The sequence below is a fragment of the Hyperoodon ampullatus genome (assembly GCF_949752795.1).
Source record: "Hyperoodon ampullatus genome assembly, chromosome: 19".
Lineage (NCBI taxonomy): Eukaryota > Metazoa > Chordata > Mammalia > Artiodactyla > Ziphiidae > Hyperoodon > Hyperoodon ampullatus.
This window is the reverse complement of record NC_136932.1, coordinates 44,017,889-44,546,254: the sequence shown is the minus strand read 5'-3', so window position 1 is coordinate 44,546,254 and position 528,366 is coordinate 44,017,889. Positions and strand designations below refer to the sequence as shown.

Genomic DNA, 528,366 nt, shown 5'->3' with positions numbered 1-528,366 from the left:
TGGAAGCGTGGAAGAGACCTATTTGCACATTCTTAACCTACATTTGAACGCAGAATATCTACACTCCTTGTTAACCCAAGCCAGCACCCTATCATAGCATCCTGTTATTGAAATAGCTTGGCCAACCTTATTCGTAAAGGCCTCTGCGTGTGATTGGGTTCTTTGTCCTAATGTTTCATTTGACAGTCTCTTCTTGATCAACCAATTTTTTAAAAGTTCACTTGAAAGCACTTAAATATGGCTCCCTCCATTTAAAAAAAAAAAAAGTAACACTATAGTGAGAAAGTGTTATCTTCAGTGCCAGTGGGGTTACTGCAAAGGCCTAAAAGATTTGCGTTTTATTGTGTCTGTCATATCATGCTATTCAATGGAAATGATGCTTTTTGTAAGTATGAGTCTTACCAATGATCTAATGGTTTAATACCTTTGAATGTTTTAATGGCCAAGTTGCTGCTGAACTTGTACTAAATCAGGGGATCAAAAAACTTGCTCTCATCTTTTCAAGTCGTATTCTATATCCATTAATGTATCTATCATCCCAAAGCCTTCATGTGGAGTGGTTTACCACCCATCTAGGTCATTCAACCAAGTATTGTGAGAAATGTACCCAAAGTGGCTTCATAAACAGAGATTTGGTTTAGCAGGAATAATGAAGTCATGACATTTATTAATGAGTATCTGATCTAATTTGGGTGGTTCCGGGTTAAGCCATTCTGGTATTAATCCTGTTATTAACAACTCGAAATTTTGAGCCCTTGCCACCCCACTCTTAGCCCACCACGTACACAGAACAGAGTTTGTGGGGTGCTAATACTTAATGAAATATACATTATTTAATTTCTTCTAATAATGCTCTACACTTTCCTTAAGGGGATGATGTGGTGGTATTGCTCTTTGCAGCTTTATTTTTGAGTGCAAAGTCAGAAAACCAACGAAGGGCCTAGGAGTGGCTGGCTCTGCTTGGGACATTGCAGGTAGAAATGAAACAAAGCTGACATGACAACCTTTACTTTATTAGCATTGGTCTTCACTAGAGGATGCCTTTTAAATTCATCTCTGTCTTAAACATGTCTTTCACTGTACATCACAGTGGCTGGAGTCCATGCCTTTTAAGCATGTGTAAACTGTTTTTAGAGATTAATGGGCAAATAGTTCTTCTAATAATTTTTCCTGAAAGGAAAACCAAATTCTATGAATCTTGAATCTCTAATGAATTTCTAAATAATGCATTGCTCTGGAAAACAAGGCCTTCTCAGCCTATGTTACCTGTTAACATGAATGTACAGGATAATGACTACTAAGGCTGTGTTCTCTGCCCTGCTTTGTCTTTTATTTGTGGATCTAATCTAATCTGAGACCACATCAACTGCTTAAGGCGTTGAAGCCATATGGCATGGGGAATGCATTTCTTCAGTATTTCTCCTAGAGACTTCCCATTTCCTTGGAGTCATGGAGGCAAGTAAGTATCACAGTATTAAGAAATTTGCCCAAGTCTGAGTTGTGCCTTTCTTTACTCACAAGGCTTTTTTTTTTTTTTTCCCTGGTGATCAGTTTGTAAGCCTTCTTCCCTCCCAGCTCCTTCATAAAAGCAAAGTGATTGAGTAGGTAATGTTCACAGTGTCTGCCTATGTAAATGCACTTGTACTGATTATGCAGTTCAATAAGATGAACTCAAGTTAATTTCAGAAGGAAAGACCCTTTAGTTTTGATGTTTGTTGCTGAACATTTGAGTAGTAGTTGGGATCCCATCCAGTTGAGGAATGCTTGCAATTCTCTTTGGAGGGAATGTGCTTTGGGACTTTGTCATCCTCCAGAAAGGAAACGTAATGTATATCTGGCCCAGCGTGATTGATTGGTTAATCTTTGGTAACTTTCACCTGAATGGGATTTGCTGAATTAATGAATATTGAACTTAAAACTAATTATGAGTTGACAAATAAATAAAAGGTAGTGCTTATGCTTGAGCTTATTGTGTTTCTGAGCTAACACCAGGTTACTCAGTAACCAGGACCTGTTCTTCTATTTCCACTTTATTCTCAGCAGTAAATCATTTTATTTTCTTGTGGCCTGAAGTGCACTTGTGCCAGGTTTTGTCCTTGCTGTATTAAAAGCTTCTTGGCTATGAATGCTGTAATAGTGCCGTACGTTATGGTTCTCTGGTGGAATTGTTTTTAACAGTAGCAGCTTTTTTTTTTTTTTTTTTTCTGTACGCAGGCCTCTCACTGTTGTGGCCTCTCCTGTTGTGGAGCACAGGCTCCGGACGCGCAGGCTCAGCGGCCATGGCTCACGGGCCTAGCCGCTCCGCGGCATGTGGGATCTTCCCAGACCAGGGCACGAACCCATGTCCCCTGCATCGGCAGGCGGACTCTCAACCACTGCGCCACCAGGGAAGCCCTAACAGTAGCAACTTTAATGTTACTACAAAAAAGTCCACTATGGACGATGTTCAGTGACCTTCTATATAGCAAATTTTTGATAAGTATTTGGTTTCTGATTTGCTTTAATTAAAGTAGATTTGGGGGGGTGATGAGAGCCCTTGATTAATGTCAGCTGAACTTGGATTTCCAGTTCATGAAGAAATGTTTCCCAACATCCAATCCTCCTATTTTTAGCAATAATTCATTAATATTCCACTTGACTTTCAGAATATTATCCTAGTTGATTTCCATTTGGCAGAATCTATTGTGAAATTTGAAAATAGGCTACCATTTTGAGGCATTTGGATATAAATTATATAAATATGTATGATTATGGCTTTTACAAATGGCATAACATGAGTATACTAGCTACCTTCTATGCTGGCCATGCTGCAGACTTTCTGGAGGTATGCCATAATGGTATTTTTTTACACACAGATTAAAAATCAACTTTTCACCTCCCCATTTTTTCAGAGTGACATTCCCCAGCTCCAGAACAATCTATAGCTATTTATATGAGGTGCCCAAAACTCATTCATCTCAAGTGCTTCAGTCTTTGGTTCATTTTCATGCACTGTGCCTTCAAAATGAAATTTTTAAAAGGGACTTTAAACAAAGTTGAATAGTAGTTTTAAAAAGTCAATCTGTGTAATTTATGTGAAATCTAACTGTAATGAGGGCCTTTCTGTTTTTTGTATGTAAACAGATCTACTAATCCTGTATAAAAGTTATTTTATGATGTTTGTCTTTCTTTGTGTTTTGTCTCATAATCTTTTTTCAAAAGCAATAGACCAGAAAAAGTTACTGTTCCAATTCGAAAGTTATGGATTTAGTTTTTCTACCTATATGAGGGGAAAGATAGTCCCAGGCAAGGAATACAGGTTGTTAGCTGCAGAGTGTTTCTGTCTTCATGAATTGACTAAAAATAAAACTATGTTTCTGGAATAATTACATAGTAGCCACAGCTCAGCTAGATTGATATGTGTCCAGTCATTCCACAATGAACATAATAAAAGTGGCCATTGAAAGGTTTATGTACCCATTTCAAGGTTGTTTGTTTAAAATTTGGTTCTTTTTACAGATGAGCCGAGTTAGAGTAATGTGTCCTGGCACTTTTAGGCACAGTGGCAATGAATTTAATATCCCCTTTTCATTTAGCAATAACTTGTTGATACTGCTGCTCTAATAGGAATTGGGAAAACAAAGTTAATAAAAAACATGGGCTCTGCTGACAAGGAATTCATACTCCAGACCAGAAAGATAGAAATGGAAATAAGCTGTACTTCTATAGTGACTGGTTCCTCTGAAAAGAAAGTCTGCTATAGAGGAAGTACAGCATAGAGATCTGAGCTTGGACTTTGGAGTTGAACCAACCTCAGACTGACTCTTGGCTCTGCTCTTGCTTCCTGTGTGACTTAGTTTTGTATAAGCTTCTTAACATTCTCTGAGTCTTAGTTTCTCTACAGGTTAAGGAATAATACCTGAAAGGATTGTAGCGGGAATTAAGCGAAATAATGTTAGCAAAGGGCCCAACATAATATTTGACTCAGAACTGAATTACCATGGTAACCAGCATCATTTGCTGTTTTCTGATCCCTGTGAAAGAAAGTTATTTTATCAAATATATGAACAAAGATCTGTTTACAGGTGGCCTTTTAAATGTAGAAGAAATCCCTAGACATGAATACTAAAAATACTAAAAATGAAATAAAAGTTTCCATTATGTGGTTCCATAAATTGTCTATAGCATGGCAGTAAAGTTTTAAATTGTGCCAAATGCTTCATATTTGTTTTTAAATAAAATTAGATTATGCTTATTCAGTGAAAACAGCCTTACTTAACTGCTGCGAGAAATATGAACCATAAAGATGGCTTTTTTTCCCCCAACGTTTGAAATATTTTCCTGAATTTTTGTCTGGGGTTTTCCCATAACTCAATCAAGAAACTTTTGGTTTGTGTTATAAATAGTAACCTACCAATTATGTTCAGTTTTTCAGATCTCTAGAAGCTGATTGTTCTCAGCAAAGTAAACATGAATGCTCGATTGCTAATGCACTACTCAGTTATGAATAAATGCTATCATGTAGGTCTTCCCCTCTTACTCTCACTTGCAGTTAGAATGCCAACTGATGCTATGCTGTTTACAAGCCTCAGATAAATACACCATTAACTCCCAATTCAAAAGCAATGAAATCAGCCTATAAAGCCAAATTTTAACTTTAGTATCACAATTCTCACCTACATTAATCAGTAGAGTGTTAAAAGCAAGCATATTATTTGGCATTGTGCCTGGAATCCTATTCCCTATTACTGTGTAAACAAATGTCAACGAGGCAAGCAAGAATTAGAGTAGAAAGTCGTTCAAGTTTAGAGGCCAGCCTGGAAAAAGCTTGAAAGCAGAAGGGTGAGAAGCTTGATTAGATTGAAAAATGTGATCATTGGAAATGGGAGTATATAGAGATGGATGCCTCAAATTCAGCTAAGACAGTTTGTTGATTCAATTAGAAGCCGTATGAAGAGATTTTGATATAGTCAGAGCTGTAGGTGGAAAATAAAATTAGTAGGAGGAGAAATTTAAGATAGAACATGTAGAACATGTAGAAAGAGATTATGGATTAAATAGAAATTGTTTTAACATGGATTATATTCTGTGATTGTCATTGAGGTTGAGCCAAAGTGAAAGAATCACAGGGAAGGTCTAGATTGCTAGATGTGAACGACTAGTAATTTCGAGTATTTGCAGTTATTGCAATATTTATAAGTATTATCATCACTTATTTTTGTATGATTTCTATTAGATTTTCTCAAGATCAACTGACTTCTGATTTGGTGTTTGAAAGATGGCAGGTGCCCAGAAAAATTGATCCTAAAGATAGTTAGGGAATGGGGTAGATGGTAATAGCTGAATTGGATGACTGCTAGATTTTAGAAATAATTTAGAAGATTTAGATTTCCCGAAAAGTTGCGAAGATAATATAGAATTGGCTGCTGGACTTTTATTTGGAGGGTGTGGGTGTTGGGAGGGCAGAAGAGAAAGGATTGTACAGTTTGCTATTCAGCGGGACTTGAATGGAACACATTAGAAAAGGAGTGGGCATAGGAGGGAACACAATGTCTAGAACCTAGTCAGGTATGTAGAGCCTGGGTAGTCCAGGTGTCAAGCCACGTGGGACTACTTCTAGTTCAACCCAGATCTTCTCTAGCGGAAGGTATCTCCGTCCTAGATTTGGAGATCTCACTATTTTTCAAGAGCGATGACCAAACATGGATGAAGATAACTAAGCATGTAGAGAAATAAGACACCACCAGTAAAAAAAAGCAGAAAAAGTTCACCAGTAAAAAAAGCAGAAAAAGTTCACCAGCTTCAGATGATGACATTATCAAACACTGTAAAGCAAATAAACTTACTGTTTTCAAAGAAATAAAAGATAAACCTGAGACTATCACAGGTAAAATAATAGAACTTCTAGAAATGAAAGTACAGAAACTAAAATTAAATGGATAGTTGCAATGGCAGTTTGGACACAGAGAAGCAGAAACTAGAAGGCAGATCTATAGACTCTCTCCTCTGCAGCCGAGACAAAATGGTAGAAAATAGGAAGGAGAGGGTAAAAATATGACTAATGCATGTTTGATCGTTTGTTCTAGAGAGAAAGAGGAGAAAGAATGAAGCATAGGAAACTAAAAGACAACGACGGAGAATTTTCCAAAATTGATAAAAGATAAATGGTATCTGTAGATGAAACTCCATCCAAGACAGACAAAGTAAACGTCCACACTTAGACACATTGGTGAGACTGCTGAGCATCAAAGACAAAGAGAAAAAAATGTAAAGCAGTCAGAAAGAAAAGAAATTAACTTCAAAGGATTAGCAATTAGACTGAGATTAGAATCACTCCCCACAAAGGAAACCAGTACAGTGAAATTAAACTTTGGAAGTGCCAGGGAAGACATTAGCTTCCAACATAGAATTCTCTATTGAACACATCTTTCAAGAATGAAGGTGAGGGCCTTCCCTAGCAGTCCAGTGGTTAGGGCTCCAGGCTTCCACTGCCGGGGGCACAGGTTCGATCCCTGGTCGGGGAACTAAGATCCCACGTGCCGCATGGTGCAGCCAAAAAATCAAAAAAAAAAAAAAAAATGAAAGTAAACGTCCAGGTAGCTGAAAACATTGGTGGCAACCTAACCTCCCAATATTTCATTGTAAAATAAGGCAAAAAACAAGAAGGAAAAAGTAAATCTATACAAAAACCTCAGTGTAACTTGAAGCCAGACAATTTTGAAACCAAACTAACAATAAAATGAGAAAAATCACCAAATCTCTGCATATACTTTCACATGCCTGCCCCAATCCCACCTCAGAGCAAGGCTTTGTGGAGAGAAGGCAGAGGGAGATGAACTTCAAGAAAGAGAGAAGAAGGATGCCAGCAAATGGGCCTAAAGTTAGTGTAAAACTACTGCCAAAAAGACTAAGTGCACCATAAGTCTGAATGCTCTAAAAAATATGTGCAAGCAGATCAGAGCACAAACCATAGAGAAGGGGCTTCAAAGTGAGCACAATTTAAAGGGGCTCGTGTAATCTAAGCGTTAAAGGGGCTCGTGTAATCTAAGCGGGCAATCTCTGAAATACAGAAAAAAAGTGAAAAGGGAGATGTACCTTTTGACAATTAGGTGATGAGAGAGATAAGAAAAAGGAAAATTTATAGTCCTGCAAGATAAATGAAAACTGCAAAATTAGAACACTAATGACCCCTCCCTATCACCAAACAAACCAACAAAAACCCTACTAAACCATGTGAACTTGACCGTATGGACAGAAGAGATCTCAGCCATGAGGCGTGGAAATATCAGTAACAGATATGAATATTGATAAGGCAGAAACAAATTTGTCATTATTTGTAGATATGATTGTGCATGTGAAAAATACAAAATAATCTACAGATAAGTTAGAAATAATAACATAACTTAGCTTTACTTCCAGTTATGGGTGGATTAAAACAGAAAGACCTTCCCATCAAGAATAATTAGAAAAGCTTGGATTTTAAAACAACAACCAAAAAACCTGTTGAAGGATTGGAGAGCTACTAAAGTAACAAGGACTTAGGGGTCAAGATCCTAGCGAAGGGAATTCAGGGATGAAAATAATGACATTTTCACCTTAAGTTATTGGTTGATTCATAAGTGGTGACGAAGAGTTTAGAGATGCCTAATAGCAGAGAGGCCAGGCAAGAGGCAGAGAACCATGCAGAAGCTTTAGGCAGTACCACTGTGTGGCAGGAAATATGAATTCAGCACCTATCAAGGCAGTGGGCACCGGTCAACTTTAAGTTAGGACACTTGAATGGCTACACATTAGAAGTAAGGGCTAGTCAGAAACAGACCAATTTTACATAGAATCCCACTTGGTATTAGTCCCATTCCATACTGGAGTAAGCTGATCTGCCCCTACTTGAACTGCCTGCAAGAAGCAGCAAACTGTGTCTGGAGCAAGATACCATCTAGAGCCTCAAATGATTACTACAAATTTTAATCTATAACATATAGCATCCAGTTAAAAGTTACTTTTATTGTCACATCTCAAATGACGAAAGATCAAGGAAAAAATAGAAACAGTCCCACGGGAGTTACAGATTTTTCAGTTATCAATCAGAAACTTTAAAACAATGGCAAGGAATAAATTCAAGAAAGTATAAGACAAGATGAAGAATTTTAGCAGATAATTAAAATCTATTAAAAATTAAACCGAGGCTTTCACTTCTCGACAAAATGGACTAGACGTATTTCTCTTCTATTCCTCCCACTAAGCACAGCAAAAAACCCCATGCATTATATATAAAACAAAGAAGACTCAGAAAGGTGGAGAGAAGAAGGCAGACCAGCTAGGAACCTCCAAGGAACCTCCAAGGGACCTCCAGCATCCAAGGAACGACACTGTGGTGAGTTCCATGGTTTTCTTTTTGCCTCATATATCCCATAAGAGATGTTGCCTCATATATCCCATATTGGATTCTGGAGAAGCTGGCAACCCAGAAATGCCAAAGGGTGCAGACAAAAAAGCCCAAAGAAAAGACTTCTCTAGCCAAAGGACCAGGAAAGGGGCAACCTACCAGGACAAAATAGTTTTACATAACAATTGTACTACTACAGCCAATTGCTACAGAAGAAAACCAAGGCCCATCTCTACCCTCTGCCAGCAAGGGCTGAATGGGGAGCCTAGACTCCACTTTCACCTGGCTGTAATGAAGCACTCTTCCCCGTTGCCTGGGTGGTATCAAAAAGGGCCACATGGGGAACCAGGACTTTCACTATCACTCAGTGGTAATGAGGACCCCTTTCGTGGTGTCAGTGGGGGACACATGAGAAGCAGTAACAAGTCGCCATCCTCACCTGGGGTCAAGGAAGAGCCTGAATTTTCACTCCTACCTGGTAGTAACAAGGCAGTTCCCCACCTTTCCCACCAGCACAGTGTCAGAAGAGTTCTGCTTAAACAGGTTTTAAATAAGATCCAGAGTCTTACAATACCTAAAATATCCAGGATACAATTTTTAAAATCACTCAGTATACCAAGACCCCAGAAATTTTCAACTTGAATGAAAAAGGACAAAAGATGCCAACATCAAAATGACACAGACATTGAAATTATCTGACAAGGATATAATAAAAATATTTCAATGAGCAATTACAAATAATCTTAGAACAAATGATAAAAAGTCTCAGCAAAGAAATACAAAGTCTCAGCAAATAAATTTAAGATATAATGAGGAACCAAATGAAAATTTTAAATCTGAAAGATACAATAATTTAAAAAAAAACAGGGCTTCCCTGGTGGCGCAGTGGTTGAGAGTCCGCCTGCCGATGCAGGGGACGCAGGTTCGTGTCCCGGTTCGGGAAGATCCCACATGCCGCGGAGCAGCTGGGCCCGTGAGCCATGGCCGCTGAACCTGCGCGTCCGGAGCCTGTGCTCCGCAGCGGGAGAGGCCACAACAGTGAGAGGCCCGCGTACCGCAAAAAAAAAAAAAAAAAAAAACTCAGTGTATGGGCTCAACAGCAGAATGGAGGGGACAGAGGAAAGACTTGCCTGTCAGTGGACTTGAAGAGAGAATAATAGAAATTATCCAATCTGAAAAACAGAAAATAGACTGAAAAAAATGAATAGTGCCTCAGGGATATGCAGGACTATAATAAAATATTTAGCATTCACATCATCGGAGTCCCAGAAGAAGAAGAGGATGGGGCAGAAAAAGTATTAGAAGAACTTACGGCTGAAAAATTCCCAAATGTGTCAAAAGACATAAACCTAAGGTTCAAAAAGTTGAACACATCTTAAACAGGATAAAACCAAAGAAATCTACACTAAGACACAGCATAATCAATCTTCTGAAAATTAAAGAAAATGAAAAACTCTTTAAAGCAGAGAGAAATACCTTAGCTATAGTGGAAAAACAATTCAAATAACAGCCAATTTCTCATCAGAAATTGTGGAAGCAGGAAGGAATTGGCACATTTTTCAAGTGCTGAAAAAAAGAAATTGTTAACCCCAGATTCCTAATATGGCAACAATATTTTTCAGGAACGAAGGGGAAATTCAAGATATTTCAGATGAAGAAATACAAATAGAATTTGTCTCCAGCTGCCCTCCTCTTTTAACAAATGGCTAAAGGAAGTTCTTGAAACAGAAAGAAAATGATAAACAAAGGAATCTTGGAACATCAGGAAGGAAGAAAAGTGGGAAGAGTTAAAAATGGGTAAACACAGTAGGTTTTCCTTCTTTTAAACTCTAAGTTATGTTTGACAGTTGAAGCAAAGATTATAACATTATCTGATGTGGCTCTTAATGAATGTAGAGGAAATATTAAAGGCAATTATATATGGTAGTGAGTAAAGGGACAGGTGTGATTTTTTTTTTTTTTTTTTTTTTTGGCTGCGTTGGGTCTTCGTTGCTGTGCGCGGGCTTTCTCTAGCTGCGGTGAGCGGAGGCTACTCTTCGTTGCGGTGCACAGGCTTCTCACTGCGGTGGCTTCTCTTGTTGTGGAGCATGGGCCCTAGGTGCGCGGGCTCTAGAGAGCAGGCTCAGTAGCTGTGGCTCATGGGCACACGGGCTTAGTTGCTCCGCGGCACGTGGGATCTTCCCAGGCCAGGGCTCGAACACGTTTCCCCTGCATTGGCAGGCAGATTCTTAACCACTGCGCCACCAGGGAAGCCCCAGGTGTGATTTTAAAACCTTTACAAGAGGTAAGATTTCTGCATTTCACAAGAATTGGTAAAATGTGGACACAAGCAAACTGTGATAATTTATGTATCTATAAAGAGTGAGTTTGGACAGCTGATTTTAACAGGTTGAGGGGTCAGGATGAGGCACATGGAAGCAGTACACACTTTTTAGATTTGGCGGCTGGGAAGGAAAGAGGGCTGGGATTCTACCGTAGACAGAGGAAAAGGCGGCCAGTGGAGAAGAGCACATATATCAGAGATGTGGGATAATGGAACACAGGTGGAGGTAGCATGAAGAGGTTGGTCTTGGGAAGAAAAGAGCCTCTGGCTTGGAGAAGAGAAAGAGGCTAGCTGAAGATGCACATTTGAGAGAAGGTGAAGGAAACAGGTAGTTGCGTCTAAGGATAACTTTCTTCTCAGCCTGGGAGGTCCCTGTTGGAGAGGGGATAAGCCCAGCTGAGGGCAATGATGTAGGTTTAGGACGCGGAGAGCGGATACCAACACCAGAAAGGCAGATGTTCAAGGAGTGTCAGGTGCTGAACCTGAAGTTGTCAGTCTCGCTGCTCAAAAGGTGTAAAATGATGAATTGACCGCCAGGTGGCAGTGTCTGTGGAAGCTCACGTATCCCATCGGCCCTGGCGCCAAGCGGAAGAAGGCGGAAATGGCTCTCTGGCTCGCATCGCCTCTACTCTCCTATCCCGACTGACGTTGGACAACAAAGATGGCGGCAGGGACCAGCAATTACTGGGAAGGTGAGGGGAAACTTCCGTGTGCGTCTCGCCGAGGGGCAGGAGGGCTGAGCGAGGACGGGTCTAGGCGGAGGCAGCAGGGGGAAGAGCCTGGCTTCCGGAGCGGCCGAGTTGACGGGCAGGGCTGGTCTAGTGCGAGCCGCCGGGCCTGGGGGCTGTAGAGACCTTGCGGTCTGAGGAGGGGAATGTCCTGAGGCGGCAGCGGGACCTGGGGCAGGGCTTGGGCAGAGAGGACTGAGCCGGGACCGAGAGGAAGAGGGTTTGAGTCGCCGGAGGAGAGCTGGGTTGAAGGGGGAGCGGAACTCGGACGAAGGGGGTTGGGTGTGAACTCCGGGAGGAAACGAGTGTTGAGCGAGAATATGCCGAGTCCAGGAGACTGGAGGTGTCAGCGCCTTAGAGTTGAGGTCACTGTTGGGCAACTGAGTAGGAAAAGAGGAAGGAAAAACTTGTCAGTCCGGCCCATCGAGGAAAGTTGTGTGAGCGGAATGTCTCCCTCCTGTTGGGTCCCCTTGGCACCTTCAGGCTGGGACTTCGAGGATTGGGTGTGGAGTCGCGTTTGAAGGCAGAGGAAATAACTTTACCCTCTGCTCTGGAAATTGGTTTTGTTAAGAGAAAGTTGAGAGAACCAGTGTGAATTGTAATTATTGCATTTGCTTTACCTCTTCTACCAAAAAAAATCTTGTGACTTGACAAGTAAGTTTATTTAATTCCTGAAAATATGGTTTGATAAAATGGGCTCATGTAAAACTCATTCCTGGACCATGATGATAAGCATAGATCAGAGAAGCCTGACCTTTTTCCTTCAGTTGTCTCTTTGCTTTACTGCAAAATAGAAACTACTCTCCGAATCCCTTTTCCCTTTTAACCTATTTCCTCTTGCTACCCACCGAAGCCTCTGGAACCCACCACAAATAGCAGTATTGTCACTATCAGCCACTTGGTCTAAAATACTTAATCCTAAGGTCATCCATACTTGCTTGTCATACTTTCAGAATGCTTTTACTTGATGTTTTCTACTATAGAAGACAGTTACTAATTACAGAGAAGCATGCTTATAGTTTAAAACATGTATTAAAATGGTTACTTGAAATGTGTGTGCTAGCTAGAAAATATTTTAAAATTATGTAGACGTGGCTATTGGTATCTTGAACATTAGTCATTAGGCTATACTTTCTTGAAGCGTCATGCTATAATAATTATAGCAGCTTATTATTGACAGCCTACTCTGTGCCAGGCCTTAAACACATGATTAGTAATGCATAGGAAAACCCTGAAGGTAGGGGTTTAAAAAACAAAAAGCAGAGATTCATAGGTTAAGTAGATTGTGAATAAATCAGAGCCAGTTTTCAGAACTTCAGAACTTTAGGCTGAGCTGAGATGCTAACTGAGATTTGGTCTCTGGGAAAATGTGCTCCCCTGTATTACTTGCATGCTGCTTCCTACTTCTGGTTGCTGATAAGTAAATTGAAATAATGTTTCATATTCTTATTCCTGAAAGATGAAATCTTTATACTATGCCTTCTGTATTTCAGCCCTTTTATTTTGACCTCTACTTCACCACGAATGAGCGTATTCACATCTAGATATGGGCTTCCTCTCACTCAACCACCTTCGATGCCAAACCATTATACCAATTTCTCTGCATGCTTGCTTCTGTTCTTTAAAAACTTACTCTTATTTCTGTTTTACTTATATTTGACCTTGTCAGTAGCACATTGTTTACTGTCAAACTCATCCTCTCCAAATATCTTTCAGTAAGCTTATTGAAAGACAGTTTTTAAAATCTTTGTCAGTGATTTTTTTCTTTACACTCAAGCACTCACTGTACTGTTAAGAATTTCATAAGCTTAATAAAGCTTTGGAACATAAAGAGATAGGAAAATCCTTGTCAAAAACAGTGATGGTTTCTTTCTTATAAAGTTAGCTGGTAAATTGATATAATGCTTGTCATAAACCATACTCAGTTCCTTTGTGATTTGTATTCTCTTCTGTTTTCCCCTGAATTAAAATTAAAAATTTTAACTATTGCTATATAAATAATTTCAGGGATGTTAGAACAGCATTTGTTGCTTAGCTATCTTTGGGATAAAGCTGAAAATTTGCATTTCCCACTGTTTCTCCCCTTTTTGCCTCATCTGAAGTTTAAATAAGTGACAGTTTGCTTTCCTGGGTAAGTGTTTGGTTTGCTTCTTTTAATATTTTTTTTAAGGGAGACTCTAGATATATGATCATTTTCATAGTTTGTTTTCTTCAGAAAAGTTTTGTGATTTTTATATCTACTGATGGATTTTTTGTGTCTAATTATTTGCTTTTGTAATTTTGTTAAAGATCTCAGGAAACAGGCTCGACAGCTGGAAAATGAGCTTGACCTGAAACTAGTTTCCTTCAGTAAACTATGTACAAGTTACAGTCACAGCAGTGCCCGAGATGGAAGACGCGACAGGTATAGGTACTACCAGATTCTCTCTATTATGTCTTAAACTATATAATGTTTTTAAAGCATTAAAAAAATAAAGTAAAATATGTAACACTGTAACTTGGTCTATTGGTAAATTTTGGGTATTTTTTTATTTTTTGTTTTTGCCTTTTTTTTAAGTGATTTATAAAAATTCTTCTTAATTCTTGAGACGAACATTTATTTGGGATCCTTAGGCAAAGACTGTGTTGTTGTCAGGAGGAAAATGCTAAGGCTTAAGAGTGAGTTTGCATCAGAAATAAGCCTGTATAAGGAAATGTTGCTTTGCCCACATTGTATTTCTTATATTTTCTGATTGCTAAATGCATCTGAGAGACTACTCAAATGCACAGTATACCTACTGCTATTCTGGTGTTTTAGAGTTAATCTAATGCAGTGTGTATCCTCACTGTTAATGATCGAAGCTCTTTTAAATTTTGGTTCTTTTTTGAGAAACTGGTATACTACTCTTTTGAACATATTTAAATGTATTCTTATCTTTGAAACTCACTTAAGTCCATCCACTTTGTTTTGAAAAATATTAGGAAATATTTAAGACACTTAGGAAGATATAAAGAATAATATAATGGATCCCCATGTGCCTATCTCCCACTTTAAGAAATAATCATTACCAATTCAGTTGAAGCCCCTGATGGCATCCCATTTTCTCCCTCTGGGTAATCTCCATATATTTTTACTACATATATATTTGTGTTCCTGAACAATTCATAATAGCTACTTTGCAACTTGCTTTTTTGTGTAACATTATTTTTGAGATTAAGCTATGGATACATTTAACTCTAGTATGTTCATTTGCTGCATATAGTATTACATTGTATGCTTGTATCAGTTTATTCTGTAGATGAATGTTGTTTCTAATTTTTGCTTATTTTAATAATTTTAAACACAAGAGTATTCATCATGCCTCAGGTACTGTTTTTAAGAGCTTTATATAAAGGCTGCTGGGAACATTTTTACTTATTTTACATACCTTCTTGAGGATTGGTGGTGGGTGGGATATTTTTTCAGGTAGTAATAATAAAAACAATAAAAACTGAGCTTGGATTTGAAACCACATCTTTCTATATCCTGAGCCCATGCTCCAAACCTTTCTATGTACATTCCAACAAAAGTCTTACTTCAGTGCTATAGCCAGTGTTGCTTCTTTTTACAAGGTCACATGATTAAAGAATTAAAGATAGCAGGGCCAACATATTGACTTTAAGAGCTAAAAGTAAGCTATTGGCATGTCACATAGCTTTGATTGCAATGCATTGCTTTCGGCTTGCCTTTATTTAGCAGGTAAAGAGAATGAGGAATGTTCTTTTCTATGAGTAAACTTATTTTATCACTAGAAAGCATTTTTCCTGAATTTATGTCTCCCATTTGACTATGCCAGTGAGTATACAATTTTAAAACTCCAAACTGTTAAGAGACATGATTACATGATGCTTTTCCTGTGTTCTCTGTGTATCATGATCTTAATTCAGACACACCTTGTTTTATTGCGCTTTGCTCTATGTGCTTCACAGATATTGCATTTTTTTACAAATTGAAGGTTTCAGCCCTGTGTTTAGAAGTCTGTTGGTGCCATTTTTCCAACAGCATTTGCTCACTTTGTGTATCTGTGTCACATGTGGTAATTCTCGCAACATTTCAAACTTTTTCATTATTAGGATATATTTCTTATGGTGATCTGTGATCAGTGACCTTTGATGTTACTTTGTAATTGTTTTGGGGCACCACAAACTGCACCCGTATAAGATGACAAAGTTAATTGATAAATGTTGTGTGTGTTCTGATTCCTCCGTGGACAGGTCCTTCCCCCATCTCTTTCCCTCTCCTCAGGCCTCCCTATTCCCTGAGACACAACAATATTGATATTAGACCAATTAATAACTACAATGACCTCTGAGTGTTCAAGTGAAAGGAAGAGTTGCATGTCTCTCACTTTAAATTAAAAGCTGGAAATGATTAAGCTTGGTAAGAAAGGTATATTGCAAGTCGAGATAAGTTGAAAGCTAGGCCTGTTGCGCTAAACAACCGAGTTCTGAATGCAAAGGAAAAGTTCTTGAAAGAAATTAAAAAGTGCTACTCCAGTGAACATATGAATGATAAGAGAGTGAAAAGCCTTATTGCTGATGTGGAGAAAGTTTGAGTCTGAATAAAAGGTCAAACCAGCCACAACATTCCCTTAAGCCAGGGCCTAATCCTGAGCAAGGCCCTAACTCTTCAATTCTGTGAAGGCTGAGAGAGGTGAGGAAGCTACAGAAGAAGAGTGTGAAGCTAGTTGAGGTTGATCCAAGAGATTTACGGAAAGAAGCCGTCTCCATAACATAAAAGAGCAAGGTGAAGCAGCAAGTGCTGATGCAGAAGCTGCAGCAAGTAATCCAGGAGATCCAGCTAAGGTGATTAATGAAGGTGGCTACACCAAATAGCACATTTTCAGTGTAGACAGAACAGCCTTCTATTGGAAGAAGATGCCACGTAGGACTTTCATAGTTAGAAGTTGATGCCTCAGAGCTTCAAAGGACAGGCTGACTCTCTTATTAGGGGCTAATGCAGCTGGTGACTTTAAGTTGAAGCCAGTGCTCATTTACCATTCCAAAAATCCTAGGGGCCTTAAGAATTATGCTAAATCTACTCTGCCTGTGTTCTATAAATGGAACAACAAAGCCTGGATGTCAGCACATCTGTTTACAACATGGTTTACTAAATATCTTCAGCCCATTGATGAGACCTACTCTCAGGAAAAAAGATTCCTTTCAAAGTATGACTGCACATTGACAATGCACCCAAGAGCCCTGATGGAGATGTACAATGAGATTAATGTTATTTTCATGACTGCTAACACAATGTCTATTCTGTAGCCCTTGGATCAAGGAGTAATTTCAACTTTCAAGTCTTATTATTTAAGAAATACATTTCTTTGGCTTCCGTAGATAGTGATTCTTCTGATGGATCTGGGCAAAGTCAGTTGAAAACCTTCTAGAAAGGATTCACCATTCTAGATGCCATTAAGAACATTCATGATTCATGGGACAAGGTCAAAATAACTACATTAACAGGAATTTGGAAAAAGTTGATTCCAAACCTCATGGGTGACTTTGAGGGGTTCAAGACTTAAGTGGAGGAAATAACTACAAATGTGGTGGAAATAGCAAGAGAACTAGAATTAGAAGTGAAACCTGAAGACGTGACTGAATTGCTGCAGTCTCATGATAAAACTTGCACAGATGAGGAGTTGTTTCCTGTAGATATATAAATTTCTTAAAGGTGAATGGTTTCTTGAGATGGAATCTACTTCTGGGGAAGATGCTATGAAGATCGTTGAAATGACAACAAAGGATTTAGAATATTACATTAACTTAGTTGATAAAGCAGCAGCAGGGTTTGAGAGGATTGACTCCAATTTTGAAAGAAGTTCTACTGTGGGTAAAATGCTATCAAACAGCATTGCCTGCCGCAGAGAAATCGTTCACGAAAGGAAGAGTCCATCGATTCAGCAACTTCAGTGTTGTCTTGTTTTTTAAAAATTGTCCCAGCCTTTAAGACTCTGATTAGTCAGCAGCCATCAACATCAGGGCAGGACCCTCCACCAGCAAAAAGATTACTCACTGAAGGCTCAGATGATGGTTAGCATTTTTTAGCTATAAAGTATTTTTAAGTTAAGATATGTACATTGGTTTTTTAGAATAATACTATTGCAGACTTAATAGATTACAGTAAATTGTAAACATAACTTTTATATGCACTGGGAAACCAGAAAATTAGTGTGACTCACTTTATCGAGATACTTGCTTTATTGTGGTGGTCTGGAAATAAACTCACAATATCTCTAAGGTGTGCCTGTACTTTTATGACTCCTTTAAAGGGGAAGCTATTCAAAAACATTCCCTCAGAAATTCTACAACAAATTGGAAATGAGTTTGTGGAATTACTTCAGCCTCACTGTCCCTTTTAATGAGAAACCTAGAGCCATGAGGACCAAGATCCAATGTGCATTCTAAAGTGTTTTGTTTGTTGCCCAGGTTGAAAGCACATCATAATGAATAAACTCAGTGATGACCAGAAGTTTCTTTTAGGAGTAATTTTTTTACTTTTTGTATTTTGAGAACTTTATGGTCTATGAATCACCATGTACTTATAAAATGAATTAAATTTAACTGAATCTTAGTATTGTAGAGAGTATGTTTTTGACCTTTTCCCTGGACTCATACCTCCCTGAGAATGGTGAGTGTAGAGATTGTCTCCTCATTCATTCAACAAGTATCTAAAGAGCATTTACTGTGTGCCAAGCACTATTCTCAGTGATAGGCATATATCTGTGAGCAAGACATAGGCAGGTTTCCTCCTGACGGAGCTTATGTCATTGGCCCATTGTTCTTTTTCTTATTTCTGGTAGGGGAGGATCTGTATTAGTAGTATATAGAGCATTTCACATGGGCATGTTCTAAGAGATAAGCACAGGACCTTGGGTTGGCTCTGACACATGATCAAGAATGAGATATTTTAAGGCAAATAAATTAAAATTTTTAAAGAAATAAAAATTTGGACCTAGTTAAACATCCTAAAATAAAAATCCTCCTTGTTGGCTGTTTCACTGCTTGTTACTATTGCTGTAGATGTGTATGTGGAAAAGGGAAAGAGCCAAGGTAAATTTACCATTAAACTGGTTATTTAATCTTTTCATTTACTGCACCCAAGCAACTGTCACAGGGCAAGAAAAAGTCTTCAGTAAGGTTGGAGAGCATAGTCATTTCCTGGTATTTATCTGTGTTCAGTATAACTAAGATCAGTATTGAGCTGCAGCTGCTCATATGATAGTATATACCATTTGGGACCTAATGAAGGTTAATGGTTTTTCAGAAGAGACAAATGAAACTTTCAAGACATGTGGTTTTAGAATTTGAATTTGTCAAACACAGTTTCACTTGTAAAAAGTTAGGATTGCCTATTGAGATTTCAGAAGACAATTAAATACATTTTTGCAAAGCAAAACAGAAACAATTATGTAATATGAGTGGAAATGAAAAGGATTGGTATTAAAACTTCCCTGCTGGATGTGGCTATCTGTATTAGACTTAAAGCCAGTTCCTGATTACTTAATAACTATTTATCCAATCTGTGGATTGTTTAAATCTCAATTTTATTTCTTCTTGGAAAGAGTCATAGAAGGAAGAGAGAACTTAAATTAAGGTCTCAGGAACCATAATTGAGGTAAAAATTTTAAAGGTTATTCCTCACAGAGCTAACATAATTTGTAATACATTTTATGGCTCTTCTTAGATGCTGTACTACATAGGTCTGCAGTTTTATTTCACATAATTTGTTCCTTTAGATACAGCATTTAATTGGGCACTGCCATAGCTTAAGTTACTTTTATTTGGGAAACAGTAAACAAGCATTTAGAATTTCTTTGCATTATTAAGACTGGATGTATTAAAGCTTGGGACAGTCTTACATTCAATTATATTTTATACTGAATTTAATATTTAGGATGTGTGATCTTTATAGAAAAACTTCTATAAAAATTATAACTTCTTATGAAACAAAAAGAATGACTCCGGGGTTCCACTTGACCTCTTTAAGAATAATTACCTTATTATTTTAAGTATATTTTAAAGGATTAGGTATAAGTAATGGATACTCTTTATTTGAACTTCTCTTCAGCTCTGACACAACACCCCTTTTAAATGGATCAAGCCAAGACAGAATGTTTGAAACTATGGCGATTGAGATTGAACAGCTTTTGGCAAGGGTAAGTACCTTCTGTTAAATGGCTGTTTTGCTAATAACTGTGTACCTGTTAGATATGGTACTAGATTATATTAATGCAGACATATTTATTGAAATCACCCTTTCATTCAAGATGTGTGCCTCCCCAGGCCACGTGAATTTTGATGACAACCATTCCCAGGTCCTATGGATGTTATTTTAGCCTTTATGGATTATTTTGGGGAAATACTGAATCCTTGCCTGCTGTCTTCTTGGTTTTGTTTTTGTTTTTTTGCTGTTAGCCAGAAAGGCATATAGGCATATAATTTACTTTTATCTCTTTACAGTGCTTTCTAAAATATTTTTATTGGTTTTCTTTTTCTTTCTTTCTTTCTTTTTTCTGTTTTAGCTTACAGGAGTAAATGATAAAATGGCAGAATATACCAACAGTGCCGGTGTCCCCTCCTTGAATGCGGCATTGATGCATACATTACAGCGACATAGAGACATATTGCAGGTAGTACATTGGGCTTGAGATTTTTATGTTATTATAGGAAGTTTTAGGGGTTTTTTTACTCTATGAATAGAATGTGTTCACGTGTATGTAGGGGAACAAAGGGAAAAATCTTGTAAGAGGATAAATGCCATGCTATAGAAGTTTGTCTGGTTTTACTTTTTTTCTCCTTGATATTATAAAATTCTGAAAATGGTTAGTAGCTCTTGCTTTTGCCTGGTAAAATTGAATAATATTCATCAGTAGGTAAGTATACTTCTACTGTGGAAGATCTTGCTAGCTAGCTGAAACAGTGAACTAGCCAGAGGTCATGCATAAGCAGTCATATGGTGGTTTAGAGTATACTTTCATCAGGCTTTGAAGATAACACGGAAGAGAAGTAATTTGCTATATTTAGTGTATTGTTTGAGAAAAATATTAAAAGTGTACCAATAAAATGAAAAAACTTAAAGATTTACATGGGAGGTGTTAAAAATATAGTGGTACAAATAGGAAGGCAAATTTTTTTTTTTTTTTTTTGGCTGTGTTGGGTCTTTCTCGCTGCGCGCGGGCTTTCTCTAGTTGTGGCAAGCAGGGGCTACTCTTTGTTGCAGTGCGCGGGCTTCTCATTGCAGTGGCTGCTCTTGTTGCGGAACACGGGCACTAGGCACACGGGCTTCAGTAGTTGTGGCACGTAGGCTCAGTAGTTGTGGCTTGCGGGCTCTACAGTGCAGCCTCAGTAGCTGTGGCGCACGGGCTTAGTTGCTCCGCGGCATGTGGGATTTTCCTGGACCAGGGCTCGAACCTGTGTCCCCTGCATTGGCAGGGGGATTCTTAACCACTGCGCCAACAGGGAAGTCCCCAAATTTTTTAATATTGAAAAAATTCAACCATTTCTAATTTTTAAAAGTTGTTAAAAATAGGACTAGAAGGATACTTTATTTACCTAATGCAAAGATGTGTACATCAGATTAAAATCTGTCATAATGCTTAATAATAAAGCACTAAAAGCTTTCCCACTGAAAAAAAAAACAAGACAAGGAGGGACTTCCCTGGTGGCTCAGTGGTTAAGGATCCGTGTGCCAATGCAGGGGACATGGGTTCAATCCCTGGTCCAGGAAGATCCCGCATGCTGTGGAGCAACTAAGCCCACGTGCCACAACTACTGAGCCTGCGCTCTAGAGCCCGCGAGCCACAACTGCTGAGCCTGCATGCCACAACTACTGAAGCCCGTGCACCTAGAGCCTGTGCTCTGCAACAAGAGAAGCCACCGCAATGAGAAGCCTGCACACTGCAACGAAGAGTAGCCCCTGCTCGCGGCAACTGGAGAAAGCCCATGCCCAGCGACGAAGACCTAACGCAGCCAAAAGTAAATAAATAAATTTATTTGAAAAAAAAAAAGCAAGACAGGAATACCCACAATACCCATAGATGTTTAACATTGTTTAGAAGTTCTTGGTTATTCAGTTACACAATAAAAAGAATAAGATATAAATACTGAAAAGGGAGACAAAATCTGTATTCTGTGGTAATGATAAGATTATATAGCTAATACAAACCAAGAAAACTAACTAAAAAAAAAATTGGAAACATTCAGTAAGTTGATAACTTATAAAATTAATATATAAAAGCAAGTAGTTTTCCTACAGACAAACAATAATCTGTTAGAAAGTACAGTGGAAGAAACTATAAAAATTTTATGTATAATTTAATAAGAATGTATAGAACTCTACTGAGGAACATAAAAGAAGGTTTACTCTGCTTTTGGATGGGAAGATTTCTCTCTAAATCAGCCTATATATTGAATGTTATCCCAGTGGAAATAACAGGGGTTTTTGTTTGTTTCATTTTTTTTAAAAACAGCAAAATGACGCCAAAGTTTATTTGGAATTATAGTCATATAAGAATAACCAAGAAAAAAACCCATGTGAAAATGAAGATAAGTAGTAAAGGATGCCTAATTCTGCCACCTGTTAAAACCTGTTAAGAAGCTAGAATAATTAAAACAGTTTGATTCTGGAGAAAAAGTAGACCAATAGAGTAGAGTTCATATATAGACTCAAACATGCATGAAAATTTACTTTCTGATAAAGGTGCTATTTTGAATCAATGGAGAAAAGAGGGATTATAAAATAAATAAAGCTGTAACAATTCGCTAATTATTTCAGGGGAAAAAACCCTCAATTTCTATCTCATTCCTCCTATCCAGAGTAAATTCCAACTGGATCAAAGATTTATATGTAGAAAAAGAAACAATAAAATTTCAGAATAAAGCATGGGTGAAATTGTACATTTTGGGGTAGTAAAGGACTTTCCTAAGCGAGACCTGATACCAGAAACTATAATAGATGACTCGTTTGCTTAATATACAGAGATAATAGAAATAAGAAAAAAGCAACCCAGTAGAAAAATGGGCAAAGGATATGAACTTGTTTACAGAAAATGAGTGGCCAAAATCATAAAAATATGGTCAGCCACATTCCCAAATGAAAATATACAAATCGAGATATGGAAAAAAATGAGATATGATTTTTCACCTGTCATGTTAGCAAATATTGAAGCATTTTTAACCCATTGTTGGCAAGAGTGTAGAAAAATGGGCACTCATCCATTTGCTGGTCATGTAAGTTGGTGTAGTCTTTCTAGAAGGCATTTTAACACTATGAAATTCATGTAAGATTCTCTGACCCAGTTATTCTGCTAGGCATTTACCCTTTAAATACATTTAGTTCAATAAAATATATACACAAGAATGTTTATTAAAGCATTTTTAACAGCAAAAAAAGGCAACTAAAATGTTTATCAGTAGAGAATTTATTAAATTACTATAGTTATAATTTAAATATTAAAAAGAATGTAGATTTCAATTTGCTGATATGGAAGGATTACTTGATACTTTATGAACTACAAAAAACAAGGTTGCTGCAGAATATAGTATGATTTCTTTATCATAAATGAAAGAAATAATAAACTCATATATGCAAAAACATATTTCCTGAAAGAAACTGAAAGAAAGTGATCATAATATTAAGAACTGTGGAACAAGATGGTTTTTACTTCTGTTCTTTTTTGTGCTCTTTTAGTAGATCTTTAGCAGATCTTTTTTAGTTCATGGTACCCCATGTTCATGTATTACTTTTGTTTTTAAAGGGCTCTCTGGGAGGTGGCATTATGTTTTTTATCTTTTTTATATACTGATATGAATTTTTAAAAGTAATGAATACTCCTTAACAACTTAAAAATATGGTAGAAAAAGAAAGGAAAATATTTAAAAATTATTTTATTCTTTACAACTCTCTTCTGTTCTTCCTTTGATTAGTTTAGGAATTAAATTTATGCAGGAGTTCCAAAAAGGTGAAATTTGAAAATAAGCCCCATTGGGTGCACTGATGAGTAAGTTTTATCCTAGGCTATTTGAAGTCTTGTTATCTGAGAATTATTTTTTCTTTACAATTCTGCCCCATAAGACAAGGTACTAGGGGATACAAAGGATAGTGATTTAGTGGCACTGTTACCCTAGCTCCAAATTGTTTTCATTTGAAAGAAGTTGGTCACTCTTCAGGAAAGTGATTATAATGTTATTTTTACCTCTTGGCAATTTGATTTCTTAAATAGCAGTTTTCTGGGCAGAAATTTGTAATATAACAATACATAACTGGCTCAATAAGATGAAAGTTTTTAGTTAGCTGGTGTTGATTCTAGATGTTGATTGATTGCAGGATTATACACATGAATTCCATAAAACCAAAGCAAACTTTGTGGCAATACGGGAAAGGGAGAATCTCATGGGATCAGTACGAAAGGATATTGAGTAAGTTACCTTTTATATTTTTTTGTAGGATGTTTATTCAGAATCAGATTTAGAGTATATCCGTGATTAACAGCAAATTGAGTAGCAGAACTATGGTTTAGATTTCAAGGTTTCTAATTCCCATTTCACTGTTCTTTAAACATTGCTGCTCCAATATAGTCCTAGTCTACTTTGCTGGTCTTATCTCCAGTTTCCCCTAGTTTTATCATTGGCTTCTGCCAACCTTGACTTTCCTGTCTTAATTCAAAGTCCAGTTTAGGTGATGTCTTCGTGAGTTTTTCTCTGACCTCCTACCACCCACCTTAAGCATTATAACGTTACCAATAAATGAAGCTGTCCGTGTTTCCCTTCCTGATTACCGTCTATCCCCCTACCCTCTCCCTTGCCCCAACAATTACATATCAATACTTAGGTAGCTGTCAAAGTAGCCTTTACTTCCCTGGAATCTGAAATCTTTTTTTTTCCAGATTTTATGCAGACTCATAACTTTAGTCAAATTATTTAAAGACTCCCAACATTTTTATGCTGCTCTTAACTCATAATTTTAAAAATGTATTCTTTTCTTCCATTCCTTTACCTCACCTTTAGTAATATATTCTAGCATTTTATACACATTTTCAAAATGTTTTTCGCAGCTGTACATGACTGACAGGGTTAAATCCATTGGGCATCTAATTAAAGCTGCAGACTTTCCACTTTTGGACCATCTGTTGATGCCTATCATTGTCTCACTTGTGATAAGCTTATGGTACTTAAGTTTCATAAGTATGATACTTACATTTCATGAACTATGATGTGTACTACCATATCATGAACTGATATATATCATGTGTACTCTGATAAACATTTTCTTAGAGTTCCTTTATTTTGTTGTAACAGTAAGACAGTTTTGCAGGAGAGATCATTTAATATTCATCCCATGCAAAATTTTTGTCCAAAACTCTAAACCAGGATTATCCAGTCACCAGTTGTATTTCTACCTCCAGAAATTATCTTGGAAAATTAATTTTTATTGTTTGTCTCTGTTTTATCTATGTTTCTTATATTTAGTTATATGTACTTTGTATAACATATAGGAGTGAAAAAAATGAAACATTTTTGCCATATTAGGAATTTTGGAATATTTTTAGTTCTTTGGCACATATAAGTCTTGTGTCTAATTTCTGTATAGTCTGTTTACATAGGTATTTTAAAGAATGCGTTGAGAATCAGTGTAGCGGACAGCCTTTGATGTGTAGGCTTTTAACTACCATGCAATTTGTGGGAATTGCTAGACTGCATTCCAATGTAATAACTTGTTTTCTAAAAGATGATCGTAAAAGAAACATGTTCATCCATTTACTAAACTATTTCCTGATTACCAACCGTGAGTAAGATAATATGTCAGTCACAGTAGAAGGTAGAAATGAAAAGATCAACATGGCCCTCTAGATGCTAGAGGGGAGTAAGGCACATACTCAAATTAATATAATACATGGCAGAATATGATTAGTGAAATGAGATATAGTAGTAATAACTGACATTTAAGAATTTTTTCTACAGTTACACACTGCTTTTTCATATATTCTCTCTTTTTTGGCTTCATGTAATCTTTTGGTATAGATATAAATTATTAGTCCCATTTTATAAAACTAGGTATTAAGAGTTATCTAAGGTTAACTGGCTAGTCATCAGTCTTCCAAGTCCAGTGTGTTCTTGGTTATATCATGCTGCTTTTCCTGGTGTTTTCTTTCCCACTGCACTTTGCACATCAGCCCTGCTCTCAGCCAGTAGTTCAGTTTTAGCAGCATGACCCTCTTTTGTCTTACTGCAGTGTATGTGCGGTTACTTAAATTTTTTATTTTGTTCTTGATACTTTGTAAGTAAGGAACTGAAATGTGTAAGTGTTGATAGTAATGATACAAAACGTTTTCTAGTAAATTGTGATGAACTTAAGACCAGGATAGAAATCCTTAAGTATGCCACAACTGGCAGATCTTTAGCTTCCTTTTTGTGTTCCTTAGGCTTCAGTTGATGGACTGCATGTATCGTTGTGAAGGGAAACATTCCATTTCAATAGCTTCCCCACCCCATGTGCTGTGTAGTAGTCAATCCAAAGTAGTATTCCCGGACTTCCCTGGTGGCGCAGTGGTTAAGAATCTGCCTGCCGATGCAGGGGACACGGGTTCGAGCCCTGGTCCGGGAAGATCCCACATGCAGCGGAGCAGCCAAGCCCAAGAGCCACAACTACTGAGCCTGCGTGCCACAACTACTGAAGCCCGTGCATCCAGAGCCCGAGCACCGTAACAAAGAGTAACCCCTGCTCACTGCAGCTAGAGAAAGCCCGTGCACAGCAACGAAGACCCAATGTGGCCAAAAATAAAAAAAAAACAAAAAACAAAAAAACTCCCAACAAAGTATTATTCCCACTTGGGGAAAATAAAGATATAGGAGATAATAGACAAAGAAAGGAAAAGTAATGGCTTTAAAGGCCTCTGCTTTCCTCATCTTTTACAGTATCCTCCCAAACCTTACTCTTCAAAATGGACAATGCAAAGTTTTCTGAAGACCCTCTGTTCTTCCACACCTCATGATGCTGCACACGCTCTCCTTCCTTCCTGGAATAATCTTCCACTTTTTATAACTAAATTATCACTCGTTCTATAGGGTACCCTTTAAGGATTTTCTCTCTTTAAGAATGTTTCTGTATTTCTCACAATCTCTCTAGTCTACCTCCTGCCCTATAGAAATGACTACTCTCTTCTTTTGTATGTAACTATTATCATAATAGTTCCTATTACACTGAATTACAATTATATAATTTATGTACCTCTCTAAACTGTCTATGACCAACTTGTGGCTAGGTAGCATGTTTTACTATTATAATGTCTGGTACCTCACAAATGTTGAATAAATATTTGCTGAGTTAATGAATAAACGAATGAATGTATATTCTCTTTTCATGTACTTTTAGTGAGTTGGAATTTTTGGCAACTGATACAAAAACACTTTTAGAAGAGTTAATAAATGTATATAAAATCAAAAAAAGGAAAAAGTAAGATTTTTCTTTAAGAATGTTGGATTATTTTGGTGAAAAATAATAAATTTTTAGGCCCAAGTTAGAGAGCCATTCATATTTATCTATTTATGATAGATGCTATTTTTAGAAGGAAATGAAAAGGATTATACATTTTAATTGTTTATTCAAAACTATGGAGAGGCTCAGTTTGTCCACTTTGGATATTACTTGAGTCAATCATTTAATCCTTTTTTATAACATGTACCAAAAATGTTCTTAACTTTTCTTTATTTTTGTTCTAGGTCATATAAAAGTGGGTCTGGAGTAAACAACAGAAGAACTGAACTATTTTTGAAAGAACATGACCACCTTCGAAAGTAAGTATTATTGAAAAAATGCATACTATATAGTACCTACTTATTTATTTACATATATAGCAAACATTTTATGGTGTTTATTATAGTAAGTGCTTTATCAATGCTAATTCATTTAATTTTTCTAATGATCCTATTGGGTAGAAATAGAATTGCAACTGTTCTGACCATAATTAGGAACGATATGATGCTATCAGATATACAAAATATGCATTCATTACTTATTTGTTACCTGTAATGTGTCTTTTATTGCCTCAATATTTGTTTTCTTTAGCAAGTCTATTGCTCTAATACTTTGTCCACTACTATAGATTACTGATAATAATAATAGTAATAATATTGATATTGACTTAGTTTGAATGGCCTGATACCACTTATATATGTCAGGAAGCTTTACAAAGGGTAATTGGCCATACATCAAATTCAAAGAAAATATCTTATCTTCCAAGAACTCAGAAGAAAATCCCTAAAAACTTGGATGAATGAGACACACACACACACACACGCACACACACATACACACACAAAAACAAGCCACCATACTCTATCCCTGCTTTATCTATTTTTCTTTTGAAATACACTGGTTTCTTTAATTATTTTCTTTGTATTTTGTTATAGAACTTAAGGATCAGAAAATTACTTCTCTCTCTGAGCTCAGCCTGTAAGCACTTGAGCAGCTAATATCCATGATAGTTAAATGATATGAATTATGTTGATATTTGCTGCTGAATGTCATAAATTAGTCATGTCCACATGAGCTTAATGTACTGTTCAATTTGTTTTTCTTTAAAGATTACCACTTTAAATATGAGCTGTTGAAATCAGAACATGGAAAGATCAAGACCTTTTTAGTAGAAGTCTGAGTGCTTCTAGTGTCAGAAAGTTGTTATTTCTTAATATGTTAAATATTATTAATTGGCACAAGGGGGCAGCCTTTCCTAGAGTATGTTTAGTTTATAGTTATTTACAGCTTTGGTAGTTCTTTTTGTATTTGATAGAGACCACCATAAAAAGAATTTTGCGTTATATCCAAAACTACATTAATATACTCTTGGGGTACAGAGTAATTTAAGGAATAAGATACTCAAGTAGCATAAAAATAAACATTAGCTTGCATTAACGTTTTTATATTTATCAACCCCAAAAGAAGTTAAACAGAAATGCAATAGTTTAATTACTTTAAGGATGTTTAGATGCTGAAAAGAATATACCAGAGTTATTATATAAATTGATATTCTTTATTTCATTATTTCAGAACACATTGTTTATTAAAAATTTTATATGAAAAATTTTAGTTTTGCATTAATTTTAGAAATTCAAAGAAAACCCTTCAGGAGTTTAATATTGTCCATTTTACAGGAAAATAAATATAATAGTTCAGGGGCACACAGCTTAAATAATTTGTTTAAGGTTATAAAAGTGATAAGAAGATTGGCAATCAAAAGGTATTTACCATTTTGTTTCTCAGGTGATTTTATGTATGATATACTTTACATATATTCCTTTCAGCATTCTTGTAAGAAGTTAGTATGTGCTCACTCCATACAGAGAGAAACTGAGGCAGGATGAAGTTGAGTGGAACATGAGCTGATAAATGAGGGGAATTGTTAACACTAAGGCTTAATCTTAATAACAAGAGTTTAGTCATTGCTTTCAGTATTAAAACACAGAGCTTCCAAATATGTTTTAGAAAAATCAATATTTTGTGTAAATTACAAATACTTGATAAGTAATAAAATAATATAAAATTACGGACTAACATATATACAAAGTAATAATGATATGAAAAAGTTTCTCTTTTTCAATGTTGTCTCTCTTTCATTTGCTAAGTGCTTTGAGGAAGAATTTTTTTAGAATAACTTTTTAATATAAAAGCTATACGTACTTTTTATAGTACTCATTTTAGAAAGTATGAATAATAATTCAGCAACACAGAAAAGACAGTTTGAAACACTTATCAGTACAGATGCTATACCATTTTTTACTCATCAGTAGGTTGTGAGCCTTTTCCCATGTTATTTGATAATTTTTTGTTTGTTTTTGAATAGTTCTTTTAACTTTTAATAGTGTACATATCCTATAATACAGATAAACCATAATTCATGTAACCTAATGAGTGTTGGCCTTTTGGATTATTTCTAGTTTTTATTATTGTACATACTGAAGTCTTTGCATGTATCCGTAATTATTTCCTTATGATAAATTCCTAGAATTGGCATTGCAGGATTAAAAAATATATTCATTTTTAAAGCTTTTGATATAGTATTGTCAAAATTCCCTCTAAAGTTTTGTTACTTTAGAGTCCCATTAGTAGCATATTCTACCGGTGCTCTCAGGAACAGTTACTTGATTTTTTTCTAACTCATGCCATGAAGATAGGCGAAAACTCTCAGGCAATAGATTTTTTTTTAAAATAAGAAATATATTTTCATTAGGGGAAACATAGGTTAAACAGCCAAGCAGAAGAAGCATAGGTGGTCCAGTGGTTAAGACGTGAGCTTTCACTGCCGCGGGCCCAGGTTTGATCCCTGGTCCAGGAACTAAGATCCCACAAGCCACGTGGAGTGGCCAAAAAAATTTTTTTAAAAAAGAAGTAATAGTTAAATTAACCTAAAAGTGAAATGGACAGCAAGAGATTATGTATTGCAGCAAGACCATTTGTAATGAAGAGGCCAGATTTGCTGTTAGGGTACTTTTTAGTTTGATCTTTCATGAATAAAGGTGTTTTTTTTAAAACTACTCAGTAACTCAAGTAACTCATTTGATTTTGTGCAGTAGGGTCATACTTTTTATGGCAAAAAGCATATTTACATTTTTATTTGATTCTTCATAAAATATTTTTTCATGTTAATGTAAATTTCTACAACTTACTTCAAAAGTCCATGTTTTTGGGCTTCTCTGGTGGCGCAGTGGTTAAGAGTCTGCCTGCCAATGCAGGGGACACGGGTTCGTGCCCTGGTCTGGGAAAATCCCACATGCCGCGGAGCGGCTGGGCCCGTGAGCCATGGCCGCTGAGCCTGCGCGTCCGGAGCCTGTGCTCTGCAACGGGAGAGGCCACAACAGTGAGAGGCCCGCGTAATGCAAAAAAAAAAAGTCCATATTTTTGCCTTGAAAAAGAGTAAAGCAATTTTTATAAATGAATGGTAAACTTTATTAAAAAAAACTGACTTTGTAATGAATTGCTTTTAAATCTCTTCTTAATGTTCTTTTTGTCTAAAAGTAAATGTTGTTAGCTTGTAGCAGTTTATCTCACAGAAGATAGTAATTTCTCTTCCTATTTAGTGGATAAGCTAGCTTTCATTGTTTTTTTTTTTTAAGATTTAATTTAATTTATTTTTGGCTGCGTTGGGTCTTCGTTGCTGTGCGTGGGCTTTCTCTAGTTGGCAGCGAGTGAGGGCTACTTTTCATTGCAGTGCGCCGGCTTCTTATTGCAGTGGCTTCTTTTGTTGGAGGGCACGGGCTCTACATGCTCAGGCTTCAGTAGTTGTGGCATGCGGGCTCAGTAGTTGTGGCTCACAGGCTCAGTAGTTCTGGCTCGTGGGCTTTAGAGCGCAGGCTCAGTAGTTGTGGCACACGGGTTTAGTTGCTCCGCGGCATGTGGGATCTTCCCTGACCAGGGATCGAACCCGTGTCCCCTGCACTGGCAGGCGGATTCTTATCCACTGTGCCACCAGGGAAGTCCCTAGCTTTTTTTTCTAACTTATCTTTCCCTGAGTCTCAGTATGTCAGAAGAAAATGCTGGCTTTGAATGAGTGTCAAGCTTGTAGCTGTTTGTTTTTTGCTGTACTGTGGATGCATTCCTGTGAGCTCTTTGGTTGCTGTTTAGATTAATTTCCTTTATATGTTTGTTCTCTTTCATTGCTTCCTTATATTTTCCTTTTTTTTAAAAAAAAAAAAATTTTATTTATTTATTTATTTATTTTTCCTGTGTTGGGTCTTTGTTTCTGTGCGAGGGCTTTCTCTAGTTGTGGCAAGTGGTGGCCACTCTTCATCGCGATGCGCGGGCCTCTCACTATCGCGGCCTCTCTTGTTGCGGAGCACGGGCTCCAGACGCGCAGGCTCAGTAGTTGTGGCTCACGGGCCCAGTTGCTCCGCAGCATGTGGGATCTTCCCAGACCAGGGCTCGAACCCGTGTCCCCTGCATTGGCAGGCAGATTCTCAACCACTGCGCCACCAGGGAAGCCCATATTTTCCTTTTTGAGAGGAGTATTTGAGTTAGTTTTGTATTTCAAAGTTCTTTTTTTTCCCCTCTAAAGAACTTTTGCCTGTATGATCTTATCTCTCTTCGTATTTATTTTTAAAGGGTGTGGGGCTGATTGTATTATTGCGGTTTTTACAGCTTTTTCTTTAGAAGAATTTTGTCATTTGAATAAAACATGTCTTCCACATTTACCTTAATGAAGTTGACAAATTTCAGAGTACTGGTGAGAAACTTGGATTAGGAGATAAGTATACACAAATAGAATGAGCCTGGCCTCTTGCTGGACTTCTTTACTGCCAGTGATCATCACCTCCACGTGAAAATTAGCCACCTTTTACCAAGGCTGCTGCCTCCATTTTCTCATCTGTGTTTGTACCACTTCAAAAATCTTCAACTCTAACATTTCACTCTGACCCACACTATTTATTCTTCCAAGCCTATCTGCAGCGTCACTAGCTTCTCTTATATTTTTCTTCTCACCTTTAACCTCTCCTACCCTCACTAGCTTGGATCTCATAGTTGATCAACTGAAATATTCCCAACATTTGGCCTTTTCTGTGCTCCTGTCTTTTTCTGTACCCTAGTAAAATGCCAACCCAATCCACAGTCTACTGTTCTACTCCTCTATTTAAGGGTTAAAGAGAAAGCACCCAATATACAGATTAACTTTGTTTTAGATTCATTATTTCCAACCTCGTCTGAGTATTCAGCATTGCCCAGTACCTTTTGCTTGCTTGACCCAGTTTAGTTGTCTCTCTCATTCTTTTCAAGAAATTTACCAGGACTTCCCTGGTGGTCCAGTGGTTAGGACTCTGCACTTCCAATACAGGGGGCACGGGTTCGATCCCTGGTTGGAGAACTAAGATCCCACATGCCACAGAGCGGCCAAAAAAAAAAAAAAAAAAAAAAGAACTTTACCAAAACGTCTCATTCCCCTTCTTGACTTTATGGTCCCTCCACCTAAAAGAGAGGTCCTTAACTCCTACTTCATTGAATTTTTAAGGTTCTTTCTCCTTAGTACAAATTCACATACAGGAATACCCTTCTTTACCCCTTTCCTGTAGTTTTTAGAGGACTAGTTTTTTTCCTGGGAAGGCTAATACATCCATCTGGCTCTGTCTCTGTCCTTACCTGATACCTCAGCTATTTTACTCTTCCGTCATCTACTATACTGGCTCTGTCTCTCTAGTTTATGAATACACTTGCTGTCTCTGTGTCAGTACTCATTTCCTCCTTAGCCTATTGACTTCTTCCCTCACAGTCTACTGAGCATGTTGTCACTGGGGACGTCAATGAGCTCCTGAAGGCCAAACCTAATATTGTTTGACTGCTCTGCCTCACTTGATACTCTTAATCTCTTCCCTCCTTGAAAACCTAGGCCACTGTAACACTGAAATTTACTGGTTCTCCACTAGCCTTTCTTACTACTCTTTGTTTCCTTCCTGGCTGCCTTCTGATGTAGCCTCAGAATCCTTTACATAGTGTTCTCCAGGCAGAAATTAATTAGAGCTAATTCACCAGATAAAACTTATTTGTCATCTACCCTCTCACATTAGCCCAGTTATTTGTCCTTGACACACATCATAACAACAATTCCTCCTCCCCAGAGATGGCAGCTATAAAGAAGACCTAGCAAAGAGAAATTGAAAGAAATTGAAATTTTCATTCAAAAATTTATAGGAAAAGCAACTGGTGAGATTTTTTTTTTTTTTTTTTTTTTTTTGCGGTACACGGGCCTCTCACTGTAGTGGCCTCTTCTGCTGCGGAGCACAGGCTCCGGACGTGCAGGCCCAGCGGCCACGGCTCACGGGCCCAGCCACTCCGCAGCATGTGGGATCCTCCCGGACCGGGGTACGAATCCGTGTCCCCTGCATCAGCAGGCGGACTCTCAACCACTGCGCCACCAGGGAAGCCCAACTGGTGAGATTTTTATACTGCCAAGAATAATAAAATTAATGAGAGAGTTGAAGAAAGAGGAACAAATTCTGAAATTATATAGACCCAGCTAAGAAGGTAAGCTGAGGAGTTTTATCCATACTTAGAGGCTCTGTTTGTTTTCATGGAAGTACTCTGATTTGTGGGAATGGCATGATTACAACTGGAATTGCAAATTATATTAAGCACATCACCTTAAAAATTCTTGACATTTAAATCAGACCTTTGGCAGTATTTCAAAGTAGTCAAAATATTTAAAATATTACATAATATGTCGGTTCCTAAATTATCATTTCATCTAGTTGGATCACATCATAAGAACATATAAATAGACATTTTAGTTTTTCCTCTTATTAACTTGCCACTTTTATCTTGACTAAGATACCTTAATGGATTTATTCCTTAAATTGGTATAATAGATAGGGAATGGGTTTTGAAGCCAAACAGATCTGAGTTTAAATCCTGGTGTGAACTGTATATATGGGGGCAAGGGCCTTAAACCCTCTGACTCTCTACTGTCTTAAATGGGGAAGACTGAATTCTTACTTTGCACAGTGTTAAAACACTTAAAATTAGAGATAATGTGTAAAGTTTTTGCCTAGTACAGTGCCTGACATGTAGTAGACCAGTTCTCAAATTACATTGAGCCATTCTTGCCCATAGCAGCATTAGAACAGAAAAGTAGACTAGTAACTAGAATTGTGTACCTAGAGCTAGGTGACAGACTCCAGCCCTCTGGGGCCCTTCAATGCCAAAATGGTATGTAGGAATAAATATCAGCTAACCCTGATTATCTATTAAAGCTCAGAGTGTGTTTTTAAATCATTCTCTTCATTTATTGCTCATTAGATTTTCATTAGTATAGTAAGTGGTTTATTTATTCCTAAGCTTCATTTTTAGACGGGAGTTTTCAAATTCCAGTTGCATTTCATCTGTTTCTTTGCGTTTATCTAAATGCACATATAATTTTTTATACCACTTTTGTTGTTTATTGAGGTAACATTGGTCTATAACATTATATAATGAAGTTTTGTGTGTACAACATTATATTTCTACTTCTGTATATGCTATAGCTTGCTTACCACCAAAAATCTAGTTCGCATTTGCCCCCACACAGTTGATCCCCTTTACCCATTTTACCTTCCCCTTCCCTTCCCTTACGGTAACCTCTACTCTGTTCTCTGTATCTATGTATTTGATTTTGTTTGGTTTGTTCATTTATTTTGGTTTTTTGTTGTTGTTTGCATTTTTTATATTCCACATATGAGTGAAATTATATGGTATTTGTCTTTCTCCTTTTGACTTATTTCACTTAGCATAATAACCCTCAAAGTCCACCCATGTTGTCACAAATGGCAATATTTCATCTTTTTATGGCTGAATAGTATTCCATTGTGTGTGTGTGTGTATATATATATATATAATACATCCTCTTTATCCATTGAGATATTACCTCATACCTATTAGAATCGCTATTATAAAAAAGGCAAGAAATAACAAATGTTGGTAAGAGTATGTAGAAGAGGGAACCCTCATACACTGTTGGTGGGAATGTAAATTGGTACAGCCGCTATGGAAAACAGAATGGAGATTCCTCAAAAAATTAAGAGTAGAACTACCATATGATCCTGCTATTCCATTTCTGGGTATTTATCCAAAGAATATGAAAACACTAATTCAAAAAGATAGATGCACCCCTCTGTTTATTGCAGCATTATTTACAATAGCTCAGATACAGAAACAACCTAAGTGCCCATCAAGAGATGAATGGTTAAAGAAGATGTGGTATATATATATTCAATTTCCATTGTTTTACCAAGCATTTGTTGAGCATCTACAATGTGGAAAGCATTGCACTGGGTGTTAGAAATAGAGAAGAGATAAAGCCTAGTGACGTTCTGCCCTGTTTTTAATGAGCTCCACTAGGATGGGAGTCGGGGGGCAGAAGAGAACTGTTAACAGGTAATCACAGTGCATCATAATTAAGTTTAATGTATGGAGACGTGTGTGCATACCACTATAGTAGCACATTAAAGGGAATGATGAACTCTAAAGCTTCTGACAGGGCTTCATAGAAACAAAGCATGTGATTTGAGTCTTGAAGGATGAGTAGGTATTCACTAAAGTAGACATAAGAAAAGGTTTTGGGAAAAGATGAAACTTGAACCTTATGACCATATCTTTTTTAAAAAAAATCTGTATCATTCCTGATAAATGATCAATGTAGATACATTAGAAATATCATTCATTTATTGCCTGTTTACAAACTCTCTCCCAGATTACAGGCCTTACACATGCCCCTGAAAGGGCAGCCTCATAGGGAGCAAGAGAAAACAGTGGAGGGATGAACTGAGAGGTCATAGTGTTTCTGAGATTCATCTATATGTTTTTTATATCAGTAGTCAGTTCCTTTCTATAACTGAGTACTTTCCATTTTAGGATGCTATACCACAATTTGTTTATCCATTAACCCATTGATGGATATTTGGGTTGTTTTCAATTTGGGGCTGTTACAAATAAAGCTGCTATGAATATGAATATTAAAGCTCCAATATTCTTTCTTATAGAATTCCAATTAATAAATGTACAAGGACTGATAGAAATAGAAAAATCAGTAGGTAAACAGCACAGTAATAATGGGAAAGAAAGATTCACTAAATGGATGCTAAAATTAGTGGGAATTTTGAGGAGAAACAGGGTACCTGCATACTCTCAAAGCATCTTCCCCTACGTTAATTAATTACAATAGGAAATATAGTAATTTTACAGTGGAGAAACCTGGCAGACACCACCTTAACTAAGCAGTCTAGGTTAACATCAATAATAAGACATATTGACATGATATACAGCCTGATATGATGCTTCAAGGGCCTGACATCACTGTATGGTATTCTTGCTAAAACTGCATAAGGTCATGACCATAACACTTTAAAATACTAGTCAGTTATTTTTGTAGAATGTCCCTCAACTTGGGTTTGTCTGATATTTCTCATGACAAATTAAGGTTAGGCCATTTTGTCACAGACTGAAGGAGACTTAGGAGACATGATAACCAATGCAATATAGGATCTTGAATTGGATCATAAAAAGGGACGTTATGCTGACACATATATATGGAATCTAAAAAGTAAAAAAAAAAAAAAGAAAGAAAAAAAATGGTCAGAAGAACCTAGGGGCAAGACAGTAATAAAGATGCAGACCTACTAGAGAGTGGACCTGAGGATACGGGGAGGGGGAAGGGTAAGCTGGGACAAAGTGAGAGAGTGGCATGGACATATATACACTACCAAATGTAAAATAGGTAGCTAGTGGGAAGCAGCCGCATAGCACAGGGAGATCAGCTCGGTGCTTTGTGACCACCTAGAGGGGTGGGATAAGGAGGATGGGAGGGAGGGAGACGCAAGAGGGAAGAGATATGGGGATATATGTATATGTATAGCTGATTCACTTTGTTATAAAGCAGAAACTAACACACCACTGCAAAGCAACTATACTCCAATAAAGATGTTTTTAAAAAAAGGACGTTAGTAGAAAGATTGGTGAATAAAGTCTGTAGTTTAGCTAATCTTACTGTATTAATGTTAAATTCACCGATTTTGATAATTGTACTAGGTTATGTAAGACATTAACATTAGGAAAGCAGAGTGAAGGGTATACGAGAATCCTCTGTACTATTTTTTGCAATTTTTCTCTAAGTCTAAAATTATTTCAAGCTAAAAAGCTAAAAAACCCAACCAACAGAAAAACAATGATAAGCAAAATAGGAAGGAAAAGGTTCTTCCTCAACCTGATTAAAGGCATGTACAAAAACTGTTAATATCAAACTTAAGGATGAATGCTTTCTCTCTAAAATATAAAACAAGGCAAGAATGTTTGCACTAACCACATTTTACAGCATTGTACTGGAGGTCGTAGCAAGTGCAATAAGGGAGGAAAGGGATAAAAGGAATACAGATTGGAAAGGAAGAAATAAAACTATTTTTGTCAAATAAAAAGATTATGTAAATAGAAAATCCCAAAGGATTTACCTAGAAGCTATTAAATTAGTAAGTAAATTTAGCAAGGTCACAGGATGAAAGGTTATATATAATTATAAATTCTATTGCTATACTAGCAAAAACAATTAGAAAACTAAAATTTTAAAATTCCATTTACAACACATCCCCAAATAGGAAATATTTTAAAGTAAACTGAATATAATTTGTGCAAGACCTTATGTTGAAAACCATAAAATGCTTAGAGAAATTAAAGGAGACCTAAATAAATGGAAAACATACCATGTTTCTGGATTGGAAGATTTGCTACTGTTAAGATGGCAATTCTCCCCAAATTGTTCTATAGATTCAATGTAATCTTATTTAAATTCCCAGCATATTTTTTTACAATCTGACTGTAAAATTTATATGGAAATGCAAAGGACCTGGAAGAGCCAAAAAATTCAGAAAATACAAACAAAGTTAGAGTACTTGCACTATCTCAATTCAGGACTTACTATAAAGCTATAATAATCAAAACAGTAAGCTGCTGGCATAAGATGGACCTATATAGGTTAATGGAACAGAACAGGGTTCAGAAATAAACTAACTAACATATGGTCAATTAATTCCCAACAAAAGGTGCCAACATAATTCAGTGGGGGAAAGGAGAATATTTCCAACAAATGGTGCTGAAACAATAAGTAAGTTCCCTACATACGAACCTTCAAGTTGTGAACTTTCAAAGACGCGAACCTGCGTTCGCATGTCCAATCACGTAAGTTAGTTCACATGTCTGATGTACATTGTCACGTGCGTGCATCCTCTACAAGTGGTTGTGCTTTTGTGTACTTTACTGTACGGTACTGTTTATTACCAGGTAGACTCATAGTCTTGTTTTATACTCTGGGTTATAATCCAGCACTATCATTATTTTATTCTTCAAACTGTTTCACCTTTGGCCATTGGGAGCTCCTGCAGATTAGCCTCTGTCATTTGACATGCCCCATCCTTTTTTTGAGCACTTCCTGTACTGTCTGGCACAACAGCGTTTGTGGCTCATCTTGTATTTTCCCTGCCTTGGCTCTAGAACCAACCACTTCTCCAAGCAGCCTTGGTTCCTCTTATTGGAGAGTGGTTCAGAAACTAAGATCTGGGTGCTAGATATGCTTATTGCTATCGAAGTGTCATTCCTTCTAGGCTCTCTCTTGCTAAAAGTTTTTATCTTGAATGGGGTTGAATTTTTTCATATCTTTTAATCTGTTGAACTGATCAGATTTTTTTCCTTTTTTGTAGTATAGTGAATTACATTGATTATTTTCAAACATTAAACCAATCTTGATTCCTAGAATAACCCCCTTTTATTATATATTTATTATCCCTTTTATATATTGCTGGATTTATTTTAAGGATCTTTACATTATGCTTATGAAGAATATCTTTAGTTTTCTTTTCTTTGAAGTGTTTTTGCCTGGTTTTAGTGGAAGGGTAAGACTGGCACCATTAAAATGAGTTCTTTCTGTTTGCTGAAAGAGTTTGTGCAGGCTTGGTGTTGTTTCTTCCTTAAATATTTGATAGAATTTACTATTGAATCCATCTTAGCCTAGAGTTTTCTTTGTGGCAAGATATTTAAATTACAAATTCAGTTTCTTTTGTAGATGTAAGACTATGGCTCTGTTTCATTTATTCCTGGGCCAGAGGGTGATAGGTGATTGTGATTGGCCCAGCCTGTCACACATCCATCCTTGTGGCCAATGGACTGGAAAGTTTGTTATCAGAAGAAAGAGAATGCGGCATATACAGGGCTCCAGGGAAGTTATCAGCCAACTTAGTCACTTCAATTTGGGTTTACTACACTCTCTTCTACACCCTAAGCCATAGACATAGAAATAGTATAGTTAAGCAAATCCTTTTTTCTAGTGATAGTGATTGAAGTGGACTTTTACTTTAATAATTCATTCCTCCCTCCATCCCCTACCAATGAATTATGAACTTTTTATGGGTCTATAAGGCCCTACATGACCAACATACTACCTGTTTTATCTCTTTCCATCCCTTCATCTGTATCACTCTCTGCCTCTACTTATTAGGTACCAGCCTGACTGGTTTTTATTCATTCCTTTCCCAAAGATATCAAGGCTTTTCCTTTCTTGCTTCTTTGTTTTTATATTTTGTTTTATCTGCTTAAAATACTCTTCTCTTAGCTTTTTGTATACCTTATTCCTTGACATCTTTATGGTCTAAGCTCACTTGTCACCTCTTCAAAGAGGCCTTTTCTAACTATCTTGTCTGAATTAGACTCTCCCTGATTATTATTTAACAAAGTACTTTTTTTGTTTCCTTCATAGCATTTATGAGAATCTGTAATAATTTGTTCTTTTTGTTTATTTTTTAAATTATCTGACTCTTCTTAGGCTTCATGAGGGTAGGGCCTAGTTCCTCTAGTTCTTGGCAGTGTGTTGGGTCCCCAGTTCCTGTTATATCATGAACACTTAATATTTACTTGTTTGAATAAATGGATATAAGTAGAAGATGTATTAATTTTGGTTTCATATACATATGTGTATATACATGTGTGCCCCAATGCAGAAAATCTGTTTCATTCATATACTTATTCCTCAAATATTTATTGAATACATACTATGTACAAGGTATTGGTTCCAATGCTATGTATATATGAAATCTGATTTTGAGAACTGAAAGGGATATTATTGATGTGATTTTTTTTGCTTTGCAAAATGAATTCTTCATGAAATACCTTTTAAAAATCAAATTTTTACGTGGTATATAATAAAAGTCTGGCAAGCACCTCTTATTTACAGATGAGGAAACAAGATTCAGAGAGGACAAGGTCTCATAACTATTTAATAGTATAGCTCTTACTAAACCCACATTTCCTAACCTATTTCCATATTGTCCCACATCACACTGCCTTCTCTGTGATTTACTTCTTTAAATCTTTATTTTTTCTTGTATTAGGGAGCCAGCATGGTGTAATGCTAATGAGAATTGAAAGACGAGTGACTTTTCACTTCTCTGAAAAGCAAGTGACCTGGCCTTTCTCTGTTTTTTCCATCTTTAAAATGGGATAGTAGTTGTTCCCTTATGTTAGATGATTTTGAGGAAGAATGACTTAAGGTTTAAGGCATTTTACAAAATTAAAAGCACTCTAAAAATCTAAAGAATTTGTTTCATATAACTTTTCAAATATGGGACTGTTGTACAAAGCAAATTACACTTAAACAGGATCAGTTACATTATTTAGTTGAGAATTTGTTTTGTTTTCAATCCATTAACTGTTTAGCAGATATGATTGAGTTATCTGAGATGGCACACATATTTGTATTATAATTGTACACTTCAGTATAAATATGTCCATGAATGAGTAAAGAATATTCTCAGGTGGAGACTTAGTTTTATCTGCTGACAACTTTTCTTATGTCTTAGGCTATGCTTAGACTTGATGTTTTGAATTTTTTAATTCACTAGCCTTTTTTCACTCTTTGTTTGTTTCATGATTTTAGTTAAATTTCCCTGAGGTCACATGCCTAGTAAAAGCTGAGATTTAAACCTACGTCCTCTGATTGTGTTGTTTCTGCTATACTGCACTACCTCTCCAAGATGATTCTTACGATATCTACTTCACAGAGTTGCTGAGCTAATGCATGTAAAAAGGCTTTGTAAACTGTGAGGCATTTCTGTATAAGGCAGAACATAACGGGGGTTATAAGAGTAAGAAAAGAAAATACTGAAGGAGGAAACCTTTTGTATGCACTGTCAATTTACCTTTCTTAAATAAAATTTGAAATACTTTTGATGCCAGAATAGTCTTGATGAAATGCATTTCTAATGTATTAACAGACCATGACCATATTTGAAAAATATGAGATATATGATCACCATAATTTAGTGACCTTTTGATGGAGTGGTTTTCTCCCAAAAGTTTTTGGTATACATAGTTTATATATATTATTTAATAAATACCATACAAGTCAATTAAATAATGGTCAGATTATAACATCTGTGAATGGAGCAATATAGTAGACTCTTGGCATTCAAGATTAACATTAGCTTTCTTTTTTTTTTTTCCCGGTACGCGGGCCTCTCACGATTGTGGCTTCTCGCATTGCGGAGCACAGGCTCCAGACGCGTAGGCTCAGCAGCCATGGCTCACGGGCCCAGCCGCTCCGCGGCATGTGGGATCTTCCCGGACCGGGGCACAAACCCGTGTCCCCTGCATCATCAGGCGGACTCTCAACCACTGTGCCACCAGGGAAGCCCTCCTGGGGTATTTTTAAATTACATATCAAAGCTCCATTGTCTCAGGTGGTACACTTGTCTGCCATATTGAAATAGATGACAAAGCAAATTAACAGTACCCTGAGCAACATTTTGTTTATTTTTATATTCATTTGATAAATGTCTACTTTAACAAAGCAGAATGTTCTCGTTAGGAGCTTTTATATAGAACTCCTTTTCACTTGGAGCTCTAGTAAAATCAAATTCACCTTCAGTTGGTCTGTGGCTTTGTTAAACAGTAAAACTTAAGTTGGAGGTGCTCTGCAATAGTGAGGAATTTTCTCTACCCTAATATGTTTGTATAATATAACACTTATATCCTCCTTGTCCTCTGTGGAAATTTATAAGGATGATTTCAGTGTTAACTCTGATTGGTATTTTATTGATCCAACAAGTGTCTCATTTACTTACTTATTCATTCATTTATCAAGCATTTAAGGAATGTCTTCTGTATGCTAGATACTGTACTAGACTCTAGGGAATTTAAGATAAATTAGACTCCGTCTCTACCCTGTGGGAACTCATTCTAGTTAGATAAATAATAAACATGTAATTAGGATATCCTGTGAAATATTATATTTTTAAAAGTATCTCATATACTTTAAAAAATATTATTATTTTTCTTTAAAGATTTTTTTTGATGTGGACCATTTTTAAAGTCTTTATTGAATTTGTTACAGTATTACTTCTGTTTTATGTTTTGGTTTTTTGGCCACGAGCCCTGTGGGATCTTAGCTCCCTGACCAGGGCTCGAACCCACAGCCCCTGCATTGGAAGGTGAAGTCTTAACCACTGGACCGCCAGGGAAGTCCCCAAAATATTATATTTTTTAAAATATATGAGATAACATGTGAAAAACTTCGTAAGCTTTACAAATTTAAAATATTTTTCCTCCAGTGCATAGTATGATGTCTGATATATCTTAAATGCTTGTTATAATCTTGAAGGAATTGATGAAGAGCAAGGAGCTATGAAAACACATTATAGTATAAAGAAGTATTAGTTCTGCCCGATGTATAGATAGAATGGGAAAGGCTTCCCAAAGGATATGACTTCTGAACTGGACTTTGAAATGAAAGCAGTTTATGTTGAAAATCAGGAAAGGGAATGCAGAACAAGAGAGAGACTATGAGGCATGAAAGTGCCTTGATCTACATGAGCCATGTATCTGTAGGCTTATACAGTTTACACAATACTTTTGTTTACACTATTGCTTTTGAGCCTTATGACAACTCCATGAGCTGAGTTCATATAGTCAAGTGCTTGAGCCTTGACTAATAAAACTCAGGTTCTAGGGTGTAAGAGAAAGCAACTAGCCATTTTATTCTTTATAGTTTCATGAATGTCATGATTGCTTATACTATTGAATTTCTATGATTATATTTATGAAAGAACTGTTTTCTGAGTTATATGTGAGAGAAAAACATACACATACGATGAAAAGTATATTTCCATTTTTATTTACATAAGCAGATTAGTTTATATTGATATACAAGTGAAATTTTTAGAGGTTTCAGAAACAAATTAGAAAATGTTTCCTTAATATTTCATATTCTTTTTAATTCAGGTAGGTTTTTAGGGTTTTAATCCTTGTATACCATTTATCTAAAGAACAACAAATGGAAACTGTGATTCCTCACATTTTCTCGTAGGCTTTTTGTTTCTGCTATAGTTAAACAAGTTTGCTGACATTAAAAAAAATTTTTTTTTGCACAAAAATGTTTATTAAAATACTTGAGGGAGAAAAAGAGAAATAAAAACTGTCTCCTCATTTAAACTTGACTTCCTATTGTATATTGTTTGTAATCAAAACAGTGTGGGCTTCCCTGGTGGCGCAGTGGTTGAGAGTCTGCCTGCCGATGCAGGGGACACGGGTTCGTGCCCCAGTCTGGGGGTATCCCACATGCCGCAGAGCGGCCGGGCCCGTGAGCCATGGCCACTGAGCCTGCGCGTTCGGAGCCTGTGCTCCGCAACGGGAGAGGCCACAACAGTGAGCGGCCCGCATACTGCAAAAAAAAAAAAACAGATCATAGACCTAAATGTAAAATACAGAACTCATAGAAGTTTTATAACATAGGAGAAAATCTAGGTAACATTGGGCTTGGCAATGAGTTTTTAGTTACAATGCCAAAAACACCATCCATGAAAGAAAAAGTTGATAAGATCGACTTCATTAAAATGAAAAACCTCTGCTCTTCCAAAGACACTATCAAGAGAATGAAAAGACAGCTACAGACTGGAAAAAAATATTTGCAAAACACATATCTGATAAAGGACTATTATCCAAAATATACAAAGAACTCTTAAAACTCAACAGTTAAAAAGTGGGCAAAAGGTCTGACAGACACTTCATCTGAGAAGGTATGCAGCTGGCAAAGAACCATATTAAAAGTGCTCAACATCATATGTCATTAGAGAATTGCAAATTAAAACAACTGGAGGGCTTCCCTGGTGGCGCAGTGGTTGAGAGTCCGCCTGCCGATGCAGGGGACACGGATTCGTGCCCCAGTCTGGGAAGATCCCACATGCCGTGGAGCAGCTGGGCCCGTGAGCCATGGCCGCTGAGCCTGTGCGTCCGGAGCCTGTGCTCCGCAACGGGAGAGACCACAACAGTGAGAGGCCCGCGTACCGCAAAAAAACAAAACAAAACAAAAACAACTGGATACCACCATGTACCTATTAGAATGGCTAAAATCCAAAACATTGACACCACCAAATGCTAGGAAGGATGTGGAGCAACAGGAATTCTCATTGCTGGTGGGAATATAACGTGATACAGCCAATTTGGAAGCCAGTTTGGCAGTTTTTCTTAAAAAGCTAAATAGTCTTACCATATGATCTAGCAGTCACAGTCCTAGGTATTTACCTAAACGAATTGAAAATAGGTGTAAATAAAAACCTGCACATGAATGTTTATAGCAGCTTTACTCATAATTGCCAGAAGTTGGAAGCAACCAAGATGTCCTTCAATAAGTGAATGGATAAGCAACCTGTAGATACATCCATTCAATGGAATATTATTCAGTGATACAAGAAACAAGCTATCAAGCCCCCAAAAGATATGGAGGAACCTTAAATGTATAAAAGAAGCCAGTCTAGAAAGACTTGATACTGTATAATTCCAGCTACATGACATTCAGGAAAGGTCAAAACTATAGACAGTAGAAAGATCAGCTGTTGTCAGGGGTTCAGGGTGGGAGGAGGAAGAAGAATAAGTGGAGAATAGGGGATATTTAGGGCTGTGAAACTATTCTGTATGATACTGTAATGGTGAATATATGACATTATGCATTTGTAAACCCCATAGACCTGTACAACTGCAAAGAGTAAACCCTAATATAAACTATGAACTTTAGTTAATAATGTATCAATATTGGTTCATCAGTTGTAACACATGTACCACACTAAAGATGTTAATAGGTGGGGGAGAATGGGTATATGCGCTCCCTGTACTTCTTTTTTTTTTTTTTTTTTTTTTTTTTGTGGTACGCAGGCCTCTCACTGTTGTGGCCTCTCCCGCTGTGGAGCACAGGCTCCGGACGCGCAGGCTCAGCGGCCATGGCTCACGGGCCCAGCCGCTCCGCGGCATGTGGGATCCTCCCAGACCGGGGCACGAACCCGTGTCCCCTGCATCGGCAGGCGGACTCTCAACCACTGCGCCACCAGGGAAGCCCTCCCTGTACTTCTTGCTGAATATTTCTGCAAACCTAAAACTGTTCTAAAAAGTCTACTGATTTTTTAAAAATAGAAAATGTGACTTTCTGATTTCACTGCTAATAATTTAGCTTTTATCTTTCTCTTTTTTCTCTCCCTGACTGAAATGGGCAGAGTCTGTCAGGTGCTTAACTTTTTTGTCTCTAGGTAACTTCATGGGATTATAAAACAAAATTTCTCTGCTAAATAAACCATGAAAAAAGCAAGTACAGATACTCCTTGGTCTACCCAGACAAAAAACAAATATGCCACAATATGCGTGTTAATGGAAGAGTGGTTACAAATGATTTCTACATTCATCTTTGTTTTTCGGTATTTTCCAAATATTATCTGTAAAATAACACTTTGATAGCGCTTAAACAGCTTTTTGTATCCTACTACAGCTTAACTGTATTGTTAACATGTCTTAGAAGATATTATATAGAAATAAATAAGACACAGGTCTCTGGTTAACTGTGAGTGAAAGACTGCTTCACCACAGTGCTTGATGTAAATTATCTCATTGGTTGGTGACAACCTCATCAGATTTTTTTGCAGTTTACAAAGGGATCAGTTTTAAATTTTTATTTGTTATGCACTTGATTGTTTTCTTGCTTACTTGTTTATTATTTACTTTCTTGTTTATTATTTACTTATTCACCTACTCTTTTAAAAGAAGATTCTAATTAGTTGTTACCTAAGTGGTTTTCCCAAGTTCTTACATTTTGTTGGTTAAAACTACTTTAAAATATGTGCTTGAAATTTGTGTCATTTGCAGTTTGTGTATTTAGGGAAATGAGTTATTTTTTAGACAGAATTATTATCTAAGTGTGGCTTTAGTGATTCCTTGGTACAATAATTGGTGATGAAATTTAGCTCATTGTTTTCAGCTAGTTTAAATTGGTCTTGAAAGAAACAGAAACTTGTTGCTTAATATAGACTGTAGATGGCTCTTTGGAATGCCTCTGGGCTATTATGAAGTACTTGTTTAAGAAAGATAATTCCACTTGATTATATATTATATACCCCAAAGGAGAGTAATTTTAAATTCAATTTTAACTAGATTATGCTGTCTTTATGGAGCCACTTTGTTGCTGAATTGTATCCACACTATCCAGGATGCTTTTTTGTTGTTGTTTTTGCAGTACTCGGGCCTCTCACTGTTGTGGCCTCTCCTGTTACGGAGCACAGGCTCTGGAGGCTCAGGTTCAGCGGCCATGTCTCCCGGACCTAGCCGCTCCGTGGCATGTGGGATCTTCCCGGACTGGGGCACGAACCCACGTCCCCTGCATCAGCAGGCAGACTCTCAACCACTGCGCCACCAGGGAAGCCCCAGGATGCTTTTAATGAATGGAGTTTATTCAGCTAATAGGTGATGCAGTCAACATTCAGAAAGCCACATAGTCTGGCTCTTAATCCCTCCACCGTCTTTGTAATTTTTGAAATTCTTAATCATAGCATTTATATAAGATATTTATGACATTTTTAAAGTTCATCTTTGTTCCCTAATTCATACAGTAACTTAGATTTCCTGGTCCACTACTTTATAATAAAACCTCAATTTATTAATTTATAGAATGGACTTAGAAATCCTTTTGGAAAAAGGTAGTTGGAACAAATATACAAGTATCTGAGTCCCTGCTGTGTTCCATGCACTGTACCAAATGGATACAGATGTCTGGGAGTTTGTTTTCTTACTTTCTGCTATAAAGCTGCCCCTTTACCAAATTTAGCTACCTGTAAATTCCTCCCTAAAATGGATTTTTGGTGGGTTTCTTTGTTTCCAGTGTGTGATGCATAAAGGCAAATATTTTACAGATCAAAGGTGCATTGGTGTCTTTATTCAGGTTCCTTTTTTTTTTTTAATAAGTGAGGGGTCGTTTATTTATTTATTTATTTTTGGCTGCATTGGGTCATTGTTGCTGTGCACGGGCTTTCTCTAGTTGCGGCACACGGGGGCTACTCTTCATCGCAGTGCGCAGGCTTCTCTTTGTGGGGCATCTCTTGTTGCGAAGCACAGGCTCTAGGCGCGCGGGCTTCAGTAGTTGTGGCACACGGGCTCAGTAGTTGTGGCTCAGGGATTAGTTGCTCCGCGGCATGTGAGATCTTCCCGGACCAGGGATCAAACCCGTGTCCCCTGCATTGGCAGGCAGATTCTTAACCACTGTGCCACAGGGGAGTCCCTATTCAGATTCTTGAATTCTAAAGTGTGGCAAGCTGAGATATGATTTTGTTTTTCAAAAAAAGGCAGGAACTTTAAGATATGAATAATTACTACTTATAGGCATTAGAACTATATTTGCCTATCCTGTCTCTCAGCAAGTTGGTTGTAATTCTTAAGTTGTGAATAGACAACTTGGAGCTATCTAAACTAAAGAAGTTCTATTTATTTGTGCTGTCATTAAAACTGTTCTGACTTTAATAATCAAGTATCTCTGTGGAAGAAATAGATTTAAGCCAACAAAAGTAAGATGAAAACTGTATATGTGGATTAATTAATTTCAGAGTCCAGAATTTTCTCCAGACGCTTTTAAAAGTCTGGGTGCTCTTTTTACATAAATGGTTGGAACAGTAATCTATCTGTAAAATGTAGAAAAATTAAGTGCAAATTTTAAATGTGTGTTTAATAATTCCAGAATTTGAATTTTCTTTTTATTTGCAGCTCAGATCGTCTAATAGAAGAGACAATAAGGTAGGAAAAATGTTTTGTTTTTGTTTGTTTGCATATAAATGAACAGATAAAGTTATTTCTATAACTAGAGTTAAAATCAATTCATCCTCCTTAAAGATGAGAATTTAATTACATGGTAATGTATTTTTACTGTGACTTTCCCTTGTAAAATACATTTGAAGCCTAAAACATTTGTTTCCAGAATTAGTAGAATTGAGCTGTTTTACCTTGGTTAATTTTTCTGATTAATTCATACTCAGTATTTTCAGCCTCTGTCTTTTTATTCTTACTTTTTAATGAAAACAGTCTTGAACATGTGATTTGTTAAATGTCTTATGTATACCATTTATGTAGACTTGGTTTCTGTTACAGCAGCTATAGAAAATCTGTAGTAATTAGTATTATCTGTAATAACATTAGTTTCTTGCTTAAGGTAAGGGAAATATGTTGGTTTGAACTGCTTAATTCTCTAGGTTTGGTGAATTTTTAAGTACCTATTTTAAGACAGTAAAAAAGTAAGTTAACTAGGAACGGTCTCTGTTCTTTAAAATTCAGCAGTGTCTACAGCACTGTTTTTCAGGAAAGGTAGAACGAAGTACATGGGAAAAACAACAAACATTTGTATTCTTACCATAGGCTTTGGTATTGTGTTCAAGTGTTTTACATGCTGTATGTTATTTAATCTCCGCAATAACTCATGAGATAGGCACTGATCACTAGATACTATCTCCAAAACAAAAAAGAAGTTAAGGTAAGTAATTTGCCCACGGTCACATGACTAACAAATAGTATGGAGGATTCACATCCTCAAATCTGAGTCTCTAACTGTAGAATAAGAGCTCTATCTAAACCACTACTATATTTACTACCTTATAGAAAGAGGACAAGCTTTGGAGTGTTACTTGGTTTGAAACCTGGCTGTGCTACTTAATTAGATCTGTGTCTTGGATAAGTTTCTTGGAATCTTCATTTTCTTATGTGTTTAAATTTAAACATGGGATTGATGATAATACCTACACTAGAAGATTGTTTTGAAAATAAAAGATAATATGAGTAAAATGCCTAATACAATGGCTGGCTGATACTAGGTAATTTGAAAATGGCAGCTCTATTATTTATACTTTTTTTAAACTTTTTATTTTGATTTCATTTCGGATTTCAGAAAAGTTCCAATGGTACAAAGAATTTCCTTATACCTTTTACCTAGATGCCCCAAATGTTATCATTTTGCCACATTTGCTTTTTTGCAATTTTTTTTCTGAACTACTTGAAAATAAGTTGCGGACATGTTGCCTCTTTACCTCTAAATATTTCAGTGTTCATATCCTAAATATTTATGTTGAAATGGACTCATGGATTCTTATTTTATTAAATGGATCCTATCATTATTTAATAATCTTAATAAATTATCTTTTATAATAATACACAGTTATCACATCTTGGAATTTTGTTTGAATTGCATGCACTGGGTCTTCCATCTGACCAACGTTTTCACAAAATTGCCTAATTATCAACTGAAATATCTCCCTTGTGACTCCTTCCCTTTCATCAGCACATAAAGTTGGGTAACATTTTGCAGAGGATTCTTTACTTAAGGTTTCCTTATAACCCTTTTCCTTTTTTTTCTTCCTTTTATTTCTTCCTCTATACCTTATCTTCTAGCACCAGACTGCCTTAAGCTTTTCGATTCCAAGCTGGCCTTTTTAAGGGCAGGTGATATGAGTATAAAAATTTGGAGTACCTCTTAAGATAGGAACATTTGAGAACTATCAAGTCACTGATATTATTTTGCTAGTTAAAAAGCAAAAAACCACATAATTAGAAGGCCTTTTATTTCACTATTTCACTTTGTTTCAAAGTATGATAGGTATCACAAGTGAAATTTTATTGAATATAAAGCTAGTTATGATTACTTATGGATAATATAAAATTTAAGTGTCAAATAATTATTTTTACATATTCTACATGTAAAATTTTACCTTTTCCTTTTAGAGCTATATTTTTAGAATATGTACACAAATGAATATAAGCTGACACCAGTTTATTGAAAAGAACTAATATTTTTAATATTTGTAAATGTATTCTTAAGCTTTAAATGTATAACTAGTATTGTCTGTTGTTGAAAAAATAGCTGTCTGAGTTTAGTTCACAGAACGGGTGAAAAAGTTGAAGTTCCAGTAAACACATCAATAGTTTATCATTTTAAAAGCATTATATATTATTTGGAGCTTATGTTTTGCCTCTGCATATTTGACCGTTGAAATAACAACAGCCTAGATTCACTCAGCTTGACTCCAGATGATGGAATAAGATGGGAAAAATATGTCTAGGTATACTTTGTGTGGTACTGGAAATCATGCATATTCAACAAGATAATAACAATGTATGATGATAATATCCGTTCTCCAAGGAACACAAAGTGCTTTGCGGAAATTATTTTTTAATTTTCCCTATCTACTTTTGAGTCAGAGTGTATAGGAGATGGTGATAGTCCCAGTTTAAGAAAACAGAGGTATATATGATTCAGAGATTGGCCTCAGATATCTCAGCCCAGGTTTGAATTGTAACTTTTTACAAGGCCATAATAGCTATTTAAAAATACCTGGTGAAGTAAACTTATTATAAAACAACCACATTTTAAATGTATCATATTCTATCATAGATATACACTTAACCTGAAAAATTATGAATAAGAACTAATGGTGCAAAGGATTTTGTTAGTTTGACTCTTATTCTTGTGATCTTTTTACTTTTTGGATCTAAAATTCAGTGTGCTATAAAGTTGACATTGCCCGCCTCTTTCTGCTCTAATCTTGACTGGTTTTGCTCTAGACCTGGTGCATTCACTGTACTGGTCCTGAGATGTCATTTCACCATTATCCTAAAATGACCTCCTCTATTGGATCACTTATTTCTAAAAAAAAAAGTCTTCAACTTTCTTAATTTATTCCCTCATTATGTTGGACCATGTTCTTTAGTAGCTTCCTCAGAAAGAATAGGAGGTAAGATTTTTGGACTTTACACATGGAAAAAAGTCTTTATTCTACCCGTATTCTTGATTCATTGTTTAGCTAAGATATAGAATTCTAGGTTGAAAATAATTTTGAAATTTTTGAAAGCATTGTTTCCAGTGCTGCTTTTTAAGTCCAATGCCAATTAAAATTTCTGGTCCTTTATATTTGTTAAGCATTTTTTTTCCTCTGGAAGCTTTTAAGATCATCCCTTTTCCTTTATGTTTTTGTTTGTTTTTAATCTCACCATATGAGCTTGACATGCACCTTTTTTAGTCCATTGACTTAGGCATTTGGTGGACTCTTACAGTCTGGAAACTTATCTTCAGATCTGAGAAATTTTCTTATGTTTATCATTTTCTTCCCTCCTTCTTCTTGATCCTTTTTCTTTTTTAATATACACTTTATATTTGTCAAATATACCTAAATAAAACGGGAAAAAAAAGAATTCACCTAAAATACAACCACTAGATTGGTTAATAATCTGGTGATATTTTTCTCTATGCCTCTCTGTATCTGTATAAAAATAATAAAAAAATATGAACATATTCATAGATATAGGCAGACACATGTGTAATTGGGCATTTAGAAAAAGTGGAATGATATTAACCATAGCAGGTTAGTATGTGCCATCACCTAACTTGTCCATGACTTAAATCAATAAGTTGTGAGAGGCCCATATGGGTAAGTGTTAATCCCTGTAAAGGGAAGGGTGGTTGCTTGTAGAACACTGGTTATGGACATTAGAAATGGGGTTCCTATTCTTGACCAAGGATAATCTTGGGCAGTGGAAGTCCATGATGGTCTAGGGAGCTGCCCTACTGTAACCAACTCCTGAATGGTGGAACCACAACATGCATTTTTCCTAGTTCCTTTTTATTTTTGTAAGGCCGCACCATGTGGCATGTGGGATCTTAGCTCCCTAACAAGGGACCGAACCTGCGCCTCCTGCAGTGGCAGCGTGGAGTCTTAACCACTGGACTGCCAGGGAAGTGTCCCCCCCCCTTTTTTTTAACTTACTTTTTATTGAAGTATAGTTGCTATATAATACTATATAAGATATGCATGTACAATATAGTGATTCACAATTTTTAAAGGTTTTACTCCATTTATTAGTTATTATAAAATATTGGCTATATTCCCTGTGTTGGGCAGTATATCCTTGTAGCTTATTTTATACCTAATAGTTTTTACCTCTTACTTCCCTCTCTTTTCTTGATCTTTTCTTACCTTTTCTCTGTCTTGCTTTTTTTTTTTTTTCCTACTTTCTGGGAAGTTTACTCAATTTTTCCTTCTGATGCTTCTGTTATGTTTTTATTTCCACTCTCCTTTTTGTAATTTGCACGAGCTCTCTAAAGGGATAGAGACACACACACACACACACACACTCACACACGTTTATGTTTGTATGTTTCATGGATGTGATATTTTATCTCTCAGAGGGCATTAAATATAATTTGATTTTAGAGTTTCATGAGCCTCCTTTATTGCCTCTGTTTCCTCAGAATCACTCTTCTGTTTGTTGGTTGGTTTGTTTGGATCTCTGCCTTTTATGTTAGAGGCTCTCCTCAAATGTCTGGTGAACCTTGGCTCTTTGTTCATATTTAAGGGTGAGGCTCCAAATCTAGTGATTGGATGCTCATTCTGTGTGTGTGGGTGGTAGGATTTGTTGAGTGGGAGGCTTCACCGTGGGTGATCAGGAAGGGGCCTGGCTATTTCATTGGGGGCTTTAAAATGTCAGTATCTGTAGGTCTCTTCTTTTTTTTTTTTTTTTTTTTTTTTTTTTTTTTTTTTTTGTGGTATGCGGGCCTCTCACTGTTGTGGCCTCTCCCGTTGCGGAGCACAGGCTCCGGATGCGCAGGCTCAGCAGCCATGGCTCACGGGCCCAGCCGCTCCGCGGCATATGGGATCCTCCCAGACCGGGGCACGAACCCGTATCCCCTGCATCGGCAGGCGGACTCTCAACCACTGCGCCACCAGGGAGGCCCTGTAGGTCTCTTCTTGATTAGATTTTCTGCTGAACTGAGGGCAGTCACCTGCCTGCATGGTTTGGAGCAGGTAATTTAGGGGTCTGACAACTCCTTTTACAAATTTCCACAAATTTTCATTCTGTCTTCCGATATACCTGATCCCTTCAACTCTTTAGATTTTCTAGGATCTGGGAAAACCTTTATAAATCATTACTTGACTCATAGTGGTACTGAGGTGAATAACAGTAGGGAATTTGGTGCTAATAATGTTATTAACATTTCTTAATCACTCAGGTGGAATTCCTCTAATTTTCTTTTTGATTTTCTTTATTAGATGTTTATGTATTATAAAAGTACAATGTTCTTACTATAACAATTTAAATAATTCTAAAATGTATAAAGAAAAAGTTTGTCTCCTGGTGGTGCCCCGCCGTTCCTACCCCCTGAAGTAACTTGTATTAACTGACAGTTATGTATCTTTCTGATACCTTTCTCACTGTCATACAAACATACACAAAGATGTTTTGAGTGTTTCTTAAAATAAAAAAGGACTAATACTATACACATTCTGCGACTCACTTAAATCATTCAGTATATCATAAACATCCCTCCGGGTTAATGGAAATAATTCTGACTCATTCTTTTAATAAGCAAATATTATTTCATAGTACAGGTATACCATAATCTACTAAACCATTCCAATGTTGTTACCAGGTTTTGCGGGGAGGGGGTGGTGGTGGGGAGTATTTTTTCATTTGTCTTTCACTATCCCAAACAATGCTTATCCTTTTATATATCTCCCTACACACTTTGTTTCTTCTTTGCCTTCTCAGATCTTGAAATTTCAGTTGATTCATTTGTCATTTGCTCCAAGTACTCCCTCTAGCATTTTCCTCCAGTAGCATACCTGGTCTTGGCCTGTCCAAAAATGTGTTCAGTTAGCCCTCTGGTAGGTCAGGCTGTTAGAGACCCTAAAGCAGGTACATACAGGTGGCAGTAGATGGCCCAGCAGTTTTCCCTCTTAGGGGCTCATTGTCACACCAGCTTGTAGATGTCAGCTCTCTGCTTATAGGTCTCTCTGGCTGTGTGTAGCAGGCCTTTCCCAGCTGTAGGGACTGAGAGCAGTTCAGTTCATCAGTGCAGCCCCTTTGCATGCAGACCCTTACCTTCCACTGTCTGGGCTTCTCAAGATGCAGTGAAACCTACATCTTTGCCCCAGGCTTGAAGAAAAATATAGTCTTTCCTGCCATCAGTTCTTTGGTTCTTCCCTTGCTTGAGAGAGTGTAGCCCTCCCTGGCTTTCTTCCCTCGAGATCTCAGGAGAACTTGGGACCTCAGATGGACCCTCCCCGGCATGTCTGCCTTTGTCTTGTGTTCTTCCATAGAGGAAATTGGGCCAGAGATAAGGTCAAGAATTTGTGCTCTACCATCTTCCCAGAATATCTTCATTTCTGTTGCTTTTCGGTTTTTTTTAATGTTTCACATATTTTCAGAATTACTGAAGAACTTCCTATTTCCTACTGCTTTTTATAATGTCAGTATCTAAAATGCTCCCCTGTGTGTTACGTGTATCAAAATGTATACTGACCCTGCTCTCTAGGATACTAATGTCCAAGAAGATAAGACTATTGAAAGTTAATAATCCTGGCAGCGATAGCAAAAAGATATTAACTGAGATTTCTTTAAAAAGCACATCAAAGTAGTTACATGAAAGCAACTGTACTCTACAAAGAGTGAAAAAGTGACTTCCCTTCTTTCTCATTTGCTTAATGAATCTGTGACCTTTGTCACCTGGCTTGGAAACCAGCTTAATGTTGCATGTGTGTCCTATAATCTACTTGGTTGGTTCTCAAATAGAGTTTTGGAACATAATTTCTTTTTTTAAATAAATTTATTTATTTTATTTATTTATTTTTTGGCTGAGTTGGGTCTTCGTTGCTGTGCGTGGGCTTTCTCTAGTTGCAGTGAGCGGGGGCTGCTCTTCGTTGTAGTGCGTGGGCTTCTCATTGCGGTGGCTTCTTTTGCGGATCACGGGCTCTAAGCGCACGGGCTTCAGTAGTTGCGGCACGCAAGCTCAGTAGTGTGGCTCACGGGCTCTAGAGCTCAGGCTCAGTAGTTGTGGCTCACGGGCTTAGTTGCTCCGCGGCATGTGGGATCTTCCTGGACCAGGGATCAAACCCGTGTCCTCTGCATTGGCAGGCAGATTCTCAACCACTGCACCACCAGGGAAGCCCCTAGAACATAATCTTTCCATAAGTTAAGGGCTGGTTGTATATAAATATTTTGTGATATGTTGCACCTTTGGTTCTATTTTTATAATTGTAATTCCCTACTTCCCTCTCAAGGGTTTTTCCTGATTAAGGATATTTTAGTACCTGGCCCCTTTTAAAACTATTTTAAGAAGCTTTGTAATGTGTGATTTGTCAGTTGTCTTATTTCATTTGTTACTTTGGGGGAAAAAAAGCAACCCACAGGAAACAGTCCACTGCCTTGTCCAAAAGAATATCAGAGGATAGCATTGGGGATGAAGTGGTCATTCAGAAAAAGGACAATGGGAAGATGACTTGGGAGGTGATTTTTTTTTTCCCATGTTCCTGCCCAGTGCTTTTCAAAGGTGATGTGCTCACCTTAGTTTTCTGTTCACTTTTAAGGGTATGATGGATGCATGCAGGATCATCTTGAAACATCAGTTTATTGAGCTTCTCTTTTCCTCCCTTGCAGCATTGCTATGGCAACAAAAGAAAATATGACTTCACAGAGAGGAATGTTGAAGTCAATTCAGAGCAAAATGAACACTTTGGCCAGTATCCTTTTTGAAAGCTTGAAATCTGGGGGTTTGGGGGGGAAAAAAATCTGTGTATGTGCTTCACCACTCTCCCCCTCTTCTGGATAGGTTGCCATCATCAGTAACAGTAGAGGCCATCAGTAATTCTGTATTATGATGTGCCCTGCACTCCTGAAAGATCATACTGTTTAATGCCATATCTAAAAGATTGCACACCAAAGGGTTAATACTAGTAGATCTAGAAAATAATTTTGTGAATTTTCAAATTCACAGAATTATTTTACATTTTAAAAGCTTTTGAATCCATGTTAGAGCTCCACAGTGTACACAATTTTTACCTAAACATCATAAATTATGTGCTTTTTCTTCTTTCTTTATTCAGTTTGGAGAATAAGTCAGTGGTACGTGCTTAGAAAGGGAGGGAAGTAGACAGCCATACATGTAAATGAGTTGTCACTGCTGGTGGCGTAGTTTTATTTTGCACAAGCTAAACTCTAGGGTAGATTTGCTGCTTGTTTATTGTGACCTCTACCTTTTTAATTCTTCAGTTTCCCAATTTAAAGTAGTATTACTGCTACTTCTGCGGCATGGACATATATACACTACCAAACGTAAGGTAGATAGCTAGTGGGAAGCAGCCGCATAGCACAGGGAGATCAGCTCGGTGCTTTGTGACCGCCTGGAGGGGTGGGATAGGGAGGGTGGGAGGGAGACGCAAAAGGGAGGGGATATGGGAACATATGTATACATATAACTGATTAAATTTGTGATAAAGCAAAAAATAAAAAATAAAATAAAATAAAATAAAATAAAATAAAATTAGAACCTCTAACTGAGGCATTCAAAACAAAAGATACAACATTCCAAAGCAAAGTGAAAGTTGGTTGTATGACCATTTTAAAAATAACTTTATATTTTGAAATAGTTCAAGACTTCCAAGAAATTACAAAAATAGTTCAGAGGGTCTCATGCACCCTTCACCAAGCTTTATATAATGTTAATATCTTATATAGCCATTATATATGTCAAAACTAGAATTGTATAACTCTTAAACTCCTCATCCATGTTGAGCCTATAAAAGCATCAAGTTGCTGGAGATCAAAATATAGGATTTTTGAAGGGTGATACTTCTTTAGAAAGAACTCTGGGTATACAGTGTTCATTGCAGCTCTATTTACAATAGCCAGGACATGGAAGCAACCTAAGTGTCCATCGACAGATGAATGGATAAAGAAGATGTGGCACATATATACAATGGAATATTACTCAGCCATAAAAAGAAACGAAATTGAGTTATTTGTAGTGAGGTAAATGGACCTAGAGTCTGTCATACAGAGTGAAGTAAATCAGAAAGATAAAAACAAATACCATATGCTAACATACATATATGGAATCTAAAAAAAAAAAAAAGGTTCTGAAGAACCTAGGGGTAGGACAGGAATAAAGATGCAGACGTAGAGAATGGACTTGAGGACATGGGGAGGGGGAAAGGTAAGCTGGGACGAAGTGAGGGAGTGGCATTGACATATATACACTACCAAATGTAAAATAGATAGCTAGTGGGAAGCAGCCGCATAGCACAGGGAGATCAGCTTGGTGCTTTGTGACCACCTAGAGGGCTGCATAGGGAAGGTGGGAGGGAGACGCAAGAGGGAGGAGACATGGGGATGTGTGTATATGTATAGCTGATTCACTTTGTTATAAAGCAGAAACTAACACACCATTGTAAAGCAACTATACTCCAATAAAGATGTTTTTAAAAAAAAAAAAAAAAAAAAAAAAAAGTAGTATTACTGCTACTTCTGAGAAACCCAGCAGGGAAAATGATAAGCCTGCTAAGCTAAAACATTTTGTTTACTCTGAGAAGTCAAGCCTTTTTAGAGAAAAAAGTTTCCTCCCCCAATTACTAAGGGGGAAAGGACCTTTAATTTTCAAAAGTTGAGTATCTTCTGGTTCTAGATTATTTAAGGTCACTTTTAGTTTGATACCTTATTTGCCTAAGGAAAGGAATATCGTGAAGCCTGTTGGTATTTTCCAGTTTTTGGTGAATTTTGTTTTTGCTTTGTCACCCTAAGTATAAAACCACACCTCCAAAATCATTTATATTTTATATAGGGCTCTACAGTTAACAGAGTACTGTTACATACATTATCTCATTTTATCAGTACCATAAATTAGAATCATTCCCACAATTACGTTTAAAAAAATCAAATAAAATGGGTGTGAGTTAGTCAGGACTCCATAGAGAGATAGTAATAGAAACCTAATTCATACTGACTTAAGGAGGAAAAGGAGGGAATTCATTTGTTCATATATCTGTAAAATTCAGGGGTAGAATTTGGCTTAAGGTATGGCTGGATGCAGGGGCTCAGATTTTATTATCAGGAATCTGCCTTTTCTCTCTGTTCCCCTACTCCATCTCTTATTTCTGTTTTCTTGTGTGTTGGCCTCATTCTCAGGCAGATTCCTCATCGTGCTGATAGAGATGGCTACAAGAGTCACCTCCTACCAGTTCAAAAATTCTCATGGAAAAAGGGTGTCTTTTCTGACAGCTCTGGCACATGTCCCAAGAGGACTGAGGTTGCCTAGCTTGAGTTACCTCAAGCTATTCCTAACCCAGCCATTGGCCAAGGGGAGGGAATATTCTCTCTGGCCAATCCTGAGCGTGTATGTACACCTGATTTCAGAGGACAAGGTCAGCCTCACCCTGTTACATGAACTGAACTGGATTATTATAGAAGGAGGGGGGTGGTTCCCCTAAAGGTAATAAACTAGATAGAAATATGTCCACTATAGACAGGGTTTCCTAATGTCAAAAAGTTTTCTTACTTTCTCTCACGGGATTGTTGACCCTTCTTTTACCAAGCAAGAAAAGATTAAGCATTTGCTTTAAATGAGATTTGTACCTTACACTGTATAAGTTTTTGCACATTACTTCATGCTTTCTGTTCTGCATTTTAAAAGTTGTTTCTGCAAATTGTCCCCTTTTTTTTGTTGATTAATTTGAAAAACACATTAATGCCTACAGTGTGTAAAGTTCTCTTCAGTAGACACAGGAAAATTCAAGATTAGAAAAAAACATAACCTCTGCATACAATATGTAGAGTATATAAATACACAATACAGTCCCTGCTGAGAGTCATTTATTTACAGGAAAATGCAGTGAGGATTCACCGGGAGTAGGGATTATTCCAGCTCTCTAGTAACCTAGGTGATTTTGTTGTTGCTTTTCTTGACCTTGATACAATACCTCTATTAACAAAGAGGATGCACCTGCAGGTGTGTAGCAGAAACCAGTCCTAGAAATGCAAAACAATGTAGGATGCAGAAGCTTGTGCTTTGATTGCAACATACCAACAAGTAAAATATGAAGATATTTTACAATACTAAGTAAAATGCAGTTGTGACTGCTATAAAACTCCTAAAATTGAAAATTTTCTTTCCTTTTTTTATGTTCCCCAAATAAGACAGCCAGAGCAGTTTAACCCACTTTCTTATGGTATCCTGCCTACTGCTGCAAAGTAAATTAAAAATTTTTAATAATTAACTAGTGCTTGATTATAGAGACACTTAAGAGTTTGTTTCCACTAATTACCTGAATCCAAGGGGGCTTATTACCTTGGGGAGAAGGTCACATATTCCTCAAAACCTTTCTGGCAGAACTTCCCAGTCTCCTGAGAAAAGGGGTTTAAGAAAGAGAGAGAGAGAGAGAGAGAGAGAGAGAGAGAGAGAGAAGGAAAAAAAGGAAAGACGGGAACCTCAGGATAGTGGTGGTGGTAGCTGGCTGCACCTGTACCTCCGTGCCCTGCAGGGTTCCTCTCTCCCGACCACACGGGCTCCCACCCTGATAGCAATCCCTCAGTACATGGTAGCAGTCATCATTGTTTCTTCTCTCACTATTAATTTTTTTCTTTTCATGGTTCTTGTGTACTGCAGTTTACTAGGAGACTTGAATTTGCCCTTGAGCAGTAGGGCATTTGTGTTTGCTGTAGCTCCCTCAGTGTGACTTTCTTCCCCTCTATTTCTTCTCATCATTTATCGTTTCTGGACTCCACTGATCTCTGTTTTTGTGATTCCTGTGAGTTTTCACCGAAGAGGCTTCTTCCAAATATGACCTTAATAAAGATTTCCCAAAGATCGTTTTCCTGCTGTGAACAGCCTTATCCAGAGGATCAACCTTAGGAAGCGGCGAGACTCACTCATCCTGGGTGGTGTTATTGGTGTCTGTACCATCCTATTGCTGCTGTATGCTTTCCATTGATGAGACATCTCCAGGGACTCTTGACAGCCACCACTTTCACACCCTGATCGGAATAAGAAAGAGTAGGAAGGAGAAGTTGACTGACCTGATAATCAGCCTGACCGGCAGGATTAATTCAAGACTGATAGTGACGGACTCTGTGACGTGGTCAGGTTGAGCTGAAGTCACAGGTTTTCTGTGCTATCTTTTCTAACACACGTTTCCTTCTGTTTTTAGTTTAAAAATAATAATAAATGTTTTCAGTTGCTTTTGTCTCCCGAAGAGGTAAGTAAACCCATCAGAAACAGAGTTTCTGTGCCTCTGTGAAAGTGTTGAAGGCTGATGACAAGCCCAGTCTTACAGCTGGATTCTTCAGAAAACCAGGTTTCTCTATATCCAAAGACTGCTTTCCTTTCAGCCACCAGATGGGGTTGTGAAAAAATAGTTTTTGTCCTTTTATTTTACACTCATGATGAGAAATCACAAGTCATTTCTTGATAATCTGTGCTATAAATTTCTACTCTTTGTCCCCAACTCTTCCGGTATTGAAGAAAAATTACATTTTTCACAGAATCTTTGAGATGCTCACAGACCAACTTCAACACAGTTGAGGTTGTCTGAAATAGAAGACAAGTACTGCAAAAAACCTTTTTTCTTTATTTTATTTTTTAATCGTGCACACTCTGGGGTTAACTGTATTCCTGGAAAAACATCAAGAATGACAGGCTTGTTTTTTGGTCAGTCACTGTTTTTTGTTAATCTCTTCCATTGGGTTAATATTTACTACTGTAAGAAAATGAAATCTCAGTTCTACCGTGACAAAAAGCCAATGTCTGTCATTGCAACTATTCTTCATCATGTCAGGATTAACACCGGCAACTGAGTGAGGGGAATGCTTGGTTTTTAGTGAGATCTCTTTAACAGGCCACATGTAAAAAGACACTGAGTGAGGGGTCATCATCAGATAATTCCATTTGTAAGTGTTCCACATTTATGAGCAAAAGTTTAAGAACCACTGTCTGATGTACCAGGAATTCTGTGTTCTGTGAAAACCTATTCATTTCAAATCTCTTAAGCTTTTTCAAACATCCAGAGAATGGCTTTATTATTGAAGGTGCATATAACAGAATCTCTCTCTATCTGCACCTGTCTTCTATTACCACCCTGGACAGTGACAAAATTTTAAACCACCCACCAGAATTCTTTTCAAGTTTAACCATTTCTCAGTTTCTGTAAATCTATTACTTCTCTAACTGAACTACCACAAATAGGCCGAAGACTTCCAACAGCTGTATTCCTCACCAAGAAAGAAGGCTACTCTTCACCTTTGGAATTTACTATGGTATTTATAGTACTGGCTTAAGACCGTGCCATGGGGAATAAAAGGATATTAGCATGTAGTTCTTAACTACATCACAGAGTGTTGATGGTGATATTCAGATGAATTTGATTACAGGCTGATGGGTAGACTAACCTCTGGTCTGGTGCAGAAACCGAGAGGTTTTTCGTGCTGGTGTCAAAGTTTCATTATGTTCTGGGTAAGAAGAGTGTTTGATACATTTTTTTAAACTATGGGGTTTATTTTTCTAAATATGGGTTGATTGATCAGTCAGTTGATTGGGGATGCCCTTAAAAGAAAGTTTAAGTTTTCCCAGTGTGAACCTTAAAAGATCAGAGAAATAAGTTCATTTATTAAATTCTCTGTTGGGAGAACAAAACTTCTCTCCCCTGACACTTTATTATCTTTGATTTTTCAAAGGGTCTTGATCGGTGGTTGTGCCTCAGCTAGAATTTATGGGACTTTGGTTGCTATATAGTCGGCATTTAGAAAATCTGAAGTATCATAAATAAAGTTATTTATTTAATTATACTACCAGTCTTTTTTACTGGTCTGTTTGGTGTGTTCATTAACGGGTGGTGGTGTGAGACTAAAACTAGGACCCAAGCTAATCTAGCTTTTGCTGCAGCTGAGCAAACAAACACTTTTAATGGCTGGGAAGCCTTTCCATTAGAGTTGTGCTTAAATGAAGTAATAGAATTATGTTGATTATTTTCGTTATGAAAATAAAGAAACTAGTTCTTCTGAGGAAGTTGAAAAAGCGTGGTGTAGATGTTGGTGTCAGGTAGGTCTGACTAACCTCCCAGTGCTGTAGCCCATAGTGAGGTAACCCAGGGCCAAACGTAGAGTGCTAGGGTTGTGCTCCTCTATCCTTTATGGTTCCTTCTTTTGCAGAAGGAGGTCCTAGAGCAAGGATAGAAATGTGCCATTTACAAGTAGAGGCTTATTTTGGATCCCATGATAGCTGATTTGAACTCTTTCAGTTTCATGCCATTTAGCTTTTTTTTTTTTTTTTTTTTTTTTAAGCAGCTTGGTTTTCTTAACTTTTTTGCTGTCCTTACAAACCAGTTACTAGGCTCAGGGGCCAACAGTAAATTGCTTATTAGAGCCAGTCAGAGCCGGGTCCAAGGAATTTTCTATTCCTTGTCCCAAAGGTTATCTCTTAGAGGAAGTTATTCTCTCTCAGCCATTGTCTTATATGATGGATCTTTCCTTTTGGGATCTTTTTAATAACCACTCAAAACTTTCCTTTTCACTTAAAAGTATGAAAAACCATGGCAACAAAAAGGGCAGAAAATTCCAAAAGGTATACTTCTGAGAGTTTGTTTTACTGTGTGCTGATAACTTTAGTTTAAAATGCTTAATGAATCTATTACTCAAGTTCAAGCCCAGATATTCAAGTGCTTCAGTTGATCTCTCCTGGCCATTTCTGTATTCTTCTTACTGTTATTAATAACGATGCTGAAGGAGTCCCTGTAATTTGCAGCATTGCTTACCCATATTTTTCTAATGTTAGAAAAATATGGGCTTTTCTTCTCCATTATTCCTTTCTCCTGCTTACCAAAATTCACTTTTATAGAGAATGCCTTTTTCCATACTGCCTAGTACTCAGATCAGACATGGGAGTACAATCCTGAGAGTGGAGATGAGTAGTGAGAGGAGTCATCATGAGGGCACTTTTTGTATCTGGAACCAATTAATATTGATTTTAGTTCTTTCCTGTTGGACACTGAATGCATCTGAATAGAAAAATGTACTTATGGAGCTTTTTGATGCAATGACTTTTGGCCTCTATGGAATTGAGGCACCTTGGACTTGCATTCCCACCATTAATTTTCTATTTCATTGTTAATGATCTGAACCTGAGGAAAAGGACTTTAAAGAACTGGACTAGCCTTTTTGGTTTTCTAATACCTCATGTTTGATCACTAGCCAGATATGATTTCTTGGAAATTGACTGCATTTTCTAACTTGCAATATTAAGCTATTGAGGATAAATGGCCATGTCTGTTGTTACACTGAATTTTGTGGCAAATGTAAAGAGTAAATGGATTCTACCGGGAATTAAAATGATTGTGTTCTATTCTCTTTTTGGGGTAGGAGTTGTTTAGCCTGGTCTCCAAAAAGATATAGAGCTTTTCATCATGATCTTTATAAACTAATCTTGTTATTCCTTTATAAATCTGCATACCCGTAAGTTTTATAGGGCAAAAGAAAATGAGGAACAAGTGACTCTTGAGGATGTTTATTGAATAAGAAGCTGAGACAGCTGAGCCATGTCCTAAGGGATCTTTCTCATTTTCTTTGTGCCTAGTACAAAGTATCAGAAGTATTACTTTAGTATCAAAGTATTTGCATCTATTCCTATCCTATTAGCTCTTAGGGAGGGAAATCAATTCCAATCACACTTTACCATGATGGAAGATGTTTCCTCATGAAAAATGCCAATACAAGTTTTAAAAAATCTATTCCAAATGCACTTTCTAATTTTTTGCTTTTAAAATGGCTTCTTGGAACCAGGTTTATTGTATTTGTACTTAATTTTTTGTTCTCATCTAAATGTGCATTTTCTGACTGTATAGAAGAAGCTTTGTTATGTAATTTAATAATAAATTAGAAATATGAATGGTATGTCTGTTGTTTATATTGGAATAGTGCCATCAAGGCAGTTTGGGGTAGTATTATGAAATCTTTGGTATTAATAAGTATTTTTCATGGTGTCCTAAAACCCAGGGTGAAACAGTACAGGCACTGAAAAGCTATCACCTATCATTCAAAAACATCATAAGGAATATTCCACTAATAATTTAGCCCAAGAAGTGAAGGAGAATCTCTTAGCAAAATGAAACTTCAGGAAGTATGATGGAAATGTAAAATTGTAGAATTTAGCAATAAAAACAAGTTCGTGCCCTCCCTAAATAATGACATTTAATTGTATAGATCTGAGGACCCCCACCCCCCAAAAGAGTTTGAAAATCCCTCACTTGCCATTACCTCTCCAAATGTTCTCATTCATGTATTCTGCATCCTTTTTAGAAAATAACAGCATAGGGACTTGCCCTGGTTGTCAAGTGGGTAAGACTCTGCGCTCCCAATGCAGGGGGCCCGGGTTCGATCCCTGGTCGGGGAACTAGATCCCACATGCATGGCACAACTAAGAGTCCGCATGCCGCAACGAAGATTCCACGTTCCGCAACTAAGACCCTGTGCAACTGAAATAAATAATTAATAATAAGTATTTTTTTAAATAACAGTATAATTGAGATATAATTCAAGTCACAAAATTCACCCTTTCAAAGTGTACCGATGGATTTTAGTATGTTAGTTGTGCAACCAGCACCACTGTCTAACTTTAGAACATTTTCGTCATCCCAAAAGGAAACCCTGTCCCCATTGGTGATGATTCCCCACCCCCCGTTCATCCCTTTTATCTGACCACGCTGTTCTTCCTTTGTGGGCCACCCCCAGCTTTTCCCTCCCATCCACTCACATGGCCTCTAGAGCCACCTCTTCCTTGGGATCTTGACCTTTTTACAGATCAACAAACTAGTGCAGAGGACTAATTTGCTCAAAATCAGAGTGAACAGTTTAAGGATTTGAATCTTGAGGGCTCTTTGGTGCCAAACCTTGTCCTAGTTCCACAGAATATATTGTAACTCATGCTGCATGATTAGGAAAGAAGCTAGAGAAGAACCACCAATTTTGCCTGATTTTAGAGGCCATACATTTAGAATATTTAAAGCTCTGTGGCTTGATTATTTTCAAGGAATGCTAGCTACTAGCCAAGGGCTTAATAAAGAGTTCTCATTTGTAAATCACTATTCCTTTACGAGAAATAATGCGTTGAAGTTGTAGGAAATTTTTTTTTTAAATGGGTTTAATTTGGACCAAACTTCATGCCCATTTCTTCTAGTTTAGAACCTTGGAGGTCTTCCTAGAGATGGCTGAGGCCAAGCCTGACAAAGCACCTCAGCACAGATCCTCAGTCAGTGCCACCCAGACGGTGTCGTGGTACATTTCCCTTAAGGTGGCATGGCTTTGAAGGGCTGCCAGCTCCTACCTAACCTGGCCTTTCCTTAGGATCCGAGGCTCTGCCCCAACATGGCTTGTCTGCTACCAGAGACGCCTAGAAGTTAAAAAAAAAACAAAAAACAAAGGCGGCCAGGGAATCTCACTGAAGGTGTTTGCCATCAGGACATTTTCTCTTGTTTCTATAAAGCAAGAGTCATGAGAAAAACAAGTGTATTCCTCCTTCCTAAGATAAAGATTTGCTGGCCGAGTTGGACCAAAGAGGCACTTCAGCCTTATGCCTTCAGCTCCACTCAACTAAGATTTCTCACCTTGGCAGAGCTGATCAGCTTGCAAAGCTCTTTATTACTAACTCTCCGAAGACACTTAAAAGCTAAGAAGATAGGAAGCTGAAAGTCTGTTGTAACTTTTTGCTTAGAGGAATCCCAGAGATCATTGACAATGTTCTCCTCACCCTTGTAAAATTGCCTTCTAATTTGTTATCCCGATCTGTGGTATTCATTTTCTCTCCTTTGAGATATAAAGCTCTTAGGAAACAGTCACTTTGTCTTAATTAGTACATTTCTTTTAGATACTCTCAAACATTCAATTAGTCTTTTACTGATGAAATTGCTTACAGCTTGAGAGAGAGCAGGCAAATATGGTTGGTAAATACTTTTAACTCAGTGCCAAAAAAGTATAGTTTAACCATAATTATTTCCCCCAAAGTGACAAGTTATCCCTAAACGAATGTGGCACTTGCTTTTTTTTTTTTTTTTTTACAGTTCTCCCTCTCATTAAGGATAACATGCCGAGAATATGGCATTTGGGGGGGTTTTGCCCTGGAATCAGTTCTCAATCAGTTCTCCCTGTAGCAAATTGCACACAACAGCCGCCCTCTGGGCTGGCTGCACTGTCTCCCATATAACCCCTCTACCCGCTCTGCACTTAGCTGCCTAGTTTATCTTCCTAAACAACTTCTAATCTCTCATCACTCTGTTCAAGAATATTTGGCATGGCCTTCCCTGGTGGTCCAGTGGTAAAGAATCCACCTTCCAATGCAGGAGACGGAAGTTCGATCCCTGGTTGGGAACTAAGATCCCACATGCCGCGGGGCAGCTAAGCCCACATGCTGCAGCTAGTGAGCCCGCACACTCTGGAGCCCGTGCGCCCTGGAGCCCGTGCACCACAACCAGAGAGGAGCCCGTGCACCACAACCAGAGAGAAGCCCGCGCGCTGCAACGAACAGCCATACGCTGCAACAAAAAGATCCCGCATGCCGCCACAAAGATCCCTCGTGCTGCAACTACAACGCAACACAGCCTAATTAATTAATTAATTAAAAGAAAAAAGAATATTCGGCAGCTTCCTTCTATCTCTGCCAGTGTGTTATAGCACATTCACACGTGGAATGTACACCCAGCACTTTGCTTTGTACGTACATACTTGCGTGCCTACATACATCACACATAAAAAATCCTGTTCGCTTAGTGAGGCAGTATTCTCCTTTTACAGATAAAGAAACAAGCCCAAGAGATCAGAGTACTCCTGATAGCCATCTGCTGCCCTTTGCCTAACCAGAGTTCCCTCATCTCTCGTGACTGAGCAGAGCCGCCCGGTGCAATGGAAAGAACGAGGCTTGGAGTTTCTGGCTATATCCTGGCGCTGGGTCTGATCCTTTTCGGCCAAGGGCAAGTCACTAAACCACTCTAAGTTCAGTTTTCCTATCTGCAGAATGGACTCCTTTATGCAGTTGTAGAGATCAAGGATAACAGTGGGACAGAATTCCTCAAAATGTTCTCAAGAACTAATGTGGAGGCAGAGAGTTTCCCATGAGGCTGCAAGTCCCTGGAGAGCCAGAGCAGTGGTCTGTTCACCTTAATATCGTGTTTATGAACCTTATGCAGAAACTGTCACAGAACTAAGTTCAATTAAGTCTGACTCAGAGCCCCCATGCTACTGGGCTTAGCAAAAAAAAAAATAATCCTGCTCATAATTGAATCTCCTTCCCTTTGCCTCTTGGGCTATGCAAAGCTCCCAAGAGTCTTTCACAGTCCGGAACACTTGGGGCAGGTACTCTAATCCGCACCGGACCCCACTGATAACGCTTGCCATCTGAGTCCATGTAGTCCTCCTTGAAGCCACCAGCTGCGCTGCTTCTGTGTCACCCTTGGACACAGGGATCTTTGCCAAGGAGCTCCTGGGCCGGGGGGTTCAGCCTCCCTGGTACATAGTAGGCATTAAGTGGTTGTTGAATAAATGGAGGAAGGAATTTTTAAAATGCCACAAAGTTTTAACACTAATTTGCTTGTGTTTGACCAGTTCCCAGAGATGGTCCTGCTCTGTGTTGTGTTGTGTCCTGCTCTCCATACAGCCGGGAGGGGTGCCTCTCACAGCACCATGTGGTTTGCCCACTCCTTAGAATGGTGGAGTATGGGGTCAGAGTTCTTCCAGTGGTCTCAACTTGGAGAGATTTACACATAAAGAAAAAACATTTTTTCTTTATATATAAATACGTATATATATTTGGGAGATGTATATATAAAGATGTTCATGGCAGCATTGACTGTAAAAGAAAGGTGGTAGGTAACCTAAATGTCCATCAGAAGAAGGATGGCTAAATAAATTGTGTAAATCTACACCCTGGAATACCAATCAGCTGTTAAAAAGAAAGGTAACTTGCTATGTACTGATACGGAATGATATCCAGGATATGTTAAGTGGGGAAATGATAATGCCCCTCCCCCAGGGGGCATTTAGCAATGTCTGGAGACATCTTTGGTTGTGTTAACTGGGCTGGGGTGGAGTGGGGCAGATGCTACCGGTAGTGGATAGAGGCCAGAGGTGCTGCTAAATAAATGTACAGTGCAAAGGACAGCAAAGAATTATCAGGCCCCAAAATGTCAGTGGTGCCAAGGTTGAGAAACCCTGGCTCAAACTGAATTTGTATTAAAGTTGACAGGCATGAAGATTACTCAAATGGGTTCCGGAACCACCGATTCCTCCTGTGAGCTGCTTCCGGGACAAAGGTGGCACATGTGATCTTCCCTGACCCTCTAGCCTTTCCTTCCTGCCTCATCTCATCACTTCTTCACTCCCCAACACACACGTTTGCACCATCCCAAGTGACTTGATGTCCCAAGGCCTTTGTAAAGTTCCTCTTTTGGAATGGCCTCCTTTCCAAGCCTGCCTGTGCAATGCTTCCTTCTTGTTTCTAAACCCTGTTTATGGGGAGCAACTGGTTAATGGGTATGGCGTTTCCTTTTGGGGTGACAAAATGGAAACTACATAGAGGTGTTGTCTGCACAATGATGTGAATGTACTAAATGCCACTGAACTGTACACTTTAAAATGATTAATTTTATGTTGTGTGAATTTCACCTCGATTTTCCACTTAAATGGTCTTTCCTCTGGGAAGACTTTCTGACCTTCCCCTCCTCTGTGCCTCCTGTTTTCCTCTGTGATCCCACAATCCCTATCGATCAACCTAGTAGGTGTTCAGTAATTATTGAGAAAGAGAAAGAGAGAAAGAAAGATAAATGGGAGGATCTGGTTGCCCTGCATTAAAGTGCAGTGGCTGTAACGCTGAAAATGAATCTCATCAGATGCTATGGCTTCCCCACTAACTGCCGCCTCACTGCTTTACAGCAGCCCAGCCCTTCAGCTTCCTTTCCCTGGGTTCAATCAGATAAATTAGGCACCTTGGCACGGGGTACCTGATTTCCCACAACTGTTCCAAGACAATCCTGTTGCCAAAGAAAGCTTGGAATCAAAGAGTAACTGCAGGGCTTCCCTGGTGGCGCAGTGGTTGAGAGTCCGCCTCCCGATGCAGGGGACGCGGGTTCGTGCCCCGGTACGGGAGGATCCCGCATGCCGCGGAGCGGCTGGGCCCGTGGGCCATGGCCGCCGGGCCTGTGCGTCCGGGGCCTGTGCTCCGCGACGGGAGAGGCCGCGGCGGTGAGAGGCCCGCGTACCGCAAAAAAAAAAAAAAAAAAAAGAGTGACTGCAAATCAGGACTGCACTATCAGCTCATAGGAGCGTAATTGCCAAGGAAATCCCACTTTGTGGATCTCAGAAAGCTGCATGGCAGTTTCTTTAATCCGTGTGAAGACCATCCCTTCCATTTCAGAACAAGGCAGGACTTGAGCCTGTGAGAGAAATGGGGCCATTTCATACTGTCAAAATCGTACATTAAACCTTTGACTAATAAGCAAGTCCACTTCTAAGAATTTATCCTACAGGTGTAAAAAGATGTATATATAAAGATGTTCATGGCAGCATTGACCATAAAAGAAACATAGTAAGTAACCTAAATGTCCATCAGAAGAAGGATAGCTAAATAAATTCTTTAAATCTATACCATGGAATACTTTTCAGCTGTTAAAAAGAAAAGGTAACTTGCTATGTACTGACATGGAATGATCTCCAGGATATGTTAAGTGGGGAAATGATATGCATGTGTCACAGACACATACATATTGGTTTTTTAAAAACAGATTTACTGGCTATAACTGGCATATAATAAACTCCATATGTTTAAACAGTTTGATCACCCTAATCAAGACAATGAATGTATCCATCATCCCCAGTAGTTTCCTGTGCCCCTTTGTAAATCCCTTCCTCCAACCCCTTCCCTGGGTGGTTCCCCAAGCAACCACTGCTCTGCTTTCTGTCACTATCAATTAGTTTGCACTTTCTAAAGTTTTATGTAAGTGGCATCATACAATATGTACTCTTTTGGTATGGGTCTGGCGTCTTTCACTTAGCATAATTATTTTGAGATTTATCCATGTGTACCAATGGATCATTCTTTTTTTTTTGCTGTATGCGGGCCTCTCACTGTTGTGGCCTCTCCCGTTGCGGAGCACAGGCTCCGGACGCGCAGGCTCAGCAGCCATGGCTCACGGGCCCAGCCGCTCCGCGGCATATGGGATCCTCCCGGACCGGGGCACGAACCGGTATCCCCTGCATCGGCAGACGGACTCTCAACCACTGCGCCACCAGGGAGGCCCGATCATTCTTTTTTTAAGTAACTGTCAAATGGTTTTCCAAACAAAGTATACCATTTTACAATTCAGTCTGAGAGTTCCAGTTCATCCACATCCTCACCAACACTTGGTACAACGCCTTTATGTTTTAGCCGTTCTCATAGGTGTGTAGTGATGTCTCATTGTGGTTTTAACTTGCATTTCCCTAATAACTAATGATGTTGAGCATCTTTCAAGTCTTTATCTGTCACCTATGTATCTTTTTTGGTGAAATGTCTGTTCAAATTTTTCCCTGTTTTTATGGGTTGTTTATTGTATGTGCAGAATTTGAGGGAAGATATTCAAGAAGATGGTATGAGCAGTTGCCTCTGGGAAACAGAATGAGCAGACTGGAAGGCACAGATGAGAAGGACTCAATGTCTCACCCTCCATATACCGCATTTTTTGTTTAAATTATATTTTATTTATTTATTTATTTGTTTGTTTGGCTGTGTTGGGTCTTCGTTGCTGTGCACGGGCTTTCTCTAGTTGTGGCGAGCAGGGGCTACTCTTCATTGCGGTGCATGGGCTTCTCATTGCAGTGGCTTCTCCTGTTGCAGAGCACGGGCTCTAGACGTGTGGGCTTCAGTAGTTGTGGCTCAGGCTCAGTAGTTGTGGCTTGCGGGCTCTAGAGTGCAGGCTCAGTAGTTGTGGCACACGGGCTTAGTTGCTCCATGGCCTGTGGGATCTTCCTGGACCAGGGATCAAATCTGTGTCCCCTGCATTGGCACATGGATTCTTAACCACTGCGCCACCAGGGAAGTCCCTAAATTATATTTTAAAAAGAGAAGTAGGTTGCTCTGAAAAAAGGGCAGTATTGAAAGCATGTTTTTTAATGGATGAATGGAGACTCTTCTGTTTAGCCAAGAGCACTTCAGAAACTCCACACTGGTAGGAAACTGGAGCTCTGAACTATTAATGAGACATAGAGCATTTTACAGTGTTTTGTATTTAATCACTTACGGTGGTGATGTCTGGGCTATGGCTCCTCTAAGCCCCCATCAAGCCGACTTGGTATTTATATTTAAGTGAATACTGTTCCAACTTTTTAATTTCCTCCCTCTTCCCTGCAGAAGGTGACCTATGGAAAGAGAAGCCAAGAGTGGCTTTCCCAGCCTGTCTGTGGTAAATGATTTGGTAAAATTTTCCTTTTCACAGCCTGCTTTCTGCTTCCAGCCCTGCTTCCCACCTTGGGACGTGACTTAGGCTTGTAGGCATTGTTTTGCAGACCCTGGGTAAGTAAGTGCCTCATCCAAGTTCATGTCCTTTTAAGAAAGCAGTAGTGAATTGACAAGAAATGCTTTGTTTTCTAAGATCTCTTTGTGACTATTCTGGTCCTGCTCTTTGATCCAACCCACTAATTAGTTCATAAACATTTCACATAAATTAAATTCTGTCTCCTAGTCGGGGCTGCATTCTATCAGATTAGCATTTGACTCCAAGGAAATGTGGACATTTGCCTTAAAGAAGTTCTTTATTCCAGGGAAGGATCTATATTGTCATTATTTGAATGTCATTGATTATGCTGTGAAACTCTGTTTCAGCCTAAAACTCTGTGCATCCCTCTGTTGAAAATGGCAAAATTTTATGGATCAATTCACTGGCTCAGCATCTAAGCTTTTTTATTACTTTTTTTCTGACAAAATTGATGTGTGTTTATTATAGAAATAAGGATCAAATAGAAAAATAGAAATAAAAACTACCTATCTCCCCAACATTCTGTGATAATGGCTGTTGACCCTTGGAATGTTTTTCATTTTTTAAATATCTAAACACTTAAACATGCATATATTTTTAAACTGGGATCCTCTGGTACATATTATCTTGCAAACAGGTTTTTTTCATGTAATACAGTATACACAGCCTCCCGTGTCATTAAATTTTCATATGCAGCATTCTTTGCAATGGCTGCACTGAATTTCATTATGCAGATGCCCAACTTCTGATTGTTTAATTGTACGGCTATAACACTATTTTTTTAAACTATATAGTGGTTTCCCATTTTTATCCCATTATAAATAACTGAGCAACACTTGGTTTTTCTTTTTAAAAATCTTAAAAGCAGGATACATTCTGCCAACTCCCAGACTACTGTTATGTCTGCAGCCTCATTGTTTCTTTCTGGGTGTGTGTGTCTATATATTTGTTTGCATTTTTTTTTAATTGGACCCAGTTGAGCTCTCCAGTTTGCCATGAAGAAAGGTCTAGGCTATTGTCGATATAAGAAGGGAGCCCAAGGAGGACAGTGCCAGAGTGGAGAGAGTAGCACTCACCCACTTAGAGTGGACCAGGAATGGTTTTATGGAAACAGGGTTGGTGAGGGAGAGGTACTAAATGACCTCCCCTGAAAGGTTCCTTTTTTTTTTTTTAGATTTTTTTTTGATGTGGACCGTTTTTAGAGTCTTTATTGAATTTGTTACAATATTGCTTCTGTTTTATGTTTTGTTCTTTTGGCCACGAGGCATGTGGGATATTATCTCCCCAACCAGGGATCGAACCTGCTCCCTCTGCATTGGAAGGCGAAGTCTTAACCACTGGACAGCCAGGGAAATCCCTGAAAGGTTCCTTTTAAAACCCTGTCTCATGGTCCATGCTTTGGAACACTCCACCTCCTATTTGTTGATTCAGTACTATGATCATTCTCAATCCTTGCTGCATATTAGAATCACCTGGGAAAGAGTGGTTTAAATATATATATATATATATATATATTCCAGTTCTACCCCCAAGAAGTTTCAATCTGATTGCACTGGGTGGAGCCCAGACATCGGAATTTTTTATAAGCTCTCTAGGTGATTTCAACTTGCAGCCAGGGCTGAGAACCTCTGCTTTATGGCTTCTTGTCTTCCAGTGGGGCTGGAATCACTGGCCTGGGTGCTGAATCTCTTCAGGTCACAGGCTGCTCTTGAGGAGTTCCTACTTCCCATTGGGCTCTGCCAAAGTCATAAGCAGCTGTTTGAAAAATGCTGATGCATGGAGGAAATGGTCTCCCAGCTCACTCCAAGTGATTAGGCTGGAAGATCAGCATTTCACTGCAGCTGCATCCACCTCCCCAGACAGCCAATTAGCCACAGACTCAGCAGATACTGCCTAAACGAGCTCTTTCGGGGATGAACTTTTAATGCCCAGAAGCACATTATGTAGCTAAACAATACTATATTCATATCAGGCAAAAGCATCTTGCTTTAAGTCACAGTATTTGTTTCCTGGAGAAAGAGGGCCTCGCCTTAGACCTGGAACTTGATGGTACCCAGGTGGCTGGAGAAGAGGGAGAAGCGTGCCTGGGATTCTGGGGATGCAGCCAGCAATGGAGGAGGGAGCATTAATCCAGAGTCAGGGGATACGGGTTTGAATCTCATCTCTACTTTTGCCTAGCAGCATGACCTTGCAGTTAATCCAGCTAATGATCAATTCCTTCTCTATAAAATGGAGGTAAAGATGGCTGCCATAATTATGTCAAAATTATGCTCTAAGTATGTTGTCAGGATTATGTGAGGAAATGCTCACAAGTATATCAACAAAGGCAGGGGTTCAGAGCTGACCTGACAGAAGAGAGATTTTTGTGTATGCACCAATGGTCAGAAACCAGGCCTCTTATGCCTCCTGAGTCCCCTCTTTTGCTGATACAGGGAAGGAGAGAACATTCAAGGTGGGGCTGGGAGCCATCTTCAACTCTGATAAGGACAGCTAAGGGGAAGAAGAAATGTGAGCTGTGTTCTCTGTGGTGCCAGAGGACAGGCAGGTGGAGCCCAGCAACCAGTAGTTTAACAAGAAGCCCTCCAGGTGATTCTGATGCACACAAATGTCTACCACTGCTCTAGAGTATTCCATTGTATGAATATCTACATTCTATTTAGCTGTTCTGTTGTAGGTGGATAATTTTTATTTTAAGTTTGGAATTATCACAAATTGTGCTGCTCTGAACATTCTTGAATGTGGGTTTGGGGACACATATGTGCACTTTTCTGTTGTTTCTATATCCCTAGGAGTAGTATTGTTGGATTCTAGGTTGTGCATACACTCGGTTTTATGATACACCGTCAAACAGTGTTCCAAGGTGAATGTGCCAGTTTCCATTCCCACCAGCAACGTATGAATATTCCAGTTCCTCCACATCCTCACCTTGGTGTTGCCAGTCTGAACTTGCATTCCCTGATGCCTGATGAGGTTGAACATTTTTATATGCTCAGTCACTATTGAGGAGATATCCTTGTATAGTGTCCGTCAAGTTTTTGCACATGTATTCATTGAATTATCTTTTTCCAATTAAATTTGCCATTATTGGATAAATATATTGCAAACATACCCTCCTATTCTGTGGCTTGTCTTTTCACTTTTTTTTTAATAAATTTACTTTATTTGTTTATTTTTGGCTGTGTTGGGTCTTCATTGCTGTATGCGGGCTTTTCTCTAGTTGCGGCGAGTGGGGGCTACTCTTCGTTGTGGTGCGCGGGCTTCTCATTGCGGTGGCTTCTTTTGTTGTGGAGCATGGGCTCTAGGCACGTGGGCTTCAGTACTTGCAGCACACGGTCTCAGTAGTTGCAGCAGGCAGGCCCTAGAGTGCATGGGCTTCAGTAATTGTGGCTCACGGGCTTAGTTGCTCCGTGGCATGTGAGATCTTCCCGGAGCAGGGATCGAACCCATGTCCCCTGCATTGGCAGGCGGATTCTTAACCACTGTGCCACCAGGGAAGTCCCCCCGATTTATTTTTAATTAGCAAGTGCAATTGATGTATTTCATTTGAAGTGATGAATATATACAGTTGGTATATATTCAACTGTAAATATATATGAATATATAACAGTTGAACTATTACCATCTCCTCCCTGAACCACAATTTTTTCACAATTATCTAAAATATATTTTACAAACATAGAGCTTTACATTTCAGATGGATAAAGGCAAACTCATACATTATACCAATCTGACAGCAAGAGAATCTTTATCTTCCTGTGTTGAACAAGACCAGTGTCGCCCAATTTAAATTCCTGTGAGAACTTTGCCTCGGTTAATTAATCAGCTAACCAAACCTCTTTGTCGAATTCAATCTTGTGAAACACATTTTCTTATCAGCAGAGACTAAGGTTTTTGATATAACTGTGTCCAGATAAAAAGGACATCTGGGTCCCTGAGATGGGCTTCAGAGCTTCTTTTTAATTAAAAGCCTCTTTTATATGTAACCCATATTTCTGATTTGATATTTTTTTTCTAAAAGATGAAGCTTTTATTATTGTACCTGGAGTTCCAAGTCTAACTCCACTGCTGACCAGCTCTGAAGCCTTGAGCAAGTTCAGTTAAGTTCTCAGATTTCTGTACAAACAACCCCAAAGAGTTATGAGATATAGTCCCCACACGGGGCAGACATGGGACTCTGACATCAACGTCATTAGACCACCTTTTCTGTGCCTTTCCCTCTCCGGCCTGTGCCTAAGCCTGGGCCCAGAGCCACCAGCCCTCCCTCCCCAATGCCACCCCAACTGGCATGAAGAACATGAAGAGATCAGTATACAAAATAGCATGAACTGGGTCATCACAACTGAGTGAAAACATACACATTACTCTGAATTCATTCATTCATCAAACATGCAATAAAGCACCTACTATGTGCCTGGCCCTTTCCTGGGCATTAACTGTGTACAAGGCAGACTTAAGACAGACTCTTTCTTGGGCTTCTGTATAACTCAACTTGTATACACTGTGTACACACAACCAACCAAGAGAAAACCCAACAGCAGACACTTAAAAAAAAAGTCGGGGGGCTTCCCTGGTGGCGCAGTGGTTAAGAATCTGCCTGCCAATGCAGGGGACACGGGTTCGAGCCCTGGTCAGGGAAGATCCCACATGCCACGGAACAACTAAGCCCATGTGCCACAACTACTGAGCCTGAGCCCTAGAGCTCACGAGCCACAACTACTGAGTCTGCATGTTTCAACTACTGAAGCCCGCGCACCTAGAGCCCATGCTCCGCAACAAGAGAAGCCACCGTGATGAGAACCCCACACCCCACAACAAAGAGTAGCCCCTGCTCACCGCAACTAGAGAAAGCCCGCGCACAGCAATGAAGACCCAACACAGACAAAAATAAAACTAAATAAAATAAATTTATTTTTTTTTTAAAAAAGGCATTGGGGATTCCCTGGTGGTCCAGTGGTTAGGACTCGGTGCTTTCAGTGCCAAGGGCCTGGGTTCAGTCCCTGGTCGGGGAGCTAAGATCCCGCAAGCTGCATGGCGTGGCCAAAAAAAAAAGAAAAAGAAAAAAGGATAAAATTAAGGTTGTGGTGGGAGAGAAATAGTAAACAAGCAAACAAAGAAGTCAATAAGATGAATTCAGATGATGGTGGCAAGTGAGATGCTAAAAATAAGGCTGCTTAGTGTGAAAGAGGAGCTGACGGACGCAATCTGGAGACATTTTTGTTTTGTTTGTTACGCTTTTTGCATTTTCCAAGTCTGCCACAATGAAGTTGTATTAATTTTGTAATCAGAATGAAATTAAGGAAGGAAAAAACCACTCCACACTCTGGTGGAAGTCACCCAGGAGGGAAAGTGTACACACCGGACAGTGGCAAAGTGGGGGGAGGTGGCTGGTGAGAGATTTTCCCTCTGTGTCCCCCACTTTCTACCTTGTCGTCATTATGTTGCATTTGCAACGCGACCCGCTGCACAGGGAGCAGGCGCCGGTCTCCTCGGTGCCTGTTTACCTCCTGCCTGTTCAACCAGCACCAGAGCAGCTCCCACAGGCCGCGATCAAAACATGAGTTCATCGCGCTTGGTTCTCCTGGGAGGGCAGCCTGGCCCTGCCTGGAACTGTGGGTCCCTCTCTCTGGAGAACGTCCTGAGGCTCTAGAGTGTCTCTCCCGGCCAACCAGCCAGAGGACGCCAGACCTGGGACCTCCCTCAGCTTCCCAACAGATGGATGGGTTTGGGGAGGCCTGTGAGGTCTGGTTTGAGGGGTAAAAGAGAAAAATCACACAGGCCCATTTTCCCATCCGGGTTTAATCCCACAACAGTAGACTTCCCAGCATCCGAGTTGTCCCTTAAATGGACAGAGTGCTACAACTACAGCCCCTCAGAAAGGTGAGCAAAGAGAAAGGAGCTCCGACTTCAGGAGGGGAAGGAGGTACCAGGGGCATCTGCCTCCAGCTGGGGTCATGGGAGGGCAGGGTTCCAGCCAGGAGGCCTGGGGCTGGGGCTGAGAGGAAACTCCAGACAAGAGCCAGACAGAAGCATCCAGTTCTAGGGCAGGGACCAAGGGCAAGCACTGACTCCAAAGCAAAGGTCAGAAGTGAGCCCTGGGGAGGTCCTGGAGGCCATGCTGATGGATGATGGACAGAGCTTTTCTGGAGACCCATCTAGCCGGTCGGTCAGTCCAAGGAGGGGAAGAGCTTCTGGGGGCTTCCAGCCCCTCTGACAGCACCCACTCCATCCTGCCCCCGTGGCACCCGTTTTGTAGTGCTGAGACTGGCACGTGTAAGGAGGTGGGCTTGAGGGAATGGAAGGGGCCTGTTAATTAAAAGTGCTGCAAAGTCCAGCTACAATGCTAAGAGCACTTAGATGAGCCCTTTTATTATAAAGCAACTCGCTGTATATTAAAAACAAATTCCTTTTTAAACGCTTAGAAGAAATATACTCAGATATTCACATTGATTGCTTCAGCTAATGGATTATGGGGAAGATTTTTAAAATTAAATTATAAATTGTCCAAGTAATACAGATATAAACGCTTGCTGTAAGATTCCATGGATACGAGGTATATGGAATAAAAACTTGATCACTGCCCTAGTGCCACTCCCCCACCCCATGTGTGACTGCTGATATCAGTGTGGTGTCTATTACTTGTATAGTTTTTATGTTTAAAAGAAAGTTTAAAGAATGCATATTGCATGGGCCGGGGAGCATAGAAAGTTCTCATGGAGGAGGGTTGTTGACCGCATCTGAGGGGCCTGAGAGGCGAGCATTGCAGCAGCAGACAGAGGCCTCTGGGACACTGGTGCTTGCACCACTGCCCTCCTGCCCACTGCATTACTGGGACAGTCCCAAGGAGACCAAGTCTCCTCTCACCCAGAAACCTCTTCCCCTGACAGGCAACTGTGCACAAGGGGATCCTTGTTAAAACTTCCTTGAGGATCCTAGAATTCAAACCCGGTTAAGAAATATGTACAGGAAAATTCTCCATCCAGTGAGAAGGCAGGAATGTGGGCTAATCTACTCCCAGCCACCCACTTTCCCAGCTCCTGACCTCTGTCTCCCACTTTGCCCCAGCAGGCAAATTCATGTGGAGAAGGAGGCTTCTGGCTGGTAGCCTGGCACTGCCAGTAGCCATGAAGAAAGTAAAAGCAGTTTAGAGGCCCATCCATCATTCCCAGGGGGGTCCCCCAACAGTCAGATCTGGTCAGCCTCAGGGTCCCAGCCACCAGACTCTGGGAGCTTCCTTGTGTAGTCCCACCTGCCAGCATCTTCCCTCTTCCTGACCCTGTGGTTGCCGTGGCAACGAGTCAGCCCCAGGCATTGCTCTTCTCCCTGGTTCCTGAGAGCAACAGAACCCAGTGAGGCCCGAGTAGCAAGAGATGCTCCTGGAGCACTTTCAGAATTTCCTCCCATAGTGCTTAAGCCCTGTTTTTAAATTATAGGCAGGAAAAAAAAACGGAGAGAGAAAAACTGAATACCTACATGCCCCTCAATGGGAGAAAAGATAGGTAAATACATGAGTGATGGTTTATACGTATTATACAGCCACTAAAAAAGATGTTTACAAAGAGTCTTTAATAACATAGGGAAATGCTTGGCTTAGCAAATCTACAGTAGGTTCGCAAGAAAATGCACCTCAAAGAAAGGGCTTGGTGGTGCATTAAATTTAGGAAATACCACGTCCCTGCCCTCTCTTACAGATTCATGTCGTACGTCGATGTGTTCAAGGCTCTGAGGAGTGTCACAGTCAAGCGACTGTATTTAGCTTTATTTAACTCAGTGTTTTCCGGATCTATTTGACGACAGAGCCCTCTTCTCTGGAGACCCCTTCTCGACCACAGGGCCGAGGCATGTTGCCCTCAGCCTCCCTGTCTCCCTGTTGGGTGGTCACTGTGTCTCCAGCACCTGGCGGGCTTCCCACACCTCCCTGGAGGCCCCCAAATCTCCTGGACATGGGGACTGCATTTCCTATCTCCTCTCCCCACCCCTGATTCCCACCCATGGCCTGGCACTTGGGAGTTTGCAGTTAGAGCTTTTGGATTGGACTGAATTACAGTCCATGTTTGCTTCCAGTTTAGATACTGATGATCTGACTTTTCATTTGTTCTTCTTTAAATGGTGTTTATCGTGGGAAATGAACAATCAGTCAGCCCCAGCACCGTTAATCTACCTACAATAAGGGATTAATCACCGATGGGCCAGGAGGCAGGTGCACTAACTGGCCTTCCTAATATTGCCATGTGATAAGCCCAGCACTTTCCCACCTGGACCTTGGCCCATGCCAGCCGTTGGCCTGGCTCTGCCTCAATACCCTCCCCACTTCCACACCTGGGCAGCTCCTTAGGGACTCGGTGTAAATGTCATTTCATTAGGGAGTGCTTCCCTGATTCCATCATCTGTGTTAGTTCCCTCCATCACGTACTTTCATAGACGCTTTCTACCACCCATCACAGATTGTGATTATTTGTTTAATCTCTCCAGACACTAGGCTGTAAAATCCTTGAGGGTAGACACCCAGATGGTTTTGTTCAGCATAGTATACCCAACACTCAGCACAGTGTCTGGCACATAGTAGGCCAACAAATATTTGTTCAGCGAATGAACTATAACTTGATATTACTTTACTTAAATTACTTAGCCAATACCTTGATATTTCATGTCTCAAATTAGCTCACCTTTATTTTCCCATCTGTAAAATGGGTAGAAAAAAGGAAGGAAATTGAATTAGGTACAGATAAACCCTGAAATCTTAGGTGGCATAACACGTATAAGTCCAATGAGTAGCTTGGGATTGGGGAGGGGGGCTCTGTTCCACGTAGTCATCCAGGGACCCAGGGTGACAGCATCTCTGCTGTCTTCAATGAGCGGCTTCCAAGGCTTCCCTGGGAGTTGATATCAGCTGGCAGATGAGAGAGATAGAAGATTCTGGGGGAGGTTTTTAAGGACCAGGCCTGGAAATGAAACACATCACATCCATTCACATTCACTTGGCCAAAACCTAGTCCCATGGCCACATCTAACAGCAAGGGAAGCTGGGAAATGTAGCTAGGTGCCTAAGATTCAAAGAAAAATGGGTTTAGTGAAAAGCTAGCCTGTTCTTGCCACAGAAACTAATATATTGAGTGGGTTTAGAGCAGGGTTAGCAAACTACAACCGATGGGCCAATTCCCGTGCACCCCATGTTTTTATAAACAGAGGTTTATTGGAGCACAACCATACTCCTTTGTGTATTGTCTATGGCTCCTTTGTGCTACAACAGCAGAGTTGAGGAGTTGCAACAGAGACCATGTGGCCTGCAAAGAGCTGACATGACCAACATGGAAACCAGCATTATTATTATCATGCTTACTGTTTGCAGTTCATTTTTAGTAGCAATTGCTGCAGAGTACGAAATTGCTTTTTTCTTGCTTTGAAAGAGTATTTGCCATCTACTGTCAGACTTGACACTTTTCCTTATAGCCCAGGGTGGAGAAATCATAAATAGAACATTTGGAGAAATCCTTCTGAATCAGAGATAGGCAAACTTTTTCTGTAAGAGGCCAGATAGTAAATATTTTTGGCACATTGAAGGTTGACTCAGCAGCCATCTGCAGGGACTGAGGGTGACAGAATGGGGATGCCTCTAGACCACACCGAGGACCAGATTGTTGCCACCTGTGTCCTGGACACCCCGGCCTGCTGTCATCCCCAGGGAAAGGGGAAGGAACTCTGAAATGACTGGGCTTACGTTTTCTGCAACTAGGCAGAATGGAGACAAAAGAGAGATTAAACTGAATTATAAAGAAAAAAAGCAAACATTTCTTGCACACCTGAGTTTGGCCTGAGACTGTACACTGACATCACCCTTACTAAATACGTGTTAAGTGGAACCGTCAAACAGAACTCAGTGCAGAAGCCCCAGCATCAGGGAACGGGCAGACTCCAACACGTGCAGTCCCCCCTGCCTCTCCCTGGGGGATTTGAAGCCCCCGACACTGGTTTGGAAAAGTTCGGTCAGAGGGAAAACCACTGTAGGGATTCTGAGTCATTCTTTCAATACTGCCCACTACCACCACCACCCCCGCCCCACACGGCCAGCCCCGCTCCCGGGCACCCACATCCGGGAGCCCCACACCCCTGTGCGCTGAGCGCCCCCCACCCCAAGCATACTCATCCACTATCCAATGCTCACCTCCTTCCCAGCTGGGGCCCTCAGCCTTTCACCAAGACCTCGGCAGCAAAGAATCCACCATTTATGACAAATGGCCTCAACAGCAATAATGACTCGTGTTTACTAAGCAGGTGCTGCGGGCCGGGATGGTGTTAGGCTTCTCACACAGGACTCATCCTCCTAATCAGAGGGGCTAAAGGGCTCAGGCCGTGTGCCTCGAGTCCCCGGTGACCAGAGCATGGTGGGGATGGACGCTCTGCTCCTGGAGCTGTGGGCAGCTGGGTTCGTTGCAACCCCAAACCTTCGAGGTCTTTCTAAGCCTGCCCTGTTGGCAGGAGGAGAAACTGGAGAATCAGCAGGGGCCTTCCTAGAGGCGCATCAAGCAGAGTGGAGTCAACCCAGAGCTCGAGGTGGGAAGGGGCCCAGATGCCTAGAGTTTGCGATCCTCAGGCTTCCTGCTCTGATGAATTATTCACGTCCACGGCCAGGCAGCAGATCAATAATGCAGGAGGCAGAAACCCTGGCAGGGCCCAGCTTCTAGCCGACCAGCTCTGTCCCCCGGCTCCGGGGAGGGACCCTCGGCAGCCCTGTCGCAGTGGGGCGGTGTGGGCAGGCCAGTGGGGGCAGTCAGCTGTGCCCGGGCCTCTGCATTCCAGCTGTCCTCAGGGCTCCAGGCTGGGAGTGGGCTACACACACAGCCAGGAAGGGGAGGCCTTTTACCATTTCTGCACCTCCTCTGCCTGCAGTGGGCCCGCTGGGCCATCAGTACAGGGGAACCGTGTGTACCTGGGCCAACCCTGGGGATAGGAATTAATGCCAGAGGACAGGGGTGCAAGAGGCATCACAGCTTCTCAAGGTCCCTTCCTCACACTTCCTCCAGGGCCTAGGCGCTGGGGGATGGAGACCCAAGAGAACCAGGGTGTTAATTTTGACTGCGAGTAGAACTTTCCAACCAAGCAGCTTTAAAATACCTGCTTGCCTCCACCAGCCCCATGCAGGTTCTAGCCGGCGCACGGGGTGGGGGTGAGGGGTGACAGGCTGGGAGAGGGGAGAAGGTCCTGGCTTCCTAGGGATTTGTGCTTTGGGGGCACACTCACCACCCACACATACCCACACCCACACAGGCCACCTTCTGCGCGCTGCAGCCTCACAGGCAAATGTAACGGGGCGAAGGGCTAGTGTGCCCACAGCAGAGAAAGCCAGACTCTGACAGCGGGAGTTTGCCGCAAAGTAAAGGTTTATTACAGAGCGCCCAGCAAGGGAGACAGGCCTCAGATCCACTCCAACTTGGCCTTTGAGGTAGCAGTTTGTTTGTTCCTTTTAAAGGGAATAACAAACTGGCTGGGATGAATCATTGTCTTGTGACTTTTTTTTTTTAAGATTTTACTTTAGGGCTTCCCTGGTGGCGCAGTGGTTGAGAGTCCGCCTGCCGATGCAGGGGACACGGGTTCGTGCCCCGGTCTGGGAAGATCCCACATGCCGCGGAGCGGCTGGGCCCGTGAGCCATGGCCGCTGAGCCTGCGCGTCCGGAGACTGTGCTCCGCAAGGGGAGAGGCCACAACAGTGAGAGGCCCGCGTACCGCAAAAAAAAAAAAAAAAAAAAAAGATTTTACTTTAGTTTTCATGGACATTTTGCTCAAAAGCACGTTTCAGTGGCTCAATGTTAGGGTTACAAACAAAATCCTTAAGTCAGTTACTGTATCCCACATCAGTTATTTCACATTAAGTGCCGGTTGTTAAAAAAAAAAAAAAATCAGTGCTGTGCTTGAATGGAGCACAAACAAGATAAGCATTTTAATTTAACAACAAAGTTAAACCTAGCACCCTTAAAATAAAATAAATACTCTATGTACGAAAGTATTTCCATGGGGGAAAATTCCAGTTCACCAACAGCACAAATGAATAGCAGCATTTTCAAAGTTGAAATTAAATTGTGTAAACACACACCCACCCGCCACAGTGAACACGCACTTCTGTAGCCCCTCCCCACCCAGGGCGGAAAAGAGATCGTGCTGAGTCTCTTTTAGATTCCGAATCAGAAAAGCTGCCCTGACTTCTAGGCCAAGGGCTGGGAAGACTTAAGTGCAGGACAAGGAGATCAACGTGTTTGAATGGGACCAATTCTTTTTCAGATGGGCCAAGTGCTAACACTTCCAGCCACCCCCAGTACCTCCCAGCCCAAGGGTGCCCGTGGTCACAGGCCTAGCTGGTGTGGCCCCGTCTTCAGTGGGGGCCTCTGAGTGCAGAGCTCCGTGCAGAGTGAGGAGTGGCGGCCTATGTTCCCCACAGCTGACACTGCTTTGCAAACGGGGCATCTAGGCCAACTCGGATAATTAAAAACATTTGGGATTCTTAACACGTTGTGACCAAATGGTTCTTAAGCAGGGAATGTCTACATGTTAAGTCTTACTCTTCTTAATACTTTCAAGCATTAATGATTATTCCTTTCCAGTGTGGATTCTACATCACTCACAAAGTCATGTTTTCTTTCTCGTGAACACTCCAACTTTACACTGAACCTTGGAGCTTCAGGTCTTACTTTCAACAAGTACAGCCAGATATAAAAAGAAACACTGAGAAACAGGCTCAAGTGGCCAAATACTTGCATTACAGTGTTAGGATAAGATAATGGCTAGATATTTTTTCTAAATCATTCAGCATTTACCAACTGTCCAGACTGATGATCGTTTCCAAGCAGTTAAGTTCTGATTCCACCTTCTCCACTGACCCATGTGCAACACGACTTATTCTGCTCCCAAAGGCTCGTGGGAGGGCTGGCTTGGCCATCACCGGCGCCGAATGGGCTTGTAGACGCAAAATGCTATAAGGATCACGGTCATCAGTAGGATGCTGAAAATAGTTCCCATCAACACCAGGTTCTGCCCACGCAGCACCACATACGGCCGGCTCCGCTCTGGCGGCTCCACAGGGCTCGGGGCCTCTGCCTGTCCCAGCAGGAGGCTGCACAGTCCGAGGCAAAGCCACCGCCAACCTGGACACAACATCTTCCCTACCCAGCAGTCTTGTGACATTTCTTAATCATAGTTTCATGAGTCAGGATGTCTCTGGTTTACGATTCCCAGGCCAGGTGGTCTGTGGCTCGGGGGTCTGTTAGCTCATCTTGCCCTAGAGAAATGACCTGAATTTGCAGGTTAATGACGAGATCTATAACAGCAATTCTAGTACATTGGTGTTGATATCCACAACAGCAGTCTGAGTCATCTGATTCTGGTTGATTAATGTTCAGTTCGCTCAGGGTTGGGGTCAGAGGGAACAAGAAAGGGAATAAAGTTTTGGAGAGAGAGATCAATCATAAACCCGTTAAGGGAACTCCGTTAAAGGGGAACTCAGTTTCACAAACACTCGGAAACAGGGTGAAGAATTTTTCTGCTATGAGACCCCCCCAACTTATTTGGGGTTTCTCTTAATGTCCTTCTCTTTGCTTCTCAGTATTGCCTAGATTTTCTCCATTTGTTTCAGTAGACCCTTGTTGTAAGAAAGAAAGGAAAATGGGACTTCCCTGGCGGTCCAGTGGTTAGGACTCTGTGCTCTCACTGCCGAGGGCCCAGGTCCAATCCCTGGTCGGGGAACTAAGATAGCACAAGCCACGCGGAGTGGCCGAAAAAGAAAGGAAAACAATTATTATTTTTAGAGGGAACATAAAAGACCCGCCCCCGCAGAAGTTACGGCCTAAGGGGAGACTGCAGCAAGTTGGCCCACTTGACTCGGCTTCAGGCGTCTAGCTCAGAGCGTCCCCAACTTCAGTGCACAGGGACCACTGGTGATCTTGTGAAAGGGCAGAGATTCTGGATCGGGGTGTGGCCTGAGCTTCTGCATTTCTGACTGCTCCTGGCAACTCCCATTAATGCTGAGTAGTAAGTCTCGAGGGCCCAGCCCCCTAGCTCCCAACTTCAAATGACTATTGGGATCACCTGGAAATCGTTAAAAAATCTGGAAGCTTAGGCCACACCCCAGACCACTTAAACCTGATTCACTAGGAGTGGCAGCAGGCACCAGCGTGGCCCAAGCTCCCAGGTGATTCCAGCGTGCCGCCCGGGGTGGGGATTGAGAAGCCCACTCTAGACCCTCACAGCTCACTCCTTTACCTGGAGACTGAGGCCCAGAGAGAGGTCAGGGCTGCTCAAGTTGACACAGCCAAGGAGTGAAGTTTTGAGGCCTGGGCCAGAGACCTCTCCTGGGCATGCGGGGTGGTCTCCTGTCATGGGTCAGGGACAGGCAGGTAGGGCTGGGGATGGAGGGGGGCAGAGTCTCAAGGGCCAGCCTGGGATGCCCAGCACCTCCCAGATTCTGGGGAGCTCTCCTGGCTGTGCCTTGGGAAATTGTTATTGGCATTCCGCACGTGTATCCAGCCCTCACGGTTCACCAGGACGCGCCACTGGGTCCCCGCCAGCCCTGTGTGCAGAGGGCTGTGTGCAGAGGGTGTGCAGAGAGGATCACCACACCATTCACAGGTGGGGAGTCCAGGTAGAGAGAGGGCGCAGCCATCTGTGATTTCAGGTTTTCTGCATTGTGGAAGCTGCAGCTTCTCCCTTGCTGAATCTCAGACACATGTCCCCCTACGCCCCGTTTTAAAGTTTCTAAAACTGGGTTGTGTCTGAAAAATGATGCCAAAAAAACTTTCAGATCACCAAGCCAGGCAGTAAAGTGATGTGATTGTTACTGGCAGTGCCCATGTGTAGAGAAGGTGTCCGGATACCTGAGTGTTATCAAGTTGGTAGCATTTCACTGGTGGCATTTCATCTTAATTTGGACTCCCCAGGTGGTGCTCAAAATACCTTTGAAAAGGTCACATGCAGCACTGAAACAAAAAGCTGCAGAGAAATGTGACCATCACGTGCCAGGCAGTGCAGGAAAAGGGCGTCAAAATGGCCAACTCCCTTGGAATAGCTTGCAAACTTCTTAAGGTGAGGGAGGAGAGTCCTGTCACCAAAGCGTCCGGGACTGTCCTGCTTCACGGGTTCCTGACTCTGTGACCTTGGGCAAGTCACTGGGCCTCTCTCAGCTTCATTTTCTTCTTAGGAAAATGGGATGACACACCTCATGGGGGTGATGTGAGGATTAAGTGAGATAATTTGCACAAAACATGGAGCCCAGCACATGGCACATGGGAAGCACTCCCCTGACCCCTAGTCTGGCTGGAAGGAATTTCCCCAAGGAGATGCAGCTAATAAGTGGCTGGCCCGCACTCCCACCCCCGATGTACTCTGCTGGGCTGCCTCTTGGGTCCTGGGACTCTCCCTGCTTTCCTGCCCCACCCCAGTCCTATGCCCTTCCCCCCACCTTCCCCCAGCCTCTTGCCCTTGGTGTGGGCAGCTCATTGTGGCCACATGGCAATTCCTTCCCTTCCTTCTGGCTGCCCAGCCCAGTGGCTCTGCCCACGTCCCCCTCCTAAAGCCCTTGCCACCTTCCACTGTCAAGCAATCAAGTCATCCCTGCCTGCTTCATCCTACAGCCTTGGAAATAGATTCCCTCCTCCCACCCTTTCCCCACCCCACATACACACAACTAACTCTCACCTTCCTTACATAGGGCTTTGCTCTCCAGGCAGCAAAGCACGGCAACAAGAAGCCAACTTTGGGGTCAGACCTAGGGATACGGTCAGTTCACCAACATTTCTTCAGTACCTTCTGCATGCCAGGCACGGTGTGACCCGGGCCCAGTGTCTGAACCTCTCTGAGCCTTGGTTTACTAATTGGAACCCCGGGATAACACTAGCGACCCCCTCGGATGGCCGTGTGGATTTACCAAGGTTTGTAAGAGGCCCAGCACAGCCTCCTGCCCTCCTCTTCAATGCCTGAGGTCTTTGTTCAGAGGCAGAAGGAACGACCGAGGGAAGACCAGCATCGCTCACCAGAGAAACTGAGGCTGGGTGAGAACAAATGGCTTGCCCAGGGGAATGCTTCATGGTGGCCATGGAGCCCCTGGATGGCCCGGCTCCCCAGTGCCCCCCAAGTTGTTTGGAACCCTTTGAACCCAGCGGCACAAACAGACCCTCGGTGGGCGTGGACGGTCAGCTTTATTTCTTTCCATGCCGAGAAATACAGAGGAGAGAACTGGTGAGTGGGGGCCAGTGGTGGTCAGGGGCGTGGTGCTTGCTGTTCCCTAGGGAACCTGGGGAGGAGCTGGGTCAGTGCCCCAAGCCAGGGGACCACTGTGTTCATGCAGCCAGTACTGGACCCACGAAGGCGCTGGGATGGCAGGGCCACTGTTCCTTCACGTTCAGCGAGGCCTGGGGGTGTCAGGAGGCCTGTGGGTGGGAGGCAGCAGAGTCCCTCCGTCCCAGCCTTACCTCTGAAGGTTTCCCATCCTCTGGCCCTGGGCTCCTCTCTGCTGGAAGGGCCGGTCTCCTGAGGCCTCTGAGCCACATCCTTAGTATGACTAGAAAACTCTCAAGCCGTTCTCGCCTGAACGGAAGGATGCTCCTGCCGTGCCTGCTTTTGCAGCGGTCTGCTGCGGCTTCTCTCTTTCTCCACTATCCTGGGTTTGGAGTAGGAACCAGTGTGTGTGTCTGTGGGAGTGAGTGTGTGACGGGGCCTGTTTTTGTGGGTGAGACTGTAGATGGGGGGGCAGGTCTGGGTGTGCGTGACGGTCCTAGGGCACACAGAGGCCGCGGTCCCACCTCTGCCGTCATTCTCCCACGACACCACAGTCTGGTTCACTGCTCTCTTCTCCCTGGGGTGCTGAAGCTGGGGACCCCTGGGGCCTGCCGGAAGACAGCTGACTCATGACCCCTCCTTCCAGGGTGGGGGCCGGTGAATGTCAGATTCATAGACCTCATCATGACTCCCCTGGCCTGACCTGACCTTGAAAGTGACACAGATACTCTGGGCTTATCCCCTTCCTCCCCCGACAAACACAGGCATTTCTATTTTGACCTCAAAGGTCCCATAAAGCAAATCCAGCTGGTCCCTCCTTTAGGGTCGGGAGAGGTTGGAGTTTATTCCCTGGGTGGGTGACTGACACAGGAACGCCAGCCCTAGAGGGATCTGCCCACGCCCCTGGGCCCTGAACCCTCCCCTCGTTCACACAGACCCTCCTAGAAGGCTTGGGGCTGCACCCAGGACCCAGAGCCCCTCCCAGCAGACACAGCCTCTATGCTGACATGCTCCCTCCTCAGGAGCCTCTGAGGAGGGTGGGAGAGACGGGCAGGGACCCTGAAAGGAGGCATGAGGGTCCTGAACAGGCACAGAGGAAACATTCTTGGCCAACTTGGGGCCCTGAGGACCTGCCCTCCCAATCTCCTGGAACCCTAGCTGCTAGGCAGGGCCTTACAGGGTGGTAAGGCCCGGAGCATCCTTCTCCAAGGGTTTGGGGGCTGAAGCCAACAGGGGAAGTGGGAGCAAGAAAGACCAGGGAGAAATCTGAGGGGCCCTGCTTAACTCCTTCCAGGTGTCCCATTAGGTCCTGAGACAAAGGCCATGGTGTCCGGGCCCCTGATTCTGGGCATGTGGATGTGTTCCTAAGCCCGGGTCCCCAAAGATGGGACCCTTCAGCCAAGCTCTTCCCTCTATCTTGAAACTCTCTAGACCCCATGAACAACAAACCTTCATAAAAACTCTGGCCCATGCCCCTGCAGAAGGCACAAACACCCCTAATGACCTGGGAGCCCATGGGAATTTCCCCCAGGGGTGGTCCCAAAGCCTGCTCCAGGGAAAGCCTTTGCTGTTTGTGGTTGGCCAGGGGCACAGGGTGAGGCACAGAGCATCAGATGCAGCTGGGCTGGGAGCTGGGAGCCCAGGCCCCACCTGAGCCACTCTGCATGGGGACCCTGAGCCCCTCTACATGAAACTCCGAGTTTGTGCCCCAGACAGCCAGGGAGGGCCTGTCAGAATGAGAGCTCAGGCCTGGGTTCCTTTTCACTGGCTGTCCTGGAGGCAAGGTCAGGCCCCAGGAGCTCTTGATTGGTGCCCCAGCCTACAGCCCAGGTAGGGACTAGAGGCAGACTGCGTCAGCCTGGCAGATGCTCTGACACCAGACTTCTCAGCCGAGACGCTCCTGAGGCTGAAATGTTTGGGAAGAGGTCTATGGGTCATGCCGTCCCCGTTTCTGTCTCCACCAACATTCCTCTCGGTGCCTCCACCCTGCAATGGATGTAGGATTGAAGTATGGCTGTTGCCTCTTTCCAGAGCAGCTGCACATCCTGTGTGTCCGAGGGGTTCCAGGGCATGTGCTGAGCAGAAGCTTGGCCTCTGAGCTCAGGGTACTGGCTGGGATTGCAGCAGGCATGTGGCACAAGGCATGCAAACAGTCTTTTTTATCCTGCCTCAAGAAAAATACAAGAGATAATAAAGGCCCGCATCTTTTCTCTTGGTCATCAGACACGCAGGGACTGTGCTATAGTCTTGCTTGTGGGGCTGGTTTCTTCTCACTCTGGCAGTATGTGCTGCTTGGCAGGTCCCAGGAAATCGTGGGGATGAGAAACCAGCCAGAACCCTGGGGTTAAAATGCCGGGACGTGCCCCTGAGATTAAACCACAGTATTCACTGGTTTCACAGTCAATTTCATTTCCTCCCTTCCTTTCTTCCTCTTGCTTTCCCATTTGATGTGGGCTGGCAATGGGGTGACTTGGGGGTTTCCCTCCAAGTTTGTGCTTTTGGAGCTGGAGGACAGGTGGGCACTTGGCAGTCACCATCCTGTCCTCCGAGGTACATGGGGCATGTGGGTGTGGAGCTTTCCAGCGGACAGGGGCCTGCTTCTGCTAGCACAGCCCCCTAGTTAGTTTTATTTCTTCTGAACTGTAAAGAAAAGAACAGGTATGGCAGAACAGAGCTCAGAACATAGGGTCTTCCGGTCCCTTTTTTGAGGATTTGAGTCTTTGTTTCCTAGTGGGAAATGGTAACGGGGTGAGTTGGCTGGGGGCTCCCAGTGGAAGTGAGCTCCTGCCAAGGACAGGACCGGGGCCTCAGTGGTTGGTTCGGAGGTAGGCACGTGGACCTCTGAGGCTAGAACCATCGCTGCTTGAATATTTTAGTGAAAACTAAACAGTCCCCTTTGCCAATTTGAGTTCAGTGGTTGTCACTTGCCATTGAAAGAGTCATGGCTAAGGTGACAAGCATCAGCAGAACAAAGAGACTGAGACGTCAGAAGGTGCTGCTGAGGCTCATACGCTGGGCTAGTGGGTCCCTGCTTCTCAGGCACCTGCACACCTGTCAGACTCAGAGATTATGGAACATGCTTCGGCTCAGACAGATGCAGTGGAGGACCTGCATTTTGAACCCAGGCAGACTGATTACAAACCTGAACTCTTCCCTCTCCTACGAGGCCAAGGTTCCCCATGACCCCATGGCTGAATCCCAGGCTTTCTGCCCCAAGTTGAAAACTCTGTATTCCAGGTCAGTGCCTCCCAAACTATAACGATTGGGCTGGGAATCTTATTAAAATGCAGATTCTGATTCAGTGGGTCTGGGTGGGGCCTGAGATTCTGTATTTCCTAGCCTTTCCTGGTGTCAGCAGCCATGGCTGCTGGCCCATGGAGCACAAATGGAGGGGCAAGGTCTTTAGGGGAACAGCTTATGTAGATCACCAAAGGGGCAGAGATGCTTGGAGGCTCCCAATGTGAGTGTGTGACGAGAGAGAAATGGACAACACTGACCTGCATAGCCCAGAAATTCTCAAAGCTGCCTGGCCTCTGTGAGCAGCTGAGTGTCACCTTTGAAAACAGTCATCCTGCTTGGATAACTTCCCTGGGCCACCTTTGGGCACTCACAAAAGTGTTGCTTCCTGACTTCCAGCACGTGCATGGTTTACTTCCAGTAGGTCCTGGCTGTCTCATCAGGGATGCTGTCTGGCAGGCCCCCAGTTTACAAAGCAGAGTCTCATGCATTATCTCAGGTGATGCTCACAAAAGCCTCTGTGCTGGAGGCTCCTTCCTACAACTTTCGACGTGAAAACCCCGAGACTCAACCCAGGCAGACCCTGGTGCAGGACCCAGGACCATCAGAGCTGAGACTAGAGCTCGTGGCCTCTGACTCCTGGGCACGTGCTCTTCCCACGCCCTTTCCTAGTGATCTATTCTCCAGGCATTAGAAAGTCAGAAAGCCAACCCCACTCAGCCAGTCCCTGCAGGGGACTGGGTTGCTTTCCTTGAGTGAGAGGAAAAGGCTGTGGCCCACACATGCTCTTACCCTTTTCCCCACCAGCACCCCTGTCCCAGGGGGCTGGGCCACAGCCTTCCACAGTCCTCACACTGAGTAAGCTGGAGTGCGGCTGGGCCTCACCTGCAAAGTTGACAGTCACGGCCATGATGATGATGACGAACCCCATGATGATGAAGGTGACGCTGAGCATCCCGGCTAGGCGGCCCAGCCTCCGGGCCCCGTCCAGGTCTCCCTGTTGCATGCTACTTCGAGACTGCAGAGAGAAGGTGGCAGAGACCTCAGGAAGGCTGTCCTTGGCAGCCTTGGAGGGGGCCCCTTACTGAGCCTCCAGAACACACCCGGTCCCCACTGCGGCCCACACTCCAGCAGCCCCCATAGGGGAGAGGCAGGGGGCTCCTTCAGCAGAAGTGGCCTGGACTCAAGTGGCCAGACCTCTTGAGGAGACCTGTAACTAAGCCTGCCCCTCGCTGGCTGGGGACAGCTGGAAGCATGACCAAGCAATGCAGGGCGTTATCTCAGGACAGTGACGGGCAGGGTGGTATAGTGGAGACCGAGGGCCTGTAGGAACAACCTACAGAGAAGGGACTGCTCAGAGGCTGCAACCAAAACCACAGACAGGGCTGCCTACCTTTCCCAAGGCTGTAATGAGGGGTGAGACTCCATTATATCCAAATTGCTAAAAGCCAGAAATGCCTGTTCCCTGGGGGTTTGCCCTGTCCTCTGACATTGCAGTTTCATTTAGTATTAATAATAATAGCAACCACTTCCATTTATTAAGCATTTACTATGTTCCAGGCTTTGGCACACACATTAGTTCATTTAATCCTCCCAACAGCCCTATGAGGTAGGTGGTTTTATTATACATTTTATAGATGAGGAGACTGGAGCTAAGGAAGGAGGTTGAATGATTTGGACATGGTCATGTGACTTAAAAGGGATAGAGATGGGATACACACCCAAGTCTATCTGATGCTTCTTTTATCAACAACTGAAGGCCCACTGCCTGGGGCCCAGCATCCCTCGTTGACAGGAGATCTTGCTGGATCGGGGAGCATGGCCATTTCTCATCCTGACCCAGAGGTAAAATGGCTGAAGCCAACCTTGCCCTGGCCACCTCAGGGAGCTCACAGGAAGCTGTGGTGCTGAGCAGGCCTGGGCCTGGACACCTGTGATCACAGCTCCTGAGGTAGAGCCCCTGATCCCAGCCCTGGTCCCAGCAGGCCCCTGTCAGAGCTACAGTGGGAAGGACACTGCTGGTCCATTAGTCTTCTACTGATGGAGTGAGTGGGTGGTGGAGAGGAGGCTACCGGGAGGTGGGGGAGAAAAAGAGGGAAGGAAGTAGAATTATTCCCTCCCTGCATAAATGCCTAAAAGGTTTGCCTTTCCTGGGAGGGACACACCATCCTTGTCCCAGAGGTAGATACAGGGTGGGGCCATGAAGAGAACACTGGATTCAGTATCCAGCTGATATGCCTCTTGCCAACTGTGTGACCGTGGGCACGGCACTGTTTTACATGCCTCAGTTGCCTCATCTGATAAATGGGAACAATTAACTAGACTCTGTCAGCCTCATACTAGGACATGCTCTGCAGACAGTGAGCTCTAGCCAGGCTGTCATGGCTGTGGGTCTCCTTCTCCCCTGGGGTCAAGGGCTTGATCCTTCACTTGGTAACCAGTGGGAAGACTTCAGATGAGGAGCTCTGAAGTCTGTTGCCAGGACCTGGAGACACCATCGTGGAGACTTAACTCTCTTTCCACACTCTCTGTCTCTCCTTAACCCCTGCTGCTGTTTGAGTGGCACCAAGTATTTCAGCTCTAGATAAATAACTGACCCCTCCCTCCCCAGGGCATGAGAGTGTCCTATGAACTAGAAAAGTGAATATCACAAAAAAGCGACTCACACAAATGTTTTGGATTCCCAGTGTATATAAAAGTTATGTTTATACATTTCTGTAGTCTAGTAAGTGTGCAATAACACTGTATCCAAAAAAGCAATGTACATACCTTAATTTTTAAATATTGCTAAAAAATGCTAATCATCATTGCTCAGCAAGTTGTGATCTTTTTGAATTAGTAACATCAAAGATCACTGATCACAGGTCACCATGACAAATATAATAATGAAAACGTTTGACATATTTCGAGAATTAACAAAATGTGACCCAGAGACACAAAGTGAGCAAATGCTGTTGGGAAAAAAAAAGGCGCCGATAGATTTGCTCGACGCAGGGTTGCCACAAACCTTCAATTTGCAAAAAATGCAATAGCGGCAAAGCACAATAAAGCGAGGTATGTCTGCTTATAAAATGTCCAGAGAGGCAAAACCATGGAGACAGAAAGAAGATGAGTGATTGCTCAGGTTTGGGAGGGATGGGGAAGAAAAAAGGCACTGGGTTTCTTTTGGAGGTGAGGAAAATGTTCTAAAATTGACTGTGGTTATAGTTGTGCTTGTCTGTGAATATACTAAAAATCATTGAATTTTACACTTTAGATGGGTGAATTGTATGATATGTGAATTATATTTCAAAGCTCTAAGAAAAACAACAAACAGGACTTCCCTGGTGGTCCAGTGGTTAAGACTCCGTGTTTCCAATGCAGGGGGCACAAGTTCGATCCCTGGTCAGGGAACTAAGATCCCATATGTTGTGTGGCGCAGCCAAAAAAAAAAAAAAACCAACAAACTGGTGATGGCTTCCCATCCCCCCCAGGGAGACACTCACCTAATTACTACCATCACATAATAGCACTTACTATGTGCTGGGTGCTTTAGCACTTTGTATGGCTCATCTCGTTTCACCCTCACACAACTCTATAATTTAGATGTTATGCTGACACCCATTTTGCAGATGGGAATACTGAGGAGAAGAGATGTTTGAGTGACTTGCCCAAGGCCACAGAATACCTTGTGGTTTTGTCTAGCGTGGGTGTTTCTTGCAATGTGTTGTAAGGATCTGTTTACAAGTTTCTCCCCACTGGACAGGAGGCTCGTGGGGATTGGTGATGGCATCTGGTTTAGCACTGTATTCCCTGCCCCAGGCCCAGTGACCATCAGACCTGACTCAAGAACCTGAGAAGGATGTAGAAATGCACTGGGGGTGGGTTCAGTGGTCTCACAGCCTTGGGCCTAGGTTTCCCTTGACAAAGGCAGCTCCTACCCAGCTCACACCCTGCCATCCCCAGCAGGAGATGGATTCTAGCCAACGTTTTCTCCTGGGTCTTTGTGTGGATTCCCTCCGCAAAGCCTGTCTCTCCTCCTGGGGCTTCTCCCTGTAACCAAGAGGTTGGCCCTGCCCACAGCCACTGGCTGCAGCCCTGTGGCCCGGCTCTGCCCCCAGCTGCCTCCAAGAGCAGCAGGCAGCACAGGAAGTTCCTCAAAGGCCTGGCCCAGCCCTGGCTCTTCTGCCCACACCAAGTCCCTGCCAGTGTCCCCTAAAGCCCTGGCAGGTGGTGCTGGATTTGATGGGGGTTGGGGAAGGCCCCCCTGGCTGGAGACTGGGCCTCGGTGAAGTGGATAGAGACATACGAGGAAATAAGGGGTTTCTCAGAGGAGAGCGGGGCAGCAGGAATGACCACAGCTCCTAGGGGCTCGATGACGGATGACTCAGCAGGGGAGTCACTCCAGAGGGAAGCAGACAGTGTCTCCCCTCTCAGTGTACTGTCCCCTGCTCCTAACCTCTTTCTGAAAGTCACTCCCTGCCAGCCTCTCTCTGTGTCTCTCTCACAATCTCCTGGACCACAGAAGTCACTTGCCAACATCTCCCAGCATTTTCTGTGGCTCCTCTGTAAGTAGCTCTATCCAGATGACTTGGATTGGAGATGATCTAAGGTAATTTACTCAAAACCCTAGAGCACGAGTGTGTGGGAAGCAAGGACTAGCCCCCATGCCCCTCCCTGGCCAGGCCAGCCATGCCCTCTGACACACGTGTGTTCCCACCCTTGGCCCAGGCCCCCCACCCCCACCCTGAAGACAGATGCTGAAATCGGTGCAAAGGCGAGGCCTAGAGGGCCCCAGTGAGAAGTTTCCCCCCAGAGGAGCAGCCCTGGGGGAGCCGGGCCCCGGAGCCCTCGGTCCATGGCAGGGAAGCCACTGCCTGCTCCTGGAAACCAGAGCTGCCAGAGCCTGACAGAACACCAGGGGGGGTGCCTGGCTCCCCTCCTGAGAACACGGGGCCCTGGGACCCCATGCCAGCTGCAACCTCTGCTGATTCACAGCCCCACTCAGGAATGACTCCTTGGGACAATGCCCCCGACCCCTGCAAAGGCAAGGCCCCCAACTTGGCTGTATTTCTGTGCAGAATTTAGCTCCACGTGGCTCTCTGGAATCCCCTTCCCAGCAGGGATGTGTGCAAAGTCAAGCTGTGATGTCCAGGAGCAGAGCTGAAGGAGGACAGCAAACAGAAGCTCTCCAGGCCCCTGGACCCCTCTCCAAGGGGCAGTAATAGACCAGCTGAGAAGGGGAATCTTCCCCCAAGCCCCCGGCACCCAGCTCTTTTCTCTTCCTCCCAGGCAGGGAGACTGGTGCCTGCAGGGAAGCATGGCTGCTGACCCCAGGCCCAGCCCCTGCCCTGGAACAAGGAGCAGCACTTACCATGATGGAAAAGATGAGGGGGATGAGGTTGAGGGGCCAGATGGGGCAGAAGCAGGAGGTGATGGCAAGGACGAGGTAATCTTTGGGAGCTTCTCTGTCCTGCGTGTAGGAGGTGGTGGCAATGGAGGACGCCCGCCTCGAGCTGGCCCGGGAGGATGCCTGGGGGAGCGAGGCCTCCCGGGTCCCCTCGGATACCACCTTGAAGGGCAGACTGTGGCAGTCCTGCTCCAGGTCCAGAGCCCCCGAGGGGGACTTGGACAGCTTCAGGGGCTTGTCATCCTGGCCCCCGACCTTGGTGAGGAGTTTCTCCATCTCCGGCAGGTCCAGGGGTGAGACGGTGCCTGGCTCCTGCGCCGGGGAAAACTGAGGCTGCCCGGGGTGGGCCATGCTGGCCTGGGCCTTGGGCTGCTCCAGCTTCAGGCTGGGACGAGGGGCTCCAGAGGGACCTCAGTGCACCATTCCTCAGCCCAGACTCAGGGCCTACAGGGTCGGGGCAGACGTGTCACCCAGGGGAGCAAGGGCCAGCTGAGTTCAGAGGCTCAGGCCGGCCTACTGCCCCATGAAGCTCCGGGAAGCTGGAGCCTTCGGTTCCATTCAAGTTTGAGGCCAACTTTGCTGATGCTGCTGACAGCACAGATGGGCGGGGAAGCAACAGAAAGCAGCTCCAAGAGCAGAGAGAGGACTGCTCTTCTCCCGAGTGAGGCTTAGGCTAAGTCAGGGAGGGTGTGTGTGTGTGTACATCACCCAGCCGCCTCCCTCCCTGCCCTCCTCAGAGATGCTTTTCAATTCCTCTCTCCCCAGAGAACCGCCCAGCAGCATCCTGCCTCTGCTCCAGCCCAGCCCAGCTCAGCCCAGCCCAGCTCAGCCCTGCCCAGCCCAGCCCAGCCCAGGGGGACTTGGGCCAGCCTCTGGCTTCCACTACTGACCCAGGGCCTGCTCTTCTGGGTGGGGGCTCTGGATGGGGAAGAAAGACAGAGTGGGTCAAAATGGGTGTGTCTTCAACTGTCGGGGGAGACTGAGCCCCCTGCCGCTCCCCTACTGGAGCAGGCTCCTGCTTCTCCTATCTGTTGGGAAACGCCGGCCCCTGGACCTACTGCATCCCACCTCAACCCTGACCTCCAACGCCCAGAGGCGTCCAGGCCAGAGCCTGGCTCCTAGCTCTGGGGGGGTCTACTACTAGTGTGGCCCCTGGATTCTGCCTGGACCCTCTGAATGGGTGTATGAGCAGCTCACCAAGGGGTAGGGCAGAGGGGCTATTAGGGAGGAGTGTTGGCCCCATCTCATGGCCATTAGAGCTTTTCTCAGGTGCTTTTAAAGAGCCAGCAAAGATCCTGTTTCAGGAGCTCCTTAGCGCAGATGCCAGCTCTGAAGGGCCCCGGTTCTGGCTGCTTGTCCTCTGTCTCTTTGTTCTCTCATGTCTCCTCCCTCCGTTCCTGCCACCTTCTCTATTCTCTGCATCTCTTTCTATGTCCCCGATCTCTCTCCTTACATTGTTTTATAAGGTGACCTCGAACCACCAGGGTGTGTGTGTGGGCGTGTCTGTGTGTGGTTTGGAGGAGGGCATAGGTCATGGGGGTTGGGGGTGGGAAGTTAGAGGTGAGAAGGGGTCTCAGAGGTTGTGGCGTTCAAATCCTTTGATATCACAGATTAGAAAAGCGAGGCCCAGAGTCATCTCAAGCTGTATCCCGATCAGATATCAATCCCTGGTCCAAGTCCAGGGGCTGGTTTGGAGCAAGATGAGCCATTTTAGTGGAAAGAAATATCTTTGGGTTGTGTATCAAGCTGGCTTCAGAAATGCTGCTTCCAACAAGGGCCGTGACAAGGCAAAGGAGGCAGAGAGTGTGAGGGGCAGGGAGTGGAGAGCTGGTCACAAAGGGATGGGAGGAGGGCTCCCCCAGGCCAGGGCTGGGGCAGAGGGAGTGAGCTGGGCTCTTGTGCCCAGGAACTTCCAGAAACGTGCTAATGCCATTTTATTTATTTCTTTTAACATCTTTATTGGAGTATAATTGCTTTACAATAGTGTGTTAGTTTCTGCTGTATAACAAAGTGAATCAGCTATACATATACATACATCCCCATATCTCCTCCTTCTTGCGTCTCCCTCCCACCCTCCCTATCCCACCCCTCTAGGTGGTCACAAAGCACCGAGCTGATCTCCCTGTGCTATGCGGCTGCTTCCCACTAGCTATCTATTTTACATTTGGTAGTGTATATATGTCCATTGCCACTCTCTCACTTCAAGAGAGCGGCTAATGCCATTTTAAATAAGAGACCTCCTGCAGAGGGTGGCAGGTTGGGTGCCTGAGACCCCTAGGCTCTAAGTCTGTGTCCAGCTTGGACAGAATTCCATGTTACAACCTGGGAGCTGATTCTTGGGGGGGAAGGACTCAGGCCCTGTGGACCTACCGCTGCCCAGCCCAGTTCCATAGCCTCCAGCCAATTGTGACTACTAATCGCCTGAAATGTGGCTCATCCACACTGAGATGTGCTGTAAGTATAAACATATACTAGATTTCAAACACTTAGTACAAGAAAAAAGAATGTAAAATATCTCATTAATACACTGTATATAGGTCGCATATTGAAATGATAATGTTTTGGATATATTGGGCTACATAAATCATTATTAAAATTAATGTCACCCGTGTCTCTTTTCTGTTTTTTTTTTTTTTTTTTTTTTTTTTTTTTTTTTTTTTGCGGTATGTGGGCCTCTCACTGTTGTGGCCTCTCCCGTTGCGGAGCACAGGCTCCGGACACGCAGGCTCAATGGCCATGGCTCATGGGCCAAGCCGCTCCGCGGCATGTGGGATCCTCCCAGACCGGGGCACGAACCCGTGTCCCCTGCATCGGCAGGCGGACTCTCAACCACTGCGCCACCAGGGAAGCCCTCTTTTCTGTTTTTAATATGGCTACTAGGAAATTTAAAACGTGGCTTGCATTATATTTCTATTGGGCAGCACTGGCCTGGAGGACAGAAGGAACCTGACATAAAGGGATTTTTTGACTTAATAAAAACTCGAAGAGAAAAGAAAAAGCCAAGAAGTCCCCAGGGTGGCCCACGGCAGCGAGGTTACCAGGTAGGCTGGGGTTCAGGGACTTGGGAGCCAGGTTTGCTCTGTCTGCTGTGAGATCCTCGGCTTGTGGTGCCATCTAGTGGCCGAGTAGTGGTGAGGGAAAGGACCAGAAGTGGGAGTGGAAACCAGGGGCAGGGGCAGAGGCGAGGACCAGGAGCATCGGGGTTGGGCTCCGGGGCTGGTGAGCCCAACCCAGCCACCTGCTCCTCCTCTGGCCCGGTCCTGCCCCCGCCTGCAGGTGCGGCCTCCCCACTCCCCCACAACCGAGGTCTTCAGTGGAGGCCCACGGGCCACGTTCATCATGCAAAGTGGGTTTGGCCTGCCCGGTGTTGGCTCAACAGTGTTTTTAAAAAATCCATTTCACATAAAAATGGGGGTTTCAGACTTTTAACATGAAGATCTGGGAACCCTGGGCCCATTTTCTGCAGAGCAGCAAGCAGCTGGGCCCGCTGCAGCCTTTAGAAGGGAGGGCGCTGAGCTCCGGCTCCGACTCCGCCCTCACACCGCCCGTGGGTCTCAGGGGGCGGCCTGCGCTGTGAGCGCCTGAAGCTACACAGGTGTATCGGCCTTTCTGTTCTGCTGCGGGCTGGCCTCGCTGCTCCCTAGTGTGGATGTAGGGAACTGAAGAAAGTCACTCCCCTCTCTGTGCCCCCTCCCTGATGGGCTGTGAGGTCTTGGAGCGGGCAGGTGTGTGACCCCAGCTCCCTCGCCCAGGGCCTGACTTGCAGTGATGGCCGGCTGGATGAACCAGAGGAAGATGAAGACGCCAATAAAGTGCCCAGGGTGTGTCCACACCGATGCTAAGTCCACCTCTGCCTGTCCCACCCTTGGTACACCCCGGGTGTGAAGGATGCTGAGGTGTAAACAGTGGAGTGGAAACTGGACAGGGTGGACAGGGAAGCAAACCTCAGAAGGGCAGGTAAGTTCGAGCTTAATCCAAGGAGAAGAGGTAAAAAGCCCCTCTATATCCCATGGCTTTTTTTTCAGCCGTGTGGGGTTTAATTCTCCGACCAGGGATCGAACCCGTGCCCCCTGCAGTGGAAGCGTGGAGTCCTAACCACTGGACCGCCAGGGAATTCCCTGCAAGGCCCTTTTTATCCCCAGCATCGCCTTGGGTGTCAGGAAACCATATGGGGCTGACAAGGCAGGAGTAATTAAGAAAACTCCACTTCTCACTGAGGCCTGCCTGGGCCCAGCTCCACTGCTCCAGGCAGCCTTCTGGTGTCTGCACACACATACGCACATACGTGCAAAGTGTGAGCAAAACTTGATGTGCTCATGCACCCATCAGCAAGCACCCCAGTTTCACATCCAGTGAGGTGGGGTCCCTCCAAAGGAATCCTTGCTGTCTGTGCTCAAAACATTTCCCTACTCCTCTTTGGAAGGTGCCCTAAGGAAACAAAACTTTCACCTTTTAAAAACAATTATCAAGAACCTAATGGAGGGACTTCCCAGGCCGTCCGGTGGTTAAGATTTCGCCTTCCCAGAAATAGAGACACAGATGCAGAGAACAAACGTATGGACGCCAAGAGGGGAAAGTGTGTGTGGTGGTGGTGGGATGAATTGGGAGATTGGGATTGACATATATACACTGATATGTATAAAATGGATAACTAGTAAGAACCTAATGTATAAAAAAATTAAATTACAAACAAAGATAAAAAAAAAAAAGACCTTGCCTTCCAATGCAGGTGAGGGTTCGATCCCTGGACGGGGAGCTAAGATCCCACATGCCTGGTGGCCAAAACAACCAAAACATAAAACAGAAGCAGTATTGTAACAAATTCAATAAAGACTTTAAAAATGGTTCACATCAAAAAAAATCTTTACAAAAAAAAAACAAAACACCCTAATGGATATACCCTGTTACATCCTCCCAAATTCTCTCAAGGTCTGTTCCTGCACCTCACCTACCTGCTTGTCCACACTTATAATCAGCTGGCACAGACCAGTTTGTGATCCGCTCCCCGAACTCACCATAACTGGCATCCCGTTACAACACTAGAGAATGCTTTGCCCGTGCCTCTATGGTTGGGCATCTGTGTTGTTTCAAAATCTTTCATCGATAGCTACAGTGCTGATGGGACTGCCTTTTTGCAAATTTGTTTTTCCTTTTGGATTACTCCCTTGGGGTATTTTTACTGCAATTTTGCCAAATTGTTCTCTACCAAAAAGGGAACAGACACACAGTACAAGTAGAAATCTGTAAATGTGCCCTTTTCTCCATATCCCTGACAACACTGAGTCCTACAATTACTTACTTTGCTGGCATGTCTCATTCATTATGCTGTAAAGCTGCTAAAAGTGCTGTAAATTGTTATTATTTTCTGCCCTTTCAAAGTGAACCCTCTCTCTCCTCTGAACACTATTTGAGGGATCTGTTGGGATTAACCTTATAGATAGATACATAATTTCTGTCTTTAGGTATCAGTCGTTCATATCTTTCAGCCATAGATTTTAGCAGCTCTCTCTTATATGTGTGTTTTCTCTTTGCAGAACTTTCCTTTTTATATTCATTCAGTGCCTCTCCTTGCATTATTTTTCTCTATATTTGGATAAACCTATGTGGTCTTGGTTGATAACTTCCATTTCTTTAACAATCACAGATTTATCTTCTTTCCAGAGCAAACCAGTTATCTTGGAGAACGGATAGGGTCTTAGGAAGCAGATTAAAAAACTCAAGCAAGAGTTCCAGAAAACCTGGAAGGCACACAATTAACGGTATTCTGGCCTAGCATCCCCTAAAGAATCAGGGAGAGGAGGGGGTACCTGTTAGGTCAATACATACACATATGCACACACACATATTCACAGATCTACACATCTCTGTAAGCATGCACAAAATGTGTACATGTTAAAAAACCTCAGAATGCCAGGCAAATACTTATCATCTTGTAAATATGCAGATGTGTGCACTCAAACAAATAGCCCTGATGAAACAATGTTAATAACTAACGTGTTGGGGGCTTTAGTTTATTAAACACCTTCCCATGCATTCTCTCCTCATAACAACCCTGTGAATAGAATTTGTCTTAATAGCTTCCACACAGTGAGCGCTTTGTGGGCCAGGCACTGTGCTAAGTGCCTTAAATGCATTCTCTCCTTTAGTCTGCACAACAGTCTATGATGTAAGTACTTATTTCAGCCCATTGTACGGATGGAAGTACCTAGGCTCAAAGCCCTGGGGACGCCCTCGCCCTTCCAGGGCTGCGAGTGCAACCGGGGAAGAACGTCATTTCTTTCCATCCTGGAACTTTGGAAAGCAGGACTTGATGGTCATTTTATTATGTTTCCAGAGAATAGAAACCTGAGGCTGAAGCAAGGTGGAAGCATTGTCCAGGCTGATCTGTCATAAAATTATAATATGCAAACAGTACTAAGTTGTGGAACACCTTCTAATTGCCAGAAACTGTACCTTAGAACGAATGTTAATGCCCACAGCCACCCTGAGGTGGAATCATCTGTGTCAGAGGTGAGGCACTAGAGGCTTAGAGAGGTTAAGTGGTCACACATGTCGTAAGTGGCAGAACAGAGATTGGATCCCAGGCCTGTCTGGCTCTTTCCTTTCCGCTCTTAGACTGTGACACTGCCTCTCCCTTAGAGGGCAGGCTCAGCGGGCAGGCCTGGGGCCAGAGTCCCACATTTTGCTCCTAGCTAGGCCCCAAGACCCCTCTGCCCCAGAGTCAAAGCCTTCCCGTGGTCTGTGACACGTCTACCTGCCCTGTGAAATTTGGAGCCCTGAGGCCTGTGGACCAGATGCCAAGTGTGCCAGCCAGTGTCTCACTTGCAGAAAGTAAAGACACCTGTAATCAGGATGGTGAGCCTCATCTCAGCTGTTCTGGGGACCCTTCACTCCTCCCTGGGTGACTATAGGCATCTCTCCAGCTTCTGTGGGGTCCCCCATTCTGAGCTGTATAACTCCCCCCACCCCAAGCTGCCAAGAGCCCAGCTCTCCAAGGAGACCAGAAAGCCCTCAGGCCTCCCCTGGCACACCTGGGTCCTCACCCCAGCAAGCAGCACCTGCAGCATCAGCCAGGTCAGCCCAAGTGAGACCGGACACGAGCTCAGAGTGCTCATCTTAGATGCAGAGCAGCTCTCCAGACTTCTCTGGGGGGCTGGCTGTCCCTCCCACTTCCTCAGCAGCCTTGGTCCGAGGCCCACTTTCCTGGATTCCAAGTCTGCCCCTCATCACAGAGGCCCTGGCTGCACTGGCCCACTCTTCCCTGGGAGCTCCATCCGCCCATAGCTTGGGGTACAGGCAGGACTTACCCCCCAATCCTTGGCTCTGGCCTCAGCTTCCTTCCCTGAGACTGGCCCAGACTCCACCCTCATGCCACCATCTCTGTGGCTCACTGCAGACAGCAGCTCTGCCAGGGGGCCAGAGAGGAGGCTGACCACATCCTTAGCCTCCCAGTTCCGCCCCCTGTCTCCAGATAATGTCTTCTCCCACAGTGCCCCCGACAGTGCTCCGTCACACCTGGGGTCTCACCAGGAACCAATGTCTTCAAGTACCTACCTGTGGGCCTCACTCAGGCCAGGGCCCAACATTCCAGGCTGAGCCTCCAGGCCTCAAGCCCCTCAGGCCTTCTTGCCACCCTGGGCTACTGGGCCCAATAGAGTCCTGGCAGCAGACAGAGACGATAGCTTCTCCTTTTTATTTAGCTGCTCCTGGTGGCCTCTCCCAGATCAGGAACTTGGGGCATCAGCACAGCCAGGGGGAGGGGACCCCATACTGTGCCATCAGACCACACCAGCTGCCACCCACACTCCCACATACCATCACCCCCCTGTCCAAAAGTCCCCATTCTCCTAACAAACAGCAGGACTTAGAGGCACAGGGATGCAAAAGTCACTTTCCAAGAAGAGATCATCAAGTCCAAAGGTAAGAACCCAGCAGGATCCTGCTCCTTTTGGAGCTGCCAACCCTGGCTGGGTTTGGGGGGCGGGTTAAGGGGTGCAGCCTCAGGCTCCAGAGTTCCTTCCCCCTGGCAAAGCGCCTCCTTTCCCCCTCTGGCCTCAGCCCATTCAGCTATGCCCAGGATGATTTTATAATCTTCCCTTCTGTAGTCATTGGCTCCTTCCAGGCCGGCCTTCCTCCAGGCCCGCGGGTGCTCTCGGTGCCGGGTCAGGAGTGCTGGTAGCCCAGCCCGGGGCCCGCTCGCAGGTGGCCCCGCGGCCAGGCAGAGGGAGCCCCGAGACTTCGGCGCCAGCTTCCCGCGGAGGCCTGGGCCACGCCCCGCGCCTCGGCCACCGCCCTGGCCTGTCCCAGGGGCGTGTGCAGGAAGCACGAGGCGCAGCGCGGCGCGAAGGGCCCGGCGGGCGGCGGCGCAGGCTGCGGCGGGCTGGAGCCCGCGTCCCCCGCGTCCCCCGCGTCCCCAGCGCGCGCGGCCTGGCCGTAGCACTCCAGGTGCCCGCAGGGCCAGCGGGGCGCGGGGCTGGCGCGCAGCACGAGGGAGAGCGCCGTGATGCGGTGGATGGCCCTCCGCAGCGTGGCGATCTTGGAGAGCCTCTTGCCGCCCAGGTCGTGACGCAGCGCGCGGCGCAGCGCGTTGAAGGCCTCGTTGTAGTCCAGGATGCGCTTGCGCTCCCGCACGTTGGCCGCCATGCGCCGCGCTTTCGACCGCACGGGCCGGTTGCGCTTTCTGCTGCCCACCACCTCCTCTGCCTCGCCCAGCTCGTGGGGACTGCCGTTCTCTCTCAGCACCCCAAAATCCCTCCCGGCCTCTAGGTAAGAGCTCCCCAAGTCCTGGGCAGAGCCTTCGTCCCCCTTCAGGCCCCTGAGGCCTGGTCCCGGCGCACCTCGGTGCATGGCCTTCTCCCGGGCCTTGGCGCCCCGGCTGGCTCCGGCTCCGGCTCACAAGCCTGACAGTCCACCTTCCGAGCGTTGACTCCTGCAGTCTGGACACTCCCGGGACAGGCCCTCTCTGGCTGGGCTTTATGGCACCACGTGGCTCTCCGCCCTCCCCATCCATCCATCTCCCTCCTCCTGCTTTATTACCTGCCTCCAGGTAGGTTGGTGAGGGAGGAACCCAGAGGAAGGAAGCAAGGAAGGGAGGACGCATGCAGGTTCTTGTAGGAAGGGACCAGATGGGCAGCCGGGCCACGCCCAGGGCAGTGCTCCAGCCGCGGGGAGAGCTTACCCTGCTTCACTCCAGGGCCTCTCTGGGGTGGCTGGGTCCCACCTTCTTCCTCCCGACCCCAAAAAGAGTGCCACATTTGGCCTCCGGGCAGGAGAGCTGATAGGTGCACAGAAGGGCCCCAGTTGTAGTTGAGTGTGTTTAAAGAACCTTGAAAGTTTTGTCAAGTCCTGTGGGCAACCACAGGGCTGTCACAGAGGAAAGCGTGACTATTCCAGCGGGACCGATAAGGGAGGGGCAGATCAGATACAGCAGCGCACTGCAGATAAGATGGACCTGGAACTTCTGGCTTTCTCAGCTACCAGAGTGAGGCTGGCTGTTCTGAGTTTGGATTTTGCTTGGGCCTTAACTCACCTCCTATCTCTCTTTAGCTTCCTCTTCCACAGGCAGAGCTGGGCTGAGTGCTGACTCAGAGGGTGATGGCGATTGTCTGGTGGCCCCCTGGCTCCCCTTGTGGTACCCATCAGGGCATCTTTTGGAGTCCAAGGTCCTTGAGCAGCTCAAGACACAGCACTGTGGGAAGGTGGAAGGGTAAGCTGGGACGAAGTGAGAGAGTGGCATGGACATATATACGCTACCAAACGTAAAACAGATAGCTAGTGGGAAGCAGCCGCATAGCACAGGGAGATCAGCTCGGTGCTTTGTGACCACCTAGAGGGGTGGGATAGGGAGGGTGGGAAGGAGGGAGACGCAAGAGGGAGGAGATATGGGGACATATATATATGTATAGCTGATTCACTTTGTTATACAGCAGAAACTAACACACCATTGTAAAGCAGTTATACTCCAATAAAGATGTTAAAACAAAAAGACACAGCACTGCCATGTTATGATCTCAGTGAGCCCACTCACCACCCCCCACCCCAGGGATTTTTAATTTTACACAGGGTATCAGAAAAAGAATAATGCTTAGTCCTAGAGAAAGACTCCCCCGGCAATGGAATTTCAGGCATCCACAAGTAAGTTGTATGGAGCACCAAGGTCAATATCATTCCCAGCCACAATCCAAATGCCTCCAAAATGCCGACTGTGTGATCAGCTGGGATGGATATGGAGTTCACATCCATCTCGCCAAAGAGCAGACTAACAACCCCATTATTTCAAACTATGAATTGCTCTATGGAGAAAAAGAATAGGGCTGTTCTTTTGTTTTATTTTCTGCCTTGCCTACTAGACTGTAAGCACCCTAAGGACATTGTATTTCTAGGGCTCTATTCCCCAAATCTGCAATGTCTGTGAAATTTAAAAGTGAATGAAAGCAGCTACAGCTGGATGTTTTCACCTCTCAAGCTGTTTCCCACTGTCCCTAGAAACCACAGATACACAGTCATACAGAAATGCAGGCCTCAAGCAGGATTCTACCCTGAGCCTGAGCCTCACAGCAATCCTATAGGGAAGGCTCTATTATTATAATACCCATTTTACAGACTGGAAACCTGAGAATGAGAGAGTTAAGTAATCTGCCCCAAGTCAGAGGGCTGAGCTGTTGCTGAGCCAGGATTTCAAATCAGGTAGCGTGGCTCCTATTTGAAGACCTAACCCCTAACACAGCACAGAGCTCCTCACCCCTCTGTGCTGGGCCTGCGTTCTGGGCTCAGTGAGCACTTCTCCACCCCCAATGCGGACAGCCTCCACCGACCACCTGTAGGTAATAGAGGCCTTGCATCTGCCCTTTGAAACAACAGTCATTGAGATAGTCAAATAGTTTCAACTGTGTGTGAAAATAAAAAGAGTTTGGCTGCTGTAGAGAAGACTGGGAAGGGGGTGGGGGTGGGGGTAGGCGAAGGAGGGTCCTCCAAATGAAGACAGACAAGCAGGAAAAATATAGAGGATTTGGGCTGGAAGCTAGGAGCAGTCCGAAGCAGCCCAACTGCCTGTCTCCTGGGACTGAGATTTGCTACCTGGGATTTCCTTGGCTAATTCTAACTCTGTCCCCAGCTGAACTGACGGCTGCTGGACCCCAGGGGGAGCATCAGAGAGCAGAAGTGACAGGCCAGTGCCCACTTGCCAACCTGACCCTCCACTGCAGGTAAGCCAGGGCCCTGTAAGCCAGGAGTAGCCTGAGGGGACTCAGGATCAGCCTGCAGCAACCTGCATGCACGTGTTGGAAAGGCCTTAGGCCTCTGCCTGCTGGAGTTCTGGATTGAGTTCAGTGGCCTGCAGTGGGTCACCAGCCTCGGCTGCTTGCCAGCATTTACTCTGTGAAACCAGCCCTGAACCCTCCCCTTCTGTGCTTTACCCCACCTTAGCACATGTATGAATATATATATATATATATATATAAGAATATATACTTTTCAGATTCTTTTCTCTTATAGGTTATTACAAAATATTGAGTACAGTTCCCTGTGCTATACAGTAGGTCCTTGTTGGTTATCTACATATCGTATTCAATACTTCTATGTTCATGCTGGATCCACATCCAGGTCGCTTCTATATTCCCAGTACCTAGCACAGTGCCTGGTACATAGTAGATGCAAGGAAATATTTGCTGAATACTGAATAAATGGTGCCATCCCTGATATTAAGATATTCACGAGGACTTCCCTGGTGGCGCAGTGGTTAAGAATCTACCTGCCAATGCAGGGGACACGGGTTTGAGCCCTGGTCCGGGAAGATCCCACATGCCATGGAGCAACTAAGCCCACGCGCCACAACTACTGAGCCTGCACTCTAGAGCCCGCGAGCCACAACTACTGAGCCCATGTGCCACAGCTACTGAAGCCCACCCTCCTAGAGTCTGTGCTCTGCAACAAGGTAAGCCACCACAATGAGAAGCCCGCCACCGCAATGAAGAGTAGCCCCTGTTCGCCACTACTAGAGAAAGCCCGCATGCAGCAACGAAGACCCAACGCAGCCAAAGAAAAAAGAAAAAAGATATTCACGAAACTCTGGAAACTCCACACTGGTCTGATCAAACAAGCTCTATATTCAAATCTGGTAAACAGTTATTGAACATGTACTAAATACCAGGCCCAGTGCTATAGGCTGTCACGTGTGTTGACAGCCATGAACACGTATATTAAGTATATAGAAGTTCCATGGGACTTCCCTGGCAGTCCAGTGGTTAGGACTCTGTGCTTCTACTGCAGGGGGCATGGGTTCAATCCCTGGTCGGGGAACTAAGATCCCACATGCCATGCGGTGTGGCAAAAAGAAAAAAAAAGTATATAGCTCCATATTAAAATAGAAGGAAGTAAACCTTGCAGCCAAAAAGAAATGCCATAGTATTCCCCACCCACCCCCAGTCACCTGGGGGGACTTTGATAATTGCCAAAGCTGTATTCACCAATGTGGTTGTAGTGGCAGCAGCAGTACATTATAACTTCTCAGACCCCACCCCAGATCTACTGAATTCAAACTTCTGAGTTAACAGCAAAGTGGTTCAAATGTTCAGAAATATATATATATATTTGTTCTTCCAGAATCTAGCCCAATCTAAATTTTACCTTGCTTAAGAATGACTGTTCAGGATTGTACACATAATGACTTATTTAAGGATAATCTAAGACTTATTCAAAGATAATCTTGAGTAAACACAATTTTCTTCTTACACATTAACTTGAGAACATCCCCACCTATACTTGGATGGAGGAAAAAGAACTCATGGCAATAGACAACTCTGGGGCTCAAAGGTAACACAATAGTCGTAGAATATCAGCAAGGAAAAAAAATGAGATTGAACCACAGATTTCTCTGCTGGCCCCCTACCATGAACCCTCAAATCGATATGAAAAGGAGGTCAGTGAAAGTAAAGAAAATGTCCCAAGGGCACAAGTTCCCCGATGCTGGGAGCGGGCCTGCCCTCCCATCCCTTCCCTAAAACAATTCTGGCTTTTCCTTCCCTTGTGTCCTACTTCTCCAGGCCGGCTCCTCCGCCCTTCCCCGCACACGTCAGGAAATGACCCTCGGCTCCAAGTTAATAATTCTGAGGCCACACTCTCCTGACAAATGGCCGGGGCTCCCAGAGAGAAGCGCCCCCGCCCCACTCGGCCCCCTTCCCACGAATCCCTGGAATCCGAGGGGACCCCTGTGATCCCCGGCTGCGACCCCCGGGGCGTGCAGCTCGCGGGGGCCTCGAGCGGGGTTGAGCCGACTTCAAAGGCCGGCGGCGGGGCAGGCATTTCCGCGGCATCTGCAGCGGCGGCCCGTCCCTCCCGCCGCGCGGCTGGAATCCGCCCCCGCGGGGAGCGCCGCTTCTCCCGGCCGGGCCGCCAGGAGGCGGGCGCAGGGAGGAGGGGCCGCGCTCGTGATTTAGGGCCGGGAGATTCCGCTGACGGCCGCGAAGGTGCCTATTACCTCTCGGCGGGGCTTGGATTTCAGAAATTCCGGCTCTTCCCCGGGAAGTTCCGGCGTCGCTCCCCCGAGGGAAGACAGAACTCCCACCCTGGAGAGAAAGCCGGGATCCAGGGACGGGCTTTCCGGAGAAACCGAGTCCAGGGCGTCCTGAGAAGCCCGTCATCTCCGGAGAGCTGGCCTCCAGAAAGGCCCGCAGCCTCCCTCTCTCCCAGACCGGGATCCTCGGCGTTCAACTTAGAGAGAGACTTGGCGTGGGGGAAATTTGGAATCTGGCAGATCTGGGCTCAGTTTCAGGCTCTGTGCCTTCATTCAACAAAAATGTGGTGACTGCTTCCTGTTCTAGTTACTGGTGCAGAGCAGTGAATTAAACAGGCAAAAAGCTGGCCTCACGGAAGTCACATTCAAGTGCAGAGAGCAAATAATAAGGAAAATAAGTAATTTATGTAGTAAATAAGTACTATTAGAAGTATATTAGAAAGTGATAAATGGTACAGAAAAGATAGAAAGTGGAGAATGTGGGGTGGGAGGGGTCAGGGAAAGCCCACCTGAGAAGGTGACATCTGAGTAAGGACTTGAATGAGACAAGGTATTTTTGTGGCTATCTTGAGGAAGAGCTTCCAGGCGGCAGGAACAGCACGTGCAAAGGCCCTGAGGCAGGAGCGTGTCTAAAAGTTCCAGGGGCAACAAGGTGGCCAGTGGGGCCGGGGCAGAGCAAGAGGTGAGCTCCAGCTGGTGGTGACATGGTTGCACAGTCTACTGCAATATCTTGCACTTTTACTTGGCAAGAGATGGGAAGCCATTAAATATTTATTCCATCCCCTCACTTCATGAGTCTTAAATACAAAAGAAAACCCATTAGCTTTCTCTTTCTCTGACTGCTGGATGAGTATTCCATAAGCCATCATAGTATGACGAGGAAAATACAATAAATTGGCCAAACCATGATATGAGAAAGCAGGGGGTGATGAAAGATGAAGCTGGGGGTTTACTAGGCATCATGCCCCAAAGCTTGGATTTCATCCTGTAGATAACTGGGTATCACAAAAGGATATTAAGTTGAGGCATGACACAGTCATGTTTGGATGGTAGCTAGAGCTCCTTCGAACAGTGTGGAGAAGGGATCTAAGGCAGACTCCAGTTAAGATACTGTAAAGATCCAGGTGAGAGAGGAGGGGCCTGAGTTATGCAGGTGGTTGTGAGAGAGGTGGGCTGGAGTCCACACCTGTTTGGAAGGTAGAATTGGCACATGGGGGTGGCCAGCTGGAGGTAGCAGATGATGAAAAGGAAAGTGTTACCATCTCCATATCCTCCTTCAAGAATCTGAGGCCTGAGATTTCTGGGCAGCCCCTAGTGATGGGCTCTCTGAAATGTAGAGTCCAACTATGGATGTGGGAGGAGGCTCAGGAAGGCCAGAGAGTTGATGGCATTCTGGTCACTTCTTCCCAGGGGCTGGGAGACCTGGGGCATGTGGGGCTTGCAGTGAGTTTTTTTTTGTTGTTGTCATTGTTGTTTGCTCTGCAGCATTTTAATAGTCTATCTAGGGGAAGGATGCCTCCATGGTGGGGCTCTAGGTGGGAAAGACTCCTGGCAGCTAGGACAGACAGGAGTCTAGGTACTTGACTCCTTGACTTGAATATGGAGCAGGTGTCCCAGAGAAACAGGCTCTTGGGGAGAAATTGCCTGTACTGGGCCAGTAGCCTCCAGTGTCCTGTGGGCATCCTCAGGAAGTTACTGGCTGGGCTGTGGTTCCAGCCACCCAGTTTCCTATAATTCTAATGAGTTTCCCATTAAATTTTCTACTGATCCTGTGAGCTATCTCAGAGCTGCCCAGCAACTTCCTCTTCCTCTTAAGTGAACCAAGTTGGGTTTTGTTGTTTATGACCAAAATCCTGACAATCTAGAGCAGAGAGTAAGTAACTGCCCTGTTGCTCCTCTCTTACTCCCAAATCAATCCCTGTACCTACCATTTACCAGCTTTGAGACCTGGGGCAGGTAACTTAACCTCTCTGAGCCTCAGTTTCCTCAGCTATAAAATGGATTGGTAACTGCCTCATAACTGGAAGGCCCTTGGTGCAATGCCTGGCACATAGTTGGCACTTCATAATATTTAGTTATTGTGTTATTTTTATCCTGGTTCTGGCAGACTTACTCAGCATCCCAGGGGTACTTTCTTCCAAGCTTATGTAATATCCCTTTCCCCTGCCCCTACCCCCAGCCCACAAAGTAACATCGCTCAGTCAAGCACCTCCTGACTGCTTGTTCCTTCTTGGTCTAAAGCTAGAATATTTCTTGGACCTTCACCTACACTCACCTCTGCTGTGCCTATAACAGTGAACAACAGAGTGGAAGTTTGGGCTCTGGAATAAGACCATCATTTATTAACTGTATAACCTTGGGTAAAATGCTTAACTAACCTCTCTGAGCCTCAGTTTCCTTATCTGTAAAATGGGGATATGCAATAATACTGCTTCATCAGATGAGTTGCAAGGATTAAATAAAACAGCATGCTATGCTCTCATAAGAGGTCCTGGCTCCTCTGAGGTGCTCTAACTGTCTCATCCTCCTGCAGCTCTGCTCGCTTCCCCAGGCAGCCTGGCACTGCAGCTGTAAATCATCCAGAAGCCAAGAGCACCCTCCTCCCTCCCACCCCAGTACCAAACTCCTCATCACCTCCACCCACTAATGACCTGGTGATTGGCTTCTCATTAAAGCAATGACAAAGAGGCCTCTGTGCTTTTAGCTGGGGTCTAATCAGCCATAGATCTGCCCCAGGGTCAGTCAGGGGTGAAGGAGGAATTCTGGTTCCTGGGGCCTGGCTTGGCGTTGATGGAGGGCTCTGTCTTCCTGTCTCCTGGGAGAGGCAACCACTGCCCTGAAATGGAATTCTTGGGACAGGGTCCTGCTATTGTGGGGAGGAGAAACAGGGCTCCTACTCAGTGCCCAGGAGACTGAGAGCCATGTGTGGTCTGCCTTCCTGAGATGCAATTTTCTCATCTGTCAAGTGGGAATAATAAATGATAATACCTACCTGGTGGGGTTGGTGTGAAAATAGACATAAATAAATCAAATGTAAATTTCTAAAACTTTGTAGGTCAACAAATGGTAGCCATTATCATTGTTGTGATTGCTTTCATTATTATTGGATTTTTATTTTTATTGGAACCCAAGTGCCAATTTTTCCACCTCCATTTGGTGAATAGTTTATTCTGTCTCCAATGATTCATAATGCCACATCTCTATAATGCCAGCTCCAGCCATATCTGTTTAATGCCTGTCTAATCTGGCAATCCCTTGGCCTCATTGCTCATTTTCATAATTTTCTTGAGTATTCTTGGCTCTTTACACTTCCATGGGAATTTTAGAACCCCTTTGTTTAATTTAATCATCCATATGATTATTCTTCTGTGATTCGTTTCATATCTTTTCTATGTATATTTCTCTCTCAAGGTGGCTTCCTTCATGGTGGCAAAATGGCTTCAGGAGTTCTAGGAATCACATACATACTCCATCATGCACAAAAGGGGAAGAGACTTACCCAGGTAGGCTGCTTCTCAAATCCTGACCCATAGAAACTGTGAAGTAATAAATGCTCATTGTTGTTTTAAGCCAATATGTTTTGAGGTAATTTGTTACATAGCAATAGATAATGAATACAGCAGTTATACCATTTCCCAGCCTTTCCTGCAGTTGACTGAGTTCTCCTCTTAATATGAGCGGAAGTGATGTGTGTCACTCCCAGGCCTGTCCATGATAACTTCCCACATGCAGCCTCCACACTCCTTCCCCTTCCTCCTGGATCAAAGACCTAGGGCAGACATGGGAGCCACAAGCTAAAGATGATAGAGCCAAAAGGTAGGAGGAGCCAGGCCCTTCATCGCCTGGAGGAGAGCTGCCCAGGAAAACTGCCTGACCGGGAACACCCACAGTGAATGACTACACAAGTGAGAAATAAACTTTTATGTTAAAGCCTTTGAGATTTGGGGATTTATCTCCTACAGCATTTAATATCATCTTTTTTTTTAAGGTTTTTTTTTTTGATGTGGACCATTTTTAAAGTCTTTATTGAATTTGTTAAAATATTGCTTCTGTTTTATGTTTTGGTTTTTTGGCCATGAGGCATGTGGGATCTTAGCTCCCTGACCAGGGATCGAACCCACACCCCCTGCGTTGGAAGGCAAAGTCTTAACCACTGGACCACCAGGGAAGTCCCTAATGTCTTCTTTTTAAAAAAAATTTCTTGTTTTTGGCTGCGTAGGGTCTTTGTTGCTGTGTATGGGCTTTCTCTAGTTGTGGCGAGCAGAGGCTACTCTTCGTTGCGGTGCGCGGGCTTCTCACTGCGGTGGCTTCTCTTGTGGAGCGCCGGCTCTAGGCGTGTGGGCTTCAGTAGTTGTGGCTTGTGGGCTCTAGAGCACAGGCTCAGTAGTTGTGGTGCATGGGCTTAGGTGCTCTATGGCATGTGGGATCTTCCCAGACTAGGGATCGAACCCATGTCCCCTGCGTTGGCAGGTGGATTCTTAACCACTGCACCACCAGGGAAGTCCCGCTAATATCATCTTAATTAATACACTTTTCATATAGCATTTTACAGATTTTTTTAATACAATCAATGTTCATTTAAATGTGCTCATATATTTACTAATTTCTTTGCTCTTCATTACTTCCTGCATCTCAGACATTCCATGTGGAATCTTTTTTTTTTCCCTGCCTGAATTATGTCCTTCAGAATTTCCTCCAGTGAAAGCCCACTGGTGATGACTTGCCTTTATTTCTCCTATACAAGTTGGTTCTGCTTTTTTTTTTTTTTTTTTGCGGTACGTGGGCCTCTCACTGTTGTGGCCTCTCCCGTTGTGGAGCACAGGCTCCGGACGCACAGGCTCAGCGGCCATGGCTCACGGGCCCAGCCGCTCCGCGGCATGTGGGATCTTCCCGGACTGGGGCACGAACCCGCGTCCCCTGCATCGGCAGGCGGACTCTCAACCACTGCGCCACCAGGGAAGCCCCCGGTTCTGCTTTTTAATGTCACTTTGAAACTATATGTTGTCTTCTTACTTTCATTACTATGGATGAGATGTCAGCTTCAGAGTAACTGTTGCTCCTTTGACAGTAATTTTTTTTCCAGATTGGTTTTGAAATCTTTTCATTGTTTTTGGTTCCTGATATTTCACTATGACACATTTAACTGTGTGGGTTGAAAAAATATATATCTTCTAGGATTTGTTGGGCTTCTTGAATTTGTGGTTTGATACTTCTCAGATTGGTAAATTTCCTCACACTTTGTCTTTTCAAATATTGCTTCCGTTGCACGTTCTTTTTTCTTTTCTTATGGTTCTTCAATCACATAGGATAGACTTTCTCACCATCTCCTTCACATCTATTCTCACTTTTGCTTTAGTCTACAGATACTTTTTAAAGGCATTTCCATAAGCTTCAGTTTAATTTGATCCTCCTAACCCCTTGTGACATAGGTAGGGCAGAGTGCCTCTTTTGCCAAAAGAATTATTTTGTCAGCAAGGCAAAGGTGTTTGCCCAAGGCCACACAGCTGGTGGCAGGGCAGGAAGACAGTGAGGCAAGTGGTAGCAAAGAAGCAGGATAATCTAGTCAAAAAAGTTTAAGCTCCAGGGACAGATAGCCAGGGATATGAGTCCTGGACCCACTACTCAGTAGCCTAGTAACCTTGGACAAGTCACTTAATTGCTTCTTGCTTGGATTTCTCCATCTGCAAAATGGGAACCATAATGACTAACTGGCAGGGCTGTTTGGGGAAGTTCATTAGAAAATATCTGCAAGATTCCTGGCACCGAATAGGCACTCAATAAATATTTGACCGATGAATTAATAAAGTGTTTAGCCAGCTTGGCGCGCAGTCTCAATCAATGTTAGCTACTGCTATTATGCTTAAATTTTATTTATATGTAAATGTATTAGTTTAGTACCGTTGTCATTTCAACAAGGCCCTCAGAATTCGGGATCCTTTCTGGTCTCCTGTCCTCCCACCCCTGTCAGCCCCGCCCCTCCAGGCTCCCCTAGACTTGCCCAGCCACAGGACGCAGCCCGCCCCGCCATAAATCAGGCCCTGCCGACCCTGGGTCTGTAATTAACAAGCCGAAGTGGGCGGGTCTGGGTGACCCCGCCCACCCCGTCCCAGGGGCTTCCTGCTCCCACAGTCCTCCCCAGAAAGGGGAGGGAGGGCGCAGGAAGGTGGGGTGGGGGGTCTCTCACACCCCTCTAATTTATCGCCCTCTGTGTGAAGGAGATTTACGAGCTACGAGACCGGGAGCAGGTACTGTGAGGAAGGGGTGGAGGGGGCGGCGACGGGGGGATCCAGGGGCTAGGCGAGGAGGCAGGTGGTCACCCGCCTAAGTCCTGCAGGGTGGCCGTGTGCGTCCTGCCACGATTCATGGTCCCCAGGTCCTGGCGCCTCCCTCACCAGGGTCTCCCAGGGCCAGGCTCTGAGCTGGGGGTTCCACGTGCTTACTGATTCTTGACGACATCCTGCAGGTTCTGGTATCTGTCGCCCTGTTTTTCAGATGAGAAAACGAAATCTCAGAGACTTCCTTTGCCCTGACTCCAAAGCTTCAGTTCTGTCTATTGTTCCATCCTCAATTACTTCTTGGGGGTCGATATGAAAATTTTCCTCCAATTTAGCTGTATCATTCCCCCATAAAGGAAAGAGCCACCTGCTTGGGGTGGGTCAGGGAAGCGGGGAGAGGGAGCAGACATTCTCCAGGCACTGCAGAGGCCTAGCTTAGCTTCAGGACAGCCCTTTGCCGTGACCATTTTTATGCCCAGTTCACAGAAATGGAAGGAGTTTGCAGCTTTACCAAATTTATTGACACAGGATCCTTTTCTCACAGAGCATCTCCCAGGGCAAGCTTTCCAACACACACACCTGTTGAAAAATTGTTAATTGGTTGATTGTTAACTGAAACCAAGTAGGAGGAGGGCTACGCTCAATAGGAAGGATCTTCAGATAACCTTCTTTACCTCTCTGAGACTCCATTTATTCCTCTGTAGACGGGGTAATAATAACCACTACCTCAGAGGTGATTTGTGAGGATTAAATGAGACACGCTTGGAACATCACACGACACACAGTAGGTCCTCAGTAATGGCGGTCGTGCACTCTGCTTTGCCGGCACTTCCTGGAGGGAGGAGGCAAGTAAAAGACATTAGCTCTGAGACACATAGCTAAATTCTTGCTCTTCAAAGGTGTTCCTTTGGCCTAGTCCAAAGAGTTTATCGTCCTTCAAATATGGCTGGCTCAAAAAAGAACGTTTTACTCTTGGAATCAGAGAGAAAATTGGGAGATCTAGGACCGGGTGTGAAAAAGTTGGGCGGTGTCTTCGCGCCCTCTGCTGGTCAAGTAGTGGAACTCCAAGGAGACGGTCCAGCTAGGCCTCTAGGCCTGCGGCCCAAGGCTCTGCCTTTTGGGGCAACACAAATCTGTGACGTGAGAGGAAATTGCTCTTTTCTGCCCCTGGTCAGCTTCCTCTTGCACTCTTCTCAGGGGCTTTCCAAACTTTTGCCACTTGCAACCCACAGTTTTTCCACAGGCCCTCTCTCAGCAGATAGCCCACCCTCACCTCTTGTGTCATAAAGGAAAAACTGAGGCCATCAGGTGGGAACCCTTAACTTCCTGCCGAAGGCCTACAAAAATATCTGTCTGCACCCACCTGTGCCTCCTTTCCTCCTGCCGTCTGAAGCTAATTCCCCTCCTGGGGAATAGATAAATTAGATAACTGATGAGCACCTACTGTATAGCTCAGGGAACTTTACTCAGTGCTCTGTGGTGACCTAAATGGGAAGGAAATCCAAAAAAAGAGGGGCTATATGCATACGTATAGCTGACTGACTTTTCTGTACAGTGGAAACTAACACAGCATTGTAAAGCAATTATACCCCAATAAAAATTAATTAAAAAGTAAAAAATAAAATAATTCCCTGCTGGGCTGGGAAGCCCCTCCCCTCCCATCTCTTACAAAACCTACACTTTGTCCCTTGCTCTTCTGTATTTTAAAAAAATTTTTTGAAATAGACTATCTTTTAAAAATAATTCTAGATTTACAGAAAAATTGAGAGGATAGTACAGAGAATTCCCATATGCTCTGCACCCAGTTTTCTTTATTATTAACCTCTTACCTGGTACATTTGTTACAATTAATGAACCCATATTGATACATTATTATTATTAACTAAAGTCCATAGTTTACTCATATTTCCTTAATTTTCTGATGTTCCTTATCTGTTCCAGGATCCCATCCTGGATACCACATCACATTTATTTGGTGGAATTTCAAATTATTTGGAATTCTTCTGCACTGGAGATTTTTCTCTTCTCTCCTATTCATTCATTCATTCATTCATTCATTCATTTCATTGTGGGCTCATCAATATTTATCTTGTATAATTTAATATAACTTTGGTTTAATACTACTTTATTTTGTTGCTTAAATTTTTCTCTCAAATATATATATATTTTTTTGTGGTACGCAGGCCTCTCACTGTTGTGGCCTCTCCCGTTGCGGAGCACAGGCTCCGGACACACAGGCTTAGCGGCCATGGCTCACGGGCCCAGCCGCTCCGCAGCATGTGGGCTCTTCCTGGACCGGGGCACGAACCCGTGTCCCCTGCATCGGCAGGCGGACTCTCAACGACTGCGCCACCAGGGAAGCCCTCTCTCAAATATTTTTAACTTCTTCCTTCTTTGGTGTCAGACACATAGTGATATTATCAAGGCCTGTTCCATGATATTTATCGCAGCACTATTTCAAATAGCAAATATTGGAAATAACCTAAATGTCTATCAGTTGGGCTAGAATGATTAAATGAGTTTGGGGTATAACCATTTTATGAAATACTAGGTAGCTCCCCCCAGCTCCCTGTCACTTTCTTTCAGTGAAATAGATCTTTGTATACACCTGCATGGAAAACTATAGTGATTAAGGCCACGGGCTCTGGAGACAGGCTGAGTTCAAATTTTGGTACTGTGGCCTTGGGCAAGTTACTTAAACTCTCTGAACATCAGCTTTTTTAATCCATAAAATGGTGATTACAAAAAAATGGTAATTACAAGAGAATCTATTTCATGGGATTGTTGTGAGAATTAAATAATACATGGAAAGTGCCCAGAACTATGCCTGGCACATGGTAAGCTTCAATAAATGTTAATTATTATTGGTATTATTATGGAAAGATCTCCAAGACATTGTGTTGAGTAAAAGGGGCAAGTTGAAGAAAAATACTTAAAGCATATTACCATATGGTATACATATGCATTACATAATACATAATAATAGGTAACACCATATGCATACAAAATGTGACACTAGATCAAGTCTATTCCATATGAGGGGGAAAATCTCCCTCTGGCTGGCATCTCCTGCCGTGTGTGCTCCTAGAGGGAATAGTTTCTATTTATATCTCTATCCCAGCAACTGGGAGAACTGTGGGACAGTAATAGTAATAAAAATAGCTAACATTTATTACTCTTGGCTCTTGCCATGAGCCAGACTCTGTGCTAAGCTCATTTTATGGATTCTTTCATTTATTTCTCCCAAAAAGCCTATGCAGTAGTTGCTACTATTACCTCCATTTTACAGATGGGGAAAGTGAGGCTTAGAGAGGTTTAGAGCTAGCTAGCAAGCAGTGGAGCCAGGATTCAAACCCAGGCAGTTAGACCTTCCATAATCCTTTACCTAGATTCCCCAATTTTTAGCATTTTGTCCCATTTGCATTATTATTCATTTGCTCTTTATATATGTATATATTTATGTTTTTTTCCTCCTAAACAATTTGAAAGTTACAGACATCCTATCCTGCTCCTTTTACCCCTAAAGACTTCCATGTGTATTTCCTATGAACAAAGACATTCTCTTACAAAACCTGAGTACGATTGTCAAAATAATCAATACTGTTATCTAATCCACAGTTCATATGCAGATTTGTCAATTGCCTCATTAATGTCCTTTTGAGCTCTGTATTTTTCCCCCCTGGTCCATGCATTCATTGCCTTTGGTTGTCATGTCTTTTTAGCCTCCTTTAACTGGGGGCAGCCTTTCCCTGTCAGAGGCCTCACTCTCAATCCCCATGTCACAGGGGTGAAGCTTAGCAGAGCAGGAATAGCACCTTTGTTTATTCGGGAAGTGCTACAGAAATTTTCAAAGCAATGACTATCTCACTTATGCAAATAAAATTGAGCCCCAGGTCTACAAGAATCAGACTGATGGGTCTTTTCCTAAGAACAGAAAAACTCCCCCCTGTGCATGAAGTTGAGGCAAGCAGATATTATCAAAGGTATGCAAACTGCCTCAGAATTAGGGGTCTAGTGGTTGAGGGAAAGGCAAAGAGAAGTCTTGACAGGCTGCTGAAACCTGGCAAGCATTGGGGGCACCTGTGGGAGGTGGAGAGTCAAGCCTTTCCTCATCCCCTCCAAGGCTATGTGGTCTCTGACTCTCTTGCCTGAAGCTGTTCCAGCGTGAAGGGGCCAAAGAGCCTTCGAGAGAGGCGTGAACAGCATCCACAAAGGAATTGCTGCTCCAAACCACCACCTTCACCCACAGAGGAGCTGGTGGGGGTTTCTGGTTCCTGACACCCATTCCCTCTTCTCCCACCAGAATGATCTTCATTTTCTGTCAGAGGTTCACTGCTCTTTCATTCTCAGCACACTGGGTGGGATCCCGTCAGGATGTCTCATCTTCTTGGCTGTAGTATGTGGTTCAGGTGTGGGCAGTTGCCAGCCAAAGCCAATAAGGTACCCAGAGACGTTTGCTGGAGCTTCCAAGAATCTCAAGCCTCCATCATCCTGTGTGGAAATTGCCTGAGTAGACTCACCTGCTGGATAGGCAAGAGCCTGACTCCAGCTCTGGGGGATGATTATTTCCATCTGGCAACCATGGGGGAGAGCAGGCCTGAGAATGGAGCTAGCACCAAGGAAGGAGAGCCAGGAAGGTTGGTAAGAGAAAACCCGGGTTCCTGGTCACGTTATTTGAAGACTAGATCAAGCCAGACTTAAAAATCTACCCACAGGGCTTCCCTGGTGGCTCAGTGGTTGAGAGTCCGCCTGCCGATGCCGGGGACACGGGTTCATGCCCCGGTCCGGGAAGATCCCACATGCCGCGGAGCGGCTGGGCCCGTGAGCCATGGCCGCTGGGCCTGCGCGTCCGGAGCCTGTGCTCCGCAACGGGAGAGGCCACAACAGTGATAGGCCCGCGTGCCGCAAAAAAAAAAAAAAAAAAAAAAAAACTACCCACACTGTTCAGTTACATGAGCCAAAATAGTCTCTTTATTATTATTATTATTTTTTTGCGGTATGCGGGCCTCTCACTGTTGTGGCCTCTCCCATTGCGGAGCACAGGCTCCGGACGCACAGGCCCAGCGGCCATGGCTCACGGGCCCAGCCGCTCCACGGCACGTGGGATCTTCCCGGACCGGGGCACGAACCCACGTCCCCTGCATCAGCAGGTGGACTCTCAACCACTGCGCCACCAGGGAAGCCCCAGTCTCTTTATTATTTAAGTAGTGCCTTTAGATGGAATTGTTGTTTGTAACGTAGAGTCCTAATGAATACAGATGGTCAGATTCCATTGATTCTATTTAATGGGTATTTCTTGATCATCAGGCTTTTCATGAGGGGCTGGGGAAATGCAAAGATAAACAAGAGGGGTCCTGTCCTTAAAGAGCCCCTTTTCAGTCTGGAGAAGAGGAAGAGGGAAGAGAAGGATGGCTTGAACTTGAACCCTGCCTCTGAAATGCAAATATTCCTCCGAGGAGTTCACACAGCTCCTATAATCAATTAATAGACTCACCCTAAGCAGCCCAGCTATGAAAACCCATCTCTGGATATTGCTGGAGATGCTGCTGGAGAGAATTAACATCTGATAGTTTTGCTCTAAGGATTTGGGATTGAGTAAGTCAATGTGTCCATCAAGGAAATAGCAGCCGATGAAAACCCAAATCCCACATCATTCAATGTGGTTTAGCAAGGCTTTACTTTTGATTTTAAAGAACGAGGCGCCAATTTTGCACCTAAAAGCTGCCCAATTTGACCTTGCTAAACAGCAAAATGAAGAGCATCCTTCCACAACTGATAAAATAAAGGCAGTTAGGTTACAAGACAAACTCATTACAGATGAACCCAGCTTGGTCTTTTTATTTTTTAATTTTCTTGGCTGTGCCATGGGCCATGTGGGATCTTAGTTCCCCGACCAGGGATCGAACGTGCGTTCCCTGCATTGGAAGTGCGGTCTTAACCACTGGACCACCAGGGAAGTCCTCAGGCTTGATGTTTTTAAAAAATCAAAGTTTTCAAGAAAAATTCCAGCTCTGCAAGCCCAGATGTTTCTGTATCCTAGGAACATCCTAAAGAATGAAGAGATACGACACAAAACGAATGCTATCAAATGCTCCCTTTGGCAGCACATATGCTAAAATTGGAAAAATACAGAGGAGATGAACAGGGCCCCTGTGCAAGGATGAGACCCAAATTCCTGAAGCATCATATTTTTCAGGTGCACTCATCACACACACAAAACAGTGACTATGTGAGGAAATGTATGTTAATTAACTTGACTGTAGTCATTTCACTATGTACATCAAATCACCATGTTGGACCCCTTAAATACATACAATTTTTATTTATTGAATAAAATTTATAAAGAAAGAAAAAAAAGAGTCATCATCATAAAAACAACCAAGCAGACAACCAAACAAAATGCTATCAAGATAACCTTCCTCTCACTGGAAGACACAAAATAGTGTAAAGTAGTTGCTGGAATCCCTAAGCATTACAAAGTTTTGCTCCTGTTTCTGGTGAATTCACAGCAGTGAAAAAACGAATATGTTGCTTTTTTTTTTTTTTTTTTTTTTTTTCCTTTCTTTAAGGCAACCTGTTATCTGGGATCAAATAAGAACCTGAGTAGGAAAATAGGCCAGACCCAGGGAGGTGCCTTGTAGTCAGGCACCCCAGAGAGACAGAACCAATAGGAAATTGTGATATTGTGATATATAATAAGTATATAGTTGGTGTTCATCCCCATTCCTGGCACAAAGCCCCTAAAACCCTTGGAATTTCCTAAGTGATGAGAGTTATAAACATGTCTACTGTTGTATTAATGAGGTGACTATTAGACTGTATCTTAGGATGGGGGCTGGTTGCCAGGAGAACCAACCATGTGATTAGAGTATTGGAACTTTCAGTCCCCAGTTCCTCTGGGGAGGGGAGAGGGGCTGGAAGTTGAATGCATTGCCGATGGCCAGTGATTTAATCAATCATAACTCTGTAATGAAGCCTCCATCAAACCCCAAATGGTTGGTTTCAGAGAGCTTCCAGGATGGTGAACACATGGAGATTTGGAGACAGTGGCACACCATGCCCTTTGCCCATACCTTTCCCTATGCATCTCTTCTTCCTGGCTGTTCCTGAGTTCTAGGTAATAAGCCGGTACTATAGTAAGTAAAATGTTTCAGAGTTCTGTGAACAGTTCTAGCAAATTAATTGAACCTTAGGAGGGTCATTGGAACCTCCAATCTATAGCCAGTCAGTCAGAAGCACAGGTGACAACCTAGACTTTTGATTGGCATCTGAAGTGGCGGGGCGGGGGGTGCAGCCTTATAGGACTGAGCCCTTAACCTGTGGGAGCTGATACCGCCTTCAGCGTTACCATCCTCAGGGAAGTGAGGTAGCAGGGACACCTTCATGGCAGCCACACAGTGACCCAGGGACACAAGGAGAACTAGGACACTGGCTCGTTGGAATTCCAGTCATGGAGGAGGTTCTGGTCTAACAGAGGGTTGAGAAGACAGGCCCCCTCTGCACAGAGTGAGGCCAGTTTCCCTCCCAGCAGCCATACCTGAGAGGGCATCACCCTTACGAAGGGCAATTTGGCAATAGCTATCAACATAGCACTTGTATATTCCCTTTGACCCAGCAGTCTTACTTTTGTGTAAAATAAGAATATAAATGTTTATATATAAATATATGTACATACTTGCAATTGCATAAAGAAATTCTTTTTTTTTTTTACATCTTTACTGGAGTATAATTGCTTAACAATGGTGTGTTAGTTTCTGCTTTATAACAAAATAAATCAGTTATACATATACATATGTTCCCATATCCCCTCCCTCTTGCGTCTCCCTCCCACCCTCCTCTTTTTTTTTTTTTGCATGAAAAAATTCTTGAAGGATAAATGAGAAATAATAGTGGTTTCAGAGACCGGGGTGGGGTAGGACTGGAAGGATGGAGAACAGAGGTGGGAGATAAACATTTTACTGAATACTCTTTTATGCTTTTTTTTTTTTTTTTTTTTTTGCGGTATGCGGGCCTCTCACTGTTGTGGCATCTCCTGTTGCGGAGCACAGGCTCCGGACGCGCAGTCTCAGCGGCCATGGCTCACGGGCCCAGCCGCTCCGCGGCATGTGGGATCTTCCCAGACCGGGGCACGAACCCGTGTCCCCTACATCAGCAGGCAGACTCTTAACCACTGTGCCACCAGGGAAGCCCTGTTAATCTTTTTAAAACTTAAAAATGTTTATTATTTAAAGAAATAGACTAATATCTTCAGTCCTGCTGCCTGGGTTTGGATCTCCTCCCTACCATGGCTGTGTAACCCATGGCAAATGAATTAACTTGTTTAAGCCTCTGTTTTCTTATCTGTAAAGTGGAGGTGCTAATAGTATCTATGTTGTAAGACTGCTAAAAGATAATCTAAAATTTGAGAAGCATTCAGCCGGGCACCTGGCACTTAGTAAACACAAATCCAGGTACGAATAGTTATCATGGTTATCATTTGTCGTCTTGTCATCTCTGTGGAGGCTGCCTTTCATTGTCCCAGTGTGTGTCTCACATTCATCCCTTCAGAGAAAATCTGATTGGGTGACGGTGTCATTATCCACTATGGAGCATCTCTGTTAGACAGACTCTCACAGACCCATATCATGGGTGGTTGGTCATTTTGACGTCCAGCCTATCCATAGCCACTATGGGCTTGGGCCCCACCCCCAGACTAAACCACTGGCACCAGAAGCATAGTCCAGTGATATGACACAAGACAGAACAGAACATTGCCCCCACCAATGTAACCACTTTCCTCAGAGGAGGGCTCTGGGGGTAACAGGCACTCAGAACTCTTTGGCTTGTGCAGTACAGTTGGTTAGGAAAGGAAAAGAATCCAGAAAGAGCCTGGAAGAAAATGAGGGGGTACTTCCCTGGCGGTCCAGTGACTAAGACCCTGTGCTCCCAGTGCAGGGGGCCCGGGGTTCGATCCCTGGTCAGGGAACTAGGTCCCACATGCCACAACTAAAGATCCTGCGTGCCACAACTAAGACCTGGCACAGCCAAATAAATAAATAAATAAATAATTTAAATGAGGGAACAAGGGATTAAAAACGCTATTATTATTGGTTTAGGGTTGTTGGGAGGATTAATGGAATCCATCCACCTACAGTATTTCTCGAAGTGCTGGGTGAATTGTAAGCACTCAATATGTGGTAGCCTTGAGGATGGCAATGATGGTAGTGATGACAATTATGACTGTTATCAGGTCTATTTGAGGCTGAAGAACAGGTTCAGGTAGAATGATGGGGAGAGGGAGATAAAGGACAGATTGTACTCAAGAGAAGGGCCATTAGGGTTTAAGGTTTCAAAGCAGGAGTAGCTCCTGGGGCTGTAACAGCCCAAGCCGAGGTCCTAAAAGTGGCAGTGTGACATGCATACACCTGGCAGCTCCTTCCTCCCTGCACCTACATAGACTGAGTGTCCAAGATCTGTGTTCTCCTAGGGTCTCACCCAGTGCCCACTCCTCCTGCCTCGGATCCACGGGAAGTGCTCTCCCACTACCTGATGCCTTTTCAGAGGTACCCAATTCTCTCCCCTCCTAGGACTTCAGAAAGGGGCCAGTGTTTGAGGTCCTCTGGCCTCAGAGAATGAGTGCTCCTGCAGAGCCACTGGATGGCACGTACTGGCAACTGGTGCAAGCTTGGGCTGTGGGGGAGGTTCCAGAACAGGAGACTATTTATAGCCTGGCACAGATGCCCACTTCCCAGCTAAGAGAGGGGGCGTGGTAGATGGGGAGCAATCGTGCTTCCATCGTTTATTATTTTATTAACCACTTGGGATACTGTATGCAGTAAGCATCACCTGGTTTCATCTCTAGTTTTCCTGTTTGCGATTCCTTCCTGCTTTTTACCTCAAGAACAACATTCTTCCCCAGGGGCCAAAGAGGGGCCAGGGAGAAAATGAAATTGACCAAGTGACGATGAATGAGGGCAAAGAAGGGATAAATATTCATCCTGCTCCATCAGCAGTGGGAGTGGGTCCAAAAAAACACTTAGCCTCACAAATTGCTCACTTATCCTCCCCATAGTGAGTTTGCTCCAAATGGTTTGGAAAACTATTGCCGCTAATCAAAGGCGTCAGGCCCTTTGCTGGAAGGGAGCCAGCCCGGGCCCAGCAGGAGTCTGAATTGTGCCTGGATTCATTATCTAGTCCAACATTTTAGTGGTAGGTTTTTGTTTGATTTCAAAGTGAGATGGTTAGGTCATTATTTGTTAAATTATAGCTTTTAATTAGCAGCTCGATTAAAATGAAAAGCCTAAGAGAGGCTCACATGTCTCTAAGTTTTTGTTTGGAATTTATAATTGTTGCTATTTGGAAAAGATTAGTTGGGGGCGTTAAAGTTTGTTTGTTTGTTCGTTTTAAAGAAAATCCTCAAATTATATGCTGTTGGGGAGGGAGTATTGGGGGATGCCAGTAAGCTAGATACAAAGACCTTACAAGAATGCTATCTGTATTATTATCCATGCCCAGTGTTCTTATATTTGCAGAAAAAGAGGGGGGACAGATGTTTTATAATAATTCATACATTTTCCCCCAGGTTGAGCCCAAGATGGGAACTGAGGCATTAAGGGGTAGTGAATTTGCCAGAAGAGTGGTTAGCCAAGGCCCTGGTTACAGATGGAGTTTTTGTTGTTTTGTTTTTACATCTTTATTGGAGTATAATTGCTTTACAATGGTGTGTTAGTTTCTGCTTTATAACAAAGTGAATCAGTTATACATATACATATGTTCCCATATCTCTTCCCTCTTGTGTCTCCCTCCCTCCGACCCTCCCTATCCCACCCCTCTAGGTGGTCACAAGCTGATCTCCCTGTGCTATGCAGCTGCTTCCCACTAGCTATCTACCTTACGTTTGATAGTGTGTATATGTCCATGCCACTCTCTCGCTTTGTCACAGCTTACCCTTCCCCCTCCCCATATCCTCAAGTCCATTCTCAAGTAGGTCTGTGCCTTTATTCCTGTTTTACCCCTAGGTTCTTCATGACATTTTTTTCCTTAAATTCCATATATATGTGTTAGCATACGGTATTTGTCTTTCTCTTTCTGACTTACTTCACTCTGTATGACAGACTCTAGGTCCATCCACCTCCCTACAAATAACTCAATTTCGTTTCTTTTTATGGCTGAGTATATTCCATTGTGTATATGTGCCACAACAGATGGAGTTTTGTTCACCGCTTACCCATTCCTGATTCCCCCAGAAGGCTGGGAAGATGGGGGGGGCCTTGATCAGCCTTGGTAGATTTCTTCCCCTTGGCAATTTGGTTTCTGCATTTGGGAGGAACGAGGAACATTCCTTATTCCTTGCTCCAACTTTGCGGCCGTCCTCCCACCTGGTTTAGCCCTTGTTCCGCTAGTTGCAGAACAATCTTAGATCCAGCAGGGGGCGCGCCACTGCCTGATTTAGAGCTCGGGCCTCCCTCCCTTGCGAAACCACACCCCCACCATCTGCACAGAAAGTGTGCTTTTCTTCCCGTCTCTGTGTTGGTTTTCCTTCTCTGGTAACAGTAAGGATGTAGATTACAATCTCTGCACGTTGGGCCTCGGGCTGGGAGCGGCTGTCAAGGCAAGCGCCTTGGTTTTCTTCATCTTTTCACACCCAAAGAGAGCATCGCCGCCCACCGCATGGGGGCTAAGGCAGAGAGAGGACCCCCACCCCCCCACCCCGGTGTCTGAGCCATTTCCCTCAAGACTCCTTTGCTTTGTGCTCTGCAGGTCCCACCGACAGCAGGTGGGAAGCGTCTCTAGAGCACGGGGTGAGCCCACATCCATCATCCCTCATCCGATCTCCTGTGGTGCTTGGGCATCTTGTACCATTGGGCCACAAATCCCATTAGAGCAAAGATCAGGGTTGTCCTCTGATCTATTACCGACACAGGGCTAACACGGATACATGATACATAATGAATGAATGAATGAATTCATATAAACCTTTCTTTTAATTATTTCATTCTTTCATGTACTGAGCAAGCACTCTGTGCCAGACACTGAGGAGTCAGAGATTAAAATATAATCCCAGTCTTCAAGGAGATTATAGCCTGGACACAGAGACAGACATGAATCTGGGCAACTAGAATGTCTAGCTTCCCCTAGTTAGTGGTTAACTAACTTCATTTAGCCAGCAAAATCACACCAGTCACATAGTAAGGGTACATACTAGCTGGACACGACAACATCCTTCTGAAATTCAACCATCTCTTACCTTGGCAGTGAACTTGACTCCCACCCTCTTTCCCAGGGTTGTGGGGCAGGGGAGGTTCCAGTTCAGATGCCCTTAGTCTCCTATTACTCTGAAGCTCTAAATTACACTCTACATCCCATATCTCCTATGGAACCAGGCCACCTTGCCGAGGTCACTTTTGACCCAAAGCCCTTTCACTGTGCGTCAGGGTCTCTGTGAGTGATTTTTCCCTCAGGAGGGGAGATGTGAAAATAGCCCATTAATAAATAACACTTTGTCCTAAAGGACTTTTGGGCTTATGCTGTTATTGAGGTTTTGTTTGTTTTGATTTTGCTTTAGAGTATAGATTTGATGTTCCACCTCCCCATCTTGCTTTCATCTTTATTCTTAATGATTGCATTTATTCCACTTATAGGAGTAATCAAAGAGGTAAAACCCTCTGCCTGTGGGGGAGAACAGCACGGATAAGAAGCCCAGAAATAGGAACTGTTTTCTGATGAGAAAATGTCAAATTTTATAGGAGATTAGCTTTGGGTATTGGAGGGAGGGTTATCATTATGGCCTGAAGCAACTGTACGTATCTCTAGAGATCTGATGGCCAAGAAAGGTGGAATAAATGTTTGGGAAGTGTTTTAATATTTTGATCTCTGAAAAAGGCTAGAGCATGAAATAAGTAAATGAAAAGACTTTAACGCTTTTTGACTCTTGGAGCAAAAAAAAAAAAAAACCCACAAAAATTTAATCTTTATAATTTCATGGTATTGAAATTTTACTAGAATTAAATTGTTTTAAATCACACAATTGCTCCAGCTCCAGCTGTGTGCACTGGTGTGAATCAAATACTGTCTGTCATTTAGATTACACTTCTCCCCTCCGTAGCCCCCCAGCAAGGGTCCCAATGACTACAATTAAAACCACTGTACTACATGGTTTCACAAGGGAATTCTAACAAACCTTTAAAGAGAAGATAATCCCAGGGCTGTTTAAACATGCTATATAGAAAAAAGAGGAACTTTTCCAAAATCTTTTAGAAATATGAGCACAAGGGCTTCCCTGGTGGCGCAGTGGTTGAGAGTCCGCCTGCCGATGTAGGGGACACGGGGTCGTGCCCCGGTCCGGGAAGATCCCACATGCCGCGGAGCGGCTGGGCCCGTGAGCCATGGCCGCTGGGCCTGCGCGTCCGGAGCCTGTGCTCCGCAACGGGAGAGGCCACAACAGTGAGAGGCCTGCGTACCGCAAAAAAAATAAATAAATAAATTAAAAAAAAAAAAGAAATATGAGCACAAGACTGATACCAATCCAGTGAAGACTTCACTAAATATAAAAACATAGGTGCAGGTCATTACTTACTATTAATGCAAAAAGTTCAATTACAATATTAATAAAAAGAATATAGCATATTAAAATTAATATATCATATGGAGTTTGTTCCAGGAATTCAAGGGTGGTTCCACATATGGACCCCCACTACCAAAACCCAGAACGTCCTCTTCTGGTAGTCGTGGACTAGGTAATTTAGAAGAATACTTTCCACAAAGAAACATCTTTACGTTAGACAAAGTATAACAAAAATATTTTAATAAGAGTTAATAAGATAGGTATGGGAACATATGTATATGTATAACTGATTAAATTTGTTATAAAGCAAAAAAAAAAAAAAACTAATAAAAAAAAAAAAGACTGAAAAAAAAAAAAGAGTGAATAAGATAGGGATCCATTACCGAATGAGGTCGGGGAGAGGTTGGGAAAGAGGGTCAGCGAGCAGAGCACTTGGGGTCACTTTTTCCAGAAAATGTGCTGAGAGTCTAAGGTGTACTGTGTGCAGTGCCATAGGGATGGGGGACACAAGATGGAATCCACCTCGGGTAGGGAATATGTTTCCACCCCATAGTGCTCAAGTCAGATAGAATCTAGAAGCAGTGGGGGAATAGCTTGATGTCTCCATAGGTAGTATTGGAACAACTGGGTGGCCACTTGAAAAACAAAGTTGGATTCAGACTTCACACTACATATGAGGATAAATTCCAATTGAATCAAAGTTTGAAATGGAAGAAAAATGAAATCATGAAAAGAATAGAAGAAAATATGAGAGGATTCGAACTCCAAAGGGAGCAAGGCCTTTCTCATTATATCACAAAATCCAAAAGCCACGAAAAAGAAATGGATAGATTTGGCTACATAAAAAATGTTGCAATGCAAAATATAAACAAAGGCAAATGATAAACTTGGAAAAATATGTTCAACTCAAATCACAGGCAAAGAGTTAATTTCCATAATATTTAAAGAGGAAAAAATTACTAGCCCAAGAGAAAAGTGGGCCAAAGATATAAACAGATGGTCCACAAAAAAAGAAAAGGGAAATGACTCTTATTATAAAAAGATGCTCAACCCTAGGCATATGAGAAATGCAAATGAAAACCACATTGAGGTATTATTTTTCACCCATTATACTGGTAAAAATCCAAAAATTTGAAATCAGACTGAAATCACACATTACCAGTAAGAAGGTAAATTGACACCCCCTATCAAGGGCAGTTTGTCAGTATTTATCAAAATTACAAATGTTTATACCCTCTGACCTAGCAGTCCGAGAATTTTTTCCTGCAGATATCCTTACACATGTGCAAAATGATATTCATAATTATGTAATGGCAAAAGAATGGAAACAGCTAAATGTTCAACAATAAAGGATTGGTTAAATAAATTATGGTCCCTCCATATGTTGGAATATTATACAGCTGTAAAAAGAGAGTAAGGAAACTCCTTATGTATTTTATGGAAAGTTCAGCAAGATACATTCTAAGGCAAAGTCCGGAGCAGTGTGCTACCATTTGGGTAAAAAAGAAAGAGAGAAAAATAACATATACCCATAGTAGTTAGTATACACGTAATTTTTCTAGAAGGATAAACAAAAAACTAAAATCAAGAGTCACCTATTGAGGGACATGGGCACTGAGTGGATGGGAAAAGGATAGGAAGGAGACTTTTTACTACCTGTGTTTTGTTTTATTGGATGTTTGAACAATGTGGATGCCTTATTTATTTACACCTCTGAGGTGTAACCTTCAGTGTCATGGCCAACCTCCTAACCCACTATTAAAGTAGCAGATGGACTCTATTTCCCAGCAACCAGAAGAGATTGCCCTGAGATGAATTCTGTTCTGGCCAAAGGCACTGATTTCTAATCACCAGCTGGGCTTGGCAGCTGACATGGTTTATGAGACAGAATGGAGCTAACAGGGCCCTACTTCGATTTTACCTCTAACTTTGACTTAAGAAACAATTTTTTAATCGTGGTAAAATATACATAATATAGAATTAACCATTTTAACCATTTTTTATTGAAGTATAGTTGATTTACAATGTTGTGTTAATTACTGCTGTACAGCAAAGTGATTCAGTTATACATATATATATTCTTCTTAAAAATATTCTTTTCCATTATGGTTTATCATAGGAAATTGAATATAATTCTCTGTGCTATACAGTAGGACCTTGTTGTTTATCCATTCTATATATAAAAGCTTACATCTGCTAATCCCAACCTCCCACACCAGCCCTCCCTTAACCCCTCCCCTTTGGCAACCACCAGACTGTTCTCTATGTCTGTGAGTCTGTTCCTGTTTCATAGATAGGTTCATTTGTGTCATATTTTATTTTCTTTTATTAAAACATTTTTTAAATTTATTTAATTTATTTATTTTTTGGCTGCATTGGGTCTCCATTGCTGTGTGTGGGCTTTCTCTAGTTGTGGCGAGTGGGGGCTACTCTTCGTTGTGGTGCGCGGGCTCCTCTTGTTGCGGAGCACAGGCTCTAGGCGTGTGGGCTTCAGTAGTTGTGGCACACGGTCACAGTAGTTGTGGCGCACGGGCTTAGTTGCTCCATGGCATGTGGGATCTTCCCAGACCAGGGCTCGAACCCCTGTCCCCTGCATTGGCAGGTGGATTCTTAACCACTGCGCCACCAGGGAAGCCCAGAAGTTTCTCTTTATAGGCATTTTCCTGCTGCTGCATGGAGAAGGAATGATGGCATAACGCCATTTGCACTCATCATGAATGGCTGCTAACATCACAAAAAGAGACATGATGACATGATTGCCATCCGAGGGAAGAACACAACTCCACCTGCAAAGCAGTCCTACCCTCTCCCCCATATTAAATCTGATCAAGGCTCTAGATCTAACTACCAGTTCACAGGAGGGACATATTAAAGGATTCCATGAGGTTCCCATCAGCAAAATACAGCCTGTGGGAAACTCTACAGGATAAACTAATGTCTTTAACAAATAAGTTACAAGGACAGATGAAGGCAGGGGTTGAGGGGACATGGAAGGAGAACCTATCAGTTAAAAGAGACTTATAGACTGTAATCTATGGGATGTTCTGAATCCTGATTCAAACAAACTACCAATAAAATTATGAGACAATAGGGAAATTGAAGGCTGATATTTGATGATATTAAGGAAATATTTTTTTTATTTTATTGAAGTATAGTTGATTTACAATGTTGTGTTAATTTCTGCTGTATAGCAAAGTGATTCAGTTATACATGTATATACTTTTTTTGCATATTCGTTTCCATTCTGGTTTATCACAGGATATTGAATATATTCCCTGTGCTATACAATAGGACCTTGTTGTTTATCCATCCTATATATAATAGTCTGAATCTGCCAATCCCAAACTCCCAATCCATCCCTTCCTCACCCCCCCTCCCCCGTGGCAACTACAAGTCTGTGCTCTATGTCTGTGAGTCTGGTTCTGTTTCATAGATAGGTTCATTTGTGTCATATTTTAGATTCCACATATAAGTGATATCACATGGTATTTGTCTTTCTCTTCCTGACTTTACTTCACTTAGTATGATAATCTCTAGGTCCATCCATGTTGCTGCAGTTGGCATTATTTCATTCGTTTTTATGGCTAAGTAATATTGCATCGTATGTATGTACCACATCTTCTTTATCCATTCATCTGTCAATGGGCATTTAGGTTGTTAAGGAACTATTGTTCATTTATTAAGTTGTCATCAGGAGATTGTGGTTATGTTTTTTTAAAAATTCCTGTATTAGAAACACATACTGAATTATTTACAGATGAAATGTTTTGTGTCTGTGATTTCCTTCAAAATACTCCAGTGACAGTAGGGAAGATGATGGAGTTTAGATGAAACAAGATTGGCCATGAGTTCAAGCTAGGCGATGGGCACATGAGAAATCTTTATAATCATCCCCTTTCTTTTGTACAATATATGAAATTTTCCACAACAACATTTTTTAAAAGTTGAAGGGGCTTCCCTGGTGGCACAGTGGTTAAGAATCCACCTGCCAATGCCGGGGACACGGGTTCAAGCCCTGGTCCGGGAAGATGCCACATGCTGTGGAGCAACTAAGCCTGTGCACCACCACTACTGAGCCTGCGCTCTAGAGCCCGCGAGCCACAACTACTGAGCCCTTGAGCCACAGCTACTAAAGGCCGCGCGTCTAGAGCCCGTGCTACGCAACAAGAGAAGCCACTGCAATGAGAAGCCCGCTCACCGCAACTAGAGAAGGCCCGCATGCAGCAACGAGGACCCAATGCGGCCAAAAATAAATAAATAAGTTTATTAAATAAATAATAAAAAATAAAAGTTGAAACATCCAGGGACTTCCCCAGCGGTCCAGTGGTAAAGACTCTGCGCTTCCACTGCAGGAGGTGCGGGTTCCATACCTGGTCCAGGAACTAGGATCCCACGTGCCCCGCAATGCGGCCAAAAATAAAAGAAAAAAAAGTTGAAACATCCACTGTTTTTTTTTTTGCGGTACGCGGGCCTCTCACTGTTGTGGCCTCTCCCGTTGCGGAGCACAGGCTCCAGAAGCGCAGGCTCAGCAGCCATGGCTCACGGGCCCAGCCGCTCCGCGGCATGTGGTATCCTCCCGGACCGGGACACGAACCCGTGTCCCCTGCATAGGCAGGCGGACTCTCGACCGCTGCACCACCAGGGAAGCCCTGAAACATCCACTTTTGATAAGGGTCTGGAGAAATGGTCTCTTTCATACACTACTGTTGTGAGTACAAATTGGTACAGGATTTTTAAGGGCAATTTAACAGTGTCTATCCATATGTCAAGGGTACATATACTCTGACCCAGGAATTCCACTTCTGGGAATCTAACCTAAAGGAATACTCAACAAGGATGTTTCCTGCAACTTTGTTAGTGTTTGCAAGAAAACTGCAAATACTGACAACATCTATCAATGGTGGATATTTCAATAAACCACTGTTAGCAATAGCAGGAGTAGGCAAACGCCTGCAATGTCTGTCAATAGCAGATGTTTCAATAAATTTTGGTACATCTATACAGTGGACTGCCATGAAGCTATTAAAAATAATGAGGAAGATCCACACCTGTGGTAAAATAAAAAATGAAATGTTAGTCTTTGTCCCTAGTTCCTGGTTCAGAGCTCCTAAACCCTTGGAATTTACTGTCTATTGTAAGTTAATGAGATGACTCATGGTATGGGGCTAGATATCTTCAGGATGGGGACTGGTGGCCAGACAAACCAACCACAAAATTAGAGGCTTAGAACTGCCTCCCCCTCTAGGGAGGAGAGGGGAAGTTGAGTTCAATCACCAATGGCCAATAATTTAAACAATCATGCCTACATAATGAAACTTCCATTAAAACCCCTAAACAGCACAATGCAGAGAGCTTCTGTGGTGGCGAACACATCCGTATCCTGGGAGGGTGGTGAAACCCAACCCCTACTACGCTGAGGACCTTCCAGACCTCTCCCGGTGTACCTCTTCACCTGGCTGTTCATTTGTAGCCTTTATAATAAGCTGTAGTAGTATGTATAATGTTTTCTTGAGTTCTGTGGGTTGTTCTAGCAAATTATCAAACCTGAGGGTAGGGTATGGGAATCCTCAAATTTGTAGTTCACTGGGCAGAAGTGTGGGTAGCCTGGGCCCCCATTTGTGGCTGGCATCTGAAGTAGGGGCAGTCTTGTGGGACTGAGCCCTTAACCTGTGGGATCTGACTTACTTCAGGAAGTTGGTGTCAGAATTGAATTAAATTGTTAGTGTCAGAGAATTGTAGAATTGATTGGTGTCAGAAAGAAAAAATCACACAACATGTATTGTCATAGAAGGATCTCCAAGACCTATTTGAGATTAATTTTTTTAATAGCAATTTTTGGTTCATTGGGAGGAGTGCAAATTCTCTTATTGTAAAACAAAACATTTACAAAGCCTCAGTAATAAAAAACTGTGGTGCTGGCATAAAGACAGACACATAGTCCAATGGAACAGAATAGAGGGCCCAGAAATAAACCTTCATATTATGGCCAAATGATCTTTCACAAGAGTTCTAAGACCACACCATGGGTGAAAGAACAGTCTTTTCAACAAATGGTGCTGGGAAAACTGGATATACATATGCAAAAAAAATGAAGTTGGACTCTTACCTTATACCATATGCAAAAATTAACTCAAAAAAAAAACAACCCACAAAAAAACAAAAACAAAAACCAGACCTAAATGTAAGACATAAACCTACAATACTCCTAGAAGTAAACATAAAGGGAAATCTTCATGACACTGGACTTGGCAATGATTTCTTGGGTATGACACCAAAAGCAACAAAAGCAAAAATAGACAGATGGGACTACATCAAACTTAAAAACTTTTGTGCATCAAAAGAAATAGTCAACAGAGTGAAAAGGTAACATGGAATGGGAGAAAATAATTGCAAGTCATATACCTGATAAGGACCTAATATCAAGAATATATAAAGAACTCCTACAACTCAACAACAACAACAACAAAAATAACCCAATGAAAAAAATGGACAAAGGACCAGAAGAGACACTTCTCCAGAGTAGATATACAAATGGTCAACAAGCATGTGAAAAGATTCTCCACATCACTAATCATTAGAGAAATGCAAATCAAAATGTCATTGAGGTATTACCTCACACCCTTTAGGATGACCACTATAAAAACAAAACAAAACAAATAACAGTTGTTGGTGAGGATGTGGCAAAATTGAAACATTTCTGCACTGCTGGTGGGAATGTAACATGGTGCAGCCACTATGTAAAGCAGTATAGAGGTTCCTCAGAAAACTAAAAATAGAAGTATTATATGATCCAGCAATTCCTGGTTATATATTCCTGGTTGTATATTGAAAAGAATTGAAAGCAGGATCTCAAAGAGTATTTGCACACCCATGTTCATTGAAGCATTTTTCACAATAACCAAGAGGTAAAAGCAGCCCAAATGTCCATTGACAGATGAATGAATAAAGAAAATGTATATACATGCAATGGAATATTATTTAGCCTTAAAAACTAGGAAATCCTGTCACATGCTACAACACGAATAAACCTTGAAGCCATTAGGCTGAATGAAATAAGTCGATCACAAAAGGGCGAATACTGTATGGTTCCACTTATATGAGATATCTAGAGTAGTCAAAATTATGGGCACAGAAAATAGAATGGTTGTTGCAAGGAGTAAGGGAAGGGCAAGTGGAGAGTTGTTCTGTGGATATAGAGTTTCAATTTTGCAAAATGAAAAGTTCTAGAGATCCGTTACACAGCAGTGTGAATATAGTTAAGTTTATTGAACTGTACACTTAAAAATGGTAAAGAAGGTAATTTTATATTATGTGTTTTTATTACAATTTTTAAATATAATAAAATACTTAAGAAAAATTTAACCAAAGAAGTGCAAGACCTGTACATTAAAAGCTATAAAACATCATTGAAAGAAATTAGTTAAGACCTAAATAAATGGAAGGATATCCCATGGTCATGGATTGGAAGACTTAATATTGGTAGGATGGTAATACTCCCCAAATTGACCTACAGGTTCAGTGCAATCCCTGTCAAAATCTCCTCTGATTTTCTTTTGCAGAAATTGACAAGCTGATCCTAAAATTCATACGAATATGCAAAAGGCCCAGAATAGACAAAACAATCTTGAAAAAGAAGAAAAAATTCGCAGGACTCACACTTTTTGATTACAAAGCTTACTACAAAGCTACAGTAATCAAAACAATGTGATAATAGCACAAAGATAAATGGTATAGATAAATGAAATAGAATTGTGAGTCCAGAAATAAACCCTTATGTTTATGGTCAATTGATTTTCTATTTCTCTTAAAGTATAGTTGACTTATTATATTAGTTTCAGGTGTACAACATAGTAATTCAATATTTTTATGGATTATACTCCATATAAAGTTATTATAAAACATTGGTTATATTCCCTGTGCTGTACATTACATCCATGTAACTTCTTTATTTTACACCTAGTAGCTTGTACCTCTTTATCCCCTTAACCTATCTTGCCCCTCCTCTCACCCCTCTCCTTACTGGTAACCACTAGTTTGTTTTCTGTATCTTTGAGTCTGTTTTTGTTTTGTTATATTCTTTTATTTGTTTTATATTTTAGATTCCACGTATAAGTGAAATCATACAGTAATTGTCTTTTCTGTCTGACTTATCTCACTAAGCATAATACCCTCCACATCCATCCATGTTGTCACAAATGGAAATTTTTCATTTTTTATGGCTGAGTAATATCCCATTGTATGTATACACCATAGCTTTTTTATCCATGCATCTGTCGGTGGACACATAGGTTGCGTCCATATCTTGGCTATTGTAAATAATGCTGCTATGAATATTGGGGTGCATGTATCTTTTCAAATTAGAGTTTTCGTTTTCTTTGGATATATATCCAGGAGTGGAATTGCAGAATGATATGGTAGTTCTATTTTGATTTTCAATTTTTGAAGATTTTCAACAAGGGTGCCAATATCATTCAACGGGGAAAGAATATTCTCTTCAGCAAATGGTGTTGGAAGAGCTGGATACCCACCTACAAAAAAAGTGAAGTTGGGGCTGTATAAAAAATAATAATAATAAAATAAAATAAAATTCAAAAAAACAGAAACAAAAAGGAAAAAAAAGTGAAGTTGGGGAGCTTCCGGGTTGGTGAACACATGGAAATTTGGGGAGAGTGGTGTGCTCAGAGAGGGCATGGAAGCTCCTTGCCTTTTTCCCATACCTTGTGTGATGAGAAAACAGCTATTTTGAGTTGCTACCTAAGCATTTTACAGTATGACAACCTTGCACACACCCAGAGTCTGAACATTTAGATAAAGACCTGAGCTTAGTATTCCCACCCCAAGTTCCCATTTTGCTTCTCCTAAGGCACCTTTAAAAAAAATATCACGTAGTGTTGAGCCTTTGAGAAGTTAGTGACCTCCGCCCCAATCACCTTATAAGTAATAGATGCTTGCTACTGTGTTCTCTGTCTCCTACTCGTTCCTGAACTGGGATGAAGGATTGCCTTCCCTCAGCTCATTGTGCCCCACCCCACCCTCTTCTGGGATCTGTAAGTAATAAATCTTGTGACTACTTCCTTTGTGTGGATGTTTTGAAAGTGCACTTTCAATCAAAATGACCCCATGGGTTTCATTTCCCCAAAGTGGAAGCTCGAATGTTGAGGGAGCTACCTGCTGACCCCATGTTGGTGGCTTGGGCCCCCTCATTCAGCAGGTTATAATCTGCATATTCTTAATTCAATATACCAGCTCCAGCTTCTCAACACACTTACCCTATGCATCTCTTCCATCTGGCTGTTCTAGTTATAAAGCTGGGGGAAGAGAACAAAATACAACTGCAGACACTGGCTGGGCAGAAATTTCCTTCAAAAGTGAATGTCATATAACTGATCTATGGAATGAAAAAGGATCAGGTTTTTTTTGTTAGTTTATAGAAACACAGCCGGCCCCAGTTAGCCAAAGCAATCTTGAGAAAGAAGAACAAAACTGGAGGCATTACACTTCCTGATTTCAAACTATATTAAAAAGCTATAGTAATCAAAACAGTATGGTGCTGGCATAAAAAGAGACACATAGACTAACGAAACAGAATTGAGAGCCCAGAAATAAACCCTTGCATCTACGGTCAACTATATTTGACAAGGGAGCCAAGAATGCTCAATGGGGAAAGGAAGTCTCTTCAATAAATGGTGTTGGGAAAACTGGATCATCACATGCAGAAGACTGAAATTGGACCCCTTCTTACACCACTCACAAAAATTAAATGGATTAAATGGATTTAAAACTTAAACATCAGACCTGAAACTATAAAACTATGTTTCCTAGGAGAAAACATAGGGATAAAGCTCCTAGACATTGGTCTTGGTAACAGTTTTTTGGATGTGACACCAAAGCACAAGTATCGAAAGCAAATATAAATAAGTAGGACTACATCAAACTAAAAATCAGCTGCACAGAAAAAAAAATCAACAAAATGAATGGAGAGAAAATATTTGCAAGCCACATACCTGATAAGGGGTTAATATCCAAAAAAGATAAGGAACTCTTACAACTCAATAGGAAAAAAAACCCCAAATAATCCAATTAAAGAATGTGCAAAGGACCTGAATAGACATTTTTCCAAAGAAGATATTCCGATGGCCAATAGGTACATGAAAAGGTGCTCAACATCACTAAGCATCAGAGAAATGCAAATTAAAACCGCAGTAAGATACTACCTCACACCTCTTAGACTATTATCAAAAAGACAAAAGATAACAAGTGTTGTAAGATGTAGAGAAAAGAGAACCCTTGTGCACTACTTAAGAATGTAAATTTGTATAACCACTATGGAGAACAGTATGGATGCTCCTCAAAAAATTAAAAATAGAATTACCATATGATCCAGCAGTCCCGCTTTTGGCTATATAACCAAAGGAAATGAAATCACTGTATTGAAGAGCTATCTGCACTCCCATTTTCATTGTTGCATTATTTGCAATAGCCAAGATATGGAAACAACATTATGTCCATCTTCAGATGAAAGGATAAAGAAGATGTAATATATATATAATTATATATATTATAATATTCCATTATTAATAATAATAATGGAATAATAATTTTATTATTATATATATATAATATTCCATTGTGCATATATACGCAATGGGAAAAAGGACATCCTGCCATGGATAGACCTTCAGGGTATTATGCTAAGTGAAATAAGTCAGCCAGAGAAAGACAAATACTATATGATCTCATTTATATGTGGATTCTAAAAAAGCTGAACTCATAGAAACAGAGTAGAATGGTGGTTGCCAGGGGCTGGGGAGTGAGAGAAATGAGTAGGTGTTGCTCAAAGGGTACAAATTTCTAATTATAAGATGAATAAGTTCTGGGGATCTAATGTACAGCATGGTGACTAGTTAACAACACTGTATTATATATTTGAAAGTTGCTAAGAGAGTAGTAGATCTTAAATGTTCTCACTATGGGGAAAGAAATGGCAATTATGTGAGGGGATGGAGGTGTTAGCTAACCCTATTGTGGTAATCATTTCACAATATGTATGTGTATCAAATCATCATATTGAATACCTTAAACTCAAATGTCAATTATATATCAATAAAGCTGGGGAGAAAAAAAGAATAAAGTTGGACCCCTATCTCAAGCCATATATTGAAATGAATCAAAGACCTAAATAGGAGAGCTAAAACTACAAAATTCTTAGAAGAAAACATCAGGGTGAATCTTCATTATTTTGGGTTAGGCAATGGTTTCTTAGATATGACACCAAAAGCACAACCAACCAATGAAAAAATAGATAAACTGCACTCCATCAAAATTTTAAATTTCTATGCATCAAAGAACACTATAAAGAAAGTAAAAAGACAATCTACAGGATGTGAGAAAATATTTGCAAGTTATATATCTGATAAGGGTCTAGTATCCAGAATATACTAAAAAAAAAAAAAACTCTTGCAACTCCACAATAAAAAGACAACCCCAACTGAAAAATGGGTAAAGGATTTGAATAGATATTTCTCCAAAGAAGATATACAAATGACCAATAGCATATGAAAAGACATTCAATATCATTAATCATTAGGGAAGTGTAAATAAACCAAAGCCGCAATGAAATATCACTTCATATCCACTAGGATGGCTATGATTTTTAAAAAACAGAAAATAATAAGTATTGATGAACATGTGGAAAATTTTGGAACCCTCATACATTCCTGGCTGGAATTAAAATGGGGCAGCCACTTCGGGAAACTGTTTGGCAGTTCCTCAATAAGTTAAACGTAAAGTTACCATATGATTCACTCCTAGGTATAGACATATGTTTATATGAAAATGAAAGAACTGAAAGAATATGTCTTTCATATGAGAGAAATGAAAACATATGTCTACACTAAAACTTGTATATGAATATTCATAACAGCATTATTTATAATAGACCAAAAGTGTAAACAACCCAATAGCCATCAATTGATGAATGGATGAACAAAATGTAGTATATTTATACAATGGAATACTATTCAGTTATACAAAGGAATGAAGTACTGAAACATGCTACAACATGGATGAACCTAGAAAACATTATGTTTAGTGAAAGAGGTCAGATGCAAAAATTTCTTTTGGAGTGATGAAAGTATTCTGAAAATAAATAATAGTGATAGTTATACAAGTGAGAAAATATACAAAAAACCACTGAACTGTACACTTTAAAATGACAAGACTTATGGCATGTGAACTGTATCTCAATAAAGCAAAACAAAAATGTAAAAACCCATAATGAATCTACAATAAAGTTACTAAAACTAATGAATAATTTTAGTGAGGTCTCAGGATATAAGATCAATGTACAAAAACCAATTGTAATTTTATATACCAGCAATCAACAATTAGAAAATGAAATAAAAAACAACTCCATTTAAAATAGCATCAAGAAAAATAAAATACTTTGAAACTGAGCAAAAGATGTGCAGACCTACACACTGAAACTTGAACTATTGCTAAGGGAAATTAAAGAAGATATTAATGAATGGGGAGATACACCGTGTTCATAGTTTGGAAGACTTAATATGGTTAAGATGGCAGTTCTCTCCAAATTTATCTACACATTCAATGAAATCCCAACCAAAACCCAAACAAACTTTTCTGAAAAATTGACAAGCTGATTTTAAAATGTATATCAAAAGGCAAAGGACCTAGAAATAGCCAAAACAAATTTTTAAAAAGAAGGACTGTGAGAGGACTTACACTATCTGATTTAAAAGCTACTATAAAACTACAGTAATCAAGACAGTAAGGTATTGCCATGAAGATAAATATATACATCAATGGAACAGAACAGGGTCTAAAAATAGATCCATACTTTTATGGTCAACCAATTTTTTTTTTTTTACAAAGCTTCCAAAGTAATTTGATAGGGGAAAGAGTCTTTTTACTAAATGGTGCTGCGACAACTGGATATCCACATGGAAAAAAATAACCTCTACCCTTATCCTATATCATACCCTAAAATTAAAAGTGGCTTAGAAACTGAAGCATAAGATCTAAAACCATTAAACTTCTAGAGGAAAACTCCAAAGATTGGAGAAATCTTTGTGACATTGGGTTAGGTAAAGATTTCTTAAACAGGACACAAAAAGTGCAAACTATTAAAAAATTGATAAAATGTACTTCATCAAAATTAAAATGCTCACTGTTCAAAGGTTACAGATAAGAAAATGAAAAGGCAAGCCACAGACTAGGAGAAAATTATTTGCAAAACATATATGACAAAAGGTCTGAATAAAGAATATATGAACTATTACCACCCAATTATAAGAAGACAAACATCCAATAAAAAATTAACAAAAGATTTGTATAGATTCTTCACAAAGAAGATATACATATGGCCATAAAGCACATGAAAAGATGCTGTACATCACCAGTCATCAGGGAAATACAAATTAAAACCATGATGAGATACCATTACACACTGTCTAAAATGGCTAAAATGAAAAGACTGACATCACTAAGTGTTGCCAAGGATGTAGAGCAATGCAGCTCTCAGACATTGCTGATGGTAATGGAAAATGGTACTGGTACAGCCACTTTGGAAAATATTACATAGCAGTATCTTCTTTTTTTTTTTTTTGGCTGAGCTGCATGCGGGATCTTAGTTCCCCAAACTGGTGCCCCCTGCATTGGAAGGGCAGAGTCTTAACCACTGGACTACCAGGGAAGTCCCTAGCAGGATGTTATTAAGTTAAACATATATTTGTCATCGACCCAATAATCCCATTCCTATGTATTAGTATTTTTTAACAGAAATGAAACTATGTCCACAAAAAGACAGCCAAATGGCCAGCAACTGGAGAATGGATAAACAAATAGGGGTATATTCATAGTATGGAATACTGCTCAACAATAAAAAGGAGGTAATTTATACCAAGTCTCTCAATCTCATCAAACCATAATTTATTTATCTGCAAGGTGGTGATAATACTTCTGTCACAGCACTATGATGGGGGTTGAACGTGACAACGTACATTGGGCTTCCCTGGTGTCGCAGTGGTTGAGAGTCCGCCTGCCAATGCAGGGGACATGGGTTCGTGCCCTGGTCCGGGAAGATCCCACATGCCGCAGAGCGGCTGGGCCTATGAGCCATGGCCGCTGAGCCTGCGCGTCCAGAGCCTGTGCTCCGCAACGGGAGAGGCCACAACAGTGAGAGGCCCGCGTACCGCAAAAAAAGAAAAAAAAAAAATAACAAAGTACATTAAAATGCCTATTCACTTGACCCTGGGGGGAGAGGGAGGGAAGGAATGAAATATAAATACACATAATGGATGAAACTCAAAAATAGGACACTGAGGCTTCCCTGGTGGCGCAGTGGTGGGAGGCCGCCTGCCGATTCAGGGGACGTGGGTTCGTGCCCCGGTCTGGGAAGATCCCACATGCTGTGGAGCGGCTGGGCCCGTGAGCCATGGCCGCTGAGCCTGCGCATCTGGGGCCTGTGTTCCGCAACGGGAGAGGCCGCAGCGGTGAGAGGCCCGCGTACTGAAAAAAAAAAAAAATAGGACACTGAACTTAAGCACTCAAACACCAAAGATACATTCATTCATTCAAAAATCTAGAAAAGGCAAAACTATAGTGACAGAAATTATAGAAACCAATTATTGCTTGGTACTGGGAGTCAGGAAAAGGGGTTGACTGCAAAAAAGCAGGAGGGAACTCTTGAGGGTGATGGAGCTATTCTGTATGTTGTTTAATGTGGGGATTACACAAATGATGGTTTGCAATTACCAAAATTCATCAAACTGCATACTTAAAATAAATGAATCTATTGTATTATACCTCAATAAAGGTAAAAAAAAGAAAAGAAAATACCTATGTGGGGTCCCATTCCTGAGATTCTGGATGAATTGGCATTGAAGCAAGTCCAAGGCTGAATAAGTCTTAATCGCTCCCCCAGGTTATTCTAATTTGTACTCAGGAGAACTCCTGCATTACAGGAAGCAAGCCTGGTAGAGAGGGTCCCCAAAAAGAGGAGCCTTTTTTCTGTGTTCACACCTTTAGCACTCAAAGATGCAGGCCTCATCCTAGCCCAGTCCTCCCCAGGTTACCCTTCTCCTTCCGGCTGCACTCTGCTTCTATTCTCCTTCCTAGTCCAAACTCCCAGCCCTCTAATACGAACCTCAGATAACTCTGGAAAAAGCAAGGGAGAAGCAGTTCACACTGAAGTGTGAGTGACTGACAGTCACATTTTATATTTCCATAGAGGCTGCTTGTTAATCTAAAGGAAATTTGTAAAAAGCAGAGTTCCTGACAGCATGAGCTCAGAGGTGTCTTCCCACTTTTCCTTTGGGTAAGGGTGGTCCTGATTTAAGATAGCGTGAGGTTATGGTGTAAAGAGTCCACTCACTCATTCATCATTCATTTATTCCCTTAGCAGACATGTAGTAGGCACTGACTCTGGCACCGTGTCAGGGGCTGTGGAAGTAGGAGGAATAAGAGGTACCAGCTGGCTGGAGCCAGGATTTCCTCAAGGAGCCATGGAACTAATTACAATGTGGCGTGACTAAGTTAAATCCCTCTGTAGACAAGCACGCCTAACTGGACCTGGGGAAGGGAAGGCTTCAGAGAGAATGTCACAGGTGAGCTGGGCTTGGACAGGTGAAAAGGGATCTCATCCTTTCACACGGAAGCAACATGGCAGAGGAAGACGAGAGATGGGGGAGTAACTGGGGGAACGGTGAAGCGCCTTGTGTGGCTATCAGCGAGGGTGTGGGGAGGCTGGAGGGTGTCTTAGTGGGGGGACCAGAGCGGCAAAGCAGGGACTGACACAAGGACCCGGTACAAGTATTTTAGTCAGGAGATTATTCCAGGAAGCAGGATTGAGGGAGAGGGAGACAGATAAGAAGGGAAAGCCAATAGAGAGCTCGTTATGGATTGATTACCACTGTGAACAATGGGGGCTCATTCCTCTTGGAGACCACTGAGCAACCATGCAGAATATGCCTCAGGCCCTCCAAAGACAGGAGCCTGCGGCATTCATTAACCAACTCCCATTTCCACTGGCCATGGGATGCCCCGGAATAACTTCCCCCCATAGAAGCTTTCATCTGGGCTGCTTGAGAAAAACCCTAGGACAGAAAAGTGGAGAGTAGTAGGGGTGGGTGTTTGAGGTGAGACCGCAGCAGCCCTTGGGAACTGTCCACTGCAGCTGCCACAGAAATCCAAGATGGGCCAAAGGGAGGTCGCACAGAACAGAAAAGGCATCTTCTCTGTGGGTGACTCAGATTGGGGGCCTGAATGGGTGCAGCAAGCAGAAGAAATTCAAGAAATGGGGTTGGACAAGTAGGCTGGGGTCAGAGGATCCGTTGTGAAGAGTCTGATATGCCAGGTTACAAAGTTTAAACTTTATTTGCCAGGCTCTGGAGCTTAATAGGTGCTCAACAAATATTTATTGAATGAATAAATGCTAATGACCAGATGCACCTGGGCCAAGCCCTTGCAAAACTACTGAGCTTTAGACTCCAGAAAATTAGCTGTGTGACCTCTAACCTCTTTGATCTTCCATTTCTCTCTCTCTCACTATCTTGACAATAATACCTTCTTTACAGGGTTGCTGTCGAAATTAGATGAGATCAAAGATGCATGGCCACTAGAAGTGTGGACTCAATAAATGTCAGCCACTCTATCCCTGCCCCCATGATGACCCAAAGCCAAGTAATAAAGCTGAACTAACCACCAGCTAGAGACAATGAAGGTTGCTCCTGGGATCTGTTTACAGATGATGAATGCTGGCATTTCTGGCTATATTGGTCCTCGTGGAAAAAATTTGTGGTATTGGTAACAGCTTCCTTGGACCAAAAGGGAATCATACTGCTGCTTTAATTAAAGGACAGAGTTGAAACTATCCTCCCAGGGAAATTACAAATTCAGAAATGGATGCTTATAGTAACTTACAGGGTTTTTTCCTTTGTGTATTTAAATATACATATGGAAACATCTTCCAATCAATACGCTGTTGACTGGGGTTATCCATGTCTGCTGTGCTGCATTTCTCCCCCATTCTGAAATCTAACAGAGGCCAAGATGCTTGTGGACTCCGCTGGATGGAATACCCCTGCACTGGCTGGCTGTAGGCATTGGGAGCACCTCAGTCCCTCCCAGTAGACAAAGATGGTGGTGGCCTCTAGGGAGGTAGGGACAGTCTCTTCAAAATATGAAGCAAAGGTGGAAGAGAAAGCAGCTTAAAGGGGCTAGGTGAAGGACTGAGAAATCACACAAGCTGGGGAATACACAACTAATGTTTTTTAAAACATATCCATTTCTCCATAGCAATCGGGCACAAAGACAAACATAGAGATGAGTCATACCAGTGGCACACCAAATTTAAAAAGAAAAGCAGGAAGGAAAGAAAGAAAGGAAGAAAAAGAAAAGAGAAAGAAAAAGGAAGAAGGGATATTGGGAAAGTGAGTAAACACAGACTTTCTCAAGGAAGGAAATTCCAGAGTTGAGAAGTGTCTGTGGGAAGCACATCTGCTCCCAGCCCAGAGTGATTCACAACTGGAGCAGCCAAGCAGGAACTGCAAGGTGAGGATTCGGTCATCTGCCTGTTCATTCATGCATTCATTTCATTCAACAATTATCAGCTATCTGTCAGTCACACTCTCCAAGAAGCAGCAAGAATACAAAACTGGAAAAGACACAATCCCTGACCTTGAGAACAGCTATGAGAAAGGGAAACAAAAGATGTCACTAATAATTGCCATAAAGTGGAACAAGGGCAAAGATAAAGACAGTGCAAGATGGAGTGTGACACAAAGAGGAGGGAGAGGGGCCAGAAAAGTTTTCTCATAGGTGGAGCTGGGTCTTAAAGGAGGGTTGGAGTCCCCCAGGCAGCAGGGAGTTGGTAAGGCTAAAGCCTAGGAGAAAGGCAGAGAGGTGGGCAGGGACCAAATGTGGGAGGACCTCCTTTGTCAGTGGAGTCTGGACTCCATCCTGGAGGTGCGCGTTATGAGGAGCCGCTGGAGGGTTTTGTTTGTTTGAAGATTTTGTTGTTTGTTTTTTGATGTGGACCATCTTTAACGTCTCCATTGAACTTGCCACAATACTGCTTCTGCTCTATGTTTTTGGTGTTTTTTTTTTTTTTGGCCGCGAGGCATGTGGGATCCCAGCCCCCCCACCAGGGATCGAACCCGCACCCCCTGCATCGGAAGGCGAAGCCCCAAACACTGGACCGCCAGGGAAGTCCCTGCCACCGGAGGGTTTTGAACAGAAGCATGACACTATCTCATTTGTGGTTAAGAAATACTGTCTGGTATCTTTCCAGTATCCAGTCTTGAGGGATAGGCTGAAAGGGATTGGAAGGTGGGAGAGGGATGGCCTGTTCACATGGTTCGGGTGAGTGGCTAGTGGCAGGGATCTGGAGAGAAGAGGTCTCTGAGTTTAGCTCCAGGCCCCAAAGGGCATTGTGGCCAGGAAGAATTTCCAGCTGCCAAGTCACTTAGTCTCTTACAGGATCAATTTCCAACATCCTTAAAACGAAGAAAATGTGAATCACCGACAAGGTCCTCCCTTGCGGAGAGCACGAGACGGTTTATCAGGCCCTCTCTCTGCAGACAGTGGGACCTCACCGAAGACCCTAGAAAAGTGGTGCAGCCAGGTGTGAAGAGGAGGCGAGGCGGGAGCCCTCCATCCGCCCCACCCAGAGTGTCAGGCCAGGTGCCGGTACCCAGCTCCAACCCAGGGGAATTGTTGAGGCCACAAAGAGGAAGCGGAGTGGAGGGTCCTCTTAGACGCCCAGGTGTCTAAGGCCCCTGCCAGTCATGGTTTGATTCCATCACACCAAGTCACATGGGAGGATCCTCAGCTTTGAAGCCACAGGGGCCTCTAAGCAGAGCCACTTGGAGCTGTCACCCTTGCCTGTTTCTCACCCGAAAAGCTCTAGTGAGCAGTGGAGAGAAAGCTTTAAAGGGTCTCAAAAAAAAAAAAAAACCCACAAACAAACCAAACCAAAACAAAACAAAACAGGTTTATCCCCAGCTTTGGATTAAACAGCTCCGTGATTTTGGACAAGTTAGTTCAAGGCGCTCAATAAATCCCAGCGGAGGACAACCCCGCCGGTCAGCCCTTCAGCACCTGCCCTCGCCGCCGCGCCACATCACCTTTCCCCCACCTTTTCCTTCTCGGCCCCAGGCGCCTCCCGGACCCTGGACAGGCGAGGCTGTGGAGGGCCGGGCAACCGGAGGTTGGCTGCGGCCCAGGGCGACCCTGCGCGCTCCCTCCCCGCCGCTCCCGCCTCCCCGGCCGCGCGGCCCCGCGCTCGGCTGCAGGGAGCCGGCGCGCATTGCGCCGGCGGCGGCGGGAGCGGCGCAGCCCGACAGGCCAGGAAGGTGCGAGCCGGGCCTACGGCGGCCAGCTTCGAGTATCGCCGGCGCCTCTGGAGTGGGCAGCACTGCAGGCCCGCCGTGCCAGGCCCTCTCGCAGCCTCTCGGCCGCCGGTGCAACCCAGAACTCGCCCGCGAGGCTCCGCCCCCGCCGCGGCTCTTCAGACACCGGAGCCCGCTGGGCGCAGAGCAAGGCGCGGGGACTAAAGATCGCCGGCTTAGCGCGTCCTGCCCGGGGCGGGCCCTGGGCGCCCAGGCGCCCGCCTCCGCCGCCGCCGGTGGCCGCTGACGTCAGGGAGGCGAAACCCAGAAGAAGAAGAAGAAGAAGAAAGGCACGAGGGCGGAAGGGGTAAAAACTTTATTATTTTTTTCTTATTCTCTTCTGGGACTGAAGTGAAGGCCAGGCCGCTGCGCCAGCGCGGAGAGAGCCGAGCGCGACACCAGCCCGCTGCGCGCGGAGGAGCTGGGCCCCAGAGGCCCGAAGGGGCTCCCGGCATGTGGGACCCCCAGGACTTTGAGCGCCACTGGCAGGCCGAGTTCCCTGGGGAGGAGGCGCCCGTCATGCGGCTGGACTCGGTGCTGGACATGGAGCGCGAGCTGGAGCGCAGCAAACTCAACCTGAAGTGGCTGCAACAGGTGCTGGCTGAGGAAAATTTCAAAGTCGTCTACCTGCAGGCGGCCCTGGAGAAGCGGGACCTCGGCTGCGGACGCCTGGAGGGCGGAGACGGGGACAGCAGGGGGGCCTCGGCTGAGGAGCCGGCCGGGCCGGAGAGGGAGCCGGCGCCGCTCGAGGAGGAGGGCGCAGCGGGCGGCGGCGGAGACCCCCCGGGCCCCTCGCTCCCCTCCACGGAGGTGGCCGCGAAGGCCGAGAGTCCCCCCTACCTGTGCCGGGACCTTCCCACCTGGCCCAGGGCGGCGGGGGCTGGGGGCGCGGTTCGCAGCTTGACCGCCGCCATCCACCAGCAGCTACTGCATCCTCGCCTCCTCTTCAGGCCGCGGGAGGACTGCACGCCCCCCGGCCACGATGGCACAGTTCCCAGCGCCCCGGGAGAGGAGCGGTCCGCCCGGACCCGCGCGGGGCGGGGCTCGGAGGAGGACGAGCCGGACGCCTCGGGCGCGGACGATGGGGGCGACAACAGTGACCACGACTTCGAGATGGTGGATTTGAACGAGAAACTCACCCTCAGCCAGTTGCTTGTGACCCCTTGCCGGCCCGGGACCTGCGATGAGGCGGAAAAGCCAGCGCGGGCGTACAGTTCCCATCGCTGGATGCACCTGATCCTCGGGAGCCGGCGGCAGCCGCGCGGGAGCCGCGACTTGGAGCAGCTAGAGGCAGAGGCCAAGGACGGGCGGGGCTCGCCCCCGGCGGCAGAGGAGCTCCCCCAGCGTAGGGCTCGCGAGCCCCTCCCCCCGTGGCGGCGCAAGAGGTTCCTGGGGCTGCCCGAGCGGGACTCGCCCAGTCACAGCTCTCCCGAGAGGGGCAGTGACTGCAGCCACAACAGCTCCGACCACGAGGATGGCTCCTTTGCAGGTAGGCGCACCCCGCTCTAGATCCCCGCCTCTTGTATCCTGGGCCTCGCCTGCTGGCCGCTTCCCCACCCCTCCCTGGCACACCTCGCTGGTCCTGTTTAACCTCAGGCGCCTGGGCAGAAGGGAGATAACATTTACCTGTTTACCTTGAAGGCACTTGTGGAACTTAAAAAAAAAAAAAAAAAAGGTGCAAAGTGATTTCGTCTTGGGCGAGTTTAAGAAAATAAGCATTATGGCGATGGTAGGGGATGAGGGGATGGATGATGCATGCGCTCGACCAGACCAAGGGAGGAATCTTTCACTTCAGGCCTCAGCCTTTCATCTGTATTGCAACATCAGCGCCCTCCCCCCGCACACAACTCATCCTCTGCAAGTCGGTGAGATTCCCTTGCACCACCCACACTGATAGTATCCTTCTCTGCACAAACTTCAGTGGTTCCCATTTCCTCCAGATTCCTGGATGTGGAAGTCTAAATCTTCCACTTAATGTTCTGAACTTATCGCTCAGCTTCCCCAGCCTGTACCTTGTGTTCTGGCCAAAATGAAAGAACCCCTCACTGTGGGAAAGGTACATAATAATCCTCACCACCCCCTTCCTTTGCTGACTGTCGCCTTCCTAGGAGGCACCACCTGATGTGTCAGCTTCCTTGGCGCCTAGGAGCCTGAGTGGGAAGGGGAGGGCTTGGAATCATAGAGTTTTTGAGCTGGCCTAGTGCCCAGAGATCATGTCTAGAGCAGTGCCTTCATTTGATAAAGGAGGAAACTGAAGCACAGAAGGATTAAGTGCTTGTTGGAGTGAGCTGGGACCTCCACTCGGCCCTCCTGTCATTTTCTTGCTTCTCCTCACATCTGCCCTCTCTTCTGAGGACAGGACCTGGTCTTAGCCATGTTGTGGTGGAATCCCCTTTCGGTGGTCAGCACAGTGCCTTGTATACAGTAAGTGCTCAATAAATATTTATTGAATAAGTGGATAATTACATTGAATTTTTCTTTTAATTTTATTTATTTATTTTTGGCTGTGTTGGGTCTTCGTTGCTGCGCGCAGGCTTTTTTTTTAGTTGCGGCGAGCGGGGGCTGCTCTTCGTTGTGGTGTGCCGGCTTCTCATTGCAGTGGCTTCTCTTGTTGCAGAGCACAGGCTCTAGACGCGCAGGCTTCAGTAGTTGTGGCGCATGGGCTCAGTTGCTCTGCAGCATGTGGGATCTTCCCGGACCAGGGCTCAAACCCGTGTCCCCTGCATTGGCAAGCAGATTCTTAACCACTGTGCCACCAGGGAAGCCCAATTGCATTGAATTGAATGTGTCTTCCAGCCACCCAGCTCCCCATAGGTCGGGAGTGGGAAAAGGGCTAAGGAGGAAAGGACAGATAAGGACGTGGGCTGTCCTGTGACTGATCCTTTGCTGCCCCAGGGACTGTCACGGTCCCCTCAGCCATAGGGAAAGAATAAATTGTCATCTGATTGGGTCAAGCTGTGACCAGGAACTTAAGATGCCTTCCTGCTCAGTGAAGGAGGAAAAAAAAGAAATCACTGATACTGGGATTCTTCCAAAATCTCCATTATTAGATCTTATCTAGGTGAGCTTGCATTTGAATGAAAAAAACTGTCCACTTTGCTAAAAGCGCATTTGGAATGGCCATCAAGTCATCTGTTGTGATCAATTACACTTATTCATTAGCAGAGACTGGCTGCTTTTCCCATAGGTAATGCTTTTGCTGCCCATGCTAGTAACATTTTTATGTGCCCCTTTAACTTGGAGTCTGAAGATTTCACTCTAGTGCCAAGTTCCAAATGCCCTCAATGGAGGCTACCCAAGTGGCCCAGAGCTGCTTTATTATTTTTTAAATTAATTTATTAATTTATTTTTGGTCACGTTGGGTCTTTGTTGCTGTACGTGGGCTTTCTCTAGTTGTGGCGAGCGGGGGCTACTCTTCCTTGCAGTGTGTGGGCTTCTCATTGCAGTGGCTTCTCTTGTTGCGGAGAACGGCTCTAGGTGCGCGGGCTTCAGCAGTTGTGGCTCGTGGGCTCTAGAGCGCAGGCTCAGTAGTTGTGGCACACGGGCTTCGTTGCTCCGCAGCATGTGGGATCTTCCTGGCCCAGGGCTCGAACCTGTGTCCCCTGCATTGGCAGGCGGATTCTTAACCACTCTGCCACCAGGGAAGTCCCCCAGAGTTGCTTTAGAGCTGGCCCCAATTGCATCTCCCCTCCCAGACCGACTTCAATCACCCTGCCAGGTGTGCTTGATGCACTGGATTTTCCCCGGGGAGTGATTTTTATTTCTGTGCCCTGTCTCCTCTATCCTTAAGGGCACTCTAGCACATAGAGCACCTTGATTCAGATTAGGAACTAGCATTGCCTCTGGCCTAACAGTTTACAAGAGGTGCTCCCTCTGGGTGGACCAGTGATAAAAAGATTTTCCTTCCTCTGACTTAAGACTCCAGCCGGGGCATATGTCTGGCACTTGTGGCACTGGCTCACAGTGTCTGGGCTGTTTTTTAGGCCCCATTCCAGGACCCCTTCTGCAGGGCAGGCTTGTGTAGGGAACCCCTGGAAAGCTGCACGTGGGAGCCTTGCCTCCTGTCTCCCAAACGTCCCCAGTGAGGAAGCGAATGGGGTGGACATGTGTATGCATACATGCATGCAGCACATCCATGCATGCCTATACATGTATACACATGTGCACGTAGTCACATACAAGTGTGCACGTGTGCACAATCTAGGAGGAAGAGCCCCCAGACATATAGGAGGCGCTGGAGTGGAGAGATTAAGGGCCAGGGTTTTCCCATTGTGGGTGACAGCCCACTGAAATCAGCATAGTGGGGAGTGAAAGCATCATCAGACCTTCTCTGGCCACCCTTGGCCTTCCCTGCTTTACTTTTCTCCATAGCACTCACCAAATTACCACCTCAGATGCTACGATTTTGCATGTGGATCTTATTCACTCTCTCTCTCTGGTAAAATGCAAGCTCCAAGAGGTCAAGGATTTTTATCTCTTTCACCCACTGACATAACCCCAAAGCCTAGAACAGTGTCTAACACATAATAGGTGTTCCATAAATATTTGTTGAATGATATATTTTTTTAATGGAATAGAATAGAAAACACCAGAGTGCATTGTACATGGTAATGGTGAGTAGTATTCTGTTTTAAAACTTTGTTTCGGTTCTATATAACCATGTGAGTGTATACTGGGTCCTGATGTAGAATGTATTTCATGCCGTGGGTTGGGCCAAAAGGTTTGAAAATGCTGATAAAGACCATGGGCTCTGAAGCCAGACTGCTTATGTGACCTTGGGAGAAGTTATTTGAATTTTCTGTGTTTCAGTTTTCTCATCTGCAAAATGGGACTAATAAATACAGGTTACATCGTACCATTGATAGGAAGAGTAAATGGGATATTATTTCTAAAGGACTTTGAACAGGCCCTGGCACATAGTATGCACCCATAGTATTAACTAACTACAACTGTGGGTCATTTTCTTTGAGTTAATGCTTCAAAGCTTCCCACCCCCAGATCATTCTGGATCACAGATGGTTCAGTTTGCTTTGCTTTGCTTTTTTTATTGGGGTATAGTTGTTTTACAGTGTTGTGTTAGTTTCTACTGTACAGCGAAGTGGAGTTCCCTGTGCTATACAGCAGGTTCTCATTAGTTATCTACTTTATACATATTAGTATATGTATGTTAAATCCAATCTCCCAATTCATCCCACTCCCCCTTCCCCCCTTGGTGTCCATATGTTTGTTCTCTATGTCTGTGTCTCTATTTCTGCCTTGCAAACAAGTTCATCTGTACCATTTTTCTAGATTCCACATATATGAGTTAATATATGATATTTGTCTTTCTCTTTCTGACTTACTTCACTCTGTATGACAGTCTCTAGTTCCCTCCACATCTCTACAAATGACCCCATTTCATTCCCTTTTATGGCTAAGATTCCATTGTATATATGCACCGCAACAGATGGTTTGGTTTTCTATGATGCACGTGTTTTTTCTAGCAAGGCTCTGGCTCTTTCTAGAACCTTCCAGGAGCAGGACAGGACCAAGGGCAGAGTGGTAATCTTGGCTCATGAGGCTCTCTTGCTGGATTGGCCCTCAAATTGTTTCTCCCTCTCCACCAGCAATCAGGCCCATTATCTCTACTCAGAGAACCTCACCTGATGGTGTTTTATTGCACAATTCAGGCTTTGCCTTCCTCTCAGCGTTTCAAGGAGAGCATGTGAGGCCTCACATAAAAAGGCCCAAAGGCAGAGGTTCTCCCCTCCTTGGAAAAGGCCCGTTTTCTCTTAGCTAAGGGGCAGATCCCCATACCAGGACACACTTGGGTTTGTTCTACACGTAGTAGGCAAATCAGGGTTTAAGTCAGTTAGAATGCCAGTTCTTTTAGTATCTTCCCTTTAGCACCTTGCAGCGTTGGTTGGTACCAAGAAAGACTAGGCCACGTTGGCATGGATGCGGGTGGTAATGTGAATGGGGTGGGGTGGGGGGCGCAAAGCTAGAATCAGCCGTGTTGGGTCATATGTGCTTTGAAGACAGACTTGTGTGTGTTCCCAGGCTCCGCCCCACAGCAGGTGTGAGGCCATGGACAAGCCACTGGCCTTTCTGCACCTCAGTCTCTATTAACAGAAATAACAAGAATAGCTAATCCTCCTGGGGGCTTACTTTGTGCCCACTCCTGTTCTAAGCATTTTACACATATTAACTCATTTATACCACACAACAGCTTCATAAGACAGGCACTATTATTATTTCCATTTTACATATGATAAGCATGAGGCTCAGAGAGCTTAAATAACCCTGCCCAAGGTTACCCAGCTTGTAAGTGGCACTTGGGATTTGAATCTAGGCAGTCTGACTCCCAAGTCCGTGCTTTTAAACAGCAAACTATACTGCCTCAAACAATAGCACCTACTTCCCAGGGTAGTTATGAAAATTACCTAAAATAAAATACTTAAAGAGTTTACTTTTTTCACACAGTGACCATTAAGTGCATATGTGTGTATGTGTATGCATTATTATTATTTTCTTTATCACTAAAGTCCCCAGCAGACCCCAGTTCATCTGCTGCTGAGGTGAACCATGAGGGTTGCCACCTGCCCATGGGGCTCCTGCGTGGACTTGGCCTCACAGGTGAGCAGACCACCTGCTGGATTTTAGATCTCCCCTCCTCAGCTGGGAGCTCTTGGGCAGACACAACTGCACACCCACATGTGGAGGTCTTGGTATTTTTGCTTTCATGTTGGCATGCTTCTGTGCCAACCCTGCCAAAGAGGTTGGGTAACATGTCCTTCTAGGAGTTTACATATCCCTCCTGTAGCCTGTGGCATCCCCTTTGCCACACGTGGACCAAAGTGCACTCGTCCAGCAAAAGCCCAAGTCAGGCATCCTTTTGACTGGCAGCAGCTATTCATTTGGTATTCTGATGTAGTTCAGATGACAAAGTAAATATCATTAATATTTTAAATTGGTAGCATTTTCTCCTTGCATTAAACTTTGCTTAGTGGAGGATGAACAGTCATTTTTGCCAGCCCTTGGACATCCTTCATTCATTCACTTGTCCATTCCACTCGACAAGGATTTATGCAGGTCTTACTTTGTGCCAGGTCTGTGTTAAGGGTCAAGATGGGAAAAGTCGGTGACCTGCCCTCAAGGTTCTCACTGGCTTTTTGGCTTCCGGGGTAGAAACCAAAGGTTTTTAGAAAAACAGCTTTCCAGCAGGTAACTTGTTAAATCCTGAAATGAGTGACTAAGTAAGGACTGCCATTTAGAGCCTCAGTGACATGCAAGAGCCAGAAGAAGAAAGGATCTTAGATTTGGGCTAAGGATCTTCCTGGCCCTCTCCAGACAGATGAAGACCCTGGAGCCCTAAAAGTAACCTCAGGGTCACATGCTCATGACCCTCAGGGCAGGGTCTAGGAGCCAGATCTAGGCACTTTCCATTGCATCCTATGGCCTTTTCTTTCTTGGAATTTTAATCAGAGAAAACTTAAGACGTGAGTCCTGTCAAACAGCAGTCCCCAACCTTTTTGGCACCAGGGGACTGTTTTCATGGAAGACAGTTTTTCCAAGGACCAGGGCAGGGGGATGGTTTCGGTATGATTCAAGCGCATTACCTTTATCATGCACTTTATTTCTATTATTATTACATCAGCTCTACCTCAGATCATCAGGCATTACATCCCGGGGGTTGGGGACCCCTGCTGTCAAAATCATAGTAACAGGAGCAGCAGACTGTCTCATTTAGCCTCATTTAGTGGGTGGAAGGTATTTGTCCCACTCTATAGGTGAATATGCCGAGGCTGGGAGAGGTGAGGACATTTACCCAGCATTAAACAGCTGGTGGTGGAGTCAGCACTGGAACTTGGGTCAGGCTTACAAAGCTGACACTCTTTAACTTCCAACATGTAAGGCTGTCCTGGACCAGCTGTAGAATTCCAGATTTCTCTACTACTTGGGAGGCCCTGGCATCAGATTCTCCCAGGCTGCCAATGGAGACTTTTTAATCTTCATGGGAAATGCATTTCCTACTAGGCACTCATGTTACCTAGTTCATTTGGAACCTGATGGGTTTTTTTCCCCTTCCCATTAGTGACTAATGAGATTTTTGCTCCAGGAAGAATTCCTTGTGTTCATTGGATGCGTCTGAATATCTTAAGTCAAAGTATTGAGTTTTCAGCCTTAGCTGTGAGGGAGTAATTTTTTTCCCATTCCCTGTTGTGGAGAGATATTAAAAAACTACTTGAGACACGTGAGCTGGTGGTTGGCTATGATTCATCTGTAGCCAGAGCTGACATGGCCTCACTGTTTGCTTGGTTCTTTAATGCGTGCTACCCCCCACTCCTCCCCCCACCCACCTTAGCAACGTCTACACGTCGTGGACATCATTCGGCCAGGGAGTGTGGGTGGGTTTTTTAACAATGTCTTCCTCCTCTACAAGAGGTAAATGTAACCAAGCCTGAAAACTTTTCTATTCCTCTCATCTGTTTTTCTTCTGGTGAAGAGACTATTCACAAAGCAATTGGCCCTGTGTTTGATTCTGAATCTTTGTGTTGTTTTTTTTTATACATTTTGTTTATTTATTTATTTTTGGCTGTGTTGGGTCATCGTTGCTGCGTGCGGGCTTTCTCTAGTTGCGGCGAGTGGGGGCTGCTCTTCGTTGTGGTGTGCACGCTTCTCGTTGCAGTGGCTTCTCTTGTTGCGGAGCACAGGATCTAGGCATGCAGGCTTCAGCAGTTGTGGCACACGGGCTTCAGTAGTTGTGGCTCGCAGGCTCTAGAGTGCAGGCTCAGTAGTTATGGTGCATGGGCTTAGTTGCTCTGTGGCATGTGGGATCTTCCCGGACCAGGGCTCCAACCCGTGTCCCCTGCATTGGCAGGCGGATTCTTAACCACTGCGCCACCAGGGAAGCCCTCTTTGTGTTTTAAAGTCAGGATCTTCATACCTTTTCTTTTTTTTCTTTTTTTTTTTGGCTGTGTTGGGTCTTCATTGTTGTGCACAGGGTTTCTCTCGTTGCAGCAAGCTGGGGCTACTCTTCGTTGCAGCGCGCAGGCTTCTCATAGCAGTGGCTGCTCTTGCTGCGGAGCATGGGCTCTAGGCGCGTGGGCTTCAGTAGTTGCAGCACGCAGGCTCAGTAGTTGTGGCTCGTGGACTCTAGAGTGCAGGTTCAGTAGTTGTGATGCACGGGCTTAGTTGCTTTGCCACATGTGGGATCTTCCTGGACCAGGGATCGAACCCATGTCCCCTGCATTGGCAGGCAGATTCTTACCCACTGCACCACTAGGGAGGTCCCCCATACCTTTTCTTAGCTTTCAAAGAATGGTACAAACACTTTCTGCATCTGAAAAACGGGCTGGATGTTACCCAGCTTGCAGGGTTGTGAGGCTTACCTTGGACAAGTTACTGACTCTCTCTAAGCCCCAGTTCCGTGTCTGCCAAATAGGGGTGATAATGATAGGACTGTGTCATAGATTTGTTGTGAAGCTTCAGTGAGATGATGTGTATAGGGTGCATAGCACACAGCAGAGCACATAAGTGTTTAATAAATCTTAGATGGTGTTATTGTTACTGTCTTCAGCCCAGGAACTTTCAGCTGGCTGAACCAGGCCACAGCTCATACTCACAATTCTTCATGGAATAAAGTCCCCAAGCTCTTCATCTGCCTCTTTGTTTCCTTTCTTACCCACCTCCAGCTCCAGAGATATTTTGCTCCTTCAGAGGGAAACAAGCTTTCTTAGCCCTCTGTGGTCCCTGGTCCTTCCCCAGTCAAGCCCTGTCTCCCCTGAAAAACCATCATCTGTTTTCTCCTTATTTCCTACTCTCTACTCACTTGGCTTCGGCCAGTGCTCCTTCTTGCCAGTGTCTTTTCCAGTGCCCTTTCTGGCATTTGAGATGCCCTCCCCCCTTCACTTCCCCAATTGGAAAGCCAACCCTTCCTTTAAGGCCTGGCTTTTCTGTGGAACCTTGTATTGGTTAACATATGGGTTTGCTGCATTCAACAAAACCCAAGGAAGCAAGATAGAGGTTTACTTATCTCTCATGTAAAAGAATACTAGAGATAAGCAGTCCAGGGAGAGAATGGTGACTCTATGATCATCAGGAATTTAGGCTTCTTTTTTTTTTCTTTTTTTTTTAACATCTTTATTAGAGTATAATTGCTTTACAATGGTGTGTTAGTTTCTGCTTTATAACAAAGTGAATCAGTTATACATATACATATGTCACCATAGCTCTTCCCTCTTGCATCTCCCTCCCTCCCACCCTCCCTATCCCACCCCTCTTGGTGGTCACAAAGCACCGAGCTGATCTCCCTGTGCTATGCAGCTGCTTCCCACTAGCTATCTATTTTATGTTTGGTACTGTATATATGTCCATGCCATGCTCTCACTTTGTCCCAGCTTACCCTTCCCCCTCCCCATATCCTCTCAAGTCCATTCTCTAGTAGGTCTGTGTCTTTATTCCCATCTTACCCCTAGGTTCTTCTGACCTTTTTTTTTATTTTTTTAGATTCCATATATATGTGTTAGCATATGGTATTTGTTTTTCTCTTTCTGACTTACTTCACTCTGTATGACAGTCTCTAGGTCCATCCACCTCACTACAAATAACTCAGTTTCGTTCCTTTTTATGGCTGAGTAATATTCCATTGTATATATGTGCCACATCTTCTTTATCCATTCATCTGTCGATGGACACTTAAGTTGCTTCCATATCCTGGCTATTGTAAATAGAGCTGCAATGAACATTTTGGTACATGACTCTTTTTGAATTATGGTTTTCTCAGGGTATATGCCCAGTAGTGGGATTGCTGGGTCATATGGTAGTTCTATTTGTAGTTTTTTAAGAAACCTCCATACTCTTCTCCATAGTGGCTGTATCAATTTACATTCCCACCAACAGTGCAAGAGGGTTCCCTTTTCTCCACACCCTCTCCAGCATTTATTGTTTGTAGATTTTTTGATGATGGCCATTCTGACCGGTGTGAGATGATATCTCATTGTAGTTTTGATTTGCATTTCTCTAATGATTAGTGATGTTGAGCATCCTTTCATGTGTTTGTTGGCCATCTGTATATCTTCTTTGGATAAATGTCTTTTTAGGTCTTCTGCCCATTTTTGGATTGGGTTGTTTGTTTTTTTGATATTGAGCTGCATGAGCTGCTTGTATGTTTTGGAGATTAATCCTTTGTCAGTTGCTTCATTTGCAAATATTTTCTCCCATTCTGAGGGTTGTCTTTTCGTCTTGTTTATGGTTTCCTTTGCTGTGCAAAAGCTTTTAAGTTTCATTAGGTCCCATTTGGTTACTTTTGTTTTTATTTCCATTTCTCTAGGAGGTGGGTCAAAAAGGATCTTGCTGTGATTTATGTCATAGATTGCTCTGCCTATGTTTTCCTCTAAGAGTTTGATGGTGTCTGACCTTATATTTAGATCTGTAGTCCATTTTGAGTTTATTTTTGTGTATGGTGTTAGGGAGTGTTCTAATTCCATTCTTTTACATGTAGCTGTCCAGTTTTCCCAGCACCACTTATTGAAGAGGCTGTCTTTTCTCCACTGTATATTCTTGCCTCCTTTATCAAAGATAAGGTGACCATATGTGCGTGGGTTTACCTTTGGGCTTTCTATCCTGTTCCATTGATCTATATTTCTGTTTCTGTGCCAGTACCATACTGTCTTGATTACTGTAGCTTTGTAGTATAGTCTGAAGTCAGGGAGCCTGATTCCTCCAGCTCCGTTTTTCTTTCTCAAGATTGCTTTGGCTATTTGGGGTCTTTTGTGTTTCCATACAAATTGTGAAATTTTTTGTTCTAGTTCTGTGAAAAATGTCAGTGGTAGTTTGATAGGGATTGCATTGAATCTGTAGATTGCTTTGGGTAGTAGAGTCATTTTCCCAATGTTGATTCTTCCAATCCAAGAACATGGTATATCTCTCCATCTATTTGTATCATCTTTAATTTCTTTCATCAGTGTCTTATAATTTTCTGCATACAGGTCTTTTGTCTCCTTAGGTAGGTTTATTCCTAGATATTTTATTCTTTCTTTTTGTTGCAATGGTAAATGGGAGTGTTTTCTTAATTTCACTTTCAGATTTTTCATTATTAGTGTATAGGGATGCAAGAGATTTCTGTGCATTAATTTTGTATCCTGCTACTTTATCAAATTCATTGATTAGCTCTAGTAGTTTTCTGGTAGCATCTTTAGGATTCTCTATGTATAGTATCATGTCATCTGCAAACAGTGACAGCTTTACTTCTTTTCCAATTTGGATTCCTTTTATTTCTTTTTCTTCTCTGATTGCTGTGGCTAAAACTTTAGGCTTCTTTTTGCTTTTCTGTCTCAAGGTTGCCTCATGGTCCAAAATAGCTGCTGGAAATCCAGCCATCACATTCATGTTTCAGACAAGAATTAGAAGAAAGGGAGAAAGGACATAAGAGTGAGTAGCAGCTGTTGTTCTGCCTTTTAAGGCACTTTCCTAGAAGCCTCTCATGACAATTTCTGTTTAGATCTCATTAGGCATCTCTAGCTACAAGGGAGGCTGGGAAATGTAGTATTTTATCTGGGCATATGGCCACCTCAAATAAAATAGGGGCTCTGTTAGAAGGAAAAATGGAAGAATTGATATTGAGTAGGCAACTAGCAGCCTCTGGCACAAGCCTTTTCCAAGTACTCCAACCCATCTTGTGGTTCTTAGAGTGAGCCCCACATGTACACAATTGTTTTATTATTGTGCCATCTATTAATTCATTGACCCAATGAACAAATAACAACTGAACCACTGCTCTGTGCAAGGCACGATGCCTTTTATATGTTTACTGTTAAGTGTTGCTCTCAAACTAAGAGGTTAGCTGGCTCCTTGAAAGCAGGGATCAGGGCTTATGCTTCTTTTTCTCCCTCACAACAGTATCTTTCACAAGGCTGGGCACACAGCAGGTACTTGAAAAGTACCTGGTTGATTTTCTTTCTTTTTTTTTTTTTTAGCTAATTGGGCCTCTCACTGTTGTGGCCTCTCCCGTTGCGGAGCACAGGCTCCGGACGCGCAGGCTCAGCGGCCATGGCTCACGGGCCCAGCCACTCCACGGCATGTGGGATCTTCCCTTACCAGGGCACGAACCCGTGTCCCCTGCATCGTCAGGTGGACTCTCAACCACTGCGCCACCAGGGAAGCCCTGGTTGATTTTCTAATAGTCACAGAAGAGAAGCTCAGTGAAGACTTAAATTCCCTAATGTGGTACTGTGCCCAACAGTTCTGGTTGTGTAAGGTTTGTTTTGGGTTCAGTCTGGTTTTGAGGAACCATAGCAAGGAGAGTGGGGCCTGGGTCATCTCTAAACATCGGGGCTGTGTTGTGGCCACACGGACTTGTCCAGGTGTTGGGGTGGATTTGGCTATTTTGCAAACTGGATTCTGTTTGGATACTAAACTAGAATGATAAGCAGAAATGTCTGCACCCGCCTGGCTTTCCTTAGCACTGCTCTGTCTGTGTAGCTGTTTTCACACTGCATGAATCGCTCCTGCTGTTTCCGCACTGCATAGCTGCAGAGTAAATCTTCTGTCCGTGTTCCTGTCTTCCCATTTGTTCCCTGCTCTTGTCTGCCTGAGATAAGACTGTCTGAAGGGAGGTTACCTAGAGCTTATGTCACATCTTACGGCTGAGAAAATGATTGTTTTAAAATTTTTATTGGCACTTAGGAAGAAAGGAACTAGAAGATATTTTGCTTTTACTACCTGCAAGGCACTGTGTTACATGCTTAACCTACATGGTCACATTTAATATTCAGAACAGTCTACTGTTCTGTTCTTACTGTAAAGAAAGTAATACTATTCTCATTTTGCAAATGAGGAAACGGAGGCTCTGACCTGTTAACTAACAAGCCCAAGTTTGCTTAGGGCTAAGTGGTGGAATTATTTTTTCTCCCATTAAAATAATTAATTAATTTTATTGAGAGATAATTCACATACCATAAAATTCACCTATTTAAAATGGATAGGCATGGTTTTTACTATATTCACAAAGTTGTGCAGTCATTGTCACTCTCCAATTCCAGACCATTTTCATCAGGTCAGGTAGGACTGTTTCAAGCCTGGGTTTCTCCTACAACTGTGCCATTTCCTTTTCTAATTTGCCACATGCAGTGATTTAAAATAACTAGGCTGGATTTGGAGGAACATCAGGACTTGTTTGGGTGAGATATATACATAAAAGGAGCATCGCCTCTTAAGTCACTTCCTTCCCATTACTGCAACAGTCCTGGTGCCCCTTGAATTGCTGCAGAATGGGGCTGGCTTTAATTTCTCTGGGCCCCATCCTACCCCATTTGTGTTTCCTGAACTTGGGGCAGGGGGCAGAGTATCCCAAACTTGAGGTTCCATGAGCACCCCTCATTCCTGCCCTGGGGTTGTGATTGACATGGTGAGAGGCACCCTTATTCTGACCTGTATCTTATTTGTCTCTGTAGCCCCAGAATGTCGTAGTGCCTGACATAACGGGAGATGCTCAATAAATGTTGATGAATACCCAGAGGTTTATTCCATTACCTCGAATGTAAATCACCGCTATAACTTATTGTTCTGCCCTTAGCCTTTCTCCTCCAGCCCCAGTTATCTTCCACATTAAAGACAAAGCGATTGCTCTAGCCCCTAAATCTCATGAGATTAGACTGCAGTGATCATACTGGCTGTCTGTCCCTTTAAAAGACTTTCCCCCAAGTCCTACCTAGCAACTGTTACTTCCATGCTATTGGCCGACACTGGGTCATATTGCCCTTAGCTGCAAAGAGGGCTGGGCAATCAGGAATTTTCACTCTTCAGCCTCTATAGTAAAGAGTGTTAAGGGAGAAGGGGACTGTGAATGGCTTTTGGAAAACCAGCCCAGTGTTGGCTCCACAATCCTCCCCTGAACTTGCACATTCATTTGAGCAATTATAAAATGATTTAAAATGGTTTGCCTCTCTGTTTTCCCCACTGGATTCCAAGCCCCTAAATTGTGTGTGTTAGAGGATGACCATTTTTTAAAATTCTAGTATCCCTGCCCCTAACACCATGCTGGCATACTGTGTTCATTGAACAATAAAAGAAAGATTGTACATTTTCAAGTAAGAATTTTGTGGGATTGGGACTACCTGGGCAGACTGTTGGGGTCTTTAAGCATTTAAAACCTTTTTCATTTTCTCTTCCCCTTCCTCTTCTTCTTCTTTACCTTTATCTTCATCTCTTCTTCTCCCTTCTCCTCTTTTTTTTTTTGGACCAGTAGGATAAGACGTATTCTAGAGCTGTGATTCTCAAGGGATGTGGTGGCTTTTTCTTCCTGAAGCTATTTTCAAACATTACATGCCCCAAGGAGATTTTGATGTCTGCCCTTCTGGCTTACTACCACATCCACCTGCCCACCAGTTGAGAATTTGCCATGTTGTGCCCCTCTTCCTGAGAGGAGTGTGCTGTTTCCTGAAGGTGGTCAATGCACAGAAAGGCCGATATTCAAACCTGCCCAACTAGGCCCTCCCCAACCAATGAAGAGCTGTGCTAGTCATTAGGACCATAAACTAAACATTTTGGTTCCCCTTTGCTTTCCAGGAACATGGTAGGTAGGATTATGTTCCTGGTTCCCTTGAAATTGAGTAGGACTATTTGCCTAGTTCTAACCAATGAATTTGAACGGAAGTGATTGTGCAACTTCCAGACCAGAGCATTTCATGCTGGTATGAGACCCTTCAGAGCACTTTTTTCCCTTTGCTATTGCAATGTATACTGTTCCAAACGGTGGCAATTTTGTCAGCCTGGGTCCTAGAGGGAGGGCAACACAGAGCAGAGCTCCTATTCAACCTTCAGTGGACATGTCCTAGAGTGAGAAATAAATCATTGTTATCTGAAGCCACTGAAATGTTTGGTGCTGTTAGTTACTGCAGCATTACCTCATTTATCTTGACTGACACAAACACCTGACTTATCTTCATACAGAAGAATGGCTCTCTGAGCCTCAAAAATCAAAGTAATTTCCTGAAAACCTCTAAGTTCCCTTCTCACTAAGACCAAGTGGTAACCATAGCTGTTTGTATGTGTATATGAGAGGGGTAGGTCTCAAAAATGTGAAAAACAATGTTAGAAATGGCTAAACAGTTTCACCATTGTTTCATTCAGTGATATGCTGGAGGGATTTATAAGACTCAATAGCAGATTGTACTCATGGCTAAGTTTTTTTTTTTACAGAGGATACAGAGCAAAAGCAAGAAAAAATATATGTATCAACAGACTCCAGAGAGGTCCAGCACAGGCTTTTGATGTCCTTCCTTGTCTTAGGCCATATTGGAATGCTCTCTCTCTAACAGCAAACACGAAGACATATATGGAATATCTTCCCCTAAGGAAGTCTGTTTCAGTCTCGAGGTTTGAGACTTTTTTTTACCATAAAGAATAGATTATACCTATGCAACTTTGTTTATTTGATTGACAGAATAAAACACACTTTAGGGGCTTCCCTGGTGGCACAGTGGTTGAGAATCTGCCTGCCAATGCAGGGGACACGGGTTCGAGCCCTGGTCTGGGAAGATCCCACATGCCACGGAGCAACTAGGCCCGTGAGCCACAACTACTGAGCCTGCGCGTCTGGAGCCTGTGCTCCGCAACAAGAGAGGCCACGATAGTGAGAGGCCCGCGCACCGTGATGAAGAGTGGCCCCCACTTGCCGCAGCTAGAGAAAGCCCTCGCACAGAAACGAAGACCCAACACAGCCAAGGCCAGCATCACCCTGATACTAAAACCAGAGATACCACAAGAAAAAGAAAATTACAGGCCAGTATCACTGATGAACATAGATGCAAAAATCCTCAACAAAATATTAACAAACTGAATTCAACAGTATATTAAAAGAATCATACACCATGATCAAGTGGGATTTATCCCAGGGATACAAGGATGGTTTAATCCCTGCAAATCAGTCAATATGATGCACCACAGTAACAAATTAAAAAATAAAAATTTATATGATCGTCTCAGTAGATGCAGAAAAAGCTTTTGACAAAATTCAACATCGATTTATGATGGTAGTATATTAACTTCATTTGTGATGATGGAATGCCTAAATGTCTGATTGCCCAGATCTCTGAGAAATGTGAGTTCCTCAGGGATTTTGCACATTTGGAATGAGCATGACACTCAGAAAAGTTGCAGAAGTACAATGCAATTTTCCAAGGTCTTTTGTCTGTTGATTAGATCGGGGGTGGGGGGCTTCCTCACAACCTACTCACCACTTACACTGTTATTTCAAATCATAAAGAACACACTTGTAAACAAAAGTTTGAAACTATCCATCTGTGATTTGGGGATACCTGACTATAATGATATGGTTTTGCCATGCCGAGTGTTTAGTACAAGTATATATTACACACATACTTTAATCAGTATAGTCCCATAAGACCAAGTATTCTTATTCTTATTCTATAGTAATAATAAGTCTAGAAACGTTGAGTCCCTTAGCTAATAAAGAACAGGGCTAGGAATAGAGCCCAGCTCTTTCTGGGGCCAAAGTTACTCCGTCTCACCACTAACTCTTAATTTCTCCAGGCTACGGCTCCTCATCTCTAAAATAAGGTGATTGGACCCGATGATTTTCCAGGCCTACTTTTATGAACACCAGTAAACTGGATGAGCTGGGACTCTGTACTAAGTAATGGTTAAGAACTTGGCTTTGAATCAGAGGAAACTGGTTTGGATCCAGGCTGCAGGCTGCTTGTTACTTTGTGCCCTTAACCAAGTTACATCACTTTCCTATAAACCTATTTCCTTTTCTGTACAACGGAGATGATTATATCTCACCTGATGTTGTAAAGACTAAATGAAATAATGGACAGAAAATATGTAGCACAGGGCCTGGCATACAATAAGCTCTGTATAAATGCAAACAGCCGCTGGTATGGTGCTCAAGAGCATACTGTCTAGGACCACATTGCTTGGGTTTGAATCCCAGCTCTGCCACTTAACTGCTATGTGACTTTAAGCTAGCTTAAATTTTTTGTGCCTCAGTTTCCTTATCTTAGACTGAGTGATAATAATATGATATCAATACCTAATTAAGTCTGTGTGAAGATTAAATAACTTGATATATAAAGCACTCAGTACCTGACACTTAGTAAACAGAGCGTGTTGACTAATTTTATTATCACAAACATTACTGTTGTTGGCCATTTGCATTGCTCAAATAGACAATAAGGGTGAAAAAAAACGGTATCTTGCTCATCTTGTTGCCTGGTCATATCCTTAATTGAAACCCGAGGCTTCTGGAAATCCTGCAGTTTGAATAATCCAAGAGCTGAAGCAGTGGAGCATCCAATTACGGATGCCTCACAGCTGGAACCCTGGGGAGGAAGGTGAGGTCTCACCATTGTCTAGCTGAGGTTGTGGTTCTTTTAGGAAGAAAGCCCTGCTTTGTATGCAGCTGCCTTGCCTTCGGTTTGGCTGCATAATGGCGCCTTTTTGTTTTATTTTAAAGCATCTTGAGGAATTCAGAGCCCTCTCCCGCTGACAGTCAGCAGAGAAAGCCACTGAGTGTCACATCTCTAATGAGCCTTGTGGACACTCTGATGGCCCCACTGAGGCAGCCAGGCAGGGAGCGTGCAACACAGGCTTGTGCCTACATCCACAGGCTCTTTTGAGCACAGGCCACCACGCTGGACTTCATTATGGGGCTCCCTGTGCACCCCCAGGGTCTCCCATGCCTGTCCTCATTGTCTTAGAAGGGCATGGCATTCTTCCTGAATACCGGGCTTGTTGGTAACCTTTGTGGGCTAGCAGTGAGAAAACAGAAATTAATTATTCATATCAGTGGGCCTGAAGGAGCTGTTGTTTGCAGAGTTGAGTCTTCTCCTGGCTACCAGACCCAGAATTCCCCAGGGCCTCTGGACAAGCAGAAGGTAGTGTGATCCTTGGAGACAGCTGCTCTGAAAGCAGGGATGGCAAGTGGCTGGCCCCGGGCTACATGCACTCTGCTGATGTGCTTTGTTTGGGCTTCAGGGGGTTAAACCAAAATTGAAACAATTTAAAATTGGGAGGTTTTTACATAAAATCTGGATTTCTGAGTTTTCTTGAAAGATAGGAAGGTCTACAATACATGTGGAAATTACGGGTAGTGCTGAGTAGCTGACCCCTTGAGACTGGACATGATTTCGCTGATTGCTTCAGCTTCATCTGGCCCCTTTATTCACTCACATTGTGAGAGGTGTGTGTATATTGTGGTGAACAGAGCTGCCTGGCCTTGCATCCTGCCTCTGCCACTTACTAGTTATGTGACCTTAGGCAAATTACTTAACCTCTGTGGGCCTCAGTTTACGCATCTGCTAAATGGGGATTATAACCGTTTACCTCATAAATCTGTGAGAGCTAAATGAGTTAGAATAAGTGCTTAGAATAGTGTGCCTGTCACATAATAAGTACTGCTTAGGTGTTAATATGTACTAGTATTACACTACATACCTGCCTAGTGTTTTAGGCATTTGAGATGATAATCCTTGTGTTACACAGTTTCCCATAGAAGGAAAAAAAATGTATTTATTTCCTAGTGTGTGTCTGAACTCACTAGTAAGTGTTTACTCCCTCCTCCAGCTCCTAATCTCAGCACCTTGGAATGTAACAGAGTAGTGCTACCCACCGTAACAAAGTGTCAGTGGCTTAACAGGCTAAGTGTAGTATATGCACATGTTCCTGATGGGCAGGTTTGCTTCCCATGGTCGCTCAGAATCCAGGCTCCTGCACTCTTGTGGATCTGCCCTCCTCTAGATCTCTGTGGTTCTCAGTTATCAGGGAGCATTGGAGAACGAGAGAGTGAAGACACACTTGCTTCTTAACTCTCTTAGCCCAGAACTGATATCCATTTCTTCTGCTCATATTCCATTGGCAAACACAAGGCACATGTCCCCTCTTAGAGGTGGGGGTCCTGGCAAGTGTAGCCCCTGACTGAACAGCTGGTTCCCAGCAATGGCCCCACTCTGGGGAGGGGGCTGGGGCAGGAATATTTGGTGAACCCTCAACTGTCTTTGCCACCACGGTCATATTAAATAAGCGCCGGGGCCTCCCTGGTGGCGCAGTGGTTGGGAGTCCGCCTGCCGATGCAGGGGATACGGGTTCGTGCCCCGGTCTGGGAGGATCCCATATGCCGCGGAGCGGCTGGGCCCGTGGGCCATGGCTGCTGAGCCTGCGCATCCGGAGCCTGTGCTCCGCAGCGGGAGAGGCCACAGCAGTGAGAGGCCCGCATACCACAAAAAAAAAAAAAAAAAAAAAAAAAAAAAAAAAAAAAAAAAAAATAAGCGCCGAATCAGCATCTCCCTGGACCTATTTTCTTGTTCCTTTTCGCCTATGAAATGTCTCCAAGGGTGACTGCCTTGTTTTTGTTTGGTTTTGGGGGGGGAAGAAGGAGAGAAAGAACCATTTTATTTTTTCATTTCATGCTTCAAATTCGTATATACCATCAGAGCATTGATTTAGGTTATCAGAATTAGACTGGAGCAATAGTATTTCGTCTAGGTTACTTACTTGGAAGGAAATACAACTTAGCCATGGTGCTTACATGTACATTGAAATAGCTGCCAAATTAATGGAAAAATGACATTTACAATCAGAATTTTTGTATTCAAATCTCCGTCTTTCTTCCTTTATATTGGGTTAATTGTAGACATTTAGCATTTGGCCTTGTTAAGGTAGGTAATTTAAAAATTAAGGCAGTTACTCATGGGGAAATAGGAAGAGAGAAAGAGAGAGAGAACAATAAAATATACTAGATAAATTCTAAATATTGATGAAAGCCAAAATAAATTTTTAGGTTGGAGGAGCTCTCTAATAGCTAATCTTTAGGATTAAGACAAAAAAAGGAAAAGGGGCCTCATAGAGCATTTCACGTCTCCTCAAAATAAAAAGTCTTGCACTGCCTTTTTTTTACCAGTTTGTTTCTTTGGAACCACAGAGCCTGTCATCTTTGAAGACATGCGATCACTGTGGGGTTAAGACAGTGTCTCTGCTGCAGTTCACACACAATCTCTGAGAAGCCAGCACGGAAGAACTTCTTCTGAGTTAGGAATGACCTTCAACCTCTGTGGCCTTAATTCAGATGAAATAATATCTGCTTAGTCACCTAAAACAGGGTCATCTTCCTGATTTTAGTTGCCCCTGTATTTGCTATTTGGGTCCCAAACTGACTGACACCTCTCTCTGTACCCAGAATCACAGTCTTCGGGTGAATCAATTGCCGGCACCACGTGGAAGGAAAATCCAGAATCTTCAGTTTCACGTCTGACCACTTCCCAGCCTGACCCAACTCCCACCCCAAGCACATTACAAAATCAAGAGGTTTTAGAAAGTGAAAAGTGGAAATAGGTTTCTCCCTTGGTCCCAGGCTGCAGCTTGTTTGGTGCCACGTCTTGAAGAAAGATCTCTGTTAGGGAAAAAAACCTCTGTGGATCTGTCTCATGGTCAGATGGGTTGATTCTCTGTGACTCCATTCCAGAATTTGCTAGGGAATTTTACAGTCCTTTCACTGTTTGATGAAAAGGTGAAAAACCTCTGGAGTCCAAACTGTGGTCCCAAACATGGCTCCTCCCCCAGGACTTGTCTTTGCATCTTAATTTAACACTTGTATCATTCTGCCCCTTATTATGGTCATTTCAGGGATTCCCCCACCTCACCAGGCTTGCTGAAGGTAGGAACTGGCTTATGGCGGTAAACAGTGCAGGCTCTGGCATCAGATTTACTAGTTTTTAAAAGTTATTTCACCTCTCTGTACCTAGTGAGCACTCAATAAGTCATAACTCATTATTATTTACCCTCTATTTTCCTAGCATCTGCCACAGTATCTTTTGTGTCTTGCCTACTTGACAAATGTTTGCTGGTTAACCTCAAAGAATAATTGAGGAACTTACTAAACTATCATTCTTCTACTTTTGGAATAATCGAGATGAAGTACTGACTGCAAGTCAGAATTCTCTTTAGGGACACTGTAAAAAGACAGATTCCTGTTACCACAGCCCACTGAAGTGGAATCCCAGTGGATCTGCGCAAAACCTGGAATCTATATTTTAACAGGTCCAAGGGGATTCTCAGCAGCCAGCTCAGCTCCCCAGAGTTCGGCAGGCTTTGCTAAGTGCTTGATATGGTGTCTAAGTGCAGTGTCTGGTGTGTTTCTTGTTTTTTGTTTTTTTTTTTTTTTAGTGGTACGCGGGCCTCTCACTGCTGTGGCCTCTCCCGTTTTGGAGCACAGGCTCCGGATGCACAGGCTCAGCGGCCATGGCTCATGGGCCCAGCCGCTCCGCGGCATGTGGTATCCTCCCAGACCGGGGCACGAACCCGCGTCCCCTGCATCGGCAGGCAGACTCTCAACCACTACACCACCAGGGAAGCCCTCTTGTTGTTTTTTGATGTGCACTTTTATAGTTTGTTTCACTGAAAAAGAAATTGTATTACAATTACCACCAAATGTGGAAAACAGAGTTAGGCTATGTACATTATCTCTCTGTTTTTTTTTTTTTTTCCAAAAAATGTTATTGTGTTAAAATACACATAATATAAAATTTATCATTTTTAACCATTTTAAGTGTACAGCTCAATGGTATTAAATATACTCATAATATTTTGTAACCATCACCACTTCCATCTCCATAATTCTTTTCATCTTGTAAAACTGAAACTCTATACCCATTATACCCCACCCTTCACTTCCCACTGGCTCTAGCAGCCACTATTCTACTTTCTGTCTCTAGAAATTTGTCTACTCTGTACCTCATGTAAGTGGAATCATACAGTATTTGTCTTTTTGTGACTGGCTTATTTCACTTAGCATAATGTCCTCAGGATTCATCCATGCTGTAGCAGATGTCAGGATTTCCTTCCTTTTTATGGCTGAATGATATTCCATTGTATGTATACGCTACATTTTGCTTATCCATTCATCTATTGATGGACACTTGGGTTGCTTCCATGTTTTAGCTATTGTGAATAATGCTGCTATGAAATTGGCATACAAATATCTTTTTGAGACCCTGCTTTCAATTCTTTTGTATGTATACCCGGAATTAGAATTGCTGGTTCATGTCTGGTGAGGCCCTTTCTGTCCATACAGCCTAAAGGTTGACATTAAAAAGGAAGCCAGGGCTTCCCTGGTGGCGCAGTGGTTGAGAGTCCGCCTGCTGATGCAGGGGACACAGGTTTGTGCCCCTGTCCGGGAAGATCCCACATGCCGCGGAGCGGCTAGGCCCGTGAGCCATGGCCGCTGAGCCTGCGCGTCCAGAGCCTGTGCTCCGCAACGGGAGAGGCCACAACAGTGAGAGGCCCGCGTACCGCAAAAAAAAAAAAAAGGAAGCCAAAAAAAAAAAAAAAAGAAATCTCCAGTTTACTTAAGAACTTTAGATGCTTCTAAGCAAAATGTGGAAGGAAAAGTCCTTTTGAGTTTGTGTGATTAGATAAGGAGTTGCCAGACAGTTGATTAAATAATCCATTTGTGTTAGGAGCCAGCAAGCAGTTAGAGGGAGGAAGCAGCCCAAGGTGACCTTTGGCCCGAGAGCAAACACAGCAGCAGAAAGCTGAGTGACATTTGGATGGTGGTACAGAGAAATCCATTGAGATCTGCTATTTCAAACCACCTGGCCAGCTGTGATTTGAATTATGTAGGTAACCCTCTTGCTGCCCCTAGATAGCGATCATGGTGTCTGAAGGTGTCAGGTTCCAGGTGTGAATGCTCACCCACATTCATTCTCCCTGCTGAGCTCTGGGGAAGGAGGTCACTGGGGTAGGGTCACTTCTTTCCAACCAGGTGACAAGTGACAGCCCCTAAGTCCCAATAAGCAGGGTGAGTTTCTGCCTCTCCGAATTCCATTACTTTCTGCCTCTCTCAAAGAGATCAGCCTTCACTGATTTATCAACAGATTTAGGTGGCATGAAACACGTGTGTGTGTGTGTGTGTGTGTGTGTGTTTTCTTCGGCAGCAGAGATCAATGTGATATTAAGACGACAGTTTTGCTGCAATTTGTAAATTTGCTGAGTTTATAAATAGGCAAACATGGCGGACTTTGATAAATGGAACTTTTTGTGGTATTTTTTAAAAGTCACTGTGAGAGCATGGAGTACTTAAAACCTCCAAACCCAGCAATAAAAAGGTCAACAAAATACCTTTAATTCTCAATGTTTATGGGGTATCTAAATCACCAAGTATTAGAGGGTTAAAAGAGAAGGATTTGGACAATAAAACCTACTTCAAAGCAAGTTCCCGAGAGTAAAGCATTGCATGTCTGATTTTATGGCCATGAGAGACCAATTCTGGGCTACCATAAACTCCTTCTATCTGTGAAAAAGGGATGCAGGCACCATTAAAGCAACCTTTATTGACACCTGAATTGTGCCAAGCAGTGAGCCAGGGGAAAGGGTTCAAATCTCTGCTTCAAGAGCCTTCAGTCTCACTGTGGGACTAGGCTGGTAAGCAGGTTTTCACCACCTAAGTGTATAGACAATAGAGACCCAGGCTAAGGGCTTGCCATCTTCAACTGTCTCATAAGACCCAAGGTAGGTCTTTATAAACTGTTGGCAGCCACTGCTGTTCAAATACCAACCACATCTTTGCTGGATGACCAGTAGTTATGAAAGTGATAGCACCGGCTCCACAATCTTGAGGGCACATCATTTGGCACTTTTCCTTATTTCTTCAGCTCCAGTGCCCACGTGCCTCCCAGCAGAAAGTCCAGCAGTTCCTGAAGCTCTCCCTCACAGAGTCAAAGAAGGAGCAGTGCTTGGTGCCACTACACCTGCGTCTCCTTAACAGGAGGGACCTCTCATTTCACAGGCCAACAGATGTCCCTGGTACACAGAGGCAGTGGGAATGCACTGATCGAGACCTAGCACAGGCTACTGCTATTCTCAGAGAGAAGACAATGTCCATTCCTCAGTGCTGAGCTCAGCTGGGGACACCTACTCCTTACACCCACATCCTTCAGGTCACAGGCAGAGCTGCTTCCCATGTGTCCATCTGCCCAGGAAGGTCAGGCAGGACAAGTTCTAGAATCCACCACTATATCCTTTCCATCGCTGGGGCCCCATCTGGGGGGGTCAGACTACTTTTCAAACCCTCAGAACACAGGGGGGCCTCTTAAACCCTCTTTCATGTCAGTGGCTCCAAAGTGGTTGATCTTCTAAGAGAAGCTGTCCAAGGAATTATAAGGTTATAAGGTCTGTGATTCCAAGAGTACTTTTTTCCCAGCACTTCTCTTGTTAGAGAAAAGGCAACGGGGACAAATCTAATCCTTAGCAAGGTATCCCAATTTCTGCTTTTCCAAACAACGCCACAGTGAAAAATCATGTATGGTACACAACCCATGTGTGCACCTGCGTGAATATTTCTCTAGAGAGTATCTAGACATGGAATTGCAAAGCTGAAAAATATGTGCATTTAAAATATTAATAGATATTGTCAAATCGTCCTCCAAACATGTTGTTCCAGTTTATACTCTCGCCATACTTTTTGAGAGAACCAGTTTAGTCCCTCACCAATATTTGTTATCATATTTCACTCGTGCCAATCTAATGGACAAAAAAATGGCATCTCAATGTACATATGACCCTGATTACTAATAAGGTACAGTATCCTTTCTTATATTCTTTGGCTATTCATATTTCCTCTTCTTTGTGATATTCTTTGCCCACTTTTTAGGTTTAATGTGAATACATTTAACACTTCACCTTGAATAGTATGCTAATTCTAGATTTCCCTAAGTTAAGGAAATTTGTTGTAATTTTTATTTCTAGTTTCCAGGGTTTTTTTTTTCCTGTTCTTTTTAAGCAGAAATAGGTGTTAACTTTTTTTTTTTTTTTGCGGTACGCGGGCCTCTCACTCTTGTGGCCTCTCCCGTGGTGGAGCACAGACGCGCAGGCTCAGCGGCCATGGCTCACGGGCCCAGCCGCTCTGCGGCATGTAGGATCTTCCCCAACCGGGGCACGAACCCGTGTCCCCTGCATCGGCAGGTGGACTCAACCACTGCGCCACCAGGGAAGCCCGGTGTTAACTTTTAACAATGTTTTTATCAAATATGTTAAGATATGAGAAATATGTTTTTTCTTCCTTAATCTATGAATGTGGTGAATTACACAAATAGATTTCTAATGTTGAACTAGGTTTATATTCCTGGGATAAACCCTATTTGGTCTGATATACAGGGATTGGGGCAGCTCAGTTGTACACTATACAACTCACTCACATGGCATCCAGTTGTGCAGTGCACAACCTGCACAACCATGCATAGTGGTTAGTTAGGTAGCTCCCAGCTGTTTCTATGTCCTGAAACAGTTTTTATAACATGGGCATTTTCTGTTGGTAAAGGTTTGGAAGCTCTTGCAAGATTTTCCTCTCAAACCATTATCTGTATATTTTCCTGGAAAACTGATCCTCTCAAACTTTTGATCAAGTTCATGCTGTGAATTCATGCTTTAAGTTTATCCCTCTGCTCTAAACAAAGCCATGATAAATAAACATTTTTTAACATTTAAAAGGTATAGGTGGGCTAAAACATAAGATATCTATCTCCATGAACCAGAAATGGAATAAAAGCCAAGTGTGAAAAAGAGAGCTAGAGCCAGAGCCTGTTGGGCCCCTCCTGCTTCCTCTCCACTTGTCTCCCAGATAGCTGGCCCTGGAAGCTTTCCTGCTCCAGGATCTGCTGCTTCCCTGCGCCCTACCCCACCCCACGTGTTGGCAGCAGTCCTGTCCTAGGCATGCTGTGACCTGTGGCTTCCTCTTTCAGTCTAATACCCACATCCTCTCCTTTCAGGGATTCCTTAGAATTCCTCATCCTTGCGAGTACCCTGTGTTATTTTCCTGAGCTGTTATAGGTTTGGGGTTACTATATGACATATCATGTCTAGAGATTTGGGTTAAGAGGGATAAATTTGCTATGACAAATTTATCATAATGGTGTAAAACAAACAAAAAAACTACATGCATTCAGTCTTCCACCTTGAACCAGAAGTTCCAAAGGAAAATTAAGTTAGAACTAAGATCTCAGTTTTAAAAATTAACAACTGAGTATCTACCATGAAGCAGTCCCTGCATGAAACATAAATGTATTTTCAATATAAAAGATGCAAACAGTACTGAAGTCTTTGGAGTAGAACATGAAAGCTCTTGTCATTTCTTCCCCACCACTTTCAATCCTCTCTCCAGAAGGAACCTGCAGTTAACAGTTTGTTGTAGATTTTATATCCTTCTAGTCCTTTTTTGGCACATGTACAAGTATTTTTCTAATCTTTGCATTGCTTCATTTATTCTCACAACAGCCATAAGAGGTTAGTATTAACTCCATTTTACGGATAAGAAAACTGAGGCCTAAGAAGATTGGGTAATGTGCCAAGGAGCACACAGCTAGTTAGTTTGAACCCATGTTTCTCATTTTGAAAAGAGCCAATGCCTCTTTTTCAGGAGATGGAGGCACTACTCTTTGCGGGCAAAAAAAAGGGAATGAGTCTTGTTCAGTGGTATATTTCCAACAAACCCAAACCGGTCTGAGGGAGTCCCAAGGGACACTGGGGTCTTTCAGCTCAGCTATACTCTCCTCTAGCAGCTGTCCTTTGGGAGACCTGAGTGGGCAAGCCCTTGATTTATAATTTGAATTTCAGGCGACGCTCATCTGGATTTCAGATCTTCCCTTTTCCTAGGGCGTGTTGAAAAGACATCCTTGAAGTGCCGCCAGGAAAAGTTTTCGGGTGCTGGGGACCCTAATAGTTCTTCCCCCAAGTGCCCTGGGGGAAATCCGGGAGACCCTGGCAGTGGCTTCACCTGGGAAGAGCTGGAGTTGAAGCCAGGAGGAAATGGGCCGGCCCGGCGCCTTGGGCCGGTGGACCTGTGCTTTCTCCCTCCTTCCGGCTCTGCTCCAGGGACTTCCGCAGTGGACACAGCACCGAGGCCAGAAAATGAAAGCCGTTTGATCTGTTTATTTTTAAAGACAGAATAAACGTTGGAGGTGGTTTCACATCCCGCGTCTGCCGCTTCCGGCTGGTGTTGGCCGAGGCGTGTCAGCTCCCACATGAATGCCACACCCACGTATTAGGGAGAGCCTGGGCCTCCCTTCACCACCACCCCAAGTGCCGAGTGTGTAGAGAGGCCCCCAGAGCGTTGTGGCATCTGCCTTCCTGCAAGAGTCACAGAAAGCAGGCCCAAGACCCGGAATTCACGTGCATTGCAATAACTGCGTAAACCTCACAAACCCAGGCTGCCTCGCCTACCCGGCTCCATGAGCTGCAAGCCACCACGGGGTTTCTGATTTGATGTCGGATTAATCATGCGTGCAGACGGTGGCAGCGCCAGCGGCCCGCGAGGTTTAGCTGCCGTTGCTCGATTTCACATTTAAATGCCGCAGCCCCCGTCACGTGACGGCGAGCCTGCGGCCCCACCCCGTGGGAGCTGGCGGGGAGCTGGCCAGGAGCCCGGCTGCGAAGCCCCATCGATCCGATGCTCACGTGAACTCATGGAGAAGCTAGCAGGGGGCGGGGAGAGTTGAATTTACCGTTGCTGCAGGCGTCTGGGGGCTCCTCGTTTAAATAAGAGGGCCGTTTGTCTTCAAGCCAGCTGTTTCCAGCTGCAGTGTTTCTAAACAAGCCCTAAACCTAGGCAGGCTTTCATCAAGCGTCTGCGGATCAGGAATAGATGATTATGAATCATCTTCCCTTCCCTAACAGGATCATCAAATTTCATGCAACATTTACCAAGGGCTAATATGTGGAAGCATGAGAAGGCGATATTACACTTTAGCGGGCACACCATGGGGGAGGGGGGTATGATACCTTAAGAAGAGAGTTGGGAAGTTGTGCCTCTTGTCCACAGGGGAAATACCCTTAAATGTGTGTGTGTGTGTGTGTGTGTTTTCCTGGCACATCTGTGTTTGGAGACTGTTTGCTGAAGAGTATGTGAAAAGGCAGGAAGGATACCCTTTCAACGTGCAACTTAGAATGAGCCATCACACTGAAGTTCAAGATGAGTAATAGATACAGACTAGAGATTTCCTCTTTTTTTTTTTTTTTAAAGAAGATGTTGGGGGTAGGAGTTTATTCATTAATTTATTTATTTTTGCTGTGTTGCGTCTTTGTTTCTGTGCGAGGGCTTTCTCCAGTTGTGGCAAGCGGGGGCCACTCTTCATCGCGCGGGCCTCTCACTATGGTGGCCTCTCTTGTTGCGGAGCACATGCTCCTGCTGTGGCTCACGGGCCTAGTTGCTCCGTGGCATGTGGGGTCCTCGCAGACCAGGGCTCGAACCCATGTCCCCTGCATTAGCAGGCAGATTCTCAACCACTGCGCCACCAGGGAAGCCCAAGATTTTCTCTTTAATGTAAGCTGTGGGGCTCTAGCATAGCTGAATCTGTTATTATAAGAGGTCCTTCTGGATCACATGTCTCTATAATAATACTGACGTGCCCTAAAATTTATAATTTATTTGTGTAGAATTGTGTATAGTGGGGAGGGAGTACACTAATTTCTGATTTTAAGAAAAATTTTTTTTTGGTCCAGGATTTTGATTGTTTACTTTGGGTAAACCAAGGTTTATAATTTTAACATAAAATTATTCATATATCTTTTTTTTTCTTTGAACACATTTAAACACTCCAGACCTCAGTTTTCCTTTTACTCAAAGAGGGTACTCTACCTAGGTGCCCTGGAGAAAATTCTGTTTGTCAGGAGAGCTTATATACTGTACTCAACTTTTCAGCTTCCAAGGACAGTGACCTTTAGCAATGTAGAAGTTCCTGCCTCTCTCAAATATGACAGCCCTGACTTGAAGGCAAGGAGATTATGTTTTTCTAGATGGGATCTTCTTTTTCTTATTCCAGCTGCTATTGAATAGCAAAGTATGGAGGGGGCACACTTAAGAAGAATAGGGTTGCTTTGTCTCTTAAAAATGCTAAAAAATTAACTCTGCAGTGACCGTCAGACATCTACAGGAAACAAAATGTGTGGTTTGGCTTTGGTGGGTTCAGTATAAGTCTCAGTATCTCTTCTTTAGGTTTTCGGTAATCTTTTCAGCCAGGCTGTTTCACTTTTTGCCTTGTTTGGCCCTCAGGAGAGAGGTGTGAAATGTGTGTGTGTGTGTCTGTGTGTGTGTGCATGCGGAGTTCAACCAACATAATGATAATAGCTAACTTTGCTTGGGTGGATATGATGGGGCAGGCACTGCCCTGAGGGGTCTAACATCTGTTAATCTCATTTGATACTTTCAACCATGAAGTTGAGGCAGCTACCATAACTATCATATTACCATGAAAGAAACTGAGGCTCAGAGAGGTTGAATTGCTTAAGGACATCAGATCTTGAACCCAGGTCCGTTCTATCTCCAGAACCCACATCCTGACCCATACCATTAAGCTCTGCATCCGGAACAGCAGCAGCCCAGAAGCTGGCCTCTTGAAGCTGTTGCTGATGTGAGCTGCTTTGGGTGATGCAGCTGCTTGCAGGGGACCAAAGCTCCTGGTAGCAGTGCCCAAGGGAATTAGCAGGTGTCCCTGCCCCCAGGCACCTGGAATGGGAGGATGGGCTAACCCAGGCCGGGAGCATCAGAGAAGAGCTGCTACTGTGTTGGCATTTCTGCTTTTGTAAAAGTAAGTATCAGTCTCCACCTTGGCCAGGAAACAGGAACTTTTTGACAAGATCGGCACAACCGCCGTCTGGCCCAAGCCGTGGCATTCTCCTCCAGGCTGTCAATTCTGCCTTATCAGCAGCCATGCGCAGCAGATAGGATGTCCTCCTGGGAAGTGTGCCCTCAGCCCCGTTGTCTGGGTGTGAGGGTGAATTCACCTGGACATTGCCTCGTTTCACCTGCTATGGGGGCTGGCATTGCTGCCTTAGAGGGAGTTTCACTGGCTTTTTCTTGGCATTGTGGGGGCTTCTAAACTCTGAAATGCTTACGAAGCCTGCAGCCACTTGGGAGGGTTTGTTGCAAGCAGAAGACCATCTCTCCCCACTCCCTCTCCCAGGGCTTCCCGATCCGTGTGCCTAGAACAGGCTGAAGGTGTGGGGAAACACTGACATGTCAGCTTCAGGGCAAGCCATGGGGCAGCGGAATGGCCCCCTCACCTCTGACAGCTGGCAGCTTTGTCTGCTTATGGCAGCATGCTGTGCAAACACTGGCATTTCCTGCACACGCCACCGTGTGAAAAAGTTTGGCCAGCCCTTCTCTGTCCTGCTCTCCTGAGATGGGAACGGCAAACCCAGCCCTCCACTCCTTCCGTCCCTGTCGGGGCTTAGGGTTTAGGCAGTAAACTCCCACCTAACTTTGTCTTTACCATTCTCCCTGTTCCTCCCTCCCCTCCTCCTCCTCAGTTTCCTTTGCTGAAGGGCTGACATCCCTAGGACAGCCCCTCTGAGGCAGGTGGGTAGCCCTGGCCAACCCCAGGACTCCCTTCTCATCTCCAAGCTGACACCCAGCCCCGAGGGAGTAAGAGGCCTGGGGCCCCATCAGGAGCACCTCTAGCTTCCTACCAAGGACTCTGCAGATGAGACTTTATCTCTGGTGTCCCTGGTGGCGCTGACAAGCGGGTGATATTCCTCCCTCCCCTAAGGAACCAGAGACATCTCACTTGCACTGTGAACGGTCTTGGATGGCGAACTAGAGTTTCCACACAGGGGCTCATCTTTGTGTCTGGGGCCAAGGAGACCCTGAGCAGAGTGAGGTCATAGCTTGTCTAGGTAGCACTTGCCCTGCTGGACATAACGGGACAGGGGCAGAGAACGAAGGCTGGACCAGCCGAGGATCAGTAGCCGAGAAGGTCCTGAGCACACTCCGGAGAGCCCTGGTGCACGTACCAGAAAGGGCTGAAAAATGCTAATGTGGTGGTGCATTAGCAGATCGCATTTTACTCTTTTACTGTCTAAATTTTTTTAAATTGTGGCTTTATTAGTTTCACAACAGGAAAAACAAATTGCATAAACTTATAGTTAAAAAAACCCAACAGCCTATATGCCTCACACCTTCTTTGAGGCCTCTGGTGACATGTGAAAATGCATACAAATGAGCAAATGGCAGGGTGCTAATTGCAGTGTGGCTTCTGAGCCGACAGCTTAGGTGTTCTTCACAGCAGGACCTCAGCGCGGCTCCTGTTTCCCCATTCTTTCCTGCCACCTGCAGAGCGAGAGAGAACTTGTTTTCCAACACGAGGTGTCTGTGACCCTGACCACTCCCGACAGAAGCTTCCACACCTTCACCAGCTGCATGGGAGAGAGTGTCTTGTCCTTGGAACCAAGCACCTTTGCCAGCAGGATCAGGCAGGCCAGGTGGAAAGTCAGCTGCTGTTAGTGGCCCGGGCCATGTTCTCCTGGACAAGGCGGAACCTCTTCGTTTTTGGTCCTAAAGCCACGTTAGAAATCAGCAGAAGTGCTGCCCACGTGTCCTGCTGTTGGGGTTCGTGGTCTTGTAGGAAGTCAGAGAACTCCTTGTGGCTGGGCCTGGAAAGAAACGTGGCCTGCCTGCGTGTGCAGTTCCGCGTGTGGCCTCGGGAACAAGGACCCCCGCCAGAGCTCCTCTGTGGCTGCTTCCTCGTCTGTGGTCCGCTGTGATGGGAGGCACAGAGTCTCTTTTTACAAAAGCGGCCCGCTTACCTCCAGAAAAAAACCAGCCCAGCGTCCCTGAGTGCCCCCAGAGAACTAACCTCCTGTCTCAGCAGCTTTGCTCCAACACTGCATTTGCCCTAAGAGCCAGGGATCTGAGGGGCAGAGAGGGCCCGGAGCCAGGGCCAGCTGGTGCTAAGAGGAGGCAGCATGTCCTTCCGGGCCTGTCTGGAGTGGTTGCTACTGCCGTCTGCTTTGGGCTGCCTGACACAGAGCCCATGTTCAGGGGCCTCCTGCAAGAGAGACTGTTCTCTGGGGAAACTGGAAACAAGTCAAGATCTCATTTGGGGCTGCACTGTCTCCCCCGGGTGGTCCCGGGCTCCCTGGGATGCTGGCTGCTCGGAGTGGGGAGCCACTACCCAAGGCTCTGGGGTCCAGAAAGGGGACTCTTCCCAGCACCCTCTCCCCCCCACCAGTGACCTATGGCTACCCCCCACGTAACGAGCATGTGGCTTCCTGGAGGAAAGAAACTTGAGTAATCAGATAGAAATAGGAACCTGGAAAATAACTCAGTGGGGCGTGTAAGGGATTGGGCAATGAGTTGTCTAGAAGACTTTGGGCCGTGAGAGGGGGGTTAGGGTGAGGAACCATGTTTCATCCGAGTCATGGCTAAGATCTAAGGAAGTCTCCAGAGCTTGAGACTTTGGAGGGGTCAGGGGGCAGAGGGACAGGGTCTTCCTGTTTGCCACCTGTCAGACTGGACATTGGACATGGGGCCCACCCTGGAAGGGATGTGCAGGGGCAGATGTTTGAAATCATTCAGAGGAAGCTGAGGCTGCTGCAGCTCCCACTTCCCAGCCCTCACCCTCTCCACGCAGAGCTTGAGATCAGGCCCTGTTTCCCAGGTGGCTCTGGAATAGGAAGGATTCTCTCTAAGTGCTCCTTAATAATTCTCAGCTGAATGACAGACTCTAGGTCTATCCACCTAATTACAAATAGCTCAATTTCGTTTCTTTTTATGGCTGAGTAATATTCCATTGTATATATGTGCCACATCTTCTTTATCCATTCATCCGATGATGGACACTTAGGTTGTTTCCATCTCCAGGCTATTGTAAATAGAGCTGCAATGAATATTGTGGTACATGACTCTTTTTGAATTATGGTTTTCTCAGGGTATATGCCCAGTAGTGGGATTGCTGGGTCATATGGTAGTTCTGTTTGTAGTTTTTTAAGGAACCTCCATACTGTTCTCCATAGTGGCTGTACCAATTTACATTCCCACCAGCAGTGCAAGAGTGTTCCCTTTTCTCCACACCCTCTCCAGCATTTATTGTTTGTAGATTTTTTGATGATGGCCATTCTGACTGGTGTGAGATGATATCTCATTGTAGTTTTGATTTGCATTTCTCTAATGATTCATGATGTTGAGCATTCTTTCATGTGTTTGTTGGCAGTCTGTATATCTTCTTTGGAGAAATGACCACCTAGAGGGGTGGGATAGGGAGGGTGGGAGGGAGGGAGACGCAAGAGGGAAGAGATATGGGAACATATGTATATGTATAACTGGTTCACTTTGTTATAAAGCAGAAATGAACACACCATTGTAAAGCAATTATACTCCAATAAAGATGTAAAAAAAATTTTTTTTGAACATAAAAAAAATAATAATAATAATTCTCAGCTGAGCCTGGTCCAGGCAGGCTGGGGGCTGCCTTTGTGGGAGAGATGCCTCAGAGATTAGCCAACCCCTGCAGCACTGAAAAGTGCTTCCGCCCAGGTGGCACTGCAGGGGCGGGGTCGGGGGACTGAAATTCCTCAGAGCCTTTGCCTTTTGAGATTCTGTGGGAAGGTTTCTCAGAAGCACAGCGTCCTTCTTTAGGAAAGTGAATCTCTTATCCCTCACCATGAGGTGTTACCTTCCCCCAAGGCCTCTAGCTCTGTTCAGAGAACAAAGAACTTTTGAGAAAGTTCTGAGTGTACTGGTCTTCTTTTTTAGGGCCAGGGCAGTGGAGGCATGAAAATTTGGATAAGGCAGGATGTAGAGCTGATACCCCAATTTTCTCCTGCATTCCCCTGACAGGTTCGCTAAGGGATGATTTTCCTTAAAATGCTCCTTACAATACTTGGCTGAACCTGAGCCAGGCAAGGCTGGGGGCTGCTTTTGTGAGAGACATACCCCAGAGGCTTCCTATTGCATTGCAAAACACCTTCACCACGAGGGACACTCCAGCTACAGGCCTCATGCCCAAGGAGTAGTCGAAAGATCCCAGAGCTTGTCAGACTTCAGCTGAGGAGAAAGAGGATGGAAATGTACCTTTGTGTCTTCTTTGGGTCTTTTTTTGGTTTTGGCTGCACCAGCGGCTTGCAGGATCTTATTTCCCCAACCAGGGGTTGAACCCGTGCCCCCTGCAGTGGAAGCATGGAGTCCTAACCACTGGACTGCCAGGGAATTCACTCTGTGTCCTTTTTTGTCTGGAGAATAGCTTTAAGAGCTCTGCTGATAAATTCATGTTAGTGTCAGATGCCAAAGCTGCCTGGAATGCCCGGGAACTTGGCTCCCTTGCCAGTGAAGAATCTTGTGATGTCAAAAGCTAGGATGCCTTATGCAGCATCATGACTGGTGGACAGGCACAGTCCATGGTGGGTATCTTGATTAGCTCAGGCTGCTATAACAAAATACCATAGACTGAGTGGCTTAAACAACAGGTATTACTTTCTCACAGTTCTGGAGGCTGGGAAGTCCAAGATCAGGGTGCCAGCATGATCGAGTTCTTGGTGAGGGCTCTCTTCCTGGCTTGTGGTCATTGCCTTCTTGCTGTGTGTCCACATGGCAGAGAGAGAGCTCTGGTCTCTTCTTATAAGGGCACCAGTCCCATCATGGAGACCCCACCCTCATGACCTCATCAAAACCTAATTGCTCTCAAAGACCTCACCTTCAAATACCTTCACATTGAGGATTAGGGCTTCGACCTATGAATGGGGGGGCGGGGGGACGGAAACATTCAGTCCATAAAAGCTGTTGAGGACCTAACTCACCACTGTAAAGCAATTATACTCCAATAAAGATGTTAAAAAAAAAAAGTCAACTGGAAAAAAAAAAAAAGCTGTTGAGAGCTTGGGCGCTGGACCCAGTCAGATCTGACTGTGAAGTTGGCTCTACCACTTACTAGAGGTGTGACTTTGAGTCTCTTCTATAAAGTAGGGATAATGATTGTGTCTTCCACGTAGAAGTGTCATGTATTAAAGGTTAGAGTTACATAAAAACAAAAAGTAGAATGGTGGTGAGCAGGGGCTGGAGGACGGCAGAAATGGGGAGATGTTGGTCAAAGGGTACGAACTTTCAGTTATAAGATGAATGAGTTCTGGGGTTCTAATGTATAACACGGTGACTCTAGTTAGCAATACCGTATCGAATACTTGAAATGTTCTCAGAGAGTAGATCTTAGATGTTCTCACCACCCACATACACACAAAGTAACTATGTGAGATAATAGATGAGTTAACTAACCTCATTGTGGTAATCATTTCACAATACATTCTTATATCCAGTCATCACACTGTATACCCTAAACTTACAAAATGTTATTTGTCAATTATGTCTCAATAAAGCTGGGGAAGAAAAGTGAGAGTGAAAGTCATGTGCTTAACACAGTGCCCAGAACATAAATATTGGTGAAGCCGGGGACACATTGAAGGAAGGGCTTTCAGGAATTAGTGCCTCTGCCCCGCAAACTCACAGGGAGGGGAGGTGGTCCTGAACCTTTGTGGGCGTTGCAGGGGGAGGAGGTGCCCCAGAAAGGCTTCTTTATAAAGACAGGCCTAAGAAAAGCTGCAGATTCTGTTGTGTCCCTGATTCATGCTGAGGTTGCACATCAGATTAGCAAGTCTGCATTCTCCCCCAGTTCCCAAAAGAACCTTCTCCCCAGTCATCCATTCTGGTCCCCCTCCTCATCCACTCTTTGCCTCTGTGTAATTGCTTATGCTTCCCCTCCACCCCCCGCCAGAATGCCTGCCTCCCCACCCCACCATTTTTGCCAATGAAATATGAGATGTCCTTCCAGGCCCTGGTTCAAATGGCACTTCCTCCAAGAAGCGTTTAGTCATCAACTCAGTTCCAAGTGGTGACCCTCCCCACTCCCTCCATAACGTACTGTCTAGACCACTCTCTGGGCACAGCAGGGGCTGCCTTGCCTCTTGCTGACTTCTGGGCATGTCTCAGATCCACTGTCATAAGCATCCTGAGCAAAGGAACACAGTCTTATTTATATAGGGTTCAGGGACTATTCGATGAGGTAATGAGTAACTTTTCTAGCCCTCATAACCCATGGAACTTCCTGAAATCTTGGGCAACTGAGACATAGGAAAGAAGAAAGTTTTCCTCTCCCTTATCAGCTGTTTCCTGGTCATCTCTCAAGGAATGATAGACTGGGCTGCCTTCATCCATGCATGTCATGGTGAGGAAGCAGAGGCCCAGAGATGGAAAGAGAGTTCCTCAAGGTCACACAGCAGGTTAGGGGCAGAGCCAGGACCTGGATTCAGGGTGTGCTCAGTTTAGTGTGCTTCTCTGGGGAGAGGAAGTAGAGTGTTGAAGGGCAAAACTTTGGATTCTGGGGTAGTTGGGGGTTACTGTGATAATTCAGTGATTTAATACATGCACTCCTTAGATCAGCCCTGGCACGGTAAGCACCATGTGTTTGTTGCTGTCACCTTTATTACTCTTCCTCTGCCCTTTGTTGTCACCACTACCTCCTCCCGGCAGGCCCCTTCATTTCAGGGAAGAGGAGTACACCAAGGGTATTAACTACGCCAGAACTTCTTTACTAAGCTGTAGGTGAGAAGTTGGCAGGTAGCGTAGAGGACTAACCATCTGGGTTACTGACCCCAGTGGCCTAGGGTGATTTCCTGGAGCATCAAGACCCAAGGCCCAACAAATCAGACCTGGACGAATAATTGGGCATTGTATTTGTCTCTGTTTTGGTGAAGGGGAAAATGAAAAGAAACCTGCTTCCCTTTTCTCAGGTGCCCAGCAGACCGGGTAAGTCTGGTGTAGTGCCCTCCAGGGCTCTCAGGTCTGCCCAGTGGTCACCATAGCTCAGTGCAAGCAGCAGCCACAGAGGGTCTGCCCAAGCCCTGTCCGTCGGTCTGTCCATCTATCAGGCAGTCTGTAGAACCTCTCAAGCTGGGTCCTCAGGAGGACAGGGTGCCCAGAATCAGTTTCCATCCTCCTTCTCCCATCACTGAGCTGAAAGCAAGATTTCCCATCTGTCTGGTTGAAGCGACATCAAAGTTATCACTGGAAGCTGGTGAGTGACAGCTTCAGCCTACAGCCCCCCTGGGACAGGGGAGTTCAGCGTAGCTGCAGGCCACTGGCATCTTCTTTCTTGGACTCCCAGTGTCCGCACCCTACCAGGAGGCGGGACAGGACAGGAACGTACCCAGAGACTGGTTTTTCCCAGAGGAGAGCTACAATTTGCCTCCCTCCTCTAAAAACAAAATTAATTGCAAATTTGGGACAGGCCTAGGAGAAGGACTCTGAAAATTGAGACCAAAGTTCCCTTAGTGGGCTGAACCATTTCTTAGTTTCTATTCCATTTCCACGTTGGAGTCTGATTGGGTGAAAAAGAGTGTCGCATCAAATGCTGGCTGTTTAGCAAGGGAGCCCTGGGCACTGGGGAGTTTTTAGTTGGGATTTCGTGTGAGCAGTTAGAGAATTAATTGGAACAGCAATTCTTCTGTTCCAGATCTGACTCTAGGATCCTGTTGTTTTTCTGCATCTTTTGGAGGGTGAGACCATTCTCGACATGACATTCCAACTGGCCTTGACCGTTGTCTTTTTTTTTTTTTTTTCCTGCACTGCTCAGCTTGTGGGATGTTAGTTCCCCAGCCAGGGATTGAACCCCGGCCCTCAGCAGTGAGAGCGCAGAGTCCTAACCACTGGACCACCAGGGAATTCCCCCCAACAGTTCTTTCCAGTTGGAGCTGGGTCGGCTGAAACTTCTGTACTCCCGCATTCTAAGGTCTTTTTGACCAGGAGCATATTTGGTCATTCATTCATTCATTTACTTATTCCTTCATTGAAACCACTATTTCAAGGTGCCAGGGGTACAGTGGTGAACAAGAGAGATGAGGTTCATACCTTCTCGGAGCTCTCAGTCTAGCAGAAGGGACAGGCATTAGGTGATTTACTAGAGCACTGAGTAATCTGAAATGCAGGCCTCCCCAGTCTGGTGGTTAGGGACAGCTTCCTAGCAGAAGTGATATTTAAGATTAGAGGGAAGATAGGAGGTATCTGGGCGGAGTTGGATAGAGCATTTTGGCCAGAGATGTCCTCCTGTTCAAAAGTTCTGAAAAAGCAAGAGAGAACCAGGAGAAGAATGTGCCAGATGAAGCTGAGAGGAGGTGAGGGGCCAGGCCACAGGGCCTTGTGTGCCACTAAAAGGATGTGGTCTTTATTCTGACAGCAATGGGAAGTGTTCTCTAGTTGCTGTTTGATGCTGGAAAACTTCTTCCTCCAACTGATCATTCTAGCTATGATGTCAGCCTCATGAGCCTGCGACTTCTCAGACCAACAGGCCCAGCTCAGATGTGACCACTGTGTGGCTTCCACTGACCACTGCAGACGGTGTTTCATTTTTTTCCACTCTCCCTTCATTAGAACATATGTCACGTGTGTTGGTTTCTCATGTCAGTCACTGGCACCAGACAGTGTTCATGAAACTGAGCTGACCAGCCCAGATCAGGATGTGGTGAGCTTGGGGAAGGAGAAATTAGGACTCACCAGGTTTCACGATCAGTACCTGAAAGTGCCTTATGTGAAAGATGGGTGTCACAGGACAGTTTGGAGACAGAGAGCAAAGCTAGGTTGAGTCATCCATGTGGGAAGGAAGGCAGGGTGGTCCCTTGGGGGAAGGAGGGGCCAGTCTTCTGTGATTTCTTCTCAGGGACCATCTGCTGCTTCCTAACGGTCTGAGTTAGGCTGCCAGCCTGTCTGCCTTTCCCATCTAAGGGTCATAACGACCCAACACACACTGGGTGCAAGTGTGTGCCTGGCTTTGGGGGAGGGGCAGCCAGGGGCACTGGCATTCTTTGTGAAGGGGGCCTTGGCCAGATCACTCCCTCTCTCCACCTCTAAGGTTATAAAGGTAAAATTTAGGGAGGACGCCAAAGGCAGAATGATGGGGAAAAGAAGAACGGTGGTGTGTGTGTGTGTGTTTGTGTGCGCGCGTGTGTGTGTGTGTGTATGAGCTTGCTAAGGAAAAAACCTCTGTTCCTCCTAACCAAGTAGTGTTCTTAAGCCTGTTGGCATTTGGGGACCAACATTCTTTGGGATAGTTCTGCATACTGCAGGACATTTTAACATCTCTGGCTTTAAAATGCTCCTACACATTTTCAAATATACTTCCTGGTGAGGCAATATAAACTAGCCCTCCCCTAATTGAGAGCTACTGTTCCAGTGTTTATGGGAACAGGATACATACAGGCCTTATGTCCTGCAGATGGCCAGCAGGGAGACTGGATAAGTCCCCCAATTTCAGAATATCTTAGGGAAGCTTTGGTTCAGTGGGATGGTTATTCTTCCCAGGCCACTCATGGGGGCTCCTGCTGTCTCCTGACCCCAAAGGGAGTTCCTCCTGACTTCTATAGCCTCATTGCTCACAGTGGTAACCCAAAAGCCCAGAGCAAAATCCGGTGGACGAAGCTGAGATTTTGGTGCAGGTATTTCCAGGCCTCTTGGCTGGACTGTGTCCAGGGTGGCAGGACTGTGTCCAGGGTGGCTGAGGTGCTGCTCTGTTGGACCACCAGATGGCGCTTGGGAGTCCCCGTTGTCTGCCGCAGGACCACTGGTGGCTGGAGTGACTGCAGAAGGAACTCCTCTTAAAGAGGCCTGGTCCTTAAAGAGACAGGGCCACACACCATGAACTTGAACGGTAACCCCAGAGCGAGACTCCACTGATGACAAGCACCACTGGCTAGGCTCCGATGCTCCTTTGTCCTCACCTTCTTGAATGTTGAGCCACCACCTCTTGGAGCCGGTCTCCTTGACAGCCAGCCCTCAGCCCCTGCAGCCACTCCTGGGCCTGACAGGGACAGGGCCAGCCTGGCGGGTGGCGTCAGAGCTCGTGGCAGAGCAGCGCAGGGCTGGGAGGCACCTGCAGAACTCTGGCTGAGAGAGCAAGAAGCACAGCCAGCTTCAGGGGAATGGTGACCACGGGAGGGCAGAGGGCCAGCCTGTGAGCTCTGGCCCCAGATAGACATGCCTTTACTTCACTTGGAGCTGATCAGGTTGGAGCCATTGAACTTTGTCTGTGGGTTTTGGGGACTTGTAGAACCCTTCTGTCTCTTCTGCTTGCCTGTTTCCAAATGCTGATGGGGATGCTGTGGTAAGTAAATCAAGAAGGGGGCTCCAGACCCTACTGTTGAGCCCTCTAATCCACTCTCGGAAACCTCGCATGTTGACCTCTCGGTGAAACGATCCGAGCCATGTCGGGTGAGGGCCACTTTAGCTGGGGCTTGGCCCAAGACCCTCCTGAAATTGCAGCTTGCTTAGTATACTCTAAGGCAGCTACTCTTCCGGGGGTGCTGGACTTACTGTGGCCCTAGCCACGGGAGTGGGGCTTCAACACAGCCCCCGAGAAATATGTGGGTGTCTGTGGGGAGCTTCACAGCTACAGGGACCTGGATGTCACTGTGCTTCTCCCGACCATGGTGCCGAGGGAGGCAGCAAGGAGGTGAATGTAATCCTTTGGTTTACATCTTGCCATGACTCTTACATCTCTCCCGTGACTCAAGCTGACACAAAACTTTGGAAGAGAAATGAATAGCGAGGAGGGCTTCCAGTAAGCCTGTGCTGCCTGTAGATCTCGCTGTCTGCTGGAAAAGTGAGGAGCCTCGGAAGAGACAGGGAGGAAGAGGGCAAAGGACAGACTGTTAGGCCGGAACGTCCCACTTAGAGGTGACCCAGGAGAGGCCTGGGGAATTTTCTTCTTTCCAGGCCCAAGGGGTGAGGGTGAATCTTAGAAGAGTAAATGCTGATTTACTGTACAGAGGTTAAAGGAAATTAAGCAAGGAGCCAGAAACAGGCCAATCCGGGGTCTGCCAGGGCAGATAGGAAGCCTTGAGGTCATCTCCCTGCTCCACCTGGGTGCCCACCTAGAGATGTGAAAACTGAGGCTGGAAAGTGGGGTTTGGTGGGGACTAGAGTTCAGGAAATTGTCATCGGATTGATTGCAGCTAGCTTGCCTCCAGGGTCATCTGCCCTGTTGTGGTAGATGTGGTTTTCTTTGGGAACCAGTTCTCTTTCTGCTTAATCATTGGTGGCTCTGGGGGGTTCTGGAATTACATTCCTCCTGTAGCTCCAATCTCATCCTCCCTGAGTTTAACTTCATTCTGTTTATTCATTTATTCACTCATTGCAGCCCGGTACAGAGATTACACATGTAGACTCTGGGTTCAGAATCTCGGTTCATTTCCAAGTATCACCACCTGCTAGCTGGCCAATAGCATAGCCTTCCTGCTTCTGCAGGAAGGAATGGAGAGACTAGTAGTGCCCATCTCATTGGTTTATTATGAGGACTAAGAAAGGTAGTCTATGTGAAGCAGTGCCTGGCACTTAAGAAGCACTCAATCAAAGTTAGCTGTCATTAGTTTTATTTATTCAGCATGTATTATTGAAGGCCAGTCTATTGGGCTTTTGGCAGAAAGCTGATCTGGGGGCGCAGTGTAGTAACGGCTACCTTGGAGGTCTACCTGAGCTTCATTCATCCACTGGGCTGAGTGCAGTGAAAAAAGATGCAGTCCCAGCTTTTAAAGAGCTGATCTGCCAGAAAGGGTACCAAAGGGTTTTTGACTATCACAGTCTGATTTTGTTTTTTTGGCTGTACCGTACGGCACGCAGGATCTTAGTTCCCTGACCAGGGATCGAACCCATGCCCCCTGCAGTGGAAGCGAGGAGTCCTAACCACTGGACCACCAGGGAAGTCCCTTGTTTTTGTTCATTTGAATGCGGAGCCCACCACCACCCCACCCCTGACCACCTGTACCTCCAGCCTGCTCACACTGGTGCTCCCTGCGGGACTCAGAGTGGGAAGAGGTGAATGGACATCCTCTTCATCAACAGTGACCCCTGCAGGGACTCCCAAGGGCCTTCCTATTGTGCACAGTGGAGCTGAGTTGCTAACAGCAAGGAGGGAAGAAAAATGGAGATACCCAGTTTTGTTTCTAAGCATGGCCACCCTTTTCCCATTGGAGAGGGAGTGAGTAGCACAGGCCTGGGGATTAAGGGCAAGGCCGCTGACCTTCAGGATGGGATATATCTTCTTCCCACTCGGCCCCTCATCATCAGCCCAGTGCTCCCAGCAACCTACCCTTAAATCCCCCTTAAATCTGGTGGTGAGGCAGGAGCAGGCCTGTTGCTATGGGAAGCAGGGAGCCAGGACAGACTGAGTGCACAGGCCAGAGGGAAAGGAGGGACGTGTTCACCCAAAGGGCTAGACAGCAAATGGTTAGTGCAGGCTTGGAGGACGAGGTGTGATGGGTGCCGATTCAGTGCCTTGGGGTGCATGGGCAGGTCCACACTTAGCTGAATCAGGGTGGCCTGTCCACGGAACGTTCCCCTGCTGCTCTGACAGATGGGGGTTGCTGGCAGAGCGCTTCACCTTTGGCACAAGGCGAATGAGAATGACTCTTGTAACTCCTTCCTTCCTAGGATGCGGTATTGGGTCTCCCCCCCACCTCCTCTCCACCCTCAGTGCCAGGAATCTGGAGGTTTCTGTCCTGGTCTCATATCACCCTGGTGCTTCCACACACTTGTCCCTATAGCCAAGGTTAGATGTTCATGTCTAACATGTGTGACGTTAATGTCTATTGGAAGCCATCCCATATAGGCATCAAGGGATCTTTAAGTAACTGCCCTTTCTTGGGACACATGTGTGAGACAGTTGTATGGAGATGGAAGAGGATTGGGAGAGTTTTCTAGAAGGTGGTCTCTAACCCACGGACCCGCGAAGATTTCCAGGGACCTTCGCCATCCTGCTTTCAACCCTGCCAGTGGAGGCAGCATGCAGGGCATTTTAGCTGCACGAATAGACTGCCAGGGTTCAAGTTTCAGCCCTTCACTTACTGTCTGGACAGGTTACTTAGCTGACCAGTGCCCCAGTTTGCTCATCTGGAAAATGGAAGGAGCTGAGATAACAGTGAGGTTGTCATGTAAACAAAGCTCTAAGATCCAAGCCAGGCCCACTGCAGGCATTCTCTGTCAAGTATTAGAAGTGTTCCTCCTTATTTTCCTCCAAGATCCCTCTCCCCTCTCCCCTATACCGTGTTCTGGATTGGGAGGTCCAGGACAGGCTTGGACAGAAGGTAGAAAAAAGCAAGCTATGGCAATGTTAAGGAGGGCAACTGTAACATTTTAGCCTGAAAATAGCTTGTTCCAGACTTTGTAGATAAAAATGTAAAATGTATGCAAATGTATGTGACTCACGCAGAAACATACATCCATGGCCTCCTCTCAGTCAGTGCCCAGATGTGGCCATCAGGCAGTGTGCAGAGAGGGCCCAGGCTGCCTTGGTGGGGATGGGGGTTCTTGGGGAGGGGGCAGTACTGCTGCTTCCCTGGGCTGGGCTCCTGCTTGCACCTTTCTTCTGGGTTCTGTGCCTCCCGTGTGGCAAGAACCTCTCTGCTCCTCCATCTCACCGTCCTCCCTCTGGTTCCTCCAGGAGCCCATTTGCTTCCTCTCCCATCCCGGCTCTATTTCTGGAGCATCTCATTGGAGATGCACGCCCCCCTCTCTGCCAAGCTCCAGGTGCCTGCTTGCTTGGTCCTCCCAGTCTTGTGTGCAAGTCAGAGACGGTGGGAGGGTGACAGCTGAGCACGGAGACCCACAAGATCCAGAGCCTGAGCCAGGAGGCCTGGGGTGGGGGAGAGCCAAGTGGATGCAATGAGGGGACAGTGTCACCTCTAGGTTGAAAAACACCCACGCAGCCACCTGTGGAGGCTTTTCACTCCCCAGAGCATCTTCCCCTGCAACTCCCAGGGGCTCACCTGGCCTGCTGTGAGCCTAGTGGCTACCACCTCCCCTTGGGCAGTTTTGGAGGCCGCTACCTAAGCAGCTGCAGGGGCTGGGTGCAGGCTTCCTTTCAGCATCATGGGTGAGGGTCTGCTTCTCCTCTTAAGAACAAGATCTGAAACTAATATGATATGGCATGTCAACTATACTTCGATTAAATTTTTTTTTTATAAGAAGAACTAGATCTGTGGTTGTTTGAGATGATGACGCCCTCCCCCCCACCCCAAATGCTCTGGAGATGCTGACAACACTACCCCCTAGAGAGGCCAGGGTGAGCTTTGCCTTGTTGCCCTGTCCATTGACCTGGGTCCCATGAAGTCTTTGCCCTTAAAGCTGCTTGGAGATGAGGGGTGGGAGGGTCTGGTCCGTTATCAGAAACCTCACTATCTGAGGTAAAAGCAGGGTAAATGGTCCAGGGCAGGGTTCCCTTGTGGGCCCGCTGCCTCCCTTCCCTTGGGTTCAGGAAAGGAGCTTTAGCCCCACTGCCCTGGACCACCCCCAGCCTGACCCTCCCTCCTCTCCAGTCCCTTCTCCAGGGTCCTTTGTTCCAAGGAGGCCTGTAGGACCAAATCTGCAGCCAAGTTGCCTTGGGTCACTTAGAACCTGCACCCAGGGCACAGGTATAAAACTCCCCCACTCCAATCTCTTCACAGCTTTTGGGGGCGGGGCAGGTCTTAGAAGGAATTTTGATTCTAAAGGTCTGTTCTCAAAGGCATCTTGACCCCAGCCTTCCCTCAGCTTGTGATTAGGCATACATGGTGTCCCTCCTTACATGGGCTGTGGCTGGGATCCCCAGAGAAGGCTCCTGGAGGGAACCCAGCGGAGACCCTGGGGTCTCTCCTGTAACCCAGTTTATCCTCCACAGCCCCTCGACGAGCCCCGGCCTCCCGCCTTTCTCCAGCCGCCGCCCGCTGGTGTGTAGGGCAGGAACCGCCCGGCCTTTAGGTCAAGGGTGTTTAAATAGATGAGGCACTGTTAAGGTTTGGACGGAAAGAGTCCTAGGGCAGCCAAGGCTTCCCGCGGGCGGGCAGGACGTTAACCCCGTCAGCGCCGCTCCCCAGGCTTGCCTCGGGGAGGGGCCTGGGAGCCTCACTGGCCCCTGAAACTGCGCTTAGAGATCCTGGGGTGGCAGGTGATGTCACCCCTGCGGGCTCGTAGGTCTCCCCGCGGCACCTAGTCAGCGGGCTTCCAGAATTTGGCCGAGCCCAGCGAGGGGAGGAAGAGGAGCCTGGGGCCTGCGCCGCAGCCCGGAGACCCCCCCGCGGGCCACTCCTCCGTCACCGGCTGGAGCGCCTCTCGCGTGGGGACCCCGGCTGCTCCCCACACCCCTACCCGGGTCTGGAGGCGTGCTGCGGGGAGGGGGCGCGGGAGCCTCACGCCGATTGGTCGCGGCCCCCGCCCCCCGCCCCTGGGCGCCGTGCAGCCCCGGAGAAGTTGCTAGTTGGCGGGCGGGCTGCGGGGCCGCCGCTCCGGGGTCCGCAGCGGGGCTCGCGGCAGTCGCAGGGGCCGGAAGGGCTCCCGGGGGCGCTCGCCGGCCCTCGCCCGCCTCCCCTCCTCCCGGGCAGCTCCGGCTCGGCCCTCCCTGCTACCTGTTTCCCCGCCTCCCCCGGTTTCCACCCCGCGCTCGGCAACTTCGGCCTCTGGGGCTGGCCGCCCGCCCGCCGCCCGCGCCCTCCCTCCTTTGTTGTGCGATGAGGGTCGGGTTTCCGATCTGACGGAGCCGCCGCCGCCGCGCGGAGCCGCGGGCATGGAGCCGCTCAGCCACCGGGGCCTGCCGCGCCTCTCCTGGATCGACACCCTCTACAGCAGTACGTGTGCGCTCGGGCAGGGGAGGCCAGGCGGGAAGGGGCCCCGGCGCCCCGCGCTGCGCCTGGACGGCCCCGGGGCCCGCGATGCCGGGCTTCTCTGGGGAGCCCCGCGCGGACTGGGAGCTGCGGGCACGGCCGCCCAGGTGCCCGGCGGGCCGGCAGGCGGGCGAGCGGCGTAGGGTCCCGCGATCGGCCGCGGATGGGGTCCCCAGAGTGGACTTCAAGCCAGAGGGGTTGCGCAGTGGACCGACGGGGCCAGGAGAGCTGTGTCACCCCTCTCCCACCTGTTGTGTAACCGAGCACTCCCCAACCCTGGGGAAGAGGGGAGAGCCCTTGTAGGGTGCTGTGTCCGCTCCTCGACTGGCTTGTCCTTCTGTCCACGTTGAAGCAGAAAGGCCATTTTTGGTAAAGTCCTTGGCGCCTGAGTTTGCCACCTCAGGGACATCCTGAGGCCAGTGTGTTTCGGGGTGGGGGTGGGGTCGTGTGGTAAGGGAGACTGTAGGTGCACATCTCCGTGGGGGCCATTTGGATTCAGGACCTGAAAACCCCCAGCTCAGCAGTACTTCCTGCCAGGCTCAGCATCACCCGCACTTTCCCCCTCCCTCCCCCCTCCCCTCCTTCCACACCCCCCAAAAAAGAAAAAACACTAACCTCGGCGGCGTCTCCACCCCCTCTCTCCCAAATCTGCCGTGATCACGTGATTGCTCTTGCACTGCCGCTGGGGATGTGTAACTGATCACTGGTACCTCTGGGGGCTTGCGCCCAGCCTTCAGCGCCCCGACCCCGACCCCGACCCCGACTCCGACTCCGACTCCGACTACGACTTGCTTAGGTGGCTAAAGCACTGCATTTCTCCCACCCCTCCCCTTGAGACACCTTCCCCTAGCTTTCAGTGGTACAGGAAAGAGGGTCCTGATAGCCCCTGAAGAAGATAGTGAGTGGATTTCACCCTCCCTGATCGGTTCAGTGGGACCCTCCCACTCTCTCTTGCTAGGTCTCCTAGCCCAGAGTCCTGAGGCAGGGGCAGGGGCTGGGGGAGATAGGTGGAGCCAGGTTCTGGTTCTGGACGCTGGATGCCATGGGACAAGGACATTTTTAAGGGTTAACCTGGCTCGAATTCCTTGGTAACAGTCTTATGGTGGGCGGAGTGGACAAGGTGATGCCTTGGACCCCAAAGGCTTGCCCTGGAGCCTCCTCAGTACTCAGTACCCAACCTCTGACCTCTGTATCCCCTTGGGTCCCCATCGTTCCCCATACATTTTTCTTCTCCCTCCATCCTTTTTTCCTTTCCTTTCCTCCTCCCCCTCATCCCTTTCCTTTCCTCCCCCCAGAAGCTCTCCTTGTGATGGTTCATTCTGCTTTGGTTTTTCAACATCAAAGGGACAAAGCTGGATCCCCTGGGTGTCAGTCCCGCGCCAAGCCCAGCCACTCCATCTGCTCCTTCCCCTGCAGAGGCCAGCATCGTTGGGTGAAGGTCAGGGCCCACGGTTGCTGTGTGGTGTGTGTGCACGTGTGTTTGCCTGAATGGGGCACACATCTGTTCAGAGCCCTGCTGCAGATCAGCTCCTGACCCGAAGGAAGGATTAGTGACCTTCTCTTAGCTGTGCTCTTGCAAATAACAGTCATAACAATGCCTCATATTCACATGCAGCTTATGTTCCTGAATATTTCTGACTCTTTGCAAAACCCAGTACTGCTTTCCCTATTTCCCAGAGCATAGAATCCTATGGAAACCCGTCTCTGGCTTTCTCTTCATTGCCTTAAAGAAGACTCCCCCGCCGGATCATCTGATCATTTCCAAGTTTTCCTACCACCCCCAACCCACCCCAACACCTAACCCCACACACATACACAACCTGGAGCAAAGGAGCAAAATTGCCTGAGGGTGCTTTGAAAATTTCCGACTGGAGGAAGGTGGGATTGGAAAAGGGAATTAGACCGAGGCCTTCTTTGGGGGTGCCTGTTTATCAGCCCTGACTCAGGCAGGCTGGCATCTGAGCTGTCTACCCTTATGCTGCTGCCCTGGCCTCTGGGCTCCTGGGGCAGCCTGGATGGAGGGGAGGGGGACACCAACTTGGCAGCAATGTGAGGAGGAGTCCTTGCCCCCTTCTTGCAAACAGCTGATTGGAGAGCCGTAGAATGAGCCTTCCTGGGGAGGTGCTGTGCAGTCATGTTTGGGCTGTTAGCCATGAATTTTCCTCTTGACAAGAGCCTAAATTAAAACAAATACCCGAGCTGTCATTTGCCTGGCAGCATGGTTTTGTGCCTCCCAGAGGAAGTTCCTCTGCCTCTTCAGGAAGCTTTCTGCTTACAAGGCTCACAGGGTGGCAAGTCCCCACAAAAGCCAAATCCATCAGGAATTGTTAAGGGGATGTACCCAGGGCACAGGGTAGCCAGTGTACTTCTTAGGGATGTGAATGACCCAGTGATAGAGGCTCCTTCTAAGCACTGCTCCAGGTGGCAGTGATAGTAGCATCTCCTGAGGACCTACCATATGCCAGCACTGTACTAGGCACTCCACCCGGTCTCTCCATACCTCACAACTCTGCAAGATAGGTAGTCTTATCTCCCTTTTACAGGAAGAGAGGCTGAATAGGCTAAAATCATTACCCAAGGTCACGTGACCGGTAAGTGACAAAGCTCGGATTTAGATCGCACCCTAGGATGGTGAGGAAGACCCTGAGTGTCACCTAGATATGCCTGAACTTATTCAATGTCTTGGAATGTCATGGAATGGGGGACCTCTGTCAGAGTTCTCCCCAAAATGGTCCAGCAGGGTAAGTGGTCTGAATGACTGAGCCTAACTTGACTCTGTGTCTCTTGGGGGAACTGGGGGCTGGCCCTGGAGCCGGGGCAGGGGTGGCTGAGGCTCTGTCTAATTTCACCGATGCTGGTGATTCTCTACACCTAAGATGCCAGGCTAACAACCAGCCCCTCCCCTCACACGTCTTACCTTTGGAGTTGTCGGCTCAATCTTTCTGGCTTTAGCATATGTGCATACTTCCACTGCAGGCTCATGGTCACTTGATAAGGGGTGAACCTCAGACCCCCTCTTTCCCCTACAGTAGAAGTCCTGAAGGTCTGTAGTGATGGTGATCTGTCTGACTCAAGGAGATGGGCTGGGTCCCAGCTGCCCTTGTGACCTGGGACTGATTGGAGCACAGTCTTTGCCCCGGTAAACTAGTGTGGTGGATGAGAGTTCCAACCACCCCACCTCCTGTCTCTGGACCATTCATTTTCCTACATTAATGTAATAGTGTCAGCTTTGCCCCTCAGTGCCTTGCCTAGATTCTTTCCCTGGAGCTGGTGTGTTTCTCCCTGCACGTCTTTTCTTCCTGTGTTCTTCATTTTATCTTTTCTCTGTCTTTTTCTCACCACTGTTTCCACTAGACACCACGTTCTCTTGGTTTTCTTCTATACCATGGGATCAGGTTGGATCATACTAAGTTCTATGGAATAACAAAAATGGGAGGTGCTCTGAAACTTTCTCTGTTCCTCTGAGTAGAGACGAAATCTTTCAGGATCTGTGTGAAAGAGAACTGAGGGCTACATTTAAGGTCTCTTCCTTTGCCATTCCAGCCTCTTTTTTGTCCCAGGCAATTTAGCTCTGGCCTCAAACATGCCGACTATGGAGCCAAGCAAAACCTCTAGTTATTTGGACCTCATAGAAGGCAGAACATGATCATGTGTAGTTATTAGAACCTGCCTTTGGAGCTCACTTCTGTTACCCCAAGCGACACTTCCAATCTCTGGTGATATTTTTATGCCCCTTACAGACTCAGTGCCCTGTCCAATGGCCAGGAAAGCATCTGGGGCTGTGGGGATACAAACCCATCTCCAGATGATCATGAACCTGCCTCAGTTTCCCACCTTATTCCTATATTAGCTGCACCAAGGACCAGGCCACTGGCCTGACAGTCGGTGTGGATTTGATCAGGGCAACTCTCCTACCCAGGCGGCATCAGACCACTCTGATGTGCCAGTGAACACCTGCAAATTTGTGCTTTCTTGTCCTGTGACAAAGCCTCAGTCATGTATTCCTGCTTGTCAACACCAGCCCATATTTGACGTGGCTGCTGGAGTCCCAGAGGTGGGCCTGGCAGAAGAATTAAGTCTCCTACTCAGAGAAGTGTGATTTTTTTGTTGCTGTTGTGATTGCTGCTGTTAATGTTCTTTGGAAAAAGGAAAGAATGACAGGAACATTTGGGAAGAAATAGCTAGGTGGGTAGGAGAAGGGGGGAGAGCCGGTAGGATGGAAGACTCGGGCTGTTCTCTGGGTCCAGGGGCGATTCTGGTACCTTCCTTACTCACACTCCTCTGTAAAGTGAGGCTACGATGTCTCACGCGGGTGCCACGGGGATTAACTGGTTAATGTTTCTCAAGTGCTTTAAAGATGAGGAGGTGCTATTGAACTGATCAACTGTCCAGCTCTTCACGGCCTTTGTCACTGAACAGGGATCCACGAAAGGCTTGCAGAGGAGTTTGGAAGGGGCTGGGAAGTGTGTGAGGGGACAGTCAGGGTCAGAGTGTTGGACCAGGTTCTCAGCGGGTGCCTAGCCCAGTGCCTTGTGCCATAATAAGCCCACAGTAATTTCCGGTTGTGTGTGTGAGTATGAGAGGGAAAAGAAAACTTTTGGGTTCTTGGTTCCTTTAACTCCTTACTCCACCAGCAAACCCCAGAAACCCATTAGCTGCTCCATTCACAAGTTTCTGGCTGTGTGGATTTGGTAATTGTAGACCCCCCAAGGGAGTCCCACGCATTGCTAGGGCTTGTGATTATGTGATTGGAAGCCTTCCCACCAATGTTGGTGCTGCAGCTGTTTAGCTCAGCTTGAGCCCTTTGGGGCAAACCAGGAGGAAGGCAGCTTCAGGACAACTGCACGTCATCTCCACGACGTCTGCCTTAGCCGGGCCCCTGGCTCTGGTAGGCTGAGGGGAATCCATGGGGCTTGGAGTTCCCACCACATTCTACCTACAGGGGCTTGGCACTTTCCACTGAGTACCAGGGGGAGAGGCCTGCAGGCTTACCTGTCTCCAGGGCTGGATAGGAGAGGCTGATCGTTTTGACTTGTGACCTTGGTCTGCCCTAGCTTGCATTCCTTTGGGCAAGATATGGTCTGATGGAGCCATGGATGGCCCTGATTGGCAGTGGGAGCGTTCTGCTTGTCTCTGAGCCTTGGGGAGGACCTGATCCTGTAAATGGGGAAGAAGAAGGAAATCAGGGCAACAGGTAAACGAGAGGATGCACCCCCAAAAGAGGGTTGGGGATAGACGCCCAAGCCTACTCCCTGCCCAAGGCATTTGGCAAAGAGCCCTTTGAGGTGGGGCCGGCTGCAACCATGACCCACTGCAGATGGGACAGCCAGTTCTCTTCCCCCAGGTTCAGACCTCATTTGGGCCTCTCGCTCGGTTTTCTGCCCCTGGGCTTTATTTCTGTCTTCTCTTCCTGCCTTTCCTTCCCTACCACACTGCGGGACGAAAGACGAACATGGATTTACTGGCCCTATGGAAACTGACAGGGTCAGTGTGGTCTTCGGGACACAGGGCGGGCTCTGTGGTGACCTAATTGGTCAGGTGCCCTTCCCCTCTTTCCTCCACCTTCACCTCTGAGGCTTCCATGTCCCTCTAGACCACAGGTAGACGAAGCAGATGTGGTCAAGCATTTTGTCAAAGGTGAGCAACGTCTCCAGAAGGAGTTAAGCAGCTGGGAGGACTCAGGTGGACCCATGTCGATGGAGCTCAGAGTCCTCGTCACTCCAGGCAGCATAGCTCTTGGCCTTCCTGTGGTGTCAGTGGGGCTGGTACTACCTAGAAAAGCCCCAAATTGGCTAGGGAATCTGTGGGTTTACTCAGGGCTGTTGGGGAAGGATGTGGCCATAATTACCTTCATGAGATTGAAGGGCTGATCCTATTAGTGTGTTGGGCTAACCCCTTCCTCCTGGGCATTGCCTCCTGGGCAGCAGCAAGGGTTTAATGGATCAAGATTATGGAGACTGAAGATGTTGTACAATTAAGCCTAGTTATTTCCCTTGCTGGGGGATAGCTACCACCGACAACAGCAATTGATTTCCTCACTTGTGGTCACTGTTCAGGTGCAAGTTACCCTGGGCCTAAGCAGCATATAGTCCATCTTTTTGAGTGAATTTCTCCCTTGAAGGTACAGCTTTATGAGAAAGATCCTTTTCTGAGAGGTTTGGGGTCTGGGTGGCTGTGTGCTCTATGTGATGGCACCCTTGGAGTTGTGCAATGGGGACCTTTTAGGGAAATGTGTCTGAGCTCTGCAAAGGTACATAGAAACCTCATCCTTGGGGCTCTCACAACCACTGGGCCCAAGGAAAAGAAAGCTCATTAGTCCGACCAAGTTCATAGAAATTAGATTTTTCCATTCGGTCTAGGAAGAATGGCAGAAAACATAAAGTTTAACCAGTCATACTATGTGCCAGATGCTGTGGTAGGTACTTCCTTACATTATCCTAACAACCCACCAAGGTACCTTTTATCATCCCCCTGGTCTATGGATGAGGAATCTGAAGCCCTGAGAGGTTAACTCATTGCCGAAGGTCTCCCAGTTTGAGCCGCATCAGATCTCAGATGGCTCCAACTCTGTATGTAGCCCACTCAGCTGCCAACAGCAATAATGATCTTAGCCAACATCGATGAGGACCTACTGTGTGTCAGCACGGCCCTGGGCACTGCCCATGTGTTATCACTAATCTTCAGCAGCCCCTACCTTATGAGGTAGGAAGGCATTATCTCTATTTTATAGGGAGGAAACTGGGACTCAGGGAAGTTAAGTAATTAATTCAAGGTCCTAGCGCTAGAGTACAAGCCAGGAATTGAGCACAGGGTTGGCCTGACTCGAAACCACGCTTCCTCCCACACTCGCTTGCCTTTCATGGCAGCTGGTATTTCGTGGAGATTGATTGATCTGTTCATCTCTCTAGCTAGAATGACAACTGTGGAGACTGTCTTGGCTGCCCCCGTGGTATCCGGGCAGCTCTCAGCCTCTGGCTTCCCTGTAAGTGCCCACCAGCTGGGCTGCCTCTTCCTAAGGATGATTCCCAAGGAGCTCTCCCATGGGTACTTGGAACCCATATCCCAGAGTTACCTCGTCCCTGGATTATTGGCAAGAGGCACTGTTTGTTAACCCCAAAATAAATAAAGAGGAAGGAGAGAAAATAGACTCTGGGGGTAGGGATGGGGTACAGCGAAGGCCCAGTTTCCAGAGCAGAGCAGGGCAAGGGACAAGTAAGTGGGGACTAGAGGAAGAGAGGACTTGGCAGAGCCCAGGCACGCTGGCTCTGATCTCAGGCCTTTTAAAATTCACCCCCATAGTTTCCAAAGGAAAATAAAGAGAGCTCTCGGCCATAAATCAGGCCACTGCGCACCAAGGTCCTTTGCTGAGGCCCAGGGCCAGTTGGGCCACAGATCCAGCTTCTGCATTTGAACTCACCCACACAAAGCATGCTAATGATGGGGCGGCTCCAGTGCAGACCCAGAGTCCCCTGCCGAGAGTTCAGGCCTCTGGAGGAAGCCTGGGGCCTTCCTCCTTAGCAGACCCCTCTTTGGCTGGAGCCAGAAAGGCTAAAACAAGATAGGAGGGCTTATTGCACAAAGGGTTTGCGTGTGGAGAGTTTTTGGGGTATGACAAAGGGGGTGAAAGACTGCCTTGAGCTGACAAGCGAAGCAGGAAGGTAAAAGTGGGGACGTTGGGGAGGGGAAAGGGTCCCACAACTCCATTCTCGTCCTTTGGCTTTGCTGCTCAAGATGTCACTGGCAGCTTACTTCCTCCTCTGCGTCTGCGGGCATTTTTAGGAATTCCTGCTTGGTAGAGTGTAGGGACCCATGAACCTTTCCCTTGGCTCGCTCGTCCGTTTGTAGGGGGGCTAATGTGAAATTTCAGCTGGCGCTGGGGCCTTACGTGCTCCTGACCCCTTCCTCCCCCCACCTTGAACTTGCTGCCCCAGCCTTCTTCCTCCTGCTGCCCTGCCGTGCTCCTGCCCTCCCTGTGGGTCCAGGATGCAGCCGGCCAGAGGCTCAGCCTTGACAAGTCCATCCTTCAAGTGCCACCCTGTGATGAACTCTATCCCCTCCCCCACCCAGAGCTTTCTCCTGTTCTTCCTGCCCTTCCCCCAGCCTCCTTCCCCCTCTCCATCACTGCTCTTCAAGGGAAGAGAGATCTTTCAGGGAAGACCAATGAAACAGAGCTGCCTGAGCCTGGGAGGGTTCAGAGGGCCAGGAGAGCAGATCCTGGTGATGGGGATCCTGCCCCTCCAAAAATGACATGTCTTCATGCTAGTGCATCTCCACACTTCTTTCTGTGCAGGTGCCTGAGTCTTTCCTCACCTCAGCGGGGCTGGGAAGCATCCATTTAATAACTTGTGGCAGGGGCTACTATTGTCAGTTCTGTCGTGAGAGAGGAGACAGAGACCTGTGGTGGGACCTCGACACGTGCTCATGGGTGGTCTGGCCAAAGGAGTCAAGTCCTCCCCATTGGGATTAAGTTAGCAGAGGCCAGGGGCACCTACCAAAGGGAGAGTGGACTACATGAGTGGCTTGCCAACTCTTTGGACCACAGCCCATACAGAATACAGACATTTTACATTGTAAGCCAGGACACACACAAACTGAAACAAAAGTTTATGGGATAGTACTTACTGTTTTATCACATTTGCAATGTCCTCATAATTTTATGCTCTTCTAGTCTATTCCATTCCATTCCACTCCATTAAAAACAAACCCAGGAAGTGCTGGTCATGACCTACTACATTGATTTCATGACCTGCAATATGAAAAAAAAGTGGATGAGCTGATCTCAGAGGGCTCTTATGAACTGTAAGGAATAGTAATTTACCAAACTGCCATGATTTATATATGTTTGTGATTTTTGCCAGATTCACACACTTCTGTTATCATGGACTTAACTGTTGTTCTTCAGTTTGACTCATTGTTTTAAATGTCATTTACTTAGAAAGGAAATGAATGGAAGATCTGTATCTCTTGCAATACATAAAAAGTTTCCTTACCAATAAATGCACTAAACACTCAACAGTGTTATTAATTCTAGTTATACACTGTTGCCCTTGGAAAGCTCTAGGTCTGAGCCTCCTATGTCTCTGTTTCAGGGAAGGAAACAGAATCGATGTTAAAGACATCTACTACCCAACAGTAGTGGGAAAGATTGAAAGGAATCAAGAAGGGAGTAATTTTCTCAACATGTGCTCTCATGTGCCTTAATGCAGCGTGGCAAGCAAGCAGGTGCTAATCAAAGGGCCCTGCGGCATCAGCATCCTCTACTTCTATCCCCCCGGAGTCCTGGGCCCCGTATTTCCTGAGATGGGAGAGGAGAGGGGAGAAGATGTTTTTTTCCTAGGACCAAATACACTAGAGCAGAGTCTCAAACTCTACTGTGCATTTTAATGGCCTGGGGATCTTGTTAAGGTGCAGATTCTCATTCAGTAGGACTGGACTGAGGCCTGAGGTTCTGTAGTCTAGCAAGCTCCCAGGTGATGCCAATGCTACTGTCGACGGTCTAGGGACCACGATTCGGGTAGCAGGGCTCCAGGGTCCTTTATACCCTCTCCTAGGGGACTGACTGACTGTGGACCCTGAACCAAGTCAGACCCTTCTGTTTCCCAATAAAAATAAAAATAACAAAGCAATTGATGGGACGCCTAGTGGGTACCACACCTGAGCTAGTGTTCTCACGTTCACAGTCTCATTTAATTCTCACGGTAAAGCTGTGAAAGGTTGTTAACCTCATCTGAAGGATGAGAAGAGGGAGTGGCTATTGTGATTGGTCTCTGCTGGGGACTTCACCATGGGAGACACCCACCATGGGAGACATACCAGGTTTCCTCTGCCCACCCCCTTCCTGAGTGGCAGAAGCCCAGGCATCTGGCCTTTATGAGTTCCTCTGTCTAGACAAAACCCATCCTGCTCCACCCCCCCACCCCCCCACCCCCCGCCAAGGGCCAACTTCGGTATTAATGGAGCAGAAAGCCTTAGTTGTTCATTTTCTAGTGCATCATTGAGAGGGTTAATGAGAGACCAGCTGGCGTGCCACCCAGCCATATGGAAGGGCCATTTTCCCTTGCATTTGGTCTGCAGACATTTTGCAGACCCTGTGGCAGCTCCTGACCTGGATGGGTCAGCGGGCATCGTGTGCCATCTTTGGGTGCAGAAACTTTAGACACCCGAAGCAGGATCTTGTTCTGTCTCCTGCTCCCTGGAAAGGAAGGATGGGATGCAAATTGGATGAAGAGCTATTTCTTGCCTGGGGACCCGCGGTGGCTGCCACCACAGCCAGACCCTTGCTGCAGACACCTGAGCATCCTCAGGCCCCCTCCCTGGCCTGAGACGCCACTCCCCATCCAGTTGCCTGTGACTACACTAAACCTGCTTCCATCCACCTCTCCTTTGCCCAGAAACCTTCAGTGAGGCGTTTTCTTTCCACATCCAATCCAAACTGCCTTCAAGATCCCCCATTCTGGGGGACACCTCGCACGACCCATCCATTAAGATCTGCCAGCATCCCAGCACGTGCCCCCTGCTCTAGCCAGTGAGGCCCTCACCATTCCACAGCCAACCTCTGTGCTCAAGCCTCAGCTCAAGCTACCACCACCTCCAGGAAGCCCCTGTGTGTGATTATAGCAACAGCCTTGGTGAGCACTCCAGTTCAGAACCCAGCACTGCTTGCTGGGCCACAACACTGAGTTCTTTCTTATTTATTGTTTTGTCGTGTTTACCTATGTAGGCTTTGTGCCCGTTGTCATTTCTTCTCTGCCAGACTCTAAACTCCTTAGAGGCACAAAGAAGCATAACAAAGGCTGACATTTATAGGGTGCCAGACACTGTCCTTAAGCACTTGACAAACAAAGTCCCGTTTAATCTTCAACCCCCCCTGCAGAGGTCTCAACTATTTTTATCCACTTCTATGGATGAGGAGACTTTTTTTTTGTTTATGATCCTAGAGAGGGTAAGCAGTTTTCCTAAGGTCACACAGCCTAGGAGAAGCTGAGCTGGGCTCTAAACCCAGGTCTGTGTGATGCCGGAGCTTGTGCTTCTCACCAAAGGTGCTCAAGTGCCGGGGCCCTCGGCATGGGAACCTGGGGTTGGGCCCAGCATCTGTGCGTTTGCAAAGCTCTTCTGAACACCCAGTTCAATTTGGGGACTGACTCTTAACCACTGCGTGCATCTATCTCCCTTTGCCCTGAGCACGTGGGAGCTTGGATATGCTTTGTGGTTGGTGAGGGGGTATGAAGAGAAGGATGTTCCAGGGGGCTGCGTTCTAGCACAAGGGCCACCTGAGAGAATCACAGAGCAGGGAGGATGCAAGGAGGCAGTAGAGATGAGCATGAGGGAGGGAGAAGGGCAATCAGAAAAGGCTATTGGAGAGGTCAAACCAGTGACCCTCTCTCCACCGCAGCCGTAACTCAGGGCCTCACCTAGACCTACGAATCAGCTGGGGCATCTTGTGAGGATGCGGATTCTGGTCCAGCAGGTCTGGGGCAGGGTCTCCTGTTTGGCGTTTCTAACAAGCCCCCAGGTGATGCCCATTCAGTAGGAAGGCCCTGGGGTCCTCAAGCCGTCCTGGAGGATCTGATTCCTTCCCTCACTAGTCTAGCACCTTCCCGCCTCCCTCCTTCCTAGAGGATCAAATCTAAACTCCTAGCACAGCACGGGAGCCTTTTCAGACACCATCTCCAGCCTCACCTCCTGGCTCTCTTAACCACACACCCCACCCTGCAGCTGCACTGAATCCTTTGCTGTTCCCCAGACACACCATCCCCAGCCAGAGTTTGGTGCTTTTTGCACAAGCCATTACTTTGCCTGGAGGAATGTGCTTTGGCCTTTCTTGGCCAGGTGAGAAGGAAGCTGAATGTCGCCTTCCTGGGAAGTTACAGACTGGGGAATGGGCTCTAGACTCCTGGGTCTGGAGAGAAACCCTCCAGAGGTTCCTGGACCCCCTTCCCTGTCCCTGCTCCCAGCAAAGGCCAGCCATGGTCCCTGGCCCTGCAGAGGCGTGGAATCAGGCGACTTAATTGTCCTGCTTTGAACATTTGTTGTTTCTTGTCACCTTCGAGTAAAAATAGAGCTGAGAATGACTCAAGTGAAGCCCCAGCTTGGAGTCTGGAGAGCAGAGTGGAGCCTGTGGGGCATTCTGTGGAGCCTGGGAGGCCAGGCCATCTGCGGTAGCTCTGGGGAGGGGGCCCTGTGACCTGGGCCGGGGCTACCAGGATGCTGTGGTCATGCCCTGGGCTCTGAGAGGCCAGCCCATAGCTGCTTTCACTTTAAACTTTTCTCTCCTAGCTGTGGAAATATTTCAGGACTTCCGGAGAAGTTTCCTTTGGTGCTTCCTGAGTTTTCTCCTGTGATTTTTTTTTTTTTTTTTTTTTTTTTTGCAGTACGCGGGCCTCTCACTGTTGTGGCCTCTCCCGTTGCGGAGCACAGGCTCCGGACGCGCAGGCTCAGCGGCCATGGCTCACGGGCCCAGCCGCTCCGCGGCATGTGGGATCCTCCCGGACCGGGGCACGAACCCGTGTCCCCTGCATCGGCAGGCGGACTCTCAACCACTGCGCCACCAGGGAAGCCCTCTCCTGTGATTTTTTGCCTCCAGATTTCAGCCCCAGGCAGGGGCAGCTCCCGGAAGAGCTGCGGGTGCCGCCCTGGCTGAGTGCAGCCCTCATGGGACCTCCTCCTCGTCGCCTCCCAACCTCCCTCCCCTGCAGGAAGGCTCCCCGTGCACTGGTTTTGGGGAGCACTAGCCCCCCTTCTCTGGGAAAAAGAAATCTCTTCCTGCATTCAGGCTCCCGCCTGGGGGCTGCAGGCAGGTGATGAGGGCTGTGTCTCTGGCTATAGGCCTGTCCCCCTTCTGAGAGCAGAGCAGCTGGAGGGAAGCGGCCCGCTGCTGCGGGGGAAGCAGAGCCTTTGAATACTTGCTGAGATTCACCTCTTTGAGCTTCATTTTCCTCACCTGTAAAATGGGAAGAAGCTTACCAACCCCACCAACAGGGTTGCCAAATTTTTTAGCAAATAAAAATACAGGATGCCCGGTTAAATTTGAGGTTTAGTTAAACAATGAATACTGGTTTAAGCATAAGTATATCCTATGCAATATTTGGGACATACTTATACCAAAAACTTGTTACTCGTCCAAAGTTCAAATTGTACTGGGCGTCTTGCATTTGATATGGTGTCCCTATTGCTGGATTAAATGGTATGTATTGTATGTAACACTTAGCAAGGGCCCCATCTAAATGTTCCTTGCTCGTTTCATTACTCTCTTCTCTTCTCTGTGCCACCCTCTGACCCCTAGAGGCCAAGCTGATGAGACATTTCTGTGGAGCAGTCACAGAAATATTGAGATTGTTTTTATAAATTTTTTTTTTAATGTTGAGCCTTCTTTTAATTTATTTATTTTTATTTTTGGCTGTGTTGGGTCTTCGTTTCTGTGCAAGGGCCCTCTCTAGTTGTGGCAAGCGGGGGCCACTCTTCATCGCGGTGCGCGGGCCTCTCCCTATCGCAGCCTCTCTTGTTGTGGAGCACAGGCTCCAGATGCGCAGGCTCAGTAGTTGTGGCTCACGGGCCTAGTTGCTCCGCAGCACGTGGGATCTTCCCAGACCAGGGCTCGAATCCGTGTCCCCTGCATTAGCAGGCAGATTCTCAACCACTGCGCCACCAGGGAAGCCCTGTTTTTATAAAATTGACACAAAAAATGAGTGATTAATGGGAAAGTGCCAATAATAATAGCTGTCACTTACCTAGCACTGGCTATGTGTCCCACGCTGTTCCAAACACTTTCTGTATATTAATCCCCTTACTCTTCACAATAATCCTATGAAGAAGATGCTTATCTCCACTTTGCAGATGAGAACGCAGAGGCACAGGTTAGGTAAATAAGTTGCTCAAGGACACATAGCTAGTAAGTGATGAGCTGGATATGAACCCAAGCAATCTGGCCCCTGTGTTCTTGGTGTTAAATAGGACATATTGCTGCATCTTGCCTACCAACTGCCACAGTTAAAGATGTAAAGTTTCTTTAAGGTCAGGGACATGGAAACCTACAGGGATGGTTTCACAAAGCAGGTGATAACACAGCACGCTCCCAGAGGGAGGTGTGACTTCCCGGGTTCCCCCCGAGATCCTTGCATGGAGAGAGGGTTCAGCCAGGCCTGAGGAGCTCACACTGCGGTTTATCTCTTCCTGCCCACCACCCCTGAATGTCACGGAGGTACTGGCCATGTGCCAGCCTGTCACCAGGTGAAAGAGCCTCCAGCTCATCCCTGAGGTCCTGCAAACCCTAGTCCAGGTCCTTTTCAATCTTATTAATTCACAAATAACTGTGCCACAATGTGATGTCCTCTTCTTCTTGAGATTCTTCATGGTTCTCCAGGATAGAATGTTTTTCCTTTTATAAAATGAATGCATATAGTTATTGAGGACTAGAAAAATACCTAAAAGCAGGAGGGCAATCCATGTGCCACTGACCCACCCCCTAAGGTGAGTCTTCCTCCTTGCTCTTCTCTGTGGCCCAGGGTCTGGTCATGCACCCCGACTGTGCGCTCCCGGCAGAGGCCAGGCTACAGGCCAGAGCACGATAGAAAACTCAAATGGCCCCATGTCCCAGCACCACCCCTGGATGCTTGTGCCAAAGGGGATGAGTTGGAAACAGGGTCTGGAAACCAGTAGGTGCCATCTCGCCTTCTCTAGAGTCCTGGCTGGCTCTTTGAGACAAGGTGAGGATCAGGTGCCCGCAGCTCCCTTCTCTCGGGGGCTTCGCGTGCCCACCTGTCCTCACCCCCACCCACCCCATGAGTAGCAGTGCAGAAGTGCCCGTTGTTGGAAGGGCCTGCCCCGTCCTGTCTCAGCTTATGACCAGAGATCAGTTTCCTGAACACTTTGTAGGTAGCACTAGAGGCTCTGCTGGCCCGAAGCCCAGATTCCAAGTCTTGCCACCTCTTTTCCCACCACAGGCCTCCCCCAGGCCCAGCTTCTCAGTGTTGTGGTCTTTCCCCATGTTCTGAAGGTTAACTCCAGTTAATTCAAAGAGAAATCTGAGACTAAGAGCTTGGCCTGTTGCCTCTGCTCCCACCTCCGTCCGTGTCTCTGCCATCTTCCTTTTCTCCCTGTCCCTTCCCCACATGTCCCCAAGGGACTTTTCAGTAGATGCTTGTTGGCAGGTTCAAAGAGGCCCTGGTTCATTCATCAGGAGACCAGAGTCCCCAACCAGAGTCCCCAACTTAAATGCTACATCTGTCAGGGTCCAGCAGGAAACAGATGACACACCCAGCTTGGGGGGGATTGGGGAGAGCTTGTAACAAGACTACAACCAAAATGTGGGCAGGGGGAGGGGAGGGTCTGGTTCCCATACCTGGAGACACAGAGGCCATGTGGGCGGCTTCCTGGCAGGAGCTGCAACACAGCCTGGGTGGCCCACAGGGAGGAGCTGCGGGGAGAAATATTCCAGCTTCCCTCCCACCCCTCCCTTCCTGTGATCTCCTGCTGGGGCAGAAAACAGGGTGGAGAGGCAGGGAGAAGACCTGGAGGGGTGCACTCCAGGTCAAATCATTCTCTCTGCATCTTTCCCCATTTGCAAAGGGAGGGTTAGAAATACCTGCCCCGTGTATGTCCTGGGGTTTGTAAAAATCAGCTAAGATGATGAATGGTGACGGTGTGTGTTCATCATTTAATACCAGAGTAAGGGATAATTGTTATTATTGATAAACACTCACCAGGTACCCCTGACAGAATGAGTCTTACACGTTCTCACTTCTGCTGGGGAGCCTCTCATCTCCAAAGGACATATGGGTAAAGGAGCAAGAAATTGCAGAATTGCAAAAGCCTGGATTTGAATCCCAGAGCCCCTGCTTAATGTTCATATGGCATCAAGCAAGTCATTTAATGAGCCTCCCTGCAGTGAAATGTACCTCATTGGAGTTCAGAGGAGAATGGTTGCCATCATTACTTTCAGCCAGCCACGTAGGGGGTGCTCGGAGGACCTAGCAGCATCCCTCATCCCTCAGCTGAGTCCAGGCCCTGCAGTGGTGCCCAGGCTCTCGGCTGTGGATCCCTGGGTCTCTCTTCTCAGTATCATTGACCCAGGCCCAAGGACATGGAAGCAGCTCCTAATGTTAACAGTAATAAACCACCACTGATTTTATTGATTGCTTACTGTACACAGGCACTGATCAGTTCATTCTCTTGGACTCACTAGAGTCCCCATGGCTAGAATAGCATTTTAATATAATTGATTTCCTTTATAATCCTATGTATTTAATGCATTTCAAAACATTCTTAGGAAAAGGGACCATTGGCTTCACCAGACTACCATGGATAGATCAAGGCATGAAAGTGAAGGGTCTGGGCTTCCCTGGTGGTGCAGTGGTTGAGAGTCCACCTGCCGATGCAGGGGACACGGGTTCGTGCCCCGGTCCGGGAAGATCCCACATGCCGCGGAGTGGCTGGGCCCGTGAGCCATGGCCGCTGAGCCTGCGTGTCCGGAGCCTGTGCTCCGCAACGGAAGAGGCCACAGCAGTGAGAGGCCCGCGTACCGCAAAAAAAAAAAAAAAAAGAGTGAAGGGTCCCTGCTCACTCCCAGAGGACTGCAAGTTCCAGATTCCCTGTACTCTGAACAGAATTCAGCCTTTTCTGAGTACCTCTGGGCCATGGCTGTGATGGCGGCCTTCACTGAACTGGGAGGCAGGAGACCGGGGATCTTCCCCTAGCTTAGCTACTCCCTGGTGACCTTAGGCAGGTCCTGTGTGCCCTCCACTGCAAAATGTAATGGTTGGACTACCCCTACCTGGTTTTTTATTTCTATTTTATATAGGAAATGTATCATATATACGAAAGAGCATATAAAATGTCTGGGTTTGGTTTAATAAAGACTTACAAGACAAACATCCATTTGCCCTCCATTAAACTTCAAGAGACCGTTGACAGTCCTGAGAAACTGCTGTGTGCCTCACTGTATTTATTTGCTAATACAAAGCACCTCTGAGTAGGGGGGCTTAAACCGCAGTGGTTGATTGTCTCTCAGTTCTGGAGACCAGAAGTCTGAAATCAAGGTGTCAGCAGGGTTGGTTCCTCTGAGGCTCTGAGGGCCATGCCTCTCTCCTGGCTTCTGGTGGATTGCTAGCAAGCTTTCATGCTCCTTGATTGATCTGTAGATGCATCACCCGATCTCTGCCTTGATTAGCTCTGTAAAGACCATGTTTCCAAAAATGTCACATTCTGAGGTACTGGGGGTTAAGACTCCAACAAATTTTGCTGGGGACACAATTCAACCCATCAACCTCACTGCCCCCCACCGCCATCCTGAATTTTGTGTTAATCATTCCCTCCTTTTCTTTAGAGGTTTACTACATAGGTATGTGTCCCTAAATAATATAAATGTAGTTTTGCCCGCAATTTATATAAATAGATTAATAGTAGAAGTATTTTTCTGTGACTTGCCTTTTTCTGCTTAAAATTATGTTTTTTGGGATTTGTCTTTGTTTTTGCCTATAGTTCTAGATTATTCATTGTCAAAGCTGCATAGAATTCTATTATAGGAATAAACTACAGCTCATTTAGTGGTAACAATGGTACTCCTACATTTTTGGACAAAATCCTTAGTAGGGAAATCATTTTATACTGCAACACAGCTCACACACCTTATGTGTGTGTGTGTGTGGTGTGTGTGTGTGTGTGTGTGTGTGTATCTGAATTAGCTTCATAAAACTATCCTCCCTTAGTATGTGAGTTGCTCCTTTTCAATCCATTTCAAAGGTGACCTGCCAAACTGATTGCATGATCCACTAACGGGTCAACCTGCGGTGGCTGGATGCTCCCCCTCATGTATCCGGCGTGGTGGCCCTGTGGTTCCGTGCCCAGCAGGCAGGCCCACGGCATGGCCTTGCTGCTCCCCACAGCGCTGTCTGCCTGCACACCCCTTGGCACCAGACCACGGTGCCTGCTGGTTCTTGTCCTTCCATCTGTCTTGGCTGTTGTCTTCTCCCTGCTCTGGCTGGGCATGTTCTAGCTCTGGCCTTGCCCTTGTAGTTGCTGCATCTCATGGGCCGTGACCTGAGGGACCAGACCCTGGGGCGTGTTAGAAATGTGTGTGCTGTAGTGTTACTGATTTAGTAAGGTACCAAGAGAGAGGGTAGTGTCTGGAATCAGACTGTCTGGATTCCAAGCTTAGCCACTCAGTACCTGTGTGTTGGGCTCAGTTGGGGTGCTACTGAGCCCACCTGTGTCTCAGGGCTGAAATCTATCTAATTCTTTGTTAATATCTCTGGGCACAGTGGCTATACTAGGAAGAGGTCAAAACACCCAGTTAAAAGGAAGTTGGAGGTGGATAGAAGAGCTGGTTCTAGGACTTCCCTGGCGGTCCAGTGGTTAAGACTCTGTGCTTCCACTGCAGGGGTGCAGGGGCTGGGAAGTAAGATCCTGCATGCCTGGCAGCATGGCCAAAAAAAAAAAAAAAAAGAAGAGCTGGTTCTGCACTCAGGCTGCCTGTGTTCAGATCTCAGCTCCATTATTAACTAGACAGGTAGCCATGAGCGAGTTATTTGACCTTCCTGTGCCTCCTCTTACTCATCTACAAAATAGGGGCAATAATAGAACTCACCACATGCTTGTTAATAGGATTGAATGAGATGATGCTCATAAAGCTTTCAGTACATCATCTGGCTTCGCCTTCTACCTGGTTTCCAGCCTGATACTCAAGAGACAGCTGGGGTTTTGGGGGTTTTTGTTTTGTTTTTTTTCCTGCGCCATGCGCCATGTGGGATCTTAGTTCCCTGACCAGGGATCGAACCCATGGTCCCTGCAGTGGAAGTGTGGAATCTCAACCTCTGGACTGTCAGGGAAATCCCTTTTCTTTTTTTTTTTTCTTTTTTTTAACATGAAAAGAGGTTTACTTTCTCACTGTGACCCCTTGTGGAGGGAGGAGCCACCTGGCCCCAGGTTCCCTCTCAGCAAAGGCTCATTTTTGGGCACTGCTCCACTCACAAGCCCACTGCAGCCAGAGGCCTGCCCACCCCCCTGACCCCCCACAAAGTGTGTGCTCCTTAGAATACTCACCTTCCCTCTGGTGTGGGCTCTGGGTTGGGTGTCTTCATTCGGGTCCCCACAGGGCTCCCGTTGTTTCAATGAGGATCACGTTGGAGTCCAGCCTGGGGGTCATCTGGGCCTAGGCATGTAATGCCCCCCAATGAGCGCTTTTCCTTCTGTCCCTTGATAGCCAGCAGATGCCCCCCTACCCATCACCCCGTATTCTTGTTATAGACGTGGATGCAGTGAGGTGGAGGATGGTGTGGGATGTTCCCAGCGCACCGCTGTCTACCACACGCACCCGAGTCATCGTTTCTCCCCAGCCCTCCACAGCTGGTCAGCCAGACCACCTGCCTTCCCTTGGAACCGCCTCCCAGACACCTTAGGGTGTCCCCAAACCAAAATCAGATCAGGTCCCCCTCCTGCTGAAAACCCTTCCGGGGCCCCCAAGTGCCCCGTGAGAGAGAGGGGTCCCGCTGCCCAGCATAGCCTCTGGGCCTGTGTGGCGGGCCGCTGGCTTCTCCAGCCGCATCACTCTCCCCACCCCTCACCTTGCACTTAAACCTTCTACTTTAGTACTGCCGGCCCTCCCCCACCCGAGTGTTTCCCAAACTCTGTGTGGATTCTTCCCTCTGTGCCTCTGCAAGCCTTCTTCCCTATTTGCTTGCCTGATGAAGACCTTCAAACCCAGTTCATGTCACCTCCCTCAAGCAGCCATCTCTCACTCCCAATAGAATGAATCACTTCTAATAATACTCAATATCATGTAATTGTTGAGAACATGGACCCTGGAGAAAACTACCCTGGGTGTGAATCTCAGCCCCACCATTTACTAGCTGTGTGATCTTGAGCTAGTTACCTAACCTCTCTGTGCCTAAATTTTCTCATCCATAAATTGGGGGCTCTCAGAGTACCTACTTCACTGTGGGGATTGAGTGCGTTACTACATGTACCAGGCACGTGGCAAATGTGTACTATCTCTCCACTGGGTGTAAGTCTCCTGAGGGCCGAGGCTGAATCTGCTTTGCCTCCAAGTTGTGTCCCTATTGCCTGGCACAGTGCCTGGCACGTAGTAGGTGCACATTAGATATCTGTCAATCAAATGAAGGGAAGCTGTGTTTACCTTCCTTGGAGAAAAGTCCATTCAGATCCTTTGTCTATTTTTTGGTTAAGTTGGGTTATGTGTCTTTTTATTGTTAAGTTGTAAGATTTCTTTATATAGTCTAGCTACAAGTCCCTTATCAGATATGATATGCAGATTTCCCCCATTCTATGGGTGTCTTTTCACTTTCTTTTTTTTTTTTTAATAACTTTATTTATTTATTTTATTTATTTTTGGCTGCATTTGGTCTTCGTTGCTGCGCGCGGGCTTTCTCTAGTTGTGGCGACTGGGGGCTCCTCTTCGTTGTGGTGTGTGGGCTTCTCATTGTGGTGGCTTCTCTTCTTGCAGAGCACAGGCTCTAGGCGTGTGGGCTTCAGTAGTTGTGGCTCGCCGGTTCAGTAGCGGTGGCTCAGGGCTCTAGAGCACAGGCTCAGTAGTTGTGGTGCACAGGCTTAGTTGCTCCACGGCATGTGGGATCTTCCCGGACCAGGGCTCAAACCCGTGTCCCCTGCGTTGGCAGGCGGATTCTTAACCACTGTGCCACCAGGGAAGCCCCTCTTTTCACTTTCTTGATGGTGTCCTTTGAAGCACAAAAGTTTTTAATTTTGATGACGTCAGTTTATCTATGTTTTCTTTTGCTGTTTGTGCTTTTGATGTCATATCTCAGAATCCTTAGCCGAATCCAAGGTCATGAGCTTTACCCCTGTTTTCCTCTAAGAGTTTTACAGATCTTCAATCCATCTTGAGTTAATTTTTGTATGTGGTGTGAAGTAAGGGCCCAGCTTCATTCTTTTGTAGTTGGATATCCAGTTGTCTCAGCACTATTTGTTGAAAAAACTATTGCATGGTCTTTGCGCCCTTGTCAAAAATCACTCAACCATACATAGATGTGTTTACTTCTGGACTCTCAAGCCTACTGCATTGATCTATATATTGGGAGAGCCACCTCCATCTCTAACAGTTTACTGTCTCTGCCCATCTGCGCTCAGCAGTCCTGGAAACTCCCACAAGAAGAGTTGATGGGACATCCCACAGCCAAGCACCATCTCCCGAGTGGCCCCCCTGGAGTTAATCACTTTCCGCATCTGTCAGGGTGACCACTGGGAGGACCCAGTGTGACCCGCCCTGGAGGGCATGTTGGGGAGGATGCCATGGAGACGTGCTCTCTCTCTCCTCACCTGCACGCTAGCACATCTCCTCCCAGAGCAGGGCCTGTTTGTGCTGAGGCCCAGCTCCTAATTGGGTGGATGCCATTGATGCGGACCAGGTAGGAGGGAGCAAAGGGCGGGAAGTGGCCGCTGGGATGGAAGGGAGTGGGGCCTGCAGGAGGGGCGCATTCCTGGCACTAGAGGCATCTTCACCAGGACAGCGGCCTTGGGAGGGAGAGCCTGCATCAATGGGCAGGCGCTAGGAGGCTAGAGAGGGCCACTAGCATCGCCAGGCTCTCATCCTAAGGTGGCTTCTGTCCCTGTTTCCGTGTGTGTGTGTGTGTGTGTGTGTGTGTGTGTGTGTGTGTGTGTGTGTGTGTGTGTGTGTGTGGCTTGATCCCCCTCCTTTCTGAGGGTTTGTTCCTTCTGGTTGGGGGACTTGTGTGCTTTAAGAGGTCGAGTGGCTCTTGGTCGGTATGTCCTTGGTGCAGGACTGTTGTCTCACATTGACTCTAGCCAGTTAATAAGACTCCCCAGGGCAGCCAGAGACCCTTGCGGAGCGGGCTGGAGAGCTGGGTGGATGGCGCTCTGTGATACCACGGGGACATTCTAGCTTGCAGGGAGTTCTGGATTTATGGGTGCTTTAGTACAGCTCAGGGAGAGAACACAATTGAGCAGAGAATTGTAAAGCTGCACTATACAACTTGTTGAATTCTACAGGGCAGGGCTGCCTGTGAGCTGAGAGAAGCTGGGGTGCTTAGCTGGTGGGGTGCTGGCTCAGAAGGAGGAAGGGGCCACATTATAGTAGAGAGGCCCATGGTACAGTGTGTCCCCTGCCCCTCCAGATCTCCTAAGGCTTTGGAGATGAATCTTCCTCAAGTGGCAGCCACTGCAGTGACATTATATTTGTTAGGGACCCGGGAGGGGAATCCACTTCTTCCTTCCTTAGATCCCTAGAAGCAGAGATTTCTGTAGTGTGTGTGCCCATCTCCTCCCTCTTCAGTTGTTCTCCCCACTCGCCCGCCCCTGAGTGGGAGCGGAGCGGTGTGAGCTGGGTTGGAGTTGCTCACTGCCTTAGAATTGCATCAGCCCCGCCTGGCAGGCTGGAGCGGGAGCCTGTTGCTATGGTGACCACTAGGCTTCAAACCAGTGAGAAGGATGAGTTAGTTAGTCGCAGGGTGTGGTTTTCTCGTCTTGTGATGATGTCTTGTGTTAGGCACACAGGGTCTGTATTCCCAGCCCTTCCATGGGGAGATGTGTCATCTGCTCTGGTGGGCATGATGGACAGCTGCTCCAGAAACTGTGTGGGCATTGACCAGGTTGGTTATGTGTGACAGAGGACACAGTTGGCTCCCTTCTGCCTCATTCTGGCGGCAGTGGGTGATTTGACCAAGTAAACCAGATTCTGGGGGAAGGGAGGGGACCAGGATGCAACCTGTCACCCAGAACGGAAGGCTGCTCTGAATCCCAGCCAATGAAACCTGCCCAGGCTGCATCATTTTTTTCAAAACCACCTGACAGAGCTCATCATCTTGCTAAAGATAACGGCTGCTTGGCCAAGCCAGCACTGTACTTATTAGTTCAGATCTCTCCTCTCACATTTTGCCTGCCGTGGGAAAGGAGGTAAAAAAGTCTACATTCCAGCCACATTGAGCACCTTCTGTGTGCTGGGCACTGCACTAGACACTGCCTCATTGTTTTATCATCTCCTTACCTCTGCACTCGGGAGCAGGTGATGCTGCCCGGTTCTGCAGGGGAGCAAGCCCTGGGACCCAGAGAGTTTAAGTGACTTGCCCAAAGACTTAAACCTAAATCTTTGGGCTTTATGACTGGTGTTTTTTTTTTGGATTCCAGATGCCCTTAGAAACAAGAATTCTTAGGAATTCACTGTACATCTTCTAGTGGAAAAATCTTGGCAGTGTCTCTCCCCAGAGAAACACAGTTTCTATGTGGCGAATGGTTGACTGGAGCTATTTTTGATTTCTGAACGGGAAGAATGAGAGATGTGGGCGTTGCCTGCAGACAGAGGAAAACCTGGGATGCAGTTGGTGAGGTCAGGGCAGGGCGTTGACAAAGCCCAGACTTGGTACAGAGACAGCCTGAGATTTCTGCCTGGGGCCCTCTACGGGTGCGGATCAATTGTCAGATGAGTTCTCAACAAAGAGGTGTCTGGTGAACTGGTTCAGGGTAAGATGTAGAACCAGAAGAGAACTAGGGCCTCAGCGAGAGCCTGGCAGTCATAAGATCTGACTTGCTGAGCTTACGAGGCATAGTAACGGCAGTTAATTCTCAGATGGCGCCGTCACTCTTCGAAGTGCACTTTAGATATAATTACTCATTTCATTTTCACAGAATCCCTGGGAGTTTGGTTGCTATTATTCCATTTTGAAGATGAAACAGAGGCACAGAGAGGTTGAGTGACTTGCTCAAGGTAACACAGCTGGTAAGAGGTAAAACTGGGGATTCAAGCCCAGGCAGTCTGACTCCAGAGCATGAGCTCTTTTTTTTTTTTTTTTTTTTTTTTTTTTTTTTTATTTTTAATATTTATTTATTTATTTATGGCTGTGTTGGCTCTTCGTTTCTGTGTGAGGGCTTTCTCTAGTTGCGGCAAGTGGGGGCCACTCCTCATCGCGGTGCGCGGGCCTCTCACTATTGCGGCCTCTCGTTGCGGAGCACAGGCTCCAGATGCGCAGGCTCAGTAATTGTGGCTCACGGGGCTAGTTGCTCCGCGGCATGTGGGATCTTCCCAGACCAGGGCTTGAACCCGTGTCCCCTGCATTGGCAGGCAGACTCTCAACCACTGCGCTACCAGGGAAGCCCCCAGAGCATGAGCTCTTGACCAAAATGTTCTACTGTCTCTGCTCGTACCTTCTGGAAAGATGATAGCGAGTTAGCTTGTATGGCCCACCCTGAGGAGTGCGTATGTGTGTGCACATACATGCACACACACACATACACCCTAATATACTGGCAGTGGGAAGGAAGGCTCGTGGCTGCGTTTGTGAGCTTCTGTGTGTTGATGGCTGTGCCCTGTGCATTTGCGGGGGCCCAGGGAGACCTGTACCTGCGTGTGATGCTCCTCCCTTCTTCCCTCCCTCCCTCCCTCCCTTCGTGTTTCCCAGGAGGCTGGGTGTTCTGCCCTCTCTGGTGTAGAGCTGTGGAGGATATTGCTGCAGACCTCGTGCCTGGATTGCTTGCCTAACTGTGTTGAAGGGCCCCGGGCTCCCAGGAAGGAGCTCAGATCTAGCGCTGAGAGTGGACAGGGGCCCCAGGAAGAGCAGGCAGGGAAAGTGGGAGCACAGTTGCTGTGTGTGGGGGGGGCATTCTCTTGTGCCTCTTTTGGTGCTTGGGTCACCTGTCTACTACCCACACAACATGCAGCTGCTTCCAGACAAACTGGGCTTCCTATCTTCCCCAGGACCAGGATTGTAGGGAGAAATAATTAAGATAATAATAAAAATAACGAAATCAACAATAACAGCAACTAACCTTATTTACTACATGGCAGGCACTGTCCTTAGTGCCTCTACTTGAACTAACTCATTTAACTGTCACAAAAGCTCTATGAAATAGTTTTATTATTAGTAGCTTCATTTTATAAAGGAGGACACTAAGGCACAGAGAGGTTAAGCAAGTTGCCCAAGGTCACACAGCTAAAACTGGGATTTGAATTCTGGTAGCCAGGCTGCAGAGCATATGAAAGCGCAGTACACGACTATGTCCTTTCATGCCTCCTAGGGGAAGCCTCCAGACCTTGTAACCCTTTTCTGCCCCCAGTTTAGAATCTTGTTTTTATTTTCCTGAGAGACTGGGTTGTGCTCACTTGCCTGCCCACAGGTCCTGTGTATGAGATATGGCCTCTGACATCAGCCAGTTTTTGTGGGAATTGTGCCCCTTCTCTCCTCTCATGCTCAGGTGCTCAGGCATGGAAGGGACGTTTCCAGGAGCTCTCCTGGGAGCAGAGGTAATTAACTTTGGCCATTGCTGCTCTGGCCTCATCCCTCCAGTCTGCCTGCACACAGGTGGTTCCAGTGTAAACACCTGGGGCAGGGCAGGTCCTGCCAGCCCTGGAGGCCCTGCTGCCTGTCTCTCTCCTGTCCTCTCTGACCTGTGGTCTACAGCCACCCTTGTTATGAGAGCCGAGTTGAAACATCTCTTTTTCCTTTCCACCACTGTGACCCCCAACCCCCCGTCTCCTGTCAGTCCCTGGGCCATGTCTGGTCCTGAGCTTGATTCTTGGAGGAGGCTGGCATCTCTTGCTGCCAGGTGGGAGGATGGAGCTGTGTGGATCTGAGTAGAGGACTTGGGAGGTGACAGAGGGATAGGGGCAGAGCCAGGGAAAAGGGGTGACCTGGGGGAGGTTTCATATCCAGCCATGACCCCTGGGGTTCTGCATGCTCCCCAAGACATTGCCTTTGCCATTGGAAGGTTGAACTTGTAGTGGGTGCCCAGGTGCTGCCTGATGGGGGAAGGAGTATTGGAATTGAAGCTGACGGATGCCTGGCAGCCCCTGCCTAGGGCAGAGCCAGGCTTGTCTTGTGCCAGGAAGTTGGCAGCAAAACAGAAATGAGCTATGGAGGTGGAACCTGGCTTTGTTACTCAGAAGGTGACTCGAAAGCTGTCTTTGGAAACTGATGGGTTCCAGGCCTAGTTTAGTCCCTGTGCCCCCTGCTAATTCCCATGAAAGAGTTTCTCTGGTATTTCTCCTTCCCTATGTGCTTTTTTTGAAGTTATATTTTATTCTATTTTTAAAGTTGTGGTAAAATACATATAACATAAAATTTACCATTGTAATCATTTTCAAGTATGCAGTTCAGTGGCATTGAGTACGTTCACATTTTTGGGCAACCATCACCACCATCTACCACCAGAACTCTTTTCATCTTGAAAAACTGAAACTCTGCACCCATTAAACACTAACTCCCCCTTCTCTCCCCACCCCCAGCCCCTGGCAGCCATCATTCTACTTCCTGTCTTTGTGAATTTGACTACTCTAAGAACGTCGCATAAGTGGAGTCATAACAGTCTTTTTGTGACTGCTTATTTCACTTAGTGTAATGTCCTCAAGGTTCATCCACATTGTAGCACATGCTAGAATTTCCTTTGTTTTTAGACTGAATAATATTCCATAGTATGTATATGCCACATTTTGTTTATCCATTCATCTATCAATGGACACTGGGGTTGCTTCCACCTTTTGGCTGTTGTGCATAATGCTGCAATGAACATGGGTGTTCCCTGTCTACTTTTGGGCTTACTTCACACATCAGCAATAGGCCATCCTTGGGGCTTGGTCAGGGATGGGCCCACTGACTTGGCCCCAGGAGAGTGGGTGGCTCACCAAGCTGACGGGGAAGGCTCGGCCCTCTGGTGTCTGCTTCTACCAAACACTAAGATGTCAGTGCTCCTGGCACCAACCTACTTGCTTGAGGACATTCCGGATTTCCTTCCCCTCTGCCTTCAGAAGAGGGTGCTGGATTCCTGGTTCTCTCATGGACAGGAGGAGGGCAGCGGTGGTTCACCATGAGCCCGGCATGGGTGGCGTTAGGAGAAAGTGACTGTCAGGTGTTGGGAAGGGCACGTGGAGCCTCTCTGAGAGTGGGGTGGCCAGGTGACCCCACATGGAGGAGCTGGAGGGCAGGCTGGTAATGCCAGGGAAGCAGCTTAGTCCTGAAGTCCCCATGACTGAGCACAAGCAAGCTTTGCTGCTTGCTCACCTGGTCCGTGGCAAGTGAGGTGGGGTCTCTGCTCCACGTGGTCACTCAGGGACCCAGCCTAATGGAGGCTGCACCATCTGGAACCCAAGGCCTGCAAGGTCACTGCCGCAGGGGACGAGAGGGAGAATTTTGCATGAGGGCTGACCAGAACAGTGGGAGTCAGGGGCGTCAGGGCCTTAAGGAGGTGAGAGTGTCTGTATATGTGTGTGTGTATTTGTGCATATGTGTGCTCCTCTGTGTGTGTGTGTGTGTGCACGCGCGTGCGTGTCGGCAAAGAGAAGAAACGAGCTGACGGGGGGAACCCCATTGCCCTTCCCCAGCTTAGCCCTCACCTGGCTTTGCACCACGCAGAGGAAAGGTGAGTTTGGTGTTTAAGGAAGAGGCCATTGACTTGGGGAGTTCCTCTCATATCCCCTCAGTGGGGGACAAAGCTGGAGCAGGCGAAACCACTGGCACTCTGGAGCTGAGGGGAAGGGAGAAGGACGTGAGTTTTGGAGGCACCCTCTTATGGCCCTGGACAGTCGTAGAAACTTTTTAAGGTCTAGGGAGACTCTGAGTGGATGACCAGCAGCTTGAGCTGAATGCCAGTGAGCCTGGCCTCCTGGCAGCAACGGACAGAGGTGCAGGGTGTTTCTGTGGGTGTATGGGTGAGGGTGTATAAGCATGTGCAGGTTGGGAATGTCTTGGCTGATCCTGCAGGTGGGGGTGGGGAGCCTGGAGCCACCAGGCTCTGGGATTGAAGGGAGCCCCTGATGTAACAGGGGGGAGTCATAGATTCTGATCCTGGCTGCCACAAACGTGCAAGGCCCTTTGAGAGTCTTACTGGCCTCTCTGGACCTTGTATTACATGTTCTATGAACTGTCCCTGCCTTTTCTCAGCACTAGATTGAGAGTCATTTAATTTTTCACAAATACCCCAAGGACTCATGAAACCATATATGGGAGAGGGGCTCTGAGGCCAGTGATAAGTGGGATTGGATCCAAAGGTCATTGTCATAATGGTCCTTTGATTCCTCCTCCTCCATTGCCTCCTGGCTGCTCCCCCTTCTCCCCCTTGGGGGCCCAGCTGCATTTCCCACCAGCAAGCGGGGAGAGGGGAGGAAGAACAGAGCCTTAAATCAAATCAGTCCAGGATCATTACTTGTTATCAATTCATGACAGTTTGGAGGGGAAGCAGGAGGCAAGTTAAAGCTGTTAACTCTATCAAGGGTTAGAACTCCTATAGGATTTGTGAGTGACCTCCTGGCCCCAGACCCTAAGTAATTGAATTGGCTATAATGGGAAGAGATTAGAGGATTTTTAAGCGATTGTATCAGCCAGTCGGCAGTTATCCAGCATCCACTGTGTGTGAACACTGTGCTGAGTGCCACAAATAATATGAAGAAAATAGAAGTGGGCCATCCTGGGACTTCCCTTGTGGCGCAGTGGATTGGGCTTTGTGCTCCCAATGCAGGGGGCCCGGGTTCGATCCCTGGTCAGGGAACTAGATCCCACGTGCATGCCACAACTAAGGAGACTGCCTGCCACAACTAAGACCTGGTGCAACCAAAAAAAAAAAAAAAAGAAGAAGAGGGCCATCCTTGCCTTCCAGACTCCTGTCACCTAGTGGGGAAGCCAGAATATACCAAAGGCCAAATGACTATGCACTTGAGTTTCTTTGTAGAGGATTTTTATTTTATTTTATTTTTTATTTTTTTGGTCTGATTGATTGACCACCGTACTGTTTGTGAAATACTCTTCTTGTCTGGTGTCTCTCATTGGTCTTCAGAGCAGCCCCGTGGACTGGGCATGGCAGCTGCATCATCCCATTTTCCAGTGAGGAAGGAGAGGCTGTGTAGAGCTGGGACCAGAACCCAGTTCTGTCTGACTTCTGGTCCGGGCTGCCAATCATTGGCTAGCCGAGGTGGGAGTGCTGAGTGCTGCTTAGGGTCTGTTCCTGTCACTGTCTGGTACGTAATAATTTAGGAGATGTTTGTTGAATGACTATTGCTCATTTACACATGAAGTAAGTTTTCCTCCATTATGGTAAGGTCATCTGGTCATTCTGCACCATTATTCCCGTATGTTTGGTGGACATATAACTGCATTTCCTACAGATCAATTAGGAATTTTAGGCCCCTCTGCCCAGGTGGGGAATTATGTCAAAGTACAACAAGCAATAGACTTGATCCAAAGAGCAGGCTTTAAGTTGTGGCTCATTTGTTTATTAGCCAGGTGGCTGTGGATGAGACCCAGAACCTCTCTGAGCCTCAGTTTTCCCCTGTGTAAAATGGGGGAGTAATATCTACTCTGACAACCTCCCCGGGTTTTGAGAATGAAATGAGATCCTGGCTGTGGCCTTGATTTGTACACTGCAAAACACGGTGCAGATAATAGCGTTCCTCGTCCATCTTTCTGAGCCTGGACACGGTGAAGCCTCTCTCCCTTCTCTGCCCAGGGCCGGTTGGCAGGCCCCTCATCCCTCGCCTGCCTCGTCTGCCCCAGCTACTGATGCCCAAAACCTACGACTCCTTTGCTTCAGGCTTTGGAGTCCTGGCTTTTCCTGGCGTCCACGGCCTCTGCCTCCTTCCCCCGGGAGCCTGGAGGTGGAGGATCGGATCGCGTCTCCATGGCAACCAGAGAGTCCGAGCCGCACCCCCGCGGGGGGCCTGAGTCTGTTCCAAGCAGCGGGGGCGGAGCCAGAACTGAGCGTTCCAGCTACGCGGTAGCACCTCCGGGAACCAGCTACCGGGTCGCCTCTGGCGGCTCTTTCAGTTGCTCCTTTGCGGGGCCAGTGCCCCTGCTCCAGGCCTGCCGGAAGAGCTGGAGGTGAGGGCTAAGCCATCCTGCGGTCCGGGCGACTGCTGCAGGCCGAGTCTGAGGGCTCCGTGTGAATGGGACAGGGGCTGCCCTCCCTGCCTGCCCACGGTAAAGCCCTGTCTGCGCGCCTCCTTCACCTCTTCACCAGCACACCTCCCAGTCCTTCAAGGCTTGAGTCAAACCCTGCCTCTTACAAGTAACCTTTCCTGTGCTTCTCATACAGCCTGGCTGATGGCTTCCTGAGGCTCTTTCAGAGTTTAGTTTCATTTGACTTTAGGGGCTGTGACCTCAGGGTCCTTGTCTGAAACTGGTGGTTCTCGGCCTTACAATACATTAGAATCACCTGGGGAGCGTTTAGCAGCCCTGCTGTCCCGGCTAACCCACACCAACTCAATATGGATCTCTGGGTTGGGAGCCAGACACCAGTCTCCCCAGGGGATTCCAGTGTGCAGGGAAGGTTGGAACTGGTGTCTTGAAGTTCAGTTATTTATTTGTTTGTTTGTTTGTTTGTTTTTGCTTTGGCTGCACCATGGGCCTTGTGGGATCTTAGTTCCCGGACCAGAGATTGAACCTGGGCCCACAGCAGTGAAAGCTCCGAGTCCTAACCACTGGACTGCCAGGGAATTCCCAATTTCAAACTTTAAACACTCCCATGGCCTGTGATGCCTTGCTTGATGCTAAGCCTACTGAACGTAGGCTGACCAATGAACAGTTGGGTCCACTGATGAAGGAAAGCCTGCTAGAGCCTAGCCCAGTTGTATGTTTCCAAAGCTCTGGTTTGGTTTTTTGTTGTTGTTGTTGTTTTGTTTTTCAAGGACTAGGAGATCTCTGAGGGCACTTACTGCTCAGGAAGAGGACTGGGGTGGTAATGATAATAGCTACTTGTTTATTTAGCACCTGCCCTGGACCAGGTGCCTTGCATTGCATTTATTTTTTGATGGGGACCCCACAAAAACCTCATGAGAGGGCTTCCCTGGTGGTGCAGTGGTTGAGAGTCCACCTGCCGATGCAGGGGACACGGGTTCGTGCCCCGGTCCAGGAAGAGCCCACATGCCGTGGAGCGGCTGGGCCCGTGAGCCATGGCCGCTGAGCCTGCGCGTCCGGAGCCTGTGCTCTGCAACGGGAGAGGCCACAACAGTGAAAGGCCCGCGTACCACAAAACCAAACCAAACCAAAAAACAACCAAAAAAACCTCATGAGGTATAGGCATTGTGTATTATCCCCATCTTACAGATGAGGAAACTGAGGCTCTGGAAGGTTACATAGCTTGCCCAAGGTCCCATGGCTCTTAAGTGATAATACTGGGATTGGAACCTGAGTCTAACTCAAAGCCCGTGCCCTTGACCACTGCCCTGTCCTGGCTCCTAGCTCCCTCTTGCATCAGTTGTAGAGCAGGAGGTGCTGAGAAGGAGGCGGCTTGTCCCATGGGAAAGATGCTGGTCCCAGGATGCCTCACCTTGGTGCCATGCCACCACTGAGGGGCTCCCAATGGGATCTCCGGGGTCAGCTGGGGTCACGGGGCCCTGAAAGTGTCCAGCCCTTTCTCCTCTTCCTTCAGCAACCTCTACTGAGGACTGTTCTGCCCAGATGCTGTCCAAGTTCTTTAACCCCCATAATGTTTAATGTCTCACAGCCAGCCTGTGACACGGGCATTGTTATTCTGTTTCAAAGATGAGAAACTGAAGTTTGGGGCGGCCAGAGCCAACCAGCTGACAATCCGCAGAGCAGTCCTCCCGGTTCTGTGGCTCCAAGGCTCTGGACTCTGAGTCTGCCTTGGGGATCTTGGCTTCCCCCAGGTTGTTGGGGGAGAAGAGGCCAAGTTCTGTAGCCCTGTGTGCCTCGAGCTGTGTGAAGGAGATGAGGGTCACTGTGCTGTTTATCAGCTTCAGAACGGACCCACCTGTTGAGAACAGCCAGCGTCCTGGCCCGCTGGGAATGTGGGGGGGAGTTAGAGGATCTGGGGGGAAATGGGCAGCTCTGTGCACCTCCCAGGGGAGGGGCTGACATCGGGAAACCACATGTGCACGGTTTCACAGCAGGGTCGGTGCAGGCCTCAATCCAGTGCCCGGCATCCAGGGGAGGTCTGAGCAGGGGACAGAATCATTTGCTGGGAGCTAGTGACAGGAGTGACAAGTTGGAAGGACTCTACCTGTGCAGGAGGGACCTCAGCTTCAGCGACACCAGTCTGTTCATCAGTGCCCTGAAAAGAAGGGCGTGGTCCTGCCCCGGGTCTTTGCAGCTCTGTCCCCCTCAGTGGGAATGGCCTCTTCCCACCCCTCTTCTCTCACTTCTGTCAAGGCACACTCAGACCCTTCGCCAAACGGTGCTCTTCCTCCTCCAGACTTTGATGCAGGTTGTTTCTTCCACTCATGGGCCCTGAGAGCAACCTGCCCGGGTGGTTTTTTTTCTATTTGTACAGGTCCTACACATTATAATGGTTGAAACACAGGTCCCGGAGTCAGACTAGCTGGCTAGTCTGTTAAGTGCACTTAACAGCCTTTAAACCTTGGGCAAGTGACTTAACCCCCATACCTTCACTTCCTCAACTGTAAATGAGAATCACAATGGTGGTACTTAAACTTGGTTTTTAAATTAAAAAAAATTTTTTGAGTGCATCAATGTTAAGCATACAGCTTAATGAACTCTTACGTATGTCTGCTCGTGTACCCACCCAGATCAAGATGTAGAACGTTTCCAGTAACCCAGAAAGTTCCCTCATGCCCCTTCCCAGTCAATACCCACTGCCTCCTGCAGCCCACCCCCAGGTAGCCACTCTGAACTTCCATCGCTGTCTGTTAGTTTTGCCTGTTCTTGAACTTCATAGAAATGGAATCCTACCATATGTGCTCCTTTGGGTCTGGTTTCTTTTTTTTTTTTTTAATTATTTATTGATTTATTTATTGGCTATGTTGGGTCTTCATTGCTGCGTGTGGGCTTTCTCTAGTTGTGGAGAGTGGGTGCTACTCTTCGTTGCGGTGCATGGGCTTCTCAGAGCGCAGTCTCAGTAGTTGTGGCACACGGGCTTAGTTGCTCCGCGGCATGTGGGATCCTCCGGGACCAGGGCTCGAACCCGTGTCCCCTGCATTGGCAGGCGGGTTCTTAACCACTGTGCCACCAGGGAAGTCCCGGGTCTGGTTTCTTTTGCTCAACACATTGTAAGATTCATCCATCATAGGGTTGCTCTGATGGTGAAATGAGGTAGTGTACAGCCCACGGCCTGGCCCAGTCACAGATGACAGTGAGCATGCTTGGACCACACTGTGAGGTCCTGGAGGGGAGGACGGAGTCTGTGCCCTGTGGCTCTGTCACCACCTGACGCAGCGTGTGGCATACAGAGACTTTTGATGCTCTCTGAGGAAGTTTGATGCTGCTTTGGTGGGAAGGATGGTCAGGCCTGAGCTTCCTTCCGCTGTTCTCCTAAGGTTCCCTCCACCCGCACTCCCATTGTCAGTTCTAGGGCAGAAAATGGGTTTATCACCTAATATCAGCCTTTGTACCTCCCCTGCTGGGAGGGCAGGACCGTTCCACACCTGGAACTTATCTTTATCCTGTACCCACAGGTTCTTAGAGTGTCCAAGAGGAGGTTGGAAAGAACCCTCAAACTTCCCTCAGCATCTGTTTTTGGGGGTTGGGATACAGGATGGATTCTTGGCTGTGTCTGTCAGTTATTGGCGATGGACAGTCTCAGGGGAGGGTTGTAAACAGCTTGACACCTGTGTGCCTCCAGCCACCCGGGCGCCCCTTCTCCCCCACCTTGCGCCTCCCAGAGCTGAAGGTGGTGGAAACGAGAGCTGGTCATTTGGGTTTGAACTTACCCCCACTGGCCAACTCTCCACATTGCCCCGAAAGAGCATGTTTGAGGTCTCCATGGTCTGTCACTGGTTGGTTCATATCCTTTCATCTGGCACAGATGCCATCACAGGCTTAGACTAGGTGACCCTACATTCACGTGTGGTCCCAATCTGGGCGATTCCTAGGTGATCTGGAGGTCACAGGATTCTGCCTGCATTGTAACTCGACAGAGGAACATACGCATCCATTGGGAGAAATTATCTAAAGTTAGAGATGCTCGGCAACGATGTGGCTGGCAAGACCCCACTGCAGGAAATGGTCCAGATCAACCGTCTTCCCTGGGTCCTACCTAACTCTTAGCTCAGCTCACAAGGCCCTTGGTGTGCTGGTCTGTGCCCACTTCTCCAGTGCAATCTGCCCCTCACCCCCCTGCTCACTCAGTGTTCCAGCCAGGCTGGGCTATTTATAGTCCCCTAAGGCACTTTGTGCCTTTGCCAAGCCTCATCTCATTGCCTGGAACTCTCCTCCTGTCCCCCATCTGCCTGGCAGGCACCCACACATCTCTCAAGATTCGATTAATTATATTAATAATAGCAGCTAAGATTTATTGGGTGCTTACTATGTGCTAAGTGCCTTGTGTGCGTTATCCAGCTTAATCCTTGCAGTAGCCCTGTGCACTCCATCTCTTTGTCATCCTCTTTCACGGTCATTGGTTTAACCAATATCCATTTATAAGTGGCTGGCACAAGGCACTCTTCTGAGCACAGAGGAGTGGGAATGTGATTCAGCCTGGATTGGAACCTAAACTGTGTGACCCCCGGGTCCTTGCTCTTAGCCACAGTGATAAACCACCTTCCTTGGAGTATCACCCAAGCCCATCCAGCCATCCTCTCACCCACACTGTTTCCTGCTCCCTCCTCTTTGCCTTGCCTGTGAGGTACTTCTGTCATAGCATCTAGGATGTTTTCATGCTTGTTGGACTGCCTTCCTCTACTGGGCTGTAAGTTAGGAATGTATTCATTTTATGTGGCAGAAAATCCAACATATAGGGGCTTATAGTTCCCATTTAGCAAGAAATGAGGTAGGCTGTTTCTAGTGTGGCTCAGTAGCTCAGTAGCATCAGGGAAATGTCTGCGTACTTTCTTGATCATTTCCTCATGGCAGCAGCATGGCCACTGTAGCTCTGGTCATCACAACTGAGTTCAAAGTATCAAGTCCCTTTTTAATTATCAAAGCAAAGGCCTTGCCAGAGGCCTACACTTGCGTCTCATTGACCAAAAACTATGTCAAATGGCCACTCCTAGATGTAAGAGAGGCAGAGAAAGTGGGTATTTTGCCAGGGACTGGGTTCATTGCCACCTCATATAAAACCAGCATAAGGTAAACAGGGAAGGAGAGAAGATAGCTATTGAGACAAGCAGTGTCTGCTAGTAACCTAGAGAGCAGAGACCATGTATTAATTGCTCCCAAATTCTCAGAATCTGAATGCTTTATAATTATTTTATATTGTTGCCTTATAAAATATGCACATACAGACATTTTTTTCAAACATAATATACTGTACATACGATTGTTAATTTCTTTTTCACTTAATAAGATGATGTAAATCATCCAGATAATTTTTAATGACTACATAGTAGTCCACCTTGGAGAAATACCATAATTTACCCAAGTCCCTATAATTAGTCATTCGGCTTGTTTTTAATATTTCACAATCATAAACAGCCCTGTGATTAATAACCTTGTAACTTTATTTTTATGTACATTTATAATTAATTTCTTAGGACACAGTCTTAGATTATGCTGGGTTAAAAGCTGTACCAACTGTTAAAGCTTTTGATACCAAGTTGACTCCAGAAAAGTTGTGCCAATTCTACATATCCTCCAAGAGATTCTGAGAGTGCCTGTTCTCTTACAAGCTTGGGTATTTTCCTTGCTGATTTGATAGGAAAATTGCAAAAAATAGAAGTTTGCATTTTCTTTGATTACAGGTGAGGTTAACATTTAACATATATATGTTATATATATATTATATGTATGTATATATGTATATATATATACACACACACACACATTGGGAATTTGTAATTCTCTTTTTAATTTTCTGTTCATTTTTCTAACTCATTTAGAAAGTTGAGGTATTCGTCTTTTTCTCATTGGATTGCAAAAGTGCTTTATATATTCAGGAGGCAAGGAGGTTCATAGGAGAAGGGTGGAACTGAGCTGGATTTGAAGGCTAAATAGGACTTCACTGGGTGGTCAAAGGGTGAGGAGGGTGTTCGAGGTGTAGGAACAGCATGTGCAAAGGTCCAGAGGTGGGAAACTGTGTGTTTGGGGACTGTGTTAATTTCATAGGGCTGCCATTAAAAAAATAATCACAGGGAGGCTCAAGAGGGAGGGGATATGGGGATATATGTATACATATAGCTGATTCACTTTGCTGTACAGCAGAAACTAACACAACATTGTAAAGCAATTATATACTCCAATAAAGATATTTTTTTAAATTAAAGTAAAAATAAAAAATCATCACCAGGGACTTCTCTGGTGGTCCGGTAGTTAAGACTCCGTGCTTCCACTGCAGAGGGCATGGGTTTGATCCCTGGTCAGAGAACTAAGATCCCAGAAGCTGCGTGGCCAAAAAAAACCCCCAAATTTATTTTCTCACAGTCTGGAGGCCACAGTCCAAAATCAAGGTGCTGGCAGGGCCATGCTCCCTGCCAAGGCACTAGGGGGAGAATCCTTGCTTGCCTCTTCCAACTTCTGGTGGCTCCAGGCATTCCTTGGCTTTTGGCCAGATAACTCAGATCTCTGCCTCCATCTTCACATGGCCTTCTTCTGTGTGTCTGTGTCTTCTCCCCTTCTGTTTCCTATAAAGACATGTCATCAGATTTGGGTCCCACTCAACTAAAGTAGGATCATCTCATCTAGAGATCCTCGACTTAATTATATCTACAAGGACCTTTTTCCTAAATAAGGTCACATTTATGGGTACCAAGGTTGGGATTTAGACATATATATTTGGGGGCTACTATTCAGACCCTTTCAGGGACCTACCTAGATGTCTGATATTACAGGGCAGCAGAATACGACTCTGTAAAGGAAGAGTCAGGTGCTGACTATGAAAGGCCTTGAGCCAGGGAGTTTGAAGTGAATGGGGAACTGTTGAATTTTGAACAGTGGGGAAACATGATCAGATTTGCAGTCTGGCAGTCATGGGGAGAGAGTGTTGGAATTGTCCTTGTAAGAGTTGGTGAGGGTGGGAAGGTCGATGGGGAGTGGGGATATTTCAGGGTGTAGGAGATGAGGAGGAAGAGGAAGGAATCTGGCACGACTCCTAGGTTTCCAACTTGAGTGATCTGGCAGATTAACTTCAGGAAAAGCTTGGGTTTGAAGTTTCTGGGGGTGGAGACGTCCAGGAAACAATCAAAGAGATGGGTCTGCAGCCCAGACCTCTCCCTAGAATATAAATAAAATTTGGGAGAGGGAGTAAAGTAGAGGTGACAGAAGCCCGGAGAACACCAATTTTTCCCCATCATTTTATTATGAAAAATTTCAAACATACCTAAAAGTTTAAAGAATCGTATAGTAAACACCCATGTACCCACCATCTGGAGTCTATAATTATCATTTTTCTCCACTTGCTTTATTGCACATCTGGCCGTCCCTCTCGACATCATCAACCCATCTTGTTTTTTATGTACGTCAGAGTAAGTTGCAGACATCAACACATTTCACTTAGACACTTAAACATGCATGTCATTAACTAGAGTTAAATATTTAGTGAAATGCACAAATCTTTGATGCAGTGTACTATTTGATGAAGTCAATGAACACATCCGCCTGTGTACCCCAAATCCCTGTCAAGATACAGAACATTTCCATCACCCTAGAAAATTCCCTGTGCACCTTACACTCAATTCCTGTCCCTACCTGACCCCCAGAAGCAACCACACTTTTCATTTTTTTTCCAAGCGTAAATTAAATTTGTCTGTTCTAGAACTTCATATAAGTGGAGCCATACAGGATGTGTTCTTTTGTGTCTGGCTTCTTTCACTTAGCATAATGCCTGTAAGAGTCATTTCTGTGTGTCTCAGTATTTTGTCCCTTTTATTGCTGAGCAGTATTCTATTGTAAGGATGTATAGGGAATACCAATTTTTAAGGGGTGGGCAGGGAAAGAGGATTCCACCAAGGAGACTAGAAGGAACAGTGAAGACCGTAGGAAAAGCACCCAGATAGAATGTCAAGGAAAACCATCTGGATCAGTTATAATTAGGTTTGACTGCATATAACATAAAAACTAAATAACAGAGACTTAAATAACATAGGCATTTTTCTTCTCTCATGTAAAAGAAGTCCAGAGGTAGACGTTCCTGGGGTGGTATGTTGGCTCACTGTGCCATCACGGGCCCAGGCTCCTAGCTTTGTGCTCAGCTATATTCAGCACTGGCTTCTATCCTCAAGGTCCCCTCATGGCTCAGTATGGCTGCTGGAGCTCCAGCTCTCCTATCTGCTTTCCAAACTGGCAACAGAAGGAGGAAGCATGGAGAGAGGGGAAAAATACCTTCCAGTGAAAACAACTTTCACTGGAAGTTTCAGCAACTGTCTTCAAAGTTCCACACATATCCACTCAACATCTCATTGGCCAGAACTTCATCACATGGCCCACACCACTAGGAAAAGTAGTCTTTTAGCTAGCCACGGAGCACACTGCCACTCCAAAGACAGTGAGATTTCTGTTACTAGGAGGGGACATGGATATTGGCTGTCAGCAGCCTCCTCTGCCTTTTCTCTTTTGACACCTGCTGGCCAAGCCATGGTCCACTCAGCCTTCCTGTCTGTGGACCTGCACAGACTGAAGGCTGTGCTTGGCAGATTTCCACCCTCCTGAGTCCCCAGGGCTCCCACTTTCTCAAAGCGCTGGTTTCTCTGTCTTTTCTGTATCCCTTTTCCTGGTAGGATTCTCCAGGGTCTCTGGCTGGCTTCCTGGGCTGTCAGGGTCTCCTGGAGGTTGGAATGAAAAGGACACTATCCAGGAACATTTACAGAGAGCTCTGAGGGCACTCTCCTCCATGCCTGGGCACCCCACTGTTGTGGCTGGCACCCCTCTCTCCCCTCCTTGGTCAGCCTCCCCTGACGAGGGCTGTAGAAGGGGATTTTCCTAGAAGATTAGTGAGATTCAGAGGGGGAAAGATGGCATTTGGAGACAGACGGATTCAGATCCTTTCTGTGCAAATCTCTCTGAGACTCAGTGGCTCTGCCTGTGAACTGGGAATCATAAGAGCAGCCTCTCCGATGTGGCTAGGTTGAGATGTGGGTCCAGGGGCACCACTCTGATCAGGATGAATTGGGCACACATGGCGGAAGGCTGGCAGAGACCTTCCCACCCTGCTGTGACCCAGGCAGCTGCAGACTGTGTGGCAGAGTCAAGCCTCACCACTTTCCCTGTGGTCCCTTCTACCCTTGCCCTTGGGAAATATCTGGAGAGTGAAAGCTCTGGTCCTGTGACCCCTGGGAATTGGTCAGTGTACAGGAGAATCAGCGGGGCCTGCTGGAATCTGAACGGATGGCCAGGCCAGTGTTCATCACAGTTCACATCCCCCGCTTGACTCCAGGCACTAACAGAGCAGCCTGGAGCCTCCTGGAGGAGAGACCGCAGGTGTTTCATTCCCTCCTTGTGCTTCTCCAAAGTGAGTAGCTCTCACCAAACAGCCAGGCTCCCTCACAGTGCCGGACTCGGGCAGCCCAGATGCTGTGGTTCCTCTTCCTCCCTCCCAGGATCACTGGGGGCACTAGAGGGCCACGCACTGTAGGAGTTCTGAGCTGGGACGCCAGGGAGGACACTGTGGAGGAAGTGATATCTGAGCAGGTGATGGGACGGACCCAGCCAGGGGTGGAGGCGGGGGAGGGTCCCTCACACAGCTGTAGGAGAGACCCCCACCGGTGGGGTGGAAATAGCAGAGTCGGCTTACCCCCACCTGCTCCTGAGACAGAAGCCCTGTGTCCTCCCGGCAGTGGGTCCTGTTTGCCGGGTGCCTGGCACACACACGTCCCAGTGTCTGGATGGCTAGGTCCTGTGGTTCTTCACGTGCACGCCTGTCCTGGGGAAAAAAATAATAGCTCATGTCCCTGACAGCTTAATGGGCCGTCAGCACAGGACTGGAGAGGAAGTCGGCAGGAACAGGTGCAGCGAGGCTGGGGGGTGCTCTCGGCTGCCAAAGGGGCAGATTGGACTGAGTGTGGCCATGGTCGGGCGCCCTGGTGACCCGTTGACACCATTCTCAGGCTGCCGGCTGCCCGGGGACTGGTGTGTTGTGACAGGAGGAGGAGCCAGGGCCCCGCTGAGAACTTGGCTCCAGCCTCAGACCTGAGAGGGACAGTGCATTCCTCTGCCCATTCACTCACTCCACACACGTTCCCAAGATCCTGACCCATGTGGGCCGTGGCTGCTGGGCACACAGCGATGGCTGTCACCCCGGTCCCGCGCCAGGTGCTCAGGGATGAATGGGCAGGATCACTGGGGGCACTAGAGGGCCATGCACTGTAGGAGTTCTGAGCTGGGACGCCGGGGGCGGGGGGGGACACTGTGGAGGAAGTGGTATCTGAGCAGATGGTGGGACGGACCCAGCCAGGGGTGGAGGTGGGGGAGGGTCCCTCACACAGCTGTAGGAGAGACCCCCACCGGTGGGGTGTGATGGGGGCCTTTCTGAGGTGCTGCCTTGCGCCCCCATGGACCCGGCCTGCTGTCCAGGGAGGGGGTGTCCGGGCTGGGCAGTGGCTGCATATGTGAGTTGTGGGCTGTAAATGCACAGGTGCCGGCTCAGTGGTGCTGGCGGCGCCGATGGGGTTAACGGCAGCTTGACTTCCCTGTGGCTGTTTCTTCCCTCCTTTTCCCAAGGCATCCTACATTGAAATTACAGAAGTAAGTACCGACTTTTGAGAAGTCTGCTGTGCAACCGCGTCCCTGCCAGGCCCGGGCCGTCGTCTCGCCCATGCTCTGCCAGCCTTGGGCTCTGACCTTTGCGGAGCCTTGTTCGAAGGGTGAGGGCTCCCTCGGGTGCCGTTCCTCAGCCCCCACGCCGAACCCTGCTCTGCCCTCCCATCCAGGGATGGGGCTCAGTGTACAAATGGTACCCAAAGAGGAGGGGCTCAGGAAGTGACATCGCTCGGCCCGCCCGCACCACCTTATTCCCTATAAAAAGCAAAATGGTGACTCAGAGAGGAGAGTTGGAAGCGTCCAGCCGCCTGCTCCCACTGTTAATTTTTAGACTTGGAATTAGGCAGGAGGCAAAGGAAACAGCAGCTCGAAATACGCGACTGACATGCTATTAAGCGGGTGGCAACAGCGGAGCCGCTCCCCGTCGACTCCCAGCGGCCCCTGAACCGCAGCATCTGGTGCCTGCTGGCGCTCCGGGCCGCGCAGCCCTGCCCGGGCTGGGCGTGGATGGTGCGGCCCGGGGCATGGCAGCCGGGGACCGCCGCTGGCGCCCACTGCGCTACCAGTCCCTGGCAGCCCTCGTGGAGGACTCTCAGTGGCCTTTCTTGTTCCTTGTCTCAGACTTCAGCTACGGGGCAGACGACTACGACGGAGAGGGGAATGAAGAGCAGAAGGGGCCCCCGGAGGGCTCGGAGACCATGCCGTACATCGATGAGTCGCCCACCATGTCGCCTCAGCTCAGTGCCCGGAACCAGGGCGGCGGGGACAGCATCTCCCCCACCCCACCTGAGGGGCTGGCACCTGGGGTAGGTACACCTGCTTTTCCTTCTGGGTTTGGGAAGAGGGGGCTTTTGGGGAGGGGGGTAGGCAGGCATGGGTGTCGTGGGCCAGGCTCTGCTTGGAGCGCTACTGGGGTGCAGGACTCGGGAAATGTGGGCTTGCTCTCGGGGCCCTCATCCTCTCATTCCGGCCCTGGGCCTCTCAGACTAGCCCCCGCCCCCCGCCTGCTGCTCTCTGCCACTGCTGCACCTACCCCTGCCTCTTCTACCAGCCATCGGCTCCCCCTGCCTCCTGGACACCTCACTTCCTCTTTCACCTTTCTCTCTCAGTTCTTCTCTAGCAGGATGGGACCTTGGGGAGGGAACAGGCTCTCCTCTCTGGGCCCGGGCTGGGCAGTGGCTGCATATGTGAGTTGTGGGCTATAAATGCACAGGTGCGGGCTCAGCAAACCAAGGCTGGCCTCGGCTGTGGGGGGAGTGAGCAGCTTCTGTAGCGTTCCCTGAGGACCAAGGGCCCCGTCCAGCCCTCCTCTGTTGACTCTGGAAGGGAATGGGCCGTAGTGGTGTCCGCCTCTCCTCTTGTCCACCGAGGAGAGCCCTGCTCCGAAGGGAAGCATTTTACAAGCAATATTGAGGATGTGCTCTGAGACAGGCGGAGGGATAGAGATGCGGGCAGGTTTGCAATCCTTGTAGTTGCTGTTCCTGGGCCCAGAGACCAGCTCTGTCCGTGCTCAGCTTGTGCGAGTGCGTCTGAGACACAAGAGCAAGTGAGACAGAGGGATTCCTGGGGGCTATTTTTCAGAAATTGGGAAAAATCAAAGAATCAAATTTCTTCTTGGGAGGGGGGCAGGGGGGGCTTGGATTGCTTGGTCCTGCTTGGTAGGGGGCTTGTCCAGGTGTGTTTTGTAGGGGGGTCCCCTTTCTTCCCTCTAATACCCTCGAGGAGCAGTCACTGAGTTGCTGTGAGATACTTGTTTCCCTCCTGCAGGGCCCAGCACACCCCCACTCCAGCCAGGGGGCTGCCTGGACCCTACCATTTCTGGCGAACCCCCTGCTTCTTTCCCTCCCAGCCTCCTCGGCCACCCTCCACCCCTGAGTAGAGCTCTCACCCCCTCTTCACACAGCGGGGTGGCTGTTATAGCCTTTGGCAACAAGGGCCTTGGCAACCGGCTTCCCACTTGGGGGAAGCCACATTGTTGCCATGGCAACAGAGGCCTAGGCAGAGCTTATCAGCTGCCAGGCAGTGCAAGTTTGGGAAGGGATGGTGGGGGCAGGTGGGAGGTGGAAGTGATGGGCAAGGGCGTTGATCAGGTTCAGGCCCCCCACAGCTGACATTCTGGGCTATTGTCCTGTCGTCCTAAGGAAAGGTGGCAGGTGAGAGACAGCCATCTTGGACCTGCGGGGCGGGATTCTTGCTACTGATGGAGGAGAGGGTGCTCTGGGACCTGAACTGACTCTAACCAGGGGAAGCAAAGTGGCAGCTCTTGCTTCCCGTTTCTGCCTTTAGGTCTCTGACCACAGCAGGGCTTAGAGACATGCCCCTCCCATCCCGGAGCCTCAGCTATTACCCCTGTGAGCTGGTGCAGAAAGAGTCACTGTAGGACTCAACACAGCACCAGGAATCCTGGCTGAGAGTTGAGAACGTGTGGCCAGATTAGAGCCACTTGCTGACGAGAAAAGCCATTTATTTCCCTTTCTCCTCTGACTTCCTCCTTGCTTCCTGTCCTGTCTCCTTCCCTCATCACATGACCACCTTGCTGGAGTGCTTGTCCATCGACTTTTAGATTCCCTGGTGAAAGGTACTCAGGTGCTTTCTCTAGTGAAATGGGTCACAGGCGTAACAGGGAGATGCCCCCACCTGGAGCTCTGAGGCTTTGGGGCAGGGACTTCCTTTACTACGATGCCGCCCATTTTGCTTGGTGACTCACAAGGGAAGAGCTTGGTTTGAGGACTTTGAAATCCAAGAGATGCTACAGTGACAACTGGCCAAAGTGCTTGGGAACCCCAGGATTAATTTTTACACCATTGGCTAGAAATTATACAAGGTAGAGGTGGGGAGCATTAATCCAACTTGGGGATCCTAGCAAAGATTCCAGCCCCGTGTACCCCCTGCCTGCCTACCTTCCCTCCTGAGTTGCATTTCTGCCCTCTCTGCTGTGTCACTGGCCCCATCTAGTGGACTCAGCAAGTATTGCTGTGTACATTGGGGTTCTGGAGAGAGTTGACACACCTCTTCCGGAGTACTTGAGGGCCGTTTCAGTTTTTTTTTTTTTTTTTTTTAAAAAAAAAAAGGAAAGAAAAAGAAAGCCAAGGTTTCTGCTACTTGGCTCTGCTCATTTGACCAGCAGGTCCCCTCCCTGCCAGGCTTCCTGTTGGGGCGTTGGGAACCAAGGGGACTTTTGGACCAAATCAGATGATTGTTCTAGATATTCAGATATCTAGCCTCTGGCAGCCGGACATTCCACACCCAAATGTGCATCCAACTTGTTCCTGGAAGCCCAAGGTTTGGTCTTTATATTAGGGTTCTCCAGAGAAACAGAACCATTAGGATACAGAGAGAGAAGGACTAATTTATTATAAGGAATTGTCTCACTAGATTATGGAGGCTGAACGGTCCCAAGATCTGCAGTCAGCAAGCTGGAGACCTGGGAGAACTGATGGTACAGTTAGTTCCAGTCTGAGTTCAAAGGCTGGAGAATCAGGAGAGTTGATGGTGTAAGCTGTAGTCCGTATTGAGTCCAAAGGCAGGAGAAGACCTATGTCCCAGCTCTAAGACAGGCAGAGAGAGTGAATTCTCCCTTACTTTTTATTCTATCTAGACCTTCAACTGATTAGATGAGGCCCACCCACATTGGGAAGGCAACCTGCTTTACTCAGTCAACTGATTCAAGTGTTCATCTCATCCAGAAACACCCTCACAGACACACCCAGAATAATGTGTGGCCAAACGTCTAGGCATCTGTGGCCCTGTCAGGTTGATGCATAAAACTAGCCCTCACGGTCTTACTCTCCCAGCAGCTCAGAGAATGGCAGGGACATGAGCTTTGCATAGATGACATGTTCTGCTCTCTAGCTGTGGGACTCTGGATCAGTGTCATAACCCCTCTGAGCCTCAGTTTCCTCATCTCTAAATAGGACTAACCACCTGAAGGGTTGTTGAGAGGACGGACTGGGATAGCTCAGGTGAGGCCTGCAGCGCTGGGCCTGGCTCACTGTGGGTCCTCAGAGCTTGGCGCCCAGGGCCCACGAGACTCTCCTCACCAACCATTAGAGGGGTGGGGAGCCCGGAGCACTGCGAGGACCCGGTCTAATGAATATTTGCTGGACAACAACTGAATCTGCTTTTACAACCTCCTTTCTGGGGTCAGATCTGTCCTCCCAGGTGTGGTAGCCCGGATGAAACCGGGTCTCCGGTGTTGCAGGACAAATGCTCTTCACTCCCCAGAAAGCCCTGCAGCCTCACTCTTCTCTCGCCTTAGATGTGCCCCAGTGTGCAGCCCAGCCAGGTATCAGGGTGAAAGCTGAAGCCCCGCCCTGCAGACCCTCACTCTCCCCAAGCTCAGGCTGAGTACAGCCCCCTCCGGTGGCTCAGTTCAGCAGAGAGGGCCTGCTTTCACCCTGGGAAGGACAGGAGGGACGCTTCATCTCCCTGACAAGCGGGGCACATGTTCCCCTGCCAGGACCGTGGTCATTCAGAAAAGCGTGTGCCCCACAAGCCATGGACTCCTCTGACTCCCCTCTCAGGAGTCACCATGAAAAGGGGCCACAAGGCAGAGAGAAGATCTGGTTGTTGTCTCAGTGCCACCACTTTCTAGCTGTGTGACCTGAGGGATTTCACTCATCTGAGCTCCAGTTTGCTCATCTGTAAAGTGAAGATACTGAGAATTTCCTCCCTCCTGACCTCACACAGCTGTCGGGAGGCTTCTATGAGATGGTGCCAGGCAGGTGCTTTATAAATTGTAAGGTCTGTACATGTTAGTACTGCACTAACTGCTGAATTGAGGAGTTTAGACTCCAGACGGCAGGATGATTTAAAGATAGGTGGGGGAGAGTTGAGATGATCACCATTGTCAACCTTCTCGTCTTCCCCCCTTCCCCCGCACCCCCACCCCCATTCCTCACAGCTACTTAGACTCGCCTTGAGCCTTTTACGTGGGGAGCCAGAGATATACTTAAACTTGGTCTTTCTTTTATTCCTTTCTCTTTTTTTGGCCGCACCTGCATGTGGGATCTTAGTTCCCTGACCAGGGATTGAACCCATGCCCCTTGCACTGGAAGAGCAGAGTCTTAACCACTGGACTGCCAGGAAATCCCTAAACTTGGGTCTTTCTGACGCTGGAGTCTGTGTGGTGCTCCCAGGTCCCCTCAGATACCACCTCCCTTGTGATGGTTTTCCAGCCCATGGCTGAGCCCTCCGCTGTCTGGGGACCGTGCACAGTTACTTGTGGGGCACGTCTGCCCTGCGAGATCCGGAGCCCTGATCCCCGATCATCTCCGGGACCCCCATCAGCAGCTCCTGGGCACCTAGGGGTATTCACCCGGTGTTTATGGAATTGAATCAAGTAGCACTGGGTTGGCCAGGGAGCAGGGAGGGAGGGCAGATACAGTCTCAGGGGATGACGCTAGGATGAATTGCTGCCCCCTCTTCCCTTCCTGGTCCCTTCTGAAGCCTTGGGGTTTGGGATCTGAGGTTGCAGGACAAGGAGGTCGCTTCTAGGTGAAAGGAGAAGCCACGTGGCAAGCTGGGAACATCTGAGATGGTGTCCCAGTCTGCTCTCTTTGGACGGCATTCGAGGCCTGGGTTGGGTGGGTTGACGGCTGCTCTTTATCTTTACGCCTCTCAGGAGTTTCCAGATGCAGGTAAAACCAGAGACATCTCTCCTCAGGTTGCCGACCTCCTGCCTCAGCAGCCTTGCTCCCCATTGCCCCCTTTCTGGATCTTTGGTCCCCACTCCAAAAAGGAGGAGCTTGCCTGACTCCCCCTATGTGCCAGGTGCTGTGCCAGGTGCCCATGGGCTTCATCGCCACCTATCCCTGCAACCACTTGGAGAGCCCCCCATTTTGTAGATGAAGAAGCTATGGCTCAGGGGGTTCCTTGGCTTGTGTGAGTTGAGGGGGATGTAAATAGGAAGTAGGGAGACAGTGCCCTGGTTGTGGTCCTCAGCCTCTCCATGGCTGGTGCTCCCTGGCCTCTCTGTCTCATTGCCCCCCTTCCACACGTGGCTGGGATCTGGGCTTCCCTGACTGACCACACGCAGCCGACCTGGAGCATCCCGTAGTGCTCACAGCCTGTCTGGGATCTCCCTCTCCCTGCTACTGTGCTGTGTGTTTCACATCAGCCAGTAAGGCGACTTCCAAAGCAACATGTATTCGGTGAAGGTTTGCTCATCTCCTGCAGATCCCAGGGACAGTGGATAGGAGAGTGAACCAGACCCATTCTCTGTCCTTGAGGCTTGGGAGTCTTTGGGGGTGGGGCAGGGAGGCCAATCGACCCACCTAATCACACCAAGAGGTGTGAAATTGCCCCTGAGAACGCCTTCAGTTTGAGACGTTTGGCCACACAGGTGAGCGACCAGGGGGCAGAGGCTGGAGGTCCCCCTGGGCTCTGGGTTCTGCCACGGTGCAGAAGGGCAGGGAGCATCCCAGCAGCAGGCTGGCTCTTACGCACGGACTCTCTTTTCCATCCTCCTCACCTAATTCCTCCACTAGTGGGTGCTAGCACTTTCTTTCCACGATGATGCTCTGATGATGCTCTTGTGGACCTTCCTCCCACAGGGTTATGGGCTGGTTGCTTCCATCTGGAAAGCCACACAGACCCCCCCCCAACCCTCCTGCCTGTGTGGCAGAAAGAAGAAGAGAAAGAAGAGAAACGCTTCCATAGCACTTACTAAATGCCAGACACTGTTGTAGCACTTTATAAATACTAACTCATTTAGTCCTCACCACACCTTGGGAAGTAGGCACCGTTACTGCCCCATTTTACAGATGTGAAAACTAAGGTGCAAAGAGGTGACATAACCCACCTGAGGTCCCACAGCTGGTCAGTGGTGGGTGCTCACCACTGCTGTTCTCTGCCACCTCTCCAAAACAGGAACCTCAGTGCCCTCGCCTGACGTCTTTCTGGCTCTGTGACTTTGGATAACCTGCAGAATCTTGGTCCTCTCAGCTGTAAATAAGGATAAATACCTCCTATCTGGAAGGGCTGCTGGGAGGACCGAGTGACACAGTGCCCTCGGCACTGGCCCCTGGGGTCAGTTCTCATTGGCCCAGGGTCTGCTGAGCTCCAGAAAGTCTGGAGGTGGGACTTGAGCTCCTGCCAAGGAAGTTGGAAGGGCCAGGGATAGGCAGAGAGGAGGGAGAGGGGCTCCAAGCCAGGTCAAGGCCTGGAGGTGAGAATGCACCTGGCCCTTTCATGGGACAGCAAACAGCAGAAGTTGTGGTCAACAGTTTGATCAGTTGAGTTATCAGCAAGGGCCCCACTGCCCTTGTTAGGGCTGACTTGGTGGCTTCCTGCTGGGTACAGAGTGCGCAGTGTTTTAGAAAGAGTAATCTGATGTCAGCAGAAGGGATGCACTGAAACACTGTCTGGTCACTCCCTGTAAAATTCTTCAATGCCTGCCCGTAGCAATGCTGTCAAGGCCGTGCCTGACCTGACCACTTGACCTCTGCCTACCTCTGCAGGCTCATTACAACCCCCCAGCTAGAATGTGAGCTCTTCCATGGAGCTTTGTCAGTTTTGTACCAAAATGTTTGCTCACTGCAAACTGTAGTGCCTAGAACTGCGCCTGGCACATAAGAGATGCCTAGTAAGTATTGGTTGAACGGATGAAGACTTGCCACCCAGACTGAACTCATTTCATTATGCCTCATGCTGTCCTGTCTGCCCCTGAGTCCCCCTGGGATAGCTAATCCCTGCTCATTTTCAGGTAGGAGTTTTGTTTTGTTTTGTTTTTGTTTTTGTTTTTGTTTTTTGCGGTACGCGGGCCTCTCACTGTTGTGGCCTCTCCCGTTGCGGAGCACAGGCTCCGGACGCGCAGGCTCAGCGGCCATGGCTCACGGGTCCAGCCGCTCCGTGGCGTGTGGTATCCTCCCGGACCGGGGCACAAACCTGTGTCCCCTGCATTGGCAGGTGGGCTCTCAACCACTGCGCCACCAGGGAAGCCCCAGGTAGGAGTTTTAATGTCACCTCCTCTGGAGAACCTTCTGTGAATCTCTACTTGCCCAATTATAGCACTTACCGCACTTCTTTTTTTAATTTCTTTATTTTTCCTGATTACATCACTGAAAATTCTAACTTTACAGAAACATATAATATGGAAAGTGAAAGTCTCCTTAAGTCTCATCCTACAGAGAGAATGTCTGTTAAGAGACATCTTCTTTTTCCATGTGAGATATTACATATATATATATATACACATATATGTAAAAAATACATTTTCCTCTGTGTATATATTATATATATACACTTTTTAAAAAAGTGGGGTCATACTATTAATACTGTTATGCAATTTGCTCTGGTTATTTAATAAGTCTTGGACATCTTGCATATCAGTAATTAAAGACCTACCTCATTCTCCTTCATGACTGTATGCAGTGTTTCTTTTAATGGTTGTACCATAATTCACTTAGCCAGTCCCCTTCTGTTAGACATTTGGGCTGTTTCCAGTCTTTCACTGGTATAACCATCATTACAGTGAACATCTTTGTACAAAGATCTTTGAGTCCTTGTAGAAATGTTTTTGCAGACAAATTCCTTAAAGTGGAGGTGCTGAGTCAGAGGGTGAGAACGTATTAAATCACAATAGATATTTCCACGTTATTCTTTCTGGAAGAGTTGTACCTTAGCCCCAGAGTTCTGAGATTGTGCCCTTCCCCTGGCCCTGCCTTGGCTCGCAGAGGTCAGTCTGTCCCTGAGACCATCAGCCCCCATGGAGGTAGACAAAGCGTCCCACTTGTGGCTGCGTTCTGGATGCTAGCACAGCACCTGGTGCATGGTGGGCAATGAATAGATACTTGTTGATTGAGTGGGTAAGGGAATGAGGGGATGGAGAATGAGTGTGAGAGAAGGCTGTTGGGTTTGGGGAGAGTAAACTGTTGGTGGCTTGGAAAGCGTGGATTTGGTGGGTGTCTGAAATCTCAGTCCGTGCCCCTTGTTCATGGGGGAGTGGTTCCCGCCCACTCCTCCAAGTTCATCACCTGCCCCTTTTCTGTCCTCCAGCTGTGCTTCCTGGGGTTCCTTACCAAACATTTTCCTCCCTTTGCCTGGAAACCCTTCCCCTTTTTAAGATGCTGCTCAGAAGCCACGCTTCTGTGGAGCTTTACCTCTCAGGCAGGGTTAGTGCTTTTGTCCTGTGTTCCCACTGTGTCGACCAGTGAGAACACTGCCTCATTTGTTTATATGTCCTTCACCCCCTGTGGGTTGAGAGCATTCTAATGGCAAGGGTTGTGTCTCCCAGGTCTGTGTATTTGTAATGCCAGGCCTTCTCTGGGTATGAATGAACAGATAGATGGACAGGCAAGATCGGAAGTCCAAGTGGAATATTATTGTGGTTATGTAGGTGTGAGATTCTACAAACCTCGGTTGGGTGGTGGCTTTGGAAAAGGAGGAGAAGGAAGAACCAAGGGGACTTGGTAAAAGGCATGTGGGGCCTGAGGGAAAGAAGAGTCACAAGATGGCGGCCCCGCCAACAGAAGTGGAGAAGCCAAAAGGGGAAGCTGGTTTAGGGAGGGGGAAGGGTCGTTTGGTCTGGAGATGTGGAGCTGAGGGGCTGCTGATGGGACTCCCAAGTGAGGAGAAGCAGCTGACAGCACAGATGTCACACTCCAGCAGAGCAAGATGTTGGAGCTGCAGCTGGTGACGGGCTGCCATTGGCCTAGCAGTGAGCAGGGATGAGTTCTCCAAGGACAGAGAGCAGAGGGCTGTGGCCTGGTCCGAATGGGTGACTCCACACTTATAGGAGGCAGGAAAAAGAAGGGCCAGCCGGAACCAGAGCCATCAGAGGCAGCATCAGCATGGCCACAGAAGCTGAGGGATTTAAGAGCATCCAGACTGCAGAGGCTGAGGAGTAGAGAAGGAGACCTCTGACTTTGGAATAAGGCAGTTTAGAGGCCTTTGGAGCAGCTGTTTCTCTGGAGAGGAGGGTCAGAAGCCAGGCCAAAGCAGGCAGAGTTGTAGAGGACGCAGGGAGGAAGCTCGTTTCCAGGGCATTGGTAGGGGAAAGGGAGGGAACACCATTGGGACTTGTGAGTCACTTCCCTCCAGGGGCAGAACTGAGGGCCTCTGAGTGGAGTCTGTGTACCCAGTGGAGATGGAAGGGCATTCAAATTACTCACTGGAATTTCCAGCCAACCCGGGTGGGGTGGAGTGGAGATGCCTTGGATGTTCAGGGAGCAGCTTCTGAGAGGTGTCAGAGTTTGGAAGAAGTGGGTGTCGACACTGCCATGCTAGTAGGGGCATGGGGAATGGAGACAGGGGTACTCTCGGAGACTCCTGAGGGCCCCTCATGTTCCTTTGGGCGGGGGAAGGGACACCGTGCCAGGGGGGGCCTTGGACTGTTAGGCCCTTCTCCCATTACACCTGCTTGTCCAGCCAGAGGGGGCAGCCCATGCCGTGCACTCGGAGCCTGCAGGATGGGAGACAGACTGGCACAGAGCCCTGGGCTGGCACACTTGTGCCCTGGGGAATGCCAGGCCTGGTTGTTCCCAAGCTCTGGGAACAGCCTCACCCGCCCAAACCAAATGAGGAATTGTGGCTGAGAGGGCCCTTCAGATCTACCCCGGCTATTTATAACCCAGCCAGGGCGGGCACAGGGAAGAACCAGGGATGAGGGAGAGGGCGGGTGTGGGGTGGGTTGTGCCTCTGGGGAACCCCATCAGCCCTGAGGCCCCAGAGAACCTACCCCCAATCCCTTGGTCTGCATTTCAGCTATGGTGACAGGGAGAAACCTTTTACTGGTGAGGACAGCTCTAATAGAATGGCAGGAGCCCCACCTAGAGCTCAGAACTTCCACAGACTTTTCTGGGGAGTTGGGATAAGGAACCACGTCCATTCCTCTCCTTTTTCCCTCCTGGCTCTTCCTCAACCCTCCACCCAGCTTGGAGGCTCAGCCAAGGGCCCTGTTCTCAGCTGAGATGCCCAGTGGGAAGGAGAGGTGATGACCCCAGGTGGGCCTAGGATGGCACGCCTTTAACCCCCCCTTTGGAATGCATTTCCAAACGAGCTCCAAAGAGTTGGACTCTTCCCCCTGTGGCCATACAGTTGCCACCTGACAGGGGATGTGCCCTGTGCATAACGAGGCCGGTGGTAGACACACGAGGCATTAATGGACAACTCAGACACTGTATCATTAAGAACCACACTGGCTGGTCTGTGTACTGTGTACTGGGAGAGACACTTGTGAGCTAGAAGCATCAGGAAGATTTTAAGGAAATCCCTGACTAGAGAGACAAGGTTTGGGGGCTGGTGGGAGATTGGGGGGATTGGCGTGAGTGGGGCTGGAGCTTCAGGGCTCATTACTCAGAATCCGGAGTTTTCACTTGATCTGTCTGGCTGGTGGCACCTATTATACAGGTTTACAAAGATAAGTAGTGGGCTGGTCATGTGTGAAGCTGAATTTGATTCCAGGATGCCAGGTCCAGTGATGAAATGGGACAGAGGTGATATTCAAGGAACAACCCCCCCCCCACACACACACATACACCTCCCAACCTTCCCTCAGAGAAACACAACCAACTGCAAGAAGGCAGCAACCTTGTCTGTGGGCCCTGATTCAGTGCACAGATGTGTTTCATTGAGACTGCATCATGTTTTGTTTTTTAAATATAATTTATCTGCCATCATTTTTAAATTGAGAGCTATCACCTAAAAATCCGGATTCCAGCTTCTCTTGAACAATCCAAGATGGGGCAACCTTGAGCCTGCACTGCCCCTGGCAGCCAGCAGCTGGAGCTGAGTGACAGTTTCTTCAGTTCACTTGGTCCCTACCTGGCTCATTTCACTAACTAATCTTACCTGCACCCTCTTGGGTGCTGGAGTTGGCAACCTTTGCCCTAGGTGTTGTGAAAGAGCTTTTCCCAGCTGCTGCCCTTAAACCCCACCCCCATGAGAGTAGGTGGATTACATCTCTGGATGGGGCTAGGGGACCAGAGTGTGCACTTCACCCTCTGGATGGATTTAGCCTCTGTAACCATGGAAGAAGCCAGGGGAAGCAGGTTGGGGGTGGGCAGGGCTGGCGTGCTCCTGGTCCTGGGTTAAGTGTACCCTCCCCTGTGGGGCTGGTTCTACTGGGCCCAGCCCCCTCTTGAGGGAAAAGAGCTCCGAGGAGGTGTGGTGCTGCTTATCAGCAGCATCTGTGAGTAGGTGTGGCACCTCCGGCTGCCCGAGGCGGCCTCGCTGCAGCCCCTGGCTGGCACTTGTGCTTCTTTCGTGGCGAGGCAGGTCAGGCCTCCTTTGCACAAAGCCTTGTTCCCTCAGCCACGGTGGAGATAGAAAGAAACTATGGTTTCTCACCAGGGCTTGGCCTCCCTTCCTCAGAGGTGTCAGAGCCTGAGGCGGAAGTGAGAAGGGGCTTGTCGGCATCCCAAGGTGACACCGAGGTTGGCCCGGGGGCCCGCGAGGCTGTGCGGGCAGCTGCTCGTCCGCTCCGCCCCCGCCTGCCCGCGGGGCCGGTGAGGGGCTGTAAATAAAGCCTGTCTCTGGGAAGCGGACCTCCCCCTGCGCCCGGCCCGGCTGCGGCCTCGTCGCCCCTCCTCCGCGCTCCCGAAGCCTCCGCCAGCCGGCTGGCCCGGCAACCGCAGAGAGGGAACGGCTCCACCTCACCCGTCGAGTCGTGCATTTCCTGTGTCTTGAGAGCGAACGCGAACCTCCGCGTCCAGGAGGGCGGGATCTGTGGGGCCGGCGGCGGCGGCGGCGGCGGCGGGGCGCCCGGCCGGGCTGGGAGCGGCGGCAGGGAGCGGGGCCCCGCCTGCCTGGAGAGCCGGCGCGCACGGCAGGAAGGGCCGCGGCGGCCGGCAGGGGCGCGCGGGCTCCGGTGACAGCCCTGGAATCGCGGCGGCGGCAGCGGCGGCGGAGCTCCCCGCGAGAGGCGGCTGGGGCCGCACGGACGCCCCGCTTCCCCTTTCTCCGGGAGGACCCGGAGCCGGCGGGCGGGAGAAGGCTCATAATGGAGCCTTTCATCGGCAGCCGGTGGCCGGGAGCCAGGACGGACTCCAGGGAGGCCCGCGTGCTGGTTTAGGCCTGCCCTGCACGCTCTTCCCGTCCCCGCCTGCCGGCCTCGCTCCCGGGCGCCGGCGGCCACGGCTGCCGCTGCCGCTGCCGCTGCTGCTGGGACCCTGCTTCCTGTTTGCCCTCTGCGGCTCCCGCTGCCATGGAAGAGGAGGAGGAGGCGATAGGCTTTTTGGACAAGGTCCTGGAGGATGAAGATGTGTTTCTCCTGGAGGAGTGCGAGCTGGGAACCCCGACCAGCCCTGGCTCAGGGTCCCCATTCTTGGTGGCTGTGAAGGTGGGAATGTGACACGCCCTGGATGCTTGTCGGGGGAGGGGGCAGGGGGCAGGGCTCGCAGCTCTGACTGCCGAAGTCTGTGCGGCAGAAATGGCTGATTTGTGCACAAACCTTGTGGCCGAGTGGAAGCACCTCAGCCTGAGAGGGGCTGGCGCCTGCCTGCCAAGGGATGCAAGGGGCTGTGCCCTGGGCACAGCTGTTCCTGGGGGAGAGGCGCAGTGCCTGCCGCCTCCCCCTGGACCAGTTGTCCTCAGGGGGAGTGGCTGCTGGCTTTCCCCAGGCCAGTTGTGCAGAGGGCTTTCTCTGGCAGTGACATGAGTCCCCTGGTGGGCACGCCAGTGGTGTCAGCCTGCTGCCCCAGAGGAGCTGGCCGACGTGAAACTAGGAGGCCGAAATTCCTTGTTTCCGTAGCAGCAGTGGGATAAGTGCACTTGTGAAGTTCAGGCCAAGGGAGCCACTCTCTTCCAAGCAAGTGGAATCTGGTGAATCTGGGCTAGGGCACGAGAGCATTTGGAGAGATCAAGAGCCAGAGGTCCCTGAACTTCCTTGAAGGGAAAGAATTGGATCAGCCGAAGAGGGGCGGTAACAGCTGGCTCGGAGGCAGGAGCCAGGTGGCTAGGCACTTTACCCAGGGTGGGCATAGGCAGGAAGCATCTGCTGGCCCCCAGCCCACTGACTCTGGGGCTGTGGGCATTCTCAGCAGCAGTGCCTCTGTTTAATCAGAGAAGTTGCCTCGAAGGTAGAGCAGGAGGGGAGTGGTTACCTCAATCCCCTTCTCTTCACGCCCCCCGCCCCACCCCAGGGGCCGGGATTCCACTTGAAAGCGCACCAGTGCTGCCTAAGGCATGTGCACCACACTGTCCGTCCTTTCTTTCACCTCTAACCTCAGTGTTTTGCTCACCTCCTCTCTGTTCTGTGGCTCGAAGGGAGGGCCAGTGAGAACGTATGGCAGGGAGTTCACAGACTGCAACCAGGCTGCCTAACAGCGCCCGTCTTGTGGGGCCCGAGCCTGTCTGCCCTGGCAGCACTGCACCCCAGAGGGCATGGTGCACGGAGCCTTGCTCTGGGCAGGAGGCTGTCGCTGAGCCTCTCTGGGCCTCCTTGTCCCTCCTGTAAGATGGGGATCACGGCCCTGCTCCGCCCGTGCTACAGTGTGGATCAGAGGAGGAGCTAATGGAGGTAAAAATAGACTGCAGACCCGCGGGTAGATGGCTGATGTGTGGAAGGGGTGGAGCAGTCGCTGTAGGCCTGGGTGTGGGGCAGAGAGGAGCCGTAACGGGAGGCTGGCAGTGGCTGGCGCCCCATCCCTGGTTTTCAGATCTGGTGCTAGCTTGGCACACTGGGGTAAGTCACATCTCTCACTGGGCCCCCAAGGCCTTGCCCTTAGGGTCTGCCCAGCCATCCTAGGAACAGGATGGGGAAAAGTCTAGTTATGAACCAAGAACACCTGCTGGGAGCTTAGTAGTAGTAGTGTGTAGGATGGGACCTCTGTGGGTTCCTAACAGCCCTTCTCTGAGACACCCTCCCCAGCACAGATGGGGTTCCTCTCATATGCTGCCTTATGGGTCCTCCCTTACTCTGGACCTCTAGTCTGGCTTATATCGGGCTAGCCCCTGTTTCATTCTGCTTGGAACTCTAGACGTGTGCCTCTCTCCTCCAGGGCAGGGCCCTCTTGTTTTCATTGTGGGCGCTGCACGGTGCTTGGTGTGTGGCTGGTGTCCAGTGGATTGGTGGAATGAGTGAGGCTCCATGGGGCCCACACAGGGCGTACCATGTCCCTGGCCTTATTCCATCACAGAGGTGTTCTAAGGAGGAAGCACACGGATACCAAAGGGGCTTGGGTGCACATCACACCTAAAAACGCTGTTCCTCCCAGAGCCCTGTGAGCACCAAGATGGAGTCTTCCTCTCTACCTCGCCACCTCAGTGTTCCCGGACCTGTCTCCAGCACTGGGGGGAGGGCCCCTTTCCTGAGTGTTGGGGGATTCCAAGCCCCCTGTCCCAGCCTGAACACGTCTAGGATGCCCTTCTCCTCTACCAGGCTTGGCCATCTATAGAGGGAGAAGACAAACAGAAAGCTCATTGATTCATTCAACAAACACTGTCAGGTTGTGTTCTATTCAGAGCAGTCTGCCTGGGGGAGGAGACAGGTGAACAAGGCTTAGTCCTTTCTCAAAAAGAGTTCACAATTCAGGGTAAGGGGGCAAGTGCCCAGATAATAGGAATATAATGAGAAACTAGGCAGGGCCTGAGAAGGGTTCTGATAAAAGGGTACTAAGTTCAGAGGAGGAGGGACCACTTCTCGTTGAGTCAGGGCTGGACTGGGCGCATGTGTGTGCACATGTGTGTGTGCACGTGTGTGTGTGCGTGCACACGTGTACATGTGTGAGGTCAGGGCTCATTTCTGGAGGGTGTGCTCCTGTCCTGGGCTGTGGACTGGGCGCACTCCTGCATGGTAGACTCTTCTTGGCGGCTGGTAGAAATCCAAGGCAGTTCTCTCTTTGCTGTTACTTTACTTCAGGAGTACTTACCTTAAACAGTAGTCGTGTTCCTGAGCACATGTCCAAATGCCAGTCCTATAAATCAATCCTGTTTTCAGTGTAATTTCCGAGATGCTTCATCTTCCTGGGGGACAGATGTGAAGATGGCAGTGGTTTTCTCCGGAGCTGGAGCTGGAGCTTGCCATGTGTTTCAACCCACACTCCCCTTTGAGGAGTTAATGGTCTATAAACTACTAATAATGTGAATACTGATAGCAGCATCACCTCTCCTCTGTAAAGTGTTGTGTACGTCCCCCAAATCTTTCATATGATTCTATTTAAAGGTACCTAGGGCCGATAGGGGCCTTGCTATATAAAGGCTGCTATTTAAAGGAACTCATTTGTCAGGAATTTTAAAATCCTTTTGTAATGCAGATTAACCCTTCAGGTTAATTCTGTGCCAATTTTTAATGGATTATCTGAACCACCTGTGTTTCTTTTTTCACTTGTCCAGGTCTCCTCTCCCTCCATGTGCAGTGATGGCCATGCCTGTGTCCCCCACTTAGGTTTTTTCCCGAAGTGTGGGCCACATATGGGATGATTTGAGAGATGATTTTAGGTGGCACCTGGATGTATATTTTGCACTTTAATAGTTAGGCGTACATTTTAATGTATCTTAGAAAAAAAATAGGGACTCCACTGGTGGTTCAGTGGTTAAGACTCCGCGCTTCCACTGCAGGGGGCACGGGTTCCATCCCCGTTCAGGGAGCTAAGATCCCACAGGCCGCGTGATGCAACCAAAAATAAAAATAAGAAAACGACTTGCACATCTTTCCTGTGATTTCACATATAATGCTTGGGATAAGGCTGTGCTTTTAAGAAGCCAGTTGTTGTAAAGAACAGTATTAAGTAAACAGTAGTGCCGGTGGTGTGTATGACAGAACCGCCAAGGTGTGGGATGTGAACAGCTGAACTCTGAAAACACTGCTGGACCCCATGGGACCTGCCTGCAGCTTCAGACAGCAGGGAGCCCAGAATATGGAGATCTACCCTTTAGGAGGGTCCCCCAGCAGTGCCCACCCCACCCCCACTCTCTGTTCTGCTGAGGAATTAGCTGAAAGAGACCTCCCTGGTGCCTAGGGCTGGGGAGAGGAGAGAATGGCTGGAGTTGAGTCCCTGCATCGACTCAACTCAGGAAGGGGCCAGCTGTCCTGAGGCTGAGGCTGATACTTGGCATGGACATAGCGCCTAGACCCAGTGGCATCCGCTCTGACCAGACCCCCCCACCCACGGGGTGCTCCTTGCAAACTTGGTGTGGCCCATGGACTGAATTCTGCCGTCTATGGAGCTGCTTGGCCTAAGGCTCTGAATTGCAAGTGGCCCTGCCTGTTCAGCCCACTTTGTTGTCTTGGAGGAGATCAAGGCTCCTGGAGAGAGTCTTGACTTGGCCTGGAACCAAACCTTTGGAGACTTTATTTAGCTCCGGCTGTAGAAGACCAGGCCAGGCCAGAGCCAGCTAAGCCTTACTTGCAGATACTGTCCCTACCAGAGTGACTTGACCTCTTGGATTTGGGGCCTCAGGCTGACACTTTCAGCCCAGCAGATTATGTAAAATGCTGGGCATGAAGGAGCCCCCCGTGGCTGCTGTGTTTCGTAAGCTCCACTTGGGGAGGAAGTGGGGACAGTGTCACTCAGATGGCAGCTTCCTTGTGCTGCAGGACTGGCAAGCAGCGTGGCACGGGCTCTGGGGGCCCTGAACTCCAGAAAACTCCCCTCCCTGGGGATTCTGGGTGTGTGGGCACCTCTGGAGGGCTCTTTGGGGGTAGAGACTGTCTCCTTCACTTGTCTTCCCAGTGCCGGGCACATAGTGGGGAATGAGTGAATGGATGTTGAGCCCTGGTGTTTTATGGGATAAGAATAGCTCCAGGAGGATTGAAGAAACAATTGTGAATTTCCAGATAATTCCAAGCCAGAAACAGGTGGGGTCTGAGGAAAGTGAAGATGGACGAGGTTTTGGGTGGTAACTGACAACAGGCCACCTGTTGGTAAAATGCACAGAATTTAATTTCACCTCCTTTCCCATCATCTCCACCCCCATGCCAGCCAAAATGTCAGGGTGAATGTGGCCCAGAGTGGGGACTCTTGCGGCTGACTACTTAGTGCCTTTTGGGGGGTTCTTTCAAGATTGGACTCTGAGGTTGGAGTCTCATGAGGAGCGGGTCCTGCTGCAATGGGCTATCATGGGGCCTGACACAAGGGTCTGTGCTCATATGCCAGGGTGGGTGAAGGCTTGGTGGGGCTGTGAGTCACCGCGTCTTCACCCTGGTCCTGGTCCAGCCAGCTCTACAGTTAAGCTCACATTGTGCCCCCAAGTGACTTCCTTGAGAGGGTGTTTGCCAGGCCCTCAGGCAAACCCCCAGTTGGCAGGGAACGGGAAGGGAATGGGGCACAGGAGGGGAGCGCTGGCCCCCAACGTGGAGGGCGAGTTCCCATCTGTCAGGCTGGGGAAGCAGCAGGTCTGACCTTGACCTCTACTTCCACCTCCAGGGCTGCGAGCCCTGCTCCAAGCTCCAGTCTCATTCCTTGCAGGGGGTGCTGCTTGCCTGCGATGCCCACAGCTCTGGGCAGCTGGCATTTTCCACTCTCTGTGCCTCAGAGGGATCATGATAACACCTTCTAGACTGTGGGATTCCAGTGAGTTAATCCACGGAAAGTGCTTAGAACAGTGCCTGGTACTTGTGAAACCATCAATAAATAACCATTGTCTTTCCCTAAAGCTTGGCATCCATACTGGTCTCCTAATGCTGCCGGAAACAAATTACCACACATTTAGTGGCTTAAAACAACACAGATTTATTCTCTTACAAGTCTCAAGGGTCAGCAGGGCTGCATTCCTTCTGGAAGCTCTAGGGAAGAGAACCTGTTTCCTTGCCTTTTCCAGCTTCTAGAGGTCCCCTGCATTCCTTGGCTCATGGCCCCATCCTTTGTCTTCAAAGCCAGCAGTGTAGCATCTTCCAGTCTTGCACTCAATCTCTCCCTGTCCCCTTCCACCTCTCCCTCTCCTTCTGTGGGCTCATAGCCTTTTCTCTTCCTACCTCTCACAGGGACCCTTGTGATTACATAGGGTCCACCTGATAATTCCCAGGATAATCTCCCCACCTAAAAATCCTTAACTTAATCACATTTGCAAAGTTCCTTTTGCCGCATAAGGTGACATAGTCACAGGTTTTGTGGATTAGGAGGTGGACAGCTTTGTCAGGACTTTGTTCTTCTTTTCTTTTTTTTTTTTTAGGACCTTGTTCTTCTATCACAGGATCAGATTACATTTCAGAGACTGGGAGAGGCAGCCTCCAGCACAAATTGCTAACTGGTTTGCTGATGGAAGGTCAAGGGTTAAGTCCTTCACCTGGGGAAAGGGCAGGAAAGCCTGTGAGAACATGCTGGGGTGGCCATGCAGCAGGGGGAAAGCAGCTCTCCTTCGGACTTAGGAGATTTCTGGTAGCTTCAGACACTCTCCCAGCTTATGCTAAGGGTGTGCATTTGATGCTCAGAGAGGGATCTGTCTGAGATTCCAGTTAAGCATCCGAAGCTTGAAAAAGGACCAGGAGAGTGAGGAAATCATCAGAGCAGTGGATGAGACCAGAATTTGGTGTTCAAGGACCTGCAGGGGAATCCCAGCTCTGCCACTTTCTTGCTATGTGATTCTGGGCTAGTCCCCTCCCTCTTTTAAGTCTTATTTGTTTGTTTCCATTCGTATAATGGAAAAATATAGTACCTCCCTCAGGGAGGTATTTGAGAGAGGGATGAAGCTAAATGAGAGAGTGGAAAGGACTTACAAGGCTTAATAAATGGCAGGTGCCCACATGTTAGGGGCATCACGTGGTGCTGGGCTTTAGGGGTGTCCAGAGGAGCGTGACGCAGGTGCTTCAAAGACCCTACAGAATCACCGGGCAGGTAACAAGATAGGGCACGCGTCAGGTGCTGTGGCGGTGCCACAGATTCTGACACGAGAGCTGACACTGCAGGCCAGACACTGTGTCTTCAGAAGAGAAGACCCCATGTGGGAGAAGGCATTTTAGGCAGCAGGGACGGCGAGAACCAGAGTTCAGAGGCTGGAACATTCCTGGCATGTTGGGAAGGCAGAGATCTGACGGCTGATGGGGAGATTGGACAAGCAGGGAGAGGCCCTAGGAGCCACTGCAGGTGTTTAAGGAGAGAATATGCTGAACCCCCATCACACTTTATAGTCATATATTTATATTTACCCGGCTTTTGTGGTTTTTTGTTTGTTTTTTAACATCTTTATTGGAGTATAATTGCTTTACAATGGTGCATTAGTTTCTGCTGTATAACAAAGTGAATCAGCTATACATATACATATATCTCCATATCTCCTCCCTCTTGCGTCTCCCTCCCACCCTCCCTATCCCACCCTTCTAGGTGGTCACAAAGCACCGAGCTGATCTCCCTGCGCTATGCGGCTTCCGCTTTTGTTTTTTAACGGCCACGTGAGCATAGGGGCTATTGAATGCTTGTTTCCCATTGTATCTACAGGGTCCGGTGGGCATTTGTTGAATGAATAAATAAATGAGTGAAGAACCTACTTGAGTCCCCCAGTAATCACATTTTGCAGTATTAAGTCTTTGACAAGCCTCAGGTGTAGGGTGGCGTTCTGGGAAGGTTGATCTGGCTCTGGCGAGTGGAGCGGAGGCAGGAGAGAGCGGCACTTGAAATCCGGTGGGGAGTGGGATGCTGTGGGTCTCTACCACAGCAGAAGAGAGGGTGGAGCAGAGGGAAGAATCCTTGCAAGAGATGAGCAAGGACACTTTGAAGAGCTTGGGGACTCAGTGTGGCAGAGGAGGGGGACAGAGGAGGAAGAGGGGGCCAGGAATGACTTGGGGATCTTAGGTGACAAGAAGAATTTTACGTCTTTTCACTCAGGGAAAGTTTTCAAGCACTTTCTCTGTGCCAGGCACTGTGCTAGTTGGTGGCCACTCAAGGCTAAATGGGGTATGATCTCCACCATAGAGGAGAAGGAATTCTGGAAGGAGGAGGAGGCCTGTTGGCGTCTGTGCCTTATGCAGTCAGGCGGTCAGGAAATGCTGGCGGGGGTCGGGGGGTACAAGGGGTAAAGTTGATGGCCCACAGTCAGCACCTTCCATTGTGGGATTGAACCCCTAGGGACAGGAAGATATAGTCAGAGGTGTAGCTGGAAGGCCACTCGGCCGGGGTTCCCATGCCCACTTCCATCCCATCCTCTCTGTCCATACTCCTCTCTGTTTATACATCACTTCCGCTCGGCACCTCCTCTGGCCCCTGCTGTGCCCTCCATGTGACCATGCCCTGCCTCAGTCATGACTCTGATTTCCCTTCTTAACTGTCTGTATCCCACCCCCCACCCCCATTAAACTGCTCCCACACATGGGGTCAGGTTCTTTTTTATCTTGCTCACTATTATAAGGTTGAATAGGTGGATGGATACAAATAAGGAAATGTGGGGAAAAAAAGGATGGGAGAGAATTAAAGCAAGACATTAGCAGTAGGAGTAAGGGTGATTGTTTTTCCTTTTATATTTCTGTATTTTACAAATCTTCTATAATAAGTATTTGGCTTTTATCCCCTGCAAAAGTGTTAAAGAAGAGAAAAAAGGCAAGAAAACAGGCTGCTCAGGATTTTGGTCTCCTTTCTCATGAGCTGTTGGCTTTTGATCTGCTTTTACAGGTGGAAGCAGGGAAAGGCCTGGAGATGAGGAAGCTGGTTCTCTCAGGGTTCCTGGCCAGCGAAGAGATCTATATCAACCAGCTGGAAGCTCTGTTGCTGGTGAGTATATACTCTGGGGCCTTTGTGCTCTAAAACTGCTTTTGGAGTTGGAGAGGGAGGGGGACCTGGACCAGTCCTTCCCAGGGGCGGGGTCTGTGGTACTACTCTGCCTATGGCTTGGCAGCCAACGTCACTGAAAAGGCCTCTCAGCCCCGGTTCTCCTTCTCCATTACCTTCCCCCGGGGAAAGGTAGAAGAAGAAGCACCACCTGGTTTGGGGGTGGCAGATACTCCATCATCCCTGACTATAGTGCAGGCATTACTAATGGATCACAGTTCTCTGTCCAGGTGGGGTCTTAGCCTCCGACTCCAGCTGGTACTCTGGGCAATCTCAACCAGTCAATCACGCTGAGACCTCTTTGTCATCCCTAGTCCCGTTCCTTCCTTCTCCCTGGACTAGTTAACCATTCGCACCATCCTGAGGCCCTCTGGCAGGAAATGTGAGTTGAAGCGCTGTCAGTGTGTGTTCTGAGAAGCTCTGAGGCATTAGACAGGCTGCCGCCCTCTGTGAATGTGCCTTAGTTTCCTCTCCAAGACGGAGGCGTTGTTTTGAGAATCGGACTGAGAGGGGAATAATACAATGTTTTCGAAAGGTAAAAGTAACCACACAGATATAAGATGTTTTTGCCTCTGAAGAAAGTGCGTATTAGATGCGTCTGGATACTTACTATGCAGAGTGATTGTGGCATGTAAAGTTCTCTTCCCTGGGTGTTGCGCAGTCTGAGACATCAGCTGATATCAAGAAAAGGAGGGATAAGAAACGTAGATGTAAATCAGTAGAAAGTCATTCTTACAAGAATTGTAAGATACGCATTTATGTACTTGCTGTGATATGAGGTATTGTCACCCGGTGTCCCAGGGGACTTGGCATTTATTACCCCAGGAGTAACTATTGAGATGTGTAGCTGCTTTGTAATACACTGGGATGAGTTGGTGGTCGATCTCACTGGGAGTTTGTTGGTCTGCACAGTCATTTGTTCAAGGGAGGAACAGTTTGGCAGGTCCATAAGGACTCGGGTCTGGGGCCAGAACTAGGGCAAGACTTGATGCTGCCATTAATAGTAGACGTATTGCCCTGTCTTTCAAACTGTGCAGCTTAACCATTAGTGGGTAGTGTAATCAGTGTAGTGGGGTGAACCAGCATTTTACAACAAATGAGAAAGAAAATGTCGGCATGCATCCCATGTAGTAAGAATAAGTACTATTTCATGCAACTTCTGGCTTGTATGGATATGTGTATATGTGTGTGTATGTACTGGGCCACATGCTTTCTTACATGCATTGTCGGTTTTAAAAACCACTGGTGGCACTTCCCTGGCGGTCCAGCGGCCAAGACTTCACACTTCCAATGCAAGGAACAAGGATTCAATCCCTGGTTGGGAAACTATGATCCCACATGCTGCGCGGCACAGCCAATAATTAATTAATTAATTAATTAATTAATTAATTTTAAAAAACGGCTTTGGGCAAGCCATGGATAACCTTCTTGAGCCTCAGTTTCCTCATCTGAAGATGAAAACAATGCCATTACCTTCTCTCTCTTCATGGGTTGAGAAAATCAGGCGATCCTTTTGGGGACCTAGTACAGTGCCAGGTACTTAGACACTGAAATATTATCCAAAGGAAGGAGGACAGACAGACGAAATACACCTTATAAATTATGAATTGCTGTGCCCAAACAAAGGGGCATAGTTGTCATTACTTAAAGGATGCATATTTGAAAGAAGTTCAAAGGAACCAGACTGCCTGGCTTTGAATCCCTGCTCGACTGCTTACTAGCTGTAGACCTTCAGCAGGTTAATGAACCTTTGTGCCTCATTTTGTCCACCAGCAAACTGGGTATACTAATATTAGTACTCTCTTCATGGGGTTGTTGTGAGGGTTAAGTGAGTGTGCAGGGAAAGCTCTTAGAGCCTGAGTGTGAGCGGATTCTATTATTTTCTCCTGTTCTGGGAAAGAGTGCAGGTTAGAGCCTGTTTGTTTCTATCAACCCACCAGTTCCCTGAAGGAAAGGGAGGTACATGTTCCCATCAGAAGCACGCCCCTCTTAGGTTCCAGCTCGGTTCTCATCTGTCACTGGGCCTAATTTGAGTTCCATTTGTCTGGGTAAAGATAACAGATTTAGGGGCCAAGACACTCCCTACCTGCCTGCCTTTCTAACAGCTCATGCTCTCAAGGCAAAAACTGTGAGGCTGAGGCTCCCCGTCCTGGGGTGTGACCCAGGGTAGGTCCCTCCTCTTCCCCCCAGCTTGTTCATCCTGGCTTGGTTCTTTCTGGAGCAGAGGCAAGAGCTAGGGAGGGACGAGCCAGGAGGCCTGGTCTGCACCTGGAGGCCCCTCCGGAAGAGGGGACAGGACCCTCCACGGCCACAGTCTCAGATGATAAGCCTCAGAGATGAGGAATCAAGCGCTCCTCTCTCTCCTGGAGCTGGGGGCCCTTCCCAGCTACCCAGGAGCTAAGCCCTTTGCTCTTTGGGGTGATCTGACAAAGGCATTCAGAGAAGAAAACCTGTCTTCCCCAGCTCCCTCCGCCTCCCACGCCCAGCTCTCCTTCTTACCACCCTACCCCCATTCCCGCAGCTCTTCTCCTGAGTGTTTGTTCTCAGTTTCACACTTCCTGATACGCAAACAGCTGGGCGTGTGTAGCCTGGACTGTGGACACACAGACGCAGACAGGGAGGCCACACAGGAGGCTCTGTTCCCGCCGCCTGGGTTGCTGGCTGGGCAAGGTTTGGTAACCTTCCAGAACCCTCCAGGTTCCTGATGGGCTCAGATGACAAGGGAAGAGGGTCTGGGAGCTGGGGCTGAGGTGGGGAGTGGAGGAAGGGGGCAGACCAAATGCACGTAATTCTGCAAGTCTCCGCAGGCTGCAAGTGAGCTGGGTGCTGCCTCTGGCCTGCCTTTGCCTTCAGCACCTTCCAGCCCTGGGTCCCACCTGGCCTTCCTCTCTTCGACTCTCCTTCTGGAGTTTGCTTTGCTCCTTATCTGTAAGACAGGTTCAGGACGCTCCCCCGACCCCTCCACCCCCGCCCCCAGCCTGGGGTGATAGTTAACAAAGGTGCATGTGGCAGCCTCCAGGCGTCTTGGGATAGGAGGTAGAGGAAGTGGGCCGATTTCTTCCCCTGGTTTCGAAAGTCAAAAGGCAACTTGCTGGGGGACAGAAGAGACAAATGACAGTGTGAAGTCATGAAAGGAGTTCAAACCCGCCTGGCCCGCCTTCCTGAGGAGCACTTCATGGGACGCCCAGAGCCTGAGTTAACTCTAATAAAATGGGGAACTGGCGCCCTGTCCTCTGCGGCAGGATTCTGGGGAGAGGGAGGGGTAGCTGGTGTGCTCTGTCAGGAGAGCAGGGCTGCCTGTGCCTTTCTGCTGTCCTCCCCGCCCGAGGCCTATTTTCAGGGCTTCACCAGATAAAAATAACTGCCTCCAAGGGTCTCAGGCCAGCCGGGGGCATGCACCCAGCACTTTCCCTTCCCCCAAAGGCCCCCAACCTTGTCCTGAGAACCAACGGCCTGATGCCCCAAGCGCAGTCCCTGTCCGTGTGACCTGCCCCTGGCGAGCACCGGCGCTTCCCCTTTTGCAGACAGAGTGGGAGTTTAGGAGGAAGCAGAGCGGTTGTGTCTTGTCCCTGCGTAGGCCTGAGTGCTTCCCCAGCAGCGTCGGAGAAATCCTGACCCCCTCTTCTTCCCCAGACTGTTCTCTCCTATTTCCTTTATTCCCCCCGGCTGGGGATTGCACCCCTGCTGGGACAGGGACTCCGCGGTGACTTGGACCCTCCTCTGGACCTGGGTAGATAGAGGTAAAAAGGATAAACTCTGACTGATCCCAAGGGCCAGCTCTGTGTCCTTCACGGGACATCGGGAGCCATGAGCTCAGTGTCGCTGCCCACCTGGGGTGGGGAAAACATTCTTCCTTTCTCCTGGCCCCGGTTCCCTCTGTGTCCCTGCCTGGCATGCTTCCCCAGGCCCCACCCCTCCACTTACTCTGATATTCCCTCTGAGGCCCTTTCCCATCACCTCCTCTGTGAAGCCCTCTCCGAGCTGTGCCAGTTGGTTGGTATTTACAGTCCAAGTCGAGTAATAAGCGTATCTTGCTTTGTCCACGAAAATGTTTCCTTTGTGTTGGTCCAGTTTACCCAAATAGATTATAACGTTGTCCGGAGCAAGCAGCATGAGTCATAAAAATAATCTCCTAAAGGGAAAATTGGACCCCGTCACTCCCCTGTTTCAATCCCTCCAGGGAAAGCCAGGTCATTACATGGGCTTACAAGCCGCATTCCTTCCCCCGTGTGATCTGGCCTCTGCTCACCCCTCCAGCCCTCCTTTAAGACCCTGCTTGCCAACCCCCTTGCTCGCAGCACACAGGCTCACGGGCTTGCTTCTAGCTTCTCTCTCTGCCCAAGCTATTCCCACCTTGGGACCAGGCGTTGAGGAGCTCTGCCTGAAATACTGTCCCCTTTGCCCCCACACTTCCATTTCAGGTCAGTGTCTCCTTCTTGTCCCTCAGCAGGACATCCCCTTCTTATTTCCTTCATTGCACTCATGTGTGATTTTGTGTTTGATTGTTTCCTTGTGTTTTGTTTGTCTCCCCTACTAGATGGGAGGCTCCATGGGGGCAGTGATTAGTGAATCACTGAATACCCCCTACACTCCCTGGTCTGGCCTTACATGGGCACTTGGTCCATTATTTGTGGGGTAAATAGTAATAACAGTAGCAGCTAACATTTATTGATGGCCCTCTATGTGCCAAGCACATACTCAATCTTTTAGATAAACTATGGCTTTTGATCTTCCCATCAGTGTTCTTGAGAAGGTAATATTATCCTGGTTTCACAAATAAGGCTGCTGAGGCCCAGAGATGCTAAGCGACTTGCCCACAGCTATTAAGCAGCAGAACTGGGACTCTGGCCCACACTGCCTGGCCTGCACCAGGTCGAACCCCAGCCTGCTTTCCTAGCAAAGGGCTGGACATTAAGGCCTCATTGGTTCCAGCACTGAGAGGGTCAGAGGAGGACTTCTGCTTTTTCCTGCCTTCATCATCACATCTGGATTTTTTAGAGCTGGGAGGACAGGGAGCCAGAAGTCAGAGCATTGTCTAGGTTTTTAAGTAGATGGGACTTCCCCTTGTGGACAGACAGATGGGAGGATAGAGTGAAGCCTGGCTGGACATCCGGCTGCTGTGGCTGGCTCGAGCTTGGGGGTCCTCTCTCAGGGTGAGCCAGCGATAACTTCGGCTTCCCTCAGTGGAGGTGTTCCCTGCAGTCCAGCACTGAGTCACCCATTCTCTGCTAGAGTGCTTGCCTTGTCGAAAGCTCGCTACCTAATCCTGTGAGATAGTGGGGGGCGGCTCTAGTGAGCCCATACCTGTGCCTGCAACTTCTTTCTGCCCTCTGGGTCTCCAGAATGACCCAGACTAAGTCAAAGGCCTCTTTCCACACAGCCCTTTATCTTCACAGTAGATGAAGAAGACCAACCATGTCTGACTCAGGCTTCTCTCTCTCAAGTAAACGTACCCCTCCCTGCCACCTCCCCACCCCCATGCCTTCTCTATGGGGCAGGTTCCCAGACCCTCTCCCCTGAAGGGCCTTTGATGTGCAGTCTGGGCATCTTTGGGGGCTTTAGGGCTGAAGGAAGGTCAACCATGGAGGAGCTCTTTATCCTTCAGTATCATTTATTGTTTGTTTCAGTGATGAATTTTAATAGCTTTTTTTCCTGATTATAAAATTAATATTTACTCACTGGAGGTGATTTAGAAAATACAGAAATCACACTGAAGAAAATGTATCCAAGCCTCATTTTCCCTTAATGTTGGGCTTTAAGGTGATGACTTAGGCTCCCAGCAGGTGTTGGGGATGGTCCTGGTCCTGAGCTTCTGTCTGTCACCTCACCCTCTCCACCAGCAGGCCTTGGAGCATCTTGGCGTAGATAAGCAGAGATGACAGATAGGGCTATTGCATGTCACCTTGCATGTCAACCTCGGCATTGAGAAAGAGTCTGAGGCTACGACAAGGCTCAGTGAGAAAGATCATTGTGATTGCTTAGCAATGTCTGCCATGGGTACAGGAGGGAGCACAGTGGCATGCATGCCACCGTGCTCACTCCCTCTATACTAAGTGATGGGAACTTAAGATACCAATGCAGCTGAGATTGGTTTGGGTCCCTTAGAAACTCTATTCCCCAAGTCCTAGAATCATGTTCTGTTTCTTGGAAGGAAATAGCTAAGGGGTTGAATTCCCAGTCAACCCTCCTTCCCACTGAAGCATGACAAGGGAGTTTATGACTCAGAGCATGAGGCCATTGTGGAAGAAAGCTATGGACCCTGTTAAACCATCAAGCGCAAACCCAGTACAGGCTGAGAACCAGAGGTCCCTCAGGAGACACGGGGTGAGAGAAATGTGTCCTGGCACCACCCCTCGGACCTGCTGGGACTGCTGGACCAGGCTCCCTCTTCTCACAGTAATGGGTGGCTTGTTGGGGCCCGTGACAGCAGCTGCTCCATTCAAACCACGCTTCAGGTGCCCTGGCCTCAGTGGCCTTATCTGGGCAGAACCCGAGCAGCAGGAGGGCCTAATCTGGGCCCTGGGCCTGCTGACCCTCCGGTTGATTTGCCTCTCACCTCTGCTCTTTCTTCCTCTTCTCTCCCAGCCCATGAAACCCCTGAAGGCCACTGCCACCACCTCCCAGCCCGTGCTCACCATCCAACAGATCGAGACCATCTTCTACAAGATCCAGGACATTTACGAGATCCACAAGGAGTTCTATGACAACCTCTGCCCCAAGGTGCAGCAGTGGGACAGCCAGGTCACCATGGGCCACCTCTTCCAGAAGCTGGTGAGCCTCCCATTGATGGAGGGCCCTTACCCGGAGCCTCAGTGGAGTTGCCGGTGTTGAGAGAGGACTGGTCAGCCCCAGACCTCCTGGCCTCCTTGAAGGCCTGGGTCATTTCTGAGTCCTGGAGGAAAGCCTGGACTTCTGCCTTATGGGGAACCTGGGCCTGGTGCCCCGACTCCCGGCCTCCCCCAGTGAAGCCCTAGACTGCTTCTAGGGCTGCCAGAGACAGGCCACGTGGGTAGGTGCCCTTGGCAGGGCACTGTTTCTCTCACCTGGGGGCTCCAGGGCTGGACCGAAGGCTCCCCTGCTGGGCTGCAGGGCCCTGTACCTCAACCGGCAGAGGGGCAAGTGCCAGGTGGACGGGCAGGGACTGCTCACCTGAGACTTCAGACATTCGCCTCGCTTTCGCACTGCCTCTGAAGTGAAGAGTCGGGAGGGAGACCATGTCAGCTAACGATCCTCTCCTGAGGACCCTGGAGCAGGAAGCGCTAAAAGCCCAGCCCACCCGCATGGCGGGGCAGGGAGAAGGACAGAGGAGATGGGAGGAGCATGCGGCCTTGGTCGGGAACAACCCTCTCCTCTAGCTCAGTGTCCGTCTCTGGCCGCGTCCCCTGAGGACCCCCAGTCACACCCACAGGGCCCCCACCCGGCTTTCCACCACGTAACTTCTGCCAGTCCAGCAGGCAGGATGGAGCTCAGGAGTCTGTGGCCCTATCCTCTGGGTATGAATTGTGGGGGAGGGCAGGGAGCAGTGCTTCTCCTTTTCCTCCCCTGCAGTGGTGGGACCTGTTGAGTGGACAGGGCTCTGCTTTTCTTACATGGAGAAGACTCTTTCTTGGATGCTCCTAGGCCACAAGCTCAGCATGCTCAAAACTGAACTCATTGGCTCTGAAGTTCTTTGCTCTTTTCCTTGCCTCTGTCTCAGTGGGTGCGGCCATGTCCCAACCCCCATCCATCCATGACTCCCGGGGGCTCATCCTTGGCACCTCCCCTCCCCCACCCCCTTCCACCTCCCTGCATCCCATGGAGTCCACTTCTTTAAAGCTCACAGCCACCTGCTTCTCTCCAGCCCTCTGGCGCCCTCACCTGGACCACTGCTGTGGCCTCATGAGTGGCTTCTGCCCCAGACCTGCCTCCCAGGCAGCCTCTGGCCTCTACCTAAAAGCAGGAGAGCGTTTTCTAAACTCCTGACCGGACGTCAAGTCCCCCCTGCTCAGGGATTTGGATAAAGGCCAGGCTCCGAGGAGTGGCTTATGAGACCCTCTGCTGCTGGCCTCAGTCCACTCCTGGCCTCTGGCTGCTGCCGCCCCACCCTCTGCGCCCCCGACGCTGAACCTTCTGGTCTCAGTTCACACTGCACGCACGCTTGACCTCTCTGTACTTGCGCTCTAGCCTGAAATGTCCTTCTCTGTCTTGTCTGGCTTCTCTGGTCAGCTTCCAATTTAGAAATGACCTCCGTGGAGAAGCCGTCCACAGCCTCTGAAATGCAGCCCCTATGCTTACCCCCTCCGTCAACACTAAACTGCCTGACTCCCCAGAGCCATACGCTCCAGGAGGACAGACTGTATTTTCTTCCATTTGGACCCCCAGAACCAGCCCAGTGATCAGTACATGAATGGGTGAATGAGTGCACCGTGTCCTTGACCCCTGGGACCAGGGAGAAGTTGGAAAGGCATTGAGGAGACATCACAGGACCTGAGGTCTGTGTCCTGAGGGACAGCAGTGTTACAGAGATGAGCACAGCTTCTAGAGCCAGGTCGCAGCTGGGTTTGAATCCGGGTTCTGCCACAGGTTAAACCTGTGACACTGGGCAACTTACCCAACTTCTCCTGACTCAGCTTCCTCATCTGTAAAAACGGGGATAATCATAGTATTTACTTTATTGGATGGTTTTGAGGACTGAGTGAGTTAATACCTGAAAAGTTCTTGGAACAGGACTTGGAATCTAGTAAATTAGTAAATACTCAGTAGTTAGCCATTATCATTCCTGTTATTACTATTATTACTGCTATTATTATTATTATTAGGACGAAGCACGCCTGAAGGGTGTTGTTGCCGGGGAACTCCACACTTCTGGTTCTGGCAGCCCCAGAGTGCTGGCCCCAGTTCAGGGATGATGAACACCCGGTCATCACTGCCCGCCTGGTCCAGGAGCCTGAGCTCATTGGCTTGGTGGGCAGCCTCTCCTCAGCCCTCAGGAGGGCAGAAGAGAGCAAACCCCGGGGCGGGGTGGGGGGGTGGGGGGGTGGTAGGAGTGAGTAGCCTGGAGCATAGTGGAAAGGCTGTCCCAGTTTATCTTTGTCACTTGGACCCTGCTGTCACCAGGTTTCCCCATTCTGGTCTGAGCTTCACTGGCCTGGCTATGAATTTGCTACCCACCTCTTCTCCTCCCCCTGCGTCATGAACTGGTGTCTGAAGCCCCCTGGGGCTACAGGCTTGGGAGGAGGCCGGGCAGGCCAGGCATCTGGAGACAGTTTATTTTCAGCTGGTCTCCGGGTATTTGATTATCCATTACTGAGAGAAGGGAATTAGCATCTCTGTTATTTGTTTTATGGGATCACCCCAGTGCCAAGCTGCTGTTTCCAAGCAACCTCCACTTCCCAGTTAATGGCCCTGGGAGGCCAGGCCTTGGACCCTGCAGACTAGGGTGCTCCATGGAGATGGCAGTGCCTGGGATGGCCGGTGACCCCTGCACACAGGCCTTCTGCCCAGGTGGCTCCTGCTTCTGGCTCACCTCCGGCTACTCCCTTCTGTAGTGGGATAGGAGGGTAGCGTCCCACCCTGAGCACCCAGCCTTTATCCTTCTGTGGTAAGGGGGACAAAGAATGTGCATACTTAGAAGAATAGCAATGATACTTCGGTTTAGGAAGTGACTGGCTAGCACATCCCCTGTAGCTCAGGACACCAGTGGGCCAGGATTCCCTCTGGAAGAGGAAACGAACTTCATCCCTTCCCGCCCCTCCCCATCTGGGATTTTCCTCTCTGGAAGAGGAAACGAACTCCATCCCTTCCCGCCCCTCCCCATCTGGGATTTTCCTTTCTGAAAAGTCTGGCCCATCTGGGGCTGAGACCTGCACGGCTCTGGCCCTGGCTTCTTCACAAGCATCCCAGTTCTCACTTTCCCCTCTGGCTTTCCTGCGCCCCACCTGCCAGCTTCCTCGAGTTCTGTCTCTGCCCTGGGTGGCTCCAGGTCCCCCACCCACCTCTTTGGATCCTTGAGGAGCACAGGGATTCTGCAGAAAGCAGAGTCGATCGGGGCAGGGCTCAGGGGCAGCCCACTTCCCCCCTCGTACCTTGGTGGGTAGAAGCCTTGCAGCAGCTGAACGTCCTTGCTACTTCATTGAAAAAAATTTTAACCAGAAAATCTAGAGAATAATGTAGCAAACAGTGGTGCAGTCACCTCCCAGAATGAACAGATGTTAAGCTCTGAAGATATATGGAAAGACTTTTCAATCTCTCTCTCTCTCTCTCTCTCCCTTTCCTCTTGCCCTTCCTCTCAACCTAGAGGCAGCTACTGACATGAATTTGGTGTGTAGCCTTCTAGGCTGCAGTTCGTGTTTTTGCTATGCATATATATCTTTTTATGGCATTGCATGTACTTTTAAAGTGTATATAAGTGTGTCTATATGTATCAGATATTTTGCAGTTCAATCAGCATTCATTTTGAAACTTGTCAGTGTTGCTACACAAAGTTCTGGTTCATCCATTTTAACTGCACTGTGTGTATGGGTTCCTCTTGTGAGCATTTGTTTCCAGTCTTTTTACAAAAGAAAGAGTGAAGCAGGTAAATACCCTTGTTCACATTTCCTTGTGCACACACCTATGCAAGTTTCTCTAGAGCAGTGCTTTCCAGTAGAAATATAGTGCGAGCCACGTATATAACTTAAATTTTTCTAGTAGTCACATTGAGTAAAAATAAACAGGTGAAATTAATGTTCAGAATATATTTTATTTAGCCCAATAGAGTCAAAATATTATCATTTCAACATGTAAACAAGATTAAGAAATGAATGAGATAATTTACATTCTCTTTCTCATACTAAGTCTTTGAAACCCAGTGTGTATTTTACACTCAGCACATCTCAGTTTGGACTAGTCACATTTTAGGCGCTCAATATCCATGTGTAGCAAGTGGCTCCTGTACGGGACAGCGTAGCCCTGGGGTCTGATTGTAGAAGAGGATTTGCTAAGTAGTAAGCTAAGCTGTGCATATTTTCAACTTTATTAGTTATTGACAACTTACTCTCCAAATAATTATACTAATTTACACCCCCGCAAGCAGTCTGGAAAAGTTCCTATTTTCCTACATTCTTTCCAACCCTTCATATCATTAGACTTTTACATTTTGACCAGATTGATGGGTATGAAGTAGTATCTCATTGTGATTTAATTAGAATTTTCACCCTTTGCTCTGGTAAGAGGGAATGTATATGCAGAGCACAGAGAAGGCGTTCCATAAATATTTGCGGAATTGAATTAACGAGCCTTGGTTTCCCCTTTTGCAGAAAGGGCTGATGGCATCTGTTCTGCCTCCCCAAGGAGGCGACGAGGCTCTGTGTGGTCCGAAGCTGTGGAAAGCTTTGTGTTAGGTTCAAAGTGACATGCAAATGTGTAGAGAGGAAGGACCTCTGGCTCCTTGAAGGCTGAGGAGGTGGGGACAGGGACCTCGAGGGAGGCCGAGGGAAGTGGGGACTGTGCCTTTAAATACAGTTCCCCACCCTGAGCGTGGGGAGTGGGGCACTGAGCAGGCCACATGTGCCCACCCCTCTCCCTGTCTCCCCCTGCTTCAGCGAATTCCAAGATGTGAAAGATGTGTGAGGCATTAAGGGGCTTCAAACCGTGCAAGACTTTGATGATGCTAAAGAAAGCCAAATGCTGCAATGAACTGAATTTTGGCCAACAAAGGCCGTGGCCTGCTCCCCGCAACCCCCAATACCCCCTTGTTAACCTTATTGGCTGAGCCAGTTTCCATGGAAACTACCAAGTTCAAAGGGATACTGTAGTATGTTCATCGTGCCTTTTCCTTCTGCTCCCAGCTAGCCACTTGGACTGAGTTAGAGGTTCTGAGTGCTAAGGGAGCTCCAGGCGCTCTGGTTATGCTTTCATCCATTCATTAATCCTCTCTCCCCATCCCTCTCCTGCCCTTCTCTCTCTTCTCCCTGCAGGCCAGCCAGCTTGGCGTGTACAAAGCGTTTGTGGATAACTATAAAGTCGCTCTGGAGACAGCTGAGAAGTGCAGCCAGTCCAACAACCAATTCCAGAAGATCTCCGAGGTGGGCAGCTCCCTGCACAGCCACCCTTACGACTCGGGGTTTGGGGGGCTGCTCAGAGCCTTCTAGCCTTAGGGCCTCTCCTCCCCTGCTTGCCAGTGAGGAAAATGGTTCCCCTGATGAGTAGCACTTAGCCTGATTTGCTTTCTTGCACTTGACATTTTCCCTCTTAACATAAGAATATCGCTTTATGTATGATTTTGTTATTCTGTTTTAGGTTATTCTGCATTAGAACAGGGGAAGCAAAAAAGGAAATTAAAAAGGCAGCATTCTCCCACACTGTGGTGACCTTAAGCAAGTCACTTCCCTTCTCTTGGGCTTATTTCCTCTGCTGTAGAATAAGGTGTCTGGATTGATCCAGCTCCTCCCAAGCTTGCTTGACAAGAACCACCAGGGGCACTGTTTAAAATGCAGATCTTCAGGCACCTTCCCTGGAGTTTCAATTCAGAAGGTTTGGGGTGGGGCCCAGGAGTCTGTATTTTTAACAAACTTCCCCAGGTGATTATAATCAGGAAGATTTGAGGGAGTCTGGACTAGGTGATCTTTTAAGATCCTTGCAGTCCCATAGAGAGTGGACAAAGGCCACGTGGATAAGAAGCCCTAGACCTGGCTGGGAATATGCCTGTCCCTGCGGCTGCAGCCCAGCCTTCCCACCACCCTCCTCCGCAGGGCAAAGATGTGGCATTGTCTGCCGCCGACACTTCTATCCAGGAAGTGGCAGGGAAGGGCTCTAGGATTCCTCAGGAGCACAGCCCAGCTCACCCCTTGAGCCAAAAAGATCTCAGGGATACCCCCCACCCCCCCTCCCAACCAGGCCACTGGCTTTACAGTCACAACACCCAGCTCCAATCTTGGGGCAGGAGAACCTCTGGTTCCAAGGAAAGGGAGCTCCTTCTGCAGTTTTGGAAGTCCTGCCTTATAGGCCCCTCTGAATCCTTTGCTTTCTCTCTCAGCTCTGATGCTGGAAAAGTTGGTGAGGTGCAGGATAGTTTTCGAGAAATTACTGGGGTTATAAGGGTTATACCCAAGTTTGGAATCAGCTGGGAGGCAGTACAAGAGTAGGGCAGATGGAGATGAAAATGTCAGCTTGATTACTAGTCAAAGCCGGATTGGAAAAATGTGGACATGGATCTGTAACCACACTGGATTTGCTAACACTTCCCCTCCACGTTCAAACACATCTATTGGGGGCAGAGAGAGGAGGGCTGAGCTCTGTTTCTTCTCCCAAACCCAGGGGTCAGGTGAGTCACCCTCTGCCTGGGAGGACGGAGTGGAGTGAGGGGTGGGAAGGTCCCTCTAAGTGGAGCAATGAGGCTGGAGAAAGGGTGTTCCTTTCACGGCTCCCCGCCCTCCCTGGGAACAAACTGGGTTTCCCATCTGTGTTCAGAGTGACCCTGCCAAGGCTGCCCGGGTGCCCGGGTCATGTGTGGTCCAGAGAGTGGTCGGGGGGTTCTCCTCTTAGCCTGGGCTGACTGCCTGTTCTCTATGGTTGGCAGAAACCCCTGCACTCTTCCCCAAGCCCCTCTCATAGCCAGCTGGCCCCCAGGGCAGAGCGGGGCCCGTGGCCTGCTGCCAGTGGCTTCTCACCCTGACTCATGCGCAGACGCCGTCACTTCCCACTGTTGCTGCCACTTAATTACTGCAATGAGGCCCTCCTCCTCTGCAGCAGAGCGATTTCATACCTCTAGGCTGCACTGGAAGGGGACATGGAGAAAAATTCCCTAAATCTGGGAATCCAGACACAGCCTTGAGAAGCTGAGTAACCTCCCTTTTCCCCAGCCCCACACCCCAGGCTCAGTCCCTGGGGGTTTTCTCTGTCTAGAAACAGCTTGAGACAGGAGTAGGAAGTGTGGAGCTCCCACTGCCTGGGCATTTCCTCCCAGGCAGAGCAGGCAACATCACCTGGTACCTGACCTTGGCCTCACCTCGTCCCCGCCTTCCTGCTGACACGTCCACTGGGAAACCACCCCCGCCTCCGCCAACCATGCACTCAGTCTTCCAAGTGGGGATTGCATTACAGCTCCAATTACAGGCCACACTGGTCCAGTGGCAAGGGCTAGAGCTGGAACCTCTGACTCTAAAGGCAGATGAAAGAGGTTAGGATCAGATAAGCCATCCCTGGGGTCTGTTTCCGGCACTCACTCCCTGTCACCTTGCACGGGATCCAGGAGGAGTGTTGCCTCTTCCTTCCTTGAAGTTTCCTCTCTGAGGCCCAGCCCAGACATGGTGGGTGGGGAGTGCGGGTGGGGCCGGTGGCTGGCTGAGTCCCTTTCAGTATGGGTAAGATACAGCTCGGACTGCCCTGCATCTCCCTGCTTCCCCCTGTGCAGGTGTGTGGGACCCTTCGCTCCTTATCTCAAGGGCTGCTCATGCCCAAGGACCAGCTGGTGTGCTGGTGCTTGTCCACTAAAAGCCTGTTGGCCCTGGGCTGACGTGTACAGACCTCCAAGTAGTGGCCCGCTGCTGTGGGGTGGAGGAGGGTGTGGGCCTCCTCTGGAAGGCCCTCTGAGCTGCTGGGGAGGGGCTTCAGGGGACCAGTCTAAGGAGCACCATGATCGCAGTCCTCTCTGGTCCCTGGAAGCCCTCCTTCCTGCCTGTATCAGCTGCTGGACCCCCGAGGCTCCAGGAGATGATGGGTGTGGCCCAGGGGCTCAGAAAGCAGAGAGGCAGAGGGAGGCCTGCACGTGTTAGTCTTTGTCTCTCTCCTCCTACTTGCACCCCTGGGTTTCAGAGCCCTGCTTCCTGCCATGCTCACGATGGGGGATGGGGAGGCTCGGGGGACAGGCCAGATAGTGATTCCTCTCCTCTGTTTGGCAGGAACTGAAAGTGAAAGGTCCCAAGGACTCCAAGGACAGCCACACATCAGTCACTATGGAAGGTACTTTGGGGAATGGCTTGGATAACAGTCACCTTCCTTTGTCTGGCTTTGTGGACTACGGTGCCCTGCTTGTGTGTGTGCGTGCGCGTGCGTGTGTGTGTGTGTGAGCGTACGTGCGTCCTTGTGTGTGTGTGAGCGTGTGCATGTGAGGAATCCAGCCTCTGTCCCCAGGCAGCTGGCCAGCTACAAACGTGCTTCTCCCTAGGATGCCAGCAGGCGGCTCACTCCCCCCCTCCTCCTCCCCTCTCCACGCACGCAGCCCTCCCCTCCCCTCCCCCTTGCTAGAGGAGCACTCAGAAGCGGCTGCTTGATTCTGGAGGCTGTGCAGCAGCAGCCGGGAAGGTGGTTGAGTGGCCGGGCCGCTGATGGGAGCTGGGGAGCCGGGAGCGATGGCCGCCCGCTCCTGCCGCGGGGACGGAGGCTGCCATGGAAATTCTCCTCATCATTCGCTTCTGCTGTAACTGCACCTATGGTAACCCAGGCCCCCTCTCCTGAGAGGTGGTGTGTCCTCCCACCTCTGGGGGCTGGCTGGAGTGGGCTGAAATGTGGCCATCAAGGTTTGGGGGGCAGCAGGGCAGGGAGGGGGGACAAGTGGCTGGACCTATGTTTTAACCCCGTGCCGGCCAGCCTCCAGCCTGGAGTTGAAGTCTGGGGGCCGCTCGGGGCAGGGTGGCTTGGAAATGGGAGGACCAGGCTAGAAGGATCCAGGTACCCCGGAGGATCTGTGGGGAGTTAGTGGCTCAGCTTGAGAGGCTGGGGGCAACTGCCTGGAGAGGCTGTTACAGAGAGAAAGTGACAAGGCTGGGCCTGCAGGGGTGGCCACCCTGGGGCTGGAGAGGGGTCAGCAGGGGCCAATCGGAGAGTGACAGATGGTCTGGATGGCAGTGCCTTGGAGCGGGAGGGCGCCAGCCCCGGCTGGAGGGAGAAGTTGGGAGTCTCTTTGTTTCGTGAGAGACCAGGGTATTGTGTGCCTGGAGTGCACACGCTGCCTTCGCTGTCTCCTCTCTGAATGGCAGGGGAGCAGGAAGGAATTGGGTTGCTCCCAGGGGGTTCGTTTCTAGCCACTGGAGACCCTTGAGCTGAGGTCTCGGCCGTGAATGCTGGTGGGGGAGGGGGGCGTGGCCGGCTGCTGCTTTGTGACGGTCACACCCCCACCATACAATAGGGGGGATGGACAGCATCATCTTTGCAGCTCCCTCAGGGAGGGGGTCCTGGGACAGGCGTGTGCAGTCAGCCAGGCTCTTCTTGCTCAGAGGAGGCTGGCACAGATCTAGGCAAGGAAGCGTCCGGAAGCTAGTGGGCCCCGCCTTCCGAGGCCAGAGGTGCCTTAGGGATGAGCCAGGCTGCCTCTGGCAGGGGCATAAGGGTCAAATGTTGCCCCAGGCCAGCTGCTCTGGGCTCCTGTGGCAGGCAGCTGGTTTCAGGACCTCCTTCTCTCCCACCAGGCGTTTTGTCTCCGCACCCCTCTCAGTCACTTGGCTCTCCTATCTCCGTGGTAACCCGGAGCTCCTTGTCGGAGGCTGAACAGAGGCGGGTGGCAGCGTGCTGGAGGAGCGATGCTGAGGTTTCTCGGGCTCTTCCCGGAGGCCGCTGTGCACGATCAGCTGTCCCCTCACCTTCTCGGGCTGTCCTGCATTGAAGACTGCTCGTGATGGAGATAGCCCCTGAGGTAGCCCCTCTCCAGCTGTCCCAGCAGGACAGCTGTAGTCACAGGCAGAAGCTGACCTGGGTCCCCGCCCCTCGGCTCAGATTCTGACAGGCTTGAAACTGGCCTGGTCCTAGATCTGAGGGGAAAATGCCCTTTTTGGTCTGGCCTAGGAGTGGGTCAAGCCTCCATTCAGTCTCCCTGAAGAGGAAACGGTCGGCCCTTTGCTTCCTCTTTCTTCCCCCAAAAGAAGCTTAGTTTTAGTGAAACAGGCCTGGGACCTGGAGTTCAGGGTTTCTTTGGTCCCTGCAGCAAAGTCAGCTTTAAAGTGAGGGGTCAGGAGTGAAGGAGCCCTTGCTAACCACGCTGTTTGAATCTTCTCAGCCCCACCAAGGGGCGCTGGTTGTGGGGTATCAGGGAGGCTGTGCGACGTGGGGCTCACTCTGCAGTTGTCTGCCTTAGTGGTTGTGTGCCGAGCGCCCAGTCTGCAGGGCTCCAGGCGACACGCAGTGGAGGTGCAAGGAAAGTCGCATGTGACCCAGGTCCCTAAGAAGGGGGCTCACCTTGGCAACAAGAGAGGCCCGCTCAACCACTCCTTCCCGGTGAATCTTTCCCAGAATCCTCGCGAGGGCCACCGAGCTTTTGCAGGTGCTGCCTCCCCTACGGAAGGGGACGTCTCAAAGATAGGAGCACGGGTAGACCATGGGTAGATTCAAAACCCAGCTGTCCCTTACAGCTTTGTGATTGTGAGCAAGTTACATAATTTCTCTGTGCTTTCGAGAAGTTTCTCCATCTGTAAAATGGGGCTAGTGATAATTGCTTCCCTTTTTAATTAAAGGAAATAACGCATTGTAAAACAGTGCCATTGGACACAGAGTAAGTACTCAGCAAACGAGAGAGAGGCCAGCTCGCACATGTCATGGTTTAGGCGCTGTGAGTGTTGCTTGTAAAAATCCTGGTTGGGGAAGGCTTTCTGGAGGACGGGGAGAGACGGGCATTGCAACTTGGTGAATGGTGTCTGTCCCAGAAACAGGAACCCCATGGTGAGGAGGGGCGAGAGTGGGTGAAGCAGAGGCAGGAAGCAGGCCAGCCTGCTGGAGCCATGGAGCAGGTGAGGGGGGAAAGGCGGGCCCTTCACCCCGCATTCTCAGGGACAGCAGGTGTGCAGGTGCCGTGGAGAGCACGAGCATCAGGGCCGCACTGGTTCCTTCCATGTCTGACTGTGGCCCCAGGGCCCTCTCCCTGCACTTGCCTCTCTCCCCACCCTTCCTCCCACCTGCCCCTCCGCCACCTGGGGCTGATGCATTAGGACTCATTCCACGGCCACAATCAAGTGGACTCTTGAGGTGACTATAGGCATATTAATAACCCGTCTGAAACCCAATCCACCATTTGTGCAGACCTCTGAGCTTAGTCAGAAACCTCTTCCTCCTGGGACCTGACAGGGACAGAGGGAGCTGACACTGTAGTATCAGCTTTCCCTGGGCGGGAACTCGAGGGCCCACCCTGGCAGGTGTCTGCTGAGCTTGCACTTTCTCTGGGTCTCTGGGGTTCTCAGGGAGTGATTTTTTTTTCCCCCTGCAGATGGGCTGAGCCACAGGTGGGTACCCTAGACAGCCTCAGAACTGGCCCCCTCCTGGGCTGGTAACTGGGCTGTACCCTCACTGTCCCAAGATACCCCAAGCCTGGTCCTGTCCATTCTAGCTCCCATAGCCCATGGGGAGGGGCTTTAGAAATTGCTAAATTAAGAAAGGCCTGCAAATAAATCATGGGAGATGTGTTTGCATAAAGCAGTGGTTTTCAACCATCATGACATATCAGAATCAGCACAGGAGATTTTTTAAAATGGTGATGCCTGGGGATCTGCCCATCAGAGCCTGCTGTTTAGTTGACGGGAGAGTGGGAAACAGGCATCTGAATCTTTTAAGAGTTCCCTAGTGATTCTAATGGGCAGCCAGGCAAAGCCAACAGATGAGGCTCGGGGCACACCACTGAGACTGCATCTTCTCCGGAGCCAGCAGATTATTCCCCAAAGTGTCCATTTAGCAATGCGCAGGGTATTTATATCTAGGGCTTTGGGGAACTCTCTGGTTTGGGGGCTGGCTGGGACATGAATGTCAGCTCTGGGACCTGTCACAGCCTGGTCCCATGGGACACCCACTCTAGGGTCCTCCTCCCCAGACCAGCGTCCTGCCTCTTTCTGCTCCCACGGCAGGAGGACAAAGGTCATGACCCCATGGACAGAGGTGTCCAGGTGCAGGACCGGAGCTGAACCACCCAGGCTGGGAGGGGCAGGGCACAGCTGCTTGCAGGAGCTTTGTTTGGAAGTGTCAGTGGGCCAGCTGCCGCCGCCACCTGTCCCTGCTGAATCCCAGCAATCCTCATTTGGTGTCCTGGTCACCAAGGGGTGTGGCCAGTGGGGGCCCTGATGAGCTTGCATTTTCCCAGCCTCTTCAGGGGCTCTCATACTCGAAGCCCCACCTGAATTCCTTTAGGAAATCTTTGCCCCCCAGCTGCCACTAGCTTGAGAGCGGAGCCTTCCTGTGGAGGTTGGGCATGCCTGCTTGGCCCTCAGCCAGGAGGGGGTTGAGGGCATGGAGAGGGGTCTTCCTCATGGAGGTGAGGTCAACCGTGTGGGTCAGAACGAAGCATGCTGTTCCCAGCTGGCGGTGCCAGGCCTTGGACCAGAGGGACATGAGAAGGATGGGGCACGGGGACACCACCCTCCCTGGAAGAACAGTGTCTCCTTCCTGCATTCTGGGGTCCCGGGTGTGACCCCCAGAGTCCTGGAGCTCTGGGGGGGTAAGGCTGTGTGATTCATCGTGGAGGATACAGAGGAGTATCTGTGTCTGCTCTGAGCCTGGTCAGGCCAGGATGGGCCTGGGGGACGCACAGCCCTCAAAGAGATCACGTCTGGTGGGAGATGAGATGAGGAGGCAGGTGGGAGGGGGCCTGGGCCACCAGAGCTGTGTGTCCCCCTTTTGGTGTTGTCTGGCCTGCCTGGGGTGAAAATGGAGGTGTGGGTTACCATGGAACCCACTTTGGCGTCCTGTAAGTGGGTGTCCATGCAAGGGAGGGAGGCGGGTGGGGGCATGAGGCTGCCCCCTAAGGTCTCAAGCTGCTCCCTGTATTTCATCTGACCTGTCTCCTTTCTCCCTGCCCCCAACAGCTCTGCTCTACAAGCCCATTGACCGAGTAACCAGGAGCACCCTTGTCCTACACGTGAGTGTGTACCCCCCTGAGTGGCCTGAGAGGGCTTAAGAGTTGGATGGGAGACTGAACTCAGGGTGGGCGGGCACTGGAGTCGCCGAGAACAGCCCATCTGGGGAGTTGGGCAGAGGGTCACTGGGCCCTGACTGCACCTGCCTGGCCTGTGGTGACCATGCTGATGGGTCCAGGGCCTAAAAATAGCTTGGCTACTAAGCTTGATTTGGGGCCAAATTCTCCCTAGGAGGCAGGCACTTCCTGCCTCCCGATCCCTTGACTGATGGTCTCCAGTGTCCTTGGAGCAGCTGTGGGGCGAGTAGTGGGGTGTCTCTCCCAGCTGCTTGGTGACATGAGACTCCACCTGGCCTGTGCTGCCCGGGGGAAGAGTAATGACTGCAGCAGGAATAAAGGGGCACCACTGCCCTCACCCCTGCTGCTCTGACCCTAATTTTTATTTCAGATTTTGCAGCATGACCAGGTTAGAGTGTGGGTCCCTAGTATCTCCCTCGGAATTCTTTTAGTGAGGATAGAGTTCTCCCCACTGTCTTCTCACTAAGCCCCAGAACCGCTCCCCGCAACTCACCACCCCATCCTTCCCAGGACCTGCTGAAACACACACCTGTGGACCACCCAGACTACCCGCTGCTACAGGATGCCCTCCGCATCTCCCAGAACTTCCTGTCCAGCATCAATGAGGACATTGACCCCCGCCGGACTGCAGTCACAACCCCCAAGGGGGAGGTGAGCTCAGGACCCAGCATAGCCTGGCACCCAGATTGCCCGTCCCTGCTCTCCTGCCCGCTCGGGCACCACTGCCCGATGCTCTATGGCTCTCCAACCCTGATCTCTCATTCCCAGCCAAGGAGAGGCCTTCAGGTCCTGGACTGACAGCTTAAAGTCCAGCGTCTCATTAATCTTCATACTAGTCCACAGGAGCAGAAGAGGAAACAGGGCCCCGGAGAGTCTCTCCAGGTCTCCTGCATGAGGTCTCTTGGCTATAAGTGTCGGAACTGGATTCTTTAGCTGGGGTTATCTGTCTGCAAGCCTCATGCGCTGACCCCCAGACCAGGGCTCTGGCTATCTCATTCTTGAATGCAGACACCCCCCTCTGGGCAGTATGATGTCCTCAGAGTCCCCTGGAAGATAATGGCTCAGGCTGAGGGAGCTTGTGCAGTCAGAGAGAGATGACTGAGGCTGCCAGGTGGCTGGGCTGTCCCAGGTGGGCGCCTAGGTGTGGCTAGCAGCTCCAGTTCCCTGGGGGCCCTTTTTGGTGGAAGGGTGGGGGCACCTCAGTGAGGGGAAGCAATGTGAAGAATCAAAGGGACAGTTACCTGCATGGGTCAGCAGCCTGGCCCACATACAGGGGTTTCCTGTCTAAGAGAGGTAATTAAGTGGCGTTTAGGAGTGAAGGCTGGCTAAGTTTATGCTCCTTTTGTGACATTTACGAGCCTTCAGTGTCTCCTGGGGAGGGAAGTAATGAGGGACACATTCTGGAGGGTGACTAATAGGATACAGAGAGCTGATCCTGGTGCAGCTCCCAGCCCTGGTTTGCAAACCCTGGAATGTCACCAGTTTGTTGGACTCTGCGGATGTCTGAAAGAGCTCCAGAGGCCCTGGAACATCACCAGTTTCAGATCATTTTAATTGTATACTTTCTACGTGCTCACCTACATATTGCAACGTATATAGGTCACGCGGCACATAATACGGGGAAGGCTGGGACGGATAGTGACAGCCCCACAGCAGCCTGCTGACTCTGAGGGTGGCAGGGAGGAGGCTCTGGAAGTTTGCGTGGAGCAAAATGCTCTGGATCAGCCAGAGCCCAGGTTAGAGATGGCTGCAGGTTCCCCAGGACACTGTGATGGCCCCACGGAGGGAAGTCCAGGGTCAGAGACAGTGTAAATGGGCCTGAGTGGTTCTGCGGTCGAGGTTTAGCTGAAACTAGATCAACATCTTAGGCAGGGTTAGCGGGGTTTTATGGTGGGCGTGGGAGGGAGTGTTCATGACCCGGGGTGGGTCCATCCAGGTGTGAGCTGTTGAGAGCTGCAGGGAGGTGGAAAGCTACCGCTTGTTGATCACATCTTACATGCCAGGCACTGTGCTAACTGTTCTACATGTACCATGACTCCTACCTTGTGGGGCAAATATCATTATCCCCATTTTACAGTTGCTAAGACTGAGGCTTAGAGAAATCCGGGAAATTGCCCTCAAGATCACAGCCAGGAAGTGGCAGAGTCTGGATTTAAGCCCATGTCCCTGACCCCAAAGCCAGTGCTCTTAACCACCAGACACTACAGTCCCTCCCTGGAGCCCCACCCTCACCCCCACAGCTGCATGGGTGCAGGCTGGGCCCTGGGCTGACTCCCAGGCTGGGGTGGGTGTACCATCTCCCTCAGACGCGGCAGCTGGTGAAGGACGGCTTCCTGGTGGAAGTGTCGGAGGGCTCCCGGAAGCTGCGGCATGTCTTCCTCTTCACAGACGTCCTACTGTGTGCCAAGCTAAAGAAGACATCAGCGGGGTGAGTGTGCAGGATGGGGGGCGGGAGTGCAGCTAGACCCTGCCCGCTGTGGAGCCCCTCAGCAACCTGGGGCAGTCTGCACTTTTTCCCCTTTTTAAAAACATATTAATTATTTTATTTTACTTCATAGCCTTTTTCTAAAAATAAATCATGGTTTTAATTGTAAAGATAATGCAACCAGATTACAGAAAAAAAAAAAAACAAACCCGTCACCCACCTGAACATAAGCATCAGCCTCCTGCTGCTGTATTTCCTTCCAGTTTTTAAAAATGTTCTTATGTTTTTTCGTATACTTGTAATCAGAGTGAATACCCAATCTGGGGCTCTGCTTTTTCCATTTCACGTCATAAGCATTTTCCCTGTTGCTGCCTAATCTTCATAATCATCATTTTACTTTCCTGCGTGATGTTACAAGTGGATATGCCATAATTTACTTAAGCATTCTCTTTTTATTAGACATCTCTAAATTTTTGCTAACTGCAATTCAGTGAATATTCATTAAATCTGCTGGTATCATTTATTGAGTGGTTATGCCATGCCAGGTGCCATGACAAGTGCTTTGAATATATTATTTCTAATCTCCCCAGTGACTCCGCAAAGTAGGTATTATTATCCCCATCTCACAGATGAGAGAAAAGGCTTAGAATAAAGTTAAATAAGTTGCCCAAGGTCGCACAACTGAAGTGGAGGAGATGGGATTTGAACCTTAATCTGACTTGAAAGCTTCTTTCCAGCTCCATCACTATACCCAGTGATATGGGTGTCTCTGTGTCATGAGCAGAAAAGCTTATTCAGTATTCACTCCCACATTCTTCCACCTGTATTTCCTTATCATCTACGGTGCGCCAGGGAAGACAAGCCATACGCTCAGTGTTGCAGGGAGGTGCAAACCAAGTCCTGGGGGAAGTGAGAGAAGGAGAGGTTATTATGAGTTTCAAGAGAGGGGATGACTCCCTGGAACTAGATGACATTTGAGATGATTCTAAAGCGGAGGTGACAGTCATAAGTATACGTACCTCTGCCTTAAGTCCTTTGCCCAAGGCAGACATTACTAGTGGACCATGGCACCATTTCTCGTTAGACTTGGATGTGGCTTTTTTTTTTTTTTAAGGTACATCCTCAGAGATTACTTCTTTTTTACTCCTTTTTTTAAAAAAAATAAATTTATTTATTTATTTTTGGCTGTGTTGGGTCTTCATTGCTGTGTGCGGGCTCTCGCTAGTTGCGGCGAGTGGGGGCTACTCTTTGTTGTGGTGCGTGGACTTCTCATTGCGGTGGCTTCTCATTGCGGTGGCTTCTCTTGTTGCGGAACATGGGCTCTAGGCACATGGGCTTCAGTAGTTGTGGCTCGCGGGCTCTAGAGAGCAGGCTCGGTAGTTGTGGCTCACAGGCTTAGTTGCTCCACGGCATGTGGGATCTTCCCAGACCAGGGCTCGAACCCATGTCCCCTGCATTGGCAGGCGGATTCTTAACCACTGTGCCACCAGGGAAGTCCCTTGGCTGTGGCTTTATAATCCTCAACTCAGTATCCCATGTGACCTCTATTGATAAAAGTTGGCATTCAAAATAGCATCTGTATTCTATCTCTAGCCTAGAAGATAATGAATATAAGCTAAGTATAGATAGGCTAGAAGGGAAGGAAGAGTGTGGGATGGGGAACAGGAAAGCGTGAGACCACTCTTGCTCATACCCTAGAGGTTTGGGCTATTTAAGAACATCAGTTGTTCTGGGCCCGAAGAATGACAGGCCCAAGGTCCAGAGCCCTTACTGCTGCCTGACCCTAGAACCCAGCTCTCATTATTCCACGAGTGTTTCCTGATTAGGCTCCTCAAGGAGGGGGATCGGGGATCATTCTTGCCTGTGATGAGTTCTTAGTAAATCCCTTTCAGGTGGTGTTTGGTTCCAGCAATTCAGGCCTGAAGATCCAAATTCCTCTCTGGCTCACATCTCCCTCTGACTTGTTTGCAGGAAGCACCAGCAATATGACTGCAAATGGTACATCCCCCTGGCTGACCTAGTGTTTCCATCCCCTGAGGAGTCTGAGGCCAGTCCCCAGGTGCACCCCTTCCCAGACCATGAGCTGGAGGACATGAAAATGAAGATCTCTGCCCTTAAGAGTGAAATCCAGAAGGAGGTAAGCAGAGCCTGGCATCAGCTGGGGCAGGGAAGTTGGCCATTTTTATTGGGGCCCTTTGAACTGGGTGTGCCAGGGAGGTGGAGGGAGGGGAAGTGGTAAGGTTTGGGAGTCTGACAAGGGAGGCAGGATGTAAGAGTGGGAGGCCTTTCTTTGTAGTCTTCAAGATACATTTATGTGCCCAGGGAAAGACTCTAACCATAGCAGATTAGCACAGAGCATATGGAGGGCGGACCAAGGAGTCAGTGCTCAGAATTCAGTGGGGTGAACTGTGGGACGTTTCCTGGGGAACAGTGTATGCCAAACACTGCAGAATAGGAAAGCAAGAGAAGAAAAAGTCCTTCTTAAGGGAAAGCAAGGTGTATGCAAGAGAAAGGACCTGGGAGGCCCCTCAGAAATGCACAGATCAAGTCAGCAAATAAATAACAGAGGGGGCCTTGAATATCACTTGATCTAAAAATGCACAGAAGCTTGTGTCCTGACAGAGAACGGAGATTCTGTCAAACACACATGGAACATTCACAGACATTTATCATGTATTAGGCTGCATAGGAAATCTCAAATTGAAACGAAAAAACGATAGTGTACTGGTCATGTTCACAAACTACAGTGCAGTAAAATTAGAAATTAACAACTAGAATATAGTTAAATATATGCCTGGGAAGTTAAAACTTTCAAGATAAAGAGGAAATCAAAATGGAAACTGCAAACTGTTTAGACCTGCATGAAAATGAGAGCACTCCATATCAAAACCCATGGGATGTAACCAAAGTGTTCTTTAGAGGACAATGGATAGCCTTAAATTCATGTATTTGAAAACAGTGGCTAGAGGAAAGCACCTTACAGGCAGAGCCTTACGCATGAATGGAAGGAAGAGCGTGGAGGGGCTTGGTTGGTTGGCCTGGTCTCTCCTCTTCACCCATCCAGGCTCGGCCTTAGGCCTAACCTCACCTGATGACCCTTCCCTGATGTCTCCCTGCTACAGTCTGGGTTGGGTGCCCAGCTTCCTGGTTCCAGACGTTTACCTCTTTGCTTGGCTTTTTGGTACTGAATTAAAATTGCACGCTCTGCTTTCTCTTTTCCCCACTAGAATTTCAGCTCTAGTGAGGGGGCTGTTTTCTTCAGTCCTATGTCCTAGTACTTAGCACGTAATAAATAGGTGCTTTGGGAACAATTGTTGAGAAATACATGACCAAATGGCCTCTAAGGATTCTTTAAACCCAGATATCTCTCTTTGAACAGGGGAGAGGAAGGCCATAGTAATAACCCCAGGGATGTTTGGTTCAGGGGAATGTCCTAGGGCTGAGGGTCAGACTGCGGGTGCACCTGCCCAGAGGGAGCCCCCTGACAAGCACAGGTGTCCTCCTCCTGAACAGCCAGGCTCACCCTGCCTCGTTGGAGCCTGTTTCCCCATCAGGCTCTGTCCAGCATCCCCACTTCAGGGGGCATCCTGCATGCATGTTTCTCACCCGGTCCTGGGAGCAGCAGACTTTGTGCCCTCTGTCCTTCCCCAGGTGTGCAGACATGGCCTTCTGCTTAGTTGAATCCATGCTTACACACCTCTACTGGCTGCTGGCTGCAGGGGTGTGCCAGATGCCTCACAGACCTCCTTATCCAGTGGAGAATGAAGACATTCCTGTGTGTGACCACAGCATGTGACACAACATGATAAGAGTCACTGGAGAGGCACAGTGTTGTTCTCTCTGAGTCACAAAAGAAGCAGCAATTTATTCTTTAATAATATTTTTTAAACACAATTTTTTTCTAATCACCAATGTAATATTAGCTTATTATAACAAGAAATGCTCACAATATCAAAGTGTATAGAGTAGAACTGATCATCACCCCCCCATTATCACCAGTTTGAGGTGTATTCTTCTAGACTCTTCTATGCTTATACATGTGTGTATATATGTATTTTTTAATGAGATTAGACTACACATGCTGTTTTGCAATTTAATCTATCAGATCCTTTTTAACAGCTGCATCCTCTTCTGTTGCTCGACTACATGACAACGTATTTGAGTCTTTAGCTTGTTTCTCGTTCTTTAATCTGCGCTCATATTTCCCCCCGATAGATTCCCTACAAGTGGGATGTCTGGGGCAGAGGGCTTGTGCATTTCGTTACCAGACTTACCTCTGAAAAGTTTGCATCCGATCATGTTCTCCCCAGCATTGTGTCACAGTCACTGTTCCCCCACACTGTCACAGCACCAGCTGTGAGCAGTTGTCACAATTTTGCCAGTCTAGTGGGTAAAAAAAAATGCTGCAGAGATGCATGCTAACTGTGGAGCTTGAGGATGGCATTGGAACAGAGATATGAAACATGATAGCAGTTAATAAAAGGAAAGGGATCCTTTATAAAATATAAACTTGAAAAACTGGAGGAGAAGGGAACACTGGCTGAGAGGGGGAACAGCTTGTTAGAGAACAGGGATGATAATAGCGTGATGCTGGGGTGGAGGGTGCAGGGGGCGTGTGACGGGACATCGGCTGGGCGTGGAAGCTGGAACCCAGCCAGGGGAGGCCCTGTGTGCCAGGCCAGAGGTGGGGTCTTTATGCTGAAAGGTGTCTGCAGTTTTTAAGTAGGGTGTCTCAGTGGTACCCTGGATTTAATTTATGGAGATGACTGAGTGACAACTCAGAGATGCTGATGCCACTGGAAGATTTTTATTACTTATATTTATTTTATTACTTATACTTTCCAAGAGAAGAGGGCGTGCCACGTGGGAGAGCACGAGGTTCGGTCTAGAGGCAGAAGGAGCGTGGGGAGTGCGTGGCCCAGAGCCTGGATTGTGGTTTCCACAGGAAACAACTTAGGACTGGCTAGTTTGAATGAGGCAGCAGGCTCCGGGCTAGAGTAGTGGTGTCTAGTTGCCCTGGGTTATCTAGGGCAGAGGAAATATTGCATTGTGTGTGAGTTCGTTAAAGGAGATGGTTGGAGGTGTGGACTCAAGATTGATTGGTCTGCACACGAGAGACGCACTCACAGTGGAATCATTTACTAGCTTAGGATTTAGCATGTCCTGGGAGGAGCAGTTTTCTCTGTGGCTGGCTAGGCCCCCAAGACATCAAATCATCATAAAATATAGAAAAGGGGAAAAAATGATGAATACACAGGGGAATGTTGTACATAGAGCTACTGGGTGAGAAGTGGAGTCTGAGTGTGAAGAGAACCGTCTGTGCCCTCTGTCCCCTGCAGAAAGCCAACAAAGGACAGAGCCGGGCCATCGAGCGCCTGAAAAAGAAGATGTTTGAGAATGAGTTCTTGCTGCTGCTCAATTCCCCCACAATCCCATTTCGGATCCACAATCGGAATGGAAAGGTCAGAAGGGTGGGGATGGAACAGAGACAGTTCCCTTCCTCGGTCCGGGGCTGCCCACTCTCTATAGCTCCTGGCCCTGACCCGTGGGAATCAGGGACTCAGGCCCCCAATTCCCAAGGAGGCTGCTGTGGCTCCAGCCCTGGACTCCCTCTCCCTGCTGGTGGGGAGCCAGTGCCCTCTGCTGGCCATCACTGGCATTGCCACTCCTGTCACCAGGCTTCCTAGGAGGAAGGCCTTCCTCCCAGCTGCCCTTCTCCAAGCCTAGGGGTACCTGGGTGCAAAGGAGCTTCACTGTGGGCCCCAGGATCCAGAAATGTCCTTGGCCTGACTCTGGTCATCCTACTGAATTCTCTTCTCCTTTCTACAGAGCTACCTGTTCCTACTGTCCTCAGACTATGAGAGGTCAGAGTGGAGAGAAGCAATTCAGAAACTACAGAAGAAAGGTAAAGCCCTGCCCCAACTACGCTACCCTGATGGTGTCCATGGCAACAATGGGCCTTTTGCATTTCCAAGCACATTCATGTCCAAAGTCTCGTTTAGCCCTCACAGTCACTCTGTAAAGTGCCAGGGCTGGTGGCACTTAATTGACGTTACTGATCAATTGAGACCCAAAGAATTTAGGTGATTTGCTTAAGGCATACGGTGAATTAGCAGTAGGACTGACCCACAGCCCAGGGTTGTCCAGCTCTCTGTCTCTTGCTCTTGTTGTCTTGCACCCACATTCATGAACCTCTCTAGTTAGACCCTCCAATTCTTACCCCTCCGGCAGCACCCATGACTATCCCCAGCTGAATGTCTACTCTCCCTCCCTGCCAGTGACCCACTCTGCCCCTAGAGCTCAGCTTTTTTCCTGCAGTAGCCCCCAAGGAAGAGCAGTAGGTCCTAGTGGACCTGTGGTGACATTTCCCTCTCTCTTGTCTCCTCCTGCAGATCTCCAGGCCTTTGTCCTGAGCTCAGTGGAGCTCCAGGTGCTCACGGGATCCTGTTTCAAACTTAGGACTGTACACAACATTCCTGTCACCAGCAATAAAGACGGTAAGATCTGGAACCCGAGGTTACTCAAATCAGCAGGTCCAAGCCCCCAGGGCATTGCTGGGGCCTTGCACAAAGACCTAGCCAGACACTCGGCTACAAATGGCTGATCTCTGCCTGCTGGGCTGGGAAGACTCGGTTGCCAGGTACACAGAGAGTTGGAATAGGGGTTGTTCTCTGCTGAGTCTCCAGACAGCCCCAACTACTCCCTGGCCACCTCTGGCTGGAGAGAAGATCTGGCGCCCTGGTGCACTGGGATTGTGTTGTTAATATGTTCCTGAGGTCGTCACCAGTTCATGGAGCAGGGTGGTGGTGGACGGGAAGTGTAGGTGGATGAGAGGAGTGTACGAGAAATACGGCTGAAAGTTTCCAGGGATCAGATCTTAGAAGGCCTTGAATGCCAAGCAAGGAAGTATATTGTTCAAGCTGAGGAGCCTGTGGGAGGTTCTGGAGCAGGGGAGGGGTTTGAAGGCAAGTTGTCCTCCACAGTGGGGGTCATCTGCCCCGTATGTCCCAAAGAGGAGGCAGAGCTGGACCTTCTCTTTGCTTGGCACAGAGTGACTTAATATTGGTTAATTTCAAATTTGGAAGGCTAAGCTGAGTCGGGCAGCCAGGGGATAGGCAGGATTCATGGGGGAGGGAAAGTGCCCCGTGGGAAATGGGACGAAGTCCCTGGCCCAGGAGGAAGGTGTGGACTGGCCACCCAGGCGGAGTGGAGGGAGAAAGGAGCATCGGCTCACGTTCCAGGACGCAGTGGACTGTGGACGCTTCTTCATCTGGCCACCAGGTGGTGCTGTCGGACCAAGGCACAGACTGTCTCACGCCCTTTCTGCATCCAACCAGCCTGGGGTGAGGAGGGCAAGAAGCAGGTCTCTCTCATCACCCCCTTCCCTGGGGGCTTTTCTCTCTTGCAGACGACGAGTCTCCAGGACTCTATGGCTTCCTCCATGTCATCGTCCACTCTGCCAAGGGGTTTAAACAGTCAGCCAGTAAGTACCCCTGACCACCAGCCCCAGGAAGAGGCTGGGTGGGCCATTGTTTATCCTTTCACAGAAAGTCTCTGTGGACCCACTGCATAGGGCCTCCCACTGCTCACCTGCTCGGCTCTTGTCTGCCCAGGCTGGGGCCCTGCCAGCTCCTTTGAGATGTGGGGCATTCCCCCAAAGGCCAGGAACCAGCTCCTCTTGGCAGGGGATCATCCCTGCCTTTTGTCTCCATGGTCTGCTCTTCCCCAAGCCCTTCCCCACCCCCAGGTATCAGAAATACGGGGCTCCAATCCCACATCTGCCGATTACAAGCTGTGTGACCTTGGGCAAGTCTCTTAACCTCTCTGAGCCTCAGCTTTTTTCTCCATAAAAGGCAATCGTGCTTGTTAATACGGACCTAAGAGCAGGCTTAAATATGACCTGTATGTGTAGTGCCAGCACACTGCCACACACACTTCTTTTTCTTTCTAAATCACCATCTACTACATCAGTGCAGTTCTTAGTATTTCACAAAATACAGTTCCATTTTTATCTAATTTTTCTCCCTGTAGGAATTTGTGAGTCAGTTAGACAGCTAATAGTTTCTCCCCATTTGCCAGATGAGAAAACTGAGTCACAGAGACATAAAAGGACTTAACCTCACGTAGGATCAGAAACGCAGGGCTCCTGACTCCTCTCACTCCCTCTTTTCCCCTCTGGCGGATGAGATCTGCCCTTTGCCTCTCTCCCTGCAGTGCACCACGGAGAGGTTATGCCATTGGCTCGCAAACAGTCATTTAATAAACATTCACTGTGAAGCCTGAATTCCTGCAGTAAATCTGCCTCCCCCCTCCGTGTTCCCATCACCCCAGGGCAGCACCTGTCGTGCTGTTTTGTCACTTAAACTTTGCCTCTCCTGCTGTGAGTTCGTAGAGAGCAGAAACCACATCTCCTTCATCCTTGGATGAACAGGAGCTCAGAAATGCTGACCAAAGTAGTTTATTTCCAGACACCTACTGTGTGCCTCGGTCCCTTACTCGATGCTGGAGAAAATGCAAACGTGGCCAGCGAGTGGATAGTGCTTGACACGTTCTAAGCATTTTCAGGCACGTTATCTGCTCTGATTCTCCTGGCATCCCTCTGACGTCACTGATGCCATTCCCACTTGGCACACAAAGAGGCTGAGGCCCAGCAGGCTCCAGGGACTTTCCCAGGTGGCCCAGTAGGGCACACAGGTGGTGGCATCCAATCCATGTCTTCTGACACTGAAGCCCGCGTTTTTGCCTCTAGAGCAGCCCTTCTCTCAGTATGGCCAGGACCACCACTCTCATCACTCCAGGCTGTGCTGGTGGTGCACGCGACAGCTTCCAGCACCCTCCCCACACCCACAGAATCCCCTGACGAGGGGGTGGCCCAGGAATATTCCTGGTCAGTCAGCTCCTTGGGGCTGTGACACACACCCAAGTCTGCAGCCCACTGAGCCGGACCAGGGCCCTCCCATCTCTTGGTGCCCAGATGTCTCATGCTTACTGTCTCTCTGCGTCCTTTTGGCTGGGATGGGCCTCAGGGAGCAGGCCCATTGGGGTGGGGCATCCCACTCCCCCAGAGCAGGGGTTTTACCTCTCAGACTGGGTCAGGGTGCTCAGCCATGGGGTGAGGTGCTGCTACAGGGTCTCCCCTCACCTCCAGACAGTCCTCACCTTCTCCTTCCACCGGCCCCCTGACCCACTCAGACATTCATTCTGACTCGGGGAGTTAAGCCTTGTGAATCTTCAGCCTGGCTTCTTGTCACAGTAAACTCGTTACGTTAGGCCTAGGGTGCAGGCACCATCATCATTCCTGACTCACAGATGAGAGCGGTAAGGCACGGCGGGTAGGTGGTTTGTGCAGGGCTGGGGTTTGACCTGGACAGTCTGACTGCAAAGCCCTTCCTTTTATCCCAGGAACTATCCCCTGGCCCCCGACAAAGGGTTCACTCATAGCAGAATCAATTAAGGGGCACTTCACGCCCCTCCATCTCTCAGCCGCCCAGACGCGTCTCTGCTCTGATGGAGGCCAGGGTGCGTTAGGCCTTCTGCATTATTCGCCTGTTTACCTGCGCCCACAGCCTGTTGTGCTCGGAAACCCGGTTACATCTAGTCTCTGTCACACCCAGTTAGAGACGACTCAGGGATGGCTATACCCGCTCTCCCCTCTGTAGGAAAGCCCTTCTGATGGAGGATGGCCCAGCTGGGCAGCTCCTTGGGCCTGGGAGGGGCATTTATGTCCATCCGCTGACCTCTGCCCCTGGCCTCATGATTCACACTGCAGAGGATTGGCTGTAGTACCCCAAAGCCACCCTCCAACACACACCATTACCCTGGGAAACAACCTTGGCACCACCCATGGAGGGGAAGACTGCCAGGGCCTGAGCCCGGGAGGGAGTGTGTGGATTTGCAGACCGCCCATGGGGATGCTGGGGGGACCGATGAGTGATTCCCCCTTTCCCTCCCGGGTTCCTGAGCCTCTGGCCTCACTCGGTGTGTCTCTGCCTGTCCCCCCGCAGACCTGTACTGTACCCTGGAGGTGGATTCCTTTGGCTACTTTGTGAGCAAAGCCAAAACCAGGGTGTTCCGGGACACAACAGAGCCCAAGTGGGACGAGGTGAGTGGAGGGGCTGGTGTCCCCATGGGGACCCCTGGGCTTGTCCCCCACCGTGCCCATCCCACTCCTGGTGCTCATGTTCTGTTGGCTGGTCCAGGACAGCCAAGCCTGCTGTTGGGCCAGCTCTAACCCTCTGACCCCTCTGCCTTCCCCTCCCTGCTCATCTGGCTCTGATCTTGGGTTTGTATCTAGACACGGCGTTACAGCTCAAGCCCTAAACTCCACTTCCTCAGTGATCTGGAGGCCTCTGGATCTCTAGAGAATGAGGACGCTGCTCCAGCCCTCACGATGTGGTCCTCACAGGCCCACCTCACCCCCTCTCACCCTTGCAATGGTGGGGTGAGAAGCCACTGGGAAGCCAGGTCAGCTTTGGAGGTTCAGGACCCTGTCCCATCTTTCCCCAGGAGTTCGAGATTGAGCTGGAGGGGTCTCAGTCCCTGAGGATCCTGTGCTACGAGAAGTGCTATGACAAGACCAAGGTCAACAAGGACAACAACGAGATCGTGGACAAGATCATGGGCAAAGGGCAGATCCAGGTGAGAGGCAGGCACAGCCAGGGCACCAAGGCAAGGCTCGGGGAGCTGTCAGGAGGTGGTGCCAGTGGGGAAGGCGTCCTTCTCCTCCACCTTCTTGGTCAGGGTGATTGGCCTTTTGTGACTTGGGTTCAAAGCTGTTCTGAGAAGCGTTCCCTGAGGTGGTTTTTCTCCCCTGCTGGAGATGGTGTCTTAGTCTAGCCCCAGAAGCCCACGTGTGCCTGGTTCCTTGGGCTTCCACATCTGGTGCCAGTGGATCATCCACACTCCTGCAGGACGGACTACAAGGATGACATTACCTTTGTTTTCACATCCCATCTTTAGCCTACTAGTGGCTTTTTCCAGGAACACTGTGTTAAGAAGGATTCTGAGGATGTATCCATGAGAGCTGTGTTGGCTTAGCCCTGTCTGCCATGGGAGGAGTGAGACCCCAAGCATTTGCCACTGGACTGGAAGGGCTTAGGATCCAACTGAGTTGTTGGGGGCTGGTCTCTGACCTGTTGCTAGGGTTGCTGGGCTTTACTCACCTGTGCCAGGAGTTCACTGGCTTAGGGTGGGTCCTGTGGTACGAGCGCAGGTCCTGAGTCAGGGTAAGAGTATATATGCCTCAGCTACGTTTTTCGGTACCTTACAAATGTACAGAGGGAAAAGGGCTTTGTTTGCAGCCTGTGTCTTTGGAAGCTCTGCCAGTTTTGAAGATGGCTGCTATTCACTTACCTGTCAAGGGGATGTAGGCTTGGGGGGGTGCCGTTCAGTGTGGAGCTATCCACATTCCATCTGGCACCTTGTATGGCCTCGTGCTTTTGACACAAGTAGCCTGCTTTGGGTGTGGATTCTCTGACCGTGCAATCAAAGGAAATGGTAACTGACACCCTGGCGTTGAGCCGTGGGCCTTGGGTACTCTAGGTTTCTTTTTTCTTTTTCTTTTTTTTTTTTAAATTAATTAATTAATTTTTTAAACGTCTTTACTGGAGTATAATTGCTTCACAATGGTGTGTTAATTTCTGCTTTATAACAAAGTGAATCAGCTATACATATACATATAGGCTTCTTAACAATTGCCCCAGGTGTGATCTGGGTGCGGCGAGCAGAATGATGCTTTTTCGCAGGAAGCATTTGTTCTCTGATGCACTGTTGAGGCTGCAGAGTTTGGTACCTGACTCTTGGCTGGGTGTCCTTGGTGGCAGTGTCCCCTTGGGAGACTTGTGTGCGCCGCCCCCCCCCGACCCTGTCTCAGGCTCCTGTGTTTGAACAAGGGAGATGGCACCATTCAGCAGGGGCCCAGCCATCTGCCTCATGTCACCCCATGTTCCTGAGCACATCCCTTCTTAATGCTGGGGACCTGCACCTCACTCTTCAGCACCGTCGCCAGGGAGATAGTGCTGCCAGGCAACCACGAGCTGGTCCTTTATTATTTAGGAAATGGGAGCTGAAGGGAGTGAGCTCTAGATTCAGTCCCGGGAAGCTACTTCCTGCAGGGATGAGGACTGGGAGCCCCATCTCCACATCCCTGGGCCGGCCTGTCCAGCCTCGGGAGATGCCCAGCCAAGAAGCATGACCGGTGGCCACGCCCCCGGGTCATTTAGTGGCTGCAGAATGGAAGAGTTTAAAAGGGTGTCCTGGGCAGCCAGCTCAGTAAGCACCGTGGGCGCCAACCCCCCAGAACCCGGATTCCAGGGCTCGAAGGCATTGTCCCCACCTGGACTCGCAGCCCTGTTGCTTCCCTCCTTCTCACCGCTGTCAGCTGCACGGGCCCCAGGGGAAACACACCATAAATCATTACATCTTGGAGACAGGAGCAGATGGAGGCGGTGGGGGGAGGGGAGGAAGCCAGGTTACGTTTGGCAAAGCAGAAAGCACAGTCTGGTAAGGAAAATGTTTCTGTGTTTAAGCTTCGAGGAATGTTAAATGCCTGGGAGTTGATATTAAAAGAAACACAAACCTTCCTGCTGCCAGCTGACCTGGGCCTGTGAGCCTCCAGTTCAGAGACAGCGTCCTCTGGAGGGCTGTGAAGTTCCCCAGCCCTCAACTCCCCAAGGCCCAGGCCTTGTCCTCAGATGTGGAGCTGTCTTGCCCTCCTTCCTGTGGATCAGAGGGCGGGCTGTCCCCACCAGGGGTGTGCCATGCCTTGTAAAGTCCTCTCACCCTGGGGCTACCCTCGGAGCCACCCAGGATGACTGGGCTGGGTTGGAGAGACTGCACTGACGCCCACGGAGCCACAGATCGGTCTGTTCCCACAGCTCACTCCCACCTCCCCGAGCACCTCGTGTCCAAGGAAGGGAATTGGCACCAGCCTCTGGCCCTCAGTCCTGCTCCCCTTCAGCAGGCGCCGAGGATGGAGCTAAAGGTGGCCTCACAGTAGGGCCCAGTCCTTGGGGATGTTCAGGTGGCCTGAAAGAAAGGCAAGGGGAGAAGGCCACGTCTAAGCCGATCCTCCCTCAGCCCATCTAGAGAACAGCGAGGGATCCCATCTCCTAAGCTCCAGGCATTTGCTCCAAAATGAGCCTCCCTCTCTGGGTTGGCCTCATATGGCAATGGGGGCAGGGACCCTGGAGCGGCAGGCCGGGGGGTGAGGAAGGGGCAGCATTTAGTGACAGACAGATGGCAGCGCTAATCGCCAACATGTGTGTCCAGCGCTTGTGCTCTTGGAGGCCCGTTCCCAAATGTTCTCATGAGATCCTTGCAACAGCTCTGTGAGGAAAAGGATGGTCGTATCCACCCTATTTTATAGATGAGGACACTGAGGCCCTGGTGCCTCCGCTGACGGTGAGCAAGGAAGGCCCTGCTCTCTCCTCTGTGCTGTGTCTCCATGGCCCAGGCCTTCATCGGGGAATGCCCCAGCCTGGGTGAAGGGCACCGCATGGCTAGTGGCCTGGAGAAGGAGCTGGGGTGATTTCCCAGTCCTGCATCCCTCTCCAGCCTTTGTCTGGAGTCCTCTTAGCTCCCGGCAGGGGATGTTTCTGCCTGGCTACCTGGAAGGAAGCAGAATGAGTGTGCGTGGCAAAGAGTCAGGGGAGGGGGACTTCCTCTGCTTCTACAGTGTGCCCCTTACAGACTGGCTGCTCTGAGGTGCAGGGGCCTGGCCTCAAGGAATCTACTGCCAGATTGGAAAGACAGGAGTATCGATATATGCCACGCCACTAGGGAACAAGGCGAGGTGCCAATAACGATGCTGGAGATGGTGGTGATGCTGTGGCTGCTGATGGTGGGGGTGGGGGTGGGGTGGGGGTGGTCACATCAGAGAGCTTTCCGTGCTAATGCTCACAGCTGTTACCCCAGGGGATCTTCACAGTACCCTGCGGGGTAGGAAAGTTATCAGTTTTTTTTTTTTTTTTACAACTTTATTGGAGTATAATTGCTTTACAGTGGTGTATTAGTTTCTGCTTTATAACAAAGTGAATCAGTTATACATATACATCTGTTCCCATATCCCTTCCCTCTTGCGTCTCCCTCCCTCCCACCCCTCCAGGTGGTCACAGAGCACCGAGCTGATCTCCCTGTGCTATGCGGCTGCTTCCCACTAGCTATCTACCTTACGTTTGGTACTGTATATATGTCCATGCCTCTCTCTCGCTTTGTCACAGCTTACTCTTCCCCCTCCCCATATCCTCAAGTCCATTCTCAAGTAGGTCTGTGCCTTTATTCCTGTTTTACCCCTACGTTCTTCATGACATTTTTTTTCTTAAATTCCATATATATGTGTTAGCATACGGTATTTGTCTTTCTCTTTCTGACTTACTTCACTCTGTATGACAGACTCTAGGTCTATCCACCTCATTACAAATAGCTCAATTTCATTTCTTTTTATGGCTGAGTAATATTCCATTGTATATATGTGCCACATCTTCTTTATCCATTCATCCGATGATGGACACTTAGGTTGTTTCCATCTCCGGGCTATTGTAAATAGGGCTGCAATGAACATTTTGGTACATGACTCTTTTTGAATTATGGTTTTTTCAGGGTATGTGCCCAGTAGTGGGATTGCTGGGTCATATGGTAGTTCTATTTGTAGTTTGTTAAGGAACCTCCATACTGTTCTCCATAGTGGCTGTACCAATTCACATTCCCACCAGCAGTGCAAGAGTGTTCCCTTTTCTCCACACCCTCTCCAGCACGAAAGGGTTAAGGAACCTGCCCAAGGCCAGGCATCGGATAGGAGAGCCAGGTGTCTCCAGAGCCCCTGCCTTGCCCTCTCCAGGGCAAGCCTCCCACGGTTCCCCGCATAATGAGATGGAAACTTGTGCTGCAGGAATTCAAACGAGGAGAGATCATTGTGGGCTGGAGTTAGGGAGGCTTCCAGGAGGAGGTGGAGTGAGGGATTTGAGAGCACTGGGTTTTTTAAATTCCAAAAGCAGTGTTTATATTAGAAAGAGAATTGCAATAATAATAATGAGACTTGAAACATAATCACTGACCATCCCTACTCCCACTCCTCTGAAACAGCCATCTTATTTTGTGCCTTTTCCCTTCCTCAGGTATACAGATTTTTATATGGTTTTAATGATGGTGCGTATTTTGTCTTTTTTTTCTATTTTCAAGTAACATTACCATAATCCCCCTTTTTTCTAGGTCTGAATGTAGTCTTTATAATTATCTTTTTTGTTACATTGTCAAAAGTACTTTATAAAAATCATTTACATAATGGCCAGCACATTAATTGCCATTTTAAGGCTCTGCTATTCTAGCAAGTTGGGCAGGCTCTGGATCAGCAGAAAGCAGTGGAGTGAGCATTCTGGGGGAAGGGCCCACGTGACCCAGAGCAGGGAGGGAGGCAGGAATGCACAGGGAGTGTCCCGGGAAATTAAGGAGCCCGCCTGCCCTGAGCTGGAGGGGTTGTGAGCAGTGCAAGTAAGAGGGAGGTTGAAGGAATGAATGAAAGAAGAGGGATCAGTAAGGTTATAGCCAGAAGGAATCCTGGAGGGCATTTCATCCAATCCTGTTTTGAGGGGAGAAGGAAACAGACCAGAAAGGGTGAGTGACATAGCCACAGTCACACAGCTCATTAGTGGTTGAGCAAAGCCTCCAGATTCAGGATCTTGATCCCAGTTTGGTGGTGCTTGGTCAGCTGCTGGGCAAATGAGTGAACAGGGCAGGGGGAGACCTGGATGTCAGCCTGTGACTCTTAGGGGTCAGCCCTTTGTCACTGCAAAGTTAGTAGAAGATCCCACCAGCTTGGTGCATTTCTGAGCCCTCCCTTCCCTCCCCAGACCTCCAGCTTCTCCATGCAGGCCACCCCCACTGTCTGCTTCCTCCTTGCTATCCCGCCCCTGCCCAGCCCAGGAACCCCTCAGCCAGGAGGCCCCCCCTTCCTCTGCCTTGGCTCCCTGGCCCTAGGAGACTCCTGTATGTTTATCCCAGTCTATTTCCAACCATGCCGCTCCAGGCTCCAGATGTGCTGTCCCCAACTGGGACCTACTCCCTGGCTGATTAGCATATTCCCAGGATCCAGCCCTTGTTGACTGGCTGGGCCAGAGGGGAGAGTTCTCCCTGAGGACTTCACAGCTCAGTTCCTGCCACTGACTTCAGACCAGAGAGGGGTCTGAGACCTAGGGTCCGCTTCATGCCCCTGCTCCCCCGCTTCCCAGCTCAGCCACAAGCCTGGGGATGGGCCCCCAACCTTCAGCCCTGTTCCCCCTGGTGGGACACAGCTACACTTTCCTGTGAGCCTGCTAGGGGTGGTCCCCTGGGGCATAAGAGAGCTCAAGACCCTGGGGTGAGCTGGGGCAGGGTTCCAGGCCAAGAAGGTAGCTCTAGCTGTCCTAATGCCTGGAGTGGTGACTCCCTCCACCCCATTCCCCCATTGCAACATTTAGGGCCTTTGGGAGCCTCGCCCTTTGTCCTCTTCCCATCTGGAGCCTGGAGCCTGTGTCTGAAGGGGAAAGGAGGGTGATTTCTTTGACATTCTTGACGTGGCCACTTGGAAGCTTGTGAGAGGTCAGGGCTATTAGAAATGACACTCAGAAGGAGATCATGAAGGCCAGTCCCCTGCCTTCAGGAGTTGGGTGTGTTCTCAGAGCCCAGATTGGTACATCTGACAATATCTAGACCTTCTTATTTTTTTGTTCAACTGTGGTAAAATATATATACCATGAAATGTACCATTTTCATGATTTTTAGGTTTGCAATTCAGAGGCATTAATTAAGGACATTCACATTGTTGTGCAACCGTCGCCACCATCCATCTCCAGAACCTTTCATCTTCCCAAGCGGAACCTCCATACCCATGAAACAGTAACTTTCCATTCCTCCTCCCCCAGCCCCTGGCAACCAGCATTCTACTTTCTATGAATTTGACGATTTCTGGGTACCTCGTGTAAGTGGAATCCTGCAATACTTATCCTTTTGTGATTAGCTTACTTCACTTAGCACAGTGTCTTAAGGTTCATCTGTGTTGTATGGCAGCGTGTGTCAGAATTTCCTTCCTTTTTAAGGCTGCATAACATTATATGTATAGACCACATTTTGTTTATCCATTCATCCATCAATGGACATTTGGGTTGTTTCTGCCTTAGACTTTCAGACTTTCTTACTTTTTTTTTTTTTTTTTTTTTTTTTTTGCGGTACGCGGGCCTCTCACTGTTGTGGCCTCTCCCGTTGCGGAGCACAGGCTCCAGACGCGCAGGCTCAGTGGCCATGGCTCATGGGCCCAGCCGCTCTGCGGCATGTGGGATCTTCCTGGACCAGGGCACGAACCCGTGTCCCCTGCATCGGCAGGCGGACTCTCAACCGCTGTGCCACCAGGGAAGCCCCCAGACTTTCTTACTTTTAAGTGAGGAGAAGAGCATGGTCTCTGAGGATGAAGATTTCTTTAGCCTCCTTCCCTCCAGACCCAGGGTTACCGCGCCCCCTCCCCCACCCCTGGTTGCTCATGTCTCTCCAGCTGTAAAAGGAGATCAGGCCCCCCAAACCCCCAGGACACAAATGGTCACCATTAGCCTCTTTTTAAGATTTTATTTTATTTATTTTATTTATTTATTTATTTATTTATTTATTTATTTATGGCTGAGTTGGGTCTTTGTTGCTATGCGCGGGCTTTCTCTAGTTGTGGCAAGCGGGGCCTACTCTTCGTTGAGGTGCGTGGGCTTCTCATTGCGGTGGCTTCTCTTGTTGCAGAGCACGGGCTCTAGGCGCACGGGCTTCAGCAGTTGTGGCTCATGGGCTCCAGAGCACAGGCTCAGTAGTTGTAGCGCACAGGCTTAGTTGTTTCACAGCATGTGGGATCTTCCCGGACCAGGGCTCCAACCCGTGTCCCCTGCCATGGCAGGTGGATTCTTAACCACTGCGCCACCAGGGAGGCCCTAGCCTCTTCTTTTTTTAATCAATATTTTTTTATTGAAGTATAGTTGATTTACAATGTTGTGTTAATTTCTGCTATACAGCAAATTGATTCAGTTATATATATATACACATTCTTTTTTAAATATTTTTTTCCATTGTGGTTTATCACAGGATATTGAGTATCGTTCTCTGTGTTATACAGTAGGACCTTGTTGTTTATCCATTCTACACATAAAAGCTTACATCTGTCACCATTAGCCTCTTCTAGTTGAAGAAAACAGCTGCCCCCCGCTGGCTTTCTCTTCCCCCGGGTTAGGCATCCCTGTCTCCTTGGCCCTCCTTTGCTAACTTGTTTGTCTTCCCCTCGGTCAGTGGTTTAGATAGATTGAGTGTAGAGTGCATTACCCTGATAGTGTAGGAAGAACACTGGGCTGAGGGTGGGAAAATGCATCCAGGTCCCTTGATCTTTGGAGGCCTCAGTTTCTTCATCTATTAAATGGGGACAGTTATCCCCACTCTGCCTCTATCACAGGCTTGTTGTGAGGCTCAAAGGATGGAATGTCCCTGAAAGAGCTGGTCAGCGCATATCCACGCTTTCACTAGTTTATTCCCACATTTCTGTTTGTTGAACTCCCTCTAAGTGGCAGGCACTGTGTGGTGGATGCAAAGAATGAACAGGACCTCCCCGTGTAGTGAAGAGAACAGAGGAGAATTGCGATCATTCAGTCAATGTTGAAGAGGTTTTGAGGCCAGACAGATCTGGGCTTCAGTCTAGCTTTCTCCATTCATTAGTTGGGAGAACAGGTTACTTTACCTCTCTGAGCCTCAGTTTCCTCATCTGTAAAATGGGCTGTAAAGAGAACAGAAGGGGAAAGTCTGTGAGGGCCTTGGCACAGGACCTGGCACAAGGCCTGTCCTTGTCTAGTGATGACAGCCCTTTGCCCAAGCCGGCAGGTCCAGGTGCACTGTCCTCCGCCTTCCTGCAGGGATTCTGGGTGTAGCTTGTCAAGCAAACCCCCTTCCCAAAGGCTGTCACCTGCAAGTGGCCCCTGTGTTTGGGCCTTAGGCTGGCTCAGGCCACGTCTGTTTTCTTATGCTGTTGGAGTCAGACCAGCTTTGATGAACCGACCTCGGAGTGGGCAGGAGGTCAAGGTTGGGGCCTCACCACCTCCCAGCCTGAGGTTTCCTGCTGTGCCCCCACCCCGGGCTGAGCAGCTCTGGGCTCATCCCCCTCAGAGCCGCGTTCAGCTCGGCGGCGTGGTACGGTCAGGCCCAGAGTGAGTGATGAGCTGGAAACAAGGGGTCATTGTCAGCAGGAACTACTTCTGGTTTCAATTATTCTGCAGGGCATGAGGAAATTCGGAGTGAGCGCAGGTCAGGAGGCTGCTAGGGCAGGAGTCGAGGGCTCCCCCACCCCCACGTCCCTCCCACTGGCCCCCGAGGTGTCTGTTGTCCCCGTTTGACTCTGCCCAAGGGTCAAGCATCCCAGCTTTACTGCCCTGGAGCTGGGCTCTGAGGCATTGGCCTGGTTGACCCAGAACCCCTTCCACTCGGGTTCCTCACAGCTGGTACCAGGAGTGCCTGGGTCCCTCCCTGGGTGGAACGACAGGGGACATTACCGGGTGTCCTTAACACCTTCTCCCATGCATCCTTCAGGCCACACTGACCACAGCCAGGCCCTGTCCCCTGAGAGTGGCCGGTTTTGACTCGGATTGGGGGAAGGGCCGCTGTGAGAAAACCTTGCCGGCAGGGAGGCAGCTAGGCAGCTCCCCGCCCTGGGACACCCAGTGGCCATGCAGGGTGTGGCTTTCCAGCCTCTCCGCTGGAAGATGGACCCCTCCCCTGCCTTCAGCCTGGGCTGGTGTGCACGTCCAGGGGAAGCGTCTGCCTCGAGAGTCCGTGTTTTATATCTGTGCTGCCTGCTGCTCTCAGCAGGTCCACGGGGGGCTCTTCCCTTCGCCGCCATCAGCACCACTGCGCCAGCCCAGAAGCACACGGACGGGGAGGGACGGGGGCACCGGGACTGTTCCTCTCCCTCCCTCTGACACCACCTTCCAGGGCCCAGCCTAGAGCTGTTTCAGACCCGTTCACTGTCCGGTGCCTCACCTGCTGTCCCTCTTCAAGGCAGGTCTGGATGGCTCAGTTGCACTTGGAGAGCAGAGTGGGCAGCGGGATGTGGGAGAGCCAGGGGCAGGATCCTACGAGAGAGCCCGCCCTGCTGTCCAAAGGCCTCCCCAAACTTGTAGGACAACCTCTCTCTTCCGGCCCGCGCTCAGCTACCTCCGTCTCCCGGGTGTTCCTGATCTGGGGAGCCTGGGCTCCGCCCAGGGGATTCTGGAGACAGGAAGCATTGGGCAGGAAGCAGACGGAGGCACGGGTCTCCTCTGCCTCCTGCCCTGCGTGGGAATGCCCCCTGCTCACCTAGGAGAGGTGAGAGGCAGCAGAGAAGCTGATCTGGAGAGGACCTTGGGAACTGATTCCTTCAAGCCCTGAGAGCTGTGCCGCCTCTCAACAAACCAAAAGAGGGTGCTCTCCCAGCTCTGGGCCCGGGGGCTCCTAGACTCAGAAGCAGAAGACCCAGGTTTGATCGCAGCTCCACCATCTAACAGCGAGGTGACCTCTCTGAGTGCTCCCTCTCAGACCTGTTCAAGGACCAGATGAGTCCTCGGAGGTAACAGTACCTGGCTTACTGCACGCTCCCAGTAACCGCTCACCTCCCTGCTGGCGGAGGCTGCGACTTCAGCCTCCTAGGATGGTCCTGCCTTTGATTTTATTCAAAACCTTTGAGCAAAGGACTTATTAGGGGAATTTCCAGGGACTCCCTGAGTGAGGGCCGAGGCTGTACGTGAATGCTGATCGGGGGCGCCTCACGTGGCTCTCCCCCACTGTGGGCACTGCACAGCCCACCTCAGCGCCTCACCCAGCCCAGCCTGGCCGTGGCACGAGCCGTGGGGGCAGTGGTGGCTCTTGGTGAGGGTTTGACCCCCAGGTGCCCCCCACTCCCCATGGGCTGGCACAGGGAAAGCGAGGCATAGCCTGCTTACAGCCTTGGAGGCAAGAGCTGAGCTGCACTGGCTTCAGGCCGCAGGTGACCCAGAAAACACCGACCAGACTGACTCCATGCGATAAGCGTTATCCTATTGTAAGGCCACCGAAGGGAACTCACCCCAGCAAAGCAGAGGCCCAGAGTTTTCCCAAAGCAGAGAGAAAAGTAGAGATAAAACATGAGCTTCAGATCCAGGACTCTGACCCAAAAGTTTCCTTAAAAAGCCCCTAATCTCCCGACTTCCACATCTACCCACCCTGGAGGGGAGCGAGGACCGATGGCCGTGGTAGAGGAATAGCCGCTCTCAGGGGAACTGTCCTCCTTTAAGCCTCTGTCCTTAAAGGAAGACCGGAGGCTTTAGAGTCTGCGGGGCTTGGGGATTACTGGGGCAACCCGAGGAGGCGCCCCCAAGGCAGGGAGTGCTGGACAAAGGCAGTGTGAGTGGGTTAGGGTCCTGGAACCCCACTTCAGCCAGGGGCCTCTGCCCCCTGCTTCTGCCGTTAGCTGATTGGGGGCAGGGAGACATTGGCATAAGGTTTCATTTAGAAAGAAAGCGGGGTGTATCCTCTGCTTAAGAAAAGTTCACTGCGGACCACTTGTCTGGTCCAAGATCCTGTTTGACAGGTGTGGAAACTAAGCCCAGAGAGAGGGAGTGAGTGGCTGCCACAGTGACCAGGCAGGACTCACACCCCGGTTCTGTGGCTCCCAGGAGCTTTCTTCTGTTCATTTGGAGCTCAGAGTTGGGTGGAAAAGAGTTGCTTAATATTAGCAAAAGAGAAAAAAAGCATGGAGGCTCAGCGGACCCTGACCTACTTTCAACCCCCCCTGCCTGAGACTGTTGTGTTTTCAGTCTGTGGCCTGGGAGGCCCCCTGGAGTGCTCTGACCCCTGGCTGTGCTGGGAGACCCCGGCCATACTGCCTCCGTCCTGGGAGCAGGCAAGTGGCCAAGGGGGTCTGGGTGTCAGTCTGGCTGTGAGTTACATCCATGAGTTGTGTGGGAAGGAATGGATGGATGTGTGTGGGTGTGCCCTACCCACTCCGTCCCTGGTGGGTTTTGTTTTAGGTATACAAGATGTTCCCAAAGGCTCCAGTGGATTTTCCACCCTTTTTCCGTGACCAAATGTGCTGTGAGAATTACTAGGAGTTGCCAGGGCCCGTTAGGACATTAGGACAGTCCTGAAGCAGGCAAGCTCTGTGGCTGTCTCCACCTCTCCTAGAGCCACCAAGCACCCTTGAGACACCAGCCTGGGGTGGCCAGGCAGAGTGGAGGGTGAGGCTGTGTGCAGAACAGCCCGTGCTTTGCACTGTCCTATGACTCGGCCAGGCCTCGGGAGACGGGAGGGTCATGGTACACCTTGAGGTTGGGCTGCGGAGCAACTACCCTTGAGTCCTGGCTGCCCCCTGTCCCAACATCCTGGAAGCCGCTCCCCATCTCCCTCTCAGGTGGCCATCCAAAGCTACCAGTAACCACTAATCTACAGAGTTGAGGCTCCGGACCCTAGAGGCCTGCAACCCCATGCACAGCTGTTAGCAGGCAGGGCCCAGACCCCAGAGTCCGGGCCTGGATGCCTGAAAGAGTCCCCAGTTGCTGGCACTTATCTCCTTGGAGGACGGGTCAGCGGTGGGTTGGCTAGGGCTCGGTTTGGAGCTTCACAGCTCCAAGTGAGCTGTGACCTGTTCAGTGTCCTCCCCACCTGGCATGTGGTAGCTATCTAGTCAGTGATGAATGAATGGGTAAATGAGTGGAAAAGTAGCTTCTAGGCTCAGCTCTGCCATTGGCTACTCAGTGACTTTGAGCAAAGTGTTCCTGTCCCCAGGCCTAATTCAGGCCTGGAACATAGCAGATGCTCAAACAGTGTGGATGGAAAAACATAAACGGGTCTCACTTTCTCATTCTCTGAAGATCTCTGCCCTTCCGATCCACAGTTTGGGTTAGGATCGGTACAGAACAAGGTGAGAACACACGTTAGGAATGCAGGGACCCCAGGGCCATTCATTTTAAAGGGGCTCTCCCGCCCCCCTTTCTCACAGTTGCCCTGCGATGTGCCACCCTCCCTGCCAACTCATACACCCTCTGCGTGGGCCCCAGGCTCCCGGGCACTGCCCGCCCTGCTGGTTCTCTCTCGGGCTGGACTCCGGTGCCTGTCTCCGGGCAGGAACCACCATGGGCTTCCTTTCCGCAGCCCTCCCAGCCCCACACGCCACCTGCTCTCCACCCCTGGGGCTGAAGGGAGCGCACCTGGCTGACCCCGGACCACACCCCTCCCGGTCCTCCTCAGCGCCATCCCAGGCTCCTGTCCGGCTCCAGCTCCTGCACCCAGCCTCTCCGGGTGGCCCTTTGGGGCTCTCCCCTCCCCCTCACTCCCAGGCTGTCCTCCCCGGGGTGCCTGTGGCCTTGGTCTAGCTGGCTGCTCAGAAACCCCCTTTCCTGCCTTCAAGTCACTTGGCTGGAGGACAGGGACAGGGAATCGGGATTCCAGTCTGGGCTGAAGGGAAGATGAAAGTCGTTGCAGTGGGGAAAAGGAGGTCACTCCAGAGAAGTAGCAGCAGCATCCCAAGGTTCTGAGAAAGAAACTTCCTCCTCGTGTTCACAGGCTGGAGGATTTGCCTGGAAGCCGTCCCCATCCCCAGCTGTCACCAAGGCAGCACTGGTGGCAGTCCCTGCCTCTCCTGCCCACACAGCTCAGGCTGCATATATTCCCTGTTGACCTTTTTTTTCTTCAGTGATGCCTCTGCTGATCACTTTAGCCTGATTTTGCCTCAATCATAGCTGTGCTGGGTGGCCGGTCCCAGCCACCCCAGGTATATACCCCTCCCTCGGTGTAACCCAGGGTCCTGCCCCGCACCTCCCTGGGGACGGCCCCTCTCATTCCTTTGGCAGAGAGCCTGGGGAGGGGGTGAGGGAGGATGGGACAGTCTACTAGGAATGTTTTTAATTCCAAAGGCAGCGACATCTGTTCATGTGGGCCTTCCCACCCAGGCTCTGTTTATCCAGACAGGGGGCCCTTGCTCATCCTCAGAGGCCGGTTCTGCCAGGATGGACAGAGGGGAGAGGGGTGCCGTCACGTGCAGGGTGGCCGGGACAGCCTGAGCCTAGCCCACCCAGTGAAGCTGAGGAAGGGTCTGTGGTGGGCTGGAGGGACCAGAACTCAGACGGCTGCTTTTGAGGAACTCACTAGGATCATTTGTCTTGCCCAACCCCACTGCTGCAGGCTGCTCCTAAACCATTGCTTCCAGGAAGCAGTGAGTCAGGCTTGGGGAAGAGAAGGCAAATCTGTGCTGTCCCTAGAGAGAACCCCCAGCCCACAGGGAGGAAGGAAAGATGAGCATCTCAAGGGAAGAGCCTCCCAACAGCTGTCCATCTGCTAAGGCACTTATGTCACCATGGAGACCAGTTGGCCATCTTTCATCCAATCAGAGCTTGCTTTACCCAGACAAGTGTTGAGCCTGGGGTTCCTAAGACAGACAAGTATAAAGCTTTGGGAAGAGGATCTGCACTGCCCCGCTTCTCCCACACACCTGGCGGGGGACGCACCTTACTCAACATCCCCCAAACTGCATCCTGTGGCATGTGACCCAGATAGAGGACAGAGAACCTTAGAGAGCCAGTGAGGGGCCAGTTTTGAAGTTAACAGTTGGCAGTGCCCAGCGCGGACCATGTGTCTGCAGCAGGTGAACGTGGTCAGCAATTATAATGGCATCTTACCGGCCAGTTATACAACCAGCACTTGCCCATTAGCTGAGGGATGCAGAGCAAAGCCAGGGAGGGTGACCTTTTTTCTCTTCTGGCCCACGCCAACCCCTCCTTGAGGAAGCCTTCCCTGATTCTCTCTGGCTAGAATTTTCCTCTCCTTTCTCTCAGCTTTCGTGGCACTTGATCTGTGCTGTTCTTGCGGCATAAGACTGGGTTTCTTGAGGGTAAAAACGATGCTTTGTCCACCTGGGTGTGACGTGTGGTAGGTGCACGATTGGTAAATGCCAGATGCATGAAGGCCTTTCTGCCTCCTGTTAAGAGGTGTTTTAAGCCTTTGTCTCCTCTCCTCTCTTGGGTTGTCAGCTTTGTCAAGCACAGCCTTTTGATTCATCTTTGTGATTTCCCAGCCCCTATCCAGGGTTGGGCATATAGCCAGGCCCTCAGTCAGTACCTCTTGAATGAAATCACTGGGATGAAGAGGTGAGGACCACAGGAATGGGTGAAGCCTTGGAGGAGGTGGGTTTTGTGCAGCCGGTGGGGGCAGCTGCTGGCCCCTCATGGGGCTGCAGGGAGATTCTCTTCAGAGGTGGCCCCCAGGTGCCCTGGGAGAGCAGGTCAGGGGTGGGTCAAGAAGGGTGGCTCAGGCCCCAGCTGGGCAGGGGACACAGGTATGTCCCTGCCTTGGTGGGTCTCTTCCCCTCCCACTCAGGGGTTACTGGGAAAACGGCTGTGGCTCTGCCCCGCTTAGCTGCACTGGCTTTGGGCAACTTTAGCTCAGGGAGCAGGAGGTTCTGTGCAGCCTTGGCGGCCCAGCCCTGTCTGCACTGTGCAGAAGCAGGTGTGGAGCATGGAGCCCTAGAAGAGATGGGGCTGGCCCGGCCACCCTGCAGGGACCACCAGAGTCCAGCAGAGTTCCAGGACTCCACGTTCACCTCCAGGCAGAAGGCAGCACAGGACCAGACCCTGCCACACTGGGATATCACAGTGGTGAGTGCCTAGCCAGACCTCTGTTCGTGGCCTGGCCCAGGCTGGTCTGGGCAAGTGGCTTACCTTCTCTGTACCCTTAGTTTCCTCAAATGGAAAAATGGGGATGTGAGGACATACTTCCTAATGTTGGGGGAGCAGTGGAGGGTTAGCGTGGTGCCTGTCGCATAGTAAGCTCGGTGAAAGGCGTCTCTTGTCATGATCAAGTCTTGGCTCCCTCTGTGGTGAAGCCACCCCTTTCTGCAAAAGCACCGCGGGCTCTCATGATAAACCCCAAGGCGTGTGTGCTGGTTCAGATTCAGCAGGTGCATTCCAGATGCCAGGGGCTGCTTCTGGGCCCAGGCCCACCTGCCCTGGTGGCCTGACCCAGCTCTTTTCCCCGAATCCAGCGAACCAGCCACACTTCGGTGGTTGTGAGCGCCAGGGCCTTTGGAGGAGACCTGTCACTAGCCCGCTGCAGTTCCGTGACCTCAGGCGAGAACTTCATCTCCCTGAGCCCCAGTCCTCACAACTCTAAACAGTACCACCAATGGCACAGAAGTCGTGAGGCTTCAACGCCAGCAGATATTTGAACGCCCTTTGCGTGGGACCCGGCTCACGGTTGGCACTGCAAAAATACTGGTTTCCTTCCTCCCCCGTGCCAAGCTCTACAGGGTGTGACGCCTGGACGCCTCTGGGGTGTGTGGACCCTAATCATCTGGGGTTCAGGCCTTTCTCTGTTCTCCAAACACTGGACACTGACTTGTTACCTTGTGAAATGAACATTGATCAACTTGAGAGTCAAGAACAAGTTCTTAGTTCTCTATCCCAAGGCACCCAGCACAGAGTGGCTTATTGCCGTTTTGTCAGTGGACGTCCTCTGCCCCCAGCAGCACAGCCCTTTTTTTGGCTTTTCTGGTGAAGGGCACCAGTGCTGGTTAGAAGTGGCTCGTGAGAGGAGCACCTCTTGCAGGGCATCTGTAACCCGTGTCATCCTTGGATTTTTTTTGCTCATGTCCCCAGAGAAGGTCCATAGTAGCTGATTCCCTCTGGGGCTGCTAAAGCCCAGGAGGTTGCCCAGCTAGGGATCTTCTTTATTCTTTACACAGGAGTCCACGCGGGTCGGGCCCTGTCACTGAGTTGGCATTGAGGGAGGCATCTGGGGCAGGAGTAGAACCCCAGGGCAGGACTGGTCCTCTGCCCGGGACAAGGGCAGCTGTTGATGGCTCCTGGCCCTGAGCCCTGGGCTCTGCAGACCCCCTCTGGCTTCCCCCAGCCTCCCGCAGACACCCCAGCCCCAAGGCGCCGCCTGGTGGGGAAGGGGTTAACCAGCCTCCCGCAGACACCCCAGCCCCAAGGCGCCGCCTGGTGGGGAAGGGGTTAACCAGCCTCCCGCAGGCACCCCAGTCCCAAGGCGCTGCCTGGTGGGGAAGGGGTTAACCAGGGCTCTGGAGGGGAAGGGACTGGCTGGTGGTGCTGCTCGTCAAACTTACTTTAGTAGGGGCTGGAGGGAGGGCCGAAGGGTGGGTGAGGAGGAGGCCCAGCCTGCCAAGAGTTAAAACCGGGAGGTTGGGTGTTTTGGAGGGGGCAGCCTCCCGCGCCTCTTTTGAGTCACTTCCTCCGCTGGGGGGGGGGGCTGGGGGGGGTTGGGGGCGGGGGCTCCCCGGCAGCCTCGGGCGCTGCGCCGCGCGCTCGGGGCTGGCCTCCCGCTAGCCTGGCCGGGACCAGCGAAGAGCCGCTGCTGCTCCAGCGGTGTCTCCGGGGAGGGAGGACGCAGAGGGAGGAGAAAGCGGAGCCCCGCACCATGCGCTTCCCTGCCCGGCTCGAGTAACAGTCCCGGCAGCTCGGCTGAGGCTGCGCCCGCTCCCACCCTCCCTCCAGCGGCTCCGGAGCCCCGGCGGCCCGCGCCTCCCGCCTCCCCGCTTCCCCGCCTCCCCGCCTCGCCGTCCCCGGAGCTGAGCTGGCCCCGCAGGCAGGCAGGCTCGCCGTCGGGCCGGGCTTTGCCGCTGCCGCCGGCATGACCGACGTCCTGCCTCAGCCCGACTGCAGCTTGAAGGCGGTGTGCGAGCCCCTGGAGCGCTGCTGCCTGGACCCGCTGGAGGAGCCGGGGAGCAAGCGGCCCCCCAACACCGGCGCGCGGCTCTGGGGCCGCGTGCGCAGCAAGCTCCTCCGCCAAAAGGTGCCCGAGGGGCTCGAGCGGGTCGGCGGGGGTGGACGAGAGGGACTGAGGTGGGCGGGGGGCCTGCTGGGGCTCTGGGCAGCCGCTTTTCGGAGCTCACTGCGCCTCCTACTTGACTGAGGGACCCTGGGACAGAGGCTGGGGTAAGCTGGGGGTTGGCTCTAAGTGGCCTTAACGTGATGATTAACGCTGTTGCTACCCCAGCCTCCGAGCCCTGCTCTCTGTGCCTCTGTCCCTGTCTCAGGAAGAGGGGGGCTGCCTCCTGTGGGAGAGGACTGCCTGCCTCCTTTCTGCGCCTCTGCGGGTAGAAATATGAACAGATGGGGCGAGGGGCTCCTGGGTCTCAGTTTCCCCTACAGCGCCCAGCCCAGACCCGACCCCCTGCGTCCAGTGGCCGCCCCTTCTGCAGAGGGGCACCGGCGGAAGCACCTCAGTACCACCGGCCGTGTGAGGTTTCTTTGGGGTTGTGGGGAGCTGGCGGTGCTGCCGGGTCTGGGGGCTGTAGGCTGCCTCTTCAGGGACCACCCAGAGGCCTGTTGGCCCAGTGCCAGTCAGGCACCAGGCAACTCAGTCAGTGTGCCAGGGGTTTCCTGACCCAGCAGGCAGCTCAGACCAAGCTGAGCCAGGGCAGACTGCCCATCCTGCCTGCCGCCCCAGACCTGGGCGGGGATGAAAGTCTGAGATAGAAGCTGACTGTCCTGCAGCTGGGCAGGCTGCCGCAGGGCTGGCTTTGGGCCCTGGCATTGGGCGTCTGAGGAAGAGCCAGACCATCGCCTAGCACACAGTGAGCGCTTGATAACTGTAGACCAAATTAACCACCTAAGCATATGTCACAGGGTGCCTGTCCCGGCTGGCCAGGGCCATGCCTGTCCTTCCAGGTGGTGATAACAGAGGCTTGGCTAGTCTGTGTTGCTGGTGGGGATTTACAAGCCCTCCTGTGGGGGTCCGAGGGGATCCCTCTGCGCAGGTCCTCACTGCCAGCCAGCATAGAGGCTCCTGGCACCTGCAAGAGGATGTGATCTTGGGCCCGTTGGCTCCTTATCTACTTTTATCCTCTTCCAACGGGGCATACGTGACCTCCCAGAGGGGACATCAGTCCTGGAAAGTGCTGGGCAGGGCAGCAACTTGAGCTGTCCTGCATTGGCCCCTGTGTCACCTTCAGCTTCTCTAGGGACGAGGCTAGCAGATCCTTGCTGGCCTCAGCTGCCACCAGAGCCCCTCTGTGCTGAGGCAGCTGTCTGTGCCCGGCAGCCCGGAGCCGTCCCCTGCCTGTACCCCCTTCCCAACCCCTGCTGAGGCCAGCAGACACCAGCCCAAAGCTCATTGTCCATTTCCAGACCTAGAGGTTGGCAAGAAAGTGACCCAGCATGTTCCTGGCCCCGTCCCAGCCAAACAGAGTCCTTCCGGTTTACCTGCCCCTTTGCCGGGGTGGGGGGGGGTGGCAGGTAGGGGGCAGTTTCTAAACCTTGAAACTCCAGACTTTCAGTTCTTTCCCTGGGCATTAGTGACTAGCAAAACCAAGAAGCCGCTTCAGGAATCCTTTAGCCAGCTTCACCTCTGGTGGTATCTGACAGTTCTGTGTCTGATGGTGCCCTCTGGGCAAGGGTGGCAGGCCAGCCAGGCTCTGGGCTGCTGAGTTGATTGGCATCAATGCAACTGCAGGGTGGCTCTGGCGCTGGGATGCTCTGTGCGCCGGGTGATTCAGTCCCCTAGTTCCTGCTGTGTGACAAAGTATGTTGGTGTCGCAAACACAAGGGTCTGTACCGTGGGTGACAGAGGGACATTCATTCACCCTGCTGTGCCTGCCTTGCTGTGCCCGGGGTTGGTGGGTGAGCAGGCAGGCTTGTGGAGCCAGACCCGCTGCCCACCTCCCTTCTTTTCCCAGCTGCATTAACCTATTTTTTTTTCAGTGCAGCAGGCTCACTTCCAGACCAGGGGGCTGGGGATCAGGCAGCAGCTTAGGTGGGTGGGGGAAGGGTGCCAGGTACTGCCCAGCCTGACAGGAGGGGTCACCTCATTAACTCCTCATTTAACTTTGCCACAAGGATGTGATGCTGTGGATGCCTGAGACACCTGTGGCCCTCCTGCTGCCACTTAACTAAAGATTCATGAAGCCTGGAAGGGGGTGTATGTGAGTCATCTGGAGACCCCATGCTGGGGCTGAAGAATCTGTTTGAATGGAGAAAGCCCAGTGTTAGCCTGTGGAGCCTCTGGCCCCAGGAGTCTGCGCTTGCTGGAAGAGGGGCCGTAGGGACCACTTTCAGACTCTCCTTTGGGTCCTCAGTGGGGGGCTCTGTTTGGGGTTGTGCTTGTCCCTGAGGAGAGTCCTGGGGCTGAAGCCTCACTCCAGACTCTGACTTGGCAGTTGGCTTGTTGTGCAAGCATTGAGCAGAGGAGACACGTGGCATCTGAGTTTGTGGGTTCTGCCAGTACTCTCAGCGTTTAACTTCACATTTCTGCTTTCCTTTTCCTTTTTTTTTTGGCTTTAAGTCACACTCAAGGCGACCAGGCTCAGTGACTGGTCTTCCTCCCATCCTGCCTGTTTCTGGATCCTTAGGTTGCACTTGGGAGGGAGAAGGACTGAATGAGGAATCCCATCCCTACCCCACAGAGTGTCCAAAGGTTTTAATGGGGTCACTTGTGGGAGCCAGAGAGGCTAGGAGTGCCCCAGGGAAGCAGCGGCCAGGCCAGAAGTTTTTGTCTCTGGGCAGCGGGGGTGGGGAGGGACAGGAATCCATGCCCCTACTGTTGCCCTGCAGCCAAGGTGAAGACATCCAGACCCAGACCAGGCCAAATATTGGCTGGAGGTAGGGACTCAGGCTGAACTGGCAGGGACTCAGGCTGAACTGGCAGGGTTCAGGGGAGTGGGGGAGAGTTGAGGATGGTTCCTGATGACCTTGCCTCTGCTTCAAGGGGTTGCCACATGGGTCTGGGAATTCCCCACCACCAAAGAGCTTCTCTCAGGAAGCCAGAGGCCAGCAAGGTGAACTGAGATGTTTCCTGCTGAGCTCCAGGACGAGTCCACCTGCTCTGAGGTGGGGTTTGCTCCCCTCTACTTCTAGGGAAGGTCAGAGGTGTAACCCAAAGAAAGACAGGATGGGGAGCCCTCTTTGGGCCACTAGTCTGGGGAACCTAGGACTCAGGAGGGTCCCTTTCTTTGTCATCTTGATTGCAACTGCAGGACAGCTCCAGACCCCTCCCAGAGTCTAATATAACCTGACAGTTTCCTAACAGGTAGCATCAGGTATGCAAACCATGTGCATGTCCCCAGGGCTCAGTCAGCCATTCACTGGCTGTTCCAGGCATTGAGGGTAGACAGGTGCTGGGGTATAGAGAGATGTCTTGGGCTCATTTACTTTTACTTCATCATCTGGCTCTGGGCATCAAGAAAGATCTTGAAACCTTATTAGACACCAATAGATACCTCTCCTGCCCCGGCTGCCCACCTCTCTGCCCTACCCCCTTTCTTCCACCCTGCCCCCCTCCACCTTATTTACCGGAGGGAAGGGACCTGCATCCTGTCTTCACCATTCACATGCCCATTCACACCCCTATAGCGATCCCTGAGCTGTCGGAAGCGGACAGTAGTGCCTCTCCGCTGGCCTGGAGACCCCTGCGGCCAGCCCATTTCCTCCCCGGCCTCTGTGTGGGCCAGGATTGTGACCAGGCTGGCTGGCTGGGGGCTTGGAAGGGGGAGTAGTGAGACCTCCCTGCATCCAGCATACATACTCCCTAGAGGGAGAGGATCTTACTCCTGGAGCCACATGGGTGGCCTCCTGACCCCCACTGCTCGCACTTCTCCACTAAGCTGGCTCCCAAGAGGCCTGTTTGATTCCACAGAGCAGGAGTCCTCAACTCTGAGAATCTGATGACAGTTATGGAGCTCCACCCAGACCCAGAGCCACGCATATGCACAAACTCTGTGCTGTTTCAGAGAGGGTCAGGGATCCCCAGGTAGGAACCCGTGCTCTGAGTGCACTTGGCAAGCTGCTGTTTCTTGGCGCCTGGGGAGGTTAGAAGGGGCATCGGCCCTCTCCAGCATCTCTGTGGTCCACAGGTGGCTTGGCCAGGCAGCCACGCTGGGCTTGGTGCCCCAGCTTTTGGATGGCCTTGGACCAGGGAGAGCTGAGCCTGCCAGTGCTGCCCAAGCCCGGTGGTGCAGGACTATCCAGAGGCCGTGAAGGCCCAGGAGGGCAGACATTTTGGAAAGAGCCCAGAAACTTCTGCAGGTGCCGGTGTGGGGGAGTTACCAGGCACTGGTCAGGGCGCCCAAGTCTGGAAAGGCCCAGCCCTCTGCTGAGTGGCCTTGCTGGATGCCCAGATTGTCAGGAGCTGGTCCGCAGGTGCTATTTTGGCTTCCTTTTCCCCATCAAATCGTGCTGGGAGTTGGAAGGGTGTTCGTGTTCTGACAGCTCCCTTGCACCCAAAGGAACACACATCCCCGTGCCTGGAACTTGCCTGCCCAATCCCCGGGAGAAAGCCAGAGTCAGTCCTGGATCCCAGTGAGGCTTAGACTAATGCCCCATTGTTCTTGGTCCCCCAAGGTGGGCCTAGAGAGGTGGGAAGTGACAGTGGGAGCTGCCGGTGGGAGTCTACTGCAGAGAGGCTGGGAGGGCCCTGTAGCCCCATGGTGATTTCACCAATTCTGCTTTGGTTGAGAGAGAGTGGAACTCATGCCTGAGCCAGAAGCTGGAACCGTCTTTCTCCTGGACAGTGACCCCAGCCAGGGTGGGTGCTTCAGATGGGCACAGCCAGAGCAGCGACAGCCACAGTTCTCCTTCCCATCAGACACCTGAATGCCCCCTCTGTGCTCTGGCCTCCTCCTTGGAGCGCCCCGCCTCCTCTCAGGCTGGTGTAGCCTAGGAGGCCAGAGAAGGAAGGGCACCGGGCTGGTAGGAGTCAAGAGGCCTCGCTTTTCTAATCCTGAGTCTACGGTCTTAACTTGCTGTGTGACCTTGGGCAGATCGCTTTACCTCTCTGGCTCTCTGGCATCAGTATAATGAAGAAGCTGAACAGGATGATCTCCTAGATCCAGTTCATATGATGATTTTGGCCACGTCTCAAGATTCCTACGCCTAAGCCTTAAACTCTCAACATGCTGGGAAAGCCTGGGTGGAAGAGGTCACAGGGCTGCCCCTGGGCCATGGCCAGCCATTCACTGAGCACGGGAGGAGAGAGGCGAGCAGGAATGTGGGGCTTCTCGACCCCTGTCCCGAACAAAGGGCATTGCTTTCTCCAGCCTGCGTAGCCCAGTTTGTTCATTTGGTCTCTGAATATTGGTGGGGTATCTTCATGTGCTGGGCACTCCAGAGGCAGCCCAGGCAGAGGCCTTGCTCTCAGGGAACTTGCTGTCCATAGGAGAGTCAGGCAATAAATGAGATCATTTTATGCTGCACAAGTACTGCAGGAAGATAAAATTGGGTAGCAGATTAGATAATAAAGCAGAGGGGAGAGGCCTTGCTTCAAGAGATAATTTTGAACTAAGATTTAGATGACAAAAAGGATTCTTGAAAGATCCGGGGACAATGCCTTCCAGGCAGAGGTGAAAACCCTGCAGCCTGGGGGGGCCATGGTGTGTTCAGAGGCTGTGTGGAGGATAGGAAGTGACCTCGGACAGAGGGGGCAGCAGCCTTGCAGGCCTTGACAAGGAGATGGGCTTTTAATCTGAGTGCAGCGGGAAGCCACTGGGGAGTTTAAGCCCAGTTTTAGTGATGCTGACATGTTTTGATCGGGTGCTGAGTACCAGGCATCATTCTTAGCTCATGATGTGAGTTAGGTGATAACCCACGAGGTGCTTTTAGGCTCAGAGAGTGACACGATGAGGTCCCACTGAGTGGCTTAGTGCAGGAAGTGCTTTTAGCCATCATGCCCCCCTGCCAAGGAGGAGGCCCAGGGCCCACTCGGGTTTGCGGCTGTTTCTTGGTTGTCTGGGTGGTCATAGGGCCCCACTGGGGTCAAGGCTGCGTGCCTTCGATGGGGAGCTTCCGGGGGTGTAGAACCCAGCCTAGCAAGCTGTGCACAGAAGTGGGCCTGCACGTGGGGCCTGGGAAGAGCCCACCAAGAGGCCCCTCAGAGCGGGTACAGGCAGTGGGCTTGCCGAGCCTCATTCTTACCAGCAGGCTCTGTGCCCAGACAGTGTTCCTGGCCTGGGCAGGGAGGATGAAGTCAGCTTCAGAGAAGGACTTTCATAATTCTTACCAAAACACTCTAAGCCTGGAGGGAGGCCGCTGAGCCCATGGCAGTCCTAAAGGCCCTTGGCCTTTCTTTCCGTGGCAGCAGCATGAGACTTCCTGGTCATACCTCGGGGAGCCCCTTGCTTGGGACTTTGACCTCTAAGGTGGCCCCTTCCCTTTGGGGACAGGGCTGCTGGGGGCTGCCCCTCTGTTGCTTTAGCCCTGACCAGTTTCTTTCCCAAGAGTGACCCTGTGCTTGTCAGCTGGTGGCCCTGAGCTGGGCGGGACAGCTTCCTGGCTGTTGGTTTGAGGCCCGGTTCTGGGGTGAAGTCTCCAGGCAGGGCAGGCAGTGGAGGGCAGGCCAACTCTGAGGAAGATGGGGCCCCGGGGCTCGGGGCAAGACGGGCCCTCTCTGAGTTCTGTCTGCAGCTGTGCCGGCCTGAGGGCTAAAAGCGTGGCGGCACAGAGGAGGCTGAGCCCTGGAATGCAGGGCGCTGGGGGGGCAGGTCACAGTGGGTTCTACAGGGCTAACCTGGCTTCAATAAACGCCTCATTCAGAGCTGCTAAACCCTTCCCATATGTGGGCCTCAGGGAACTTCACAGTTCCGGGGGGCAGGGGAGGCAAGCTGAGGCGAAGTGGCCTCATCCCGGTGCCTGGCAGGACAGTCTGCACAGGCCTCTCGTGTGGCTGTCCTGGAGAGGGTGCCTGACCCTGCAGGGCCAGGGCTGGAGGGCCAGAGCTTGCTTGGCCTTATGGGGGCGGGGCCCAGCCCCTGGGAAAATAGGGTCAGTTTACTGAGGCTGACCTTGATCTCCCCTAAACCAGCTGCTGAGCTAGAAGCCAGGATACAGGCCCCAGCGCCCCCTCCCACTCCGCCCTGCTTCTCTTGAGTTTCTCTCAAGCGGCCACGTTGACGGAACCCTCCAGTACCCTTCCCGGGGCGGGGGGAGGGGAGGCAGGCTCTTGGCAGTGCCCTGTTTGTTCCCCCTGTTGCCAGCCCTACCGTGCCTCTCACGCCTGTGGTCTGCCCCAATGACAGGCTGGCTTTGGTGTCCCAAGGGGACCAGCCCAGAGCATGTGCATGCACTTGGGGGAGGGCAGGAGAAGGCCAGCCGGGGCCGCCACCGTGGCCACTGACCTGGGAGCCCCAGGAAGTGTCCCCCTGTCAGACAAAACACCCGGCTCAGGGCCCGGTCTCCACGGCCCAGTGCTCAGCCTCCGCCGGGTCCCCAAAATACAGCCGCACCTCTGCCTTCTATTCGGTGTCCTGTTCACCTGTGAGGGTGACAACTTCAGCTATACTATGGTTTACTGCACTTAGTTTTTATCAGCCCCCAAAACAACTCTGGGCTTCGAGTGAAGTCCATGCCACCCACCCAGGGCAGGCCCAGGATGCCAGGCCCTAGGCCCAGAGGGCAGAGGGTAGAGCAGTGCTCAACGAAAGAAAGAGTGGGGCCGGGCCCAGGAGGGACAGGAGGTCAGGGGTCGTGCACAAGGAGGTGGGCTTCCTCAGGGCCTGTGCTGTGGAAACGACAGTGTGAGGTTTTGAGGGAAGAGGCTCAGCGCCAAGGGGCCACAGGGTGGGAAAGTGGGGTCTTGGGAGCCCTTGGGAGCCCAGGTGAATACTGTTTTCACGGGTCCCTGTCACCCACAAGCCCCCGTGTTACCTCCCAAAGTAACTCTGTCGCTGCTGTGTTCTGTGCTGGGACTGTAGCTGCCAGTTGCGACAGGTTATCCCGCACTGACCCCTCCTTGTGGACTGAGCCCCCGTGAGGGCCCGCAGGGAGGGGCGAGCTGCGTGGCGGAGGGAGTGTGGGGTGGCGGGAGGACCGTGCCCACCGTCCAAAGGACTCTGTCGCCTACTAGGGGGAGCAGGAAGGGGGCCCCCAAACTCGCTGGTGTCTCTGAAATCCCAAGCACTAGGAAGTAGCCTTGAACAGCTCTGAGAGAAGGAGAACATTAGGGTCTCCTGCCCCAGGCTGGGGAGAAACGGGTGGGAGGAAGGGCTTAGACCCCTCAGAAGGGACCCCTGAGGACATTCCTGAAACGAAGGCTGCACCCACCACCTGGGGGGTGTTTGGGTGCACATAGAGCACCCTCCCCTGGCCTCAGGGCCTCAAATCCTCTCAGCCCCCTGCAAGGCTGGGGAGCCCATTTCCTGTCCTAAACGTGAGGCTGCTGAGGCCCAGGAAGGTGAGGCAGCATCCCAGCCACCTGCCAGATTCTTTCTCAGACTCTGTGGACTCCTTGCCTGGGATGCAGGATTCCCAGCAGGGGCCCAGGATGTTGCTGCAGGGGACCTGGGGGGTTCTCGCGGGGACATCAGTCCCAGAGGGCAGCAGCTTCTCCACGGGAGAGGTCTGAATGTGCAGCCGTGACCTGACCAGGTCTAAATGCAAAGGCAAAGAGGACATAATCGAGCTGCTCCCAGAGGCTGTGTGCAGCCCCTCGTTTATAACTTCCTCCGGGATGTTCTATGGCCTGCTTCTGTCTCCTGCCTGTGCTCCTTGGGGGGAGCCCCACTGCGTTTTTGTTACCTGTGTGGTGAAGGAGGGGCCCCTCTTGGGGGGTTTCCCCAGCCTGGCCCTTCGCAGCCCCATCTGTGTCACTACCTCAGGTGATCTGATGTCCCCCTGGTACCTGGTCCCCAGGCGGGGGGGCACAGCACTTATCGGCTGGGACTGGAGGGTGAGCGGTCAGGTGTTCCTGTCCACTGACATCCAGGGAGCTGGTTCCTCCACCCCCAGCGCTAATCTAATCAGGAAATAGCAAAGTCCACATTTCCCAGGGGTTATAAATAACCACAGCAGTTCAGACAGCATTATTTCTCTGGAAAATGTGCCATGTCCCCCCCTACTCTGCACCCTCCCTTCTCTGTATTTAAATGACATCCTGAAATAGACTTGGTTTCTGGAGGCTGCTGGCCTCCTGGGAGACAGGGCTTCATTGTCAGGGCACCGAGGGGCTGGGCAGGCCTCCCCACGCGGGTAGCAGGGCCGCACCTGCAGACGGCATTTGGAATAGGGCGGTGGCGGGACTCACAGTAAAACACGACAGTGCCACCTTACCCAGACCTGGCCTCAGACAGGCTGAAACAAGAGCAAACTGTGCAGGGGACGGGGTCCTAGCGTGGCAGGGAGGCAGAGGGGAACTGAAGGTTCCTGAGGCCTGGAGTTATCTGGGAAGGCTTTCTGGAAGAAGCAGGGCTGGGATTAGGCCTTAGCATCAGGGCTTGCTAAGGCCCTGTCTCAGATGTTCCCAGGAAAATGTAGGGTTGCTACTTGGCTGCTGGAATAGAAGTGATGGGGAGGGAAGGAATGAAAGAATTGTACTGGGGTTGGCCTGCCAGCACCCAGGTCAGCCTGTGGTGCCAGACCGTGGAGGGCCGATGTCTCCTTTCTAAATAAATAATGATCACAGCAGCTGCCTTGCCAAGAGGCAAGGATGCCAGGCTAGGTGCAGTACACCTAGCTGGGCTGGGTAGGATCTTGCAGGTTTAGCTGAGGCGAGTCAGGGATACTTGATTTTGTACCCCAGCTCTCACTTCCTAGATGTGTAGCACTGGGTCAACTCCTCAGTCTCTTTAAGCCTTGGTGTCTCATCTGTAGAAGGGGAGCAGCTAGAAAGGCTTAAACCTCATGGGCTTGTTAGGATCACTGATTGAGATGCTGTATGTAAGGGGTTTGTCACAGAGCCAGACTTACAGGAAATGCTCACAGCACATCAGTCGCTGTTACTATTTTCCATGGCAACGCTCTGAGGCAGGTATGGACACCCCTGTAGGGAAACTGAGGTTCCAGGAGGTTAAGTGACTTACCCACATTCACACAGTTGAGTGGAAGAGTGAACATTTGGACCCAGGTCGGTCTGACTCTCATTCCCTGCACTTTCCCCACTTGAGCTATGTCCACATACCACTCAAGGACCCAGGGAGGGACCACTGGCTCAGTCCACAGCAGCTGCCAGGAGGTGCCAGGTCATGGGAGGCTAGGGCAGGGGAGGGGCACTGGGGGCCAGGACCACAGAATTGGCCTGAGGCTTATGCTGATGACTGGAGAGACCTGCATGAGAAGCAGGTGGTCATTCCAGAACGTGTGTCCCAAGGGTAGTATCTGCCCCAGTTGACGAAGAGCAGTGGAGATCTCTCTCCTCCAGGTGGCCACTGCTCGAGGTCAGGGCTGGGGACAGACCAAGGCCCTGTGTCCAAGACCCAGGATTCAGGAGGGGATGAAGGAAGTGGAAGGAGCAGCCTGTGCCACAGGCCCGGTGAGGGTTGGGACAAAAAGTTGAGGGGAGGAAGGTTTCAGGGGCCCAGTAGGACTTGGCCCTGAGCCTTGTAGAAGAGAGAGCCGGGGCAGCAGCCAGGCTGTGAGTCCCACACGCTTCCCTAGCACGTTTGAGGAGGTGCTCAGTGCTCTCCACACCACTCTCCCTCTGTCCTGTTCTCCAGGCTGGGCCTGGGCCCAGATGCAGGGCCCAGACCCTGTCAGAGGCTTGGGTGCCCCCTGTCCCCAGCAGGTGTGTGGGTGATAGAAGATGCGGGGGTCTTATCTTGAGCTGTAAGAAGCACCGGGGCCCAGCCCACCCTGGACTGACTCGGGTCCAGCTTTCCTTTGTGGCGAGGGGCCTGTTAGAGCAGCAGTGTTCAGACTATGGTGCACATGCCCTGGGGGTGCAGAGACGGTCCAGGGGTACTAGGGCAGAAGAGTTTTAAAGCATTCAGTTTGCAGATCCTCAGCTCCCGTCAGAGCTATTGCCAAAAAGCGACCTGCCAGAGAAGGGCCTTGTACCACCACCTCGCTCTGCAGCGGAGCCCGAGGCTTCCTGGGGGACTCGGCTCAGGGCTCCCAGGCCTCCCGGGTGGCAACAGAGGGGCCACTTGAAGTGCTGATGTAGGAGCTGAGAAAGTAAAAGACTCTGAAAGCTGGGTTTCCGACCCTTTCACAAGTCACGTGGTTTCCAGTTCTTTCTTTCCACAAAAGTGATGGAAATGGTCAGCTGAGATCATTTAAAATAAATATTGATAATAGGTTATCTATACAATTTAAGGCAAATACCGAGGAAAGAGGTTAAAGAATTGCACACATTGCAATAATAAAACTATTTTCAGCCCCATCTACTGTATGTGAACAAGATGTTTCATCCTTTACATCTTTAAAAACCAAACCAAGGGACTTCCCTGGCGGTCCAGTGGTTAAGACTCCACGCTTCCTCTGCAGGGGGCATGGGTTCTATCCCTGTCGGGGAAATAAAATCCCACAAGCTGCACTGTGCGGCCAGGGTAAAAAAAACCAAGATCTTTAAGCAATACTAAATGCTAATTAAATCATGCCACTCCCTGGGTAAAAATCTTGGTGGAATCTCATTAGAATAAAACTTTAATTAAAAAAATAAAATAAAAATTAAAACAGTATTGATGCTAAAACCCCATTTCACCCTAGCAAATATTCGTGTACATACATGAACTAAAACAGAAAAAATGCTCTACCCATCTCATTAAGTGATGCAATTCCACCAAAATGGTACTTTGCTGCTGAATATTTATTAAAATTTGTAATGTGTTGGTCAAATTTTTTATTATGTACTGCTAATCATTGTAATAACTAATCCAGAATATGTTTCGAACATTTGGAGCCTAGTGGTCTCAGGAGATCTTTCATTTCCATTTATACAGATATTTTTGTTGAAGCAAAATATAATAGGGTGAGGAATAAAAAAGACTTTAAAAAAGAAAAATGCCAACTAGGGCATAATTCTTTGGGAGAAATAGACTATAAGCACAAAATCAAAGAGAAAAAGGAACGCTGCAGGGTTTCTACAAGGGAAAGAAGAACTTGTTTATGTGTTTTTTTAATGGATGATGGTGGATATCAAATCACTATGGAATTTGGATTCCACTGAATACATTTAAAAGAATGATGTAACAGTTTTATTTTAAGATGTAAATATTTACATTATTCTGGAAATTATATTCTTTGCAGCTATTTAAACTTGCTCTGGAAATATTCACATGTTGACTTAAAAATGTGCCAGGGTGTGCATTGTTTTTCCAAATTACTTTATGGATGCACAGGGAAAAACAGTTTGAAGGCCACTGAGCCAGAGAAACGGAGTCCCGTTTGGTCACCTGTGAGGGATGCGTCTGCGTTCCCCCCTGCCATCTCCACTCCCCTGGGGCTCCTGCCCAGTTTGGGGGCCTCCTCTACAGAGTGTTTGCTTTCTGAGAGACCAGCCATTTACCCGTTATCTTACTGAGTCTTCAGGACAGTCCAGCAAGGCAGGTTCTTCACTGGCTGCAGTGAACAGATGAAATAAATGAGGTTTAGCAAGGTGAAAACTTTCCAAGGTCACACAGTGGCAGAGCTGGGATTCAGACCCAGGGCTCTTCACCTCTATGTGGCACCGCCTCCCGTTCACCACCTCCGGGTACACTGGCTACATCCCCTGCTGTCAACTCCAGTTCAGGAAGTTGAGCAAGTTGCTGATGGTTTGTGAGCCTCGGTTTCTGCATCTGTGAAATGGGGTGCTAATACCCATCTCACAGGGTGGGGTCAGGAGTGAATGAGAGGTGATGGGTGAATGTGCCTAAGAGCGCACCCCACCTCCTTCCCAGAGTGGGGGCAGTCCTTCACTAGCCAGGGCAGGAGGGGCCTGGGGGCTGGAGCCCCTGAAGGACTGATGTCAAGATAAGCATCAGCCCCCAGTTCCATCTTCCTGACCTTTTAGCCAACTTCTGAGCCGTGGCTGAACAGCAGGGAGAGCTCTGGCTTGGTCTCAGCTGTCATCTCTCTCTCTCTCTCTCTCTCTCTCTCACGTTCTCTTTCTTTCTTTCTCTGCAGCTGGATCCACAAACTGTAGAAACGAAGAACTGGCACACAGATGTGATTGAGATGAATGGGGTGAGCCCAGAGAGATAGGAAGTGTCTGCACAGTGGGTGGGCAGCCTGGCCTCTGCTGGTGCCCTGGGGGGGCTGTCGGACCCCCGCCTCCTTAGCCCAGCCCCTCCCCCCTCTCCTCTGCCTCCACCCCTCTCGCTCCCACCCTGTAGGTGTTTCAGGGAGCCCTGGGTGGGAGAGGTAGCCCTTGTTTGCAGTCCTGGGGGGCACTCCTTGGGCACTCATGCCCTGGGGGATTGTGCCTGCCTTGCCCCCAACCAGATCAAAGTGGAATTCTCCATGAAATTCACCAGCCGAGACATGAGCCTGAAGAGGACCCCGTCCAAAAAGCAGACCGGCGTCTTCGGTGTGAAGATCAGCGTGGTGACCAAGTAGGTGCTGCGCCCGGGGTCCCTGCCAGCCCTGCCCTCCAGGCCCCCCACCCTCATCTGGCCCCTCAACAATCACTTTCCAGTTCAACAGTCACAACGGCCAGTTTGGAGGGCAAAAGTGGCCTGCAGAGGTGTGTTCTCTACCTCACATGATGCTTTAGAAATAAATGAGCCAGCACTTAAGCACTGGGAGACTGCACATGAAGATCCCAGACGGTCAGCTTCTTGTAATAGGTGGGAAGATGTGACAACTGTAGGCCCGTGTCTTGGTGTGACGGTGGCAGGCTGGAATCCAGGAGTGGCTGCTCCTTGGGAGAGGCCACCCTTCAGCCCCCCTGCCCTCCCCTTGTCTCCAGGACCTGGCCCACCCCCCTCTGTAGGTGACCTGCTGGGGGCCCCCATAGCATTTGAATCTGAGCCCTGTGTTCTGAGGAACACTCTCCCTTTAGTCTTTGGGTTGATCTCCTAAAACTTCCTCCCTCCCACCTTTGTCCCCTGCTGACCCCAGCGTGCAGGCAGGCTGTTGGGGGGTGGGGTGGCGTGGCCTCTTAGCCCTCTCCTTGCCCCCCACCTCCTGATCCCAGAAGCCAAGCTCTCCAAGGCCAAGGTTTGCAGAGAAGGGGTACATATAGCTATCACTGGGGGGCCTCCCTCCACCGTCCCTCCCCTCACATCGCCTCCCCACCAGGCGGGAGCGCTCCAAGGTGCCCTACATCGTCCGGCAGTGCGTGGAGGAGGTGGAGAAGAGGGGCATCGAGGAGGTTGGCATCTACCGGATATCAGGGGTGGCCACGGACATCCAGGCGCTGAAGGCCGTCTTTGATGCCAGTGAGTCGGGGAGGCCCAGCTGGGCAGCAGCGGGGAGGGGGCGCTCCCGCAGGCTCGTGGGGCTGGGAGGAGAGTGCAGCGGAAGCGGGAGGCTTCTCCACGGAGAGGCCTCGACGAGCCGATGGCAGAGGAGCCTCAGTCTGTGAACTACAGCCCAGCAAGGCATGGGGTGATCCCCTGCCCTCCAATCTCTTCTCCATTGCTACAGATTAGGAAGCCGAGCCTCAGAGAGGCCAAGTCACTTGCCCAGGATTACTCCGTATATAGGCTTTGAGCCTGATTTAAACTCAGATCTTTCGGGTTCCAGAGTCTGTGTTCCTGGCTTTCTTGCTGGCTCCCTGGTGCCCGGTGGGCTGCAGGGAAACTAAAGGGCTTTGAGCCTGGGTTGGCTGGCACGGGCACCTCTACCTTCTCCCGGGCCCCCAGTGCCCTCTGGGAGGGGCATTGCTGCCTCTCGCTTTGACTGTAGGCTCCTTGGTGGTGGCGCCTGACCTTTCCGGTTCTTTCCCCTATCTCGTTGTTCAGGCTGCAGCAACAGCACACCCAGTAGTCAGGACACCTGAACGGCCGGGCAGTGCTGATTCATGGGAGCTGAGAGGGGGCCCGGTGGGTGTCCCTGGGCAGCTGCCCGGCAGACGTTTTCGGGGAGCCTGGGTGGGGAGCTGGGGACGTGCTGGCACACGGCTCCTCTGTGCCACCTGGAAGCTGAGGCTTTGTTGGAACATGATTTTAGGTATAAAAAATGTGCAGCGCCTTCCAGAGAGGGGCTTAGCAGTGGGGAGATTCCAGTTGGAAGGAGGGCATGTGACACGTGGTGTGAGTGTGACTCCAGGACTCTGGATGATCTATGCTCCCCTCCCCCCACGGAGCTGAGTCACAGGCCACCTGTAGGCACTACCTACATCCTGCCATTCCTGGGGAGAGCAGACTGGAGACAGTGTGGGGGGTGTCCTAGGCAAGCTGTCTCAGGATGGATAGAGGGACGGAACAGGGCTACCTGCCCAGCTGAGGGCTGCGTGGGGGACGGAGGTGGCTCAGCCAGCACAGCCCCTGACCTCCCGTCTCCCCTACAGATAACAAGGACATCCTGCTCATGCTGAGTGACATGGACATCAACGCCATCGCTGGCACCCTCAAGCTATACTTCCGGGAGCTGCCCGAGCCCCTCCTCACAGACCGACTTTACCCAGCCTTCATGGAGGGCATCGGTGAGCCTCCAGTGGGGGCCTGAGGGCTGAGCTGAGCCAGGCCTCCCTGACCAGTAAAGAGTGAGAGAGGAGATCTGTGGCTTCCCTTGCTTGTTGATCTGCCCACTGCATAGGGCCGTGTGGCTGAGTGGCCTGGAGGGCAAGGTGTGGCCTGCTGGGGCCTCATCTGGAGGCTGGACCCTCTCTCCCGTCTCATCCCTCCGGGCTGCCCTCTGTGCTTCCTCTTTGGACACTGACCTCCTTGCCTAGAAACCCAGGAATCCAGGGAAATCTGCCCTGAGGTGGGTGGTCGGGCTGGTGCCCTGGGGCCAAGAAGAAGTGAGCTGGCGTACACTTGACGTGGCCTGTACTGAGCCTTCCAGAAGGAGCACTGTCTCATCTCGGACCTATGCCCAGGGTGGGGAGGAAGCTGGGAGCCCTGGCTGGCAGGGCTCCGGCCTCTACCCACCTGGGCCAAATCCTGGCCTGGGCGCATCCCTCCTGCCTTGTCTTCTCCTGGGTTGGATCACAGGAGTGAGGAGCCCATGGAAGGCAGCTCACTGCTGGGCTCCGGCAGCGGAGGTGCTTGAAGAACATTCAGGGAATTCCCTGGTGGTCCAGTGGTTAGGACTCCGTGCTCTCACTGCAGAGGGACTGGTTTCAATCCCTGGTCAGGGAACTAAGATTCCACAAGCCGTGTGGTACGGCCAAAAAAAGAGAGAACATTCATGCCATGACATCACTGTCTTAAACTCAGCCTTACAGTCCAGGTATGGGGAATGGCTCCAGCCCCAAAGGCCTCTGCAGGGAGGGGAAGAACGGTGTCTGCTGCCCACCGGCCTGCCGCCTGGCTGAGTTACAGGTTGTGGTGGGGCCTCCTGTAGGAACCTCCAATAGCCCACCGTTGGGGAAATACCAGGCCCTTCCCTGCAGGGTCTGCTCCCCTGAACCCCTGCAGCCTGGGCTTTCCCGCAGCATCCCGTAGCCTCCTGACCACAGGGCACTGGCTAAGGCCTCCCCGCCCAGAGCCAAGCCCCGCCCCAGCCCCTTCTCTCCCCACAGCCCTGTCAGACCCTGCTGCCAAGGAAAACTGCATGATGCACCTGCTCCGCTCCCTGCCAGACCCCAACCTCATCACCTTCCTCTTCCTGCTGGAACACTTGAAAAGGTAATGGGGAGGGGCCCAGTCCAGGGGAGGGGGCAGGGAGCCAGGGCAGGCTTCAGCTGGGGGGAGGACACATCCGCTGGGGAACCCACATCCTCCGTGCCTCCAAGTGGGTGCTGGCGTCTGCTGGGACACCATAGCAGGGTGAGAGTTTGCTCTTCAAATTCTTGTGTTCACATTCTTCTCTTTGGAGAAATATTTGGGTTCTAATGGCGACCTCAAATACTGGCCACAGAATGCTTAGAAAGGCAGGGCTAGAGCCAAGGACTGTAGGTGGATTTTACAGTCAGTAGGTCATTCGGTCCACTTAGCAGACAGCCTCAGGGTGCAGTGCGAGCAGCAAGTGTGCCTATTGTTCTGTTCAGTTACGCACGTTGCATGTGCTGGATGATCGGGTCAAACGTGTGTGTGTGTGTGTGTGTTTGTGGGTCACAGTCAAAAAAATCTGAAGCCCGCTGGTCTTGACCCACAGCTCATCGAACAGATAGGGAATCTGAGCAGGGACTTGCCTGGGGTCAGCAGCAGCTCTGCCCTTAGAAGCCACATCTCCCAGATCCTCAACTACAGTCCTTCCGACCTTCTCCTCTGCCCCCGCCACAGTCAGGTCAAACCAACAGCTGCTCAAGTTACGCCTGCAGCAAAGTTCATACTGGAAGCTAGCCCTGACGGTGACCTTGTCACTCACTTTTGAGTCCAGGACCGGTCCCAGGTGTGAGTGGGGAGGAAAAGTCCCCAGGCGTCCCTTAAGTCCATTTGCCACCCGGGACCCGGGAGCCCCTGGTGAGGGGCCGTGAGCCCTCAGGCCCAGGCTCCCAGTGGCGGCTCGGCCACCAGGCCAGGCCAGGCTCTGGAGGGCCAGAGACCTGGGAATGCCTGGGCTGCTGTCTTGTTTTTCCCATTATGAGACATTTTCCCTCTGGTTTGGCCAGGACCGAAGTCCCAACCAATTCCCAAATAGTTTGGCGAGCACTGTGGGGAGGACACAGAGGAGGAATGGGAAGGAAAATTCATTAGGTTTTCCACCCTCGGAACCGGGCACACTCTGTTCCCACATCTGGGCCCCGGCCGGGGTGTGTGTGTGTTGGGGGCGGGGGGATGAGGGGCTGGGCCAGCTGCACAGCTGCCTCCTGGCATGGCAGTGTTTTTCTGCCCGTTTCCAAAGCAGTCAGCAGGCGCATCCATGGCTCCGGCCTGGAGGGTGGGGTGACGGTGTAGTGGGAGTGGGGCGAGGGGCGCTGTTCAGGGCGGCTGGGTCTCAGCCCCAGAAACATTGCTTGGGACTGGGGGAGGCACAGGGCCTCTCTGATGAGTTGGCTGGTACTGAGCCTGCTGGACACCAGCCACAGATGGCAGCCCCTGCTGTCACTCGGGAAATATCTACAGAGCATCTGGCTTATTATGCAAGAGAAGCAGAGGAAGATCCAAAGGGAGGCAGCTCTGGAGCCCCATGAGGCAGACCCTTCTGGAGAAGCTTGGTAGAACAGCCCCTGGGCTCCATCTGGGATGAGGGTTGTTCCTGCCACAGTGCAGCAGGCAGACCTCAGGCCTTTGCCCCCTGCCCAGCCCCGCCTGCTCCGACTCTTCCTCAGGGCCCCCCTCCATGGCTGGGCCGATTGTGGGGAACACGCACGGTGGGCAAGAGCGTGGGCTCTGGAGGCAGACTGCCTGGGTTCAGATCCCAGCTCTGCCACTTGCTAGCTGTGTAACCTCGGGCAAGTCACTTACCCTCTCTGTACTCTGGTTTCTTCATCTGTACAGTGGAGATGATAATATTACCTACCCAAAGGTTTGTGATGAGCATGAATTATTATAGGGAAAGTTCTTGAACCAGTAATAGTATCTCTAAGGCAAGGGGGTTGGAGTGGGTCCTTCTGGCTCTGACGGTTTACCATCAGTTCAAGGGGTGGCCCAGGAGCTGGGAATATGTTATTGGAACGTACTGGAACATAGCTCGGAACTTGGTCCCTTGGCTGAGTCCCCTCCCTGCCAAGCAGTCTCTACCCTCAGGAGAGGGAGGCTAGTGACCACCTGTGGGAATCCTTCCAGGAGTGCTAACAGCCAAGGGTCTGGAGCCCCATGCGGCTGCCAGGAATGACTTTTTTCTCCCCTCCCCTCCCTCCCCTCCCTCCCAGGGTTGCTGAGAAGGAGCCCGTCAACAAGATGTCCCTTCACAACCTGGCTACTGTGTTTGGCCCCACGTTACTGAGACCCTCAGAAGTGGAGAGCAAAGCACACCTCACGTCGGCTGCCGACATCTGGTCCCACGATGTCATGGCACAGGTACCTACACACTGCCCAGGCCTGCGGCTGCTGGAGGGGAGGGACAAGCCTCCCTGAGGGGTGGAGAGAGAACAGCTAGGACTCCTGACCCCCTCCCCTCCTGACAGCGGGGATGATGGTCTGTAGGATGTCACCAGGGAGGCAGGGCTCTGGAGAGCCCTGCTGAAAAGTAGGAACCTAGACCAGGGGCCCAGAGGTTGTCTGTCTCAAGTGCTGGCTGCAATCCTGGGAGTGCCTGGGCCTCAGAAAGCAAGCCTAGGGGTATCAGAAAAAAAAAAAAGGACAAGGCGTGGGCCTTGTCCCCACGCATGGAAGCTCTAGCATCGCTTCCAGGGTCAGGAAGCTTCCCTGGGAGCCCTACAAGACCCAGGGCAGGGTCTGGTCTGAAGCAGGGCTGCCAAGCCAAAGCCAAGCTCTGGAGCATGTTGGAAGTTTATGACTGAGGTTGGGCAAGTGGTCCCAGGCTCCCCACCCTCTGCCCTGCAGCGCCCTCTACTGCTGCAAATGGGCAGCCACACCTGGGCTTCCGAGGAAGGGGAAGCGGGGAGCCAGCCACAGGGGCCCAGCCTGGAGACCACGTCTTCTCAGCGGGTCGGAGGAGGGCCTCCAGGGCGAGGACCCCAGCCTCAGTCCCCCCTGTCTTCCCGCAGGTCCAGGTCCTCCTCTACTACCTGCAGCACCCCCCCATTTCCTTCGCAGAACTGAAGCGGAACACACTGTACTTCTCCACCGATGTGTAGCCCAAGGTGGGAGCGTCTGGCGGGGGGGGGGTGGCCCGAGCCAACCTCTCCAGCCGGGGACCCAACCCAGACTTGAAGGACTACAATAGAGAACTCCCAAACCCAGCGCTCCAGACTCCAAGGGACACAGATTTCCAAGAACTGGAAGACGTGCATCTTTTGTGCCACCTTGTACAAAGCCAGCTGACCCGGCCCCAGCCTTGCTGTGCACCCCGGGCTCTGCCCTCTGTTCCTCTAGTTGTGTCTAATGCTCCGTGCTGTTTGGGAATTGTTTTACGTCTACTTGTCATGCAGGAAAGGTAGTGACCGACCCGGTGTGGGCACACAGACAGCCTGCTTTGTTCTTTCATTTCCTCCAACACTTTCTTTCCTCCTGAGTCCGGTCCAAGGGCTTTTATTTTGCGCTGTGACTGCTGCCAGCTTCTCCTCTCTTGGCCCTGCCCCCAGATTGCAGTCTCCTGGCAGCCTCCCCTCGGTCTTCCTCCACCCTCTCCTCCCTCCCAGCCTGCCTGCATGCATGTGCAGCCTTGGTTTTTGATCCAGCGCCTCGAAAGCTCTGAGGAGGCCCTGGGCGGCGGTGGCAGTGGTGGCCCGTGCCGTGCTGCCGCCTGCTGCCCCCGGCCTCTCCTTGCCCTCTGCCTGCGGAAGCGCACCTGCTTGCCTTGCCGCCTGTGCAAATGTTGGACAAGGAGACAGACTCACACTAATCCTCAGCTTAGCACAGGCTGGAGAGCGGATTTCTGGGATTTTTCCACCTGAGAATCTCCATTTCTGGGTTTATCTGTTCTGTCTCCAGTACCAGTGAGGCATCTTTGACTGTTTCTTCTGCTTTTCAGTTCCTTTTCCCTTGGTGTTCTATTTCCTTTGAGTATAAAGACTCACAAGTGACCTGCTATCAAGGTAGCCAGAAGGTCAGGAAAGAATTCGGGGAGGTGGGAGGGTCAGGCCGCCGAGGAAAAAGGACAGGTGGGACGTTGAGAGGAGCGCCAGGGAGCGCTGGGTGTCCTGGGCTGGGGGGAAAGAGGCTCTCGGCAGCAAGCAGTTGTGGTGGCTTTTCTCGTGGAGCTGGGCTTCTGGGAGGGCAGCTACTACGGCTGAAGCAGGTGTCCAGAAACAGGCAGGTTCTGTCCAGGAGGGCTAGTCCTTCCCGGTGCCTCCCGTACCTCGTGGCACCTTTGCCTTAGGGTTTACACTTTCTCCACAGCCAAGCACTGCCAGGGGCAGCCCCCACGGCCACGTGTGCTCCAGGCCCTGGGAAAGGCAGGCACAGTCCAGCTAGCCAGCCGTCATGGTGCTGCCTTCCACCCCCGGCTTCTAGACGCAGCCTTGCGGGTGAACGCGGGGAAACTCCAGGAGCTGGGGAAAAATGAGTCACAGGTACCTGCCTCTCTCGGGACTGGGTTTTGCAGGGGACCCTCGCTGTGGACGCTGTGCTCCAGGGTAGGGGATCAGCAGGTTCCGATCCCAACACCGAGGCCCGCTGCTCAGCACTGGAAAGGAGTGAGAAGTACCCCCAAAGTGCAATTTCTTCCCACCTGAGCAGCGGCCGCCAGCCTCTGGCAGTTAGCCTGGGAGGGCAGACACTCCAGGGCTGCAGATTGGAGCTGCAGTACACAGCTCCCTGGCTCTCCTGTGTGGCATAGGCTAGATTCTAGGCCCTCAGGATTGGAGAGGAGAGCTCCCCTAGCTTGAGCTCAGAGCTGTTTTAAAGAAGGGTTTAGGGCCCTAAAGCCGTAGCACTTGCTCAGTGAGAGGAAGGGCCCTTTCTCACCTTGTTTACACCTGTTGCCCAATCATGGGCAGAACGGTACACATTCTGTGCACCTCGGGGGAAAGAGATGCCTAAGAGGAGGGAAATACTGACCCCCTAGCTGCCTGCTAGCAGCTTAGCAAGGAGCCCCGCTCCCTGAGACAGCGTAGAGAAAGAAGGCCGCTTGGGTCTAAAGGTCCCCAGTGTCTGATCGTCCCTGGAGTCTGCTCGGCACTCAGGGGCTGGTATGTGGCATGGAAGGCTCTTGCTTCCACAGCCATTGACTGGAATGAACTGGAGGCCCAGCTAGAGCTATTTACGGCCCCAAATGGGTGCCTCCCACCTCCCCAAAACAAGGGAGGTTTGCTTCTCAGCATCAGGTAGCTACTGCAGCCCCCCAACCTCACTTAGGCAATGAGAATGGGAGGAAGGCCGGAAGGGCTGAGAAATGCAAAAGGCTCAGAATATTTATAAATTCCACCCCCAAGAGTGGGGAGGGGCGGGTACCAGACCTTTACTGAGCTGCACCAAGGAAATAGCCCATGGGTTCTCCTACGAGACAGGGACTGTGCAGCTCAGAAGCCCCAGCTACTGTGCCCAGCAGGGCAGGCTGTGCCAACAGAGGCCCATCAGACAGGCTACAGGAATCCTGCATGCCTGTCCTTGCTGGCAACGGCTGTGGGCTGCCGGTGTTTGCTGATACAGGTAGGATGGGACACTTCATTAATATTTGACTTTAATAAGTTGGTAAGGATATATTTTTCTTTGGTCTATGTTCTGTTTCAACTTACGTAGATTATAAATTGATGTAAACCACGTGAGAGGAAAATGTTAATAAAAAAAATGCAAAGCCCCAACATTTGCACACAACTCAGCCCTGTGGTGTGGACGTTTGTGTTCTCAGGAGTCCAGGGAAGACCACCAATCTAAATATTTAACTCTTCCAGCTGCATCCAGATGTGCTTCCAAGAATCTGTTTACCTAGTGAACTCCCCCCTTGAGCTTCCCTTCGGCCTGTGGGGACTGTGGCAGTTTTGGGGGGCGGTGAGCCCATGCCCCTCCTTGCTCTTTCACCAACGCCTCCAGCTCAGTCACCAGCCGGTTCTTTGCATGAAATACAACTGCCCCACCAGGGACGTGGCCATCAGTATGCCTCAGAGAGATGGCAGGAAGTTGTCCATTCAAGTGGAGGCTTATTTTATGTAAACTTTTCTCTACATTTTCCTTGGAAGTAGCAGGTCTTTGGGGCAGCCTTTTGTCCTCATCTGCTTGTTGGAGAGGCTGGATCCCCTAGAGGGCCCATCCTCCCTGTAAGAGAGCTAGTGGGGTTAATGTAGGCTCCCACCAGCCTAAGCCATTGGACACTGTGTTTATTCTGGAGATCAGGAACAGATGTCTCTGAAAATTGGTGTTTGGTTTATGAGCTCATACTGCCTCCTTAGCCATCTAAAACAGGAAACTATTCATCTCCTCTCTTGATTGAATAGTCAACGTGGACAATGCTTGGCTTATTGAACTGATGGCTACTGACAGCCCGGGGCTCATCTTTTTCAAGGCAGTCGTGAGGGCAGTTTCCTGTACTCAGTCAATGTATTTGACCCCACGCACTAGACTGGATGGTAGAAGATGCTGGGCTTCTAGCACTGTAACAGGTGCCAGGGTAGGAGTATCTACTCTTGCTCTAAGTGCTTATAGGTGACTTATTTACGGACGGTAGAGGAAACACTCCTACATTTATTTGTTCTCTGACCTGTGAGGATACTCCAGCCAGCCTAGCAGCAGTGAAGCCTCGTGACTGAGACTGGGACAGGCATTCTATAGAATTCCCCATAGAAGGACATGAGTCTTATGTACTAGCTCACTCATTCCAAAGGCAACAGCAGACATGGCCAGAGGAAGGTGTTACCAGCTGGGTTTGACATTATCTCACACACACACTCACTCAGGATGTCTGGATGGTTCAGCTGAGTCTGAATTCTGGTTAAGGGTGGGTGAGCTGGAAGACAGCAGACAAGGGGGCAGAAAGCCAAAAAAAGTCAAAAAGGCAAAGGTAGAATAAAGGAGACGTTACCACTGGCTTAAGGTGGCTGGAATTACATGGCCCCCACCAAGCTACCTGCCTGTCCTGAGTTCATCTCCCCCCACCCACCAAAGCACCCGAGTAAAGCAGCATCTGTGGCAGATCCCAATTGTAAAAGGCTATTTCTTTGCATATGGCACAGAATTAGGCTGAGCTGCTACTGTCAGAAAAAAGGCTACCAGGCCAAGTCAAAAACACTAATATGTTTAAGGGAGAAAAAGAAACCGACACCAGAGAAAAACGGTGGTGAACAGCTCCTCAACACGGTCCGATCATAACCAGTGGCTGCTGCGACTTAGTCACCAGGATGACCAGAGCAGGACCCTTCACACACTGTGTCCTTGAGCCGGGCCTGGTCTGGTGGTCAGAGCAGAACACCAATGTGCGGTTTAGACCGCAGGCGTTCCCACTGGCCAGCCCATGGGAGGGTTTTTTAGAAGAGGCCAGCAGGGGTTATGCGTGGAATTGCAACGCATCCTAGGACATGGCTAGGCCGGGCTTCTGTAGGGGAAGGCCCTGGCCAGTGTGACAGTCTCAGTGAGGATAACACTACCCTGCGGACCCTGGGAACCTAACATCCCCGAACTTTCAGGAGTTCGCTCACGCTCTCCCTATGCATGTTCAATCTCTGGGCACCTGGAACCATTTTTGGGAATTGTGGAATTTGAAAATAAAAATAAGCCAACCTTTTAAACTGTAATATAAATACATATATATATGTATATGTTTTTTAACAAGGATAGCAGAACACTAAACAAAATGACATAATTGGTCGGATGGCATAAATTCACTTTGCCCTGCCCCAATGTGAGATGGATGACGGCATGGAGGTCCAAGGTAGAACAGCTTCCTGGGTATATGTAAAGTCCCCTTCGTTCCCACGGCCAACTGTGATCAGGACCGAACCTCTGCGGAACTCAATTCCTACAGGTCAACACGCTGACTCCTGATCTGCCCGAAAGAGAGAGGCTGGCGTGGCACAGCCCCCCACAGCCTGGCTGGAGTCCAGGAGCAGAGAGCGTGGCTGCTCAGAGGTGGCAGATTGCAGCCAGGCGCCTCCCTCACGACACCAACTATGTGAGGGAAAACAAATGTCTTCAGTCTCTGAAGCAAGTGCCCCGGAATGGTGCAGAAACTGCCCTACACAGAACAGCTCTGATCCTGGGCTGGCATCATCCTTCCCCGGAGGCAACTGCTCTCACCGTAGGTAATAATCGATCGCAGCAGAGAAAGCAGCAAAACCTCCACAACCAATGACCCCAGCCTTTAAGCCAGCTGTAAAGCAAACACAAATGGCATTACCTGTGGTGACAGATGCTGGGTCAGGCTGCACTCAGGAAAAGTCTGGGTACTCGCAGATGCAAAGAAACCGGCGTACGTGTTCTAAATCATTCAACCTAGCAGAGAGCTGGAAGACTTCAGTGAAGCTGTGCACACGATCTGATCCAGTGTGCTTTTATCTAACTGTACGTTCATTTAACTTTTCTCGTTCTAAAGAATTACTATTTCCAGCCTCATGAAAATAGCCCCTCACAGGCAGGAAACTGGTTAAGAGAACCAGCCCTTGGAATCAAGTGAAAGCATATGGCCTGTTACCCTGATTTGTTTATGGAATAAATTCCTGGGAAGGTGATCAAAGCAATCCTAGAGGGAGCTGAGCCTCTCAAAGGCCCTGACAAAGCTGAGACATGGGAAGACCAAAGGGGAAGTTACTCCATAAATCACAAATGGCTGTTTGAGGAGGAAAATCAGGTTTTAATGACAGCAAATCATCCTGCCTCTCAGAAAATGAGAAAAAAGGCTTTTTCCTTTGGATAAGTCCGGGCACAGCAGATGGAGAGCAGCCCAGCAATGTACACTGTTAAGAACGCCCTGTCACCGACACCCTGCACCACCCTCTTGATGGACACACCAACAGGGAGAAGTGGCAGGGAACCGGTTTTTTTCTTTGTTGTTTATAGATGATAACCCAACATTTCTAGAATGCCTATATTTGGCTTTCAAGGGGTAGAAATCTAAGAACCCTAAGGTGCAGAAAGACATTACCGTGATAACTTATTCACAAAATTAAAATGACAGTTGTATAGTATGAAGAAAGATGTCTAACTGTTTGCAATGCATGGAACTGAAATTTCAGCAGAACCTGCTATTTGGACAAATGGGGCCCAGCTATGCTTCTGTACTTTCCTGCATAGCAACACACACCTGCAGATTATAAGGAAGTTCTTCCCGTATGTTCAAGATGGGGGCAGTTCTTTTTTCTAAGATAGATCTAGATCTCTCTGTGGTTCTCACCTGGGGGTGACTCTGTTCCCCAGGGGACATTTGGCAATGTCTGGACACACTTTTACTTGTCACCACTAGAGGATGCTACTAGCATCTAGGGGGTGGAGGCCAGGGATGCTGCTATACATCCTACCATGCACAGGACAGCGCCCCCCTCCCGCTAGCAAACATTTATCTGGTCTAAAATGTCAACAATGCCAAAGATCAGAAACCCTGATCTAGATACTAGAAGTTTCCAAAACTGAGTTAACACAGAAGCAAACGTGATTTACTTGTCAGAAGGGAAGAATATCAAGTGTCCACATATACCTTGGGCTGTCCTTGGAATGCTCATATGTTTAGAAATGTCAACTTCAGCACGCTGTCCAAGGCCACAAAGAAAACCATCTGAGAACTGTTTACTAACCTCTGAAACCAATGGCTCCTCCAGTGATGCAGCCACTAATGACACTGTTCTTCCAATCTGACTTTCCCCGGTACTGTGGGTGGAGAAGAGCAGTTCAGAGCCAAAGAAACAAGCCAGACAAGATGATGAAGGAAAAAAAAGACAGGGTTTCTGGCTGGCTAATTGAGTCCCTCCCCAAAGGAAACCTGTCTTTTTCTCTTTCAAAAGTATAGTTCCTAAAATTTGAATGTGTTCATAAATGCCTCCTGCAGGTGGTACCAGAGCGCTGAAGCCAAGTGTAACATTTGGGAAGTAATCAAAATCTCTTCTCAGTTCCCCAGTAAGTATTCTGTTTAAAATCGTTAACTGGGAATTCCCTGGCAGTCCAGTGGTGAGGACTCCGTGCTTCCACTGCAGGGTGCCCAGGTTCAATCCCTGGTTGGGGAACCAAGATCCTGCAAGTAGCGTGGTGCAGCCAAAAAATAAATACATAAAATAAACTCATTAACCAACTTCTAGCCTACAAAAACAAGTAAAAAATAATGCAAGCCCAAATCATAAACGCACAAAAAGTTTACATTAGGGACTATTTAATGGAAATTTAATCTAGCAAGTATTGGACATTTCTGACCTGCTTTCTAGTAGCATTAAGAGTATTTCTCTTGAGAGGTCCTAAGATGGAAACAGGCAAGGCTTTCTCAGAAGGCAGGGACACTTACAGATTCTACCAAACACTCAGTGCAAGAAAACATGGCGCCCACGATGGCAAAATTTTTGGCATAGGACATTCCTCTCTGCCCCATGTCTTTAAGAACTTCTTTTGCTGTAGGTGTGCGGTAAGGATCCTTAGGGTCAAAGCCCACATTGGTATCAATGCCGGCAGTGAACACCCCAAATGCACCTCCCAAGACAAATCCTAAAAACAAACACAGAGATGAAGATTTCTTTGGTATGTTTTCTGGATTACTGTAATGGGGTCATACTCAAATAGCACCTTTTGGATGGCCACCAGCGAAGAGGACGCCCCCTCCTGCCTGGAAAACTCTCTACTTGTCTGGTTTCCACATTACAAACTCCAGGATCTATCTTGTTGGCAGCTTCTTCTCTGACTCTTCTTGGATTTCTTCCTTTCTTCCTTTCATTTTCTAACATTTTCAAAATTCAGTCTTTAACCCCCTTTCTCTCTCTACACTCTCACATGTAAACCAGTCACCCTCAAGTTCAGGTATCAACTTTGCAAGTCACTCCCTTGACGACGGTGTCATCCATAATAGTCATTTGGTAAATACCATGTGCCAATTACTCTGACGCTTTATAGTCAGAGTCTCATTTATTCTTCACAATAGTCCTGTGAGATAGATACTATTATCCTCTCCTTTCTGTAGCTGAAGAAACTGAGGCTCAGAGAGGTTAACTAATTTCCCTAAGGTCATGAAGCTACCAAATGGCAAACCCCACACTGCTGTCCACAGCTGACCTTCCTGAGCCTGCTGGACATTTCAACATGGATGTCCTCTTGCCACCTCAAGGTCGGTATACGTTCAATGAAACCATGGGCACCTCCCCTCCAGACTTCCCTGCTTATGGCTCCTTCTTTCCAGTCACTCCTGCTCCAAACTTCAGGGGCATTTCTGACTGTTTCTTTGCTTCCCCCTGTAACCCTATGTCCACAATTATCATCCTAGTCTAAGGCCTTTATCACTTCGCCCCTGGAGCACTACAAAGACTCATTCATCATTTCAACAGATATGTATTTATTAGGGTCAGGCACAATGGTGAACAAAGACCCAGCCCATGTCTCATGGAGCTTCAGTCTAGCAAATTCCCTATATGGTCTCCCTATCTACAGACTTTCCTTTCCTTCATCACACTCCACCTTGAGTCATCATGCTCATTACCACTTGTTACCCTCTAAAAAACCATCAGTGGGGACTTCCCTGGTGGTCCAGTGGGTAAGACTCCAGGCTCCCAATGCAGGGGGCTGGGTTCGATTTCTGGTCGGGGAACTAGATCCCACATGCATGCTGCAACTAAGAGTTCGCATGCTGCAACTAAAGATCCCGCATGCCGCAACTAAGACCCAGCGCAGCCAAAATAAATATACATACATAAACATTAAAAAAATAATTAAAAAACCATCAATGACTGCCCTAATGCCTGCAGGCAAAAAGCCCAAATCCCCCACCCCACCCCCAACTTGAAATGCCGTTTCTCCTCCTCTTTGTCTAACCCCATTCTCTCAATCCTCCAAGACACGCTCTAGTCTCACCTCCTGTGGCCTTCCCCCAACCAAGAAAGATCTATTTTTCTTTCTGCTCTACTTCACATGTGCACTCTCACTACATTCCTTTAATTGCCTTTCATTCTCAATGAGAGTTCAAATCACCTGCAAATGTGGCCACCCTCTTTACTCTGCATACAGGATGGACACCTACATTCTCAAATCCTCAAAACGTTAAAAAAAAAAAAAAAAAAAAAAAAATCCAGTCCAGACTTCTTTCCCCCTTTCCCTGTTGTCTAGTCACACTGGCCTCACTGGCCTTTCTCTTTTTCTAATCTCAAGCCACTTCCGGCCAGACCTTTGCAGGTGCTGGGCCCTACGTCTGCAGAGCTCTCCTCCAGGCTCCTTCTCAACAATTTTCTATGTATATTAAAATGTTAGCTTCATTAGAACAAGGATCTTGTTCTCACCCTGTCTTTCCACCGCCTGACACGTGATAGTTGCAAAGTAACAAGTTGTTGAAAAATGATTATTTAAAAGCGAATGAATGAATGAAATCAACCATCTTAGAACCCCCAGGTCCCGACCCAGGATCGATTCTCTGATCCAATTTCCAGAGGCGAAAGCCAACCTCGGGGTCTAGGGAGGCGCTGCTCGAGCTCACTGAACCAGGCGGGAGTGGGTCAAGGTCGAAGCCCATGGACTCCTCGCCTCCCAGGCGCGTGGTCTTCTTGGCAGGGGACCCCTATGCCGCCCAAGCCCTAAGCCTCCCAAAGGCCCCCCTCCTCGCCTCACCTCCCAAGCAGGCCAGCGCCGCCTTGAAGGCGCAGCTTTCCATCGCCCTCTCGACCATCTTCTGCTCCTCACTCTTGGCCGGACTCGGGATCCCGCCCAGGCTCCCAGGCTCCAGGAGCCGGGGCTGACGCTTGTCACCCACCAGGTACTGCAGAAGAAGGCTGTACTGCAGCGGGGCTTCGGCGGAAGCCGCCGCCCCAGGCGCGGAGCCCCCGGCACTATGGGGCGTCTCCGCCATGACTGTGGCTGCCCAAGAAACCCGGCTTCCTTCTTCCCACAGCAGATTCCACAAGCTTCCCGTGGGGCCTTGCGCTCCCAGCCACCGTGTCGCAACGGCAGATTCTCCACACCGAGCGAGCCTGAGGAAGCAGCGGAAGCCAAGTCCGTTAGTGCACACCTGGCAGAAGAGCTATCATGTTCTCCCAAAACCTCCTGTGAATACTGAATCAGGCTTGTGCAGCAGTCCCAACGACACTGACAAAGATTCAGAGTCACCAGAAAGCCCCTTCTTCGGGGCTGCAGCGCGGTGGGTGTCGGGATTTGTAGTTTAACACGTACACCCCAGACATTTCCCAGGAAGCCTTGCGCGGGCACTAGCGTCTCCGCCTTCTCTCGAGCTCCTGACGGGCGGGAGGAAAGGGAGGCTGCAGCGCGCCGGGACGCCAGCAGGGAGTGCGCGCGCCCCGCCACGGCCCTTCCAGCCTAATAATTCCTAGTGTGTGTTGTGAGATGTCCATAGGGGAAGGTGCTTTGTAAATCAACGTGAAAGCGTGGTATAAAGGTATGGAATAAATGTTTTATTCAATAATTAAACCGTTGAGGGGAGAGAGAAGGAGCCAAAAAATGAGTGAAGCTATTAAAAAAAAAAAAAAAAAAGGAATTCCCTGGCCGTCCAGTGGTTAGAACTCCACACTTTCACTGCTGAGGGCCCTGGTTCGATCCCTGATTGAGAAACTAAGCCTCCGCAAGCCTCGCAGTGTGGCCAAAAAACAAACAAACAAACAAAAATAGTGATGCTAACCAAGCTTAATATGAGACAATGATAGGAAGTGGAGGTGGCTATGGCCTGACGGAGAGCAAGGGAAGCTGAGGCTGCTACTCACGCCAGCCAGCTGTTGTCAATGGAATTAATGATGTGGGACTAGCATTGCCATGAAAAGCCGAATTTATATTATGCTGAATCAACCAAACAGTGCTTACTAGCTTGCAAACTGAGGACCTGAAGGTTAACTGTGAGACAGCACCGTGTATGAACCCAGAAAATCTTCTGCAGTAGTTTCTGTGGTACTAAAATAGATCCCCAACTGTTGTATTGATCCAGACTAGCAGTGTATCTGGGTGTATCAGCTAAGAGAAACATAAGTGGAGACAGAAGGTAGTGAGGTAGCCAGTCAACAGAGACAGAGATACCTCTTTGGTAGCCAGAGTTCTCTGTGCCACAGAGCAGAGCCTGTGGTTCACTCTGCTTCTGCTCCCACCAGACCACTGAACCAGCTTGTCCTAAGGTCCCTGGTGACTCCCCCGTGGTTGAGTCTAATTCAGACCTCATTTCACTTTACTGCTCAGCTGCGTTTCACGCTATTGACTCCTCCTCCTTCTGTGAAGAAACTTCAAAGCCCCTCTCCCCTCGCTGTGCTACAGCCTCTCCGGTTTCTCCGTCTTTGGTGCAGGCACCGCTGCCTGACCTTTTCCTGTTGGTCCTCTCAGGGCTTCATCCTTTATTTTCTCACGCAGCTCACTCTACCTGAGCAATTCATCCGCACTCGTAGCTTCTACTACCACCTCTAATGCAGGAATGACTCCCAAATCTTCATCTCCAGCTTCGACCCTTCTCATCAACACAAGAACCAGACATTTCCTGTAGGCACCTCTAACTCAACACACCCTGCCAACCACCCATTCCTTCCAGTTGAGTGAGGGGCCCAGGGCTCTGATTCATGCTGAGGTCTTAAGAGCCGAAGCTGGATCTGAGAGAAGTTGGGACAGGGCCCTAGGCAAGTCCCAGGCAAGGTGGCCTTGGAAAGCAAGGAACGATCTAAACAATTAATCCCTGGGACTAGTTAGAGAGCAATAATTAATCCCTAAATGAAGGGTCTGCCCCAGATTTCAGGTACGAGCCAAGTCAGCATGTGACGAGATCCACTGTAACCATGGTGAGGGAGGGAGGGAGACTTTTATGGAACATAATGGCCCGAATCACAGATGGAGACACAGATACACTGATCTGGTATCTCTCTTCCCCCACCCATCTCCTTCCATAGGCGGAATGCGTTTCACCTGATGGAAAACTTGAACCTCTTCAAGCATATTCCGAAAGTGAGAAGTGGTTTCCCATGTCTGTTTCCCTGGCCTGAATCTTTGCCAGCACCCTAGGGACTTTATCTGACCACAGCTTCACTAAAAGTCCAGCTGCTCTCATGTTACAGGTTGTCTGTTCTGGCCGCAAGGTTACAGAGGTGGGGCGATATCTCAGTGGGTCAGAAAGAATAGGAGACACTTCAGGATGAATGAGATTCACAGGCAGGGTCGTAGGAAGTCAGAACACTCTGAGTTGATGACCCATCACTTGAAGGACTCCAGGTCAGGGCACAGATGGGGAGGTGCTGAACTGGAGGAGAGCCTGATCGTCTCTCGCCCCAGGTGTCCGGGAGAGCCTGGCTGGCCTCTATTTCTCTCAGCATGTCAGGAGTGCAGAAGTAAAAGAAATAGCAGGAGTGGGATGGAATGAGGAGGTCCAAGTTGAGAAGTGCAGTGTGTCCTATGTGGATTTGAGTTGGCTGTGAATTTGGTAACAGTGAGTAGTCTGAATAGTCCCGTCGTTGGCAGGAGGTCTGGCCACATAGGTACTCTGAGTAGCCAACTGAGTCACCATGCATGGTGGGTACTGGACAAGTGACTTTGTATTAAAGCTTTTTTAAAAAATTTACTTATTTTATTTATTTTTGGCTGTGTCGGGTCTTTGTTGCTGTGCATGGGCTTTCTCTAGTTGTGATGAACGGGCTTCTCATTGTGGTGGCTTCTCCTGTTGCAGAGCACAGGCTCTAGGCACACTGGCTTCAGTAGTTGTGGCACGTGGGCTTCAGTAGTTGTGGCTCGCAGGCTCAGTAGTTGTGGCACACGGGCTTAGTTGCTCCACGGCATGTGGGATCTTCCCGGACCAGGGCTTGAACCTGTGTCCCCTGCATTGGCAGGTGGATTCTAAACCACTGCACCACTGGGGGAGCACTCACTTAATAGACTTTTAATTGGTCTGCATGCCTCCTATCTTGCTCTTCTTCAAACCATCCACAGAATGGTCTTTCAGCACTGAAGCGTGATCATGTGCCCTGCTCAGAATTCTTCTCTGTGCCAGGATAAAGCCTAAACTTGGTGTGTTGCTTCTACAACTCGTGCCCAGGAAGACACATATGCTTCCGCCCAAGTTTAGTGCTTCCTCGAATATTTCCATTCCTAGTTGTCTGCTTTTTTTTTTTTAATTTGCTATTTTAACCATTAAAAATTTTTTTTCTTTTAAAAAAATTTTTGGCCATGCCATGCGGCAAGCGGGATCTTATTTCCCCAACCAGTGATCGAACCCATGCCCCCTGCAGTGGAAACACGGAGTCTTAACCACTGGACCATCAGCGAAGTCTCTCAGTTCTCTGCTTTTGATAATCTCTTTTGGATCTGAAAGTGGTGGCTCAGAATCATTCGCAATAATGTGTGGTCTTTAGTGTTTCAGAGGTGAGTTTGGACTTTTGGACTCAGTGTCATTTCTTTGATTTGTACCTTGTCCTCAGTCAAGTGTAAATTGTTACAAAATATTTATTATTATTATTTCTTAATTCTTTTTGCCTTTAACCTATGATAGCCATGGTGACAAGAGAGGTATCCTGTACTGTTTCCAGTGACAGATCCTTAGACTCTGATTCTGATGGGTGGTCTTAATGTTCCAGAGCAGATTTCTCCCACAGCTTAATTGTTTGGAGGTTTTATTTACTCACCCAGACCCAACAATCCAGATTTGCTTACTATCTCTTCTGCTGTTGCTTTGACTTTGCTTATGAAAAGCTATATTGGAGATTTGGCCTATAGTCTGGCAGTCTGGTGGATGTTTAGGACCTATTTCAGACTCAGGTAATGAATCATACACTCTGGCTATATCTGCATTAGGGTCACATTGATGACAAGTTGTGATCCTGAGATTTACTCTGAAAAGTATTGGAGGCAAATAGGAATATGCATAACGTCTTTCTAGCACCTCACACTTCTGACTCAGAAAAGAGTTAAGAGGCTTCAAAAACTAGAGACCGGACTCCTGCTTTGCTGAGGGATAAAATGAAATATAGAAAGAACTATGATGGTGAATTCCCAAGGTCACATATCAAGTTGGTGCCAGAAAGAGAAGCAGCACACTTCTGCTGTAACCAGTGAGGACAATGCTCCTCTTGCCCTTCCCTCATCTTGATCTTTGTCAAATCTCACTCCATATTTTGTTTCACTTACCTCTCTATCAAGCAATTTCCCTTATCAGTGGATCTGCCACCAAAGCCCAGCTTTTAAAAAAGGAAACGATAAAACAGATGCAAAAACTGTACTAGGGCATTAATCTACAGGTAAAATCTTTTTACAGGGAACTCCCAATTAAATGGAATACATTTTTTGTTTGAATCAATTTTGATTCACATTTTGTTGACTCAATTATTTCTTGAACTAAGTGGACTTGGAAAACTTTTATAATCAAAGTGTTCATTTTGTGCTAACAGCTTTGTTTTAATGGCATTTGAATTTGTGTGTGCGAGACATTCTGTCTCTTTTAGTCTGAGATGTCCTGATGTACTTTAAATATTTCTTTCTCCATTTAGAGCATCTTATCCTTGAATAAGTTCTTATTTGAAAATGCAAAAAGTACTTTCTTTTTGGACTAGATAATACCTTCCATGTTTTTCTCACATTTATTCCCAGTTCTTCAATTCCCTTGCCTAAGCAACCTGTTACTATTTCTTTTTCTTTTTTTTTTTTTTTTTTTTTGGCCGCACCGTGTGGCATGTGGGATCTCAGTTCCCCTATCAGGGATCAAACCCGCGCCCCTGGCATTGGAAGCGCAGAGTCTTAACCACCGGGCCGCCAGGGAAGTCCCCTGTTACTATTTCTTAAATGTCTTTCCAGATATATTTCCTCCATACATGAGCATTACATTTGTGTATACATATATATGTTTTTTTCTCCACTTAAAAATTTACAAATGGGGGCTTCCCTGGTAGCACAGGGGTTGAGAGTCTGCCTGCCAATGCAGGGGACATAGGTTCGTGCCCCGGTCCGGGAAGATCCCACATGCCGTGGAGCGGCTGGGCCTGTGAGCCATGGCCGCTGAGCCTGCATGTCCGGAGCCTGTGCTCTGCAACGGGAGAGGCCACAACAGTGAGAGGCCCGCGTACCGCAAAAAAAAAAAAAAAAAAAAAAAATTTACAAGTGGTAGCTTAGTCTTTCCTACCTATTCTGCACCTTACTTTCTCTTGTGCTACATCTTAGAGATATTTCATATCAGTGCAAGAGATGGTTAATTTTATGTGTCAACTTGACTAGGCCACAGTGTGCCCAGGTATTTGGAGGCAGTATATTCCTCATTTGGATGTGTTACTCTGGCCTGTTTACTGAGTGACCACGAAAGTTGCTGGTTTTGAGGGGGTCCCCGAACACGGGAAGACTCTGCAGAAGGTCCAGGCTGCCCTATCCCTTGGGCCATATGACCCATCAGATCTGATGGTGCTTGAGGTAGGTCACTGGCAGATAGGGATGCTATTTGGAGACTTTGGCAGCTCCTATGGGTGAGGCCTGCCATTCTCTGTGGTAACTACTCTCCTTTGGAGAAACAGTACGTGGCCTGCTACTGGATCTTCATAGAGGCTGAACACTCGGGCCACCATGCATCAGTTACCATGCTACCTGAGCCGTCCATCATGAACTGGGTGTTATCTGCCCCACCAAGCCATAAGGTCGGGTGTACACAGGGACACTTCATCATCAGATGGATGTGGAATATATGCGATTGGGCCCAAGCAGGCCCTGAAGGCACAAGTAAGTTACGTGCTCATGGAATTCACCGGTTACCATGTTCCTCACCATTCTGAAGCAGCTGGTTTGGTGGAACAGTCGAATGGCCTCTTGAACATTCAGTTTACGGCACTGGTTAGGTGGTAGCACTTTGCACGGCCAGGGCAAGGTTCTCCAGAAGACTGCGTGTGCTCTGAATTAGCATTCAGTATGAGGTGCTATTTCTCCCATAGCCAGGAGTCACGGGGCCAGGAATGGAGAGGTGGAGATGGGAGGGGCCCCGATCACTATTACCCCTGGTGACCCACTAGCAAAACTTTTCTCTCTTGTTCCCACAACGTCATACTCTGCTGGCCTACAGGTCTTAGTTCCGAAGGGAGGAGTGCCTCCACCAGGAGAAACAACAGTGATTCCATTGCACAGGAAGTTAAGACTGCCACCTGGCCACTTGGGGCATCTCATGCCTCTGAATTAACAGGCAAAGAAAGGAGTTACTCTTCTGGGTGGAGTGACTGATCCTGACCACCAAGGGGAAATTGGACCACTAGTCAACAGTGAAGGTAAGGAAGAGCGTATCTGCAATATGGGAGACCCCTTAGGGCATCTCTTAGTTATCATACCCTGTGATTAAGGTCAAAGGAAAACTACAATAACCTAGTCCTGGCAGGACTACTAATGGCCTAGATCCTTCAGGAATGAGGGTTTGAGTCACTCCACCAGGTAAAGAACCACGACCAGCTGAGGTGCTTGCTGACGTCAAAAGGCATAAAAAAAAGGTAGTAGAAGAAGGTGGTTATAAGTACCAGCTATGATCACATGATCAGTTGTAGAAATGAGGGCTATATTGTCATGAGTATTTCTTCCTTGTTATGAATATATGTGTGTGTGTTTGTATGTGGCAAACATCTTTGTTCCTTTTATCTCTTATTTCCTTATAGTGTAACATAAAATGTATTGACTTTATATTATAGTATTCAAGTATTGTTAAGTTTACATCATCATACTTAAGATACGGGATATCAAGGTGAGTAAACATCCTCAACGACTTTACCATCTCTTACGGGGATGGAGTCAGTGCATTTTTGCTTGTATACATGATACTTGTATCATCTTAGGCAGGATTATGATCTTGTTATTGTCTTTATTTGGAGACTAAGTATGGTTTAAGGAGATGCACATGGGTGCCAAGTTGACAAGGGGTAGACATGTGATGTTTAATTTTGTGTGTCAAATTGACTGGGGCGCGGAGTACCCAGATATTTTTTAAAATATTTATTTATTTATTTGGTTGTGCCAGCTCTTAGTTGCGGCAGGCAGGCTCCTTAGTTGTGGCTTGCAGGCTCCTTAGTTGTGGCTCACCGGGCTCCTTAGTTGCGGCACACAGGCGCCTTAGTTGTGGCATGCGAACTCTTAGTTGCGGCACGTGAACTCTTAGTTATGGCATGCAGGCGGGATCTCGTTCCCTGACCAGGGATCAAAACCAGGCCCCCTGCATTGGGAACACGGAGTCTTAACCACTGTGCCACCAGGGAAGTCCCGAGTACCCAGATATTTGGTTAAACATTATTCTGGGTGTGTCTGTGAGGGTGTTTCTGGATGAGATTAACATGTAAAACAGTAGACTGAGTAAAGCAGGTTGCCTTCCCAGTGTGGGTGGGCCTCATCCAATCAGTTGAAGGCCTGGATAGAATAAAAAGTAAGGGAGAATTTACTCTCTCTGCCTGTCTTAGAGCTGGGACATGGGTCTTCCCCTGCCTTTGGACTCAATACAGACTAGAACTTACACCATCAGCTCCCCTGATTTTCCGGTCTTTGGACTCAGACTGGAACTAACTATACCATCAGTTCTTCTGAGTCTCCAGCTTGCTGACTGCAGACGTTGGGACTTCTCAGCCTCCATAATCATGTGAACCAATTCCTTAGAGCAAATCTCTCTCTCTATTGGTTCTCTTTCTCTGGAGAGCACAGACTGATACAGTGTACATAGAAACCTCCTTAATTCTTTTCAATGACTGGATTGTATCCCAAATGATGAATGCGCCATCCTTTAACCCTCCTCATTGATACATAGTTAGGCTCTTTCCAGTTTTCCAGTCTCTTTCTGATTTCACCAGTGTATAAATAACTATCTGTACACATACATCTTTGTGCACTTATGCTACTATAACTGAAGACCAAGGAATGTGATTTATGAAACTTAAAGGTGACAGATACGTATTTGTTCTGTGCATGTTTTGTATGACATCATGTGCCTTAGAATGCAGTTTCCCCAAAGAAAAACTGTAATGTGTAAGTGCTATAAATGTCAGGTATGTTGTGGCTCCTTAACACATATTTTAAAACAATAATAATTTGCAGAATAGCGGGTCAATTCATGTAACATAACTAGCTAAATACCAGTTGGGACATTTTCTTTAAGTGGGTCTCTTGAACTGTATACTCAGAGAGAGTGCTTTCCATAAGCCAAAGGATGTTGGCTATTCTTTACAGGAAGCCCAGTGAGTCTCCTCAGGCTTCTTCTTGTAACAAACACCCACTAGAACTATGATTTTGGAATCATTTCCATTGCAAATCCCCTCTTTCCACACCCCTTTAAAAGGCAGCTGCAGTATTTGGCATCTAACCAAGGCCTGCTGCACCAACAATTCTCTAAATTTTATTTCTATTTCGTGTGCAGTATGTTCAAACTCTCACTTTCCCAGGTGCCAGATGCTGGTTTGGACACACTCCAGTAGAAAGTGCTTTCCTGTCAAATAATAAAAGGAAAATGCTGAACATACCACCTCTTTATACAGACTTGCATATAGTATACCAAAGTTAAGTACTCTAATAATGACTTCACTATTTTCCCCAATTTGCAATCCCCCCTAATTCCCTCCTCACCTACCTCCACACCAAATACTTTGTCCCTCGTCTTCCATAGGATGCTTATGGTCCTCGTCCATATCTTCAGTGTTCACTTGAAAACGTCAGGGTGTAGGAATCTATCTGTCTCACATGCTTTGGATGGGGCCTGATGTAACCCACCCACAGGTGTTTCAAATATGATTTGGATGAGAAAATAAAACACTTTAACCCACTTTCAGTATTTTAAAAGATATCTAACAACTTAATGTCTGCTATGTTAATAGCTTTTACATGTTTTCACTAAAAAGAGATGCTTTCCATGTGTTGGATAATAACACTGTCCCTGCAGTCGCACAGAATTTTGGCATGACACTAAAAATGAGCTTGGAATTCGCCTTTATCATAGGTTTCTTGCCTGCCTAAAGGCAATCCTCAGTCCAAAGACCCTACTTGTGAAATGAGCAGCAGTGTTAGGTGGATGCTGAGAAAGTGGATATCGTTTCAAGAGATTGCCAGTCCACTCGTGGCGCCCGCCTCCACCTCCACCTCTTTCACCGCTTTATGTGGTAACATTTCACTGAACTGAAAACTAGTACAATTCCATGTTCTATCCCAGAAAATTGGGAACCTTAAGCGTGAAGATTTATGTTTGTGCCAAAAGCTTGCAGTTATATTCTGAGGTTTAAATGAACTCTTGTAAAGCAGGCTATGATTTGTGTGTGTGTGTTTGCGTGTGTGGAAAGCCGCTATAAAATATAGACATTCTGCTTGGCTGCCAGTATCTCGTTTTCTTTTTTACCCTTTCCACTAGATGGCGGTAGATGTCCAAGAAATAACTTGCAAAGGGCTGGTGGAGAGCTGTGAGAAGGGCATCCCATCCTTTCACTGGGCTGTTGGTAGCTGAGCTGACACACTGTTGTTCCTCTGTTGCGGGTGGGCATTGTGTACATTTTATTTTTTCGACTGTGTGTGTGTCGGGGTGGGGAGACCGGAAGACTTGCCACAGACCACCTGTTTAATCCAGGTTCTCTCTAACCGTAGGGTAGCGTCTTGCCAGCTGGGGGGAAAAAATCCCTAGAATTTTTCTCAACTATCAACAGACTTAATAGAAGCCACGGAACCGGTTCAGGAAAGCAGCCAGCTTCGATTTAGAGATGTCGTGGCATCTGGTCCCTATATTTGTGGAGATGGAAGAGAGCCAATCGCTGGTGAGGAATGGCCGCGGCGACCTGGGGACTGAAATCCCACAGTGAGACCTGCGATCAACCCACAAGTACTTATGGATTCCCTCCCATGTGCCTAGCACTAGATCAGAAGCTACACAAGAAATAAAAGAGGTGGCGTTCTCCAGTCCTCTTATAGTAGAGAACACGAAACATACACACAGAGAAGTGCCGAGCAAGACCTAGCCTTGATGAAGGTAACATTGTGTGAAGATGGGAAGTCCTCCGCCAGGGCTGTCTCCGGAGCACTTAGGCCACGCGGCGGGAGCCCGCGCCCCCTACGCCCTCTGCAGCAGCCAGTGCCTAGGCGGCTAGCACTGCTACAAAGGGGGCGTGGCGTGGGCGGGCCCCATGGGCGGGGCTTTCTTTTCCCCAGTGCCCGCCGCCGCAGCCGCCGCCGCCGCCGCCGCCGCCGCCGCTGCCGCTGCTGCTGCTGCCGCCTCTGCCCGCCGCGCGGACCGAGGGAGCGCGGTCACCGCCGCCTGCCTGCCCGGGTGCCCGCGTGCCCGGGCAGCGGTGGGCCAGGATGTCGGGTTTCCTGGAGGAGCTGCTGGGCGAGAAACTGGTGACGGGCGGCGGCGAGGAGGTGGACGTGCACTCGCTGGCTGCCCGCGGCATCTCGCTGCTCGGGCTCTACTTCGGCTGTAGCCTGAGCGCCCCCTGCGCGCAGCTCAGCGCCAGCCTGGCCGCCTTCTACGGCCGCCTGCGGGGGGACGCGGCGGCCGGGCCAGGGGCTGGGGCCGGCCCGGGGCCGGGGGCCGGGGCGGCGGCGGAACCCGAGTCGCGGCGCCGCCTGGAAATCGTTTTCGTGTCCTCGGACCAGGACCAGCGGCAGTGGCAGGACTTCGTGCGGGACATGCCGTGGTTGGCGCTGCCCTACAAGGAGAAGCACAGGAAGGTGAGCGGCGCCGGCCTCGTCGGCGTCCCCGGCCTGGGTGCGCAGCCAGCGGGTTCCCGGGAGCCGGGTCCTCGCCGTCACACACCCCACCCCGGGCGCCCCCTCCGCCCCCTCCTCCGTCTCCTCCGCCCCCTCCTCCGTCTCCTCCGCCCCCTCCTCCGTCGTGCACGAGCTTCCCCTCCTGCCCCTCAGCGTCCCCTGCCTCTGCCCGCCTCCCCGTCCCGGGACCTCGCCGGCTAGAGGCTCCCGCGGCAACTCCTCTGTGCCGGTGCCAGGCCGCGCCCGCTGGGGAAGTTTGAAACCCCCGGGACCCCCACTCGCGTCCTGGGGAGTCGAGAACCCGGTTCCCCCATGGTGGGAAGCTTCGAGTAGGGGGTGGCTGCGCTCGGCGTTCGCGACTCGGTGACCCCCACCCCCAGGCAGAGGCGCGGGGAGGGGCCGCTTCCTTCCCTCAGCACTAGACTCCCCGCGGATACCTGTGGTGGTGGGGGAGGGCGCTAGCCCCCTACCCATAATGCCTGAACCAGGAAGTTTCCTCTCTTTCCGAGAGAAATCGGCTTTCCTGGGGCTCCCTCCGGCTGTGGCCGGGGACCCGGAGGCCGAGGCTAGGCCGCCAGGCGCCCTTGAAGGGGGGGTCGGCCGCTGACCGTGGCTTCGGGCGAGAAGGAGCTCGCTCGTCTGCCTTCGCCTTCCCTCCGCCCCCCACCCCTACCCCGGGCTGAACTAGTGGCCCCCGGGGAGCCTTTCATTGTCTGGCTGTCCAGCCATCCTCACCAGATGCCTCTCAGGCACCGGACCAGACCCGTCCGTGCAGCTCTTAGTTGCTTGGTTGGTGGGCCAGTGTTGCCTTGACATAGAATTAAATGCTGAACTGATCCCATAGGTGCAGATTGACCGGAAGAATGAGGATTGGGGGAAATTTATACCTTGCTGTCAACTTATCATCTCCCGCCCCCCGACCCCGTTTGCTGCTGAAATTAGCTTGGATTTTTGAGTATGTCTGTTGGATGAAGAGGTCTGTTTTAATAAAACGAATTCAGGAAATTTTGCCGTGAATCGAAACAGAAAAAGTTTTGGAGCGCTTTTGCTTAATTAGTATGCCTGATGCAACGTGTGAATCCAGCCCCTTCCTTTCCGGAGGAAACTCTCATTTTATGGAGTGGACAGGAGAAGGGCTCTTCTGGGGGCGTTTAGGGCTGCCATGTGCTGCTTTAATGTGTACAGAATCTTGTTGAGAAGCATGATTTAAACTTAGTAGAGTAAAAGGCTTAGACTGTGACCCCATATGTCTCGAGTAAATCATCCATGGAAGCAGTGTAAGGTACAGGCTTGGTATTTAAAGTATGAAATACAGTTTAACAAATACAGTTTGTAAATTTAACATTGGAGAAACATGGGCTCACTAACCACACAGAGGCAAAACTTGGCGTTTTAAACACTTTTTAGGTGATCTTGCCCATATTTTATTTATATGGTGCCTGAATATGAATAGCCAGTCCTTTTTTGCTTTAAAACATGGGAATCCTTTGTTTTCCTTGGTGGTGGTTTTTATGATCGTTTTGGGGAGGAGTAATGTCCAGAAAGTGATTTATCAAGAAATATTTTCATTGTTATGTCCATTTTCTGTTGTAGACCAAAGTCCATGTAAAATAATGTCCTTATTGGGCAATACAAATGAATTCTAGCTTTTGCAAATACACAGTGATGGTAAAATGTTACAGACCTAAGGCCTATTGTGTTTTTCTCCACAAGTGGGGGAAATAAATTTGCTGGATAGTAAAAATATGGGGCAAATTGAGATGTTTAAAAAAAAAAATTGAGATGTTTTGCAAATGCTTAAAGCTTTTTTTCCAAAAAGGAGAATATCTGATATGACATAGGCCATGCCTAGTTCATTGTGCTCTGGCCAGTCCTTTTACATGAAAAAAAAGTGGTCTGTGTCTCCAGCCTGGACTTGCTAATTCCACCAGGATGAGAGTCTGGATGACACAGGACAGAACCTCATTTGAAAATACAGTTCACATTGCTGGCCCGTGCCCAAACCATGGTGCGTTAGCATCTTAAAAATTTATTTTTGCTCAGAGCTTTTCTGACTCACATTCTATAGTTCATTTTGTTGTCTAAAACAAGTCCAGGGCTTCCCTGGTGGCGCAGTGGTTAAGAATCCGCCTGCCAATTCAGGGAACACAGGTTTGAGCCCTGGTGGGGGAAGATCCCACATGCCGAGGAGTCCGTGCGCCACAACTACTGAGCCTGCGCTCTAGAGCCCTGGAGCCACAACTACTGAAGCCTGCACGCTTAGGGTCCGTGCTCTGCAACAAGAAAAGCCACTGCAATGAGAAGCCCACGTACCTCAAAGAAGAGTAGCTCCTGCTCACCACAACTAGAGAAAGCCAACACGCAGCAAGGAAGACCCAGTGCAGCCAAAAATAAATAAATAAAATAAATAAGTTTATTAAAGAAATAAAACAAGTCCAGTTTTCGAGGAGGTAGTTTCTGCTCCTTGATGTTCATGAATAGGCAATTCAAGATTTGATCTAGAAATATTCTTATTTGTGGTGATATACCAGATAAAAGGACTCCAGCTGTGTTTCTTATGGAAAATATACTCTTAGAAATTACAACAGCTATGTACTCACTTTGGAAAAAATTATTTTCCCCCTTGAAACCAAAGAGATGTGAAACAAATTCCTTTTCTGTAACTTTGAGTTTTTGTCTCTCTTATTTGAAATTGGGGTGCTTAGAAATCTGTGACCTTGGGATGCCAATTCTGTGATAACAACAGTGAAAAACCCAGGGCACCCGCGGTTCAGGGTGCTCACTGGCTAGACAGCTTAGCTTCTTTCTTTCTTTCTTTCTTTCTTTATTATTATTATTTTTTGCATTACGCGGGCCTCTCACTGTTGTGGCCTCTCCCGTTGTGGAGCACAGGCTCCGGACCCGCAGGCTCAGCGGCCATGGCTCACAGGCCCAGCCGCTCTGCGGCATGTGGGATCTTCCCGGACCGGGGCACGAACCCATGTCCCCTGCATCGGCAGGCGGATGCTTAACCACTGTCCAGGGAAGCCCAGCTTAGCTTCTTGTTGATGGATTCTGTCCATGTTGTTTCACCAACTATAAAAATAGCATTGAAGGAGAGAATTTTGTTTTTACACTGAAGGGAAACCAAAGTTCCAGATTACTAATTTTTTTAAGTTCTCATTAACATTTGTTCTTAAATCCATTGGTATACTTCCCACTGGGATAACAAAGGATATGGTTCTAATTAGTTATTGGCTGGCATTTCTCTAAAGAAAATTGAAAAATTATGGTAGGGAAAGAAAATGCAGTGTGTTATTTCTCTTTTTCTTCTTTTATTAATTTCCCCTTTATATAGTAAGAAAGTCTCGGGATGGCCGAGACTTTAAAACTGTGTTTTGCATGGCTCCTCTAACCTTGCTTGGAACTGTGAGAGAACACCAAATAACAGGATTCCAGCATCTTTTTTAAAAAAAATTCTTTGTGGAAGGTTGTCCAGTTTCTACTTGCTTTAGTGGTTGGTGCAAAAGTAATTGAAGCTTCACTTTTTGGCTTCTAAGCACACACACATAAAGAGCTGTATAGAAATTGTAATTAGATGATAACAGAACTTTGAGTGCTTTTATAAGAGCCGTGTTGTCAGGAAACATAATCCTGAAGTTAAGGCAGTTAGATTTGTTTTAATAAGTAGGTTTGTTTTTTGTTTGTTGATAGACATTTTTCAGAGTTCTGGAGAGAAAATGTGATGAATAATTGGAAAGTGGTGAAGATTCGAACTTTTGGGATTTGATTTATCCCTTTAGACTAATATGGGTTACTTAGTTGTCAAAACTGGAGAGTTGATCTTTGGGATCTGCTTCAGCATCACAGAAGAAAGCACTGGTTTTGGTCTTAGAGACACAGGGCTCAGCTTTGCCTGGGCTGGATGCCTGATGGAAAACATTTGGTCAGTGTGCATGCCCTGACATCAAAGGACGCAGTACCACTGGTCTTTATATATATATATATATATATACACACACACACACACACGTACATATATTTATTTATTTATTTATTTATGGCTGCGTTGGGTCTTCGTTGCTACGTGTGGGCTTTCTCTAGTTGCGGTGAGCGGAGGCTACTCTTCATTGCGGTGATAGGGCTTCTCATTTCAGTGGCTTCTCGTTGCAGAGCACGGGTTCTAGGCGTGAGGGCTTCAGTAGTTGTGGCTCGCGGGCTCTAGAGCACAGGCTCAGTAGTTGTGGCTCACGGGCTTAGTTGCTCTGCGACATGTGGGATCTTCCTAGACCAGGGCTCGAACCCGTGTGCCCTGCACTGGCAGGTGGATTCTTAACCACTGTGCCACCAGGGAAGTCCAGTATTGCTGGTGTTGATCTGGACAGGTTTGGTGGGCTCTGGCTTGGTCCCAGAACTTCCTGCCCCATAGAAAGGGGACGAGAAAGTCAGAGCAGGAGAGCGGCAGAGTTAGGGGCTCTGGTCTAGCATCTCTGGTCCCCCCGCTTCGGCCAGGGGAAGTGGTATCTTCCTGTTCCCCGCCAGGGTTGTTTGCTCTCGGTGATTCTGGTTCAGACTAAATCAGAGGTTTGGCCTAGAATTCACCTGAATCACTTTGGCTCTTTGGATGGTGTGAGATTTGGTACCAACCCCAACAGTCTTACAGCTCTATCTCTCCCATTGCTTTCTCCCTCAGTCGAAATACCCTAGCCACTAAGAGAATGATTTCTACAACACCGACAAATGACTTTCAAGGTGGTAAAAGATGGCAGAAAGGCACTGCTTTGAATATTGGCGTTTTCTGCCTTCCACATAAGGAGCCTGGACCAGCCAGGACAGGCTCCCTCTGTTGACTGTGTTTTCAGGACTTGGATCCATCTAATAAAAGACAACAGTCTGATTAAAGTAATAAGAGCAATTTTCCTTGAGAGGCTTTTTTCTCATTCCATTATTTGTAATGTATTTTTTAATCTCATTTTTCTTCTCTGCATAATGAAGCTGTCTAGTGTAGTGGCTGAAAATACAGACTCTTGTCCTTTAGATCCTGGCTCTGCCATTTATTAGCTGTGTGACCTTGTGCAAGTTATCCTACCTCTCTGTGTCTCAGGTTCCTAACCTATAAAATGGAGATGACAACAGCACCTGCCTTACAGCATTGTTGTAAAGGCTACACAAGATAATATACACGTGCCTAGCATATAGTACGTGCTCAATAAGTGCCAGCAATTATTATTTGTTCATAAAATGACCATGAACTTCAGTAATTCGTTTTATAGTGTGAGCCTTTGGAATGTATCACATTACAGAATTGCAAAACTGTTATGAGGCATATTTTTATTTATTTTTTTTAATTTTTTTTTTTAAAGAAGGAATTCCAAGGTTTTTATTCATGAATTGCTTGTACAAATATCACTAGATGAACACCATCTATTCTCATTTCTTTTTTTGGGGGGGGGTACGCGGGCCTCTCACCGCTGTGGCCCCTCCCGTTGCGGAGCACAGGCTCCGGACACGCAGGCTCAGCGGCCATGGCCCACGGGCCCAGCCGCTCCGCGGCATGTGGGATCTTCCCGGACTGGGGCACGAACCCGCGTCCCCTGCATCGGCAGGCGGACTCTCAACCACCACCCCACCAGGGAAGCCCTATGAGGCATATTTTTTTTTTTTTTTTTTTTTTTTTTTTTTTTTTTTTTTTTTTTTTTTTTGCGGTACGCGGGCATCTCACTGTTGTGGCCTCTCCCGCTGCGGAGCACAGGCTCCGGACGCGCAGGCTCAGCGGCCACGGCTCACGGGCCCAGCCGCTCCGCGGCATGTGGGATCTTCCCGGACCAGAGCACGAACCCGTGTCCCCTGCATCGGCAGGCAGACTCTCAACCACTGCGCCACCAGGGAAGCCCCCTATGAGGCATATTTTTAACTTTTCGAACAAATGACTTTTATAAGCATACAAGGGGATATGAGCAAGGAGTTGAAAGAATTGCCCTAGGAGAGCTTACAATCGAGGAGAAAGATCTAGAAAAATGAAACAAAAGCAAATGAATATAACAAACATCATTCCTTAAAGTATTGATAGTACTGATGTTTACTGAGCTTCGTACTTACATTTGCCAGTGAAACTTGAGACAGCAAATCGGGGAAGCCAGGCATGATAAAGGAGAACAGCTTTCAGATGATGGGGCACTCTTCTTGAGAGAGGTTAATTACGTACTTGGGTGATCGTTTTTGTGGTTTGCCAAAGCCATTAGGCATGTCTTCTGCTGATCCTAGCTGCTCAAATCTGGGCGGCTTGGGGGTTGCAGGATGGCTGCTCTTTCGCGTGGGAAATGGACAGTGCCTGCTCTGGTCTCTGGAGCTGTAGAAGCCTCACCCCCCTAAGACGGAGCCGCTTCCCTTCCCAGCTCTGGAATGTTGTAGGATAGGTTTGTTCAGACCTGTCGCCATTTGCAGATTTAATACTTGTCTTCTAGTTAGCGGCTCAGGCCTGACGGACCAGCTGTCCACAGCTTTTGCTGATCCATTTGTCTCCTGATATGGGTTGGGATATGAACCAGAGCACAGAGGAAAGCAGTGGGTTTTGAGGTTAGGGTCATTGATTTCATTTACCCGTTTCCTCCGCCCTTACCCCCTTTTTATCACTGTTCCTTGTGGTTTGAGGCCTTGTTTTAATATCTGCGCAAATTGGAGAAAGAAGGCTTTGTGTTGTATACAGCTGGGGTGGGGGGTGAACAAGTCCCTCAGTTGGGGGGATGGCCGGGGGCGGGGGTTCTTCTTTATTTACTGTTAGGACCTGGGACCCCAGGGTTCCAGCTTGCCCCATTCTGAACTAGTCTGGGCTCCTTACTGCACAATTTTGTTTCAGGGGGAGAGTGTAAGCTTGGCATAGGATGTGTTCTTTTTTCATGTTTTGAATCCCCAGTGGTGCTCAGTGTTAACCACCGGGGTGCTTAGGTTTCTGTATTTCATTAATTTATCATTATACTTATTCAAAGGCACTCAAAGAAAATGACTATGAATTTAGAATCTTTTTGCTGATCCTGACTTTTACGAAGCTCTTGCATACTGTTGCTTTACATCTTGCCATTATTTAAAAAGTGACTAAGAGTTCTTGAGTCTCAGGAGTCATCCTTGATTCTCTCCCACCCCTCACATCTAAAAGGCACTGAGGGGCTTCCCTGGTGGCGCAGTGGTTGAGAGTCCGCCTGCCGATGCAGGGGACGCGGGTTCGTGCCCCGGTCTGGGAGGATCCCACATGCCGCGGAGCGGTTGGGCCCGTGGGCCATGGCCGTTGAGCCTGCGCGTCCGGAGCCTGTGCTCCGCAATGGGAGAGGCCACAACGGTGAGAGGCCCACGTACAGCAAAAAAAAATAAAAATAAAAATAAAAGGCACTGAGGGACTTCCCTGGTGGCGCAGTGGTTAAGAATCCGCCTGCCAATGCAGGGGACACAGATTCTTGCCCCGGTCCAGGAAGATCCCACACGCCACGGAGCAACTAAGCCCGTGGGCCACAACTACTGAGCCTGCGCTCTGGAGCCCACGAGCCACAACTCCTGAAGCCCGCGTGCCTAGAGCCTGTGCTCCGCAACAAGAGAAGCCACTGCGATGAGAAGCCTGCACACCTCAACGAAGAGTAGCCCCCGCTCGCCCCAACTAGAGGAAGCCCGTGTGCAGCAATGAAGACCCAACACAGCCAAAAATAAATAAATAAACTAAATTAAAAAATAGACAAATAAAAGGCACTGAGCCCTGTTGACCTCCTTAACAGTTCTCAACTCTGACCCCTTCTCTCCATTCCTACCATCACTGCTTGAGTTCATATTTCATCTGGACCACAGCAGCCTCCTCCATGGGCTCTTTGCTTCCAATGCTGACCCCTGATTCTCAAGACTAGAGCTTCTCAAACTGTCTATAATCAAGGATCAATTTGCTTTTGTTGTGTTAATTTCCAATCAGTCACACACCCATACGTGGCCCTATTATACAGGACTACTGTATAGCTTGAACCACATACAACTCCCCACTGGGTTGACAACACACAGACTGGTCTCTGTCCTGTTCAACAAGATGAGACCATTGGTTACAAGCTTGGATGTTGCTGGAATGTTGAGCTGCTGTAAGCAATTCTAGGTGCTCACTCTCCATTTCTGTACCTGCCCTGTCATGGACCAGTAACAAAGAACTGATGGATAACTACTGGGCTACAGACCCACCTTGAGCAGTACTGCTCTGGACTGTTTCCGGAATGGAATGACAAGTTCAAAAACACAACTTTGATCTTGTCATTCTCCTGCTTAAGAATTTTTCAGTACTTCTTCATAGCCTCTGGGGTCAAGTCCAAACTCTAAAGCGTGGTCCCCGACTATTCTCCTGCCTCTTCTCCCACCTGGGCAGTGTCCTCTCTCCTCCTACCTGGCTAGTTTGGATTTTTCTAAAATCAGTCCTGGTTTCCCTGCTCTAAGAAGCTTTCCTGTCTCTTTCCTCTCTAGGTGGGATGCTTTTGTGAACGTCCATAGATGGAGTACATAGATGCCTTAGCACTTAGCCTTGTGTGATTTTTTTTTTTGTATTTTTCATTTGACTTTAAGCTCCTTGAGGACAGAAACCAGCCAAAGGGAGGGGAAGATGATCAGTGTTTTGGTGCTGACAATCGGATAATATGGTCACAGAAAGCAGGCATGTGACTTTTAGATTGGTAACTTGAAAGCACGGTAGTTTCCACATCGTGTGAGTTGGAATGTGCACTTTCACTGGTACTTAGCTCGATTTTAACATTTAATATTAGAGTTGGGCCCTAATTGAATTGTATAATTGTATATACCCACAGTATGTGGCTGTTTTTGTTTCTTAATGAGTGCTTTCAAGAGTACTTCCATGAGCAAGTGAATGTGTAACTCCGTTGCCCTGTAATTCTGTGCTCAAAAATAGAAAAAGACTCGCCTCTCCATTTTTTTTTTTTTTTTTTTTTGCGGTACACAGGCCTCTCACTGTTGTGGCCTCTCCCATTGCGGACGGAGCACAGGCTCCGGACGCACAGGCTCAGCGGCCATGGCTCACGGGCCCAGCCGCTCTGCGGCATGCGGGATCCTCCCGGACCAGGGCACGAACCCGTGTCCCCTGCATCGGCAGGCATACTCTCAACCACTGCGCCACCAGGGAAGCCCGCCTCTCCATTTTTGAAACGTCAAAAATCTTAGTCAGTTAAAAGCTGCAGGCCTATCATTCCATGCTTTTATATTTCCTAAATAGTTTGTGTTTCTCTAGCATCTTTCTTCCAAGGAACTCAAACCGCATGCATATTATGTCTTCCAGCAACTAGTCATCAGTAGCTATTAAGTATTTTAGTTTTTCAAAGTATATTTGAGTTGGAGAATTGATTCAAAGAGAACCAATTATTAGATCAGGGTCTCGGTGTTGGAAGAAAGGGCTCAGCTAAACTCTCTTAAATTCAACTCGGTCCTTTCTGTTCAAGAAATTGGATCTTAAAAAATGTGCACCTCAGGGCTTCTCTGGTGGCGCAGTGGTTGAGAGTCCGCCTGCCGATGCAGGGGACACGGGTTCGAGCCGCGGTCTGGGAAGATCCCACGTGCCGCGGAGCGGCTGGGCCCGTGAGCCATGGCCGCTGAGCCTGCGCGTCTGGAGCCTGTGCTCCGCAATGGGAGAGGCCACAACAGTGAGAGGCCCGTGTACCGCAAAAAAAAAAAAAAAAATGTGTACATCAAACCTTCTCCAGGGCAGAGGAGGGAGCCGAAACTTCTCTTTTCAACAAATCACTTTCTGAGTGGATTCACTCTAGATAGACTCTGAAACAAGACAGAGATAGTTTAACCGCTTAAAAGATTTGCTGTTGCTGGGAAGACAGGAGAGCCAGAACGTCTTCTGTTGCTGCCTTTCCGTGGTGGTGGTTTCTAAGGGCCTTTTAATCATTTGCCTTTTTTTAGATCAGCCGGTGAAGTGTCCCCAGCTCCCCTTCATCCTATGCAAAGCCTTGGGGCTGCTTTCGTGCTTTTGTTCAGAAACAAAATTGAACTTCAGGTATCCTGCCGAGATCCTAGGACTAAATCAGTCCTCCCTTTTATGAGGTTTTCAGAAACTGCTGTTCTAACTTCCAGTGAAATCTCAAACATGTGCTTTCTGCTTTATGACAAGTAAGAAGTATAGTAATTGAAAGTTGCTTGAGTGCTGTTATTCTGTAGTGAAACCCTGTAATGGAAACTTTTGTTCTGTGGCATCTGTGATTAAATGCAAACATAAATTTTCTGCTGCTTGCTGGTCATATAACTCTTGGACCAGATATACAATGGATTTTTGTATGAACTACACCTCAGAAAACCCTTTTTAAAAAACAATTTAAGCTTAAAGTTCAGCATTCCTTTCTAGTACATCCATCACCCACTCCCCTTCAGATTATTTTGAGACCCCAGTTACCGGTAAATTCAAGTAATATTTCTACAGTTAATAATGCTTTTATCTTGGATCATTGTTGAGTAGTCATAAAATAGGGTGTGGTAAGTTTTGCTGTTCTAGGGATAGAATTTCCCTCTTTGTTTTCCTAGGGGAATTTTATCCACATGAATCGGTTTTTTACAGTTTTTTGTTTGTCTTTTTTGGTCAATATCCCTGGGATGAAAATCTGAATGGATTGAGTGTGCTTAAAATCAGAAGATGCTGCCTTTTTTCCCCCTTGTACGTGATCAGGTCAAGACAGTTTTCTTTTGATCGTGGTGGCTCACAGCACAGCTGCCTCATCTGTTACTCATTTTTAGGGTTTGATTTGAAATATAAAGACTGGGCAGAACAAGGTGCAATAGGCAGAATCACAGTGTTGCCCTCTGAGCTCTGAATGGCAGTGGATGTGCGTCTGAGAGCAGCCTTTTTTCACCATTGGGCACATGCTTGACTGCAACTTAGAAAAGCGTTTAAACCCACAGACCTTCAAAAATGCCCCATTATAAGTGGTATTTAAAATCTGTTGCACAGTGCATAAGAGTATGGACTCTGGATCAAGTTTCCTGGATTTGAATCCTGTCTCTGTCACTCTCTAGCAATGTGACAGTGACGCAAATTACCTAACTTGTGGTGTCTCTAAGTTTCTGGTCAGTAAAATGGAGATAATAGTATCTATCTTATAGGGTTGTATTGTTAAGGATTAAATGAGTTAATATTTGAAAATTGTTTAGAACAGTGCCTGGTACATAGTGTCACTGGAATGTGTACCCAGGTGCTTGGTTGTGCCATTCCATTTTTTTTAAAGCTTTAATTTTTATTTATTTTTGGCTGCATTGGGTTTTCGTTGCTGCGCGCGGGCTTTCTCTAGTTGCGGCGAGTGGGGGCCAGTCGTTGCAGTGCGCGGGCTTCTCATTGCGGTGGCTTCTCTTGTTTCGGAGCACGGGCTCTAGGCACATGGGCTTCAGTAGTTGTGGTGCACAGGCTTAGTTGCTATGCGGCATGTGGGATCTTCCTGGCCCAGAGATCAAACCTGTGTCCCCTGCATTGGCAGGTGGATTCTTATCCACTGTGCCACTAGGGAAGTCCTTCCATTAAAAAAAAAAAAAGATTTATTTTATTTAATTTATTTGGCTGCACTGGGCTTTAGTTGTGGCCTGTGGGGTCTTCGTTGCTGTGTGTGGGATCTTTAGTTGCGGCATACAGGATCTAGTTCCCTGACCAGAGATGGAACACGGGGTCTCCCCTGCATTGTCAGCATGGAGTCTTAACTGCTGGACCACCAGGGAAGTCCCCATTCCATTTTTTGAAATGGTTATTCAGATTATAGGAGAGAAGAATTCTCAGGTTTTTTCTTCCTTTGTATCCCCTTTACCTTCAACACCTGGCTCTTTGCTTCTAATGGCCTATCATGTAATCTGGTGTCTCTTCAGTTTCCTACTAGGACTATAATCATTCTTTGTCAGTTGTTGACGTGATGACATATCCATGTCTTTGAATGTGGGTATGATTCTAGACTATCTCTTTGACTAATTGAATGCTCACTTTTACTAAGTGGCTTCTATTTTCACTTTTGAGCTGGGAGAGGAGAGGGGAGAGATACTGGTCTGTGCCTCTTCCTCCGCCGTTTTTTTTTTTTTTTTTACCTGTTTATTATGGAAAACTTCAAACACCACACAGGTGGGGAAAATAATATAGGGAACCCCCATGCACCCAGCGCCCAGATACAACATCAACTCAGGGACACCCACTGCCCCCACTCCTCACTGGATTACTTTGAAGTCACTCCCAGACATCATATCACTTCCTTCTTAAACATTTCACTAAGTAACTCTTTTAAAAAAAATAACCACAACATCATATCATACCTTAAAAGTCTAATAATTCCTTCATATCAGCATATATCCAGCCAGTATTTCCGTTTCCTTAATTGTCTCATGATTTTTTTGTTGTTGTTACAGTTCGTTTGTTTGAATCCAAATAAGCCCTCCACTTTGCATTTGGTACCTATATCTCAAATCTTTCCCCCCTCTCCTGACCGTTTATTTGTTGTTCCCTTTCATTTAAATTGTCTTTGTCTCTGGGTCTGTCTACTTGCCACATTCCCAACCTTTTCTTAGCTGTATTTCCCTCTTTATCTAGGTCTGTGGAATATTGAGTCCTAGGTTCAAAAGGGTCCTAGCCTCCTGTATCTGAGAAGTCCGGGGGTGGGGGGCCCTTGTGGGCACAGATGGCTCTGAGGCTGACAGTCACATTGCACGGTGTTGATTCACAGACCTTTTGGTCAACAAAACTCCAAAGTCTTTTTCACCAATCTTAATACCTGAACAAATGAGAACAGAGTCCCAAATATTGTCTGTCACCTTTAAGAATCAGTTTATTGAGATTTGATGAGTTTTTGCAGTCTGTTGAAATATTTTTTATGCCTGTGTGCTCATCCACTATGATCATAGCCCCTTCTGGACCTTGAACTATGTGATCCCTTCCAGACCTTGTCTATGTCTGGTGATGGAGTCCCAGGGCACATGGCTAGGGGCTTCCTCTGGGCTAATAGTGGTCTGTTGGTTAGCTGTTCAACTAACTTCAAATCCAGCCAGTTCTAAATCTGCCTAATTGTATCATTATTCCAGCCCATGTTTCTCATCTGGTTAACATGTTTATCCTAGGAGACCTTGACAGGTAGCTTGCTATAACTTAGATATTTGCTGTTTCCCTTTCGAGGGAAGATAGTCTGCAATGCTTTGTGTTTGGTGAGCCCATGCTTGCTTCTAAATTGATCACTTCTTTTCTGAAGTGTTTAGTAACTGTGATAACCTGCAAGGTTTTACTTAAGGGCCGATGTCAACTTCACCAACCTGTAGTCTGCAGAATCTACCTCTTTCTGCCCTTTTGAAAATGGATATTCCATCTGTTGGTTGCAGTTGGCTGCTATAAGGCGCACATTTTCTCCCCCTCTGATGTAATTCATACCTTATAGGAAGAGTTGCTAGATCATCTGAGTACCCGTGGAGCGATGGTACATTTGTTTCCTGTGGTAGATCCTGTAGGAATAGCCGTGGCCAGACACCTCCAACAGCTGGTGTGTAGTTGAGAGCTCTTGATTTGTCCAGGAGGCCCAGATCCTGCGCTTTCTGAAGGCTGCCTGGCAATAGTGGCTGCCTTGTCCCCATCCCAACACCCTCCACCCCCCACCGTCTCATTAGGGCACTAATAGAGCCTGAGGGAGTCTTTTCTGTAATGCCACTTCTCCCCATCAGGCGCAGGCAGGATGAGACTCGGCTGGCTAATTAATTAAGTGTGGTATTTTGTTTCAAAATGAGCAAGAGACAGTAACTAGCGACAAAGCAACCCAGCGTACTTGTGCGGATAGATTTTTCTTAATATTTGGCTTTTTAGGATGAATTAACCCATTTATTTTGAACAATTTACCTTGTTTTAAAATGCATTTGCTTTCTTGCCCAAGTGCATTTGCCCATTTACGATTACACATGAATCTGTAATGTGCTTTACAACTTGGCACCTAAGAATTCTGACATTTCAAATGTTAGGCACGAAGATGAATTGGAATTAAATGCCTAAAACACTTTCCTGGTGGAAATCACTTGCCTAAATTTGCAGAAGGTCGCTGGCTTCAGCCCTTGGATGCATTGTTTTAAGCTTTTACAAATGTTCTTAAGAGTAAAATACTACTTAATACCACTTGAATGTATTCTCTTTCATTTGGATTTGTGGAAAGTATTAATTTGCAGGGGCTGTGGTGTGGAACACTCTAGATTTGAAGCACTTTTTGAAGCACTGCTTTCCTGTGAAGGCTCAAGTAATGACATTTTCCCTGAGATCATCTGAGTCTGTTCTTCAGTTGATAGGGCCACAGAGGCAGTAGTTACAGGGTAAATCCAGATCCTTGGAACAAGACATGGTGCTCCTTCACGAGGAGAGTGGGATTTGTTTGTCTGTGTGCGTACACAGCACAGATTATGGCTTTACTGCTATTTACATTAAAAAGCCATTTGTATTTCTTCATTCAGCATACACTTAAGCACTGTTTTTCCACTTATTAACTTTTCCCATTTCCAAGAGAAAGCCAGCGTTTCACTGGTTAGTTGTAAAAATAATTCTCTTTCCAAAGATAACCACTGTTAACAGTGTCTTGTATATTCTTCCAAAAAAAAATAAGTATATACTGTATATATAAACGTAGATGCTTAAATATTGTTTTACACAAACAAATTTTAGTATTTGAAATTAATTTCTATTTTCTGAAAAGATAGTGCCTTCACATGTTAGAAGAAATTTCAAAGAAAACAAAAGGCATGCAGGGAAAAGTAAGTGTCACTTCCATTGTGGGCCATAGTTTGCCTTTCCCTTAGCAGCCACCATTATCAGTTTCTTGTGTGTCTCTTCAGAGGTATTTTGGGAAAACAGTATTGAGGTTGCTCAAGAAGCTAAAAATGGAACTACCTTATGACCCAGCAATTCTCTCCTGGGTATATATCCGCAAAAAACAAAAACACTAATTCAAAAAAATACATGCACCCCAGGGTTCATAGCAGCATTGTTCACAATAGCCAAGATATGGAAGCATCCTAAGCTTCCATCAACAAATAAATGGATAAAGAAGGTATGATACACACCCCCCCACACCCCCCCCCCCCACACACACACACAACAAAATACTACTCAGCCATAAAGAAGAACGAAATTTTGCCATTTGCAGCAACATGGATAGACTTGGAGCGCATTCTGCTAAGTGAAATAAGTCAGACAGAGAAAGACAAATACTGTATGATATTTATACATACATTTAGATTCCACATTTATATGTGGAATCTAAACAAATACAACAAACTAGTAAATATAACAAAAGAAGCAGACTCACAGATACAGAGAACAAACCAGTGGTTACCAGTGGAGAAAGGGGAGGGGGAGGGGCAATTTAGGTGCAGGGGATGAGGAGGTACAAACTATTAGGTATAAAATAAGCTGCAAGGGTATATTGCACAACATGGGGAATATAGCCAATTTTTTTTTTTTTTTTTTTTTGCGGTACGCGGGCCTCTCACTGCTATGGCCTCTCCTGTTGCGGAGCACAGGCTCCAGACGTGCAGGCTCAGCGGCCATGGCTCATGGGCCCAGCCGCTCCGTGGCATGTGGGATCTTCCCGGACCGGGGCACGAACCCGTGTCCCCTGCATCGGCAGGCGGACTCTCAACCACTGCGCCACCAGGGAAGCCCAAGCCAATATTTTATAATAACTATAAATGGAGTATAACCTTTAAAAATTGTGAATCACTGTTATATACCTATAACTTATATAATATTATACAGCAGCTATACTTCAGTGAAAGAAAACAAAGGTATTTTGTATGTGTATAAGCATGTATGTGTGTGTGTGGCCCTGACACACTTTTTTTTTTTTTTTTTTTTTAACCAAGCCTTTTGCATATCTTGCTCATTGGCTCCCTGACAGGTGCTAGTGTTTCTGTCTCAGGTGGGCAAAGACTAGAAATGTAGTTTCATAGCCCTATGATAACTTGGTATCATGTTTCCCTTGGTAATGAGCCCAACAAAGATGGAGACAAGAAACAGGATCCCCCCAAACTACTGCTGTCCCCAGAAGAAAAGTGACTTAGCTTGACACACTCAGAGTATGGTGGGCTAAGGAGACCTTGAAAGCATTTTCTCTGTCCTCTGAGAGGGGCCTCCTCTAGGACTGACATAAAGCAATGAGAAGACAGCGTCTGTGAAATTCCCACTTCTGTGCCCTGCCGTTTGGATAAATTAAGAGGTTGTTCTCTGAGGCTGTCAGTCTCCCCTTCTAAGAGTATTCAGATTTATATGGGGACAAAAGGCTTCCCCGGGCCAGCCATTTGTATTATGCTGTGCCTTTTGTAGTGACTAGTGTTAGGCAACTTGTATTTAGTGTAAGTTTTTGTTTACTAAAACATGCTGCACTTGCAGAAAATCCATCACTTCCAGAATCCAAAGTTATGAAATAGGAAAAGTAAGGGGCTGTGACTACTATTTTCATTATGGAAGGATCTCCGTTTTATTAGGCCGGATTGTTTTAGATTGTGAGCTCCTAAGAGGTGTTTGAAATGTGATTTCCGCCACTTAGAAAAACTCTCCTACAGCACCATAGGAATGCGTCTGTTGCTTTGAGAAAAACATACAAATATTACACCAAAAGTCTGTGATTACCCAGATCACGCACACACTTTTCCTTTCCCCTGAATGTTCCTTATTCTTTTCTGTATGAGGCAGCTGAGAATACTTATTACTCATCTGATGGTAGATTCATGTAGGCAGGTTGCTTATGGAAAATCAAAGGGTTGCTATGGGAATTAAATAGATTTATTAAATAGATAATAGAAATTATGAAAAGCAAACTTTACAAAGATCTAGTGAACCTTTAAAGGGGGCTTGATTTAAGAATGGAAAGGGAATTAGTGTCAATTTAGAATATTTTCTGAACAGTTCGTCATAAATGCAGACTAAATGTGTCAACAAAACCAATGATCTTGCCTCATCTTACTTACCTTCATGAAGGTATTCTTTAAAGCTGTATATAGCATAGTAAGACTTTGGAAATGTCCTAAATCTTCATCACAGGGTGGTGAAGTAAATTACAGTGCTCAGAATCTTGTTGAACATGATTTAATGCCTTTGCTGGCACACAGAGCTATACTTCAGATATTGTATTCAAAAAAGCAAGATCCCAAATTACACAGATACCATGACTGCAACACTGCTTAAACAGTTATATAAGAAGAAAGATCGAAATAAATACCCCAAGTTGCTTATTGTTATGTTGGGATGGTGACGCCTATGGGTGGTGGGTCACTGATTTCCAAGTGATGTAATCACTTCTGTAATGAAAACTTAAGTATATGTGAAGAAAATAATGGGACTCTTGCCTGAAAGAGCGTGCATCCAGTTTTTGAATGCTTCGTTTTAGTGCAGGGTTTTTCTTCCCCTCCTTTGGATCTAGTTAGCAGTTAGAGGCATCTTCAGAAGGATGGGTAACTTGCTCATCGCTTCTTATCTAGCAAAGAAACGTGGGGTGGGCGGGGAAGAATCAGCTTGCAGCCACCTACTTCAAGAAAGCTTTCTGGAAAGAATAACTTGAAAGTGACCTTTTCAAATGAGGGGGAGGATAGTCCAGTGGATTAAGAAAGAAAGATATTCTGGATATAAATAACCATGTGGGAATGAAGGGGGAAAGCTGAGAAGGAGAAAGTTCATTTGATCCAGCTCGGAAGTGAGTACGGGATGGAGAGAGATGATGCATGTTGGAAAACTGATGAGTGACAGAGGCTTCCCGTGCTCAGTGGGAAACAGTTGAACCTTTTCTAAGGAAAACAAAAGTTCCATCGGCAGATGGTCAGGAAAATACACCGCAGGTGATGCTGATTTGGAGTTGCAATTTTGTGTGTGAAGACTCGGGGAAGCCGCCTGCAGTGGCCTGTTTGCAAGGTGATGGTGGCCTCTTTCAGGGGCTTGGGCTTGGGATGAGAAAGAAGGTCTGGATTCCAGACGTGCCATATAGTAAGAAACAGATGCTTTTTGTACCAAAGAGGCCAACGTCGAACTAAAGAACCTCATCCTGGGCCAGGTTGCAGAAATGCATTTTGTATACGCTTCCTTAGATCATAAAGAAGAAACTCTGGGTTAAGGGCTTCTGTTTGTTAAATAACAGGAAGGAAAGTCCTCTGGTGATTTTCCACTCCTGTACAGTGTTGAGACAGGGAGCGATGACAGGGACTAGACGTTCCCAAACTGGATTTCCCTCTTCATATGTGCTTATATTACAGAAATCAAGTTTGCACTTTTCTTTGCTTTGTATTGACACTGCACAGTCTCGGTCAGTCACATGTTTTTCTTTAAATATTAATTATTATTATTATTTTTTTGGCCACACCACGTGGCTTGTAGGATCTTAGTTCCCCGACTAGGGATTGAACCCAGGCCCACGGCAGAGAAAGTGCTGAGTTTTAACCACTGAACCACCAGGGAATTCCACGTCATGTTTTTTGACTATCTCATTTGCCTCAGGCAGTGTCAGGATGCTGAGAAGTTAATGACAAAGTTCCTGCTCTCAAAGGCATTTATGATTTAGCTGGGGAGATACCACATAATATATGAGACATACATATATGTATATGAATGATATATATGATATGTACAAATTTAGAGCCTATAGAATGATGTCTGGTGTGTTGGTTCTAATAGGGCTGGGGTTGCCAGCAGGAGCTTTGCGAACTGAAAATCCCACGACCTGATCAGACAGCAGCCAGAGAGACTGACCCCTCTGATGGATGACCTGGTTCAGATTCATCTCTCCTTGCTCTCTACCTTTGAGGCCTCGGGCATGTTCCTTTAATCTTTCCGTGCCTCAGTTTCCCCATCTGTAAAATGGGAATGATAGTAGTACCTACTTGTAGGGTTGCCCTGGAGGTTTGAGATAACTCATATTGGGCAGGCCAAAAAGTGCCTTCGGTTTTTTAAGTAAAAATAAGAGACACATTTTTCATTTTCACCAAGAAGTTTATTGAACAACGTATTCACCCTTTTGTTCCACTACCTTGTGCCATTTTTCACACAACTTCATAATTCCGTCTTCCCAAAACTTTTTATCTTTTTGAGCAAAGAACTGTTCCAGGTGCCTTTTTAAAAAATAATTTATTTATTTTTGGCTGTGTTGGGTCTTCTCTGCTGCGTGCAGGCTTTCTCTAGTGGCGGTGAGCGAGGGCCACTCTTCATTGCGGTGCACAGTCTTCTTATTGCGGTGGCTTCTCTTGTTGCAGAGCACGGGCTCTAGGCGCACGGGCTTCAGTAGTTGTGGCACATGGGCTCAGTAGTTGTGGCTCGCAGGCTCTAGAGCGCGGGCTCAGTAGTTGTGGCACACGGGCTTAGTTGCTCCATGGCATGTGGGATCTTTCGGGACCAGAGCTTGAACCCGTATCCGGGACCAGGGCTCGAACCCGTATCCCCTGCATTGGCAGGCGGATTCTTAACCACTGCGCCACCAGGAAAGTCCAGAAATTCACCACTTTTGATAACTTTTTAAAAAATGCACACTGATATAACAGCTGTCACATACAATCTAACAAAATTGTTTCGCATGAAGTTAAAGACAACTAAGTGCTACTAGAGTCATCTTACGGAACAAACTGAATGAACCTGTTGGCCCACGCAGTAAAAAGCCCTCAGCCTAGCGCGAGGCACACGGTCATCGGTCAGGAAGGGGTGGCTGTTCTGTTCTGCCAGACCAGAACGTTTCTGAGGGCAGTTTCTTGTGCTCTTCAACACTGTGTCGTTCATACTTAGTACATTTGATAGATCTGATTAATACATATTTGGCACAAACATTTATTGAAAGAATGAATGAATGAATGGTTGGCAGAATTCCAGTAGAAAGAGGAATGAAATTCCAAGCATAAAGGTGAGTCTCAAAGTTAAACAAAGGCATACATTCCTTCATATATTTGTACTGCAATCACAATGAAACAAAAGCTCTTGTTACATAACATTGGCCAATGTGATCATTGAATGTTAAACAGGAAATGATGTTGGGGATTGGGTAGCAACCCCCTTCCTTTACAGATGAGGAAACTGAGGCCCAGAAAGGAGGCAGCCACGTGGCTGACCAGCCTCTTAGGCTCCAGCCTCTAGGGTCCTCATTGCTGGGTCAGTGGTGTTCCTTGGCATTCTTCCTGGTGGCCCTAAAAAAAAAGGCCAACCCGTGCCTGTAAGCCGTTGCCAAACTTTGCTCAGAGAACAGAGAGATAAGCATCCTGAAAAGAGGGAAATGCCACAGTCCTATTTTTCCTGAGTAATTTTGTGTATCTTGGCCTCTAGGACACAGGATGATTTTCCCGGTCCCAAGAGCTTGTTCCTGAGAGCAGAGCTGTTTTCCTGTGGGAGGGCTGGGGTCAGGCCCGGGGTGCCGGCCAGACCTCCTTTGTGGAAAGCCTCAAGTGGCTGAAAAAACAAGCATGTTACCCCACTGAACAACAGCACTTAACGAGGGGATTACCAGGGCTGAAATGTAAAATGTAAAGAAAGGATTTAAAAAGAGCCAGGTGCTTCAAGTCCTGTGTCTGGGCTGATGAGGCTCAAAAGTGTTAAAGAGAAATTCCATTCGGATGACTTGGCCGCCACAGTATTTGTTCCTGCTGGGCCAGTAGGGAAGGGAGGGGAGGCAGTTCCCTGGGGCCTGTCCAGGCAGTTAGGGCCCTTCCCGTGTTGAGGGATAGCCGGGATCTGAACCCTTGGCACCCGGCCTGGGGCCCGGGTCACGGGAATTCACCATGTGCTCCCAGGAGGTCATTCCAACCTGAGCAGGAAGATGGAAGCCACAGTGGAGACAGGCACAGCCCTGGACACATACTTGGCTTCGGCCTTGAGCGATTGGAAAGGAGGCTGCTGGGTCAGACCAGGTATTTGACTGTTTTCCTAGAGGGAGATGTTCAGAAAATTAGGAGTGGGAGTTGTTTCTCAAGTCAGTTCTTTTTTTAAATTAATCAATCAATCAATTAATTAATTATTTTTGGTCGCATTGGGTCTTTGTTGCTGTGTGTGGGCTTTCTCTAGTTGCGGTGCGTGGGCTACTTATTGCAGTGGCTTCTCTTGTTGCGGAGCATGGGCTCTAGGCGTGCGGGCTTCAGTAGTTGCAGCACACGGGCTCTGTAGTTGTGGCTCGTGGACTGTAGAGCGCAGGCTCAGTAGTTGTGGCGCACGGACTTAGTTGCTCCGCGGCATGTGAGATCTTCCCTGATTAGGGCTCGAACCCGTGTCCCCTGCATTGGCAGGTGGGTTCTTAACCACTGTGCCACCAGGGAAGCCCAAGTCAATTCTTACTGATGCTTCATCTTGGTGTGCTTTAAAATACTGTCGGAGGGACTTCCCTGGCAGTCCAGTGGTTAAAGACTCTGCGCTTCCAGTGAAGGGGGTGTGGGTTCGATCTCTGGTTGGAGAACAAGATCCTGCATGTTGCGTGGCATGGCCAAAAAGAAAAAAAAATGTTAAAATACTGTTGGAAACCCAGGACAGGTCCCCTTGAAGCTGTGGTTTGCAGTGTGCTATGTACAGGGAGGAGATGAGGCATTGGGGCTGTGGTGAACCTGTGCACGTGGTCACGCCCTCCACGGTGACTGTGTGCAGAGCTGGTTTTATGTGTGTCTCTGTTTGAAGACATCTTATTCAATATATGTTGTTGGTTCAGTAATGCTGAACTTACCGCCCTATGGCTCTTGTCAGAATGAAGCTTATCTAACACACATTTTCCCCTTAAGACACATCATAGCCTTCTTGTGCTTGGGAGCATTAGACAGCACTTTAGCACGATGCTTGGGGGCCATTTCAAACAGTGAAATCGCCAAAAGAAGCACAAAAATGCAAGAAATGTAGCACTAAACAGACTGCGAAAAGGACACTTATTTATATAGTATGAGTTCAAGAAGCTCAAGAAGCAGAGCATGGCTTTCCTTGACCTCAGCTGGGAACTCATGTGGTGGGTGACTGATTTTTCACCACCCTGTGCACGTCTGAGAATGACCACGAAGGTGTCACCAGACTGATTTGGGGGTTACAAAGAGATTTTAGCAAATGGGCAAATTCACAAATATGGAATTCATGAATCATGAGGATTGAATGTACCCATTTTTCCCAAATATTATGCTAAACGTGCAGAATGGCTTCTATTTAATACTGCTTGGCTTTAGGGTTCACTCCTCCAGCAAGTTACTTTATCCCTCCCACCTTTTAAATTTTGTGTTATTTTAAAAAATTAGAAAATACAAACTTGCAAAAGGAAAAATACTTAACATCATCTAAATTCCACCAACCAGAGATCACCATTATTTACATTTTAGTGCATGTCTTTCCGGCATTTTTTTCTTTGCAACTATTTACCCATCATCTGTACTCTCACTCATTTAACATCTTATGGAAAAATACAAACGAATTTTTTGGCCAACCCAATATATATATATTTATGCGTGTGTGTGTGTGTGTGTGTGTGTGTATATATATATATATATATATATATATATATACACACACACACATAAATGTGTGTGGTTAAAACAAAGTTAGTGGAGGGAGGGAGATGCAAGAGGGAAGGGATGTATATGTATAACTGATTCACTTTGTTATAAAGCAGAAACTAATAAAAAAAAAGAAAAACAAAGTTAGTATCAAACAGTGCTTATTGTTGTATAATCTGCATTTTACAGTCCCTCGTTGCTGTAGTCTAAAATGAGAGGCAGGGACTTCCCTGGTGGCGCAGTGGTTAAGACTATGTGCTCCCAATGCAGGGGGCCCGGGTTCAATCCCTAGTCAGGGAACTAGATTCCACATGCATGCTGCAACTAAGGAGCCGTTGAGCTGCAACTAAGGAGCCCGTCTGCCACAACTAAGACACAGTGCAACCAAATAAATAAATAAATATTTTTAACCAGGTCTAAAATGAGAGGCAGAGTGGAGGGTGAGGGACAAAGCTAGATGGGTAAAGTGGGGCAGGAAATGAAGGGTCATCAGGGTGTGGCCTGTGTTCTGATGGGGACCACTGATGGGTTCTAAGCAGGGACATCTCATAAACAGATGAGATATAGAACCACGGTAGCTGTGTAGACAGTAGACTTGAGGGACAGAAGCGAGAGCCATGCTGTCCGGTATGGTAGCTACTAGCCATGTGTGGCTGTTAGCACTTTGAATGTGGGTGGGCTAGTTGAGATGGGCTGTGTTAAATACACACTGGATATAAAAAATGCGGTACCAGAAAAGAAGAATGTAAAATATCTCAATAATTTTTTATGCCAATGACATGTTGAAATGATCATCTTTTGGATATATTGGGTTAAATAAATTATACAATTAAAACTAATTTCAGGGACTTCCCTGGTGGGGCAGTCATTCAGAATCCGCCTGCAATGCAGGGGACATGGGTTCGAGCCCTGGTCCGGTAAGATCCCACATGCCTCGGAGCAACTGAGCCTGTGCGCCACAACTACTGAGCCTGCTCTCTAGAGCCTGCGAGCCACAACTACTGAGGCTGCATGCCACAAATACTAAAGCCCGCGCGCCTAGAGCCCATGCTCTGCAACAAGAGAAGCCACCGCAATGAGAAGCCCACGCACCACAATGAAGAGTAGCCCCCACTTGCTGCAACTAGGGAAAGCCCACTTGCAGTAATGAAGACCCAATGCAGCCAAAAATAAAATAAATAATTAGTTAAAAAAAAGAACAGGGCCTCCCTGGTGGCGCAGTGGTTGAGAGTCCGCCTGCCGATGCAGGGGATACGGGTTTGTGCCCCGGTCCGGGAGGATCCCATATGCCGCGGAGTGGCTGGGCCCGTGAGCCATGGCCGCTGAGCCTGCGCATCCGGAGCCTGTGCTCCGCAACGGGAGAGGCCACAACAGTGAGAGGCCCACGTACCGCAAAAAAAAAAAAAAAAAAAAAAGAACAAACTAATTTCACTTGGTTCTTTTTTTTTTTTGGCCGTACCACGCAGCTTGCGGGATCTTAGTTCCCCAACCAGGGCGTGAACCCAGGCCCTCGGCAGTGAAAGCGCTGAGTCCTAACCACTGGACTGCTAGGCAATTCCCTAATTTCACTTTTTTTTTCTACTTTTTAACGTGGCTACTAAAATTTTTTAAATTGCGTTTATTTGTATTGGACAGCACTGGACTGGAGGGGGAAAGATGATGAGGGCCTAGCCCTGGGGTCATGGTGACGGAGATGGGAAGGAGGGAGTGGGTTTGAGAAGCATTAGGAAATATAATCGATGGTTGTGTCTTGCCTTTGGAGGATGCTATGGACTGAGTATTTATGTCTCTCCCAATTTCATGTGTTGAAGCCCTAACCCCCAAAGGGATGGTATTTGGGGGTGGGACCTTTGAGAGGTAATTAGGTTTAGATGGGGTCATGAGGATGGAGCCCCCATCATGGAATTAGTGCCCTGATAAGAGGAGGGGTTCAGAGCTCGCTCCCTAACCCCGCAACGTGAGGACACAGCAAGAAGGCATCTGTCTGCAAACCAGAAAGAGAGCCCTCATCAGACACTGAATCTGCCAGCCCCTTGATTTTGGACTTCTAGCCTCCCAAACTGTGAGAAATGAATGTCTGTTATCTAAGCTGCCCAGTCTCTTGGTTTTGTTACAGCAGCCTGAGCTAAGACAGGGGGTGAGACAGGAAGGAGTTAATGTCACCAGCTGAGCTAGGGAAAGTGGAGGCTGGGCGAGTAAAAGCAGTAGAGATGTTCAACTCTCTGACTGCTTGATTCCAGCTCTGTGGAGAGGTAGGTCTCTGCCTGGGAAAGATCTGTGAGTCAGCAACAAATAGAGAGCTGTGAGAAGAATTGAGAGTCCCAGAGAGCGTGTGGGGAGAGAAGGAGGTGGCCTGAGAGGAGGTCCTGGGGAGACACAGCTGAGACCTGGGGACAGGACAACAAAGGAACAGGTAGAGGGACACAAATCGGGGGGGTGGTCACAGAGGCCGAAGGAAGGCGTATCAGAGAGAGCGTGAGCAACGGTGGGAACTTGAAATGTCAGAAAAGTTTGAAAAGTACCGCTTGGATTTATCAATTTAGGAAGGGTCATAAGTCTTCATTAAGTCATTTCTATTCTTTATTATTGTTAGTGACAATACTTCACATTTGACAGCATTTACTTTGTGCCAGGCACAGCACACAGCACTGCAGGCTTCATACCACAGCCCTGTGGGGCACCTAAGTTATTATCTCCATTGTACAGATGGAGATACTGAGGCACAGAGGCATATATGGTCAACAGTGCCTGCAGGGCTCCAGCCTTGATCTGACTCTTCCCCCACAATGCCACCTAAACTGTTCTGCAACTCCCAGACTTGCCCGCCCAAGAAGTGGGTAACCAACCGTGCCTTCTGCCTCAGTCATGAGTCTCTTAGGCCACACATAAGCTTTCCCCTTCCTTTGGTGCTGGCCTTGTGGGGACGATGGCTGTGGTCGGCGAGTGGGGGAGAATTCTGCATTCCAGTGTGCTGAGGTCAGCACATGTGGGCTCCCGGTGGCACTGATTTCCAGGGCTCGGGCTTTGCTCCCGGGACAGCCTGGGCCCTTCTGTCCACGCTCTCTGAGCGGACGATCCTTCACTCAACGGGTGCCCTGTTGCTTTCCTGCTTCGCATCATTTCTGTGCTATGGCTGTTCCACTAAAGAATCCACTGAAGAATCCACGGTACCCCAGGCCCCGGGCAGAGTCCATCCCTCTGGGCCAGGATTTGCTTCATGGTGAGGAATGCTGCCCCCACCCCCAGCCCTGCCCAGACTCATGCCTGAGGTTTTACTGCTTTCGTTCACTTCCATACATGGAAGCGGGGTTGCCAGCCTCTGCTGGGAGCACGCCCGTAGCAGGAGGTTTGCTTCTTCACAGCTGACAGCCCCCTGGCTCACATGTAAAAAATGTATTTATTGAAAAAGACCCTGGATTTAACCACACGTGTCTGCCAAAAGAGAACTTGGGCATCTCCACAGAGAGAATAAGCAGTAGAAATTGCAGCCTAGTTCCAGAGTGCTGTGGTTACAACACTTATCTCCAACCCTGTGATGGTTAGAACATTCTAAGGATGGGAGTGATAAGCTTTTAAATCTTCAAATAGGTAAAGAAGCTTTTGGAGGGGGGGGAGAAGAGATCCATTTTATAAACATAGATATGTGTGTATTTGTTAACATATGAGCGTACATACACTTTTCTCACCGATTTGAGGAAAAGGAAAGAAAATCTGAGGGGACCAAACCAAAACGGAGTAGTGCTCTGATGGAACGAAGTGGCAAAAACAACCCAAACCTGAGCTGTCGATCCTAACAGGTGTAGACCTTGACATGGCCAAGCAGCCAACTGATATCTATCAATTTTTTTTTTGCGGTACGCGGGCCTCTCACTGTTGTGGCCTCTCCCATTGCGGAGCACAGGCTCCGGCCGTGCAGGCTCCAGACGCGCAAGCTCAGCGGCCATGGCTCACGGGCCCAGCCGCTCCGCGGCATGTGGAATCTTCCCGGACCGGGGCACGAACCCGTGTCCCCTGCATCGGCAGGCAAACTCTCAACCACTGCGCCACCAGGGAAGCCCGATATCTATCAATTTTAAAGAACTTTGGTTCTCTTAAAGGAAATGCTTTTTATACGCATGATGCTAGGGTCCTGGATGGTTTGCTTTTGTTTTGTAATGATCAAAGATTGGACCACGTAAAAGTTAGACTTCTAGAAAGTAATAGTTGACGACAGTGGATCCTAAAGTAGTTTGGGGAAATAATGAATGTGCATTTCTTACGGAGCTGTCTTTACTGGTTTGTCGTGTTATTTGCTGGTCCTCTGGTGGCCAAATTTACCATATCATCTGGTTCTTTGCCCTGCTACCATTTTGGGTACAGTTCTTTGGGTATATTTTGCTGGACTTCCTTTGTAGTCTGCCTCCCCTTTCTGAGATTCGTTATAGTGGAATCTGAATTATTTGAAAGCTGTAATTCAAGATTGTAAAATTCTGGAAGCACGTGACAGACTCTGCTTTTGTTTTGGGGGACTAGACGAGGGAGTGAAAAGACTGATCCTGGCCTGACGGCTTGCTCACCCCACCCTCCGGCCAAACACTAGATGCTGTTCCGGCCTTAGATAAGATCTTAAAAATAAAAAAAAACCTTCCAGTTCTTTCTTATGATTTATTTTGAGCTTAAAATAGCAAACCTTAAGCTTCTTGATCTCTGTCCTCACTCCCTTCCCCCACCGGATCCCTTTCTTTAATTGTATAAAAAGATTTTGAAATTCTTCCTTGATTCTCTCCTGCCTTGAGGGGAAGGGGTGAATCGACACCCGCTTTATTGCTACAGGCTACAGTCCGTGATGTTTATCTGAATTCCTTCTCTTGCTCTTTTTCGAGTTGAAAGATTCCCTGCTGTGACTGATGGATGTGTATTCAGAGGGCATTGAATTTGTAAGGTGGATGGGACTGCCTTCTGAGTTAAAGGGCTTCTTTAGCAACGTTTTTCCCCCCCCTTCTGTTTAAAAAAATGATTTCTCAAGCACCAGGCTGTCATCAACCCACTAATTGTTTTGCCTCCAGGCAGGACCAGTACTTGGGGCAAATTACTTCTGGCTGTAGAGTTGTTTGGCCTCATCATTACCCTCCCAGAAGCTTCAGACCAAATGGCTGTTATCACAGGGTGTCGGACCTACAAACAGGGCCGAAGAATGGATAATGTCTGCCTGCACCAGCCCCAGCTGCTTCTCCCAGGCTGGAGCTCAGGATGAGTCCTGAGGCTCCCGGGGGATAGAGGGACCTCACTTTGCTGCTCTTTCCAGAAGGGAGGTGGGGCTATAGCAAAGGAGGCCAATGGAGGGAAGAGGAGGCTCCGTCTCTGCTCTTCCTGTTCTGATGTGTGGATTCCACATTATTGTAGGGAATACAGGTCTCAATCTCAATGTGCAGCGGGGAGAGACAGGGAATGGTGTTGGGATCCCAGTTCTGTTAGGTTTCCCTCAAGTGCTGGTTCCAAGTGAAACATCAGGTGGTGATTTTCAACCCTGGCTGGTAATTCAGAGTCACCTGGGGAGCTTTTAAAAGTACAGATTTCCGGGAATTCCCCGGCAGTCCAGTGGTTAAGACTCCACGCTTTCATTGCTGAGGGCGAGGGTTCAATCCCTGGTTGGGGAACTAAGATCCCACAAACCTCATGGTGCGGCCAGAAAAAATACAGATTCCCAGGGCTTGTTCACTGTTATGTCCCCCAACATAGAGCACATGCCTGATACATAGGATGTGCACTATGTAAAATGAGTTACATGCATGGGAAACCCATTCTGTCTGCCCATGATGTCTAGGAAAGTGAGTAGGTACCGCCTCTCAGCCCGTCATCCATACGCACAGAGTCAAGGGTCAGCTGGAAGATGTGTCCTTCCTTCCTATATCAGCTCCCTAGCAGTCATGCAGCTCTGGTCCATCTCAGATAATGTCCCGACGATTATTAGGGTTAATGTGCTTTTAGGTTAGTACTCTACTCAGGTATCTAGTGCTTCATGATCTGGGATGAGACACATAAAGAGGGAATAAACAATCATAACAAGAATAAAAATTACAGCTTTCATTTACATATTGGGTGTGCCGACTTTGCCAGGCCCTATCTAAATGCTTTGTATTATTATTATTTTTTAAGAGAAGATTGGTTTTTTAATTTATTTTTATTTTTATTTTTTTGGCCACACCGTGCCACATGTGAGATCTTAGTTCCCTGACCAGGGATCGAACCCTCACCCCCTGCCTTGGAAGTGCAGAGTCTTAACCACTGGACTGCCAGGGAAGTCCCTAAATGCTTTGTATTATTTATTTAATCCTCACACGACCCTTTGAGTGAGGCACTACTGGACTGAGTAGTTTTCATAATGGTGGAGCCAGTATCTGAACTCTGCCTCTACCACCTGCCCCTGGAGATAATAACAGGCCCAGGCTGTCACTTAAGGAGGTGTCTTCCAGGTGTCAAGCATAGAGTTGGAAAGGACTTCCCATATGCTGCCTTATTTAATTTTCACAAGAACTCTGTGAGGTAGGCATCCTTACTCCCATTGTATAGATGAGGAAACTGAGGCCCAGAGAGATACGAGATGTACCCACCGAGCTAGTAAGTGGCAAAATCACCTGGTCAGTTGGCTTTCCCTCCAAAGCCTATTCTTTTTCTCTGTGCCCTACTGTGTCTTATGGGGAACATGGTGTACAGCACATTTGGGAAGCAAATATGGCCTCTGTCTTTTGACAGGAATTTCTCAGCCAAGGTGTTGCTGGAGATAAGGCAGGCTAAGGTCTTGAGCACCCCAAACACAGAGAATTGTAAAAGAGAGAATTCAGGAGAGTGATAGCAAACCTTCATTTCTCAGAAATGGCCTTCTGAGGTTTTTAAGCATGTAGAATCCTTCAACCTCTTGTCTTTTTTTTAGTTAACCCAGCTCCCTCAAACACACACACACACACACACACACACACACACACACACACACTCTCTCTCTCTCTCTCTCTCTCTCTCTCTCTCTCTCCTACACACACACACACACACACACACACACACACACACACACACACACACACACACACACACTCTCTCTCTCTCTCTCTCTCTCTCTCTCTCTCTCTCTCTCTCTCTCTCTCTCTCTCCCCTACCCCAGGGAAGAATGTCTGTGGCAGCAAAGAAAGAGCCCTTTGAGTAGCCAACAGGGTGAGAACAGCCAAGGTCCCAAGACCCCAGGGACATTTCCAGCCTGTGGTTTGCTGACCTAACCCAAAGGACCTCCTGATTGGTTGGTCATTTCTGAAAGATTAGCATTTCTGTGCAAGGGCAGAATTGACAACATTCTAGAGAGAGAAGGTAAAAAATAATCCAAGAGATAAGCAAGCAAATAGCACATGGGAGAGGGCTGCCCCAGACACCCTGAAAGTGGGAAGTGGTGTTGGGTCACTTGTGTGCCCCGTGGCCCCTGTGATCTGCTTTTAGGTACTTTCACTGGACCCCTCTATTTGTTATCTTGGGAGAAACATCCAAACCCTTAGTAGCCACTGACATTTCAGTATCTAACTTCAAACTCTGCGATCTTAGTAGCCACTGACTTTTCAGGGTCTATCTTCTAACTCTATAATCTGGGAAATGCTCATCTATTCCCCGAGGTTCCTTGAAGACCCACTTGGCATTCTAGGACATGCCATTGGGCAGCAAGCTCAGATACTAACTGCCACCTGATTGCACGTGGGGAATTTCCACATAGACTTTCTGTGCGCAGGAAACATATAGCAATAATTTTCTTTTCTACAAAGAAATATGCTTCTTGCCTGTTTTTCTGGAAATGTAGAACCTTTTTAGTGTATCTTCTATTTTCTAACCTTTGATAGAGACTTAGGAGGGAAAAGTAATTTCCTTTTGTCTCAGCTCCATCCCCCGTAAACTGGTTAAGTGTGGGTCAGGAGGTGATAGGAAGAGTGGCAAGCCTGGGCCAGATGGGGGAGAGCATCCTCGTCTCAAAGGAGCAGCCTTGCTGGAACGCAGACGTGGATGGTCACATCCAGCAAAATGTTTACAAACTGTGGACTCTTCTGATTTCTAAGTATTGTTAACTAATTAAAATTTAAAACATTGTGTGTGTGTCAAACCACATCTAAAGGCTCGGTTTGGCCCTTGGTGGCCTCTTGGTGATTTTGGCTTTAGGGTTTACCACTGGGGCAGCAACTCCCAACACTGTGCTCTGTATGTACATGGCAATCTGTGGGGCACCTGCGGGGAGTTTTGCACAGGGAGGCCCCAGGAGCACTCAGGAGTATGGATGCATGGTTTCCAGGGAGTTCATAGCCTTCTTACAGTGAAAAAGCCCTACTTGGGTCAGAGAAGCAGTAAACAAGAGAAGACGGCGTTCAGCCGTGTAGAACAGTATAGGAGCCAGAAGGCAAGCCCGGGACCCCTTGGACTGGTCAGAGAAGCTCCCCCAAGAAGGGCAGGACTTGCCTTGGCCTGGAAGGGCAGGGAGAAGGAATATTTAGGGAGATTTCCCAGTGTGGCTCAAAAGTGGTCGTAACACATACTCTCCACATAGCACTTGACTTTTAAAAAAATTTTATTGAAGCACAGTTGATTTACAATGTTGTGTTAATTTCTTCTGTACAGCAGAGTGATTCAGTTATACACACACATATATATATTCTTTTCCATTATGGTTTATCGCAGGATATTGAGTATAGTTCCCTGTGCTGTACAGTAGGACCTTGTCGTTTATCCATTCTATACATAATAGTTTGCGTCTCCTAGTCCCAAACTCCCAATCCATCCCTCTCCGTCAACACCCCGACCTTCGCAACCACAATTCTGTTCTCTATGTCTGTGCGTCTGTTTCTGTTTCGTAGGTATGTTCATTTGTGTCGTATTTTAGATTCCACATATAAGTGATATCATATGGTGTTTGTCTTTCTCCTTCTGACTTACTTCACTTAGTATGATAATCTCTAGGTCCATCCATGTTGCCGCAAATGGCATTATTTCATTCTTTTCAATGGCTGAGTAATAAATGTATTATATATATAATATTATATATATATAATATCTTCTTTATCCATTCATCTGTCGATGAACATTTAGGTTCCTTCCATGTCTTGGCTATTGTGAATAGCACTGGACTGTTTTCAAAGCCCTTTCCCCGGTATGTATTCCTGACAACAGTACTGGGAGTTGGCAGAACTCACATTTATAGACTGAGGAAAAACGTGCCAGGGACTGAGCACCGTGCCAATGCTCTGCCTGCTCTTTTCCATGTTATCCACCAAACAACCCTGTGAGGTAGGTGCTGTGACTCCCCTTTCCTCAAGTGAGGAAGTTGAGGCTCAGAGAAGTAAAGTGAATTACCCAAGCCATGCAAAGTAGCAAGTGACAGAGAGGGGGATTGAAGCTCAGACCTGTCCCCCAAACCCAGCCTCCTTCTGTCACATAAGTGTTCTGGACCACGCAGCTGGAAAAGTCAGACTGGGGACTCGAACCCAGGGCCACAGAGGGCCTGGGATGGAAGTGCTTGTTGGGAATAGAGGTGAAGAAGTCTGCACTGGGGGTGGGGCTGGAGAAGCAGAAAGTTTACACTGAATATATAATGACTTAAGCAGCTATTAAAGGGTTTTGAGCAGAGGCATGAGATGATTGTGGTGTGTGAGCAGAATTATTACGGTACAGTTTTGCTGGAGGAACTAGAGGGGAAACACTGGCCTGGGAGGCTAACGAGAGGACGCAGGCCAAGGTGGTGACAGAGAGCGTGGCTTGTCACAGGGACAGGCCCAAAGCCTGGAGAAAACGGTTTTCAGCTACTTTTGGCAATTCCACGAGTACTTTAGAGAGAAATGCTGTTACAAAATAGTATGTTGTTGATTACTGAGGCAACCATTCCTAGAGCTTTCTGGTGAGCCCTGGGGGCATCTGCCTCCATTTTAGAAAAATCCATTTCTATTTTGCACCCAATTTTCTCTTCTTACTGTGTTTCACAGTTGGTAGGAGGTTTGTTATCATAGGTTTTTAAAGTTTCCCCTGTGCGGCCCTCTCCTGGAAGAAAACACTGACCCCGCCGGCCACAATTTAAAACGTTTTGACCTCTGCCCAAGCATTTCTGGTTTTTCTATTTGTTTAGTTTCTAAGAGGGAGGAATACAAACTCGCTGGGAAGCCCAAAACAAATGATGTTTTCGAGGTGGGAACGAGAGAGAGGGTTTCCTTCTCTCTCTACATCTCTCACCACCTTCACCCCAACAACTGGCAGACTTGCAGAGCGACTTTTTAGATAAAAGAAGAAAGCACTGGTCTCTTTTAGCTACTTGAAACAAATAAATACACAAAGATCCACCAAACTTGGCCCTTTGCCATCTGTTTAACTGGAAAAGCCCTCCCACAGTTCACAGCGTAACTGCTGGCTGAAGAGAAGTGAACAGGTTAGAGAAGGCACCTCACCTCACAGGAGCACAAAGCATGGCCTTTGCAGCTGATGGGAAAATCACTCCTTTATTTACTTATTTATTTACTTATTTACTTACTTACGCTTGAACCTGGGCCCTTGGCAGTGAAAGCGCTGAGTCCTAACCACTGGACCACCAGGGAATTCCCAGAAAAATCACTTCTTTAGGAGGCAGTCCTTTTATAGGGAGGGTCGGTATAAACATTAAACTTCAAAGTCAGAAGTATACTTGATCCCCTTAGAGTTTGGGTCTAATATGGGCAAGATTGGAACAACAGTCACCTAGATTCCAAGCAAGTTATGTAGCAGGTAATTTTTTTTAAACATTTTATTTCATTATATCTTTTATTTATTATTTATTTATTTAATTTTGGCTGCGTTGGGTCTTTGTTGCGGTGTGTGGGCTTCTCATTGCGGTGGCTTCTCTTGTTGCGGAGCACGGGCTCTACGCATGCGGGCTTCAGTAGTTGTGGCTTGCGGGCTCTAGAGCGCAGGCTCAGTAGGTGTGGCGCATGGGCTTAGTTGCTCCGCGGCATGTGGGATCTTCCCAGACCAGGGCTCGAACCCGTGTCCCCTGCATTGGCAGGCAGATTCTTAACCACTGCGTCACCAGGGAAGTCCAGCAGGTAATTTTTTTAGTGGAAGAGTTGTTGAGCTAAATGACTTTTTAAAAGTTATTTTCCTATTGTGGTAGAATGTACATAACAATTTACCATTTTAGATATTTTTAAGTGTGTCGTGCAGTGGCATTAGGTACTTTCACATTGCTGTGCAACCATTACCACTGTCCATCTCCAGAACTTTCTCATCTTCCCCAACTGAAACTCTGTACCTAAAACTCTATACCTGTTAAACAATAACTCCTCATGGCCTCTCCTTCCAGACCCTAAGAATCAGCATTCTACTTCCTGTCTCTGAATTTGACTACTTTCTGTCTCTTAGCCTCATCTAAGTGGAGCCGTGCGGTATTTGTCCTTTTGTGTCTGGCTAATTTCACTTAGCATTATCAGTCACGTTCATCCATCTTGTAGCCTGTGTCGGATTTCCTTTGTTTTTAAGTCTGACTAATATTCTGTTGTCTTTTTGAATATACCATATTTCGCTTATCCATTCATCTGTCAGGAGTCATTGAACTAAATTTTAAGGTGTTTTCCAGTGTTCTGATTTTATGAATCTCTGATTTTCCTTTTGTAACCTCATTTTTTTTTTCTGTTCGTAAAACAGGACTGGCAATTATGGAGTCTTTGGGAGAGGATTAATTTCAAATTTGTTAGTAATGTTCTTTTAAAGAAAGATATGTGGGGACTTCCATGGCAGCACAGTGGATAACACTCTGTGCTCCCAATGCAGGGGGCCCAGGTTCGATCCCTGGTCAGGGAACTAGATCCCACATGCATACCGCAACTAAGAGTTCACATGCCACAACTAAGGAGCCCACGTGCCGCAACTAATGAGCCCTGGAGCTGCAACTAAGGAGCCCGCCTGCCACAACGAAGACCCGGCACAACCAAATAAATAAATAAATAAAATAATATTTTTTAAAAAAAGAAAAATATATGATTTAATGACAAGGTGTTACTTATGTTCAACAACTGAAGGCTGGGAGAAGTGACGTGGTCAAAGTATATAAGTTGTAGAGAGTAGACCCACCTGGGGGTGAGAGCGGGGGACCTGGCCAGGGAATCTCTGCCTTTCCATTGTGATCTCAGAACCCTTCTGTCAGTAGATCTCCTTGGAGCTTCCATTTCCCTGTCTGTGACTTTTCTCTGGAGGTCCGTGCACTGGAACAATTAATATGGAGCGTAGCTCACAGGGTAACCTCGTGCAGGACAAGTACCTCCGCTGAGAGATTTAAAATTCACAAACATTTGAGTTGAGAGAGCATTATGACGCCTGGGAAGGAGCTAACCCTAATATTTACCTTTAGCAATTGACAGCTTATTTAAAAACAGTGAAGTATGTTGGCACAGGGAAGGGAGGATGGAGTCTAGTGCCTGCCTACTCCGTAGTAAATTCAAGGAGGCAAACACATGTAGTGAATTTATGGCTGTGCAGTGGAATCCTGTTTTTAAGTGTTCTGGAAAGCTCACTGGGTTTTTGTTGTAAAATAAAGCAGGTGGTGAGGTGCCAATCCTGAGTACTCGTGGGGAGACTTGTCCAGGCGATAGCTTCATAAGGGGAGCTGCCTTTGACCTCAGAGGAACTGATTTGTGGTAGCCGTATTGTTGCATTTTAAAGTTGCTCAAGGCTTTTTTTTCTTCTTTTACCAAAACATCTGTTGGGAATTTTTACTCTTTGAGAAGTAATACAGGATCATTGTAGAAAATTGGAAAATACAGAAAAGTGTGTAGAGGGAAAAATCACCTATAGGCCTCCTACCGGAAGTAACTGATGTTCTTGTGTCACAGGTTAGCCTTATCTTTTTCTATGTGTGCATATTTCCATGTAAGAATAAATTCTTTTTTTAAAAAATTTATTTGTTGATTGATTTATTTTTGGTCCCGTTGGGTCTTCATTGCTACGCGCGGGCGAGCAGGGGCTACTCTTCGTTGCGGTGCGTGGGCTTCTCATTGAGGTGGCTTCTCTTGTTGCCAAGCACGGGCTCTAGGCGCATGGGCTTCAGTAGTTGTGGCACGCGGGCTCAGTAGTTGTGGCTCGTGGGCTTAGTTGCTCTGTGGCATGTGGGATCTTCCCGGACCAGGGATCGAACCCGTGTCCCTTGCATTGGCAGGCAGAATCTTAACCACTGCACCACCAGGGAAGTCCAGAATAAATCCTTCTACAAGGGGATCTCTGACAGCTATGTGATATTCCACTATATAAATGAACCATTTATAATTTATAAATAACAATTTATAATTTAACATTTAACAATTTCCAGTTATGGCAAACTTAGGCCAGTTCCAAATTTTGCTGTAATCATCAGTGCTGTTATAAACTTGCTTTTTTTTTTTTTCTTTTTTTAAAAAATATTTATTTGGCTGTGCTGGGTCTTAGTTGTGGCCTGCAGGCTCTTAGTTGTGGCATGCAGGATCTAGTTCCCTGACCAGGAATCGAACTAGGCCCCCTACACTGGGAGCGCAGAGTCTTAACTGCTGGACCACCAGGGAAGTCCCTAAACTTGCTTTTATATACATCTTTGTGCATGTCTTTGGTCGTTTGCGTAGGATAAATGCCTAAGAAGAATAACTGGGTCAAAGATTCTGTTATATTTTAGTGATTATTTCCCTTTCATTTGTTCTAGCCTCAATTTCGTCTTTTTTTTCATTAATTTAATTTCTTTTCCTGTTCTCTTTCCCTGCTTTTTTTAAAATTCTTCTTCTCAATTCTGTAGGATTGGTTCTGTTGGGTTTTTAAAGTTGTCTTTAAATGGAAATTTTAAAAATGCAATTGCATTTTGGGTTTCCTTACAGTATTTTCTCATTTTATTCAGCTTAAAAAAAAAAAAACATTTTGGTCTGAAAACAAGCATACATTTTCCACATTTTTCTTCTGTTTCCACTGGTCTACTCTTTGTATCTTCAATGCAACATTTTACATATTGCTGTTGTGTTACAGAATATTTCTGGAAGCTTCACAGTTTGTATTGTTTGTTTGCCTGTCCTGGAATGAAGAAAGTTTTGTCGGGTACTGTATTCCCCCACAGACAGGGCATGTCATTTCAACTTGGCTCCCCTCTGACTGCTTTGTTGCCGACAGAACCTCTTTTCGGATCTTGTTTGTTAGTATAAATTTATCTCGCTATTTCGGCTCTCCAGTCTCCCAATGGGTGTGGTGAAGATGTGACACCCATGGGCAGTGCTAGTAGGGAACCTCTCTTTTCTCTTTCTTCTGTGTTTGTTGGAGCTGCTGAGATGGGGTCAACTTTATGCTCGGGACTTTTTTCTTTTTTCTTCCCCATAGTTGTAAGTTCTGACTGTGGCCAGCCCACCAGTTTGTCACATCCGGGTAAGCTCTTGCTGCCCTGATGTAGATACCACACCTCTGCCCTTGGACTCCTATCTCGTGCTTTTCAGATACTGCTTTCTAGAGCCTTGAAACAGTCCAAGTGACTGTTTCAAGAGCTGTATTCTAGCTCTCAGGCCACTCTGATCCTCCAGTGCTGGCCCCTGTATTCAGTTGGGTTTCACCAGGGTCTCTTTCACTTAATCTCTAGAACCTGCTGCTGATGCTTAGAAGGGCGATTGCAAGTCTAGCCTTGGTTGCCTTTTCAAATCTGGTCCCAGCTACAGTGTTTCTATCTAGCAGTGATTCCTTTTCCTCCCTCCCTCCCTCCCTTCCTGTCCTTATACCAAGCATAAATCTTCCAGGTTATTATTTAGGGAAGCGAGACTAACCCCTCAGCCGGCGTGGATCCCTCTTTTTTTTCCGCTGGGTACAGCATTTTCCTTCCCTTGCTGGCCTGCTGCTGAGTGCTGCTCTGGGCTATATGACTTCAAAGCCATCCCCCCAGAGGTAGCTGTCCTTAAACTAAAACTCAAACGAAAGACATTTCTGAGCCCTTTAAAAAATAATAATAATAATAAAACGCCCTGTGAATTCTCTTGCTTTTCATGTGGTTCCTAGCCTCCCTCTGACAGCATGACCTGTTCTGGGCTGCCAGCTCTAATTCCTTTGATGTCTGTCTCCAGGATACCTCCCTGGAATCTGCGCAGAAAAGAGTGAAATTGTCTAGTCCGAGTGTGTTGAGCGGGGAGGTAGGGAGAAGCCCCAGCAACTTCGTGTATGTGTTCGGAAGGAAATGAGGTTTAACTGGCAATAACCCTGGAAGAACATATGTTCTTCTCGATTATGGAGAATATTCAGTTTTTCTTTCCTTTTCACCACCCCAGCCCCAAGTTTTCCCTTCAACCTCTACTTCGGTATTCATGGTGCAATAATCATCCATCGCCTGGTGGTTTTCTTGAGGTATTTGTTGTTTCCCGAATTCTCTAAAGCAGTCTCTCTCTCCTCTGGCCAAGGCCTGGGATCTTCTTTTTAGACATGCCTCTCCCTTTTTTTTTTTTTTTCCTTAAAAAAAAAAGCACAACCAGAAATTATTTCTTCTTACAGAGAATTTAAAATTATACAGAATTAGAATAATCTCATGAACCCCATACACCCATCATCCAGCGGCAGCAATAATCAATTCATAGCTAATCTTGTTTCATCTCTACCCTTTCTCACCCTATTATTTTGAGGAAAAATCTCAGGCATTGTATCATTTCAGCCATAAATATTGAAATGTGACCGCTAGAAGGTAAGGGTTTGAAAAATAACCAATACTATGACTGTACCATCCAAACTAATAATTCCTAAATAACATCACGTATCTAATCAGGGTTCAAATATTTCATATATCAAAATATCATATATTGATATATGTCACCTTTTAAAATTACATGTATATCTTGATTCAGTCTCAAGTTTTCTTTCACTTAAGTGTTTACCCAGCCAAAGCCTAAGGTGCTCCAGTTAAACTCCCTCCCACCCCAAGCTAGCAAGGGAAATTCAGTGAAAGGCACTTCATCTGGGATGTGTGGCCAGGCACTTAACCAGAAGGGGGGCGGCCCCGTGCTTCAGACCTTCCTAGCCAGACAGGCCCTGTGGCTGGAGCCCTGGGCTCTTTCTCCCCTTTGGTCTTGGAGCCCCTGGAGGGTATAGACAGTTTCCTCATAAACTTTGAGTCTCTGGGGTCACTTCAGATTTTAGTACCAAACTATAGTATTTAAAAATGTCATTCCTTTTTTGTTATTTAACAGACTTGCATAGCACTCACTGTACCTAACACTCTTCTAAGCGCTTATGCATATTAGCTCTCTAATTCTCATATAACCCTAAAGATTAGCTTCTATGGACCAGAGGGAAAGGGTGATTATCTGTTTCTTTTACGTCAGTAGGTGATACACATGTCCTGCATTTTCTGGGACGCTCCCAGTTTTATATCATTTTAACTTTTTCAGAAAAAGTGAGTTTCTATGTGTAAGTGTGAACTGTAATGCCGTTATAAAATATTCCATACGTACCTGGAAGTTAGGAAGAAACTCTATTATCATAAGGCCACACATTCTGAAAATTGGTTCAGCTGACAGCTCTGACACCTGACCGACATTGCCTACACCTCTTAAGTCGGGTGTCAGCAGCATCCATCTTTCCTCACTGGTTGCACGTGAGGCCAGGATTTGGCATCCCAGAAAGGAGGCAAGCCAACACACCTTGCTGTTCTCTCCCTGCTTCTCTCCAGCTTAGCGCTTTCCATCCAGGTCTGTTCTGTTCCACAGCAGCGTCCAGTCTTCAGGTCGCCTTGGGGGACTGGAAGGCACAGAAGGAAAGACTCACCGGCTGAGTGTGTTCATTCACAGAAAGGGCTTTCCTGGGGCGACCGCTGGCCGTGGCCTCGCACGGCGCACAGCAGCCAACAGAGTGTGAGGGCTGCACCTGCCCCACTGCCACCCTGAGCACGCACTGCTGCCGTGCTTAACGAGCATCTCTCCCACTCTCATGGGAGGAAAAAGGGAAAACAGAACCGGAAGTCTTTGTCACGAGAACATTTTTGGTCTAATGAGAGAAGAGTGCTTTAGCCAAGCTCTCTGTGTTGAAGCCTGATTGTGTGAGCGCGTCCATCTTTGGGAGGACAACTGATGGAAGGGCGAGGGAGTCTGAGGACAGCGTAACCTCGTGGCAGCAGAGATGCAGGTTTTATTGGGGGATGTTTGAAGGATGCTAAGCAGACCCTCGTGTGGTTGGAGTGGTAGGAAAGGTGTGTTCTCTGAAGGACCACAACCGTCAACACCCACATTAATAGCCTTCTCTCCCAGGGCTCTATCTGTCAGAGTCAGCGCCTTCTGTTATTCCTGGTCATGTTCTGCACAGCTCAGGGCCTTATACACAGTAGGTGCTCAGTATATACACATTGAATGTACGTGCACATAGCTCATTGATCAGAATGCTTGTTTACTGCAGCCCTCCATGGACCCCAAAGCTGGTGCCTGGTTCCTTTCACACGATCTTACCAGATCTTCTCCAAACATTATCACCTAGGCTCCTCCTTATTCTGCCTTGACCAGAAGGTTCAAGGGCTTTCCGGGCTTTCACCCCGATCGATTTCACAGCTCTCAGTTCCCAAGAATTGCCCTTTCCCAAATCTCATTGCCTGCTCGGCTACCCACAAGATTGCCTCTGGTTTCTCCTTGTCTTGCTGGCACTCTCATCCCGTGGTAGCCCCCCACTTCTCAATGTTGTTAAGCCGAGGGGGTTTTTGGCTGTCAGATAGACCACATAATATAGGAGAGGTGGTGACTTCTTGCCAGAGATGAAACTTAGCAACTGGGGTGGAGACCTGCGGTTCCTTTAAAGAGCACAGCAAAATGATGCAATCGTGAGTGGCAGCAAATGAATACTCTGCCCAGCTAGGAAGTCAGCTTGGAAACGGGTTAGGACAGTGTTCTTCCTTGGGTTGGAATTTGGCCAGACTTGGGATTTTATTGAACATCAGTTATCAATGCAAGAACTTTTTCAGAAGTGATCTGCTGGTTTTCTTCTTATTGTACTGCCTGAGTTTCCTGTAGTCAGCATTTATTACTTTTATAATCATAAAGTTAAAAATAAAATGCCACTTAGATGGAAGCAAGAACATCACGTCATTTGTTGAGTCACATAACATGGCACGTACCCACGTCTTCCCCCATCTCTTTATTTTTCAATTAATACAGGGTTAGGACTGTTTGTGCTCGAGGCTCGCGGACCTTGGCTGCTTGCACTGGAATCTGTGAATTTAGTCCAAATTGATAGTGTTCTGGTATTCCTGAAGACTTTTATTTATTTACTTTATAAAAAGCAGCTTAAATGAAGGCATATTTCTCAAACTGACCACATATTGTTCAGGATAAACAGCTTTATAGTAAGTGCATAATAGGGATATGGATTTACTGTAGGGGTCTTGAGTATTTTTTACAGGCATTGTTTTAAGTCAGGGGGAGGCAAAGATGAAAGGACATTTCAAGATAAGCCCTGTGAGTAATTTTGTGTTGCAGTGAGGGGTTGAGATGGAGGGGATTTGCTTTGGCATTCATGCCCAGTCCTGCTGCAGACAGTATCCCGGAACAGAAAGCTGCCTGGAACTCATCGGCAGGACAGGGGACCCCGTTTTGGCTCAGATTTGGGAATTAAGCATGTGGTGAGGCTAATATTAGAAAATCCGTTCTTACCCTTCCCCCATCCCTATCCATCAAGCTCTTCTGTCCCTCTTTGTGTGCACCACGTCTCCACACCTCCTTTCTCTCGTGCTTTCTCTGTAAGCAGTCGTTTAATTTATTTTTTGGCTGCTTATTATTATTATTTTTTTGTGTGGTACGCGGGCCTCTCACTGCTGTGGCCTCTCCCATTGCAGAGCACAGGCTCTGGACGCGCAGGCTCAGCGGCCATGGCTCACGGGCCCAGCCGCTCCGCGGCATGTGGAATCTTCCGGGACCGGGGCACGAACCCGTGTCCCCTGCATTGGCAGGCGAACTCTCAACCACTGCGCCACCAGGGAAGCCCTGCTTATCTTTTTGTTAGTCAGATTTTCTCCCTTGGCCAAGCTGTTCAACCAAAGGCCTTGCCTTGGTCTTGTGATGCACACTCGCCAGTTAGAATGGTTCTGTTTTGTTTTTTTGGGCCACGCTGTGCAGCTTGCAGGATCTTAGTTCCCTGACCAGGGATTGAACCCGGGCCCCTCAGCAGTGAGAGCGCAGAGTCCTAACCACTGCACCACCAGGGAATTCCTCGTTCTGTGTTTTAGATGCAGATGTTGGCTTCCATCAGTAGGAACCTCAATCTGGAGGACAAAATCATAACAGGAAAACCGAATACCTTTTACGTGATTGTGACTGCATTGTGTCTTGGGCCCAGCAGCACCCCGAATGAGATACTAAGTTATCTTGCCTTTTGGAACTTTTGAGGATTTGGAAATGAGTGAATTTTAAGTCCTCCTGGGAGAGTCAAGTTGCAAATATTGAAGTTGGTGGGAAGGGGCCATTACAAAGGGTCATGAAGATTGAGACAGCAGTTTAAAGAGGGGGCTTGGCTGCTTCATCTCTAATTTCCTTTGTGATCTTGGACAATTAAAAGCAATGGAAAGAATATTTTTACTGAGCATTGACACAGCATTTCTGTGTCTTAGTTTCCTCATGTTTGAAAGAGGGAGTTAGTTGGACTGAATAATTCTAAGTTCTCTCCAGTTCTAAAATTGTATGTGAATATCAAGTGATTATGTGGATTCAGATGCCGTTGAGGGATGTGTAGACTTCCTAAGAAAAACCAATGTACTGGTTGGCTCGAAATAAATAATCCATAAAAAGAATCTTAGAACAAGTATAGTTAATGTGTGGATACTACTAGTACTGATAATAGCCACATTTAATGAACACTTACTATGTGCAAGATATTGGTTTAATTTTTACATGTATTTATTTATTTAATTTACCTAACAACCATATGAGGGAAGTGCTATTATTAGACCCATTTTATTGATGCAGAAACTGAGGTGCAGGGAGTTAGGTAACTTTCATAAGCTCACAAACTGGTGGGAATTCCCTGGTGGTCCAGTGGTTAGGACCAGGCGCTTTCACTGCAGAGGGCCTGGGTTCAATCCCTGTTTGGGCAACTAAGATCCCACAAGCCGCACGGCCTGGCCAAAAATTTTTTTAAAAAATCACAAATTGGTAATTGATGCAGCTGGGATTCAAATCCAAACAGGCTCAGACAGGCTGACTCCAAACCCAAGCTCTTCACCATTATACCCTGCTGCCACTGTAATTCATTCATTATGACTGTGTCCATAAGGCCCCCGGAGAGGTTTACCAGCCCTCAGGTAACTTCCAGGAGCCTTGGGGCCTCTTCCATGGCAGTGGGAGGACGTGGCAGGAGGTTGTTCTGAATTCCTTGTCTTATGGATGGATGGCAGGCAGGGAGAGACAACAGATCACTCGGTGTGGTACCCAGAAGAGACCTAAGAAAGTAGACCATAGATCCATATCTTCTGTTGTACCTTCCCAAGCTTCAGTTCATCCCTTATGCTGAGGCACTAATCTTTCTCAAATGCCACTTTCACTCAGTGACTCACTTGAGCAGTAGTTCCCAATTGCCTACTGGGCCCATCCCTTAGTGCCAGGCGCTGCTCCTCCCCTGCTCAGTTCAGTTTTAATCTTCACTAAGCCCCAGAGCATCCCCCACAAGCAAGCCTGTCTCCTCACAGACCCCACCTCCCTGCTCATTCCCACTCCCCTCTCTTTGCGCTGGTTGTTCCTCCTACCTGGAATGTCTTCCCTTCTGCACTCTGCCTGTCCAAACCCAGTTATGCCCTCCACAAAGCCTGCTCCCACTCTCGGATATTCCCTTCTTGGAACCTTGGTGTTATTTTCTCATCAGCAATTGGGCACTTACTTATGTTGATTTGTAATTTTCGTTTTGCTTTCCAAACTGTACTAGAAGCACTTTGAAGGAAGGAAACAGGACTGAAAATGTAGATCGGTCTGTTTATGTTCAGGTGGGACTCCAACCAGTTCTAAATTGGTTTCTGGAATTTTCAGTTTCCCTTATTAAGGATAGGTAGGCCCACAAATCAGCCCATCAACCCCCAGACCTAAGTTCTAGCAAAGCTGTTTAGGGGAAAGGAAAATGAGTCCCATTTCATGTAGCCGGTAATAAACTCATGAAATTCATTACCCTAAGAAGGAAAATATGTGGAAAATTATAAATCATTAATGACAGTCACCTGTTTCTACTAAGAGATGCTAGGGTAACTGTCATTCTTTGGGGCTTCTTTTTGTGTGTGTGTGTGCTGTACACGGACCTCTCACTGCTGTGGCCTCTCCCATTGAGGAGCACAGGCTCCGGACGGGCAGGCTTAGCGGCCATGGCTCACGGGCCCAGCCGCTCCGCGGCACGTGGGATCTTCCCAGACCGGGGCACGAACCCATGTCCCCTGCATCGGCAGGCGGACTCTCAACCACTGCGCCCAGGTAAGCCCTCTTTGGGGCTTCTTTAATGATAGAATTCTTGGGTGTACTGAACCGGGTATATGATAAATTGCATCTTGCCTGCCAACATTGATTAGTTGTAGCTTTGTGAACTGAGTGTTAAGAAGGATTCTGAGGCTTTGTCTGATTGCTGTGTCTGTCAAGGGCTCTGCAGAGTCATGAAATGCTCTCTACCTTCCCGGAACTCTGACTCCTTCGAAATAGAAGCAGAAGAAAGGAACTGGCAAAGCATGTATACCCTGGAGCCCATCATCAGAGTGTATATAGGATGCAAGATCTTGCTTCCCCCTCCCACTTTGGTCTGTTTTAAGTCAGAAATAGCCAGAGGATATCCGAGAGCTCTGTTCAGAATGTCAGGAGTCAGAAGTGAAGTGCCGCTTGCTTCCTTATAATAGCAGGGGACTTATGCAAAGCCAGCCACAGAGCACTCCCAGCTCACTCAGCTGCTCAGCGGGGGGGGTCACCCAGCCCACGTATTGCCCAGTGATGGTGTGGCAAATGGGGACCTCTCAGAAGCCTCTTCCTATATGGGTCCTTGCTGCCGGCTCCCACCAGAACTCACAGAGGGCAGAGGTCACCTCTTTGTGGCCCTGGCCCTGGGGAAACTAACTCTAGAGATTCCTTTAAAATGCATATTTTCTTAGAAGGGGCTCAGGCCTTGACCTGAGGTGGCCTGATTGGATAGTTAACACTTCAGCTGAGGAGCTTTTAGCACCAAAAACTGCCATAGAGTTTTGTTTTGCTCAAGGCCTATGATTTTCAAACCGGAGCCTGCATCAGAATCACCTGGAGGGCTTGTTAAACTACAGATTGCTGGGCCCGATCCCAGAGTTTCTGACTAGTTAGGTCTAGGGTAGGGCCCCCCAATCTGCATTGCTTAATAGTTCTCAGGTGATACTGCCGATGCTGCTGGCCCAGGGATCACACTTTAAGAACCGCTACTCAAGGTAAAACTTTGCAACACCGGTAGCTAGATAGGGAGGCAGACATTTTTTTAAAATTAATTAATTGTTTATTTATTTTTGGCTGCGTCTGGTCTTAGTTGTGGCACGCGGGCTCTTCGTTGTGGTACGTGGACTTCTCTCTAGTTGTGGCACAGGGGCTCCAGAGCGCTCAGGCTCATCAGTTGGGGCGTGCGGGCTCAGTAGCCCCGCGGCATGTGGGATCTTAGTTCCCCGACTAGGGATTGAACTGGTGTCCACCTGCATTGGAAGGCAGATTCTTAACCACTGGACCACCAGGGAAGTCCCGAGGCAGACTTTTTAGATGATCTTTGCCTTACCTTTTTTTTCCTGGGTTTCTAAATAGGTAAAAATATTTTTAGAATTATACACTATATGCTTATGGTCCAAAATAAATCAAACAGTATACATAGGCTTATAATAAAAAGCGATCTTTCTCTGTTTCTTCCCAAGAGTTACCACTTTTAAGTGTTGTGGCTTTTCTTTTTTTAAATTCTGGTAATTATATCCATAGCTCTAAATTAACTTTTTATGATTTGAGAATGTTGGTATCGTCCTACTATTAGTTCCCCGACCAGGAATTGAACCCGGGCCGTCGACAGTGAAAGCGGTGAGTCCTAACCACTGGACCGCCAGGGAATTCCCTTGAATTTCCCCTTTTATCTCGGAGAGTCCCCCTTTCCTGGGACTTTGCAGTCCTCCTCCAATTTGGACAGGTTATTCTCTGAGTCTGCTGTACAGCTGTCATTCTGGAACTTTACTTAGTTGGATTTCCAGTTGGATTTTATTTTAACCCCAGTCACTGACTGGGTCCAAGCTTCTTTTTTTCTCTGTAGCCCAGATACCAATTATGAGTGTTACCAAGGAGATCTTAAAGAGAAAAAAGCATTTTTGAGAGCAGAGCTTTAAAATTTAGTATGTGAGTTCAACACAGGTTAAGTGTAAATGAGAATCAGCTGTCTTTGGATTAAACACTACAGTTTTTTAAAAAAGAAGATTAAAAACGGAAGTAAAGCAAGGATTCCACATACTGGCTCCTTTCAGAGCAGCCCGGCAGTTTTGCAATCTGGACTTAAATCTCCTCTGGTTGGGTCGGCCTGAAATCAGGGCTGTCTCCAGGGGTTGAGGGGTACATGGTATGGTGGGAGATAGTAGATTAAGATTTGACCCAAGCCCTCAGCTGAAATCTTGCCTTTGGCCCCTGTTAGCTAGTTGATCTCGCTCATAATGTAGACAATAAGCTCAGACTTCCTGGAGTGCTGGGGAGGTTAAATACACCAAAGGATAGGAAGGCACACCAGAAAACTGAGATGTTCTGTGTGCACAGGTTTTCACCATGAAGTTGTGATCAGATGTTGGATCTTGGTGCAGGAGCAAAACCCTGCAAAGGCTGAAAGTGGGAGAAGATTGAATTAGAGTTTAATGCACAATCAAATTGGATACATTTAATAATATGAACCAGTGTTTACTGCAGGAGTCACCAAGTCAAATGCCAATAGGGGCCTGGCAGGTGAAATGGGATGAATTGGGCCATGTTAGGTACCCAGAATGGATGGGGCACAGCTCATCCAAGGGTTCAGATGGCAACACCTCCAGCTGATGTTGCCCTGCAGGAATGAGGTCTATTGTTTTTCCAAGCTTAAAGTCTGGATTTTTACGTGAAACCAGCTAAGTTTTACATGCTATTAGCCAGTTTAGATTTTTTCTTAACATTGGGCAAGCTAAACAAAGCACATATGCAGTTCATCAATTTAAGGCCTCTGCTTTACTGCATGGAGATTAAATGTAAATTGCAGGCATAAAAAGTATTCGGAATACCGCATTTAGACAGCTGATTATAGTGTTTGTCTTCTGCTAGTTTCGTGATATCTGTATGAGTTTACAATATTCCCCGACACCTTTTTTCAAGGGAATTAAGAATAATGTAGAGGGCTTCCCTGGTGGCACAGTGGTTAAGAATTTGTCTGCCAATGCAGGGGACATGGGTTCGAGCCCTGGTCCGGGAAGATCCCACATGCCGCGGAGTAACTAAGCGCGTGCACCACAACTACTGAGCCTGTGCTCTAGAGCCCACGAGCCACAACTACCGAAGCCTGTGCGCCTAGAGCCCGTGCTCTGCAAGCAAGAGAAGCCATGCAATGAGAAGCCCACGCATGGCAATGAAGAGTAGCCCCCGCTCACCGCAACTAGAGAAAGCCCCTGCAACAGCAGCGAAGACCCAACATAGCCAAAAATAAAATAAATAAAATTAAAAAGAATAATGTAGAGCTGGACATGGTCAGAAGGGAGTCGTTTAGAACCCAGTGAGAAACTTCCCTCTAGGTTAATAGTCATCTAATAATCTGCACTTTGGGGGCGTCTTGGTTTGGCCAGTTACCAGTTCACCTCATCCAGCCTTCAGGTCTCTGTCTTGTCCACAGGATTCCATGGAGAAAATCTCATCGAATGCTTTCCTTATGAAGTCAGATATGCCAGGCATGCCCACCTTTTCCCATATTGCCACTTTTACTTTTTTTTTTTTTTTTTTTGCGGTATGCGGGCCTCTCACTGCTGTGGCCTCTCCCGCCGCGGAGCACAGGCTCTGGACGCGCAGGCTCAGCGGCCATGGCTCACGGGCCCGGAGCAGCACGTGGGATCTTCCCGGACCGGGGCAAGAACCCGTGTCCCCGGGGCAAGAACCCGTGTCCCCTGCATCGGCAGGCGGACTCTCAACCACTGCGCCACCAGGGAAGCCCGCCACTTTTACTTTTGAAGTAAAATAGGAAGTTAGATGTCTCTTTTTAAAGCTGAGCCATTAAGATCCCCACTTCTGCACTCTGTGGCTTTGGATAGCACTGTATTTGCAGGACACCTTCATCTGCATCCTCGTTAGCTCCTTACAACAATCCTGTGAAATAAATAATGCGTCCAGATTTTTGGCCACGGTCTGCTTCAAGCTTACAGGCTGTGGTTTTCCTTTATCTCTGAGTATCCTCTCCTCTCTTTTTTAATTACCACTAGCTCAGCTTCTCAGAGGAGTTGCCTTTGTTAACACAAGCCTCTCCAGCTGGTGAGATTCTAGGTAGAAGGAACATTAAGTGCAGACTTGAGTAATCAAAGGACAGCTGATGAGGAGGTGGGCAGGGCTATCTCTAGGAGATATTTTGAAATTAGCTTCACCCCTCTAACTTTCAGCCTGTCTCCAAAAAGTACCTCCCTCTGTTCTCTGCCCCCAGGAGCCCAGTGCCCTCTGACTGGTGAGCAAAGCTTCCCACATAAGTAGCCCTGCCCCTGCCCTTCCGCCAGATCAGCCCAAACTCTCCGGCTACCTTTTGTTACTTTTACGTCCTGTTCCTGTACCCCTTCTAGCTCTCCATCATATCACCCATTCATCTTCGGCAGGACAGTGGAGGCGGGGTGAGGTTATTATAAACAGTTTTCCTGGCTGCACTGCGTGGGAAGACGGATAAATGTATTTAACAGCAGATGCTTTTGTTACCTAGAACCATGTTCTACAAATCCTGAGAAATGTGGGATGCTGCTGTTAATAAAGAGAGGAAGGTGGGGTGGGGTGACCACACAGACAGTACTATTCAGTATAGATTTAGAATTTGCAGATCTAACACTGCCCTGATTTTTCGAGAGCTTTAAGCAATCCCAAAGGTTCCTGACAGGTAGTAATTTGTAATTTTGCTGAGATACAGATTTGAATTGCAACTCAGTTGTAACTCTTAACTAATTAAAACTTTGTGAAAAATGGCTCTTTTGAAAAGAATATCAGCTGCTCATATGGTTGATGTTAGGAAAGAAAAAGCGAAGATGTCCAAAGAAGGGATAGGTCTTAGCCAGGAAAAAAAAAGAGTTTTGGATAAATGAAAAGTAGAATGATAAATTTTGCTGTACGGGGACTAGGTCCACCGCCTACTGTACTTCATAGAGAAATAAGGAACATTTTCACAGGGGCCTGAGCCAAGACAACATTTTTTCTGGTGAGATCGTTTTGGTGAAGGTTGAAAAGGGGGTTAACTTGCAGTGGGAGGTGAGACATTCGGAAGGAAAAAAAAAAAAAGCAAGGAAAAGCCAGAAGCCTCTACAACCTTTTCTGTATTTATGGGTTTGGGGATTTATGAAGCTGTCTGGATGTTCTCTGGAATGTCAGGGCTCTGTTGGACCCCTCTCCTTGGATGTGTTCCGGCAGGTGCTACAAGGCCAGCTGCCAAGGGTATTGTGAAGGAAATTCCTGCATTTGGTTCCTGGATGGCTTGATTCTTTGACGTTTAAGTTTCTGTCTCTTTTCTTCTCCATCTTTCCGTGCGTGTGTGTGGGGTGTGTGTGTGTGTGTGTGTGTGTGAGTCTTAGCAGCCAGAGGCAATCAGTGTTGAGCTGAAAACTGAAAGAAACAGGTTTATGGTTGGTTAGTCCTTGCACCTGAATACGCTGGCTGCTCCCAGGGCCCTGGAGCAAACTTCAAAGCCTGCAGTTCCTTTGCCTTCCCACCTCGCTTTAGAATCTCCTCCCACTACCACACCCCTCACCTCCCATCCTCTGATTGTCCCAAATTGCCACCTAGACCTGTCTCCCAGCTCTGTAAAACTCTAGCTCCTGCCTTAATGGGCTGTCTTTTCTAGTGATGGGAGTTTAGCAGATGAAGGTAATTGACATTTAAAGGTTGAATGAGGCTTGGTCTCTAAATGTTTGAATTTTAAAATTAAATGATGCTTTATGGTTGCTGGGAGGTGGTTGCTGGGGGAGCGGGGTTGGGGGGCGGTCTGGGTATGGTGGGATGGGTGTGCTGGTGTTTAATGGGCACAGAGTTTCAGTTTGGGAAGGTGAAAAAGTTCTGGAGATGGATGGTGGTGACGGTTGCAGAGCAATGTGAATGTACTTAATGCCACAGAATTGTACACGGTAAAATGGTGAATTTGATGGTATGTATACCTTACCAGGATAAAAAAAAAAGAATTTAAAAAATCAAATGAAGCTTTCACAAAGACTGTTATGTAAGTAATAGGAGATCTTTAAGAAAATTTGGAAAATACAGAGAAACACAAGAAAACAGGAACCATAAATCTCTCTATGGCTAACATTTTTGCCTTTTACTGGATTTGTATATCTTTCCAACCTTTTTTCTGTGTAAATATAATTTTTAAACAAGAGTGAAACTAAACTGTACATATTGCTTTGTAGTTTTCACTTACTATGTCATGAATATGCTGTCATCAAATATTCATCAACATATCATTAGTTTGAACAGTTGCTTGATATTCCATCATTCCTGATCCTCAGATAAGGCCCCCTTCCCAGTATCATATTGTTGCGGGAAGGGGGACCCCTTCCAGAGCCTGAGAGTGGGCTCTTGTCTAACATTTGGAAATGAATTGTCTGAGGAGACACACATGCTGACAAAGCAAAACTCTTGTTGGGAAGGGGCACCTGGGCAGAGAGCAGTAGGGTAAGGGAACCCAGGAGAAATGCTCTGCCATGTGGCTCGCAGTCTCAGGTTTTATGGCGATGGGATGAGTTTCCAGGTTGTCTCTGGCCACTCATCTTGCTTGGCCCATATCTGGTCTGACTCAGCATCCTTCCTGGTGGCGCGCGCATCTCTCAGCCAACTTGGATTCCAGTGAGGAGGGTTCTGGGAGGTTGGTAGGGCATATCATAGGCTGGCGTCTCCTCCCTCCTTTTGGCCCCTCCAGGATTTTCCTCCCGAATTTAGTTTTCGGTGGCAGCACCGTGTTCCTTATTGGGACCTCTTGTTGCAAGATAACCCGTGCAAGTGCCCGGCCAAGGTGGGCGATTTCGGTCACCGGTTCCCTAACAGTATGCACTCTCACTGTAGCCTAGGTATTTACTTTGTATCACTTTTCAGAGTTTATAATATATGTTTTGGAGATTATTTGATGTCTGTCTCCTTACAAGAGTATAAACTCTTATTCAACTGACCGTTTTATCCCCAGTGCCTGGCTGGTAGTAGGTCTGCAAACTAAAAGTGAATACATTGTTGGACTTTTCATTTTCTGATTTTTGCTCATGGATTATACATAAAAGCATAATTCCTTCACTTACAGATAAAACTTTGAACAAATCCATAATTATTTCCTTATGAAAAATTCCTATAACTTGAATAGGTTAAGTGTTTCTTTCTAATATAGTAATATATGCTCTGTGTGGAGTTTCAGAAAACATAGAAAAGAATAGAAAAAAAATAAAGCTCACCACAGTCCTTTTTCTGGGCTCTGGAATTGTTTAAGTAGCATGATCATTGTCTATTCCTAACAGGTTTGGAATTGCCTGTGAACCTGTCTGAGCCCAGTGCCTTTTTGGCCAGGTGGTAATTTAACAAGAGTATGTAGATATTCTGTGATTATTACTATATTCAAGTTTTTTACTTCTTCAGTGAGTTTTGGTCTTTTATGTTTTCCTCCCAGAGTATTTCATCCAAATGAGCTTTTTTTTTGGTGTGATGAATTGGGAGATTGGGACTGACATATATACACTAATATGTATAAAATGGATAACTAATAAGAATCTGCCGTATAAAAAAATAACTAAAAATTCAAAAAATTTTTTCAAAAACTAATAGCTCTATATCCAGAGTATAGATGTAAGTTCTCATAAAAAAAAAATTGAATTTTTGAATTTTATTTACTATTTTTTTATACAGCAGGTTCTTATTAGTTATCCATTTGATACAGATTAATGTATATATGTCAGTCCCAATCTCCCCAAATGAGCTATTAATTGGTGGAATTCTGAGGAGATATTTTGTTTGTTTTTAAATATTTATTTATTTATTTATTTTGGCGTGCCTGTCTTAGTTGTGGCATGCGGGCTCTTCACTGCCGCATGTTTAGTTGTGGTATGCGGGCTTCTTAATTACGGCATACATGTGGGATCTAGTTCCCCGACTAGGGATCGAACCCGGGCCCCTTGCGCTGGGAGCACGGAGTCTTACCCACCGGACCACCAGGGAAGTCCTCTGAGGAGATATCCTTTTTTTTTTTTTTTTTTTTTTTTTTTGCTGTATGCGGGCCTCTCACTGTTGTGGCCTCTCCCGTTGCGGAGTACAGGCTCCAGACACGCAGGCTCAGCGGCCATGGCTCAGGGGCCTAGCTGCTCCGCGGCATGTGGGATCTTCCCGGACCAGGGCACGAACCCGTGTTCCCTGCATCAGCAGGCGGACTCTCAACCACTGCGCCACCAGGGAAGCCCTGAGGAGATATTCTGTAAGCAAAGTTCTCACCCATACCAATCTGGGAAGAAATAACTAGCATTGCAGTCATCAGATAAAACAAAGGCTTCCAGTGATGAAGAAACCCCATTTCCGGGGGAGGGGCAGTATGTATGGGGGCAGTATGTATTAAGCATACTCTCTACAGGAACCTGAGAATCTCCTGGAAGGAGTTGCCAGACAGTGTTTCAAAATTTTCTGTTGTGTGCAGGAATGGCCAGGAGCTTTGTCTCCTTAATGACCCTGGCCTGATTGAGGGTCTCTTTAAGGCTAAATAGCTGTAACCATTCATCAGGTAAAGTCAGTTTGTCCTTCAGGAACATTATTGAGCTGCTGGCCAGCCTCACTCACTCACCTGGAAATGATGATAATTAGTGCTTACCTAGTTCTTGTGAGGATTAAATGAGATGGTGCCTGTAAAAGGGTTAGTGCTTACTAATGGCTCCTTCTCAGACACTGTGAAAGCACCTCTGGGGATATAACCTGGCTGAATAAGACTAGGGCTCTGCCCTTGAGGGGCCCATTGTGTGTAGGGAAGACTGGCAGATGGAGAAAGGAGCAGCTCTCTGCCTGAGGAGGAAACCTCAGTGCTGATGAGACGTTTGCAACTAACTGCAGGTTAAAGAGAAGTGACAGCAGGTGGCTGTAGGAGGGGCATTCCAGACAGCAGAAGTGCTGACTGGTGGGCTAAGGGCTCAGTGTGGTGTGTTCCATGGCAGCACAGGGTACGCCATTTGTGGCAGCTATAGTGATGCCACATGGGAGCAGGAAAGGCAGGTCAGGGCTGGATTGTGAAGGCCAAAGAGCTTGTGCTTGTTCCCAGTAGCAATTGGGAGCCATGGAGAGTTTTCAAGCAGAGAAATGGTATGACCACAGTTATGGCTTAGAAAGATTGACCACAAGAGAGAGACTCAAGGCTGGGTCTCTCTCTCGGACCCAGGTGGTCTCTTGGACCACCTTAGTAGGTGGTCGTGGTTTGTAAGGTGAGAAACAGAAGAGCCGAGCTGGTGGCATAGTTGTGGTAAGGAAGGTAAAACAGGAGAAGTCTGGAGGAATTTGGGAACAGAGTGGAGATCAGGGTTTTTGTTTGCTTCTTTGGCCATGCTGCGCAGCTTGTGGGATTTTTCGTTCCCCGACCAGGGATCGAACCCGGGCCCTTGGCAGTGAGAGTATGGAGTCCTAACCAGTAGACTGCCAGGGAAGTCCCGGATATCACAGTTGCAGAGAGGAGTAGGGAGGAGGTGAGCATAGCTCAGGCCATGGGAGGTCACACAGAGCGCCTTGTAAGAGCTGAGACTTCTTCCATCTCTCTTGCTCTTAGCCCCCAAATTAACCCCCTCCCCATCCCTTGAGCTAACTAGGTCTTATGTTAAGCTCTTGCTTTGGGAATGTACCCCTTTGGTTTTATTTGTTGCCCTATCCCATTTCTGACTAATGATTCTTACACTTGGAATCTACATCCATGAATACAGGGTTAACCCGTTTCTCTTTACCAGCATGGTCGCAGGGACCCGTTAAAGTGGGTTTATGAGAATTAAGTCCTTTGCCCAGCACACTACCAAAGGTTTGAAGCAGGAGCTGGGTTGATAATGATGTCATCAGCCTATATAAGAAATACAGAGGAGGGCTTCCCTGGTGGCCAGCAGTTAAGAATCCGCCTGCCAATGCAGGGGACACGGGTTCGAGCCCTGGTCCAGGAAGATCCCACATGCTGCAGAGCAACTAAGCCCGTGCGCCACAACTACTGAGCCTGTGCTCTAGAGCCCATGCGCCACAACTACTGAAGCCTGTGCGCCTAGAGCCCATGCTCCGCAACAAGAGAAGCCACCGCAATGAGAAGCCTGCGCACTACAATGAAGAGTAGCCCTCGCTTGCAACTAGAGAAAGACCGCGCACAGCAACGAAGGCCCAACACAGCCAAAAATAAATAAATAAATTTATTAAAAAAAAAAAAACAAGAAAGAAATACAGAGGAAGAAGCAGGTTTGGGGAAAGCAGTGACCTCAGTCTAGACCTGTTGAGTTTGAGGCTCACTTGGGATAACCAGATGGAGACGGCAGGCAGGTAGAACCCGAAGGGAGGCCGGGTGAGGAATGAACGGGCAGTCATTGGCACTCCAGGCATGGTCCAGCTTGTGCGAGCCAATGAGCTCGTCTTTGGGGCAGGCGGGGGCGGGGAGGCGAGGGTAGGAGAAAGCCCAGGGTGGAAACAACAGCCCTGGCATTTAGGGGCAGGCAGAGGGGCTGGTGTAGGAGACCAAGAAAGACAAACCGTCAAAACGGCCACGAGAGGCAAGTGAAGCGTTTCAAGGAAGAGTTGGAGAGCAGTGGTTTCAGATGGCAGAGTGGACTGAAAAGTTGACAATGCGTTTGCCATTAGAAGTCATCAGTGACCTCCCTGAGAGCCGATCCTGTAGAGTTCCCAGGGCACCTACAAGGAGCCAAGGAGTGAGGCGGGGTGAGAAAGAGGCAGTGGTGAGTCAGGAAGCTTGGTGCTGAGCAAGAGAAGGAGAGCGGTTGCTTGAGGATAATCAGCTAGCTTTTTTTTTTTTTTTTTTTTTGCGGTACGCGGGCCTCTCACTGCTGTGGCCTCTCCCGTTGCGGAGCACAGGCTCCGGACGCGCAGGCTCAGCGGCCATGGCTCACGGGCCCAGCCGCTCCGCGACATGTGGGATCTTCCCGGACTGGGGCACGAACCTGTATCCCCTGCATCGGCAGGCGGACTCTCAACGACTGTGCCACCAGGGAAACCCCATGAACAGCTAGTCTTTTGGGTGACAAAGCCCTGACTCTGTTGGTGGGTTGAGGAGAAGAGGGAGCAGTAAAGGAAATGACTCCCGTGTACGAGCCGGTCGGTGTTCTCAGTGCTTTACACGTGTGTCCTGCTCAGTCTTCAGTACACGTCTGTGATGGGTGCTCTTCTCTGTGTCTTACAGATGGGAAAACTGAGTCACAAAGAGGTGAGGTAACTTTTAAAGGTCACATAGCATTAGAGTGGCAGGCTTGGGATAACAAAACAAGAGCACGGGTGGGAGAGCTGGCTGTGGGAAGTGGGGACCATCGTCCGAGACTGGGGGAAGGAGCTGAGGAGAGGCTGGAAGAGTCTTTACTGGATGCCCTCTGCTTTCATGGCGAAGATGAGGCAAGATTGTTGAGAGCAGAAGGCCTGGTAAACTTTTGAACAGCTGCTGTGGGCGCCAGAAAAGGAGCTGGAGGAGAATCACTGAAAGCACTTCTGGGATGTAGAATCCTCCTGATACCGTGGAAGAGGAGGAACTAGAGGATGGATTAGCAATGTGGTGTAAATGAAGAGCTAGTCGAGGATGTAGTAGATGCTGCCAATGAGAATGGGATCGATGAGACTGACCCCGGGGAATAGGCTAGTCAATCTGGGTAAGGGTGGAGAGCCTGGGAGAGCACTGCAGTTCCGGAGGGAGCTGGTGAGGGCCGGTCACTCGTGGGCAGAGGTGTGGGGAGCTGGACCCTGGGGCTGAGAATCTTGGAAGAATGGGGTAAGAGACTGTGCCAAGCCCGGGCAGGCCTGGTGTGCAGCAAGGCCAAGGGATCTGTGCAGGCGCACCGCTGGGTTGTGAAGTCAAACTCCAGTGGGGCCTAGGTGTCCTCAGCTGCCCCTGAGTGAGAGTGCAGCCGCCTGGGCATGTTGGCTCATGAGGCTGAATCTGAACAATCGGAAGAAGTTGTCACATTCCCCGAGGCCAAAGAGGTAGCTCCCTGGGAGAGATGAAAGAATGGGAAGCAGGATTTCTAAGTTTGCAATTTTGGATTTGGGAGTATTTGGGTGTTAAAAATTCAGGATGTTGCTATCCTAAAGTGAGTGGACGTGAATGTCCTTAGCATGGAGGACGTGATGGAACTGGGTGGGCAGTCTAGATGGGTGATGGAGAAACACAGGATGTTTCTATCCTAAAGTGAGTGGACGTGAATGTCCTTAGCATGGAGGACGTGATGGAACTGGGTGGGCAGTCTAGATGGGTGATGGAGAAACACAGGATGCCCATGGGAGTTGAAGCCTGGAGGTCAGTGAATATCAGTTTGTAGGGTGAGCAGAGGGAGGTATAGACAGGTGAGCTCGCACGCCACTGTAGTCTGCTAAGATCGAAGGGCAGGTATGTCCCGCTGTTTCCTCTGAAGACCATTTGCATCTAGTTGGATTTTCTGAATTCTTTTCCAACATTATTTTCCCAGTTGTTGCTTGCCTCCAGAGCTATGCACTCACTACCTGATAAATGTTGATTGGTGCTGTTCTCTCTCCCATCGGAGGACTAAATGAGATGAATGCAGGGGGTTCAGTGAGTGAAGCCTGGGGGATATAGATTCCGTAACCCCCAGTAAGAGTAGGTGTATGGAAAGGGATTTGACTCAGTCTTCACAAAACTGGCAGCAGTAATTTAACTTCCAGTCATGCTGAGATTGTAGAGGTTTCTCACTGTTGTTACAACAGTAGTCCCATTTGACAGCATCATGTAATTAAGGAGTTAATCACACTACGTTGACAGAACCCTGTAACAAAGGCTGTTTAGTTGGAATAATTACCCCAGAAACATTTTTCGTAAGGGGCTGTGCAAACTCGATTTAATTTATTTTGTTATCTGAGTCCTTAAATTCACCAAGGGTTCAACCAGACCCTTTTAAAGGCAAGAAACTAAGACCGTCGGCTGTCAGAACTGAAGTGAATTATTGACTCAGTAGCCAAATGAAGATGGGCATTATGAGCTCCCTGAGTCAGTTCACAGAGGAAATAAAATGCTGTGATGAAACTCGCTGATGCATCTTGGGCTCCTCCAGTTTCCTTTTCGATCCTCCTTCCTTTCCTCTCCAATATGAATGTTACAAAGGAAACTAACCTTAATCAAGACCAGATCCCTTTGGGCCCAGGGTTCTGTGGCTCTGTTTCTGACACAAAGGACAGGCCTTGTACAGCCTCATTTGTCACCGTGTGCTTGATTACAGAAGGAAAAAAGGCTCTGTTGTCTTGGGAGAGGTGATATTGAATTTTCTGGGTTCTTTTTGTTTTGGGTACTTCTAGTCAGATAATGTTATAGGTTATTTTCTGACCTAGACGCCTGAGACTACTTTTTAAATGAAACTCTTATTTCATTTAGTCCATGTACTTAATGAGTTTCTGTTTTGTGCCCTGTCCTGGGCCATGTGCCTTCCATAATGTAGGAGCTCAGTAAACATTTTATTATCCATTAGGGGTTCTTGTCCACAAAACTGACTGCAAAACACTTTATTTTTCTTCACTAACATGCTCTCCGCTTTGTTTGGGATGCTCTTCCCACCCTTTTCCACTCTGCTCATCCTCTAAGACTCCGTTTAGCCGTCACCTCCTCTGCAAAGCTTTGCCGGAAAGAGTTAGCTGCGCCTTCCCATTGCTCCCATGATGTACTTTGTACCTGCCTCCTGTCAAGCTGGGAGCCAGGGTTTACCTCCAGGAGATTGACCCAGGTAGGAATGTCGGGGTGGGTAGTCGGAATTGCGCTGAGATGGTGAAGTGGGTCTGAACCATGTCCTTGAGGGAGTCCTGACTGCCAAGCCAAGGCGCCCAAAGGTGCTGGTGCTAAGTTCAAGGAGTAGGCGAGAAGTTAAAAAATGGGGCATGAAGACAAGGGTCAGGAAGGAGGTGGCAGCCTGAGCAGAGAGTGGGAGCAGGTTGAGAAAGAACAAGGAGGATCTGGGACAGTTGCCACAAATGACAAGGTGGCACCGGTGGCTTGGCTTTCGTTTCATGAGTAAGAGAGTCACAGACCCAGAACACTTCATTCTTTTGTTCATGTAAGAATAAGCCATCTCACCGGAGGCCAAGTCTATTTGATTTGTGTCTCCAGTATGTGTAACGGAGCAGGACACAGTGTCAAATACATTTGAGTAACGAATGAAAATAAAGACCTCCAGAAAATATCTGCCTTCCTTGGAAAATTTCTAAGGAGGGGATCTAATATACAGCCTGATGACTATAGTTAATAATAGTGGGCTGCATGCTTGAAATTTAGTAAGAGAGTAGATATTAAGTATTCTCACCATACATGCATAAAAAGTGGGAACTGTGTGGGGTGATGGATGTGTTAATTAGCTTGATTGTGGTAATCAGTTCACAATATATATGTGTATAAAATCGTTACATTATATACCTTAAATATACACAGCTTTAATTTGTCAGTTATACCTCAGTGAAGTTGGAGACAGAAAAGAACAGTGAAACACCAAAAAAAGAAAAAAAAGAAGAAAGGACATTTCTAAGGAAGAGGTTAAGATGGTGATTAACCTAAAGGCCTGTTGGCTGCTGTAACTTACAAATGAACTGAGTGTAATATATAAAGAGGCTCTAGGTACTTTGCAATAGTTTCACCTCTCCAAGATCACTGCCCCATCTTTTCTTCTTTTCCTTCCCTCATTTGCTCCTAACATTCACTTCTGGACCACAGGGATCCCTAGAATCCATGAGCACTTAAGAACCTTGATTCCTCAGATATTTACAGTAGCTCATCTAGTGGGATGTATTTTCACATTCTACCAGGAGGGACCATCGTTTAACCATGTTCTGAAATCTTAATTTTAAAGATTTGGAATATATTTATATTGATTTTCACTCTCTCCTTATTTAGGTCAGTAAATTTGGAATATATTAATTTTACTTAAAACAAGAGATTTGACCTTTAAGCATTTTTAAAGCCCCCTTCTAGGGAAAATTAAAAATAATTTTATTTATAGCAGAAAGAAATAGAAAAGAATAAAAGGGACCCTGAGCCACAGGAACCTGAAAGCACGTCACTCCTTGTGGTTTTTCCTGTTTGATACCGTGCTTTCTGGAAGATGCAGTTTCCTTCTTCCATCTCTGTTGTCGACATGCCAGAATTTCTAGCAAAGTGGGCCCAGTGTTTTGCTGGAGGTTACTTTTCCTTGGAAGCAATTCAAATAAAATCATCATTGTTTCTCCCTTTTCATTTGACATTTGACTAAAACAATGCTTTGGCAGCTAGACAGGAGCTCTTAAGAGCTTCATTATTTTTCTCCCAATCTTTGCCTTTCAAGAAGTACCTTTTCAAAATGTGGTTTAAAACTGAGCATAGAAACAAAAGCATAGGACTGATTGCTTGGAGACCAAAACTCTAGGGAGGGGAAGAGACCTAGGGGGGAAACCCTGAAAGTTCCAGTTCTGCCCCCTGTATATGGTTGCCCATTTTAGTATTGTGTGTCATAGTCTCTGAGAACTGTCACCCTTGCTTTGTTGGGTCTGCCACCCTGCCAAGTTTCCAGCACCACCGTATCCTTGTTGGTCAGGTACTTTCTTTGTTCCTGTACCAAAGCTGATGAGCATTATACTATGTACTAATTAATTCTCACTTTTATTCCTTTCTTAGAAACAATTCCTAGAGGTCATCAGAATTTCACTTTTTTATACTCTGAAGGTTCTAATCATAATCCCACTTATTTATTCTCAACTATAAAATCCCATTTTTCCAATACAAGTTCCTTTCTGCCACCTCATCCCCCTTTGGTATTTGTACTCATCCTGTTTTCTTTCTTTCCTCTATCTCTACTCTTGATGTCATGAACTTATCATCAATAATCATTGGTTATTTTTGAACTGTCCCACTTGTATGGACACTAATGTGGTACCATCATATTCAAATACCAAGAACAAATTGAATGAAGTTAAAATCTTCCCTGAATTTGGGGGGGACACACCATTCTTATTAGGGTTAATGTCCTTGCCGTAACGTAAGTGGCTTTAAGGCAGTGTAGGTGAAGAGAGAAATCATTTTTAGTATTTTTTTCTACTTCATTTTCCTCTGTTCTTTTACTGGAAAGAAGAAGAAGAAGAAAGTGCCAGGAGAGAAATAGCTATCTGAGCACATCTGTCATCTGTTCATTGCCTGAGGACTTTGTGGGTAGCTGAAGAACCTGACTCATTATCATTTTTTTCCTTTGGTCTTGTGTTGGGCCATAGTCTCTCTGAGAAATTGACCAAATCTCCTTTCTTTGCTTATCGACCTGGGTGCTGCGTGGAAGAGTCTCTGCTGGGGCAGGGCAAGGGTCAAAATCTTCATCTGTAACCACTTCTGTTCTGAAATGGCTAAGCCAAGGCATCTTTTACTGGAGGCAAAGCGGGTTGCTGGCCTCTGGGAAGCTGACAAGCATATGGGCTTTGCAAACAAAAGGAGAAAATGTGCCTTTCCAGGGATCTTCAGATCCCCTTTCCATGAATTACGTCATTGGGTGCTGGCAGTGGTTTAGTTAACAGCTATTTGCTCCTCCAAATTCTCACAAATTCAGGGGAAGGATTTTTGGTGACTGTTAATTTTTCTGTCTGACTTCTCATCTCTTGGAAGGAAGTTAACATATACTTGTGTTCAGAAAATTAAGCTAGATTTTGTTGGTGAGTATAAAAGAGATGAATCTCATGTAAAACTTCTGTTTGATTCAAAATACCAGAAACGAGATCAAATGACAAACCATAGATTGAGAAAGAGTATTTCCAACACATACAACTGAGAAAAGGGCCATTGTTTCCCTTAACGCATAATGAGCTCTTAAAATCAATTTGAGTTAAGAGTTTAAACAGAGAAAGAAATATAAACATGTTTGTAAATATGAAAAGATGCCCGGTTCCACTTACAATGCAAGAAGTGCAACTGATAGAATGCGATACGTCGCTATTAGATTGGCAAAAAGAACATTTGATGACAGGGTGTTGGAAAGTTGTGGAGAAGCAGGCACACATGTAAACTGATGCAGTTTCTTTGGCACTGTCACTCAAAATGTATGTAACCTTTGACCTCCCAATTCAATTTCTAGGAATTTATCCAATAGAATTTACACATATAAACAAAGATGTCTTCATTGTAGCAATATTAGGTAAAATGTGAAACAGTGTAAGTGCCTGTGAATAAAAGACTGGTTAAGTAAATCATGATGTATCTCTACAATGTAATACTGTTCAGCCGTTGAAAAGATTTGTAGGGACTTCCCTGGTGGTGCAGTGGTTAAGAATCTGCCTGCCAATGCAGGGGACACAGGTTTGATCCCTGGTCCGGGAAGATCCCACATGCCATGGAGCAACTAAGCCCATGTGCCGCAACTACTGAGCCTGTGCTCTAAAGCCTGCAAGCCACAACTGCTGAGCCCTATGTGCTGCAACTACTGAAGCCCATGTACCTAGAGCCTGTGGTCCACAACAAGAGAAGCTACTGCAGTAAGAAGCCTGTGCGCCACAACGAAGAGTAGCCCCCGCTTGCCATAACTAGAGAAAGCCCAGGTGCAGCAACGAAGACCCAATGCAGCCAAAAATAAATATATAAATAAATAAATTTATTTAAAAAAAGAAAAGATTTGTACTTGGTGTCACATGGAGTGTGCTTATATTTAGTTTCTGTGCCCAGTATCAGTTTATTGTCTCTTGGCTCCAAATTCACTCTTCTTGCCTAATCTATGAAGATGGTTCTGATCCTTTTAAATAATTTTTCTTTGCCAGCTGAGAGGTGTAGTATATTGATAACTGGCCCAGCTTTATAAAAAACAAGGGGTGGGGAAAAGATATTTATGCTTATATAAATATGCATATGCGTGAACATGTTCTGGAAGCTGCATGAGGGGGTTACCTCTCAGGGTGAGAGTGGAATCTGGGGGGAGAGAGAGACTCACTGGAAGTTTTTTTTTTTTTTTTTTTTACCATGTGCATGTTTTGTTTTTGTAGAGAAAATGACAAAACTTTGGTTAGACATTAAAGGAAAAGAAACTCGCATAAATGGAGAAAGAGACTAGCTGGAAATACAAAATATTGTAAAGATGTCATTTAATCAGAATAAATTTATAGGTTAAATGCAGTCATGGTAAAGAAAAAAATTCCCAAGGTGGAGGCAGGGCATGGTTTTTATTGTTAAGAAGCTTAGAGTATAGTTTGGGAGACAGAAACATAATGTTCACAAAAAATGCCTTGAACAGTTACAATGCAATATATCAAGTGCAAAGCAATAAAATTGAATACATATGTATTGTGGGAACTTGGAGTCCTTTGAGAGAATAGACAGAATGGAGTTAATCAGCAAAGGATACTTAAAAAAAAGCTAACAAATGATAAGCTATAACAAGAAGGAATCTTTCTTAAAGTCCATATTCTCTCAAAAAATGGAAACTGCCCTCTCAAAGGCTTTTCAATGTAGGGAAGGAGTTCTTTCTACAGTATATTTTGTGTTGAGAAGACCTATGTGAGAAAGTCTATGAACTGTGCCCACATTTCGCGTTCTACTGATTAGTAAAGTGGCCCAAATGCCTCTACATTTTCACTTTTGAGTTTGCAAATGACTGAAAATTAAGTAATCAAGTACAGACGGGATTGGGTCGACCATACAAGGAGTACAATTGCTTGAAGAATCTGGAAACAATACTAACCACATTTGTTGGCATTAATTCATCGAAGCAATAATGCTGGACAGAGAAAATATGGGGTTTTTTTTTAAGTCATCAGTTCTGAGTATTTGTTGCAACTGAACTCTAACTTGGAACTGATGATAAATTCTTAAAAAAAAAACCCCCACACTATTATGCATTGGGAGCTTTAAAAAATTCCCACAGCATTTGGAAAACATTTTATTATCTCTCTATGCCAGTTATAAGGATTAGAATTTAAGCCACAGATTGATATAGAAGATGTGACATGTTGCTCCAACTGAGAACTGGATAGAACTTTTAGTAGAAAAATGATTGCTTTTGTAGGTCTTCATGAAATCTTCACTGTGAATAAGTGAAATGACTTTTAAGATTTTTCTCCTGGCAAATAAATTGCCTTTGTGTTGAGAGTATTTCATGATGATTCTATAATGTCCATAGGGGATAGAAATAGATATTAAAGGAGATCTTACTTGCTAACATTTCTTAAGATATGTTATCTGTTGTATGCCATTTCCCATTAGTCTAGTTTATAAGCATCACTCACAGTAGTTCTTTAACTTTCGTTTCCTTTGGAACACAAGTTTATATACCTCCATTTTTCATTGCTTGAGAAACTCCCCAGAAATAAAGAAATGCTGTCTTTTGTGAATCGTCAGAGGTCATCATGGTTTTGGTGGCTATATTGTTTTTCTAATTAGTGCAGGTCTTGTCAAAATGTTATATTGAGGCTTTATTCTAAAGACACACCAGTAGCTCCCTCTATTTGGTGTCACTGAAAAATAAACACAATCTAATCTGTTCCTTGCCGAAGAATAGAAAATTGTAGAATTTCAAGGAGGACAGTTGAGTGATGTTTGGGTTTATGAGCATTTGTCATTTCAAATTTTGCCATGTCTTATGAGATTAAAACTGAGAAACAAAATCAAAGAGTTTTTTAAATCATTTAATTAATCTGTAACTTGAAAGAAGATATTGAGTTGTGTTATTCTCTTGCTAATAGGATAGATTACTGGCAAGGGGTGTATTTATTAAAAGCGCTAGTTTTGGCTTCCAGGTTTTTTTGCTTAGTTTTGTTTTGTTTTTTTGCGGTATGTGGGCCTCTCTTTGTTGTGGCCTCTCCCGTTGCGGAGAGCAGGCTCCGGACGCGCAGGCTCAGCGGCCATGGCTCACGGGCCCAGCCGCTCCGCAGCATGTGGGATCTTCCCGGGCCGGGGCACGAACCTGTGGCCCCTGCATCGGCAGGCGGACTCTCAACCACTGCGCCACCAAGGAAGCCCAGAACATGGTTTTTGAAACAGCCCAATTGAGTCTAGAGGAGAAAAGTCAGAGGTCAGAACTGAAATGTTTCTTTGTTGTTCCTACTCTGAGCAAGCTCTGTGGAACACGAGGTTAAGACAGTAAAAGTTATTATGATTATATTTTGTTCCAGGATGTTTACACCTTTTATATCAGGATGTTTACACCTTTTATGTCAATACCTATAGGTGCAAAAGCAGGAATGCCTTTGATTAGGGGCTGCAGGTGTCTATAGGGAGGGAGGCCTGGGGGTAGCCTGGGAGGTAGAACAGAGAAATCACAGGTAGGTGGGTGAAGCTACTGTTGTTATATCAGTGGGTGCTGAGTTTGGCGCTTCTGAGGGTCAGCTTTGAGGTGCAGTTAGTTCTACAAATGTGAAAACAACAAAACAGAGATTCAGCTGGTTTCAGGAGAGGACCTTTCTTTTTTTTCTGCCACCCAGTGTATTCTGTAACCATCTATGAAAGTGGAGGTGTCTGAAGACGTGATCATGTCAACTTGAGGATGCTCCAGATCTGATGTCTGAAGAAAGGTCCAGTGCATGGCCAGATCCCTCTCTCCGGCAGGACACTGTCATGTTAAAGGCTCTGAGCGGTAGAATAACTGCTGAATTTCGTGTGGTCCAGGATTTCCCAAAACTCATTTGGCCATGGAACTCCTGCTTGTCCACCCACCCAACCCCAAATGTGAAATGCCTGGAAACATCGTGCAGAGCACATTTTGGGAAAGGCGGATCTTAGTTATAATCTGGACTTTACAAACCTCAGAAGCTCTAAGTATGGCTGAGCTGTACAGTGAGGATGCTGTCACTTGTGGTCTTCACGTCTGTCTCCTGGGTTAGGGGTCTGTGTCTGCAGGGAAGGGTGCTAATGCCAGGTACCTCAGATGGCCTTTGGGAACAAGAATTTGTTCTCTGCCTTCAGCGAATTCTCAAAGACGAAAGCTTTCTCTGGTTTCTCTTTGTATAAGTCACTCTTCATAAAATAGTTACGTACTACTCACTTATTCATTTCATCTCTCCTCAGGGCTTGCGTTACTGCCTCCATTATCATAACAGATTGGGGTGGGGAGGGGCATCTAGAAGGTCTTTTGTTCAACCATGAAGAAATATTTAGACAGCAGCTCTCTTCTCAATCTTAAAATATTGATTGTTTCTAACCACTCAAATTCACACATAATTTGGGAAAACTCTTAAAAGAGTCAGAAGGCTGGAGGAAAAGGAACAAGGTGAGGCGGGTGGGTGGATGGGGTGGGGGATGGGTGTTCTCCATCTTTGCTCACTAGTTCAGAGTGTGTCTTTTGAATTGGCTGATTCTCTTGCAGGCAAGGCTAGTTGGTTCCCTCTAGAATTTGCCAACCAGGGATGCCTTCCTGTTTTTAAAGCAGGGTCTTCATTTTAACAAAATATCCATTCAACAAAATAGTTTAAATATCACTTGGAAATTCTGATGGGATTTTTCTTGTAAAGTAGGTTTATAGCTTCTGATAAGGTAACAGAAATATGCATTTCTTACTGTTCTGAAGCCTCTGGGAAGGAAGGACGGCTGTGGGCAAAACGTTTATAGTCTGAAGAGAAGAATGCTATTGATTTGCAAGGATGAGCTGTTCTCTTACAGGACCTATAATAACGATCATTAGCATTTGCATAGCACAGTACACAACACTTTCATACGCATATAGCATATGATCCTTATAACAGCCCTTGTAAGGGAAATCATATTGACATTTTTTTCATCTCCATTTACAGTTGACGAAGCTGGAGCTCAAGAAGGTTGATATTACTTGTCCAGAGCCATTTAGTAGTAAATGGGCAAGCATGAACTTAACACTTTCTCTTTTTAAAAAACCTTTAAAGAACATAGTAGGTATTCATTACTTACAGGCCAGTCATTCAGAAATACACAACTTAGAAGTAAGCTGGAACTCTGGACCTTTTCAAAGTTGCACCATACCAATTCCTAGAGCAGAGTAATCCATATGGTAGCCGCCCAACCCCCATGGCTCTTAAGCACCTGAAACATGACTTGTCCAAATTGCAGTGTACTATAAGTGTTTGAAATGCATACTGGATTTCAATGACTAAGTATGAAAAAAAGAATGTAAAATACCCTATCAATACTTGTTTGCATTGATTATATGTTGAAATGATACTGTTTTGGATATACTGAGTTATCATATATTACGATTAATTTCACCTTTTTTTTTTTTTTTTTACCTTTTTAAAGGTGACTATCAGGAAATTTGAAATGAGATAAGTGGCTCACATTATATTTCTATGGGACAGCAATGGCTAGAACCATTTTCCATGGTTTTCCATAGCATAATTTGTGTCTTATGCTAATAATATGCCTTTATATTTTACTCTTCTGGCATATAACCCCTCTCCCCATTATTTGGGGGAGAGGTTGATCTCTATTTCCCTTTCTGTTTTTTTTTGTTTGTTTGTTTGTTTTTTGCAGTACGTGGGCCTCTCACTGCTGTGGCCTCTACTGTTGCGGAGCACAGGCTCCGGACGTGCAGGCTCAGCAGCCATGGCTCACGGGCCTAGCCGCTCCGCGGCATGTGGGATCCTCCCAGACCGGGGCACGAACCCGTGTCCCCTGCATTGGCAGGCAGACTCTCAACCACTGCGCCACCAGGGAAGCCCTCCCTTTCTGTTTTGAAGACTGCTTTAAGAAGCCTGTAAATTATTTTATAATTTTAATATAATTTCTGTGGTTTTAATGGTACTGCCTTCCAGGAGAGGCTTGATTCTTTGGCACTGTCCTCGTTTGGGAGCTGTCTGTTAGATCCATGGTGCTGTTAGTGTGAGAGTGTGAGTTTGTGTGTGAGGACACACATGTGTGTATGTATGTGCTTGTGTGTGACCACGAGAGAGGGGGAGAGGAGGATGGGAAACAAATTGTCCAGGGGCTCTACCAAATTCTGCAGGTCCCCACCCTTAAAGAGTCTGATTCTTGACGGGTGGGGAGTAAAGATTTGGATTCTCCCCCTGGCTCCCCCTCTCCTTAAAGAAATCCCACCCTGCAGATGAGTCCCCGTTGCCAATGGGAACGCACTGAGCCACAGCCGGGAAAAAGGCTGAAAATCAGCACATTAGAGAGGAACACTTTATAGCCCTCAGCTCGTGGTAGAAAGGACCGTTGGGAAAGGTTTTCTTTTATGAGCATTTTCTGATTGGTTTCATCCCTTCCTCTGGTCCCTGGTGGTAATGGGATATTAGGGAAGTGGAGCCAGTTGTTCGTAGGATGGGGGGCCAAAGTTGGGGGGCTCACAGGTGTCTTTCTCCACTGACCATCCCCGTTTGCAGCCTGCGTGGCCAGGCCTTCCTCAGGCTCTGTGGGGCTTCCAGGATAACTGTTAAATCAGCAGATATTGTTAGGCATGTACAGACAGAGTTTGGTCTAACTCAGTCTAATTATTAAAATTCTTGGCAGGAGTTCTACATGAATCACCTCCAAAAAAATTTACATTAAAATTAATGCTACAAGTCTGGCTCCAGCCCACAAAACTGAGAAAACTACTCCGAGTTCTAAGTCCACAAGTGTGGCCTTAACTCCTCCTTGTCCACAGGCCTAGTGACTCTTTTCCCCACCAACAAAGCACGTGAATTTTCTTAAGAGCCTGGAAGGGTGGGGGAGGGCTCTGAAGGGAGTTATTCTTTTTTTTTTTTTTTTTTTTTTTTATTAGTTTCTGCTTTATAACAAAGTGAATCAGTCATACATATACATCTGTTCCCACATCCCCTCCCTCATGCATCTCCCTCCCTCCCACCCTCCCCATCCCACCCCTCCAGGCGGTCACAAAGCACCGAGCTGATCTCCCTGTGCTCTGCGGCTGCTTCCCACTATCTATCTACCTTACGTTTGGTAGTGTATATATGTCCATGCCTCTCTTTTAAAAAAAAAAAAAAATGTCATGAAGAACCTAGGGGTAAAACGGGAATAAAGACACAGACCTACTTGAGAATGGACTTGAGGATATGGGGAAGGGGAAGGGTAAGCTGTGACAAAGGGAGTTATTCTGATCTTCGAATTAAGGCAGGTGTTTGGTCCTCAGGCTGTGGAGTTAGACAACCTGGGTTCACATCCGGCCAAGCCACTTATGGGTAGTGTGGTTTCGGGCCGGTTCCTTAGCCTCTCTGAACCTTAGTGTTCCATCTGGAAAATGGGGATGATAACACCTAGAGATTTGTCTGGATACTAAGTGAGCTAATGCACATAAAGCTCATGGCGGAATGGAAGAGGTAAGCACCTGATAGCTGTTAGCGCTTTTGTTGCTGTGGTGTTCCTCCTCATTCATTGCGGTGAGCTGTTCTGGGGGGCAGCGTTAAAATGCTAAGTGGTGGGACTTTCCTGGCGGCCCAGTGGTTAAAACTCTGTGCTTCCACTGTAGGGGGCGTGGGTTCAATCCCTGGTTGGGGAACTAAGATCCTGCAAGCCGCGCAGCGTGGCCCCCCCCCCAAAAAAAATAAAATTAAAATGCTAAGTGGAGACAGGCACCACTGTAGGCTATGCTCTCCTTTCTTCACTTCTGTGTAAACAGGTTTTAGGGGAAAGAAAACAAGTCCTGGAAAGCCTGTGGCATTGCCACCCAATGACTGTTGACTTTAAATAGCCTTCTCTGCTCACCCTTTTGGGGGGGGCAGGGCAGGGTAAGAGTCCAGTGAGGCAGCATGTTTTTGTGTGTGTTTTGTCATCACTGTTGTCCCCCTAATCAATCTGTGCCAGTCTCTATGGAGGAATGCTTAAGACCGTCACCATGATTTTCAGGGTTCAGAAAGACTTTCTGATACCTTCTGCCTGAAGGTCGTGGATATCAGATGTTGATCCTCAAAATTAAAAAAAAATTTTTTTCTATTCCCTTTATAGTTCCTAAGCATGATAGAGCTAATGTTGACTTATGTCTGGGATGGATTATAGATATTTGTTCTTTGAATGTATGGAAGCAGTGAATAATAGATAACATTGGTGAGAGGTAGGTGGTTAGCAATAACACTTGCCCTTGGTTTCAGGTTCATTCTTGACTCATCAGCTGGAGCAAACACTGCAGGGGTATTTTTGGGAGATGACCATGGAGGTCTGACTGGTATTGCTGTCAGACAGATGGAACCATGTGTAAACAGCAAGTCGAGGGAAACTTGCATGGTGAGCATTTATAGGACAAAATCCAGTTGATGTCAGATTTACCTAACATTTATTGGGTGCCTACAATTTGCCAGGCATTGTTCTGGTTTTAACTGATGAAGTGTCATTTGATCCTGTGACCATGATCTGAAGTAGGGACCAGAAAGGAAACTGAGGTCAGGGCATTTGAAGTATTTGAGTCACACTGAGTCAGGGCAGAGCTACGAGGTGAAACCAGGTCTCTTGTTTCCCAGGCCAAGGTTCTTACCTGGTGTAAACTGCAGGGGATGTCAGTGTCCACTTCTGTGCCAGGTACTGTTATCCCCCTTAACTTAGATATCATACCCCCTCCCTCCAAACCCCTGAATTTGGAGAGGCTAAAGTGATGCTGATTAGAATACAGACCTGTCTTCCTAAAGTCCATGCTCGTCCCTCAGAGCCATCCTGCCTCTCAGAAGATGCTTCCAACCCAACAGATTGGGTCATTTTTAACATCTGTGCAGAACGATCCCAGCTTTTATATATTACAAACCTTTCTTTCCTTGAAAAGAAAAAAGGCAAACATTTTTGGCCCTCTTCTTTGTAGGCGTTAGTTTTGGAGTGATTTTTGGCCCTGCTAGTCAAGTGCTGAAGTAGAGGCTCAGTCCCAGTGGTAAGAATCTGAAAAATTAATGTCATTCATTTTTCTTCTCCTTGAACTGGCAGCTCCCTTTTGCCTGTAAATAAACTCACCACCTCCCCGTTCCCACCCAGGGAGGATCCCCGATGCTAGCCACGGTTTGCCAACAGCCTTCTGTCAGGAAAGAGATTTTCTCCTGACATTTTTACCTAATCTGTGCCTGTCTGTTTCTACAAGATGCAGTGATATGTGGTGGCGAAGAAAGCTTGGTTTTTGAGGCAGATGCCTCATCCAGTTTACTGGCTGTGTGACCTTGGGCAAGTTGCTGCTTCTGTTTCCCCATCTATTAAATGCTTGTCTCTCCTCTTAAGCTTTTTAGCTACATCTTTAGTAAAATTTGAACTATAGCTTGAGGAAAATCATTTAATTGAACAAAAACCCTGTGATTTTCTCTCTGTAAAATTTATAGACTGGGCAGTTCCTCCCTTCAAGAAGTTTACTGTCCCCCAGGAGAGAACCCCTCCCAGACCCCTATAACAGAGAGCAGAAAATGACATATGCCTGAGAGAAAGGAGGAAAAGGCTAGGGTTTTTTTTTTTTTTTTTTTTTTTTAAGGCTCACTGCTAATTCCTGTAGATAAAATAATGAATAACACGGTTTTTGCTCTTAAGGAGCTAAGTCTCCCTTGGGGGGAGACACCCGCTATATTTTTTTTGTAGCTCTTATTAATATCTGCCATTTTCTCGTTCTTGTTTATTAGCTGTCTTCCATCACTAGCATATAAGCCCATGAGAGCAGGAACCCAGTGTCTTATTTGTGGTCCTGTTTCCTATACCCAGCACTTCAGTATTGGTTGAATTAATGAATGGATGGATGAATTATTAAATGAAGTAAGGAGACAATTATCCCGTAACATAGGTGCTCTCAGAAGAACATGTACAGGGCGGGGAGGGCACACAGGGGAGGAATCCCAGTCCTGCTCCGTTTTTAGGGGAGGGGCGTTAGAGTAGTTTTCCAGAGGAGGTGATGTCCACACTGGTTCCTGACAGCAAAACGGAACCAAAAGTATTCCAGGCAGTGGTAAGTTTTACCCCCAAAGAGTGCAAAGTAAGCGATTAGAACAGTGGTTCTCAACGGGGCAGGGGCGGCCGGGGTTGGGGGGCGGAGAGTATTGCCCTCAGGGAAATTTGACATGACTGGGGGAGCATCCTGCAGTGCACTGGACGGCCCCCACCACAGAGAAACTATCTGGCCCCCTAGAGCCCAGGTTGGGAAACCCTGAGTTAGAGGAGGAATGGCCCAGCGAGGGGCGGCGGGTGCTGAGGTGGGAACGAAGATGAACAGCAGGAGGAAAGAAAGGGGCAGCCACGGGCGGGTAGTTATTTGAGAACTGAATTTTGTGTGGCGGCTCAGTACATGGAGAACTTCTAGATGCACAATGTCCAGTCATCCTTAAATAATCCTGAAGCAAGGATTCGTTTACCACCGAGTTGCAGAGTACCCTGTATTGAAGAAGTCTTTGCTGATTACCCTGGGACAGGGCATTATGAAGCTAATAGCTTATGCAGCCTGTAATTTCTTTATTTCCTTTCAATAATAGTGGAACATGCAGGATGTCAATAAGGCAGCTCAGCATTTTCCTTCTCTTATTAAATTGAAGTGATTGCCTTTCTGCATCTGACTGATGGGAGAAAAAGGCATCCGACCCTGGAAGGTGCTTTCAAACAGGAATGGAGTTTCTTTTTTCTCTCTGGACCACATGACCCATCTTGTTAATTGATTGTCCCCTAAGCAGTGTTGAGCAGCTCGTGGTGGCTTTGTTTCCACTTTCCTAGGAAAAAGCCAGGCGTCGTTGCTGCAGCCTTGATGCTCACCCAACTACTGCCTTTTCGACCACGGCAAGTGAGGGTGGGAGTGGCCCTTACCTCCAGCCCCCCTTCCCAAAGACAGAACATTCAAGTTCTCCAGTGAGCCTGGCTTGGGCTTGCCCGGGACCTGCCAGGAGCTGAAGGTTGTTTTCTTTCTCCCACAGGAAATAATTTTCCTGGGCACGGCAGCCCTGGGTTGCCAATCCCTTGGTTTCACGAAAGCTCACGTGTGTGTGACAGTGGCACTGTTGTTGGGCATGCTGGAGTTTCCATTCCAGATCCTGTGTTTATCTGCTGCAGGGATTTTTCTCTGAGAGGCATAATTTAAACAGTAAGGCATAAGAAGGGACCAATTTGAAAAAAGAGAGAATAGTCTCTGGTATCTGGCAACTGAGAAGTGGGTGAGTTGTAATCGAGTGGCCACGTGCAAGTGGTTGAGCCTGGGTCAGTTTCAGTGGCTGAGGCAGCTTGATCCTTTAGGAGTTTTGACCTAGATGAGAAAGTCCTATTGCCAGGAACAGCTCTTCCTATAAAAACAAATGTCAGTTCCAGAGAAACTCCCCTGGGCTACGGTGGATGAGATGAGATGTGGGGGGACTGGGTTTAATAAATGTTTATTTTTTGTTTTTTTAAATTTAAATTTATTTTATTTATTTATTTATTTTTGGCTGCATTGGGTCATCGTTGCTGCGCATGGGCTTTCTCTACTTGTGGTGAGCAAGGGCTACTCTTCATTGTGGTGTGCAGGCTTCTCATTGCAATGGCTTCTCTTGTTGCGGAGCACGGGCTCTAGGCACACGGGCTTCAGTAGTTGTGGCACGTGGGCTCAGTAGTTGTGGCTCGCAGGCTCTAGAGCGCAGGCTCAGTACTTGTGGCGCATGGGCTTAGTTGCTCTGTGGCATGTGGGATCCTCCCGGACCAGGGCTCGAACCCGTGTCCCCTGCATTGGCAGGCAGATTCTTAACCACTGCGCCACCAGGGAAGTCTCATTAATAAATGTTTAGATTCAGTTAAAAATGAAGTTGGGGCTTCCCTGGTGGCGCAGTGGTTGAGAGTCCGCCTGCCGATGCAGGGGACACGGGTTCGTGCCCCAGTCCGGGGAAGATCCCACATGCCGCGGAGCGGCTGGGCCCGTGAGTCATGGCCGCTGAGCCTGCGCTTCCGGAGCCTGTGCTCCGCAACGGGAGAGGCCACAGCGGTGAGAGGTCCGCGTACCGCAAAACACACACACACACAAAAAAAAAACCAAAAAAAAAAAATGAAGTTGAAGTAAAAATAAAGAGAATAGGTGAAACCATCTAGTGAGCATGGCCACCGTACCAGGCACTGTGTTCAGTAGTAGAGACACACTTAATCCTTCCCCCCCAACCCTGGAAGGTGTAGGAACAATTCATGAGGCCCATTTTACCAAAAGATTTAACCTTGGAAGATATCAACCATGTAGAGAAAAATGAATGATGTTGGGAAAGATGAGGTCTCGTTGAGCTGGGAAGTATTATTATATCGGCTTTCGAGTGGTATTTAATTCCATTTTGTCCCCACACCGAGCTTTGTCACAGCAGTGCACCCCAGAACCCTTCTCCTGGTTTGTGTGTTATCTTCTTTCACTCTTGCACTTCTTTGGGGAGCCTCTTTTCTTCCTTTTTCTTTCTTTTTTTAAAAAATATTTATTTATTTTATTTATTTGGTTGTGCCGGGTCTTAGTTGTGGCATGCGGGCTCCTTAGTTGCAGCTTGTGGGCTCCTTAGTTGTGGCATGTGGACTTTTAGTTGTGGCACGCATGTGGGGTTTAGTTCCCTGCCCAGGAATCGAACCCAGGCCCCCGGAATTGGGAGCTCAGAGTCCTAACCACTGCACCACCAGGGAAGTCCCTTCTTCCTTTTTCTTTTAAAGAAGATGAACTATGAAGGGAAGGAGTGAAAGGAAAGTAGGAGAGAAAAGGGAAATCAGGACAGAGGTGAAAAGGGAGAGCCGGTCCTCATTAATTATCTGTTTTTATATAGTAGTGTGTATATGTCAATCCCAGTTTCCCAGGTTATAAAATAGACAACTAATAAGGACCTACTGCATATCACAGGGAACTCTACTCAATACTCTGTAATGACCTATATGGGAAAAGAATCTAAAAAAGAGTGTATATATGTATATGTATAACTGATTCACTTTGCTGTACACCTAAAACTAACACAACATTGTAAATCAACTAGACCCCAATAAAAATTTAAAAAAAAAGAAGAAGAAGAAGAGCTGGGACTCCTGGGAAAGCTCTGGAATGACTGGCGGAATGGGTTGCAGGAGGACCTGTGTTTGCCCACATTTCAGGTGTGGTGTCGCTCTCTGCCAGGTGGATTTAACCTTCACATTGTCAATCCCAGTTACGCACCCTGCCAGGAGGGAGCATGTTAGCACAGGTCATACAAAGCAGGGGAGAGTGGACATGTTCCCCTCTCTCCATCATCTCTGCCAGAGCCAAGAACGCCACCACCAGGAGGACCCTGGGTCAGGGAGGGGCAGATATTTCGTTTGGCCTCCCGGAAGCCTAATGCTTTCATTCCTTGTCTCAGGCTACTGGGCTGTAGGAAGAACTCTTGACAAAGTGAACACCAAGGAGGGCGTTCTTACCACAGACTGAATACAGTGGTCGAGGTACTGTCTCTGAGGCCAGGATGGAGGATTGAGGCCCTCCGTCCAGCCTCTGCCTGGATTTTCCTAAGAGATTTCCTCGCTTTCTCCCCTAATAAGATTATCCTCTAGAGGAGTCTCCACAATCCAGGTACACTCAGAAAACTCACCTTTTCCACCCTCCCTCTGGAAGTGTGACCTGATACAACTGGGCTGATGCACTCAGTAAAGCAGTGAGAAGGGCTCGGCCTGCCCTCTGCAGCACGGTTCTCAACCAGACATGTTTGCCCTGTAGGGACATACGGCAGTGTCTGGAGACTTTTTAAAACAGTGAACTTTATTTATTTAGAGCAGTTTTAGGTTTATAGAAAAATTGAGCAGAAGTACAGAGAGTTCCCATATACACCTTCTTTTACCCCAGAGTCTCCAATTACTAACATCTTGCATTTATGTGGTATATTTGTTACAACTGATGAGCCGATACTGATACCTTATTAACTAAAGTCCATGGCTTACTAAAGTTCACTCTTTGTGTTGTACATTCTGTGGGTTTTTTTTTTTTTTTTTTTGCGGTAAGCGGGCCTCTCACTGTTGTGGCCTCTCCCGCTGCGGAGCACAGGCTCCGGATGCGCAGGCCCAGCGGCCATGGCTCACGGGCCCAGCCGCTCCGCGGCATGTGGGATCTTCCCGGACCGGGGCACGAACCCGTGTCCCCTGCATCGGCAGGTGGACTCTCAACCACTGCACCACCAGGGAAGCTCTATTCTGTGGGTTTTGACCGATGCGTGATGACATGTATCCACCATCACAGTGTCACACAGAATAGTTTCACTGTTCTCAAGTCTCCTGTGCCTTCTGGAGACATTTTTGATTGTCGCAACTGGGCAGGTGTTGCTGGCATCCAATGGGTAGAGGCCAGGGATGCTGCCAGATATTCTGCAGTGCGGAAGTCAATGCCCTAATGAAAAGTCAGTAGTGCCAAGATTGTGAAACCCCGCTGTACACTCTCGCGCAGCTGTGGTTGTGTGCATGGGGGGGATGGGGGGTGGTCGTGAGGCTCCAGGGCTGCAGAGGAACCTGGCATTTGGATGGTGGGAGGCCTGGCTGTGCATGGGCAGCAAAGAGGCACCCGGGAAGATTTGTAAAGTCCTGAGGAGAAAATGAGCTGTAAGTTGCAGGCAGCATTTCAGCCATAATTCCTACACATATTGCTTCAACCCTCACCCTCTTAAATTCAAACCCTGAGGTCTGAGTCCGATTAAAATGCCCCAAATTATAATTACTGGATTGTGCATGGTGGGGTTAGCTTAGGTTACTCTCAAATTAAATGCAGTCGGAGCCATCCAGAACTAAAATGCTAAGTCTCGGGTTCAGATTCCCTGTATTTAAGCAACGTCAGTGTTTTCTCGCTGCCTCGGTTTCCTTTTCTAAGGAAAACAGTTGTCTTCCTTGTCTCGACTTCATGAGTTACTCTCTGCCATGCGCTACCGTTAGCTTTTGTGATGCCAGCGTTGTGTTATGGGCAGCAGGGAATAATACTGTTGAAGACCTAATTAATTAGAAACTGCTCACGAAGTAGCATTTTTAGACTGGAAAGGGCTTACGCGGATGCTGAGGTTTGCGGGCAAGGGTGGTAAGCTGTAAGATGACTGCTTTTCAAGACGAGATTTATAAGGGAAAAATGCAAGCTTTGTAAAAGTCAGCAATTCTTGCAAATGGAGGGAGGGCTTGTGCTCAAGAATTGGGTGGTGTGGCTTGCATTGGTCCCGCAGACCTCTCATGGCCCCTTAAGTCTTGTCAAGTGGGAGCAAGGACTTTATTCCCCTGATAGGGCTGGGAGGAGAATCCAAAAACCAAACTCACTCCCTTAGAGAATGTAAATATGGATAAAGAGAAATAGTCCTTTTCATACATTACCTCCTCCACCCTCATCTTCCTGAAGTCATAAAACCCCAAATGTAACCAGAAAAATGATCTTTTGAAAAAAAAAATCCTCCTTTGTGGGTGTGTCTTTGGGCTGGAGAGGGAAAAACTTTGCAGAACAAAAAGGTTCAACTGAGGCATGTAAAACGAGTCTTATTAAAACGTTAATTATCTCCCACCTGCTGGTACCTTGTGAAGTTCAGAGGAAAAGGGCTAACTGAGAACAGCATTTGATGTGCATGAGAGTTGCTGGGCTCTTTCCTCTTCTTAAAAGGGATTTGCTCTTAATCAAGTTTATTTCATAATAAGTAGGTCCAGACACTGAGTTCGTGTTTGTAATTTTGATATGGTTTAATTAAGATCCTTCGCACATGAGGTTTCGACTTCGGTTGTTTCAAATGTAATGTCTTGGCAAGTTTGGACCTTGGGTTTGGGGCATTTTTCTTTAGACTAATGATAAGGGCTCATGAACTGGCCATGCTTGTGCACCCTCTTTGTGGGGAGGGGGTGAGGGTACATTTTGTGTGGCAAGTCCGGGGGAGCAAGGACAAAACATTCCGGTGCTTTGTCCCTCACTCTGAAGTACAAGAAGTATCCCTGGCCCTAAACTTGAAACCCCGAGCTCCACCCTTATTTTGCATCCTGCAGCCCCGAAGGATTAACCTGTCTGCATTTCTCATTTATCCCTACCTTCCCACAGTCTGCTCTTCGACTTGAATTGCAGAACCACTCCAGGTATCAGGGCTCAGAGCTTTTCAGTGTGTTGCAAGAACAGTATCTTCACCACCTCTTAAGCATTTAACATATGCAGGGACTGGGCTTAATGCTCTGCCTTATTACTGGATTCTCCAAGAAGCCAAGGGTCATACAGCTGATGGGTGGAGGAGCTGAGATTTGAACCTGTTTCCTGACCAGAATCAAGCCTTTAGCCAGAAGGCTGTCATGCTTCCTGTTTGTGCTCTAAGACAGGGGTCCCCAGCCCTCGGGCCGTGGACCGGTGACGGTCCAAGGCCTGTTAGGAACCGGGCTGCAGAGCAGGAGCGAAGCTTCATCTGCTGCTCCTCGTCGCTCGCGTTACTGCCTGAACCACTTCTCTCCCCACCCCACCCCCACCCTGTCCATGGAAAAATTGCCTTCCACAAAACCTGTCCCCGGTGCCAAAAAAGGTTGAGGACCACTGCTCTAAGACTTAGAAAAACTCCCCACTTCTGGTTCTTGTTTTTTTTTTTTTTTTTTTTTTTTGCGGTATGTGGGCCTCTCACTGTTGTGGCCTCTCCCGTTGCGGAGCACAGGCTCCGGACACACAGGCCCAGTGGCCATGGCTCACGGGCCCAGCCGCTTCGCGGCATGTGGGATCTTCCCAGACCGGGGCACGAACCCGTTTCCCCTGCATTGGCAGGCGGGCTCTCAACCACTGCGCCACCAGGGAAGCCCTGTTTTTTTTTTTTTTTAATTGATCATTTTTAAAAAATTTTTGGCTGCATTGGGTGTTCGTTGCTGCACGTGAGCTTTCTCTAGTTGCGGCGAGCGGGGGCTACTGTTCATTGCAGTGTGCAGGCTCCTCATTGCAGTGTCTTCTCATTGCAGAGCACGGGCTCTAGGCGCGTGGGCTTCAGTAGTTGTGGCTTGTGGGCTCTAGAGCAGGCTCAGTAGTTGTGGCGCATGGGCTTAGTTGCTCCGCGGCATGTGGGATCTTCCTGGACCAGGGCTCGAACCCGTGTCCCCTGCATTGGCAGGCGGATTCTTAACCACTGCGCCACCAGGGGACCCCCCTCTTGTTTTTTTGAGTCTGGAATTTTGAGTGGATCAGTCAAAGTTTGTGTATGTTCCAATGTATCAGAAAGTCCTCTGATATCCCATCTGTATTTTTTCATTTTGATTGATAATAGCAATTGTCTGAAGACCTTGGAGCACTCTATTTTTTTTTCTCTCTGCTGAACTTTCTCCAGCCTTGTTCTAAGATGTGCATTCTCTCTCGCTCGCTCTCTTTCTTTTGCCTTAGAAGCTCCTTAAGCCTAGTCTTCTGTCCTTTTCTACACCTACGATGATACCTGCACCACATCCCTTAGGTGTGGTATAAACCCAAGCTGAAGGGAAAGGAACACTTACCGAGCACATGCTATGTCCTAGGTGCTTTCTGAACGTGGATTATCTGCCCTAGTTGTCTCAGCAACCTGTGTGATAGCTGTAGACATCTCTGTCTTAGGAACAAGGGAACTGAAGCTTGGAGGGGTTCAGTATACTAGCTCTGGACCTCATGGCCAGTGGGGTATAACAGAACAAGGGTTCAGACTCAGGCCTCTGTGACAGCAGCCTAAGTTCTTTCTACTTGACTGTACTTCTTCCCGCTGAATGTGAATTGGGTTTAATGGCATTTTGCTTTTCCTTAGGAAAAAGGAGGTAGAGAAGGCTCATAGAAACACATGGAAAACCTTCTTCTTTTCACCCTCGCCAGAAGCCAGAAGCCATCTCAGTAATGGAGGTTCACCTACATCAAGTGGATGGAAACACTGGGTCACGTAGCTGCCACGAGCCTGCATTTCTGTTTATATAATTGGCTAGCACACACTTTCTTTGTATTTGTTTACCTATGTCTGGTTCTGACAAAGTAGATTCTTCTCTTGGCCTCGTCACTCAGAAGTAAGCTGTGGGATGTTAGTGGAAGGAGTAAAGGACTGAAAATGCCTGGGAGTTGGGAAATCTCCAAATACGTGGTGCAGGAGAAGGTATCCTTGTTGACTTGGTGACAAGAGCTTCCTGCATCACACCCACGAATCACACACTGCCCTGTTGCTGCAGAACTTGCACACATCCTCTCTTTCTCCTGTTGATCCTTTACTGCTGTGGTCTCTTCCCTGGGAGGGTCCTGGCCAGTCCACTAACCAGTATTTATTGAGCTCCTACTAGATAAAAGTTTGTTTGTTGTACCCAGACTGTCAAGCAAAAATGTTAGAATAAGTACTAGAATGAGATCAAGGCATTCTTCCTTTTGATTTAGGTCAGGATTCAAAGCATCCAGAGGAGTAAGAGCTGTTATTTGTACACTTTCTTTATGTCGTATCTTTCAAGATCACTGGAAAGGATTTTGATCCACTTTCTAGAACTGAAACTTTCGGGGTCCAGCAATTTCCCTTCAGAGCCTTAAAAGTCATTGTGTCATTGGGACTTTATTTCCTGTCCTCGCGTCCCTTTCTCCTGCCGATCCCCCCACCCCCTGGCCCTGGAATCCTTGGCTGTTCCCTTACCACAGTGATTTCTGGTAGCCTAGCAACACTGATCTCATGTAGCAAAGTCACCTGGGTACTGCTGGCCCTCCCAAGGAAAAATCATGTGAAGGTATCAGGTATCCAGCAGAATATATCTCCTTGGACTAGATACTCCTTTGGCTTGGAAAGGAGTATCTTTGGTCCAGCGTGGTTGTGAGGGGACCTTCTGCTTGCTTTATTTATTGATTTTTTAAAGCCAAAGCAATGTTAGCAGAGCCAAGAATAATGCTGGAAAGATTCTGTACAAGAACATAGCCTTGCATAGTTTCCTGGCAGCAGTCCAGTCTGCCTTACGCTTGGGACCCGAAAGCTTTGGTTGAGAAATCCTGCACTGCAATCAGAATGTGAAGGATCTGAATGCAGAGCCTTTAACTTCTGATGGACCCCACCTCGTGTCAGCCTCTTTCCGTCTTTTGTGTGGTTCCCAGCCAGGGTTTTGAGCTGTGTTTGAGCTTTTGTTTAGGATTTCCTAAGGGGCATGAAAAGCATGTATCGTAGTCCCCAGGTGGGCATAGAGCCTGTCTTCAGAATGGAGCAGCTGCAAAAAGAAAAGGAAAAAGCCATTTAATTCCAGAGACTATTCATGGCCGAGAAATAGAAGACTGTGGAATCCTTAACCCTTCTTAGTGTCTGCCTCCTGCTCAGACCTGCACATACAGTCACCATCCAAGCCTCACCTGATCTGTATGGGACCCGTCATTGTGACAAGACCCTTTCCTTGGGATTCTCCCTTATACCAGCTCATCTCACGCAGACTGCTTCATCTTAGCTGTCTCTCTCACCCCTAACTGACATGGCACTTGCCAGACTCCTCTTTCATACATACCTCAGTCTTTCTTCCTTGTCCTCAGCTATACATCTGAGGGGAAAACCCCACAAGTTAATAATAATAATAAATAACAGGTTTTAATACTTCATTTTCATTGTGTACAGGACAGTGGGCAGCCCGGGCAAGCAGTGTATGGCTGTTAGCAAGCTGAGGTCAGCCAGCTCTCTACTGGGATCATTAATTCACTGGGTGACTTGGAGTAGATTAATCAGATATGAGACTATGGAAACCATGTTTTTGATCTCTGGTTCCCTAGGTTCTAGATTGGTGTTTGGGATACAGCTGCTTGAGAACTATTTGTTCACATTCTAGAAACATGTTTTAGCAGGACCTCCAGAGGTGATGAGAAACAGAGGTGATGAGACATCAGCTCAGGCTAGTTTATTGATTCACGAGGGGCCATCCATCCCTTTTCTGGTATCTGAACATCTATATCCCCACCCAGGACCATGCATTTCCCCGTTATCTAGGGGACTAGAAACCAAATTAGGAACCAGGGGAATTTTTAGGCAGGTGGATGGAGAGGTGGAGGGACATTTCCCCCGACCTGTCCCCAGCTCCTGTGACCACTGAATTTCTGTCCCCCAGGCAGTGCCAGGCATACTTCCAGAACTTGCTTTTGTGAACCCTGATTTTCTCCGCTCTTTGCTGACCACGCCCCTACACCACCACCCACGGTGCCCCGAGTCTTTCTTTAGATGTACTCATCCCACTCACCAGGCCGAGGTCCTGTGGCCTTGCTGACCCCATTTTTGTACCGTGACCTCTGGGGTTCAGTCACCCCCGAACTCTTTACTAAGTGAGCTTTCTTCCATGCTTGTCTGTACGGGAATTTCTGGTTCTCCCAGGGTGGTGCCTACTTTTGGGAGAGGATTCTGGAGGGTCTCCTCATAGGTGATCTCTCTGGAGAGGAGGTTTTAGTGTCTTAGCCCAGGTTGTTTTTGGCCGGCTTTTTTCTTTCTTTAGCCTGAGGTCGGGAAGGTGCTGTAGGAGGAGTTTGGAGCTGTGGATGTAATGGAAATTCAAGGCCCATGCTGGTTGAACTCCAAAAACAAAGACTACTTTTACAACAGCCAGGGAGCAACTTCTGCCCAGGGAGCTCAGGGAAAAAAGTGGAGAAAAAGAGAGAGAAGGAGAGGCCTCAGCTGTGAATGGGGTGTTTCTACATCTGAGAAACTAAGATTCAGTAACAGAGGGTCAGGCTCCTTTATCCAGATCAGCTCTCTTCTCACTCCCAGGCTTTACCTTCCTGTCCTCATTGGCCCAGTTCCTGCACACGTTGGTATGAAGGACGAAGGAATGGGAAGGAAAGGTTAGCAAATAGTCCTTTTTTTTTTTTTCATTTAAAAACGGGAATTTCAGGGCTTCCCTGGTGGCACAGTGGTTGAGAGTCCACCTGCCAATGCAGGGGACGTGGGTTCGTGCCCCGGTCCAAGAGGATCCCATGTGCCGCAGAGCGGCTGGGCCCGTGAGCCATGGCCGCTGAGCCTGCGCGTCCGGAGCCTGTGCTCCGCAACGGGAGAGGCCACAACAGTGAGAGGCCCGCGTACCGCAAAAAAACAAACAAACAAACAAAAAATGGGAATTTCATATTCTATGAATTGATGTCCAAGACACAGTGGAGGAGGAAGAGGCTGGATCGATTTCTTAGAGATCTTTCTCTCACCCACCCGCCCTTCCTCGGGAGAGAGGGGACCACCTACCCGCCAGCTTCCTCCTGGTGCTCCAGGGCCTGGCTCTGGGGGCCTGCGCTGGCTTGCATCTCATGGTCACTCATGGCGAAGCAGAGTCCAGCTCACTTTCCCCACATGCTCTGGGTTCTGCAGGCTCCATGCTGCATGGGATCACAGTTCCAACAGCCCAGCTCTCCGCTTCCTATCACCTCTTGGGAGGGTGCGAACTGATGGTCTCCTCACATCCTCCGTGGCCAATAGAGTCAGCCTCGCCTTAAACAGACAGCTTCCCACAGGTGTCTTCTAGATCCTCAAAGCCTTGAAGCTTCTCCTCCCAGAATGACCTCCAGCACATCCCCTGTCCCTTAAGGCAATACTCATGCAAAACATTCTCTGCTTAGTTCTGCGGTCTTTACCTTCTAGGCTTTTGGCTTTAAAGATTTTTGCTATTTTAATCCAGAGCCACTGGAGACTATAAACATATTGTGATCATATCCCTAGTTCTCTAGAAATTCTATACCTTAAGCCCAAGCCCAGTTGGTCACTGTAACTCGCAGCTATAGGGTGGGTTTGAGCAGGTAAGAAATGGCAGCTGCCTGGCGGTGCAGAACAGACCCCACTCCTGCCTCGCTCCTGTCGCTGCTCTTTGAGTGGCCTCAGCAAGGTCACAGAGTCACAGTGAGTTTTGGTTTCCCATTCTACAAAAAGTGGATATACATCCATATAACAGTGACTCAAAAAAACATTGTCTCAAGGCAGCCATTGAGAAACCATTTCTCAAGGTTTCCCATATTTGTCTTCCTGGGAAGCAGAGTGGTGAGTGGGAGCAAGGTAGGTTTTTGGCCTTAGAACTGCTTTTTGTTCTAGGCTTTACCATTCTGTGGCTCTGATCCCTTAAACGAAGTTACTTAACCTCTCTGAACCTCAGTTTTCTTGTACATAAACATGGGGATGATGGTGATGCCCACCTTTCCAGCTGTGGCAGGGGTTAAATTACGTGAGAGACCAGGACAGTGCAAGGTATACAGTAGGTACTTTGTACAAGGTGGTTGTAGGAGCTTGGTTGGTAGAGCCCTAGAGACACCGGACGGTTAGGTGTGGCGAGTGACTTATGCCTAAAAAATCGTTCGGGTACACTTGGGTTTTGCCCCAGCAAGCCAGGTAGCAGCCTTGGCGTCTTGCCTAGATGTCCTCTGTGTTCACTTTGCTTGTCGAAGTAAAATGACACGCAAACTGTTTCAGGCCTTCACTGTGTGACCTTCATTTATTCAGCAAAGAGTTAAGGTAGTACCTATATTTTCTTAGTGCTTGAAAAGGTCCTAGTTGAACAGGATAACCCCTATTTACAGTTGAGTCCGTTTAGACAAAAGAAAACCAATCATCACTGTGCAGAGTGATAATTGCTATTAAATGAGCTAACATATGTAATGTGCTCACACTCGGTGCCTGGCCCCGTCATGCAAGCCGTTTTGTAAGCATATAAGCCACGCGCCAGTGTAAGAGGATGTCTGAGGCAGAGGGCCGAGGAGGGGTGCTTAGGAGAGGGGCTTGTGGGAATAGGTGTTGCTTGATCTAAGTCTTAAGGAAGAACAGGGACTCACCAGGTGGACAGGTGTGAAGATAGGGGAGGGAGGGGAGCATTAAGGGGCAGGACGGTGCTCCAGGCAGCTGTAACATCTGAAACAAAGAGTTGTTTGATGCACGAAGGGTACTGACTGCCTTTGCTTATCTTGCTGAGGAGTTTGGTCCTTATCCTCAGGGTGACCAGGAGCAACAAAAGGATGTTAGGTAGAGGATTTTGTTTTGGGATGAGGACAGATTGGAAAGCCAGCCTGGAAATGGTCAGGAGGCAGCTGGGATGGAGGGCAGGTAGTAGGTAGGGGCGGTTGGATTCAGGCGCGGATGTGACTGAGTAGAAGTGAAGAAGAGGGATGAGTATGGCTGGACTCCCAGTCTTCTGGCTTGCGAAACTGGGTGGAGGATAGTTGGTGCCATTCACCGAGACAGGGAATAATCACAGAGAAAGATAGGGAGGGGAGGTGTTTGCACATGGGAAAGCGAACACGCCCAGCTGGCAGGCCCTACGTGTTTACTCTGGAGTTCTCAATTACTTACCCTTCGATGGAGGAACAAATGTTTGGTTTTTCTTTTTCTTTTTAGCATGTGTCTTTTTGCTTTGTTTTGTTTTGGTGTAATTTAATACAATAAAATGCACAGATCTTTAAGTATTTAGTTCAATGTGTTTGGACAACTGTTATGTAAATATCATTCAAAACAAGACATAGAACATTTCTGTCTCTCTAGAAGGTTCTCTTATGCTCCTTTCCAGTCAACTGGTCCTCCCCACCCCCCATCACTTTTGGTCTTTTGTCACTATAATTTAGTTTTTCCTGTTCTAGAATGTCATAAATGGAATCATACATATGCATTTAATGTTCATAAGGATAGTCCATGTTGTTGCGTGTATCAATAGTGTGCTCTTTGTTATTGCTGAGAAGTATCCCATTGAATGAACACTCATGTCACAATTTCTCCATTCTTCTGTGGATGGAGGTGTGAATGGTTTCCAGTTTGGGGTGGGGGAGGGTTGCTATAAACATTCTTGTATAATTCTCTTTATGGATATATGTTTCATTTTCTCTGGGTGAATACCTGTGAGTAGTATTGTAGGGTTATAGAGTAAATGTATATTTACTCTATATTTATATATAGTATATTTACGTTTATAACAATTCTCCGAAGTGGTTGTACCATCTTTACTCCCACCAGCAGTGTGTGAGAGTTCCCTTTGTTCCCACTCCTCACCAGTCTTTGGTGTTGCCGGTCTTATGCTATTCTTGTGTGTGTGAAGTGGGTTTAATTTGCATTTCCCTGATGGCTAATGATGTGGAACACCTTTCCATATGCTTATTTTGGCCATCCACCTATTTCTTTTTTGAAGTGTCTGTTCAAATCTGTTGCCCGTTTTTTATTGGGCTGTTCATCTTTTTATTGTTGACTTGTAAGAGTTCTTTATGTAGTCCGGGTAGGAATCCTTTGTCAAATACACATTTGCATAAGTTTTTGGTTTTAATAGCACTTGGTTCTACCCATCTGGAGGCACTAAGCGTTAGAGGCATTTTCAGATTCTTGTCAGGAAGTTATAAGATGTAACAGGCTTTAGTTATTATAATCACTTATTTCTGCTGTCGAAATAACAACAGAATGGAGGTTTTGCTTTCTGTTCTAGCTTTATCAGTGGCTCTGGCTCCATAAAAAATGTCACTTAGCCTCTCTTAACCTCAGTTTTCTTATATATAAACATGGGGATGATGATGATGCCCACCTTTCCGGGCTATTTTGGGGTTTAAATACGACTATGTGTGTGAGAGGCACTGTTGCTGACTCTTGTTCTAGGCAGGGATTGGAGCTGAGCGGTGCCCACGTAGGCACATGACCCCCTCTGTATGTTAAGAAATATGTTTATTTGTGGTACCAGGGAGAGTTCTTCCCAGTTATTGAACAACCAGTATTAGAATCTTTCCAAGATAGTATTCCCTTGCCTTCTTTTTTAAAAAACGATGTTAAGTTCCAAACTTCACGTTTTCACAGTGGAGAGGATATTATAAGGAACCCTCATCACCCAGCCTCAGCTGTTCACAGCCAGTACTGTTTGTTCCATATTCACCTGCACTAACACCTCCTCCCCAGCTTATTTTAAAGCAAATCCCAGACGTCCTATCATTTCCATCATGAACGTTTTGCTATTTCTAAAAGATAAGGACTTCTTCAAAACACACACACACACAACCAAAATATCATTATCACACCTTAAAAATTAATAATTCCATAGTAATACTTTTTTTTATGGTTTGTTTGAATGACCTTTGTCTGAATTTTGATCATCACTGACAGAAGACAAGCTAGCTCCCTTTTATCCTTACTGGCTCTTTTTCTTTTCTTTTTTTTTTCAAAAAAAATTTTTTTAGTTGAAGTATAGTTGATTTACAGTGTTGTGCTAATTTCTGCTATACAGCAAAGTGACTCAGTTATACATATATATACATTGTTTTTTGGTATTCTTTTCCATTATGGTTTATCCCAGGAGACTGGATATAGTTCCCTGTGCTATACAGTAGGACCTTGTTGTTTATCCATCCTATATGTAATAGTTTGCACCTACTAACTTCAAACTCCCACTTCATCCCTCCACCATCCCCTCTCCCCCTTGGCAACCAAAAGAAAGTCTGTTCTCTATGTCTGTGAGTCTGTTTCTGTTTTGTAGATAGGTTCATTTGTGCTTACTGGCTCTACTTGAACTAGAGGCTCTTTGGGGTCATATGTTCTGTAGTTCAGCTGTCTGATTCCCCTTCACTTTTTTTTTTTTCTTAAAACCTTTATGTCCAGTATAACACGCATACAGAAAAGTGCAAAAGACATAAATGAGCGAGTTAATGCGTTACTATGAAGTGAACTCCCATATGACTGCATCTAAATCAAGAAATAGACCTTTGTCAGACTCTCAAAGCCTCCCATGTGCCCCTCTCCTGGCACAAGGCCTTCCTCGCTTTCAAAGGGAGCCATCCCCCTGAATGGCAGTCATTTCCTTGCCTCTGTCCAGAATTCTCAACCTAAGTGTGCTTTCCTAAACACTGTGGTTTAGTTTTGGCTGTTTGGGAGCTTTATATAAATAGAATTAGGTATTAATCTTAAAATGAAGTCGTATTTGTCAGACTTCTCATTAAGGATGGGTGCTTTTGTGTCATAAGAAATCTTTCAGCACCTGAGGCTTTCATCCTAAGTGTTTTCTTTCACCGTCTGTTGTTTTGGACAAGCTTCATTGTTCTGCCTTTCACGTTTAGGACTCTTTTTCACTTTCAGACCTATTTTCAATCTCACTTTTCCCAGGAAGACATTCCACAACCATTCAGACTCCAGCTGATGTTCTGTCCTTTGTTCTGTCCCTCACTCCAATACCTAACACTTTCTGATTCTTTAGAGTGTGAGCAGAGGTGGGGCTCATGCCACCTGGCATAGAGGGAGCAGAAAGGGAGGGAGAAATTTCCACGTGTTTGAGCCAGTGGACCCGGGTCTGATCAGCCTCATTGGAGAAGGGCCACATTTCAGATAGCCTTATCCTAGTTTCAGACCAAATGCCCTAGTTAGTTTCCAGTTGGAAGTATCTGTCTTTCACAGTCAACTTACTCTTTTGGCCAAAAGGATGCTCTGCTTCTTAATATGTGTGAGGAATGTGACCAACAGACCCCAACTCTGTCCCCTTGGGGGAGCAGGGGAAGCACCTTTCCCTCTTTGCCCTGCTTCTTCTTGCCATTAGTAGAGGTCTTTGTGTGTGCAGCTCACAGCCACTTGGAAGATTCTGTGGCTTTTCTATGGCCTCCCTATTTTGAGTCTGATTGTTTGGTTTTAATCAGAAAAATAAATACTTATTTTGAATTTTCTCCCTGACCTATCTGAGCTAAGTTCAAATGATCTTTTTTAACTCTACCACATGTGAATTACAGGAAATGATCTCCTATTGGGGAAATGGGTCATTTCCAAGATTTTTCTCTCCAGGAAAAGCGCAATTTATTAGTTTACTGAGAAAGGCTCCAGCAGGCAATAAAGAAGCAGATATTAAGAAATTTTTCTCCTTTTATGTGCCCCTAATCACAATCTTATCATAAACCTCAGCCCTGGTAGTTAATCCAAAGTTATTTAATTAAATTCTTTAATTTTACGTATGAGGAAATAAACACCTCCCTGCCCCCCCCCACAAAAAAAAGAGAGAATGATTCGCTCAAGGCTGTGTGTTGTCTTCAGAGACCAGGATTAGGAATTATGCCCTGAATGATAAGACCATCCCCCCCAATAATGATTTTTTAAAAATCACTGTGATCTCATTGTTTAAAAAATTTCTTAGTGCTTCCCTGGTGGCGCAATGGTTAAGAATCCGCCTGCCAATGTAGGGGACACGGGTTCAAGTCCTGGTCGGGAAGATCCCACATGCTGTGGAGCAGCTAAGCCTGTGTGCCACAACTACTGAGCCTACACTCTAGAGCCCACGAGCCACAACTACTGAAGCCCGTGCGCCTAGAACCCGTGCTCCGCAACAAGAGAAGCCACCGCAGTGAGAAGCCCGCGCACCACAACGAAGGGTAGCCCCCACTCGCCACAACTAGAGAAAGCCCACGCGCGGCAACAAAGACCCAATGCAGCCAAAAATAAATAAATAAAATAAATTAAAAAAATTTTTTTTTCTTGAATGAAACCTCATCCTTGAGTTTGGTGCGTCAGAAGATTTGCTTGGAATAAAAGTGGAATTTCCATTCTTAACCAAACAAAATACAGCTCAGAGATTCTATTTGAAAGGTGGATTGATTGGTCTTAATGTCATTTTGTTCGTCATTTTCTTCTTGGACCAAAACAGTGCTTCCCACAGTGGGCATTGTGGTTGAATTCCATACCTGTGAGAGAAGCTTCTAGAGCCCTTTGGCTTGAAAGGCACATACCTAGCCAAGTTCTTTCTTCTGAATCATCCTTTTTGCTGACCCCCCTCACTGGAGGCCAAAAAGAGGCAGTTGCAAGAGGCTCTTCCCCTCTAGCTCCTCTGCGTGTAAGATGTAGCCTCCCAGGATGGGGAAAGGCGACATCTCCCACTCATCACTCAGCCACTGGTGTCCTTACCTGGTTGCTGGACAGGCCTCCGGTTCCCTGGTCCAAAACCAAGCTCATTCCCCAGCCTCCACCAGTTTTTCCTCCACTTTGTTCTCTCCTTCTCTCTCTACCCACCAGTTCTTTCACTCATTCATTCAACAAATAGTTGAGCTTTTAACTTGGCTCTACCTGCTGTTTTTTTTGTTTTATTTTGTTTTGTTTTTTTTTGCGGTACGCGGGCCTCTCACTGCTGTGGCCTCTCCCGTTGCGGGGCACAGGCTCTGGATGCGCAGGCTCAGCGGCCATGGCTCCCGGGCCCAGCCGCTCCGCGGCATGTGGGATCTTCCAGGACCGGGGGGGCACGAACCTGCGTCCCCTGCATCGGCAGGCGGACTCTCAACCACTCCGCCACCAGGGAAGCCCTCTACCTGCTTTTTAAGGCTCTAGTTAACTCTGATAACAAGGTTATATTGACCATTTACCCAAGCTACAAACCTTGGCATTTCTCAACTCCCCCCATTCTCTGAATCTAATTAGATCCCAGTGCCATTGTTTCAGTAATCCCTTAACTAGTCCACTGACCTCCAGTCTCACCCCCTCTACACAACTCCCAGGATGACCTTTCTACAACATCAGTTGTTCATGTCACTGCCCTACATACAAACCTTCATTGTTGATGGACTAAGTCCAGAACTTGGCATGGACTCCAATGCCTCCTACCACCAAGCCCCGCCTTGCTTCCTTGCCCTCTCACCTTGCCACTCCCCTCTACCACACTGATCTGCACCCAAGATCCTCAAACCACCACCTACTGTTACACCTTTGCACCTTTGTGCATGCTGATTCCTCCACCAGGGATGCCCTTCCCTTGTTCTCTGTCTGGTGAAGTTGTGCTCAAAGTAAGCTGTATCCATTGTCCCTTCAGCTGTCACTGACTCTTAAGAAACCTTCCCTCCACTGTGTTTATCACTTGGCTCTACAGATCTCTGTTATGGCATCCGTCACCCGTGTTCTAGTTAGTTCTTCTCTATCTCCCCCTTCAGACTATGTCCCCAGAGTGCAGCCCAGGTTTTCTAGGTCTGGACTCATTTCCAGTAGTTTGTTTCAGTGATGATGTCAATTAGAGTCACACTCGTCAGCCCATATGACTCAGTCTCCCACTGCTCTCCACCCTCCTTACTAGCCTCCAAAAGTTTGCATTCCACAGTCCTAAAAACTTGCAGTTCCCCCAAAACGTGCTAGGATTTACCCTGCCTCTCCTCTGTCTTGGATGCTTTACCCCATCCTTCTCACAACCTGCCTAATAAAATCCAGTTCATTCTTCAAAAAGCAGCTCAAATGTCTCTTCTTTCCCGTTCACTTGCTCTAACTTGTAACAAGATTAAATAATAAAAATAGCTAATACTTACATGGCACTAACTCTGAGCCCCAGACACTGTTCTAAATAAGCACATGGTTCTTGACACAAAGTGCTCAACCAATGATAACTAATGTTATTTCGCTTTTTAACAATACATTGCATTATGTTAATTGCATTGTTAATGTGTTTCTTCAGAATTATGCTTTCCTCTTGTCATTTTTGTCGTTTGTCCCAGCTAATTTATTTATTTATTCATCTAGAGCAGATTCTGGTTCTCATGCAGGACTGTCTCTGCAGTGATGACAGGTTGCCTTTGTCTGTGAAAAAGGGCTTGTGCTTGAGAGGAGAGAACTTATGCAGAAGAATATGATTCTGTGTTAGGAGTGAGTGTTGGAGAATTAAAAGAAACTGAGAAGTGTTCATTCTCATGAGACCCCCGTTGTCTCCCCCCACCCCTGCCCTTTCATTGTCTTATGTAATAAATGACCGCCTCCTGTTTTTCCCCAGGGAAATGGTTTAAGTGCAGGTTTAAACATTTTTCCTTAATCAACTGTGGGAGAATTTGCTTTTTCTTTGATGGAGGGAGGCAATTTCCTACAAACTCATTTGGATATTATCATCGTCATTATTAACGTGAGCAAAGCTTGTAGAACTTCACTTCCCCCAGACTGTCGAGCACAAGGGCTCAGGAGGTCTCAGATAAGCAGAAGCTGGAAGAAGTTTCCAATAAGAGTATGATGTTGTCTGGTGTATAATTTTGAAGGTGACAGACTCTCTCTGTGGTCTGCAAACGTCATTGATTTGGGCTTTCTGTTACTCTGGGTTCTCCAGAGAAACAGAACCAATAGGATCTATCTCTCTATATTTAATATATTTAAAATATTTAGTATATATAAAAATATACATATATGTTTCTAAATGAAGAGATTTATTATGAGGAATTGGCTCATGGAGTTCTGGAGGCTGAGAGGTTTCAAGATCTGCACCTGGCAAGCTGGAGACCGAGGAGAGCCAGTGATGTAAAGTTCTAGTCTGAGTCCAAGTGCAAAAGCAGGACAAGACCTATATCCCAGCTGGAAGGCAGACAGAGAGTGAACTCTCCCTTACGCAGCCTTTTGTTCAATTCAGGCCTTCAGTGGGTTGGATGAGGCCCACCCACATTGGGGACGGCAATCTGCTTACTCAGTCTGCTGATTCAAATGTTAATCTCATCCAGAAACACAGACACACCCAGAATAATGTTTCACCAAGTATCTGGGTACCCTGTAGCCTGGTCCAGTTGATACAGAAAATGTACCATCATAGGTGCAGTGCTCACACATGCTGGCTGGCTTGCCTGTCTGTCTTTCTGTCTTTTAATGATGTGGTTCCGTGTCCTGGCCTTGAGTGTTTGGCAGCTTAGCTGAGAGATCAGGACTTGATACTGGAACTCTCCGTGCCGTCCCAGGCTCTTCCATTTACAGCTGGTATTATTTCAGGCCTTCTTTGTTCTGTATTAGAACCACAGCCCCTCAACTTTTTTCTTTACTGTTTGGCTGCAGCACACATGGTGTATGAAATTCCATGCATAACATACTTCCATGGGCATGTCCGAATTTTGACAATTCCTCCCCCATACTCCCACCCTCAGGTTTCCCAAGAAATAAAGCAAATAGCACCACAGATGCCTTGTGACATGTTGTTCACAAAAGCATTTTACAAGCTTGGGAGTAACTCTTAAGAATTCATCAGTAATGTAGCATGGCTAGATTGGGCATGGCTAAAACATGTAATTCCCAGTTAGCTAGGGTACTTGAAGTTTTTCTGCTCGAGGAAGCTTATCAAAAACATGCATGGGACTTCCCTGGTGGTCCAGTGGTTAAGGCTTCACGCTTCCAGTGCAGGGGACGCAGGTTCGATCCCTGGTCCGGCAACTAAGATCCCACATGCCACACTGTGTGGCCAAAACAAAACAAAACAAAACTTAAAAAAAAAATGCATGTGCTATGATTTACATTTGAAAAAGATATGATTTAGAAACTTGCCTTGGGCTGGCAGCAGTAATAGATTTTGTTGTTTATCTCATCACTGAGGCACTGATACCAGACTAGTCTTCAGCACTGTTGCTGAGGGAAGGGGCCTGAGAGGTGTATATTCTTTTGATTAATGCTGGTTGCAAATCTGGCTCCAGAATTAGAGCCGTGAAGATCACTGTGCTTAAAATCAAAGCCTATATCAAAGCTCCGGAAGTGCGGGTGATTCCAAACTATTTGCTCAGAAGGAAAGACTATGGGGCTAGGATTCCCCATTCAACCTGGCCCTTCCTATTCCATGATGTTCCTTTAGGCCACCTATCTCTTACCAGATTATAAAAATGAGACTGTTAAGGCTTGCCTGTGAGTCTTCCAAATTACACAATAAATTCAAGGTGCTTTCCCTATTGCTAACACATGGCAGAGCCAGACACTTGCTGAGTTAACTTTCCCTTTCTTTCTCTAATCTATTACCTGTATACCCGTGTTGGAGAATTGGAGTCAGGAAGTGATTCAGGAGCAGATGGAAGCCAGAGGAATTCCAGCAGAGGCTTAGAGCAGGGCTTCTCAACCCTGGCACTATTGACGTTTTGAGCCAGATAATTTTGTGTGTGTGTGTCCTGTGCATTGTAGAATATATAACAGTATCCCTGCCTTCTGCCCACTACATGCTAGTAGCAACCTTTCTCCCCAGCTGTGACAACCAAAATGAAATCACTCTTGGTTGAGAACGACTGGCTTAAAGCAAGCACTCTGCCTGGTACCATCCCCCTCTTCCTGGACAGCTGGCCTTCCCAGAGGCATCCGACACGCCACCTTTGACACTGGGGCAGTGCTTCACCGAGGTCACTAGTTCCCAGAGACACTTGGTGGGAGAATCGGCAGAACTTAGCACTTAATTTTGTCCACAGAATACAAAAGAGTAGAGGAAATAAAAACCATCAAGATTTTACCTATTTCACACTTTCTCTTTCCTTTTCACTTATTTCTCCAGGTAATTTACAGACCCAGGTATTTGAAATGAGAAGTCTTTTCCTAGTGGGTAGAGCTCGAGAGCTGTGTTTCAATTGAAACTTACGTACAACAATTATTCTTACAGGCTCTTTCTAACGTATTAAGTTTAAATGCTGCAGAAATATTACTCAGAGTATAAAATATGCGTAAGTGAACAGGGATAGGAACTTTTGCCAAAATGCTTTGAGAAAATGATCCCGTTTACAGCTCAGGGCCATTTCTGGTGCTTTAGAAACCTTCCTCCACTTTGTAACCTGTGTAGATCTGAAACCCTTGTTGGATCATAATAGAAATGTGACAGGCTGCCCCCTGGAACCTAAAGTCGCCTGCCCAGAGCCTCCTGATCAGCGAGGCTGAGCAGGTGCCTGGTGAGTCAGAAGCTGGGACGCTCCTGAGTCAGTGTCAGGAGCTGCAGGACCCCTGTCTGTTCTGGATGCCTCCTCAAGGCACTCTGGCCTTTGATGTAGCCCCGTGTGTGTTATGACTGCTTGCACTTCAAAGAGGAACAGATTGGAGATGGGAAATTAACCAATAATGAAACGGAAAAAGAGATGTGAGAAACGGGACTGCTTGGTGGACAGGGTTCATCCAAGTCTCGAGGTTCATCTGTGAGAAGGGCCAGACCTGATAAAGGCCCCCGCGTGCGGGTGGCGTGCCATCTGGCTGCCTGCTCACTTCTGGAAGGATTGGACAGCCTTGCAAAGACCGACCAACCCCGTGAAGAGCCGAACGGCCTGGCTTCTGTGTACTCTGCACCTTTCCCTCGTGCAGTGATTTCTGAGATGAAAGGGAAGTATCTGTCCTCTCCGTCCTTCCTGGATCTTCCTCTCTGCTCACTTACTCCTTCCACAAACACGTGCTGGATGGTGAACCCGGCACTGGGCCTGTGTGGCACTGGGGCTACCACGGTGTCTGCTCCTGGGGGAGTCTCGGTGTCAGTGGGGACAGGAGAGAATTGTACGTGTGATGCGGTGGCACGGAGTACAAGGGTGAGAGCGAGGGTGCGCTCAGTCCTCCTCACTCTGCTGGCTGGACGCGAGTGTGAGAGATGAGGTCAGGGCGATTTCAGAGATTTTTATCAAGTCTAATGAACGAATAGCAGTCAGATAAACGGGACAGGGAAGGGCAATTCAGATAAAGGGAACGGCATATGCAGAGGACAGAGGATGGGGTGAGTTCAGGGAAGTCCGAGGTGCAGTTGCAAATATTGACGTATAGGGTCCAAGTAGACGGCTGGAAAGAGCGATGGGAGCAGAAGTCTTACATGGCAGAGAGTGCAGACTTCATCTTGAAGGTGTCAGAAGGGTTTTCAATACAAAATGGTTTTAAACAGGTGTTTTAGTAAGGTGACACAGGCTGCAGGTGGCCGCAGTGTAGGAGATGGAGGTAAGGGTTCTCAAAATGGAGGCAGAGACTTGGGGCTACTGCAGAGGCTCAGCCAGGAGAGGGTACACAGCAAGCCCCACAGTCTGGCCCAGGACAAAACGCACGTCTCCCACGGTGCCCCTCAAAATAGCTCCGGCTCCTGGAACTCTGAGGGTCTTTCAAAACTAGGCAGAATCCTCATCCAGGATGTTCACCTAACATTTTGACATATTCTGCGTATCCTTTGCAAGTTAATTGACTGCTAATACATCTGTTTAAACTTGAATCTCCCGCATTAAGCTATTTTTCTCTCTCTTTTTTAAAAAGATTTATTTATTTATTTTATTTATTTTTTTGGCTGCGTCGGGCTTAGTTGCTGGCACGCGAGATCTTTGTTGAGGCATGCAGGATCTTTGGCTGCGGTGCGCGGGCTTCTCTCTAGTTGTGGCGTGCAGGTTTTCTCTTCTCTAGTTGTGGCGTGCAGGCTGCAGGGCGCATGGGCTCTGTAGTTGTGGTGCACAGGCTCCAGGGTACGCCAGCTCTCTAGTTGAGGCGTGTGAGCTCAGTAGTTGTGGCGTATGGGCTTAGTTGCCCTGCGGCATGTGGGATCATACTTCCCCGACTGGGGATTGAACCTGCATCCCCTGCATTGGAAGGCAGATTCTTTACCACTGGACCACCAGGGAAGTCCCAGCTATTTTTCTCTTAATCACGAATTTGGGTTTATCAAGAGGACCAAACTGCTGTTCTCCCAGGCTTTGAGAAAAAGCCATTAGTGTCTTAGCTACGTAGTTTTACTGAATTTTTCTTTCAACAAAGGGAGGGTATATTTTTGAAGCTGTGCATGCCCTACCCTGAGCACAGTTTAAGGGACTGGAAAGAATCCCCTGGAGAAGCCAGGGAACTTGCTGACCAAGCTGGCATCATTTTTCTTCCCTGTAAAATGTTTCCACTCAAGTGTTCTGACTCCAGCCTGAGGCTGGCACCAGCTGAGTGTTTGCAGCAAAGAAGTATTTGAACGTTGGCCTTACCCTGACCCGTGTTCAAATCATTTGTTTCACCAAGAGTATGTATTTTGAGATAGTAAACTAGATTAGCTCATATCCAGCAGTATAATTGCTGATTCAGTTAAAAAGTCTTTACTTGATGGGGCCTGGCCTGAGATAGAGTAACCTCTGAGGCTGCCAGGACTTTTCTAAAAGAAGAGGCCTTCTCCCTTTTTCTTTCTTTTTTTTAAAAAAATTTTATTTATTTATTTATTTTTGTCTGTTTTGGGTCTTTGTTGCTGTGCACGGGCTTTCTCTAGTTGTGGCGAGCGGGGGCTACTCTTCATTGCGGTGCACAGGCTTCTCATTGCGGTGACTTCTGTTGAGAGCACAGGCTCTCGGTGCGTGGGCTTCAGTAGTTGTGGCACGTGGGCTCAGTAGTTGTGGCTCGCGGGCTGTAGAGTGCAGGCTCAGTAGTTGTGGCGCACGGGGTTAGTTGCTCTGCGGCATGTGGGATCTTCCCAGACCAGGGCTCGAACCCGTGTCCCCAGCGTTGGCAGGCAGATTCTTAACCACTGCGCCACCAGGGAAACCCCTCCCTTTTTCTTAAATTATAGAAGTAGAACTTCTGTATGCACATGATTAAACCTTCTAAGCTGTACTGAAGGATAAAACAGAGGTATAATTTGATAACCACACATCCCCCTAAAATATGAATATATGTGTATAATACATCCTTCTCAATGCTTTTCTAAACACACATATATGTATGCATAATGTCTATCTTATTTACAGAAAAAACCTTGATTTGTAAAAAACTTAATTCTGTGTCTTGACAATCTTTTCCTTTCAGCACATGCTGACTTGCTTCAGTCTTTGAAATCCTAGCATTGTATTCCATTGAATGAATATAGCATGATTTACTTGCCCAGGCCTCTATAAAGAATGTTTCTCCTCTCCCCTAGTCTTTTGATATTTCAAATAACACTATGATAAACATTCTTACACATACATTTTTGCACACTCGTGTGTGTATCTGTAGGATAAACTTGTAGAATTGGGATTGCTAGGCCAGAGTATGTATACGTTGTCACCTTGGAACAATAACACGGCTCTATCTAATTTAGCACACTCCCCAGCGCTTTTGCACATTCAAAAACCAACAATCTGAAGAACCGTAGTTTAGATTCCCTGACAAGGAAATGGGTTAAGACTTATTCTCTCCATTCCCAATAGTACAATGAATGCCCATCATCTACCCCTCATTCTTTATTTTTTTAATAAATTTCTTTCTTTCTTTCTTTCTTTCTTGTATTTTTGGCTGCACTGGGTCTTTGTTGCTGCACGCAGGCTTTCTCTAGTTGCCGCGAGCAGGATCTACTCTTCGTTGTGGTGCACGGGCTTATTGTCGTGGCTTCTCTTGTTGCAGAGCACGGGCTCTAGGCACGTGGGCTTCAGTAGTTGTGGCACATGGGCTCAGTAGTTGTGGCTCATGGGCTCTAGAGCACAGGCTCAGGAGTTGTGGTGCACGGGCTTAGTTGCTCCGTGGCATGTGGGATCTTCCCGGACCAGGGATCGAACCCATGTCCCCTGCATTGGCAGGCAGATTCTCAACCACTGCGCCACCAGGGAAGTCCTACCCCTCATTCTTTTATAAAGAAGAGACCTTTGTGGCCACGCCCCCTTTTAGTATCACTTTAGACTCATGGATTTTTCAAAAATGCTGTAGTTCATTAACTGCATAATTGTTTTTAGTACTCTAATTATGCCAAACTCGGTAAATGAGATCCTTTTCAAATGGCTCTTGGGTCCTTTTAACATGCCCCTAACGTTCTATGAGTATCTGCTTGCTTTTTGACACAGCAAAGTGCTCAAGCTCAGATTGTCCTTTCCTTGGCCCAGTCTGGGAATCAGCTGTTTCTCTAAGAAGCCCTGTTTCCATTTAGTGCAGAAATGGTATTTAGAAACCAAACTCTGGGCATAAATTGTGCTTATTGCTAGGGTTGTCATTGCTTCCAGATACTTTCAGTAGAAAGAATTAAGAAATTTAATTTTTTTTTTTTCATCTTGAGCTCATAGTGATATGTTCAATTTAGAACCAGTATCACAGGGTACTTCCTTACTGTCCCCATTGCATATTTACATCCCTCTTGTCACACAGTGAGATCCTTGTTTACAGATTGACAACACTGATATCATGGCCAACAATAAACCTATTAAGTAAAGTTCAGGTTTTCTTTTTCTTTTTTTTTTTGCCCACACCGCATGGCATGTGGGTTAGTTCCCTGACCAGGGATTGAACCTGCGCCCCCTGCATTGGAATCGTGGAGTCTTAACCACTGGACTGCCGGGGAAGTCCCTCTTTTTCTTTTTAAGTTTAGCACCATTTATTAAATGAATTCAGCTGCTGATGTAGATCTTTTCAGTTCTTTTTGTCCTTTGGCTACATCCAAATAAGGGTGAACAGGCAGAAAACTGTATCTAAAAGTCACTTGCATGACTTCACTTTTTTGTGCAGATAATATAATTATCATAACAGTTAGGCACATATATTTCTGTTCATATTCAACTTTAGGATTTGCTTTTTCCCTCATACATTTTTTAAATTTTATTGTTTTAGTACGTAAAATATTTGATGGTGCAAAAGCCAAAATGTATAAAACAATATACTAAGAAAAGTCTCATTTCTACCTCCAGAAGTAACCATTTTCATTAGTTTCTGTTTTCCTTATTGTGAAAGCAACCAACACCTGTCTGTATTAGGACCTGTTCTTTATACACACACAGGAATGGTCTGAGGTGCTGGTTCTCAGGGCCAGCCATAACCAGAGAAAACAAGTTAGAAACAGTGAAGTGTGGCATTCCCTATCTTACCTCGCTCTGTTAATTTGCTTAGTTTTGTCTATTGCTTGGTAATCTGTGCAAAAGGCAAAGCTCTCCGTGGGAGGATAATTAACGGGTGACTGGGAGGCCCTGAGGTGCAAGCCTTTCAAGTAGAATGAAGATGTCTGAGTTTGGTTTTGATGGTCAGTTTAATCGCCTTTGACAGGGGTGGAACTGACTCTGTATCCCCGGAGCAGATCTGGGATCCGTGAAACAGATTCTGACTAAGCAGATAAAGTTGCTTCTCTGGCGGGCCTTTTAGTGCAGCTGTTGTTTTTTCACTTGAGTAATTTGGGCTTCCCTTTCCTTTTCATATAATATTATCTAGTTTTAATCCCCTCCTGCATAATAGTTGCTGGGAACAAATTTTTTCTTTAGAATAAACATTTTGGGGAAGTTAACTTTTCACATTTGTTGTTGTTCCTTACTTGACATTAAGGAGCTTTTATAAGCAATTAAAACTAGGAGAAAACCCAAACCAAAAATTCCCCTAAACTCCAAATGACCTTAGTAGGAATCTCTTCCAGTATATCTGGTCTTAGCTCCTCAGTAAGTTTAGGGAGTGATTCTTTGTCCCACTTCCAAATGACAACTGTGAACTATGGGTAAACGTGGATAAACACTTCTAATAGATTCCGTTAAACATGGTTTGGGGAGCAGACTTAGAAGAGTTAATCTGAAAACTAGAGCTGGACAGGAAACTGGATCTGAAAGCATTTCCTGGAATGATTCGGTCCTTTTCTCAAACGGTGAATGTTCTTGGTAAAGAAACTGTCTGAGACGGTGGAGGTGGGATGGCCTTTGAACCAGATCCTTCCAATATTAAATCGTTTTGTCAGTTCTCCCTTGGATGATGAAGCCCATTTTGATCATGTCAGGGTGCTCAGAGTACAGTAAATAAACTCTGAAAAGTGACCAGTGCCTGTTCTTGGCTAGAGTGGGATAGAAAGGGGAGTATGAGGTTTTCACTGATATTCTCCAAATCTCAGTCATTCCAGCACCACCATTGTGGTTTTGTCATGTCAGGATACCAGTTGTATTACCATTTGCTTCATATTTTTCTTTAAGTATACTCACTTTAAAATTTTAGATTTATATCATTATTAAAAAGGGAGATGAGCCAGTGCTGGAAAAATGTTAATCACTTATTGACATCAAACTAAGACTTTCCCCTAAAGTAATTGCCAGTACTGAAAGAAAATTGAAAAAAAGAATAACATTTTGATTCAGTATTATTTATTGGGGAATACTTGTGTCACCTAAGAAAAGATCTCCATTAGGTATAGGTAAGGAATTTCACATTGCCCAATGCCATATTTTGACTGCTCTGGTTGTATTTGGGAAGGTGGCAACCATTGATACAGATAGCTTCTATGCTCAACGTTTAAAAGTGTCCTTTAAAACTAAGTGTCTCACAGTAGTTTGGCATATGTCTTAAAAAGACAAACAAACAAAAAACCCTTATTTCAGATCAAGGCACTGAGGTTTCCTCTAGAAACAGAATACATGCATACGTATTCTAATCCATGTTCCAAAAAAGTTGACTCATAAGGAAGCATAAACTGTGGCAGGATAAAATAAAGTTGAAGCAAAATAAGATAAACATGGAAATAAGGTAGAAATAAAATAGGAGAAAGAAGGAAGTAGAGGACAAAATAGAATTAGCAGTAAGACTAAAAATTCGTATCATGGTGACCTGTACACCTGCCACATAGAAACATAAAATTTTGCATGAACTTCCTAATGGCCAGTGAGGAAAGGGAAATTATGTCTATTCCACAATCCCCGATATCTGTAAGATAAAAATAAAACCAACTGCTTAAGAAAAACATGAGCATTTCTTCTAGGAACCTCATAGAGAGGAATTTGTGTGGTCTTTTGCCTTCAACGATATCTTATTATAAGTGTATAGTTTTCATAAGATAACTGTTGATAGACAGACTCTGATGGCCAAAGAAATGAAGAAGATAGTGTCTTCTACCAAGAGAAGTTTAGTAAAACTGCTTCTGAGAGCAGTCAGTATGAAGTTCAGCTCCCTGTCACTTTGCTGTGAAGTAGACACATACTTTAGGTCATCTGCAAGTGTATTCTGCAAGCATTCTTCCTTGAATGTGGAGAGAATGAACTCAGGAAAATGGCGATGAGTTTAATATTGTACTTCCCGGACAAGCCTGGACCATGGGTGAGCTGAGGTTAGGTTGGTGCCCTCTTGAGAAAGCCAAGGAGCCCAGAAAGAACAGGCTGGAAGGCCATCCCACACTGGGCTTCACCGAGGGAAGATGACTGGTGAGGGTGGGGTAGGGAAAGAACTCCTCTTGGAAATTCATGTGAATCTGCTCTAGGACCCAGATAGACGGTGGGGTGGGGGGAGTGATTGAATTCCCACGTTCCACCCAATATGGTGTTTTGAGACTGAACAAAGTTTAAAATGTGTAAAACCATTCAATCACCTTGGCCAAGAAGGAAAACTCTCCACGGATACCTCACAGACGACCTAGCTTTGATCCTGGTTCCTGGTGAAGTCTTGGTGATGGTACCCAAAGGAAGCTGCTTGTCACGTGGGACTATTACTTAATTTACAAATCAACTAAAAGCTGGCAAGTGTCTTCAAAAATAACAACTTTAACTTTTCAATAGTTCTGGCAACAGTGAATTAGCAAAGTCATTTGTCCATTGGACATGAGGAACTGGCATTATAGATGGTAAAAGAAGGCTTCTGTGGTTTTTGTTCTGGAGATGGCATGTACCCGGCTCATCCAAAAGTGCTATCACTTATTAGATCATTAAGAACAAATTGCTGGGAATTCTCTGATGGTCCAGTGGTTACGACTCTGAACTTTCACTGCCTAAAGCGTGGGTTCCATCCCTGGTCAGGGAACTAAGATCCCGCAAGCTGTGGTGCGGCCAAAAAAGAACAAGTTGCAAAGAAGAGAAAGAAGCCAGAATGAATGGAAACCTCTTCTAATCTGTTGAAACTGCTCTCCCAGGAAACATTTCTGATAGTGACTCTTGAACTATTACAGTACAGGTTCTAAATGAGCCTCCATAGCCCAGAGTTGAGTTCATGCCCTTGGCCTATGACCTTTTTCCTGTCTGAAGAAGCAGAGACCCCTCAAAGCCACAGATAATCTGATGTTTCTGGTAGATTTCTCCACAGAATGGTAAAAGGTATAACAAGGGTGTGAGGTAGCCTGCCCCTCATATAAAATATCGGCCTGAGAAACCCTGGCTTATTAAGCAGAGTAAACTAATCGGTACTCTCTGTGCTCTTGTTTGCCAGGGATGAGTCAGTCTCACTTTACTGTGGATGATATGGCTGGGCCTTCTAGACTAATTAGCTCAGGTTTACCTTGGTCCAGGTGAACTTGGCCATCCAGATGGCGGGACAAGCTCAGCCATGGAAATTGGAGTTTCTAGTGAAAGACAAGTGCTTAGCACTACCGGTGAAGCCATACTTTAAGGCCTGGTAGGATCCCAGCCTAGAGCACACTCCACAACGACTTAAGATTCTTCTCTTATTGGAGCACATCCAGTTAGAATCCCAGAGGTGAAGACCACAGTGAGAAAGCTTTCCTGAGGGGTTTCGTGTTTGTTTTGTGCTTACAAATGCCTTGACTTTAAAATGTCTGCCTCCTCTTATTTAGGGTTTTAGGCCTTTTTTTTCTTTTCTTTTTTTTTTTTGTGGTATGCGGGCCTCTCACTGTTGTGGCCTCTCCCATTGCGGAGCACAGGCTCCGTACGTGCAGACTCAGCGGCCATGGCTCACGGGCCCAGCCGCTCCGCGGCATGTGGGATCTTCCCAGACCGGGGCACAAACCCATGTCCTCTGCATCGGCAGGCCGACTCTCAACCACTGCGCCACCAGGGAAGCCCAGGCCTTTTCTTTCTTCAGCCATCATGGAAAAGAATTTTGGCAGATGCAAGGCTAGATTGGACCCCCTTATCTCCATCTCCCCTCAGGGACTGCTGTCGAGTTGTCTGTCTCATATGACAGGAATCGTTTTCTGCTGGTTTTGATTGAGTTCTCTGGCACAGTGGATAGGATTTGTTGTAGCACATTCATTCCCCTTGCCAAGGTACACAGCGTCTTTAGACTTAGAGGCTTGTTTTATGGTTTCTCCCCCCTAAACTTAATTTATTCTGTATATCTCATGGCAGAACTAAACACTTGTGGGTATTTGGCTGCCAGAACTGGAGGTGGATCCGATGGGGCCGTGTCTATACTTGTTGAAGAATGAGAGGGTTGCTTCCTTCTGGGGCATATTTTCAGAGCGAGTTGTGCTAATTCAAACAAAACTTTTCAGCAAACTTATTCATGAATAGAACTTATGGGATAAATTGATTCTAGGGGAGCAGTCAATTTTTTGTTAGCCTCAGGGAAGGTATTTTGGATTGCGTAGAAAGCGATACCCTTCCTCTGCCTGTAACCTTGGGCATAGCTGTTTTGTTAGGACATGGTAGGACCCAGTAGATGCAAGGGCTGAGAAGAGCAGGGGCCACTGTGAAGGCTTTCAGCCGCTCCTATTACTATATGTCAGTGTATGAAAATTTTTTAACTTTTAAAACTCTACTCGGGCGAGCAGATGGAATCATTTAAAAGATCTCAGCACCAGGCCCCCCCCTTCCCAGGACCTGCTATGACTTTCAAGGATCTGAAAAGCCTTAGTGAGAAGAGTGAGGTAGGGTGGGAAGTGAGAATTGGAAACAGGGATTCCAGATTCGTTCATTTAATCAACAAATATTTTTAGCGTGTGCCTACTCTGTGCCAGGCACCGTGCTGGACCCTGGGGGCTCCATGGTCAACCCTGCCCTCACAGAGCTCTGCAGGCCAGCGGGGAAGACAGACATGATTTGATGAGTGACACAGAATAGATAATGAAAATCGGGACTATGAAGGAAGTGCACCAGGGCTTGGACGTATCATGGGGAACCTGGTCTAGACTTGGGGCGGGGAGAGAGGGGGCACTGGGCTCCCCCGAGGAAGTGATGTTTGATCCAAGGTCTCCAGGATGAATAAGAAATAACCGGGGAAGTTGGAGGGCAGTACAGGCAGAGGGACTCAAACTTCAGTGGGCATAAGTGTTACCTGGGAGCGTCCTTAAAAGTTACATGTTTGGTGGGGTAGATAGATAGTGGGAAGCAGCCGCAGAGCACAGGGAGATCAGCTCGGTGCTTTGTGACTGCCTGGAGGGGTGGGATGGGGAGGGTGGGAGGGAGGGAGATGCATGAGGGAAGGGATGTGGGAACAGATGTATATGTATGACTGATTCACTTTGTTATAAAGCAGAAACTAATTAAAAAAATGTAATAGTAAATTTGAAATTTAAATACTAAATGAAAGTTAATATTAAAATATTTTTTTAAAAAAAGTTACATGTTTGCATCTCATCCCCAGAGAGTCAGACGCAGTGGTTCAGAGGTGGGGCCCCCAAACCTATATCACCCCAGGGGATTCTGATGCAGGTCATCTGGGGAAATACAGTATTAAACGTTGGAGGACGCTCTTTCCCTCTGATGTGCAATGTTTGCTGAACTCCAGCCCTCCTTCATAAGGGCGGATGCACTTAGGTTTGGCATGAGTGTAACCCCAAGTGTTCAGGGGAACCTTGCCAGCTTCCCGGTCAGGGTGAGTTTTATGAGGTTCCTTGACGGAGACGTCACTGGCCACGGCCGAGGCGGGTTCTGCCTGCTAGGGCCTGTGGGGAGAAGTCATCGTGATGTTCCCAGATGGCAGGAAACCTCAAACCGAGCCAGCAGGGTTTCCTCCTGACGAAGAGCTTTCTGGAGACTCTGGGGCCTCAGCTGGCATGCAGGGGTACGCCGAGCCCACCGGATTCTCATCCTCCTTCTCGCTGCTACCTCCGCTGGCACTGGACCTGAGGCATTTGAGGTGGCAGGGCTCTTACTGGGATCGGAGCCGTTGGTTAAACTATATCATGTTTTTTCCATTCTCTGTTTCAAGTCTCTGGTTATATCAGGAGGAAGTCTTGACGGGCACCCCTTCTTTAAAGCTCTGGAACAATTGCACGTCTCCTTTTCAACAGAGAAAGCAGACCTCAGAGCCTCTTGCAGGCAACAGGGGCTAGATCCAATTTAATAATCGTTTGGGCTTTGTTCTTTTTATTTTGACGCTTACCCTGTATTTATGGTAAGCGGTACTGGTTTTCTGTTTACAGCAGCAATATCAAATTTCCTTTCAAAATAAAAAAAATTTTTTTCTTACATAAAAGGCTTATTTAAAGCAAAATAAGTAAATAAGAGAGTTAGGGATACAGACTGTAAATGATATATGTGAACAACTGAATTGGGGAAGTAGGGGCCTGGAAGGAGCCATCTGGATTTTCCATCTCGTTTAATCCTCATAGCAGCCCTGTGAGGCAGGAACAGTCAGAGAAGTGAGCTAACCTGGCCGGCCTGGCCGACCTCCCTCTGCTGTCTCAGTCTGCCCTTCGTGGTGACTGGGGGACACGGGGAGCTACACACTCTTCTGTGACCCTCAGCTCCCCCGCTTGCGCCGTCCCCTGCTCTCTGGGCCTTTTCCTGCTGTCTGTAGCCAGAGCTGCTCTCAGAGGAGCTGGGCCTCACCCTTTGTCCTGGCCTCCTTTGCTTCAGCCCGGGCAGCACGGGGTCTTCACTGTTGCCAGCAAAGAACGGAGCTCGGGGGCACGGGAACCCGGTCTCTTGACTGAATTTGCCTGCTCTTGGACGCAGACGATTCTCTGGGTGGTCTGGAGCCCCGTCTGAAACTTGTTGACATTTAACAGTTCGGTTCTGCTAAAGGTTGACAGGATTATTGTGCTCTTGAAAGTGGTCTGCATGTCCCAGAAAGTCCGCACTCCTGGGGAATCAATTTGTGTGTGGTTTCTGTTCAGAAGGCCTCAGCAGTTTACGTTTCCTAAGCAAGTGATTAGTGGCATATTCAAGGTCTGATTCACTGGGACATTTACGTCCTGGAGGAGAAAGTCCGTCCAGTCACAACCTCAGAAACTTAACACACTCTGTCCATTTTGGTTCTGCGGCACCGGTGGCTTCTGGAATTGGCCCACAAGAAGGTACTCGGCCTGGGAGTGTCCACAGAGGGCCGCCCCTCGCTGAGCTGGATTTGGAGAATGAAATTTGGTAAAGACTTGCTGTGTCTGCTCCTGAATGCCACACGTGCTGTTATACCTGCGGAATGTAGAAGACGCGGGGTTTTTTAAAAGTAGCCACTCATCTTATCTGTAGAGGAAACCCTCAGGCTTCCTTCAACCTCCTGACTTATCTCAGGGCAGTGTCTCCTGGAGCCAAAGAGAATGAAGAACCTTCCTGGCGGGAGAGCCACCCTCTCCTTGAGAACTAAAAAAATATAAATAAATAAATAAATATTTTCAATTAAAAACATACTTCATTGTATGTAACTTGTTGCTTTTCCCAAAGGAAAAATAAATATATATTATATACTTCAATTAAAAATAATAAAATAAAATTTTTAAAAATAAAAATAAAGAGATCTGCAAAGATATTTTAAAAAAAAACAAAAAAGGCCTCTTCTCTGCAAGTTTGTGACAGTTTGACCACCACGGCCACCTTCCCTTAGACCCACAAGTCAGAGAGGCAGGCCAGTTTTTCTCCCATCTGCATGTAGTATTGTAGGCCCCTGTGTAAGGAGTACTGTATTTTAAGGTGGTGGCTGGCAGAGAGCAGAGGCCCTGGTACTGGTTTGCCGTGTCACCGTAGGTGAGTCATCTTGCTCCCATCTCTGCATCCCTAGCACAGGGAGGAGTTTCCTCCCCAGGGTCCCAGGATCCTGTGGGGGCAACAGAAGAAGTTTAGATGAAAAAGAGATTGGAAAGGGTTAAGGGCATAATGCAGTTTTGCTTTTCTTTCTCGGGGGTTTGGAGCAGTGAGGACTCCGTGGTGCACAGGGGCCCTCCGAGCATGCATATCCCCACATCCGTCTTAGTTAGGAATTGTTTACAAAGAACAGAAATTTGCTCAAGCTGGCATCAGTAGATTGGGGCAGGCTCTCAGAATACAGTTGTTAATCACACGGGCATCCAGACTCAGGAAATAGGGTTCAGCTGGGATGCGGTGGGACCAGAATGGGATTTCAGAAACGGCTGTCTCTCCCTGCTGTGCAGTTTCTCTCATTTGCTTCTCGGTCCCTGACTCTCTAGCGTCTGTCTTCCTCGCTGTCCCATCTGTTTGTTTGGGAGGATAGGGGGCTGTAGGACTGTGTCATTTCCTTCTTGTCCCTGGTCCAGCAAGGCTACTCCTGTCTCCATTTTACATGAGATTTCGTCCCCACCTCCACTGTCGCCTAATCAGTACTTCACCTTTTTCACATCCCTGCCACACTTAGAAAATGATCATTGTGTGTCTTCTGGGATAAAGGGACAGGGCAGGTTGTCACCAGAGGCCTAGGACTTGGGGGGGCGGTGGAGACCCAGCTGCCCCAAGGGCTGAGAGGATCAGTATGGCACCCTCCTCTAACCTCTTTATAGATCACTGGTTGGGGAGCTCTGCCCTTACTGAACTGAACTTTCAGTTCAGTTCAGTAATTCTACATGAATTATTCAATTTCTAAATTCCCAGGAGAGAGTAGAATTGGTCTCAGATCAAGTGTCCATGCTTGCTGCAGTCACCTGTGGCCTGAGGCTGGCACCCGGGGAACAGACATGTCCTCAGGGTCCTCACGATGGGGACGATGGGGGTGTGTGTGGGGCAGGGACTGGCCTCCCAGGTGGAGCATAGGTTTTGGGCACTCAATTAATGTCTATTGTTGAATGAGCGCCTAGGCCCGTGAGGGGTGGAGGCCTAATGTTCTGCCGAGTGTGACACTTGACATCTCTGGAAACTCAGCCACCTCCCCACCCCCTGTGTCACATCGTGTGACGCTGCTTCGCCCCCATTTCTCCAGGACATCTCGCAACCAACCGGGGCCTTCATGCCGTTTTCCTCTTTCTTGTTACCCTCTGAAGTCTCAAACTGAGAGCCTTTAACCAATGGGGCAGGCCGCCTGTGTTTTTTCTCAGAATTAGGCATTTGGAACCAATTGTGTGGTGGCCCCTTAGAGTTAGCTGTTTAGAAGTTAAACAACACACACTAATACTGCATTGTAAAAATGTCTTTCCGGCCAATGTCTTGGACTTCTGTGTTTCTGTGGAAACACCCATCTAAATTTCCTGCTTGATTTTTTTTCTTAATGGTCAGACATTAACTTGGCAAATACTGCTGTTTTTTAAAATGCTGCTGATGTTAAAGCAAGCAGCAGCAGTACCTTTCGGGGGGTAAGAAATCAACATTCAGTCATTGGAAATAAATTGGTAGCGGTTGACATCCTGCTGAGAGTGACAGAGACCCTTGGCTTAATTAATAATTTCATCTCAGTTCCTTCACTTGCCCTGTTTTATAACAGCTTTATTTAGCAGAAAGAGAGATGTAAACGGATCTTTCTTTGTAAGAATGGGGGGATGTAATACTTTGTTCTGTATTGACTCCCATATTTATTTCTATATTGAGTATGTAGCTCTTTCTTACTTATTCTACATGAATCACTTGGATGCATAAATTCAAGGACATATGCTTGCAGCTCTCACACATCTGTCTTGAATTTCATCTTTTCCACCCCGTCTTCTACTTTCCAAACAATTTACCTCCCTCTTTCTCTCTCCCTGCTGTTATTTATTTCATTGTGCCGTGGATTTTCAAGAGCTGGCGGAGGGGAACAATGCAGGCCACACAATCCATTTCTATATAAAGGCATCTTGGAGCATGGCGAGCATAGCTTCTTCGTATAGGATACGATTCCTTTTGCTGGGGACACTGCTGGTCCAGAGCACATAGCAGCATGGCTGACCCTGGTTTCAGAGCCCTGGAGGAGCCTGGCTTGCTGGGTTCCCAGTGAGGTAATGTTCCCATCATGGACCAATCCAGTCCAATTTATGGCTGACCTTCATGTGCCCGGCTCCGTGCAGAAAGGGCCCTTATGACTATCCTCTTTGATCTTTTTTTCCAGACTGAGAATTTCTCACATCATTGTAAATGTTTCCTTTCCTCCCCTTGTCATTTGGCTGGGGCTCCGTGGGGACTTCCTGAAGCAGGAAAGTGGTAACAAGGGGTTTAACTGGGCACTCAGAAACTTCTGCCAAGAAACAGCTTTCTGTGCAGCCAGGGCAAAAAAAAAAAAAAAGAAAGAAAGAAAAAAAAACCCTGATGAAATAACAATCAAGTAGGAAATTGAAAGAAGTACTCTGCTGATGGCTTCACGGTGGAGCAGGTATGGATGGTGCTGAAATGATAAACATCGCTGAAATTCTCACAAACCATACTTCCGGCCCCTATTTTCATTTGGAGAGAGGACATGGAAATGCTCACCCCGCTGACTTGTAATTTACAGCATTTGGGTTAGGAGGTGTTACGCAATTGCATTCCTAATCTACTGGAAGCTGCGGAAAGTTTTGAGCCTATTTGCCTGATTTGTTTTTTGGATAAGAACTTATTTAGTAGCTGTTTAGGAACCATGATTAATGTGTGAGAACGAAATACCAGCTTGCTTATTTTTCATGCCGCATCTGTAGAGTCAAATGTGAGAAGCTAGTAAACATACTTTCTCGGCCTGAACATCACCATGGTCGTCGTTGTCATCATCATCGCCATCATGATGTATTGAATACTTACCAGGTGCACAGCGCTGAAGATGCAAAAGCAGCTTAAGATTTAGTCACCTGGAGGGACTCGTCAGATGGAGGAAACACAAGATGGTTTTGAGCCCTGGAAGGATGAACACAGTAGGATTCTAGAAGGGTGGAATTCTCTTTTGCTATTCACTTTCTGGATCACGTCACATCCTTAAATTCCCTTGTTCCCATAGTTTGTGAAATCTCCCTCTCTTTCTCTTTGGACCTTTTCACTGTGGTTTCTGGCCCTAGGGGTTTTATCGTGTGCAGTAAGTCCATGCTGGACATGTCATTCAAGTGCTGAGTCTGAGAGTTAGTGGAAAATCAGAGCTTGGAGCTCCAAGGTCATGGAGAACTGAGGAGGCTGGGGGAGCTCTGTTGTCCTCCCTCAGGAGCCTACACTAACACCGTCTCCCCTGGGAAGGTCTGTTTTCAGATGAAGAAGTTTTCTTAGTATGGATTTTGATTGTATTTATTTAGCCACACCATGCGCGGTTTGCAGTGTCTTAGTTCCCCGACCAGGGATCGAACCCTTGCCCCTTGCAGTGGAAGCTCAGAGTCCTAACCACTGGACCGCCAGGGAAGTCCCTGGGTTTTTATTTTTAAAAATTTAAATGAAAACAAAACCTTGCTGGCATTTTTTTTTTTTTTTTTTTTGCAGTAGTCCCTTTATCAGCTATAGCCAGTTCCCAAATTTGATGGCCTTACATTTTGTATTGAACTGTGAGGGATGGATTGGTTGGGGCCGGGGCAGGGGCGGGCAGGGGGGGAGTGGGTATGAATTGATGGCATCTACCATTTTCTGGCTCGGGAGGGGGGAACGTGGGAGATACCGCTACTTTGACAAGCAACTTCCTCCAGCAGAATCCCCAACTCTGCAAGGAACGGCAGTCTTCCTTCCCCACAGTCCTTATTCCTTGGGTTCCTGTCTTCCCTTTTTGTTTTGTTTTAACGTTATGGGCCCTATAGAAACCTGGTGTGCAGACCCTCAGAATTTATTTCTCTTTGGTATGAACTTAAACATTCTGGGTTGAACTTGTATGGTGACACGTCTCGCAAAGGAGGTGGCAGACCCAAGATCCCAGTGTTCCAGTAAAAACACACTGCTCAGGGTGAATGTGGGCAAACTTTCCCGATAATATCAGCAGAGGGATCCACAATGGCACAAGCCACAGAAACCCTGTCCCCCCCAGGAGTGAGTGCCTTGGGAGCCGCGACGTGGTCTCTGCAATTCCAGAGTGGTTCTGGCTCCTTGTCCTCTCTCCTCTGAAAACTCCCAACCCCATCTTTAGTTCTTCTTTCTTGATGGCATATGTTATTACTAGCCACCCCCTTACTGTTCCAAACCACTTTGCCCAGTAGAGGCTTTTATACCAGATGGGGCTCTAGGAAATCCCTCTGTCAGCTTGTGAAAACTGCAGCACAGGGAAACAGAGCAGCCCGTCCTCCGTCTTTGGTGACGGCCAGAAAGAACTTGGCAGCCATATGTCCCTTTGTGATCCCAGCAACTGCTCATCTCCTGGCCTGTTGACTCATTAGGACAGAAAGTTGTGTGGCACAGTCAATGAACCTCTTTAATGGGAGTTGCAAATGGGACCAGGTTCCAAATGTTCGGAGAACAGGACTCTCCAAGCCCGAGGTGAGGGATTAAGAAATATTTGGCATTTTAGCACTTTTGAAAGGGTAAGAAGAAAACATTTACGTTTTTTGTCTTTATATTTGTGGGCATCATTTCTTATCTCATGAATTTTTTCTTGTTGTTGATTGAAGCCAGTCCGAAGGTGCAGTTTTCTGAAAAGACCTTTAGTAGCAAAGTTGCCTGGTGAGTGACTCCCAGGAAGGCAGGAGGGAAAGCGGACGGAGGCTGTGGCCTCCGTGTCTTAGAACGTGTCGGCTCCTTCTGGACTGCTGGTTGCAGACGGGATGCAGCTTCATTCATAGGAACCCACTGTGGCTTCGCCACCAGAGTCACAAAGCTGCAGCCCACTGCCAGTGCTGGCAGCCAGGCCCAGGCCTCCTAGCCACATGAAACACCACTATTTAAATGTTTAAGCTTCTCATGTCCACTAGCATGGACACCATCAGCCCCTTTCGTCTCAGGTGGTCGTAGTTAGAATTAGTGGCCATTTCTTAGTTGTTCTGCCGCACCCCTGTTAGCAGGAAGGAGCATCCATGGACTGGATGCTGGTCTGGAAAGTATCTGCATTTCCACGAGGAAGTGGAGCTTTTGCCCCTCCCAGAGCCGCTGCTGGGGAAGCAGATCCTCCTCTGCTCTCCCTTCCTTCGTCAGAGCCCATCTGCTTACCTTCTGGCAGGAGGCCTCTTGTAATCTATTCTGTATTTATTTGTGTGGATTATTCTGGGTCCCAACCCTGGCAGGGGCCAGTGGCCCTGTGAGATCCTGATCACCATTTTTCAAACACTGCTTAGTAAGTGCCCTTGCAGTTTGATTATGTGCAGGGCCCACTGCCCTAGATGGGCTTTCATCAGAAAGATTTCATCATATTCTCTACCAATAGACTCTGGAAGGACACATGTTAGAAGCGTTCTCATATGAGTGTTTACTAAGCACGTCATATGTCTTATTTATCCTCATGGTAACCTTAGGAAGTATTGGCCTGGCCAAAAGGTTCATTCGGCTTTTTCCGTAACATCTTATGGAAAAACCCGAACTTCTTGGCCAACCCAGTAGGTACCATGGGACCATTTTGCCATTGAAGAAAGTGAGGCTGGGGGGCTGCTGTGTCATTTGCCTGAGGGGCAGAGCCAGGATTCCAGGCCATCTGCCCCCAGAGCCTGTGCTCTCAGCTGCTGCGTGTGCTTCCCTCCTGTGTTCATGCAGTGAGGGTTTGGAGGCCCCCAGAGCACAGCAGTCTGCTTGGAGGAAGGACGAAGGGGCAGTGGTGGTTCTGTGTTGGACCTAATAGAAGCATAGTAGGCGCCCCTCATGCTGGGAACCGGCAGGGCTTTGACAGCACTTTGGAGCCACAAGTTAAGACAGAAGCAGAGCTTGCTGTCAGCCAGTGAGGTGTGTGGTGGAAGGCTGGCTGCTGACAAGGACAGACATCTCTTGGAAAGAGAGATAAAAGGAAGAAGCAGCGTATCAGATCCTCCACCTCATACTAGCGGCAGAGTGGTTCCTGTTGTAAAAGAATATCTTGCAGAGCAAAGTGAGGCTCTTAGGAACTTAACAAGTCCCCACAGCACCAGGCTGGGAGTACCCAGCTCTTACTCTGTAGGGTTGTCTCCTGGCCTGGTTCCTGTGTCTGCAGGTGTCCCACATTGCACAAGGCCTAAGAAGTCATTGCCCACATCCCCGCCTCTGCCAGAATGTAACCTACAGCTGACATGGAGGCTTGATGGGGGTTAGAGGGGTCAGCACATTTTTCCACTTAGGGTCAAGGAGAAATGGCAGTGTCCTCTTTAGGCCTCATCATCATTTCTGACATTTATCGAACACTTACTGTGTACCAGGCAGTGTTCTAAGCCTTATACATATATTAATCCAGTTCATTCTAACAACAACAATATGGAGCAGGTATTGCTATTATCCTCACTTTACTCATGAGGAAATAGAGGCTCAGAGAGGTGAAGTAACTTGCCCCAGGTCACCCAGCAGGGATGTAGCAGAGTTGGGATTTGAACCCAGGCAGTCTGCTCCAGAACCATGTTCTTAACCATTTTACCTACACCATACTGCCTTCTGATAGAACTACTGACTAAAGATTTGAGTGACCAACAAGGACCAAACTCAGCCCTGAGCTGTTGCTTCTTGGGGCTACCCCTGCATGGAATCACAGTGGTTTTATGGAGGATGTTTGAAACAGTAAGCGTGTTTGATTGAACACACCGAGCCATTCCTGGCACGTTCATTAAACTAAGATGGAGCCAGGCTTCCTTCTGGCCCTTTTTGCTCACTTTTCCTGGCAGTTACTGCGTGTTATGCCTGCAGAGAAGTAGTTATAGCTCCACTTTTGTGCGTGTGGTAAAATAGATATAACATTGACCATTTTTACCATTTTCCACTTCTAAACCGCAAGGCTCCTGAAGGCAGGCCTGGTGTCTCACACCCTTCATGTCCCCTGTGGCACTTTGATTATCATTGTAAGTGAATCACACGGGGTGAATCTCTGCTGGATTGCACAGCCCAGCTAGGTCAGCTGTAAATCAGCTAGAAAACTTACTATTCTGAGATTTGGGGAAATGAAGAGTAAATTTATAATGTCCCTCCGACTAGTCTTGTCTTTTTCTTTTACTGCAGCCTGGAGTAGCAGAGATGGACCCAGAAGGAGAGCGTGTGGTGTATTTCAGGCCTGGTGCCTTTGTCTGCAGGAAGCAGCGAGGACATGTTATTTTGTAAACCTCACGCTCTGCGACCCTTAGGGCACAGGTCCTCTTTCTAAGCCAGCTGTAGTGAAGGGGAAATTGATTGTTAATCTAGTTTCAGAGCTGCGTCCCCTGGGAGGGCTTTGATTTCTCATAAGCTGGTGCAGGTTCCGATCAGCCCGGCCCAGTCCACCTGCACCTCTTCCTTGATCTCACTGGTCCATTCTCTGTGTTGCCTCCAGACAGAGGAGAGCTGGGGAAGGGAAGGGATCAGAGACACTGTTAGATAGAGGGATAAGAGCTTTAATTCCACCAGCACTTGTTTTGGGTAATTTATTCTGCAGTTTAAAGAGCTTTCTGGGCCCCCAAGTCTCCCAAGGAACAAGGAAGAGTCTTGGTCATCAAGAAGCCCTTTAGGGCTTCCCTGGTGGCACAGTGGTTGAGAGTCCACCTGCCGATGCAGGGGACGTGGGTTCGTGCCCTGGTCCAGGAGGATCCCACATACTGCGGAGCAGCTGGGCCCGTGAGCCATGGCCGCTGAGCCTGCGCATCCGGAGCCTGTGCTCCGCAATGGGAGAGGCCACAACAGTGAGAGGCCTGCGTACCGCAAAAAAAAAAAAAAAAAAAAAAAAGAAGCCCTTTAAATGGCTGTACTTGATTGTGTAGCTGGGCATCTAGTCTGGCTGACCCGTCGACAGTGTTTCCTCTCTCCCTTCCTTCCTTCCATTGTCATTCCTCCATTTGCTCACCGTCATTTACTGAACGCATAACGTGCCAAAAGCACTGTACTTGGCCAACCGCTGTACCAGGCTGGGAAATTGGAGTCTCAGGCCAAATCACACACTGGGAATCCTGCCTCAGAAGCAAGGCTTGGTCTTAACTCTGGGGATATGAGGACAAGGCCCTGCTGGAGCATTTAGAATGGTTCTGGGATAACAACAACAATAATAATAATAGCAGCTAACACTTATATAGGACCTAACCTGGGTCAGGCCCTATTCTAAGCACATTATATGACACATCTAATCTTTACAACAGCCCAATGAGGTGTAGGTACTGTTATCTCTGTTTTGCTAGTGAGAAAACTAAGAGAGGAGTTAGGTAGCTTGCCTGAGGTCACCAACTAACAAGTGGTTGGAGCAGAGTTAGACCTGGGCTCCAGAACCTGTGCTGAGTAACCTCTAGTGTATGTATATACCGCCTTGACATTGGACAGTGGGACAGGGGGGATTTCCCTCTCACACTGCATATATAATGGGCTTTGGTCATGTTTGGTTAGAAAGGGTAGGAAGATCTGTTTTCTTCTGTTTGAAGATCTGTTTTCACATGCTGCTTCCAGAAAGGATGGTGTTGACCATGGTCAGCCTTTGGTGGAAGGGCTGGGGTAAGGTCTGCCTGAGAAGGTTCCAGCTGACCTTGCCAAGGAGCTGGCTGATTAATCCTACATCTATGTTAGCTTTGGCTTGATCCCACAGATTTTCAGCAGCTGTTGAGAAATTAAAAACTTAGACCCCCAGTCAAGTGCAAGACCCAGTCCTCAGAATGAGAGGCAGGTTCTGTGTCACCCTCAGGAGCTGGGGCTTCTCAGAAATTACCAGGTTGAATTTCCCTGTGGCATGTGTGGGTGCTGACTAATCCCACCAGGGTTTCCGATTAGCTCAGCTTTAGAGTCTGCATTTTTACAGTTTACCAGTCCCCAATCCCATCCCTTTTGATATTTGCTTCACTGTTCGGTCACTGTAAAAGCACTTCTGGTTGGCACTCCTGGGATGATAGCTCCTACCGCAGCCTTGGGATCGCTAACGAGAACCTTCCACCAGGCTGAGGAATGGGAACTTTTAAGTAACCCGATAGCCCGGTTTGTCATCCTTTTTGCTTTTGGCCAAGTCTAGCTAATATCGTCTCCTCTTTCTTTTTGTCTATTTCATCTTTGCTGCCTTGCCTTCTGTATTCTAGGCTTTGGGCGTTTGCTGGGACGCATTCTGTCTGAGTTGCCTGGCCTCTGGGTAGCTATGAAAGGAGGTGGGATGTGGCATCAAAATGAGCTCTGGGTGGACGTTGTGCCAGGATGGTCACTGGAGTGAGAGCAGGCATTGGATGTGAAAGTCACTGGGTCTCTCCCACCTACAGCAGTGCCGGTCAGCGTGGCCCTTCTAATGAACCTGTTCAGTAGCCGTTAGCCTTCTTTGTCCTGGTGACCTGGAAGGAGCTCCTGCCCTCAGTCCACCTCCCACTTTCAGGTGCTGGGATGGGAACCGCCTGGCATGGTTCCTCTCCCTCCTATGCTCCCTGGTAGCAGACTGTATGGTATTTCACACTTCCAAGCCAGAATCAGACGTGAGGTCAGAGTTCTCTTAAAAAGAGAGAAAGGCAAAATCCAGGGTCAGTTTAAGAAAAAAAATCCAGATGCCCCTTTAATAGCTGGAAAGCCAAAATGGGAGGTGGAAGGAAGAAAGGGGGGGGAAGGCAAACGGACCACATTAAACTGGGCCCCAAATATGTACGTGTTTTGCAGAAGGTGCTTATGGCAAAGAGACCACTTGCTACAGAAGGAAATCCCTGTTTTCTGAGTTTTATATGCAGCCTAAGCAGTTGATTGATTAACTTTAAAATAGAGTTGACAGGAAAACATTTTTTGAAAAGGATGCTGACAAGACAAGGGGGAAATAAGCATAAATTTGATTCAGATATTAATAATGTGTCTCATGTGTGTAATGCTTTAGTTTTCAGAGTGTCTCCACACACGTTACGTTGTTTAAGTTCGGTATTCATCCTGAGATATGGGTATGACCGTGCTAGGCCAGCAGGTGTGACCTGCCCAAGGTCTGGTACCGTGTCACCTACTGACATCTACTGAGATGTCAGGGCCAGGATGGAAACCCAGGCCCTCCGAAGCCCATTTGGTTCCTCCACCACCGTTATCTCCTCCCAAAAAGAGCTTTGAGATAATGTAGAAGCACTTATGCTCCTGACTCTGGTTAAATGCTCTAATATCATACCAGGAAAGACTATGAGCTCATTTCCTAGGGATCCTTAAAAAATAAGCAACATTAGTGCCCTGTCCCAGGTGGTTCTGATCTTCACCATCCTGAAGGCAAAGGGATGAATTGGAGACCACCGGCGGTACCCAGCTCTGAATAAGTTTGGGAAGATGGCAGCTGCATATAGTGAGATTTTAACCTCCCACTCTTCACCATTGCGTCATCTTCGAGTTTAGGTAAATGCTGATTTTTATTAGAGGAAATTTCCATGACAAGAGTAAAGATGGGGCAATATCATAGTACTCCCAGTTGAATCAGGGTTAAGCCATGTACTAAAGTGAACTCTTAAAAGAAGGGGGTCTTTTTCTGGGGTCTATGGACCTCTTGGAATCAGACAGGTTCAATAATCTGGCTTCAAAGAAATCACGAACTCTGTGAAATTACACACAGACTTTTTTTGTGCATGTGTATTTTCCTCTGGGGAAAGGATCTATATATGTAGCTTTTATCATCAAAAGTGTCTGTGACCCCAAAATGGTTATGAAACCAATGTTTTAAGAGGGCTTTTTTTTTTTTTTTTTTTTTTTTTTTTTTTTTTTTTTTTTTTTTGCGGTATGTGGGCCTCTCACTGTTGTGGCCTCTCCCGTTGCGGAGCACAGGCTCCGGACACGCAGGCTCAATGGCCATGGCTCATGGGCCAAGCCGCTCCGCGGCATGTGGGATCCTCCCAGACCGGGGCACGAACCCGTGTCCCCTGCATCGGCAGGCGGACTCCCAACCACTGCGCCACCAGGGAAGCCCTAAGAGGGCTTTTTGAAAACCTTTAGTGGACTTGAGATGTCAGCCACACTTAAAGGCACAGAGGTGAATCTTGGTGATCATTTCTTGAAGCTCATTTCCAGTTGGCATAAAAGAATCATCAAAGCGGACCTGTGTGACTTTTCTAACATAAATTGACATGGTTGGAATGATCATTCTTATGCCTTCTGCACAGTTTCAGAGCAGAGTAATCGGGATGCTAAAACCTGAGACAGATAGTCCCAAGCAAATCTATAAATCACTGATGAATGACATAAGTTCCTAAATAAATCACTATTATATAAAATTAGGCCATGATATGTTAGTCTATGAAAGGATCAAATTTTCAGCGTCAGATGTGAGTCTAGAAACATAATTTTTTCCCATTAACCCAGTGGGCCTTTACTTGGAAACAACAATGGACAAAACACAGCCATGACCTCCTGTCTTCCTTGAGATCCAGTGGGAAAGAAAGGGGAGGCTCTCTAGGGAGAGAGGAAGATAAGGGTCATAGGGGTTACAGTTTCTTCCCTCTCTGAGGAGGATATTGGGAGAAAAGAAATATCTGTGATGATCTGAGGTAGGACAGGGGGAGGGTGTTATAGTCCTTCTGCCTACATAAGGGACCCAGAAAAAATTGAATTCTTCCTTATCTGTTATGGGGGAGGGGACAGCACCTCTATTTTTAGAGTCTTAAAAGGTACTACACTAAGCAGGCCTCATCCTCAGGTCCTCCTTTTATGACATCAGCTGGGGGATGGTCCTGACTCGCACTGAGTGGCCCAGCATTTAGGGGCTATGTTGCCCAGGTACCATAAGCCACCATTCCTCAAAAAATATCTAACCAAGAGCCAATCACATGCTTATGTTTCAAGTATAATATGGGTGCCTACATTCAAACCGCTGTATTACAATCCCATTACATCTGCCATCTTTATAGTTAAAGCTCACAGGCTGCAGTTTCCTTTAGGAAAAAGACTAGCTACCAAAAAGCTTGTTGTTACAAGATGCCATTTGCTTGTGGGAGTCCCAAGTCCCTGGGGAGATATGATTATAGTGATCCCTTAACAATACATGTGACCAGGGAAGATTTCTTCTATGAAGGCAAGGATGGTTTAACTGTAGAGTGGTTACTAATGAAATCTACCACAACAAGTCAAAGGAATAACCTTAAAGTAACCATCCATTCCTGATAAAACTTTTATTTTTTTTAATAGATCCATTGTTTTATTTATTTATTTACCATTGTCTGCGCTGGGTCTTCGCTGCTGTGCGCGGGCCCTCTCCAGTCGCAGTGAGCGGGGGCCACTCTTGTTGTGGAGCACGGGCTCCAGGTGCACGGGCCTCAGTAGCTGTGGCACGCGGGCTCAGTCGTCGTGGCTCTCAGGCTCCAGAGCGCAGGCTCAGCAGCTGTGGTGCACGGGCCTGGTTGCTCTGTGGCATGTGGGATCCTCCTGGACCAGGACTCGAACCCGGGACCCTCGCATTGACAGGCAGACTCCCAACCACTGTGCCACCGGGAAAGCCCTTTTCCTGATAAAACTTTTGTTCAAAGAGTTAAGGAAGGCTATTTTTTTTAAATTATGGTAAAATAGACATAACATAAAATTCACCATCTTAACTATTTTTAAGTGTACATTGCAGTGGTATTAAATATATTCATGCATGTTGTTGTGCAACCATCACCACCATCTATCCCCATAACTCTTTTCATCTTTGTAAAACTGAAGCTCTACACTCATTTAATAGTAACTCTTTCTCCCATCCCCCCTACCCTCTGACAACTACCATTACAATTTCTGTCTTTATGATTTTGACTATTCTAAGTACCTCATTTAAGTGGAATCATCCAGTATTTGTCTTTCAGTGACCGGCTTCTTTCACTTAGCATACGTCCACAATGTTCATCCTTATTGTAGCATACCCTTCCTTTTTCAGGCTGGATAACATTCAACACTGTTTTGTTTAACATGTTAAAGGATATCTGTCTCAACGCAATGGCTAATATTACATATGATAGTAAAATATTAAAGATATATCCATTACAGTCAGGTAGAAGATAAGGATGCTGGCTACTTAATATTGTTCTGGAAATTCCAGCCAGAATAGTTCTACAAGAAAAGGAAATAAGGGCTTCCCTGGTGGCGCAGTGGTTGAGAGTCTGCCTGCCGATGCAGGGGACATGGGTTCGTGCCCCGGTCCGGGAGGATCCCACATGCCGTGGAGAGGCTGGGCCCGTGAGCCATGGCCGCTGAGCCTGCGCGCCCGGAGCCTGTGCTCCTCAATGGGAGAGGCCACAACAGTGAGAGGCCCGCGTACCACAAAAAAAAGAAAAGAAAAGAAAAGAAGTAATATAAATATTGAAAAAAGAAGATGAAGTTGTTTTTATTTGCAAATGGCATGATTTTTTATTCAGACTAAAAAAGTACTTTGAAATGTGTATAGTTGACCCTTGAACAACATGGGTTTTAACTGTGTGGGTCACTTATACACAGTTTTGGTGTTTTTTTCCCATAGTAAATACTATAGTACTGCGCTATCTGTGGATGGTTGAATCTGCAGATGTGGAACTGAGAATATGGCGGGCCACCTTGAGCATTCCAGGATTTTGGTATCTGCGGCAGGTCTTGGAACCAGTCCCCTGTGGATACCGAGGAATGACTGTATATTTAAAAATTAGCTGTTTTTACAATTCCATCTTTTCATTTGTGACCTGGATCCCACCTTTTTGCCTATTCAAGGACTTTGCTTCTACACTTTTCCTTTTCATCAGTTTTCTTCTTTCTTTTCTGTATTATTCCCCGTTGCATATATTACAGTATCTCCCATCTTTAAAATATCCTCCCTCTGACCTCATCATGTATTTTTCCAGCTACAATCCCATTTCTTTGCTTCCTTTACAGCAACACTCTTTTTTTTTTTTTTTGCTTTTACGCGGGCCCCTCACTGTTGTGGCCTCTCCCGTTGCAGAGCACGGGCTCCGGACGCGCAGGCTCAGCGGCCATGGCTCACGGACCCAGACGCTCCGCAGCATGTGGGATCCTCCCGGATCGGGGCACGAACCCGCGTCCCCTGCATCGGCAGGCGGACTCTCAACCACTGCGCCACCAGGGAAGCCCTACAGCAACACTCTTAAAGAGAGTTGCCTGTAGTCACTACCTCAGCCCCTTATCTGCTATTTTCTCCTCTTTTTATAACCTTTCTTCTTTCTGTTATTCTCCTCTTGATGTTTCACGTGTTGTCGGGACGATTCGGACTTGTCTGGGTCCCAGGCCCATTGTAGGCATGTGTGCTGGACAGAGCTGTGCCCCGTCCTTCCCTCTTCATTCCAGTGTGTCTGTCAGCTTCACCCTTGCACTGACTCCTCCCCGACCCCAGCAAGGTCACATGTGACCATTGGTGCCACATCCACCGGTCAGTCCTCTGTCCTCATCTTATTCAACATCTCAGGGCATTTGACACAGTGGCCTACACTCTCCTCTCCAAAACACTTTGCTCACCTGCCTATTGGGACACTGGAGTCTCCCTGTTTTCCTGTGTCGCTCATCACTCCTCAGCCTGCTGTAGGTGGTACCCGGCTCTCCCCTGGGGTCCCTTTTCCTCTGTAGCCGTGTCTTCTCCTTGGATGACCTCACCTGGTCTCATCCAAGGCTCTAGGATCCTCGCAGATACCAAAATCTGCGGATGCTCAAGTCCCTTATATAAAATCGCATGGTATTTGCATATAACCTATACACATCCTCCTGTACACTTCAGATCTTCTCTAGATTGCTTACAATACCTAATACAGTGTACCTATAACGTAAATAGTTATACCTACAATGTAAACGCTATGTAAATAGTTGCCTGTGCTTGGCAAATTCAAGCTTTGCTTTTTAGAACTTTCTTGATTTTATTTTCCCCCGAATATTTTTGATCTGCTCTTGGTTGAATCTGCAGATGCGGGACCTGTGGATATGGAGGTCTGACTGTATGCTTAGAATAAAGTTCCGTTATTTTTACACGTCTACAGGGCCTTGAAGATCTGGCCCACGACTGCCCTTCTGACCTCATCATGGCTCCCCTCCCTGACTGTCTGGCTGCGTCCACTCTCACCTTCCCCATTCAGCCTCCCCCCATGTGCATGTGACGTGTTTCATGTCATTATCTGTGCTCAAATGCCATTTCTTCAAAGATGCCTTCCAGAGCACTCGCTAAAACGTGCACCACTCCCCCAGTGGGCCTTCGCTCTTACCCTGCTCTGGCTTCTTTTTATTCCTTACAAGTGCCTGAAATTATTTTTCTCTATATATTCTTGCTTATATTGTGTGTCTCTCCCACTAGAATAGAAGCTCTGCAAAGGCAGCCACGTCATCTGCCTTGTTCTTTCTTGTCCCTTGGGCTGGCACATAGTAGGTGCTCAGTTAATATCTGTTGAATGAATTGCAGCACTTACCACTTGTAAAAAAAACATCTTGGGGAAAACAGTGTATTTTTAACAGTGAGATAGATGTGTATCTCCTAAACATCAGTAAGGAAAAGAAAGATAAGCAACAAAAATGAGCATCATTTTTTCCTATCAAACTGGGAAAACTAATGGTAGTGATAATGTTGGTGAGAGTACCAGGAAACGGGTGCTCTCATTTGCCATTGGTGGAATATAAAATTGTCTAAGCTTTCACAAGTGATGAGTCATGGGTTATTTTTATCTCAGTTTTTGTGGTTTGCTATGTTTCCCATTTTTCCCAATAGTTACTTCCCCCCGCCCCCCCGGTAGTTACTTTTCAAATCAGAAAAATCTGATAACCTTAATCCCCCACCCCCACCCCCACCCCCCCAACCTTTTTTTTTTTTTAAACCTGGCTGGATCCTGGTACCAGCAAACTTGTAAAGCTAATCCCACTGGTAGGATGGTCTTGTTGTGTTGTTGAACCTCTTAAGAATGTTTAATCTGAATCCTGTATCGGGTTTCTCGGCAATAGTGCAAAATCGGTCACTGGAAACTTTATGGGCAGAGTCACCCTTGATCTGAGGTTCTGGCCGGTTTGGAGAGCCCAGTGGAACCGGGAGGCTGGGAAAAACATGCAGCACTAAGGGGGGCCCACCCAGTTAGAGATGGGGTCCCACAACCCTTCCTGCCAAGACCCGGGTCTCCATAGGCTGGGTAGGCCTCACATTTCTTGGCAGATACCCTGCCCAACTCCCTGGCTGCTTGGGACTGAGTTAAAAACAATGATCACAGCCACCCATGCCTTTTCCTCTGCTTTATGCAGCTGGATTTCTGATGCCTGTTTCCCTCGACACCTCCATACCCTATTGTGCCAGTGCCCAGAGGGCCAGCCCCTCCTGTCTGGGCCCCAGGCCCCCTGAAGGGAGGCTCACAGCTGAATCATCCTGCAGTCTCCCCTTGTTTCTTTCTTTTCTGGAGGTGCATCGGTAATTCAACATTTCATTTCTTTACGTCACTTTCTGGCCTTGGCAGTTCAGTTCCAGAGCTCTCAGCGGCCCACCTGAGCAGCACCACCCAGACGGCCAGGAGCTTACAAAGGAGCCAGCACACACTCGGCTCCTAGCCCTGGGCCGTCGCCTTCACACTTTCTCAGCCTCGGCTCTCAGACCCTGGCCCTCTGACAGCTGGCGCAGCTGACTGCAGGAACCTGCCAAGGACTGGGGATTGTTTTAAGTGGCACAGGGAAATGAGGGTTGGGGCTGGCTGAGGCTCGTGCTTCCCAAGTGTTTGCAGGCTGAGTGGCACACACTTAGAGCGACTACCGATATTTCGGTGCATGGACCTGGTGAAGTGGGGCGAGGGGCTGGTTTTAACTCTTGGTCATCTGTTGAATGCCCTTGTCCCTTCTCCCTTGGGGCCAAGGGGACACAGCCGAACACCTGCCTGATGATAGGGTGGAGAGGCACCAATAAAAAACCTCCCTTCCTGCCTTAACCACCTGGTGGAGGTCTGACTGTATTTGAAAGATGCCTGATCCATCTTCACGTTCATGCGTCTTAGAGACAGCGCCCACGGGAGAGGTAGGAGAGAAAAGCTCACCCAGGGCGAGTGTGGTTCTCCGTCGGCCTCTGCTGCGACTTGAGCCTGGGTGTGGCTCTGACTTGGGGTCCGCTCCACTGTCTCAGGCCGCAGGGACAAGTGGGATTGTAGCTTCTCTTGTCCCTTTTGCCCAGCCAGCCCTGCTTTCAATCAGTAATTCATTTAATCTGTACTTTCGTGTTTTCCAGGCTGTCTACCCCTGAGGCCCAGGAGGCTTCGAAGAACTCTGCAATTAATCTGGTTTGGATTTAACCACCTTCTTTTACTTTTCTTCTTATAGCTTAAACTTTGGAACAAATATCGAATTTCCAACATTCCATCACTAATATTCTTAGACGCCAGCACCGGGAAGGTCGTGTGCAGGAATGGGCTGCTGGTGATCCGCGATGACCCAGAGGGTAAGGCCTTGCTTTGTCCACCCGTACCCCCTGCTCTGCCCCCTGCCCTGCCCTCCCCTGTTGGTACAGAGGGTATAAAGGAAACACATGAGTGTGGGTTTACTTGGCTAGAGAATATTGTCTTGATGAAATTACAGTATTCTCCAGGTCATGGTTAAGATTTTTACGGAGATCAGAATGTCCCTTGTGGGGGCTTTAGTTCATGGGCCAGCAGAGATGGAATCTGAAAAAGGAAGTTTAGCTTTGAGGGCTGAGGAGGCCATTGAGAAGCGGCTTGAGCCCAGATTCCGACTCCTAGTGCTGTTTCAACGGCAGCTCTCACCTTCACAATCAGAGGCAGGCTGTGTGGTTTCGGGGGTTTTTTCTCATTAAAATTTTACCGTAGCAAAGTCGCAATCTCTGCATTGCTCTGCTGGCCTGGCGGTGAGGGCCCCTCAGTTCCTGGGGCTGCTCAAGTCCTAAGCCTTGGTCTTGCTGACTGGCCGGGTGGCTGGCTGTGCCTGGGTGGCTCTCATCACCCTGCTCAGAGGCTGTCCAGGGCCTGTTTCTCTCCTTCTCTCAACCCCCGCCCCCCAACCCTGTGCACTGGAGTCATAAACGTCATAAAAGTGTTACAAGATCTTCTTTCCCTCACTTACTGATCCAATTGGAGGATTCAACCCGGGTCACAAATTTTCCCAGTAAAAATTTCACCTGCTTCAAAGAATTGTCCTCAGTAAAAACCAGGGCAGGTAGAACCAAGTCTTTACCTTCTGAAATGTAAACACACACGCACACACACACCCCACTCTGAAGCTTGTTAAAAACCCAGCTTCCCCGCCTCCACCCCCAGAGATTTTTGGATCCATTTGTTTCAGGGTGGGCTTGGCCACCTGCTTTTTCAGCCAGGCTGTGCTTCTTTCTCCCTCCCATCCTCCACCCACCCCAGGCGATTTTGAGGCAGTGGTCCCTGGACCACCCTGTGAGAAAATACTGTTCTGTTGAGTGGGGGAGCATATCATTTGCTCTTCCTGCCTGGGGCTTACGTGTCACCAGAATGTGGACCATCTGGGTCGAGTGGTTTTACGCTTTCCTTTCAGTAGACTGAAATTCTCATCTCGCTGGGTTCCCTGGGCCCCAACCCAGACCAGCTGAATCAGAATCTCTGGGGGTGGGGAATTTTACAATTCCCCAGCTGATTCTAAAATGCAGAGTTGAGAGCCACTGAGAGTCCAGGGTTTGAATTGAAGAAACTCACAGTTAATACCCGAGGCAGTGATTTCCCAACTGTCCCATCATCACAATTACTCGGGGAGTCGTTTTGCTTTGTTTTGGACATGCATCTTCAGCCTTGCCCCTGAATCCTGAGACTGGGGGGTGGGGGGTGACCTGGGCTTCTGTACTTTTCAAAAGTCCCCCAGGAGATGGGTCCTGTGGTCATCCAGGTTCAGGAACCATTGCCTTGAAGGTAGGTAGGGCTCTGCCGTGGACGAGTCCTGCTTTTATTCCTGGTTTAGCTGTGGATTCTATGGATATGTTAAAAAATACTGTTTGGTGATAAAGTTGTCATGCTCTGCGGCCCTGAGGCCTTTTGGGTCAGAGGCCACGAGGAAGAGTCTTAACATTCTCGCTGTCTGTTGCCTGTTTCAGGTTTGGAGTTCCCTTGGGGGCCTAAACCCTTCAGGGAAGTCATTGCAGGGCCCTTGCTTAGAAATAATGGGCAGTCCCTGGAGAGCAGCAGCCTGGAGGGGTCTCACGTGGGAGTCTATTTCTCTGCACACTGGGTGAGTGTTTGGTCCCTCTGTAGTCCAGACAGAAGGGAGCAGTGATGTCACCACCAAGACCAGCTGGGGTTGGCTTCTGGAGGTGTGACTGCTCAGGTGTCATTTCCCTGCATTCTTGCCTTCTCCCGTGCCCGAAGTATGGCTGTCATGCTGCAAGTGCTTATTGTGATGAATGACATTAGCAGCAAGCAAACGACTTCTTTGGACTGGCCTAAAAGGGTAGTCCTTCCCCCTAAAAAATAAATAAATAAAAAGAGGAGTCCTCCTAACCCATTCTGACGAGGCTTCTCATGGGCCCCGCGGGAGCTCGTTTTAACTGCTGCCTGCTGGCACCCAAGTGGATGGGGCAGGGCCTGTGCTGGATACGCGCCATCACGAGAGGCACATTTGTTTCTGCCTCTTCCGTAAACTGGAAACGCGATCCGAATCCTGCTTGGGTGTTGCTGACCTGGCCTCTACGGGCCGGTGGCTGGGAATTGGGAAGGAGAAGGCACGACGTGAGGCTGCAGGATCCCACTCATGTCTTCCAGTGTCCGCCCTGCCGAAGCCTCACCCGGGTCTTGGTGGAATCCTACCGGAAGATCAAGGAGGCAGGCCAGAAATTCGAGATCATCTTTGTTAGTGCAGACAGGTAACGCGTGCTGGGGAGCGTGGCGGTACATCTCCCCTTTTCTCTAGGTGGATGTCTCTTGCCGTACACATCTCGCCTCTTTAGCTTGGAGCTTGGGGGATGGGGATCAGGGGAGACATATCTGGGATGATTGTTGGAGGGACAGATACATTTCATATTTACTCACATAATTGTCTGAAGGGGAGCCAAGAAAAACCCGTCCTTGCTGTCAATATTAAGGGACATCCCAGTTCTGGTCTGGGGCATTTGAGATTAGCATGCATTTTTTTCTGATTAGTTCAGCTTTGTGGATGGTGGTGAAAGGATGTGGAGGGGGGAGGATGGAAAGAAAAGAGCCGGAGACTAATGGAATGTGGCACCTATCCTAGCGGGCTCTGCAGTCATTTCTCTTAGCTCTGGCCACGTGCTTTTTCTAGGGGCTCTCCTCAAAACAAGAACAGACATTCTTCCTGGAGTACGTCAGGGCCTTTTAGCCTCAGTCTCCTCTGTTTCTTGCCCTCTTGCCGGCTTTACTCATCAGTGACCTTCCTTCATCTCAAAACTCCAGCCCCAGTTCAGACCGAGCCACCAGGTGTTCTGTTCACAGAAGGGTCTCTGAGATAGCAACACACGGAGGGCCTTGTGTCCACTGTCGTACCCTGGATGTCTGCATGATGCTGTCCTCAGTTTATTGGCCCTTGGGCCCCGCCCCACTATGCTGCGGGGGGGGCCCCCCCACCCCATGGAATGGGGCAAACCTGAAGGCATGCCACAGGGAGGAGTCACTTTGTTAAAGCTTTAAAAAACATCAACTTGGGAATTTCCTGGCGGTCCAGTGGTTAGGACTCCACGCTTTCACTACTGAGGGTGTGGGTTTGATCCCTGGTCAGGGAACCAAGATCCTGCAAGCCCCGTGGCACAGCCAAAATAAATAAATAAATAATAAAAACGTCAACTTTATTGAAGTACAATTTACATACAATGAAATTCATACATTCTGGGTGTACAGTTCAATGTATTTTCACTAATGTATGTACCTGTGTCACCATCACAGTGAAGGCATAGAACATTCCCATCAATTAAAAGAATCCCTCGGGCTTCCCTGGTGGCGCAGTGGTTGAGAGTCCGCCTGCCGATGCAGGGGACACGGGTTTGTGCCCCGGTCTGGGAAGATCCCACATGCCGCGGAGCGGCTGGGCCTGTGAGCCATGGCCACTGAGCCTGCACATCCGGAGCCTGTGCTCCGCAACGGGAGAGGCCACAACAGTGAGAGGCCCGTGTAGCACACACACACACACACACACAAAAAAAGAATCCCTCGTGCCTCTTCTCAATTAATCCTCACCCCCAAATCCCAGCCCCACGGATCCCCGGATCTGCTTTCTATCACTTGATTAGATTTATCACTCCTAGAGTTTCTTAGACATGGAGTCGTAGGTATATGCTTGGTTAAGTGTCCTGTACGCATCACTGTTATGTGCACAGATTACAAACATTGAGGGGAATGTGGTATCTGAACATCTAGACTCCTCATAAAAGTAAGACCTGTCAGTGTTGGAAAAGGAGAAGTTAAGCTGAGCTGAATGTGTAGGATGCAGAGGAGTGGGATGTTGACGTGGCCTGGCATTTCAGTTTGGCGTCCACCTGTCGTGTGGAGCTTTGCTTTGGGGTGTGCACTGGAATGGGCAGGGCAGTGTCCTCCAACGGCCTGGTGTCCGAGGAGCACGATGATTAGAAGCCCCGGCATCTGTAGGGCCCTGGGCACGACTTGGTGGAAGGTGGGGAGGACCCAGTGGTGGTGCCTTGGGGGGTAATAGGGCTTTGTCTCCGTGTGTGTGTCTCTGTAGGTCAGAGGACTCATTCAAACAGTACTTCAGTGAGATGCCCTGGCTCGCAGTCCCCTACACCGACGAGGCCCGGCGGTCGCGCCTCAACCGGCTGTATGGAATCCAAGGTAGGCGAGCCCGACGCGCAGGCTCCTTAGAATACTGCTTGTCTGGGCTCACCACCTCTTTGGCTTTCCTTCTAGAGGGAAAAGAACATCTTTATTTCCATGAATGTTCGCATTCTTTAGCATCTTAAAAATATGCAGTGGATTTTAAGGTATGTAGATTATCCCTCATTAAAGCCTTTTTTTTTTTTTTTTTTTTTTAAGTGCTTGTCCCGGTGAGACAGCTACTTCTCACCACCCGGCCTAGTGGGTTCTAATGTGGTTGGGCTATGGAGAACACCTGCCCAATGACTCAGCCAAAACCCTATCCCGAGGTTCTTTCTGTCAAACAGACCTGAGGGTGACCTTTGGTTCTGTTACTCAGGCTCCTTGAGCCTCGGTTTCCTCATCTGTAAAATGTGGATGATAAATTTGCCACAAAGAGTTGCTGGGAGCATTAATAGGATAATGCAAATCCCATACTTCGCACGTTCCTGAAGTGTCATAGTGACGGCTGAGGGGGTATTGCCTTTTAGGCAAGAAAACTGATTTCCTGAGAGTGTTGAAAACTTGGACTTGAAGTACTAATCATGGTGTTTTTCAGAAATAATGATTACTAGTGAGACAATCTGTGTTTTTATTCTTTATTATGTGAATACCTCCTTCCTAGCCGTCACCCAGCCAGGTTTTTTCCTGGTGGTCTATTAAGAGTTAAATTCATTCTCTTTGTATCAGTGGTACCAGATCCTGGTCTACCCTAGACAGATAACAGCTAATATTTGAGTTCTCAGTGTCTTGGTTTATAGGAAGTGGGAAAAAAAAGACAAATCAAGATCTACCCACCAACTCCACAGCTTGTGGGGGAACACATCAGGTTCTTTAACCTTTTTTCTTCACCATTTATTTGTTTTTTGTTTTTTTTTTGCGGTACGGTGGCCTCTCATTGTTGTGGCCTCTCCCGTTGCGGAGCACAGGCTCCGGACGCGCAGGCTCAGCGGCCACGGCTCACGGGCCCAGCCGCTCCGCGGCATGTGGGATCTTCCCGGACCGGGGCACGAACCCGTGTCCCCTGCATCGGCAAGCGGACTCGCAACCACTGCGCCACCAGGGAAGCCTCTTCACCATTTAGAATAAGCATTTGGCTTTGTTAGGAGCTAGTTTCAAAAAATTAATATTTCATTTAAAATTGGTGATTCTCAATTTCAAATGTGCATAGGAATTCCCTGGGGATCTTGCGAAAATGCAGATTCGGATTCAGTGGTTCTGGGGTGTGGCTGAGATCCTGCATTTCTAGCAAGCCCCCAGGCGATGCCAGTGCTGCTTGTCCAGGGACCACACTTTGGGCATTAAGTCTAGGTCTATTAATCCTTTGAGAATTTTGGAGCCTTATGCCTCCTACTAATAAAAAAGATGAAAGCAGTTTTCTTTCCAAGCAGAAGTGGAGAGACATGACATGGTTTACTGGTCCACAAGGACGGGTACCAAGTTGGTTAATTTAAAGGAGATGGCCCAGGAGTATTTCCTTCCAGCACTCTGCTTACAGAGAGCCTTAAAACATGTGTGCCTTGGGGTAGGAGCAGTATTGCTTGAGAAAAGTGATGATCCTAGGCCAGTCATACTAAACAGAGGGTTGAATTGCAACTTGGTGGGGATAAGTAAAACTTCATGTCTCTCAATTCACTTATTCATTCATTCAACAAGTATTTGCTGAGGGTTTACCCCCCTACTGCTGACTGACCTTGAGCAAGTTACTTAACCTAACATTTTTCAGTAAAATTGGGCAGTTTCACTGTTGGATACAGAGTAGGCACTTAATATTTAACTGACTGACTTAGGGGAAAAAAGGGAAATATTTGATTTTACAACCTAAAAAAGATAAACTTTTGGATGTCAAAAAGCTTACTAACAGAAAGGCAACTAACAGTATTAATAACACATGTGGCAAAGAATCTGTATCCTTCATAGAAAAAGAGCTCTTTCCAGATACCAGTCCAAAAAGAGAGATAGACAAACAATTTAGTTGAAAATATGTACAAGATATGAGGTGGGCAATTCATCTGATGCATATTGTCAGAATGGATAAGAAAAATATTCAGAATAATTTTCATTCATGATTTACAGATGAAAACACTGAATTTGTGTCTATCACATTTGCAAAGAACTCTACTTTCCAAAAAAAGATAATCCCCAGTATAGGAAAGAGAGCAGGCTGCTAGTAGGAATCTAAATCAGGGCAACGTTTCAAGGAGAGAAATTGGCAATGTACCCCAGAGGCCTTAAAAATCTATAAAACCTTTAATTTCAGAATTCCATTTGTAGGAATTTATGTTCAGGAAATTACCCTCTAGCACCCAGCAAAAACTGAACTTGTTGTGCAGTTGGAGGTGCATTTTTGTTTTTTCTTTCATCTTTCCTATACTTTGGATTTCATCACAGACCACAGTTCTTTCCTTGCTTTAGCCCCTAGAAAACTCAGAGCTGAATTTGTAGCCACCTTTAGCAGTTTTACAAAGCTGACCATTTCTCTGCATGCCCTTGACCCTAGCTTGGTTTTCTCTTCCTTCCTTGTTTTCCTTTCAGTGGGATGTTTTCATCCATTTTTTATTGGATTATATCATGCACTTTTTAAAGCAGCCTCAAATCCTTTTTGGAAAAAAGCTGGAGTAGATTTAAATGCATAGGATTCTATTTCTTGGGCTCCAACTAACCACCAATACTGTACACTGAGCTTGGTGGGGAATAAGAAACCAGAAGGGTGTGCCAGTGCTGCCCTTGAGTGGGCAAGATGGGATTTACATTGGGAAATAACTACAGTAGGATGATATCTTTTGAAGAACTAAAAAGTGTTGGTCAAATAGGTGTCACTTTGTACAAGGGCTCAGAAGACTGAACTTGTCCCAGAGAGCAGAGCAGGTGCTGGCCTTCACTTGGCCACTCTGCTCAGTCAGGCAGCCTCTCTAGATGGAGGCATCTTCTTTCCAAACACACGTCCTCAGTGAAGCACAGCCTTTTCCTCCCTTTCTTGGAGGTGGAGGCCAGTGAGGTGCAGGTCATATTCTAGTGGTCGATGCTAAGGCCCTGAGGTCACCTGAAAGTAATAAATTACCAAAGGACTGTCTATATCACTCATAGCCAGTTTGAGGGTGGGGGTTTCTACCCTCCCTGTGCTCTGTGAGATGCTTCTTGGGGCCCTTGTTGGCGGGGTAGGCACAGAATAGCAATCTCCTAAGGAGAAATCACAAACCCTGCAAGATTCCACACAAGTTTTGGACACACAGCTGAGGCTAGAAGGTACCCTTCTGTCAGACATTGGCAGGGCACGAAAAAATTAAATTGATCGTGGGACTTCCCTGGCGGTCCAGTGGTTAAGACTCTGCGCTTCCACTTTAGGCGGTGTGGGTTCGATCCCTGGTCGGGGAACTTAAGATCCCGCATGCCGCATGGTGTGGCCAAAAAAACAAAAAAGGAAAAAAAATTAAACTGATTGTTTTCTGTCTGCCTTCAGAGAGCAGAGAAGGGAACTCTCCTTTTGGATTCTCCAGCTATCAACATGTAAATATTACAGCAGTAGGAGCCCTGGTTGCTAGGTGTGGCCCAGACAGCCAGGATGCGGGTGACCACAAATGAGCAGGAAGAGAATGAAGAGTTTTCAGAGATGCATTCATTTGGCTCAGTCTCTTAAGGCCTGGCAGTGTGAGGATGAGTACATATGTGGTTCCCAGACTTGAAGGAGCCCTCAGCTGAGAATCAGAAAGCTGATCTGGAGAGGCCCTGTGCCCAGGCAAGCAGCGGCCGGGCAGCCACACAAAAGAACCCAGCTCTGGCCAGCAAGTGTCCTCTGCAGCCCAGCCCTGCACCTGGCCCGTCCCGCTGCTCCTTGTCTGCTGGCTCCACGGTGTACACTCCCTGCCCTCTGTACTAGCCCCCCCTCAGCTTGGACCACCCTGCTTATCCAGCTCTCTGCCTCCTGCTTCCTCACTCTTGGGTTCTCTCCCTGGCACAGTGTTTTCTGCCAGCTGCTCACTTGATCACTGACCTCTTTGGCTAAGCCTTAGGAGTCATTCCTGCAAGCAGCCTGTCAGACATTGCCGGCTGACCCTGATCTGTCTGTCCGCCTCTGGCCCTGTGAAGCCAGAGATGCACTAAAGCACGGTGAAACGAGAGTGTGGAAGAGCCACACAGGATCCTTTTCAAGGCAGCATTTAATGAAGGGCACACAATGGAATAGTCTGAATTCACACGAGACTCTGGCTTGGAGCTCTTGAGCCCAGAAGGCTTCCTGGAGGAGGTGACTCTAGAGCAGGGCCTTACAGAATGGATGGGATTTAGGTAGAGGGTTTGAGACATTCCAGGGCAAAGGCCAGAGTAGGATGTCCATGGTGTACTATAGGGCAGACTGGGTAATAAGGCTGGTGATGCCACATCACAGAAGGCCTTGAGCACCAGGCTGTGGTCCTTGAACTTGGCGCTTTGGGCTTTGGAGCTTTTTGAAAAATTTGATTAAGGGGAGATCAGTGCAGTAGTGACATGTAAGCTAGACTGGAAGAGAAATCCCAGAGGCATGTTATCCTCTGATATTTCTGATGGACTCACTGAGCTCCCACTGTAGCCAGACCTCAGGCTGTGGCTCACGACAGGCTTACCTGTGGGGAGAGAGAGGCTGCTCCCTTGGGCTCTAGGGCAGGTGGCCCAGGCGGCCTCTGCCTCCTTCCAGCCTCACAGGGTACTTCAGCTTCATGGCATTTTTGGGGGTCCCCGGTGCATTAGTTGTTGGTAAGTTCTTAGGCAGCATTTTCCATTGATTTTACCAGTCAGCATGTCACTGCGTTTGACTACCAAAATATAAGGTAGAGAAAATCCACAGCCTGTTCTAGGGGGCGGGGTTGCTGAGAAGACGCCTTTGCAGCCTTGCACAGGCCGGACCGGGAGCAGAGTGATGGGGATGTGGAACAGGGGCTGGCTGGGGACCCGAGGTCCCGGGGCCATCACTTTCCTCCCTGTCGGCATCTCCCATGGCCCAGACTCCTCCCCTGGGTGAGTGTCTCTCTCCTCAGCAGACCTGCTTTAGTGGGGGTATGGCCGGCTCTCCTGAATTCCCTCAGTCTCCCTCCTCTCCACCATGAAGCATCTTTTACAGCGTCAGGTCCGTAACTCAGAATGTCTGTGTGTCTCCCCATCCCCTTTCTTCTTTCTTGCTCACATAGAGCTCCCATGTCCTCTCCAGGTGCACTGCCCTCCCAGCACCTCCACATGTTCACCAACCTGGAAGCTCTCTGAACCCCATCATTTTGGGGCCTTTATGGAGGTTTCACTATGTAGGCATGAGTGGTTAAGTCACTGGCCATTGGTGATTAACTCAACCTCCAGCGCTTGTCCCTTCCCCAGCTCTTGAGGTCAAGGGTGTGGAGCTGAATGCTCCAACCTTCTAACCGCGTCTCTCTGGTGACCTAGACCCATCATCTCGTGAGCATCCAAAAAGACACTCACTCTTACCACTTCCATTCCAACAGTCTTGGAAGCTCTTGTGTAAGGATCTGGGACTAAGACCAAATATTATAACAAAAGATGTCCCTATCACCCCAATCATTCAGGAAATTATAGGGGTTTTAGGAGCTCTGTGCCAGGAGCTGGGGATGAAGGCCAAATATATACGCCTCATTATGTTACAGTATCACGATGTGCACGTACATACACTCCATACATAGGCAGAGTCGGTGGAGGGCTCCACCGACTGTCTGGTCTTCTGCAAATCCCGCAGGGCTCTATCTGGGAGATCTCATGCTCCCTGCTTGACTCTGTGTCCCTGTTTCTCACCCCACTTTCTGTCTCCTCCTGAACGTTTTGATGAGGGTGCTTTCACAGAGCAGTATGAGGTACCTTCCCCTTCCCGCACCCAAGCTGAGCCACCTCCACCTGGCCTGTCTTTGGGCCTTAGAGCGCGCAAATGACTTCATCAGACCATATTGAGGCCCATGAGGGCAGAGCCCCTCTGTGTCACCTGGACAGGCTTGGGTGAAAATGGGCAATGCAGAAGAACCTGGAATCCTCTGAGCATCTTGGGAGCTGGGCTCAGAGCGCCCCCGGATTCTGAGTATCTTCCAGCATCCCGAGGAGGCCTTGCATAAGATGCTGCCACTTCGTTCAGGTGTCCATCCAGGTGGTGGTGGGAGAGTCTGGGTCTTGAGGCTGTGCCCTCCAGTCACCCCTTTCAGAGATGGCAGGACCTGCTGCAGGCCTTGAGGAGGCATCTGCTCCCAGGCTGGTTGCCGGTCCCTCGGGTGCTCTGGCCTGAGCCCGGGCCGTGTTAGCTAGCAGTCTTCGTGGGGCCGCTTGAGTTCACCAAAGCCTGGCATGTGGCCTCCATCCACTTCCTTTGCCTTGGGGAGTAGCTGGGTTGGCCTCCCTCCTCCCAGCGCTTTGTGCAGACTGGGGAATTTGTAGCCCTATAAGCTGCTGACAAATGCCTTTCTAAGGAAAGGGTTTAGACGCACTTGGCAAAAGGCAGATCCCATTAGCAATTCTCTAATGCTGGCTGTTGGAGAATACCATGTTCTGTGCAGGGAGGCTCCGAGCCCCTTCTCTCCTGGGTTAGAGGCCCCCGCTGGCTTTGTTCCTCTCCCCCCCACCCCCGCCCCCACCCTTGGGGCCAGCAGACAGGGCCCGGGGTGGGTGGAGGCCCTGCCACCAGGAACGCAGCAGGGAACACCGGGAGGCAGTTGTGTGAGGCCCGTCGCTCTCCCGGGATCTATTTATCTTCCGTTTCTCTGTTGCCCTCTTATTCCTTAGCCTTACCCTCTGGCTTTTTCTTCTCCTTTTCCTTTTCCCCTGCCTTTCTCATCCATTTCCCGCCCTTCTCCTCTCTTTCCCTTCCTTTGCCCTCTTCCCTGCCCCTTTCACAAAATGGACTTGAGGCAGAGTCTCTCTATTTTCTATAGAAACGAAACATTCAGCCACTGTGTTTTTCAGTGAGTAGAGGGCTAGGGGCCCACGCTGCTGTTGTTTTGTAGGCAAATCTCAGTATTTAAAGGGCTGGCGCAGGCTCTGTGGAGCTGGCCCCCTGGGCCCGGGGAGGGCGGCTGGGGGCTGTCTTGGGGCCTACAGAGCAGCCTCAGTGCCCTTCTCTGCTCGTCTTGTTTCATTCTGAAAACGTAAAAAAAGGAAAAACAGGAAAGAACAATGTAACAAACACCCATGTGGCCACCACCTAGAACTGACATCTTTGCCTGAGGTATTTATCAGCGAATGGGAGCATTAAACACAGACCAAGTGGGGTTCCCTTTACTCCTCCGTGGAGCATGGCCCCTTCTTTCTCCCCAGTGGGGGAGAGCAGTGACACTATCATCCATTCATTGTGAATATTCCTCATCTGTTTTCAGATGCTCACTGCGTCTCTGAATCCATGAGTAATGTATAGTCGTGATGGGTGTGTTTTTAGAAGTGTACTTAAGTGCTGACATGCTGTAATATCATAATGCAGCTTGCTTTTCTCACTGAACGTTATGTTTTTGAGATTTATCCCTGTTGATATTTACATCTGGTTTATTTCAGTGCCGTGAAGTGCTTTGTTGTACCACAGCCTGTTTATCAGTTCCACTGTCAGTGGATACTTGGTCATTTCTGGCTTTTCTGTATTACAAGAACGCTGCCATTTTAAATGTCTTCTTTGGGACTTCCTGGCGGTCCAGTGGTTCAGGTTCTGAGCTTCCACTGCAGGGAGCTCGGGTTCAATCCCTGGTCCGGGAACTAAGATTCCCGCGTGCCACGTGGCATGGTCCAAAAAAAAAAAGTCTTCTTTGTGCCTCCTGACGCGGGCCTTCTGGCCGAGTTCAAGTGAGCCCAGACTCATCCCTTTGACTTCCTTTGGGTTTCCCTGAGCTTCACCACTCACACCAGCTGCCTTCTTCCTTTCCTTAACTCACCCAGTAGGGGAAGGTTTGGGGGAGTTGGAGGGGGAGGAAAAGAGGGATGTGATGAACGGAACTGGGGTTGATGTTGCCAAGGCGTGGTCTGTATTTGTCATCCCACCCCTGCTGCCCTATGGTTCCTGCTTGATTTTTATTTAATGTTAGTGCATTCATCATAATACCATTTAACAAAACTCAAATATGTATCTATTTCACCCACATTCCTGCCTTCCTAGCACAACTGTTTTCACTTTTCTGAGTCCTTTTGGTCTCTGTCTTCAAGCATATTTCTACAGAGTTGTAATTGTACACACAGCACTGTGTATTCTGCATTTTCAACTCATCCATGTATTACAAACATTTCCATACTGCTACAGCGTTCATGATGACCATTTATTTCCATGATCACGTAACCACTTGCCCTGCCACGTGCCCTAACCCACTCTTCCTGTCTTGGGGTCTGCTTTTCCTCCCCTTTCTCTTCTCCACTGCCAGCAATCTTTGCGATCACACTGCCACCTAGAAGCAGAGAAACAAAGTTGGGTTACGGCCCTGACCAGGTCCTCTCCCACCCCCAGGTGCTGCCCCAGACCCACCACCTCCTTTGAAACTCCCTCTTTCCTTGGCGATAGGAAAGCAACCAAACGCAACTGTGGGACAGTCTCCGTGCACGTGGCTTTTTTTTTTTTTTTTTCGGCCGCATTGGGTCTTCGTTGCTGTGTGCAGGCTTTCTCTAGTTGCGGCGAGCGGGGGCTACTCTGTGCACGGGCTTCTCATTGCGGTGGCTTCTCTTGTTGCAGAGCATGGGCTCTAGGCGTGCGGTCTTCAGTAGTTGTGGCGCATGGGCTCAGTAGTTGTGGCCCGCGAGCTCTAGAGCGCAGGCTCAGTAGTTGTGGCACACGGGCTTCGTTGGTTCGCGGCATGTGGGATCTTCCCGGACCAGGGCTCGAACCCGTGTTCCCTTCATTGGCAGGTGGATACTTAACCACTGCGCCACCAGGGAAGTCCTGCACGTGGCTTTGAGATGGTTTTAAATACTCACAAATCGGCTCCTCCCAGGAGGAAACAGTATGGAGCCGGCTTCTTAGGCCTTGTTCCTTCTTCTCTAGGTTTTCGGGGAGATGCTGAAGGGGATTCTGAGACACTGCTGTGGTCCACCCAAGCTCCCCTGGGCGGGGGCCTGGGGCTGGAGCCCTCTCTAGGAGCAATAGAGTGTGTGTTCTACTCGCAGAGGTTAAGCTTGGGGTGGTGCAAGCGAGAGAACACCAACCGCACACGTGGCAGCACTATACCGTCCCTGGAACCCTCCCTGTGGTGTTGACGTCGCCTCGGTGTTCTGTTTCTTTAGCGAACTCCCTCCGGCCAGCGTGGAAGTTTCTGTTTATCTCACGAGAGCAAGGCACCAGTTTTCTGTCCCTTCTCGCGAGCCAAAGGATCAACTTAGGGATGATTAAAAAAAATAATGATGAACTTATTTATAATAAGAGCTAATATTTACGGAGTACTTACTGTGTGCCAGATGGTCTGCTCGAAAGCATTTTCTACTTGTCATTTTACTTCCAGCCCCCAAGTAAGACAGGAAACTATCACTACCCCCATTTGACGGTGTGGAAATGAGGCTCTGAGCAGTTAAGTGACTTTCCTGGATCTTCCTTAGAATTCATACTGTACTCTTCCTCCAACCGTTCCAGCCATCCCAGCTGGGAAACGACAAGTTCAAGAGAAGCAGAGGTGAACTGCTCCCTTTTCATTCCCTTCAGTGAAGCCCCTTGCTGGGGTGGCAGTTATTTGGTACAAAGGCATTGATTAGAAGTTTTCCATTCCCTTTAAGTTTCCCTATTTTCTCCTTAGAAGTCTCTGCTTCAGGGAACCTGCTTCAAGGGAGCGGGGAGCAGGAAAGGCCTGATAGGGCGGGGGCCGGGGGAGAAAGGGGAGAGGTGATGGTATCTCAGCCTCCTTCCCCAAAGCCTCAGAGAAGAGGGAGGTGGGTGGTGCAGAAAGTGTGGCTGCAGGGCCTGCCCTGCCCAGCTCCTCCTTGGGGATGAGAGTCCCCAGCCCGGGGCTGTGAGAGCTCCCGCCAGTGGCCGGCCTGGTAGAAAGAGCAGCAGCTTTTCCAGCAGGCAGACCAGGCTTCCTGTCCCACTGTGGCCACTTACCGGCCAGACGACCTTGGGTAGGCAGCTTGAACATCTGCAGAAGGAGGATAATCGTACTTCCAGGAGTGAGCGAGGTCCCACGCCCTGTGTGGAGCGCAGAGCAGACGCCCTGAGAGCAAGCTTCCTTTTCTCACCCGCTGGTTCATCTCTGGAGGAACATACACACTTAGGGCTCCGGGGCCAAGCTAACCCAAGATCCGGGGATGGGAAGGCGGCCTGGCCCGATGCTTGTTGATTCTTTTTCTCTGTCCGTGTGCCGGAAACGGGCTTCTCTTGGTTGAAGTCTGTGGTCACTGTACCGAGTCACTTTCTGTTTACACTCCACAGGCACATGCACCTCATCATCTTGGGCTCAAAGCACCAAATACAAGGGGGACTTCGCTTTCACGTAGCCGTGGGGGAGGAGTGGGGAGACCCGGGGGCCCAGGGGAGCTGTTCCTCTGTTGACTTGGCGAAGACTCCACAGCAGCCAGCTGGGGGCCTGTGTCCCTGCCCTGCCGTCCTGGTCCCCACCAGCCATGACTGGAGAGAGGCTGCAGCCGTGGTATCAAAGAAGCCCCTTAGAGTAGCCACTTGGAGAAACCGAGGCACCAAACCAGGAAGTGAGCTTCTTTGCCCTTGGATTTTACTTCTCCTGCCTTCTCTGTCCGTCCTCTGTGCCTGCTTGCCCTCCACAGACCAACTCAGCATCCCACGTCTGGGCTACAGACAGGCCTGCTGCAGTGTCTAATCATAGCAGTGGGCAGGCCCTGGTTTAACCCAACACTTGAAATTGCCCAATTTCAGAAACTGGTAAAAGAACTTTGCCAAGGCATTTTTGAGATGAGGCATGGTGCCGGGGAGGCATTTGTCTGCAGCTGGCCAGCCTGTCGTGTCGTGGGCCCCAGCCCCAGGCTCCCTTCAGACTTCTGACTCAAGCCCAGCCTGATCCGGGCTGGGGAACACACCTGATGTGAGCCCCAGGCCTCTGGGGGATGACATGCCGTTGTGAGGATGAGGCTGGAAATGTCCCGAGTCCCTTGTACTCTGACACACAACTCAGGAGGCCCGGACAGCTCTGGGCGCATCCTGAAAGCCCGAGTGTGCCGGCTGCGGCCACGTGTGTTTGTATGTGATGTGTGTTTTGGGAAAGGCAGTCTCCAGAGCCTGTTTCTCTCTAGTCCTGTTCCCCAACATGCCAAGCCACTCCTTCTAATAGGTGTGAACATAATAGACTCGTTTTTCCTTTTGCAGATAGGCTCACCACTGCATGCCCGCTGCCCCAGCCACCATGCAGGTCATAACACCAGGGCTGTATTTCTGGTACCTCAGCATCGCCCCCCGTGGCGAAGTAAAATGTCAGTGGAGCAAATTACCGACTGAATGCTGTGGAATCTATAAATATTAAATTGCTCTGGCTTTCCCTGGCCCATATAAAATTAAAGCTCCAGTCAGCTCCAGAGGGGAGGCAGCTGGTTAGTGCAAGGGGGGAGGGGACCAGCTGCCAGTGGAGAGACAAGTGTCCCCAAAGGGCAGGGCCGAGTCTGCCTCTGTGGGTGGTGGCTGGAGGAGAAGCAGCGGGGAATGGGGTACAAAGAACAGGGAGGTGGAAAACCCACATGCGACTGTAACCCGGGAGGGATCTCCTCTGACTTTCCACTGGAGGCTTTATGGTTAGAAGCGGGCTGTGGTTTGCGGGGTGCTTTGTGTTGCATTTCTTACCCCAGCCCAGGATTCTAACATGAGGGCGACAGCACTGCCGTCAGCATGTTCCCTCCAGGGATTGCCCCCCTCAGAGCGGATGCTGGAACCTCCCCAAGCAGCAGGGCTGGAGATGGTGACCAGCTGTCCTCCTCCTGTCCTGCTCCTGGCAGCCCCTGTCCCAGGCTCCTCCCCCCAACAGGCCCCCTGTGCTCGCACGGGTGGGGCCCTCCTGCCCTTGACCTGTGCTGGTCTGCATTGCAGGGGAGTGGGTGTTCATACCACCTCATGAGGTTTAGACTCCCTGCAGGTATGGGAGCAGCTCCTGCTTCTTGGGGATCTCTCTAGGACTTCTCTGCTTCTATGTGCCAAGCCCCCGTGCTGAGTTCTGAAACGCACAGCCTTGTTGATCTTTACGTGGTGGGTAGCTACGATAAGGTGGGAGCTGCAGTGCATTCACCGGGGGGCGGGGGAGTGACTTGCTTAGGCTCCCGTGGAGATGTTACCTGCCAACCCAGGGGGGCTCCCTGGCTCTTCAGAGGCTGAGCCCAGCTTCCATCCCAGGGCTCTCTGGCTGAATTGTGTCCTAGGGGGCCGTCTCGTGGACTGTGGGTCCGTGGCCAATCTCGCGCCCTCTCTTGCAGGCATCCCCACCCTCATTGTGCTGGACCCACAGGGGGAGGTGATCACGCGGCAGGGGCGGGTGGAGGTGCTGAACGACGAGGACTGCAGGGGCTTCCCGTGGCACCCCAAGCCCGTGCTGGAGCTCTCCGACTCCAACGCCGTGCAGCTCAACGAGGGCCCCTGCCTCGTCCTTTTTGTAGGTATGAAGCTCAGCGGGACCCCCAGGGTGGGCCGGGATGGGCAGAGCTCACTGGGAGGGGGGCGGGGAAGTCTGTCCCCGCACCTTCTTTCTGTCGCCAGCAACACAGGGCCTGGGCCTTTGTCTCCGCGGTTGCCGTGCTTCTGACCCCAGTGATTTATTCGTGGTTCTCCCCTGTGGGTGGTGGTGTTCTGGGACCTGCTGCTGCGCTTTCCTTCCTAGCTGCTCCCGGCTGCCAGCTGGGAAGAAGAGGTCAGCCCGGGAGGAAGCCCTCGGCCCCGTGATGAACAGACCCATTGTTGGGGGCCGGGCTGCAGCACAGCAGCTGTGGGGGGCTGGGCCCCGTAGGCCAAGGCTCATCCCCAGCTGCTGCTGCCGCTCGCCTGTGCTCTGAGGAGCTGCCCCAGGGTGGCTGGAGCAGGGCCCGGCCTCGGGCGGCATCTCCGGGGCTGAGAGCCCCTCAGTCTCCCCGCCTCTCCCACTCTGACTTTGAGTGGGTGACAGCAGGAGGACACAGAACACCCACTCCAGGCTCCCTGCAGGCCCATGGGGTGACCCTGGTTCCTTCTGCAAACGGAGCCACTGCTGGCCAAGGGCCACCTTGCCCTCTGCCTTGGGACTCATTGCTTGGTTCCAACTTAAAGTAAATATGGGTACCGGAATCATGGCTGAGCTGCTGCCATATGCACCACAGTGAGGGGGCTGGAGAATGCAGGCAGCATCCGACCCCCATTCTCTGGAAGTCTGGTTTGGGGGCCCCCAGGCGGGGACCCAACATGCGGACTTGAGGGAATCCTGAAGCAAACTGGCTTGCAGGCTGGCCCTGTGCTTGGGGGATAGAGGCCCTGGAAGGGGATGGCCTTGGGGGACCATTCACCTTGGGGCTTCCTAGGCAGGCTCACACGCCCACATCCTGGGGCCTGGGAAGCAATTCTGAACTGAGGGACCGTAGGGAACCTCACTGGCCATTTGCAGATGTGGAAATAGGGTCCCAGGGAGGCAAAGCGAGTTCCCAGCATCACGGAGCTAATTAACTGTGGATCTAGAGTATGTGGTGCCAAGCCTGCGCACTGGGCCTCCTGGGTGGTGTGGCAGTAACGGGTGAAGGTCCTGTGCGGGCACCCGTTTCCACCCACCCCCGGTCTGCGCCTGCTCTCGGTTTCAGGGTTCAGCAGGAGTGAGCTGCTCCCATGCTGCTGTTTCCCTGGAGGCAAGAGATGCCCAGAGGGGGCTCTGGGAACCCGGCTGCGCGTTCTCCCCTGCAGTCAGCCTGTCCCTTCCCAGCCAAGTCCCGCTGCCAGCTGTGAAGCTGCCAGTGCCCTGGTGCCTCCCAACCGCCACCAAAGCTGCTGATCAGACCACAGTCCTGACCCATCACCACCAGTTCTGCCATTTCCATTAGGAAGTCAGAGCTCCGCGGTCACGGCAACTCATTCTGTGATTGTGAGAAAAACTGCCGGGACCTCAGGTCCTGGCTTAGGGGAGGCTCAGCTTCCAAGGTGGGTTTGTGAAGAGCTCAGTGAACAGGATTGCATTTGCCTGGGCATTAGAGCTACTTGGTGAAGCGAGTTCTTCCTGGGGGCGTGGTTCAGGACAACCTGTGTGTGAGAGCAGCGAGCAAGCTAGCCTATGCCTGGGGACACACGCTTCAGCACCCAGGAGGCGAGGCTGGTGTCCCAGAGGAGGCTTCTCTTCCCTTCAGGGGCTGCTCAGATGGGCAAGTCAGGCCCTGGACCCAGGCACCACTCCATCTTGATTGACAAGCCAGTGCGTCTTTGTGTCTTTCTCCTGTCACAGATTCTGAGGATGACGGGGAGTCCGAGGCGGCCAAGCAGCTGATCCAGCCCATAGCTGAGAAGATCATCGCCAAGTACAAAGCCAAAGAGGAGGAGGCGCCGCTTCTGTTCTTTGTGGCGGGGGAGGTGAGTGCTGCTGTGGCCTGGCCCCCGGGGCTGGCTCAGCTGGCCCGCTTTCAGAACACCAGTGATAGCCCTTGGGGATGTCTGAAGGGGGTCTGGGGTGACTGTGCTTCCAGAAGACTCCACAAACAAATGTAGCATAAAAAGATGTCAAGGAAAACCAATTCTGGCCCCTGCCGCCTCCTTGCCATCTCTCACACACAGCAGCCTCAGGGCCGCAGGAGGCCCTCCCACGACAGAACCGCCCCCCCACCCCCCCGCCCCGCCTTGCACCCAGGCTACGCCCACCCCGTTTGCTGGGGAGCCACAAAGATCGCGATCAACATTTATTCCCTCTGCGCTGGGTCCAAACCAAGCTCTTGATGCTTTACAGAGTGTCTTCTTGGTTAGTCCCCTCCCCCGGCCCGCAAGGGGGCCTTTTCCCATCACGGGATGCCGGCGGGGATCCGACCACCACTCCGACCTGCAATTACCCCTCCAGCCCAGGGAGAGTGCTGATGTTCCTGGCATCCCTGTCTCTCCCACCCCAGGCCTGTCCCTGGAGGGCCTTCAGCTGGGCTTCACCTAGCAGAAGGCTCTCCACGGGGGGAGGGGGAGGGGGAGGGACGAAGGGCGGGCCCTTAAGCTGGGCCGCCTCCCCGGAGGTCTGGGAGCCTGGGTCCCGCACACGTGGAATCTGCAAGATGGCCGCAGCCGCGTCTCCCCCGTCCCCACCCCGGAGCCACCCCCCGCACAGGTGCCGCTGCCTCCCCCCACCCGGGCACCGGCCTAAGCCAGTTACTGACAGATACACGTTTTGAAGCCCCCCTGCCCTCCCTGCTCCCATCTGTACCTCCAATTGGTCCGAGCCCCTGCTCATTTCACGCTGTGTTTGGATCCCAGGGGAGGCCGCGGCGGCGCGACACCGGGAACCACCCATTCATCACCTCAGTAGCCGCCCCTGCTCCGCGGGCCCCTGGAAGGCAGCTGAAGTCACCCTGCCCAGCCGTGGGGTGGAGGGAACAAAGCAGGTTCACAGGGCCCTGCCTTGGGGGTCCCCAGCCCGCTCCACACAAAGCACAAATGGAAGCCACTCTGAATGTATTAAACTCTAACCCCTTTCGAACGGCTCTCGGAGAGAAAAGATGGGCGCAGAGGAGAAAAGGGCGGAGCCAGCGCGGGGGCAGGGCTGGAGGGCTCTGGTGGCCGCGTTACAAACGTGGCTGAAAAGGAGCAATGGCAGGTTTCCCATAGGCCAGGCCCCGAGTGAGGTGCCTCACCTCGTGGGCAGGGAACACCCTCCTTACCGTCCCACAGATGAGGAGGGTGCGGCTGAGAGAGGGTGAGACCGCTCCGAGTCCGGCCCGGGCGGGCTGTGCGGGCGGGCTGGCTCTCATGCTCGCGGAGCCCCACGTGAGCCATTATTGAATCCGTTTCACAGGTTTTAGGAGACCTGGGCTCCGAGAAGTTTCTTGCCAAAGGCCTGCATTAAGTGGGTGGCAGAGAGAGGAGTGAACGTGAGATGAGGAGTGACTCCAGAAGCAGTGCTCTCCCTCCCTCTGTCCGAGCGGGTCTGGCAGACGGGCCGCCCAGCCTGGACCAGGAGGTTGGGCAGAGGCCCAGGGGCATCCGCTGCTCCAGCTCTCCCACCCACCGCCAGGCCTTCCCCTGCTCTGCACCTGGGCTCCTGGCCTTGGCAGCTCTCTTGGTCCAGTTCTCTGACCTCGGAAGCAAGGCAGCCAGCAAGCACAGGGCGCTGGAACGTCAGGCACCAACTGGGGGCTTCTGAGCCCTGGACTTAGGCCCTTCACATTCCCCCAAGGCTGAGCGGGCTGCGGCTTTGTCTTGATCCTGTCCTCTCCCGCAGGCAGAAGTTGCCCCTTCTGAAGCCTTAACAGCCGTTAAAATTCATCTCCCCGTGTTTGCTCCAGGGAAAGTGGAGGGGAGGCAGCGGGCTCTGGCCTGGCCTCCTAACGGGAATTGGATGTATGGTATTTGTCCAGGTGTCTCCCCTCTGTTTATCGTGAAGATTGTTTATTAACCCAGATGGAGGCTGTGAGTTGGGTGAACGCTGCCAGAGATGCTGAATCACCCGGCATTGCTGGGAAGTGCGTGCTCTTTATAGGGTGGGGGAAAGAAAGACAATAGCTAATCATCTTTCCTAAAGAACTGCCCTTTCAGAAAGAAATGTTTTTTGTCTCAGAAACCGGTGAGCCTCCTGCTCACCAGCATTTAAGGCCAGGAATACTCCGAGCCCTTTTTTGGCAGGGCGACTCAGGTCTTTTCATTCAGTGGAGAGTTTTGCACACTTTATGGTAAGACAACCTGGGGATGGGTATAGAGAGTCCATTTCCTGTATCAGCAGCGTGAAAGGTAATCTCAGATGGTTGCTCCCTTACAAATCTTTCTCCTTGTCTTTGGATTTCTCTTTGCCTTTATACTTAATAAAGCTACATCTGATGCTAGGGAAATTCCTCAGGGCAGTCACTGGGAACGTATGATAAATGATAAATTTATCATTTATAAATGATAAATACAGCAACCCGTGTAAACTTCAGTAGCACTTCAGGGGCCCTGGCTTCTGAACTGGCGGTGTAACTCCTGCCCCCGCTGCAGCTGTGGGGCTGGGGGCAGTGGGCTGTTTTCTTAAAAACATTCTGCAGTTGAAGTCCAGATGGGCCTGGGCCCACAGTGGGGCTGCAGATAATTGAGAGTTGGTTGCAAAAGTAAGTAATCAAAGGACATGCCATTTTCACAAGTTAGAGCTGCTTTTGTGCTAATAAGAAAAGATGACTTGCCTGGGGTTTGGGGTGATGCAGAGAGAGAATTTTATGAACCAGGCTCCCCCTCCACCTGGCAGGGCAGGGCACCCTGCTCCCCGTTCGGAGAGCCCGTCTTTCCTGGAGGCCGGCCGTGCTCCAGGATGACGTGGTGGTTCCATCCCTAGGCTGTCTGGGGAGTCCGGGCCCAGGGGACTCTCTACCCTCTTTCTTGGAAACTTACTGGTTTTCTTTCCCTCCGGTGACTTCCAGGATGACATGACCGATTCCCTGCGAGATTACACCAACCTGCCCGAGGCTGCCCCTTTGCTCACCATTCTGGACATGTCAGCCCGGGCCAAGTACGTGATGGACGTGGAGGAGATCACCCCTGCCATTGTGGAGGCCTTTGTGAATGACTTCCTAGCAGAAAAGCTCAAACCGGAGCCCATCTAGTCGGGCTCCCGTTTCCCGGGATGTTATTTAAAACGCATTCTTCTCCTCCCCCTCCCCCACCCTTCCCTCCACCCTTGGACTTTTCCAGGGTGTCCCGAATCACACAACCCAAGTGTCCAACCTCTCTGTGGTGCCTTGTTTTCTGCATTAACTCCTCAGCTAGCACCCTAGGGTGCGCATCCTCTCCAGCAGCAGAAGAACCTCCGTGTTTGGAGACTCTGCTTGGGATTTGCAGGGCTGGCATAACCCGGCCCGAAGTGGGACTGCAGCGTTCTCTTGGTCCCTAGCTCTTGGTGAGGTATTTGCCAGGGTGTTGTTCTGTCAGGTGGGTGCCAAGGGACAGAGCATCGGTGCTCTGGGTCTGCCTTAGGTGCCAGCGCGTACGTGCAGAGCCCGAGGGTTCCGAGGCGCATGCGCGGCGGGTGGAGCAGGGAGAGGGCGGCGGCCGCGGAGGCCCCGTGCAGAGCTGCTGGCGAGGACGTCCTTTCCTAAGTGACTTGGTCTGTCTTGGTCTGAGGGAAAAACACCAGCCTGTCAGCCGGTTCTTGGGCAGGGGCTCTCCAGCCCTCAAAGGAAGTTTGTGTTCTTTTCTGATGAGGAAGAGAGTAGCTACGGTAATGATTCACGTACTAATTGCTTACTTTGATGGAGCGCCCGCCATGTGATAAGAAGGAGCTGCTCATTCCTTCCTTCTAGCTCTTTCTTCCTTGACCTTGACCTTCTCCCAGCTTCTACCTTCTCAGATGAACAGCCCCTAAATCTTGGAATGTTGTTGCTAAGTCCTCCCCCTTGGACATCTTCCCAAGAAGACGCGGTGGTCCTGTGTTCCCGGAGGAGCACCGCTCACCAGCGCAGACCTGACTCAGCCCGGCTCTGGGCCTGGGGCCGCTGGAGCTCTGCTGAGGCGCCCTTACCCACCCTTGGTTACCCCTGCATCCCTTTCTTCTCAAAGCAGAACTTAAAAGAGACCAAAAAATTACCAGAAGCCTAGCTTTTTCCTAAGAACCTGCAGAAAGGGCTGTGCCCTGAGGTGGGAGTGCAGGCCAAAGACAGGTCAGCTAAGAGTAGGCCCTGGGTCCGCTCTGCCGGGCCCAGCTCAGCTCCTTGTTTGGGCTGAACTGACCACAGAAAGGAAGCTGACAGCTGTGCTCTTAGGATTTGGGATGGAAGGCTTTGCCTAGGGCCTCACAGGGTTTCCGCCTATCTCAGTCAGAAGTCAGGGCCTTTAAAATAATCTCAGGCCTCACCCCTGGCTCCACTCACAGCCAATCAAGACCATTTCTTTGGAAAACCCAGCCCCCTCCAATTAGCTGTTGACATGTCGCTCCTTGCTGAGTGGGATTGTTGATTTGTAGTTCAGAGGTACAAATTTAGTTGGTAATTAGACTGTTACTGTTACCAGCCTGAAATGCAGTCACCTAGTAAGAAATAAAACAGGCATCTCTGGACGTTATCAACCACTCGGCCATTCCTGTCCTTCATAACAAAAATCTTTTGGCTTGTGCTGTGCTCCATGGGGTGGGCAGCGGGCGGGGGGGACACACAAGATCCTCTTGACTTTCACCGGATATTTGGCAGCTATGTTTCAGAATTTTTGAGAACCAAGCCCTAACGTGGTCATCTGTCGAATCCTCTGGAAGCCGGGATGCTCGTTTGGATTAGAGCGCCAGAGGCAGATCCCCCGCCGGAGCTCTGGCCGCCACCTCTCCGGGTTTGACTTGCTATTGCAGGGGGTGGAGTCTCAGATTACAGACATCCTTGTGGACACATGTTCATTCCCCCCCTTCACGGGAACACGTGCTCAGAAGCCTGAGAAGGCCAGTTGGAGAAACACAAGGAGTCGAGCACGGGTTCTCCTGTGAAGAGTGGGGCAGTCGTTGGAGACTCTCAAACCTAGCTCTGTCCTAGGGCTAGGGGCTGCTCTGAGAGCCCTGCTAGTGTCTCCCTGGGGGGGGCGGGGGGTGTGGGGACGAGGTGAGGTCACCCTCACTTGGAGGATGGTCGGGATTTCTGTCTGTGCCCTGTACCATGATGGCCTTGGAGCAAAGGTGGTCTCTCTTAGCAACTGCTTAACCTTCTGGGGCAAAAGAAACAAAGTCCAGTTGAGGAGGAGTCCTCTCAAGTCACTGCAGCAGAAAATTAGGTCATTTTTGATCCTTCTACGGTCCATACAGGGCCGACTAAACTACTTGCCACTAATGTCAACTGGACCCTTGACACCAGAATTCCCCTTCTCGAGGGGGGTGTGGAGGTTAAGATCAATGGGAAGGTTTACCATAAGGTGCTTTTGGTTATACGGGGCCGACTTTGGGGGAAAAATGCTGGGGGAGGATCACCTCACCAGTGAAAAATCCCGATCTCTATAGTGCGAGAGATCTTAAAGGTTATTGATGCAGACGAAGTGGGTGGCATCTTAATTCCCACTAAGCAGCTCCAAAATATCTTAAAATTCTTGTCGCTAATCGGAAGCAGGTTAAAACACCAGCTGTGACATACTCAAGGTCTTCCGCCAGCAGCAAGGGAAGCCATGCCCTGCAGGTTGAGGCAGGATGGTGGCTGTAAAAATGCCGCCCTGGGGTTCCAGATCTGTGTTCACCACAATGACTTCCAGATCCGATTCTACCCATTTTCACAACAGAGTTGAGATTTTTTTTTTTTTTACCTGTCCCCAACAATAAAGATCTGCTTAAGAAAAAAAGTATGTGTGTGGGGTTGGCATGTACAGCGGGCAGGTGTAAAGGCCACAGGGTGACTGAGAATCAGCTTCTTTTCCAGAAGTGAGGGGGCTGCCTGCTACCCCCGCCCGAAGTGTGTCCTCGCAATCAATGACTCTTCCTCATCCAAGCGCAGGGAGCCTGTTCTGCTTTTCTGGCATCAGCCAAGCTTCAAGTGGTAATTTTCAGCCAGACTGTGTTTTTTCCTGTTGCCTAATTAAAGCCACTGAAAAGCTGTTCTCTCCTCCTGCGGCCTTGTTCCAGGGCAGCAAACGGAATTCTGCAGTGATAGACATAGTAGAATGTGGTCCAGGAACGGAGCAGCTGGACCCAATGAGGTCATCGGAGAAGGAGAACTACACACGCGTGTGCGTGTACACGTGGAGAGGCCTGCGGGCTTGGAGTGGCAGCCCTGGGAGGGGCCCGAGCGAGGAGCTGGTCCAGCCCCTCCAGTCACGCAAGCATTCTGTTCACTGTCGCCTCCCCCTCGGCCAGGCCCGCTTGCCCGCTGGGAGCAGGAGCTGAGCGGGGCGGCGGCGAGCCGTGTGGATCGTGGGAGGTCCGGCAGTGCCCCTGCAGCTTCTCTCCGGTGCTGCGGCATGAACCGAGGACAACCCGGAGCTCAGGATCTTCCATTTACCCTGAAGCAGCTGTGTTCAGTGAGCACTCAAACCTAAGTCCCTCTTTGCTGACACCAACAGGGACAAGAGCGCCCACTGCTTTCCTCCAAGCAGGCTGCTCAAGGGAAAATGCTTTGGGGACAAACGGCTGTTGTCTATTCGCCTCATTATTATCATTATTATCATTTTTTTGCGGTACGCGGGCCTCTCACTGCTGTGGCCTCTCCCGTTGCGGAGCACAGGCTCCGGACGCGCAGGCTCAGCGGCCATGGCTCACGGGGCCCAGTCGCTCCGCGGCATGTGGGATCTTCCCGGACCGGGGCACGAACCCGCGTCCCCTGCATCGGCAGGCGGACTCTCAACCACTGCGCCACCAGGGAAGCCCCTCGCCTCATTATTGATTGTTCATTATTAGCAAGTGGTGCATGTGTGAAGGGTAGAATATTTTCCAGGAAACAAAAAGCTCGGATGTAGGAAAATATTATATTGGCTCTACTCTATGGCCGGGATTTCTCCTTCTACGAGGGTAGATCTGAAATCAGGACATTCTAGGTATGCCTGAGTGTGAAAGCACGAAGAGAAGTAACTGCTGCATTTTTCAGCCTAAGTATCTCTCACCATCTTGGCCTTCTGGAATACTTCCCGAGTCAGGAAACGTGTGACTAGGTTTGGGTGGGACTTGTTCTGAGGGGCTGTAGGGTTTCCATGCAATAATGTGCCACCTCATGAAAGCCTCTGTCCCCAGGCCTGTAGGCCAGTGTGCAGCCCCAGGAAGGCAGCCGGTCTCAGGTCTGACTCCTGGGCGCTCTTGCCTCACACAAGTAAGTCACCCACACGGGCTAGAAGTGGGATATGGGAGGAGGCATGATTAGGACCCAGTCCCCCAAAACAGATCTCCTTTGATATCAGAGGATATGAAGTCCCCAGCCAGTCAAGCCACTCTGCCGGCCTGGGGTCACAGAGGTGCAAGGGCGGCTGGGAGGCCAGACTGGGAGGCTGCAGCCACGTCTCTCCCAACCTTAGTTCTCTTCTTGCGTTTTGAGGAAGGATCAGCTTTGGTGATGGTCTTCTCCAACTATGAGGCTTTAGTTGAAAAAACTTGCTCCTCCCTACAAGACAGATGTGAAGAACAGAGCTGCTACCATGCGTGATGTATGCCCATTTTCAGTACCTGGCCTTTGAGCAGCGGCCTGGCTTCCTGAGGCTATGAGCGCCTGCAGCTGCTGCAAGGTAACGCGGGACCCTGGTTCAGGGACTGTCAGTCACCCATAGCAGCATATCTGGCTTCTAGCTTCTTTGAGTGTTCACTGATGCAGAGGACGTGAGATCTTGGAGTTTAAAGGTGTCTACATGAGTGTGTCCTTTAAAACACGTTTTTCAGGTGGGCCAGTCAGTTCTGCTCCCACAGCGGGTGGAGGCAGCTTGGCCAAGAGGGGCCCACAGCACAGCCGTGGTTTTCAGCACCAGTCGGGGAACCCTGGGCGAGGTGCTGATCCTGGTCTTCGTGTGGTGGAACAACAGAAGTGGAGCAGTTCAGCTTTTGGTGACATCGGGTGTTGCTGATAACCCTGGGGCAGGTGGTAGAAGGCCCCAGTGGAAACCACTCCCCCAGGTCTGTTTATCCTCTGGGCCTTAATGACTGAGATTCTAACATGAGCTAGTAGCCACGGCTGGGGGAGGGAAGAGGACCTCTCTGCCTCCCCTGCCCTGAAACTCTAAGCGGGGCGAGGCAGTGGGTTCTCAGTGTGAGTTCCAGGCACCTGGGGACATCAGCATTAGTCCAGAGCTGCTTTCCCAGAGGCTCCATTCAAGGGGAAAAGATGTGCTAGTTTCTTCTGAGGCAGCTACTTCCCATTTCTGTCCATTTCCTCCCTAGTTTTTGGTTCCATGTTCTATACTTCAGATTCTGCCGAGAATGAATGACAATGTGGGTGGGTCTTCAACTTTAGCACCTCTGAGCACAAACAGCTTGCTAAAGGCCCACTGTGGTGGAGGGAGACTTTTGACTCCGTCCTCTTTCACAAGTTGTAACCAGGAAAAATCCCCACCCTTCCCTTCAGGGTTGGGAGTGATTGAGGCGTGACTGCCCCCTTGTGGCAGAAAGCACCATTACAGCCACATGCAACACAAAAGCAAGGGGCAGCTTGGCCAGCCTTCTGAAGGCTTCTCTTTCAGCCAAGCAATGTGTTTTACTTGTCATATACTGCTCAGTTTTTATTCCTGTCTCCTGGGGGAATGGTGACATAAATATTGGCCTCAAAACTGGGAAGAATTCCAGATGGCTAATTTCCATCACTAGGCAAACAACTTCACCACCATTTGCTTCCCCTGTAATCATTTTAAAGAAAGGAAAATTTGCCCTCCCCTCTGCTAAGTTAAACCCACAAATATACAAAAGGAACTGACAAGGCATGGTATACAAGTCATGGACTATAAAGTGAATGGGATGTAAATGTCTTTTCCTTCTTACACCCAGGATGATAGAATGACTTGTAGGTGTGCTCTTCTGTGGTGCTTTGTTTTCCTGAACAAAGACAAGGTATAGGGTTTGTTGTTCTTTCATTGGTTTTTATTTTGCAATACAAGTCAGCAGGAACAATAACCCAGGGACAAAAGTTGCAGGAGACTGGTTTCATGCTGAAAAGGCATGAGCCTCTTTTTATTTTTTTTAATCTTTATTGGAGTATAATTGCTTTACAATGGTGTGTTTGTTAGTTTCTGTGAGCCTCTTTTTAGTGACGTGTTTCTTTAGCACTTTTCCAAGGTGTTCGGAGACTGTCAATAGAGTGGTATCGTTCTCCGGTGTCCACCGCCCCCAATTTCGCCTGCTGGTGTGATGGGCATTATAGCTGTGAAGCTGGCAGAGGGCTCCAGCCTTTGTGGGCTCAACACAGCATAAAGGCTGTGGGCTTTTCTACTTTTTAAAAGCTGACGGGGGGTAGAGTCTCAAGAACATTCTGGGGGCCCCTGTCACCCAACATCTGTCGGGGCCCTGGGCAGCCCCAGACCACAGTGGGACACCAGGGCAGCTTCTGGACAGTCAGCCTGAGAGAGCACAGCCAACCAAAGAGATTGTTCCTTTAAAAACCCCTCCCCTCAAACATAACAAAGCAATCCCCCTGGGGCACCACCTGGGGCACGGTCATGCGTGACCTTTTGGTCTTACCAGGGAGCTGGGCGAGCCAAGGCGGGAGGGAGGGGTCCACGGTTCGTCTTGGGCAATACTGCAACTCGCTGGACCTCCCTGTGATGAGCAGCTGAAGGGCTCCCAAGGAACCCCAACCATGACAGGGGCCACTGTATGGAAGGGACGTGGTGACACTACACTGCTAGTATCTTTGTCCTCAACTCCAACCATATTCGCTGTGGTGGTAAAAGCACTGCTTGAACTAGGTCCCCTCCTCCAGTCCCCGCCATCCCACCTCACCCACGCACGGTGACTTACACACACAGCGATTACCATCTGCCTTTGCCCTCGTGTCCCTGGCTACATCCCGCTGGCACTTGGTAAGTAAGGGTCCAGCTTGCCCTGGTCCCCTGGGGGTTTGAGAGAGAGAACAGCAGGGTCTTGCTGCAGAGTTGTGGGCTCAAGGGCCCCAAGCTCTCATCCTCAGAACCTCAGCCTCTCCCCTCACAGAAGCCTCTGTTCACACAGCCTCCAGGAACAGTGGCATTTTCCTAACAGTTCTGTTTATGCAGGATGGGGGGTTAATGTAAACAAGTCATTACATTTAACCAAAAGTGTTATACAAAGTAGGACTAACAACAGGAAGCTAGTAAAAAGGGTACAGCTTTGCTGACAGATGCAGGATTAAGCTGAAGATTTAAGAACTGTTTCCTCCTTTTCTGAACCAAGTTCTCAAAAAGATATCTGCAGAGGTGCTAAGAAGGTGTACTACCACCTGATGAATTCAGCTCTTTCACCAGAAATGGGGGAAAAATTGTGTCATACATAAACAGGGTTTAAGTCCTGGCCTGAATTAACAATCACAGAGATTACACAGCCAAGCCAGAAGAAGAGCCGGTTACTGAACGCCATCACCTGCAGCCCGCAGCTTCCCGGGTCATTAGTGTCTTAGCAATGTCCTCATCACCAGGCCAAAGATGAAAAGACAGGCATTGAGACCCACTGACCACACTGAAATAAAACTTTTTAATGTAATCTGCTGGTCTACACTTCACAGGGGTTTAATTTCCATTGACCAATGATCACAGGAGTGAGTGACCAAGGCCGGCCTCTAACCAGCACCCCACGACTGCAGAGCTGTGGAGGGAGGGGTCCTCCCTACCCAAGGTGATGCCCTCAGCAACTTTCTGGGCACAAAGATGCTCCCTGGTGGACAATTTTTAAAAACATACAGCCACGAGGAGCATTTACTTACGTTGTCTCTCTCTTACCCACACACACACGTACATACACACACCTATATAAAAGTCGGTGGGAAGACGGAGATCTCAGGAGGAATTTTGACCTTTGTTATTTTTGAGGCTAAGCAGAAAGTCAGGGAAGTTCTTATTTTTCCAATAACTACAGAGACAACCCAGAACTGAGGACTGGCTTCCACGTCCCCTCTCAGTGGTAACTCCCGTCCCTGCTCAAGTGTTCCGCCCTCACCCGCAGTTGTCTTTTCCCTTCAAAGAGCAGGATGCTCGCAGCCATGGCGGAGTTCAGGCTGTCCACACCAGGCACGATGGGGATCAGCAGCCTCCCGCCCCCCGTGCTCTCAGCCAACTGCAGGGACTCTAGGCTCACGCCGCTGGTCTCCCCACCTATCACCACAGCTGCAGGTGCCTCTGTCCAGTCTGAGTCGTAACTCTGGACCTCAAGTTCAGGGAGCCAGCCTTTACTGGCTGCACTTTCTAGATTCTCTTCCTCCTCCTCATACTTGTGAAACTTTAGGGGTCGTTGGTCACATACCCAGCCGTAGTCACTGGCCTTATTAGACATCTGGGCCTGGGCCTGCGTGTAAAGGCCACAGTTGTCAGCCACGTAGACGCGGGTGTCGGTGGGCAGGTAGTTAGGCACTGCTTCCCAGTCCAGGTTGTTGATGATGGGCACTTGGAAATGTGCACCCATACCTGCCCGCAGCACTTTGGGTTCCCAGGCATCCACACAACCTAGAAAATAAAAGGATCCAATTAACATTACAAACCTTCCCAGACATGGGGACTTCGAAGTAAATCAGATTAATTCTGGATCAGGAGATAAAACAAAAAATGTCCTAGCGTGGCCTTCTTGGTGGCTGGGACCTCTGCCTCCCCAGCTATGGTGCTGTCCAGCCAAGGGACTGGAGGATTCGTTCCTGCTAGTGCTGAAACAGATTTTATTCATCCCTTCAACATTTACCACACACAGGGAATTCCCTGGTGGACCAGTGGTTAGGACTCAGTGCTTCCACCCCTGGTCGGGGAACTAAGATCCCACGAGCCATGTGGTGAGGTCAAAAACAAAAAACAAAAGAAACAAAAGAAACATTTACCACCACGTGCCAGACATTGGGCGGGAGATGCGAGAGCCTTAAAGTCTCCAAACTCAAGGAGCTCATGATGGAGTGGGCAATGGCGTCGGGACGACATTTCAGCAGGTGACTACACTACCAGTAATAACTGATGTAAAAGAAGCATGAACAAGGTAATAGAAAACCCTTGTACAAAGCAGGGCTATCAGGAAAAACCACCCGAGAACACAACACTGAGCGGGATCTTGAAGGTTAGGAGGGTTTTGTCAGAGAATGACCGGGTCAGAGGACAAAGTTACAGAAGTGGGAAGAAAAACTAAGGTAATTGGGCCAATTACTGAGTGGGGGTGGGATGGGGGTGAGGTGGGAGATGAGACTGGAGGCAGGAAAGGACCAATTTAAAGGAGGCTGGGTATGCCAGGCTGAGGAGTTTAGGATTTTATCCAGAAGACAATATAATAACCCTGAAGGATTTTAAGCAAAGTAGTGACAAAATCTGGTTTATGTTTTAGAAAGACCCATTTGGCTTCCATGTTGAATCTGGATTGGAGCAAGGAAGATGCTAGAAATGGGGAAATTAGATCGGAGGCAATTACAGTAATCCAGGGAGAACCAAGGCCACAGCCCTTTCTTCCATACACACTTCTCCCTTCCGTGCAGTCATGCTAAACCCAACCACCTCTATGCATCAGCAGACACTTGGCCTTTCCCACAGGTCAGGAGACAGCAGGACCAGGGCACCACATATCCGCTATCCTCCCCGACTTGTTAGCACGAGTCTCCTCATTATAAGTTATCTTAGAAGTTAGCCTGCGAACTTCAGGATAGGTTAAGTAGGCAAACCAAGTTTAAAAAGGGAAAAAAAGACATGCAGAATGTACACTGTTCACATGGATCCCCAACCACAGGGACAAGGCATGGGAAGTGGGCTGTGTGCCAAGAGGTGGCAGGAGGGGCGGGCAGAAGAGGGGCCCAGACTGGAGGGGCGCCATCTAGTCTGACCCCTCCACCGGTGGGAGCAAGGGACAAGATGAGACTCCCCCTCATCCTGGTGTCCTCAGCACTGGCCACCACACCAAGTGTTCCTACTTTTTCCCTACCTCTCACACACCATCCGCCAGCATCAATGTGGAAACCACACTGCCTGGATTATACAGGTGCATTCCCAGACCACACCTGCTCTCAGAGGTCTCAACAGGGAGGCAGGTGAGTGGGGTACTGATGATGGAACCCCGCACCTCACTCATCCCAGCGGAGAGATGCATCCCAGCGAGGCGTGACTGGGAGGAGGAGCTGGCAGGAGCAATTCAGGCGAGTCTCAGCAATGGGACCACTTCGGTTTACACCAAATGGTAGCTTGACTGTTTCTGATGAATGATCCTCTCCCTCCCCGCACCCCCCCGGGTTGGAATAGCCCTTTCAGGCATGTCCCAACTGTTAGGCAAGTCTGTTTGGAACCAAGGCTACTAATTCCCATTTCTGACGAGAGGAGACAACCAAGTGTTCAAACCAGCATCTGTTTCTTCCCTGATTAATTATAAGTTCTTTAATAACGTAGCAGGTGTCAAAATAACTTTAAAGATAATCAACATGAATGAGTGTGCCAGGCACAGTGCTAAGTACTTGATATTCATCATCTCACTTAATCCTTAGAACAACCTTACCAGGTAGATTGTTATGCCCACTTTACAGATGAGGAAACTGACATTCAGAATACTGCTTACTTACACATAGCTACCAAGGGACAGATCCAAGATTCAAATACATACATGTCTGCCCACAGAGCCAGCTCACGTACAAACGGCCACCTAATCCACCCAGTAACAGGTGCTCTTACCTTTGGTGAGTAACACTTTGCTGCAGCCTACACCAGCAGCAGATCGCAGAATTGTCCCCAGGTTCCCAGGGTCGCGGAGATTGTCACAAATCAACAATATGGGCAGTGTGTGGAGAAGCTGAGTCTCTGGGTATGTCATCTTAATGTGGTCAGGTTTGGCAAAAATCCCTAAAGAAACAAAAAAGGTGGTTCGTTTGTCTGATGTGGGCATGGGGAGTAATTTGACTTTTCATTTATTTATCATTCTTTGTGTATTCTTAATTACACACTAGGTGGAGACATTCTGATCGAGAAATTCAGTGCCCTCCTCTCCCTCACAACTGCTTTCAACCTTGGAGTGTATCCTTTCAGAACTTGTTCCATGCATCTCCCTACATGTATGTCCATCTACCCATATATAAGTGCTTTTTCTTTTACCTAAAAAAAAAAAAAAAATCACACTCTGTGAAATTATTCTGTAACCTAGTTATTCTTTTTTTCTTTTTGGGCCTCACTGCATGGCTTGTGGGATCTTAGTTCCCCGACCAGAGATCAAACCCGGGTCCTTACCAAGGACGACTACAGCTAATAAGAGCACAGTTACTTAGACTGAGTGGAGGACTTAAGTAGTCCAAGTCCCCACCCTATGGGAGAGTTCTGGGCACGGGGGCACAGATTCCTAGGATTTGCTGGGTTTCAGAAACAAGAGACGGTCCCCAGAATTTCCGCTCCCAATTAATAGCTGTACAGTGAGCCCACTACAGGGAATATGCACGCACAACTGGTGTGGGAGGCCCTGGCCTAAACATTAGAATCTTGAAGAAAACGCCTTCCCTGTCCCAACTATCCCTTACTATCCCTTACTATCCAAGAGAAATCTCTACACTCACACATTTGATTCTCGTATCTTGAATGTCAAAAAAGTATAAAGAGTTTAGTCTTTCCATATTTAGAAAAAAGACTTTCTAAGTGCTAACAGACAGTCTATTAGAATCTTGAGTTGGATTCAATCGAATGAAGACAAGGTTTCCTGTTCAACAGGCTAAACAGTGCAATAAATTGCAGCTTACTGCTCAGACCTGCTTCTAGAATAAGGGGGTCAACAATATATAGGTATTACCACACTGGCAGAGGTTTTGTGGAAATAGAGGGTAAATCTTTTGGTAAACATTTTAATTTTTTTGTTTTTGGCCGTGCCTCGTGGCTTTCAGGATCTTAATTCCCCGACCAGGCACCGAACCTGGGCCCGCAGCAGTGAAGGCACCGAGTCCTAACAACTGGACCACCAGGGAATTCCCAACATTTTCTTAATTTTTAATTGAACACTTAAGGTTGAAGAAGTGACCCCAAAAAAATAAGGTCTGAGGAAGACTGATTAGTCCCTAGAGACTATTAAAAAAACCACAATACAAATGACAAAAAAATGGCTTGAGTCTCCACTGAAAATACAAGATGCACAGATTTGAGAACTGTATTTTTCTGGGTGTCTTAAGAAAAGGTTAGGCACAGTAATATTCTGAATTTGGTTTAAATAAAATTTGTTGCCCTGAGACAAATATGAACAAATAATCCCAAGTCTCTACTTCTAGAGACACACTGGATAACCACTGACCCATTATTCCTTGTGGTGTTACTAGGTCGGACCAATCCTTGATATCCTCAAATTTCACCTTAATGAGGCTAACACCTTTCAGCTTCTCAATGGGCAGCTCCTTTATGTATTCCAGACGGCTAAAGAAGAAAACTTTGGGCACAGCACCAGCCTTGAGAGCATCTGCAATCAGCCTACGACCTTCCAACAGGATCTTCCCTTGCTTTTCCCGAAATGGCCTGGACTTAACTACTGTCATCACACTGCTGTGGGTGGAAACAAAAAGACGGGTAATTACCAACATCCTCGTTACGGAGACACATCTAGTTCTAACAGACATGAAGAGCTTCGCAGGGAAAAAAACAAACTGTTAGACACTTATCCTGCCCTCCGTGCATAATAAAAACCAGCGAGTTGTGCTGCAAGAAGTCCTCCAACGGGAGGAAAGAGGTCAAGGTCTCGTTGTGAGGAGGAAAGAGAAACGAGAAAACTCCACAAGCCTCAGGAACACATCACCTCAGCCTTTTGTCTCCAGGGAAAGCCTTATCATAGCGAAGCCCCGACTCTTCCCAGGTGCTGGGGGTCTGGGATGGGGGCACCTGACGCGACTGCTTCAGTCGCTGCTCGCGGGGACTGGCCTCTGCCGCCGCCTTCCGAGGCTGCTTCCCGGGACCGGGCTTCCGTTCCACGACCTGATCTGATGGAAACACCACTTTCATGGGGCTGCGCCGCAGCGCCCGGACCCAGCGCCGCGCGTCGAGTTCCCAAGTCCGCATCACCGGCAGCAACGGTCGCGTGGCCCAACACACACACTCCCCCAGCACCGCCATATTCCCCTGCGCCGTGGGCTGCGTCACGAAGGCGCGCCGGCGGCGATCAGTGACGTCATTACCGCGCCGGCGTCCTCTGTGGGCGGTGCGGAGCTGTACGAGTGACGGTTGGTCATGGCGACTCGTCGGGCTCTGCACTTCGTGTTCAAAGTGGGAAACCGCTTCCAGACGACGTGTTTCTATCGTGATGTCCTGGGAATGAAGGTGGAGACGGGGCGGAGAGGGGTTGGCGCGCGAGGGGGTCGCGGGAGGCTGAGCCCCACATGGCCGAGGGAGGGGAGAAAAGGGTGTGACACATTGAGAGCCTACTGTGTAGTAGGTTGTGTCAAATGCTTTAATAAATTATCTATTTTCACAACATATTAGGAGACTCAGATCCTAATATGTCGTTCTCAGAGTTACACAGCTACTAAGTGAAGGCCACACTTTTTTCACTACACAGTACTGCTTCCCGATCTAAATATAATAGATTTTACAACTTTGGTTGGTTGCCTGACCCTTGGTATCAAGCCGATCTTTCTTACCTCTACTACTTCCAGCCAGCTCGTTATCTTGTGTTTGTTTTACACGGAAAGCTTACAAATAATAATGTCTGTGTTTTGACATTTTAGTTTGTGCTAAATATGCTGTGTGTACTACTAGGACAACTTTGGCATTTATTCTCATTCCCTTACCAGATTCTTCGGCATGAGGAATTTGAGGAAGGCTGCAGAGCTGCCTGTAATGGGTATGACCCCTTGTTTCTTAAAATCTTCTTTAGTCTCTGAATACCCATGAAGAACAGAAAGCAGTTTCTCAAAGCGAGTAGAAAGCAGAATAAATTAAGGAGGCAATAAATTAGGGAGGCAGCTTCAGGGTCACAAATAAGTATATGCTGTGGATGAAGCAATGTCATGGAATATCTCTTAAGCTTAGTAACCATGGCAAGCTGAGAAATTCCAAGGCCTCAGGGGAATTGCATGCTGGACGAGTAGGGAAAAAATGAGTTAAGGTCAGGTGGGACAACTGTCCCTATAGGATTCAGGTCCCTACTTTAAAGAAAAGGTAAACGAATCTTTCCCTCAAGTAAGTGCCAGACAAATGGTCTTTTGAGCCTTTGGTGATGGGGCCCATGAGCGCTGTGCACAGCTGCTCTTAGCACCGGCTGAGGTCATCTCATCCTTACGGGTACTTGGAGGACCAGAAGGGACTGCCCACCTCTTTGTCCCAATAGCTCTTTGGGGGCAGCCTGAAGCAGATTTTGTCTGTGGTCACTGGGTTCATTTGTTTTCATTTTTCTAGGCCTTATGATGGAAAATGGAGTAAAACAATGGTGGGATTTGGACCTGAGGATGATCATTTTGTTGCAGAACTGACTTACAATTACGGCATTGGCAACTACAAGCTTGGCAATGACTTCGTGGTAAATATCATTTTGTTCTAGCAGATTTTTGGCTGTACCTTTTAGAGAGGTCACTGAGACGGCTGTAGATAACGATAACTACTGATTGATGGCTTTGGGGTGCAGTTTAGTGATTAGTTTTTTGATATTTTCTATTTAAAAAAGAACAAAACCAAGAAAGCTGCTTGGGCCCCTGTCTCTAAGCTGGCTCAGGATGAAATGTGTTCTCCCACCATTTAGGAATCAAGCTCAAGACTTAGAGACAGGTTTGAAGGAGACCCCCTGGGGGAATGACTGAATCTCGGGAGGTGGAAGGGCCAGAGTCAGTGGTTCGTCAGGTCCTCATCACCATCCAGAGAAATATTTTCTCTCTAGTGGACAGTTGTGATTGGGGTGAGCGATTGCAGTCAATCCTTGTCAGAGAAAAATCTGAGAAGGTTTTAAGGATAGAAAGAAGGTGTCATTGCATGCACTACATTCATTAATGCATTCAAGAATTCAAGTTATTGTGCACCTGTTATAGTAATAGTATCTGTCATTTGCTGAGCGGTTACTGTGTGCGAGAGGGAATGTCACGGGGCCCAAATACATAGCAAGAGAGGAGTAACTGACTCTCACCCAGAATCTACTGAGCAACTCTACCTCATGCTAGATGTTATTTTGCTCATTTGATCTTGCTATTCCTGTTAACTCATGTTAAAATAATGGTACCTAGATGGAAGTTTGTAGGACCAGATATATATATATAAAAGTGTTTTGTAAATGGAAAGGACTGCTCAGATATAACATATTAAGATATTTTCTTTCTCACTCTCCATGCCTCTCACTAATTTATTCATTTAACAGATATTTATTGTGACTTGCTCTATGCCATGTACCTTGTTAGGTCCTGGGGATACCATTTAGAGCATGTTCCCTGGCCTAAGCAGTTTCCTGTCTGATGGGGGAAACAGGTAAAGAGACAACAAGAATACCGTGTGATAAGTGCTAAGATAGGGATAAGAACAGGGGAATGTGGGAACACACAGGAGGAATTTCCAGCCTATGCTCAGACAGATGAGAGTTCAGGGGAGGCTTCCCAGAAGTGACGTCTGAGCAAGGTGAGGGGGCAGGGTGGGAGGGTGAGATGGCTGTCCTCAGCATGTGCACAGGCCTGGAGGTGAGAGGGAGCATGGCGCTCAGAGAACTGTGAGTGACTCACTCTGGCTGGAGCTTAGTGTGTGAAGAAGGGAGCGGGTAGAGTTGAGGCTGGAGGAGTGAGCAGGGGCCACATCGTATCAGGACATTCAGACTTTATTCTGAAAGCAGAGTGGAGCCGCTTTTAAGCAGGGGAATGACACAGTATTTGCCACGTACAAGAATCCCTGGCTAGAGCAGGGAGGTTGGGTTGGCAGGGAGCAGGACTGGAAGTGAGGCCACCAGCACAGAGGATCCACAGCAACCTGCAGCTCCGTAGCTAACAAACGCGGCAGTAGTGGGGGAGGGAGAGAGAGGATGGACTTGAGAGATGTCAGAGGTAGAGTTCATAGGATTTGGTGATTGAGTGTATGTGAGGGTCTCTGTGTTTCTTCTTATCTTTCTTTTCTTTACTCTCCAAATTTAAATCAGGGAGAAAAAAAAAGAGCAAAACCATCTTGGTGCCATAAACATTTAATCGGCTGAGGTCAAATGTTGATCAGTGGGCCTGCGGGTACTAGAAGCCATGTAGGTGGAGAACAGCTTGGTGGCTCCCCTGTGGGTCTTCCCAGGAGACTTTGGTAGTAAGAGAGCCCTGATGAAAGGTGCCTTCTGTGCTGCTCCTCAGTTCATGGGACACAAAGAAAAACAGGTTAAATAGAACTCCCATATGTATAAAGGACCCCTGTATAGTGAAAAGAAGAGGAAGTCTCTTAAACAATGAAAAAGATGTTCAACTTCCGAGCTGCCATTCGTCACCTATCAGACTGGCAAAAATCAAAAGGTGTGATAACACACTGTGAGGAAGGGTGTGGGAAAACTGCCACACTCATGCATTACTAATAAGAGTGTGAAGTGGTGCAGCCTCAAGTTGGGCAGTATCAAAATAATTAGTGCCTTTACCCTTTGACCTTGCAGTTTCACTTCTAGGAGTTTAGTTTACGTATATGTTAACAAATATGCGAAATGACCTATGTATTAAATTACTTATTATTGAGTACCTGCTATGTGCCAAGCACTGTTCCACGAACTTCAGATAAGCGGTGAACAAAACAGACAGAAATCTGTGCCTGGTAGGGGCGGGGGCCCAGGGCCTGACAGACAACAAATAATAAATTTCAATGAATGAATGAATGAATGAATAAATAATATAATATAATGTAATGTAATATAATATAATATATGTTATTGAATATTTTAAAGGTGATTATTGTAATGGGGGAAGAACAGAGCAGGGTAAGAGGGGTTGGGAGTATGGGGCAAATGACCAGTTTTAATTTTAAGTGGGGCGTTGAGAGCAGGTTTCCATGAGGAGGTGACATCTGAGCAAAGTCTCAAAGGAGATAAGGGAGTTAGCCGTGTGGATATCTCGGGGAAGAGCATTTCAGCTAGGAAACAGCTGGTGCAAAAGCCCTCAGACAGCGCCTGGCACGTTTCAGAAAACGTGAGGAGGCCAGCATGGCTGGAATAGAGCCAGGGGAGAGGGAGGGGAGGGGCTCAGAAATGACATGGGTCAGATTGTCTTGGCCCTTTCAGGCCACCGTAAGCCATCCCTGAGTGAAATGAAGAGCCATCAAGGGTTTTAAGCAGAGGAACAACAGCATGGGGTTGCCATCTTGAGAATAGACTGTAGGGTGGGTTTCAGAAAGTTTACTCCGGCTGCAGAGTGGATGATGGATTGACAAGACTGGAGGCAGAGAGAGGCTGATCTGCAGTCCAGGCTGGAAACGAGGCCGGGCACGTCGGAAGGCACAGTGCGCATTCTTAGGCATTTTGATTAATTTAAATGAAGAATGCCTCGATAGTTGGTTTATGTTTTTTGGTTTAAAAAGCAAAATTAAAAAGAACATTTTAGGGCTTCCCTGGTGGCGCAGTGGTTGCGAGTCCGCCTGCCGATGCAGGGGACATGGGTTCGTGCCCCGGTCCGGGAGGATCCCACGTGCCTCGGAGCAGCTGGGCCCGTGAGCCATGGCCGCTGGGCCTGCGCGTCCGGAGCCTGTGCTCCGCAGAGGGAGAGGCCACAACAGTTAGAGGCCCGCATACCGCAAAAAACAAAACAAAACAAAACCAAAAAAAGAACATTTTAAATAAGTAGCTGGCGAGCCAAGGGTAAGATCAGGATTTCTCTGACCAGATCTCGAAAGTGAGGAGAGATCATCTTTGGTATTAAATGAATCAACTTTCTCTGGCATTTGTGTTTCTGTCCTACAATTCACAAAGTTTGGAATCTTTGTGGGAGAAAAATTTCCAAAACCTACTTCAAAATTACTAGCAGAAAAATTTGAATGCCAATTAAATCTTAGGTGATTTGACGTAAAGGCAGTGGGGTTTTGCTTCATTATCTTCTATAAAAGATCTGTTGTGATTACGCACTTGGGTGATACTGTTGTCTGCCATAGGGTATCACGCTCGCTTCTAGCCAGGCTGTCAGCAACGCCAGGAAGCTGGAGTGGCCACTCAGTGAAGTGGCAGAAGGTGTTTTTGAAACCAAAGCCCCAGGAGGATATAAGTTCTATTTGCAGAGCCGCAGTCCACCTCAGTCAGGTAATTATCTCCACACTGACAAAAGCCCTCTGTCTAAAGGCTTCTGATGGAAGGAGAGAGGTGGCTCGATTTCTATCTCCTGTGGAGTCTTTCTATATTGACATGACACATCTTTCCCAAGGCAGTGTTGTTATTTGTCCTCTAAGAAATTATATTCTCATATCAGAATTTGAGTGCATCACTGTAGGGGTTCTGGACTGGTTCTATCTATTCTACTGGTAATGTATCTGTTTAGCATACTTTCAGCTGCAGATATTAGGTACCCAACTGTAGCTTGAACGGTAAGAAAATGTCTTAGTTCACAGAGCAGGCATTCTCTGGGTAGGAAAGACTTCAGGGTTAGTTGATTCAGCAGCTCAGCAATGACATCAAGAACCCAAATCTTATCTCTCTGCATCCTCTTGTCCTCAAGGGTCTGCTTCTCCCCCTCAGGGTTGTAATGTGGCTGCCAGTAGCCGTTGGGGCTACCTGCCTCCACATTCTCATCTGGTAGGAGGAAGAGAAACTGACTTCCTGTGGCTCTTTTTTAAGAGCACAGCGAAACTTTCCTAGAATCTTCCAGCAACTTCCTGGTCAGAATTGATTCCCATGCCTGCTCCTGAACCAATCGCTGGCAGGCAAGAGAAATAGGATTATCCTTAGACCAGTTAGTCGTATCCTCCAGCTAAGGTCAGTTTCCCAGACTACAGTGCCGGCTCTTGGTCAGTGTGGGTGAATGAAGCGAGGAGCCCACTGCCCTGACCGCCGCAGCGAGTGGGAGAGAAACTGCATGACGTTTCACGTATGAGGCATCCTCGTCACACATGTATTTAATTCCTGCAAATTCTGCTACCTGCTCTGCCAAGAGAAAAACAAAAGCAAGAAAAGGGGAAAAAAAATACTGGTGAATAGCAAGGGCACTTCTGCCTGCCATTCAGTCAGTGAACACAGGCCCCTAAGTGGACCTGAGGTGAAGACATTCTCTTTCCCTGCTGGTCTGCCTCAAGGCCCCAAGGCCCCTCATACTGAGCCTGACTGTTGTGTTTACTGCTACTTGCTTTTCTTTCTTTTTTTTTTTAATGTTTATTTATTTATTATTTATTTGGCTGCGTTGGGTCTTAGTTGCGGCATGCAGGCTTCTCTCTAGTTGTGGCATGTGGGCTGTAGGGCGCGGCGGGCTCTGTAGTTGCCCCGCAGCAAGTGGGATCTTAGTTCCTTGACCAGGGGTCGAACCCTCATCCCCTGCATTGGAAGGCAGTAGGGAAGTCCCTACTGCTACTTGCTTTTCATCTGGAGCTCAGCAAAAGAGAGCGCTGTTCCAGTGTGGGAGGTTAGGCTGGTACTGTGGGACTTACTGAGAGATGGTATTTCTGAACTTCACTGGTAATGTAAGGGATTTCTACGAGTATTTTTATTGATAGGTGATAGGTGTTTTATATACTACCTTTGAAACTTAACTCCTGCCACTCATTCCATTATACATTTTTTCCCTAGTCTTAATGATGTTTCAGTACATACAATAATGGAGGGCCTCACAATCATAAGATTTTTTTTCTTTGCTTTCTAGATTTGGTTTTTATATTCCAAAGATATCAATTTAGGGTATTGACATTAAAATTCAAATATTTTCTAATGACATCATCTTGATTACCTCCAAGTAACTTGAAAAGTTTTCCACAGAATCTTTTTTTTTTTTTTTTTTTGGTTGTACGCGGGCCTCTCACTGTTGTGGCCTCTCCCGCTGCGGTGCACAGGCTCCGGACGCGCAGGCTCAGCGGCCATGGCTCATGGGCCCAGCTGCTCCACGGCATCTGGGATCTTCCCGGACCGGGGCACGAACCCACGTCCCCTGCATCGGCAGGCGGACTATCAACCACTGCACCACCAGGGAAGCCCTGGTCACTATTCTTTTTTTTGAATTTTATTTTATTTTTTATACAGCAGGTTCTTTTTAGTTATCCATTTTATACATATTAGTGTATATATGTCAATCCCAATCTCCCAATTCATGACACCACCACCACCTCCTGCCACTTTACCCCCTTGGAGTCCATACGTTTGTTCTCTACATCTGTGTCTCAATTTCTGCCCTGCAAACCGGTACCATTTTTCTAGGTTCCACATATATGCGTTAATAAACGATATTTGTTTTTCTCTTTCTGACTTACTTCACTCTGTATGACAGTCTCTAGATTCATCATAAGATGTTTTTGTTCTTTGGAATGATAATACCTTTGGGGCATTAATTTCTGGTTGGTGATATAGTCAAATCTGTCAGTCTAGCTGGTGTCCATACTTCTTTGAATGAATCACTCCTGTGTAGTTTCACCCACTATGACTGTTCCTGCCCCTACCTCCCTTCAGGGTCTGAATCAGCTGGAATTTGTTGATTTCTCAGTGAATAGGGAAAACTAAAACAGTCTGCCAGGTAGAGGCACCTGTGAGAAACACCTTGCTTTAGCCATGATATTGCTTGTCTAGCAAACGGGACTAAGGCAGTGGAAACTGAAGAAAAATGCATTGAATTTATCCTAGTCAGATACAGACTTGGAACAGCTCTTCAAAAAGTCACTTTACAAACTCCTTACAGAAAAATTTTAGTATAATGTCTAAAAAGACTATCCAAAAAGACTTTTAAGATACACTTCAAACAACTTATGTCTCCGAAGCTGGAGTTTCTTCATATGCGTCAACTAAACAATATTTGCAACAGACTGGATACAGAAGCAGATGTAAGAATCCAGCTATCTTCCACTAATCCAGACCTTAAAAGAGATTCACAAAAATGTAAAACGATGCTGTTCTTGTCATTGCTTGTTTTGGAAAACACAGTTATTTTTCACAAAAAAATGTTGAATATTCTTATTATTTTTAAATGAATTAATATGTAAATTTTAAAAAAGTCACTTTACAATATAAAAGTTTCCAATAATGATAAGTGTTTTAATATAACTTATTCTTTTTACAAAAAAATAGATTTTTTTCCCCTAGGCACACAGATATGCAAAAATAAGGAAAAAAAAAACAGATAACCACTGTTAACATTTTACTTATTTTATTTATTTGGTTACACTGGGTCTTAGTTGCAGCATGCATGTGGGATCTAGTTCCCTGACCAGGGATCGAACCCGGGCCCCCTGCATTGGGAGCATGGAGTCATATCCACTACACCATCAGGGTAGTCCCTGTTAACATTTTAGAGTATATCTTTCCAATCTTTTATCAAAAGAAATAAATATATAGTTAAATATATGTGGGATTCCATTGTGTGACATTGTAGGAAGAGAAACAGTTGTCTGTTGTTAGATATTCATGTTGTCTCTGGTGTTTCATTGTTATGAGCAACACTGTGATGAATGTCTTTGTGACGAAAGGCCTTCATACATCCACAGTCACTTCTTTAATTGCTGAAAATGGGATTCCTCTTTCAAAAGCAGTGGATGGTTTTTAGATACATTTTGTCAAATTGTTGCTCAGAAACGTACTAATTTACACTCTGCCATTATTACATGATTGTGGGGTTTTCCCCCTGTACTATAACAGTTAACACTGTGAACTTTTAAAATTATTTGCTAATTAGATAACAAAATGTTTTATTTGAATTCCATTTATTATTTATTTATTTATTTATTTATTTATTTATTTATTTTGCTAATGATAACAGAATGTTTTATTTGAATTCTATTTATTTATTTATTTATTTATTTATGGCTGTGTTGGGTCTTCGTTTCTGTGTGAGGGCTTTCTCTAGTTGCGGCGAGTGGGGGCCACTCTTCATCGCGGTGCGCGGGCCTCTTACTGTCGTGGCCTCTCTTATTGCAGAGCACAGGCCCCAGACGCTCAGGCTCAGTAGTTGTGGCTCACGGGCCTAGTTGCTCCGCGGCATGTGGGGTCTTCCCAGACCAGAGCTCGAACCCGTGTTCCCTGCATTGGCAGGCAGATGCTCAACCACTGCGCCACCAGGGAAGCCCCTTATTTGAATTCTAATTTCTTTGTGAGGTCAAACACGCTTTCATTTGTTCATTGACTGTTCCAGTTCCTCCTTTTGTGGATTACCGCTTCGTTCCTTTTGCTTATTTTTCTAGGACATGCATCTTTTTCCTATGATGTTTAAAGGTGATTTAAATATTAAGGACTTTTTGTCATATCTGTTGTTAAAAAAATGTTTCCTACTTTGTAGTTTATTCTTTAATTTTGATAGTAATTCTTTTTTTGATTGTTTTCTAGGGGTTTTCCATTTCATGTAATTAACCTAGCACATTTTTTTCTTCATGGTTTTTCTATCTTTAGTGTCAGATTAAAAACGATCTTTCTGGGCTTCCCTGGTGGCACAGTGGTTAAGAATCCACCTGCCAATGCAGGGGACACGGGTTCGAGTCCTGGTCCGGGAAGATCCCACATGCCGCGGAGCAACTAAGCCCGTGCGCCACAACTACTGAGCCTGCACTCTAGAGCCCGCGAGCCACAGCTACTGAGCCTGTGTACCACAACTACTGAAGCCCTCACACTTGGGGCCCGTGCTCCACAACAGGAGAAACCACCACAGTGAGAAGCCCGTGCACCACAACAAAGAGTAGCCCCCGCTCACCACAGCTAGAGAAAGCCTGTGTGCAGCAACGAACACCCAACGCAGCCAAAATAAATTAATGATAAATAAAATAAATATTTAAAAAATCTTATTTATTAAAAAAAAAGTCTTTCTCCACCCCAAAATTGTTTAAATAAATAATCACCCATTTCTAGTATTTTCATGGTTTCAGTCTTTAAACTTAATCCTTTAACTCATCAGGAATATATTTTGCCATTTAGTTTAAAGGTGTAGCTTCTTCCCACCAAATAAGAAGCCAGTTATCTTTTTTTTTTATTATTTTTGTCTGCGTTGGGTCTTTGTTGCTGTGCGCGGGCTCTCTCTAGTTGCGGCGAGCGGGGGCTACTCTTCATTGCGGTGCGCGGGCTTCTCATTGCGGTGGCTTCTCTTGTTGCGGAGCACGGGCTTTAGGCATGCAGGCTTCAGTAGTTGTGGCACGTAGGCTCAGTAGTTGTGGTGCACGGGCTTAGTTGCTCCGTGGAAGCCAGTTATCTTAATGCCATTTATCTTCATTGAATAATCTGCCCTTTCACACTGACTTAAAATCCCTTTCTTATAAACTAAATTCTTATATATACTTGAGCCTGTTTGGGTCCTTCTGTTCCATTCCTTTGCACTGCCCTGTTCATTCCTGCTGTTTCGTTACCCTACAGGTCCTGTATTAAAAGTGACTCTAGCAGTGTCTGATCTTCAGAAGTCCTTGAACTACTGGTCTAATCTACTGGGAATGAAAATTTATGAAAAAGATGAAAAGAAGCAGAGGGCTTTGCTGGGCTATGCTGACAATCAGGTGAGCAATCTTGGAGAGAAATAATCTGTTACTATGAGTTTGGCTTATAAATGAGGTTAACATGAAGGTTATTCTCATAGTTTCTTCATAGTAATTCAATATTTAGAACAGAAAGAAGAAAATTAAAATTGCCGGTAAGCTCACCACCCAGATATTACCTTTGTTTATATTTGGGGAATGTGTCCTTTCAGGAGTGGATTTGCTGAGTCAGAAGAGGCAAGATTTAATGCTGTAATGATAATTTTTTTTTCTCTTAATAACTTAGCATTTGAGCATGATTTAGTCCTTTTACTTTGAGCCAGAAGGTCTACTCCTAGGAATTTATTTTACAAACGTACTTATCCTACATGTGCACAAAGAAGTATGTACAAGGTTGTCTGCTGTGGCATTGTTTGTAATAGCAAAATGTAAGAAATAACCTAAATGCCCTGTGGATTCAAGCAATAGTTCAACCATTTATGGTTCATCCATAGAATGGATTAGTAAGCAGCCATCAAAAAGAACGAGGCGAGGGCTTCCCTGGTGGCGCAGTGGTTGAGAGTCCGCCTGCCGATGCGGGGGACGCAGGTTCGTGCCCCGGTCTGGGAGGATCCCACTTGCCGCGGAGCGGCTGGGCCCGTGAGCCATGGCCGTTGAGCCTGTGCGTCCGGAGCCTGTGCTCCGCAACGGGAGAGGCCACAGAAGTGAGAGGCCCACATACCGCAAAAAAAAAAAAAAAAAAAAAGAGCGAGGCGAGTCTCTATGTGCTGAGATGGTAACATTAACTGGAGAAAAACAAGGGACAGAATAGTGCATAAATTATGCTACCATTTGTGTAAAAAAGAAAAAAGGATATATGCCTGTGGATGCCTGCTGACTGGTTGGCTCTGGGGTGAGAGTAAGAGGGAGACTTAGAATTTACTTTATTCCTTTAGCCCTGTTTGAATTTTTTTCTTTTACCACGTAACCTGTTCTGAAAAATAAACCCGCTTTCTCATGTCTTTTCAGTGTAAGCTGGAGCTACAGGGCATCCAAGGGGCAGTTGATCATGCAACAGCTTTTGGACGAATTGCCTTTTCTTGCCCCCAGAAAGAGGTAATGTTTGGTACCAGGTCTTTTGTTTAAACTCTGTGACTAGCTAGTTCAAACAGCTAGGAAACTTGACCCTCCCTTCTCTAGGTTCATGTTGATTGTGGCTTTGGTATCAAGTTCAACGGTTGTCTCAAGAGCAGCTGAGATATAAAATCAAACAAGTGGCGCCAGAGTTTTCTGGTTGATCTGAGATGCCTCTGGGGCTTTCGAGGACCACAGCCCAAGAGTGGTGTGGGACCCCTTGCTCACTTTGCTTTTTTGCTTTCCTTAAGTTGTCAGACTTAGAAGATTTGATGAAAAGGGAGAACCAGAAGATTCTGACTCCCCTGGTGAGTCTGGACACTCCAGGGAAAGCAACAGTGCAAGTTATCATTTTGGCCGACCCTGTAAGTATTACCCAGGAACAGGACAGGCTGCACCAGGGCTTTCTTCTGAGGTGTCTTTTTGCCAAATTTCTTTTCTCCCTTTTGATGTAGGATGGACATGAAATTTGCTTTGTGGGGGATGAAGCATTTCGAGAACTCTCTAAGATGGATCCAGAGGGAAGCAAATTATTGGATGACGTGAGTCTCATTTCTAAATTTATCTCATCTTCAGCTCAAGGGGGTGCTGTTAAGTGTGTATGAAGAAGGACCCAAGCATCAGGGGCCAGTTCTTACTTCCAGAACCGTGTCCTTTTGAGGTGACTTTTGAGCCAGAGGCTTGTGTCAACTTCATTGCCACCTATGTGACTCTTATCTGGGTGCAGTATGTGTGCCTTCCCTCCACCTCGGGCTGCCTTGGAGAACCACTGCTGCTAAATACATCACTGTTCTCTGCTCGGTGATCGGAAGTGCCCTGACGCCACCCCCTCTCACTGCCTTAGCCCCTTGGTCATTTCTTCTCCATTCCACAGCATCGTTCTCTTCCTTCCTAGCAAATTGTTCTCATAAGCATACAAACTAACTCTAGTATCTTCTAAAAATCTTTTATTTACCCCATATCCCTTCTGCAGATTTGTTTTAAAAATCTCCCTACACACCGTTTCTACTTCTTACCTCCCATTCACACTTCACTCTGTTCCGCGTTAGCTCCTGTCACGCAGTGAGACGCTCGCATTGACGTCATCGGTGACCTCCTCTTGCCAAGTCCAGTGACTGTTTTTCTGTCCTCATCAAACACGATCTTTCAGCAGCTGCAGTGTTGTACCCCGGCTTCTAGCACATACCTCGTATGTAGCTGGAACTCAGTGAACACTCTGCTGCTGCTGCTGAAAGGAATGAATCGATCTGTCCTGGTTCTGTCGCTTAGGATCTATGTGACTGACCTTAAGAAATTTACTTCAAGTCTGTAAACTGCAGTTTTTTATCCAAAAATTTGAGGAAATAAGATTATCCACCTCATAGGATTGTTGTGTTGTTTATAGAGCTTGGCAAATTGCTGACATAATAACGGACACTCAATTGTTCTTTAAAGCTGGAAATGTACAAAAAATATAGCGTTTACAAATTTTACCATAAAGGAAAATAGAATCTCAGGCAACCTCTTAGTTGACAAATTGGCTAGATTGTTCTTCTTGCTCTTTCATATCACTGACCAACTTCCTCCTCTTTTTTTTTTTAATATTTATTTATTTATTTACTTACTTACTTATTTATTTGGTTGTGCGGGTCTTAGTTGCAGCAGGCAGTATCCTTAGTTGTGGCTCGCAGGCTCTTTAGTTGCGTTATGGCCTGTGGGCTACTTAGTTGCAGTACGCGGGCTCCTTAGTTGTGGCACACGTGTGGGATCTAGTTCCCTGACCAGGAATCGAACCTGGGCCCCCTGCATTGGGAGCGCGGAGTCTTATCCACTGCGTCACCAGGGAAGTCCCCAACTTCCTCCTCTTTTGAGCTCTCTTCTCCCTTGATGTTGGGGATCCTGCCATCTTCCTATCTCTCTGACAGCTTCCCCTCAGCCACAGACATCTTTTTCTGTGACTGATCCTGAAATGATTTTGCCCACGGTCCCACTTTGGCTGTCTTTTACTCTCTCATTATACATTCTTTCTCTTCTCTGAGTAGAAGTTACCTGTTACTCTGGTCATCTCTGCGCAGAGCTTTAGCCATCATCCAGTCTCAACTTCCTAACTTCTAGTTCCCACTCCCCACTAAGCTCTAAATGAGCATTTTTCATTGTTGTTACTGAGGTAAAATATACATAGAATTTAAGTGTACAGAAATTTTAGTATCCACTTTGATGAGTTTTGACAGTTACATATACTCGTATAACCACTACTCAAAATATAGAGTATTTTCATTGTTATAGAAAGTTCTGTTGTGCCCATTTCTAGTTCCCAACCCCTCCTCCCAGCAGCAACTACTGTTCTGAATTCTGTCACATGAATTTTGTCTGTCCTTGGACTTCATATAAATGGTATGGCTTCTTTCAGTCAACGTAACATTTTTGAGATTCCTCAATGTAATTGTACATGTCAGAATTCTTTTTTCTTTGCTGAGTGTTATTCAATTTTATGACTATAACAATTTGCTTATCCATTCTTCTGATGGTGGACATTGGAGTTTTTTCCAGATTTTTATCTATTATAAGGAAGACTGCTCTGAACATTCTCATGTAACTCTTCTTGTGGACGTGTGTTTCATTTCTCTTGGGTAAATACTTGGGAGAGAAATTGCTTTTACTTTCTAAGAAACTGCCAAACAGTTGTCCAAAGTGATTGAACTGCTTTACACTATTGGCCATGTATGTGTAGAAGAGTTCCGGCTGCTCTGCGTCCTCACCAACGTTTGTGTGTTGTCTTTTGTCCGTTTCTTTCTGTAACAGATTTCATTTTTAATATTTCATGATTAAAAATTCCATATATACACAAAAGAGTACAAAATCCCTATGTGACTGTCACCAGTCAACTCTGCCATAATTTTTCATCATTCCTTTCCACCCCACTTGTTTTTTTGGCAGTGGGGATATTTGTTGGAGAATTTTAAGGCAAATTTCAGACACCATGTCATTTCAACCCTAAATACTTAAGTATTTTACACATTTTAAGATGATTTAAAAAGTAAAAATTAGGGCTTCCCTGGTGGCGCAGTGGTTGGGAGTCCACCTGCCGATGCAGGGGACACGGGTTCGTGCCCCAGTCCGGGAGGATCCCACGTGCTGCGGAGCGGCTGGGCCCGTGAGCCATGGCCGCTGGGCCTGCGCGTCCAGAGCCTGTGCTCCGCGACGGCAGGGGCTGCGGCAGTGAGAGGCCCGCGTACAGCAAAAAAAAAAAAAAAAAAACTAAAAATTACAACACTGTAAAGGAACTATACTGCAATAAAAATAAATTTTTAAAAAAAGCAAAAATTAAGGAATTTTCATATATACAATATTGACATAATCACACTTAAAAATCAACAATGTCGGGCTTCCCTTCAGGTGGCGCAGTGGTTGAGAATCTGCCTGCCAATGCAGGGGACACGGGTTCGAGCCCTGGTCTGGGAAGACCCCACATGCCGCGGAGCAAGTAGGCCCGTGAGCCACAATTACTGAGCCTGCGTGTCTGGAGCCTGTGCTCCGCAACAAGAGAGGCCACGATAGTGAGAGGCCCCGCGCACCGCGATGAAGAGTGGCCCCCACTTGCCACAACTGGAGAAAGCCCTCGCACAGAAACGAAGACCCAACACAGCTATAAATAAATAAATAAATAAATATTAAAAAAAAAAAAATCAACAATGTATCCTTTTTTTTTTTTTTACAGCTAACACAACGTTATATTGCCTCCTTATATCAACCTCTTATTTATTTATTTATCTATCTATCTATCTATCTATCTATCTGCGTTGGGTCTTTATTGTGGTGCGTGGGCTTCTCATCACAGTGGCTTCTCTTATTGCAGAGCATGGGCTCTAGGCGCGCGGGCTCAGTAGTTGTGGCTCGTGGGCTCTGCTTAGGCTTCTCATTGCCGTGGCTTCTCTTGCTGCGGAGCATGGGCTCTAGTCACATGGGCTCAGTAGTTGTGGCTCACAGGCTCTAGAGTGCAGGCTCAGTAGTTGTGGTGCACGGGTTTAATTGCTCCACGGCATGTGGGATCTTCCCAGACCAGGGATCCAACCCGTGTCCCCTGCATTGGCAGGTGGATTCTTTTTTTTTTTTTTTTAACATCTTTATTGGAGTATAATTGCTTTACATATATCCCCATATCTCCTCCCTCTTGTGTCTCCCTCCCACCCCTCTAGGTGGACACAAAGCACCAAGCTGATCTTCCTGTGCTATGTGGCTGCTTACCACTAGCTATCTATTTTACATTTGGTAGTGTATATATGCCATGCCACTCTCTCACTTTGTCCCAGCTTACCCTTCCCCCTCCCCATGTCCTCAAGTCAATTCTCTATGTCTGCATCTTTATTCCTGTCCTGCCCCTAGGTTCTTCAGAACCCTTTTTTTTAGAATCCATATATATGTGTTAGCATACAGTATTTGTTTTTCTCTTTCTGACTTACTTCACTCTGTATGACAGTCTCTAGGTCCATCCACCTCACTACAGATAACTCAATTTCGTTTCTTTTTATGGCTGAGTAATATTCCATTGTATATATGTGCCACATCTTCTTTATCCATTCATCTGTCGATGGACACTTAGGTTGCTTCCATGTCCTGGCTATTGTAAATAGAGCTGCAATGAACTTTGCGGTACATGACTCTTTTTGAATTATGGTTTTCTCAGGGTATATGCCCAGTAGTGGGATTACTGGGTTGTATAGTAGTTCTATTTTTAGTTTTTTGAGAAAACTCCATACTGTTCTCCCTAGTGGCTGTATCAATTTATATTCCCACCAACAGTGCAAGAGGGTTCCCTTTTCTCCACACCCTCTCCAGCATTTATTGTTTGTAGATTTTTTTAATGATGGCCATTCTGACTGGTGTGAGGTGATACCTCATTGTAGTTTTGATTTGCATTTCTCTAATGATTAGTGATGTTGAGCATCCCTTCATGTGTTTGTTGCAATCTGTATATCTTCTTTGGAGAAATGTCTATTTAGGTCTTCTGCCCATTTTTGGATTGGGTTGTTTGTTTTTTTGATATTGAGCTGCATGAGTTGCTTGTATATTTTGGAGATTAATACTTTGTCCCTTGCTTCGTTTGCAAATATTTTCTCCCATTCTGAGGGTTGTCTTTTCATCTTGTTTATGGTTTCCTTTGCCTTGCAAAACCTTTTAAGTTTCATTAGGTCCCATTTGTTTATTTTTGTTTTTATTTCCATTTCTCTAGGAGGTGGGTCAAAAAGGATCTTGCTGTGATTTATGTCATAGAGTGTTCTGCCTGTGTTTTCTTCTAAGAGTTTTATAGTGTCTGGCCTTACATTTAGGTCTTTAATCCATTTTGAGTTTATTTTTGTGTATGGTGTTAGGGAGTATTCTGATTTCATTCTTTTACATGTAGCTGTCCAGTTTTCCCAGCATCACTTATTGAAGAGGCTGTCTTTTCTCCATTGTATATTCTTGCCTCCTTTATCAAAGATAAGGTGACCATATGTGCATGGGTTTATCTCTGGGCTTTCTGTCCTGTTCCATTGATCTGTATTTCTGTTTTTGTGCGAGTACCATACTGTCTTGATTACTGTAGCTTTGTAGTATAGTCTGAAGTCAGGGAGCCTGATTCCTCCAGCTCTGTTTTTCTTTCTCAAGATTGCTTTGGCTATTCAGGGTCTTTTGTGTTTCCATAGAAATTGTGAAATTTTTTGTTCTACCTCTGTGCAAAATGCCATTGGTAGTTTGATAGGGATTGCATTGAATCTGTAGTTTGCTTTGAGTAGTATAGTCTATTTTCACAATGTTGATTCTTCCAATCCAAGAACATGGTATATCTCCATCTGTTTGTTATCATCTTTAATTTCTTTCATCAGTGTATTATAGTTTTCTGCATACAGGTCTTTTGTCTCCTTAGGTAGATCTATTCCTAGGTATTTTATTCTTTTTGTTAGCAGGTGGATTCTTAACCACTGCACCACCAGGGAACTCCCAACAGTATATCCTTAATGTCACCTAAAATCCAGTTCTTATTAAAATTTCCCTGACCACCTAAGAAATGGTTTTATACAGTTGGTTTGCCCTGTGTATTTTTTTTTGTTTCTTTACTGCCCTATGTGTTTTTTATTTAGCTTTAATATAATTGGACTATATCAATACAGAATAATTTATCTGATCCATTGAGTTTCATGACAAACTAATTGGAAGACACACCAGTGATCTATTTCACATTTTAGCCATTCTCTAACCTCTAAATATAAATTTATTTTCACTCTCTGTGTCTTTGCTCACATTATTTTATTCTCCTAGAATGTCCCTTCTCTCATTTGAATATTTGCTTATTTTTCAAGGCCCATTTAAATTCCTGTTTTAAAATTTTTTGACTGTTTTTCTCTTTCTTGTTGTTGTGTTGGAGTTCTGGATACAAGTCATTTGTTAGATAATCTGCAAATGCAAGTACTTTCCCCATTCAATGACTTGACTATTTATTTTCTTAATATAGGCTTTTGAAGAACAGACATTTCTCTAAGTCCAGTTTATCAACTTTTTCTTTTTATGCTTAATGCTTTTTTTGTCAGACTAGTGTTATAGCCAGAGAAACTTTTTACCTGGATAGACCATGGACATTTCAACTCCACATGCCTATAACTTAATTTATCTTACTTCAAATCCAGTCTTCATTAGTATAATAGAAAAATAAAAATTACTATTTATTAAGCATCTCCTATATTGACATGTTCTTAAGTGACTTATGTATATTCTGCAACTCTTACCATAATCTACAAGGTGGATAGCATTCCCTTTTCAGATGAAGAAACTGAGGCTCAAAAGAGTAAGTCACTCAATATTATACATTCAGTAAGTGGCAGGCAAGGGCTCAAACTGAGGTCTTTCAGGTTTCAAAGCCAGTTCTTTTTTCCTCTTCTATACTCTGCTCCTGCCCCTGAATAGCACTATATATCTGTTATCACAGTTGTTTAAGCTAGAATCCTCAGAGCCAGTTTTTCTTTTAACATTTAATATGCTTTTTATTTTAGAATAGTTTTAGATTTACAAACAGAGCCATTTTTGAATACTGTTTCTCCTCACTCCTACTTCTATTAGCAATTAGTCACCAAGAACTGTGAGTTCTACCTCTGAAATCTTTTGTCTATCTACTTCCCTTTTGAAAAGGCTCTCATTTTTACCTGCAGTACTGCAAAAGCCTCCTCTCACCTTCCAGTCAATTCCTGTTGCCAGCACTAGTTCTCTAAAGCATCAATCCAGTAGTTTAAAAAACAGTTTAGGGGCTTCCCTTGTGGCTCAGTGGTTAAGAATCCACCTGCCAGTGCAGGGGACACGGGTTCGAGCCCTGGTCTGGGAAGATCCCACATGCCGCGGAGCAACTAAGCCCGTGCGCCACAACTACTGAAGCCACAACTACTGAAGCCCGTGCGCCTAGAGCTCGTGCTCCGCAACAAGAGAAGCTACCGCAATGAGAAGGCTGTGCACCACAACGAAGAGTAGCCCCCGCTCACCACAACTAGAGAAAGCCCCTGCACAGCAATGAAGACCCAGAGCAGCCTAAATAAGTAAATAAATAAATAAAAATTTTTAAAAAGAGAATTCAGTTTTAAGCTGGGCTCCCCCGCCCTCCCTGCCCACAAGCCCCTTTCTATGACCTCAACCTCATGGAATGATAGGATAAAAGGACTCTGGTGGAACCAAAACATATTGTTATTAACAAGGCTTCTTTTTTAATTAAGAGGTTCCAAACCAAACAGTACCAACATCAGTGGAATGGTGTGGGAGGAGGCGTGGAAAAAGGAAATCATTCCTGGCTCATTGCTAAGATGTCAAAATAGCTTTTCACATTTGGTCTCATCATTAGACTGAGTCTCCTGAGCACTAAAGATTCTTGAGAGCCCACCCAGACTCTGAGAATAACAGCACTTTCTGTTTCAAAGAGCCCACAGCCGGGTGTGCTTGGCCTGCTCTCCAGGCAGCGTCAGCCACACTTTCTGGCTGCAGGCTCTGCCCTTTACTCTGCAAAATGAGAACTAACAAGCGATTGCTTGATACCCATCAGCATCTTCTGTCAAAGTAAACACAAGCCTCTATACTGAGTGAACATTTTTTCTTCTTTTTTTAGTTAATTAATTAATTTATTTTTTGGCAGCGTTGAGTCTTCGTTGCTGTGCACGGGCTTTCTCTAGTTGCAGTGAGCGGGGGCTACTCTTCGTTGCGGTGCGTGGGCTTCTTATTGTGGTGGCTTCTCTTGTTGCAGAGCACAGACTCTAGGCACGCAGGCTCCAGTAGTTGTGGCACGTAGGCTCTAGAGGGCAGGCTCAGTAGTTGTAGTGCATGGGCTTATTTGCTCCACGGCATGTGGGATCTTCCTGGGCCAGGGCTCGAACCCATGTTCCCTGCGTTAGCAGGCAGATTCTTAACCACTGCGCCACCATAGAAGTCCCTGAACATCTTTTCATTGTTAATTTCTTGGTTGTGGGCAGTGCAGTGAGGTATGAAGTAGACTATGTGTTTTATTTTATGGACTGAGAATAAATAAATATTCCAATTCTGTTTTTATAGGCAATGGCAAAAGATAAAAGTGATGAATGGTTTGCTGCACAAAATAAACCAAAGGCTTCAGGTTAACTGAAGACGTCACGTGGAACAAGCATTAGTGATTCCTGTCGAACACCTGTGAGGTCTGATGTGTGCATTATGTGACAGATGTTCTCACAACTTGGTTTCCTGTATAGGCAGAGAGGCTGGGTGGTGAAGATTTGTGTATTTTTATCTTTGAGAGCTCTGATATATTTTAGAGAGAAAATCCTATCATTATCAGTCCATTTAGAGGAGAACTCTTGCTGTCATCTGTGCCATCCCTGGAAGGGTACATTTTTTGTGTAACTGTATTAGATTAGTAATAAATTCTTCTGCAGCCTGGGACAGCTGTATTGAACAGGACCTTTGGTTGGGAATGGAGGGAATTTTGATAAGTATGTAGATTTAATGAGAACAAATAAACCCAAATCAATTGCTCACAGCAGGAGTACTTCCAGTACCTGGTGACAGTATGCTGTTCTTTTTTTTTTTTTTTTTTGCGGTACGCGGGCCTCTCACTGTTGTGGCCTCTCCCGCTGCGGAGCACAGGCTCCGGACGCGCAGGCCCAGAGGCCATGGCTCACGGGCCCAGCCGCTCTGCGGCATGCGGGATTCCCCCAGACCAGGGCATGAACCCGTGTCCCCTGCATCGGCAGGCAGACTCCCAACCACTGCGCCACCAGGGAAGCCCCGGTATGCTGTTCTAATGTCTTACTCTGGCAGGCCTTGACCGATAAAAACTTTTAAAGAAATTTTGTGCCTTGAACCAAAAGACTTGGTTAACGTTCCCACATTCTTTGCTTTAAATTTTTGAGTAGCCAGAGAAAACAGACAAAAGGATCTAATGTGTTATGTTGCTACACGCCTGGCTCTGTGCTAGTTTCTCTCTCTCCCTCTCTCTCTCTATATATATTTTTTTCTTTTAATCCTCGTAAGAAGAAACCATGTTAGATTTCTTAGTGATGGATTAGATGATTTCTTCAGCATGAAAAACTTTTTAAAAAATATTTTCTTGTTTTCTATTTGATTCTGCAGAACAAATCAATTTTAATCACTGGAAATAGAATTAAGTTGGGCATAGTTATTATGAAATGTTTTTTGAAATTATGCTTCTGAAATCAAGCTGTTACAACCAACCTGTAAGACTCATTAAAGTGGTTGCCAGGTTCAAACTATAGGGAAGAAACTGATGAGATTGGAAAGGATTGACTCAGAAGATACCAGTTCCTGTACAATATACATGAAATTACTTGTAAATCATAACCACTGCTGTTCTCCCTTGCTGGCAGGGTAGGGTATGGAAATTTCAGAGTGAGTTTCAGCTCACCTTCTGATAGGGCTACCTTACCTTCACTGAAAGGAAAAAATTATTTCCCAGCTCCACAGCACTTTTCATTCCACTTAAATTCTCTATCTTAGGGAAGCAATTGTGAGTTTCAAAGCAAATCAAGCTATGTTCCTCCTGTCAACAGTTGGTTCACTTTTTTTTTCTATGCATGGGGAAATTATTATATGAATTTTGAATAATCAAGTAAATGCCTCTGTCTTCTTTGTTAATTCTCAGATTTTCTAATTAATAATTAGATTATTAATTCTTGATGTTTATCTCTGGTAATACTGTTCTCCTGAAAAGAAACTATACTTCTCCCAGTGTATTAGGCTGTTGTGATGTGGCCTTTCTTTTTTTTTGGCTGCGCTGCACAGCATGTGGGATCTTAGTTCCCTGACCGGGGATCGAACACGTACCCGCTGCATTGCAAGGTGGAGTCTTAACCACTGGACTGCCAGGGAAGTCCCTAATGTGGCCTTCTAAGTTTGTTATAGTAAAATAAGTGGTTTATGTAAGTACTAAACACATGCCAGATTCTTCATTTGTTTATCTTATGTTGTAACATACCCCCAATTTTTTCTCTTAAATGTACAGCTATGCATGAGAGAACTGAGTGCTGTTTATCTACCTGGGACATTTTAGCTTCATGATATCAGCCTCCTTTTATTTCTCTCATTGCCTGTCATTTTTCCTTTGTTGCAGTCTTTAATATTTTATTCATCCTAAAACCATT

At 47.3% G+C, this 528,366-nt stretch overlaps 8 protein-coding genes across 22 annotated transcripts; 5 read left to right on the top strand and 3 right to left on the bottom strand.

Annotated features, from left to right (window-relative positions):
* Positions 1–11,349: 11,349 nt before the first annotated feature.
* Positions 11,350–60,272, top strand: GOSR1 (golgi SNAP receptor complex member 1; the record flags this gene model as incomplete). 2 transcript variants are annotated; one of them, XM_079724777.1, is made up of 9 exons in its annotated part: positions 11,350–11,380; positions 13,706–13,820; positions 19,506–19,593; positions 19,960–20,067; positions 23,763–23,854; positions 27,155–27,229; positions 47,991–48,020; positions 55,701–55,783; positions 59,901–60,272. In XM_079724777.1, 9 exons carry the CDS (start codon positions 11,350–11,352, stop codon positions 60,023–60,025), a joined length of 747 nt encoding a protein of 248 aa, XP_079580903.1. In that variant the 3' UTR covers positions 60,026–60,272. The 2 variants fall into 2 exon arrangements, with proteins under 2 accessions (XP_079580903.1, XP_079580902.1); XM_079724776.1 differs by having other exon boundaries at positions 13,706–13,826.
* Positions 60,273–104,618: 44,346 nt separating this feature from the next.
* Positions 104,619–105,302, bottom strand: BHLHA9 (basic helix-loop-helix family member a9; the record flags this gene model as incomplete). Its single annotated transcript, XM_079725861.1, has 1 exon — positions 104,619–105,302. One exon carries the CDS (start codon positions 105,300–105,302, stop codon positions 104,619–104,621), a length of 684 nt encoding a protein of 227 aa, XP_079581987.1.
* Positions 105,303–106,129: 827 nt separating this feature from the next.
* On the top strand, positions 106,130–327,482 carry ABR (ABR activator of RhoGEF and GTPase; the record flags this gene model as incomplete). Of its 6 annotated transcripts, XM_079725668.1 has the most annotated exons (26): positions 106,130–106,161; positions 107,569–107,659; positions 147,100–147,354; positions 149,545–150,681; positions 236,744–236,928; positions 257,602–257,700; positions 264,343–264,528; positions 269,694–269,801; positions 272,616–272,676; positions 277,491–277,543; positions 278,129–278,269; positions 279,925–280,046; positions 282,015–282,180; positions 285,383–285,505; positions 285,873–285,948; positions 286,436–286,540; positions 287,452–287,526; positions 290,048–290,145; positions 290,550–290,681; positions 320,855–320,914; positions 321,173–321,282; positions 321,971–322,110; positions 323,184–323,318; positions 324,360–324,465; positions 326,595–326,742; positions 327,393–327,482. In XM_079725668.1, 23 exons carry the CDS (start codon positions 149,646–149,648, stop codon positions 327,480–327,482), a joined length of 3,555 nt encoding a protein of 1,184 aa, XP_079581794.1. The 6 variants fall into 6 exon arrangements, with proteins under 6 accessions (XP_079581794.1, XP_079581793.1, XP_079581795.1 ...); XM_079725667.1 differs by lacking the exons at positions 106,130–106,161; positions 107,569–107,659; positions 147,100–147,354 and having other exon boundaries at positions 149,506–150,681; XM_079725669.1 differs by lacking the exons at positions 106,130–106,161; positions 107,569–107,659; positions 147,100–147,354; positions 149,545–150,681 and adding an exon at positions 195,524–195,584.
* TIMM22 (translocase of inner mitochondrial membrane 22) lies at positions 320,227–337,248 on the bottom strand. Of its 2 annotated transcripts, none has more exons than XM_079725676.1 (4): positions 337,000–337,248; positions 334,703–334,899; positions 334,005–334,077; positions 320,227–320,308 (listed from the first exon to the last, which is right to left on the bottom strand). In XM_079725676.1, the coding sequence occupies exons 1-4, from the start codon at positions 337,235–337,237 to the stop codon at positions 320,259–320,261; spliced, it is 558 nt and encodes a 185-aa protein (XP_079581802.1). In that variant the 5' UTR covers positions 337,238–337,248; the 3' UTR covers positions 320,227–320,258. The 2 variants fall into 2 exon arrangements, with proteins under 2 accessions (XP_079581802.1, XP_079581803.1); XM_079725677.1 differs by lacking the exon at positions 320,227–320,308 and adding an exon at positions 332,056–332,587.
* Positions 337,249–347,033: 9,785 nt separating this feature from the next.
* Positions 347,034–349,044, top strand: LOC307067961 (nucleoredoxin-like; the record flags this gene model as incomplete). Its single annotated transcript, XM_079725579.1, has 3 exons — positions 347,034–347,087; positions 347,479–348,000; positions 348,884–349,044. 3 exons carry the CDS (start codon positions 347,034–347,036, stop codon positions 348,992–348,994), a joined length of 687 nt encoding a protein of 228 aa, XP_079581705.1. The 3' UTR covers positions 348,995–349,044.
* Positions 349,045–471,091: 122,047 nt separating this feature from the next.
* Positions 471,092–493,270, top strand: NXN (nucleoredoxin). The gene is made up of 6 exons (XM_079725086.1): positions 471,092–471,188; positions 473,482–473,582; positions 475,409–475,515; positions 487,876–488,055; positions 489,852–489,976; positions 492,985–493,270. The coding sequence occupies exons 1-6, from the start codon at positions 471,177–471,179 to the stop codon at positions 493,165–493,167; spliced, it is 708 nt and encodes a 235-aa protein (XP_079581212.1). The 5' UTR covers positions 471,092–471,176; the 3' UTR covers positions 493,168–493,270.
* A 7,686-nt stretch (positions 493,271–500,956) lies between these two features.
* Positions 500,957–506,197, bottom strand: MRM3 (mitochondrial rRNA methyltransferase 3; the record flags this gene model as incomplete). The annotated part of the gene is made up of 4 exons (XM_079724983.1): positions 500,957–501,619; positions 503,798–503,965; positions 505,389–505,633; positions 505,884–506,197. The coding sequence occupies 4 exons, from the start codon at positions 506,195–506,197 to the stop codon at positions 501,075–501,077; spliced, it is 1,272 nt and encodes a 423-aa protein (XP_079581109.1). The 3' UTR covers positions 500,957–501,074.
* Positions 506,198–506,311: 114 nt separating this feature from the next.
* GLOD4 (glyoxalase domain containing 4) lies at positions 506,312–526,745 on the top strand (the record flags this gene model as incomplete). Of its 8 annotated transcripts, none has more annotated exons than XM_079724708.1 (9): positions 506,312–506,401; positions 506,875–506,924; positions 507,479–507,599; positions 511,154–511,298; positions 516,519–516,655; positions 517,643–517,729; positions 518,038–518,112; positions 518,203–518,289; positions 526,286–526,745. In XM_079724708.1, 9 exons carry the CDS (start codon positions 506,312–506,314, stop codon positions 526,349–526,351), a joined length of 858 nt encoding a protein of 285 aa, XP_079580834.1. In that variant the 3' UTR covers positions 526,352–526,745. The 8 variants fall into 8 exon arrangements, with proteins under 8 accessions (XP_079580834.1, XP_079580836.1, XP_079580835.1 ...); XM_079724710.1 differs by having other exon boundaries at positions 517,999–518,055; XM_079724709.1 differs by having other exon boundaries at positions 517,999–518,112; positions 518,257–518,289.
* Positions 526,746–528,366: the final 1,621 nt, after the last annotated feature.

Excerpts from the sequence above, each read along its gene's own strand:
- TIMM22 (XM_079725677.1), bottom strand. The coding sequence starts at position 337,237 with ATGGCGGAGACGCCCCATAGTGCCGGGGGCTCCGCGCCTGGGGCGGCG. Across the intron at positions 334,900-336,999 it reads GGCGCTGGCCTGCTTGGGAG|GATTTGTCTTGGGAGGTGCA; the intron begins GTGAGGCGAGGA and ends GTTTGTTTTTAG. Across the intron at positions 332,588-334,004 it reads AGGAGCCATTGGTTTCAGAG|CTGGCTTAAAGGCTGGGGTC; the intron begins GTTAGTAAACAG and ends TTTGCTTTACAG.
- NXN (XM_079725086.1), top strand. Across the intron at positions 473,583-475,408 it reads ATCTTTGTTAGTGCAGACAG|GTCAGAGGACTCATTCAAAC; the intron begins GTAACGCGTGCT and ends GTGTCTCTGTAG. Across the intron at positions 488,056-489,851 it reads CTGCCTCGTCCTTTTTGTAG|ATTCTGAGGATGACGGGGAG; the intron begins GTATGAAGCTCA and ends CTCCTGTCACAG.